Source organism: Chroicocephalus ridibundus, chromosome 6, assembly GCF_963924245.1.
Source record: "Chroicocephalus ridibundus chromosome 6, bChrRid1.1, whole genome shotgun sequence".
NCBI lineage: Eukaryota > Metazoa > Chordata > Aves > Charadriiformes > Laridae > Chroicocephalus > Chroicocephalus ridibundus.
Window position 1 is genome coordinate 21,099,753 of NC_086289.1, and position 532,505 is coordinate 21,632,257.

At 43.0% G+C, this 532,505-nt stretch overlaps 15 protein-coding genes across 32 annotated transcripts; 10 read left to right on the forward strand and 5 right to left on the reverse strand.

The window, feature by feature from the left end:
- The first annotated feature begins 32,510 nt into the window (after window positions 1–32,510).
- On the forward strand, window positions 32,511–45,733 carry GDF10 (growth differentiation factor 10). The gene is made up of 3 exons (XM_063339378.1): window positions 32,511–33,151; window positions 38,444–39,351; window positions 44,865–45,733. Exons 1-3 carry the CDS (start codon window positions 32,854–32,856, stop codon window positions 45,054–45,056), a joined length of 1,398 nt encoding a protein of 465 aa, XP_063195448.1. The 5' UTR covers window positions 32,511–32,853; the 3' UTR covers window positions 45,057–45,733.
- Window positions 45,734–45,908: 175 nt separating this feature from the next.
- Window positions 45,909–54,201, forward strand: GDF2 (growth differentiation factor 2). The gene is made up of 2 exons (XM_063339379.1): window positions 45,909–51,180; window positions 52,883–54,201. The coding sequence occupies exons 1-2, from the start codon at window positions 50,835–50,837 to the stop codon at window positions 53,821–53,823; spliced, it is 1,287 nt and encodes a 428-aa protein (XP_063195449.1). The 5' UTR covers window positions 45,909–50,834; the 3' UTR covers window positions 53,824–54,201.
- A 10,008-nt stretch (window positions 54,202–64,209) lies between these two features.
- On the forward strand, window positions 64,210–79,603 carry RBP3 (retinol binding protein 3). The gene is made up of 4 exons (XM_063339981.1): window positions 64,210–67,257; window positions 74,861–75,051; window positions 77,309–77,451; window positions 79,275–79,603. Exons 1-4 carry the CDS (start codon window positions 64,210–64,212, stop codon window positions 79,601–79,603), a joined length of 3,711 nt encoding a protein of 1,236 aa, XP_063196051.1.
- Window positions 79,604–86,712: 7,109 nt separating this feature from the next.
- Window positions 86,713–109,218, reverse strand: ZNF488 (zinc finger protein 488). Of its 2 annotated transcripts, none has more exons than XM_063338719.1 (4): window positions 108,870–109,218; window positions 94,279–94,501; window positions 90,434–90,662; window positions 86,713–88,499 (listed from the first exon to the last, which is right to left on the reverse strand). In XM_063338719.1, the coding sequence occupies exons 2-4, from the start codon at window positions 94,495–94,497 to the stop codon at window positions 87,334–87,336; spliced, it is 1,614 nt and encodes a 537-aa protein (XP_063194789.1). In that variant the 5' UTR covers window positions 94,498–94,501; window positions 108,870–109,218; the 3' UTR covers window positions 86,713–87,333. The 2 variants fall into 2 exon arrangements, with proteins under 2 accessions (XP_063194789.1, XP_063194790.1); XM_063338720.1 differs by lacking the exon at window positions 108,870–109,218 and adding an exon at window positions 107,324–107,419.
- Window positions 109,219–111,484: 2,266 nt separating this feature from the next.
- ANTXRL (ANTXR like) lies at window positions 111,485–174,348 on the forward strand. The gene is made up of 18 exons (XM_063339072.1): window positions 111,485–111,988; window positions 124,004–124,075; window positions 124,210–124,281; window positions 126,434–126,515; window positions 126,619–126,652; window positions 128,516–128,595; window positions 128,703–128,771; window positions 128,974–129,054; window positions 129,157–129,217; window positions 135,449–135,547; window positions 137,704–137,773; window positions 138,905–138,983; window positions 143,297–143,392; window positions 144,113–144,151; window positions 147,323–147,421; window positions 149,099–149,266; window positions 150,455–150,535; window positions 169,188–174,348. Exons 1-18 carry the CDS (start codon window positions 111,828–111,830, stop codon window positions 169,416–169,418), a joined length of 1,674 nt encoding a protein of 557 aa, XP_063195142.1. The 5' UTR covers window positions 111,485–111,827; the 3' UTR covers window positions 169,419–174,348.
- A 174-nt stretch (window positions 174,349–174,522) lies between these two features.
- On the forward strand, window positions 174,523–201,499 carry ANXA8L1 (annexin A8 like 1). Its single transcript, XM_063338482.1, has 14 exons — window positions 174,523–174,592; window positions 187,627–187,796; window positions 187,907–187,953; window positions 192,143–192,233; window positions 192,493–192,587; window positions 193,788–193,901; window positions 194,654–194,744; window positions 195,375–195,454; window positions 196,079–196,138; window positions 196,671–196,764; window positions 198,525–198,620; window positions 198,871–198,929; window positions 199,797–199,919; window positions 201,292–201,499. Exons 3-14 carry the CDS (start codon window positions 187,933–187,935, stop codon window positions 201,346–201,348), a joined length of 981 nt encoding a protein of 326 aa, XP_063194552.1. The 5' UTR covers window positions 174,523–174,592; window positions 187,627–187,796; window positions 187,907–187,932; the 3' UTR covers window positions 201,349–201,499.
- Window positions 201,500–219,815: 18,316 nt separating this feature from the next.
- On the forward strand, window positions 219,816–250,212 carry ELOB (elongin B). Its single transcript, XM_063339799.1, has 2 exons — window positions 219,816–219,834; window positions 249,814–250,212. Exon 2 carries the CDS (start codon window positions 249,847–249,849, stop codon window positions 250,210–250,212), a length of 366 nt encoding a protein of 121 aa, XP_063195869.1. The 5' UTR covers window positions 219,816–219,834; window positions 249,814–249,846.
- LOC134517939 (neuropeptide Y receptor type 4-2-like) lies at window positions 224,814–236,050 on the reverse strand. The gene is made up of 2 exons (XM_063339980.1): window positions 235,915–236,050; window positions 224,814–229,199 (listed from the first exon to the last, which is right to left on the reverse strand). Exon 2 carries the CDS (start codon window positions 229,081–229,083, stop codon window positions 227,950–227,952), a length of 1,134 nt encoding a protein of 377 aa, XP_063196050.1. The 5' UTR covers window positions 229,084–229,199; window positions 235,915–236,050; the 3' UTR covers window positions 224,814–227,949.
- On the reverse strand, window positions 241,066–244,310 carry LOC134517186 (beta-microseminoprotein-like). Its single transcript, XM_063338436.1, has 4 exons — window positions 244,215–244,310; window positions 243,160–243,247; window positions 242,336–242,438; window positions 241,066–241,195 (listed from the first exon to the last, which is right to left on the reverse strand). The coding sequence occupies exons 1-4, from the start codon at window positions 244,308–244,310 to the stop codon at window positions 241,066–241,068; spliced, it is 417 nt and encodes a 138-aa protein (XP_063194506.1).
- A 6,540-nt stretch (window positions 250,213–256,752) lies between the features above and the next one.
- LOC134517268 (beta-microseminoprotein-like) lies at window positions 256,753–261,545 on the reverse strand. The gene is made up of 4 exons (XM_063338604.1): window positions 261,416–261,545; window positions 259,984–260,092; window positions 257,947–258,052; window positions 256,753–257,250 (listed from the first exon to the last, which is right to left on the reverse strand). Exons 1-4 carry the CDS (start codon window positions 261,416–261,418, stop codon window positions 257,121–257,123), a joined length of 348 nt encoding a protein of 115 aa, XP_063194674.1. The 5' UTR covers window positions 261,419–261,545; the 3' UTR covers window positions 256,753–257,120.
- An 8,193-nt stretch (window positions 261,546–269,738) lies between these two features.
- Window positions 269,739–275,667, reverse strand: LOC134517393 (beta-microseminoprotein-like). Its single transcript, XM_063338825.1, has 4 exons — window positions 275,511–275,667; window positions 271,616–271,715; window positions 270,999–271,101; window positions 269,739–270,127 (listed from the first exon to the last, which is right to left on the reverse strand). The coding sequence occupies exons 1-4, from the start codon at window positions 275,511–275,513 to the stop codon at window positions 269,998–270,000; spliced, it is 336 nt and encodes a 111-aa protein (XP_063194895.1). The 5' UTR covers window positions 275,514–275,667; the 3' UTR covers window positions 269,739–269,997.
- Window positions 275,668–286,221: 10,554 nt separating this feature from the next.
- Window positions 286,222–323,208, forward strand: LOC134517681 (WASH complex subunit 2A-like). Of its 4 annotated transcripts, none has more exons than XM_063339445.1 (31): window positions 286,222–286,316; window positions 286,392–286,505; window positions 286,988–287,152; window positions 288,784–288,849; window positions 289,494–289,667; window positions 290,348–290,441; window positions 290,838–290,896; window positions 291,702–291,749; window positions 293,050–293,154; window positions 293,708–293,795; window positions 294,505–294,573; window positions 294,950–295,062; window positions 297,377–297,449; window positions 298,256–298,312; window positions 300,275–300,433; window positions 301,047–301,183; window positions 302,540–302,632; window positions 303,586–303,690; window positions 305,072–305,188; window positions 306,646–306,809; window positions 307,267–307,378; window positions 308,292–308,477; window positions 309,514–309,696; window positions 311,907–312,035; window positions 312,240–312,335; window positions 313,098–313,217; window positions 314,809–314,871; window positions 315,559–315,771; window positions 318,147–318,758; window positions 319,362–319,536; window positions 322,724–323,208. In XM_063339445.1, the coding sequence occupies exons 1-31, from the start codon at window positions 286,272–286,274 to the stop codon at window positions 322,858–322,860; spliced, it is 4,071 nt and encodes a 1,356-aa protein (XP_063195515.1). In that variant the 5' UTR covers window positions 286,222–286,271; the 3' UTR covers window positions 322,861–323,208. The 4 variants fall into 4 exon arrangements, with proteins under 4 accessions (XP_063195515.1, XP_063195516.1, XP_063195518.1 ...); XM_063339446.1 differs by having other exon boundaries at window positions 293,711–293,795; XM_063339448.1 differs by lacking the exon at window positions 314,809–314,871.
- Window positions 323,209–323,355: 147 nt separating this feature from the next.
- ZFAND4 (zinc finger AN1-type containing 4) lies at window positions 323,356–350,392 on the forward strand. 7 transcript variants are annotated; one of them, XM_063339451.1, is made up of 10 exons: window positions 323,356–325,890; window positions 327,224–327,526; window positions 334,964–335,039; window positions 335,134–335,201; window positions 335,978–336,164; window positions 340,230–340,377; window positions 341,201–342,382; window positions 342,995–343,049; window positions 345,304–345,421; window positions 347,494–350,392. In XM_063339451.1, exons 2-10 carry the CDS (start codon window positions 327,343–327,345, stop codon window positions 347,627–347,629), a joined length of 2,154 nt encoding a protein of 717 aa, XP_063195521.1. In that variant the 5' UTR covers window positions 323,356–325,890; window positions 327,224–327,342; the 3' UTR covers window positions 347,630–350,392. The 7 variants fall into 7 exon arrangements, with proteins under 7 accessions (XP_063195521.1, XP_063195523.1, XP_063195525.1 ...); XM_063339453.1 differs by lacking the exon at window positions 323,356–325,890 and adding an exon at window positions 326,162–326,286; XM_063339455.1 differs by lacking the exon at window positions 323,356–325,890 and adding an exon at window positions 326,260–326,477 and having other exon boundaries at window positions 345,307–345,421.
- Window positions 350,393–360,634: 10,242 nt separating this feature from the next.
- On the forward strand, window positions 360,635–463,149 carry MARCHF8 (membrane associated ring-CH-type finger 8). Of its 8 annotated transcripts, XM_063338376.1 has the most exons (10): window positions 383,013–383,131; window positions 402,208–402,602; window positions 405,604–405,673; window positions 406,950–407,082; window positions 437,142–437,192; window positions 448,348–448,427; window positions 448,735–449,580; window positions 451,522–451,702; window positions 455,577–455,724; window positions 458,174–463,149. In XM_063338376.1, the coding sequence occupies exons 4-10, from the start codon at window positions 407,053–407,055 to the stop codon at window positions 458,476–458,478; spliced, it is 1,641 nt and encodes a 546-aa protein (XP_063194446.1). In that variant the 5' UTR covers window positions 383,013–383,131; window positions 402,208–402,602; window positions 405,604–405,673; window positions 406,950–407,052; the 3' UTR covers window positions 458,479–463,149. The 8 variants fall into 8 exon arrangements, with proteins under 8 accessions (XP_063194440.1, XP_063194439.1, XP_063194447.1 ...); XM_063338370.1 differs by lacking the exons at window positions 402,208–402,602; window positions 405,604–405,673; window positions 406,950–407,082 and adding exons at window positions 360,635–360,899; window positions 376,142–376,261 and having other exon boundaries at window positions 382,953–383,131; XM_063338369.1 differs by lacking the exons at window positions 402,208–402,602; window positions 405,604–405,673; window positions 406,950–407,082 and adding an exon at window positions 360,639–360,899 and having other exon boundaries at window positions 382,953–383,131.
- Window positions 463,150–473,641: 10,492 nt separating this feature from the next.
- Window positions 473,642–505,652, forward strand: ALOX5 (arachidonate 5-lipoxygenase). Its single transcript, XM_063339443.1, has 14 exons — window positions 473,642–473,850; window positions 481,929–482,127; window positions 483,942–484,023; window positions 485,531–485,653; window positions 488,521–488,627; window positions 491,517–491,689; window positions 492,419–492,565; window positions 492,665–492,868; window positions 493,075–493,161; window positions 494,901–495,079; window positions 497,772–497,893; window positions 500,183–500,283; window positions 502,933–503,103; window positions 504,347–505,652. Exons 1-14 carry the CDS (start codon window positions 473,701–473,703, stop codon window positions 504,524–504,526), a joined length of 2,025 nt encoding a protein of 674 aa, XP_063195513.1. The 5' UTR covers window positions 473,642–473,700; the 3' UTR covers window positions 504,527–505,652.
- The last annotated feature ends 26,853 nt before the right edge of the window (window positions 505,653–532,505 follow it).

Genomic DNA, 532,505 nt, shown 5'->3' on the forward strand with positions numbered 1-532,505 from the left:
AAGTACCTAGGCTTGATCACCGCAGCAGAAGGCTGAGCAAAGGCAAGAAACTGCACTGGCATATGTGAATGCACACATAAACTTAAGAAAGAACAAGAAATAACATCTTCCAGAAATACAGATCTACAGAAAAACTAACTTGAAAAATGCTATTTCTAATGTTCACCAACCACTTAAGCTGAGGTGAAATGAGCAAATTAAGTTGATCTAAGTGTGGGCTGCCACTGAGAAGGATGCTTGTGTGGTTGCATGGTAATTTGGGTCAGGGAACTAATCCAACTGCAAAACCAACCCCCTCCTTCTGCAAAAGGAAGTTTTCATCCAGTTCCCTGATTCAGCTCCCTGTGCAGCCACATAAGCACAAGTGTGAGCACAAAGGCAAGTACAGCAATTTGGATGCCAACTGCTTGGTGTTTTAAAAATCTTTCCCTCTAATGAATTGTTCCTATTATTAAATGAGCTGTTTTACACAGGCTGCTTTGCCAGTTTCCTCACTGATACAGTTCCTGAGGAAAGGACGACAGGTATTGAACTACACAGATCAAACTCTATACAATGTGCTGGCTGGTACTGAGGGTGAAGTAGTTTATGTGCAAGAAGGTGAAAAAAACCCTAAAAGATTCAACTGGGAAAGGTATAAACTCGTGAACTAACAGTTGAGAGACACACCCAGAAAGGCACAAATGGGTACAAAGGGGCAGCCAGCTGTGTTACCTTTTGAGAGACCTATTAGCATTAACCATGTAGGAAGTCAGTATTGTTGATATTAAATCATTCGGAAGCTGATGATTCTATATTCAGATTATTCACACATTTCATAAAATATCATCTTTTTCAATCAAAATATTTGCAGCTGCATGGTTTGATGGAAAAATAAATAAACTTTTCATAAGAATACTTGTGAAAAAATGTTTCTTTTCAGCAGACCATATCACCATTTTCTCAGTAGTTACAACAATGAATACCAGCCAGAGACAAGCTGGCTGGAAGAGCAGCCCAGCACTGGGATGGTTTGTAACATATTATCGACACCCTAAGCCCCCACTCTCCTAATAGGAAGATGTATTCATTGTCACTCCCAGGAATTAACCAGTGTTAAGAATTTGTCAGAAAAACATGTGAGACTGTGAGTATGGCACTGAAAAGGGAGGCAGAGAGATAATTCTTACCACTTTATCATCAGATGGCAAAACTGTATTCAGTTCAGTGAGGTCCACACACTGCCCTGGATTATGATTTTCAGCTCTGCAACTGTCTCCCTTATGACAGTGGGTAAATTCCTTTTTTTTATCCCTCTCAGCCTCTTAGTTGTCTTGTCTAGTCTGTTGGTACTGTGAACTCAAGAGGTCTAAGGCCGTTTCTTGTGATGAATTTAACAGTTATTGTCATATGGGGTACTGATTTAGGACAAATTCTCTAAACACTGATGCAATATAAGTAGAGGTGACCATATATCACTCTTTGATAACAACCTTTTCTAAGTTTTTCCAGTTTCTTGTGTAACTGGAGCTTGTTTACGTGCCCTTCATGTTTTCACCACACACCATGCTCCTTCCACATTTCAGCATCTTGTTTTTCCTAGAAAAAAAGATGTTATTGCTGGCATGGACACAAGATGAATGTTTACATTGGCAGCAACGGACATCACTTCCTGAGAGGGTTTTCATTAGAGGCAAAAGAATTTTTCAAAAGTTTAATCCTCCTACTGTGCTGTCAATTTGTTGCTGCACACAGAATCTCCAGCATGGCACTAGGACAAGAACTTCCAGGATCTGAGCAAAAAGGAAACTTCCCAAAAGATTAATGATTCAAAATCAAATTCTTAATCATAGGTCTTGAAATCTGACATTTCAAAGGAACTTTCATGTTCCATGTTACATGCTGTGTTTATGCTCCTGGAAAGCACATTTTTCTAATTGAGGGCTCTTGCGAAAGTTGATGAACATCAGAGAATTTTTCATTTGAAATACAAGAGAAAAAGTATGGGCTAGTGTATACAAGAGAGGACAGAAGATTAGAACTAAGGTTGCACTATTATTTGGTTGTTGTTATTTCTAAAATATCAAGAACAAATTAGTCTTAGGTCAATCACAAACCAACATTTTCAGTCACTGTAAAGTTGAAAGGAAGCACCACTTCAAGCCAAACAGTGTCAGCTTTGATCCAAAACAAAATGTTGTAGTTAGATTTGACAAATAGTTTTCTCCATTTACAAATAAAATTGAGGGATATTCCAAAGTTTAAAGGAATTATATTCTGAAAAATGGAAACTCCATTTTAGGGAAATGAAAAAAAACATTTAATTTTTTTAAAGCAGGACTGCAGCTTCACAAATGAGTAGAGAGATGAATCTAAGGCAAGTTTTTTCAGAACACAAATCTGCTTGATATTCAGCTGAAAAAATCTGCCAAACTCTGAGGCAACTTAAGCACGAGTTGTCACTGAAAGAGCTGACAATACCGAGCTGTGAGGTTCCATCCTACTTCTACAACTGACATGCAAGATTTCACTAGGAAGAGTCAGTCTTTCACACTTTTGTGGGTGGCCTTCACACATTTGGTCCCTGTAGGAACAACCGCTTGATGGACACTCTGTGCTGTGCTAGAGGTAAAGGGGAGCAGGGACAGTTGTAGTGATTTTCTGTGCAATTAGCTTAAATCCTTTAAAGACTCTGAGTAGCTAGACATAAGCTTACCAATATGGTGAAAGGGGGAACTGCCTACTACCTCTTTCATAAGCTACATTGCATCACAGTTCAGAGATAAGTTATCTGATCTATGCCCTGATTTACACATCTAGTAACACTTTATTTACTTCATTTAGTTAGTTAGTTAGTTACATCACTTATTTTTGCCAACCGTCTCATTACACACCTGATATTACAACCTGGAGTAGGATAAGCTTAATATTTGCGAGAAGCTTTGAGATCCTTAGGTAAAAATACATTCAGAAATATTGGTAATATTGCCTGAAAACATAACAGTTTATGTCACATACCAACACCAAAAAGCCTCTAATCCATGTCTGCTCTGTATTGGGATGTTACTCTTTGCAGGAGCCTGAAAATGGCAACCAGTCTCATGCAGACATGGAAGTCAGGACATAACAAACTTATTTGTATCTCAAGTTACCCTTAGATTCAGAATGGAGTCTTCCCATGAAATAGCCTTAACTTGGATGGATTCAATTCTGGACCAATGAATCAGAGTAAATGCTTTGACACAGGAACAATCAAAAGTTCCTATGGCGTTCCTATGACTACTTTGTGTGAATGCCAAAAAATGTAGGCATTCCAGTTTTGAGCAATTAGAATTTGTCTAGAAAGTATCAAATGTAAACTATGGACACAGCTGACACTATCAGAAACCCCAGCTGTAATTGCAGTGTGTTCACTAGAAATGGTGGAAAAATTATCTGGAGTCTTGTTCACCAAGTTTCATCCATAAACTGGACTACTGGCAAACACACACATTTACTTCTCTAAGGGAATCTTGCAGTACAACCCCTTTCACAGTACATAAAGTCTATTGAACTGGACACCGCAAGCTGCAAAGAAACGTCCAAGCAAAATGGTGTCCTGGTTTCAGCTGGGATAGAGTTAATTTTCTTTCTAGTAGCTGCTGTGTATTCGATTTAGTGTGAGAAGAATGTTGATAACACATACTGGTTTCATCGTTGCTAGGTAATGTTTACATTAGTCAAGGACTTTTTCAGCTTACCATAGAAGCTGAGAGGGAGCATAGACAGAACAAGCTGTCCAAAGGAATATTCCACACCACAGACATCATGCTCAGTATATAAATGGGGGTTGGCCGGGGGGCTGGGATCAACAATCGCTGCTCGGGATGGGATGGGCAATTGATCATTGGGTAGTGAGAGTGACTTGTGTTGTATCACTTTATTTTGTATATTCTTTTACCATCATAATCATCATCATCATTATTATGATTATTATTATTATTGTTATTTTCCTCTTCCGTTATTGTTCAATTACACTGTCTTTATCTCAACCCATGAGGTTTTTTCCTTTCCGGTCCTTTTCTCCCTCTTCTCCCTACCTTGCGGGGGAAGGTGAGCAAGCAGCTGCGTGGTCCTAGTTGCTGGTTGGGGTTAAACCATGACAAATGGAAAGAGGACCCTCAAATTAAATCAAAGGTAAGTTAAAAGTCACACAGCTAAACATACTGTCACTGAGTGCCCAATTCAGTACTCCTCTGCCAGTAACATCTAATCATGATCCAATAGCAAGGGGCTACACAATGTGATACCATGTCACCTCCACTCCTCTTGAATCAAATATAATTCTTTCATGATTTTATCTACTGAGGCACGTTCTGTGTTTTTTGGTCACAGAAAATCTCTTTCTCATATATACCTTAGAACACGGAATAAGAAAACACACTGTTGGCCCAGTCTTTTTGGTGCTAACTTGGTTTGCCATTATGTGGTCTCTCTATACTCTCTTTAAAATTGTTCACAAAAAATCCATTGGTAATAAACTGTGATCATGGGAATGAAGCACATCCATACACAGTAGTCAGCCAGGCTAATTCAAAAATACTTGACACAGAATCATGTTTAAAATCACATGCTGACACACTTTAACTTTGCTTTGTTTCTGGCTTCGCTAATACTAGTAGCCCAGTTGCCAGCTAGCTTTGTTCTAAGCATGTTCCTTGTCCATACACAATGTGGCTAAAATCGATCTATCTGTCAACATGGACAAAAATAGATCTATCTTCATGCAACCTGTGTTTTCCTGGGCTTGTAAAAACTTGTCACATGATAGGTGGGTCACTACTGCTTTATTGTCAAGATAGGTTTCTTTAATTATTCCTGTGTTATCCAGCATCCCAGAATTATGTGTGACAGATAGATACCCTAAAACACGTTAGAGATGCTGTCTTTATTCATGCTTTCTTGTTATGCTATCCTCTGCTAAGGTCCAACACCTAGAGGATAAATACCATAGCTAAAGTTATTCCATCCAGTAGCTGCAGAATGGAGACAAGCATCCATGCTAACCCCCAGAATCCTCATACCAATGCACAAAGCATGGACAATATCACTTCCAAACTCGTTAACGAGAACATAGCTGTGTTGAGACACATAGTGAATATGTAGAAAGGGCTTTTGTTGTATTAAGATCTGGGGTCCAGCTGTCAGGGCAGAGACTTAAAATGGTACAATAGCTGTAGGGTTGGCAGCCTGTTTCCAAGATCTTCAGAACATCCCACATTCTGAATATTGGCATGTGACAAACAGTACAGTAAAATAAAGGGTACATGTCATGTTTCTAGTGAGGACTGCTGTATAGTTTCTTCTGTCCTTGGATCTTCTTTAAAAGAAAAGGCACAATGCAGAGAAGTTTCCTTTTCCTTTATGAAGCTGTTGGCCTTGATGCCTTTGTTAAATGCTTCTAGGACTGAGACCATTAAAAAAACAAACAAACAAAAAAAACCCCAACAACAAACCAACCCCAACCATGAATTTGATCAGTAACAAGACTGAAGTTATATGAGTTACATCATGGAGGTATTTTTCTTAGCTGAGACAAACTGGAGGGATAATGTAGCCTACTGCCTGGATACCTAATATTCTTTATGCTTTTGCTGGGGATGTGTGGTTTTGACAGCTGCAGAAGTTAAAATGGCTATTACCACTAATTATCAGGTATTAAACAAGATTATGCTTGTAAAATAATACCAGCAAAGTTGAGGGTGAACAAAGAACTTAGATGTTTTGTCTGTTTGTTTTAAAGGACCCAGGGTAAGTGGGTGGTCCAGCGTTGGAAAGACTATATAGCAAGATTCAATTCAATCATTCACCTTGAAAATTCAAATGGAGGTGGGTGGTCACTGATCAAGTGAAATGAGCATATAAGGAAAAATGAGCATAGGTGGAGAGGCAATTCTTTGCAACACTGCGTAGAATACAATGAGTACAACTGAATTTTCAGAATTCATAAGAACTACAGGAGGTATGAACAATGCCAAACTTCAGACTAATTAGTCAACTCATATTTTCAGGCTCCCTATAGCCAATGGAAGAATAAAGCTCCCTACAGAGGGAAAGTGATCACATAAATTACAGCACCAAATCAAACAATATCCTCCATCTACAAGCTGTTCAGAAGACAAGATTACAATTCTATTACTCTGGCACCCAGAAACTCATGGTGTATTTGGTGCTAAACAGAAACTGTTGCTACCCTGGAATCTCAGTGAACAAAGAAAAGATTTGATGCCCGGAGAACAGAAGGACGAAGAGATTAAATGACTTCCCTGAGGTTACACATTGAGTATATGGCAGAACTTGAAACAATACAGTCTTGTCTAACGTCCTTATCAGGGCTGGATGCAGCATACCATGAACAAGGAAGGGACTTGCAGCCTTCCCCCTGCAACTGCATTCACTCTTATCTTTTTTGTATGATGTATTTTCCCTAGGTGTGAGAAAGTGGCATCTGCTCTGAATTAAATGAGATCCTTTTCATTTTTCCAATTCTTTCAAGGAATAGAAATAATCACATCAGCTTTAGTTTGTCCACCAGCATGCCTAGACCCAGTGCCTCAGACTATATAAACAAATGCTGAAATTCACAGATGGAGACAATCACAATGCTTCACTTAATTGTTCTGTATCTCTCATTCACTTGCAGGAAAGGACATAGGAAAATGGAATTGTACACTTTGAATATTCACCTGCTTCCCAGAGCTTAGATTTTTTGGTAAAATTGACTGAAATATGAACCTTAGGGTAAGTTTTCTCCCTGGGCTTGTCAGACTTGCTCATGCCTTAGAGACACTATCTACAGCAATGTGAAGAAGTCATCTGCACTTTAACAACAGCATGGAATAAACATGCTCAGCTGAAATTTACCTTTTGCAGGGACCAATGATACCTCTCACAAAAAAGAAAGAACAGTAAGAAATACACTTATCTCAATCTTTTTTCAGCATGAACACTCTCGGAGTTAGAATTCAGTTCAGAGCGTATGAAACAGCTTTCGATACCAAAGAGGGAATGGCTCTTTATTTCATCCTAAACTGGCTCTCCACTATAGCCATCACCAAGTAGTGATGAACTGAAGATGGGAAGCCATAATTTTGGAAAATCCTAGAATTAATGATTCAGGCCGATTCCTTTCTAAACCTCCGGGAAGCTCCAAGCAGGATGCTCAGCCCTTTCTGCATTTCAAATTCACCACCATCATGGTTACAACAACCTGGAAGTGATATCTGGAATTGAATGGACTGGAACTGATTTGACTTTTGTTAGAGAACAAAGTCATTCAACCTTCTGTCACCATGTTGTACCAGATGAGTATTCTGTCTTCAGCACAGTCCTCACAAGGAGTGGGAAGGAGGTTCAAGATGAATTGTTGATAGCTTAAATTCCCCCATACATACTACTAAACCAACTATGATGGTACTAAGACAGCTATTATTTGTACTGTAGCAGTCTGTAAGGGCCCCAGTGACTTGCCTGTGCTAGGTACTGTATTTCTGTTTCCCACTCCTGTCTTCCCAACAAACTCCCCATGCTCTGGAAAGAAGATGGGAGGCACTGAACTAGCCTTTTAAAATATCATCTTATACTTTCAGGCCAAGATGATTGATGGGGGATGTCTCCAGCTGGGAAGCAGCCATGTCTGAAAGCCAAAAGCAGAACTGAGCCCAAGACGTTTACTTCCGAAGTGAAACTGGCAACTCTGCTGTCTGCCAGTTCCACTCAGATACAAGCATTTCTGGCATTTTCTGCAGGAAGCAGCTTTGATGACTGATTGGAACTGCCTTTACCACCTGTCAGGGAACCTTCAGGGACCTGGAGCCTTTGCAAAATATGCTGCAGGGCTTGATCTTTAGCTCCTCAGCAGCACACAGTTTTGTATGGTAATGTAATACAGCCCCCACTAGTAACCAGTGATACAGCATCATCGCTATATACTGTGTTTCTAGGACCATTTGCCTTTCACATGCACAAATACTAAGTTCTTTAACTTCAGAAATAGAAGATTATGTCCAATGGGAGTCTGAAATCTCCTGTAAAAAGTTCTTTGTGGCAGGTCTCTTTATCCAGGAGAAAATGTTTTGACTTCAGAGGGACAAACCATGATCCTGGGATCAGTACAAGAGAGTAAAAATCTTTGTGTTAAACGCGATAATAAGGATTCCAAATCAGTCTATCTGGATTGCTTGAAAAACTGATGAATGTACTGAGAAGTTTCTAACCTAAGAACAAAAGCAGTTCATTGATAAAGCATACCAAGACCATACTTTCTTCCAGGCTCAAATGCCCTTTAAAGTCATGCAGATGCTCTTGGACTTAAAGCAATTTACAATGTTTAACTTCAGTCCAGCTTACCACATTCTCCCAAAATGGACCCAAATATTATAAACTGATTAAGAGACAAAAATTTTAAGTTCATAGTAAACTGCAACTTCTCCAAGCATTTTCTGTCTAATATAGTTATTTTACTGGTCAGGTTTTGACCAGCGACAATTTAGAGGATTTTCTTTTTTCCTAAGGGCATTTTATTTACTTTGCTGAAAATCCAAATAGAAAAATATGCATGCATGTGTATATATATATAAAACTAAATCAGACGTCCAAGCTTTTCCAGAAAAAAGATATTTCTCCTGAACAGCTGTTCTGGGAGGTGTTACAGTTTTTTGTTTATGACTCTTCAGTTAAATTTTTTTCTAATTAAACCAGCATTTTTTCATTAATATTCTCAATTGGATGTAAAGCCAGTTTTTATTCTGAGAATTTAATGAAAGAATCTTGAGCAGCTGTGCAGTTTTTATTTACTTGCACAGTGGTTTAGGTACATTGATGACAGGCATGGGATGAACACGGTAGTGATGAAGATACTGTGTAAACGCAGATGTAACCTGCTAATACACAAGTCAGAAGTGAAACTGAAAAACGATGAAGCAAGTTTACTAAGCAGTGAATTACAACTTGTTTCTCTAACCAGATGTTGGGTACGTCCAGATGAATAGGTGCAGACAGTTGGGATTTTACTCTACCATACTTCATACAAGCCAGATGGCAGACAGCACTATCCAAAAGCCATGTAACCATATGAACATGGCATCGAGCCTGAGCTAATATATCTTGCTTTTCAGCGCACGGCTTCTGAATTGGACTTCTCCTATCTGGCAGGCTCAAAACATGGGCAAAGCAGATGCATGACTGCCTTCACTCACCCAGTGAAGCACCTCCCCAGAAAAATCATTCCCATGCAGTTTCAAGAAGGGTGTGATACACTACAATGAAATACCATATGATGACAAAAAATTCAAGACAAAATCATTTCAATACAAAAATCCAGTTACGCCAAACAACATTCCAGCCCACTGAAGTGCCTCAGCTTCTTTATTTTCTTAAACACATATTGTCAAAATCAACAACAACCTGCCCATGTTTAGTTTTCTGGAACAACACTCATTGATGAGAAAATGTCTCATGAAGAAATTCGGAGTAGTTCTGCATTTAGTCCATGAGGTGAATTCCCATGGTAAGAAATTGGTATATTGCTGGTCTGGAAGTCTTTGATGAAATGTTTTTCTTGTTAAGAATATGTGAATGTCTTGGAAACAAATCTTACTGTGCTTACTATTTCAACATAAATTTATCTGTGTTCTTAGATCTTGGATTGAATTTCTGGCCAAACCCACACTCATCCGGGTGGGTGTCTGGATGGATAAGTCACTTGACCGACTTAAAGCTAGGTCTCATGACAGAGGAGAAGCCCAGGCATGCAGCCTAGCATGGCTAAAAGTATTCCCACTACGGTGGTTTGTAACAGTTCCTTATGAGCTCAGAGTGAAGGCAACACAGCTTTAAATCAAGTTAACACAAAAACTCATACTACCTTAAATAAGAATAAATGATTAGATGAGCTCCCCATTTATAGCTTATTCCCTAGGGAGAAATACATAAGCAGTTAACTTATTGGATGATTTTTCTTCAGGATTTAGGCTTGTAAAGAAAAGTGTTCACAAGGCAATAGGTAAGAACAATAGAGCAAAAATGGCTATTAGCTATCTGAAAATACCGAAATTAAGAAGGTCAAATTTGCCTTTTTTCAATTACTTGGGTTTTTTTTCAAAGTAAAGTTTAGGTGTACATATGCCATACAGTAATAGTATGACACTGGGAAAAAATGTATTGTATCATAGTGAAAACCATCCTAACAAAATACAGGAGATACAGATGTGGAATCAGCATGAAAATAGAATTTGACTGCCATGAAATGCTGGTGTCACTCAAATCTACCCTGCAACACTGTGTCTGACTCAGAGACAGATTTCAGGAATTTAACTTGCAATTCAGCTTTCCTCTACTTGATATCTTTCATGAATCTTAAGGAGTTTTACATCCATTCTTTCGATCTTCCTGCACCCCTAAGAGGTAAAGAAGCATTATTATCCTTATTTTACGCATAGCAGATTTAGACACAAAGAGCATGAATGAGTCACCCAAGATCACACAGCACGTCAGAGAGAGAGCCTACAACACCAGCCAGGAGACCTTCTTCTTGTTGTAGGAGTTGAAAGGATGGATGCCAATTAGCCACCTGTTTCATTGTTTGGCATTTTCAAGACATCTGATGTGTGCTAAGTGGAGCAATGTGCTTCACACATATAGGACCTCCTGCTACTCAAGCAGGCTGAAGTTTCACACATGACCAGGACTTTTCACTGTGTAAAACATAAATTGTACACATTCCAGACTTCTGTTTCTATTAAACAAATGTTTTGACTGGGAGCACTGATTCCACTTCACCTCTGTTGTTTCTGATTTCCTATTGCTGTTTCCTTTCTTTCCACTCCTCTTCCTCTTCCAACACTGGTGCCAACACACTGGCCACACACACACACGGGTCATGGTTGCTAGTAGCCAGTTGGCAGCTGGTGGATATTTTTCTTGCAGCATATGTATGTGTGGATGACTGCTCTTGCTGTGTGACTGACTTAGTTGCTGGCAGTGCTTTTGGCCGGGGTATACTCTCTGGCATTATTTTAGTTCCAGACATTTGATGGGTTGACTCTCCTGTTTTGTTCTCCCAGACAGTATTTTTCAGTATTCCCTCTTTTTCAGCGTGAGACAGTCGTGGCTGTGTGGGTGTCTTTCAATTATGTTTGCACAGCTCCAGGCCTTTCTGTCACTTTATATATCTGTGAAAGGAACTGTGGCGTGTAGGTATCTATGTGTGTATTCATGCAATGCTGTTCATGGTTATGTGCCTCCCACTTCTTGTATGTGAATTGCTTCTGTATGTGCACATGTGCATGCATGGTCCTAAGCCCTCCTGATTTTGTGAGTATGTCTGTGCCTATGTGCATATACCTCCATTGGCATGTTCATTTATGTAGCCTGTGTATACCTGAATATGCGTATTTGTCAATGTGAATGGATATGTGTCCTTCTGTGTACCCTATCCTTTTAGTAGATACAGAAAAAATTATTTCAAAAGTATTATTAAAGTTGCAAAGTCAAACAGCAGATATGTGAAAATACTATAATTCAGTTTGCTTGCTCATCCTGAATTTTGACTCTGTGTATGTTTATCTGCTATGATAATCTAAAATCACATCTATAGATTTCTAATTAATTCAGTGCTCAAGGCAGACCTTGAGCCTAGGAAGGCTGCATGGCAAAGGAGTCTCCTGCTTCATTTATTGCAAAAGCTGGTTGCTTTTTAGAGAATGAGCAGATGATTACAAAATGAAGGTCCTCTGGACCCATGATCCAGCATGTCTCATCCCTCCAGACTTTCTTTGCAATCTCTCTATATTCTAGACTCAGTCACCTTGCCTAGTTCTTTATTCTGATCTCAGACTCGTTTTCCAGCCATTTCGAGCTTCCGCTAGCTCCCCATCTCTTCTCTTCCCAAACTAGTCACCGTGTCAGCACCAGAACTGTTAAGAGAAGTTCCTTCTGCCTTTGGCATCCTTCAGCTACATGCCCACATTATCTATTACCTTCTTTCTCCCAAATACATAAACAATTTTCAATTCATGTCACTTCTACCTTCATCGTTAATGTGCAAAACATGCTTACAATGTGCAATGTTTGACAACTATAACAACAGGCAATTGTCAAGAACATAAGTATAAAAGTATATTTCTACTATTCTTATTATAAGAAGTTCAAGATTCCTGTAACACTTGAAGGACAGACAGAACTTCTCTGATTTAGAAGCTCAGAAGTAGTAAAAATGACTCAAGAGAGTATGTGAAAAGCAATGGCCTAACTACCTAACTATGTGATGCTATGTTCAAACAGTAATGAATGTTTATGAAGTGGTATAGGACACATAACAGCAAGGCATATTCCTGAAACATTTTGTTACAAAATGAAGTATTATTTTCCAAGACCTAAACTCTCTAATTCTTGCTGGCAACATATTTTCATTGAATGATGAAAATTATATATATGTGGTGCTGGTAAAATGGTGACATCAGTCACCAAGCAATGCTTATGGATGCACACTGTGTAGTACCTAATGAGAGGAAGACAAAAGTGGGAGGGAATCCTCAGTTCTGTAACCACAGCCAGAATAGTCAGGAAAACATCCGGAAGAGACCACTAGAGCTTCACCTCACAAGCATAGTGAAAAGACAGGAAACCATGACAGATAAGAGCAAAGTAGCCCATGAATCTTATCTACAGAAGCACACACAAATGCCAAAGAAAGAAAACATAAATACAGTCCATAACTTATCATATACATGCAGCTGGGTGATGACCTCCGAGTGCTGCCAGGGACTGTAAGCACAAAGCCCAACCCAGTATTTGTTGAAAATAAATTAAAATATTCCTATAGAGTCTTAAAGGTATTGGATAAATACTGTAACATTTCTTTAATGAATACCCTTTCATGGGCTAGTCTGAGACTTCAGTACTATTTGAATAACTAGGAACTTTTCAAAATTAATGTCAGAGTATGCCAGAGCTCTGAGTTTAGAGCTCTGAGTACACACTTATGGTCACCTGATAACAAGTCTTTTCCAGAAGTCTTCCACTCGTCAGTCTCACTGAAGGAACGGGGATGTATGCAATGCATTGTAGCTCATAAGACAATTATAGCCAGCCAGTACAGTAACACTGGCAAGCAACTTTCAGTGCTAAGTATGTGGTTCAATGGAGAAAGTGTTACTGGCTAAGCTGCACCAATGACATTTAAAGAAACATTCAGGCTATTCTACTAGGGTTTTTCAAAAGGGAAATTACTTATGTTTACTCTGGAACATTTTTTAGAAACTTTTCCTGCTCATATACTGCTATTAAACCGTACAAGTTTTCCTACTTCTACATAGCCATTTTTCTTTACCCTTGAAAGTATACTGGAAATAGAATTGTTCAGAATGTAATATAATTTTGTTTTCAGCAATAGATTTCACTTTCTACTGAAGATCTGTCATTGCAATTCATGCTGCACTACTTACGTTTCACTTGCTTAAAAACACAGATTTCAGGCATCAGAGATAGGAACTGACCACCCCAAATTCAAAATTACAAGCTGGATGCATATAAAGTAACTATTTTCAACTAACTTCTTGATTTATGAATGTTCTTTCCAGTAGCAAAATTGCTAGAAATCCCAACAAAATGCAAACACAAAAATACACAGACTACGCCTTGATTAAAAAACTCTTTCTGGAATTTCCACCATTATCTGTTGGCTCTAATAGAGATGCATATGTGCATTAGAATGATTAGTTAATTCATATTGCTGAAGTAATTTATGATCCTAGTACTAAAATATTTCTATATAATTTTCTTTTTAAAGAGAAAGTCCTTCTCTTCAGTTTGGTACAGCAATAAAAATGTGGATTATCTCCAAATTAAAATGCATTGTGCAGGAAAAATTTAACATATATTCATATAACTGCCTTCAATTACTATACTTCAACCAGTTGTCAAAAATTGAATTCAAAACTAGCAAAGAACATCATTGTTCTATTTATTTTCATGCCTGTTTAAAATTTCAATGGAATTTCATAGAAAATCTATTTTTTAAAAATTTCTAGCCAATCTAGATTAGATGGATAAAGCTAGAATTTTCAATCCACAGAACACACTTACCCACATAACTTGCTCTCATTCAGATCTTCCCAGCATATCACCTTCATACCACCTATACCTTCAGTAAGTCAGTCAACACTTATTTTAGCAGCTTACCAAAAGATATACACCTCTATCCCTCCTGAGCTATTTCTTAGCTTACTTGGGGCTACAAACTCATCTCAGTTATAAAGTCTGACACAGCCTTCTCATGAATTTTTCATTCTGAATTACTTTCAAAACAAAAATCATTTTAATGTATAAAACATTTACAAGATTTTAAAAGCCCAATAGGAAAACACTGCAAATATTTCAAAGTAATAGTTTATAAATAAAATTAATTATGATACCTTGAAATTGAAAACCCAGCTCTGCATTGCTCTCTATTTGAGTAGCTCTATGAAAAGATTAACAGAATAAGCACAAAATTAAGTAATTTGCTGAACTGAAGCCTTGTGATGTAAAGCTAACTGAAGTCACAGAATCATAGAATGGCTTGGGTTGGAAGGGACCCTGAAGACCATCTAGTTCCAGCCCCCCTGCCATGGGCAGTGACACCTTCCACTAGTCCAGGTTGCTCTAAAGCCCCATCCAGCCTGGCCTTGAACACCTCCAGGGATGGGGCATCCGCAGCTTCTCTGGGCAACCTGTTCCAGTGCCTCACCACCTTCACAGTAAAGAATTTCTTCCTAATATCTAATCTAAATCTCCCCATTTTCAGTTTAGAACTGTTACCCCTTGTCCCATCACTACACTCCCTGATAAAGTGTCCCTCCCATCTTTCCTGTAGGCCCCCTTTTGGTACTGAAACGCTGCAGTGAGGTCTCCCCAGAGCCTTCTCTTCTCCAGGATGAACAACCCCAACTCTCCCAGCCTATCCTCACTGGAGAGATGCACCAGCCCTCTGATCACCTTTGTTGCCCTCCCCTGGAGTCACTCCAACAGGTCCATGTCCTTCTTAAGTTGGGGGCCCCAGAACTGGATGCAGTACTACAGGTGGGGTCTCACCAGAGCAGAGGGGCAGAATCACCTCCCTCGACCTGCTGGCCATGCTTCTTTTGAAGCAGCCCAGGATGCGGTTGGCTTTCTGGGCTGCAAGCACACATTGCCAGCTCATGCTGGGATTCTCATTAACCAACATCCCCATGTCCTTCTCCTCAGGGCTGCTCTCAATCCATTCTCTGCCCAGCCTGTATTTGTGCTTGGGATTGCCCCGACCCATGTGCAGGACCTTGCACTTGGCCTTGTTGAACTTCATGAGGTTTGCACAGGCCCACCTCTCAAGCCTGTCAAGGTGCCTCTGGATGGCATCCCTTCCCTCCAGTGTGTCAACTGCACCACAAAGCTTGGTGTCGTTGGCAAACTTAATAAGGGTGCACTCAATCCCACTGTCCATGTCAAAAATGAAGATGATACACAGCACCGGTCCCAGTACTGATCCCTGAGGAATGCCACTCATCACTGGTTGCCACCTGGACATCAAGCCATTGACCGCAACTTTTGGGTGTGGCCATCCAGCCAATTCCTTATCCACCGCATGGTCCATCCGTCAAATCCATGTCTGTCCAATTTAGAGACAAGGATGTGGTGTGGGACAGTGGCAAATGCTTTGCATAAGTCCAGGCAGATGATGTCACTTGCTTTTCTGTTATCCACCAATGCCATAACTCTATTGTAGAAGGCCACCAAATTTGTCAGACACAATCTGCCTTTAGTGAAGCCATGTTGGCTGTCACAGTCACCTCCCTATTTTCCACATGCCTTAGCATAGTTTCCAGGAGGATTGGCTCCATGATCTTCCTGGGCACAGAGGTGAGACTGACCAGCCTATAGTTCCCCAGGCCTTCCTTTTTTCCCTTTTTCAAAAAGGGGGGGGTTATGTTTCCCCTTTTCCAGTCAGCAGAAACTTCACCAGACTGCCATAACTATGATGGATAGTAGCTTAGCAACTTCATCTGCCAGTTCCCTCAGGACCTGCAGATGTATCTCATCAGGTCCCATGGACTTGTGCACCTCCAGGTTACTTAGATGGTCTCAAACCTCGTCTTCTCCTACGTTAGCCGGTTCCTCATTCTCCCAGTCCCTGCCTTCTGCAACTTGGTCAGTGTGGCTAGAGCACTTGCTGGTGAAGACCGAAGCAAAAATATCATTGAGTACCTCAGCCTTCTCCATATCCCAGGTGATCAGGTCTCCTGTTTCCTTCCAGAGAGGGCCCACATTTTCCCTAGTCTTCCTTTTATCACTGACGTACCTATAGAAGCTTTTCTTGTTGTCCTTGATGTCCCTGGACAGATTTAATTCTACCAGGGCTTTAGCTTTCCTAACCTGATCCCTGGCTGCTTGAACAATTTTCTCTGTGCTCCTCCCAGGCTACCTGTCCTTGCTTACACCCTCTGTAGGCTTCCTTTTTCTGTTTGAGTTTATCCAGGAGCTCCGTGTTCATCCATGCAGGCCTCCTGGCATTTTTGCCCGACTTCCTCTTTGTTGGGGAAGTTTGCAGGAGGTGGTCCTTGAATACTAACCAGCTTTCTTGGGCCCCTCTTCCCTCCAGGGCTTTATCCCATGGTACTCCTGAAGTCCAGGGTAGTAAGCTTACTGTGTGCCCTCCTCGCCACCCTAAGGATCTTGAATTCCACCATCTCATGTTCTCTGCAGCCAAGGCTGCCTTTGAGCTTCACATTCCACACCAGCCCCTCCTTGTTGGTGAGAACAAGCTCCAGCATGGCTTTTCTCCTTGTTGGCTACTCTGTTACTTGAAGATGGAAGTTATCATCGATGCATTCCAGGAACTTCCTGGATTGCTTATGTCCTGCTGTGTTGTCTCTCCGACAGATATCAGGGTGTTTGAAGTCCCCCATGAGGATGAGGGCATGTGAACATGAGGCTGTTCCTATCTGTCTATAGAGCGCCTCATCCTCTCAGTCTTCCTGGTCGGGTAGCCTGTAGCAGACCCACAGCTGTCTCTGCCCTCCGTTTTATTCTGACCCATAAGCTCTTGGACAGCTCCTCATCCTTCACCAGATGGTCATTGATGTCATACACAAGCTTCATGCAAATGATGCTGAAATACATTTTTTTGCACAACAAAGTGCAGGTAGAGAACAGATAGATGTATGTGGCACATATTACAGACTACATACATATGTTGAGATAGAAAAAATAGTAAAGAAAGAACTATAAAACTTATTGCACAGGCTACAATACTTCATATAGAATATTTTTTAAAAGAATGGTGAAAAGTTGAAACAACACACGGGATAAAAAGATACTTTGTCCCAAGGGCAAGTACTGTAGTGATCGATTACATCTTGAATTGCAGGAACAAAATTAACTAACTTGATGGAAAGCACCATATTGCAATAAAAGATATTATATACAGATGAACAGGAATTGAGAATGCTATTTATTTGAAACAGCAGGTATAATATACTGTACCTCTATACCTCCTGACAGAATATTTCTAAATGGGCTACCCATATTTTGCAGCATGACTGCACTTTGATTTATGGAGCCAAAGTAAATGATATGTTTCGCCAATAAAAATTCCTTGCAAAGGCAGCTTTTTCCATTCCATTTTAAAGTGAATATGAAAAGAAACACATACAGAGATTTTTTTTAACAAACATTGCTATGCAAAATGTATGATACAGGTATGAAAGTATGTGTATATATGTGTACAAGGGTATATTCTGTACTAAAACAGTTAAACAGTTTTTGATACAGGAAAGATGGGATATCACTTTGCATATATGCAGATAGCATGGAGTACTTCCTGTCAGAGGGGTGGAAATAGTGAATGAAAATAATTCACTGGTTTTGTTTTACAAGTGAATGAAATCTCCTCAGTAATTTTGTGTTATACAGCAATTCTGTGTTAATGTGTTAATAAAGGACACAACCAGTAAGAGGTATCAATGTGCTAGCTGCCTGGCAAGTGATAGTAGACTGCAGGCAGCTGATGGACATAATGCACGCTAAATCATGCATTACGTTTCATGGGAAAATTACAATACCTGATACATTGATGGTACCTGCATTGTTAGCATAGGCGCTTCATTATGTTTAGCTTTGATTTCACTTTCAGTGCTGCCATTTAGCCAGTGAAAATAGAAATGGAATGGTCACTAACACATTAAGTGTAGACAGCTGTAGTTCCCCATCCTTAGGGATATTCACAGGATCCAGTTTCAGTCACTTAACTTCGCTATCTGCGTGGTGGAATCTATCTCACATAATGCTGGATGTGTAAAAGCCAGATGCCTCATCTTTCCAGAGAACTGCAGCTTTAGTCTGTGGGGGTCTGTCCACGACAGGGTCACCACCAGCCACATCCAGATTCTGCAGAAATCAGTCTTACTAAAATAATTCCTTGGCATGCACAGGATAATGATAAGAGGAATTAATCCTTATTCACATTAGCCCTTTGTTATTAGGCACATGAAACAAACCCTACCAATATGACTGTGATAAAATAGTTTAGATTGCATGGATAATTCTACATTGGTTGTAGAAATGAAAGGAAAAGATGAAAACTTTTCATTCTAAAAATAAGAAGAAGCATTCGATAATTCAGCTCAACAAAAAACTTTACCCAAATCTAACATAAAACACCAAACCTTCTCCTCGCAGATTCTCAAATCTTCTTCTTACAGACACAGGTAGAAAAGTTGGAGAGAATATATGGTGGAAAAGTTAGAAAGAATATTTCAGGAACTAGATCTCAATGGAACTTCAAATCTCTTTTCACTTTGACAATTCAGATATTTCCAATAGGACTTTGAAACCTTTTGGAGAAGTGTTTGAGGCTGAGAGACCAAAAAAAAAATGCCACTGTTAGCAGATGACCCTTCCAAACTATTCACTCTCTACTCAGATGACCACTCAATAGGACTAGAACATCAACATCAGTACCATAACATTTCTTTTGCTTCACTTGTGACATCATAGTATATATACTTTCTTACCCCCTTATTGATAGTTAGATGTAATTATCATATTCACTGTAAGCATCTTCTCTCCCTGCATTGCACTAATCTCACATTGCAACATCCCTTTCATCAGACAGTCCCTCTGCCTCATTTCTTCCTACCTGTCTCTCACGTTCCTGTTCCTGACAAATCGACTTTTGGTAACATCAGAAAGGGCAACTTCACGTTTTTCCTATTCACACCTCACCCACTGCCACGTGTAGACTCCCCACATAAAGATACATAGTCAAGTTAGAATTGCATGATAATGTTTCTGTGAGATTCTTCTTTACCTTCTTGTGATGCCTGTTCAGTTTTGGCACTTGACTAACATGCATACTTAAGCAGATCATAACTCCTATTACGGATGACAAAGTAGTATTGTTACTCTGGTGTGAAATCTCAGAATCAATCTTTTATTTGCTGTCAATCAAAAGAATAGGGTACTTTCTCCTCCTTCCCATCAAGCAGGGACACTTTCCTCTGAAAAACCCTCTGCATAATTGGAAGCTTACAAAATCTCCCAGCTGGGATCCTTGTCACCTGTGCTTACTTGTCTTCCCATGGAAGGTCAGCTACCATTCTAGAACCTTAAAAAGACAACATGTCCTGTCACTAGGAGGATTTTCTTCCACATTCATCATTGTGCTGTTGAATCACTTTTCACTTTAATAAAGCAGAGATTATTTAACAGTGATCTGCAATGTGTTTTCAGTGACATTTATTATAACTCCCTTCTGCTGCAAAAGATCCTGTAACATGTGGGTCATGAAGCAGAATCCCTGAAATTAACCAGTTCGCTTTGGAATAGTTTGCTAGAATCCTTATTTCTTTTCTGGGAATAAGGAGAAAAGAAAAGAATGAGTGAAGTTTCTCTGGCAATGATAAGTAACCCCATGATGAACTTGTGTTCTCTGAGTCATGAGTGCAAGTGGTATTAAATGCAGACTGTTAGCAGGAAGATGAATCTAGCAACAAATCATCTTTGGGGACTGGGCACCACTGACAAGCACTGGAATGCCTTGTGGTAAATACATCTCTTCTGAATGTATCATCATCGGTGGGTTTATTCCAGGTCTGGATCGTGTTGCCATAATTCTGCAATGGCTTTCAACAGCTTATAAAACATATGAGCAAATTAAGTAAAGACAGTAAATAGCAATAAAATGCTTTACATTTCCAAAGTGCTTTGATCCTAAAACTCACAAGGAACCCAATTATAATCATATTTAGGCATGAAACAATGTTGATTGTTGATTAGCACGTAGTAAAATTTTCCAAAATTCCTAATAGAGATACCAGGTTCCTTCTGAAAATGCCATTAGGTACATATACTTCTGCATCTTAAAACACCTAAATACCTTTTTAAAAAACAATACAAGTACATAGGTGCTCCACTACATTTAAGTTGCTTTATAGGTTTCAGTTTAATAGAAAACTTAAAACGCTATTTTGCGAAGACCCTATTGAAATAACAAACCAAAATCAAATGTAAGCTTTAAGTATTCTGTTCATTTATTTCTTAAAGCTGCCTGTTAGAAATAAAAGACGTTTAAAATTCCCCCTACGAGATTTTACCTGAATCATCATACTGTCTAACATTTTCTCTATAAATGCAGAAACAGATGCAAAGAAACATCCCCACAGAGCACTCTTACATCCACAAGCACCAAAAAGTCAGTGCTGCCCCTCGCCTACCCTAAGGAACTGCTCTCCATATACTGCACCCTATTTTCCATTGTCCTTGATGCACTTGTTCCTCTGTCTAGCTCCAGTATTGGAGTCCCTCACAGCTTTGAATACCTCAGTGCCCCACCATGTCTCTGCAACACTGCCGTCCTTGGCAGTAGTGTCTGTCTCAATTTAACACTATTTCGTGATTTATAGATCTCATGGGCTGTAGCTAGAGTGAATTCTGAATTGCTGCTACACTAAACTTCCCTTGGACTGCAGCCTGGATCCACCTCCATGTTCTTATAACTGAAGATGTCAGCACTACCGTTTAAAACTAATACACCATTCTCCATTCAGTCAAACTTTCAGTGTTGTCAACTAGTCATAGTTGCTTTCTTTACCATATTCTTTTCTTTGCTGCTTCTTTACTGAAACTCCTCACCCTATTCTTTAATCCAGTGCTCCTTTAGTTTATATGACAGTGTATTTCAAAACGTATTTTCTAATGTTCTCTCTTTCCATCTTCAGTCTTTATATAAGCTACCATCTTTCTTCCTGGAGAAGTCAACCCATAGGTGTGAATTCCAGACCAGCCACTGTGCTGAGAGCTTTGAAGCTGAATAAAATACATATCACATCAAGACTGTTTTTAAATAGAAAGGGACCTAGACGATTAAAGTGGATACGGAAGATGTGAAAAGCACTGTATTAAGCTGGCCTTTGTTATTTAGTATTTCCTAGGGACCCACACTACACGTAGCAAGGACTTGCTACTGAGTGCGGAAATGAGCCATGGCAAGTTTTTAACGTGCTTTGTTATGCTTTAATAGTCAAACCCATTAAACTATAAAAACGTAACGATGCTCATAAAAACTTGACACTCCTCACTAAAGACAGGGCCGCTGGAAGCAGCCTCTGCTCCAGCACAACCCTGCTGAGCCACTTTACTAGCTCTCCGACTCCCAGCTCTGGGACATGGCGGCACCACGACTGCTTTCAGCTCCTATGGAAGGAGCCTGACCCACCAAAAACACAAAGTAGAGTCTTAGAGCTTTGTTTGACTACAAACTTTTACTGCCTGCTGCAGCCCTTTCCAATTTCAGAACACATTGCTTCATTGCTTCACAGCTGTCCCACTGAGCAGAACCATGGCGGTTAGACCTTGATGGAGCCAGAAGACTACTATGCAATCTTTGGCCACTTGGACTACTTTATTAGACTACTTTATTCTCTAGTGGGGCTCTGAGAGATACTAAGATGCTGGAAACAAAGGTCTAGAATATCTGTTCTAACCTATGCAGGTTGTGCTACATCATCTTAGTATCAGAATGCCATCCAATGGTATACTGAGCAACAGAGTTCAGATGTCTTCTGTTTCTTTTTATAATATTTCCTCAAGAGAAGAAACATGAATGAAGAAATTTAATTATTTCTCTAGGTATGGCAGTTTCTTATTTGTTTGGAGTTTATATATGAAAAAAAAAGCCAATACATACGGTCCTTTATTTATGTAAAAGAAAGTGCATTGTGCCTTGGAAATGCACCTTGCTTTACAGCAAAAGCTGGTGGGGGTTTCAGTAGCCCTTAGTTACTCAGAGTTTTTTTTCTACTGTTTCAAATAGCCCTGAAGAAACCCCCATCTCCTGAAATCCCCAGAAAGCGATGTGCTGCCAAAGAACGGCAGCTGAATGTTTTATTGAACTGATTTTGAACTAACCAGGCAAGTCAGATATCCATCTGATGGGAAGGTGTGAGGAAAGTGTCCATAAGACTATCACTAGCAATCAGCAATTACTTATCTAATATCTAAAGCAAGGTACTTAATTACTTAGGAACTGCTAATTAATTTAATAACCCCTTCTTCTCACGCAAGCTGTGGGCATGTTGTTCTGCACTTCAGAATCCTTGTAAAGAAGCTCATGATGACAGATCAAGCCAGATGAAGAACTGAAATCAGACTGAACTTTTTATTTGATCTGCACAGCTGCCGAGATCTTTCTTAAACTAAAATACTGATAACTCTGCAACAGGAGATACAGATCCTACTGAAGATCTAGAGATTACAAAGCATTTAACGTGGTTCTGTTAGGCACAATCACACCACATATTTAGTGTCTACACTTGCTACTGCTACCATCTTACTATATTAATAAATGCTGAAATAGGAATTTACTTTGCAGATTCACTTCTTTGCACACAGCTTTGTCAAGTTCACTGCCCAGACTGGTACGTATCACCCTATTGCTTTATAAATACAAGGATGGATAAGACTCATTTTTTCCATTTGCAAATGATACATAGGAAATAGGGCTGGGAATAACATCAGGTCATCCCTTCCATTCTCCTGTCCCACATCAGGTTCAATCCCACCTAATCGTTCATCACTAATGTTTGTCTTTCATATCCATGAAAAGGTCCATCCTCTAAGAGTACATGTCTCTTCTAGTGCTTCGGGGTCTTTCAGTAAAAAGGTTCTGCTAGCCTTCTCAATGACAGGAAATCTAGCAGATTTGACGCAGGTATTCTGCGCTGCTTCTGGAAACATTGTATTTATGAAATTGCACAGACATTCTTTTGAACATAATAAAACTTGGCATATGGGACCAAAAAAAAAAACCCCCAAAAAACCCCATCAATGCTGGACATTATTAATGCATACAAGTAGTTTCAACCTAGCCTTCCCTTCTAAAAGGTAGTAATTTCAAGTAAAATAAACTGCTCCCTGTATTCCTTATTTGCTGACATTAGGAATAAAAAATAAACATTTACTGGTTTTATGCCCTATATGCATTAGGAATGTAGAGTTCATACCTATCTGAGAGGCAATATGACAGTTTACTGTATTATAATCACAAGCTGATTACCCATTGTGGAATAATTACTAAATTGGCCAAGAATACAAAAATACAGCATTGTTCACACATTAAGGAAAGTCATAAAATCAAGAGGCTTCTGAGGTAGAATACAGCCGCAGCTAGCATGCGAAGAATGCCACATCTGTGATTCCCTGTACAAGGTTGTTTGCGAAACTACACAAGGGATGGAATGGAACGCGCTTGTTCCATGGCCTTCCCTTGTGACGAATAGCAGATATGGGGACGAGATGGTACTACGGAATAGATAAGCAGCCTACACGCTACCCGAGCCAACGTTTCGTCAAATGTTGATGAAATGCTGTCCTTTGTGCAAACTTTGCTCACCACAATGTACCAAAACACACCTCCATCCCGGAGGCTATCCACCCCCGAGGTGCGAACACTCCTCCTTGAGTACATTAATCATAATAAAAGTACGTATGACTAAAGTCACTCCAACTCCACTTTGAAGATAAAAAAATAGTATAAAAATAGCCCAAGAGAGAGGGGATGCCAGGGAAGACACCATCGTGAAGAATTCCATCGCTGATTTCCAGGATCAGTCGACGGGCTGAGCCTTTCTTCCCCCACATAGGGACGCCTTTGGGTAAGACTTCGATTACACCGAGCGCTTTCTCAGGGACTTAGAAATTTCTCTAGAGAATCTCTACCCTACATTTATAGCCAGGCTGTATCGTTCATAATTTTGTCGTGCGTTTGTATACTTAACAATATCTTTATTTGCACGTGCTTTGCAGACAGTGTATTTATCACCGGCAATCCTAAAGAACCTGTATATCTGTTGTTTAAATAAACTGCTCTGTTTAAGTAGCTAGTCATTTTGCTTTCTCACTGAACGCAACCAAAGACTCGAGAGAGGCCGTGCTAGTTCAGGAGCACGACTAGACTGAAGGTGCAGTCCACTATTAGTGTATCCAAATCGTAATAGTTTAATACATATTAAACGCGATTGGACTGATAGTGCTGAATTGGGCATCACTCAGAATTTAAACCTAGCCGCACCTAGCCTCCCACCTCAGTGAGGAGTGTTAGAACGCAAGGGGGTTTATCTTCTGCCAAAACCGTCTGGCCCCTTTTCACGCAACACCCATATTGCTGAATTTTCTTCTCTTACCCATCCCCACCAGGAATGCAGGACAGCTGGCCCAGGGAATTCATGTTAGCTTGCAGAAAATTACCAGTGCTGGTGCATAAAGTGGAAATAGGTATTTGATGTGGAAATCACTAGTATGTAAAAAACCATAGACATACAATGCCATTAGGGGTGCATAAAGGGGTTGCCATGCCATTAGAACAGTGGGCCTTTTAATCCAATAGTGACTAACCCATCAACTACTGATGGTGGAATTTTTATTATCTGTTTGTTTCTTTTGTTCCACTTATGTGTTGATAATGTAAAAAGTTGTATTAGGAGAACAGCTTTTCAGAGTAGAAATTTATTGAAGTCATATGCAATTATACCTCTAAGTACTGAAAAAATATCTAGTGTTAGATTCAATCATCATTCAGATGATTCTTCTGCTCCGATATTTATCTACAAGTTTTTTTCATTAATTTGCTATAAAGCAATTCCAAGTGAGCCTTATGGAATTTCTGTTATTTCTTCTTTCTGTGGAAAAAATCCCTCTGCATAGCGTTTGGGAGAAAGAGCTGTGAAAGAGTTCATATTGTGTCATTCATACAGATGATGGGTGGTTTTGAATTCAAAAATAAATATGCCAAGAATAGGCCTTAGTTTACTTACATCTATGTACAACTATAGTAAATGGGGGTGGAGGGCAACGAAATTTACAGCATCAGAGATAAGATGTCACAAGATGCCAAGAACTATTACAATACCTCATTTAGAACCATGATCCTATTTTTCTCCACTCAAATACTTCAATCCATTCTGCTTTAATTGACATCTTCCTAATAGCTTGAGAGTTATATAATGTTAATGAAAAGTTAGTGTGAGATTGAAGAACAAAGCATTTTATTTCAAAGCTTAATATTTCAATTTTCAGGGAATGAGAATTTTGGTGGAGTTTCAACTGATGATTTCTGTGGTTGCTAGTCTGGCATGATCCCTTTCTGAGCAAGCTGAGACCAATCACAGCAAGAATTTAACAACTAACAGGGCCAAATTCATCTTGGGTGCAACTCCAAAGTTAATGTAGTGACGTTACATTTTGGCCCACAACTTAGTATAACAGAAAAACAGAAAACATCCCCTTAGTATTCTTTTACAACAAGCAAAATACCCACATGGACCCAAACTACACAAGCAGCGATCTGTGGAGTCGGTTTATACACAATGTGTGAATTATGTTTACTACCAGGGATTCTGCCTATGGAAATCAGAATAAAAACTCCACTTTGAGTCCTGGTCACCTTCTGTGTTGGCTGTTGTTTTTTTTAAGCATACCGAACATAATATGGGACGACAACCTGAATGACTCTTTCAAATTATACAGCTGAGTGGTGAAATCCTCAGGAAAACTGCACTCACCCAATCATGCACATTTCTGCTGAGGGCTGAAGGACAGAATAGGATTTCCTCAGAAAGAGGTGAGAGATGTTGGTATCTCCCTTCAAAAATGTTGAATCTGAGAAAATGAGAGACATATGGATCAAGGAAATATGGGAAAGGGGATATATCTGGAGAAATAAATTCTGCTGAATTGCTGGAATGCCTGAAGAGGAAGATAACTGCTTGCACAAAATAAGAAACAAAAGAAGAGGCTTCATGGATTCAGAAGCAAGGTAATAGCTCTCATTAGACCAACAAGTATGGCTGGAAAATTCAGAAAAACTTCCAGCCTCCCTATGCTAATTATCTAAAAAAAATATTTACCTCTACCCTCAAATCTTATTACTCTCAAATCCTGTGCCCCTAAAAGCATTTTGATCTACTACCAAAAAAAAAATAATAAATAAACCAAGATGGGTAAGAAATCACAGTCAAAATAACATGTACATGCATTTACTCTTTTGCCCAGAACTACATGCTTCCTGTAGAAGTTTGATTAAAAAAAAAATGCTTAGAAATCTGTCAAAACCTCTCATTCTCTTTGCTTTCATCTATCCTGAAGAAGTCACCTTCATATTCAGAACACTTGCTCAGGGAAAGAATGCATCTAAAAGTATTTATTTTGCAGTATTTGAGGGTTGAAGGAAGGATGTCAGCATGGATCCAGACAATTACAATAGTAAGAACATGCACTCTCATGTCTCTCATGGTGGAAAAAAGAGCACATGCTCCAAAAAGATGACAAATAGACCTGGGCAAAAAAGTGCTTCTGCATCTCATACAGACTAAGAGAAGCTTAAGATGCAACCTAGTCTTAGTGTATCTGGGTCAAACACAGATGCTTGATAAGTTTTTACAGGGAAGAAATGCTCTAGCATATCTGACATATTTCGTATTAAATTTCTTTTTAGTTGTATAAATTATCATCCTTTTCATTAACAGAACCACAGGATTTTTAGGAACCAAAGCTCTCCAGATCACTTCATTCTTCACCCTACCTCAGAGCAGGATCAGCTCTCCTTAAATATCTGCAGCACCTTCCGTCCCACAGGACTTGATACACTCTGAAGCTAACCCAACGTCCAATTACATCTATGGAAGAGACACCACTGATCTGAGTCAAGCTTTAGTACATTCACAGTTGCCTTTATTCATTACTGCAATGCTGCCCCTTCTGGGAAGAGCAGGAGAACCACTTATTATTACACAGAAACCATACTGCAGTTCAAAGATACAAAGAGTGGTATCTGAATCTGAAGCGGAACCAAAACCCAACAAATTTGAAATAAAAATACCATGTAAATCTTAAATACTAATGAAAATATAATTCTTGTTGTGAGTTCCCTATCACTTGCAATTAAGAAAGCATGGATCCTTAATATAGCTGTTATAGCTCAGCAGAGAGCTGTGAGCACTAAGTGTACCTCACTGGGCCAGGTTCTCCCACAAGCACTATGCAGGAGGTCAGCCAAAGCTATCATAAGGCTAAGAAAGCTATGAATATGCAAGCTGGAAACACTGAGGCTACATGACAGAGCTGCTCGCTGGGAAAATGCTACAGGATCATAAGTGATCCCAACTGTCACCTTAAGGACACGACAGTGTCCCATATGCAAGAGAGCAATGGGTTAGCCTTGATTTAGGGGCACGCTTGCCACCTACTGGTCAGCAGATGCTCATCACGCTTTTAAAATACTTCCCCAATTATTTGTCTAATCTAGTCCACCATGTGCAGAAACTTTTCTGTACTATCAGCACAATACATCCTCCTCTCGTCTGCAGCATTACTCAGACCAAGAAAATCCTGGAGAGATCCCAACCTAACTCGCAAGAATATCTTTGCAAAACCAGCTGTGGTCATGGATGGTTCCCAGCTGCTGCTGCCTTTCCCCCACCCTCCCTCCATAGCCTTCAAATTCCACTTGTAAACAGATGAGTATTACAGCTGGCCATCTTAGCACTGATGCAGGGTGTATCATGGTACGCTGCAGTCTCACCAAGCCCATCTAACCCATCTCCCATTCCCACTTACTCTCATGAAAAGCACTAGTGTTTACACTGGCAACTGTTGCTCAGCAGGTATTGATCTTGCCGGCTAAGTGCATCAGGCCACTGAGCTGTGAACTTCTACTGAACACTGACCTCAGTAAGAGTCTTTGCTGCCTAGGAAACAAACTGAGTAAAAGAACAGGGAATTCAAAGCCCTATAGGTTGTTGGCAGGAACTTAAAGACCGGTGCCTAGGGCTGCTTGAAATATTTCCTTAAAATTACTTTTGAACAGGAAATTGGATTTACACACACAACACACGCACACCCTGCCTTTCTAAAGCTGTCTACTTTTGCTTCAGCCACAATCTGAGTGGTTTGATGGCCTTGTGCTCTCATTCTCCTGCATGGTCTGCAGCTTCCCTCTCCCACAGAAGAAAAGGGTATGTATCCCTGGAAGCACAATGGCCAGACACTTGTGACGCATCCTCTCACAGTAAGGAGACATCTCTCAAACAGTGACAGGAACTACTGCAGTTCAGGTGAGCTCCAAGGCAGCTTTATCAACCTGGATGAACCAGGTTCTCAACAAATATGAGTTACCACTGGAATTTCTACTGTAGAAGTTTGCTTCCCTTTCTTAATGGGAGAAAAAAACTAGCCTTTTTCTTCCTAAATGATCCTATGTGGTGGTTAATGGGTCACTGAAAAGTTGAAAGTGTCTGCTGTAAAAAAAAAATAAATAAAACATGGTCTTCATTTCAGACCAGTGCCTAGCAACATCATAGAATTACTACTTCTGCTAATATCAGCTGACATCTTTGCCCTGAGTAACCTATGCATGGAGAAAAACCTCCAATAGACACTGGCAGCTTCTGGGTAGCACCAGAATGGGAGATAAGCTTGTCTAATAGTTGTCTATGCCACTCTCACTACACGTATAAATGGTGGACCTCAAGGTAGAAACACACGTCTCTGGCTCCAAATAGACAGACCTGTCATAAACACATGTTCTGAAAGTCGTCAAATATGGAAGAATAAAATCTGAACTCTCAGTGAGGTAAAACTGGAAAAGTGATACTCATGACACTTTAATTATTGATGGGGATAAGGGATTAATACGCCAATACCTGTTACATGCAAATTGTGTAAAGAGAAACTAGTTAAATGCAGTCTTGCAAAACACTTATTCTGAGGCTGCACAGTGCACGTGCCATCATACACCAGTGAATCTAATGGAAGAGGAAGGTGCTCTCTACCTCACACAACCACCCCCTTAGAGCGAAATTCATCTGCTGTACACCTCAGCCAGCTGACACAGACTTCCTTCATAGCCCATGAAAAGCAACAGGCACCTCTAGAGCACAGACCATATAAACAGTTTTGGACATCTACAGTAGGGTGGAACAAATTATGATAAACTGAACTGAGTCAGTGCATATTAGTTCCTAGGTCCTTAGTTTCTGTAATTACGCACATTGATAGTGTCGTAGGATGTGGATAGAAGCAATTCTTGCTTCTTAGCAAGATAGACAAAATAAACTTTTGTCACTAAAGATGAAGGATGGGGAGCCTGGCAGAGGGAAAGGCTATTCTTGCCACAGACCAGAATGTGAGAGACTGTGAATCCAGAATAGAAATCCAAGATGAGAGTTTGTTCTTGAGCTGATGGGATGGAGTGGGACAGTGAATGCTGCTCTTCAAGAGGCAAAGCTTTCCCTAACAACAATAGGCACTGCCTGATGTGCCCAAACTCTTCTCTCAATAAGAGCCTTCCAGGGCTCTGGATAGCTCTGATCATTCTGCTTGCTGTAACAACTAAACATGATTATGTCTCTTTGTTCTTTTTTGAGTATTAAGATAATTTCACTATTGTTCAGAAAAACTGACCAAAACACAAAAGCCTTTTTTTACTGACCATATATCACTCTTGTCACACCACATGATTTTGGATGCAATGTGAAAAGGGTTTTTAGCGTTCTCCTGTCAGTTTCTATGAGAAGCTGCAGACCACTGCCTTTCATTCAGTTAATTTCTAATTAGTAAGTTATATATTTAAAGAATGGTCTTGTATGGTCCTAGCGAATTCTGTAGTATTACGCATAGCAAAATATTTTTGTGAATGAAAAATGAATGAGCTGTCCTACAAAATGTAGTTACCAGAAATTTGGACTGAAGCCCAAATTCAGTAATAATTTATGTTTCATTAACTTCCCTGGAGTTTTGACCTTCATTATCCCCACTACTGACTTTACTATTAAAATAAAGTCAGGCAAAATTATTTTAATATAGATAAATTTAAACCTAAAGGGAGTTAATAAGTTATTTTACCACAGAACAAAAAGAATAGATAACCCTCCTGGTGCCCTATATCCCCTCTTACATATTTCATATGTATTTCCTACATTATGTTCTACAACAAAACACAAGCACAGGTCACAGTAGTTTCTTTCTATAGATATCTCCAATTTCATATGAAAATATTATTTGGATTTTTTTTTCATATATAAGCTGTTATTAAGGGTGTGTAACACTATTTATATCACAATGATTTTAGCAGGAATTTTAGATCTGCACTTTAAAATCTTCAATGCGTTGCTCTAACTTTCTCCAAGTCCTGGCTTGCAACGCTTTGACTTGAGCTATTTAAGAAGAAGGGGAAAAAAAAAAAAAAGACAAAAAAAAAAAGACTACTTGGCAAGAGCTTTAATTAGCAGAAATTTCCACGCTAGGAATATTATTCTGCATGAGCAGAAATTGCATAGCTCTTGCCTCTAGATGCCTTAGAGATGCCATTGATTGGCCATATTCAGAACAGGGGAATTATGTGACCCAGTGCTAATTTGAATTCCTTTACCAAACACATTTTTATTTCATCATCTCAGCTGCATAAAAGAGTCAAAGTACCAGAGCTTTAAAGACTTTGAATTCCTGCTGTTCTGCAATAAAATAAGGCAAGAAATACTAGCCATCCCTGGTTGATTCTTTAATTCTTTCCCAACAATGTCAAAGTATCAGTGTCCTACAGGTTTTAGTGCAGGTTAAAGACTGATACAAAGTGTATGTCTGAATAGGAGTTTGGAGTGAGTTAAGGAGAGAGGGAACATTTTAATGGGACATTGGTCCAAAATAGCCCAGCTTGTTCCTACCTCCTGCTGCCTCTTCCTCCTTTTCACAGGACCTTGATTGTATAGAAACAGTACAGACAAAAACCACAAACAACAAAAGGTTCGCTCACACCCCCAGTGGAGGTCATGAGCACGCTACCATGGCGAAATAAAAAAAAAAGGCATCAAAGGATGGTTTGCCTTATTTATAAGCAAAGATTAATTAATAGGAGGTTTGATACTTTAGCAACGTACGTTTGGGCAAATTTGTATTTGCAAATTGTTCATTTCATACATTCAAGGGGCACAGAGCTATGTGGCCTGGTGCTAATTTTAAAAATGAATCAAACCTTTCTTTGCCCTGATCCAAAAACTACAAACTTGTGGTTCAGAGGCTTTCAATAGTATCTGCTCAGATTTGACACTTCAAGGTTAAAAAATCACAAAAGAGTTGTGTTATACACAGCAACAGTAGCTTTCTCCAACAATTTTTCAATTATTGCATTGTATACTCTCCAAGAAAAGTAACTGTCTTGGCTACTGGAGGACAAGCTTTAAAAAAGGAGTCAGAATGAACAAAGTCCCTTAAAATATACCACTCTCCTTATAGGTTGTCTTTAAAACTGCTATTCATTATAGCAGCATTTATACCCGCTGGGTGACTATAAACTATGATTCAGAACTACCTGTGTCACATGATGAATAAGCGCAACGTGCACCATTCACTTTTAAATCAACCCCCTCCGACCTAAGCCATGTAAATCCTTCAGAAATTCATGCCAGTATTCTCCTCCTTCAGATCACACATAGAAATAGTCCAATGACGAAAGTTGGACATGCACAGCCCCTTTAACCCCTACTATTTAAGTATCTGCTTGGAATTATCAGTGACCCTTGCTGCACTCTTGGCTAGTTCACACTGGGTCTTCCAGAGTGTGGACCCACCGGCGACTTCTCTTTTCTCCGGGATCCTTGAAACAAACACTATTTACAGCGTTGCCTTTCCAAGACAACACTGTCAGCTCCGCCGATCAAAACAGAAAAGACCCTTCCACTTCTTTCTATGCGGATGCGCGCACCCTTTCCTTCCCATGCTGTCCCTGCCATCCACCCACCCTCCCGTCCTTTCCCACCTCCTGCCTGCCCGCTTGTTATCTATTTACTACTATCTTTTAGAAATTATTTTCAAGCCCCTCCTCGCTGGCGCAGGCAGACAAGGTGCCGTCCTTCCGCAGCGCTCGCTGACACAGCGGCGGCGGTGACATATGTCTCCAATCAGCGGCTGTGCGCTAATTAATTTAGATCCTTTCCCCGCTACGTTTTAAAGAGCGGGGAAGCCCCACGTTGGAGGAATGCAGCGTCCCCTCCCGCGGGTTTCCCCCGCACCCGGACCCCTGGCGCTGCCCCCGCTCCCCGCTGCAGCCCCGCTCCGCCGCCCCCGGGCCGCAGCTCCTCAACCCGGGCCTGGGGATTGGCCCGGCGGAGGCGGCATCGGCGGGGCGTGGGGGGCCGCCCCCACCCTCCCTCCTCCCTCCCCGGCCCCGCCGCCCCCTCGCCCCGGTGCGGCAGGGCCAACCGGGAGACCCAGACGCAGGCAGCGACCGAGCCGCCGCCGCCCCGCGCCCGGCCGCCCCGCAGCATCCCCCCGATGGCCGGTCGCCTGACCTGCTGCCTCCTGCTGTGGGCCCTGGGCCATGGGGGCTGCCGCACGCCTGCGGGGGAGGGCGCCGGCAGCCAGCCCGCCTGCCCCGTCCAGCCGCCCGCCGCCCGGGACTCGTCCTCCCCTGGCCGCGACCCCCGCGGGGGCTCTTCGCCGCCCCCTGCTCTGGGCAGCATCGCTCAGGACATGGTAGCTGTCCACATGCTTAAGCTCTACGAGAAGTACAACCGCGAAGGGAGCCGGCCCGGCGACGGCAACACGGTCCGCAGCTTCAAAGCCAGGCCAGGTAAGACGGGCCAGGCGCGGCGGGCGCCGCCGGAGACCCCTCGCTCCTCTTTCGCGTTAAAGTGTGGGGTTTGCGCCCAGGTCGTCAGTGACTGCGGGAGGTGTCACGCTGGGCGTCACTGGGGGGCCCTTGCTAACTACAGGGCCAGGGTGTCTCCCCTCGGCTCTGCGGACGGCTTCCCACCTCCCCCGGCTCCCTCCCCTCCCTGAGAGCATCTCCGAGAAGATATCTCCCTCCAGAAAGACTCCGCTGATGCGGATGCAAACCACCGGCAAAAGAAGCGTTGTTCCCAGTGTAGATCGCACTGGGTCGAGAGATCTCTCCAGAGATACTTGGAGCATAAAACTAGTAGCGAGTGCTGCAGGCGCAGGTCCCCTCCGCCGGCTCTTCCCGCAGCTCACCAGCTCGCGTTAGGAAGAGTGCCGCCTGCGGGACCGCCGAAAACTGCGCCGCACCGGAAAGTCGTTCACCCCCTAAACCTGAGAAAACACTCCCGACCTCCCTCTCCACAGCTACGCTTGGCTTGAGGGTGGAAGAGCACACATACCGTGTGAAAACGACACTTTCAATAGCCCAGACTAATTTCAAAATGAGAAAAAGGAGGTTTGCATAGTTAATACTCTAAATTTGTTATAATTTGCCAAGGAAACCCAAAATAGCTTTCCTGGAAAATGCCTTCCTCTTTTGTTTAACTCTTACAGACTATAACTAAGACCTTAGCTCCTCAAATAAGAATTATGTCAGTTTTTTCTACATTGCCAGAAATTCCTATCTTATGTCAAATGTAATACTAAAGTAATCATTCAAGGAGGAGGAGATCCTATGGAAGGCTAAGTGGCTAATGAAAATGTCTAGAAATCTAGGAGTTAGGATCTAAAGCAATTGCAGACATTTGGGAGAGAAATCAATTGCCATGCTCTAGATCATGAGCTAGCAGCTGCTAACTAATAGGGGTTAGGAAGGAACTTCCACTGGGGATGGTTATTCATGACCTCCTACTAACACTCTTCCTTTTCTGTAAACCAAGCAGCTGATACTGGCTGCTACCCAAGTAAGGCCCTGGACCACAAGAGTGATTTGGGAAAAATGCAAGAATTACACTATATTCTTTTTCTTCATTTTTTCAATTAATATGCTGAATAAGTTACTTGCATCTAAGTGGTTTAAAACACTAAAATTGGAGCACTTTCTACCCACAGATAGACTGTACTGAACAATTACGAATTAATATTATTTTGCTCATCTGACAGATCATGAAACCAAGGCAGAGATGCTTGGAAGTAACTTGTCTTTCCATGTAATGGAAATAAAGCACACCTATGTCTAAAACTCCTATCTCCTGTGTCCCATTTGTGTGCCTTCTCTAATGGATCCCATCTCTCCCCAGTAACATGGCATGAAAGCAGAAGCTCCTCTGCAATGTTCCTTTGTTATGACAAGAAATAGTATTTCTTTGTAATACATCAACCCAGCGATGAACAGTCTGAAATGAACCATAGAATGACAGAAGATGAGGGAGGGGAGAAGAACCTTATCTGGAAATATGTTTCTCTTTATCTCCTCCAAGAAATTCTAGTGCTTTCTTCAGAAAGAAGAAAGTGTCATGTTCTTCTAACAAAACATGTAACATCCATTCTTTACAAAAATACAGATGATAATTCTGATCCTACTGAGATAAGCAAAACTGACTACACCTACAATAATTTCCTTTTCACCATCCCAAGCAATGGACAGACTGACTTTTTTTTTTTTTATCATGTACCTTTTTCAGAAAAATCTGTACCCTGTTCCTATGCTACAGCTTAAAGCTGTTTGTTAGGGGACACTTGAGTATCAGTGTTAATTATGGTTGCCAAGATGTGGGCTCCAGAGGAGCAAAACATCGGTCCAGCCTTAGTTTGCTCCTTTGTCACATGCATTATTGATGTCTCCTCAACTACACAATTTTATTGCCATCCTACATATTCCTTAGAGGGTATAGATGGTGTTGACTAGATTATTGAATATATAATATTTCTCCATATTCAGCGTGAGGCACTTGCTATACATATGCATGTACTATTCGCACATGTTCCAAATACAACTTCACGTTTCTCTAGCAGTACTTATCACTCCAGGAAGAGTGCTTCACAAACATCCTCTCAGCTCACCTCTATGTGTGTTCACAAAAATTCATTATTTCTCTGATAAGAGCTGAGAGAGAGTCTATGAACTAATTCCTCAAGTTCTTTATTTCTCCAGGTGCTTTCCAGTTTTCAGGGAACTCTGTAGCTTTAGAAAACAGCACCAATTGACTGAAGTTAGTTACACAGTGAAGTCGTAAGTGGTTTGTGACCAAATGTGAAATACTAAGTTATTGCCTAACTTCACCTAGGCTTCTGAGACTGGGGGGAATTAGTCTTCATGGCAGCAATCTGCTACCTAAGCCATGAAACTTCCCCATAAATTGATTCTTGCAGCTCAGGCTGACTCCCTGAACACCATCCATCCTCTGTGCTAAACAAAGGCCTTGGTGAATAGTAGAAAATATCAGCCATTTAATTAAGACTATATCATAACGCATACATGCAAGAAAACCAAATCAAGATTACCCAGGGGACTGTATATCTGGCCTCTAGATCCTTGCTTTAACATAATTTCATAGCTTAAATTTTTTTTAATTAGGTTCTTTGCATATTTCATTCTCATAAATGTGTTATCAGAAACACCATGTAAATCTGTTTTGCTAATCTTCACTTACTGCAATGCAACATTCTCCTATGCGGATTACCTACTAAGACTAATATTTTCGTTCCTTGGCCACTTGCCTTTTTTTTCTTTACCAATCTCTTGAGTATATCCTCCACACATCTTGCCTGTATTCCTAACTTGAAGCTGTCTACAGTGATCAGAAGTAGATACAAACAGTAAAATATTAACAGCTTTACTGTATATAGCTAGTACAGTTCAACTCAGAGTACACCTGGAAAATGTAACAATGCTGGCTTGACAGGTTGGTATAAGCCTGAGCAATCTGATGCAATATGATAAATACGACTATGCTCCATCCAAAACTCAAGTCTCCTCAATTCCTAGAAAGCCAGCTTCTGGGTTTTCAGTAGCCACAGGCTCACAGATTCTTATTCTTTTCTACAAATACTTTTGACTTTTGAAGGGTTTGTTTCACTCTAGAATGCGTAATTTAGGTGAATTAAAATTCCCTTTCTCTGAGCTATCATTACACATTACCTTCCCATCTGAAACCCTGGGACTCTGGTGTTTGAAATGCCTTTATCCCTATGTTCATAGTCCTATCTATAGAACCGATGGTGCTAGGAGCATTCTAGTACTAAAAAAAATACTAAAAATTTCAACTATACACAGCTCGGGGGGGAAAGGCAAGTAGACAGACTCCTTTTTAAAAAAATATGCCTTCTGAAATGAACAAACATTAACAACAGTCTAGTGTTCTTAAGGACATACTATGATTATTCTCTTCCTCGGTCTGAAAAATAGGCTGGCAGCCTTGTGAAACTTCTAGCTTCAAAGACTTGGGTAGAATCTAAACTCAAGTTTTTTCATAGTATGAGCACCTGTGCATGACTAGTGTTGATTTAAAAAGTTTACTGATAGGAATCCTGTCCTGGACTGACAGAAACAAATAGGTTCTCATAACAAAATACAATTTCTGTTAGCCTCTCTGCCACCTATGAAACCACTATGTGGGCTTCAGTACAGGCTGTTCACTGCATCAGGAAAAAAAACAGATGGTGTAGATGGAAACTGCATACTTGAACATTTGTACTTTCAGACTGTCTATGTGGGCCTGGAATTAATGAACATCTTAATCTGCTGTGGTTTAGTCCAAATGATGGTTCCATCCAGCATGAACTGGAAGACAGCAAGCACCAATTAAGTGAGATATAGCACTATTACTCTCCACCTTTCAAATGAAACTGCTTAAAAGGAAGAACATTCTGACAGGTGGGAGATAACAGTACTGCCTTTCTGTTGTTGCCAAAATTTCTGTGGCTCATCATCCCCAGTGCATTGAAAAAGAAACCAAAGTGTTTCTGGGAAGGCTGCCTGTTGGGTTTGGGTTTTTTGTTTTCTGGTTTGGTTTGGTTTTTTGTTTGGTTGGGTTTTTTTCTGCAGCCAGAGAATTTCCAGGTATGTCAAGAAGGGCTGACAGAGAGTTTGGCATCTGCGTTAACTAAAGGTGCAAACTTACCCGCTGTAGTCCTTTGATGTATTCTAAGTACCAGTCTGAGCTTGGGAGAACAGAAATCAGTTCTTGGTTCTGCCACCACTTTCCTTGCTCTTGAGCTACTAAAAAAAAAAACAAAACAAAACCAACCCTGATAGACTGGGAAGGCATGGCCTTTTGATTCTGGGATTACATTTAAGCACACTAAGAGGGGTTTCTCCTGTTTAAACAAACGTGGTATAAACAGTTATTAGTGTAAAATTGCTCATCTTCCTTGAGAGGAGAAATGTAACCTGAGCACAAATTATTCAACTAGCTAAAAAGAGGCTATATAAAATGGAGTTCAAATTTTAAGAGTCAGGTCCTATTCAACAGTAGTTGCCAATAACTTCAAGCAGATCAAAACACTAGTCTTAGAAACCAACTAGGTTTCATAGTGCTTTAAACAAAGTTCCTACATGATGTATACTGGAAAAGAGGATTGCTCCTAAGAATAACAGCCTCCAAAATATGTGTCGCACTGCTTAATTCCAACCCCTTTTTGAAATGTCTCTTGTGGACTATTTACAGATTATGAACTTCATGTGTTGCTGCCCACAGAGTTTGCACCCAGATCTTTCAGGAAAGTTTGCAGTCAGCTTTAGCTTAGACCATCTTGAATATTAACTGTAAACCTGGTTTTCAGCTAGTATACCGAGTAAAGGTACCATTCTGAGCTCTGCCGTGGGCAAATTTCATGGCTTCTCTGAGCTTGACTTTGTCATAAATGCAATAGAAGCAAGGACTGCTTTTCTTGCCTGTCTGGAATGAAAGGCAGTCTGAAACTGAAAATCTCTGTGAAGAGACTTATCCCTCATGTATACAAAAGGTGCCCAGAGTGTTGAACACTCCCAATGTTATTGTAATATTGCTATTAAATATTGTTAGGATTTTTTCCTCCTCTTATTCACCATAGTTTTAAGCTGAACTGATAAACTCACGATACTAACTGATTTGAAGTGGGTAAGTGAAAAGTAAAATTTGTTAACCCACTTATATAGGAATAAGGGTTTGACTACCGTTTTTCGTCTCAGATATTTATCCATGTTTTCCTTGCTCTCTTGCAGAGTTCTTGGCCCAGAAGCCCTTGTACTGCTTCAATCTGACATCCATGCAGGATTCAGAGATGATCCTTGCTGCCACTTTTCACTTCTATGCTGACAAACGCCCTCGGCACCGGGAAGTGTTTTGTAAGCGGTCCAAGAACTCATCCTGCCGCCTCCTTCACCTGCCTCCAATCTTGCGGCTCAACCTCATTTTTCAAAGCATCCACCAGAATTCTGCCTATGGGCAAGTGAAAGGGAACATCACCATATCTCTTCAAAGGCGAGGGGCTTGGCATGCGAAGGACATTTCACACATCATAGAAGAATCAAAACGGGCTGGAGAGCTCATTCTCTGTGCTGAGCTTGATTCTGGGGAGAAACACCAGGGCTTCCCTGAACAGGTCGCCAGTCATTTACCTTATATACTAGTTTATGCCAATGATCTTGCAATCTCTGAACCTAACAGCGTGGCAGTCACCCTACAGCGTTATGACCCATTCCCTTCCAATGAAGGGGACCCAAATCTATCCCCTAATGCTTCTACTGATACCCGAGTGCGGAGGGATACGTACATCTCTAGCTCTATTCAGAACAATGAGCTGCCAGAAGTAGATTATAACAACAATAAATACAACAAACATGGCATATGGGAGAATGCCTACAAGTCCTTGAAACCAAAAGCATCACGGAAGGACAGAAGGAGAAAAGGGCAAGAAAGTACAGAAACACTTACAAAGTCTCAGGTGCTAAATTTTGATGAGAAAACAATGAAGAAAGCAAGGCGAAAACAATGGAATGAGCCGAGGATTTGTTCAAGAAGATACATGAAAGTTGACTTTGCTGATATTGGCTGGAATGAATGGATCATATCTCCCAAATCATTTGATGCCTACTACTGTGCAGGGGCATGTGAATTTCCAATGCCCAAGGTAGTATGCCTTTTCATTTTTGTTAGCTTGCAAACAGTAGATCTACTGTTCTGCCTATCCAACTACTTTGTTAGTTAGATTTTCCTTTAGATTTTTACATTTTTCACTGTGTTCTGTTGCCTTGTTCAGCCTAATTAATTTTAACAATATCATTTCTATAAACTGTGATCGTTTCCATCAGAGTGCAAAAAGATTCCAAGTTATCTTTAAATGTAATCCGAAGAAAAATGTCTGCAGTTTATCTTACAATTTCTCATCTTACATCTTGAAACCATAACATAAAGACTTATATAGCTTATTAAAATATGGTTAGGTTACACACACTAAATCATTAAACTACTCTGCTGTGATAGCAGAAGTATAAAGTATTATATGCTAATAATAAAATAAGGTACTGTATCAGAGTATTTCTGAATTCCACTGGCAATACCTTAGGAGAAAAATGCAGAGTAGTGACACTGATGTATTTTTAACTTTAAGAAACTGCTTGTCACTTTGAAAATAAGAATGCTGATTAAGCTGATATTTGCATCTCAAAATCCTCTGGTGCATTTTAATTTACTGAATTCTTAAAATTAAGATAATCCTGCTGGAACAAAAAAAAAGTTGATTTACTTTACATGACTGGAAATGCCAAATAGCTGTCTATAACACTCTAAAGCTAGTGTACTGAATTCCTCCTATAGAAGCAGTGTGAAATTTGCTAATAGGGAGGCAAACATGAACTCCTGCTCCAACAGAATTTCGATTTGGCCCACTCCCACTCATTTGCTCTGTGGTAAAAAATAGAAATTTTGGCAATCCTACGCAGCACAAGAATTACTGGCATTTTATAGGACTTTCAAGTAACGGGGGGAGGATTTGAAGCACTGCATAACCTGCATGTTTAGACACTGTAATTATTTTGCAATTCTACCTACAAATGGCCTGATTATTTATTCTACTGCTATTTTTGCGTGTGGTCACTCAGCACATAAATAATGGATAGCGTTTTACAGCAGAGAATTTCAAAGCTCTGAGACAGGAATCTGCCCTACTTTACATACAGGGAGATTGCTGTATGTTTGTGTTGAAATAAGTATTATGATTTCAGGAAGAATAGATAACAGGCTAGTTTAGGTCCAGGAACAGTGGAAATCCAGACATGGGTGGTACACCAGGGTATGGTGTACAAATTTGACCACATGTTCTTGTGTAGCTGGCTGATAATGAACCATGTACACATAAATTGATACGTGGTCTGGTAAAAATTAAAGCTTGCACAGGCTCACATACAACTTCACTTTTTTGTTGTAGTATAAAGAAATCATGCAATACCACCACTGTTTAACTTATCCAAAACAAATCACAGCCTGGGATATGGGTCCTCGCCATAGACCCACAGTGTAATACACCATTCACACATACCAAAGCAGGGGAAAAAAAAAAAAAGAGAGAGAAGATACATTTAACACATCTGGCTTCTTGTGAGCAAAACAGCATGACACAAAAGCTGACAGAACCAAAAGAGAGTGGATCTGTTTCTAGCCAGGATAGTTAAATAAACTTACGTTGCTGACTTTTTTAATGTCTTACCTAGAAGTATTACTTCCTACATAATAAAGATTCCCTTGTAAATCAAAATCACTTACTTCAGTTCTCATTTTGATACTTGTTTTCTAGATAAATGAATGTGGCTGCACCACAATCTTGGTGCCAAAAACCCAAAACAACCCCCTAAAAACTAGAGAAAGTTAAAGCTAAATCACAGATACATAGATTTCAGGATTTTTGGTTGGCTTTGATTTGGAAGAGGTCTACTTTTTGTTAGCTTTGGATTTTTAAGAGGGGAAAAAAATGGAGGCTAATTCACAGCTGTAACTTTTTAAAATGACTGTTTCTAAGTGAATGGAGATAACTAAGACATAAGTATGAAAGAAGCTTCAGGTCAGAGCATAAGAATTTCTAAATACTGTGGAGGGAGAAATAGCTTTTGTTCTTGCACATATTGCCTAAGTCAGGAAAGCATGCATATGGTCTTGGCACTCCTAAATCAAAAGCCAGATTAAGGCTATTCATGAAGACTCGGTCTATACAGTCAACTGCGATGGATAACAGGTAACTTATTTCCAAGGTACTCTTTCAGAACTGTGGAGTCAGAATTATACTTACATGCCAGGTATCATCACTTTGTATGAGTTTTTTTTAAAAGTATTGGTACATCACTCTGCACATCTACTTTAATAACTGCAATTCTTGATCTAGATACAAAACAGCTCTGGTACAAATCTTGTCATAGCAAGTTCACCTACCTTACTGCTGAAGTTCTTATAGCCTGAATTGTGAGGAGGAAGACTAGCTTGTATGGTTAATAATAGCTTTCTGCACTGCTGCGTTTGCCAAATAAATGATAAATGCTAGTCCTATGTGTAGTAGAAGTAGGTGGTCCTGGTCTGGACCAGGCCCTTTCCCTGGTCTACAGTAATTAGAATTCTCTTGATTTCATCCTTGTAAGTGAATCAGTTCATGAGTTTCATTTTGAGAGTTAAATTCAAACATGAAAACAAAACTTTCCTGAAACTAATAAGTATTGCTTATTAAGATGGTGGGGGGTGCTTTTTGAGGGGCAAACTCATGATAAAACAAACTTTAAAAGGGCCGTAAGCCAGGCAGAAGGGGAGGGTCTAAAGTATGTCAAACCTGCTGTTAATTGCTTTTCAGCTACATCACCATACTTCTATTTTCTGAGGACCAAAATGTTCTTAAGATAGGATTCTCCTAGAGATTAAGTAAGAGCAGAACCTGGCCTGCTGTACAGAACTTAGTAGCCAGCATTTAAAACATTAGTACTTCCTCAGTGCCATCACCACTGGGTATTCAACTCATTATTTCAAGCTTTCCACTTTAGCACATCGGTACAAAGGCTGATGTGAAGCCTAGCCCATGATCGCTGAACACTGGCGCCAGGTTTCCAGAAAGGCTGGAAAATTCAGAGCCTGGCTGGATGTTGGATGGGTGTGCTGTCTGGCTCTGCTGCGGATGTAGGGCTCACGGTGGCCAGATTTTGTACAGAGTAATAGTCCATAATACGCATTTATCTCTATGAGCATTTTTGTGCATAGTGTATACACTTGCAGGCATTAGACACCTATCAGTGCTGTTGTCTTGGTAGACAGCTGCTCACACTAGACTTTGCTCATATCTATTTGTTTCTTGCAGGCATTAGAGACTGCACAGATGGAGAAGATCCTATAGGATCTTCTGCAGGTTCATACTGAGGAATCCTGTAAGTCAGCACTGAGGGCAATGACGGCTATCCACTGCATGAGATCAACAAATTCTGTTTCTGTAGCACATGAGGATCTGTGACTGTTTCAAATAACAATATGAAATAATAAAGGTGCTAGGAATATTTCAGGAGGTTTTCATAAAGGTTAAAGTCAGAACTTGATTCTAGAAGCTGTAGGTCTTTGAATTTCTAAACTCTGCAGTTGCTTAAACACACAAAAACTACTTCTGACTCTCTCTTGCTGTCCAGATTTGCTGACATGGCCAATATGGGTAGAAGCTTATTTCTATTTCACATAGCAGCTGTGAGACTAATTCACTGCTGCCTGTTTGTGGACAGCTTTGAAATCTAAAGATGAAGGATGACATGAGAGAGCAAGCTGTTGCTAATTATGCCAACATATGCTAATTACAGAAAGGCACTTTCCAGGATTGGTCACTTGTTGGGACTTGGCTGTAGCATGCTGTCTTGAAGCCCCATAGGATCAAGGACGGATTTCCCAGTTTCTCCTTGTAATGGCTCAAATGAGGTCACTTTAGTTAAGGAATATCTGAACGCCTTAATAATAATTAAGGTTTGTATCTGATTTGCTGATATGTTACACTTAAAGTAGATGTATCAAAACTGAATTATCCTAAAAAATACCTCTTTTGTTATACCAATGGCCTACATAACTTTTCACATTGAAATGAAAGATCAGGTTGAAATGAAAAATCACGTTTTGCAATTATTCAATTATTATTTGAAAAACAGAGAAGATATAGGAGACATTAGTTCTTCTCACTTGAAGTATGTGCTTCCTTGTGAAGGTGTGCAAAGTCCCTATTTGTTGTCCCACAGATGTCATTTTCCACCCGATAAGCAGCTATGTACCAATAGTGATGAAAGATTTCACATACCACATATACCAGATCTGTGCAGAAAACTCATGAAACTGTAGCAAAAAGCCTGATATGACTAACACAATTTTGCAACTGTTACTGTACTCATTTGCTGGGACAATATTCAAGTACAACAACTGAACAGGAGCCACTGAAGCTTCAGTCTCAGTGGTGGGCTGAATGCCATACTATCGTCTCATGTAACTGGAGCACATGCAGTCCATGCTATGCTGAGGCCATGACAAAGAAAGGCTTGTCATTCCGTCACCGGTAAACCCGTGCTTGACTGTATGTACCTCAAGCAACAGAAGTGGTGAAAACTGTTTAGCACTATTCAGTTGCTCAGACTGCAAGGGTGAAGTGTAGCTTGTGAATAAAGGCTAAAAAAAAAAAAAAAAAAGGTTACATTTAACTACTAAACAGTATACTATTTGGATATCTTAACCTGTTCCTTTCTTATTCTCACTGCTGTTATGCCTGATGGCTGCCTCCTCTTCTCAAATATTTTTCCTTGTGTTGTTTACTGTATCCAAAAATCAACAGTAGAAATAAGATTGTGGCTCGGTACCCTGAACAGTATATAGATGCAAAGCTGCTGTGAAACCTCACTTCATACTTCTCCTGCCCTACCAGCCTTTTGTTTTCTTCTCCCACTTCGAGGTTAGCTTGAGGGGGAAGGAGGGGGGGAAGCCTGGTGAAGAAGGCAGAGGGAAGCAGACAAAGACTACAGGTATGAAGTACTTGTTTGTCATGCAGTTATGATCAGAAAGGCTCTGTCAGGTTGTTTGACTATTCTAGACTAACTGCCCCCTGTGGACACTACTTCTGGAGCACTCTGCTCTTTTACAAGACAGTAATTGCTCCAGGAAAAAGTAACTAATTCCAGCTTAGCATACATGAGGAGAAATACTGCTGGAACATAGGGAAAGTTATTTTGGACATAATTACAGTAGCCAATTTTCCAAGTCAGACAAGACGTTAAGAAAATAAAAGATAAGATCTTATGACTGAGAAGTATGCCTCACCTCATCCCCTTTCTCCTGCATGCCTGCCTCCAGCATCTAGTAGGTGCAGTCATGGACGACATTCTTTCTTCAGGCTACTGACTGCTGGCTGTGCCACCAGTGCCCTCCTCTGGTATTTATGAAGGCAGCATAAGTAACACAAAATATCTGTTGGATACGCCCTGCACAGGAGAGCTGGACATGTGAGGGACTGACTATGCTGCACGGCCCTGTGACTCAATCACATACATTCACTTTTTTTCAGAAACAAAAAACCTGTAACTGTTGTCATTTTCCAAGTCCATCTGGGAAAGTGACTGCTTATAAATGAAGCAATAACTATTTCCCTCTCTGTTCCAGATTGTTCGGCCATCAAATCATGCTACAATCCAGAGCATCGTAAAAGCAGTAGGAATCATTCCTGGCATCCCAGAACCCTGCTGCGTTCCTGACAAAATGAGCTCACTCAGTGTCCTGTTCTTAGATGAGAACAAAAACGTTGTTTTAAAGGTATATCCCAATATGTCGGTTGAAACTTGCGCCTGCCGATAAATTCATACAAACACATCTTCAACGAGACGTATGCATCCTGCCTGACTACACTGGGAAAGTAGTGAATGGGAAATGAATCCACTTGTGTTGATGAATGAATGCAAGCCTACAATTCCTCTACAGAAATCATGCGGAGAGACTAAAACAATACACATTCTCACCTGGAAGGTCTTGTTGTCATCATTTGTCTTTCATATTCTTCTTCCAGGGATTCATTACTTTTACAAATATCTTCCTAACCCAGCTAGCCAAGACACCTGGTGTTTAGTGAGAAATTTAAGTTTAAAGTTTTCCATAATCAAAGGACTAAAATATGTTTTTATATGCTATTTTTCTGACTATATTTTTCTGGCTGTTTTATCTCTTCAGTTAACCAAGAAGATGGGAAGTGAACTTGCAAAGGCAGGCTTATTTTAGAATATCACTTTCGTACACAAATCAAAACTTTTTTGCCTAAAACACTTGTACTCTTAATCTGCATATTTATACTGAAAAATGCTGTAATAAAGGGCTTAAAATGTATATTTTCTTCAGGATGCAAGTATAGTGCACTGCATAAGCTTTCATATAAACACTATGTTAATATACCCTTCCCTAATATATAATTTGTACTACAAAAGACACATGTAATATCCCACACTTTTGGTTTGCTGGATAATTTCAGGATGTTAAACATATTCTCTGAGTAACACATACTATATAGTAATATGTTGAAATACTAAAAGTAAAATAACCAAGATTTATATTTTTGTAAATTATACTTTATATCCTCTAGATTGTTACATGCTTTTAACAAAAGCTAATAAATTAAAGGTACAGTAGTATCTAAAAATAGTTGAATTGTCTTTCTATAAATGCCCTCTGTTACATTCTATTAATTAGATGGAAACATGTAAATACATGTTAAGCTTGTCATAATGCACCTCAATAGATTAAAGACAGAAGGGAATACTGTGATCATCTAGACCGACCTCCTGCATAGCACAGATCAAAGAACTTCGCCCAGTAGTTTCTGGTTTGAGCTTGGGAATATCTTTGAAAAACATGCATAAATTTGGCTTTAAAGATTTCATGTGATGGAATCTCTCTACTGGACTACAAGTAGTTGTTCCAAAAGTTAGTGCTCTTTGTTCAAATGCAGTGGCTTAATCCTAGTCTGAATTTGTTGAGCTTTAGCTCCAATTCACGGGATCTTACTGTAACCTATTTTAGTAGATCCCTTTCATCTATTATCCAAAATACTTTCACTGTGTACTTTTAGTATATAGAGCAGGGTCAGAATATATTTTGGCTAAGATTTAAATAGGTACTTTGATTTCTTATTCTAAGCCTCAGAAAAATTTCTCACGGCTCTTTTCCAACAATGAACATCAAAACGGGACACAATATTTGGCAGTGGTTCTGTTAGAAGTCTTCACAGAAATGAAGTGTCTGCATCCCCCTAACTCCTGTACAATCCTCTGTTGATACATTCATTGTAGCCCTTGTAACTGCAGCACTTCTTTAAGAGCTAATGTTCCATCGTTGTGCCTGTCAATAAACAGGCTTGTGTCCCTGCGTGCCAGGACACACTTGCCACATATTCCATTTTCACCCACCTCCTGTACAATAGCATAGGCAGACCAGGCGCAGAACAAACTTCTGAAGTCTGTGAGCTAGCACAAACTGAAAGATATGAAGTGTTTCCTCCTCAAGAGACAGTCTAGCCTTCTGCACTATCTATCTTATCCATTAAGAGTTGTATTATTTAGGGGAAGGATGCCACACACACTACCTTCTGATGAATTACTAACTGGAAGGCTCCTATCCTGCTAAGGTGCTAGGTGACTTCTGCCACCAATATTCAATATGCATGTGGTGCAGATTCTCAGGACAACAGAGGTGTGTAAATGTGGTACTTCCTGCTAACCTACATAAAAGCAAGATTCAGTGTGTACAGGAGTGTCTGCAATGTTATTTTCATAGCAGTTCTCACTAGTTCCTCCTAAACACCTCTCAATAAGAAGTAGATAGTTCTAAGGGACTTTGTAGTGACTGCCAGTTATGACTGGATCATGGATCCTGCTAGGCATTTCTTCTTCTCCCAAAGTACTACAGTGATTTACACTGGAAATACTGGGACAAACCTTTGTATACTGTTTCTGTTAAATATCTCCCTTAAAAATGTAGGGTCTTAGGTTTTTATAAATCATGAGAAACTCAATTACAATCAACGAAGTAATGCTAATGCATAAAGAAAAATTAAAAAGTTCTCAGAAATTCATCATTTATTCCTACAGAACAGTGACAAGCATAAAACTTTTCAAAGTATCTAAGTCATTGTCATTTTTGTTCTCTGTGAAAATCTACCCTTTTCTGTAGGTGTAGCCTTGTTCACATGTAGCACCAGCTCTGAACAGAAAGACATATTAGCCTAGTGTGCTTATGTTCTATCTATTGCATTTTGTTTTCCTTAAGGAATCTTTTCTATATCTTGAATTAGTCCTTGGGTACAAACTTTCTTTCCAAGATCAGCAATTAGGAAAGAGATACCATCCTATTGTTATAAGGTCTATAGGACATAAGGGAAAATGCTACTCCTATACTCATTAGGATACCTATAAAACCCGAAAAGGTTTATTCTGCATTTAAAGGTTTGTTGGCATAACTACGTTATTTAGCACAAGCAAAACAAAATTATACCCATTAGTGGAATAGCTCTCGAGGGCAATGCCCTTACTACACAGGCAATACAATTCTCTTACTAGTAAAGTTTATTTCATTTGGAGTTTAGCTTTACCAGTCCAATTCTCTAACATGAACAAGGTCTTAAACCACTATTTGTTTAACAGTGGCTACTACTTTCTGGGTCTTTGGCATGCGTATGTCTAATCTTCTCTAGAAAAGGAAACTTTGCATTTCAAATGGCACAACTGCAGTCAGCTGCTGCTGGAAGACACTGAAACCCTTACTCTCTTGGTTCCAGCAGATCTTTTGATTTCCTTGAACCTCCAATAAACCATTCCACTCAATGTTTAAGTTTCTAAATAAAGTTACTATTGGCAAACACTTAAAAAAGCAGCTCAAAACAATTCCACTACCTAATCATAAAAGAACTGATTATACATTAATATAGGATGATTAAAAACAGATAAAACAGGAAAACAGATTATACTAGCCATCAAAGTGTTAAGGACATTTTTTTTCTAAAACAAATCCAATTTCATACTTTGAGGCCACGGTTTAATTGCCAGAGGTAATAGCAACAGCTAGAATGTACTTAGGTTTTTGAGGAATATTTCAATTCACTTGCACAAGGCTGCATAATTAAAAGAAAATACTAGACAATATTAATATATTTGTGTATCCCATGAATTAACAACTGTCTCATTGCCAAACCTCAAAGAGCAGCTTTCAAAAGGAATTGCCACTGAATGAAACTGTTCATTGTAAAGTTTCCACAAAGCTGACACTTGGCCTGATACTATTTGACATCTTTATATATGAACTGGAAGTCTGTATATAACAACCCCCACAGCATTTGCAGAAGACAGTGTTTAGGAGAGAGGTATTTATATAGATCACTTGATTTAGCTGCACTTTATGTAATCAAAATTAATTTTAAGGTAGACAGATGCAGAACTTAGTACCTAGGCACAAGGAATGGAGGCTGTTCCTATTAGAGTAAAAGACTGCACCCATAACTCTTACAGCCATAATTCTTAAAACAACTTTGGTGGATATCAGGGACTTATGGCACAGTATGAGGATCCAAGGTGATGCTATGTAAAGAGAGCTAATGAAAGCCTTCAAAAGATACACACTGGAGCAGTGAACCACATAAGGAAGGATTTTATTTCTGCATGTGGCACTGGCAGACTCCCACTAGAAAACTATGCATAGCCCCCGTGTTCACCTTTTCAAAAAGACATTCAAATTCTGGAAAAAAAACCCCAACCAAACAAACACTAAAAAGAAACAAAAACAGTTAGAGAAAATGCCTTCTAATGTGACTAAATAGCACAATCTGTCTATTTTATCAGAAAGTAAACTGAGAAGTAACTAACTTGACTATACTGTACAAGTACTTTGACAAGGAGAAAATGCCAGTGGTGTGAGGCTCCTCAAACCAGCCAGGAAGTCACAAGAAGATGACTTCTTGTCTCACCTTCTAGGCTCCTGTCTAGAAGGTGAAGCCAGGCACAAGGAAATAATAACTGAAGCACCATGGTTTTTTAAGTGTAAGTGACAATCTTACAAAAATCCGTGAAATCTTCAGTTCTTCGACATCTTCAGATAAATTCTGGAGACTCTTAAAAAGTTATGTTTTAGCCAAACACAAGTAATTGGTCTCTGCAGGCAGGTAGGAAACACAAAGTCCATGAGTAGAGCAGTCTTGCTATGCAGGAGACCAGGATCCTTTCTGACTTTACACCATAGGAACATAATTAACCAGGTTCTTGGATCCTAGTTGTCACTTGAACGGACACATAAGTGAGTATTTGAGAAGTCTGGGCTCACTTTAAACACTGTGTATGCACTGCTAGAGAACTGGAGAAGAATGGCCAGAAAGGACAAAATCATGTCCACATGTCTGCAGTGAGATTTTTTTAAATGTAAAAGCTGATAATACTATTCAGACATTATGGCACTTGTACAGAATGTATTGAGTTGTGCTTAGAAAATATGATACATTAATAGTATGGATAAAAGACTTATGTCTCATTAGATTAAATCATGATACGTTCATTAAGATAAATAGCAAGTGGTATTTTTGTCTATAAATAAACTAGGTTTTTTTCTTCTGTATCATGAGAAATTCTATCATCAGTCTTGTACTTTTGCCTTGGCTTATTCTTCTCACGGATAACAGCATCTTCATAGAAGATCTTCTGTATCTTCATGGAGACCTTTTATTTTCCTTGTGGCCTTAGAAAGCCTATTTCTGTCTTCATTTGAGGTCACTGAAATTATGACTGGTTGTTCTTGGACTGGACTGACCATCAAGAATCTAAGAAATATATTACATAAGATACTATAAAAACAAGACTAAATTCCCATACACCAAAGGAATCAAACTGAAAATGGACAAGCCTGCAAACAACATGAAGCAAACTTGACACAAAACAGATATTTCACTGTGTACAAACAATAGCTCTTGGCTGATAAATGGGAAGAAGTTTTAAGGTTGTTTGTATTGTCATGAGATCATGTCTTGCAGAATCACAGGCCTCCATCAAATGATCGGTGATTTTCTGATGGCATGCGAACGGGCTGTAATAAAGCTTTGTGAGATGTTATTTACTAATAGCTAATAGAGTAATTTTGGTCTAGATCTCTATTTTCTAGTCTTGATGAAAACAGTGTAATCTTCTACGTCCCTAAGAAAGCTCCTCTCTGTGTTGGCAAGGAAATGATAAAAGACTGTAATTAAGCAATGATGACCCTAAAGTGAAATGTGGATTCTTTACAATATACAATGTCCTTCCCACCAGCCACATGTGTTTGTCAGATGTTTATAGAATCTTCATTAACTAAGAGCTTTGCTAGATAACAGAAGCTGAAGCATGGCATCAATGACTGTGATAAGGGCAAGTGTACAACCAATCTGCTTGACAACTGACAAGAGGCTGGGGTTTGAGGCAGACTGCAAAAAGAACACAAGAAAGTGATTTGCAAAGGGCATTCCAGTTGTTTGCCTTCCATCTCCTTTCCTCTGTCTCTAATGAAACAAGGTTTTTAAGCAGTTAAAATACCCTTGTCCTCTTGTCTCTTCACCAGAAAGGAAATATAGAAGAAATGCATTATTTTGGAGTATTAGCTGCACTGTCTGTTTTCAACATCATTGCCTGTTTGACAAGAGGCAAGCCTTTGGAAGACTGGGGCAAGTTATCAGCTATGGGAAAGTCCGATGCACACTTTCATGATGCTGGGGAAGTGGAAGATGAGACTCATTTCAACTTTAAATCTTTCCTGGAGAATACGAAGACAGATTTACTAAGGAGTTTGAATTTATCAAGAGTCCCCTCACAAGCGAAGACCAAAGAAGAACCAACACAGTTCATGATTGATTTATACAACAGATATACTGCAGACAAGTCCTCCATCCCTGCATCCAATATTGTAAGGAGCTTCAGTACTGAAGGTAGGAGAAGTCCTAAATAGGTGGACTAGAATTTTTAATGAAGTACTTTAATGAAGTACAGATTCTTTTGAAATTCAGAGGGAACTGGGCACCCAACTTCCACAGATTCTTTAGAAAAGAAACAGATTAAAATTTTGGATTGTGATCTTGCTTTGTAGTTTCTTTCAATCTTTAAAATAATTCAGTTACCTTTAGTTTTCTTCTTTGACATTTTTACTGTACAATACTACCTTCTCAAACCCATCAACTGAGATAATGCACTGAATAACAGGGTCTAAATGAATCATGTTTCTCAAAGCTAGAGATTTGGGACTGAGTTTTAATGTTAGAATGCAAACTTTTGGTCATCTATAATTGAGACATCCATACTAGAGAGCTCTTCTTTCAGGTGGGCTCTTCTCATACTTAAAAACCACAGCAGCCAACTAAGAAATATGTCTCTGGATCCAAGCAAATAACAGTAGTGCTCAAATTCTGGTTTAGATGGGAAGACTGATATGGAAAGCGGTAGTCAAGCTTTTCTAAACTAAAAAAATACAAGATCCCTGTCTGTGTAACATTAAGTAGACTTTTAAAAGCTCCATCAAAAGAAAAAGTAAAAAAGTTCAAAGTAAATGCAATCCTTATGATAAAAATGAGGCAGAATTGAAGCTTCTGTTCACATGAAATTCAGACATACACAGATAATAGCACTATGGAGAACTTCAGATCCCCAAATTAGTGCCCCTAGTCCTGAAATGGAAAGAAACCTTAACAGTATGAGCTAGATAATAGTTTCCATATCTGACTCTCCTCTCTGACTGCTTCAGTGGGTAAACACTGTGAAGAAGTGTCAACATTAGCCAATTAAAACTGCCCCAAAACCCAATCATGAATGAGTACTTATCTTACATTGACTATCAGACATCAATCAGTCAGTGATGACTTTTAAACGTTACCAATCTGATCTTCCAGCCAAATATCTGCCCCTCTCAAGGCAGAGTTTCCGGTACTGCACATAACCTCGCAGAAAAAAAAAACAACCCAAAATAAAATCCACATAAGCTCAGTGAGTCCAACTTGGAACAGACTGGTACTTGGGCATGAAAGGCTGTTTATCACCAAGTCCCAGTTTAGACAGACCCTGAAGCTTCAATTCAGAATTTTCAAAAACGTTTCTATTTCTCCAAACTCCTAGTATTCCAAGCTACTTCCAAAATTACCTGAAGACAACAAAAGCCTCAGCACAGCTAGTTCTTAGAGACATTTAAATATGTAGTATACTTCTCTGTATTAGGAAGGTCGTTCATCCCGTTGCATGATGATAACAGTACGAAATTTATAGGGTTTTTTAAGAATTCTTTGTGCAAAAATATCTTTAGAAATTGCTAAATCTGAACACTTCCCAGATGCCTTATTTATGTACTTAGTACTGACCAGCATCATCCACAGCTTGTTCTAGGCAGACACTTTACACTTCCCTCCAAATACTCACCTGACCATGCAATCTTGGTGAAAATACTACCAACAACAGGGACCTCCATTTCCACTTTTCACTCCCTGCCCTTGAAACTTGGCCAGAAGACGGTATTATTTTTATTTTTTTTTTAATGCTGGGTAAACGTGCTTTTATTCTACACCCCTAAAATCCTGAGTCTTTTAAAAGCAACTTACTTTGACAGTCAGAAGCACTGTAACCACATGTTTTGATTTCCTATTGCAGATGTTGTTTCTTTAACTTCACCAGAAGAAAATGCATTTCAGAAACACATCTTGCTCTTCAACATCTCTATTCCACGATATGAGGAAATCACCAGAGCTGAACTGAGAATTTATATCTCCTGTCACAGGGAAGTTGGGTCTCTCTCTAGGCTGGAAGGCAACATGGTAATTTACGATGTTCTAGATGGTGACCACTGGGAAAACTCAGAAAGTACCAAATCTTTCCTTGTCTCCCACAATATCCACGAGTGTGGCTGGGAGATGTTTGAAGTGTCAAGTGCTGTGAAAAGATGGGTCAGGGCAGACAAACTGAAGACTAAAAACAAGCTAGAGGTTGTTATAGAGAGTAAGGCTCCGGGTGGTTTCACTTGTGGGAAGCTGGATATCAGTGTTACACCTGACACTAAAAATCTGCCCCTGTTAATAGTGTTTTCCAATGACCGCAGCAATGGGACAAAAGAGACCAAAGTGGAGCTCCGGGATATGATTGTTCATGAACAAGAAAGTGTGCTAAAGAAATTAGGAAAGAACAACACTTCGTCTGAAGAGGAAGAACAGCGAGAGGAAAAGGCCATCACTGGGCCCCACCAGCATTCTTCCAGAAGCAAGAGAAGCATTGGAGCCAACCACTGCCGGAGAACTTCCCTCCATGTGAACTTCGAAGAGATTGGCTGGGATTCCTGGATCATTGCACCAAAAGATTATGAGGCTTTTGAGTGTAAAGGAGGTTGCTTCTTCCCTCTGACAGATAACGTTACCCCAACAAAACATGCTATTGTCCAAACTCTGGTGCATCTCCAAAACCCAAAAAAAGCTTCCAAAGCCTGTTGTGTTCCAACCAAATTGGATTCAATCTCCATTCTTTATAAGGATGATGCTGGTGTGCCCACTTTGATATATAACTACGAAGGGATGAAAGTGGCAGAATGTGGCTGCAGGTAGTATTCAAGGCAAATCACTAAGAATAAGAATACCCCCTTTTTCTGCTCTGTGTAAATCTGTACATTAGGGATGCAAATCAAAATCCTTGTGAACAAGGGTTGGAGCAGGGTATGGGGCTGGTTGTTGTTGTTGCTGCTTGTTTAAAAGGAAAACTGGCATTTAAAGAATGGCAATCATTGTAAATAGCCTGCATTATATATCATGGCAAAGTGAATACTGGATTAAAATATTGTGAGGTTGAATGAACTATGCGTTATTGGGCAACAGGGATACAATTTGAATACCTTACTTCCACTTTTCTGTTTAATTGATTAATTAACTGAAGAATTTTCAACGGGGATTTGGGATGCTCTGTAACTGTTTAATAGGTATTGAAATCTAATTCTCTAAGTCCACTCTGACATTTTCAACTTCTGTAAACCTCAGTAAACGGAATTTAGCCTGCATAGTAAAGTCAGGAATCTAAGTCCTGTAAGCCTTTTCTCATATCAGTAATCTCAGAGGCTTTTACAGGGAAATTATTTACTCCTGTAAGTGAAGATCTGCAGTATTCAAAACAGAAGAGACTCTCACTCTTATTTCATTCCCAAGTTTCCTTCTGTGGGTAGCAGGTGCCTTGGTTTCAGCTTTCTTATCCTAAATGTCCCTATTTTTACCCCTTTATGGCACATACTTGAATGATAAGAAGTGCAGCCTTCCGCTTCTAAGACACTGTTTCCTAGGAGGAACAGCAGCCCTTATCTCCGCACAAAGATAAGGAGCCACTTTGACCTACTGCATATTCTTAGTATTTCTTTGCAAGAACATGCAGTCAAATGACGTTCAGCCTTAGAAGCTGTATCTTAAGAGCAGTGGGGGTTCGAAGAGCTCAGCACTTGTGAAAAGCCCAGGCTACTTATTTAGAGGCCTAAATATGTTCTTTGGAGTCTGGCATTAGGCTCCAATTTTTTTAAATTTCTTCTTAGGAGAAACTCTATTTTATATACAAAATTCTTTCACCCCTTAGAAGTCTGGGAAAAACTGAAAACTTCTATCTGTGTTCTATGAGACTTACACTGCTCTATGGGAAATATACTGTCATAAAATAGTTCTCCTGATTTCAGTTGTATTTTCACTAAACAAGGACCCCATCTTTCCTGCAATTAAACTTCCTTTGATTCTAATGAAGATTTTGCCTGTACAAGAACAGACAAAGTGTCTTCTGTTGGTTCCAGGTGATAGGGGTAAGTGCAGTACAATGCCACCATAGTCCACCTAGCTTTTACTCCTCCACCACCTTAGACATACACCAAAAAAAAAAAAAAAAAATCTATCAGAGAACACTTTTGATCCAAACCCACGGCAAACTGTACATCTGTTCAAAATGGTGAAGAATACTGATGAGGCAAAAATCTAAACAGTAGCTTAATGTATGGAAGCAACAGGATTTAAATGGATACATATGTTTTAAATTAGGGCAGCCTGAGGGCAAGACGAATTCATTTGGCATGAACAGGTCAGCTTGAAATCTAATACACAGTTTATTTACTATTGTTAACTTAATACAGAGCAAATAACAGGTGAGTGTGAGCAGGGTGGTTGTAATTCTATCAAGAACTACTGGTTACATCACAATCCATGAGCACAAAGCACAATTCACTAGAATCCTTGAACTGATTTATATCCTTTTCCTTTAGAACTGGGCTGCAACTGGATCAGATCTGAGATCTGGATCCATGAAAACTCCATCCATCCATTACTGCGTGTCATTAACCTCTTACGCTTCCTGTGGCAGTCCTCTCATTTTACCACTCCCCACTGTTTTCTGTCATCTTACAGTCATGGTTATGTCTTCCTCCTTTCAGAACACCCTCTACTGTCTCCCTGTTTTGTTCACATCTCCTAAGCTCATGACATTTTGCACAACTTCTCTTCATCAAGGAAAAGAAACCACCTAACAAGCACTTGGTGTGATCCTATTAGAAAAGTTATTCACACATGTTAAGGTAATTGTAGCTGTGTGCCCTTAAGTCATCAAAACACAAGGTCCTAGCTGTATTTTGACTTCACTGAATACAGGACTTTGTCCGTAATTAAATGAAAAAGCGGGGAAGGGAAAAGATCAGTCCCCACATGCTGGAAGACAAAAAGTCTCAAGAATAATTTTTTCTTTTTTTTCCTTTACATTCTCAAGTCAAACATTAATCTTTGTTCCCAAGCTTACTTGGAGGAAAAAAAAAACACAAACCAAACCCAAAGCCATTTTTTGCTCAAAACCTCAGATCCTAGCTACGCTATCAGAATTCCAGAGAAGCTTTACAGATCCTGTCCCAAAACTGGACTACAAGTCGCTTTTGTATTTCAACTAAAAAAATCAATTGCTCTTCCAGCCAGCTTTAATGACCACGTTCCCATAGGCTTAACATTTTGGTTGGTACGGTAGTCAAATGAAATATGAATCTTTCCATAGGGTGATGACCAGGGTCAAGAAGAAATGAGAACCCAGCAGTGACTACAGATGCTACCTACAGCACGGCTGAAGTGCGCGTCAAATTGATGTTTGGTTTTACACTGTAAATTTAGTAGCTTGATTTATGTAGTTTTGAACATTTTATTTAAAACACTTGCTCAAGTTCCCTCATGTTTCAGCTGCTTTGGGATGCAATGAATCAGCCAGGTAGCCAAGATGTGCTAGAGATTACACAGGTTGCAAAGAGCAGGCAAAGCACCTTGCCCCCTGCTTCAAGCCGGGCCCCATCAGACACTGAGAAAAGCCCCTCTCATCACTGGATTCTGAACGTTGACCAACAGCTTGTAGCTACTTAGGTGCAAGTTGGGGCCTGTGCACTGTCCAGCAGATGCACAGTTAAAATTAAAACTTATTTGTTTAGCACAAACTGCCTGGAGCATGCCATCCTTCTCAACCTCCCTGTAACATCAGAATCACCAGCTGACTCCGCAGACAATTTTAATGCTACCCTACAGCACTTCAGTCTTAATAGAGAAACATGGTAAGGTGGTGGAAGCTGGTCAGGAGATACAGCTGTGGCTATTTTTACATAGCTTCGCACCTTGTCTGTGTACACAGAAGTCACACTGTCCTCTGGTCTCATCCACTCCTCTGTGCCATGTCCCAACACACAAGAACAGCAGATGCAACTCACCACTTAACTACACAGCACCAGCAATCACTAAAAGTCAAAAACATCTCCATTTTCACTATTCTTTTCCACAGATGAAGAGGCAATGGCCTCATGGGAATCTGGAGGTGTTCAGCTGGTATCTGCTCAGACACCTTTATACTGGAAAGATTCTGACAATATAGAAATGTTAAGCTAGAATTGCCAATTCCTGATATTCAGAATAATACCTTTTAGACTGCCTCTCAAGCAGACTTAGCATTTCAGACATAATTGTGCTCTAACACAACTAATGCTGCTCCCAGATCACAGCTGATTCTTCTCTCCAGCCTCCTCAGAGCCTGGCCATTACCACGCAGGTAATGAAGGCAGGTGCACAGCCATGCACCGTGTAGGTCCACATAGGCATACACTGTAGCTCCTCATAGGCCGTACTGAATCGAAGTTTGTTACTGCAAAGAAGAGCTGAAGGGTACAGAGGGGAACACAGAACAAGGTGGCAAAACCAACAAGCAATAAATGAACAGCTCAGAACAGTGTAACGACAGCTCCACATCCCTCGTGGCTGCCCTGAACAGCTAACAAGACACTGCATCTGACTACTAACCACCTCCCTTCTCCCCATGTTAATTCCCCAACCTACCATTTCTTGTGTGTTTAGCAGAGACAAAAACAGGGCAGTCCCTCCACAGTCCGTAAAGCAAGGGGCTCAAAGAGCTGTCCGCTGGGCGGGAGGCTCCAACCGCAGGTGCCTGAGGTGAAAATCTCCTCAGTGCCGCCCCGGGGCTGACCGAGGCCTACAGACTGCCTCAGAGCCATCTTTGCCCTCTCTTCAGCCTTCATTGCTTTCTCCATGCTGCCTCGGTGCCATCGCCGGGCCGTGAGGGGCCTCCAGACCGTTCCCGCCGCGCCATCTCCGGGCTGTGAGGGGTCTCTGTGCTGCCTCGGCGCCACCTTCAGGCTGCGTGGTGCTTCTGCGGCAGCTCTCCTCGTTACTCCCTCAGCCGTCTTTCTTCACTCATTTTCTTACTTTCCCTCACTTGGTACCTTAAAATCCCTCAACTTAAAGATGCCTCCGGCCATCTCCCTCTGGGCTGCCCTTTTTTTGCCTTTTTTGCCTGCTCCACGCCTCTGAGCTGCCCCGCTGCCATCTCTGCACTGGCTGCTGCTTCCAGGCTGCCTCAGCAACACGTTGTCCCTCCAAGCTGTCTCAGTGCTGCTCCTGTTGCTTTTTTGTCCTCTCCCGTAAAGCTTCTGCTGGACCATCAGTCATCATTCAGCTAAAAGCCTCCCAGGAGAATGGCTTGAGTGTAGCCCTTGGAAATGGCACACCCTGAGGCACCTCCCACTGAGGCGTATGATTTGGCTGGAGCCCTGCAGACCCACCATTAGCCCTCACAAAAGCCTTGACAGTGGCCCAGCACACCAAAAGAGCCAAGTGAGCTACGTCCCTCAGCCTGGGCCTTGGTACCGGGCTGGCAACCGAAACTTCAGATCCAGCAACGAGGGAGAAACCTAGTTCTTCACAACAAAATGGGTAGTTGGAAGATGCCAATAGCTGGTCTGCCAGGACGCACAGGGCACTTCCATCCTATGCCAGCATGATGGACAGCAGTGGCCTCATCAGCACAGTCCCTAGGAATCAGTTTGGTGGCAGCCATTGGCGGTGCCTGGCCACTAAAGAGGACGGCTGGAGTTCTCACAGATTCAAGTAATAACCTCAGGATAGAAGGGCTCTCGATGCAGTATTGAATATTCACTATTTATTATCGGCTAACTCTGTTTGGTGCACCATGCTGAACAAACGTGTATCTATCAGAAATGTAGGATCTAAGGAATACAGGCAAGATAATGCAAGCACATAATAGAGCCATTCTCCAAGGACTGCACATCAATTTCCCCTTTTTGTTGAAAAACTACGTGACAAAATCCAAAACTCTGTTCCTGAATTATTAGTTCAGGCTGGATAGCTGCAATGCGTTTTCCTGAAATCCTCCTGAATCTTCTGCTTACCTGGAATATGGCAGTTCATCTGTTCAGTGGAGTTGGTCAGTGTGAGTTTATTACAGCCATGCTCTGTGAGCTGTGATGACTCTCCACCTGCTCCTGCCTGAAATTAGAGGTTTAAAATGGGAATATACATTTTCCACCCTTCCCCAATCTTTCAATAAAAGTATAAATTGTCTTCTCATTCTTTTTTTTTCCTTTTCTCTTTCTTCGTCACTGTAAAAAAAAAGAGAAGAGGGGGGAAGGGAAAAGGATTGTTAACAGAAGAAAATCAAAATCCAGTACAAGAACAGAACAGAAAAGAGTCTTAAACCATACCTATGCAATCCAGTCGTGCTCGACGCAGACAGCCATGAAGTAGCACTGACCCAGACTTGTACACCTATAAAAGGCAGCGGAGGTTTGTCCAGAAATACTTACCAAAGTCCTGGAAGCATTAGATATTTCATTAGCATAGTCCTATACAGTCCAGATTTAAATTATATGTAAGAATTAGAATTAATGTAAAGGTGATATTGTGCTTCTAAATACTGGGAGGAGTGTTTATTACCTAATATAATTTAAAAGATGGCTGTATTAGAAGGCTCTACTAAAACCAAAGTAGTTTATTTTCCAAGTTTCACTTTTATCCTGTTGGCATTTTTGCCAGTGAAAAAGTTGCTGCCACCTTCAGATGATCCTCCTGCTGCTGCGGTTTGTCAGTGACCAAATGGTCTATATGGGCCTGATAAGGGAATGGTGAGATCAGCCACAGATCAGAACCAAAGAATATTGGAGCAAAATATATAAAGCAAAAACATAGAAAGCAAAATATTTAATCTCACTCTATGGAAGCTTTTTAGCATGTGCTCTGAGTCATGCAGACTGTGCATGCAGACTAGTCTGGGACAGATAAAAGAAAATACCTCTTCTCAGAGTATGTGGGAAGTTCATACCCACAGGAAGTCAGAAAATTAAATACTTGTGGACAGATTTTAAAGGATCATAAAGTTTTATGAGTTATAAAAGCTAGAGTTAGTCCTGAGCTATTGAGTTCAGCTCAAAACTAAAATCAAAATAGGAATTTGGCTTCGGTTATATTAGAAATTAGAATTGATGGTAGAGTTACGTTTTGGATCAATGAACAAACTTGCATTAAACAACGTTTGATAATAATTTAAGCTATATGTATTAAGAAATTAGTAAGTAAATAGTCATTCTCCAAAGCTTGAACAATCCACACCACATAAGGAAGGATTTTTACCTTCTAACACCGTCTATAAAGAATTACCATGGTAGCAGTGAATGATACGTGTCACACTGAATTCAGGGCAAGAGAAATAGATCACTGAACAGATCCAGTGTGGAAAAATACTTTTTTCCACTGTCCTAACTTTTTAAGTCATGCATGTTAGGAAAAGCATTTATTTTAGATTTACATTATGAAGCTAGTTTTGTTTCTGTGTGCTAGTGATAAAGTGCATGCGGAAAAATATGCATCTGAACTGGAGGAATAAATTGAACTATGGAGTGTTGCCATATCTTGTTTTTTTACTGGGTAAAACTAATAGCAATCCTGTATATATTTCTCAAAACCCTAGCTTCATAAAAACATCAGATACGGTTTCCAGCCCTTCTGATATGAAAATCTTTAGAACATGATACAACACACAATAAATGTTAGAAAAACAGAGAAAAATTACTTTTTTAATCTTACAATTTTACAAGAGTCACAGGCAGGAAAGGGCTATTTCTTGTTTTTTAACCTCTAGATAAGGCCTCACTGGAGAAAAATATTGTGAATCTGTGGAAATACTTCCTTATGCTATGAAAAAAATGATATAATGAGTATAGCAGTGGATGTATAAAAGTCTTTTACTTATGAGAGGTAATTATCTGGTACATATCCTGATTAAAAATGCTCGGTTACTGTCTGTTGTTGACTCTTTTCTGAGTATGATCTTCATGGCAATTCATCTATGTCTATTAACATTCAGAGTAAGATGAGGTGACTGTTAACACCTCATATGTAACATCTGTAACACCCTATAACACCCTTTGCACAGCAAGTTGGAACGGAGGTAACTTGAGTAATTCTTTGTCATTTCAAGTTTATTAATTTCTATTCTAAAAGCAGAAAGTGGCAGAGAAGAATACAGAACTTCTAAAAAAATAAGATTGTTTTTAAGATTTGCTGTGATTTAAACAGCAGAATGAAATTACTTTCAAGAAATCCAGAAAATATGAATTTCACTAAATTTATGGTAAATAATTTAATATTATTTCCATCATTATCCCATACTTGTTAAGTAGTTTCATATAAATATAAGTGTCCATTATGTACTATGTACTGAAGGATTAAAAAAGAAAGTACTATGTATACTCCATAAACATGCAATGTCATTCTTTTTTTCTGGGATTTAAGTTGCATGCTTAAAGCTACTGTACAGACAGGCAGACATGGAGATCCATCCTGACATATTCTTAAGGACATGGATTATTGTACTTTTTTTCCCAATTCCTGTCACAATTAATCCATTTTGTAACCCTGCTCCGTGGCTCCTGGGCATGCCCTCCTCCAGCACCCAGCAGGAGTAAAAGGAAGAAGGAAGTAAGAAACAAGAAAAGGGGACCCATGGAACAGTCCAACCCCCTCACCCAGCAGGCGAAATATCTAACCCGTCCATATTTACACATTTTTACTTCATTGTTTTAGATCATACATATGTTTTCTTTATTGTTATGCTTTGTTACCATCATAACAAAATTAGTCTATATTTTCTCTTTCAAGTTAATTGGAAGATGTTGGAACACACAAAAATTGCAGATAGTGAAGTAACATTACAATGTTAAGCATGCCAAAGTGGGAAATGTCAGAATTAAGATTATCTATCCATCATCCCCCTCTTGGTTGTATGCATTAATTACACAATAATTTTTTTATTCCAGACATCTGATGCCTTAGTCGGTGCACAGACCACATGGTGCTTAAGAATTAAGTTGGGAATTTATTAAGTACAATATCTTGTCTTTTGACTTGCTTGTCTTAATGTACGCTACAGTGTGTGCAATTATTCCTGTGCTAACAGCATTTAGAGACATTATCAGAGGTTGGAAGTAAAGGTAGGGTATGTAATAGACATTAATGTAGCAAAAGATATCCCTTTCCCCAAAAACGTTCCAAGCTAGACAAACACAAGAGCTGTGGATTAGAAAAGCAAGAGAAATTGATGTGCCTGGGGTCCTGTCCACTGTATTGGCCACACAAGGAATTAACGCAGCTCTGGCAATAAATTCTGTAGCTCAAAAGTCAACTTTGGGACAAAGTGTGGTTGTGCTGGAGAGTTTTTGTTCTGGCTACCTTTGCCCTGGAGTGCTGGATTATTTTTTGCAGGAAGAAAGCAAGAAGAGCAATTCAAACTGGTGATAATGCCCAGGAGTTAAATCTGTGATGGATATCACACAGTGTTGCAATATAGAACAGCCCCGCAAAAGTAAGAAGACACAACAGATCCGAATCTCACTGCTTCTTTACCAGTGAGGCACACAGAATGTTGCTGTGGCATACTCAAAGCTTAATTACTTATTTATACATTAGCAACAACAATTTCAACTATATCCTAGGCCTCTCCTTTGATAAGGGAAGTGGCAACATTTTTTAAACTAGGTTTTTTTACAGATGATAGCACAGCCTGGTTGCCAGAGATACCTGTGTTTATAACATCAAGTATTATAGCTGTTGCCATAGAGCTGTCCTTTCTTTAATGGATTCTTAGAACAATTTAATTGTTCCCTTTGATGGATTTGCATTTGTACATTTACATACACACAGATACAAATCAACCATGGGATGAAATTGTACCTGCATGTATAGATGAGGCTATTCCTATATTCCTATATAGACATGTTAAAGGAATAAACTTCACAAAACTCCTTGTAGTATACTGGTAATATTCTTTGTAATATACTATAATAATCCTTGTAATATTCTAGTAATATACTAGAACTGAATGACCCAGAAAGAGGACTGCACTAAACTTTGCTCATGTGGGTGGCAGGCTTCACTCATGACACTCACACGTGACACAAACAGAGTGCACCCAGCCAGGGTAGACCATCTTTAGACTCTTCCCTCCACATGTATTCATATGTAGCAACAAGTGACATTTTGAGAGCAATACAAAAACATGCTTTTCCCAGATTCCCATGTCTATTCTTGCAACTACCTCCGGCAAGCAGAATGGCTGGGGTAGCAACTCATTTCAGACTGAAAGCCAAGAATCTGTTCTTGTATGTCTTTGGCATGTCATACTGGAGCTCTGAATGTTGACAACTCACACGGGTACAGCCTGCAGCAGCATCCCACATATTCTGATCCTCTTTGAAACTCTTTATACAATAGGGTTTCAAATACATTGTGAGCAGAAGAAAACAACCCCCCACGTTCTATTTTGGTATGTTGAGCCTAAAGTCTATTGGCTGGGAGCTGTCATCAGACATGACCATATGTTACCCAATGGTATTACAAGTAAATCCTAATTGAGTGCAAATTATGAAGATTAAAGTCACCTCAGATTTAGCTGCATTATGTTGAGGCAAATGTATTTCAAAGTCCTGTTTAAAATGCTGCAATTCTCAGCACAGAAATTAACAGGCTGTCATTGCCTTGGATTTTATGAGCTGTTCTAAATGTCTGGAGTTCCTTGTTTGGAGCCCTTAGTCATAGAATATAAGAATAGTCCTTTGCAGCTCAGGCTGAAAAACACCAAAGACAATGTATTGTCAACAACTTTGGAAAAAATATTAAATATTGATACAAGTAAGTCACTGCAGAATCTCCTGGTATAAGCTTTTCATAAATAATTGTAAAAGACTGGATGACTGCTTTTCTAATTGGGGTTTAAATCAAAGTTTTGCATTTAAGCAATCCACTGTCCGGATAAACCAGGAACAGTTTATAACAGACAATACCTTACCATTTGGAAACAATTAACTGCCAGAAAGATCTTCCTTGATGATTGAAGTTTATTGCTGTTTCATAAGAGGGCTGTAAAGTAGTAAGGAGCTGAACTTCATCTATTGGTGCACTTTGGATGATGCACTCCATTTTAATGAGATTAAAGGTTTAATGCAGATAAAAGATTTTTATCTGTTCAGTGCACCTGGATTCAACACAGGGATTTCAGTGTGGTTCACAGAGAGTCATCGGAGAGCTACATTCATCTTAATAGATAAGAGCTTCTGACTTCTTTTCTTCTTTTCTATTCCGTACAAAACCAAAATGATGAGGACACGTTTCTTCCTGTTTTCAGCGCTGATCATGTGCAGCATACCTGCTGAGGAAATCTTTCAGCCAACTCTGGTGCTGGACATGGCTAAAGTCCTTCTGGATAACTACTGCTATCCTGAAAACCTAGTGGGAATGCAAGAAGCCATTGAACAAGCAATCAAGAGTGGGGAGATCCTGGACATCTCAGATCCAAAAATGCTGGCCAGTGTCTTGACAGCTGGAGTGCAGGGTGCTCTGAATGACCCAAGACTGGTGATTTCCTATGAACCATCACTGCATGCAGCTCCCAAACAAGAAGCTGGGGCTTCCCCCACTCGTGAACAGCTCCTGAGTCTTATTGAGCATGTGGTCATGTATGACAAGCTGGAGGGCAATGTTGGCTACCTGAGGATTGATTATATCATAGGACAGGAAGCTGTGCAGAAAGTTGGAGCTTTTCTGGTGGACAAGGTTTGGAAGACACTGATAGAGACATCTGCCCTGGTGATAGATCTTCGTCACAGCACTGGGGGACAGATTTCTGGACTCCCCTTCATCATCTCATACTTGCATGAAGCAGACAAGATGCTGCATGTTGAGACCGTATACAATCGACCCTCCAATACCACCACAGAGATATGGACACTGCCAAAGGTGTTGGGAGAGAGGTACGGCAAAGACAAGGATGTCATTGTTTTGATCAGCCGCCACACCACAGGAGTGGCTGAAGATGTGGCTTACATCCTCAAGCACATGAACAGGGCTATCACTGTTGGGGAGAAGACAGCTGGGGGCTCACTGGACATCCAGAAGCTGCGTATTGGCCCCTCCAATTTCTATATGATGGTTCCCGTGTCACGATCTGTGAGCCCCTTGAGTGGGGGTGGACAGAGCTGGGAGGTGAGTGGGGTGATGCCATGTGTGGCTACTGAGGCAGAGCAAGCCTTGCAGAAATCCCTGGACATCCTGGCAATGCGCAGAGCAGTGCCTGGCACCCTAAGCCACCTCATAAACATATTAAAGGACTACTACAGCTTAGTGGAGCGAGTACCAGCACTGCTGCGGCACCTCATCGCCTCTGACTTCTCTTCTGTGCAGTCAGCAGAGGACCTAGCCTCTAAGCTCAACGCTGAAATGCAGACCTTATCTGAAGACCCCCGCCTGTTGGTCCGAGTCATGATGCCAGGCGAAGCTGCTGCCCCTGCTGCTGAGAAGCCAATTGCAGTGGCAGCTAACTTACCTGACAATGAGCAACTGCTGCATGCCCTGGTGGATACTGTCTTCAAGGTGTCAGTGTTGCCAGGCAATGTTGGCTACATGCGCTTTGATGAGTTTGCAGATGCCTCTGTGCTTGCTAAACTGGGACCTTACATTGTCCACAAAGTGTGGGAGCCCCTCCAAAATACAGAGAACTTGATCATGGACCTACGTTACAACCCTGGTGGCCCTTCCTCCTCCGCTGTGCCTCTGCTACTCTCCTATTTCCAAGATCCTGCTGCTGGCCCTGTCCATCTTTTCACAACATATGACAGGCGCACCAACCACACGCAGGAGCACAACAGCCAGGTAGAACTGCTGGGCCAGCCCTATGGGGCTCAGCGTGGTATCTACTTGCTCACCAGCCACCACACTGCTACAGCTGCTGAGGAGTTTGCTTACCTCATGCAGTCCCTGGGTCGTGCCACACTGATTGGTGAGATCACAGCAGGAAGCCTCTCACACACCCGTACTTTCCCTCTGCTGCAGCCTGAGCAGGGAATAACCCATGGCCTAACTATCACAGTTCCTGTTATCACCTTCATAGACAACCATGGGGAAAGCTGGATGGGTGGGGGAGTTGTGCCTGATGCCATAGTCTTGGCTGAGGATGCACTGGAGAAGGCTGCAGAGGTACTAGCTTTTCACAAGAACATGGGAGTACTTTTGGAAGGTACTGGGCAACTCCTAGAGGCTCACTATGCCATCCCAGAAGTGGCTGGTAAGGCCAGTGCTATGCTCAGCACCAAACGGGCCCAAGGAGGCTATCGATCAGCTGTAGACTTTGAGACATTGGCTTCCCAGCTTACCAGTGACTTGCAGGAGGCCTCGGGGGACCATCGGCTTCATGTCTTCCACAGCCATGTGGAACCAACACCAGAAGAACAGATTCCCAACATGATTCCCAGCCCTGAGGAGCTGAGCTACATCATTGAGGCACTCTTCAAAATTGAGGTATTGCCAGGCAATCTGGGCTACCTTCGCTTTGATATGATGGCTGAGGCAGAAACAGTGAAGGCCATTGGACCCCAGCTGATACAGATGGTATGGAACAAGCTGGTGGACACAGATGCCATGATTATTGACATGAGGTACAACACAGGTGGCTACTCCACTGCTATCCCAATACTTTGTTCCTACTTCTTTGAACCGGAGCCTCGGCAACACCTCTACACTGTCTTCGATCGTAGTACCTCCCGCAGCACAGAGGTGTGGACTCTCCCCCAAGTCACCGGCAAGAGATACGGCTCCCTTAAGGACATCTACATCCTAACAAGCCATATGAGTGGCTCAGCAGCTGAAGCTTTCACTCGTTCTATGAAGGATCTACACCGGGCTACAGTTATTGGTGAGCCAACAGTAGGTGGTTCCCTCTCAGTGGGTATTTATCGTGTTGGTAACAGTTCCTTATATGCCTCCATCCCTAGCCAAGTGGTGCTCAGCCCGGTCACTGGCAAAGTATGGAGTGTGTCTGGGGTGGAGCCACACATCACCATCCAGGCCAGTGAAGCCATGGCTGTAGCTCAGCACATTGCCAACCTGCGTGCTCAGGTGCCACAGACACTGCAAACTGTAGGCAAGCTTGTGGCAGATAATTATGCCTTTGTGGACATTGGGACTGTTATAGCATCCAACCTCACACAGAACATCAACAAAGGTGGTTATAAAAGGATTAATACAGAAGAGGAGCTGGCCAGGAAGGTGACAGCCAACTTGCAAGCTCTTTCTGATGATGAGCACCTGAAATTACTCTACATCCCTGAACATGCCAAGGACAACATCCCAGGGATCATGCCAAAACAGGTACAGTTGACTTGTACCCAGTTATAATGATGCCAGCTAGAATGGGAGCACTGAGTCAGGTATCTTATCTTGTTTCTAGCCCATATGACAAACCCACCAGGATTTACCTGTACCCAGAAGAGAAGCCAGTGCCTGAGTGGGTTTTGGAGGCTGAGGGCTCTCTGACACTAAGGCAAGTCAGGGTAGTAGCTTGTGGTACTAGATGGTAGTTCTGGATGCATGCAACTTGGGAAGAACCCTCAGGCTTTGAATCTCTTTCAGTTGCCATCTCACACAAGCAAATATGCACGGCTTCACAGTGAGAGGAAAGATACCTCATTGTCTCTATGATCCCCTCTCTTTTAGTGCTATGCCCTTTCAAGCATAATAAATTAATGCCGAAACCCACTGGTTACAAACCAAGTTTGTAATTTAAGAAAAATTTGGTTGGAGCAGAGTAAATGCATACACCCACAAAACATGCAGCCACATACTCTTTAATGGATTTTTCTATATAAAATTGCTGTACCTGACTTCTATTACACCAGAATAATGAGCAACTCCTTTGCTAGTGACAGTGGAAGGTTGTTCTGATTGTATCTCATGCTCAGCATCAGACAATTTCCCAGTGACCTAGAAATACTTTGGAAGAAGTATCTGGTGGAAGTTAGGTGACCCCAGGGAGAAACTGATTTTTAATAATCTACTTTTGCCCTTGCTGTGTGGTTTGCATAACAGTCTGTGCTTTGTTCTGAGCCTGGGTATTTATACACTGGTCTGCCTTGGCAATCTTTCTTGTTCATTGTTGTGTTGGACGTAGCTCCCAGGAGCACTTGTTAAAATTCCATCCTCAAATTAAAGGGAGGGTTAGGATAACCTGATCCCTGTCTTGGATGGAGTTAGCTCCCTTCTGGCTACTGCTCTAGCATGGCTATCAGAGACGTCTTTTCTCTAGGGACTCATAAAATTACTTTTTGAAGAGAATATATTTGTCTTTGCAATGAACCGGGGTATACCAAGTGTCAGGTAACTATTAAATGTTTCCTGGGGGAGGAAATCTGTGGGCTTCCACCCTCTGAAGTTTTTGGCATGCATGATTTAAAGTGGGCATGACCTTTGTGGTATTATCTCCAACACTAAGGTCAAGGACAAAGTCTAAGCATTGCCAGGGATGACATTTTTTTCAAGTTTGTTAACCAAGAAATGCTGGCCCCATTCTTGCCTCTGAGCTTAAATGGAAATGGAAATAATTAATTAAAGGATTTTTCTATTCTGTCACTCTCTTCCCCTCCTACATTTGTCGGCCGTAGAAAGCTTCACTCTAAAGGTCTTTTTGACAGAGCTCCCTGTGAAATTATTAGCAATATATCAGTAGTGATGCATGAAAATTTCTCCCCATTCTGCAAAGTGGACCCATCTTGCAAATTAGTCAGTGTTTTCACTGAAGGCTGTTAATGGATATTGTTGGCTATTTTTACTTGTTCAAACCTTATTTACTTTATTCAGACCTTTAATGTTGAGAACAGGATGTACAGGACAAATATCTTCTTTGTCACATGACATGAAATTCTGATCCTGATAGAGTGAGGAAATGCCGTTATACTAATTAATGCCTCTGTTTACCTCAGTTCTTTGTCAAGCAAATTGATTGGAAGAGGTCAGGGATATATCCATAAGAATCCATATGGATTTCCTTCCATAAGAAGGAAATCACATCAGTGTGGATGAAAATCAGGACAAATGTGAGCTTTCTTCAAGGGGAGATATTGTATAAATAGCAGAGGAAAAGCATGGATCTCTTATGAGGCTAAAATTATTTCCAAAGGTGTATGCATTCCCTCATAGTGCTTGAGGAAACTGGGAGGCAGAGAAACAAGAGAGCGGTGTTAAGACATTTTAAGGTGAAAGAGGGTGAGTGAATGAAGACACATAGAAGTAGAGGATTTTCCTTGTGATAGAGGTGAAAGAAAATTCACCTATTCGACAGAGCACTGGGCAGCAAGAGTACCTTCATTTCCAGCCTTGCTTTTGCAGGGCCAAGAGGGATGCTTTCTGTGGAAAATTTCAGGAATACCCCATACCAATACCCCAGAGGGCAAATGCCTTAAGATTACAGTGAAGCTTGCATGATGGCAGTAATTGCATTTGTAAATTATTTTTTTTTTTGACAGTCCTATACATGGACATAGTGGCTCTCTTAATCTGTATCACATTTATTCCTCAAAAATCTAAAAGCCAGTTTTTCTCTTGTGCTACCTACCTTCACAGCCATACTTTCCCTTGAAAGTGGGATTTTCTTGATAACGACCTTGACAGTGAAGCAGATCCAACACAATTAAGTGAAAGTGATGATGAATAACTGCAGGAAGGATGGGATGGGACATAGGAGACAGACAAGTGAAATGCATGTAGACCTTTGCATCTGCTACACTAGAATAGCTGCTGAAGCATAATACAGGGTAGTGAATACGTCTCCTCTGTGACAGCAGCAAGGTCAATGCTAGCCGGAGTTGTCTGCTGTATAAATACCGCTTTCCAAAGTCAGACTTCCCAGAGGCAAATATTATATATATTGTTTGTGATTCAGAAAATAGCATTTTCCTTATAAGGCAGAGCTCTGTAAACTTGCTGATGTGCAGTTCAATAATCCCTACTTCTTATTCTTCCGTTTACCTCTCTCTCTGTCCAGTCATACCTTCCCTTCCACACCGAAATATTTGTGTTCATGAATATCTGAGTATTGTAGGCTACCTATGGAAGAACTGCTGCCTGATTTTGGCAAATGTTTTACATCAATTTTAAGTGACAAGAGTGCCCCTGAGTCACTCTTTTCGCCCCTTGATAATGCCCAAATAATTTTAATGCAGTCTTCACACCTAGGAGTATTTTTGTGTTAATGTTTTAGATAAACAGCTGAAAATGATGATCAGAGTAAAAGACAAAAAGGAATCCTTTAAAAGAGAAATTGTTCCTGCATTTGAAGTCCTCCTTTTCACAGATAAATAATATGTATCTATAGCAGAATATTGTACTTGCTGAAGGAGGCAATAGTTACAGATGTTTCACCAGAAAGGAGTATAGTTTGCTGATGTCCCTTCATTAATGAGTGAAATCAAAACGCTCAACCTCAAAGTGTCAAGGTAGATAATCAAATTGCTACATCTATTGCCAATAGGTGGAAAAAAATGTTGTGGGCCCATACAATGCTGGTTTATATCAACATAAACACGGTAAAGTCTGTGGAATTATACAAATTTGCGCAAGCCAAAAAGATGTCTTGTGTTTAACACTCATTGACTCTTTACCTTTTGCAATTCATGCTTGCTTCTTGTATTTGGTGCAGAAAAGACTATGACACTTTGTTAATCACTTTTGTTCTTTTTCTACTACCTTTCATCTTCTGATCTTGATACTCAAGCTCAGTGCAGCTATATGTGCAGTTAAAATCCCACCAGAGATTCGTTTGTGCTCATTTTTTCCCATTGGCATTAATGTTACAGTAGATTTGGCCATTAGTTTTAGAGAATTTCAGTGGGTTTTGGATGAAAAACAAATTTTAGCCAGAAATTGTGTTTTCAAATTTTGCTTTCAAATGTAATATTCCAGAGTGTTGACTAGAAAATAACTGCTCACTGGCTTGCAACCAGTATGTTACAAGCTGTGTATTGTCAGAGTGAGCTTACACACCACTGCGCAGTGTTGCGCTTTGCGAGGCGAAAGTACAGCTTCTCACTCTGCCCTGCACTCCCTCAATGGGGACTGAGAGCCTTAAAATAACCTCTTTTAATCCTTTCACAGTCACAGAGGGTTTTCGGCGTTTGCTTCTGGTAACACCCCCCTCCTAGCTGTCTTGGTGCAAGGGGGGACAGGATTAGAATTCAAAGGTACAGTAGTTCTGGAAAAACTGGAGAAACGATCTGTGAAAATCAGGATGAGATTAAATAGGAACATATGCAGGGTTCTTACACAGTTTCTAAGGTGGTAGTCATTGACTGCACAACTCTGGGAGAAAAACAGCTTGTTTAGGCGGAGTCCTATAAAAAGGTATATGGGTTCTTCAGAGTTGAACACAAGTCAGTATAGTCAAGTTGTTGCAGTAAAAAATAATCATCAAACTGGAATGGGTAAGGAGGAATATAATCAATAAGATGTGCAGTCTTCTGCTACATTCAACTCTAAAAAAATTCAGGTGGAGCATACTATGTGCAGTCTTGGGTGATGCTTCTCTGGAAAGGTGTGGCTCAAGAGGGGAGACAGCAGAAAAAGAGGAACAGGGGTAAAGAGAAGACTGAATAAGAGTAATTTTGAAAAAGTTTCAAAGATTTGAGTTGTTTATTCCAGAGAGAAGAAAACTGAGAGGAGACATGAAAACAGTCTTCAGATACATAAGAGGCTGTTTCAAATATGAAGAGAATAAGCTGTTCCCTTGTCCATGGTAAATAGGCCAAGAAGTAATGCACTTAAACTGTAGAAAGTAGTGAACTAAGACTGTTTATACTAGATATTAAAAACATCTTTGAAATAGTAAGGCTAGTGACGTGCTAGACTGGATTGCCTGGAAATCACCCAGTTAAATGGGTGTTTTTAAGAGCACGGGAGTCGGCTGTCAGGGATATAGCTGATCCTGCGCAGTCCTTGAGCTGGGGGAACCTACTAGGATGGACAGTTCCATTCCAGCCTGTGAGGGTACACAAGGAACCCAAATGTTGTTCTAAGAAAGAAAGGTGCAAACCTGCCACACAGCCCCCAAGAATTCATGGTTCTTAAATCAATTTCAGGATTTTCAATGGCACAAAGGTGTTGGCTGATAATATTTTAACAGCTGGAAGCTGACAGCACTAGCAGCCTGAGTGGAAATCAGAGTTACGTTACAATGGTCAGCACAAAATTAGCTATGAAAATACTGTTTCCATCTAAATAGACAAAACAATTTGGGGGACAAGTGAAAGGGGATAAAAGAGGGAAGAGAGGCACAGTTGAAAAAGTAGTTTGTCCATGGTTGGGTATGTGTCAGTAGCAGAACCAGGGATGAAACTCCATGCATGTGTCCCAGGGCAGCATTCTAGGTCCTATTTTGTGTCACATCACTTGTTCCAGCTATCCCACTTACTTGTGGAAGGAGACTGCAAAATAGGGCTGGAGACCGTATATAGTTAATGAAAAACAATTCTTCCTTGGCTTAAGTGGTGTTAGCTTGGAGGTCCTTTAGTCTAGCCGCATTGCTTATAGTGTTCTTACTAAGGCACCTGAGGGTTTATATTTAACATCAAGTCCTTTGTATGTAAACATTGCCTGACTGAACTCCAGGATCTTACTTTCAGCTGCATCCTGTCCCAGCTTGTCCTTGGCCTGCAGACAGACCCCTGCCTTCCAAAGGAGAGTGCGCTGCTCTCTGAAGCTAGACTCACCTCCTTAGGTACCAGCACAAACCGCCTGCGTGCCAGTGTCATGAACCTGCAGTTTTCCAGGACAGTAACTTCACAGTCAGTGCCAGCCTCCTCCCCTCCTTTGCTTAAAACTAAGAGGCTTTCCACACCCCCAGAATTACATTCTGAGTGCTTTTCATCTGACTTCTGGTCTTAGAGCCTTTAGAATAGATATATTTTCATACCTTTTCCTGCAACCATGAAGTGAAAGAGTTCCTTTGAGATCCTTGCATATTCGTTTTACCCCATGAGACCTGAGGCTTTAAGAACAACCTGCCCACCTTGAAATCTGTAATGAATTTCCAAGAGTTAGCGACACCGCTAGCAAGTACTGAAGTCCTCAGTGAACTGAGATGTGATGCAGCACAGTAAAAGAACATGTAGAAAAAAAATTTACCAGACATAGACAGAGAGGTTATTCTTAATGAACATACTTATGGGTATGCATCTACCAACTATTGTTGGAGAGCTAAGAAATCTGTGTGTTCAATTAAAATATCATTAGTAAGTGGCTGAGAGCAACACATCAATTTTATTCGTAGATGTTAACAATGAGTGATGATTTTTTCCTCCTGGGGGGACCAGTAGTTCTGAACTAGATATAAGCTCTGTCAGAACAATGCAATGCATGCTGGATATATTCTTCAAAACTGTGATTTGTTAATCAAAGTACGGTGGGCAGATCAAGTAGCATTGCTGTCACTGGGAAGTGGATTGGAAATGACAAACTCAGTAGTGCTGGACTGATGTTTGCAGTCCAGATACAATGGATATTTTTGCAAGGTACAGTGAGAAAGAAGGGTACAGAAAAGGACTCAGTAGAGTTTGATTTTACAATCAGATCAACAACTACTGGCCAACAGGGCTTTTAAATTAATGTTTGAAATTTTGGCAATTTTGGCATACGGAAGGCACTGAACGCAGAAGAAGCCTAGGGCAGCCAGAAGTGTGATATGGTGGGTAGTTTTCCCCCAGGTAAAGGTAAAGAGCTTCAGCTGTGTCAAATATGGCTGCAGTGACACCCTCTTTCTGCTGTGGCAGACCTGGTTTTGGTGCAGCACAAGCGCAGGCCAGAACACTACATGTAGGGCAGGAGATTGCCTGACTCCTCTACCATTGCAGAACGCCCAAATTCCTCCCAAATTCTGCAGCATGTTGCAGGTTGGGAGAGCACCTTTTAGCACATGGCTCACTGCTGACTCCTTGTTCTTCTGGGTGTAAAAGTATGGATCGTCTGGGGCTGAGCTATGGCAGAGGGCAACTGATTAAAAAGCAAGTATAAAATCATTTTCACAGCAACACTGAGGAGAAGAGGCCAAATTGGTGAAGGTCACATAAGTCATACGTATCCCAAAGCTTTACCTCCTTAAGCTGAAGGAAAGTCTTCCATTTTCAGACACATGCGTGCAAAACATAAGTTTGGCAATAGGAACAGGCTGTGTCTCCAATGCATGTAGGGGTTATTAGAATAACTTTATTAGCTGGCTACACATTGCTATTTAAAAAAAAAGTCTGCTCTTTAATAACATAAGCTAAACAAAATGAAATTAATCACAGCCTAACACGTGAGACCGCAGGCACGTGGACACCATATAAGAGATTTAACACATCTACCTCACGAATATCCTAGCACATGCCCAACACATCAGGTCCTCACTGTCACAGGGACTAGCTCATTAAAAGAGGCTGGGGCCAACCTCACCTGTAGCCAGCAGCTGTTTGTCAGCTGAGGCCAATCAAGAGATTATAAAAGTCCCGAGTGCCTTATTTAGAAAGAGCTACTTAAAAAAAACCCAGGGGGGCTTGGGTGGCAGGCCCAGAATAGCAGCCTATGTTGCAGGCTGGGGGATGGTCCTTGTAGTCTGCTCAGCCTCTTTTGTCTGAGGAAATTCCTGTATTTTTGAAAAATAAACTGAGCCCTGACAAATAGGTGCCTGATCCAGAATCTGGGCATGCTATTGACGCACCCTCTACTGGGCAAGCAGTGCAGCAACCAGTGCTAACCTTTGCATTAATATGCAATAATTTGCATTAATATGCAAAAAGCTTAATATCATTCATTGTGTTCTTCAAACGTGGTTACATTCCTCACGTGTGTTCCACCTGGACTAAACTTGACCCACATAATTCTTTTTGAATCTTGTGCCAAGCTATCAGTGCCAGCAAATTATTTGCTTTGTTTTTCCAAACTCTTTCAGATCCCTTCCCCAGAAGTATTTGAAGATCTGATTAAATTTTCATTCCACACAAATGTATTTGAAAACAACGTCGGCTATCTGAGATTCGATATGTTTGGAGACTATGAACTTCTAACCCAGGTGTCCGACCTACTGGTAGAGCATGTTTGGAAGAAAATTGTTCACACGGATGCATTAATCATAGACATGAGGTAAACCTTTGAATGGCAAATAACCAAAGCTCTTTCAAAACGGCATTTTACTTGTAACAGTGAATTAGCTTTACATGGCTTACTGTCCTGTTTACATGCTAACATTGCTGGGATTAAATGAGAAAAGGAAAACAGCCAAGGAAAACAATAACAGTCTGGAAGTATATCTCAAGATAAATTTTACCGTCACTTAAGATGTTTAGAACTAAATAGGCAAATTTAGGGAGTATGTTGCAGAACGCAATCCTGCAGGAACGATATCACATCTGTTTTCTTTCTCTGATTTCTTTCTAATCTAACTCTGCGTGTGCCTTGTATTAATTATATAAATATATATGGCTTAATTAAATCTTTTAATGCAGGCAGTGGGCAAGTGATTGAACAGTCAAAAAAGACAGACCATGCATAAGGCTGTGTTACAACATCTAGTTTGCCTTATCTGCAGTGATAGATTTTCCTGGGCAATCAGCCCTGTATAGAATGACCCTTCTGCTCAGAGCACAAAGGTGCCTTAAAGGTACTGTTGCCTCAAAGGTACTGTAGCAGTCCTAGACCATGCTGCAGCAAGCTGTAGCATCATATGCCTGCTCTCGACTTAGGATTCTGTTGGACACTTCAGTGCGTCAACAATGCTCCAAATCTTAGGAGCCAGAAGATGGCATCCGTTTGTTGCTAGCTATCAAAGCAGATGAATATCACAAATATGCATTTCCCATACAATATTTAGGTAAGTCATTCCCTTGTTTTAGTTCAGTGCTAATGTTTGTGAGCCTAGAATATTACAAATATCAACTAAAGAAAAGAAGGTCTTTGTGAAAACTCATTTTTAATGCTAGAACCACTTATGTCCATTGCCATCACAGGGCTCTCAATATTTGGTAATCTTCTTAATACTCTTCTGGGATTTACAGCGTGTGCAGGAAAAGATGAGCATGGAGATGAGAGTAGAGAGAGAGATCTCACTATGCACAGAGCACGGAGAAGGGAGGGCAGCAACGAAAAAGCCACACCCATGACTGAATTTCAGTTCAGCAAAGGCACCACCATCTTCCAATAGACTTGAGATAGGACTGTGACTTTCCTCTTTCTTGCCCCACTTTTCTCCCAAGCTAAAACTCATATCAGGGCCAGCGGCAATGAAACAGCAAAGGTGAAATCATGTCTGAGCTACCAAATGGTCTTATTACAGTTCTTTTCTTGGGTTGCTTTGGTGTTTTTGTATTTAATGTATTTCCAGCCCTTTGAGTGCACACAAAAGACCTGGTCTCTGAAGGCGTGTGAAAGAGAACCCAAACATTTTCCCTTTTGAAATTGTCCCTAAACCAATCTTATGGTTTTAAGGCAAGGATGATAATTTCAACTTTGCATGGGATTAACCATAATGAATAATGTTTCTCATCTTACAAGTTTCCCTCCCTGGAACAGATGGGCTACTCACGAACTTCATATTTTGATAATTTCAATTTTGCATGGGCTTAACCATAATGCATAATGTCTCTCACCTTAATAGTTCCCCTTCCTGGAACAGCTGTGCCACTCATGAACTTCATATTTTTAACTTTCACAGCATTGAGAAGAGACACTGATAACTGAACAGCTTCCCTAATGTCACACAAGAAGTCTGTAATGAAGTACTTCACATATCAATACTGTTTGTTTTACAAACAGTCTTCATAGACTTGTATGAAATTAAACTACAACCAAAGTTTTCAAACATGACAGTCCTAAATGAAGCAGCTAATGCAATGTTTATGCACAAAAAGAAATGGCCTGATCTTACAAGGTGACAAACACCAAGTATTCTCATTGTGTGCAGCAGGAAATAAGAACATCATAGTTCTACAAACATATGTTGCTTAAATTGGGATCTACATTTATATATTAGGATTTAGGTATTTACTCATGCTGCCTATGTCAGTAACAGCATGGGTTATTCAGAGGAGAAGAATAACAAGAATCTGATGTTTCTCTGCAGATTGAGTCTTCGCTTACTTTCTGAATTTTTGCTGGGTTGAATCAAGAAAAAAATAGACCATTCAGTTTTATGTTTGCTTTTGAAGTCAGTTGTGAGCAGTAACAGTCCAAGACTCTTAGACGGGATTTTGTTTTTCTGACAAATGTACAAATGATGATAGGGGAGAATTAATGTAAATGTATCAAAATGTAGCCATAAGCCCCTTTCAGTACTGATGTTAAGGAACAACACTTGGAAGGGAGATTTTCAATTGTTCCCTAAATATTTTTAATTTTTGAAAAGGTACAATATTGGAGGCTCCACAACTTCCGTAGCAATCCTATGTTCATACTTCTTGGATGAAGGACACCAAATTCTCTTGGACAAAGTTTATGACAGACCCAGTGACTCAGTAAAGGAAATATGGACCCAGCCACAGCTCAAAGGTAAAAGGACTATTTCTTTTTAGAGTAGTTTTTCATTTCAGATGTCTCTCCTTGTGTATTTTAAAGTGAGCCATTAGAAACCATAACTCATTTGGTGAAAGCACCTGCCACGATTAGCTCAAGCTGTGCAGAGAATGTAAAAACAAAAACGTCCATTTCAGACATGTCCCTCAATGCCATCTGTGAATAACAATTTATTGCTCCTAGGAATGGCATGTATTTGGCACGAAGGTTTGTAAACTTGTCCCCAAAAGTGTAGCTGAATACTGTGGGCAGCGGTTGTGACTTGTTGCTTTTAAAAGTTGCCAAAATTAAAAATAAATCCTGTGCTGCCTAGACCTCTACTAATATCTCTTCCAATACTCACACATAGTTTTATATGTAGCTTCTCACTTCCTACCCGTGTAATCCACTATTTCAGTAGATTAAAACACCTACAATAGCCCAGTTTGTCCAGAGAATGCAAGACAGAAAGAAAAGCACTAAATTTTGCACATTTGAGTGAGTTTGGAGCATTTGGCAATGTATCACCCCACACACACACCCCCACGCACCCTGCCCTGCTGTTCAAGGAAGTTGAAAAGATGCAGTAACATGCAGAAACGGAGCTGTTCAGTGCTCATAAAGTGAAGTTAGGGTGCTAAGAAGCCTTAAACATTGGTTTAAATTGTTTTCCCCTTTAAAGCTAAGATAGTACCAAAAAAGGTATCACAATGGTGTCTGCAGTTATTGTCTTGGAGCATACTGAAATGGTTAAACTTTGTCACAGGCTACAGGGTCCATCTATCTTCCCAGGCAGTCAGAGGTGGGCTGTGCTAAGCGATATGATTACTATGGACACATTCCAGTTCCCATCAAAGAGAACAGGCAGACTCATATTAACTTCAAAGGAGCTGGATCTGGTCCTGTATTATATATATCTGCTGTGAAAAGGGTCTTCTAATGGACATTACGTCTATAGTAAAATGAGAAGAGCAAAGATGGTGTGAAAATTAATTACCATGCTATTGTCCCTTCTCTTGCAGTTTAGTATGAGAATTTTGTGTCATATTGTAACTTACTCAAAGAATTACATTTTTAAAGCAGTTTAGAGTAGTTTTCAAGTTATCAGGTCATAATTATGACACACTGGTCACCTTTTCAAAGGAACTAAGCTCTCAAAAATTATCTAGCATGTTCAGATATATTGAAAATAAGGTGCAAAAAATCTTCTACTGCTGTCAGCTGGTTTATGTAAGAAAATGAGATAACTTGGCTCATATCCTAGTAATAAAGGAGTATTTGTTGAAGGGCTTGCAACAAAGGCCATGCAACAGCTTCCATTTATAGACTATAAAAAGACTGTGGGAAACCGCTATAATTATAATTTCATAAAATGCTGCCTGCATAGTTTGCAGGCCAAGCTCTGTGACAGCCGTGTTCCTAAAGCAGGGATGAGAGTGAAACTGAACATGCTCCTGGCTGAGCTTTGAGTATTCCTGCTGGAGCAGTGAAAAATGTCGCTTTCCTCACCTGCCTATCCCACTCCTTTGATGGGAGCTAGAGCTCCTGTAAAAGTCAAAGCCACAGAAGAGCCAGAAGTAGTAACCAGAATCTGGCCTCCTGGCTGGAGGAGTTTCATAACCAGAAACTGATGGCACAAGAGCACCACATAGGGTGACAGTGTAAAGTGTGCTTTAACATCATAGGTACAAAGTAAATTTCCAAACTTCTTTGGTTGTTAACAGCAGGTAGGGAATGAAGTGTGTTGTATCTTGGCTTCTCTTTCTCCATTATGCAAATAAATCTCTGAAAGTGGATGCATTTTTTGTCCTTTCCGGCAGGGGAGAGGTATGGCTCTCAGAAGGGGCTTATAATCCTCACCAGTGCTGTGACGGCTGGGGCTGCCGAAGAGTTTGTATACATAATGAAGAGACTGGGCAGAGCCCTCATCATTGGGGAACAGACCAGTGGTGGCTGCCATTCCCCACAGACACATCAAGTAGATGATACCAACTTCTACATCATCATCCCCACCTCCAGATCAGTCATCTCTGCAGAGAGCACTTCCTGGGAAGGGAAAGGGGTGCCTCCCCACATGGAAACACCAGCTGACACAGCACTCATCAAAGCAAAGGAGATGCTCAGTGCTCACCTGCACAGCTCTAGATAGCCCAGTGGGGGAATGTGCCCCTGGAAAAAAGGTAGTCTGTAATTTTCAAAGGAGTCCAAGGGACTTAACACTCTCAGGAGCTGAACCAATAATGGGTTTGAGAACTCAGAGCAGGATTTAGCCATAATTTAGGTAACTAATGCAAAATTGAGACTCTAAAAATCTCACAGCATGCGTATGTGCATACGTGCATGTGAGGACATGAGCAGGCTACAAGTGCCCCTCCTCCTTTTGTTATCTGTCTAGCTCGGTAAACCATGGGTTGTTTACTGCACAAGAGCCCAGTTCCAATAGGAGGAGGTGCAGGCCCTTCTTCTACCCAGAATAATTCACAAGCATGAACAATGGTGCTGTTCTGGGCAGCAGCAGTAGATTTGAGTTCCTATCAGCTGTGGGAGGCTTCACAATGGAGTCCCATTTTTTGTGTAAGTTTTCTAGTAACCATGTTCTTAAGGAAAGCAAGCTACCTCCCCAGATGTAAACCCTAGAAAGGTGCGGAAACTTTATTTCAATCTCTATGGTCAGTAGTTGGTTCCCTGTACACAGCTTGAAGTTACCCCCTTTTCAACATGCTGAGTTTTTTAGCACATTCTGTGAAACCTAACTGGGCATGGCTGAGATACTTGGATAATTCACTGGGGTTTCTGGATTCCTCTCCTGTGGTCAAATGTAAATGATAGTTGTTACAGTGCCTGTTTTTAGCTCCAAATCACAGAGATTTCCTTTGGTCCCATAGAAAATCCCACCTGTCAATATTGAAGCCATGCGAACCACCTCAACGCATTTACGCAAAGATAGAAAAGGCACCTCTGCTCCTTTGGAAATTGTGTACATTCCTATTTATACATATTAAAGGAGAATTAACAGTAGCTGGGAGAGTCTGTTTTCCAAAATGCAAGAGCTAAATTAGTCTCTTCTTCATTTCATCATTTAGATGTACCAAAAGTAACCATTCCCAGTCTGTCAGGGTTGCCCAGACTCCTGGTATTTCTTAGGTGCATGCTGGCTTCCCTCCTAGTATCTGGTAGAGAGATGGGGAATGAGCAGGAGAAAGGCAGTACATTGACTCTTTCACCTAGTGCTCAGATCAACAGAGTCAGGGAAAAGAATCATATGTTTTTACTTAAGGCTAAAAACAGATTGCTGCCTGCCCTGCCCCAAAGACAAGAAGAAAGCAGAGAAGCATCCTTCACACCCTGTTAACAAGCTACTTATTAAGTAATAGTGTATTCCAGGGCAACTAATAGAGTTATTGACATGAGCTTAATCAATGCATGACATTCCTCCTCTTTCTTGCAAGTCTTATCTAGCCATCTGTCTTTGTAATGATTTAGAAATACATATAACTCAAATCTAGATCTCAACATTTCCCATCTCTACAAAATGCCAGCTGTGAGGCAATTAAGTTAGGAAAATGGTCCTCCCATATTTAGTCTGTTAGAGTCTATAGTAGTTACACATTGCTGTTTGTTTGCTCATTTGTAAGTTACTGCTGTGGTTTTTTTATAAATTGTGTTTAAACATCTGACTGCAGAGAATCTCTTCCAGTATTTACAGGAAAATAATTTTAACAACCAAATAGATTTTCCATCTTTTTTACTACTTGTTTGTCTTACCAACTACACTCAGTGCGATTGCTGACCCGGACTCTTTTGAGTCATTTTCATGTTCTGATTTTTATGCGCTAGCTAGTTGTTGAACTTCTCAGTGTTGTGGAAAATACTTAAATGAATTAAAACTCATACAGAATTTTGTGTAAAGTGATATATGTATGAAGAATATTAAAGATACTTAATATGGAAGAGACTGGAGTAGTCAATGAATGAGTAAACAACACTAATGTATTTCTTCTAATGTCTTTTAAGCCTCTTTAATGTCTAAATGATCCAGATAAATTGCTTTGTTTTCCTAAACACAATCAGTTGTGCTGTCATGTACAAACAATAGTAGTTGTTAAACCCAACATTTAAAAACTTTAGCCGTCCATTCAAGGACCAAAAGCTACACCCTATGGGCACAAATAGCAAATAATTTCTTCCTCTAGGAATATGGTAAGTACTTACAAATGATAAATATGTCTAGAAATTGGAATCCAGTTGGGGAAACAAAGAAGATGCATTTTCTGGTGAGTCCATTTGAACTCAATAGTGCTGTTAGTTCACTAAAGTGATTGATTTCACTGGAAAATTAATGTGCAACCTTGACAAACTTATTAATTGAAAAATATTTACTATTTCATAGGTCATCTGCTGGCTAATTGGCATAGAAACTATCAGGCTTAAAAAATTATTTTTTCCTGTCTTCACAAAGTGCTGTGTCATATCTATTCCCATCTCATTGAGCTTAGAACCTGGACATGGCGTAGCATAAATTGTGTTAGATTGTACTTTTGTGCTCAAGGTAGGATCACAGGAAACATCTTGTTTGGAGACACTGAAAAGACTGGCTTTCTTATCTCAGAGCAGAGAGATAACAAGCAGGACAGATGAACTATATCCTATTCTATCATCTCACTTTAATACAGTGAAGTGGAAAGGGTGCAAATTCAGAACTGACAAAAAGGAAATACCTGTAAAGGCAGAGCCTGCAGGACTCACTGAGGCAAGTGGCACTGAACCTAGTAAGACTGTAGTATTTAGAGGTACCAAACACTTCTACAACATCTAGAATTTTGACAGGTAACAGAACTTTCCCTGAAACCTAAATCTACACTTACAGAATTAAAACTGATCTCTTATCATCTCTGCGGTCGAGAAGACTTTCTTTTTTTCCCCCACAGCTGCTTTCTGCATGGATCTTCCACCATATTCTGCAGAGTCAAGGAAGACATAAATCCTGAGCTGCATGTCAACTTTGTATGTACAGCCCCCAGGTTTGTCTCCACCTGGCATTTTTGATGTTTCTAGCGGCCACCGAAACTGTCAGCTCAAACAACCAGAGCCTCTTACAAAAACCTAAACAAACCATGACCACAGCACAGTGTCATCAACAGATGTCAAAAAATGACAGACGGTAATTGTATAGAAAATTACACTGCATTGAAAGGTCTGAACATCACAAAATTATGAATGAAAATCAGTTGTGGAAAATCCATGTTTTTCTGTTTAAATGAGAATGTTAGACAGAATTTTTCTTAGGAAGGGACAAGTGATTTCAGAAGCGCCCTTCCACAACACAACATGCTGAAACTGCCACCCTTTTCTTTTCTGGTTCCAGAGCTGACATGGACATTCAGCAGTCTATAGCACCATTTCCTTACCTGGAATGACTTCCTAAAGTTTCATCCTAATCATGTCCCTTTTAAAAGCAGCAAGAAAGGAGTTGGTGTATCAGGCCCCTAGCAGTCTTTCTCATTTTAGCACTCACAGAACTCTGACCAAGAAATGGCAGCCAGCTTATTCATTTATTCTTTTTTCTACAAAATTATGCATTCTTGCTCTCTGGAGAGTGTTTCTAATGCAGTCTTTCCTGATCATACCACAAAAGCTGTCCTAGTGCAGTGATTTTCAAGCCTTGGTCTGTAGACCAACGGGAGCTCACAGGCTGCATCAATTAGTGAAAAATTACCCCCAAAAGCAAGTAAATATATACTCTTCAAAATCCCATCTGAGTGCAGTTTCGATGGAGGAACACGTCTTCATTAGAAAAAGTTCAGGGGTCAATGAGTGAACAACTATCCTAACCTGGCACTGCCTATCAGTGAACTCACAGCCCCCTGCAGAAGCACAGCCTGAACGGCTAAGCCTGGCAGCAGCGTGTTCTGTCACTTTTCAGTGATCCAGAAGCAGATATTATGAGAAACAGTGGTTTGATCAAAATGACACAGGCTGTTGCTAGCAAAGACAGGAAAAGAACCAGTCAGCTGACCTCAAGTTGTCTCCTCCTGTTTTAAAAAACAAAAAACTTTTTTTTTCTTCCAAGCATTTCTCCTTGTAGAAAAGACACAGATCCCTGCTGTAAAATCACAATATTGCACTGGGACTGAATGCAGTCCTTCATGAATTCCTCAAGTCCCTACATTTCTTCACAAACCTCCTGCTCTAGTGGAGTGCCTTTCCTTCAGCAGGATTTCCTTTCATCTGCACCAATTTAAATGTTCAGACTTCTAGACATGAGGGAAAAAAGCTTCCAGCATGACTCAATTATAGGAAGTTTGTTTTTCTTTGTCTCGTTAGGCTTCCTTCTGCCTGTGCAATATTTGGTTCACTCAGCTTTAATGCGAATATTTTTGTTTAAAGAAATAAAATCTGCAAAAATTTTGGATAACCCCCCTGGTTTATGTAACCCAGCTTAGATGAGACACTCGGTTAAACTTGAGACACATAAAAGGCATTCTCTCTGCCTGCACAAGGGGCTTTACACAAGAGCTCCTTTTACACGTAGGGAATCAAGTTCTGGTTCTGTTGGCATCTGCGCTGTTTTGCTCTGCTGTTAGCACAGGTGTAGCAGGCAACAAGATGTTGTATTGGTCAGTTGTGTGTGGAATCAAGTCTTAGTTCACAAAACGCTTTAGTCAAGTATAAGAAGCAATTTGTTCACCCAGTTTTTATGCCAGTGCCCATCTACAAAGGATCAAGGGCAGTATTGCACACATTTGCCTGCAGTGTGATTTCCATGCTGCAAGAGGAAAATCCCTGGTCTTTACACGCTGGGACCAAACTGCGCTGCCGCTGCAGCTGGAGGAGGTGAGGGCAGTACCAGAAATAAAGCTGATTAAAAACCTTTCCTCTTCATTTTTGCATTTTCAATCAGCTCTGCCACTTTTCATAACTGGTTCTCTTGCCTTTCTGTGCAGAGAAGGCATTTACGCATTGCTTGTCATCACAGTATGTAAATTGCTGTGGCTGAGATACGCCCACAAAGAAACGGGTAAGAGTTCATATCTTCCCCTCTCCTCCAAAGAAAACAATTTCATGACATAAAGGAAAGCTGTCTCTCGCTGTAGCCTTGCTGCTTGCTTAAGCCTCATTCCATAAACACAGTGAAGAAGTTTAATTACTGGTGAGACCTCTAAGGATGTAGATCTACCACACCATTGAAAGAGGTTTTGAGATTCAGACGCTGTTTATCAGTGGCTGATTTTCCATGCTTCCTCAAGATCACTGACACCAACACAAAATCAGTGAAAACATGTAACTGGTTAGATTTGGTGCTGCTTCATTCTGATCTAAAGGATACGCCAGGTGCGGCGCACTGGAAAAACAGGCCCTTGGAGCAGGGTAAAGTTGAAGCGATGCGCCAACATAGCACTGGGGAGTATTACACAGCTGGTTTTGTCTTTCTGAAGCTAGGTTTCTAGCCATAAAACTGTTAAGAAAACATGGCATCTTTCAGTGAGTGCAGAAGAGAACATTTTGCAGCAATGGTACCAAAAAATCTTTAGTCTTATTTATACTGGGCCAGGCTGATCTTACAGTAATTGATGTAAACCAGGAGTAGCAACATGGAATTATTCTGGATTTGCACTGGAATAAATGAGATCACAATCTGGCCTAAACTACTAATGGGAACTATAACCCTAACCACATATGAAGGCAGTTACACCATGGAGTCCTTCATTACACTTTATGGACACTGACTTCACAGTAAACTGGCTGGCACCCAGATAAAACCAGATGGAGTGAAATTTGGCCCATTAAACCTTGCCATAAATATATTCCTTGCACAGTAAATGTTATTGGACACAAAATAGAGATGGAAAGATTAGAAGGAAACCACATCATCTCCTACTCAATGCAAGGTTGTTCCCTGTGCTCCGTGTTTCAAAGCTTTTGTTCATTTTGGTTTTTAATGACTCCAGTGAAAGAGCTCCCACCACTGACCTTGGGAAGCCGTGTTACAATCCAGCCAGACCTCCAGTCTCAATTTATGTCTTCTGAACTCAAAGGCATAATGTAACAGTTTAATCGCTTTATGTTTGGAAAATAAAGCTGGGGTGCACAGCCAGTGGTTGGCCTCTAATAAGCCAAATGTTTATGTTAATAGGAAACAGCCATGTATTAATATTCAACAGCAATATATTGGGAAGAATACAGTCTTCTGACTTACAGAAATCTCCCAAGAGATGACAGTGAGTGTAATATGTTGATCCCAACTGACAGCCTAAGACTCTCAGGCTGTCTTTTATCACTCAGATGTGTTTACTTGCCGATACTTGCATTACCAGCCTAGGCATCATCATGGGGACTCAAAGAAAACTTCTGTCCAGTGTGCAGCAGACAAACACTGGACTATATCATCTGTATAGTGGAAAATAATACGGAGCATATTGCATGCAATGTCCTTTACTCTTAGCTGGGAAATGAGTGGTTTCTTATAATTCTTTATCTGAAAGGGAATAATTTAGCAGATGAGGTTCAGAGACAGCCCACAAAAACATCAGACAACCTGAAAAAATACTATACGAGAGAGATAAACGCTCAGTTGAAGAACATGTCATAAACTGTCAAGCGCAAGCCCCTGCATGGATTAAAAAAGTAATGAAAGGCTAATTAGATGAGCTGCAGTAACAATAGACAGGATTTTTGCTTCCCGCACGCACACCCAGAGCAGTATAAACTCATTTGCTTCTGAGATGAAGCAGAGCTCAAACCAAAGTAGGCAAGAGAAAAATGTCTCATACAGACAGGTTATAGAGAGAATTTGGCACTTGCATTTTAAAAAAGCTGGAATCGGCCCATGTAGAAACCAGAGGACAGACAAGCTGGTCTAATGCAATGCAGTTCCTGTATGCCCGTGTTGTGTTGTGAAGCACATTCCTCTTCTCGCTGTTAGCAGAAGAGAGCCTGTCATCCACATTAAAGGGTGCAGATTCTATCTATCGGTAGCTAATAGTAACTCAAATACCCTAGTTGTTTTCTGTAGTATACCCAAAACCTGAAAACGGCAGGTCAAACTCTACCCCCATCAGATCTGTACACCTACTAAAGTCACACAGATCTTCCAAGATCAGTGCAGAAATTGTGCTTCCCGTCTACACAATAATGTTGACAACAGGTCACATTTTGATACAGATCCAGGTTGATTTGACTTTCTGAAAGATGTTTCAAAAGTGGCAGAGCCTAGAACAGAACTCAGACACACTGATTTACAAGTCACATCCTCTTTGTCAGTCTATTGGTCAGTTGTTGACGATCACAAATTTCAGAGTGTATTAACTTCAAGTACCTTTCAAAGCCAAGGAGACAGTAAGATATAAGTTTTTACTCAGACTTACAAATCTGATAAGAGAGCAGATTCAGGTAACATAAAGGAGTAAGAGTGCACCAAAGCTGCCAGAAACAGTAACTTCTTTTTCTTTCAGCGTATAAGCTCTGATTATTTTAGTGCTTAAAGATTCCTCATTCAATGAGGTGGTTGTTACTTCTGTATTTACATTGCGCTGCACAGACACCAGCAAATCAAATACAAGCAAAGAAAACTCTGTTTGCAAAACAATAACTTTGTTCCCAACTCTTTGCAAATTAATACTGCTTGTGCATTCATTTCACTATTTTATTTCCTCGAAAATAGATTGACAAGGGCTAGGTTGAGTTTTCAAAACTTACAACCCACTCAGACTCTTGTAAACATTTTATATTTTTCTGCAAAGCATCTATTATAAATTATTGTAAACAGTGATTTCCTGTAAGAAATTTATGTAAACTCAAAGAGAAATGGATACAAATGAATCATGTTCCCCTTCTTTACCCAACCTGCCCAGTCCCGTGGTGAGATCTGTCTGCACAGCTCTAATTATGAGAAGTCATGTGCCGGGATAAATGATGGCGTTCTCGGAAGTACTCATGACAAATGGGACATGTTAGCTTCTCCTCTCGTCTCCTCTTGCACTGGGACTCAGCTGAGGAGTATTCTTTTTTGTGATGTGACCGCATGTGGAAGACCAAATCAGATGTCATGCGAAAGGACAGGTTGCATTTGGCACACCAGTTCTGGGCAGCCACTCCAAAGGACGTGAAGGTGGGGGGAAGAAGAGTCAAGGAAGAGGAGGAGGAGGAAGAAGTGGTCGTTGTGTTTTGTAACTGTCCTCCTGCTTGTTTGGGCCACAGTTCTGAGGTATATGGGAAAACATTGCTCCGAGTGTTGCTTGTCTGCAGCATCTGAGCATTACACAAATCACTGACAAAGAACTTGGAATTGAGCAGAGCGCTGCAGCACATGATGTCTGTGGTGGCAATGAAGCCGGACAGGTCCCCCAGGCTCTTTGCTGACTCACTCATGGGATGAGAAGAATTTATTGCAGCTCTTTCTGCTAGACGCTTATTGGGTTTGCTGAAAGCACTCTTCTGTTCTCCGCGGGCTCTGGTGGGCCACACAAAGGAGAATGCACTACCAGAGGAGTTCAGCGACACTTCCTTTGATACCTGCTCTTTACCAAGTGGGACCGTGCCATCCTCCTGTTCTGGCTCCTTTGGTCTCTCATTTCTCAGCTTCTCCTTCATCCTACTGACCTCAGTGAAAGCGCTCTGCTTCTGCTCTAAAGCATCCTTCCTAGCTGACTGCCTCCCTGAACTAAGCTTCCAGAAAGAACCAGCCAATGCATGCTCTCCCCCAGCCTCTTCCTTGCCCCCACAGTTACGTTCCTCACTCAGATTATTGGTTTTCTCCAACAACACTGTTTTCCTGCTTCTGTTGTTCTCAGCCTCTTCAGATTTTGCTCTCTTTTCTCCTGTGAGACCATGGGCATCATCTTTACAAGCAGCCATTTTGACCTCTAGATCCCTTGCCAGACTGTGGAAATTCGTGGTCTGCTCAGCTAAGTTGCTCTTTTCAGTCTTAGGGTCCTGGAAGTTTCTCCACAGCAAGGCGCTCTTCTCTGGGACACATAGGAAACGGACATGGGAGAGATAGGAATGCTCGCATTTAAAGACTCGGTTACATTCTTGGCACCTCAACTCTGCAGAAACAGACAACAGATGATGAGTTTTACAAAGTTACAATCCTGGGCATATCCTGACCCTGTCATTGATACAAACAAAAACCCCAGAAATATTTCTTGTGTCAAGATGGCACACAGTAAAGCTAATGCCAGTGCAGAATCAGGCTGTTACAGAAAATGGTTCACCCGTATTTGCCTCCATGTGCTACCCACAGAAATCACTTCATTTAGACTCTCCGGCCAAGTTTGTATTACATAAAATGGCCAGTACACAATGGTCTAGATTAAACCATATGGACTTCATGACAATTTGAAGGCTGAACTCAGATTTGGGTCTACATTTCCGAAGTAAGTCACTGGCTTTAATACAGGCTGAATGATAAATTCTATATACCCAAGAACTAATGTGTTTCAGACCTGGACTCAAAGATTTTGGCATGAGCCTCTACTTTCTGCATAGGATACTCTGGAAGTTTAATACTTTTCACAAACCATCTCATGATAATGCCTGAAGCCCTTACTCATGCTCATTTGGCAAACCACTATATGCCTCAAGGCACAGATGCCTGTGGCACAGAAAATAATGTTTGCAGTGAAACAATGCCAGTGATGAGGAGGAGGAACGGGGAACATGCATTGGCATGAAACTGTTTCTTACTGGCTTTCGGATGTACTGCATCTCTGGTTCATTGGGGTGATTGATTGCCCGTGAACAGACAGTACGGAATTCAGAGACCAACACACGTGTGGCACATCAGTTAAAATGTTTTTAAACAGCTTTTAAACAGTATCCATGCTATGTTATTTCACAACACACACCAGTTTTTAAATGCAAATGATGAATGGTGTCAGACAGCACCTGAGGCCTGGGATATGTAATAAACCTCATAGATTGGTTGGGTAAAACCACAACCCCCTAATTTGTAGGCTCAGCACAGCTCAGGTCACTTCCCAAACTACAGAAACTAAACTCTTTATAAGAAAATAAGGCTGCTGATTTGGGTGGAACATTATTCCTGCTAGTTTAAAGTCTTGAGTCTAGATACAGCGTTTCTTGTGTAGATAATAATTTGGCCTGGTAAATTCATAGGGATGACAGCATGTGTCTACACAGAAGCAAACAGAGTACGCTGGAATCAGTTAAAACAATTTAGTGGCTTCCTGATACGATTGTGTCTATATTAATTTAATATTAATTTACAGGAAAGTACATTATCATATAAATTTACCAACTCACACCTTTACCAACCTACACCTTTACTAACCAAGCTATATCAGCTGTGTTTAAATCAACAAAAGGGAACGTAGAAAGGGGTTTTTTTCCAGTCTAACTAGGTCAAAGTTTGGAGCAAATGACAGCTGGAGTCAACCTTGTCATGGACCTGACAGCCGTTTGCTTGGTCTCTCCATAATCTAGATTTTTTTTTCAACAATTGCCAGCTCAATTTCTTTTAGAGCAATTCATTTCTAGCAATATCTCAGTTGAAAATCTTGTCCTTTTCTTTGCTCCCACTGTGTCCCACACTAAAGAGGCAGCCTGTTCTGTATGCGGTACTGTTTGGGTTGTTACGTATTTTTTACAGCTCTGCTCATTTACAAGATTAAAGCCAAACACTAGCCTATACCTGATTCCTCAATGAGCTAAGAAAAGGCATATTTCCTATTGATATTTTAGGCTTTTAAGATTGCAAGGTAGTCAGGTGCATAGACGTCCATTACACAGCTCAAAAATTTCAGCAATAATCCTAGTGCACCATCCTCTGCTGGAAAGTAGCAATGAATGTAAATTTGCTCTTGCTCTATGCTCAAAGCAGAAGGGCTTTTCTTTTAACTGAACAGCTAAGGATGTAGACAGGTTTTATTTCCTGTATTTCAAGATCACCACGTACTAAAGAAGTTGCAGACTCACTTCAGTCCACAGTGACCCCTGCAGTCAAAAATTTAGTACTTACCATTCTGGGGACTCTGAGCTTTTATCTTATTGAAACCCAAGAGGCTGGAAAGCTCCTCATCATACCAAACAAGCAGCTCCTCGTTTTTGTTGATTTTCCTCGTAGACCGATAATATAACTGACTGTTTTCTAAGTAAGCTTCCAAGTTCTGCTCCTTGCTATTGGCAGCTGCTTGTACAAGTCTCATCCAAGGCAGTCCTGTGGGACTGTGCACAGAAGTAACATCTACCTGTGAGACACGACATAAAAAAGGGAAGTTTCACATCTTGGGACCCAAAATAGATTTCCATCAAATTCAAGAACAAAGCCTGTTTTCTGCCTCACACAGAGCCCGTATGCCAAAGCTGTGAGCCCAATTCATACACCAGTGTCACCAAATCCAAAGTCATCATAGGGAGAAGGCTTCCCTGGTGTGAGAGCTGAGAGCTCTGGGAACACAGCTGCACGGGAGGGAGAAGAAGACACTGCTGTTCACATGCAGCCTCTCATGGCAATGCCAGGGAGGGTACATTGGCCAATCTTCAGACCATGGATGGTGTCCTCTCTCTGATGCAGGTTGTCCCATGGGACTGAGACCCCTGCTTACAGAGGAGCACGCCTTCTGTATCTTTATGACCCACATGTGACCCACATAGTCCCATGGGAGAATGGGATATGAGTCAGGAGTGCTGTGGCCTGGGGGGTGTGAGATGTGCAGACCCCTGGATCAGTGCAGTGTGAGCCCAGAAATGAACACACACTCTGGGCAGTCGCATGTGGAGTTCTTCACTGACATAAGAGGAAATGAATCAGGAAGTGAAAGAATAATCTTGTTTTGTTGATTCAACACCCCAAGGAGACAACATCTGCATATATAACTGTTTGGCTAGATTACATAAAAATGGGATTTTAATAAATACACTAAGACACACTTATATGATCTCTTTGCTTTTTCATAAATAAAATGATATATTCCTATTCCTGCCCTTGATAAATCAATTAAATTCACTTCAAGGAATCTAAACAGATAAAACCTGATCAGACGAATATTTTTCATTAAATTATTTCTGAGACTAGTGAGGCGTTGGTTTACTTTCAGTATGTGTACATTCAGAAATACCAAACAGATTAAGTTAAAAAATGTTGCTTACGTTGCAAGGTCAGGCACTCAGAAGTTAAAAAAATAGTATTAAGTCTACTGCCCAAATTAAATTTCCCTTCTGTGTGTATATTACAGCATAGTCCTCAGTCACACCTACTCCTTTCTCCACAGGAATCCTTAAGTCATTTAGTCACAGGTTGACCACGCTCTGGAAATAATATAACTGTAAAACATTTGGCTTTGTCTTCCTCATTCAGTGTGTGGCTCCCATCTTAGTTACTTTATTGCATTTGCTCTGAATAGGGAATGATTTATTTCTTTATAGGGAACGATTTATTTCTTTATAGGTTTTTCTTTGGTGTTTACCACAGCAGATCTATGTCCTCTGCAGCATTTGAAAGACGGGGAAGAATTTCATAGCTTGGAGGCTGAAATACAGGGCGATCAAGGGCAACTTTTACACGCATAAAAAGCCTCAACTAATTTTTGAAGCACTAAGTCATTGTTTAGAAAGGAAGAAGTTTGGAAATGAAAAATGTCTAATGACAAGTGTGATCTAAATCTCACCCCGAGCAATGTATAGCTCTTTGTTTTCCACTAATTGCAGGGCAGCCATTCGTTGGTGTTTGGTATCAGAAACAATATTTTGGCTATTTCTCTGTTTTTAACTCTATTACCTACCATGAAAAGCATGATCACATTACCAGCTTGAATACAAGAATGAAACATTAAGGGGCCATAAGATAAGAGTTAATTAGTATAAGGGAGAGAATAAATTAGCATGGCCTGTAACTGGTTCTCTCTAAACGCCATGGTAATTAACAGTGATTGAGAAATACAAGAGTCTGACAGCAACACAAGCACACCCACCCACCCACCCACAGTGGTTGTAACTAATAGCTATGACAGAGGCTGTCATTTATTAGTTTCTGTGTCTCAGAAATACCGAGCATCCACCCGGCGCTCTAAGCAAAGTCAAAGGGAACACAGCTCCTCCAGGAACCAGGACTCCAGGGGAAGAGCTGAGGGAGCTAAAAGAAGGTGGGGAGGAGTAAAGGACAGAACTACGCTGCCAAACGATGATGAACATGAACCTCAGCTGCAGAGAATCCACCTTGCCAAGTTATTGCTGGGTATATTCTGTTCATATCATAGCCAACATATCAAAACACATTTCTTTTTTGCACCTTAGTGCTATGATAAAAACATAGTATCATGATTGAATTGTTAATTAATTGTCTACACACAGAGTTAGGAGCTTAACAATAGTTTCTGGAAGGTTTACTTTTAATTATGAGTAGCTAACAGGTTATGGGACCACCAATTGCATCTGAAACAGCTACTTGCTCAGAATTTGATGTATTTACTGCCAAAAGACAGAGATCTGGGCCAACTCAGGCATCCAGTTTCATGGCTGCGTAACAATTACTTAGCTCAAATGTAGCAAAACACTGAAGGCAACCCTCTGGAGGGCTCTTCCAATGTAGAAACCCTTTGAGACTCTTTCTTGTGTCTACAGTCATTTTAAACTCCCTGGAGAAATACAGAAATATTCCATAAATAAAGCCTCATTTCAGGAGACATTTTTCTCCAAAGAGCTTGCAGCTCTCCTGGAGTACTAGTAACATGGTCCAAGCAAATAAGCCGGTGCCAGAGACTCAAACAAATATTCAGAAAAACCCTGAAGCCTCTTCTTCTCTTTCTTAATTTGTTTAAAGCAAAAGTGTCAAACACATATCTCCCAACAGCTGCATCTTCCATATTACACATACGCCCTGGGATTTCTCTCCTCCAGAGCGCAGAAATCTTAGGATAACCTGTCTCTCTCCTAGATCCATCCATGTGGGAAATTTGCTTGCCTCACATTGTAAAACACTACCTCCTGTCTTTAGACCAATGGTGACTGAAATGCACTCCAAGACCCAGAAAGCCAAGATAAGAGGCCAGCATGAGAAATACAGATTGCCCAAATGAAAGTGTTATGATAAGCAGTGGCTAAGGAATTAGAAATCGGGGAACTAGAGCTGGGGAGTGAACATTCCACTGCAGTCCTGGGGTTTCTGACTTTCCTTACATGACAGTTCCTTTTATTTCACAGGTGTATCAGTGTGGCTTCTCTACAGTGATTGAAAAGTCCAACTGTGACACAGACAGACATATCTAAGCTAACTTTAGGAGGTCCATGTACTAACAGCAATAAGTTGTGGCTGCCAGAAGATTGTGTGGACTAGTTATCTGACTGATAGCTTCTACAGTTCATACAGCCTGTGCTGAGATCTCTGCCATTGTGATTTACTTTTATGGATAACTGAGCAAACTGGGTTAACATGGCTCAGGTCTGTCAATAAATGCTGCGAATGTACCACCTGCAGGAATCAGTGCAATGCCACGGTCTTCCCTCTCTGCTCTCGCAGGGCTGTCACACCTCCCGATAAGCCTCCTTTGTAAGGAAGAAACCTGAGCATGAAGAAGTTTCTAAACTACTTGTCCCTCTTCCCTCCTATTCCTGGTCAGCACTGAAGCAGGTCATCAGTCATCAGCATAGAAGCGAGACTTGGTGTTCTTCTTGCAAGGGAAGCAGTTCTCAGTGAGGTCCCTCCAGTCTGCAGCTCATAAATCAGAAATGCTCCGGCTACTTCTGCCCTTTGGAGGAGCTGTTAGTTGCGCTGAACAAAACAAAAATCTACCCCTCGGCAAAGTCACCTTCTCAGGGATGCTGTAACCCTTTTTGATATGACTAACATTAAATGCTGCTTTCTCCTACCTTAAACACATAGTGGATGTTCCGTCTATCAGAACACTTGAGAGCAATAAAAGCTACGGTGTCCAGCAGGGTGTTCTGGAGCAAGCATGGTCCAAAAACAGCTTCTTTGGGAATGTCTTGTGTGGTATGAACAGTAGCCAAAATGTCCGGAAAATGGTGATGCAAAAGTTTGTTGTCACTTGTCCAAAGGAATTTAGGCAAAGATGTAAGTTCCATCATAAACCTGTAAAATAAACAAGAAATCACATTTGGAATAGAGATGGAAATGGAAAGGGGCACCACTAATTACAATATAAAGACTTCCAGGAGCTGTAGGTGAATTGTAAGACCATGCCAGGACATTGCTGGTTACAGAGTTTACAGCTTTATTAACATACAGTTCAGAAAGAGAAAAATGACTTTGCACTAAACCAAAACCTTAGGTTTTTAAACAAGTGAGTAACTCTTTTCTGGAACAGGCAGACACTCCAAGAGTTCAACTCCTGCTACACTGCTACTCTCTACAGCCAGGAATGAGAAGCTCTGGGAACAGTAAGCAAAATTTTCAGTGGGTGGAACTCAGCATATTCTTGTTCAGCATATTCTCATATATCCTTCTTATTTAATATTAGTAGTCTGTAGAAGTGTGAAGAAAGGTAGAGAAGGAGAACAATAACAACACACAAAAAAAAGCAGGCACTTCTTGAAACACATTTTGAAAAAGCTGTGCTTTTTGATTTGGGAATGCAACATGAGTCTCATTTCTGGTTAAGCCAGTACAAAACCAGGAATAACCTGAGTCCTGAGTCTATCCAACCTGAACGCACAAAATCTGTGGAGACAGACAAAAATAGTATTTTCATCCCATCTCAAAAATATATGTGAGATCTTAGTTATCTGCTGCTGTTGGGAAAATTGAATCAGATCACGACTCTTTGCATGGTGACACTCTTAGCAGAGATTGCTGTCTTTAGAGGGTGAATTCTTCTGCCCTGAATGTAGAATATTACACTTTCAGAGCAGAGGCGATTTCTGCAATATGAGCCACAATCTGAGGACTCTGGATGCAATGAGGAGGCGAGTTTGAGTTATTTATCGTTCTAAGCTTCTCTAGATTTTTAATAAAGATATTGCCATCTCCAGCTCCCAGTTGGAGGTCATGGAAAAACCCTCATTTATGCCATCAGGAGCTGGATCGGGTCCATTAGGCAGAGAAAATCAAAGAGAACAGCAACAAGCCCTGAAGAGGCCTTAGCCTAATAAATAGTGAGATAGAAGGGCTGAAGATCCAGTCTAATCTTTCTCACTCTCTGCCAACAGAATTGATTTGTTACTCTCTGACTCATGACTTAAACTGAAGTGATATAAAGTGCTCAGGAGAGTTGCATTGATTTAACTAAATCAATTTATAAATCAGTGTAGTTAATTCAGTATAATTTCTTCCTGGGAGGCAAGGTCTAAGACCCTACCCTGAAAATATTAAAATACATGGTTACATAAGCAGTAAGTAGTAAACATCTGAGGGATGGAGGCCTAAACCTCCCAAACCCCCCAAACCCCCCAAACCCCCCAAAAGAGGGGGACATAAAAGGTAAAATAAAAAGTTGGGTGGCTTGCCAGAAATCAGTCACTAAGAGAAGGATAGACTGGATTTCTACTTGCTGCTGCTGATGAGTGTCATTGCCTGGTTTCCCAATAATCTCCTAAAGTTACTATTAGTATAAGAACAGAATGATGGGATCTATGTGTACATTTGTACAATATATAGAATCTACCTAAATAAATACAACATATTCATATGTATGTTTGCATTTCCATGTACACTATACCCATTTTTAATAAACGGAAACAGTCAAGGCATATTTATTTCAAATAATACCAAAAGCAAAAGTTCCAAAGAAGCTGTGGCTGCCCCATCCGTGGATGTGTTCAAGGCCAGGCTGGATGGGGCTTTGAGCAACCTGGTCTGGTGGGAGGTGTCCCTGCCCAGGGCAGCGGGGTTGGAACTAGATGGTCTTTCAGGTGCCTTCCAATACACAAACTATTCTATGACTCAGAAAATTAATTTGAGATCCGAAATGCTTAAAAGTCTCTCTAAATAAGAAAAAGTTTAGAAATAAATTATAACCTGAGCCAGTTCCTTTTCTAAAGAATTCACATTCAGGAAATTCCTGATCTCTTCTGACATTACTTATCCACTTGCCTAGAAGGCAATTCCTCTTACTGAGATTTCCCTTTCTGTGAAATTCATCTTGATTTCTCCATGTAAACTAAGAGAGTGCTGCACCTTGGCACACCGCTGTCATTACAGAGGAAACAGAACTCCAGGGCCCTCAAAGCTGAGTTTTCCATGGGGAAGGACACTGGATCTGAGCACACACACTTCTCCTAGGAAAAGCAGGAGTGCTATTTGTGTGCAGTCTCTTCCTCCAGAAATCTCAGCCGGAGCACAGATACAAGGGTCTGAAGAAGCTACACTCCCTTCCAGCTAGCTTCTGCTGCCTGCTACTTTTCTCTATTTCAGCAGCTTTTCAAAGAGGTACCATAAACCCAACCCTACCAAGAACCATTTCTCCAAAGACTTAAAATGTGTGGATACCAAGAAAAATTGTAAGAATTATGCGTAACAGCACCACCTAGTGATTTCTGCCATAATATACGTCCCAAAGAAAGACACAAAAGGGCAGGACATGCTTTACCACTCTTGCCCCACTCTGGCTTTGTTACCTGCTCTGGTTTTGTTACCTGCAAGACAGATCCGCAACCGTCAGCTCCCAGAGCACACCCGCAGCTCACACCTCCCACTGGGACATCTTTTCTGAGCTCCTTGGTGAAAGCATCAATGGTTCCCAGCAATGAGTGTGCTGCTTGCTGTGCTGCCTACTCCCCTGCCCCAAATCCTGAGCACAGAAGGGATTCCACACATCCAAAGGGAAAGGAAGGAAATAATAAGTGCTAAGTGACTTGTGAATTAGTCAAAGATGTGTGACGGGCAAAAAAATCCCCCAAACCTACAGGCATAAATGCCAAAGTCTCAAAGTGCAGCCTTGGCAACTGTGGTCACATTCAACTCTTGTACAGAAGGGTCAACTTTGTGAAAAGTTATGAAAAGGATGTACTGTGTGTACACAGCAAATGGGCTTCTTATGGTCAGCCTTGCGCCAAAAGCTTTCGGCATGGGCAGATCGATCCCTTCAAATAATTTGTCAAATGCACCATCTAGTGTAACATCTCAGTATAACACAGCGTCCCATGACAAAGCGACAGCAGGACATCCCCCGAGTCCATGGTGGTGTTAGCCTGTTCATCATCACAGCTTCCGGGTGCCCTGTCAGGCATGAATCACTTCTCTCGGGAGTGGGTCATTCTCTCTGCCACTCTTTGCTCAAACAGGACGCTAGGTGCCTCCAAAGGGGTTAGGTGCCTCCAAAGGTACTGGTTTTTATAGGGTTTTGTCATGTTTATGTCAGGGAGGGAGTGTAGTTTAAATTTAGTGTTCTCTTTTTGAAACAGAGAAAGTAGACTGAAGATGTGCTGCTGGTACTCGGAGTGGAGAGTGGCGATACTCTGCAACATCTTTAGAAGGAAAAGGATGGATCTGTCTTCTCTGTTCTCCAAACAGCATGAGAAAGCTCTTCCCTCTGCACGGACGAGCTTTCCACTTGTGTACAGAGGCAAGTTCATCAGCTGAGGGGTAACAGTGAGCAAGCTTGACTGCATTGCTTTCAAAAATGAGCTGCTACCTCTGCAAAGGGGCGTGCTGTGTCCTGTGGGCTTTCCCACCTCGGCCAGCACTAGCTCCAAGGTCTCCATTGCACAGTGCAGGTTCATCCACAGGACAGTACTGGAACCAGTCCCGCCTCCCACACAGGTGAGGGGTGGTAGTGGGTTCTCTGGTAGCCACAGCTCTTATCTTAGAGAACTGAAATACTGACCTCCTCGAAACTAAAGACCAAGTCTTGAAACATGACTTGAGGAGAGAGAGAAATTGATCTGATTTACTCTCTGAACACTCTGGTGAAGCAAAGGAAACACAACAGAGGAGCTGAAGGGAGATAAAAAGACCATGGACAACAGGAGTAGGAGATGAAGGGATAAAAGCTTTTCAGGCATCACTGAAATATTATGCTGGATTGTGCAACTCAGCAGCTGCAGCATAAAAAGGGTACACATGCACACCCACACAAACAACATAGGCAATGTATTTCTACACTGCCAACTTTTTAAAATCACTTTTTCATGGTTCTTGCTGTTAAAGAAACTTATCAGGCTGCATGGCACTTTTTAAGAAAGTTTACTAACACAAATTTTACCTTTGTCCCCTGAACTTGAGGATGGCAGTGTCTGGAAAATGGACATGGACCTGCCTTTTCAGCAAAGCTCAGGGAAGTTTAGGAGTATCCCAAGCCTAAATCTGCCCTGCGTTCTTCCCCCAGCAAGTCCAGTAAAATACTCATTGGCACTTCACAGGAGTAAATCTCAACAGGGCACGGGCATGAGACTGCCCAGGGCCCTCATCAGCTCTGCTCTTTTCAGTCCTGCCAGCTCTCTTTGCAAACCCAGAGACAGCCGAGGGGTGACTGTGTGCGAGGTCGGGTCTGACTGCTGTCAGAAGGGCATCGGCTGGATTCTCCGGGGGGGTCGGCAGGTGTGTGACTACACGATGGCAGCATGCAGTGCAGAAGGGTCGCTGCATAACAGTCAGTGCAACCTCATAGCTTGAGAGCACCGTCAGATAGCTCAGCGTTGCTGAAATATAGCAGCACCGCCTGCGGCACTTAAACAGATGACAGAAATGAGCTGGAACAAAGTGAGATGAAGTGTAAATGGACCAGAATATAAATCTGAAACACCTTGCAATTTTGATGGAAATTTCATTTGGATCTAGACTAACCTCTACATGTTTTTCATTTGGTTATAATCTAAAGCCAAAACCTCAGCCACAACCAAGAATGCTTCTTTTTTGCAAAACTTCCCGTAGTTTTCAGGAACGTCAGACTTGAACCTGAATGGGAATTCTACACCAACCCATGAATGCAGAACTTGAGCTCTCATTTAATTCTAAATCCAGTCTCAACACAAATCTCACATCTTTGCCAACAGTCTTCATAGTCTAAGGAAAGTCATACTTATTGAGAATCTACAAATGGAGTCATAATGAGAAATGGAGAAGGTATACCAGAATGCCTGGCATTCCTCTTCAACAGACTGAAGTAGGTGAATTGCTCACATTCTTCATAGTGAGTGAAGGACAGAAAATAGTCGTAACAGAGAATTCTCCAAGACTTCAACTAACCGATTACTCGCCTTACGTTATCGATTTCCACGCTTTGGCTACCTCCTTTAAGGAGCAATAATTCTGCTGTACTCTCATTTCTTACAGATTCACTGGCTGTCGTACATCGGACTAATTCACTCCTTTTCTACTACATAGCAAAGTTTACAGAACTCTGTCCTAAGCCTCTTTGTGAAGGTCATATCTTCAGCTCTCTATCATGCAGGCAATGATATGCTTGCCTCAAACTGCCAGTGCTGGGAGTGCCGTTGCCTCCTAGAGACATGATCCCCCTCGTGCAACATAATCCTGCTGTTCTCACTCGTGTTCTGCATAAGCAGTTCCTATCCCTCTGGGCTCACCCCCACGCATGTCTCTGAAAGAGTGAAATAAAATGAATATTTATAGTGCTTTAGTAGCACATTAGAGTCAGATCACCTGTTAGATGATGGGTACTCTCCATATTCTATCTGTCACAGATGTGAATTCTTCATATGGATGAGTTTAGGGACTTGCTGTTTAATGGGCTCTTCATCCCCCAGAGAGTATCTGATACACATATACCATGTCCCTGAGTGATGGATTTTGCATCTTGATTTCTGAGAAGTGTGACAGATCTGTCAAATAACAAGTACCTATGGGCAGGCAACTCCCTATGGATTATGCAATTGTGGATTTTCCATCAAAAAGCACATAAAATAGATGGTGCTCACAGCAACTGCTCCCAGCCTGCTTGCTTCCAGAAGCAGCTCACAAATTGCTAGTCATCTTTTGGTTTCCTGACTGCTCTTCCAAGCTAGAACCCTGCAGATTCTCTCTCCCCATTTCCAGCACTTGCATATCATCCCCTTAACTAACTGGGGTTACAGCTTCTGCCTTCCTGAAAAATTTTTACATAGCTCCCTCACCTCATGAGAAAAATGTGTTTTAGAGAGGGGAAGTGAGAGAAGGGCATAGGAACAGTTCTGAGCTAATTTTCAGATCCCTGATTTTCTACTGTATGGCCTTCAGATGTCACTGCAAGCTCTTCTAAGAAACGTCTGGAACTGCCCAAATGTAGAAAAAAAACTTGGAGCAAGGACTCCCCTGTCTCCTATTTTCATAGGACGTGGCCTGATTCTCCTTGCCACAGTGACGATGTTGAACTGTGGTATCACCTGGAGTTTCTTGGGGGTCATAAAAGCACTGGGAGCCTTGCATAATATTATGATCAAATTTGCAAATGTGAAGGAAACAAATGAATCACCTTTGCAAGAGGGGAAACTTTTCAGGCAGAACTTAATTAGCTAGTTCAGCTCTTCACAATCATAAACGGAAGGGCATAGTAAAAATTGTTTCCCTAAATTAATTTGATTTTTTTAAAAAAATCAATAGCTGCTTCTATTTTACCTTTACACTCCATTTTAACTGTGGATTAATTTGCATATAGTGATATCACTTTCAAAGCAATTACCATAGTTGGAAAAAAACACAGCACAGAAGTTACTCATAAAATATAATGAAAGTATTTGATCCTGGAAAGCATCATCCCATACTCTCCCCAGCCATTTTTACATCTACCCCAGACTTTCTCCAGAGCAGGGACTAACGTAAACAGGATAGCTCTGCATTTGCCATGTCAACAAAACTGAAAGGAAAAAAAAATGAATGAAATATTGAATACTGGAACCATCATTTCCTTCACCTTTTAACTTCTTTCTACTCAAAAGTGTGACAGTGTTTTCCCTGAAGCACATAACCTGTGACTTTGTGCCAATGCACTCCTGTGGCCACTGCCAAAACCGCCTTTGATTTCAATAGGAGGTCTGTCGGTCTGAGGAATCCATGATCAGGCATGCCATGTCATGCACAATAAACTACAGATATTAAAGGAATTGAGCTGATGTGGACAGAGTGCTTCTGTCTGCAACATTTATTATTCTCTGTTGCTATAAGGAACTGAGGATTCTTAACACATGAAGGGAATTCCAAGAGAAACAGAGATGGAAAAGTGAGAAAATCCACTTCTTGGGTTTTTTACATTTGCTTTCCTTCTGTGCAAGCTTTTCTTCTCTTTTTATTCAAGTTGTAAACTCCAAAGGAGAAGAACCAAAAGTAAAACTGAAGGACACTGGCAGGAAATCAAAGAAAAGAATGGAGAACTCGTGTTTTAAAAGATAAAATAAGTAATTCCAGAACCATAAAATACATCCTGAAAGAAACTGCAACCTGTTTCCTAAATCTATTAAATTACAAGCTAAGAAGGTTCTTTTAAAGCATGAAAAATCTACACAAGCCTTTTCTTTTAACTCGCTGCTGCTGCAAGATAGAGCTTCTGTGCTTCAGCTTGGGCACAGGTCTGGGAGATGTTCCCTTTTGGGCATGAAGTGGTTCCTTCATACCTTTACTGCTGAAAATCCCACATAAATGAAGAAAATTGTACCAGGGCACATGGAGAAGACAGGCAGCTATAGCTATGTGCCACCATTCCCAGCCTGTTTGGGATGAACAAGGTCAGCTGTGGGTTGGCTACCCCTCAGACAGCCATTATATCCCAAGCAGGCTATACAAAAGTCTTGGATTACCTTGGAAAGAAAGGAGTTGCTGTTGATTTTAAGAAAGAAAACTAGTCATGTGTGACTTATTTCTAAGTCTCGAGTTTAGCAAGCCATCCATCTTTGAGAAACAGACAATATTCTTTGAATTTCTGAGCTCTGAGTATGCTCTTTCATCCTCCCATTTTCACTGGTGGCAAATTTGGATCCCAGCAATGATTCTGCATAGAAGCAAGCGGGCAGCTGATCCAAAGATGTCCCTTTCCTGCCAGTGAGCCGCTTCCCATCTGTGCGTTAAGAACAGCCCAATTAGCACTGACAAAGTAACTGAGATCATGATAATAAAACCTGTGGAGACTGGAATTTTTTGTTGTCCAGGGCTACAACTGGGGCATACTGTGAGTACCTCTCTTCTCAATTCCTCATAGCCCTTGAGGTACTGCTGCTCTGAACATATCCCCTGTACTCCTGGGATGTCTCAATGCCTGCAGCTTGCCCGAGCTGGGCATCTGTGAAGAGGCAAAAGGAAACACAACTATGCACGAAGGAGGAATTTGCTGACTGCAGACCTGAACTGAATCTAAAGAGAGCAGAATAAAATTGTGACTGATGTAGCCTGATCAACGAAAATGAGTTTCCCTTGGCATTGCAGGCATCCCCAGCTTTCTTTCATCATGCCTTCCTGTACAGAAGCTGCACAACTGTGGCCTGGAAAGCCCCTAAAAACAGTCAGTAGGAACAGGGAAAGTCACTGTCTAGCATCCCCTAAAAGAACATGAGGCAGCTTGGGGTGAAGAGCCTGGTGTCTACTTCAAGCTTCCAGAAACCGGCCCCTTCTGGAGTCTGAATTCAATCTGGAGGTTTTGTTGTGAATCAGAGACCTCCAAGATTACGGGATGCTCACAACTTTGTTATTGTATCATCATATATTCAGGGAGCAGTCCTCCAATTCTTACTATTTCAAGGCTCTCTGGTCTTCAGACTGTCTTTCATCACCTGAAATCCACAGCACATGCAGTGTACGCTGACAGCTCTTGATGAACCATCATTATATCTTGGCTGGATACCCAACCTAGTGAATCATGAAGCTGCCAAATCTTTTTATTATGAACAATCTCTCAAACTTCAGTGGGAATAATGAAGAAGACAGAGCTAAAATCCCTGCTTGGGAATGAGTAAATACCTCAAGCTCCACATTTGCCTTAAGCAAGTCTTGTGAAATGCAGCAGCCATTTGGAAGTGCAGATTAAAAGAAAAGCTGTCAGATTTCTTCTTATTTTCTCTGAGATTAGGGAAAGCTGAAGTGGGCTCTCCCCTGATGCATGGTAGCTGCCCCACAGACATGCAGAGCTGCCTCTCCAAAGTAGATGTGGATTGAATCACTTCTCCAAGACCACAAGGATTCAATTTCCACCCTTTACCTGAAGTCCTGAAACAAAATCCCTGAGACTGAGTGTCAGATCTAGCATGATGAGAAAATAACTGAGATTTGAACAAGTCCCAGTAGAGCTATGTACCCTAGCCCCACTGACTTTCAAATGGCAGCCCAGCACCAAACTTCCCTATGTTCTTAGGAAATTTCCACATTGAGCCCATGCCACCAACTATTGCCACCAACTTCCATGGCAGGAAATGGGGTAGGCAGGAGAGGAATGGACATAGCAGAAAAGCCTGGTTAATACTGATTTGCTGGGATGTGTGATGCAACAGTAGCTCCAGGTGAAGCCTTCTTTGATTTAGCAGACGTTTTAGTAAACTGGAGGGGTTAAATCCAGTGGAACATGAGCAACAGAGTCACTGAGGTCTCTGTTCCACACCTCTTGATGCTTGAATACAAGAAATGCAGTGCAGGCTCTTGTGGGAGGGCTCTTGATGTTTCAAGCTCGACAATGAGCAATAGGAATACCATGCTGCGTGAATAAGAAAGGATAAAATATCTTTATTTTCTGCTATCCCAGTGGTTCAGACAGACTGGGTCTAGGAGTTTGGCTCCCTACTCCTTTCCAGTTGGGTTGGCCCCAGAGGCAGAATTAGTACTTCTGTCTGGCACTGCATCTGATCTAATGGACCCTGGTGGGTGGTACTGGCTTGAACGAGTCATTCATAAGTCAGACAATCCACCTGTGGATAAAGCGGAGCTGACTACAGCTCTGTAGTCTGCTGGCTTTCAAAGACTTAACTTTTGTGTGCAGGGCACTGCTGAAGGGCTGACTCTTCACTGGACAACTGTTCTGTCTAATGGAAGCATTACTTTCATCTACAACTTTACTCTTGCAGTTTGAAGGCCGAAGACCTACAAAATGGGGTTCCTGTAGGATACAGGGAGCATGTTTTAACTCTCCAGCCAGGTTTGAGGATTATCAGACCATAGATGTTACGGATTAACATCCTTGCAGCTGCATAGTACATGCCCTATACCATATGGATGTATTTCAGTTGAGAGCACACAGTATTTTATATTCCAGACCTGAATTGTGCTAGCGGTCACCTCAGAGCCTTGGTCTGGTTTCTGCTCCCACTGCTCTGGCATTGTTCACTGTTCAGCAATAGGCAAAATGCTCCAAAATGTCACAGAAGTTTTGAATTTTACAGGGGACAACCAGGAAGGGAAAGAAAGCAGATGTAAAAATGCCTTTACTCTTCTCACGCATGAAAAAGCATACAACAAAGGTGCATTTTAAAGTAACAAAATTATTCCATGGGAAGGAGAACAGAGAAAGCAACTCTTCATCTGTCAACATAGTATAAGAAAGTTACTTGTCACACAGATGTTTGTATCCACTTTCAGCAAAGTCCGCATTTGATTCATGTAAATAGGAGCCCTGACTATGGCCATTTGTGCTCACACATTTGTTCTCACAGATTTGTGCATTCGTTCCTTCACCCAGGGACCCACGCAGGCAAAACCACCGTTCCCTACGTGTAACCTCAGAAAACAGAGAACCAACCAACCAACCAACCAACCGACACAATCCAAACACAACCAGACTGAACCAAAACCTGTAACTTGTGAAAACAGTCACAAATCATTTTTCCTCTCTCTTCATACAGTTCACATTCATGTCTCCTTTTCACAAATGAAAAGAAATTATGCTATCTGATTGATGTTCAAGATATACAAGGTATGTTCTTGTTTAACAGTCCTGCTATTTATTTTTGGTAGCTCTCAGTTTAAAAAATGTTTTATCTGTCCAAATGTTTCTTTCTGACATAAAACTAATATATTGTTGTGTAAGCATATACATATATATATATATGTACACACATATATGTATACACATACATGTATTCACAACTATATGTATAGCTATACATATGGCTAAATAATTTTTTAAATTTTGCAGGTTCATTATCTGTATTTAAAGAGAAATATTTTAAACCTAAGAGCAGTCGCTTTCACATGGTTTATACTGGAGATTTCTTCAACAGTACTAAGTAACATTAATTTACATTAATCTTATTTACATTAATGCTAAACTTACTGCATAATGTCAACTCCAATAACAGCGAGTGACTGAGCTGAAGAGCACTACATAATATGAAATTGTGGGGAGCAACGTTAACAACTTCTTTTACACCACAATGAAGCAAAGAAACCTTTTAAGGGAAAGTCAATTATGTAAATTAAAATAATTAACCTAAAATACTTTGTTTCCCAACAAAATACTTTGTTCTGTGACCTGGTGTTTATTAACAGCATTTGCAAGTAACACATGACTGTGCTGTAGGAAAATTATACTAACTGATTCACAGCATTACAGACACAGAAATATCCACATATAACATACTAGGACTTAGCCAAGTAATTTCTTCTGCAAAATCTTCCATACAATCTATAATTCTTTACACAGAATTTATTTTTGTACTTTCTCATCTGGTTATATTATGTTCAGATAATAGAAGCTAAAGTAATATTTTGACTTTACATTAATATTTCTATGGCTATAAAGATATTTTTTTCTATAAGATGGTATCTCTATAGAGCTCTATAAGGCAGCTCGACCTTGCTTAGAAATATTGGAAAATGCCTAAATACTGAATAAATTTGCTTTCTCAAAGAGCAGCTTATGCTTTGGTGTAGCATTGAAAGAAATGACACATTGAAAGAAAAAAATCTTCATTTCCCAATCTTCCTATTGCCTAAATAAATCCCTCTCTTTAGTATCAATTATATTTAATAAATGGAAACAAGAGCTGTCAAGCACTAAATTTTACATTTTTAAAAGGCAAAAATAAGGGATAGCTCCTGAGCAATAATTTATTATTAAATTCCGAATTTCATGCACTAGTGCAATTGTTTTTTATTTAAGAACAACTATAGTAAAAGCATAAAACCATTTAAAAATCATGCCTTCCATCAAGTTTTTGTTGAGATTTCTTCTAACTAGTACCTGTCTGGTCGCGGAATAAAGACATAAAATGCTTCAAACATTTGTAGTAGACTGAATTTCTGCAGAAACCTTTTCATGGAAAGATTTGCAAATGTAAAGATGAATGTGACATTTTAAAGTGACAACAATAGCTGCTTCTAACTTACTTAACCAGTAGGAAATTTCTGCTAAGGAACACGGATATCCTTATATCAGCTACAAATAGAGAATAACAATGTGAGATATTTCAAAGGAAGTTCATCAATTTCTTAAAAGCAGTTAGACCCTAAGTAAGTACCTAAGACCGCCACGATGCTCTGTCACCTGTCGAAGTTGGAGGGATGAGGAGAGCTGCAACCAATGAAAGGGCAACTGATGCTCGAGAGGTCTCGGCGAGAGAAGAGGAGCCGGGAGGGAGGAACAGGGCTACTACCTTCGGGGTTGCCGAGGGGGGGCCGCCTTCCCCCACAAGCCCTGAGCCGCCTCCGCATCGCCCCCCGCAGCCCAGGGACGGTACCCGCCGCCGGGGGGACTCTCCCCGGGGCCCCTCTCTGCCGCACTGAAGCAGGCGGTGACAAGGTCGGGGTTGAGCACTAGTCACCGAGGGGCACCCCCATGCGCTCGCCTGCTCCCCGGCAACACCCCCCCCTGGGGCAGCCCGGCGCCGAGGCTGGTCGGGGACCCCCTCGGGCCGCCTCTCCGTCCCCGCGGCCCCCTCGGTGCGTCCCGAAAGGCCGCGGCCCCCCGCTGCCGCCCTTACCCGCTCCGGGCGGCCGGCGCAGCACTCCGCGGCCGCGCAGCCGGGGCGGGCGGGCGGGCGGGCGGGACGGCGCAGCGCTCTGCCGGGCCCGGGCTACCGCGGTCCCCTCTGTCCCGGCCCCGCTCACCTGCGGGTCCCGCTGCAGCCTCTCCGCGGACAGGGGCTCTCCGGCAGCGGGGTCCGCCCCCGCGCCCCCTTCCCGGCGCGCAGCCCTCTCCCAGGATCCCGCTACAGCCGCGTCCCCGCCGAGCCCTCACCCCACCGCTCCCCCCTCCACCGAGAGCCGCGTCGGCAGCCCCCCGCCGCCGCACCGCCCCAGCACGGCATCCTCCTCCCCCGCCACGGCTCCCCGCCCAGAGCAGACCCCGGGAAACGCCTGCCCCCCCGGCACCCCTCCCCCGGCGCCCAGCCGTGCCCCCCAGCAGTCCCCCTCCTCCGGGACCCGCTGCCACCCCCGCCCGCGGGGGCCGCGGAGCCCTGCCCCGGGCAGAAGTCGTCCCGGGAGAGGATGCGAACCGCGGCGAGGGGGTGCTCGGAAGGTGGACGGGATTCACCCTCGGGACGGTACTTTAAAAAGAGGAGTTTCTTTTAAAGTTGTGAGAAAAAACCCAAACCGAACAAAAACACCTTCTTGCCAGTTGTCCTTTAGAGAATCTGACAACACTTTTGAACATAAAGCTATTCTAGGAGATGCAGGTGTTGACAAGAATGGCTTAAAATGAAAATTGGCGCTTCATAGAAAGTACTCGCAGGACACAAAATTAGGAATTTGTTTGAGGTATGAAACGATTTGTGGCACAGCTGGTATGTAAAATAAAACCATCAAATGTCTTGTCATAATCAAATATTCCCTAAATCTGGACTAGCGACATTGCTTTTGAAAGATGTCGTTCCATATAAATGCCTTTAACGCCTGGTAGAAAATTCTTATGAACATGTTGACAAATGAAATAACCCGGGTTATTTGATTAGTGTCCATGTAATCTGAATATTGGCTTGTATTGGGAAAAGAAACGTCAACCCTTTAATGCTTTTGAAAGGATGGATTTTCGCTGTAATTAAAGCGTAATCTTATACCAATAAAGAGAGCGAATCACGCTCTACGTGTTCTGTGCTACAGGGATTAAAGAGGATAAAGTCAAGAGTTTTCTTTTAAAATTCCTCTGAGGCAGAAGGAGCACCGTTACGGAGCAGACCGGGGGGCCGGGGACCGCTGTGGGGAGGTCCCGCGTCCCACCGCTCCCCCAGCGACGGGCTTCTGTGCCGGGGGCACCTCTTAGTACTCCCGTGGAAACGCGTTCTGATTTGGGGTGCAGATGTCAGGAAACCGAGACGAACAATTCCCACTGCACTTCATATCGCAAGAGTTTATATTTTTGCAGCCTTTATGCACATAGGTACAGAAGGCGTAGCAAGGGGTAATTAGACGTTGTCACCCGCCTTACGGAGCTCGAATCACTGTGAGAGTGCGCGGAGGTAACCTGTGTCCCAGCGTAAGATCCGCACCTTACGGTCAGCTCAGCTGATGGTTGGTTTGAGTTTCCTTCGAGCAATACCCGAGCGAATGAGCCCGAGCGCCCGGGCCACCGCCAGCCCCGGGGCTGCGACCCCAGCCCGGCTACGGCGGCGCCCCCGGCTCGGCCCGGCCACCCCCACCTTCCCGCTCCCCTCACCTGCATAACAGCACTGACCCCGCACACAACTCGCTCCGGTTTCGGACCTGTCAGACTTGCCCGGTGTGTGTGACAGCCACTGGAGGGGTCTTAACGCAGATCGGAAAACCCGTTTTGTTGAAAAGAGGAGGCTGTGGCGGCGGGAGGCGGCTCCGCAGGGGCTGCCCGCAGCCCCCCGCCCGGCCCGGCCCGGCCCTCCTGGCGGGGGCTGGGCGAGCGGGGAAGGGGCGCCTGCAGAGGCCCCGCATGCCCCAGGATCTTTTTTGTCCGGCACTAGCCCTGGCGGTCGCTAGCCAGCCCTCATCGCGGGGGTGTCATTGCTTTTGCCCAACGAGCCTTAGAGTATGTCCCTCTCTCCGGGACCGCATACCGTTTGGGGAGGGAAGGTCAGGCAGCCTGCTCTCTCTGCAGTCACATGATTTATTAGTGATCAGAGAAGGGCAATGCACGTTACCAGAAAATAGTTACAGCCAATATTTTCTTTGCAGCGCCTTGTTCTGTTTTGGAGACTCCCTTGAACTCTGCCGCGTAATTTTAGGAAGCGCCCTGATATTCACGAAGCGCCCTGATACTCACGAAGCGCCGAGGGAAGCTGAAGCTATTAGCATTTTTAATTTCGTTTTGAAAGGCCGCGGAGTCTGCGGGGGAGGACGGCTGCCTGGGGCAGGGGGGAGCGAGGGCGCAGGGACGCGGCGCCGCCGGGGACGCTGCAGGCTGCGGGCGCTAGTGGGCACCGCCGAGGCCGAAGCGCGGCGGAGCGGGAGGAAGGGGGATTCCTGCTGCCCAGCAGCCTCTTGCTCATTTTTTGTGAATGTCACCAGGGAGGATGTGGGTTTCTTGTATTTCTCCATGATCTAAGTAATCGCTGGGTCTCAACTGGCCAGCGCACAAAAACCTTTAAAGTGGTTAGCTCAAGCAGCGCATTCAACTTCTAGCTGTGCATAGCTAAAACTGGGCGAGCGGCTGAAAACCGGTGGACCCTCTAATCTTTTCTTGATAAATCCCCGACCGCCGCCGCGGTTGCGTGTGTCTGAACTCGGTCCAGCACAGAAAGAGGGAACTGAACCCGAGATGCCTTCCCCGCAGCGCAAACTTCATTTCAGACCTGCGGGCGGCAAACCTACCCGCACAAAAGACGCGAGGGGCTGCTGGCGGCGGGGCACCGGCTCCGGCGGGGAAGGAGCTCAGCGCGGCGGGGGTCGGCGCGCCGCCTCCGCGCGTGTCCTTGTCGGGCGCAGAGCGACAGGGCCCGTCAGCTGCGTGGGGGCACCCCGCACATCTCCCGCGGAGCCGGCAGGGCCCGGGACAGAGCTGCCGGGTGCTGCAGGAGAACACCCCACACGCCGCAGCCCTTCCAGAGCCCGCCCGCAGGGCAGCGGGCTGAGCCCCACACGCGCGGGCCCGGCGCCCCCTCGGGTACCAGCTTCGTCGGGGGGAAGGAGGCGTCACTTTCAGCTGCTGGCACGTCGAAACGGCTCCTGGCCGGATGACGAGGACCCCAGCGAAGCGATGGGTGCTTGGGGGGGCTACTGCCCGATGGGGCAGCGTGCCAGCACCCCACGGGGGATGGATTCCCTCGACCTTGACACGCGTTCAAAAGCCTCCCCCCAAGAAAGGGAGAGAAACGTCTAGTCCCAACTCTGTCACGCGAAGTGACTCTACTCGCATCCCTCCCCGTGGCTCTTTTCATTAATTAGGGGCTGCAAAGGGTATGGGGGAGGGGGAAGCGGCTGGAAGCCACCAATTATTCAAACTTTGGAGACAGCATCCAGATGAGCTAGGTCAGCTCTTTAGGGCAGTGCTCTGTAACCTGCGTGTATCAGGCGGGGCATGGTTATGTTACTGTGCAAAGCCTCCATTTAGAGATTTCATTTCACCATTGCTCAAATTGCCTGCAGGATGTGTGCAGGCTCCAATGTGAGTCAACTAAGTTGTTTTTTTTTACCTCAGAAGAGAAAAAATTTGCTGTGGCATAAGAGGTCGTGAAAACCTGCCCGTACCCCCGCCCCCAGGGAATAAACTTCTTAATCGCACTCATCTCCTGCAATTAAATTTTTCACAAGTGCCCACTCGCGTCGTCCCCCCACCCCCGGTTTGTCACAGGTTTTTACAATGACGCCCACCTCCCACAGCAACTTCTCTCCGCCTCGGTGGCTATCACCCTTCAGCCCCGGTCGCCTCCGGAGCCCTGCTGCTCCCCGACTCTGCGGCCGAGAGGCAGAACAGGGTGCGCAGCGATGCCCCGGGGGCAGCCGGGCTTCCCCTGCCCGCGGCCGGGCCCCCCTGCCCCATTCCCCGCTGCTCTGCTCCCGGAGCAGCCCGCGGGGGCGGCTGCGCTCTCTTTCCCACCGCGGCTGCCAAGCGCCCCGCGGGCTGCCCGAGAGGGAAGAAAGGAGGGAGGGAAGGAGGGACACCCGCCCGCCCTGTGCCCGCGGGGGGCAGCGAGGCCGGGGGGCAGCGAGGCCGGGGCGCAGCGGTCCCTAACCTCGGTCCCCCGCTCGCAGCAGCCTTTCCCACCTCGGTATCCCGGAACAGGAAAGTCCCGGTTCAGCTTTCCCCCATAAGATCCTGTCTCCCTCCCCCCCGTTCCCCTCCCTCTGCCCCTTCCTGCCGCTGGCCCCGGCGAGAGGAGCCGCTTCTGGCTGTGCGGGACGGGGCTGAGCCGCTCGGGGCAGCCGCCGCGGCGGCGGAGCATGGGGACAGGGCTCTGGGGACCATCCGGCCGGGCTCAGCCCCCAGCCCTCAGCCAGCAGTTCGGTGCCCGGCGGGTAGGGCTGCCTTGAGCCTGCAGGGTTGAGCTGAGATCCTGAAGTTAGGGTGGTTTGTTTTTTTTTTCTTCTTTCTTTTTTTTTTTTTCCCCCTCCCCCCTTCTGCCCTCAGTGCTTCCGAAGAGCCCTTAAGGTCTGCAGCCAGAGAGAGAGAGACTGGGGGAGGAGAAAGAATTAAGTAAGGGAAAAGATGGCGAGTTGCAGGAGCAGCGTGGAGAAAGCAGCATTTTTGTGCTGCTTCTTGCTGGCGGTGGGGAGCCTAACCTCCTGCGCCCGGCTGGAGGAGGAGGAAGAGCAAGAAGAGCAGCGCTCCTGTCACGGTGCCTTTGATCTCTACTTCGTCCTGGATAAGTAAGTGACAGTCGCATTTAAAAACGTTTATTCACCCTTCAGTGCCTCCTTGCAGCAGCAGGGACGTGTTTTCCCTCATCTCAACGGGTGCCTTCCCCCACCTCCCCTGGTGCCAAACATGATGCGTGGGGCAGGGTCCTTAGTTTTGCTCCCCAAAACTTGCACGTTTCCCAAGCAGAGCATTTGGTGGGAGCACCGTGCATTATCCTGGGTTAGTTGCACATGCAAACCCGGGAAATCAGGTCTCCTTCAGGTGCGTGGGCTGTGGGCTTTGTATTTGAGGGGACGTTGGTCAATGTCCCCGGCACTCCTGGAGTTTGGTGTCAAGACTCGGGCTAAGCCTGAGGTGTCGCTTGTGGGATTTAGCAGCGCCAGGGCTGTGCAGACCTAAATAAAGTTAAGACTAGGCTGCTTGTGTGTAGTGGCTGGTTTTTTTTACAGACTTGCTGTAAGGTTTTATAAAACATGTTTCTGCTCAACTTCTTTGGAATTGTCTAAACCTGTGTTTGAGTTACATCTATTAAAAGAGGTTGGCAAATACTTTTCTTTCATACTATGTTAGCGTAATTTAGGCATGGCCAGAGGGTATGGTTAAGCTCACATTTATAAGCATGTTATAGCAAGCACTGGCAAAGTGAGCGGTGAACTGGTGCACCCACAGGTGTTTTTCAGAAGGCACAAATGTCTGTTGGTGCCCTGCTCCGGCTTGACAGTGAAGTAGGACAGCCAGGGGTTAAACTCAAGGAGTAAATTGTTCATCTCCCACATATACTCAGTGTGATGGTTCTGTTATCTAATACATCCTAGGTTACACATGTGACATGGTGTTATGAAAGACTGAAGCCGTTTCTTCGTCGTTCTTACCCAGGAACCAGGTGTGAAGCCTGTGTTGTATTGTTTCCCGGTTAGGAGAACTGTTCAGTCCATTCAGCTTCCTGCATAGCCTGCATGAAGCACAAAGCCGTTTTAGAACAAAAGAATCTGAAGACCAAAGGCATTCTGACTTTCTAAAAGATGCACTAACACACCATGTGGTCATTGTTTTTGTTTATTTTTTCACTAAGAACTTGTTCTTGAAATAACTTTAATGTCTAGGAAGAGCACTGTGGGGGGCTAGTGTTACTTAAACTCATTCTTGCCAGGCTTTCAAGAAGTGACTGGTGCTGTTGTTATGCTCACTTCTCGTACTGAATCCCCTGTAACAGTAAATGTTGGTGATTGCAATATGGGTTCTGTGACATGGTCTCTGTCTTCTGCAGTGCGACTTCCTTGTTTACAGTGTCAGTGTGTACCCATAGCAATCACTACGCTGCACTTCTATGCTACTTTTCATCTGTAGATCAGAATGCACTTTGCTGGGGTGATTGCTATTAGCGCTCATGTTGGATTTGGGGAAATTGAGGCAAAGAAGAGAGTGACGTGCTCAGAGTTACTGATATGTCAAGCAGTAGGAAGTTGGTTGTGTAAGCAAGTTCCTCTAGTATTGTGGACATGAAATCATACGTTTTCTTTTAGCAGGCTACAAGTCTTGTATCTTGACTCAGGTGCTAACCACTCAGTACGGCGGTCCACTGGAGACCAGACCTGATTATGGTTGAAGTAAAAGTCATGGACTTTGGTTTCAGTGGGAAAATTCTCTTTGGCTTTAGTCACAAACTGAGTCTTTCTAACTTTCAAGAGTTATAACAAAGAGTTCCTCTTTGGTAAAAAGCTGTCAGAAAAGTTACTTGGGCCCCTGAGTGGTTTTAGAATCCATCCCTGCTCCTACCAAGTCTGTGGCAATGTGGTGGCAAAGCTGCTTTTGGCCTCAATGAGATTGCATTACAATCCGTATGAGTAATATTAGAGTGCCAGATCTGAGGAGCCATAGGTCCCATGCTGGCTGAGGGTGTATTTAGTCCCAGCTGTATCCCATGACATCTGGCACAGCACAAGGAGCTTTATGGAGGCAGGGAGGATTGACTGCGTGAATAAACTCTGTATCTTGGGACAGTTCATCAGTAAGGAACTAGATAATCCATTAGTGTTGAGAAGGGTCAGGGTATTCCTGGTAGGGAGAAGGCAGGAAGCCAGTCAGAAGCAGGTGGTTAAAACTGAAAATGCAGTGGACACATTTTTCTTAGAATTGTATCCATGCTGATACATATCTGGGAAGAATTCTGGCTCTAATTTCTAATCAGAGAATCCCCAGAAAAACCCAGCCCTATACACCACAGAGTATCCCCACATGGCCTGGGAGTTTGCCTCCCTTCATTGGTGCCTCCCCTGTCTGGGGTTAGATGCATTCAGTCTTCATTAGCTGTCTAACAATGGGATTGAAGCATTGGCTCTGTGAAAACTCCAGGCTTTAATCCTGTGACCCTGTAGTTTGCTCTTCAGCTGAATGACAGGCTCTGTCGTTCTGACATAAAGTCAGCCTGGGTGAACCAAAATGACTCTAAATCTGCTTTGCTTTGCTTCCCCATAAAAGATGTAATCTTGCATCAGTAGGAGGCAAATTGGAAGAAGACAACAAACCTTTCCCCTTATGCATCTAAGCACTGTGTGTTACTGCAATGACTTTATTGGGGCATGATTTTTTTCTTTTCATTCTGCCAGGCAAAGTCTGTGGGGATTTAATCCTGCAGGCAACAACCATCAGATGGAAAAGATCATCTGCTGGTGAAGTTATCGTTATAATATATATGCTGCCAATTAGAAAAAGAAACTCACTGATTTCTTACAGTTTTTCTCTGCCTGAAGTTGATTGCGGCCCTTAATGTTAACTCCATGGGATAGGCAAGATCAGAGCAGTGGAACTAAGCCTTGGATGCCCAAGAAGCTGGCACAGTGAAAAGGAAAAGCAGCGTGTGTGGGAGGGAGACCCGCCACCATCCTCCTTAGGATTGTCTGACCGTTCCAGGGCCACGTTAGGACTGCCTTGTCCCTGGGGGTGCTTAAATGAGCAAATCTCTTGAAGCTAGGAGAACTGGACGTTTTCTGGCTGTAGAGACAGCTGCCCAGAGCCTGTAATCTTGTGCTGTCTGTATGTCAATACTTTGAGTTATGCAGGCTTGAGCTTATTTGGAGGTGTAGCGGAAGACTTTGAAGTATCATACTGAAGCAGCAGAATTTTTTCTGTTCGCAGCTAAGCCACTCCCTCTGCATGAGGTAAGGCAGTATGCGGTGCAGTTGGTGCACCCATCTCTCTGATGGCATGTGGTAAGATCAAGTCGCAGGTGATATCGAAGATCTCATGTTTGCCTTTGAACAAGCACAGCTCTTAAGCCCGGCATAATGGATAGCCGAGTAGTTCTCACTTGCTTTGGTTGCTTCATTTGCTTTGGTTGTCCAGGTGCATGAAGAACTTCTTTCAGTCCCATCCCAAGCTGCCAAGGACAGGTCCTCTTAGGGATTTGATTGCTTGACTGTCAGGTCTTGTAGTGACATCCTTGTACTCGAGTATGTAAATAACTCCCTTTCATCCCTGCCTTGCTGCTAACATCCAGCTGTTGTTTGTGATCATATTGAAATGCACTTGCACATCAGAAAGGATGACTGACCTCTAGTGTTTTCTAATTATAACAGTGCCCGATAGCATAGTTATGATTGTTTATTAGTGGAACAAATAGAAACCCTTTTAAAGTAAGGACTTATAACTGCCACAAATACCTGCTGTTGGTGATGTTTGACACGACAGATCTGAGCTGCAGAGCTGTCTGTATTTTATATTTACCAAATATGAAGAGATTTCTTTCATTATTTTTTGACTGTAAGACATGATGGGAAATGGGGGGTGGGAAGAATGTGAGATAGTCAAAAGTATTTTCTCATTTTTCCTGCTGGGATGTTTGCTAAGGAATTGTTTGGATTTTGAGGAAAAATGAGCTGCACAGCCTTGGGAAAATGTTTTCTTTTTCCATGGCAGCGCAAATGTCTTGAGCAAGGCCCTGCTTGATTTTTGGAGCAGTGATTATAACACTTTTTGGGGGAGAAGCTGGCCTAAATACCCTTTCGCTACTCCTCATCTTCCCCTCGAACTTCTGGGTAGTCCCTCTTTATGGTATTCCCATTTCTTGGGCCCACAACAGTATTTCCTTTCACATCAGTTTTGCTTTGACTCCTGTGCTCCCAAGGGCATCCCTCTCAACAGCAACTTTGGTAAAGACATCAGTACGATGTGGCCAGCCTCTCACTTATAATCCATTTTCCAGCTGCCTCTCTTCTTAAATTTGGTAAGCCTCACCCCAGAGGTGCATGTCACTGGTGGGGAAGACCACAACCTCTGATTAGATGGGAAATTAGCTACCCCATCTCATCTCCTTCCAGGTTTGGTTTTTGGGTCTGTGCCTACCTCCCAAACTTCCCATGGAAAGCCAGTTTTGTGGGAGAGTGAGGTGTCGGGAAGGAAACAGGTTGATACTTCCTAATTCACTTCAGGAAAGCCAAAAATCCATCAGAACAAAAGGCAGGCATTTCAGGAGCTGCTATTCTGATCTCTACATACTTTGTTTTTTCATGACATGCCATATTTAAAGCAAACAAAGAAGAGAGTTTGGTAAACATGTTTTGTCCCCGCCACACTCCCCCCAATGATTTCCTTGCCAATGACTTGAATGAATTTAGCGCTTGTGAATTACAAGTATTAGCAAGAGCAAATATTTTTGGCCTTAGGCTCTCACTGTATCCCTCTGCCTCTCTTCCGGCAACCACATAGTCCCAGCCCAAGAGTGTTAGGATGGAGCTGGACCCATGGGAACTCAGCACGGAGAGGGAAGCTGCTTATCTTGGTCCAGTGCTGTTTTGTGCACTGGTTTTATGCAGTGCGTGAGGAGGGGAGGAGTGTGGCTAACAACATTGTTGTGGTTGGAAATCACACTGCTGGCAAAGATAGGTGCCTGAACACATATTCTGTCACCTAACTTAATTGCTTTTGAAAATCTTGTATTGACTGACAAACCACTGCCAAACTCCGTTTTCTGTAAGCACGAGTATCTACCTACTGCAGCCAGACTTCAGTTCATCTTAAGATGTAGGACCTGGTGCAGGTCAGTTGCCTGTTGAGATTGAGAGGAGTTGCTGTCTGAACAAAAGTATCAGCTTTGTTCCTTAGATGGCATTGATTATTATGCATGTATATTAAAAATGGTTGTGTCTGTCTATCTTCCTCCTTTGCTGTCTGACTTTTTTTTTTCCCCCTTCATAATGTAACCACATCATCTACATGACACCTCTCAAGCTCTCCAGCTGCCTGTAAGCAATCTTCTTTATTGTTTTCAAAACATAATCTGTTGGTATTTTGCCTTTGCATGTTTCTTTGTTGTGGTTATATCACAGTCAGTGCTGTGATTTTCTTACAACCAGGTATAATTGCTTGGAATGTTCCAAAGCAAATTTTTACTCAGCTTCAGACATACCTATGTTATTGGAACCAGGTTTTATTTGTTTGTATTTTGTCTGATATTATTCTGCCAGATTTGCCTTTTGGCAGCAAAAAATGTTCAGGAAAACCAATTCTCCTTCCTTCTGCCCCAAGAAGAAAATTCTTTATAAAACACAAGGCAGAGCTAACGGGTAGTGGTTATCTGACATAGAACGTGTACAGTTAACGGGAAGAAAAAGCCATGGCAGCTTGTCATTTGCAGTCTATTTATGCATGTAACTAAATCTGATTTATTTGGGGCTTGAGCCAAGGAAGTAAACCGTAAGATTCCCCCTGACCTAGGATTTTTGTTTGTGTGTGCTCAGTGATTGAGAATTTCATTACTTTTGTCTGAGCTTGCAGGCCAAATGCTGGTGTGAAGTGTGAGTTTGTATGAGGCGTAGTATGACTGAACCTTTTCATCTCAAATGCGGAGAAGATGAGTTGACTCTTGTGAGTTATTCACAGCTCAAGAGTTGTATCTCCCTGCTCCTGGCTATTATTTGAGCTTTGTTAAGCGTGACTGGGACTGAGCGCCCTGCTTTGCTCCCCGAGTTTTGCTAAGAGACTGGGATGCTGAAAGGGCGTCTTCCAACTCTGACACTGCGCAAAGCAGCTCTGGAGCTTTACAGGGGGAGCTGAAGTGGTTGGATGCAGTCTGAGCATCGCTTCTGAATTTCACTTTGTGCTCTTTTATTGGCAAAAGCTATAGCAAGAGCTATAGCACTAGGTGGGCAGGACTTGTGGGTTAGACGGATTACTGTAGGAGCAAAGGGAAATGTTTTGAGACATGACTTACAGAAATCTGTAATGTTGCTGAAGACTTTGTCAGTAGTTTTATATGAGGAAAATGCTATCTATAAAATTAGTGATTTTTGTCATGAAACCTTACTGGATTCAAGTACTTTGTGTCCTGGGTTTGGGGTGCTGGCCTAGACCTAAAATCTGTTTTCCAGTCACTTCTCTGCATCTTCCCCTCCACGTTCCATCCCTCATCTTGTCCATTAATATCACAAGTACTCTGAAGGAAGGACTGTCTCAGAATCGCTGCCTCTGCCAGTGTTTCTAATTGCCTCTGGAGCAGATAATATAAACTAGTCCTTCCTTGCCTGGATGAATCACCCAGTCAAGGTCCCTTCCATGCTTGCAAGAAGCATTGTTTGGGAGAGGAGGATTCTTGTCACTTTGAATGCTCTGCTGTCTCAGAAGGGAGCAGAGGGCTGGATGAACATGCGCGTGCGTGTCTGAAACTACAATAAACTAGATGCCCCAGGGTTTGCTTTTATTGCAGAGCAGTTATTAACCATGTGCAAGAATTCTGGTGTCTACAATGTGGTTGTGGCCACAAAGAGCTCTCCAAATAACAACAACAAAGTGCCACATTTCTGAGCAATGGACCGTATACAGGGCCACCATTAGCTCAAGGGGATACAGACTTACAGGGACCTGCAGACTCGATGGGCGTTGTACTCCCCTCACACCATACTCAAACAGAACCCAGCATCAGTAATAATGGGTCTGGGTTTTGCTACAGGATCTCTAGAATTGTTGCCTTCAGCTAATCTGTAACAGAGGCAAATGTGCATGGCGGGGGAGTAGGGAGGGTGGGATACAACAAAGAGCAGCTCTGTATCTTCAAGGGGTTTCACTTTCTTACTTCCAGCAGGAAGGAAAGGCTTTGGGTCCTGCTGCCTCCTCTCTGTGTACGTGTGGTAATAAAAATATTTACTGTTTGGGTAGCGCTGGGGTTTTAGCTTTCACTGCTAAGCTGCAGGTCTGGTGTGTATCGCACTCGGTCAGTGCAGGCTCCTGACAGTGATTGTAGCTGTAACTGAATCACATATGCCCTAGGAATGGCACCTTACAGCTCACCCACCTGGTTTTTGCCTGCTGCAGTAACTGGGCTGAGTGTGGCACCCTATATGCCAGGGTTGTGCTGCTTGGTTTCCCTGGGCTCCAGCTTCCACCGCCTCTGGGAGCCTGTTAGGACAGAAGAGGAGGTTTCCAGCCCATCTTGCACTCTCTTGTCTTTACAAACAGCAGTGAAATACCTCAGATTGAGGCAGGCGTGACTCTAACATGCTTATCGCTTTTATACGCGTATAGAAGGAGTCGCTCCACAGTAAGTGATCGGGAGCAGAATCAGGCCTTGCACTCACATCACTTCCTTCCACCCCCAGAAATACTCGCTGACCTCCTCTTTTCCCCTCCCATCAAGCGGTAGCAATGTGAAATTCAGGAAAGCAGCAGCAGCAGCTGCTCCTCTGAGCCGAGTCCCGATGAGGCCGGGAGCACATTCTTTCCTATGTTGTGGTTTGCTGACTCTTCTCTTTGTCTCGTGTGTAATGGGAAGAGAGCTCGTGGAGCGGGGTGGGGGGGGGACGTGCTGGCAACAAATGGCTCCTCTGGGTTTTTTCACTTTGCTTGCGCCTACTTCTGATCCCAATTGCGTGGGTATAAACCTGGGGAAATTACACTATTTCTCTGGACCCGCTCCAGGTTCACCCCGGCGGAACCAGCAGCAGAAGCAGGCCCTGAAATACTTTGTGTAGCGCTCGGGCTGCCCACCCCAGCTGTTTACTGCTTTGCATTTTCCTTCACCATGAGACTTCTGTAGCCTCTGAGGGCTGAAACCTCGCAGTCCCGCTGGACTCCGACAGGCAGATGCACCCCTTGTGAGGGGTGGGCCGCTATCCACAGAGGCCTTTGGCCTGTGGGGCTTGGTATTTCACAGAGAACATCAGGCTCACTGGGCTTCTTCAGCGGGGAGAGGGCAGGGAGGCAGCCTGGGGCTCGGCTGGGCAGCGGCGGCCGTTTTGCTTGATGTGAGGAGTTGAACCAGGTAGCTGATGACCGAAAGCAGGAAATCTCTAAGGCGTGCGCCAACAAGATAGGTCTGTCTGTAACATAGTCTTTCTCTGCAGACAGCCATAGCGCTGGCTTGGTGTATCCAAACCTCCACAGCTAGATACATAGGATTCCCTGGCTGCGTGGCTTCCCTGTGGCATCCCCCAGTGAGGGGGTGAAGGTGGATGTGTGTGTCCCACACCCAGTGCTTTTTCTGCACAGCACTGATCTTTTCCATTCTTCATTATTCTTTCCTCATTGTTCAGAAATCCTCACAGTACCTCTGAAATCTTACAGGAGTGTATTATTTGGTGGCCAAACAGGCCACGCTAGGAATCTGCTTGTGCTTATTTACTGATGGCACTTTGAGACAACATGGCAGCTTTGTCTGAGGCTCCTGTTAGCACAGGTACGCTGATTAACAGGAGATTTAGTTACTGTAAAGTTCTAAGGGAAATAACAGAAGCACCGAAACTGCTGTAAAAATCATGCAGTGTGGATGTCCAAGAATAACCTATGATGGAGAGCATCACTGAAAGACCCTGTGCTTTCTCTAGGCTCAGTAACTGTGGAGTTAAAAATGAGTATGGCTTCCAAGCATTGGCCGTGGTGATAAAGGAGCTTATAATATGCTTGGAGCCTCCCACTTGCCGTGGGAAACCAAGGCAAAAACCTCCTAGTCTGAGCCAACCATGAAGCACAGCAATTTAGTTTATGCCGCCAGCAAAAGTGATTCTGCAGTGTGAAGGCTAAGATCCCAAAAGCAGTGAAATGCATCAGCATTTTCAATAGTCCTGGGCAGCTTCTGTTTGTCGGTGTTGGGAGGAATATTTTGACAGCATTTGGCAACTTAGTATATAGTTTAGCAAACATTTTATTGTTGTAAGTTTTGGTGTAATTAGCCATGAAAGCTGCTGTTGCTGGTTATGTAGGGTCAGGCCTCTGGGGCAACAGGTGAAACTATATCAGGACAAACCCCGGAAGCCTTCAAAAAATACGTATATATGAAACAGCAAATAAAAAGACTTTACAAACAGGGATATTTAGAGGTGAATTTGAGAGGGAGAGAGGGGAAATCCGGTTCTTCTGTAAGCCAGGACACCCCTACTGGTGTTCATGACATGACTGGTGGCACTTGGGCATCATTTGTGGAGGGAGGCAGTACACCTGGGCTTGGGGGAGTGTGGTGAGGGAAGCGATTAACTGCTGACCACTTCACTGGTACTCTTTATTTGAGATTTTGAAGCAGTGAAATTTTCTTGCTAGTATTTCTGTCTGGCTTTGACACTTCCCAGCTGATAAGCAACATATGGGTGCATAATTCCTCCTAGGGGAGAAGGAGACCCACTGCCATGCTGCAGAACCTCTGCTCAACAGGGTTGTAGCTCAGTGATGTAGAACCAGGCACTCCAAGACCTCAGTATGCTTCCTGTGAGGACTCGCCAATGAGGGAGACCTCCCTAGCTTTTTACAGTCAGTCCTAGTTACTCTTAGTTTCACTGGTTGTTCCATTTCCCAAAAGGAGTGTTTCATTGTAGTCACTGTGTGTGGAAATACATAGTATTAAAGTTATCTGTGCATTTTCACCATTAGTGGCTCATGGTTTTCTTAAATTTTTGATGTCTAGGCTGTTTTGCCAAGCTATTCTTTGCCTGAAGGATAGGCTTTTTTAAAAAAAGGGGGGGGAAGTAATTCCGACAGTCCTAAAAAGGTGCTGGAAATGATCGGGTTTGCTGTTTTAAAGAAAATTTCTCTTTTGGATTGCATCAGTGCCTCTGCAGCTGGCAGTAGAAATTTGATACTTCATCCAAAATAGGTCATTCTTTCCCAAGTAAGAAACTGTGGCAATTCTATGTAGGGAAGTGACTCCATTGGAAATTGCAAGAATTGGATTTAAGTGGGATGGCAAGCTCAGAATGAAACTGAAAGTGTCAACTCCAGGGGGGGAAGAATTAATAAATAAAGAAATAAAAATTTGGGAGCTGTAAATGCATCTTGCATAGCTTCAAGGAAAATCTCTTTGAGTTCGTCATGTTTAGAGATTTAGCCTGACACTTTCAGAAAAATCCTGGAGAATGATAGGTGTTGGATTGCCTCAGATCTCTTTTGGAAAAGCAGTCTTTAAAGTATGTAACTCGCATTGGTATGGATTATTTTTTAATGATGAGAAAAGGGCTCATTTAGTAGTAGTGCCAGCACGTTTCATTGGTGCTGCTCACAAATATATAAACATGTCATTGTGTAGCACACATAAATCGGAGACTGCAGAGGATCCAGACCCTTGGTTTGAGAAGTTCCTAGTGCTTTGTTGCTCTCCCTCAGTGCCTGGCAATTTCTTCATTCTTTGATAACCAGTTTATTCTGTAAATGAATTGTGAGCTCTCCAGAAGAGCAGCATGAAAGCACAGGGCTATACAAGCAAGCTTATTCTAGCTGATGTACTTCAGGGGTCTCCTTTCGGTCCTTGTCCGTTTATCTTTGCTCTTGTTGTCCACTCATCAGCACTGCTGTAGGACAGGCAGTGCCATAGTGTATGGCACAGGTTGGCTTCTGTATGCTGGTCTGTACCTGATGTACAGGGACAGGAGTCACTGGCATAGTGTCACTTGGAAAGCCCATAGCAGAACTGAGAATTGTAATAAAGGATCATTTTCCCACTTTTTTTATACATTTACACAGAAAAATGTCTAACAGCAGTTAGAGGAAACCTACTGCTTTACAGTAGTTAAATTTCAGAAATTTTTTAGCTACGCGTCTAGTCCCCTGTGATCCTTCTGTATGTGCTGTTGTTTTATTTATCTTTCTGTGTAAGACACCTGACATATGAGTTTGCCTGGCAAAGAAAGCAAACAAGCTGTTCTTTTCATAAACACCACAGTCCTACGGAGGGTGTTTAAAATCATTGACTTCTCATGCTTTGTAGCCTTTTTAATGGCTTGAAAGTGTATGGCATAGATCCACGCAGTAGAAATGACCTATCATTTATTGTAGAGTTGCTGCATGCAAGGCTCTGTTTGAAGTCTGAGTCCCACCAGACTGTGGGGGTCTCTGAGAATGTAAGGCTAAGCAGAAAAAAGCCAGGGAGTGTCAGTAATGCAGTTTTATATATTGGGAATGGCAGCATGAGTGTGTAAGTTTGTGCATGCAACTAAGTTGCCCAAGTTTTCAGAAGAAATCCATAATGGAGCCAGGGACTGGCTGTCCAGAATGCTAGTCCAGCGAATTAGCTACGAGTACTGCCTTTCCCTTCTGAATTACTTCAAAAGCTTTCTCTTTTGAAACAAACAGTAATTCATGCAAACGTTCTCCCACACATTCTGAAAGAATAGAAGATCAGTCAAGACTCTCTGTGTGGCTGCAAGGTTAGAGCTGTGCTCTAGGAAAAGTAAATAATCTGCTAGCAGATGATTTTGGGAAGTCACATAAAATTAATTAAACTAGAAGAAAATATTTATATTTTACGTTATAAGAGGAACAAAAACAGATGGAAGACTTACTGAACTTGTTTCAAAATTGTATGGTAAACCATTTCAGACTTATTTCTACTTCTCTTTGAGTCAGTGGTATTTGTCATGGTGGTTCCTGTTACAGCTTCCAACACAACTGCTGTAGAAGCCTCAACAGAGTTAGCTGCCTTGTCTCCATAGACCTCTATGTAATTTGTGTCCCTAACTACCTTTGGAGTAGCGCAGGCTTAAAATTCCGAGTGGAACAAGGAATTTTGCTGTGAAATAAGATGAATGTAATCAATTATGTTTTGTATGCAGGTCTGGAAGTGTGAGAAACCATTGGACTGAGATTTACTCTTTTGTGGAAAGCCTAGCTGAGAAGTTCATAAGGTAGTTTTCGTAAGCTTATATTTTAATTTGCTATATATATAATTTATTTTTTCATTCACTGCTTCTTAACAAAAGAAAATCTGACCAAATAATATGTGTATGTGACATGGATCTGGCTTGTTCTTCTGTTTCAGTCCAATGTTGCGGATGTCTTTCATCGTTTTTTCTTCACGAGGCACTACAGTCATGAAACTAACCGAAAACAGGCAAGTACTCCCCACAGCTTTCATCCAGAACTACCCTCCATCCCCGCTTTCAAGCAGCAACTGGTCCCAAACCCAGAATTTGGAGGTCTGTTTTGGTCCTTGGTATGGCACCAACTGAAATACTTTCCACTGTTCCCAACTGAAAGAGGGCTTAGAAGGCCTTTGGGTTTCCCATTACCATTTTGTTTTCAGCCATACAAGAGAAGGGCAGCTCTAGGCTGTTCTTTACCACAGTATTTCACGGACGAACTGTGTTTCCAGTCGGGGATTTGTATACATCCTCACTATCCCCAACTACCCAAATAAGGGCAGTTCTGTGTAAGAGATCTCAGACCCTGAGCTGATGAGCAAAAGACTGTATGAAGTCCCACAATGCACTTCGAAGTGACCCAAAGCCTTGAACTTTATGCCAGCAGCTGTACCCAGGTTGTACCCGGTGCTGGAGCACTACCTTGCCAGGCTGTTGCACAGCTCTCCTGGGCTACCTTCAGACAGCACCCATGCCAGAGGTGGTTTGCAAAGCTAAGCAATGGTTTCTTGAGAAAAAGAGAGCCTGAGGCTAGAGCAAAATTGTTGTTGCCACCTTCACAACTAAATCCTCTTTTTTAAAGAAAACAAACCAAAAAAACAAACAAAAACCCCAAAACAACCAGCAGCATCAAAAAAAACCTAAAACCACACCAAAAAAACAAAGCCACCCCCAAAAAAAACCCAAAACAACAAATCTGAATAATTGTGGATTTAACTTGTCTCACATAGAAATCCATGTCATGGATGTGTTTCTAAGCATTTTCTTTCATTTCAACTTAATGCCCCTGCTTTTGCTGCTGCTTCTGTCCGTGTGAGAGGGCCTCAGTATTATGGTGCACTCTACAAATAAAGGGGGCACTGGAGCAGTCTTGAAAGAAACGCACACACATTTTGTACTCCAGGGCCTCATCCAAAAGCCAGAAACCCTGCTGGAGTCTTATATTTCTGCTGGCTCCACTGAGTATTGGCTCAGGTGTTGTACCTTGGTGAGAGAGCTCAAACTTGCGTACTTCTCCCAAGTGGATTTGCCCTTTGCAAGGTAGAAAGTAGACAGGAACCCTGTGGCAATACGTTGAACATGGTATTAGAATGTTCTCTTTCTTCAACTCCTGTTCTCTGTGTGATTTACCATGTATGTCTTTTCAGCTCGTTTTATGTTTTGAAAGGGTAAAAATGTGCTTTTTACCCTAAGAACATGCCCAATCCCAGCTCCTGATTTTACCTTGATCCCACATAGACTCCTTTGGTAATTGGGGTTGTGCTGCCTGAAATGCCCAGCTGTGAAACTGAGTTTAGAGAGGCGTTCACTGTCTTTTTTAAAAAAAGAATGTCCCATAGCACCTGGAGCTGATGTTTGGAGTGCCTACATCTTGCCTGTTGAATATTTATGCCTTATTTGCCTTATTTGTGTTCCATTAATATAATGAAAACTTTGCTAAGGATCAAGGTCTTTCAGTGATCAATTAAGTTATTAATTTCCCTGAGCTATCCTCTTGCTTAACAGGTATTCGTGGGGTAAGAGGCTATGCAACAGGAGTCATGGTGTCAAAGTCACCTTGCTCTTACCAGGGAACAATCTGTGCCCCAGGAAGGTTGATCAGTCCCTGGTCTAGGATAGGAAATTCTCATCATTCCTATCCTGTTCTCTTATCTTTGGCCTCTGTCTTTATAATGGAAAAGTCCTAATCCCAACTGTCCTGATGATTGATTAAATGCAGAGTTTTTGAGTTTTTATTTGTCCCATTTTTGTGACAGGGTTATAAGCTTTTAAATTCTCATCCCATCTGCAGTTTGTCAGAGTTTAATATCTGGCATTTGCTTTAATTCAATCTCATCCTGTCTGACAGTATACCAGAATGGGGGAGCAGGGACAGAACTGCACCCTTAAAATGTGTTAACCCGAGCATTGTACGTCCAGTTTTGTGCTCCCATAGGTGTGTGGCTGAAAAATTGTGGATTTTGAGAAACCTTGGTTTTACCAGTGTTTTAGCTGCTATGTATGCACACTGTGCAAAGTATTGACAGGGTGCATAATCTAGCTGTGATACAGGAATATCTCAAAAAAAAAGAACTTTTATTAAAATTTTATCTGTTTGTTTATTTATTTATTTATTATCCAAAGGGAAGCCATAAGACGAGGGCTCGACATTCTTCAGTATGAAGTGCCTGGAGGAGACACATTCATGCATGAAGGATTTAAAAGGGTACATATCGCAGTGCCTCCTTTCTTTGATTTATACATATAAACTTTACTTTGTTTGCTGCCACTGTACTTATGAGCTAACAATGTTTTACACTTCATTGCAGGCAAATGAGCAGATTTACCACGAAACCTATGGAGGTATGTGTTGTATATTGCTCACGTTATATATCTGCATTAAAAAGACAGGGATGATAGTTCTTTATATGACCTGCAGTAAACCCGCTGAAAGAAGTGTTGGAGAAGGAATTGGTGTTACACAATCACTACATTCCATTTTGACTACAGCCCTACTTTTAAATGCGTGATTCATGGTTTATTAAGACCAGAGGAGACCAGTATGATCACAGATCTGACCCAGTCCAGAATAAAGACCAAAGCATTACAGCCAGAACTGCCTGTCCTGCACCCAGGGGACAGGAAAACCCAGATTTTCTTGCACCCTTCTGTCCTGATGCACTCTGCCTTGTGCGCCCAAGTCTTCATCCTCATTAGTGTATATATGAATGCAATCCGCTGAGATTTTTGTATCAGTATGAATTATTTGGGATCAGATTGTGAGTTCCTAACATGTAAATTTTCACTAAATTTTGAGAGGGAAATGTATTTGTGTTTTCTGTCTGTGCCAAAAGAAGGCCTAATTAGTTAAACTGAACACTTCTTGCCTGGTTTGTACCCTGGTGTGAGGTTGTTCTCATTAGCGGGCTGGTGGTCTCTTTGGAAGATGGAGAAATGGGTCAGTGCCTTTTCAATGAAATAGGCTGTGAATGTAGAGTCTTCGGCAGCGATTCTACATGGCTTCTCAGGCACTTCTGCCAGTGGAATCAAGAGTCCTGAGGAGTCCAACTGAAACCTATTTTTCCTCTTCATAACATATCACTAAGAACTAATGAACTATTCTGGAATTTAATTAGGAGTAGATGAAATCTGGATTTATAAGCTAAAATATCAGAGAAGAAACAAGTGTTCAAAAGAAAACAAAATCTCAACATTTTCAGCCTTTTTCCATCATGCTGCGCAGAAATTTTCCCCCCAAGTTGCAGGTCATTTTTTTAAGATTTATGTCCGTGTCTGACATGACATGGGAAGGACTGCATGGCATAAGAAACCTGTCAGAACTAATCAGCCTTTTATTTCAGACAGTATGGGGAAAAACACTTGAAATTGTAACAGATTATTTTGAAAAAATAACAAATACTTCCCTGAAAGTAACATGTATGTGTATTAGTTACTTTGCTTAAGAACGATTGAAGCACAATAGTTGATTGAGCCATGGTTTGCATATTAATTTGGTTTTATTTTGTTAATGTGTTGCCTTTTTCTAGGTAGTATTGTATTCTATATTGCATTACATACATAGCTATCCAAAATCTATGCAAGGTTTTCACTTAAGCTTAGGTGGGATATGAAATGTCTTATCACGAGACATGAATTTTCTTCAATGGACCTGATCTTAAGGTTTTCACACACTCAGAATTCCTGAGAACTTCACTGACAGCTCTTGTTGCTCAAGAAGTGTAGGGCTGAACCCCACTATAGAAGCACTCTTCATGCCGTGTTCAATGGGGTTGCACCTTGAAAGTCTAGTGGAGGGCAAGGTAGGATGGCAGGAAAGCTCCTCTTGCAGAGGTATCTCCTACTGCAGTCTCTGGACAAGGTTCGTGTAGAGACATGTTTGTCAAGAGAAGAGAGGAAACCTCTCCCTCTCTGCAGATCCATTTTGCCACTTCTCCACATGAAGGGGTGTAATCTGATGGGTGCTGTATTATACTCAGTACAGAGAAGTTTGTGTGCGGACCTTGCATAGGTTTTGGCTTACTGCATGCTATTATGCATCTGATCTTCAGATGCTATATCTCCAATAAAGTCTGTACAAATCAGGCTGAGTCTGGCTTTACGGTTTTGCATTTATTTGTCAGCCAAAAGCAATGCCTCACTTCAGACTTTTTTCATTGCTGAGTCCCGTGTTATACGTATGCAATCTGTTAACTGTCCTCCATGTAGGAGTTCGGACCGCTAGTGTGATTATTGCTCTGACGGATGGAGAACTGCAAGATGTTCAGTTTTATTATGCAGAACAAGAAGTAAGTCACCTTCACGTTTATCCAAACTAGCTTATGTCAAACCTATAGGCATTTATTGCTGGCTCCACTGATTATATGGCTTTGCACTTAATGGCAATTTTTTTTAGGCCAACAGAGCCAGAAGCTTTGGAGCTATTGTTTATTGTGTTGGAGTGAAAGATTTCAATGAAACTCAGGTAACTTTGCTTTCTTTCTTCTTGTTTTGTTTTTCTGTTATACTGTGCACAAGTAATAGCATCAGATGAAGGCATTTATTTAATTACTTGAGGCATAAATCATTTTGTGTCAGTATGATGTCTTTTAGCAAGTATGAAAGGGCCCAGTTTTGTTCACTGTAATTTTGTTTTCCTCATGATTTATGATTGTCTTTCTTTGCAGCTGTCAACAATTGCTGACAGCATCGATCATGTTTTTCCAGTTACGGGAGGCTTTTATGCCCTGAGAGGAACCATTGATTCAGTAAGTTGGGTATTCTGAAACCCAGAAAAGGACACCCTTTCCTGTATTAATAAAGCATAGATAAAAAGAATTGCCAAAAATGCTATTATCTAAATCTTTTAGATTCTCAAGAAATCTTGCATCGAGATCCTAGCGGCTGAACCATCGAGTGTTTGTGCAGGAGGTAAGTTTCCACAAGAACAATGTGATAAGGCAAATGAATGACAATGATGAAATGTCAGTAGCTACCTAATGTGGTATTGGAGCTGAAGCCCGTGGATGTGTTAGAGCATCCCCTCGGGCTGTGGCTAAAGCCCTGTGTGTTCCTTCTCACTTGAGGAAAAAAATTGTGCTGATAAACACGTAGCTTCTGTGGCTGAATGACAGCTTGGAGAGTTGACTGAGGTAGCACTAAGGGAATTGGGGATACTGCTTTTTAAATTATCTGAGAGAAGGAGGAGACATAAGTGATGTAAAGCCAGACTGCCAGAGGTGCTATAGAGTCTAGAGATGATGTCTCACAAATTTCTGGAAAGACTGCATTCCTGGGATCTGCTAGGACTCGTGAGCAGTTAGAAGAAGATTTTGCAAAACATTCACAGAAATCTCAGGTTTATTGAACCAGATATAATTAATTGCATAGGCCAAGGTGTACCTAGTGTGTTTTCCAAAGTACTAATGTTTTACTTATTCACAATGAAAGAGCCATGAGTGTATATGGTAAACGTGAAGAATCCCCAGAGGAGCTGTTGGTAATTTCATGCCTTTCATGTCTAGTATGTTTAACTTGGATTTGTTCTGGTTTACATTAGCAATTCACTTGCTGTGTTTCTGTCTACTTAAGAGGCTATTGCAGCAGAGTAAGAGTGACACCATAAGTTTGCTGGAAGGTACAGTTTACAGCATGGTTGTTTAGATCCAGTGTTTACTGTCTTGTGTTCATTTCCTTATACACCGTAAAAATGAGCATATAAAAATAAAATAGCGATGATGCATGAAAGCTGACCTCAAAAACAGATAAAAATAGGAAACTCAGGAAAAATCTAGTAAATATCACAGAGAAGAGAAATTGTTCACTCTTCATTTCCACATGTTGATCACAACATGATCTTGCCCTGAGTATTTCAATTTAAAATGAAATATCCTCGTATCTTTTGAACTATATCTAAATGTACAATTGTGGACTAGGCGTTTGTGATAAAATATTGTCTGTGGAAAAAATTAAAAACTGAATGATTTTGCTTTTAAAAATCTCCTTGTGGAGTTGATAAAAAAAATAATTTAAAGCTTTGACATTTCAAAGCTTTTTTTTTTATTTTATACTGATAAAGTCTTTCTTTTTTTGCTTGCTTTTTGTATATCAGGCAGTTTTTTGTACACCAGTTTATTGCAAGCTTTCCTGTTCACCAAAAATTGCAGTTAGCTACATGAAAATGTGAGTGTTCCAATAGGAGGGATTTCAGTAGTATTCTTGTAATTTTTTGGAACAATGTTAAGAATACTGGAAAGTTGAATTTGAAACCATTTTTTCGAATGGAAATTTGAAAACATTTTTCTAAAGTATTTGAGCAAATAAATTTTCAAGAGAAGATTTGCTTTTAAAAAATATTTGTTTCATAAAAAAGTAGAATTTTCTTTTTCGAAAGGAATCAGTTTGATTTCCGGTTCATGCATTCAAACCACTTCATTTTTTTGCCAAGCTTGCTAGGTAACTAGTTTATCACAACTGTGATTAAAAATAAAAAATAAAAAAAAAAATGTTGTATTACTTGCATCTGTAAAAATTTTTCGGTGTCTTTGTGGCTTTTGAATCAGACCAATATAAATCAGTCAGGACCATTTTCTGTGTGTATCGCTGCTGATTCAGCAAAATACCAGCACTTGTTTCACTTAAATTCTGAGGTTTGCTCTGTCCCTGTTTTCAAAGCCGTGCGGCAAAGGCTGGCGCGTGGTGAAGCGTGGTGCTGAATCACCAGGGCATGAAGACTTGGATCTTGCATGCTTGAAACTTTACTTATAGCAGCAGGGAGCTTGACAATAGGAGGAAGCCAAAACTGCAGCTCCGAATGGTGCATACTGTTCTGGTGGGTTAAATGGTCTTGACCACCAAGAATCAGGCCTGAAATAGTTCTTATTATGAGTCTAGTCCTGCAAGGCTTATCTGAAATGAACTCCTGGAAGAGATTTTATATTGTGAGGCTGCAAATATTTACACTTGTGCTTGGCTTTATTATCTATCCTTTGTTATCCCATTTACTTCAACATAGCCAAAGATTCATCTTTATAGCTTTGTGCACCACTGTCTCCTGGAGGGAATCTCCTGAGATTGAACAACTCTTTTCATGGTATGAATCCAGATCCTGAATCCAGTTCACTGGACAGTCCAATATAGTTCTACTGTATATGTAATGTAATTTATTTTTCAATGTCCTTTATTTGACTTTAACGCGAAAAGTACTGAAGCCTATGAAGTAATTTCAAAATTCTAATGCATTTCAAATTTAGGTAATTGCTAAGACAGTTTACTGATAATGTATAGGTAAGATATATAGCCATTGAATCCTATATAAAAATATTTATACACCTGCACTTAGAACTGGCTGAAAACTAGAGCATAAGATTTCCTAGAAATGCACCATTCCTCACCCTTTTTTTTTTCCAAGACAGTAATTTTATTAAAAAAAAAAAAACCCATATAATTGAAACTTGCATTTCAAAATTTTAGTTGAAAAATGGTAGACATTTTTAAAGAGTGCAATGTGTTATCACATTCTCCAGCAAAGAAGCTTGCTTGTTTACAGCCTTGAAATGTGGCTCTGTCCATGATTTTTGTATAAAACTTATCTGAGTGAGGAGGTGATAATCAGTTTGGCCTTTATCCAGCAGCATTACTAGTTTTTGGAATCTGGTATGAGATCATGAGGGCTTTTGTTGCTCTGTGGAAGCCAGTTGTGATCAGGGCTTAAAGCAGACTGACCCACTCCTTGTAACTGTTCTTGCAACTCATAATTACCACTGTGCTGGTGGTTATGGGTAATCTCGGCTTCATTTTTGACTTGCCAGAACTTTAGTAAAATGCTGATGAAACAATTTCCACATGGTGACGATTCCAGTTGGGGCTCTGGCTCTCTGTGACGAAGCTGTCTGGCAAGTCCATTTACAAATTGATCTCGTCATGTTGTGACAGCTATCTGATGCTTAATGCTTTTTGACCCTGCAAATTCATCGTCCCAAATGTGCAGCAATATAGTTGGGTCCTTCCTGTTCCCTCTAATTTAAAGTGACCAAGACATGCAGCCTGTAAACAGGCTATCAGTGTAGAATTGGAGGTGCCTCATATCCTGTTTGACAGCATCATTGCTTTGATTATGCTTACGGTACACGGATGTGATTGAAAGGTTTTGTTGGATGTGGCATCCTACTGGCCACATCAACTACCAGGTGTGGATGCAAGCCGTCAGCTTCTCATCAGAGTCACAGAAGCGAAGCCGACAGCGCAGCCAGCGCACACCAGCTTCAACCTACCATCTCGCTGCCAGCGCCGCCCGGTTATTTCAGTGCTGACCTTTTTCCCTTCGCTGTCTTGTCAAAAGCTACAATCTACGATCTGACAGTAACTAAGGAAGAAAAGGACGCAGTCAGAGCCAGAGCGCAAAATTAAATGGAATTAGCCATTTCAACAGACCATCATCCAGAACATGTTAATGCTCTGGAGCATCCAAAGGGGCAGGCTTCTTGACAGTAACAACCAAATCCAGTACCAGCTGTTCACATTTCCATGCAAGTCTGGTATTGAAACTATATTGTCAGCTTGTGTTGGTGGACAGGTTACTACCCAGTTAGTTATTAATGACTGACTGTGCAGAGTGGCAGTGATGGTGAAAAGAAGGGCAGGAGAGGTAAACTGTCTTGACAAGACTAAACTTCTAGATGTAGCTTTTACCTTTGATGTTTTGTGTTGAAAGTCGCTTACTTGCTGCATCTTTTTAAAGCCACTGAAATAGCTATCAATTATGCCTTTGTGGTTGCTGCCTTTTAAGACCATTAATTCGGGAGAGGAGAAAAAAAAAAGTAAGTGCAATTTTATTTCAGCAAGCTGCTTTTATAATATAAAATTAAGAGGAAAAAATAAATTATCTTAGCTGGGTGTTCAAGTCGCTGTGGAGTAGGCTGGCTACAAGCAAGTTTGTGGTAATGCATGGTCCCAGGCAGGTAGTTCTGGCGCGTGGGCAGAGGCCCCGTTGCCCTCAGGGCTGACCATGACTCCGAGCTCTGCTGGCAAAAAAAGGGATGCTCATCAAGAATAACTCTCAGCATATCAACTGGGTTAGTTGTGGAATGGCTCAAGGCATGAATCAAACTTAGAGTAACTCCAGATTCTTACTGGAGTAAGAAGCAGCTGAATCTGCCCTACAGTCCATTTTTCCTTGTTTTAAAGAAGCGCCCTCCACCCCCAGTGGGAACCAGGAGGTATAACCCTTCCCTTAAAAAAGAGCCCGAATTGTGATGCTGGCTTTGTGTGTTTGGCTTGTGATGGTGCTCAGTGAGGTCTCAAATTTGATGGTCTTTTTCAGCAAAGTGCCAAAGCATGTGTTTCACTTCAATATGCACTCCAGTAGATATTTTCTTTTTCCCCTCCCAAAATATCTTCTGATTCCCGTGTTCCTTGCAACCTGTGTCAGTTCAGAGCACTGCTCTAAGGGAAGTTACCACGAGGAAAGCCAGAGTGTGGGTTTCCAGTGCTTGATCATAACTTGTGCATGCCCTTGTCCAATTCACCCAGAGTTGCGTTAGACCTCAATGTAGTGAGAATGTGTTTTCGGCAAGAACAAACTGTTTGTACGGAAAAGTTGAAGCACTCCACATCCTCATGCTAGCTTGTCTTGCAGTAACTTGATAGTGAAGAGCAGGCAGACTAAGCTGAATATGTATTTCAGCCACCTTTTGGGCCTCATGTAGTGTTATCCAAAGAGAACTTCTTCCTCCAAAGCATACAAATAACATGGCAGTACATCATATGAAATGTTATCAGAAGCCAGATCTCGTATCACTAAAAGTTAGGTACAGCTCCCCTCAATCCTATCAACATTGTTTTCCTCTAATTTTTAGTATGTTGGTCAAAATGTAATTGATAATGCATGTGGACTTGTTCATGATGGTTTTGCTTGCTGCTAGTGGAGAACTTCTATGCAGTTTATTCTTATTTTTCTGTGTGTAGCTTGAAGATTAATTGATCCTGTGTTGTGCTGCTGTCCCCCTGGTATTGGGCTGATCTCAAATGCTGCTCAGTAGCTGGTGTAAGCGATCTCTGTGGAGGACTCAGCTGAAGCAGGAGATTTATGTATGAAAGTGCAGCTGCTTCTGTGCTTTCCCTTGCTGTGTGCCGTGGGTGTCTGCTGTCAGCTGGCTTCTTCTGTGTAGCATCAAAGGGAGTTTCAAAAATACATTTGGCACAGAACAAATTTGTAACGTCTCTTCACCTGTCTGCATTATCTCCTTGATCTGCTTGAGGTTAGGATGGCTCTACAGAGGGACCTGGAGAGACTGGCTCAATGGGCCAAGGCCAATGGTATGAGGTCCAACAAGGTCAAGTGTGAGGTCCTGCACCTTAGGTCACAACAACCCTGTGCTACAGGCTTGGGGCAGAGTGGCTGGAAGGCTGCCTGGCAGAAAAGAACCTGGGTGTGTTGGTCAACATCTGGCTGAATATGAGCCAGCAGTGTACCCAGGTGGCCAAGAAGGCCAACAGCGTCATGGTTTGTATCAGAAATAGTGTGGCCAGCAGGACTTAGGAAGTCATCGTCCCCCTGTACTCAGCACTGGTGAGGCTGCATCTTGAGTACTGTGTTCAGTTTTGGGCCCCTCATTACAGGAGGGACATTGGGGTGCTGGAACATGTTCATAGAAGAGCAACGAAGCTGGTGGAGGGTCTAGAGCACAAGCCCTATAAGGAGCAGCTGAGGGAACTGGAGTTGTTTAGCCTGGAGAAGAGGAGGCTTGGGGGAGACCTTATTTGAACAGAGCTGCTGCTGAAAGCCAAGTGCCATCTGGTGTGTGGAGGTAGGAGGAAGGACTTGTGGTTAGCAACGGTGTCTGGCCCAAAAGCCATGGAGGAACCATGAAATGACATCAGCCATGTCAGACTCACAGTATTACTGTGGCACCTTTAATTAAGGCATTGGGGGGTCAATGGGATGCTTGCGGGAGGAGCCTTGAGATGAGTGTTGCTCTGTGAAGCACCAGTGCCGCTATGGCACTCTCGGCCATTGCTGCTGAATATTGAGAGTGTCAGTGTGAACGTTTTGATTCAGGTATAGTGCAGAGAACTGCCATTGTCCTGTCGTACTTCAGATCATTCTGGAAAGAAATGCTGTATTTGAGCTATTTTTCACAACTTTCCTGTTTTTACTTACAGAATCCTTTCAAGTTGTGGTAAGAGGCAACGGCTTTTATCATGCAAGAAATATTGACCAGGTACTCTGCAGCTTCAAGCTCAATGACAGCCTTACTATCAGTAAGTTTGCAGGCTAATGGATTCCAGTGTCCCCTGTGGCTGTGTCACCTCATGAGCGATAGGTGGCACAGCCCACCTCTTGTCCGTGTTGGGGGACTGCTTGCAGTGGATGTGGGGGGATCTGGGAGGGGATCTACACCTAACAGAAGTTTGAAATTTATCCTTATTCAATCCTGTGGGCATTGTGTCGTGAGGGCTTTCGTGGGGTGTGCTGCTGCCCAATGAATTTCAGTGTCATTGCAATGATGCATATAGGTGATGCATACAGCCAGTGAGGACTGGGTATCAGGCTTTAAGAGGGAGAAGTAAAATTGCTCTCTAATCCCTTGTTCATCACCAGTAAAAAGAAATAATGCTATCTTGATCCCCTGCTGCTGTCTTCAGACTGTTCACTAATTCAGGAGACACTCACCATAAAGCTCCATTCCTCTCTGACACCAGTTGTTGGGCTCATCACAGAAAGCATGTAACGTGGAAACTCCCTGTCATCACTGTGCCAAACGGGGTCTTTTGTTTGCTGTCTCAGCAGCCAGGCGAAGGACTGAATGGCCAAAAAAGATTGAGTGTCCAGTTTCTCAGCAGTCTTCTCTTATTCCTGAGAAGCAGTGTATGGCTGGCAGGGTGAAGCACAGTGTGGGGAGGGGAGCTTTGCTCCTGTTCTGTATATGCTACCCTTGTTGGCTGAGCACAGTAGAGGCTTTCATATCCTGTCGCGGTCAGACTGGTGCCTTCCCTAGCAGTGAATTCGCTTACAAGAAGGGAGCACATGAATCGCTCCTTCATTTCCCATCCTAGTTGCCTACGTGGAGGCTGCATTAAATAAACTCTGGTGGTCTTGCTCTCATTCCACTTACAGATACCCTTTTCTAGGGATCTGTTTCTTGTGGTTTACCAGGTAGACAGACTTTTGGTTTTTCCTTCCATGTCCCTAATGCACTGGCACCTTGACTGGACTTCACACACTGAGCGGTGACCTGGGCCTGGAAGTACGCAGGAGGAGAAATATCCTAATTCCACATCTTCTCCATGCTGTGTTCTCCTTGGGTTAGGTCTGCAACACTGATCTATGCTGACTGGCTTTTTTCCCCTTAGGCTGGCCCTAAAACATGCAACTATAATTTTCACAGTCTCATCTTTGCCGAAGCAGGGAAATGAACTTTGTCTTCAGGTGTACTTGGGGTGGGTGAAGCCTGAAGGAACAACTCTCATATCTGTTGTTGCTCGAGTTAATTTTTTTCTTTTTGCCTAGGTAGAAAGAGTAATCAAGCCTCTAAGGTTTAAATGAGCTGACAGCTTTTACCAGCCCCTAATTCACTTGGCTTGGACTTTTGTGGACCAGTCTTTCCCTGGACTAGCACCTTAGCTGCTTTGCTGGGCCATTCGGAGTTAACGTCTGGTCACAGCAGTGACTTGTCTGCTCTTGTGCCTCAATTTATGCACTTTTAGTGGAGCGGCATTGCAGGATTACTGCTGTGGCTCCTCTTAGTGTTCATGGCGCTTGGAATTCTGGGTGTGGCTTTTGAAAGCAACAGGATTAGCACTGCTTATTCTTGGAGCAGCAGAGTGCAGGGAGGCAGGAAAACACCCATTGCCTTGCTTTTGATTGCCTGTATCAGTTATGGTCCCCTTCTGCCTGTCTCCCATATATGACCAAGCAAGTTGGTTATTTTTTTTTGTTTGTTTTTTCTTTTCCCCTCTGGTGTCTGTCCACTTCAGTCCCATCCCACCTCTGTTATTCCTTTTCCTTGGGCTCAAACAGTGAAGCTTTGGCTTCTCCTGTGCTTGTGTTTGGAAGTGGGTATGCAGAAGTTGAACCCTATACTAATATGAGTAGAGTTTGCATGCACTTGTCAGACAGACAAGATGAACGTTTCTCAAAGCTGGCTTCCAAATGGCTGATCACTGCTGTCAGGAACAGAGATGTACTCCCATTTCTTAGTGGTGGTGTCTCTAACCTGATAACATTATATGGGCATCAACAAGAATGGTCATCCCAGTACTTGGCTTTGTAATCAGTACCATTGGGGAATACTGGTACTTGCCTATATACTGAACTGATCTGTAGCTCTTGCTGGTGTTAACAGTTCTCCAGGGGGTGGTCTGCTTGGTGCAGTTTCTTTTTTTCATCCGTAACAGTTATATTCATTTCTTTTCAGATGAAAAGCCAACCCTTGTTCATGATACTTATTTACTTTGTCCTGCCCCAGTGATAGAAGATGCTGGACAGTAAGTATTGCTTTCCAGCACGTGTCAAGAGAGAGGGGACTTCTGGATGAGGATGTCATTACTGAGCTAAGAGCTCAGAATTTTGCCCAAAGTGCAAAGCTAATAAATTTGTGTGCGTGTGGCAGGATTACCTCCATCCCCTTTGTGCCAAATCCTCTCCTAGTATGAGCCAGCATAGCTCTATTCAATGTTTTGTCTTTAGCACAGCTTAATCAAAGGCCTTGTTGGACCATGGTCCCGAATTATAGAATGGTAATTTCTCCTCTGTTCCTACATCCTGTTTTTTCAGACCAAAGGTAATTGAATTCCAGGCAAACTTTTCATTTTGGTTGAAAAGAGATGCTTGATTTGAATTCCTTTGCTGCTGTTGTAGATGTTGCTTCTTGTCTTTTGCCCTGCTCAGGCTCACATTGGTATTTTTCAGTTGTTGTAATCTTGCAGACTGCTGGAAGAGATGGCACGAGGCCCTGCCTTCCCCCTGGGTGATCTTGTGGGTGCTTAAATACTGCACTAGGGGTGAGGGGCAATGCCTCCCTTCCCTATCCCATTTGTGGGTGAGGGAAAGTTGTTTGGTGGGATTTTTGTGGGCTTTGTTTGTTTGATCGTTGTTTGGTTGGTTTTTTTCTCAGACTTTCTCTGATACTGGAGAATGGCTATGGCCAGATTCTTTTTCCACTGTCATTTTGGTGTTTTTACCCCTTGACCTCATTGCAAGTGTTCTGGATTTGCTTGGATATAAAAGAAAACGCGTTCTGTCTCCTTAAGCTGCAGAAGGGGTTTAAAAAAAAAAAACAAACTTAAATTTTCTTGTGCTATCTAAGGTACTATTGCAAACGTCTGAGACTTTATGTTATGACTCACTGTCCTAGTGGCCTTTGCCCCAGGTGGGATGGTGGTTTTTTAATAAAGAGCGTATGCCCCAACTCAATTAAGCCAACATAAAAAGAATAGCTCCTGGGTAGGCAGAGGGACAAATGCAGGTAAGCACTTGAAGCCATGAAAATGCCTTGACTCAGCAGGGCATGTTATCCATGCGTGTTCATGAGCCAATGGCTAAAACACAGCCAGAATAAAGGGAACAATGGGTATAAAGATGACACTAAAAATAAGTGTATGTGTTTTGTGCTTTAGGGTGGTTTTCCTACAAGTCAGCATGAACAACGGGCTCACATTCATCTCCAGCTCTGTCAGCATCACCAGCACACAGTGTGTAAGTAATTGCAATGGGGCTTGACAGAGAAACCATGAGATCTTAGAAAGAGACGGTGGCTCTTCAGGCAAAGCCTCCTTGAGTGAGCATGAGCTCTCTATGGCTTCTGCATTATGGTTATTGATGGGATCCCAGCAGTTCTTTGAAAAATAACCAGGGCTAGTTAAGATTAAATCATTTTTGATGATGCATAGATCATGATAGATTTACTGAATAAAAAATCATAACAAAGGCACCCTGTCCATTCCTATCCCAGGAAATAGAGATCCTCAAAGCTAGGATCTGACTAGAAGGGAATCTGTGAAAATGAAGGAAAGATCATCATGAAGCAACACCCTGTTGAGCTTTGGAATCCCTTATGGGACCTGGGGTGAAAGGTGCAACTGCCAGGGCTTGGATCTGGAAGGGACACAGCATGGAAGGTCCTCTAAACTTACATGATTATTTTTTTGGTTGGAGCTTACAGCGTTTGTTCTTAGACCCTCACAATTTGCCTTTGCTAGTTCAGGATTCATTAAGGTGTTTTTACAGTTTTAGTGAGAGGAGCTGGTTCCTTTTCTCCTGATGTCACAAGAGATGACCAGGAAGAGAGGGAAGCTTTTTGGGATGAGCGTCTTGATAAAATGCTGCTGCTCAGCATAGCCAAGGGAGAATGTGCTGCTGTGGGACAGCAGTGGTTGCAATATGAGCATCTACTGGTCAAAAAGACCACCTATCTTTAGGTGGAGCATCAGGGACCAACAGCTAGAAGTGGTCCTTTAGCAAAATCTGATTTTAGAATCAAACAATCAAAATGAAGAAGCTGACTACTGGATAAGCAGTCATCGCCTTTGCCTTGGAGTAAAAATAGGCAACACCCATAGCTGGTGCAAGCAAGTACAGTAGCTAAAGATTTGGCCTTGTGCTTGTGGATGAAATAAAGTTTGGTCAAGGACCTGATAGCAAACAAATTGTATCAAAGTTGAGCTTTATTATTATTAGTGTCAAAAGGACTTTTATAACCTATGCCAAATGCTGTCATATTGGTTTGGAATCATTGTTGGCCTTTTTGACAGCTGCAGAACAGAAGGGAAGGAAGGAAGAAAGAGGCAGTGACTGGAACTTGCAAATCGCATTTTCTGATGTTTGGAGTAATGAAGCTGGGAAATCTCACACCAGATTGCTGAAACAGTCCGGGTGTGGGGACTCAGAATTTATCAGAGATGTTTGCTGCTTCACCTGATTATTTTTATTTTTTCAAAACTTTTCCTCCAAATTTTCTACACTGAAGACTGATGTTTTCACATGTTATTTCCCTCTTCTACCTCGGATACAATAAAACCTTTTGAGTCTGCAGTGAAACACAAGTGCTAACTGATGTGTTTAGTTACCCATATGTAATTCATTTCTAATGAAGACTGAAGTCTTAGCCCTAGCTGGGGTTCCTACAGGCCAGAGTGTGGACGGAGGAAGCTTTCCTCTCGATAGCCTTAGGATAGAGAGAGGAATCCAATCTCCAGTCCTGTCAATCTGACGATTTTTGACCAGCCTCTTGCAGATTGAATGTGAAGGAGGCAGGGAGCCTGATTCTCAGCTGGTACACGAAAAGACTGTCTCACTCCAGTTACATCCCATAAGCAAGGAGGTTGGCAGTTCAGTTTCCAACTTTGTCTTAATTTCATGCATTTCACTCTTCTTGTTTTAGACACTCCCTCCATTTCCTTTCCTCTCCCGTTTCCTTTTCTGTGGGTGGCAGTCAGCTGGCCTGCTCAGCTCTTCTCCCCAGCTGGCCCTTCTATCCTTTCTGTACAGTAAGTATCTTCACTTTACTCCTAAAGCCTCTGTGTGATCGCTGTGCTTGTTTCTGTTCAGCTGCATGAAGTCTGCTATTTCCTTTTTGAAGTCCAGCTTCACTACAATGCTTTGTATATTTAATCGTTAAAAGAGGACTCTTTAACTTCTTGCTGCCAGCAGCTCCTGGGCTGCTGCTGGCAAATGTCTCCACAGTTTATATGAGCACTTAGCATGGGAAAAGCAATGCCTGGGAACAAAGACTACAAAACAAGGAGGTAACGTGTTTCTGGAGTAACAGTAGCGGTGGTAAGTGCATCTGTGGCTCATGCACTGCATTGCTACTGTGCTTGGATTTGTTTTTAAGGCATGTAGCAATACCTCTTAAAGTTATGCTTGACTTTTATTCATCCTTTTCTCAGCAAACTGACTTCACTGGGAATTCATGCCTCTCAGGTGTCTGCTTTCCAGAAGCATTAGTGCTACATGGGGCCAGAGAAGGGAACTGCAGCTGCATAGTGTGTCTTCTAACAGGACTCCTTTGAGTACAGGGTCTGGCACACGTCGCAGCACTCCACCTTGTCTTTCTTCTGCTCCCTGACCAAATGAATGAGGAGAGCTAAATAGTGTATCCCAGAACAAGTCAGTTTGTCGCACCTATAACAATAAGGCACAGACTAGTGGAGGGATGGTGATGCTGTGACACAGAGATATGGAATACTGGGCTACCTGCCTAAAAGCGTGGAGTAGGAGCTGTGGTTTTGTTAGTCCCGTCTTGAACATGTCAGTCCTGACAGCTCTAGGATTTGGCCTGAGGAAGAACTAGGTACCACCCAAATCAGCCACTTGGGATCTCACCCAGACTTTGCTAAACTCTTATCAGCTGGTACTTTAGTTTCCACCCTCAACCTTTTCATTGTCCGAGGGGAAAACAAACCCACTTGGAACAGTGAAGGGAACTCCTGTTGTAAAAGGGGCTAAGCATCAGTTTCTGGTGTTATGGGAATTCGGCAAGTAGTTTCAGATTTACTAAGGTGAATCTCATGGACATTATCCTCAATAAATCTTTGGAACTTGCTTTCTTTCCGTTTATCCTCCCACCTATCCTTCTTTGAAAATCTCTTCTCTAGCCAGCTCCTATTCCCTCAGCCCGATTCACAGATCTTTCTTTAAGTGCTTTTCACATCTTCCTAGTCCCTGGATATCCTGTAGTTTGCTGAAAGGTTTTGCCTGTTCTGTGGTACCACAAGTTGCTGGTGAATCAGACCTCCTCGCAGGCTCTGAAAATCTACAACTGAGGAAGTTTCTTTTCCCAGTATAAAAGAAATGGCTGGAGAACCTTTTCCCAGTATAAAAGAAATGGCTGGAGCACCTAAGCTCTTCTTAACCTCATCCCAGAGCCCAGTGTAGTCTGAGAAAATGGCATGTCCCAGCATGCCACTGCCCATCCGTAACAAATGTTTAATTTCCAAAAAGCCATGTGCTGTGTATGTTCTGCAGGGGCCAAGCAGCATATGAAGACCCGCTTTCCTGTACGCATCAGGACAACACACAGAGTTAGTACTTCTTCTGAACACACAGACATGAAATGCTCTGAGTGCAAGGAGTCCATCAAGATTTACCCAGGAAAATCAGAGTTGTGATTCTCTTTTGTTGAGTGGCTGCTCTGAAAAGCTAATTTCACGTGTTAGCACTTGATATTTTTTTTATTTTTCTTTAAATCCTAGTCCTTTTGAAGAAAATTTAACTTCTATTTTGAACGTAGACCCTTAGCTGTCTGGCCCCAGAGTCCCACTGTTACTGTTCTCTGTAGAGAAATAGATGGAATATAAGAATCGGGAATGGTTAAGATCATGATTACAGCATGTCATTAACAACAGTCAAACCAGCCACAGGATGATTACCAAGAACCGGCAGTATTAAGGACTAGTTTGCATAAGCACACAGGCTGGGGTTGTGTGTGCGGTTTGAGTCAAGGCAATGTGGGCAGGCTTGGGAGCTGATGAGGCTGAGCGAGTAAGTTGTCCTCTGTTCTGTGATGTTGGTATGTGAACAGTTACCCATAAGCTCTTAGCTCCAATATTTCCATGCTTTGAATATCAGCATTTACATATTCTGCATCTCTAGTCATGAAAGGTTACTCCGCACACCTTGGAGTCTGTGGTCAGGTATTTTGAAATACCCCTCTGACAGTATTAAGGGACCTGTTAGCACAGTTTGGGAATAGTTTGCATATAAGTTTAGCACCCTTGAATCTAGTGGGCTATAAGAATACCATAAACTTATACATAAATTATACATATATATATGTATAAACACCACAAACAGGAGGTGCATCCCTGAATCATGACTTCAAATAAAGATTTGCCACACTGAATACTGACGTGACCCTAACGAAAATAGTGATTGACTGCACAATCTATCGGAGACCTTGTAACGAGGGAAACTTGGCTCATTTTCCCCAGTCTAATTGTGTAACGTAAGGGCTCCTGCCTTGTTTGTGACACATGCAGATAACTCAGAAGTAATCATCTTGTTTGCAGCTGACTGGGACCATCCTTTTCATTGCTCTCCTGATTCTCTTTCTGCTGCTGGCTATGGCTCTCCTTTGGTGGTTCTGGCCCCTTTGCTGTACAGTGGTAAGTACAGGTTTTTATTATTTTGATTGGTTTCATCTCTTCTCTGTGAAGGCATAGAGTTAGTGTGTTGAAGTGGGTGGCTAACTTCGTTTAAGAAAAATGCTGCCAGGTTTGTAAGGCCCTAATTCAACAAAATGCTTTAAGTGCTTGTCTAAGCACGGGTCTGTCTTTTTTGAATGTTGCAAGGCCTATGTGATTTTGACACTGAATGAGAAGTTTAAATGAGCTTGTGGACGTGGCTGAAGTTTCTATAGGGATCAAGACCTCCTTAGAACAAGATTTGAAACCTGCTGCAGAAAAGTGTAATGGAACCAATTTACTAATACAGGCATGAGCTGATACGGTCCTTTTTAGAGACAAGAGTTAGGCTTTCTTTTCCTTTTTTTTGGTTTGTAGGAGCTGCAGATTCTGAGTGAATATTACCAAGCACTAGCTTGGTAATCACATGACATTAAGGCAGAACTACCAGGATACAGAGCTGTATTACGAGTTACTTAATAAGGCACTTATTGGGTAGTTCGATGTGATAGATTTAGTTTCTCATCTGCATTTATTTTATGCCTGCTGAAAAGCAGTGGGGCTAATGATGGGATTGAATATGGGGAAAACTGACCAGGGCAACCTTTTTGAGATATGAGCAAGAAAGCAGAGAGGGCATAGCATTGAGATGGACGAACCCTACCATTAACTTGGTTTTCTCCCATTGTTTATATATTCCAGGTGATCAAGGAGCCGCCACCACCACCACCTCCAGAGCCTGTAAGTATACTATTTTTGAGCTGTTATACTGTCTGCAGCCACTGTAGTGTATTGTGCTGCCCAGGAACATCAGCCCTGTAGGTGTCTTAATGACACCTTGAAGGCTGTGGGAGGAAGTCTTCTGGGTCAGGACAGTTATTTTCTGCCTTCTGCCCTTTTTATATACATACTGCAAGATTATTTCTGTCCACAGAGAAAATAGTGGCATAAATCAGAAATCCACAGACCAACAGTTCCTATGGTATTTTATTCCTTCTGCTGAGCATCAAACAGGTGTGTAAGCAAACCTTTGCTTCTCAAGCTGTGCTGAAAGCTCTCCCTCCTCCACTAAAACTGGTGTTGCACTCAGCAGGAGTTTAGCCCAGATTGGCAGTAAGGAACAAAGGCTGGCAGCTGGAAGAAAGGACAGTGAAGGCCACGTTCTTGTGGCTTTGCTACAGGAGAGGGAGGCAAGAGCCTGCTCTGGCTGTGGTTCTGCTGCAGTGTGACCTTTGGAAGGACACTTAGCCTTTCTCCATTTAGGTTGGGAGCTGTTTGAGGCAGGGTTGTGTTTCACTGTTTTTGGGACAGTAGCACAATGATCCTGACCTCAGCTTAGTTTCACTGTACTAATTTCATGAAAATAATAGTAATAAATGAAAGTACCTCCAGAGAAAACTCATACTTGCCTTTCTTTCCTAGGCATAGACAGTTAAATGATGGAAAAATACTTGCCTAACCCACAAGAGAAACTTGAAGTTTGCTGCTAACTTGCTGTAACTTGGCATGAATATCAGGAGGCAACCACAGCTGCTGTCTTGAGGTTGCCAGAGGCCACGATCACTGTGTATGTGATCCTGTTGCTTGTCCTGGGCAGCAGCACTGTGACAATTTAACTTTAGAATATGCACCAAAAATCATGCTGGTTTTAGGGTGATTAGTGTTTTCATGAAGCATGCAATTGCAGCCATGCTGTGTTTGACGGAGGTTCCAGAGAGCATTGCACCCCTGCAGCAGAGTTCCCAGATGCTTTGTGATTATTATGATCAGCAGAGATTTTAAATGCAATCAAAAAGACTGTGAGCTGACGTAAGCCTCCAGGAATAACACAGAATACAGATGGTATCCATCCCTTTACTTGGCCTTGTCTTTATCCAGTATGGAGAGTTTTTTCGTTATACTCAGCACTAGCCTTGCTAGGCATGGTGACCTGCCCTTTAGCTCATATAGTCTGGTATTTCTGCTATCTAAAACTTGTTCTAAAGTGCAAGTATTAGATTTCCATTACTTTTCAAAATGTGTGTGGTAGCTGTTGATGTTGCTTAGCTATGTGTTCAGTGTAGGGGATATTTGGTAAAAATCCTTTATCAGTTGGAAAAATATCAGCCATCATGATTAACTGTGTCCTGCTACTGTCAGGCTTGCCAGCAATAGGGGTTGTTAAACATGAAGTCTTGAAATCTGTGTTACATTGCATGGAGGATGCAGGATATATTATGTAGTACTCAAGTTCACAGCGAAATCAAATATAAATGAATTAAAACTGCTGATGTAGTTCACTGGGTAATGCTTTAGATGTGGCAGGAAATTTGATAAAATTTGTGTATTTCTCTTAAAAAAAAAACAAACAAAAAAACCAACAAAAAACACCAAAACAACAACAAAACCCAACACCAAATGACAGTGCCTTTCTTGTATATTTATTTCCCCGATTTAGTATTAAAAAAACCACCACCAACAACAAAAAAAAAACCAACAACAACAAAAAAAAAACACATGAAAAAACCAAACCAAAAACCCCAACCCCCCCTTACTAGTTAATGAAAATGCCAACTCTAGTCTGGCCCAGCCATACTAAAAAATTTGTTGGAGGAACTGACCCATGAACCATAGCTGAGAGATCAGGTGTCACTGAATGGAAATACCTTTCTTCAAGGCATAATCTAAGAGTTTAACATGAAAGAAAAAAAAAAAAAATTAAGGCATGTTTTCTAAAAGCTGTTATTGGCTTTTGGACTCTCAATTTCTTTTATGTTCCAATTGAAACATGGAGGGCAATTTTGAGAAAATGTCGCTTAGTAATCTGACAATAATTTGTGTCCTTCTGTAGTATTTGGATTTCACTTGATTTTTGTTGTTCTGTTTTAGTTTTTTAAGTAAAAAATAAGTCCGGGCAATGTAACTAGAAACATACTTGTACTGATGAAAACTAGCAGAGAACACTGCGCGTGGCCTGTCCAAGAGCAGCATGCGTATCTGCCTGTCAACACGAGGTGTAGTTATTTGTCTTTATATTAAAGAGTGTGAGGGACGAAGGTGGTATTATAGAAGGCTTGTTGGGCACTTTCCTCTATCATGTATGTACTTGGAAAGTGTCATGGTGTGACTTTCAGCTGCCTCAACTCAGTGTAATGATAGGAACTCTGAGAAATCCCAGTGACTTCTATCAACTCAAGGTGATAGAGCTGGAGATAAGTTCCCAGGGCTGTCGAACCAGAAACACTTGCCAGCTTTTAGTTATGCAAGAACAGAACAATGACCCTGAAGTAAAACCCTGATTCAGACTCTCCCATGTTCCAGAAAAAAAACCCTACAGTCTTTATAATTGCAGATCAAAAACTCTGGATCTGAGGTTCCTGACAATTCGGAGATACTCAGTCTGAGTCCTGGTTCCAAACTGTACAACTCGAGCCAGACTCTACAAAGAAACAATCAGCTTAGGGTAACTGGTTACAGCTGCCATGAGAAAAGGATCTGATGCACATGTTGGAAAACTCACAGTGGTAGCTCTTATCCCTGTTAAGTAACATTAAGTTCTAAAAGCGCAATTAATAAATGATTTCTTTGGGCTGATTGCTGCATTTTCTGCGTAGCATAGTGGCAAGCCAGTATAATGTACGATTCATCTCCACTTTGCCTTCCTTTACAAGTCAGTTGTGATTTTGAAGCTCAATGCATATTTGACTAAATAAAAGCTGCCTGGAGAGAGGAACAGGCAATCCTCTTTGGCTTCCCTAGTTAAAATTGCAGCTGCAGAGACAAGTGACTTTTGTTTTTGTCAGCAAATAAGTATAACACGCAAAGCCAGATATCCAAGGATTGGACCATAGGATGTTAATTTGTTTTCCATGGTTTATGCTGGTTTTATACTGCTGATATTACAGCAGTAATAGCTCCCTGCCTTTCCCATAGGAATCAGATGATGAAGATGGATTGCCAAAGAAAAAGTGGCCAACTGTGGACGCATCTTATTATGGAGGTCGAGGTGTTGGTGGGATTAAGAGAATGGAGGTATTTGGCTTGTTCTTTTGTGTTGTAAAAATCAGCATGTTTAATTATAAATAGTAGCAATATGGTTTTTTTATGCGACTATTTTTTTTAAAAAAGCTACCTTGATGGTCTAGAGACTGCGACTTAATTAGGGCTTATCCACCTGATTGCACCTGCTGTCCAAGTAGCAGACATCAAGCTCCCATCATTCACATGAATAATTAAATTAATCTAGCATTATGAGCCAGAGAAAATTTGCAGGCTAAGAAATGGGATAAGCACCAAAAGACGTTTTAATTTACTGAATCAAACCCCTCAGTGCAGTTTGGTCTGGTTCTCTTGTCTCAGGCAGAGTTACATTGGTTCTGAGTATTTGAGGGTATCATCTACACTGTGCCTGGCAGGCTGGAAGCAGTTGGTTTGGGGAATTTAAAACAGTGATTTTTCTTTTTTTTTTTTTCTCTTTTTTATAAATATTTTTTTGGGTGGAGTTGTTTGGTTTTTTTTTTTTTTCAGTTAAGCATTAACTCCTAATGCACAAAACCACATCTGTGTTAAAATTGGCCAATGAATCAAGTCCTGCCCTGGGATTCATGCACAAGCCAGTCTTGATGTATAAAGTGAGGTGTTACTGTGAAAGAAATTTTCCTTGTGCTGTTGTGTGGCATATACATTCCAGGAGGTCAGTGGAAAATGCTGTGATCAGCTGCTAACTCCTGTAAATAACTACATTAGTGAAATCAATTCAATATTCCTAACCATGGTTAATATAAGGCAGGGAATTGTCACTCACCTGTATCAACTGAGGGCCTAATGATGACTTTTAGGGATGTCACACCAGAAACTCCCACTAGATCTAATTGGTAGCTGAGATAGGTGGGCTAATGTAAGCCAGCTGAGGATCTGCATCAAACTAGGGCTAACAGAATGAAAGCAATGGCTTCCCAGCAAGTCCTTGCAAGTCATAGAAGTCTGCAGTTTAATATCCTTAACCATTTTCCTTGGGATAATTTTATCCTTGATGCTGAGTAACCCTATGGATCATATATTGCCCTTGAATGCAGGATCACATTTCTGTTTGAGGTAAGTCAGACAACCAAATCAGAATTTCAGCTTGAAATAAGTAGCACGTAGTATGTGAAGATAAAGTTACTGACCTTTCTTGTGACTATGCAAGGTGTCTTTGAAGGAGCTGGTTTTAGTAGTAGCTGCACAAGTTTGAGGGCTGATGCTCTTAAACCATCCCCGTACTTGTCCACTGACCCTTTTTTCACTTTTGAACTAAACAACAGGAACTGCTTAGGGCTAGTTGTAAAGACTGCCTACCTTCAGTTAGTGCTGCTGCCTGCTTTTTGCCTGAGGCAATGGGAAGTGTATTACACCTGTGTCCTAGCAGATCTGGGTGGAACGCTTCAGATTTCATGTGGAAATGGGTTAATCTGCCCTGGATGCTGTGAAGTCCCACAACACTTCACATTACTGGAAGGGGAAAAGGCTAGTGGTTCAAGTAGAGTGAGACTATTTGACTCTTAAATGTGTATTTCTGGTTACAGTGGGAGTTTGGTGCCTTCATCAATGTGGCTTCATGCCTGGTGGCATTGGGTCATCTGATGGGAACTAGATTAATGTCTGTGAAAACAACCTGCTGGTGGGGACTGCAGTAGTGTCTCCTCTTACGGTGTATTCTCCTGACTTCAGGTGCGATGGGGAGACAAGGGGTCAACGGAGGAAGGAGCAAAATTGGAGAAGCCCAAAAATGCTATTATTAAGTTGCCAGAACAGGAGTATGAGCCATGGGAACCCAAGCCAAAAAAGCCTCATGTACGAAAACCACCTTCCCAGCGGAAATGGTACACTCCGATCAAGGTAATGCATCTCCCCCTCAGTTTTACCAAGACTTTTATGTCACTCATGTTACTACATCGTGCTTCCTTAGTGCAGTTTTTCTTATGCCAGAGCTGTGAGAGCCTATTTACAAAAATGGCCAGTAACCCTGAACTTTGTCTGTATCTTGGAACTTGCATTTCACCTGGCACTGTGTCACCACAGTTTTTTGAGGAAGAGTGGAGGGTGTTGGAAGGCATGAGCAGAGATCTTCCCTCCCTCGGCTCACGCCTTTTCAGGTACTTTTGCACAGCCTGGGTTGCAATATCAGATAACTCATAGGGGAGGGTGGAGAGAGGGGTGCTGTTTTGTGCCATGTGAAGGCAGCATATAAAAAGGATCAGATAAACTGCCCCATCCTTGCTTTGATTGCACTGTGGCTAAGGCCTTGGGTTGGGATTCAGCTCTGTTCCCCTCTAGTTCAGCCACAAGATGTAGTGTTTGATTTTGGGCAAGTCGCTCAGTCTCTCCACACTTTCATTCCCGTTTCTCCTGTGTCATTATAGTATCTGGTGTCTCCCTGTCTTTTAATGTATGTATCCTCACACAACCCTTGAGGCAGGGCTGAGCTGTTATCTCCACTTACAGGGAAGGAAGCTGGAGGGCTAGCTCAGGCCAAGGGAGCAGCATACCATGCTCATCCCAGAAACCTGTGGCTGTGTGCCAAACCAGTGCTTTGTAGGATGAGGCCCCCCTCCCCACCATGCTGACAAATCAGTTTACAGTGTTTGAATTTATTGTCTTGAAAGTACCTGTGAATTTTAAAGCCTGCCTGGGTAGGTAATCTTGAGGCTGTTTGTCCATACTCCAGCTCGCTTCCCATCAGTACAGTACTTTTATTGTTCAGCCTTTTGTTAATGTAACACCTGTCTAATATACCTCTTAGGGGAGTTGTTCACATGAAATTACAGTCATCCTCAGTGAGTTTCGAGCAGGCTGAATTTGGCCCATTGCATATCAGGTACATGTTACCCCATTGAGGTCTCTTTTTCTGTCTAGATAAGCAGTATACAGAGAGCGAGGGCACAGAAGCAATGTTTGTGCAGACAGTTTAATACGGAAAGGCTGGGTCAGCTCACCTGTACTTTAATCTCATGCTGTTTTCCCCAGATTTCTTAGTCAAGTCATGTATGTCATATATTTTTTTTAATTTTTTTTTTTTTATTCCAGGGAAAACTTGATGCACTGTGGGCTTTGGTTCGACGAGGCTATGATCAAGTCTCTCTCATGAGACCGCAGCCAGGGGACAAGGTAAGGTATCACAAACACACTGGCATGTCACTTCTCTATTAGCAGCAGCAATGCTTTCCCCCCACGCCGCAACAACCCCATCTCTTTTTTTCTCTTCCTTTTTTTTTTTTTTTTTTGTGAGCTTGTCGCTTTTCACATTACCCTAAGGCTAAAAATTTGTCACAAGAACCAGAGACTTCAAAATGAGCCAAAATGTTTGTGGTGGCATCTATTTAAAAGTATTGCCCCAAAAGGTCGACAGTAATGTCTCCACTGGGATGACTTGAGAAGACTGAGGAAGAAACTGGCCAGCCACAGTAGTGTATGAGGCCTTTTTCAGCCATATAAGTTCTTAGCATTTTTTCTGGGCGCGCATGTTGTAGTTAAAGGATAGGTTCTTTATTTGTGTGTTCTGGGGGACTGCTGCTTTTGAATTTAATATGCAGTAGTTGTTCTACAACAGTAATTATTCTTCCCATCCAAATTCATGAACATGCTTCTCAGATTTGATAATAGATTTAAATGATTAATGAGAGAAATTGTGAACTGTGCGTATGACAAAGAAACAAATTATGACAAAGTTAAAGAATAAATTTTCTGTAGAATTCTGCACAAAGACACAATTCTCAGTTATATCCTATATATAGCAGAAAGAATCTCCTGCCTTGATAAAGTCTGTTGGCCAAACGTATGTCAGGAGTAGATTCCTCCTGGGGGGATGCAGGGAGTTTGTGCCTTTCAGAGCTACAGAGATGTCTGTGTGCTGCCCCTGAGTCACTCACAATAGTTTAGTTCAGAGCTCTCTCACGATTTCCCTGTGAGAGCCTGGCACTGTTACAGTTGTCTCCATCTTGTTATTCTGGGGGCAACTTCATAAGAATTGAGTGCTGTTGTACCTTCAGATTTGGTTTTCTGCAGTGGAGCTTTGGAACAGGAGGACCAAGCAGAGACACCATCTTTCTCTCCCCTGTGGCCCTTCTCTGGCCACAGTCCATACATTTCATCGCCTTTGCTTTCAGGGGAAGGGGTTATAGAGTTACAGCAGTAGAGGCCATAAAGTGCTTTTTTTTGGGGTAGGAGTAGTGCAGAGGCCCTTGTGCTGTGCTTGTCTGCCTGGATGATTTTTACAGCTAATAACAGTCTTAAAAAGCAGCCCTAATTTGCTAATTTGCATCATCTACAGCAAATATGCTACATCCCTCCAACTTTTGGGGAAAATACTGGTAGGGCATTTGTCTAGTTATTAACCAAACATGCAGCTTCAGTATTTAAAGTTTAGTCTCTTCCCTTTTTCTTCTGGTGTGCAAGGAAACTAAGAGAACAGACTCAGCTTCCTATGCTACTCTGTAAAATGGTTTTAACTGTTACACTAAGCTGCATTTTCAAGGCAGCTGTGCTTGAGACACCTTATTTACTTTTTAAGCACGATCTAGAGCTTGTGAATAGGCTCTTTAGGCCCAGCTGTATTTTGATAGCGCTAACATTGTATAATATGAATCTGTCCTCTGCCTTTCACTCCCTCGGTTGGGACATTTCTATCAGTGCAGAGCACAACAGGGCCTCTGTTAGCCTGTGTGGTTGAGAAGCATGCAGGGGGCTGGCTCCAAACAGGGATCCTCAGTTCCTTGCCTTCCAGCTCTGCTGTGGGGAGGACAAGGGACTCAAAAGAGGCAATGTAAAACTGAGCAAGCTGAAGGATTATTGTATCAGGGAGAATATTAGAAAATCAAATGTACATCTGGGAAATAGGCTGGAAAGAATCCTATTGAGTCAGATTCAGTGGAAGAATAGGATCATCTCTGTTCCCTGGCCTGTGAAATTAACTAAAGCTGAAGAATATTGAAAGTGAAGCAAGAAAATGACTAGATATCCTCTGCTGTAAAAAAAAAAAAAAAAAAAAAAAAAAAAAGATATCACAGGCCTGCATTTCACGGAGAAAGCTAGCACAGAAAAGAGCAAGGTTATTATTTATTGTTTGCTTGACTTTTCTAGTAGTGATCCCTTGGTGAAGAATTGACGGCTTGTGAGTTAGGCTTTTGGTGGGGGGAAGTGTATAAGTATAAATGTACATACACATAAGTATATATGAGTATACATGCATGCAATTGCTTACTTTGTGGCTGAGGAATGGGAAATCAAGTCAGTGCTATGAGTGACTAGCAGCATGGAGAGCCTGGAGCTCTGGCTGTGCCGAGCACAGCCCCAGGAGCAAGCCCACAGCCCCATTCGACCCAGCCCTGACCAGAACAAGGCCACTTCTGTACAGGTGTGCTGACAGCAATGGACTGATTTTAGTTTACTGTTGGGTAGACATGAAAATACAGCCTGACGTCCCTCGGTGCACCGTGTTCTTCCAGACTGCACCATCCAGAGGCCAGTGACTGTGTGGTGAACTCGGAGAGGGGGATTGCTTTGCTTTGTGGGGTTTTGAGGTTTTTTTGTGATGAAGGGGGAAGAGTTCTTTGGGTCTTTTGGTTTGCCTTTTTAAAATTATTTTTTATTTTATTTTAAGGTAATTTCATAGTTGTCTTGATTTTTTTAGGAAAACTTAGAGCTCAGAAGGCAAAAGGAACGCACAATTTAATTGTGTTTTGGGAGTGGCATTTGGAACCCGGAAAATTCTTGTCTCTGAATTTCCTAAAATCAATCAAATTATTATTTTTACATTTTCAAGGATTAACAGAGATAAAGGTTGTTTCCCACTGCAACAAGATAACTCACTGAAGTGACATTTTTCCAAATTTCTGTTTCAATTTACCTCCGTTAAAAAAAAAAAGTTGTCAGTTTCCATTTTTATTGCTGCAGTTGGGCATATGTTCAGTTTTTGTAGCCATTGGGGGAAATTATAGCAAAACATTTTTTTTCTGTACACTGAACATACTAGTTGTAGTAGTGAAAGAAGATCCACAGTATTTTTCTCTCTGTATTTTTCACAAAGATTTTGGCACAGGAGAAAGATATCAAAAGATAATTTTTTTACATTAAAACGCTCTTTTAAAACTCTCTTGAAAAATGTATTTTCTTTCATCATCTGAAAATGAGTACTTTGGTTTGGGAGCTTTTCTGTGCCCCCAAAAATCTGAAAAATACTTGTGCAAAAACTTTCCTTGATAGTTTTGGTGAAAACCAAAATATGTTAATGTTTTTGGTTGATTTGCTGATGTATCTCATTTTGTTAGAAGCAAAAGAAAAAAAGTTAAATATTTCTCAGAGCTGTTCAGCATCTTCCCCCAAAACATGGCCCTCTTCTTTTTGGCTCTGCGGAACATACAGGATGGCAGTATTGATGCCCCAGGTTTTCAAAACATGACTTCTCCCTAACTCCCATCATGAAGTGAAATTAAAAGTGACACTGTTCATACTTTTTGAGCCTTCATGTGGTACAATCCATTCCAGAGTGTGTGCGAGAGTCTTACAGTGGAAATACAGGCTGAAGTGTGTGTGCAGGAATAGAGGGCCGACTGCTGCAAGGGACTCTGTTGCCCTTTGCTCTAGGTAGCCAGGGCTGCTGTCCACCCATCCTCATTTCTTCCTTCATCATGATCCTGTTGCCTTTCCCAAACCACCTGCTGTTTTCCCTGCCTGTGACCCCCTTGGACTCCTGCCCTAGACATTCCTTTCTGTTTCCTTCTGTATTTTCTTCCTCTGCTTGCTGTCTCTATCAGTCCTTATTTGCCTACACCTACCCTTGATGAGACAGACTGGTGCCCTGCAGTCCTGCCCTCTGAGATTGATGGGCTGGTGACCAGCTTCTTTCCCCTGTTCTTCTCATGCTGCAGGAACAGAACTGCTAGTAGGAGTGTGCCCTGGGTATGGCTTTGCTGCAGAGCTGGCTGAGGCTCCTGAGAGCTCCCCTGTCCTGGCTGGTGCTTTCCAGAGCATGGCAGGGATTTCTCAAGAAAAAGATGACCTGGCAGCATTGAACAGGATTGTATTAGTAGAACTGGTTGTTAAAGTCACAGGCGCTTTTCGGAACTGACTAAAGAAAACCAGCCAAGCACAAGCTCTGATGCCCCTTCTCCTGAAAGCTGGGCCTGCAGTGTTTGGCTTGGCTCTGCAGACAGCTCCTCCACGTGGTCTCCATTCAAGATAATGTCGTAGCTCCACCACTGAAATCGGCGGTTATTAGTTTGGCAAATACCTCAGTACAGGGTCACAGGACCCTGCTCACTTGACTTCTGCAGGTCACCCCTGGCAGGAGGCTCTATTGCACCAGGATGAGACAGCAAGGGATAAACACATACTTAGCTCTACCCCATCATTAGCAGACACGCTGCTATTTGTGGGATGGCTTTTTGCTGAGCTCTTCAACAGCATCATCATCAGAGAAGAGATGAAAAAGGGGCTAGCAGCTCTCCTGCAGATCAATGGGCTTTCTTCCTTGCAGTAATGTACAAAGGCTTCAGCCTTGATAAGCATTTGTGCTACTATTGCAGTGATGGTTCCCTTAGAGCTAGGCTGCTATTCTTCCCTTCCTCCCTGAGAAATTTGGGGCTTAAAGGACCAGCAGTTACTCTTCTGGCCCAACAAAGGGATTGATGGCTCTGAGGTGGGGACATTCTGCTCATCCATCAACAGAGAGCATGTCAGAGTGGTCACAAGGCCTGGCGAGCTATGTGATGCTCAGGCTGCCTTGAGGACTTCCCCATCGCCTCTGTGTTGGTGTTCTCCTGAGCTTGGTTATGAACTTGCAGGTGGCTGCTATAAAGATTGGAGTTTGGGAAATGTTAACATCTGGCTATCTAGAAGCATCTCATAGAAACCACAGTAGCTTGTGGGGCAGGTTGTCAGTAGTCTCTGCAAAAGGGAACTTTGAAGCTCTTCCCCTTGGCCTCATGGATCGAAAGTGGGTCTGTTACCAATGCTAGCAAGTAAATATTAAAAGCCCCGATATGTGCAGAGAGGAAGGTGAGATGCTTCTTTCAAATGGTCTGCTTAGTTGCTGCTTTCAGCAAATCCATTCTATTTTGCATTTCAGCACATACTGTCACAGGAAATTCTCAGAGGCTCGGTTTACCGAAAACCTCAACTGAAAAAACCCTACATTTTTCCCCCTGGGCAGAATTGCTCTTGTTTACTTTAAAGCTGTAGAAAGTGATCTCATTTTTGTCACTGAAAATTACCTGCAACAGAGTGAGAGTGTAGACTGGATTTTACTGTCATCTCCCTTATATACTCGTGGGACTTTACTTAGAAAAAAGCACTGCTTTAGCAGTACTACCCTTTGCACAGGCAAAGCTCTTTCTTGGGGAAAGGGACTGGAAGCAGGCTGTTGTACAAAAACCTGAAAGTTTGTTTTTTCCCTTTTTCATTCCATAAAACTGAAAGTAAAAAAAGCTGCTGTGCAGCTGAAAATTTCACAAACTATAAGCTGCTGGTCATATGTGAAGCCAGGACCTCCTGGATCCCTTCACGTTCTCACCATTGAGTCACTGTGTGACTTTGAACAAGGCATGGCAGCTGGAACTTTAAACACCAGCCTCTGAAATTAGAAGAACAGGAGTATTTGGGTTCCTTATTCTGTGCATCCCTTTCAAAGTAATCACTCATAATCTGATAGGTTTGTTAAAGCTCAGAAGGTCAGATTACCCTCAAATTTTGAGTGAATCCTTGTAATACTGACAGTGACATCTATGTACCTTACTTTTCCCAACTGCAAAATAATCATGAGAACACAGTATTTACTTTTTTTTTTACAGCTGTGAGGTTTAGTTAAGGCCTGCCAGGCACTTGGGACTCCCCAGAGGAATGGTGCGACATCAAGCCTATGGATTATTAATGACTAGTAATTATTTTCTGTCTGCTGCCCACAGGTGGTCAGCAGTTTGAATGCAGCCCATGGGGAGGGCAGTACCAGCCTGTCACTCCGTGCTGCCCAGGTATCAGTGCTATTTGGAGCTCATACTAATTAGTTCTTTTCAAGACTGAGTAATGGCCTTTAACAGGCTCACCTGCCACTTGCTTGGAGATGTGTTGTAATCGCCCAAGTAGTAATTGGCAGAGCTACAGGGGGTGCTGGAAAAGCAGCACTGAGCTCCTTCAGACTATATTCATCAGAGACTGCTGCCTGTTTCTGGGGCTTTTCTCCCTTTGCTTAGCCTTTCTGGATCCAATTACCTTCATAAGCTGATGAAAAATTAAAGAGATGGGAACATCGCCTGCCACGGTAGGTGATCTCACTTTGTCACTTTCATTGAAAATGTGATGCACGTAGCATCTGTTTTACTTTTTTTGCTTTTTGCAAAGGAGACCAGTATCTCTAAGGTTCATTCCTGCTGTAGGAGGCACGACATTGAGGGGAAAAAAGCTCCCTGGTGTGGGACTACTGTCGTAATGCATGGTTCCCAGGATGTGCTGAGCACTGCAGCTGGAAATATATAATTGGTGACAAATGAATTTCCTGTCCTGCAAGAAGCCCCCATACTGGCATTACCTCTCACTTGTGCCAGGATCACGTTATTTCTGACATGGAAGAAGAACTCACAGATGGGCCTTGGGGGTAGACACTGCCTCTCTTCCCCTAGGTGGAACTAGCAGTGTATCCTCATCTTTGGGAACTGGAGGCATGCTCAGTAACAACAGACACAAGATGCTCTTCTGAAGGATGGGTACAAATCCCAGGGCTGGTACTACTTAGCACAGGCTACACAACAGGATGTGAAGAAGGATTGGCCTTGTGGTTAAGGCACTGAGCTGTCACCTCAGAGACCCTGGCTGTAGGTGATGTAAGTTGTTCTTCCCTACTGTTGTACTGTACTTCTACAGTGATAAATTAGATGAACAGTAAGTTCTAGGAGGGTGAGACCATGTTCCTAACAGCACTTTGAGCACTTCATAGATGGACTCTGTTAGGTAGACAGGGGGTTTTTCTGCTACTCTTAAAGCATGTGTACCGCTTTGATATTTCTTTGATATTTATGGTAAAGAAAAATGTTCATCGGGTCTAATTCTCAGGGTTGTTTTTTTATAGGGAATGTGACTTTGGGGTAAAAACTGGTGACTTAGTCCCTTGTTAACTGCAACTCTGACATGTCTGCCTTGGGGGAACAAGCTCTCACGTGTTGTTATCACAGTTTTCCAGGCAGCACTTCGTTGATGCTCCACAGTCGTATTTAATCGTACTAAGCTGTGTAGGCCTGACTTCAAGTCAGGTAACTATCTTGGGGCTTAGGAGGAAGCCCACAACTGAAGGTACATCTCTTTTGAAAAGACAAGTACTCAAATGCGCATGCAGTTGCTTATTAGGACTGCATGTACAGATCCATGATGTGCCCATGCGAGTGAACAAATATGCTGCAGACAATGTGTTTATCTGTTTCTTGGCAGCACCCTGGATCAGTGCTGAACCTCACATTTCCTTGTTTCAGTTGGATTACTGGGAGCTGTACATCCCTCATTGCCTTCTGAGTTGTGTGACAGTCCAGAACCTAGCCAGCCTTCCTTAGCTCTCTGCTTTCACACTTCTGGTAACTACACAGGAATTTGTTCCCCTGTACGCAAACTGAGTAATGCTGTGACCTTCCTCTGAAAGTGTTCGAGCTTTAGAAATAAAAAACACTGTGTAAGTTAATGTATTAATACTATTCTTCATACTAAATTTATTGGCCAGAGTGATAACTAAAGATCAAAAGGTATTGCATCATTGCTCTATACAGAGGAGCTGTGGTTCTGGATGACTCTGTTCTTGTATAAACTATGGTGGTTCATGTTGTGGTACCAGAAGAAAACCCAAATGACTGTGTGTGCCATTGTACAAGTAACACAAATATACTACCCAGCCTGAAGAGTTTGAGCTATGTCTGACAGATCTTAATTTTAACGTAATCTTGGTTTGAACATAAACATCAGGTCAATAATAAATCCTACAGTTTTATATGCCAGTTTTAGCCTCAGATAGGAACAGTTCCTGGAACAACAAGACTGCAAGCACTTTGTGCTCTTTGCAGCAACACTGGTGGTTTCTGCAGTGTTTTAAGATCTTTCTGCCTTTTAGGGTTTTTTTGTTGTTTTTTTTGGGGGGGGGTTGTTGTTTGTTTTTTGTTTTGTTTTTTTTAAATTGTGGCATGTGACCATATCCCTACTTTTCCCCTCTTTTTTGGGTCACTTCTGGGGAACGTAATTACCCAAGTAGACACCTCATTCTTCACTGGCTGAGAACATTAAGGAGTGGGATATACAGAAACTTTAAAGCAAAGCCTACCAAGAGCCATGTTGCTTCTCGCAATGCTAAAGGCCAGGCACTCTTGAGTGGAGCAGAGCTTTGAAAAATGAAAGGAGGTGTGCCTGGGTTTTTTCTGCTACTGGGGGACAGGCCACTGTCTCAGGTAAGTGGAGACCAGGGTATATAACAGAGTTTGTATGAGAGAGGTGGCAATGGGGTGCGCATGGAAAAGAGTAACTTCAAAATGCAGAGCTGGTACTTGATAGACTAGTCGAGCTGCATGGGAGAAATGTGGCAAGGATATATTTGCATAGAGTGTTAGGTCTCTATAGCATACATGAAATGGGAAGGAGAGATCCGTGTCAGGACTTCAGTACTTGAGTTGCTTCCCTGGTGTGTTCGTTCCTAGAAATACTAAGGTGGTGGTGTCCCAAAGAACTCTTCTATCCAACTTAAGAGCTTTTTTGGAGGAGGAGAGGTTTTCTGTGCTTTGTTAATATATAAGCACTGATAATGAACTGTATGAGTCTCATCCCCAGAGAAGAAAATCCTTGTAAGATAAGCACAGAGGAACCTGGGAACTGTGGGTTTCCCATCTATGTGCTCTGGGTAGCTGCAGAGCCATTTAGGGGCCAGTTACCCAGAGATGGATTGGGGGTACTTGTATCTGTTTCCAGACTCTGAACAAAGAGGCAGCTTGTCTGTGATCTGGGCCAGGATCTTACATTTTTGTCTGAGGCAAGTTAAAATAATAACCATTTTCACCAGAAATCTCTCTGAGAATCTCCATCATTGTCCTATACCCTATGTGGATGAAGAGCATTGTGTTCTTCCTCTGTGCTTGCCATAATCCTAGCTTGCTTCCAAAGAGACAATCAAACAATTCACGCTGGAAAGCACGATGACACTTAATTATAGTTTGAGCAAGACCAGTTATGGTCCTTTGTGGCCTAATTTGCTCCTCCCAGCAAGTCGCCAGTACCTCTAGGCTGAGCCTGTTGCACCCAGCAAATGTTTGTTGCTCTTGTTGCTATGCTCCAAAGCCCTCCCTATTTGAGGTGATGGACTAATGCAGTCTCCTTTTCCCTGAAAATGCCAAAGGAAAGAGAAAAATCTTTTGCAAACCAACTACTGTTTGGTTTTTTTTCTTGAACCACATTCTAGTCTGGTCAGCATTCAAGTGTGGAAATGTGTGGTGCTGTGGTTAAAACAAGGGATGTGAGTCACGAGTCCTGAACTTGTAAATACCATTTTTTTTTTCCCCTGAAGTTACTGCATAACCTTGTGTAGATGACATGACCTGATAGTGGCTCTCCTCACTTCCTCCACTCTGGGAGCCTCATCCATAAAAACTGTCAGAAAAGGGGAAGACAGTAAGTTGTGTGTTTTGAGTGTAGGTTTAGGCTAAGATATTTTTCTCAGGTTTGGGTGGGATTTGGTCTGGCGTGACTGTACTTTGAGATAGGTACTGAGTATAAAGTATGCCTGATAGACCTTAACTTTTATTATGTCTAGTGTTATCCTTTTCTGTTCCCTTTACCACTTCAGCTCTTTTAGGGCTCAGAATCAACAATGTTACGGATCTGCACTGTGCATTACTTCAGCCACAATCTCAGCAAGGTCCAAGACATGTGATGTTTTGTGCATTCCTGCAAGATATCTTGTGACTCTGGCCATTCTTTCAGGAGGTGTCTGTAGCCGTTTGCTGCATTTTCCGGCTAAGGCAGGGCTGGAAACAACATGCAGCTCCCTGATGAATGGATTGTGATACAAATTATTTGAATAGCCCTGTCCTCAATACTGGGCTGGGCTCTTTGTGTCACTTCCCTTGTGTGCCTAAGCTGGAAAAGCGGTATTAGGCGTGTGAGAGCTGAATGGTGGGGATGTGCTCAGCACAAGGTTTATTTTGCTGAAGGGTCCTGATCCTAGCTTAAAAGGCTGATTTTCTTGGCTGAGGTGTTCCTGTCAGATTCCTCAGTATTGGTTGGTTTCTCCAGGGCAAAACTGGAAGTAACCCACTTCTCTTGAGCGTATTCCTGCACTGGTCTTCAAACTAACTGAATAGACTGCTCCCAGAGGACCCATCCCTGGTTTCAAGCAGTGCCATGCACTGTTGGGACTGTGAACTGAGGAGTAGTGTCTGCAGATGTGCATGTCTTGGGAACCTATCAATACTTGATTGTATTCAACTCTCAATATTCTGATTAAAGAAGCTACAGTAGCCTGGGACACTGCAGCTATTAACCTTACTGCAAAAGAGTTCGTATATGTATCATAATTCCCTAGTAGATCTGGACACTGTTTTCCAGATTACTCTCTTTGTTTTCGCTAAAAACTGCTTCTTTAGATGGTTTGTATGTATTTTTGTATGTTAGTGGAATTAGCTAAAGTGGAAAATATACCTTTGAAAAAGTGTGAATATTTTAAATTTTTTTTAAACACCTTTTCCCTCCGAAACTCAAAGAAAAGATGTTTTGGATTGAACAACATACATGTTTCAAGCCCAAATGAAACTTATTTTGACATATTTCTTCTACCTGAAAAATGAAGTCTCTTGGTTGTTGGCTTTTTCCTTGGCCAGCAAGTGAACCGAAAGATGACTTTTATTGCCACTGTTAGGTGCAGTGCATGCCATGGGCCTGTTTGTGCGTTTGCCCTGGCAACCCCCTTCCGTTGTCCCCTGGGGGATCCCCTGGATGGGGTTATCACACACTTGGTGTAAAAAGAAGAGCTCCTGTGCTCTCTCCTCCCTTTCCCACCCCATAAATCCTACTTTCTCAGCTATTTGCCTCCTGTAGCCAGGGCGCCTGAGGGCACACTGGGATTCTGAAGAATTTCTTCTCCCAGTCCCTTTACAAAGCAAAGCTGGTCTCTCTTTGCATCTGTGAGAGGGACTCGAGCATCTCAGCTCTCGCCTAGATGTTCTGGGCAGCAATGTGGGCCATGTCTTGGCTACACCAACAGGTTTTACTCCAACAATATCAGTAGTCCAAGGCATTGCTTAGCTGTGTCTCGTCACTGTGTGCTCTGCTAACAGCCTGTATGCAGCTATCTTCTCGTTTGTCACTTGGGTGTTAGGGCTTCTGAAGTAGGGACTAACTTTCTGTGATGTGTCTCCTTGGGGCTATGCCAGTGAACTAGTGACCAAAGGCTTGTGGGCAGTTTAGTTTGGTTGCTAAAAAGTCGGAGAAAAGGCACAAGAATTGCTTATAAGGTGTGGACTGTGTGAAGGATCGGCATGTGCCTCAGCTGCTTTTAAATATCACTGCCCCTTCCTGGGGCAGGAGGTGTGTCTTGTTTAAAATTGTGTTACCTCCCACATCTTAAATCTCAGTCTAATTCCACCTCGCTCATGCTGTGCTGCAAACAAAGTTTTCTGCTACTCCTTGAATCGTCCTTGTGCATTTGCATTCGTCATTTTGTAATTTTCAATTTGACTCTGTGATGTACCTAAGGCATAGGGTCCTCACTGGTCCATAATAGGGTCCTCACTGTTAGAATATGAGTGATTCACAATGCAGTGATTTCCTTCCCCTCCAGTAACTCCATCACAGAAGGAGGGAGCAGAAGTTATATGAGTTCACTTATAAAGAGGTCAAATAATACACTGGATAAAGAAAGGGCTGAACGGATTTTCCTTTTTGAAAGCAGCACTAAAGAAAATAATAATTATATTCTCATTGTTGGACACTGCCATTTTGCTGGACCTTACTTTTAAAATCTTTCTTTCTTCAAGTCAACCCCATTTTTCTCTTATCTCTTCATAGTTTTGGATTGACATCATTTTAGGCATCAATGCTGAGCTGCCAAATAGGTCACCAAAAAATTGTTATTGACAAGAGAGGACTTCTAGGACAACTGGAAGATATGTGAAGAATCAGATTCTCATGTAAACAAATATTTTATGTTGATATTTAATGTTTTGATTTGAGACCTAAAAACTGAAAATGGCTTCATATAAAAATTAATTACAAGATAATAAATTGATTGTTAATGATTAATGCAATAACCACAGCATAATTAATGGTGATGAGTAAAAATTAATGGTTAAATTGTTAAATGTAATTATAAATTAATTATAAATCACATTTATTGACTTGAAAGCATTATCAGCCACCAAACTGCTGATATGGGAGTTTCTGACATTTGTAATTCTTTATTTTTAAACACGAAAACACTATCTGAATCCCAAATGTAAGAGTAGGAGTTAGTAAAAGTTACTTGAATATGCCTGAAAACCAGGCAGGCTTAGGTTTTACGTGACAAACTGTTTCAGCAGCTCACTAATTTCTAGCCTGTATGCTGCAGGGTAATCAGTGCAATTCCCAGGAAATCCGTGAAGGTTTTAATGAGCCGTGACATGTTCAGCGCACAGTCAGCATGAAGCAGTGCAGTGTGAGGAAGCTTTTGGCAAAGCCTGATACACACAGATCCTGGCTCCTGAGAAGCCAGCTGCTAATCCTGACACTTGCCCAGGGAACTCGAATAGTGGGAACTCTGTACCACCTCTGTTCAGCTTTCTCTATAAAATTACTGTATCCATAATCTACCTCATTCATAAATACATTTGTTAAACAAGTTTCCCATACTGTTGCTGTTTTAGGATACTCGGTGTAGCTGTTTCTGCTAGAACACTTTTGTTCTTTATTAGAGGATGGGGTTTGTCCTGTCCTCTAATTTTTCCAAGATTCAACTTTTGCAAAAGTCACTAATCCTAAAGGTATATATCCCATTGGTTTCTGGGTGTGTGGATCAAAACCTTCACTTAGCTGAAGTGATTCTGACTGTTTGTAGATGCTCGCTTTTGTGGTTTTGTAGGCAGCCTAAAACCCTAAATCTGTTCTTTTGAGTTTTAGAGCTCCACTTTTACAGTGAACTTTAGGAAGCAAAGCTACATGCTGACAAACCATGTCCATACAAAACTGGCAGAGTCATCCCAGTGACATCCGTAAACAAAACTGGGGAGAAATGTGACTACTCTGAGCCCAAGGAAATTATGTTTATTTCAAATTTCAGCATCCTAAATGTAATACTGTTGACTGGCAGCTAGTTTACTTTTTTAATTTGGTGGTCCAGCGTCTTGGATTGCTATGCTCAAACTTTAAAGCAATGATTTTTATTTGAATCCATTCTAAAATGTAAAGGCAAGTATCATGTTCTTGCAAAGTCAAAGACCAAGAAATTTCAGTAAATGTTCAAGTGTATCCTCAGTCAGATACCCTCCTTTGCTAGTCAGAACTGCAGCACTGAGACTCCATAGGCAAAGCCAAGAGTGAATGAAAACTCAAGCGGAATTTGTAACAGGAAGGATATCTTTTTATTAGGTCAACTAATGCGGCTAAAAATAAGAAATGGGCATGCTTTTGTGTATGCAAACACTCTGGCATGCACAGAGATAAAACTGGATTTGATTTTTGTTAAATAAACACCAATGGACGTATTAAAATGAACAGAGGAAAGGGACAGCTACTGGCAGATGGGGTGGATTTTTTAAATTCTTTTTGCTGTAGTGCTCTCAGTATCATGGGTGAAGAGACTTGCCCATGGCACTCTTTGAATTGCCTGGATTCTTTTAGCAGTTGTTCCTTTCCGTTGAAAACTTGCTGAGTAGTAGCTAAAGATTTCGGGTGAACAAGCACCAGGGAATGATATACTGAGCACTGTGATGAAAGTAGCCCAGAAACAAGATGCGGTGGCTTTCAAGAGGTTCCTCTCTTCCTTCCCCCCTCTTAAACCACACACAAAACCACATCCTAGGTGGTCGAGGAGGCATTGCCTAGAAGTACAAAGTGCCTGAATTGCACATGTGATTGTTACACTGGGATAAAAGCTGGAGTCGGGACAAGGGCGGATCCCGCTGCTTCAGTATCTGTACTTTTTGAAAAGGCAATTTGGCAAGCAGCATAACAAGAGCCTAACAAGTGGATGGCCATATGGGGAGGCAAAATAATTGTGCATTAGGAAGACTGTGCAGATGTGAGCTGAAGTAAGGGCGTAACTCCATATGGCACATTGCTGACCTTCAGTTGGTGCCTGAATGACAGTACGCGGTGCGGGTCGCACCATCTGAGGGATGCTGTACTGGGAGCGGGGCTGAAACCAGACAGAACTGGATTTACGCAGATCATCTGCTTCCTAGAAAACAATAAAGGAGCTCCCGACAGCTGTTGTGCATGAGATCATCATGGTATTAATGCATCTTGCAACTCTGACTCCTTCCCTAAAACACTTTGTGTAGACCATGTTTCAGGGAAAAAAAAAAATACTATTACCACCACTAAAGTGGTGGTGGCTGGTGGCTCTTAATCCCTGTTAATCCCCTGTGCAGGGAGAGCATTGGTGAGCGTGCAGGATACCTGATTTCTGTCCATGTTCTCTATGGTTTAAAAGCCTTTATATGCCTTTGGAGAAGAAACTACTTAATCCTTTCAAACATAAAATATTAAAAAAACCCATGTCTAGCATGTTTATTTGGGAAACATCATGGATTTTTTTTCATAAACTAACCCCAAAGGGATGTGCATGTTAGGTAGAATAGCTGTGGCACTCTGTTATAAGGAAAGTATGATGAGTGGAGGGCTTAATTCTTCAACCTAGAAATCCTTTGATGACATATGCCTGATAAGTCCAAGCTAAGATTTGTGATTTATTATCATGTGTTCCTTCCTTTCCCTTTTGTCTGTTAATCCTAACACTGGCTAAGAGTTCGGCCTCGTTTTATCAATGGCTGCTTGAAGTGCTCAGGAGGATTTGCTCCAGTATTCACCAGAAGTCTTTGATATATGAGATTGTAGGCTAACACCAATATTCTTTTGTGAGGAAGTGTCACAATACATACATCGATCATCCGAGCCCCTATCTGTCAGACTCTCCCAACCCAACCGTATTTTTCATGACACAATGCGGCGCATGGCCTTTAAATTACCCATCTGTCTGACAAATCAGCGAGTGTGGCAGAAACTGGCAGCAGTTTGACGTCGCCTATCACTTTAACTGAAGTGAAAGTAATGCAAACAGATTTATGGGATCCCCTTTGATTATAGACTATGAATATATTTGGAATTGATGTTTGAGAGAGAGACACAACAGAGAGGCAGGAAAGGCTTGTAGGCAAAAGCACTAGTGTTGGGTTTGCAGCTTTGCATTTACTATGAGGGAGATTGTCCTGGTCTTAATTTTTTATTTTTTCCTTCCCCATATGGTACATCTCATCTGAATACCTCTGGCAGGTTTTTCTTCTTTTTTTTTTTGGTTTTTTTTGGTTTTTTTTTTGTTGTTGTTGTTTGTTTGTTTTTTGGTTTTGTTTTTGTTTTTTTGTCTTACGTGGTTATTTATCTGTTCTAAATTCCTAACTTTATCAATGTCAAGGCTGAGTTTTCTTACACGTATTTGCAGTACAGCTGTTAAATATATCTGTAACATTCATTGCATGGCAGTAAATATTGCTGAATTTCCAAGTGTGCTCTGAATACAATAGAGCGCAGCAGAAGACAAATAGCTGACAAGGATGGCTGCTCACTGCAATGTTATAGAATCGTAGGATCATAGAATAGTTGGGGCTGTAAGGGACCTTTAAAGGTCATCTAGTCCAACTCCCCCTGCAATGAGCAGGGACATGTGCAACTAGATCAGGTGGCTCAGAGCCCCGTCCAGCCTGACCTTGAATGTTTCTAGGGATGGGGCATCTGCCACCTCTCCAGGCAACCTCTTCCAGTGTTTCACTACCTTTATCGTAAAAAATTTTTTCCTTGTATCTAGTCTAAATCTTCCCTCTTTTGGTTAAAGCTATTACCCCTCATTCTATTGCAACAGGCCTGCTAAAAAATTTGTCACCACCTTTCTTATGAGGCCCTTTTAAGTACTGAAAGGCCGCAACAAGGTCTCCCCAGAGCCTTCTCTTCTTTAGGCTGAACAACGTGAACTCTCTCAGCCTGTCCTCACAGGATAGTGCTCCATCCTTCTGACCGTTTTGTTGGCCCACCTCTGGACCTGCTCCAACAGGTCCATATCTTTCCTGTGCTGAGGACTCCAGAGCTAGACGCAGTATGCCAGGTGGTGTACCAACTCATGTTGGTGAGGACTTGAGCTCTGTGGAGTAGAGCAAAGCATCGACCTGGGTTTCTTTGATCCAGTGGTTTATCTTTATTGCAGAAGTAACTAAGACCTTGGCTTTTACCCTTTGCCTCTGTGCAAAGGCTCTAGCCCCAGTATAGCATTGCCTTGAGCCTGGTTCGTAACCAAAGTCTGCTGTAACAAGCTTGGATTTTTAGAAAGGGGATTTTGTCCTTCTTGAGGCTGTTGTTCAAGTGCAGTGGTGAATTGTGATGGTAAAAGCTGGGACTGAGAACTACTAAGTATGTCTTACGTACAGGCAACAACATGCCCATTCAAACAGCTCTTGGATGCAGCTGAACTTGTGAAGCCATGAGCCATCCAATCTAAGTGGTAGGGTGGTACCCTTTGTTGAATCATTTTCTGAGCTCTTTGCAGCTTACATGATCTTCTCTTGATATGCTGCTTGTCTTTCTTCAGAGAAGCCATAGGCTGAAGTGATTCTCTTCTTTTCTTTTTAAAGAAATCGTTTTCATGAACGAAGGTGCAGGCATTGGAAGTCACTTAACAAAACAGATAGTTGTGGTTCAGCTGGGATGGCATTTGCCTGGATTCCACAGTAAACTGTCACTTGTGGAGTTGCCACAGAAACTCACCCCATTCCCTAAACACCTTCAGTTTCCTCATGCCAGGCAGCACTGAGCTAGCAGCAATCTGTCATTCGTGTGGGTTCTTATATTTTCCTGTTACCAGAGCCATTGGTAGCTGTGGGGATTGTGATTCACAGCTGCTTAGCTCTGAGAAAAGCTTTGCCAAATCTGGAGTCCTTTTTGAATTTTGCTTGGGGGATGTTGGCATAATCGTGAGTTGAATTTGGTTTGTTGATTCCAGCATGCAACCTAAACCTCTGGCTGTCATCAGCATCATGGCTCTGTGGGTCTTTAAAAGCAGTGGAGGGTAGATGCCTTCTGGGACAGATATTTTCCAAACAAACCAAATGGGGTTTTTATTTTTTCTCCCAGCTAGTGTTTGCCTTGAAAAGAGAGAAATAGGTAACATTCCCCTCCATCCTGAAGTGTAGAGGCCATTTTCATTAAGATGATTGCTACATAGAACAAAACAGGCCTGCTGCGCAAAAGACAAGGTGGTGGCAAATGGAGTTCATCACTGATGGGATGAGTACTTTCCAGCCCACAGTTACTTATTTGGAAACCACATCCCAGCTCCTGTAAATGGGGTGTTGGCGGTGTCACTCCTGCGTTTTCAGGCGGTCTTTGTTGCCAGCCTTTGTACATGATGATGAGAGGCCTTTTTGACTTCCAGGGGCAGGCTTCTGCTTGTGGCAGCTGGGTTCTTGCATAAGCATCTCCCACATCCCTAGGTGAGGAGGTGGAGACAGTGATGCCAAGTGTTGCATCTGCTCACACAAGGTTGTGTCTGCAGGTTTTCATGAGGCCTCCGCAGAAATAGTGGGTCAGTTTGTAACAAAACTTTTAGGGGTCGTGGGGAGGAACAAGCGCAGCAGACAGCAGAAACCTTGGTGTCTGACTGAGGTTGTCATACCAGTTTTGAAGTGCCCAGAAGCCTCTGGCTGCTCCCCACAGAAAAGCCTAGGTGGTCTTTGGGGTCTGTCTGTGTCTCTTACTGTCCAGCACTTGGTTAGTGTGAACCTATGCAAAGCTTTGTTTTGGCTAAAGAAAACCCTGATGTATTTGCATTTAGCCACTAATTGACTAGGACATCCCCAGTGCTTGGTGTTTTTTCAAACCCAAGCTACTCCTGTTTTAAAATCTCCATCCCTAGTTCTCCCATCAGGTCCATCCTGCCTGCCTGCATCCCACATCCATTCTGAAAATTCATTCCTTGGAGAGTCCTTTGTGCAAGTCCCACACCTTGTTGGTGTTTGTGGGGAAGTCACATCTACATTTGGAGCACAGAAGACAGATGTACTATCCCAGTATAGTGTTGAAAGTATGGACACCAGCTAGGCTAGCATCACAATGAAAAGGAAAGCCACAGATAGTATCTTTGCTAAGGTTGTTCCTCTGGTATAATCCTGTCTCTGACACCAGTTTTTTCAATCACAGCTTTGTCAGTCAGGGATCCCACCAAGGCAGGGATCACTTTGGTGGAGCTGTGGCTTCAGGCATGTTCTGCATAGCTCTTAGTAGCAGAGCAGAGGGCATGTGTGAGCAAAATCACACTGGGTTACCTTTTGGTTTAAACCAGTCCCAGGCTATTCTCTGTATGCAGGAGCTCTGAAACCCAAGGAAAGCATTGGTTTCCAGTGCTGACCTTCAGGACACCATGGTCTGAATGTTATGTCTAGGACCTGGTGAATCATACTGGATGAAGATCTCTAAATGCAGCCTGGCCCCTCTGCTTGTACTCCTTTTGGTTAGCTGCTGCTGAGTCAAAACACCTGCTTTTTATGAATAATGAATTTTTCTTTTCCTCTAGGGAAGATGCATAAACTTCACTCGAGTGAAATCGGATGGAACCTCTGCCCCTTACAGCCCACCACCAAAGCTGCCACGGCGTGATGATGTGCCACTTAACAATGCTCCAAGGAATCCTTCTCCTCCCGTGTCTCTGCAGCCCCCTTCCAGGCAGCCTCCTCCTGGACCCCCCCCATCCCGAGCACCTCCTGGACCTCCTCCTTCACGCCCACCCCCACAGCCCATGGCTTAGAGTGCAGCAAAACCCTCATCGACAAAACATGTCCCTTTGCTGAACACGGCATATTTATTGAGTATTGGTTTACAGTTAAAGATATCAGAATTTGTTGCTGGTCAGCAAAAAAAGAAAAAAAAAAAAAGAAAAATTGCCATGTGTCAATTTTAGTGTATGAATATATTTATACCACACGTGCTGAGTAAACATTCAGTGGATAGATTCAGAGCTATGGGGTATACAAACAAACCAAAATGATCATCTAGATACAGTAGCAGCTTTTGTATGTATACATTTGAAGATCTATTTACATATGACATTTGTCTGACTTGGTATGTCAGATCATTCATTAATAACTTTAGCTGGTACATGTGCATCAGTTGATTTTGATAGCTGCCACCTGCAAGTTGGTTAAACATAGTTTGTTGAGGAATTTGCTTTTTTTTCCCTGCAACAATACTGCATCCAGATGTTAATATGGAACAATAATTGCAAAGATAACTTTCTGCCTTTGGTTCTGCAGGTCGAATTTCCATGAAAGTTTATAGGACAACTAAAACAATAATGAGGTAAAATGAGACTATGTGCCAATAATCTAGCAACAGTAACCTAGCATAGAAGAGGGGTATCTTTTCTCCCGAGAAAATCAGTTTTGAGCCTGCCATCTCTGCCTATGTTTAGACTTGGTTGCATAGGGTAGCCACTGAAGGACAGATATTGGTTCTAGAAATCCAAATCTTGTTCCAGACCTGGGTTCAGATTTGTCCAAAGTTCAGAGGAATTTTGAGAAAAACATTTTGGCTAGGTGTTTAGTTTTCATTTGCAGAAAACATGGTCCAAAATGGAGCAAATATATGTGCAATTTGAGCACGAATGCTGTAGTAGGTGAACAGCATGTGTTATTTATATCAGCAGCATTGAGGGACTGATTTCGTTGCTATTTAATTAGATAAATTTCCTTTTGATCTTACTGCCAAGCAGAACTAGATCCTCCTGTGATTCAAACGTGAATTCCTCTATGAGGAGCTCTTTCTTTAGACAGCCCAGATCCCACTAGTATGTAACCTTACAGTCTACCTGTGGTTGAGAGGCATGGCGTGATGTGTCGGTTTGAGCTTTTATCTCTATTTTAGATAATGTTTGGCTAGAGCATTTCCCAAACATAGTGACTGCTCACCCATGACCTCAATTCTGTGCGTCATCAGAAAGTGATATGAGCACCCACACAGAGGTGGGAATTTTTGACGCGGGATTGTGGGACAGCCCATGAATAGTGTTCATTAAGCAACACCTGAGTGGGTTGTGCCCAGATCATTCCCTAGTGACTCAAAATAACACCTGAGCTTGCTTTTTCTCCACCACTACCTATCATATTGTATTTGAGAGGGTGGCTGCAAATCCCTGTGCTGGTTCGCTTTGGCACTAGCTGTGTTATTAGGATAGTTGTAGAAATAATGTTTATGTTGTATTATGACACAGCATATACCTATCCCTCCATCTGTGTGTAGGTGTGGGTGTGTAGCACATCACAGTAGTTACTGGCACATAAGTCTAAGATAAAACATTAACTGCATTGTGTAGTTACTCCAGATTTAAGGCCTCTTCGTGCAGTTGTTAGAGGCATATAAAGTTGCACTGGTACAAACAGAAATCAGGCTTACTATTTCCAGTGGAAATCCCACTTGCAGAACACCATACCAAGCTCTCATTAGTCTATGCTGATCACTGTGACATGCCGTGTGTATGCAGCTGAGGCTGTCAAAGATAAACTCAGAAGAACCACAGAGCCTCTTTCTCCTCTTGCACTGCTCTCCTCTCTTGAGTTATGCTCTTACCTCATGTCTATTGGTGCAGGTAGTGGAATCACACTCATGGGTGCCAGCTGGCCTTGGAGCTGTTGCTAATTTAGGCCTGAGCCAGCAAAGCACTTCTGCATGCATTAAAATGTCCTGCAGGTCAAGAGGAACATCCTTATGCCCAAGTACTTTGGTGACCTGTGACTTCGTTGTTATCAGAAAGGAGAATTGGGATGCACTCAACCCTATCCTCATTCTTTTTAGTCACTTGAATAGGGTCTGTATAATTTGGTCCATAAGAATGGATTTCTGTTTGGAGGAGAAAGAAGTGTGTGTGTACGTGTGTGTGTGTGTCTGCGTTTGCATGTGGGAACTGTGTAGGTTTTTGTTTGGTTTCTCTTCCTTTCCAAAATTGCTCAGAGAGTAGCCCTTCTGTGAATGGAAAGGCCTTTTGCAGCCAGTGCAACACACAATCACTTAATTATCTCTGTTTCTTTCAGTTGAAAGGTGAAACTAAAACATGTCAGTTTTTCCGCTGCAGTTCTGGTGAAGCTCCACATTTGACACCAGTGAAAGGAACGGGATGACTCCAGTGAGAGGGTAGGGACCTGGATGTGAGGAAAGATGCTTTACAAGCAGAGATTCTTGGCTGACGTTATTTTGGTTGTGTGGAAGCCTATGTGAAACAAACTTGCTGTCTCTAAGACCAGTTGTAATGCGTATGTACAGTTGAACCTAACAGCCTCTCATGTTGGCTGTCTAAAAATAATTAGCTAACAAATGCTAACTAGGAACTGAAATGGCAGAGGGTAATAAAACCGATTCCCCTGTCAGGACAAAACATGGCGTTTGAGGTTTAGCTGTTTGTGGGAGCGGGGCAGACAACTGCTCTGTAGGTGCCAGGTCTCTTATCAGCAGGCAGTGATGAGATTGAAACAACGGTGGAGCTCACAAATGAGGTAATAGTAAAAGGGAAAACTTGCTTACGGAGTTAGTATCTGCTAATAAAGTTGAATTGATGGGTCAGGAGTAAACTTTAGCTAATGAAAAAGCCTGGGAACCAGATTTTGTATTGTCTTGCACCTGTACAGATCTTGAGGGGGTCAGTAGAGTTGTTGCAAATTTGCATTGATGTTGATGTTGGTAGAATTTGACTCGCTTCCAGTGAGAATGGAGGTGTTGGTTTAGGGAGGGCTTCTCACAATCACACATCCAACATGCCTGTTGTTTGCAGTTGAGGAGACTATTCTTCTTTGCTGAAATAGCCAGTCTTGCGGAGAGTACCGGTACTAACATTTTTTGCATAACTTGGAAGTGCAGTGAGGATAGGAGCGGTTTGGGCTTCCAGGTAATCAGTTCCGTATATGATAAAGCAGGAAGCACCATGAATTTGAAAAACAGACTCAGCATAAATAGTGTTCCCAGTATTTTCACTATATAAAATTAAGCATTTGGTGTGTAACTGAAGTTTTGACTGCAGCCTCTCTAATGGGAGTACTGCAGGTTTAGTTTGCCAGTGAAGTGGGAAAAAGAAAAAGCAAACCTGTACTGAATTGCCTTTGCAAAGTGGGGGACAGTGAATATACTGCGCTGTCTACAGAAAGGCCTTTTGGTTGTGTAGAAACATATCTGTTTGCAGCGATCTCAGGCACTATAACAATGCAGTAGGAGAAACTGGTTGTTATCTTACCATCTGTTGAGCCTGATCCTTACCTAGTGTAAATCAACATAGGCCAACTGAAGTCAAGGCAGTAATACTGGTGTCTGTCAGCTGAGAGCTGGCTCAGAATAAATGAAGGGACAAAATCCTCTAACTGGCTTGGTACGTCAATATGTTAGTTTCGGTATGCTTGTATGTCAGTTGTGATTGCAGTAGTTACACTGCTAAGAAATGTTCTCATGTGGGATGATTCCCCTGTATTTCTCAGCGCATAGCATCGTTTGAAACTTGCCAAAATGCTTCCCCAAACCCAAGAGAAAAATGTGGATTCGGGGGAACTTTGGCTTACACTTAGCACAGATGTGAAAGGACACAAGGCGCAAAGCAGTGGGGAGGGAAACCCCATGTGTTTAAAGCTGATACAGAACCACATTGATCAAAGCATATTTATGGCCATCTTTCGACCTCAGTGCATGTATTGCCATCTGTGGGAGTAGCCTGCAGAGCAGACGGTCCTAAATGTAAAAAGGAAAAAGAAGAAAGGAAAAGAATCAGCTCCTCTTCTGAATGAGTGAGCATAACAATGAATGACATTATTTCATGAACTGTACCAGTTCAAATGCATGTGCACCTGGTGCTCCTAATGCTTTCTACTCCTGTTGGTCTTTAGATAACATGATCAGTAATATGCTTTCTCTCTTTAATTGTTTGCTGGTTTTATTGTTGTTGTTTTGTTTTTTAAAAAAACACATTTCACTGAAAAAGCAGCCCTACTTCTGTAAATATAGAGTTTAATTTGGAGGAGACGGCACACTTCTGGATGTTACTGCTGGACAGTTATTTATTAAAAAGGGCTTAAGGCGAATAAATACAGGTGGCTCAGGATACATGCATGCAAGTGGGATAATGCAGTATAGCATTTTCAGTTCTCTAGTTTTGGGGGAAGGGGGATTTTTTGGTCATCCTAGTTTGTTTAGAAGCTTGTTACTGATCTGATACTTTTGAATAATGCAATAGAGATTCCTAACATGTAACAGTGCTTGAACAGATGTGTAGATTATGATAGATTTTTCATTTGGGGGGGAGGGGGTAGTGAAGAAGAAATGGGTTTGTTTTTAAGGCAAAAAAATGTACTGTACTAGAGTTTTTTTAGAAAAAGATGTGTGTTTTCAGAAACAGTGGGGATGCGGGCTGATAGACAGCCGGGTCATGGAGATGAGGGATAGAGGAAGCAGTTGGATTTTTGAGGGACAAAGACATTTTACATGGGAGTGTGGGTTTGTTACTGGTACACGTGGTACAAATTTTTGTAACTGACATGCTGCTTCCATGTTATAATCATATAACCTTTATGCATTTTATGCGCCTGCTCCATTTTTCTGAGAAAACCTTGCAAATGTAATGCCTGCATGCAAATGTGGGAGATGTAGCCAAAGTTTTATACTCCAACATAATGTAGTCTTAATGGATTCAAAATCAACAATAAAAGTGCTTACTGGTTAAACACTACAAAGAATTTAATTGCAGGGTCATTTTAAGAGGGGATAAGCTCGTCTGTATCTGGTTTCCAATCAGCTCAGCCATCTAATGGTCAGGAGGAGAACATGGGCGTGGGCTGTCAGAATTCCCATCCCTGAGTTGCTACTGATTCATTACTTGCCTAGAGACAAGGATACGTTCTGCGCCTCGCTTTCCTGTTTCGCGCCTGAGAATTTTGATCTTTGCCCAATTCAAAGGTAGGGCATCATTTGTTGGAAACCCTTTTAGATCTCGGGTAGCAGGGTAGAAATGCTGAGTAAATTCCACTGGAGTCAGTGCTGAAACACTGATTGACACATGGGGCAGGATCTGAACTTATTGCTGCTATCTTGAAAAGTCATCTAACTGCATAGAAACAACAAAGTAAAAGCCATACAAGATAAGATGCTAGAGCTCAAGACTTTAGCGAAGAGAAATTCTCTGGCAAATCCTACATTGATGAAAGCACGGGAGTCACCAGGCTCTAACCAAGGTCTGTACTCAAACACAGCTACTGAATTTTAGGAGTCTTGCCTGAAGGGTGAAGGATCATAAGATCCCTTCTCCTTCACTGTGTCTGAAGCTAGTTTTTTCTTCCCTCCCTGCTGCTAATGCTTCCTCTGTACCTCTTCAAGTCCCATTGAGGATTTGGGACGGGGGGGAAGCTGGTGGAAACATAAGACAGGCAAGAAGGTCAAGAGGGGTAGGCCGCAAAAATCTCCAACCCCAGCAGGCTGCAATTATGGGTAATCAAGGCTGCTGCAAAGCTGCTGAGCTGTGCTGTGCTCTCAGTCTGCCCAGCATGGCAGCCACAGCCCTGTGCGCAATGGGAAAGGAAGCTGGTCCTTGCTCACATGCAGCCCCCTGCCCCTCATCTGCAAAAGTGATGGGCACTGATTTTTGGGGATCTAGTAGGCACATGAAGTCATTGTGGCAAAGCAGGTGGGAGCTGCGTGGTGGCTGAGCCGGGCACCCACCTCCCTCTGTCAGCTCCAACTGGCTCTGCTGCTAATGGGAGCCAAAATCCTTTGCCTGGAGCTGTGCTCCTCCCTGGTGGAGTCAGGGGCTCTGACAAAGAGCCTGGCTTGCCCTCGCTGTGCTCCCCAAGCTGGCAAGACAATACTCACCCGGAATGGTTTTGTGGCCTTCGCTCTTTTTTGTTCCTCCATCTGCTTCTTACACGAAAGGCAAGCTCGGGCTCTCGAAAGAGATCAGATAAACAAAAGCGGTCCTGGAACCAAGGCTCTGGACATTTTTGTTCTGCATTAACAAAAACCTGACACTGGCTGCAGCTGTGGCTGGTTAGGTTTATGCCTGCCTGAGACAACAAAATTCAGATTTGACCTGAACTTCCCCAGAGACTGGGAATGTGCAGATCCAGGGCTTTGGTTACGGACTTGTCTATAAATAGCCTCTAGTGCTGATTTAGCATCTTTCATCAAACATGCTTCACGGTCTCAGGAGTGGCATTTACATGTGAACGTACACCAGCATACCCTATTTGGCTGCATGGAAGTCCGCAGCACGACTTTTATTGGCTTCAGCAGTCTGAGCCAGGAACTGAAAAAAAATGCCCTTTCCCCCTATCCTCCCATTCCTTAAGAAACCACAGGCAGAGCATGTTGCCCGTGCTGGAAGTTGTCTGATCTTTACTCTGTGATCGTGCTTTGCTGTTTGGGTTAGCCTCATCTCAAGCTTCATCGGTTTCTGCAGCAAAGTACCCCCCTCCCTGTACCTTGAGCACCCCCCTTTTCAAGAGAGGGCACACTGGAAGTTTCCTAGCCAGGTATTACTCTGATTTCTGATTGCAGCTCAGGAGAACTGTGAGACAATGAGATAAGATGAAAGAGCTCCCTGAAAGAATGGGAACATCCTGCTGAAAGGTTTTGCCTGAGACATAGATTGAGAAATGTTTCCCTTTAAGCTTTCAGAGATGCATGATTCTTGTGCATGGACAGACACTTCACCGAAGGTCCTTAGATAACCCCATTTGTATCTCTGCCACAAAGTTCGTTGAAGTGAGCTCTTCTCATATCACCCTGTCACTGCCATGTAGCAGCTGAGTTGCCCTTTGTCCATGCTGGTGTCCTCCTGCACCCTGCTGAGTCTCTGGGCCATGATCCTTGGGTGCAGAATGTTTCTTCATGATAGAAACAGGGGCCCTGCAGAAACGTCCTAGGTCTTGTCACCCAGAACACCCTGCATTGGAGGTATGCACTTTTCCCTCTGATGGCAGAGGGATATGGATTTAGAGCATGAGTCTTCGCAGAGGGCAGTGGAACATAGCAGTTGGGTCTTATCCACATGTAATAAACACACGTGTTTGACACAGGTTACTAAATAGACTTTTTCCTTATTGATCCTGGCTCGCGCACTGTTAAGGTAAAATACTAAGTGCCCTCAAATGTTTTCTAGTCTCCATTTTTTCAGTACGTAGGAAGATGTTTTGTGCTGAAAACAGGAGTCCCAAGATTCTCCTTCATCATCAAAGGCATATTTAGCCAACCAAAACCAATGGGAAAATATGGCAAGCATATGTGGCAGCTCATCCTCTTCAAAAACACAAGTGTGGCTGCTTTGTGCCGCTCTTTCCTTTTGCATCAGGAATAGCTTAGCTAAAAGTGAACATGCCCGAATGTAGGGGTTAATTTTGGTCAGCTTTAGGAGTTTTTTCTATTACTTTCTGGATTTCTCATCCACCTGTGTAAGGTGTGTTGGGATCTCTGGTGCTAAGGGGATGCCAGAGCAGCGGTGGTGCTGTTGGGCCTGGTGCCAGTTGGGAAATGCTGCAACGTCCTCGGCAGACAGGTGCTTCAGAAGGTAGTTAACAACCCTTACAAGCCATCATCATCATGACAGTAGATTTGGGTCTGCCATGGGTCACCAGGAGCCACGTGCTCCAGGAATGCACACAGCCTGTGTCTGAGACACCACGAGTGACAGCTCACGCACCAGAACAGTCACAGAGGCCCTGGTGGGGTCTGTCTCTTCCCAAGCCAGCAGGTACGGCCAGGTGCTACCGATGCCTTGCAGCGCTCATCCTTCTCTACGGGAAAACTGGGCAGGGAGAAACTGCAGCTCTCTGCAGGCTCTGGAGTGTCCCAGCTTTCTGTCTATTTTTTGCCAATACTAATGGCTTGCGTTGCTGAAGTGACTCACAGGTCAAAATCGGAAATAGCTCATTTCCCTCGCGGCCACGTGCAGCAGAAGGTCTGACTCTAACCCAGGCCAGCCGGACCCAGCACCACCCCTGGAAGAGTAGGTGGGATGTTCCCCAGGTGGCCTCAGACAGCAGCTCTACCATGGTCTCCTGGAAGGTGTATCTGGAGGGTGAATTTTCTGCATCACACATCAATACAATTTTTCTCCTTTTCTGGACTTATGCACAGCCACTGTTTGTCTGCTCCCCGGGAGCCCGAGCAGCAGCCTGCTGGTACCAAGAGGGGCTGTGAGGAGTTGACAGGGCGCCCCTGGGTTCACCAACTCTGCAGAGTTGTTTTTGCAGGGTGGCACAGCCAGGGTTAAGCCTTTCCTTCCCCCCTGTGATGCTACTGCAGGCGAATCAGGCTACGGCTGTTTCTCTGCCCTCCATTTTGTGCCTCAGTTTCCCTTGCTGGAAAAAGAGAGCTGTTTGAACTGTATAGCTTAGCACTCCTGGCCAGGAAGTTTCTGCAGCTGTAGCTATGGTGGCTCCTCTCAGGCTCAGCAGCCACCTGATTTCCTCTCTGGGTACCTTTGCAGCTCCCCCTGGGGCAGAGGGAAGAGGCGGGAGAGGCTCCCAGTGCTGGCCATGTGCATGACTCACGTCTGGCGTTTTTGGTAGTTCAGGAGAAGCCCCAACTCAACAGCAGGAAATAAGTGTAAAAATAGACCGTCAGTGTGTTTGCAGCCAAGCAAAGTGCATGACGTGTTTCTGACAGGATCGGGCCCCAGCAGCCCTTTCCCTAACCGGCTTTTGGAGAGCTGCACGCAGAGGATGAACTGTGGGGAAGCACTTGCCCCCACAAGTCCGCTGTTGCTCAGACAGGGGGCTGAGGGCAAATGCCAGCCCCCAGAGCCTGTTGACTTGTTATTGTAGGGCTGCCTGAGAGCCCCAAGGCACTCTGTCACTGCCTGTCTTCCAGCACAAGGAATGGAGGTGATTGGAGCTGCTCTGGAGGCCGCGCTCTGAGCAGACCTATTCCGTGCCCCAGGGTGGAAAAGGGGCCACGAGAAATTGCAGTTTCACTGGACGCCTGTCACCCTGGCTGAGCGTCCCTTTGAGAAGTGTGGCTGGAGTCCCAGCGAGGGTCCTGGCTGCCCCACACCCCCTCTGCCGCTCCGCTGTGTGGTGAATCCCCCCCTGCCCCATGGAGGGGCCTGGCAGCACCCTCAGCATTTCCCCCTCCTCGCGGTGGCAATCCTGACCCTCCGGTGCGCACAGCAAGGAAAGAGTTAACGCGCGTTTGTCCTGTGAGGGCTGACACAGCCTTTCCCAGCATGGATGTTGTGACACCCAACTCGATGCCAGCCAGGAGATGCTCCTCGGCAGGGCTTTCACCTGCGGAAGGGAGGCCACCGCACGCGGGCGTGAGGCCATTATGGCACCGAGTGGCCATTTGGGCCGCAGCCCCCTGGCAGCGCTCAGTGCCCTGGCAGGGGCAGTGCGGGGCTCTGCGGGGCTGGGGAGGGGGACATCGGCGCGGAAGCAGGCCTGGCCAGGCTGCCGCTGGAGGGCAGGACTCGACAGCCTATTTCCCGCAGCGGAGCAGCCCGCTCGGACTTCTCCAGAGCACAGTGGGAAATCGGCATTGCTTTAAAACAGCACCAAAAAAAAAAAAAAAATCTGTTTCAAGCTGGTTTTGCTGTGGAAACCCTGCTTAAACCAGCAGTTCCAGCTCCAGCAACAGCCTCTTCTACCACCCACAAAGTGGACGTGTTTTCAAGGTGCTCTCCCTTCATCTGTCCTGCCAAGGAGCAATTCCCTGGCTGTGAAACCTGTGGACCACATCACTGCCATTCCCTCTCTGGTCCTCCTTGTCTCCACACCAACCAGCATCCGTCTGAGCTGCCATGAGCATGAGGTCCATGTGCTCAGCTGGGACCTGCACAGTTACTGAGCAAGGAACAACTTGCTGCTGGCAGTATGGGCTCACCCCGGTAGGTCAGGTTGCTTTTGTCCGTAGCATTGCTCACCTGCAATCTCAGAAGGGAGTTTATGCAGATGCTTATCTATGTGATTGTCCTGCTTCATGTGGACACACGCACGTACGCTTACATCAGGACAGAGAACTGCCTTTTGATACAATTGGAAATTGGAAACGGGAATTATAGAAGTCCCCTGGGCCAAGAGTTTTCATTTGTTTTGCAGTTGCCATCAGCTTGTGATGCAATGCAGTACTTTCCCTGCTCATATAGGAACTGCCCAAGTCTATGCTGAGATTCCCAGTAGCTCAAAGGAACAGAACCGGACATGGCTGACCTAGCAAAAGTAAGCCTCCAGACATCACACTGCTTCTGCAGCAATGTGATGCTTTCGCTAAAGCCCAGCGTTGGAGACGATGACTGTCTTCGAAGCCAACAGCATGTTTCGTTATGTATTTTGCACCAAACTAGATCTACGGAGTTAAAAATGGTCTGATGGCTTAGGGTTCCCACTGACGTTTAGTTCTTGGACCTGGAAGGGTTCAGCATTTCTAGACCATTCAATAGCAGAACTGCAGATAGGTTACTGCGGCCTGGTAGTCCCGCTGCTCCGTGCTCTCTGCTTCCACTGCAGGCTGACCCATGAAGGATGCTTGGGGCAGGCCTTGGTGCTGCCACCTTTCCTCCTTCCAGCACTCATAGACCTCTGCCACAACCAGTCCCTCCTCAGCTCCTGCCATGGAGCTCATTCCAGGCTCTTTGCTTCACCTTCCTGAGAGCCGCTCCTTCCTTGGCCGTGTGCCAGCCTCTCGCAGCCTCCGTGCAGAGCCAAGCTGGTAACGCCGCAGCACGCAGCAGCCTGCGCTGTGTTTTCTACACTGCGCTTCTCATACCGGCACGCTCACTAGTCAGGTGCGACCTGGTTGCTGTATCGCTATCAAAGAGACACAGATCAACCCTCAAACAGGTGCCACGCAAAATCCTCCAGGCGGGCAATTCCTGACTATCTGTCCTCTTCTGTTCTTGCACCTAACTGAGCCGATGACAACGATTCCATGTCTGAAATGTTCAGCCCTCGTTTAGCACCTTTGTGACAAAAATCGGTGCTGAAAATAACACACAGTTTGGGACACAAGGTAGTCTGTTAAGGCATGAACGGATACTTTGTGTCATTCTGCCATTGAGATACTGTGGTGCTGAGTCTGGCTCTGGGGAGAGCTTGTTTTGATTTCTTGGTCTCTCCGTGACCCTGAACACATCCTCTCTGGTTTGACCCAGTGGACTCTAATCACCTCAGTATCACAGAGAGACCGGTTTTAGATCACCCACCCATATCTGGCAGAGCTCTCCAAGAAAACACTTGAATACTTGGAAGGTTTTCAACTAACACAGCTAGACCACAGCCCTCAGCTTAAGGAGAGCTGGCTGTTTTAGCAGCACTGTTGCTAATTTTAGTGCCTTTGGTTCAAAATTCTCCTCTCTCATAAGATTATTTGCCCTGTTTTCTGTTCTTGTTACTACAAAAAACCATTTGTAAAATATGTTGGTTTCTCTTAGAAACAGCCATTGTGTAAGCACACAAGAGAATGCAAACCCAAACAATTCCTCCACACACATTCCCAGTAGCTGTGAATTCTCCAATGGCTGCTGGAAGCTGGCATCCAGGTGAGGGGCAGGATGTGTAAGTGCCCACATTGCTGTGAGGTCTGGCTCAGGGATCTGTCTATACCTCGAATGCCAAATTGTCACAGGCAGGCCCACTTACCAAAGCATCGCTCCTGCCCATGGGTGCAAGTGAGTGCTCATGGAAAGTGTCCCCCGGTGGTCTGCTTAGGTGAGGAAGTTCACAGGTACTTGAGCAGGGACTAAACGCCATGTCCCTGGGAGAGGAAAGCAATACTTCATGTCTCTCTGCCTCTCTTTTCCTCTGTCAAGATTTTGAGACACAGATGCCTTTGCGATGTCCACCGAGACATCTGAATGTATGCAAATAGAGGTCTGGGTATCAATCACAGTGTCATCAGTGTAATTAGCATGGCCATACTGACGTCAGTAGTGCCACTGCAATTCTGCATCAGTGGGAGGGGGACCAAAGTCAAGCAAAAGGCCACGGGTCTGGCTCAGCACTCGCTGCAATCACTGCAAGAGCTGCCACCAGTTTCACAGGTGACAGAGGTACACAGAGAAACATCTGCACCCTGTGGAGAAGTTCTTCCTGGTGCATTGGTATTTTGATGGTAATGTCATGATAATAAAGTACCCTAATAATCTGTAAGCTCTTTAAACCAGGGATTGCTCTTTGGCTCCCGACTTCTTCAGGCTCAGCAGGGCCACGGTCTGAAATGCAGTGTTATAGGCCCTTGTTACCAGAGCCCAGACACAGTACTACTGAGCAGTGCTCCAGACTGTGCCTCTGAGCAGTTACAAGCCACCATTCCTAGCCTAGCCAAACTGGTAGCATCTCATGGAGCCTACTCCAGGATGTTCTCTTCAGTGTAGCCAGCTCTAGGCTGAAATACGGCCACTTCAAAGCTCAAGGCAAATCTAGCTGTAGAGAAGGATGTGAAAAAGAACACTACATGCAGTCAAAATGAGATACATAAGCAGACAAAGCGTCAATGCCAAAGCTGGATATTCCCTGAAGCACTTGTATTACCTCTGATTTTACCAGGGAATCAGAAGTGACACCATGTTCTCTTGTTTTTTAACCTTAACCTCCCTCAGCACAGATCCTTCCACAATGCTTGAACTCTGTGTGGATCTCGAGGCATCCGGATGAAACTGCTTTTGGGGCAGTACTGCATGATCAGCATCAGGGTGAGCCTGTGACAGAGGCTGCTGGCTCAATTCCTGCTGCAAAGTGAAGCAAGTCAGCAGGGGCTACAAAGGATGGCATCAGGTGGTGGCTGCTGGTCCCAGCCTACCCCAGCCCTCAGCAGGATTTCTGAAGAGTTATTATTGTCTCCCGTCCCTAACCAAAGGATTCTCTCTCCTCTGTGAGATAGATACCATGCGATTTGTGGCTCTTGGACGTATAATGATATTGGTAGATACCTGGTCTGATCAAAAAGGCTGGACACCTACGTTGTACGCCATGCTAGCAGTGTAATAAACCTCCTATTTTTCTACCCCTTAGAAAAAGTAATTTATGTCTCCTCACTACTAATAAGTGTGTAAAAGCTGGAGAAAAGCATATCTTATCTAGAAAGGCTGTCTGACATGCCAATCAATGCAAACAGTAAAGGGTATGTTGCTGCCTTGCTACAAACAGTTGGACTTCAGACACATCCAGGGATTTTTTCTCTTCTCCCTTAGGCTCCTCTGTGTAAGTCTGTCTCCGTTGCAGGGTCGTTTGAAACAGCAGGGCTGTCTTCACTTGTGTACAACAGACACCTGTACCTATTTCATCAAGGGCTACACAAAAAATTATCCCTGTAGAGCTAGGTGAGGAGGCGCACAAAGTACTTCACACACAAGCATCCAGAGGCTTCCTGAATGCTGCATCCCGCCCGCTGCTGGCATTTGAAGTCCTGACATCTCTCATGTCCCCGTCAGACCCAAGTGAGCTGCCTTTGCCCACTTTGATTCAGGGGCTGCTTTCTCTGTTGGCCTTTGGGGTTAAACGAGAGCAGCAATTGCCTGCTTTGTGTGGGGAACGGTTGTTAGGGCGACAGGGAGGAATTCCTTGGCACCAGCACTCGGGAAAGAAAGGAATGAGCAGAAAAATGCTCAGGCAGAGTCGGCCAGAAGCAGAGCAGGGCCAGAGCAAGCCGAGGGGACGTGCTCTGCTGTGTTTGTGTTCCTGCCTCACCCTGGCCCTCCCACCAGCAGCAGAGGGGCCCTGGGCAGCAAAGGTGCTCTGCAAAGGCAAAGTCAACACACCCCTCACTAACCTGTGCAAACCTCTGGGCAAAGTCCCCTGCAGCACGGCCCCGCTGTCCCCACGGCTCAACCCCCTGAGCTACGAAGGGGCCGAGGGGAATCAAGCCCTGAGTTTTTACTCTATTGCTGCTTCTGTGATTGAACACCCCCCACAATATATAGCCGTAGATTTTTCCTTGCGATACTTGGCACAAAGGTGCTTGCGGTAATAAAAGAAACTTGGAAAATGAAGCTGTGATAGTGATTTTCAAATGGAAATAATACTATTTTGGGGTCATTTTCACTGTGAAAGATGGTTCAAAGGCACAAGAGGAAAGGGCAGGGTAAGCACTGGGCTGCCAGGTATGTGAGTACAACTTCTTTCGGCTTTAGTGACTTTATTTTTGCATTACAGATGCTCTCCTTGCTCAGAACTGCTGCCTTCCCCATCTGCTCGTTTTCCCCAGCTCACACCTCTTTCATAAACAGACAATAACTTTCTGTTTGGATTGGCTTGCTGGCAAATTTGCACAGCTCTCCCTTATAATGATCAGATTTCAGGTGACGGTGAGCTGATTAGTAGATGTAAGGGCATTTGGTCTTAAAAATTGTGAGGGGATTCAGCTGCTCCTATCCATTTAATTAGTAATAAATAGGAAGCAAAGAAAGAAAAAAAAAGTGTTGGGGAGCAGTAGAAGGTAGTATTTTGTCTCTGGGCTTGTTTTTGTAGCGGCTTAAAATCTGCAAGATGAAACTAGTGTAGTTTGTGCACTGAGAGGGTGTAAGCCTGTCTGCAAACACAGCTGGGACAAGAGACTGGTGTAAGTCACTGGAAGGTAGGGCAAAGTGTTGATAATAATGGGTATAGAGATAAAAGAAGTAAAGGGGTTATGTTTAGATCTGGAAAGCGTAGTACTGCGGGAGTCTGGTGACCAATGTATAAAAGAAAATTCTGCAGTTTGGTGAACTGTCTCCTCATAAGAGCTACGGTTGTACATGGTATGATCTCCAGACCGGATTGGAGAAATTTATTAATCTTTTAGCCTTGTAACAGAATGCCTCTGTCCTGTTCAGTCTGAGGGATGAGCTCTGATTTCCTCAAATACAAGTAGTTATACGATTCATCAGATTATTGTTTTGCATAAAAGTATCTCTGTGTGTTTGGTCTGTTGTTTCCACAACGATTGCATTTGATTTCCAAGTTTCTGGCTGAAAAAAACAAACAAATACAAACTTTGGGATGCAATTCCCAGCGGGCTGTACTGTTCTTGTTAGGCTTGAAAAAGTCCTAGTAGAGGAGGAAGCCATGGAGGAAGTGAAACTGCTGAGCAGTTGAGAACCTGGTTTCCATAAGCTTTCATATTCCAAAGCAGTCGGCTCCTGGCCTGACGCTTTCCAGGCACAGGGACAGACTTTAGAAACCTGCAGATGGAAAAGTGGGCTGCCTCTGCACCCTAGAGACTTTAGTCACCCTCAATCTAAATTAGAGTATCTTTTAGACTGCTCTTATTTGACCTAAAACAGAGCAGTCGGAGCTTAAAGGGTGGTGAAAGCTTCTTGAACCAGTGCCAGTAATGCACTGTTCTAAGGCTATCAGCACCTTTACCTCGTGCCTTAAATATTTTTGGGGTTTGAAAAAGGTTGAGCAAATTCCTGCTTGTGATTTCGTTTACAACTTACTTACTTACACTGGTTGAGTATGTAGCGACAGTGGAGCTGCCCCTGATGATTCAACCTTGGAAAGTCCCAAGGGCAGAGTCAAGAAAAGCGAAGTACCCTGGTAACTTCTTCATTTTCTCTAGCTGAAAATAGATTTGGACCAAAAGGCTTAAAAACCCACACACCAAACTTGGTCATGGTGCATGTCATCTTCTGCTGGAGGTTTCTGCCCACTCTTGCTGGCTGATGACTGTGCCGGGCATATTGGGGACTCTCTGAAAGCCTAGAGGAGGCCCCTGGATGAGGCTTGAGAAAGGCTCACTGTGGAGACACTTTACGAATGTCTGGACCCACTGCCCAGGTAACCATCTCACAGACAGCTGAGAGATGACTGTATTCTGTGGGGTACCACAGTACCCTACAGTACAAGCAAACAAGATCCACGTCTGAGTCAAATTTTGACCACCTTAATGTGATGTTTGGCAGAATTTCTATTGTTAGTGGATTGGAGTTCACTTTCTGAAGAGGAGTGTTATCTGAGGTGCAAAAATGGCCTTGGGGTGTGTGTGCACGTGTGAGACAGTGAGGCTTGGGAGAACCCGTGCATCATCTTCTGCCCCTCGTCTGAAGCTTTGCATGTTCCTGAGGGTAATCACTGAAGTGATTATATGTGATGTTGTGCCTTCCAATAGCTTGTGCTGTAAAAGGTGTGTGTGTCTCTGGCACAGTGTAGTAAAGTGCATGAACCACGGATAAGCTCACTCACATACACAGCACGTCTGTTAAGGGAGGGACAAGAAGTGGAGTGAAGATGAATCTGTTGATGTTTAAAGCTTCTCAGTTTAACAGCATCTACGCAAGCAAAAGGGATATTGGACTGTAGTCTCTGCCTCCTGCTCCACTGGCCTGCGAGTGCCAACTGCTCTGGTCCGTACTGAGACTGTGCAGCACTGCCCTGAGCTCTGCTGCAGGGTTCAGGTTCTACAGACCTTTCCTAGCTCATCCATATTGATTTCTCAAAGTCTGGCCAGTGTCCCTCTGCATTAAAATCCCCTGTTGTGTCCCTTCACAGCCTTTTTAGTTCGTGCTGGCAAGAATGACCACTTGGGCTTTTTCCCATTTTCTGCCTGGTTTGGTCTCTGCTCCCCTCCGTGACCTACAGCTGTTTGCTGTGACTCTGATTTTCTGCCTAGAATGGCTTCTTTGTCCTTGGGTTCCTCAAGAAAGCTGACCTCCGTGGCAAGCTGACCCAATTAAATCCCAACACAGGGAAAAGGCACATGTAACCAGCCAGGCACAGCCTTCGGATCCAGCTAAAGCAAATCCACCCTGCTTTTGAATCCACCTTATCCCCAGGAGGAGGGGGTATGGAGGGACCACCCATGAGGTCTCCTTGCTGTGTGCTGTTGATGAACCTGCCTCTCAAACATGGCTAGAAACCAAGCCAGCGCCAGACCCTGGTGACATGATTATTATGCCAAGGGCAATGCCTCCTCCTTCACAGCTTGCCCTTGCTGTATGATGGATGTGTTTGAGGCAGGAGCAGCTGGCACAGCTCATTCTCTCAGGAATAGCCAGGGCAGCTTCCCAGGCCATCGGGGACCCTGCTGGGTTAAGTGAAATAACAGTGTGTGGAAAGGAAATAAGAGAAGCCCATAGTTTGGTGTTTAACCAGTGTCCCATGTGGGTCTGTAAATGTGAGAGGCGACAGAGCTCCTATATAACAAGGGTTAAGATATAGCTGGTAGGAAAGTTTCCATCAGGGCAGCTTTCCATTTAAAATAAATAAATAAATGCTGGCACGAGTGGATTCTGACAAAAGTCTAGACAGGAAAATATTGCTACAACCATAAGATATTTTAGCTGATTTCACAGAAACATTTCTCCAAATGAAACCATTAAGAGCAGTTCGTCTCTTTTTAAAACAAACACAAAAAGGGGAAAAAAAACCCCAAACCTAAAAAACACTTTACACTCCACTCCTCAGCCTTAATACGCCACAGTAGCTAGTGCAAGCCCTGTGACAGCTTTGCTGGGGTTGGCATTACTGAAATTGTTAGCCTTAAATATGCTGGTCCTATGGTAGCCTGGAGATGCTTCTTGATGCATGCCATGCAAGTCTAGGTATGGGATGGGGCAGGGGCAACCTCCCAAGTCTCTCTAGTGTCTGCTGCTTTACTGAGTTTTACTGTAAGATATAGGACATTTATGATGTGGGGTGTGGCTGTGTTTGTTGGGGTTTTGTTTGTTGTTGTTTTGTGTTTTTTTTTAAATTAGTTTTTTTGAAGGAAGGGAAGTAGAGGAGTGTTTGTTAAGTTCCTAGAGTCCTGTTTTGCTGTTTTCCAGATTGGTAGAGATAGAGGGAGTCCGTAATAATGAGCGAGTGGCTGATTCTGTTGTAGCAGAACTCGCCGAGTCTTAGTGGAGAAATTACCTCGTTGTAATTTACATTTTGTGTTGGTGCCAGAGGCCAAAATGTTAGCAGGGAAGGGTGTGTGTGGGGAGAAGGAGTGGAAAAATTACAATGAGCTTTAGTCAATGGGGTTGAATGTAGGGCTCCTCACAAAGGAAGCCTGGTTTATTAAGCAATTTAATCTCTCCCTGTGAGATCTTGTGTGAAAAACAGGTTGAGCCATGTCTGAAGGCGTTTCCCCGCGGAATTTGTAGATAAGGGTGGTTTATACCTGCGTGTTCCCAGCACAGAGTGGCCAGTTACGTTCTGCAGCTTCCAGAGGGAATAAGCCTCCTGAGGAGTACAGTTATTCCAATTTTCTTGTGGTAAGTTTTTTGAGAATAATTTTTCTTTCTTTCTTTTCTCCCCCTACCCCCTTCATATCTCAGTTTCTTGAACTGTGAGGTGTGATATGTGTGGTTTTCTTCTCCAACAGACCCAGGTATCACTACTGAGACGGCAATGGCATGGTGGAGGGCCTGGGTAAGTAGACGAAATACTGAAGTAAAACACCTCGACTTAATAAGTTGCATCAGGCTCTGTGTGGGTATTAAATGTTTCCCTTTAAAAATCAGCCAGACCTATTTACTGATTTTTCTGACTGTAAAATTAGCTTCCAGCACTTCCAAAACCTTAGTTAAGGAAGGTGTTAAGATGACAGCTGGCTTTAAGAGGAAGAGCAGGCTCTCCCTGGCCCTTCAGTTGGGAGTGGGGCAGGGGGTGTTTGTGTGCCTTTGTGCGTGGGGAGACAGTACTGGGGAGCAGCAAAGTAACACAGCTGAGGTCTGCGTTAGGTCTGAAAGCTGCAGGCTTTTCATCTGCTCCCTTCTCTTCTTCTCTTCTGGGCACTGGCCTGTCCCCGGTTTGGTCCCCAGTTGCGCTGGCAGGCTGTTGTCACAGAGGCAGATGTGGTCAAGCCGCAGTGTCTCTTTCCTTGGTGGGTTTTTAATATTGCAACGATAATGTGGACTTGGATACTCTGTCTGTCTGCTAGGAGCCAGAAATGCTGTGTATGTTCTCTTTTAAACTCTTGTGGCTTTGGGGGGAATGCAGCAGGATGGGGGGATGCTCGTGGGGTGTGCTGAGGCAGCCTCCGGAGTACGGGTCGGGTCAGGCAGGAGGCAGCTCTAGTGATGTGCGTAGCTCTGTTGCCATCGGTGGCAGCTCTCCCAGTAGCCTATGTGGATGGCCACATTTATCCCCAGATTTTATCCCCAGATACCAATAAGCCTAGAAGAGACCTGCTGGAGACATGTGATGGAGGAATACTGTCAGAGAAGTCTTCTTTCCTGTCCCAGTCCCCTGCCCATCACCACTGCTGGTAGTGCACCCAGCTTTCTCTTGGCTGCTTTTGTGTTGCCTTTGGAAAGATTTCTGTCCCCCCCTTTGCCTTGTTGTGAAGAAGGCTTCATGTTTCAGCAGTCCATGCAAGGGGTGAGCTGAGCAGGGGGCCTCACAGGGGTCTCTGCTGCCTTGTGCCAGCAAAGGTGCCCTGGAAGTGTAGGAGAGCTGCCTCGCAGTGTATATTACCTCAGGTGCAATACATCATCAAGGAGTGAGAAACCACTTTGCATGGACATGACCATTTTTCAGGTTCTCATTTGCAGTTCTGCAACAGCAAGGTGGCAACTGGAGAAATAAAACACGTTGGTGGCTGGGGAAGATCAAGCTAATTCCTACTTTCCTTCGATAGGAAACTTTTCCTGATCTCAAAATGTATCATGATTTTTTTTTTTTCCCCAGAAAGATTAAAATTGTAATCTTCCTTTCTGCTGGTCTCCCTCTGCTTCCCTATTCCCTTTTGGAAGTTTAGCACAGTAAAACGGACTTTTTCTAAAGCTTGGAGTAAAGCTCTGACTTTAATTTTTCCCTTTCTGCTGATCTGTTCAACACAACCCTCCCAAGCTGGTAATCTTTGAAAAATTAGAGTGAGAAAAGGAGAAGGAGAAAAACCCTTGAAAGCTCAGCGATCTCTTGCCTGTTGGTGTTGTAGGGGGTGGGGGCATGAAGAGGAGAGGGCAAAGGAAGGATGGTAGAAAATTGTTTTGGTTTTCCAAGCCCTTCATTAAAAAATAGAGTTCAAAAGCAAACAGTATGAAAAAATGTGAAACTTTTTCAGAAACATTCTGCTGGGAAAAAAAATGAAACAAAAAACAAGTAACCCCACCTGTCCACAAATTCCAGCTTTTCAATAAGCTACTGTTTAGGTTTGGACATATTTTGGTAGGAAAACTTTTAATTCCCTTTCCCTGCATTTTACAGGTAAAACTTTTCAGAGCCTCAGCTGTAAGGTACACTGATTCCATTGCTTTCGTGCCAATTATTCATCTTCACATGAGTATTACACAGATGACTCAAGTAGTTTCAGTTGGGTAATTGTAGGATCAATTCACGTGGAGAAACAAGATCAAACTGAGCAGGGTTACTCTGGAAACTTGTTGTGATTGTACCTGTGCTGGAACAATTAAATATATGGATAATAACACGTATGCATGAGTCATGAGAGCGCTGCTTGAGCCAGGATAGTCTGTAAATGTTTATTGGAATTAGTATCCAAAAAAGACTATTGTTTAAGTTGTTTCCGCTGCCTCCAAATGAAAGCTCGGCTTTGCACTCCCTCTTTCTCTGAGTCACCAGGCACGGGTCCAAAGCATTTCTTTCACATGAGACCTTCTATGCAGCTAGAGAGGATTGTCCATCTTTTTCAGAGCAAAATCAGATGGTTGAGTGTAACCTGCTTTCCAGAGCAGTTGTGGCAGTGCTGGCTGACTTCACGGAGGAGCAGAAATGGAGCACTTGCAATGGTCCTCCTGGCTCAGCCAAACCTCCTGTTCCAGACTGATGACGAACCTTTGGGGGTGGCAATGCTTTAATCTGTCATTGCATTTTCTGCAGTGACAGCTTCACCATGGCCTAAAATTTGCTGCTCAGTAGTCATTGGGACTCAAAGCTGCATCTAGTGAGAAGTTTCCAGTTGACACTACTGTCCTCTCTGCAGCTGCTCTCTCTGCTGGGAGCAGGCTGTGGTAGCACAAGAATCTGTCTCTGTGCTGGCTGTAAAGCAAACTTCTGCAAACTGAAGACCTCTTCCAGATCTTCCTGACTGGTGAACACACTGCCTCTCTTGATACCCGTCATTGCCTCTTGCTTGCTTGTCACTGCTCTCAGAGCTTGGCTGGCAAAGGGGCCAGCATGCAAACACGTGCCAGCTGTATCTACCGGTAAAAGAGTCAAGAAAGACACCTGAGCTAGTTTGCCCAGAGCCAGCCTGAGCATCTGTGCAGCACAGTGTGGGTATGCTTCAGCTGTGGCACTAGGCTAGACCTGGCATTTGTTGACAGGCACTCCTGAGCACCAGCCATTCATCTTCCAGCCTCTCATTAAAAACAGGAATGAAGGTCCTGAAGGGAATTTCCACAAGCTTTTCTACTTGGCAAAGATCACTTGAAGGCTTTTTCTCTGGGGAGGACTTGGATGACACTCTAGAAGAGGGGTAGGGTCCTCTTTTGCACAGGAGGTAAGAGCAGAAGGGATTTCCACCATAACAGGAGGCTACTGGGTGGCACTTGGTGGTCCGTGTCATGCGAGTCAGATGGGACAACAATAGTGATTCCTTCTGATCCGTAAGCTCTGATTTGAAGGTGCTTTTTATCTGATTCTGAGGCTACCCCCGTTGAAAAATCCATCAAGTCATACTGATATCATTAGTTCAATATTAACCATATCCCTGCAAGTAAATTTATGAGAATATAGTAGTTTCCTGGGGCAACTTAAATCTCTCTGCTGCTAAGGAAATTCTATCCGTTATTGGAATAAAGTGGCGATAACTCTCTATGACTAACCACTCATGTACTCACCTGTTGATAGGACCTTATTGTTAGAGATGCGTCAATATATTCAAGCCAGTCCCTTGACTAACAGCTTTTGTTAGACTCAGGCTCTTAAGCCTGTGTTCTGATTGATGGCCCCACTACCTTGTGGTGACTGGAATAAGTCTCAGCATGTCTTTCTGCCCTGAGATTCGAGCACTGGCAGTGCCTTAGGCATCTGTCTGGAGGATTCCTGTGCAGTTGGCCCTTGGTTCAGGGGAGAATGTCAAACCTGCACTTCTCCAGGTGGATCTCTTCCTTTGAGGTAGTCTCTTGGCCCAAATCCTTCCAGCAGAAATATTTGAAATCAGCCGTGCACAAGTGAAGCAGCAGCAGGAGAATGAATCTGCTACCTAGAAAAAAGGTCTGTGAGAGCACGACTATTCCATGAAATCAAAAAACTGCAGGTAAAATCTACCCTGCACCAAACCACCAAGAAATGCAGTTCCTAATAGCAGTATAATATGATAGCATACATGTTATGAAGTATTGTATTTAACAGGTGAATAAGAAAGTCTTAGCCCACTCGGCTTTTTCTACCGGCCTGCCTGCAGCTAATGACTGTTGCAGCCATGCTTTGCACTTCATGTCTCTGCCAGGAGCCGAAGGCTGGTAGAGGCAGTTGGAGGCAGGAAACTTGTCTTCTCTTCAGAGCTCTGCTGAGACATTTTGAACCAACCCCTCCACTCTGTGCCTTCCCCATGTGTAGGCAATGAATAATACTAATTTACTTTCCAAAATACTTTTTCTTCAGCTGATGAAAAGCAGTGGTGAGAAGTCCCCTATTTTTCTTCTTGTTTCAGAGTGAAGCAGAGGGCAAGCCCATGACAGGTGCTTTAAACTTTGACCCCACACCTGATGCTCAGACTCTGTACAAGGCCATGAAAGGGCTTGGTGAGTTGACTCCAACCACATGTGTAAATTCTATGTTCTGCTTACAATTGGCAAGTTAAAAGCCATTCCTTAAGAGAATGGCAGCCAGAGATACCATTTTCTTACGTCGAAAATTAAAGTTTCCTCAATACATACTTGAACTTCTACATTATGAAGGCAATGAACTAGGGAAGGTTGTCTGAATACTTGAATTGGGATTTTGGACTAGTCTTAACTTACTCTGTGCACTGTGTTTATGGCTAATTGTTGCTCTCCACAGGGACTGATGAACAGGCTATAATTGATGTCCTAACCAAGAGGAGCAATATGCAGCGTCAACAGATTGCCAAATCCTTCAAAGGACAGTTTGGAAAGGTTCTTCCAAAACAAAGCCGTATTCAGTCACTGTTTCACTGCGTGCAGGATGTAGTAAATGGGCGTACAGTTCATCCTGCAAGCAGGGTGTAAACAATACGCAGGTCTTCTGCAAATAAGTAGATTAATATTAGTTTATAAGCCCTGGAGTGAATGTGTGAAATTTTTTTATTGGAAAAACTGGCTTTCCCCCAAAGACTGTAATTTCTTTTGTAAATTGCATTTTGACTAGAAATATTTTTTTTAAAATCTATTTTAACTTAAAGTGTAACGTATTGCTTTGAAAGCTATAACAAAACTTGATACCTTTCTAAGTGGCATTTTGAGTAAAATATTGGTTTGGTTTGGGGCCATTTCAAATGCCAAAGAAAGTTCAACTTAGACTTATTTAATTACAGTTGTTTGGAAAATCTGAAAATGAAAACAAACTGCGGCTTTGACAACCATGTTTTCCTGTGGCTATCTCTCTGTCTTTGATAAAATCTTACTCTTATTGGGAAAACTCTTCCACCAGCCGTACTCTGGAGCTAGTTGTCTGAGAGTCACAGTTAAAGAGGGGCAGAAGGAAGGAAATGTATTGGGAAAGAGCAATATAGGGTCTTGGGTCAGCGTAGAAACAGGAGTCTCCAATGACCCTTGCTGGAAGGGGGACTGCCATGCAAGGGGAAGCTAATGGGTGGGGGGCAAGTATGGGACAATGAATAGAGTGCTTGCATCCCACTAAAACAGGGTGAGTCGTACCCTAAAAAGCTGCATTATAGTAAAAGGAAAGTTTGAAGTCTATCTTCAGACTGTGTGCCTGATTCTGCAAAAGCCCTGGATGCATGTTCATATGCAAGCTTTGGGAACTGACTATGTGAAGCTCCATCCCTTGCTCAACTCAAGGCCTTTAGCTGCCTGGTTCTGCTCACTGAGTAAATGAGGGTGGAGGGAGATTTTCATCTTCCCTACTCTGCTGCAGAAATAATTACTACCAGGGAGAAGCTTGAGTAATGGGACAACAGAGAAAGTGGAAGAACCTACACAAATCCCATTTTGGAGTTAGGTGCCTCTTGCAGTCCCAGGACCTCTCCTAATAAACCATCAACACAATACTGTCATTCAGCTTCATTGCTGTAGGCCATGGGGGTGGAAAGACCACTAGGCAGTAAAGATGTCCTCTGAGGCTTTCTATGTAACTGTGTGATGCATGTTCAACAGGATCTGATTGAAAGCCTGAAGTCTGAACTGAGTGGCAACTTTGAGAGGCTCATTGTAGCTCTCATGTACTCCCCATTCAAGTATGATGCCAAGGAGCTCCACGATGCCATGAAGGTAAGCAAATTGCATGCTGATACTTAAGTAGCGGCACGGATCCAGTGTTTGTTTCATTCCTAATGAAATAGTTAATTGTGCTATTAATGCATATCTGGAGGGAAATGCTGCTTTTCTTAGGGGTGTATGAGAGTCTCTGTACAAACATGTCGTGTAGAGCCTTGGGAAGGCAACAGCAAAACTAAACTCAGCTTTGGCAAGGAATGAACATCCACAGATGACGGTTTTCAGTTAATCATCTCTTTGCTGGTTTCTGCGGTGTCCCTTATGAATGGAGCTCAATGACACAAAGCTATTGCCCTGGTTCCCAACCTGAGACAAGAAACCTTTAAGAAATCAAGGAGTGATGGTGCCAGGGTCAGCCTGGCATCGGCTGAGATTCTACCTATTGATATAGTATCTTTTCAAGTTTCGGATGCAGAGAGGTCTATCAAAATGAACTGACTAGGCAAGCGTTGGTCAACCCATATCATAGAATCGTATCCCTCTAACACTGTCTGTCGGCAAAGATTCAGATCCAGAAATGCATTGCAGAAGTGAATCAGGTACCTCAGTAAAACAAACCGTGTTGAAACCAAAGGTGCTTTATGCCTCCAGCTTTCATCCTGACAGTTTCTCACAGCTCAGCATACAGCCTAACGCTTTATTGCCATCTGACTCCTCCCTTAAACATACTGCTCTAGCAATAAATTACACTTCATGACTAGATACCTTTCCCCACCTTTATCCCTCCACTATGTTTTCTATTAAAGGGTATAGGAACAAGTGAAGATGTTATCATAGAGATCCTGGCATCCCGGACAAAAGCGCAGATTAAAGAGATAATCAAGGCGTACAAAGAAGGTGAAGTACCTGGGGCTCTAATTGTGTGGTCAGAGCAATGTGTGACTGCCTGATTGTGCAGCAGGAATGGTGTTACCAACTAGCACTGGCAGCAGGAAAATGGGATTTTTAAAAGCAAGAAGGTGCAACCTAACTCTCCTTTCAGCCTGGCAAACAGAACATGGCTATGCAGACAGAATTTGAAAATCCCTTTCTAACTCTCCATCCAGCTAGAGGAAAAAGTCAGCAAATCACAAATTTGGTTCAGCTTGGCCACACCAGCTATTGTCAGAATGCAAACAAAACTATAGCTGTGCACTTGGCTTTTTCTCCCCTTTAAATACGCTCTAGATGGGAATTTATCAAAAACGTATTTGTAACAATTTGGTGTCTCTTTGGTCCCCTAAACTTTATCTCTAACATTAGCTCCGTGTTTATGCCTTGGACATCAGTGGAGCTAGTGACTCCGTTGGATGCAAATGCCTGACCTGGGTATCACTGGGAGTGTGAGCTGACCTGTTTGGTTTCTTTCCCTAGCGACCTTTTTGACTAGTGTCAGGCTATTGTGTGTCCTCTAGGTGACTGGTAATATCCTGAATATATCACCCAAATAACAAATCCTTCCTTTATCCTTCTCTTTTCCTTGGGTAGAGTACGGTTCTGATCTGGAAGAAGACATAAAATCGGAAACAAGTGGCTACTTGGAACAGATTCTGGTTTGCCTTCTTCAGGTAATGCTAGAGAAGAGAAATGAGGGTATAATGATCTTCGCATTTTTCCCTTCTTTTTTGGTGAAGGCATGCAATACAAGAGGCAATACAGTCATGATCTCCAGATAAACTGCAGAGACAAACATGTCACTTGGACTGGATCTATGTTTCAGCTTCAATGTGGCTGAGGCAGGAAAACCCCCTCCCTTAGCAGCAGTAAGACAGCTGGGAACTTACACTCAGCTCCGCTGCAGGGAGACACCTCCCTTTTACATATGTGTAAAGCCATCGCACTCTACAACATTCTTAGAAAACAGTGCCCCTCCACTATGATTTCCCACTCTTCCAATGTCTGTGCCTTCAATGCTGAGTGTGTTTGAATACATTTATCCTATCAAATTTTCAAAATTTTCCTGCCCAGCAGCAGAATAACTTAGTGATTTTTTTGGCTGTGCTTCATGTGACTGATTTTGGTGCCTTTCAGTGAAGGAGTTAGCCCTCGTGCTGTCTGAAACATTACTGCTTGACTCCGCAGAAATAGATAGCTGAGGATAATCAGTCTTTGCCCAGAATGTACGCTGTGATCCTTAAATATGGAAGAATCTTCATGAGACAAAATGGCTACCTTTCTTTTTCTTCTCACAGGGTGAGAGGGACAATGCCACTCTCTACGTGGACACAGCGCTGGCTCACCAGGATGCAGAGGTACTCTCAAATGCCTGTGATCAGTCGTATGCCTGCATCCCACCTCTCTTGAACGTCAGTGGGCAGCAGAGCTCTGGTCAGCAGAGGACTGGATCCCCAATAGTCTGGGGAGGAGTGGTCTTCAAGCAGAAGCAACTTGGGGTTCTTCAATTTTGTCTCCACTGCTAAGCCTTGCAGTTCCAAAGAGGAGCAAAAGCTCCAAAAAAGCTGGGCTCAGCTGCTTTTGACACGTGAAAGATTATGAGTATGGTGGGGTGGGACACCAAAGAACAGAGAAGAAACCTCAAGAGTGTTGTTGGCTGCTCCAGCTGCTGCAGGAGGGCTGGAAAGGGTGGAGGTAGTGGCTGCTCCAATTTGACTGGAAGACATGGTCAAGGGTTTTCATAATCAACCATTCTGGGAGAGTCTAATTCACACAGTGTTTTAGGTTACTTCAAACCCCTTTACCCTAGCACTGCCTTAAGCCAAACTCTGTTCCTTTACCAGCTGCACACACAGAACGCCTCTCTAACAATTATGTGTTAAATTGCAGACTCTCTATGCTGCTGGGGAGAAGATACGTGGCACTGACGAGATGCAGTTCATCACCATCTTGTGCACAAGGAGTGCCATACACTTGCTGAAAGGTATGGAGCAGAGTCCATATTCCCAAGCCTCTGAAATGAGTCATCACTCTTGCCAAAAAGAAGAGGCAGCGCTACAGCTGGGAAAGATGGGCGGTTAGAAATAGGTACTTCAGTCTGTCTCCTAATCCTTTGTCATCCAGCAATCAAAAGCTGCCAGCAGCTTTCATGAAAATCTATGAAGGCTTAGTGCTGCCAAAAAATCAAGCGGCTTATCTAGGAGTCCTTATACATTGGTGATGGCTGGGTGTTATAGCTGTTCTTATGAACTGAAGGAGACAAAGTTGCCTTCTAACCAGGCAGGAGCGTGCAGTGGACAGACCTATGACTCCTTTGACATGGGTTCTTCTGGGAACCGAAAAATCAACAAAACGTAGCTGGTTATTCACTGCTGGAGAACCATGGGGTGCACCCTGCCTGTCTGCCCCAGGTTCTTCTGAGGGCATCAGAAGCTTCTGAGAGGAAGACCCTAACCCAGATCCAGCTAAGGGAAACCCTGGGCTTCCTGCTGCCCTGTGCAGCAGAGGCCTGGCTTGTCACCTCAAGACTTCCGAGGCAGTCCGATGCTTTGACTAACAGATCTTGTTATGTCAGCTGAATCTAAGCATATCAAGTACCGTGTAAATCAGCTGCGCCTAAACTGGTAAATTTAGCTGGTGATAAATTAGGTATGCCTGAGTTTTTTCAAGCCGGTGTCTTCCCAGGCTGTTTTCTAGGCCCTGGAGGCCAGCTCCCCCTTGTGGTTCAAATTTAATCTCCCAGTGTCACTTAGAAAACAAGTGGTCTCGTCTTTGGCTGTGTCTGCCCTTAAGAACTGAATTTCAACTAGTTGTTGTCAGGATGAAAGCAATCTTTGGGACCTACTGTATCACCGTGTAAGTAATTTCCTCTGTGCTACAGCTGCCTGTTATTGTTTATCTTTAAAACATGACTGCAATTGTTGCAGTTAATTTGTTTGTTTTTAATGTGGGGAGTAGGCCTGAGTTGAGAAGGCTGCATCCATCTGTCTATTCTGTGGCATTGCCTTTCCCCAAAGTATCTGAGTGTTAATGCTTAGGTATCTGATCTTCAGTGCCGAGCAAACTTCATTAAGACATCCAGTCCCTCACACAGGAGTTTTTCTTCTTTGTTAGTCTGAAAGCTAGGAATCAAATTGAGATCTGTAATTCTGAACCCCAGAGTACCCAGAGTGTATAAGGTGAACAACAACTCTGTTCCTGAGATTTTGTTAATGTGGGAGTTCAAATATCTTGGAATCTGCACCTGTGTTTTGCTCGTCTTTTCTGAGTTGTTTTTTTAAAAAAATGTGGTTGAAATAGTAAGTTTTCCCAAACTTTTGCCATCGTTTTAAAGTCCAAGTACCATGCACAGCCTAGTCCTATACTTAATTTTATTTTGTTTTGGCTCCTGAAGCTAGTGACATCAACAAACACAAGACCGAATGATGGACCTGTGCTTAACCTTCTGTTGTCTGCTTCTTTTCTGTGTTTAAAGACAGCAATGAAGGGTCAGATTTCCAAATGAATATGAGGTGACTGAACTTGCAGGGAGTTAAGACCTGTGGATGGGTTGGGTTTTTGCGAATGTTGCCGTCCATTTTCGTAGCTGATTTCTGGGCTTGACTAAAGCCTCCTGAAGTTGGTGCAAATGTGGCCATTGCTTTAGCAGGATCTGTGTTTTCGTCCGAGCCATACCTGTAAATATTGTGCACAAAATGACTGAGCAGTTGCTTGGCAAAAAATTGAAAGGTTTTTGTGTTTCAGTGTTTGAAGAATATGAGAAACTGGCTGGTAAGAGCATAGAAGACTCTATCAAGAGTGAAACTAATGGTTCACTTGAGGATGCCATGCTGGCTATTGGTAAGAGTGGCTATGTTTCCCTTTCTTTTGTCTGACTCTGATGCCTTTTCTCCTGCAGCAGCTGACTGTTATGGGATGGATCTACTTTATAAGGGTATCTAGTAGGTAGTAAGGGGTACTTCTTAGGTCAGATAAACTCGGAGAATCCCAGGGGCACACTGAATTAATGGAAAGCATGTTGAATCTCTGCTACGTGCTGCGCTGGACTGGAATTACCGTTGATTCTCACTGAGCCTTCTTGTATGCCTAGTGAAATGCACCAGGAACATTCGTTGCTACTTTGCAGAGAGGCTGTACGACGCTTTGAAGGTAAGACTCTTCATTGTAACATACTTGTTTTCAGACTGGACTTAGCTTGTAACCTGGCTTCCACCAATTCAAAATAGAAGAGACAAAGTTTTGGTGAAATCCAGTAAGTTTAGTGCCATTGCTGCAAGTAATATCAGAATCCCTTCAGACACCTTGGGTAGAGGAGTACCCTTTAAGCCTGAGATACCAAGGGAGTCAGGCTTTTCTGACTTAGGAGTCTGCAAGGAGCCTAGTCCCACCTTCTGGAACATGGACAAAACTTCTGGAAGATGCTTTTCTAGGAGGCTGATCATGGTAGAATTTTGCCCATAATGTTAACTTAACGGACTGAACCACAATATTTTCTTGTAAGGAAGTAGTTCTCCCCATGGCAGTGTAAATGAAAGAGTTCCAACCGGGGACATGTAAGGCATCTGCAGATTGTGCCCCTGTAACTCTCAACTGATACGTAAAAAATGTCAGCTCACCCAACTTTGTGGAAAGCTGAGTGATTATTTTTGTTACCCGTGTGATCTTAATTTTCCTATGAGTGATTAAACAATATTGGTTGAAGCCAAGTGTTGTATGGGTGGTGCTGCAGAAGGACAATATGTATTCAGTGCCCACTTCCAACTCTGGAGCATGTCTGCTTTTGCATTTGACATGTACAAAGACTTACAGCACACTTCCATGGTGGGCTTGTGGTATTGACAGTGACCCCTGGCAGGGCGGGGTGGGGATTGGGCTTCTAGAAGGAGAAGCAGATGTGCTGCAGAACATGTGCCAAGCGATGTTTGAAAGCTGACTCCTCCTGTCCTGGACCAGTTTGCAACGGCTTATCCCTTGAACACCAACTAACACCACAGACTGATATATCTGTTATTGCAGGGGGCTGGCACCCGTGATGGGACTCTTATTAGGGTGATCGTTTCTCGAAGTGAAGTTGACTTAAATCTTATAAAGGTTGAATTCAAGCGTATTGCAGGAAAGTCTCTCTCCAGTATGATTCTGGTAAGCAACATGTTCATATGATGGTTCTTAGCCATCACATCTGTACGTTCCTAACCTGTCCAGCACTGTGGGATGCTTCCATGGTTGTTTTCAGTAATGTAATTCTGCTAAGATCATAGCTCTTCTTCATTAGGCCTATTAACAATCAGCTCCTTGGGAGACACACATGCCTGAAAGGTGAGTCAGATCGTATGCTCTGTAAGTGACTTGGGCAGAGCCAAACCTGAGGAGAGACTGCTCCAGGTTTTTCATGGACCAGACTCTGGATCTGTGCACTTCATGATCTCCTAGATGAATCTAGATTCATTTAATCCTGCCTGTTACACCTTTCCCACACAGCTGTGCTGTTTTCTCCTCTCTCTCTCTCTCTCTCGTCATTAACTATGTCAAGCCAGTGCCGTATAAGTCAAAACAGTGCTGTTGGTGTTTTGGTGGTTTCGGTTTGTCTTTGGTTTTTTGTTGTGTGGTTTGTTTTTTGTTTTTTTTTTTTAAACTGACTCATCCCAGGCGAAGGCCTGGTCTATACTGTGGTAAGATATGCTTTGACAAGGTTCCCTTTCTAAACCTATTGTAGCTTCTGAGGTCTGAGTCTCAGCTCTGAGTGAATGACCCTCCCCTGTTAGGGCTGAAATGCTGGGTTTTACCATTTGTCCTAAGGACTCCAGGACATTCCTCTCCCCCGGTGCAAATGGCACAGAAGCCCTATCCTCAGCAGTCCCCATGGGAAGTCTGGTTCTGTAATGAAGGCCTTTTCTTCTAATTTGTACTGTCAGTGTCTGTCATGTTGATTAATGATCAGTCTTCAAGGGTCTGCACGGAATATTCATTCCTTCTGAGAACTGGAACTGGCTTTACACCTGTCGTCACCAAACATTCAAAGGGAGCAAATTTTTTAGCTAGTGATATTCTCTGTAGTGCTTCTCTAGATCAAAATGACCATATTTGTGGCTTTTAAAAAAATATCATATGTCAGGGCTAACTATATTGCCCTCTCTTTCCCTGTAGAAGAGAGAATGCTACACAAATACCAGGGACATAAAATCTGAACACAACAAGCTTGGTTGCTCTCGTTCATGCTGACTTTGTCTGTGCCGCTCTGTGGGATGGAGCCATGATCAATTGCTCACCTGCATTCCAAAGAAAAGAATTGGACTTGATACATGTTATTTCAGGTGGCAGCTACAAGCCTCATTTCTCCGTTTGCTTTTGATGGTGTGTCAGCTGGCAGTAACTCTGCTGAAGCCTCGCTTGCTCTTTCCAAAGTCCTTTTCCTGTGTGGACATACCTCACAGACTGACAAAGTCATCACTCAGAGCGTGCAGAGGAACTCACCTTTTTTTTTTCTTTGTTTTTTTTTTTTCCCTCCTGTCAGGATGACACCAGTGGCGATTACAAGACAGCCTTACTGAATCTCTGTGGCAGTGACTGACAAAATCTAGGAGGAAGATGCTGAAATGGATACAGAGGGAAAATTAACAGTGAACAAGAGTCTGAAATTGTATCCGTAGAAAATCTTTCTATTGATCCAAGGGGGGAGAAAAAGAAGATTAAATTAATGGTGAAGGTTTCCAAAGTTCTCTGAACGATACGCATTAAAAGCTATTCACTTCCCTAACAGTTTTTCAAAGACAAGTGGGAATGTTTCTTTTTTTGTTTCGTTTTGTTCTATGCGATTTCTCTTCTCTTTTAACACACTGTGAAGGGCAGCACTTAGACATAAAATTAAAGCCTATTTTGAGCCATTGAGCCCTCTGTAGGTGTTTCACAAGTGTGAACAACCCTACAAAGCTTGGGCTGTCCTGAAGCCTTGCTAACTTCACTAGGACAAGCGGGTACAGCACTGACCATTTGATGCTGGGGGTGGGGGGTGGTCTGGAAGGAGTCCCAGATATTAATGTGACTTTAGGGCATGGGTCAGAATGGAGAACTCAGTCCGGGGGGAGGCTGGTTTAGCAGCCTTATCTGCATAACTTCAGTGGGGGCTCCCCAAGGAGCAGGGAATGGCAGAGCCAAACTGGCTGTAAGCATGTGAAAGTTGAAAGCTGTGTGCTTGATTTCCTTCTTGCTTGTGTTGAGTGTCTGCAGGGGGAGACCCGCAGGTTCAGGGAGCGGCATCTATGTCAAGAGTGTGGGGAAATAACTGGGACAGATTATTTGGTTTTGGTGAATATAGGATATCCTGCTCCTTGGGGACAGGCCTGTTTCTGCTCGTGGTTTCACAGTAACTTCACAGAGGTCAGTGGACTCCCATGGAGATTCCCCCCCACCTCCATGACTGCACCTACCACCTGCTGAGTGAGGCACCAGATTTGGACACTGATACAGAGAGAACAGGATGAAATGCTTTGAGAAGCTCAGGTCTGCCTTGATGAATGAGTCTCCACACTTAAAACAACTCATTTAAATGTGTAATGACCAAAAAACATTGCTTTCAGAGTTGTAGCATTTCTGATGGAGTGGGAGAATTTTCTGGCAGAGGGGTGGTTCTTCCCTTGTGCTGCTGAAATGATCAGGAACTGGTGCAGTGAAAGTGGTGAATTCAAAAAGTCCTGGGGGGGGCCAGGACCTGGAGCTGGTGTCAGGGTGTCTGCAGGTGTCGCCAGGTGAATGTGAAGAGGAGGAGGTTTCAGTCTCTGATCCTTTAAGTGCTTGTGTTTTCAGTAATATCCCAATTTCTCACCTGGAGTAAAATGAGTTGGAGACACATCTCTAGACTGAGTGTCAAGGGGAAGTTCTTCACTCAGATTTTTGGGGAATGTGGGCCAGCTCCAGGCATCAAAGAAATCACACGTGCCTTTGTGCTGGCCAGAGGTCTCACTTGATTTTGATTTTTTGGAGAGGCACTTCTTCTCGTTAGTTTTGTGTAAGAGCATGTTCAGGCACTGATCTCTAGCGAGCGGCGTGCCAGGACCGGGATGGGATGGGATGAGATGGGATGGGATGGGATGCCTGCTGCAGAGAAAACCGTGCTTACACCACCATCTTGTGGGTGAGAGCCTGTGTGCAGCCCGGTGGCCGGACCGCGGCGGGGAGCCCACGGGCCCACACGGGACCCTGACACCCGGCGGCCGAAGGAGGCGAGTTGAGGGAGCATCCCGGTCGCCCCGTGCCCCTCGCCTCCCCGCACGCTGCCCGAATGCCTCGGGCATCGTCTGGGACTGCAGCCGGAGAGATGCTGAACAGGCACAGGGTGGTGAGATCTGCTCCCCTTTAAACAACGCACGCGTTCCCTCCCAGCTGTTTCAAAATCTGTAACGAAGGGGAGCATTTGCTGAAGCGTGTCCACTTTGTGAGTCCAGTTTTTAGGGACTCTCACCCTGCAGCCACTTAGCTCTGGTGTGGCCAAGAGGCTCTGTGGAAATGCTCTCCTCTGACCAGATCTGTCTGATGAGGCTTTAGTGAAAATATGAGCCATTCCCCTGGTGGTTGGGGTATTATTTTGGAAAGGCCAAATGGGAATTTGTAACTGCCTCAGCAGGGAGCGTGGATGCTTGTTACGGTGGTACCCACAACATTTGCATTTCTTGAGGTTGGACAGGCTGCGAGGGAGAAGTAATCCCAGCTTGGAGGGACTTAAAATCTGACCTAATGAAAGCTCAGGTCTTCAAAAATACTTTAGTTCGGAGTTGTCTGTTGATTTCACTCAAACTTTTGTGCTTATCATCTTGGATCTCCTGGTGGTGTTGTTATCAGGTTATTCAGGTCAGAGGTTTGCTTTCCTCCTTGGCCTGTGCTTAGCACAGTGGGCTAGGATTAGAGTTATTTCCACCAATTGTGGTTGTGGTCCCAATTTATTAATAACAGCTTAGGAGATGTAAGGTGAGTTGCCCATAGGCTCACAGGAGATCAGTAGTAAAGCTGGGAAGCAGGAACCACTGAGGGAAGCTGATTCTATCACCATAATTGCTGGGAAACAAAACAATTGTAAAACATCAATAAAGATTTAATTACATATTGATTGCTGCTAAAATGTTCCCTGGGTGAACAGGCACTTTAATAAAGTGGAATCAATTCCTAAGCTTGTTCTAACCAGTCTTTTCCAAATGCAGATATTGACTTACGGCCTTTCTATTCATTCACAGTTTAATTAACATGATTTTATTGCACAAAAATCAAGATAAACGCTCAGCAAGGAAAAGGTAACAGGGGCAATGTAAAAAATGCCCAGGACTGTTGCAGGCCTCCCGCTGCCTGTGTGCCAGCCTTTTCCCACCTCCTGTGCTGCAGGAAGACCTGTGTGCAGGCAGTCTCCAGGCACTGCACTGGTGCCACCTTGCTGTCCCTCCCTGGGTGGCTGCTCTGTGTCCTCAGATGCAGCGCACACAGGGCAGGAGCCGTGCTCACCGGCAGCGTGCTGGGGTGTGGGTACTTCAGCCCAACTCACACCCCAGTGTACAGAGGAATAGTTGACTCCAACTACCAGCTCCGTTCCGGATGATGCTTGGGAAAACTAACAAAAATCTATTCCAGATATGATGCTAATGCACATAAATTGTGGTTAACCCCTGAAGGCCCCCCTTCCAGAGAAAGCTGACTTTATATAGTGTTGCTTAATTCTCCCAGCACCCCAGGGCAGATGTGGCCTGAAACCCAGTAGGCTGAACCCAGGATCCTCAGGCAATGGCCAGCCACAGACAAGCAAAGGCTCTGCTTAAAAGGTATCTGTGACTTCTGGAGAGGAGAAAAGATCGGATGGGTCTGGCTTCATTTGTATTTCTATTTTGCAGCAGTTAGTAGCATTTTTGGATAAAATATATTTAAGCATTCAAACTGAGGTTAAAAAAAGACATTGCTTCTGTTGGGAAGTGGAAGAAGAGAACAGCAAATATCCTAGTTGGGAAAACAGGGAAATCTCTTTCCTATCTCCACTTGCATAGGAATGATTTTTAAGGGTGAGGAAATCATCTGAGAAGGATGTTCGATCTTCCTATGGTTTTTCCAGCAGTACACAGAGGCACCTCTGGGTGGTGTCGGCTGTTGAGCTGGTGTGGGGCAGGGAAAGAGCCTTGCCTGAGGCACCAGGGCTGGCACTGGGGCGTCTGTGAGACAGCCCAGACGGCACTACTTCTCTTCAGAGCAGAGGGTGGGTTTGCCAAAACAAGGACAGCACAGCGTGTGGCCGGAGAGGGAAGGGGAGGTGTGTCATCCTAGCATGGATGGTCCCATTAGTTGCTCTGGGGTGGGCTGGAGGGAGGCTTGAAGGGAGAGCATCCTCGCTGCTGGGCAGATGGGAGCCTTTCTGTGTGGAAGCTGCTGATAATTTTTTATTCTTAAGTTAATAAATTGATGGTAAATTAGTGTTGATTTATTAATGTAACATACTGCAGTGAGGAAATACTGCCTGCCACAGGCATGAAGATGGGATGATGAAGTCTCCAAGTGTTGTGGCTTATTGCCTGGCTTTCTTGAAGGAGCCTGTTTTGCTGGCAAGATGGTCATCTGATGACAAAATTGTAGACCTTCCTCAGGACTTATTGGGTGGTATCTCCCTTGCAGGGAAGATAGTACCAAACTGTAAGATGCTAAGATGGGACCGTGCCAAAGACACAACAGGCTTTCCTTCAACTTCTGCCCTGAAGACGAATGCCTGAGCTGACTCCAAATACTCTTCACTTCTTTAGTGGTTGGGGTCGATAAGTGCAGCACATCCCTGAGCCTGGGATCCCGCAGCAGAGCTGTTTTGTTTGACACAGTGCAGTAACCTCTTCTCCTCAGACCACATGTAAACAAGAAGGTCACTCCAATTCTCCATCACTCCCATCACTGCAAACAATACTGGCCTTGTATGTCATTCAGCCTTCTGGTGTCATCCGTTTGAACCCAAAGGACTCATCCCTGAAGTTCCAAGAAATTATCAGAGGAGAATTTGTTGTTTACTAAAAACTTCATGTTAGGCTGTAGGAAAAAGTTAGTACTTTAGATTTTACATCTGACTGTCCTCCCAGAAGACGACAGAAACAGTCAGCCCTGGGGACCTGGGCTCCTGTCTGTTTGGAGAAAAGTATGATTTGTTCAAGCTGTGCTTCTGTTTTCCCAATATCCCTTCCTGTTCCAAATCTCAATTAGCCACGGTGCGTCAGCATTGTGCCTTGGACTGCTGATGTCTGCTGGAGGCTTAGGACTGGCATTTCTGAGCGAAAGTTGTATGCCCGACACTTAAGGGTGTCATTGGTGCGGGAGTTCAAAGCTCGCAGGGACTTTATCTTAGTATTTCTTTGAAACTAGAAGAACGCACGTGGTGATATTTTTCTATGACGTGTAAATCACATGGATACATCCAAGGGGTTTTATAGTCCTGAGAGACCTTTTCTGCATTACTGGCTAGATAAAAGAACTTATTACAAAAAAAAATATGCAGATGTTCGTAGATTCTGTACATGCAGGGATCTAACATTTGGAGAAATAAATAGCTCTGGATCACACAGAGAAACCAGTACTGTTCTTTCTGTGGTAATGAAGAACAGGATATGTTGTAGGCACAATATTATTAATAAATAGTGAGCAATGCAGTACAAATCTGTAATTCAATTTAGGATTTCAGCTGAAATTGCTCTTTGGAGTTATAGATGACAGTGAGCTCTGAAATTGAGTTACAGTCCAAGCAGGAACTGAGTCATGTGTAGCAATGTTCTAGGGAAGCATAGAATCACAGTCAGCACTGGGCAAAATGTTATTGACAGTAGTACATTCGCTGAAAAATGGCACTTGGTGGACATAAATGAAGTTTAACTGAGCTTAAAAATGAATGTCAGGCAGAAAAACAGGGTGGAAAATGAAAGTCAACATTTCCATGTATTGATTTTAAAATGGCAACTTTATTTTAAAAACTGTTTCAAGATGAAAAACAATTATTAAAAGGTTTCATTAATCTGAAGCTGAAACATGACATTTTGTAGGGGAGAAAGTTGAATATTTCAGTTTGCCTCAGAGTATTTTTTTTTTACTTTCCAAAATGTCTCCTAAATTTCTATTTTAGTTTAAGCCGAAGAACCACAGTTTCCCCTTCAGTTCCTTGGTTTAGACACTGACCTGAAAGATCCTTTGTTATTTTAGCCATAATGAAGGCTGATGTTTTTCAAAAGGGGGGGAAGAGCCATTGCTTTAAATGTCACTAGCAATCTTCGCCAATAGAAAAGATCAGTGTTGTGGGGGCTAAATCCTGAGTTTAAAAAGGTCCCAAAAGGATCTTATGTTGACATACAGCTGATGTCAACCTCTAGCCTTGCCAGAACTTCCTATTCAAAGCTTGTGAAGGATATCAGAATCACCCAACAGCTTTGCTGCCTCCCTGTGTTAGTCACTTAGCCTTTCCTTTCCACAGTTTCCAGGGTTCGTTACTTTGCTAGGAAGCAACTGTGACACATGAACATGAAATGTTTTTGTAAGAAATGCTAAGTCATAGTCAAGTTTCTAGTTTGCAGCAGAAAAGTAACAAAAGGAAGGTGCAGAAGCTTATTTACACTCTCCGCTAAACAATTCCAAACATAGCTTATTGTTCAGAAGTTTATTAGCTATTTAGAATTCTTTTTCCCTAACCTAAAATATTAGAATATTTATTTGACGTTCTGGTATCCTAGACTCAAAAAAAGATGCTTTACTAAATAAACAGAGCTACGGCTTTCCATAAGATCATATAAATCATTTGTACTAATTCAAGAAATTACTGATAAATACAACAGGATCTCGTGGTTTTCCCCATGAAGTCACCGTCTCAGCCTTCGCTCTGTCCTTGCAGGCAAGGCAGAAAAAGGTTTCAGAGTCCGTGCCACACACATGGAGTATTAAAGGCTGAGTCTAGGGCTGAAATGAAAAATGTCCTGCAGTCTTTGAAAATCATTATATAAATGAGAAGGCTTTGGGGAGACCTTATTGCGGTCTTTCAATACTTAAAGGGGACTTATAAGAAAGATGGGGACAAACTTTTTAGTAGGGCCTGTTGCAATAGGGTGAGGCGTAATGGTTTTAAACTAAAAGAGGGTAGATTTACACTACATATAAGGAAGAAATTTTTTACAACGAGGGTGGTGAAACACTGGAACAGGTTGCCCAGAGAGGTGGCAGATGTCCCATCCCTGGAAACATTCAAGGTCAGGCTGGACGGGGCTCTGAGCCACCTGATCTGGTTGAAGATATCCCTGCTCGTTGCAGGGGGAGTTGGACTAGATGACCTTTAAAGGTCCCTTACAGCCCCAACTATTTTATGAATCTATGATAAACCCACTTATTCCTCACTGCTTGTCATGCTTTTGGGACTGAAAGACAATCCCTGCAGAAGGTAGTTTTCTGCTCTGCAGACGTGGTAGCTCTGGATTTCTAAGCCAGAGCTGTGTTACCATGAGTAATCTGCTCACTCTAAAAGCCAGGTGGAGATAGATCTTTACTTCTCGGGACTATCTGTAATGAAGCTAAATTGATTAATTTCAGGAAAGTGTTCAAATTCGACAATAAACCTTTTTAAATAAATAGGATTTTTAAGCAGTAAATCACAAGGTTGGTTTCTTCTGAAGCACCAGATATTGTCCACAGTTAAACTGGTGATCCAATATGATATACTTTGCAAGCACCACAATAAGCCTATAGTCCTTTTCTCTTCCTCTTTCATCTCGATCATCCTGTAAGAAATCCACAGGCACACTAATTATGTCTTTTCCTGCCAAGTATTCTGGAAAGTCTGGTCAGACAACTTGGGATACTGAAAACCAGGCTAAATTCAATGAAAAGCTTTACCAGGTCATGTGTCTTCATGTATGTAATCGTTTGTATAACAGCTGATTCACAAATAAAATGATACCAGGCAAAAAGTTGGAAGAATATTGGTTTGGTTTTTGGGGAAGGTAGGGGGAGAAGCCTCTAATTAAACTAGCCAAGTACCCAGTAGGCATTACTACATTTTTCTGGTTTCCTGGTGAACTTTTCTAATGATAGGTCATAATCACTTTGTTAAATGTTTCAGTGACAGTAAACACAGCAAAAATAATTGTGTAGAGTACATTGTGCCTTAAAGCTCTTTCACTAGTTTAGGAAAATTGTGCTTAAAAACTGCGGCATTTGGATGACCTTCTTTTTGCTGTTCTTCCAGCTAATACTAATACTCAATTCTAGTATAAATAAAGGCAAACATTAGTGATAATAAACTTTCAAACTCAGTCAATGACTTGTTTATATCTAGGTTGGTACTTGAGGGATACAGCGCAATTTGAAAGGCAATAAATTGAAACAAACTCTCTCCATTTTGGAGGCTGTTTATGAACTCTTTTAATTTGGTGTCATATTTATTTGGGGAGAATTAGATTATCCTATTCATTAGATGCAGTGGCCGGTGATGAATGGAACAACATTCCACATCAATGGCATTAATTGAATCCTTGCAAGCACAGATAATACCCCTGCAGGAAACAGGAGAAGATGGAAAAGTTCTCCAAAGTAGGTCTGCAAATACTGCAGTGAAGAGGGAGCGCTACTGGGTAGCCAGGCTTGTTGACAGCAGTTGAATGTTTTTCATTTTTTGTGAGACTACTTAAAGAGTAGTTATGGTCTCTAGGCATTCAATTAAGATCAGATCCCCATGGTTCTATGCATTGCACGAGTCCATGTCAAGGGGAAGCTCCTGATCCAAGACTGAGTTTAAACAGAAAAATCACACAATGTATGGGACAGGTGGTAGACCCAGCCAAGGGGAAAACAGGTGGTTTAGGATGTAGTTTAATGATAGAGGTTAGCTGTTGTACCAGACCTGATGTACTTCCTTTTCTCTGGAGCTGACTTGGTGATGAGCTGGTTCTGGGGACAAATCAGCAGAGAATTTATCTCAATATTTGTAGCCTGAAGCTGCAAATTTTTTTCAAGGGGTTGCCTGAACCAACTGAACCGCTCGCTGATGGTGAAAGTGAGCTGTTCCACCCCGCTTTCCCTGCTCCCAACCACGTACTCTTGTGTGTTGCTGCTCCCAGGCCTTGTCTGACCACATGCCAGCCCCAACAACAAAAAGCTTAACACTTCTTTACCTAGGAAGGGAATGTCACCAGCTCAGCCCAAGATCGTCACCAAGGCAAGGGAGAAATCCCCTCAGCGGGACTTACTTAGCTCAGTAATAGCAAACCTGCCTCCTTCCTTTCCTGCTGGCTCAGACCCCTGCCCTGATGGGATCATCAGACTGGTGGTACCACCTCAGGGGAGAGAGTGGGGTGGACATAGGGGAGGGGAGGGACATGCCAGTCAGCCTGCTGGATTGCCTTTCTTGGGTTCTGACACTAAGCCCGTATAGGTGCTTTTAAAAACAGGACTCCAGCTCAGCAGGCATAGGAAGCCTTTTCAACATGTCTTGTCCAGGATCAACCAAGGAGAGAGTACAGGTCTCCTGAGCTGCAGGCTAGTGCCATAACTAAATCCTGTGCCTCCGGGGAAATTCACTTTATTTCAGAGGGAAGCCATAATCAAAAACACTGGCAGACCTTCCAGCAAAACCGATTTAAACCTCAGGTTTATAACAAGGCCCAGATGATTTTCTCCTATCTCATCAATACTTGGGTCTGTTGAGGATTTCTCGGAAATGTGTCATTCTTCCAGGGAGCGTGTCCTATTGATAGAGCCACAAGCCACTGCCAATTAATCAGGGCATAATGCAGTGTTCAAAAATGAGCATGAGCTTTTCATGCCAGTCCTCTTTGATTCATGCCTCCGCTATGATTCATGACAGTCCTCTTTCGGATGAGAAGGTGTTTGTTATGAGCAAATTACTTTATTGTCAGTGAAAGATGAAAACCAGCCCGAGACATTGATGGACTTATGTGCAAAGAGAGTAGGAATACAAGCTTTGTTAAAGTCTGTGTTTCCTGGTTGCTTCCTATAGAAGAGACTCTGTTCTCTCACACATCCCAATGGCACGAAGCAGTGAACAGTGGCAAAGTGGGCTGAAGCAACTCTGCCCTGGATGTATGGGACCCCTTGGGATCCCTGATGTGACCTATGAAGTCCCTGTATTCCCGATGGCCCCTTTCCATCACTGATGTGCTTCCAGTCTGCAGGCAAAGGGTAAGTGTCCTCAGCAGTGTGTTCACCAGTACGGTTCTCCTGGGGGAATTCAGGGACAATAGTTGGAGGGATTTTTCCTCAATGTTTTGAACACGTGCCCCAAACCCTGCCGCTGGGTAAATGAGAGGGGCAGAGCAGCACATGTCAGGAATGATGATTAGACATGCAAAAAGGAGGTGCCAGAACTGGCCACTGGGAACGCCAATGACTCTGAGCTCTCCCATGGCGTGTCACTTGCCAGGGGCAGGAGGGCTGGAAGGCAGTAAGCAGCACTGTCCTCATTTTGCTGAGGCACAAAGGTGAGTGACCGGTTCAGGGTCAGCAGTGGAGCAGGGATTAGAACACAGTTCATCAGAGCCCCCGGCAAATCACCCACCTGGGGACTCCACCTCTCCTCTCTGCTTCTGCTGGGCTATGTTTCCTTCTGACCTGCACTCTCAATATTGCAGTCTTGAGAAAGTGCTCTCAGCCAAGGTCTCAAAGAGGTTAAAGCAGTAATAGCCTCAGAGGGAGTAACATGGGCATCTATAAAACTAACCATTTCAGAGCACTAATTTCATCAGCAGGCTAATTGCAAATATTGTATCTAAGAACATTTCCAGCCATCTGCAGGAAGGGAATGTCACAGTGCTTGAAAGGCATTATGTATTTATTATTGTGCCTTGCTGATAAATAAATCTGGCACAGTGAGTTTTGGATGTCATGATGATAATCATGCAGAACAAACATCTCTTGCTGTTACTTGGAGGTGTTTACACAACACCTTTATTGTGGTATCTGAATACTTCCTTGTGTGTGTAAAGTTCCACTACGTTTCACCTCTGTTTTAGAGTATAGAACTGAGTGAATATGGGGACTGATGCTGCTCCCTACAGCAGGGCTTGGCTGTGCCTGTTGTCCCACAGGAAACCTGTGATACTGCAAGGAACAAAATCGCATCTTCCCGGATTCAAGGCTGGTACTCTGCCAACTGTGTCTCCCCCTTCTGTTGTGGATCCAGGTAAATATTTGCACTCTCTAAACAACTTTCATCAGAATCAGTCCTAAGGGGATGTGAGCGTCAAAGGGACCAAGAAAAGGTGGATCTGTGACCCATTCCAGGGTAAGAACAGCAGCGATGTCAGGGAAATGGAAGTTTGTGCTGTCACTGTCCCTGTGCTCTCTGTATTCTGGGTAAACTGAAATCCTCGCTTCCTAGAACCAGAGGTTTTGACAGACACCAAGTCTGCAGGAAGGTAAGTAATTTTTATAAAACGTACAGGGCAGGATTTACCATGTGGGACAGCTTGCTTTGGTTTTTGATGGTCCCTGAATCAGGCAACGGAGTTTGAGCTCTAAAGGAACCTGCCACCCCGTCGGATAGAGCTGTGGCACAATGTGCCTTTCTGTCTACTTGGAACCAGCTCTCGAGGCTTTTTGCTCCCTGGGAACCGAGTTTTGATGTTTGGACTGTCTCACATAACTCTCAAATCATCTGTGTTTGTAACAAACCCTTTTCAAGGACTTGTGTATAACGTATAAATAAAGTTAGTTGTGCTTACCTTTTTCCTCCCGTGCAAAGGTGACCTGTAAGGACCTGACATGTGAAGCTACCTGATGAGGTGGCAATGTAACAAATAACCTGTAAAATTTCCATCCCACACGCCAATAAAAAGCTGTATATCTGCATATATCCTGCAGGTTTTGTGAGTTGCCAGACAAGGAACTGAGAGTTTCACACCACCACAGGTCCTACTTTGCAAGCCAGCAGCCTTTTAAAGAGAAGCCAAAATTATTTTAAAAAATATTTGTTTAAGAGTCAGTTTAATGAGGGAGGTTGTCCCACTAATCATTATGATAACACTTGTTACGGCACTTCCCTTACCTGATGACCAGTGGAGACATTATATTCTGGAGTCTCAAAATCTGTGCTGAGACAGACATCCTACCAAGTACAAGAACATTTCTGTCTCAAGGGCGGGGTGAAGTTATTACATCCAGGCTTAAGGCTAAATAATCCCAGGGGTCAAGATATTCAGATTGAACTTGCAACATAGCTCTTAAAATATTTCCCATTTTCCTCTAGAATTAGAGAGTTGAAAAAACACACTCATGTTTCTCAATAGTTTTAGCATGCGGCTATCAATGAGACCTTGATGTTGTGTGCAAAGGAAATTGAAACCTTACCCCAGAAATAGCTCACTTTGAAAAGATTTATTAACATCCCAACTTGTATGGGCTCCAGTCCTTGTAGCTGATTAGTGTGAACAGATTCAACCCTAGGACTGAATACCATGGATTTTGTTGAAGTTCTCTTGGATGCCTGGGGTCCAGGTAACATCTTCTCAAGATCATGACCTATGGTCAGAGCAGAGTGCTGCAGAAAACTTTACATTCCCATTGACTTTAATAAGAGGTGTGGAAGCTAAGCACCTCTAATCATAAATAAATATATGTATATAAAGTGCTTGTAATAGTAAATAGACAGAAGTAGGTGCTGAATCACAGTGCAAGCTCTGGCAGATCACTATGTGGGTCCTGCTTTTCCTATAGCATGTGTTATACGTCTGCCCTATAAACACATACAACACAAGATCTTTACTTCTAAATGCCTAAAGGATTTGCATGTGAATACCGGGACACAGTCCTAGGAGTGATTTCCCACTTTGCGGTCTTGACCATGCTCCGAGAGCTCAGCTTTTCTGCTTTATGGTTCCCGTGTGTTATTGTTTAGGGCAGAGACTGGAAGGTTGTGCAGTATGACTTCTGCTTCTACTTCTGGTCTGACACAGCGCAGGCTATGGGATTAGAAGATGTTGGTATTGTCTGGGTAACCAGACGATTTGTTTAAAACTGATATATTAAGGGCGTCTTAGAATCTCATTTGTGAGATTGGTAATACTGGTAACACACATAGTGTGACTAGTTCATAGACTCCATATGTCTGTCACTCCTCCTGGCAGAGGTGATCCACAGAGAGGACACGGGTTGAAGACAGTTAGACTAAAGCAGCACCCGGTCACTGTGTCTACATGAGCAGAAGAGCAGAACCATGAGCACAAACCTGGCTTTGCCACCTGTGGCGTACCTAGCAAAAGCCCTCCCAAAATCTGAACTCAGATCACTGGAAAACAAATAGAAAGCCCAGTTCATGCTGTCTGAGGTTTCAGTTCAGAAGTAAAGCTTCTTCTCATCTTTCATGCCCCTTCCCAAGAGAACCGCTATAATAGTATTTTTGTCCCAGCACGTGGAGGAATGGGGACCCATTTTCCGAAGGGGTGTAAGGCAGGCAGGAAAATTCACCTCAAATTTTGAAGATCTTACAATTTAACAGAAGGCCTATTGAAGAAAACAGGGCCTGCACAATGTCTTTTGTAATATGATAATGGAAACATTACCCTTTGTCCATCCTAAAAGAGTGGTACTGTTAGGAGCAAACAAACTTTGATCTTTAGTCTATGAGACAAAATATTGTTTGGAGAAAAAACCAGCAGGTTCACATGAATAGTGGACAGTACTATTAAGGTTACTTCAAAATCATGAGGTTCCTTTGAAAACAAAATCCTGATTTAAGGACAAAGTTCTCAGCAGCCATGGAATCACTTAGGAATGGGAATCTGAGCAGATCTCAACTTACGGTGGGTGGAAAAGGAGCGCTATTTTGACAGAACAAAAATAATTTGTAACACAGATGCACTTGATGTTGTCTATGTAGAAAAAATAACCTATTTGTTCATGCCTGAGCTCCCAATTCTGGATGCCTCAGTAAAATGAAGAATGAAACAACCTGCTAAGTGTACTCCAGGATGGTTCAAAATTGGCTGGGCCTGGATGGGGACTGAGCTTTGGCCCAGCTCGCCCCATGCTAATGACTTCGTAGAGTTGCAGAAGCCATTGCCATTCGCACAAGTGAAGCCTGTTTCCCTGACTCTGGTAGTGCTCTGCTGCTTTACAGCAGCTGAAAATCTGGTTTTAATTCAACCAGATATGAATCCCCAAAGGCTGGACAAGTCCTGAGTGCCTGGAAATAGGCTTTTTTAAATAAAACACTCTTCCAGCCTCCCCTACTGGGGTAGCTGCCACTTCATCTATCATAACCTTTGCCCAGCTTCCAAGATCATTGTGAGGCTTTATTAACACTTGCAAAGAATTGTCCCATGTTTTGCAGAAAGTTGCTTTTTAAGGATGATGGACTTTTACTACCTTTAATACTGAAAAAAAGGCTTAAAATCAGGAGGCACATTGATTGAAGTTTATTGGGAACATCTGGGTATAAAATTACCACCTGAGACATCAGGGCACGGAGAGGTGAGAAAATCAAACTTCATGTAATTCCAATCAAAGATAACGGATTGACAGTTAATTGTTAGGGAGGGGGTCAGAAGACTTGTCCCTCATTTATGCTATTTAAGGGGCTGGACAGGGTGGTCTCAGGTGAGTTGCTGGGGAAGGTGTTTGAGAAGAGGTAGGAGATTAGCATTGCCTTTACTACTGAAGCCAAGCACATTTCCCCACAGAGTAACTATTGTTGGAGCTCTAACTAAAAGTTCTTTATCTTTTGAGGGGCTTTTTTTGGGTGGTGTTTGTTTTGTTTTGTAGGTGTCCTATTCTGAGATGCTTGTTACTTGTAGAAGTATTTGTCTGGTGATCTAGAAGCTTCAAGGTATATCTATATATTCTATCCAAAAAGAAAAATTTCCTGCCCTTATCTGAAGGGAATGGGTAGTGATTGTTTTGCTGCTAGAAGACTTATGTTAGTTCCTTAAAAAGGAAGGTAGCCTAAGCTAATGCCATCTTGGGGAAGCTTGCCCACAAGTAGCTTCTGTAAAATTGTTAATTTTTATTCTGGGTGCCACAGAAGGATGTATCAAGGAATGGAGAAGTTACTGACCTGACAGGTTGGGGTAAGGGAAGGAAACTTCAAGCAAGGCTGGGGTTGGGATTGCGGTGGTCAGCTATCACAACTGCCTGGGAGGACTGTAAGAGCTGGTCCACAGCTACCATCTGCTACAGCACCAGGTAAGCTTCTTTATCGGCTAGCCGGGCTTTATTCTTAAAGGTAATGTGGTTAGGAGGTACCTCAATGAAAGCCTTCTGGTTTTGAGCCCTACATTAGCTTGTTTTCATGCTAACACTGCCATTTTACCTGAACTGCCTTTTCTTTCTCTCTGATTTAATTTGCCTAATGTGTGTACAAATGGCAATTGCGGTCTGAATAGTGAAGCTCTTTTAGTTATTTTTGGTATACAGATTGGCTGTTTCTCTGATCTTAGTAATCTTACTTTGCAGCTTGTCCTGGTTTCTGTAGCTCTTTCCTTGATGTGGGTCTCTCTGTATTCTGCACAACCACATTTTTGTCAGATATTCCAGCTGTGTTGCTCTACCCATCCTCAGATTGCATGTGCATTTCTCATAGCTGCCTTGTGTTATGAGCTGACTGTAATGCTGGAAAGGCAGCATTAAGTTGTCATCTAGCAGCATCAGTAATCATTACTGTCTTCCAAGGACACTGTAGTATCTTATAATGGTACCTCAGAAGATGGACCCAGGCATCTACCTTGGTGTTGGGGAGAGCAGCACGTCAATATTCCTGAGTGTGTGCAGGGATCAAACTCTGATCCTTAGGGTTGTGGTACATAGCTCAAAGACTACACATCTACTTAGAACTGAACTAATATTGAATAAACAGATATTGCAATATCTCTATAGCGCTCAAGTGCTCAGACATGACAATGGCGGGACAGCTAGGAGAGAAGTAGAGTTGTTATTGCGTGCTCCCTGGAATAATGATTTGTGGTGGACACGGCCAATTTTTCTGTTCAATGATAATTTACGGGCTCATAGCTGCTTATATACATATTCACTCAGTTCTTATGAGCTGACACTTCTGAGTATTTGAGCTTCGTGTTGCCTCCTTGTTTCTGCTCTTTTGTCACTAAAAGGACAAAAAAAGAGTAATTAATTTTCATAACTAAATATGTTTGTACAGATTGTTTATCCAACTATCATTCCTTACTTAGAGTTACTTAACATCTTCTCTATGCTGTTGTGTGGGACAAACTAAAAAAAATGAGGCTGTCATACTCCACTGTGATCCAGAGAGGAACTGAGCCAGCCAAATATAATTATGCAAGCTGGAACATGAACAGCATCCAAAACACACAGTCGGAATTCCCCCTGGCACAGTAGCACTCAAAAAACCATGCCATACATCTGCAAGGACTACAGAGAGTCAGGATCTCAGCTTTACAACCCATTGGAGAAAAGGGACGTGCTAGTTCATTCTCATTAGTACTTATACTAGACTACCTGGCTTCTTGTGCTACACTCACTATTGTAAGCTGAGAAAAATCCATGGTGTCAATATAGGAATGAGATTTTTTTTTTCAGAACTTGTAAGGCAAAAGTTCAACATGGGGTACTTTTCCTCTATTTGGTATGGAACTTAAGCCTTTATGTTAGAAGCTTCTATAAAATGCACTTTTGGGTGCACTTGTGATCATTTGCAGCAATTCTGTTAAAGAGCACTCAAAATATTTCACCCAAATTACGTGTGATGTACCTTCTGCCTTACCATAACATGGTCTGCACTGTCAATATAGCACAGAATTTCTCATTTCCTGCTCTGAAGGACTATTAAGCTCTACTGAACGTTGTTAAACAGATGTAGCATTTCACCCAAGAGCTGGTTGTGTTTCAATTCTGGATAAAGTGGTTCCTGTAAATAAGGCTTGCAAAATGCTTTCTGTCTGAACAAAACTATGGGCCAGTTTTTATTACATGCTATTATTATAATTATAGGATCTTCTGCTTAATCAGGATGTGCTTAATTAGGATAGCCATTTAATTGGGACGTCTCCCAAGGAACCAATTTAGCTTAATGCTATTAGTACTATCTAATCAGGACAGCTTAGGAAAAAATTTGCTTTTAAAAAATAAGACCCCAGTAGACAAAAAGATAAGCTGACGTTTTGCTGGTCTGATGCATCCAGTCCATTCCCTAAAGGTTTGGATTACAGCACTGCACAAGCAGCTGTAGGGATGATCTCCTTAAAGTAAGAGAAGAGAAGCACCATCCTTCTGCTGTGAAAGTACCAGACCTGGCCTTCACCCTGCTGTTGACTACCATGTCGTTACACCAGAATACCCTGGAAAATGAGCCCCGTGAAATTTATATTGTACCCAACAGTGAAAAAAGTCTCTGACAAATATAAATGGCAAAGCAGAGAATACCACCACATCTCAATAACAAAGGTATTTGCAAGAGTATAAAATAAAGCAGCAAGTAACAGGTCTTTAAAGGAGAGTTGTTCAGAGATTCCCAATGAAACTGTCACTGAGCTTTTGTTCATATTTTGGTGAAAAATATATATTTGTTCTATCTTAGCTTCTGAAGTTAATGTTTTTGTGGTTATGCATTTAGCATTTCCCAATGACATACCACCACCAAACAAAAGCTGCTGTTGTAAGGAAAGATAGAATTGTGCAAATTAGGCCTGAATTTCAATAAAAAGTTCAAAGGTACTATCTTCTGTGATCAAACTTAAGACTCCATCTTGGCCTGTGAGCTAACGTGATCCCGGATAGGAAATATGAGCCTGCAGCTGAACTAGGGCTGAACTTGTAATTTCAAATACTAGTGAGAATCTTGAAGTGGAAGAAAACAAAGTAGGGGACAGGCTTCCAGTTAATGTAGATCAATGACATCCCATTGTAATTGGTGCAGACATGCCAATCTTCATGTGATGAAGATTGTAGCTTAAGATAGTGAGATGAAGCAGGGATACATTTGCTTGTGCAAGGTGGAAGCACTGGAACAAGGTTGCCCAGAGAGGTTGTGGAGTCTCCAGTCATGGATATATTCAAAACCCATCTGGCCATGGTCCTGGGTAACTTGCTTATGGTGACCATCTTTGCGATCAGGGGTTAGACAAGATGACCTCAAGAGATCCCTTCCAAACTCAGCTGCTCTGTAGTTCTGTGAAGGTTCTGACTCCACTCCCCTCAGCATGGGTAAAGAACAAATCCGGAGGCTGAGGCTTTAGTTAGGCACAACATTGACTTTGGTGAAGCTGGATGAAGAAATCCCAGTCCCCAACATTCCCCCTCCTCTGCTTTTTTCCCATGCTGCAAGGTCATGGTCTCTTTGCTTGTGGTGATGTAACTATTTATGGGGCCACAGCACTAACTGGATCAATGGTAAGACAAGGTTAAAAATAACAATTTTCTTTTTTTTTGAATGTTTATTTTTTTTGGAGAGTTATTTTTAAATGCCTGTCAGTTCAGCTATCCAGTTCCCAGCTCTGCGGGGATGTACTGTCACAACATATGGGATGAAGAACAAGTGGATGGGGAGAAAGCTGAGAAGAGACCAGTATGATGTTTTGATCTAACATATTGTATAATTGCACACTGACTTACACCATCTCTTACTGAAAGCAGGAATAGCTGCCACTTGATGCTAATGAATTAAACAAAAAAAAAAAACCACAAAAAACAGATTTCTGTCTTCAGCTGACTGTACCTCTTGGGTACTCTTCATATGGGGATAGGCAGAACATACAAAACAAAGTGTGCTTTCTTTAGGTGCAGTTGAGGAGGTCTAACAGTTAACCAAACAAGAATTAAAATTGCATGAAAGTATATCCAGCAAGTTCTGCACAGGTACATGTTCCCCAGGGGCTGGATGGCTCATTAGTACTGCGGAGCCTGCAAGAGGTGAACTCATTCAAACTAAGTTAATTATAAAACCAAGTGACTCCCCAAGAAGGGGAATTGTTCTAATTGTGTGACTGCCCATCCTTATTCAGGTCACCTTGTGCAGCCCCATCTCCTTTTCAGCGCTCTTACTCCTTGGGTCTAGTCTGGATTGAAGACGCTGGGGCTGCGGTTTTCAGAGACTCAGGTACAGTTAAGATGGAAGCGGCTTGTTGATTACTGTGCTGGTGTAGGACTGGGTTCAATGTCTGCTCAGTTACTAACTCCCTGCCTGACTTCAGCGTGTCACCTGGGAGCTGAATTTGCTGTTAGATTTAGATGGAGCTTGGGCATCTGTATTCCAAAATGGGATTCTTTAGAATCCCTAACCTTAGCATTGTGCCACTTCCCTGGTCCACCTGCAATCCTACTGTGGCCACGTCCAGAACTCCCTTGATCTTGTTGCCACTGATGAGCCGTTCACCTTCCCCGTCCCTGCTGCTGTTTGCAGGGCAGGCGCTGCTCAGCCTGTGCTTCCCCAAAAGTCCTGCTCCATTAGATGGGCGTCAGCAGCTCGGGCAAAGGTGATGCCCTTCCCCTGCACTCTGTGAGTGCAGAGCAGCTGATGTATGGGCAGTGCATGTGAGACCCTGCTTCTCTGCACAGCTTCTGTGTCAGCAGAGACCTGTATTCGTAGCACAGGTATATAACCAAAATTAGCTACCTGTGCCTTCAGGGCTCTGAAAAGAGAAAGATAAGGTGCAAACCTATTTAATTTGTTAGTGTATTCTGCTTCCAGGACTTAATTACCTGCACATCGTTGCTGTTGCATGTGGCAAAGAGCAGGTGCTCTATGCTGTGTGTCTGCAGCCTGGAATACACGCGGATATCCATGCATGTGCTTGTGGCATGTAGGAAAATATCCAGTGGTGTCCAAGTCAGCATGCTCCTGCAGCTGGAAATGGAGTTCTCCGTAGCTTGCCTGCACTTTTCTGTACCATGATGGCACTGGGAGGCTTGGAACTCATTGCGGGAGATGCTGCTGGTAGTTATTCACAATAAATGCATGTTAACAGAGGATGCAACACAGATATTCTTTCCTAACAGGGTGGTGATTTGTAAACCTCTATTAAAACACTTGACAGTGTTTTCCTGAACAGATATTATGAATGCTGTTTTAAAAAGAAGTTTGATGAATAATGCATGTTCCTGGAAGCTGGTACTACTTACTGGCCCCATACCTCTCATTAATTTTTATTTAGTTATAAAAGGAAATATTAAACATAATTTGCTCTTAGTATAGAATGGGAAATTGCCACTGATAAGTACACTTAAAATAAGCATCACAGTGGTTGTTTTTGTTCCCTAAATATAGTAACAGACTATAGAGACAAAAATGGATGCAGCCAGTCCAGCTGATGGCTGAATCATAACAGCAGCATCAATTGATTTGTTTCCAGGTCTAAAAAAACTAATAAAGACTTTACGTAACCTCCTAGTTACAAGAGGATTAAGGTTAATGTCTTAAATCTGTTCCTTATGCTCTGTACACACAGATGCCTGCTACTACCTCTTTCATGTGAAATCTGTTTGTAAAAACTGATACTGAGTTAAGCTGCTTGAAATAAAGGCACGTTCCTTCTTATTCTGTTTAAGAGAAGCTATTAACTGTTCTGTACTGCACAAAATCATACCATTGACTTATAGTCCAGTCACAGTAGTGCGTTTGTGTGCTTTACAGTGTTTATCAGTACTATATTTTTCCTTTATGTTCTTTCTAGTGAAGCTAAAGCATTAACCTAGGAAGTCTAAAACCAAGCTACTTCTATTCCTGACATAGTTTCAAGTAAACACATTTTTTGCTGCATTCAACCTGTTTGCAGAATGAGAGATGGTTTTTCATCCTTGCAACCTGTTGCTTGGAAATTGTCAAAATAGAAAAGTGGATTCTCTTAATGAATGTTGTTGTTTTTTTTTAAATGCATAGGGTACACTTGTTCCATCACCCAGATCCTGAGAGATTGTATGGACATATGATTTGTCATATATATATTAATCCTGGAATGCTTTGCATATTGTTCTAAGAGACTGCGGTTTGTGGAAAACTGATCAGTGAAAATGTTTTGAAGCATGAAGTCTCATATTGTCCTCACTTAAAGCTTAACCTTTGCAAATCAGGAATGGAGTATATTCGTTTCGCAGTGCAAAGAATTGAGCATGTGCTGGATCAGGCTCTTGTTTGCCAAGGTCTCAATACAGGTAAACACTTCCTTTTGTTTCAGCCAAATTCCCTGCTTCCTCCCCACGAATAGTAAGATACTGCTTATTTAGGACTTCTCTGCCTGGCTGTCTGTAAGCGACTCACCCAGACACAGAACGCAACTGCACCGCCACGGAGCTTCCCCTTGCAATGCTTGGCCAATATACTCATTCTGTTAAGAGCCATGTTTCATAGATATTTCTGAGAGAGGAACTATATTAGCAGTTTGTAGGTTTAATAGCAGATCTTTTGGTCTGCTAGTGAAGATTAACTTGCTTGGTGTGAGGCTGCGGACAGCTGAGTGAGTTGTGTCATGTGCCGTGTGAGGCTCCTGGTCTGGTTTGTGGAAATGTGGGTTATTAGGAAAGGACACTTTACAATTTGTGACAGTGTAGCTGTATTTCTGATGAATGGGGTTAGGTACATGCTGAATTTTAAATGGCCCTGGTGCTGTCAGGTGACTTAATCAGCTTTAAAAAATCTTATCCGAGGTGCCAGCCAGCTTCCTGATGTCTCTGAATCCTGTGAGCCTTCCCAAAACACAGGCCCGGGGGGTATGTGCATATTGTGCTCCTGAAGCAGTGTGTGTATTTGCCCTTACTTTAAACAAAACTCTCTGCTTGACTGTATTAATTCCCGCAAGTTTAACACACATGCTGAGGAGTCCAGAGTTTTCCAGTATTTTTTGGCTGTCTCTCTGCTGTGAATGCACTGTGTTTCAGAAAGTGGTTACACTGGTCTTTAGGGCATCAGGAACTCTTCTACAATCTGTCTGGAAATGAAAGACCTACTTGACATGTGTAATTACTTTTAGTCATTAGGTAAGCCTATCAAGTAGACGAATCGATGCTCGTTACCTTACTACAGGTGCAGCATGGGATAAGTGCGTTCTACACGCAGTCATCCTGTAATAAAATGGAACCAAGACAAATATTTATGAACGATGAAGTGTACTTGCCCACTAGCTGCCAACAGGGAGGCTTTGTATTCCTATAGTCTGGATAAGGGACTCGGTAATTAATGATTTAAAATTATTATATTTGAAGGACAGAATTTTTTTTACCTGTGACCTTAAGAACAAAACTTTGCCTTATTTTTAAGAGTTAAAGTGCAAGTTTTGTGGTCTGGACATCAACATAGTTTTTGATTGACCAAACCTATCTTTCTACTACCAGAAGTTGCATCTTGATACTGTATTTGCATTTCTGATAATCTACAAATATTCTTATTCATACTATCATTATCTCACCAAGTCTAGCATAACACATTGTATTTTGCCAATAGGTAGGAAAAAAACATGCAGTGCTATATTTAGTGTATCATGACTATATTTTTTTAGTGTTATGGGTGGCAGTCTGTATTATAGTTGCTATTGAACAAAGTATTTTCTATCATATGGGGTGAATACTATAGCACTATTTAACTGAGAATTTTTAATAAATGGGTGGTAGGGTCTCATCACTTTAAGTTCTAAAAAAAAAAAAAAATTTCTGGAATTCAGTTTCATCCCAGGTTTCCTTTGTATAATCTCTGCACTGCTACGGGGCTTCATGTTTACTAAGAATTTATTGGAAGGACAACAAAACAATTCTGACTAAGGCCTAATGAGCATTGTCTGGCAGGAAAAAGCATTATACAAAAGTATAAATCTCAGGCTTATTCTACTTATGACTTCCTGAGTTCAAAGAAGTGCTTCTGTAAAGCAAACTGAGAAAGTGAGGGAAGGTCATAAAAGCTATGTGGATGTTGGTGCTCATAGAATATAAACCCCCATTAGCCATGGCGCTAAGCAACACCGATTTCAATTGAAATCAATACTGGCCTGCAGAATCAGGCATCAGTCCTGAAAATCAGGCCAGTATTTCATGAATTAGAAATTTGAAGAGAATGCCCTGTAATGAAACATTAGGTGATGTTGTGAGAAGGGTCAATGTAAAAGAATCCCTTAAGAGGTCCTTAACATATGATGTCTTAATTTACAGCGCTGTTGGACTGTCATGCTTCATATGTGTGCGTGCATGTACTGCATTTGCAAATAGCAAACTACAGAGCAGACCCTGACTGCTGTCACAACGTCACTACCAACCGCTGCTGATGATTACACCACACTTATGCCATACGACATCATGCCAGACAGGTAGCAGATACTGCCATTGCACTCCCTCCTTGTGTGTGTCAATGCAATGAACGTAGCCTGGTTATAGCGCAACCTGGTGTCCCCTCTAGTACCTTGGTTTACATCTGTTAAGGAGGGTAACCCAGGTCACAGAAATTTACCAATTCTTTTAACCCAGTCAAAGCATTTCTGAGGTTTGATTAAAATTTTGATATCTGTCCCACATTGGTTTTCATCTTCTCAGAAGTCTCAGTTGCTTTCTGCTTTGGATTCTGGTCCGGGTTCAGGACAGTATGTTGTGTAGGACCCAGTTCTCTGTGCAATCTGGGAAGTCTGTGAATGCGCGCTGAGTCCTGGCATCAGAATATTCAAATGTCCTCCACTGAATTTTGGATACTTAGCCTGTCCTCTCCTCCTCAGCTGGCTGTGCTGCACCATTGCCCTTAGGAATAATGCCTCAAGCTATTAATCCTTCTTACATCAATGGCTCTTATCACACAGGATAACTTGTTTTCTCTTGATAAGCACTAGTTGAGAACTAGATCTTATTACTTTATACTGTGAATAGTACTATGCATTTTACAGAAGCGGGCACAGAGTGAAGTAACACAGGCAATATTATTTTATTTGTTGTTATTAAACTCCCCATAGAATGCCACTTATACCACAGCAATAAGTTGTTTTCCTTCTCTGCAAACCTTACGATATTCTTCCAACATGTCACAAGAGGCAGGATTATAAAAAGCTTTTTTCTTTTTTAAAAAAAAAAAAAGGCAGGGTAAGTTCTTAGAATTGTATGAATCATTATTTACACGACTCCTGCATGTTTCCCCAACGTTGCCTTTGTAACTCAGTAGCAGAACTTTGTAGAGAGCATACTCAAAAGCATCACTGTATACAATGAACACCAAAATGCTTGATCCTTCTTAGATATGAACCTTACTTGTTATTTACAGATGTGTAAGATGTATGTAAGCTCTTCCTGTTCTGTTACCCTCTGCTGGGCCTAAAGAGCCATAGCCCCCCCTTGATTGCATCAAACCCTCAAAGTGACAAATAAAATGGCTCTTTCAACTATGGAGGCATAACTGCATCCAGCCTTGTGCCTTTGCCTTCAAAGGGAACCGTTGTTAGAGCAGTTCTTAAAAAATAACAGCATAATATCCTCTGGGCTTACATGTGGCATAGGTATTTAGCCCTTTGGAACTTGGATTTTTTTTTTTCTGGGTTTACTCTAAAGTTTATTTAGTTACATAGGGAACTTTAGAGTTTGAAAAACATGTACCTCAGGATGGTATGTAAGTAGATGGATAGGCAGCAGCTGGTTGGGAGTTTTGAGGATGTGCATTTTTGCAGTTTGATGGATGGGTGCGGTTTGGTGACTCTCAGTGTTTAAATCCTTTAGTTTATCCAAAGTCTGTTAGCAATAAACAGTGCTTGACTCCAAACTTGACACTTCCTTTACTCACTAGAGGAAGACACAGTAACCCAGACAGACACAAACGGTTGTAAAGTTGGATCTGCTTGCTTTACGTATTTACTTGTGATCGTGGATACACATGGCCACATGAATTACAGGTAAACCAAAGAGTCAGGCCCCACTGATACTTCTCCCTTCTGCAGGAAAAACTGGGACCTGATGCACAGCACAAATGCACAGCTGCAGCGGCAGGTCTCTGACATACTGCAAGCGCTCTATCAAAAAGTGACAATGCAAGTACAAATTCTAAAGGTAATTGTGATTCCATTTAAGATACCAGTGCTTGAAAAGTTGTATACTTAAGATCATAAATCAGATAACCTTCTATGTTCAAGTTTAGCGGAGTATTCTTACAATAGCTTGACATGCATCTTAGTTAATTAAATGTTGGAATTATAACAAATGCAGGAAACGGGCAAAATTACTCAAGGCTACTTGGATGACATTGAACCTAAATGCAAAAACACTACAAAGCTTAAGCAGTACTTAAGTCCTCTAATAATACAACACAGTTTTGCTATAAATCAAGTTGATGAGGAGGAATTACTGTATTTTGTACTACTCAGCATCGCATGGTTGTATCAGCTCTGTTTTCAGTTACAGTAGCAAATTTCAAATTTCTGCACCCAAGAATTCAAGTCCAAACTTGAAGTTTTACCACCGGTTTCTGTGCACCCATCTTATTTCTGCCAGCTGAGGATATGATCTCATACTTGTTGATAGCTCTTGCTACCTTACAGTGTAAGGTTTTGCTCTTGCTTTCAGATACTCTGTCCGATATCCCTATTGTCAGACCACAGCACGGGAAGAATTTTTTCCTCAATTATTTTCCCATCTATCTAATCAGAGAGCTTCCAGCTGTCTCCATAACTATAGGTTGGATAGCTTTAACTCAGTGCAAACCAGTTGACTACAATGAGTAGCGCCTGTTTATCATAGCATAATTCAGGTTGGAAATTACCTCAGGTGGTCACCTAGTCCAATCTTCTGCAAATGTTAATTTAACAACTCAGATCAGAATATTTCCATATTTCTTTAGCATCGACCTGCTTGGTCTCCTTTTTAGGCTTGCTGCCTTGTTTTTTTTTTTTAATCCGTTCCTCGGTATGGGCTGCTTGGACATATCTGCTTCTTGGTTCCTCAGTAGTCACTGAGCAATGTCTCTGGCTCCAGAGGTTAAAATGAGTTTATGGTTTGTATGTTTTGTGGACAAAGCTTAAAAATACTATAGATGTGAAAAAGCATGATCCTCACTTTAGTAGAGCAACAGACAATACTATGTATTTACATGTATCTTGGCTTCAAGGTATGTGTCTCCACCTGATCTGGATGCCACTTGTGTATTTTCACTGGCCTTCTCCTTATTAGTTGGAATTTCAGCTCCTTCTCTGTTGATGATGCCAATAAGTGGGACTGGTATCTGACATCTGGTTTTATTTTAATGGGAAACTGAAAGCATCCATGCATATCCTTATTTCTTTGGGAGCATACCCATTCTGACATGGTTTCTATAATCGTGTTTTCATGCCCATTCTGACCTTCTGAATGAGATGCCAAGAAGCTGCTGAAGCAGAAGTGACATCTTGCTACCAAGACCTTGAATAACTGCAGTAATCCAACCGCCTTGTACCATCATGGCATGCAGTTCTAGCATTGCAGAGCTTTGTGACTGACAGCAGCAGGAATTAAAAAGTCAACCAGGCTAGTTTCTGTGTAGATCTACAACTGTTTTTCATTTGCTTAAAAATAGTGCTCAGCTTGATCTCAATGCCTTTTAAGAGTTCCATCCACTGACAAACACTTTTCATTTGCCATCATCCCTCAATATGTAACTGTCTTCTTTACATACTAGGGTCATTGTCCTGTGTCCCCACTTGCAGAGGCAATGGCTATTCACAAGCCTATATGACTGAGAAGTTTCATACAAGCACCCAGTTGTTTGATGTGAACTAGACCTGCTGAAAGTTTGCTATTACCTAGTGGGCTGTGAGAGTTGGTAAAGCACAAAAATTTACGTATTTACATATCTGTTCCACCGGTGTGTCAGCTGTGCATAAAAGTTTTAGTAATACTGAAAAACTGAGAGAGTCTTCTCTAATGCAACTTTTGGCAGCCTGCAGTGCTGCAATTGGAAGTCTGGGTTTCTACCACAGCCGTGTGAGCTCAGCTGAGGAACCCCATGTCAGTCTACATGCAGCCACAGCTCAGTTACTGATCTGTTAGAGCAGTCGTGTACACATCAGCCCAGTCTCCCCAGTGGCGACAGCATCTCAACGGCACGAACAACTTGTGCACCAGAGGAGCTACTGTATGCATTTACGACCTTCCTTTGCCTGTTCTTCCAAAAATCAGGCAGTAATGGGTTCCTGTTCACGTCCCAGCTATGGCATCACCAGTTGCTTTTGATACCTACAGGTAATAACTGGTGTGTGGTGTCAGTGCACCCCTCTGAAATGTTTTCTGCTAGCTAGATAGAATTATGTCTGCAGTTCAACATCAGTGAGCCCTTGGAGATTTCAGTCTGCATGGTGGATAAAGGTAAATGATCATATTCTTCCGTTGATGCATTTACTGAACTATGCTGGCAGCTCAGAATCAGTGACTTCACTTCTTTTTTGAAGTTGCTGTTTAGGAAACCATAGATAACAGGGTTGACACAGGTGGAAGCCATAGCTACCAGGTGGCACAATGAGAAGATCAGATTGTGGTGGCAAGGTGAAATGATTTTGTAATTCCAGTCCACAATAGTGTTGAAAACATGCAGTGGTAGCCAGCAAACAGCAAAAGCAGCAACCATTGATGCTAACAAAATATTTATCCTTCTCAGCTGAACTGCTCGGTTGCTGTATTCGCTCTTCTCAAACATGTCCTTTCTTTTCTGTAGACGTAAGTAGATACGTAGGTAGCAAAGTATAATGAAGAACAGTGGGATGCAATATTGCAAGAGCAGTAAAGTGGTAGTGTAGATAAGTCTGTGTTGCTCAGAAGGCCACGAATCGATGCATATGGCCTTGTCAGTGGAAAAATTCATTATGTGTGAGAGCTGCTCATACAAATCATTAGACAAGACGGATGTGGTCAAAAAGGGCAGGGACATGAGACTTGCTAAAATCCAAATTACTCCAATTCCTAGGTAGGCTTGGGAGATACTTGGCCTCCATCCAGTTGGGTTTATGATGAGCTGGTGTCTTTCCAGAGCAATAAGGACAAGGGAAAGAATTGATACTGTCACAGAAGTGCACTGAGTGAAAGACGTCATTTTGCACATGACTTCCCCAAATATCCAGTAGTCCATCATGGTGTAAACAACGGTGAAAGGCAGACAGACAAGACACATAAACAAGTCTGAAATTATTAAGTTGGAAATTAAGATGTTGGTGACGTTGGCCTTTTCCTTCTGCCTGGCGATGACAGCAATTAGACAGATGTTTCCCACAATGCCTAGGACAGTTTCCAAGCTGTAAGAGGTGGCCAGAAAGACAGTAAGGTCAGTGATGTTCCTGCACTGATTAGAAATGTGCGCAGAGAAGCTTCGATTAGAGCTCCAGTTCTTACTGTTCAGGAAAGGAAAACCGTCATTAACAGCTCTTGTCTTATTCATCCTGAACCCCAAAATGTTTATCCAAATCGGTGATAGTCAAACAGAACCTGTGTCTCCTGGGGCAAACCTAAAAACTGTTTTAACTCTTCTCTTTGGCTGTGAAGATCTGGGTATATCTGCAAAGGAAGGGAAAAAAGATCACTTAGTAATGCCACAAGAAATAGTCAAAAGTGGACTGGAGGAGGCAGGGAAGAAAACACCAATGATTCTGTGTATCTTTTTTAGCTCCCTTTTATATAGTTTATTAGATCATAAAATGGAACCATTTGCTAAGCCAATTGCCAACTCTGTTTACTGGTTGTGAGGTTATCCCATGGATTTAAGAACATCTTAACTTCATAATTTAACTCAGTGCAGTGTTTTGATTTCACTCATACAACACAGTGGTGCTTCAAGAAAGCTGGATCTAAGCACGCTTGGGGGTAAAAATTGTGTGTAATTCTGGTTTTGCAAGGTTCTGATACAAAACTGAGCAGAAGACACATTGTGGGGCTGCATTTACCTTCAATCAAGCTAAATATTGATGTGAAAAACAAGACATATTAGATGCATAAAGCCAACACTAAAATATCTTGTGTAAATTAATCTCTGGCACACATTTGTGGCTGCAGCCAGAACCCACATTTTCTTGAGACAATTACTGTGCAAAAATTCAGGCTCATAACCTCAGGAGGGATAACATGGGATAATTTTGAAAAAGTCTAGAAGAATTCAAAAACCTTTTGACATTTTTCAGCTTCAACATAGCTGTGATAGGTCATGGGAATTGCAGTCCAAATTCCCTGCTTCCCCTTTCTGGGTGAACTCTGGCACCCATGAGACATTGATGTCTCCCCCTGGGTGCCCAGTGTGGCCATAACAGGTTTTATCGGAAATATAGTCCAGTCTCTGGATTTTGGCCTTAAGAGTGGGTGATTTTGGCAATCTCTCTTACTTCCTTATAAGCAGCTTATTACTGATTCTTCCTCAGCATAACTTTGCTTTTTTTAACCAAGAGAATTCAAGTGTTGTATTAGTATGTGCTATCTCGTGGATACTGCTTTTGCACAGGCAGATGGGTCTGCTTCTTAGCCACTGCTGCAAACCCTGAGCTGGGGTTTTCAGTGGGGTCTCAGGGAGCCCAACCCACAGTTAATTGAGGCTGCATGCTTTTGGAAATCTCAGCCATAGGATTGCTTGGACTACCTGGAGTGGCTCCTTGGAGGCTCTTGTGATCCTCCCATAGCAAAGCCTGCTTTATGATCCCGGGTCTGGAGTCCAAATCCTCTATGTTCAGGAATCAAAGAAAAAAAATCTGACTCTGCTGGGAGTTCTCCTCAGGCCAGAGGCAGTTACATGCTGTACAAAGGCTTGTAAAGTGAAAAGTAAATAAATGCTTGGGGAACGACACTATTTACCCATTGTGTGACCCTCTCCTCAGCAATAAAATGCCACTCAAACAAGTTTGTGGAGTTGTGAAAAACTTAGGAGCTTCAGAAAAATAAGTGATATGGATACATAAATAAAATGGTATAGTGAGCTTATCACTTTGAGTAGCATTTACTGCTGAACAACTGTATGCACAGAAGTAACCAGTACTGTACAAAAAAGCATCCACTGTGCTACAACTTTTTGTTTGCCTTGTCTTTCTCCTTATGAATTGTATTGTGTGCTTCTTGAGATGTTGCCTTTCAGGAACTAACAGAAGCAATAGTGTATAGTAAATGAAAAGGTGGTTTGGGATTGTTGTTCTGCTTGATTAGCAAAAATCAGTACAGTCTTATCTATATCTATCTGTATCTATTATCTGAGATAGTTAAACAGTCACAGGAGTAAAATATAGTAACATTTTCTTTCTCTTGTTCTCTCACTTCCTCTGTAGTTTAAATCTTCATTAAAGAGGGCAAAGGAAACTTTCCAAACTGTGGGCATAGATATGACTCTCTCTGCTCACTCACTTTTGTGGTGTTGCTCAACTCGTGTGAACTGATTGATATATTTTCTGGAACTAAAAGAAGAGGCAATGATGATGTGTGGATTGCACAGTCACATATGGGGAGGGCTGGTGCAGGGAAGAGTCTGTCAGCGTTAAAATGGATATAGAATAAAAAACCATCAACCACTCCGTTAGCTTTGAATGACTGCTGGCCAGTGGAGTTACTGCATGTGAAACAGAGCAAAGGGATCATCAGCCTGCAATATTATGTGATACCAGTAAAAAGAGTTCAGTTTTGGCATTTGGACAGGACAAACAGACTCCGCTGTAAATGAACAGATGAGCTTTTTACTAGAGTACCAGCCTAGTGTCCTTAGCTACAGTATCCTCGACAACAAACACATGGTTCTCTTTTGTTGCTTGAAAAATGTGTGCTGAGTTATTACAAACATCTGTGCCCCACAGAGTAAGCTCTCTCAAGGGTCCCAGACACTTTTGGACATGCTGAGGCATCAGTGAGGAGATCTAATAATGTTGAAGTACAAAGAGAAAGTAGTGGAGCCACCCGAAAAGCAGAAGTCAGATCCCACAGCTCTAAGAAGCACATTCCCAAGAGGAATGCCAGGGGCAGAGCATGGCTGTGAGTGTCACAGATGGAAACGTGGTGAGGATAAAGAGCGTCTCTGGAGGCTTCGCAGTACGTCTTGTTGGGTTAGGAGCTCCCTTTCTTTTAACACCTTGCATTCCATGGTGTCTCCCACAAGGTGACTGTCAAGCACCTCCTGGGTTTTCCTTCTCATGGTACGGCCCAGAGGTAAATGAGGAATTGTCACCCTCATCACAGATAAGGGGACTGAGAGAGGCAGGTGAGACATGAGTTGGCCAGTGTCTCAAGAGAACCTGCGGTGCACTATGCAGTACCTAAAACTGCCTGCTGACCTGATGTCTTAGGAAAAGTCAGAGCCTAGATCACCTAGGTCCATAGTTTTCTGTATCTCTTATTGCTGCAACTATAGTGTAAAAAGCAGTTCTAGAAAAATAGAAAAATAAATGTTGCAGTGACCTTATGTAGCCTTTTATGGTATCCTTGGATGGCAGATTCTCAAGGTCAGGCACTGCCAAATGCTGTGTTATCTGAAGGTGTTTGGCTGCCATTCAGTTTAGTCTAAATTAAGAGCCAGTTGTAAGTGTGATGTACACATTCTGCTTAGATATTTGAACCAAAAGTTAGCTAATATACTGAATCACCAATGCACTGGAGAAAAGGGTGTTAGTCCCCTCACTGTATTGAAGGTTTGTCAATTACCCAGTAAAATATAGAAAAAATTCATGGGTTAAAAACCCCAGCTTTTGTTTCCAGAAAGTGAAGCAATACATACTTAGCTTGTAGGAGTAAGAAGCATACCTCCTAAATCAGTTTGCTGATGGAGTGGGGGAAAAGTTGGATTGGGTTTTGTTTGCTTGTTTGTTTTTAAAGAGGAAAGAGTAATCCTGTTCAGAACCCTTAATGAACTTCAGGAAAGAGGTCAGTAACAAAAGCTAACATGCCCAAAAGGAAGGGTTTTCTTCTCTAACTGATGCAGCATGAGATAGTTTCTCTAAAAAGAGAGTCTCACGAAAGTCTGCAGCAAATTAACAGGATACAGAAGGAAAAAGAGAAGGAACTTTCAGATTTAATCTTAGTGTAAGTTACATTCACCACTTAAATCTTTTATAGACATTCATCACTCTGCCATCTGTGTTGGAAAGAAGGAAGGAGGGCCGGCAAGGTTTGAAGGGTTTGTCTTGCTGAACAACACAGCCTTCTAAACTAATAAATGTCACTCAGGTTGCCTCAAAAAAAGGAAACCATCACTAGCCAGCTTGAAAGCCTTGCCCCAGGCGGCTATCCTGTATTTCCTGGAAAAAATCCTCAAAGGAAAGGGAATTCTGCAGAACTCCCAGGGACAAGGAAGGAAATTAAACCCTTAGTGGGTTCCAGGGATACTGCTAGAAAATAAGTGGCCCCAAGCAGTTAATGCATTGCTGCTGTTTTGAGAGACTTCTGGGCTTGAAGACATCCCATGAAAACCCTAATAAAAACTTTTCCTAGAGGCATGAAAAAGCAATGGAATACAGCTGATGCTATGCTCTCTGGGAAAAGCTAGGTCATTCTTGCAAAGCTAATCTCGATCCCTGTAATCAAAAACCAGTCTCCATAGTTGTGATGGGCAGTGTGGATCAACATCCACATCAGACAAAAGTTGAAGAAAATAAATGTTTGCAGTGTTTGGCTTCATGATCTGGTACTCAGAGGAAATTGCTTATCTGGCTCAGAACTTAACCAGTTGCTCAAGCCGTGTTTGTTGCTTTCAGTCCATAAGACTTCCTGAGAGAAGTGATTCCTAAAGACATGAAGCGATTGTATTATTTATTTGAAGAGTTATGGCAATTATCTGGATTAAAGCAGCTATCGTCTGCCTCTTATAAACTAGAAACAAAGGAGCAGTGGAAAAGTTTAACAGAACTCTGAAATTCACATTGCAGGTATTGAGATGGTGGTGACTGACTAACAGTGATATCCCCTTTTTGCTCACAGTGATGTTATCTCAGTTAAATAGATCTGCCCTGTTTAGCCTTGTATCCTAGAGAAAGGTTAAAAATCACTTGGCTATCATTACAGGTTCCCAGGAAGGCAACACTTATCTGGAAGAGGAAACCTGCCACCGAGTATGTGCAGACATCCCACAGCAATGTTAAATCCATAGGGGATTTGGTACCATGAAATTTAATGGTGGGTTCATCTTTGTTTAACTCTGTGTTGCAAAAATATTGGGAGCAACTATCTTAGGTCATTGAAATAAAAACTTCTAAAACCTGCATAATCAGTGTATAGAATGAGTTGTGTGTATTAATGATACAAGTCTGTAACATTGGGAGATGGTATAAATACCAAGTGAATGTTTTCCCTCTTCTCACATTTACACCTTTTCAGAAGGAAACCTTTCAGAGGGTATGAACTTATACTATGAGTTAACCTTCTCTATCCTGCAGAAATCCAAGAAGGTTTGCAAAAGCGCCTACTCCAACTTTTTATTTTCTGTTTAAATTCATAACAGCCTTTCCAAAGACACACACCCAACTCACAAAGGCAAAATGTGACTAGGAGCTCAGCAGACTGGAGAAATGGTAGTTAGTCCCTGATTTTTTTAAGAGTAAAGGCCATTGTGACGTCATGTACCTAAGAGGAAAAAAAAAAAAATGATATTTTTACAAAGGTGATCTTTACCAAAGGAGGTGGGGAATCCATAAATCATTGTAATGGGCACCTTAGCAGACAGCCGGTTAGGATATCTGGAGACTGACGTGATGTCTACTGCCAGAAACTGCATGGGTTGGGTGAGGACTGAGTCTTGGGAACCAGGAGGTAAGTGTTTTCCAGTAGTAACCAGGAAGGCTTTCTGTCACACCACAAGGTGGCAAGGAGCACACCTGAACCCCAAAGAACTCTCAAGAAGCTTCCACCTCCCTCTTGCACCCTGAAAGGTTGCAAAGCTCTGCTCAGTAGATACAAGGGTTGCGCCTTTCATGACAAGTCGGACTGGATCTATTTGTCAAACATAGTCACCTACTTTGGTGGAAAACGCTGGTTCAGCATACCCATACTCCGTGAACGTTTCATGAAGCTGAAAGATGTCCATTCAAATGCTTTCTCTGAGCCAGATGGAGGAGGGAGAGCCCAGATAGATATTGGACTCCATTAGGTTAAATACCAGCTTTGGTATCATCATCTCCTGTACAGTGGTTCAAGCCCTTTGGTTTGCTAGTGAAAAGCTCAGAAATTGATTATGATTATTTTGCTTCTAATGAAAAAAAATGTTCCATTCATACCAAAATCATTGTTGTTGGTTTTTTTTATCTGAAAATGCCTTCTTTTCCTCAAGAACATCCAGTCTTTCAAAACTATACGTTTAATGTTTTGGTTCAGGCGCTGACTGATAAAAGTCATTGTTTGCACAACCTTAATCAAAGCTGAATGGTAAACAGCAAAGGCCTCCCTTCTTTTTATAACCCTTCTTGCTAAATTATTACCATTAATAATTACATTAATGTTTATTATGGTGGTATTGAAAAACTAATTGAGACCAGGTCCTCTTGTGCTTTGCGCTGTACAGGTCTAGAGAAGTAGACAAGTCTCTCTCTTGACAGAGATGGACAAAAGCTTAAAAAGCATACAAAGAGAACAAAGTATTTATTACTGTTTTCCTTGCCTTGTGACTGGATTCAGAGTGCATTGATTATAGTGGACTTTGGATCAAGTTAACTTAATATTTCTGCCCTTGTTTCTGTATTGTTCTAAAACCATAAAGAAATCTACATTATTTTCATGGAAATGAAGGATGGTGCAAGAACTCTTTACTTTTAGGAACTGAAAACGCACAAAGCCTTTCAGTCCACGGCTTCTCTTGAATTTAAATTTCATGTCCCTGTCAATATCAGTAGATCAATTTTAGACTTTGAGGGCTAATTGAATGCTTTCCATTATCTCCTGTTTACCCTAACCCTTAACTAAATGAATAATCAAAGCTGAACTGTTTGTAATCCGTATTCTTAAGCTCTTCTAAAACTTGTTTCTTTAAATTATATTAATTTAGCCACTACTCAGTAACTCTCCCTTAAAAGTTTCTCATACACAACTCTTGCCTCAGATCTTACACAAAGTTTCAGGTGAATCCTTACTTCACGTTTTCTGATCAGAAATCAGTCATTATCCAAAGCAGAGGAAGCTTTGAGCAGAAAGGGAATCAGCAATGATGGCATCAGCTGTTAGTCACACAAATGAAAGTTGAATACATTTTTACAATAAAAAGTGATCATTTCAATAAAGAGATCTGAGCTCTTATCAGTCTGAAATAGATAATTTAGAAAATTCTTACCTGTTACTGATTGAGAAAATCCCTGCTCTTGCTGCACATTTCTATCTTGGAAGAAAGAAGGAATGTTGTAGCAGCAAAGTAAGGTCCTCTGTGTCTTAGCAATCCAGAAGAGAAGCTCTCCTCACTGTTTCTGTAGGTAATTTGGATGGCATCTCTCTCCCTCTCCCCCTCCTTCCCTCCCTCCCTTCAGCTTGGCCAATGAATTCTGCCTTATGGTTATGGTCCGACTTCGAACTTCTGGCTCCCTCTGCTGTTACATAAATACAGAAATTCTACAGATGCTTGAGAGGAATAGCAACTTCAGGAAAGAGCTCTGAAGCTATCTGAAGCACGGCATGCACCCATGCTGCACGCAAGTGTCTACTGGAGTGGAAGCGCACTAAAGCAAAGGGACAAAACACAAGAACGGAGCCTAATCCTGTTCTCTTTGCCGAGGCAAGATTTCTTTAGGGTTCAAAGAGAATTTTGCCTCATACGTATGAAAGGGTTTCCAGTATCAGTTTTCTCGATTTTTCCATTCCATCACAGGTTGATAATGAAATCTTATTTTAGAGGAATACAGGCTACAAGTCCTTAAATTGTGAAAGGGGAAGAGGGACACTGTTACTCATGCAAAGAACTCAGAAAGGTAAGAGCACTGAGAAAGTTGGAAGTAGAGGAAAAGAAGGATTTGCCTAAGTTCCGTTTTCAATTATTTTTCCTAGGCCTTTCTTGGGAAAAAACAAGGCAAAAATCAGAGTTGCAATTTTTTTTCTTGCATTGGGAAAATACACAAACAGAGTATTTCCAAGACTCATGTCAGTCTTTACTTAAAGTGGGTTTTAAGCTATGGTCAACTACTTAAGTAGTCCCTTGGTTAATGCTATTCTGGGGCCCTTCTAAAAGTGTGGAAGTAGGAAAAGACATGTTTTCATCTGTACTCATGTAGTATGGCAACAGAAATCAAACATTTCAGCATCAAAATAAGTACAAGCTCTTATCAACTAAACTAAATGTGGAAATAGTTTTCTGTTTGTACTGTATTCTGTTCATTTTTTCTGGTACCAGCCATTACAGATGTGCCCATCTACTTCCAGCGCGTGGCTGACATCTTTCATCATTTAAGAAATAATCAAAGCAGAAGCAGGAATATTTAAAGTCTTTCTACAGTATTTTGGCATTTCTCATGTCTTAAGATGCTGAGAAGCATAAAACTGGGATCTGTGTAATGAATAGTGTAAGCTGGAGAGTTGTCTGTAGTTACTGGTTCTTTCTTCATGGCATCCCTGAGTTGCTTCTTATTTTGCATTACTGATTTTTCCCAGCCTACTTTTCAGGAGCTTTATTTACCAGCTAGTTTGAACCAGCTCCCCATATCCCAGCATTTTGCTTTTACCCAGATGCCTCAGGAGGAGATGACCTTTCTGATCTGGTTAGGGAAGGGGACGTGAAGTCTGTGCTTCCAGCTGAGAAGGCAGCAGCCCACACAGATCTTGAGCCTCTTGCCAGCTCCTTAGGAAGTAGAAGCTTCCTAACTCACTGGAGCCAGAAAAGCTGAAATGATTTATTTAGCTGGCCTGTTCAGTTCTGTTTCTTCCTTAATTTATTTATCATATGTTTGTTTGTTCTGCTGTTCAAAGCATTAAGGAAAGGGGAGGAAAGCTACTAGGAAACAGATAGTCCTTGTACTGAGGGGTATTTTGATTCATGAAGCTGTTCTCGTCCACCCTCAGCTTGCAGCTTTCCTCAGCCAGCCTTATCTCCACACCTTCCAAACATTTAAAGATGCGCTACGTCACTTTTCTTCTCTCAATTCAGGCATTCGGGAAGAGCCTGCGAAGTAGCACATTAGCACAATGTTCTCTTCTTAAAGTCAGCAGAGAAGAGCCGCAGCACCGTGCCTGTGCTCAGGGCTCTCTCCCAGGGATCGGGAAATGACCTAACCACCAATATTTTGCTGTGGCACCTTCTTGACAGATTTTTAGGATGAACTGCTGTATCAAGGTTCTGGCCAATTTTGATGAGGTGAATGGTGCTGCCCTAGGGTGCTGTTACACGCAAATTCTTTCCATATCCTCTCCAAACCGCAGGGTGAAAATGTTCACTATCAACAAAGAGGTGTGGGAGCAGCGCTCAGGTGGTTCCAGCCCTGCACCAGTTCACGTAGCTGGGACTTAGAGGCACACAGCAGCCACTGAGTGTAAGCCAGGAGACGTGGTGGGGCTGGAGGTGCCATGCAGTAGCTGTCTGGACTGCAGGATAGGGACAATACTGGAGCTAGCCTGGAGCGAGAACAGCTGCCGTAAGCCAAAGATGCAGATGCCTGTTCCCTCATCCAGGTGGGTCTTGTATGCTTGGTTCAGCAGCTTGCTGAAAGGAGTACCGGTGCCTGAACTGGATGGTTTGAATCTGGCCACGTTTCATTTCACAGTACAATGGGCACTACTGAACGTGTATCTGTGGAGAGTCTCTGTGAGGATCCTGAGCCGCTAAGGCATTTGCAAAATGCGCAAGCAGTCTTTGTGTAAGGGTGCATAAGGGTGGAAATTCCTCTATACATGGGGCACTTGCTGCTGGGAAGCAACGTGGAAGTACTGTAGTCCCGGTAATCGCTAGTCATGTGCCGGTCAGACTGGCTGTTTCTGTTCATATCAGTAAGTTTGCATTGACTCTAGCAACCAGTGGACCAGCCCCTGTTTGCTCTTTATAGGGAATGGAGTAAAGAAACAGTAGCTGATACGGCATGAAGCTGTCCTACTGCCCACGGAGCGATAAGAGGGCTTGCTCCCATTCTCTGTCCACAGCATGTGCTCCCCTTACGGGAAGGCACTGGGGGACTCTCCTGTTTTCTCTGCAGTTTATTACATAAGGCAGCTGGACTCCATGGAGACAACCTGTTTCAAGGGGGTACAGATGCGTGGGGAGATAGTCCTTTCTGCACTGGCCAAATAACTCCTTTCTGGAAGTGGTTATGGTGACAGTAAGGCCTCTACCGAGAAACATTCACTGGGTGCAATTAAGAATTTCCCTGGGAGTGACAGGATTATCATAGCAGTGGGATTACAACGGCACTATGAATGCTTTGAGGGTCTCCTCCAGTGCTCTCCTGTCAGATCTTCAGCCGTATCAGCCATCGTTGATGGAGCCCTGATGCTCTGTCTCGTTCTTTTCTCTGAGCATGGAATTTCAGAGACCAGTTCTCCTACAGTACGTTTAGTAAATCTAATTGTGGTCCAGCATCTGGATTCCTGCTCTCGCTGGCTGTTAAACAGTGAGCAGTGTCCACAAAGAATAGTACTACGTACTTGATGACAAAAGCATATGGAGAAAATGTACCACGGCACAGTACATAGTCCATGTGTATGCTAAGCTTAGCAGATCTATGTGGTATCCAAATTTTGCACAAATTTGGTTTGGCTTTGTTTTGTAAGAATCTCTGAAGCATAATTGATATTTAACTGATTTTAAATATCAATTGATATTGATATTTAATTGTCAGCCTTCTCCGCTTTGTTCATACCCCTCCTTCCATCGGGGGGAGCTGGTGAAACCAATGTATCTTTTCAGGGATTTTTCTGAACTGCACGAATGATGTTCAAGCCTTCAGGAGAGCCCTGTTACTCCTGGCCCCCTACGCAGGCCCTTGTAAATGCATCTAGCATACAGGAAGCTGATAGCGTGATTATATATATATAATTTTATATATATATACACACGCACACTTTTATCCACCCTCAGCAAGTAGAAAAGTGAGGGCCCCTCCAGAGTCTGCTACTCACAGGTTGGAAGGATCATAGCCAGCTCCAGTGATGTCCAGTCCATTACTCCCAAGAAGGCACAGGGGGCTATCGTCAAAGGGAGCTGCTACTAAGCCGTTCTAACTAAGCCTGAGGGCCAAAGATTCAAGAAGCTATGATTGTATTTCTCATTTTACCTATTTCCTGGAACCACCTTAATGACTTTCTGGTAGTATCTGGAGCCACGGATGGGTTTTCTTCTAACTATTGGTAAGATGTTTTCCTTAGTACGTACAGGTTTTCAACTTGTATACTCCCAGCATCGCCCTTGAAAATAGACAATGTGAATGTGGTTTTCCACAACAGATATTAAAAAGAAGTTGTTGTCTCCATCAGCTGAAATATTTCATTTTAATACACGTCAGCAAGGAAGAGGAAAGGCAGATGAAGAAAACACCTATGATGTCAGTGTTAAATAAACTGAACACACTCAAACAATTTATCTGGGCCTTTTAAGCTGTACAGCACTCTTATTGTAATTGCTCTTAATATTGTATAAATATGTTTTATAGGATATTACTCACATAAACTACTTTCATGGACTTCGTACCAGGCACCACGTAGTGCCTAAAGTCTACTGGCTAAACACGCTTTATAGTCTAGGGTTTCTGTACAAACAGCTTTCATGGGGTTGTTTGTCAGTGGACTTTGATTCAAACAAGATTATTGCAGGAAATTCTACCCTGGTATGGAAGGCTACAGAGCTATTTATATGGCATTTCTTTGCAGTAAGGTTGGACTCTCAGGCACGGGCTTGCCTTTTTTGTAATATACCACTCGTCTCCCGGAGAATATGTTCCCTTGTGCGTCTGCACTAATGGATTGACCTACACAAGGCACCAGGGTGGGGGGAGGCTTTCAAAGGGATGTTTTCTGCTTTGCTTCGTCCCATTCTTCTAGTATACGTATCGTTGGGGGAATGTCAATGGGTGTAATAGCATAATGAACCCGTTTGTCTGGCAACAATTTATATAATACCTGTTACTCTGAAAGCTAGATGATTTCCAAATAAATAATTTGATTTACAAACATTTACAGACACCATGTATTCTTCTGTTTTCAACAAGACCAATCAGTGACTACTTAGAAGAAAATGCAGTGATTTGATGTATGTGAAAATTTATTTAATTCAGGATCCCTACAGGAAAAAAGTCACAAAGTTATCTGTGGTACAGCTTGGTTACAATTGTGTATAAGACAAGCCACCTAGTGCCAGAAATGAGATAGATGTGGCACAATTAGAGCTGTGAAAGGCATGAGGTGAACCCATTCCTCCTGAACCCATGCTGCTTTGCTGCTTTCCCCTAAAGGAGAGATCCAGAGCACGTTCAACTTCAGGGTTAGGTGCGGAAGAAGAGAAATACATCGCGTGGTCTTAACCAATTCCATTGTAGACTTTGCAGCTTATGTCAGGATTAGTCTTCTTCACCACTCGGATGGAACAGCTTTTCTTGTGGAATAGGCCAACACAGTTCGCCCTGTCATAGTTCTTGGGGATTAGAACCCTGTCATTGAGAAAGGCAAAGAGAAAATCAGCAGCCAAGACCTGGACCGAGAAGGATGCTTACTGAGACACAGCCATCCTGGAGCAAGCTACATGATGGATCCATTTGGCTCATGGATTCCATTAATACAACCACTATGGATTATCAGAGGAGCAACAGAGAGCCCTGATCATGGCTGTAACAGATGAAGTGATTTTCCAGTGTTTGTCTGGTTCAAATGCAGTTCTCACTGGTCATTCAGTTAGGGATTGGTATAAATTCCCATGCAGAGACAAAATAGGGATTAATGCTGTCTTCCCCATTCAAATTAAGACTTTCTTGATAATAACAAACCATTTAAAGAGTGCTGAATCACCCCAGCTTGAATATCTCCCAGTCGAGCTTTTTCCCAGCACAGGCTGACCCCCTCCCTCCTATGGCTGAGGACAGCCAAGAATATGTCACACCAAGGGTTCCTTGGGTCGTATCCTTCCTCACAGAACCTTTATTGGGACTCCTTCTCCTTCACCTCAAGAAGAATTTTCCCAGCCCTCTGGAGAGATAATCAGTTCATACCGCTATTCAGGAAGACACAGCTCTCCTTGATGTGTCACCTGTCATTCATGAGGCAGGAACGTGCAAAAAGATTTAGAAAGCAAATTATCAGAGCAGGACGTGTGTGTCCCGTTTTGATAAGCAGGAAGTATGGGCTCTTGGCAGCATGGGAAGGTTGTGGAGCAGCTCTGGCCTGTTTAGATGCTTGCAGGCAGGCCACTGGTCTGCTGCAGAGCTGCAGAAGTCCGCGTGTATGTGTGTTGTGGGGTGTTTAGGTATCTGGAGACAAGCTGCTGAATAGAAGGAGGAAGAAAACAGAGGCTAAAGGGAACTATACACCCAACTAGTGCCAGCATCAAAAGAAGGACTAGGTCGTGATGAGGAAGAGCTGTGTGCTGGGAAGACCCTAACTGTGTTTCATTTTGTTTCTTCCCAAAGAAGTCTATGTGATTGCCAGATTATTCTACTTGGTCACGACTAGAGCTAACTGGGAAACAAAGAGGAATTTTGCTCATGCAAGTAGGAAATTCCAATGCATATTTTCAATGAGGTTCTTTAAGTCTGAACATTTCCTGAATTAGAAAACAATAATTTGGGTGAACTTACAAGCTGCAGCAAATCATTGCATTCATCTTACACCTGCATTGGTAACAATCTTCAGTCTTCCACACCGCACCAAAAACATAGAGGTTTCTGTTTGAAAGGCACCCTGAATGCACACAACAGAGAATGATAGTCAGGAGATCAATATGAACACGTATCAATAGACACACACTACTGCCTTATGTTTGCAGACTACAAATCAAAGCACCAATTTCCCTAGAGTCACACCAGGGAAGAATCTAACCCAGTGCTCAGTAGAAAGGATACCATTTCTTTGCTCCTGAAGTATGCATGAGTGTATGACATGGCATGATAATGTGGCAGCAACGACATACCAGAGAAGCACTATTCTGCTATTGCAATGAATCTGAGAAGTGCCTTTTTTTATGGCTGCAGTAGTATCTTTCTGCCCTTCCTCATATTCAACATACAGGTACAGACTTTAATTTCTCCCTCCTCCCCAATTCTTATTAGACTTCAACTTCCTCTGCTAAACTGAATTTAATCACCAGCTGTTTTGTCTTTGCTTTGATTTTAGTGTCAGGTACCCCCCTCAGGTTAGTCAATGCTGCTTAAAAGTACATGGTTTTTGCCACCTGGGCAAGGACTTCAGTTAGACATCAGCCCAGAGGGTAACTATTGAACAGGGTAGAGTCTTTCTCTGTGTGTCCGGAGATGCTTCCAGGTGGGTTGATTTCTGACTATGCAGCTGTTTCGATCATTCCTCAGCAAAGAACGTATTATACTATTCCAACATTTCTAAGAAAAAAGGCTTTCAATCTCTGAATTAATGCTTCAGGGATGTCTAATATATTTGCCATTCTTACCGTATTTGCTGGCTGGTCTAAAGTAACAGCGAGCATCACACAGAGTCCTTGAGAAGAGAAGGATCAAGTAAAGGAGCAGGAAGAATTTCTAGAAAAGAAACAAGAATTTTTATTTAAAATTAGGTGTTTTTTTTCAAAGGTCTAGCAAATTAGCTTACACAAAATTAATGATGAGTCCTACTGTTCCCAATACACTCAGATTAAAAAAATGTTTCCAGTGGACATACACACGCACAGACACATATTATAAGCTGCTAACTTACCATACTTGCATGGGCTGCTCACATTTCATAATGGGAAGCAGTGTGTATTTATATACATGAGGAAACAATGGCCAGTGCAAAGGGAGGTGATGTAAATGTGAGCACCCCAGGTGCCAATGGGCACTCTAACCTGTTCTGATCATCGATCAGAAGGTGGCACCTCAAAAAAGTCTTGCAAAATCTTGTTTTGTGCAGTGATGTTCGTTGGCATCCTGATCTCCATTGTGCTGGTGTAAATCCGAAGAGAAGCCAGCAGGTACACTAGTTACTCCACATCGGCTTTGGTGTCACTGGAAGAGTCCGACCCCCAGAAAGCTATGCCTCCAGAACTGGCAGGCCATCAAGGAACAGTGGGGAAAGGGCACACGCCCAGCGAGGCAGCGGTGCACCATTGTTCGTCTGACCTGCTCCCAGGAGATCGCCCCCGGGTATGGAACAGGCCATTCATGCAGTGCAGTGGTGTGGAGAGTCCACTGTTCTCAGATTGATTTATTATCATTTCAATTATTTTATATGAGACACATTATTTTGTCCATATGTAGGGACCAGCTGTAGTTTTGTGTATCTCTCAGTTGCCGAAGCAAAGCCAGGCCTAGGGGATAGAGGCAGATCACCATGATGGGATAGCACCTTTTTGGCAGCAGAAGCGAGACGAGCTGCGCACTGTCTCAGTCCAGAAGCGAACATAACAGTCAGGATGATTGTCACTCGTGGCTCTCTTCCTGACAGCAACAACAGTGATGCTAAGGACTGGTGGAAGCAAAGAAAGCAAAAGTTCCAATTTTCTTTCACCGTATGCATGCCTGCCTCAAACACAGCTGGAATCCGACACAAACAGCAGTGTTGGTTCTGCAACACTGAAATGAGGACATTTCTTTCAATACACATCTTGCCATAGGTGTCCAGGTCTTTGTGCAATTAGACCATTGCAACACACGGTATGTGAGGCTGCATCTCAAAACCAGCCAGGAAAACTACCGCAGATCCCTGTGGCTGTATTGGGGGCTGGAGGGATCCAGTGTTTTACGGAATTGGAGCACAGGCATAACAAGTTTTAAAAGTTACCAGAGGATTCCCAGCATAATGAGTTGCATTAATTCCATTAGCTTGGCTCTTTCAGCACACCTGGGTTTAATTAGACACCTTGATTGGTATGGCTGAACTCATTAGCTTCCACTGATTGACAAATAGCTAGAGGAAGGAAAGCTGCACTGAAAGTGGTTTCTGGATAAAAGGGGCAGTGGCAAAAGGAGTGTGGTCTCTTGAGGGATCTGGAGTAAAGGGGCAGTTGTGAAGGAGGTGGCCACTGGTTTTTGTGATAGAAGATTTGATTTGTGTAAGTCCCTTTTATTTTTTTTTTGTGTGTACTTAGTGAGAAGTTTTAAACCTTCTGTTGTAGTTTGCTTTAAACTTTGCAGTGCAGCCATTTGAGTTTTGTGTTAACCTTGTGATTTTGGTAGGTTATGCTCTTTGTGTGTGGTTCTGCTGCAGGATGCAGTTGTGGTATCTAATGAAGTGCCTTGAAAAAAAAATTTCTCTTCTGGTAATCCTTAAACAAATGAGCTTCTATCTGAAGGGAATAATTTGCTCAAAATGACTTTGTTAGCTATGAGAAACAATAACATGAAAATGTAATGTGTCCCTTATACTACTAAGCCTTTAACTATGTGATATGAATTTGGTTTTATTTTAATTGAAACTATTTGATTATGGTCTAGTATAACTAGAGGCCAGACCCACTTCTGGCCTGTCCCTGCTGTAACTCCTGACAAATCTTGTGCTGTTTGAGGAGGAGTAAGTGTTATGGTCGAAAGGAAATGTACAAAGCAACTTCTGATTTGAAGGTCATGATGGATTCTGCTGCACCCTCAGCAAGTTTGCCGATGACACCAAGCTGTGTGGGGCAGCTGACATGCTGGAGGGAAGGGATGCCATCCAGAGGGACCTTGACAGGCTGGAGAGGTGAGCCCATGCCAACCTCATGAAGTTCAACAAGACCAAGTGCAAGGCCCTCATCTGGGTTGGGGCAATCCCAAGCACCGATATAGGCTGGGCAGTGACTGGCTTGAGAGCAGCCCTGAAGAAAAGGACTTGGGGGTGCTGGTGGACAAGAGGCTCAACGTGAGCTGTCAGTGTGCACGTGCAGCCCAGAAAGCCAATCGTACCCTGGGCCGCATCAAGAGAAGTGTGGCTAGCAGGTTGAGGGAGGTGATTCTTCCCCTCTACTCCACTCTGGTGAGACCTCACCTGGAGTACTGTGTCCAGCTCTGGAGCCCCTACCACAAGAAAGATACGGATGTGCTGGAACGTGCCCAGAGAAGGGCCACGAGGATGATCAGAGGGCTGGAGCACCTCTCCTATGAAGATGGACTGAGAGAGTTGGGGTTGTTCAGTCTGGAGAAGACAAGGCTCTGAGGAGACCTTATTGTGGCCTGCCAGTATCTTAAGGGGGCCCACAAGAAAGCTGGTGAGGGAATTGGTAGGACTAGAGGGAATGGATTAAAACTAGAGATGGGTCAATTCAGACTGGACGTTAGGAAGAAGCTCCTCACCATGAGGGTGGTGAGACACTGGAACAGGTTGCTCAGAGAGGTTGTGGAAGCCCCATCCCTGGAAGTTTTTAAGGCCAGGCTGGATGGGGCTCTGAGCAACCTGATCTAGTGGGAGATGTCCCAGCCCATGGCAGGGGGGGTTGGAACTAGGTGACCTTCAAGGTCCCTTCCAACCCTGACAATTCTATGATTCTATTCTCTTACTTAAGATGATTAATTTACTTAATTAGTTAATTATCCTTTCTTCCTTGGAGAGAAATAACTATATTAATAACTTTCTTATAAATCTTGCTGTTTCTCAGGTAGACAAAGGTATAAAACATAGATATAAAATAGGAAGCTGAAGTATAATGTGATCAAGGCTATTGCTTTCAGAAAGGCCTGGTAGATCTACCTCCTTAACCTGAGATAGACATTAAAGCATGCTGTGTGTGTTTTTTCATTTAAAAAAAAAAAGAAGCAGATTAAAGCATCTTGGATTGCAGACTTGAGACTGAAGAAACTAAATGCTTATGAAAACCTGTGATATGGAGTGAGTTGTCTATGGGAATATGTAGCAGTACAGAGGCTGAGCCTGTCTCCTGCTGACCTGCTTGGACCTCTCCTCTTGAGACAAACAAGGTTTTCCATGTCAGATGGGTAACAAAGGAGCAGAGAGGGTTCTCTCTTGTGCAGGTGGAAATGAAGTTGCCTTCTGGGGCTGCAGCATTAAGCAAGTGTCCTCTGGGGGTTTCTCTGTTAAGGGAAGGTTAAGCTGTTCCAGCCTAGCTGGTGGTTGTGACAAGTAAGAAGGCTGATTACCTCTAAGACTTGGAGACTGTGGGAGCTTGCTGCTGTCCTTCTACATCTTCTCCCTTGGGGTCTGTTGTGCTGGAAGGGCTTGTAGCCCAGCTCTGGACATACAGACTTAAGTTAAACAACTTCATTCGCTGGCTGTGGGGGTATGGCAGCAGTTAATGTATGGGTCTCCTCAGCTTGAGGTCTGTGAAGCAATGAGGGGAACGTCCAGCACTGCCTCTCCCTGTTTATCTAGCCCTTCTGTCTGTCAGGGAAGTTGCCAAACTAAACTGGTCAAATAATGTAGCGGCTTGACTAAAACAGTGACTTGGTGCCAAGTCAAGGAGGCAATTCTGCCCTGGGAAGGTTTTGCCAATTAGAAGGATTTTGAGTTTTCTGAGGAGATGCATGGAGTTGGAGGGTCTGGGCTGTGGCTTTTCCTCAAACCAGAGGGGTGCCTGAACCGTGGCTCCACGTCACCAAGGCTCTGACTAGGGTACCAATTCCGTAATTTGATTAAAACTTTCTCACATTGAAAACGTCTCTTCAGTAGCTTTTAGTGGCTTTAGACATGGTTTGCTAATTGGCTGTTGCTTCACCGTGTGTTTTCTGATTCAAAACTACATCAATATGCTGCTTAATTACTAAACACTATGGTGGGCTTCAAAATCGGGTTAAAGCACATGAATAAATCTGACCTGACTTCAAAATGTTTCGTGTCAACCTGTTTTAAAGAGAAGCTAGCAAGGGGAACTTATGTTCCTTCTGGCTCTGACAACTGATTGCCTCCCTTTTTAGCTGAACTCATAGGAGTGAGCCTGTAGGTAGGAGCCTCAGCTGCATTCATGTGTGTGCAACTCTTGGGAAATCAAATGGACTTCATGAAATTTGATATTTTCCCCAAAAACACCACCTGTGTGACCTGGCTCTTGTCAGTAAGAGTAGAGTTTTATACTTATCAGAGGTGCAGCAACACCTGTGTGGCCAGTACTTGTGGTGGGTAGTACCCTGCACAAATCCTCTCCCTAATGTAAATTTTAAAGACATTTCTTTACTAAATCGTCCCTTCTTTCCCCACTGGTCTGGGGCAGATGGCATTTGGGTTCTTTGTATGTGTAGGGTTTTTGTTTATTTTAAACCAGAACTACTTCAAGTTGTTTAGCCTGTGTGCATGTTCCCCTTTGTCCAGCTTTGCTGTGTCTCTGAACGTGTTCCCTTTGAAGTTGAAATTGAGTTCCCTGACTGCTGCTTGACTTTTTCTTAAACTGTTCTGCAAAAAGACAAAACACAAATGCAGTGCAATACCTCCACTACCTTGAAGAGAAGTAAACGTGGATTTTCCCTTCCTTCTGTACTAAAATTGTGGATGGGGCTTTGGTCTCATTCCACAAACTTACTTAGATCCCAGGGTCCCACTTGCCTTCAGCAGGAATTAGCCCCTGCATAAACCCTGAGTCTGAGTCCAGAGCAGCTCCCTCTTGTTTTGTTGGCTATGCTGCACTCATGTCATCTCCCTGCTCATTTCTTCCCCTCTCCTGAAGAACACAGAGCAAGGCACAGGGAACTCCAGCTGGAGCAAGCACATGTGCGTTTCTGAGCTGGCATGACACGAAGAGACAGTTTATGGCCATACTTAGAGGACAGTGCCCATGGGGCATGAACAGGGCTCTGCCAGGCTGGAATAGCAGTGTCTGTCTTCCTGTTAGACAGGAAAAAAATACTGGAAGAACAGAGTTATTGCATCTGTTACTATATTTGGTGTAATCTAGCTTGTATGACCGTACAAGGGATTAGGTCTAGCCTAGGTTTGTCGCAGAAAGCTTGCATGTGCCAGTGATAGCAAAGTGCAGATGGCGGAGAAAAACAAAGTTAAATACTTTTTCCCCTCTCTCTGACCTAGTGAACAAGAGCTCTGCCTTCTCTCAGCAGTGCAGAGCTGCAGGTAGTTGACCATGGCCACTGCTTGCTTTTATCTAGAGGAGTGTCTTGCTACATTTCTTGAGGGAATTCCAACTGGGGGGTGGGGGGAGCAGTAGCTGCTCATGACCCTCTGGACCTTACCCCTCCCATCCCAAAGACAAGGGCAGCTATTCTGAAGTGCAGCTATTCTTCCAGGGGGCTGGGGGTAGGGCTTGGTGTCTGTGGGTGCAGATGGGGTCAGCCCTATACTGGCCCTGAACTTCTCTGTGGGAACCAGTAATGGCAGCCCTGGGAAGATGTTCTTGACTCTGGAGCTTTTCAGAGCTGAAGTGAGCCTTTAGCCTCTTGGGTGTTGACTTGCTCTGCATGTGGCAGGCAACTACACTAGCACTACCATAAAGCACTCCTATAATGGCTGGGTTTTGAAAAGCTCCCTTTAAGCTAATGCAACCAGCCCTAATTTCCCCTCCCACTGCTCTCCTGTGTGAGTCTCTTCCACCCTAGCAAAACCTATGGGAGAAGAGTTACTCTGAAGCTGAGTCTCTGCTATTGGCTTTGGTGCTAGGCAATGAGCTATTTTGATAGCTGATTTCCTGGAACAGGAAGTAGAAGGCTAAAATATCTTAACGCTATCTATTAGTTTGACAACTCTCAACATGTATGTATTCATCAACTTTCCTGTCTTTACTGAACAGGAGCCAGGGAAGTCCGTATCTCTTGCCTAACTAGAAACCACCAAAGCCCAGCCGTTTTGTGTGCTGCATTCTCCTGTGCTGAGTGCAGTCAGACCTGCATGCTTGGGTCCTCCTGGGATCTCAGGTAGAAGCACATGGCCCAGAGAAAACTGAGAATGAAACCCTTTCGGGCAAGAATCTGAAGTAATACAAATGCTCATTAACAGTGTAAAAAGCTCTATGCTAGATGATATCTAGCTAGGAACACAAAAGTCTTTAAGTACTTAATAGCTCTGCTTATGTAGAGCATGAGGATCTTGATCTGTCTAGCAGAGCAGCTCCCTGTAGGTTTTTTTTCCCCTGTCCTTGTCCCCTTTGGATCTGTTAATCTAATGATAGTTCTGTCTTGACTTCAGCTATTCCTGAAATATATGTTTCTCACTAAGAGGATGGAAATCTCTTTCCCAGTGACAGAGGACTGCAGGAAGCCCTACGGTAGTGATGGATGTCTACTTGATGATTCGCCGTCACAAGACAACAATCTTCACTGAGGCCAAAGAGACAACAACTGTGTATGAGTTGAAAAAGGTGGTGGAGGGAATACTGAAGAGGCCACCAGAGGAGCAGCGGCTCTACAAAGATGACCAGCTGCTGGATGATGACAATAGGACTTTGCTAGACTGTGGCTTAAGCAGCCAAAGCTGTCGTCCTCATGTTCCTGCCACAGTGGGCTTGGCTTTATTTAGACCTGGCAATGGCACCTTTGAACCATTGCGTATTGACCCCTTCTCAAGCACCCCAGAGCTACCTGATATTACGAAGTCACAGGAGTCTGGTAGCAGCTCTAGTGAGCAAGCCTTGCGTTAAAACCAGCGTCTCCTGGTTTGCCTCTTGCAGCCAGGGTACTGGTCTTGTCTGTGTATCCTGTGTCCATCCACAGCCTTCCAAAAGTGTCTCTCTGACCAATAAAGCATCGCAATTTAATTACATGACAACAGTGTTCTGTAGTGGCCAGGCAGCCAACACAACTAATTCCTGGGACCCTTCTCCCAAATTAATGCTGGAGGAGAAGGGTGGCAGCAGCTGGTTACATGTGCACCTCCTGAACTGTAAATGGCATGTTCTGCCATTTGTGTCTTCCAGCCAATGTCTGTGGCCTTATCAGCTCTGAACTGCTGAGGTATTTTGGGGGAGGGGGAAGAAGTGTCGCACAGACAGCGGTACACGAGCTTCTGTTTCTCTGTCTTCATCTTGACTCCTGACAGTAGTACCTCTGACAAGTTTGGCTGCAAATCTTGGGGGACAGGTATGCAGAAGGAACTTCTAGTCCTGCCTGTAGCAAAATCTTTAGGAAGACTATAACCTTAAGACCCAAGCAGAGGTAAGGTTAGCAAATGGAGCTTATTACCTTCAAAGTTAAGGGATGTTGCACTAATACGACACACATCCATGAATTTCTAAAGCTAACATTAAGTACAATTACTGGCATGGACCCTTGAAAACCTCTATCAACTGGGCAAAGGGTTTTGTGTTCGTTTTTTTTTTTTTTTTTTCTTCAAAGGATTTGGAATTTACTTTCTGGCATCTGCCTTCTGCATTCTTGAAAAGCAAGAAAAATATAGTGGAAAAAGGGCAATATAGCCAGAAACAGTATAATAAAACTGCAGTTTGAGAGGCCTGTAAGAAAGGAGTTGGTTACCATAAACTTTAAAGTATGAGATTGGTCCTATCAATGCTTCTACTGTTAAGAAAGTTTATGAAGTCATTTCTCTTCCCAAACAGAATTGACTGCAGCACTATCTTTCTTTCACTATGAACTAGCCTATTTCAGAATTAATATTAGGTTTTCCCTTTTATTCTGAGTGATGTCTTCAAGCCATCACATCTGACTCAACTCACTGCTGTGCTGTAAGAGGAAACTCCTGGTTTTTCCCCTGTTAGCAATCAGAGATGCTAACACATCTGTTCCCTGAATGAAACTCAGAAGTAATGTTATTGCTAAGTCTTCCTTCACCTGTACCAAGGCTAATTCAGGCAGCCAGACTATGTCCTACTTCAAAAAACACTCTTAAATCTACTCAGTCCCATCTATGATACCTACTTGGATATAGACTAAAGACACTTCTAAAATGCCACTTGCATTCTTAACCCTCACCAGAGCAAACAGAAATTGAGCTCCAGTCTGGCAGCTGAATCAGGACCTAGGTTTCTGTGTTCTCTGTAGCTCTGACACGTCCATCCACTCCTTCCAGCGCAGGAGCACTGTGGCAGAACTAGGATGCCATCTAGTGACTGTCGTGAATTTATAGGAGAGGAAAAAGGACAAACCAAACAAAAACTTCATCAACAACAGAAAAAGAAAGTTCCAGAGCAGTCATATCTGTAGGTAAGTAAGCTGCACTAATGTAGCTGGGCTGTAGTTACAGCAATCTGCTTAATCCAGCTCCTGATGCTTCCCACCAGGCTTGCTGAAAAAACTCAGGTCCTCTCTGAAACTCTTGGCTGGCAGTGAGCGCCACGCGAAGAATACGGGCATGTCACTCTCCATTTCTCAGAAGCTGAACTGGGTGCTACGCTCGCAAATGTCTCTGATAGAATTCCTAATAATGTTACAGAGTTGATCTCTTATCTAACCCCTTTGTATAATTTGCTGTTAATATTAGAGGACAATGCTCTCTGCTTTGAATGAACTTGCTCAAGAGTCTGCCTTGCACAGCTGAATACTACAAACAGGGACAAACAACTGAGCTGGAAAAAGAGACTTTCGTTAAATAATCCAGTCTGTGACTTCAGGAGTCTAAAGAATGTTGAATGAATGCCACACCAAGCCAGACCTCTGCTCACCTCTCCTTCATCGCTATCTTTGGTGTGCAGGACAGCATCCCTTTGTTCAAGAGCGGGAGAGCATTCTGATAACAAAAGATCTTGCAGCCCCTGGGAAGCTTCCTCCATGTGCAGGACATGAGGATACCAAGGGACAGCCCTGTTAGGAGAGATCAAGCAAGTCCCAAACTAGGAACTGAAGAGGGGAGGCAAAATGCCTCGGGGAGCTGTTGTAATCTAATGAGACAGTAGCTTGGCTCAGTATAGCACGTTAGGGAAGCTACACAGTCCCAAGCTGGTATTTCAGCCCAGTCCAGCTACCCTGTCTTTCATACTGCGGACCGGAGTGACTTCTGTGTTATACAGCTTAGGGAATGGATTATTTCACAGTCTCTGAACCATCGTAGTTAGCTGTTAAACAAAACTGCTTGGTTTTGCCTCTGTAGATTTGCCCTATCTTTATCAGGCCAGGGCAGCAATGGGAGAAGCCTCTGGAATTATGGTGGAGAAAATACTGGAATATTTTGACGGAGGTTATCTTGTGGTGGCAAAGGACTGTAGTTTATCAGTGCTCCGCATTAAAGTATTGACTATGCAGAAGCCCTGGAGAAGTGTAAAAAGCACGGGCCAGTGGTTGAGACTTACGCAATGAAAGAAATGAAATGTGAAAACAGAATTTTAGGGGGTGGGGAGGCGTGTTAAAGTAACCAGATCTCGCTGAGTGTTTTAGATTAGTCGTATGATTTGCTTGTTCTGGAGTTTCATATAAATATCTGTTATAAAGCCAATCACTTTGCCCTAAAATTAACCACAACTGGGCCCAGGGAAACGTGCACACAAGAATTGATTTGAAGAGAAGCTTTCAGGCTTTCAAAAGGTGCCAATGCAAACTTTCCTGCATACCAACAAAAGAGTTAACTAAGAGCGGAGTCAACAAGTAAAATTGTTGTGAATTGAATTTATCTAAGTTTTTTTAAATTGGCACAAAGCAGAATGTGAACTGCAAATCTCTAGCTGCTTTGGTGTGCATACTGTAAATGAGATACGCATTTTCCTTGTTTATGATTGTTTAATTTGTATTTTATTTTTAAGATTGTGCCAAAAATCTTCAAGGAAACAAAACACAAATGAGTAAAAAACCATTAAGTTTTAGGTGATAAACACTGTTTAATAGGAAAACGTCCATCAGATTTATATGTGTGTTCTGGTGTTTGGTTTATAAGACTTGGTAGTTGGTAGGCTAAGCACTAGGTTTTATTTTATAAAGCACTATATTTTTTTATTTTTGTTTTACTGGAAAGAACATCTTTCCAGTACTCAAAAGACTTGCCTTGAAAAGAATTACTGGGAGTAGAGGGCCAGCTATCCAAAGCTGCCTCACTTCCCAGCAGGGCCACCAGGGAAGCTACGGGGAGCTGGGAGCCAACAGGTGGAGAGTGGGAAACAGGGGGGAAAGAGAGCACTTCTGCTCTGCCTGGGCTGTGTTGCCTTCCAAGGTTCTGCAGAGTCTCTTAAACCTTTAACGTGTCTGGATAGTTGAGGAAACTCTTATGTGAATGTTTCCTTTCCACTATGTGGAGCTAGTGGTGTTATGATCTAAGGCTTTGAGGGTGGGGGGGTGTATTCTTTGTATGGGACTGTAGCTGTTTGTGTTGAAGTAGTGAAATGCCAAGACAAAACATCACTTGGCAAAAGTGGGAAAAGCAAAGCAGAGCTTTGTGTGCTCTGTCTCTGCTTTCTCAATTTTGAAGGTTTTGTCATCCTCCCACAGCTAGACTACTTGCTACAGAAGGGAGCCGAGTCCCCGCTGTGCTTCTGGTGTTCCAAAACTAGATGCGATATGTGACATCATCTGTTTCCGTGTTGAAAGTTGGAGCAAACAAGAGAAGAGCAGACTGCTCTCTGGAAGATTTTTTGATTAGACGTGAAATGAATCTTCCCTACTTCTGCATAGCAGACAGGGTAGATCCACATATCATAACAAGACTTGGCACATGGTGGATAAAGGTGCTTGGGTGGATTTCAAATGTGGTTAAATAGGTCTGGATCATCTAGGAGTGCCAGTAAGGCTGGCTTTTCAGGAATTTGGGTGCATAGGTCTACTCAGACTTAAAAAGGAAAGTAAATCTTTCATCACAGCTTACTTAAGACTTGGTGTTCTCTATAGTTGTACCTTACAGCTGAACATGGAAGTCTCTTGCAGGCAGAATGACATCCATGTAATGGTTTGGATTGGATGGGATCTTTAAAGATCATCTAGTTCTGCTCCCCCTGCCATGGAGAAGGAGACACATCTGCCTCTAGATCAGGTTGCTCAAAGCCGTGAGAACATGAATCCTGTCTGTACACTGATGGTGCTCCTTAGACCAGGACAGAATAATGACTTGTTTTCTTAAACTTCCTCTCATGGCCTTCATGCTTGGGTAGAGTCCATCTGAAATGACTCAGGAGCTGTAATGCTCCCAGCCTTGGGCAATTTTCAGACATTACATAATGGGAAGCCTCGTCTGTTTCTGCTCCATTTGCGAGTACTCAAACTGGCAAACTTAAGCACACAGAGAGAAGCTCAGGGGTAAATGGATTTCCATGGATTTCATTCTGTTTCAGAGATCAAATCGTGATCTGAAGCAGTCAAAACAACTGGAGAAAAATAAATTAGCAGACCTTAGTGACACAGAAGAGAAATTAACTGACTAGGGGAGGAAGGAAAAAAAAATGGACTCTTCTTTTGGAAGACTGCACAGAACTTGACCTCTTGTATACAGAGACCACAAACGCAAAGCTCAGCTTCACTAAAATGCAGGTCACAATTCCAGAGTCATCAACATTTTCAGTTTAGGCTATGGTACTGCAGAAAAGGAATAATTCAGGGGTTCAGAAGCAGGTGTCTCTGTACTGAACTCAGAATATCTCTGCAAATACTGAGAAAGTTTATAGCACTTCCTTCAGAAATGCCATCAGAGCATCTTCCTTTTTAGTTACTGTTACACTCTTAGTCTTTGTGTTCTCTAGCTTGTAGCCTTCCTGAATAGCATTATGATCTTATTTTTGACTATGAAATAGTTCCTTGTCACTAAAAGACATTTGATCAAGACAGAAACTAATCATGTGCCTAAATATTTGGTTACAAATCTTGTTCCACAATGCACTATAATTGACTGTCTGTGTAAATCCACCACAAGCAGGTCCCAGTAGCTTCCAGATATGGGTAGACCTTAGGAAAAAGAAACTATTTCAGGTGAGTTTGGAGGTAAACTACAAAATAACTGGTGTTGTAACAGAAAAATTGTCAACCTAGCTCTAGTAAGCACTTGATCAAAATCCCACTGCCTAAAGATAATGAGGGAAGAGGTATCCCTTGTTCTCGAACCAAGGTATTTTGGATATTCAAGTTCAGAAGCTCTGAACTTATATGTACAACATCTTCCTGGGCTTCACAAGAACATTAATTCAGCTACAATCCAATCTTGTGCGTGATCCTGGGCAGCCTGTTGAAACCTGTGTCTTATCTGATGTGGACCACAAGACCTCAACAAGTGCTGCATGTTTTCTGGTGGTCTAGAAAGGAGAAAGCGGGACAGATGCAGCTCAAATCATGCAGAACCCTCTTACCTTTTCCAAAGTAGGTGTAAGTGCCTTATGGGCTTAGTGACACCTTTAGTCTATTTGCACAGTGACATTAGTAGCTTTGGCTGTTAAACTGTTGTATAAAGTAAGATACTGTGGGTCCTCTTCCAAGAGGACATGTGTCAGGCAATTAAAAAAAAAAAAGCATAACCAACCTGGTTTTACCTCAAACCAGGATGCTGATGAAGGAGAAAGGGAAGCAGAGGTGCAATAAAACACTGGGGTGTAATTCCTAGGGTCCTGTGTTTCTTAACGGAGAACATGTGGTCAAGGCTGATGGAAGCTGAGGTTCACCTTGCCCCTGCAGACAGCAAGACCAGGCCCTGCTGACAAGTTGTGAGCTTATTCCATAATTTGAAATGAGGACCTATGGAAGCTCTGACACACTCTTCCTGTTAGGGGAAATAGTGCATGGAGACATAGAATGCTCATAGCCACTTGTGCAAAGAGGCAACTGAACAAATGTACCCAAAAAGATTATGAGGGAGCACCCCAAGAAAGAGCTTATACCAGCACGTGTGTCCCTCTCAGTTATTGTTTGTGGATTTGCTGAACTTATTCCCTGTTTGAGCCCAGTCTGTCTACTCACAGTCCTGCCTTTGGCCAGTGTAATAACCTGAATTTCTTAAGTGTTAATCTGAATAAAACACCCTTTCTCTTACCCAAACCCCAGGTTGAGGACTGGGTCTGCTGTGCTGTGGGTATAATGGAAGTACAGTGCTGGGTCTAACTGGGCAGCTCATAGGTTGGGCAGGCTCCAGGGAACTGCGTAGGATAAAAGATCATCATATAAGACACTGTCCTAGGAAAGAGAATGTTCATTCAAACTTCAAAGAGATTTTTAAGTTGCTTTTCATTTCTTTCCCATGTGTTTTCGGAACGTTAACTCTTTAGGTTTCCATTCTCAAAGAAGAAAATAAGTTACATGGATTTCTGATGCTTAATCTAATTTTATTTTAGCTTTAAGATACAGCTGTGCACAGATAAGAGAATATGCTCCCTGGCACTGAAGTGTGACCGGAGAAGAATTCAAGCCTCCTCAGTAGCTGCTACTTTTAAAATGCTGTCTTTAATTTCTGCTCTCAAGGAAAGAACAAGTCAGTTCTTTCTTCATGGGGAAGGAGAAGGCAGAGAAACCAAGGGAGTCTGTTGTGAGTAGCTATTCAGTTTTATTATGTGTTAGGTTTTATGAGTAGATTTCACTCAACAGCTGCATTTTTTTTGGTGTTTTTGGATTTGAGAGAGAGAGAGAACACCCTTAAAACAAAAAAAAAAAAAACAAAAAAAAAGGAAAGGAGGAAATATCTCCCAAATCCACAATCCTGTTAGCCCACCCACCCGTGGACTGGGCATTCTTTTGAGGAATCATGTTTCTCCACTACTTTATAAGTGCAGGTCTCCTTGTCAAAGATCTTTACACACTTCTTTTCATCATAGCCAACTGGTGTCGCAAAGCTGTCAGTGGAAAAAGAAAGACAAGAAGGTGATGAGATCAAGAGGTGAACAGCTTCCATTTGAGATGGTATCTACACTTTTAATAGGAAGAAGCTATACTGAAGAGGTGTTCAGGAGCAGAAAAGGGAACTCACACAAAGCCCCAGCTCAAAAGTTACTTAGCCTGCTGTTTAAGCAGGATTAGGGCAGAGTTGTTGTTTACTGATCTGATTTACACCTAACGGGCATTTGTTGTATTTATTTCCTATTCAAATACCATTTATTTTTCTCTTCAACCATAATATGTAACAAGAATTGCGTGAGAGGTTTGGTGTCGCTACAGTAGAAATTACAGACAGGCCAGAGTATCTTGAGCTGCTTCTCAGAGTGAAGAGGGACTATGCGTGGCTTTGGGGAGAAGTGGATTAGGAGCAGTAGAAAGTTCTTAATTAACTGTGTGTTCTCTCTTGAATCAGTATCTTGCCTGAAATTATAGCCCTAAGAAGAATTAAGTCCTTTTTATAAATCAGGAATATTTGTCAGAGGAACTTCTTGCACGTTCAGTGATGATGGTGTTGGGTTAATGCATAGCTTTGTGATATGAAGTGAGTGAGAGAAGGTTCATGGTCATTTCTCAGCAACCCCTGTGTGAACAGAAGTGCTTTGTGCTGTATTGCGGCAGCAGAGGATAAACCTCCACTGCTGCTCTGAACTCACCTGGAGCAGCATTGAATTCCGTCCCTGTAACAGGAACAATCATGGCAGTCTTCTGTCCTCCACTTGGAACTAAATTCATGCACCTTTCCATTTGAGTCAAGGCAGCCTGAAAACATATGCACAATGCTATCGCTGGTGCAAAACAGGTGGGATCGTTTTTGGCTTTTTACTTTAACATCCCTATCTGCAAACACAGAGGGTCCTCAGCAGAGCAGGACTGCTACTATTCTAACGAATGGAGAAGGGTATCCTGGGTCCCCCTTTTTCCTGTGGTTCTTGGCAGTGTCCGGTTTCCTGGAGTAGCTCATCTTTAAGTACAGGAATGGCAACACCCAGCAGAAATGAAACTAGGAACGGACCTGGTCAGAATTAAGAAAAGGCTTTGACTTCCTCCCTCATTAACACAGAATCACAGAATGGTAGGGGTTGGAAGGGACCTCTGGAGATCATCTAGTCCAACCCCCCTGCCAAAGCAGGTTCGCCTAGAGCAGGTTGCACAGGAACGCGTCCAGGTGCGTTTTGAATGTCTCCAGAGACGGAGACTCCCCCACCTCTCTGGGCAGCCTGTTCCAGTGCTCTGCCACCCTTGAAGTAAAGAATTTCCTCCTCAAGTTGAGATAGAACTTCCCATGTTCAAGTTTGTGCCCATCACCTCTTGTCCTGTCCCCGGGCACCACTGAAAAGAGCCTGGCCCCATCCTCTTGACACTGTCCTTGAAGTATTTCTAAGCATAGATAAGATTCCCCCTCAGACTTCTATTTTCCAGACTGAAAAGACCCAGGTCCCTCAGCCTTTCTTCATAAGACAGATGTTCCAGTCCCATAATCATCTTTCTAGCCCTCTGCTGGGCCCTCTCCAACAGTTCCCTGTCCTTGAACCGGGGAGCCCAGCACTGGACACAGTACTCCAGGTGTGGCCTCACCAGGGCAGAGTAGAGGGGGAGGATGACCTCCCTTGATCTGCTTGCCACACTCTTCTTGTTGCACCCCAGGATGCCATTGGCCTTCTTGGACACAAGGGCACATTGTTGGCTCATGGTCATCCTGTTGTCCACCAGGACTCCCAGGTCTCTTTCCACAGAGCTGTTCTCCAGCAGGTCATCCCCTAACCTGTACTGGTGCATGGAGTTATTCCTCCCCAACACCAACTACTATTGACTCCTCATTTAAAGCAAGACTAAATCTGCCCATAAAACTTTTCCCAATCCTAAAGCACGTATTGGATGTAAAGTTCCTGTCCAACAGTTACTGAATAGGCTTCTTAATATGAGTGACCTGGAAAGCAGGACTTTATTGAGACAGAACAAGACAGAGTGGAGAATTTGGGGGTTCCAGCTGTCTTTGCCTATAAATATGTTCTGTTTCTTTGGCAATGCTAACTAATTTTTCTAGTAGTAGCACTAGCTTTCCCAGAAAATGGTCTATTTTGGGGCACTCAGTTTATTTTGCCTGCTGGCACACATCAACTCTTCTTGTGTCCAAATAATTGCATGTTTCTTTTGAGTGCTTATTTTCATTCAGCTCCACTCATCTGTAGACTGATAGACTAGCTGTGTTCAGGAAGAGCAGTCCCAGACTCAAGGGAAGTAGCCGTTCTGTTCTTAAGAACTTTCCTTCGGATAGGAAAAGAACAAATGAGTAAATTGATCAGTGTGCTGAACACTTGCCAATCTGTTTCCTGCTTTATATTGACCATACACACCCTTCACCTCCCTTCTCTGTATTTCTAAATATGTTGCTATAATGAAAACATGAGTTGTTACTTCATGCAGCTGGATAAACTAAGCCTATGTTACTTCCCTGGACAAAAATTCATTTTTAATTTGTCCTGTGTGATGCTCCTCAGATAAACTCTTCTTTTTTATAATGTATTATAAATTCCCTGCTCTCCACACCCCTTTTCCCCTCAATTTCCTAGTGGTTTCTCTCCACTCTTTCCAGTTATTTCTAAATTATGACAAATTGCGCTGAATGGACAAATCAAAACAGGCAGTGATTGTGCTGATGTCTGTCAAGTGGAGGACAGTTGACGTCTTACCTACGATCACACCACCAGATATCCCCGGCCTCAGTGACTCACGGAAGCAATAACCATTGGACAGTGTCACGCTAATGGCAAGAACAAGAAGGCAGGCCAAGATGGTTTTCTGAACAAGAAAGCAGAATTAATATGAATACTTAAGTAACTATTAAGATGTCTTGACAATTAAATGCTACTATTAGAAATAGGAAAATAGATTGTGGTTTCAAATCAAAATCCAATTGTCTTTTGCAGTTCAGACACTTTAACACCCAGTCAGAAGTACTGAGACATTTAGAAGAAGCAGAGGCAGAGCATCATTTGGAGATGGGAGAAAAAAAAATATCTATCTTTCCAAGCTGTTAAAATCAAGCATTACCTAATACAGGACTGATAGACTCAAACACTGTTTGTGAAAGGAGTGTGTTCTATTCCTTCCCCCTCCCCATTCATTTTTCTTGTCATTATTTTCTCCATAGGATTGGTGACCAACTGTCTCTGCTACTAAGCTCGTTCATACTTGTAAAACTTCTTCACTGGAGTCTGAAGAACCCACTGGATATTTCACCCTAATACTGAAGGATTAGGAACAAGCTGAAGAACTTCAGCTGAAGTTGAACCCTCAAGATTTGGCCCTGCTTTGGGCAGGAGGTGGGACCAAATGACCTGCAGGTGTCCCTTCCAAACTAGATAATTCTACATTTTATGACCTTTGTCAACAACTTTAGCTTAAATTCCTAAGCGAGTCCCTTATCCTTCAATATTATTTTGAAATGTTTGAAGGGCTTTCACTGGGGATATGAAGGTAATAAGTGCAAGAACTCTAGGGTGGAATTAGCTGTGATGAATTTAAAATCTTGGTAAGAGAGGAAAGGTAGACCAGGAATAAACAATGACATATTGTATTTGTATGTGGGGGTTTTGGGCAGGGTAGAACCGGTGACTTATAAAAAGAAGTCATATCTAAGAGCTGGGAAAAAGAAAGACTAGCATTTAATTTTGCAGATGAGAGGTTAAACCCCACAGAACTGCAACAGAGCTGCAAACGAGTAAAAATCAAGGTAATGTTCTTGAGTTTAACTAAACGTTCGGATGTTATCCAGACTTTCCACAAAACTGAAGGCCAGTTGCAGGCTGAGACACAGCAGGGCTGCTTTCTGCCAGAAAAGATGTTGCCTCCAAACATTACATGTGAGTGGAAACGGGTTATAATAAAAAGCTTTAGCTGGAGTCCTATTAGACATCACCTGCCGCATATATGCTGAGATCTTTTACCAAGGTCCTTACCTGCCTGTGCCTATCTGTCTGACTTTGGCTTTCAAAATACAGAATTTCTACTTTCTCCAAGTTGCTTAGATCTCTGAGTACTGAGATAAATCCAACAGAACCTGCTTTAAAATCTGTAGCAAAAAGCCATGGTCTTTTTATAGTATAAGATGTAAGGACTCACCATTGTTGCAGAATTATGAGGCTTCCAGTAAGGAGATAACCTGCAAGAAGCTCATCATCTCAGAGAACTTATATAGAGAGGGTGTTTATGACAACAATCCTTGAGCAAACTGAACATGCCTGAATAACTCCAATGAGGTTTCTGCAAAATGACCTCATTGGGTGGATATTTTCAAAATAAGCCAATTATATACAGGGAGGTTTGGTTCTGAAAGGCACTGAGGAAACGGGTGTGGCTTTTCTGCCGCACCAGATCGGGAAGGCAGTTATGGGAGGGACTTCAAAAGGAATTTCAAGCCTGTCTAAGTTTTAAAAGGCACAAATTTTGAACAATCATTCAGCTTGCTTGTTCATCAGCTGAAGATAAAGAGGGCTCTTGTGGAAAAGGAGTGGTCGTTGGACGGGTTACATAAAAATTGGGGTTTCTGTGGAGGGAGGCTGGCATCTGTAGGCCCTGAGAAAAGGGTTCTAGGTAACTGTTTTCTTCCTTGTTTAGTTTTTCATCATGTGGAAGACCCATATGCACAGGTTCTCTGTGAGTGGGGGAAAAATAGGTATTGTATATTTTCTTCCTTCATCCTTGTAGCTGGGGAGAAATTCTCTCTTTTCTGGAGAGGCTGTATGCGTCAGGGACAGACGCGCTTTCCAAATGCTTGGGATGGTAATTTGGTAGCAAAGGAGTCAAGTACAGTCTCCTTTTCCTTGACTTTGATATAGTTGGTTCAAATATTGCAAACTGTGTAGCCCTGGCAGGGGAAGAAATCTTGCCCTTATTATCAGGAATACAGTTTGCAATGCTTGAACTACTCTGGCCGCTTAATAGCGTTGCCTTTTTGTATGGATTTGAGAGTTGAAGTTGAACTCCAAGCTGAGGTAGTTACTCCATGTCTTCTACACAAACTCCAGAGTTGAGAACTAGCTCAGGAAGTTCACGTGAGAAAGCCGGCAGTATTGCAATGCAGGTCACGGTGAGACCGCCACCCACGGGAGCAGCCGTAGCTGGCTTTCAACTCTGTAGGTTGGGTAAATCAGCTTTTCTTCAGTTACCAAATCTTTCTTCAGGGTGGCAGAAAAGAGCTGAAGTGCTTGCAGGTATTCGTAGGTTGGATAAAGCTGCCCGCAATCAGCCTATCGTTAATTAAGTTAGATTTGGCAATGCCGATGCCCTGAAGGCAGTGCCCTGAAACAGGACGTGACTGACACCGCAGCCACATGGCTCACTCCCTTGACTGGTAAACCACCAGAACATGTCAGCCCACGACCACAGGCACTGGAAACTTCTTTACTGACATCGACAGAGTTCCACTGTCCCCTTTAGATCTCTCACAAATGTATATGAAGCCAATTTAACAGCTTGTGGTTTGAGATACTGTCAGTGTTTCAGAGCATATGCACTTGTCTATTAAAGCGGGGGGGGGAAGGCTCAGTAGGATAACAAAATAATACACCCTGATCCTAGGCCGAAGCTGCCTTTTGTGTCAGTTGCAGTGAAGATGGAGAGAGTTCACGCTCTCCCTTCCGATGCTTTGCTCCTATACTGCCTGACCTACTTGACTTACATCTGTGGGTGGGCTAAGGATGGGTCCCAGCTTTGCATGCCTGCTCTTTGTAACCTCTAAGTGCTGAGAAGTAACTATTTCACCTTGGGTGAAAATACTGGAGGACGCACCACAGAGCCCTGTTCGAAATAATGGCTCCACCATGTCCTCAAAGGTAGTCTGGAGCAAGTATTCCGTGATAGTTTGGAAGAAAAGGACCATCAAATTACGTTCCCTTGATTCTGTAAATATTACTGAAACATCTAATTTTTTTTCTTCTTGCATGTTTTGGAGCTTGCATGCAATGTTTTTCTTGACAGACACCTGCAGCTGTTCTTGTATGTGAACAAAAGTCACCAGAGATGTAGCAATTTGTGATGCTGGTGTTCTGGAGTGAAACTTGTGGAATTTCTTACAGACAAAACCCAGTCAGCTTGCTGGTTTTGATGCTGAGTTCTTGCAAGCAGCTTTCTTTGGAACACAGCAGGGAGCGACTTGTCTAAGCCTGGGCAGTGTCGAGGGACAGTGGAGAAGCTTTTCATGAGAACTGTGAACTCAGGGGACCCTAACAACACGCTGTGGTGCTGAAACCACTCAGAACAGCAAACTCTATGTAGATGGTCCATTCATATATTGATTACTGAGGTCATTTGTGGCCCATATTATGTTGCGCTGCTTCTTCACTTTATTTGTGTACAGGATGATAGGTGCCTTGCTTGTGTGGGGAGCAGGTATCTCCAACAGACATTACTCTGTTTAAACCTCGCGTTGTCTTCCCAACCAGTTTATTTCTTATTAAAAAGGCTCGAAGTATATGAGTGCTCTGCCCAGTTCTGCGCCCTCTTTCCACTTCTGCTGCTGAACAGATAATCCTGTTTCTTCCTAAGGCAGGGAAAATCCTGGGGACTTTCTGGAAGTTTTACCTCACTATTTTACTTAGTCATTCTTCACCTGGGATTTCTGGTTACATCTCACTGATGACCACAGAGATAATGAGAGTAATGCAAGATTATCAGCCTTGTTTTTGCTGTATCTTTCAGTGCTAGAGAAATAAAGCATGATTTCAGAGCAGTAATGTTATTAAAAAACCCCAACATGCTAGCTAATACCTATGAAAAGCATTACTCTATGAAAAACTTAAAGCTGGAAGAGATGCATTAGAATGAAAGCAGTCCAGGAATGTTGTTTCTTAACCCCGCATTTCAGTACTACTCTCACATTCGTGAGAGGGATCAGCTTTCTGCAGGAGAGAGCAAGTGCAGGATTCCTTATGGAAGCTGAGTTCACGTATCCAGTCATTAAAACCAGTAGGTTGACTACCACTGCCATAGAGAGGGGGGACAGCAAGAGGAAGCATGAGGCATATCAGCTCACAGATCATAAGTAAACATAATTTTACAAATAAATTCATCTTGTCTTTAAACCAACAATGCTATGTATAATGTACCTTGGTTTTACAATTGTTGAACAAAGTCTGCCACATCTGCATGTGAGAAAGGACAAGTATTTAGAGGAAAAGCTAAAGCAAACAGCACTGAAACGTGCAGTGCACTGTTCACACAGAAACATATTGTAAATGTGGTAGAAGGAAGTTTCGTTTGGTGGGAACATTTTTGTTAACTCTGAGGTTCATATACCCACAAACCTCAAAGCCTGTGCCCTCAGATCTCTCCTGGTACAGGAATTAGCAAAGAATTGTATTAATTTTACAGGCAAGGGGCACAGATAGCATGAGTGATTTGTCCCAGGTAACATGTGGCATAGCAGAAATTTGAACTGAGGTCTCAATTCAAGCTGGAATGCCCAAGCTGGAGACAACAATGTCATTTCTCCCCTGATCTGAACACCCCTGTCGTCTTCCATATGTAGCAGAGTCCCCATCCCCAGGCCAAATATCAGTTTTAATTTAAGGCAATTTCAGTGGGAGGACAAACACTTCATTTTTTTCCCCCTGTTTAGTTCTGTGGGTAAGCAAAGATCCCTCTTGCTAGGGCACAAATGCGGTTTTTTTTAAAAAAAAAAAAAAACACGTGGTAATCTCTCAGCTAGTCTGGAAAATCCTGTCAGGTCATGATTCCCGGATGAAGAATCAGTGCTAAGCAAGGGACAGACAAGGAGATCTGAAGAACCAACCGCAAATGCCAGGCTGCATTTGCAAGGAGGAGACCTCCACCTCTGCAGTGTGGGTAGCACTGAGGAAGACAGCCACAGATACTACAGCAGCCAGGTCAGAAGTCCGGGGGCAGTAAAGCAGAATGGATAGGAGTGACAGAGCAGCTAGCCAAAAGACATCTCCAATTTATGGGAAATGCAGTATTTCCTATGCTTCTGACTTTCAACTCAAGCCACGTGGTAACCAAATAGATCTTAGAAATCTTCGGTGAACCAGAAAACGACAGAAAAGTTTATTCTAGAAATGAAAAAATGCAATGATTTCAAACGCAGCTTTTTATTCCAGCCCTGCAGCTGTTTAAGCAAATTAAGATCATAAGTCTATGAAAAAATAGAGACTTTTGGATGGAAGCCTGACTTAAGGAGTCAGCTATAGGAAGGGTGGTGGGTGGGAGCGTTGCTGTAGTTCTTGCCAGTGGTGCCTCTGGTTTTGTGGAACTTGCATGGTGCAACAGTGGAACCTGCTCTAACCGGACTGGCATTGGAAGCCCAACTTTGGGCCTCCGGGTGGTACCAAATTTGTGCAGTCTTCCATCTTTAATGCAACCTGCATGTGCATGCACAAAATGAAAGGAGGCTTAACTTCAGTTTTATACTGAAGTTTTAGTTCAGTGACCTCTGGGCTTTTTTTTTGGGGGGGAAAGCTCAGTTAGTTGTGTGTATATCCATATACACTGCATTTCAGCTCTATTTAGGGAGCATGAACTTGTTTCCATTTTCTAAACTTGTTAGTCACCGATTCCATGAAGATAAAACTCAGTGGTTGGCTATTATTGCTGCATGGACTCAGAGCAGACTGGGGTGGGGACAGCAGCCACAGAATGCTTCAGCCAAATCCATGGCATATCTTGGCTGTTGGAACCTTTTGTTTTTTTTTTTTTCTTTTCTTCTCTGCTACTTTCCACTGTAACGTATAAAATCCTGCTTCCTCCCCTTTCTCGTCCTACACCCTTCCTGTCTGTTCCTGATGGGCAGCAACTAGAACAGAGCAACATAAAGAGGGTTGTTGTGGCTCTTGTCTCTGGCAGGTTTCCCCAGAATTACACCCAGGCTGTTTATTTCGTAATAACAGTATGCATGGCACAGCGGTGTCAAGAAGGAAGCCCAGGAAACACTGCTGCAAAAACCCGTCTGTGGCTACTTCTTGAGGGTATTTTAACAGTTACCAAGAGCACACTTGTGCAAGAAGAATTGCTTTCCCCCTCTTTGAGAGAGCAAACAGGAATCATAGCACCTGAAAGGGCAGAATATTCAACAGACTTTATGTAATCTTATTATTTCCTTCACAAAATGACAGCTAGCATTTTATTTTTGTTATTCCTTCAAATGTGAAATAGGTTGCCATGGCTCTCTGATCACATACGTGTCAACAGATGACTCTGAGTGCTGTGAAATCTTAAGAATCTGAAAGATTCTTTGGACTTATGATAAGTACGTGTTGTTTCTAAGGAGCTCTTGCATGACCTGTCTGGTGTTTCCTGCAGGGGAGAATATAAAAATGGCAAAAACTTATTCCTCAGTGTCTTGCCAAGCAAATCAAACACAAAAATATTTCATGTCTGGAGGTGTTCTGTTGGTATTTCTGAGGAAGTTATTGAAATTCGACTAGTAATCAACAAGAAGTTTCATTGCTATGAAGGATGGAAAACTGAACTGCTACCTCTCCACGTTTCTGTCCTACACAAATAACCCTTGTCTTTGCAGTACCAAATAATGACAAGTATTCAAAACCGAGGGTGAGTGATGTATCATCCTGCTTTCCTGCAGCTGAATGAAAAAAAAAAAAAAAGAAAAAACGAACCTCCAAATTACCTGTGGCAATGCTGTTAAGCATGTCCCCTCTCAGTAAGGAGGCTTTCCACTTTATAGCAAGAGGGAGTCAAGATTCCTGAGCTTTGTTACTAAAATTGTTTCATTTAGGGGAAAAAAAAATTAGTTTTAATAGTGCCAGCAACTCTGGCGATAGAAAACCCAATACAATCTCATGTTGAAACTAAAAGATTTTTTTTTTTTAATTTAAACATTTGGAGAGGATTCCTTGATCTCAGTGAAGCCTGACTATTCTCCAGAGCCTCTAGGTCAGTTCTCTCTATGTTTCCTTGTCTGGTAAACTCACCAGAATCCATTTTCCGGCTTCTCCAGCGTCAGCTCTTGTTTGTGCTGGGCTGTTCAGATTCTGCTTCAAGTACATGTGGTGGAGGAGCTGCCCTTGCAGTGGAAGATGTGCTTCCCCACCCGCAAATAACTTCTGGAAGGTTGTGCTAATTGCATTGATCAAATGTGCTGTTTCTTCCCAATCCCATAGCCTTAATGAATATATTAAGCACGAGCTCCAAAGCCTGTGCTAGATTTCCTGTTTCAGTCACTCATGCTTTTACTGGTGCTGCCAGCAAATCAGAAATCTTCTTGCACTGCAAAAATCATCTTCATCTGTAAAAAAATTGGCACCTAGATTCTACAGAACACTTGTGACTCTAGGAAATAATGACTCCTAATTATAAATAAATAAATACATAAATAAAGGTACAAATAAGGTAATAAGTAGAACTGAATTCTATTTAAATTAAAAGTGAACTAAGTATCTGCAAATCACGTGAAATATGAAGTCTTACTGAGGAACTACCAATATTAAGAAATGAATGTAACCATCTAAGATAATAAGCTAACTTTCATAACTTTCAGAAGAAAAATGTAGCCTTAATTTGTAAGACTATGACGGGGCAAAACTTGGAATAACAAAATCATTCCAATACCACCTGGCACAGTCCCAGACTATACAACAAACTGCATGTTAATCCTGATGTGTGCAGTTCTCAGTGGTTTGAATTAAAAAATAATCCATGAGCAGTTTCCAAGTCACTTTTGTTAGCAATAAAAATGTTTATTTTTAAAACTGAGATTTCAAAAACAAATGTTAAAACTGATTTTTCTCAAGAATCAGTTCTGTGAGCTATTTAGGTGGGAACTCTTTGGATCTCCATGCTCAAAATATTGCTTCCCCTAAGAAGCTGCAGCTATTTGTTCTGTAAATGAGAACATTCCTTCAAGTACCAGTTGAGGCTGTGTTCTGTGTAATTTTGACAGGAGCTGGCAGAAAAGGGGGAAAGTCATTCAGGACAAATTTCAAAACTGTTCCTCTCCTGCAGGATATGAAAACTCTTTGGAGAAAAATTACCTTAAGACTTTAATCAACGTGCGAACACCCATTTCCACATGTTGCTGTTTAGGGCAAATTTGAGGACTGACATGGTTAAATCAGTGAATGAAAGTCAGATTTTTAAAAGACATATGCAAGCATTTGTACTGAAAAAAGCTGAACTTACTCTAATTCTGGCCCCTCACATTTTTTCAGGCTGGCAGGAAACAATGGTACAGAAACATGGAGTTATTGACTGATATCTGGTCTGTGGTGTGGAGAACTTTAAAAGGCTAAGAATGTAATACCAGTGCTTACAAAATACTTGGATTTTTTTCCCAAAAGGAGTCATCTTAAGTGAAGCCGTAAGAAAGTTTTAAACAATTGTTCATAGGCAAATTACCAAAAACAAAGCCAGAGAAAACATACCACTTTAAATCCCTCTGATTTTACTGATGGCTCACAGAGCCTGAGATGGGTCATCTTGAGAAGCAAGTACCTCTGCTGAATATAGGCTGACAATTGATTTTGGGCCAAGGGAGGACCCCTGCCCTAAGAAGGTGTAACCTTGTACTTTTACAAGACAACAGACTTGTTGTTGATTATGGAGCATCATTAAACAGCCCACTTGTCCTGGAAGGTGTGTTTCTTTTCAAACCATGCAACGGTTAAGTGCAGACTGTTGTGGGTCTTTAATACTCAACTCTGGAGCCAGGCGGCCACGTAGAAGCAACATTTCATAGGGTGTTGTTGCCTGGTCTCCTATACGTGGGCAGATTTAGGATATTACCAGTTGCCAAGTGGGAGATTTGGTTTTGAGCCCCGTCACTGGCTGGACTTCTCTCCCAAGCAAATGTGGGGAATTTTTATACTGAAGAGACAGAAGGCATCCGCCTTTTGTAAGTACCTCAAGTTCTGCTGCCACGAGGAAGCATGTTGCCAGGAGCTGATCTAGATCTCTTTTTCTGTGTGGGCAAGAACCACTAATGCAGTGCAACTGCACTAATGTGCAGACTTTCAGGAGCAGGGCTTGGAGGAGCACACCTGGCAGCAGGTCAGAGAGAGTAATGGAGAGAAACAGTCACTGCTATTGGGTGATGCTGTTGCTGAAAAGAAGGAGCTAAAAAAAAAGATGAGGGTGATGATCTTTCATCCTCACTGTTTTTCAGAGGTCACAGGTGTTAGCAACCTGGGTCTTGCGGAAATTCCTGCAGCAGTTCGGGTGTGCCCTGAGTGGGAGCCGCTGTACGGCATGTCCCAAACAGTGCATCTCGTCCAAACGATAATGGATTTTGACACCTGGTGAGCTAAAATGTCTGCTCTGACTCTTGGCTAGAACACAATCTGCAAAGCATGAGAGTGGCTTGGGCCAGGGTACTGGTGCGTGGCATGTTGGATTAGTGAGGCGAATGCATTCCTTTCTCAAATAAGGTGACATTGCCTCATGTTATTACATTAAATGAACCATCATTATGAAGTGTTTCTGGATGTTTCATCTGGATTTATTGCATTCAAAAAAGTTCAGTGATACCAATGCAAGTAATGACAGAAGTGAGACGTTGAATCTGATTATGCGTCTTGTATACTGAATTAGAACAATTGGGAGATTAGAAGTGAGCTGCTGAAGTACCCTCTCTTTCGAGATCTCCCAGGTCTTTGAGCTTCTCTGTGATGGCAAAGCATCTGTAGGCAGGGGAGGAGTTCCACAGTGCAGAGATATTCAGTGCAGGTGGGTTGCTAGCCCCTACGAGAATAGACAAAACACTCCTTTGAGGGGTCGCTCTTCTGCACCACGTCATAGTCACAGCTTTTCTGGTTGAAAACGACTTTACAGTTCTCTTTGTCATAACCAGTAGGAGTATGAAAGCTGTCATTGGCAAAAAGAAAGAAAATGTTAGATTGAGAGCAATAAAAGACTCAATACTTCAGTGATGCAGTGATTATAGCTTAAACTAATGCTGAGCGAGATAGCTCTGAAACTATGGCTAAGACCAGCCTAGCTAGCTTGAGTGCCAGACAGCTACGGCTTCCAGGGCCTCAAATGATGCCTTGCTGCGTTGTGCTGTGTAGATGTACCAGTCTGGTCAGCACTAGCATAGGGATTTCTAGCACAGCACTCTACAGTGTGACATAAGCATGGTCGTGGGATGTTTCATTTCTTTTCCATTAATTTTTCACTATTGCCGTTTTGCTTAGAATGTGGTAGCTGTTTCCTGATAGAGTGTCACCTGAGCAAAGGCAATGATCATAATTAAGCCATTTTGGCCTTTTTAGAAGGTAAGATAAGAGGAAGGGAGGGCACTTCAGAGCAGGGCCTTGTCACTCTAGGGTCAGCATATTCACTGGAGAAAAGCACCTCTGGAAAGGGATTCAGATCATCATAAGCCCTTTAGAGGAGCTTCACTGAGGTCCCTTGTGGAATGAATTCCCTCCTACCCCCCCTTTCCCTGCTAAGGAAAGACTTAACTGCAGCGTTAGAGGGGTTCACCAGTTCCTCAAAATTAAAGGCAAGCACCAACTGGATGTGTCTGGAAGGGCCTGTGTCTACTCCCAGTCAGCAGAAAGTGAGGTAAGGTGAACACAGCCAAGGATCCAAATGATCAAGAACTATATGTGACTTGCTCTAGGTCTGGGTGAGGAAAGGTTCTTTTGTGCCCTTAGAAACTCATTTATCCCCAGCAAATGGAAAGCTGTGGTCTTTCTATTAACGATGATGCTAGCAAGAAGTTCAAACTTACAGGGAGCAGCAGTGCATTGCATCTGGTCTGCAGCTGCATCTGAAGCAACTTTTTGTCCTCGCAATCTCTCCAAAGGGGTAAAGTTTTCCATCCATGATACAGCCTGCATAAGACGGCAAAATAAATCACGATCTTTAAGCCTCCACATAAAGGCTGAAAAGTTTAAAAATTGTTTCAAGTATTCTGAAAATGTTTTTCTTGTCAATAGTAAAGTAGAAGTTATTTTGTTCTCTGGGTTATTACCCAGATTATTTTGAGAGCCTGCGCTCGTTTCTTCTTCACTTGTTAGAGAAAGTTTCAGTACGAAAGAGAGTAACCCAACAGCCAGGTCTGCCACCTGGCACCAGACTTTATTCAGAAATACTCTCAACTCCTGCATCAGCTCCATGTGCTGGAATAGCAATAGCAACCTACCACTAATAGCAGTAATATTGCTGCAACTGTACCCAGTCCAGGGGAAGACTTTGTTTTCCCCTAGTTTTGTTAACTTGGTGCTGGCACCCCCTATTCATGTCTTTCTGACGTCTCCCCCCTCCCTTGTATTTTGAGCCCTTCCTGGAAGCTCCACACAGGGCTGAGCTGCCACAGAACAGTCATGTAATCTTCCCTGTTCTTACCTTTGATGGCCTCCCCTGGCTTGTTCTTTTCAGAAAAGCAGTATGCATCACCCAGTTTCACTATGATGCCCGTTGCAACCAGGAAAGCCAGAAACAACTTCTGTAAAAGAGACACAGAGACCACGGCATGAATTTAATTCCACTTTGATTATCTTTATTTCCAAAACTGAAGTCACTGAACCTGAAGCAAAAATTAGAAATAACCTTATGTGTACATGACAATATTGGAAAAGGGCACTCCAGATACTTCACTGCATTGATGACCTTTTCCTTTAGGGGGGAAGATATAAAATGATATGACATAAATGTGTCAGCAACACCCTGCCACAATCCAATCTCTAGAAATCACAAAAAAGCTTCAATAGTATTATACACTTGAAAGCCCTGTAAGACTCTTATTAGTGTTTTATTTATTGCCTTTGAGTCAGATTTAGCTGTCTTGCCAGCAAATCACTGTCTGCATAGCATCCCATTGCGTCACTTTTGGGTACAGCAATTTCTCCAAATTTGGCAGTGGAGTAGAGATCTTAGACCTAATTATATTCCAGTAAGTTTTTGAAATAGGTGGCTGTGTCATGGTTTAACCCCAGCCAGCAACTGAGCACCACACAGCCACTTGCTCACCCTCCCCAGTGGGATGGGGGAGACAAATGGAAGATTTAAAGTGTGAAAACTTGTGGGCTGAGATAAAGACAGTTTAACAGGTAAAGCAAAAGCCACGCACACAAGCAAGGCAAAACAAGGAATTCACTGTTTCCCATCAGCAGGCAGGTGTTCAGCCATCTCCAGGAGAGCAGGGCTCCATCACACGTAATGGTTACTTGGGAAGACAAATGACGTAACTCTGAACATCCCCCTCTTCTTCTTCCCCCAGCTTTATACGCTGAGCATGACATCATATGGTATGGAATATCCCTTTGGGTCAGTTGGCTCAGCTGGCCCAGCTCCCTGTGCACCCCCAGCCTCCTCATTGGCAGGACAGTACGAGAAACTGAAAAGTCCTTGGCTCTGTGTGAGAACTGCTCAGCAATAATGAAAACATCTCTATATTATCAACAGTGTTTTCAGCACAAATCCAAAATATAGCCCCATACTAGCTGCTATGAAGAAAATTTACTCTGTCCCAGCCAAAACCAGCACAGTGTCTGGGTAGAGAAGAGAGACACAAATAAGTGTCCTAGGGCAAAATTCCAGTGCTGTACATTCTGCTTAGCAGCGCACGAGCTGTCATTTGTCAAACCATGCACACACAGGTCTGGATGTGTGACAGTACACCCTTCCTTTTGTCTGGAGGTGGCAACAGCCAAACATCTGTAAGAGCTCTTCAGAGATGTCCACTGGGACCTTCTGAACAACCAGGACGTTTTTGAAAAAGCCTGGATAACTTTGTAATGGCAGTTATACTGGGGTAGAGGAACTGGAGAAGCATGAGAGAGCACAGGGTTATTTTGATGGGTTGTTCAAGCTGGATAACTTAAGGCAAAAGTTCAGGAATGGCCAGAGACTGAGAAGCAATGGAGAAAGTTGTTTACATTTTCTTGATAGCACTTGCAGATTAACATGAAAGGACTGTAAAATGAGTAGATCTTTCCAAGTTACTGTTCTGAACTTCAGAGGCTGTTGCTACCTGAAACAGCAGTGAGAGGCTTTGTTTTTAGGCAGCTCTGCTGTCTGCCTTGGGTTATTTGAATCATGAACATCAAAAGACACTGAAAGGTCCCTGAACTTTAGGCAGATGGTGAGCCAAGGGGAATGTCCTCTGTCTGCTGTGGAAAAAACCTTGTGATTTTAATCCCTGATGAGCTGCTTTCTTACAGGGGTGGGGGACATCTATGGTGTAGTGAAAAAGGGGAGGAGTGGTCTGGGAAGGGTGTAATGCTTAATTTCCATAGCAGTTCTGTGATTTGGAGTTCGTGAGGCTTTGGGTTAGAATAGAGCCAGTTGCACCATATCCAGAATGAGAGAAGTTAAGAAGAAGGACTGAAACTCTTAAACTGTGCTATTCTATGGTGCCTGGCTGTCCTGGTTTCAGCTGGGATAGAGTTAATTTTCTTTCTAGCAGCTGCTGTGTTTTGGATTTAGTATGAGAATAATGCTGATAATGCATATTGTTTTAGTTGTTGCTAAGTGATGTTTATATTAGTTAAGGACTTTTTCAGCTTCCCATAGAAGATGAGAGGGAGCACAGACAGGACAAACTGGTCAAAGGAATATTCCATACCACAGACATCATGCTCAGTATATAAATGGGAGTTGGCCACGGGGGCAGGAATCTGCGATCACTGCTTGGGATGGGCTGGGCAACTGATCATTGTGTGGTGAAAGTGACTTGTGTTATATCACTTAATTTTGTATATTCTTTTACCATTGTAATTATTATTATTATCCTTTTACATTATTGTTCTATTAAATTGTCTTTTTCTCAACCCACAAGTTTTTTGTTTGTTTGCTTTTTTCTCCCCTCCTTTTTGCCCTCTTATCCCTACCTTACTGGAGGAAAGAGGGGAAGCAGGAGTGACTGAGCAGCTGTGTGGTCCTAGTTGCTGGCTGGGGTTAAAACATGACACTGGCCAGAGGAAAATTGTCTAAGCAATTCCTCTTCCATAAAGTTGTAGGATGTAACATTGCAGCTGGTCTCTGCTGAGGCTCCGTGTGCATTTGGCATGGATCTGTGGGTTTATCTTATTGCTTGCTGTTCATTACTCATCTCTCTTGAGTTTGGTGGTGGCTTTCCCCCAAACTGGTTCAGGTGTTTGCAACAGCACAGGCCAGTTCTACCAGAGATCTTACTGCTGTTACTCACGTCTTTATAGAAAAGACTAAAACGCTTCTTTTGCTGTGCTGCCTGTCTTCTGTGAATGTTTTATCCTTTGTTTGCTCCAACATTTGTCCTTATCTTGCTATTTCTAGAAATGCTAGTCAGATGAACTTGGGCATGCTCCTCTTTCTATAGACCAAAGTTCTGGACCTGCCACTGAATCTGTACAGAAACAGAAGGGGAAGTCTCTGGTGTCTAATCACTGTCTGAACTGGATTTACGCTGAGACAACTAAAGGATATGTCAGATTAGCAACAGTTGGTTAGCAGTAAAGGGATGCCACCAGCCACCACTGGATTTAATGGCCTTTGAAAGTGGGTGAGTTAACGTGGAATGAGATACCAGACCTTTTTGTTCAAGTAAGTCTTGTCTGAGTATAGACAAGCCCTCAGGAAAGCTTAGGCACTGAAAGAAATAGATGATAATTTCTCCCTTTATTTATGAATATTACAGAAACAAATGTCTCTTCCGTAAAACTTATGCCATTCCTGAGATTCTCATCAAAAGTAGTAATTGATGTCTGTACCTTTGGAGATTATATGAGCATAAATTAGAGGAAAACTGGGCCATAGGGCTTTGTCTATCTATTTAACATTACCTAACTGTTGATTCAGATTCTGCAAACACATTTGGAGACTTGAAAAGCTGGAACAGGGCACAACTTGATAGATCAAAAGAGAAATGCAGACAAAACCCACTGTGTATTAAATTTTTCATTGTAAAGGGACTATATTTTAAACAGTTTCACATCTATAGGTTTTAAAAACATGGTCCTTAATGTTTACAAAATTATGAATATTTTCACAAACTTTTCTGAGAAAAGGATAACAGCAAGTGAAAGACAAGAGATATACGTGTACAGTTTCTTGCAAAGAATTACAAAACAAAGAACAAAATTCACAGTAATCTTCACAAAGGTGTCTGTCTTACTTCCTTTGCATCTTGCATTTTTTAATAGAATATATCCACGTTTAAAAATGTGTAACTACATGATTCTCTTAAATATCTTTCTTTTGCGGTTTTAAAGCAAATAGCTATCTGTAGCTTCAGTATCAAACCTCTAAACCTTTGACTTACCATTGTGGAATGTTTGGCTTCCAAAGAGCTCCAAGTCTGCAGAAGAACTCTGTAAGTGCTTTATGTGGAATCTGACAGCAAATATTTTATGGTGCCTTTATGTTGAGCAATTCAAGTCTAGGGAGAACTCTAGCTTACTCAACTCACATGCAGTTATGTTGAAATTTCTGAAGAAATCACTGAAATTTCGCCAGCTGGCAATAAGAAAATGTTTGATTCTGCAGAGCACTGACCTGAGTAAAAGGTTGAACCTGGAACTTTGTATTCCTCGGAAGCATTATGATTATGAATGCCTTTCTGATGAAATACAAGTATTCTTAGCTAAGCTGTAGGCGTTGTTGTATGGTTAGGTGATTTTTAGCTGTGGCAGGAATGCGTGCTGACCATTTCTGCTATCAGTGGGCTGGAAAATGATTAGAGTAAGAAACTAGGTATTAATAGCTTAGGGAGATTTTGCTAGATCTTTACATACTTATGTTTAATGCTGCGGTGTGCACTGTAAGACAACTGAAGGTACTTGGCTGTTACCAGTATTAAAACCCCTTAATAGTCAGATTAATATTCAGTCAAAGCTGGATCACATTACAACATTTCTTTCTCCTCAACTAAAATAAGGATTTTCCCTCAAATCAAAAGTCTGCTGTTGCTCCTGTGGGACTGTTCAGGCTTTGACCCAAATAACTGCAATAGAGTATATCAACATTTTTATAAGTGCAAAATACTTTCATAAGCAGCAATAAATTTCAGAGTGCTAATCAAATACCCTGCTTTCTCTTGCTCCTGCAACCTCTTTTTAGAATGAAATAAGAGACTTTGGCCCTACCTATGTTTCAAAGAGAAATACTTTGTTACAGACCATGGCAAACAATTTGAAACTTGTTCCTGCGGGAGATTTATCAACAGCTACAGGAAATTTGGCATATGATTTTAAGATTACATTTAGAAACTTTGGACAAATAAACACAGTAAAATTTGGCTGTACTACAAGATAAATAATTTGGGGCTTTTTTTTTTTTTAGAGTAAATTAAACACAGAGTTGTAAATATTTTGGAATGGTGGAATGGCAGTGAGAAAAGTTGTCATGCATTTCCTCCTATGCACTATGTATTTCTGAGTACTAATAATGACAACTCATTTGAGGTTTGGGTATATTCAATCCAAAGAATTCAGCAGGAGAAAAAAAACATAAAAATAAGTACATCACATGACATAATTCCATTACCTTCTTGGAGGAAATGCTGAAGTCGAGGTCTGTGCAGGTTTGATATTCCTTTAGTAAGAAATACATAATTCATGTAAAGTTACTAAATATTCAGTTTTACAGACTGTACACCTGACTTTTTGTTGTTGTTGTTCTTATATAATCACTCCATGTTTTAAAACTTCATTTCATGAAAATCATGTCTATATTATTGAGAAAATTCAATAAATTTCCTTTCTCATTCTTTGCTTCTGGCATACTAGATAATAGTACTTTATCATCAAAATCTTCCTCTTGTCTGTGCTTACACAGGGTCAAGTCAGCTTCTAACTTCTCTCATGTGAGTACAGTGGTTTTGGTCTTCAGTTGTGTAGCACAGATTTCCTTTCATTCTTGTAACCCATTTCTGAACAGTGTCCAGTCTGACAGTATCTCATTTCAAATCTGAGTATAGAACGTAGTAAGTGCTGCGGAAATGACCCCAGATACATGAAGGACACGATGCCTTTCCTGTATATACATTCGGGGGTCACATCTGCTGTATTAAGCAGCGTATTGTTCTAGATACAAAACATTTGCTTTCCATCTCTAAATTCTTGTCAGGGGCACTGTTCTTAATACAGATTTTTATATTTTACAGAGTTTTAAAAAAATTCCGTTCCTACAAAATTATTAAAAATCTCCAAAGCACGTATTAAGTAAGCACAGTTTATTGCACCACCAAGACGACCAGACTAGTAATAATTTGTCACATTAAGCATTGTTTACAAACTCTATCGGCAATGATTTTATATTTTCTCCCAGATCACTTGATACAAGGATTTCATACAAGTGTAGAGAAACTATAGAGGATGTGCACCAACTGGCTTGCACCGATTTCACCACATTCCGTTCCCTTCACCTACCATGTCCAGGCTTTGCTATCCCCAGGTCACCCTGGGCCTGACAGAAAATGTTATGCCAGTCCTTTTGTGGTTTTCCATAGAAAGCTCAAAGGAAGACTGCTTTTGCTTCCAAAGCACTTGTTAGCCAGAACACCTTATTCTTCTGCCAATGAGTTCTTGATAAAGATGCTGGAGCCCTGCCAGCTGCCCTGCTGATTGTCTGCTGGTAGGCTGACTCTCCTCTGAGTGCCTTTGAACCTCCTGCCTCAGGACATTCAGATCTTGCTTCAAAATAACTTAGTCTCTTCCTAAAGTCTTAGATCTGGATACATCTCCAGTGAGTTGCTCTTTTAATACAGTTTTTTCAAGAATGATTGCTTCCATAGCACAGCACTAATTCATTTTTCACCAGTTGCCATATAGCATGAAGAGAGACAAAAGCACCTGAAAAGCCCTCCCATGAAAAGTATAGCATCCTTATGATCAGCTCAGGCATTTCTGATAATTTTCAATATTCCTATGAATTTAATAGCTGGGTTATGAAAACACACAGCGTTGATGGTCTGCCTTTTTTGAATGCAAGACTGTTTTTAAGTCTTTGTTTTTTAACAAAGCCTTTTAAAAAAGGCTGTTTTTAAGGCTTTGTTGGTAGGACAGTTGTTAAGGATTTCATACTTAGACCTTTCCTAGTTTCTCAGTCAAATGCTGTTAAACGTGTCTACGTCTCTTTCAGCTTCTAAGGAAGAGTTTTCTCTGAAGTGTTGACATCTGGAGAAATCTCTGAAAAGGTTATCCTGTTCAGTTATTCTGGTAGTATTTTTGTAGTGGCTAGAAGTACTTTTTTAGGACCTTTTAAAAGGCAGGTTGATTTAGGGTGATGGAAAAGAAGGTGATGCCATTTACTCTTCTCCTGTCCCCACAATCCTGCTTCATGACCCACCAGCAATTTGCAGCTCAAGGTAATCTTTTGTTACCAGGCTGTTTGTCAAGTGCGTTTTTAGAGCTGGAGAGAGAAAGAAAAGACTCGTTCCCCTGGTTTCACTTCCAGGCTATTTGAAAATCATCTGGTTAAATTGATGTAAAACCTAGCAGGTGCTCTTCCTTTATTTTAAGCATAGTAAACTTATATCGATTTACACTTAGCAATAGGTTTAAGTAGTAGTTTGGTAGTAGTAGTTTAAGTAAGTTCCCTCTCAGCTAAAGAAAAACTGCTAGAGAGATTCATTTTAAGTGCAACTAAATGTTTTTGCTCTGGCTTAAATAAACTAATTTAAATTCATAATTGTTAAGCAACTCTAGGGTATAAAAAAGAGTTCAGAATAATGTCCTTGGAGAGAAACACCATATTATAATCTGCTAAACTAGATTTGTCACTGTTGTAGTAAGGAGAGGCCACTTCTGTGTATCAGGATTGATGTATAGTCTGCAGCAGGAGTCCTGCAGCAGCAATTAAAGTCACTATCTTTTAATAGCTTTAGAGGCAATGTTGTTCTTATGGAAATGAATCCTTCGAGCGGGAATAAATATACACAGGACCTAGCAAGAATTCTTTGCTATGACTCTAGAACTGCCCTGCAGCTTTATTCCCTTTGTAGCTGCCTTCAGCTATTCATCTATGTATAATTCTGATGTCTTCAGTTTCACATAAAAAGGAATATGCTTCTCCTTCCTTTTTAAATGTATGGGTCACGTTCAACCACACCAAGGCTCAAACACATCAAGCTGAGTGGTGTGGTTGCTACTCTAGAGGGAAGGGGTACCATCCAGAGAGACCTTCACAGGCTAGAGAGGTAGGCCTGTGCAAACCTCATGAAGTTAAACAAGGTGAAGTGTAAGGCCCTGCATCTGGTTTGGGACAGTCTCAAACATGGATACAGGCTGGGCAATGAGTGGATTGAGAGCAGCCCTGTGGAGAAGAACTTGGGGATATTTGTGGATGAAAAACTGAATATGAGCTGGCAATGTACACTAGCATCCCAGAAAGCCAACTGCATCCTGGGCTGCATCAAAAAAAGCAGGTTGAGGGAGGTGATTCTCTTCCTCTACTCTGCTCTGGTGAGACCCCACCTCAAGTACTGTGTCCAGCTCTGGGGCCCCCAACATAAGAAGGACATGTACCTGTTGGAATGAGTCCAGAGGATGGCCACAAAGGCAATAAGTGGGCTGGAGCACCTCCCCTACAAGGACAGGCTGAGAGAGTTGGGGTTGTTCAGCCTGGAGAAGAGAAGGCTCCATGGAGCCCTTATAGCAGCCTTCTCATACTTAAAGGGGTCCTAGAGGAAAGACGGGGAGGGACTCTTTTATCAGGGAGTGTAGTGATAGCACGAGGGGTAACAGTTCTAAACTGAAAGAGGGTAGATTTAGATTAGATATTAGGAAAAAAATCTTTACTCTGAGGGTGGTGAGACACTGGAACAGGTTGCCCAGAGGAATTGTGGATCCCTGGAGGTGTTCAAGGCCAGGTTGGACAAGGATTTGAGCAATCTTATCTAGTGGAAGGTATCCCTGCACGTAGCAGGGGGGTTGGAACCAGATGATCTTTAAGGTCCCTTACAACCCAAACTATTTTACATTCTTACTTTCCATCAAAAAAGCTTTCCCTTTCAGATCCTGCACAGCCACAGGACAGATATCCTCATGGTGGATTAATACTCGATGAGAGAACAAGTATTGTGCAAGGTTCACTGCTGATTCCATAGAACATACATATATCATGCAGGTAAATATTTGCACAGAAGTCACACAGATAACTAAAGCTCATATACATTGAAAATATAATTTTTAGCTTTAATAGGTTCAAAGTCTACTGAGGAAAGTTGGAAGACTCCCATTAACTTCTTCAGCCTTCAGATTAGATCTTGAGGCTTGAATCAAGCAAAACACTTAAATACATCCTTAGCTTTAGCCATGTGGGTAGTTCCATTGTTTCCAGTGGAGCCACTCCTTGTTCTCAGGCACCAGCTCGGTGAAAGGCTTTGCTGGATCTAACCTGGAACATAAGTTCACAATCATCCTGGCTCTGTGTTGCTTTATCAACTATGATATATCAATTGATATAAGAAGTTTAACTTCTTGAGCTGTTTACAAAAGTGGGACTGTAGCACTATTTCACTAGTCCTGCAAGTTTCTTATTTCAAAGTTTCGCTAAAGACTGAAGTGAAAACCGTGAGACTGTGATTCAGGAGCTTTTTTATTTTTTTATTCTGATACTGAGTTTATGCATAACTTTGGGTGGTTTGCTTAAGTATGCCAGAGATTTCAAGTTTCAGACCTTATTACCTGACTGCAGAGGACCACAGAAGCCAAAGACAGAACCCCAGTCAGCTTCCCCCGTTCCTCACACACTAGGCATTCCTACCCCACACCAAGGGGTAGGGGCTCTTCTCCAAGACCATGATTTTACCATGAGAGATGAACTTTTGGTATCAAAGAAGGATCAAACCCATATGGGGGAAACCATGAGCCAATGAAGTAATGTGTATCCAAGTCCAGCTTCCTTTAAAGCAACCAGAGCAGTCTTGCTCTGAATTTTTTTTTTCCTCCTTTAGGATTTCTAGTTACCTGAACTAAGTTTTTCAGCTTGGTTACTTTTTTACTTTTTGCATAACAATTTATTGCAGTAAGTCATTTGACTCAGTACATGGCAGCAAGGTCTTTTAGGTGATGTGGGTTATCAGAGTCTGCTTACTTCTGACACACAGGTTGCAATTAATTATTTTAAAGGAAAGCTGATTTTGAATTCACTCAAATGAATAAATACGCTGGTAGGCAAGTGGTGTGTTCTGTCATTGCATTAACGAGCAATGAATCCCATGCAGGAAGGGAAGTACCTCTGGGGGCTTCAGGCTCCTGTGCTTGTCCAGTGACAGCACGTGTGTACTTATTTCTAGCTATAACACTCCTTTCTACACTGTGCACCAGAAACTGAGGCATCTTCAAGCCCTGACTTCACTCATCACCCCCAGGTCCTTCTGCAGCCTGCAGATAACACAGGTGCTGGGTCTCTTTCTTGGAGGCTGGGGAGTTCTGGTAATTGCAGGGCTTGGGTAACCAGACCTCTCTGTATCTGTACCAAGCCATACAACACAACCCGTACGTGAGAATGAGGAGTGGCAAGGAAAATGAAGAACAATGTACAAACTGTGTTTGGGTTCTTTCTTGTGTGATATCGAAGCTTATCTTTTAATTGTAACTTGACTTTTTCTTTTGTTTGCATCCTGTTCTAAAGTTATAAAAACATATTTACTTTCTGTTAGCTATTGGGAAAGCTGGCTGTTGTATGCTCTTTCGTTTTTTACCTTGTAAATATTTGTGAGTTTAATCAAGTGCTGTGTCTGCTTAAGCTTTTGTTAGCGCTTCCAGGGCATGGCAACAGAAAGCAGTCCTTCCGACAAAGTTTTTACCCACAGGAAAAAAAATTACCCAGGCTAGCTGTATGGCATATCATTACACAGACTATCAAGAAGAGAGAGTTATATTTAAATTTAGATTGAATGTCATATCAAGACTTTAAGTCTTTGTCCACTGTAAACTGTAATTTTTTCACAGACAAATGCTAATGGGAATTTAGTAGCCACTTCACACAAACAGTTTTAAAAAAATAAGTAAAAGAGAAAAAAACATATCCCCTTAATAATCCCATGTGATAAAGAATATTTCTTGTTATTTAATAATCTGTGTACGTGTGTTAGAAATCATTCTGCTTTTAACAGAGTTGCATATGGATTATCAGTGAATGGGTATAGCACACACAATACCTTTCTTACAGCTGGCCATGTTGTTTACAGGGATATTTTCTGGACAAAACAATCTACTACTTGGTTTGAGAGTAGTCAAGATTCACTCCAAATGAAAATGTTTCCTGTCAGCTCTGCAGAAGTCTTGAAGAGACAGTAAGCTGTGATCATATATAACAAATGCGCAATAGTGGCCTCCAAATTACTTACAAGGTTGTATCATCTTGTCTTTAGCCTTCTACAGCCATTCTACAGCTGCTAAAAGTTCTGTGCAGTCCTATGGGCCTGTGGAAATTATTGTGGGTACCCACTGGGGACCAAGTCCATGGGAAGGAATAGATGTCAGCTTGTGCAAGAGCTTGTGCAAAGGACTTCCTCCTTTGCTTTGTAATTGCTTCTTGTGCTCATGTTCACAGATGTTTCTTTGTGGACGTAAAGAACAAGCTTTGAGGCTAACACAACCTATGCTTAAACTGGTGGATTAAGGAGTCCTAGTGTGCTGCTTGCCTGCATAAATCCAACTGCTTGTAGTACCCCTCCCACTGCTTTTTGTCCCCATTCCATGGCTTGGTTTCACAGAAAGGAAGTTTAGGGATCTCAGCCAGGAAAAAGCCATCCAGATTGCTATAGCACAGAACCCCTAAGTGTGCCAGGATCAGCCCCCACTGCTCAATCCAAACTCTGCTAATTTCATTACTATGCTGAGGAGGCAAACTACAGACATATATTTACGTCTGTATCCCTATCCTCAAGTCAGCTAGGAAATCCCAGAGCCATCTGCAATTTCAGGCATATCCCCAATGCTAACTCTGTCTGTAAACTAGAGCAACAAACTTCCATCACTATTGTCTCCAGTTTTAAGTGTTGGCTTATCAGAACTAACCAGAGGATTTATAGTCTGGCAGCAGTCTGTGGTAGTAAATTTTTAGACAGGGCTAACAAGCAGTTTCAGGATAGGCAGTCGTTTTTTCCACCATGGAGCAACACTAAAGAAAAAAGGCTGAAGTAGGACCAGGAAGAGATCCATAAAGATTTCCTCTTGCTCCATGTCTGCATAACTATAGTATCCCATTACGCTGTGCTAGTTCTCCTCCAGAAACTGAAGGGCAGAAGAGAACAGCAACTGCAGTATGTGCTATGTTGCTCAAATCTATCTTGAATCAATAGAGTAGAATCATAGAATGGTTTGGCTTGGAAGGGATCTTTAAAGGTCATCTAGTCCCAGCTCCCCGGCAATGAGCAGGAACATCTTCAGCTAGATCAGGTGGCTCAGAGCCCCATCCAACCTGACCTTGAAAGTTTCTAGGGATGGGGCATCTGCCACCTCTCTGGGCAACCTGTTCCAGTGTTTCACCACCCTCGTTGTCTTGTGTATATTTTCTTCAAACCCTTTGTGTCCTGTACTCTGGTCCACCTCTGCAATCTACAGGGGCTTTACAGTAACCTAACTAGTGCCTGACCCCACCCCACTTTCACTGCAGCCTTTAAGAGTCCCACCAAAAGACCTATGGCTTGTTTCACACTGCTCAAATGCACAAGGCTGAGAAGTTGCATGGGACTGGCAGAATTACAGGGAAGACCAGTCTGTTGTAACTTCTGTCCTTGTGACCACGCAGGAAAAAACTTGTCCTCCAAACTGATTCCAGAAGCACTCTGCCCCGCTGTGGAAGGTCCTAGGGAATCTGAACTGATCTCATGGCCACATACAAGTAGCAAGAGATGCCACAGAGCTCAGGCATGCCTGTAAGCATGGATATCAGAGAGCTCAGCTCTATGCAGTCCTGTATGTTCTGTTTCTTAACATGCAAATTGGTCCCTCATGACATATGTGATTTTTAATACCTTTACATCGCATATTCATTTGCAAAGTTCTGAGGGGAAGAGCAAGTGATTTTTCTTGTTGCTGTCTTTTCTCTAACCTTTAAAAGGAACCTGTCTAAATTCCTCTCTAAAAGGAATTTTAGGACTGAAATGGTTTTTGGGACCCCAACCATAATGTTTAGGTTAGGACTTCTAAAAAGCAGGATTTTATTGTGACATTCATAGCCCTCTGCTTAGACACTGGTGTATGTGTCACAAATGATTTCCCGTAAGGGAACATTCAGGTTCCATATTGCTGTCTTTTTTTTTTTTTTCTTTTAACGGAAACCAACCTGCAAGACTCCCAGACCTGAAGCTGCCTGGTGGTAAGACCCTACATTTTTTCAGCATCAGTACAGATAGAGCATACAGACCTCATGTTTTGTAATGCACAAATTTCTGTGCCAGTAGGACTTTGCATTATCAACAAAGGACTTGTTGGATTTTATTCCACATTTCAGTGAATATGGAAAGTAACTAAGGGCAAATTCTTCTGGTTTTTGGAATGTTACGGAGGAAGGAACTATGGCAAAACACTAAAAGCCTTCGAGAATAATTTTAGATTAATCCCATCTGTGTGTTTTTTAACAATCTTGCTCAAGACATTGTTGTGAAACTAGCCTAGGCTAATATACTTCTACTTGTAGTTTGTTAGTTTCTGCTTCATTTTCAGTATATTAAAACTCTTTCAATTCTACTAGGGTTGAAGGTCTGAGACAGTTCAGTAATGGTATCTTGTTATAGAATCACAGAAAAATAGAATCAAAAGGAATACAATGATACTTTTTTTTTTAGAAGTTCCTTTGGCCCTAATCTAGCAATATCCTCCAAGTAGCAGGATGTAGCCATTAAAATCAATATATGAGAACTTGGATACCTTGGGCATTTTTTCTTATTTAAATTGATAGCACAAGTAAGAAGTAAACCACCCAGTGCCCTGGTTCCTCATGAGGTTTTCTGTGTTATCAGTGTAGTCAAGTGCAATAAATAAACAAACTCCATGTGCTAGTATCAAGGGCTGATCTAAATTGACCATTTCTAATGAATTATTTTGTTACGAGCTGGAAGAACGGATGATTTATTGTCATTCCTTTCTGGTTAATTCACTTGTAATAAAGAACATACGAAATAGAGCAGATTGACAAGTTTTTTTAATCCATTGGAAAAAAAATGACTTAGTGAGAAAGTGGGAAGTTATTGTGGGAGTTTGATCTGTAAAGGCCCAGGGAAAATCCGCTGTGGATCCCAGTTTGGCGTTTTGCACTGTGTGTTTATTTATGTTAGTGTATATAGTGTTTTCTTCTAGCAAATCCTAGAATTCTGGCGTGGGTTTATTCAGACTAATCCACTTTAAATCAAAGGAGATTTTACCTGACTTGTAAGGTAAGTCTTGTACTTACTTTTGTAAGAAAAATAGGAGGAAGGGTTCCCTCTCTACTCACAAGATAGGACATTGGCATACCCCCTTGCAGTGCTCCATCGGAGAATGCTGCTGTGGTGCAGGCGTATTGCCGTGACCTGCTACTCCCCTCACCCTTGGCTTTGCTCCCGGTGCCCAGTAGGGCCCTTCTGTGCACATGTCCGTTACAAGTCACGAACAGTCTCTCAGTCACAGAGGTCACAAGCTTGAAGGACCCCGCGCCTGGGAGATACAGTCCCCACAAGCCACGGAAAGGAGGGCGCAGGCACCCCTTGCCCAGCTGGGAGCAAGCTCGGCCATCTTAGCTCAGCCCCCCTCCCGGGGCCGTGATGGCTGATTTAGGACCGGGCGGGTGCCCAGGTGACTCCTCTGCTCCTCCTGCTCTGCCGGGCTGGGCCGTTCCGGCTGCTACAACCGTTCAGAAGCCGCCGTGCCCGTGTCCCTGTCCCTGTCCCTGTCCCTGTCCCTGTCCCTTCACCCGGGCGGCAGCGGGGTCGGGATTCCCCTCAGGCGGCGCGGCAGCCTGCACGCGACCCACCCGGCCTGCGCGCGCGGCGGCGCCCCCTGTCGCCCCGCCCGTACGCACGCCGCGCACGGTGTAGTGTGGCGGCGGGTCACGTGACGGCGCTCAGCTGACTGCCGCGCGGGCGGCGCGGCGGATGGCGCCGGCGGGCGCGGGGGGAGCGGCGCGGCCTGCTGTCACGGTGAGCGCCGCGGCGGGCGGGGGGTCGGGCACGGCTCCGGCACCGGGTTCTCGGCTCACTGCCCTTCTCCCGCAGATGAACGGGGCCCCGCGGGATGCGGCGGAGCCGGCAGCGGTGTGGGAGCGGCCCTGGTCGCTGGAGGAGATCCGTAAGGGCAGCCAGAGCTGGTCCTTGGCCTCGGACGCCGGGGTGAGCGGTGCGGCCGGGACCGGGCCTGGGGCCGGGCCTGGGACTGGAGGGGGGCGGGGGTCTGCCCCGAGGCTTGGGGCCGTGTACAGGGAGGTGCTGCCACCCGCTGGCCCGAGCAGCGGCCGGGGGTCCGCCTGCCCGCCTCGGGCAGCGCGCGGCGGCAGCAGCCCGCCGGGGCACCGCTGGGCGGCGGGCGGGGAGAGCAGCCCTGGGCAGCGCCCGGCGGAGTCCCCCGTTGCTTTAACCGTCCGGTCCGGGCGAGAGAACTGAAACGAGGAGTTGGCACCAAAGGAGATGCAAAATGAAATGGAAACGGAGCAGGATGCGGCTTGGTCCTGGGTGTACCTGGGAGTGCTTTAGTCTAAATTGTGTGCGCTTTGATGCTAAGTTGAAGTCTGGGGTCAAATCTGCCTGTGTCGTGAACGGTGCCGAAATAAAAAAGGAGTTGGATGCTGACTAATGCTTTCCTCTGTTGTAAACAGCTTCTGCATTTTCTACAAGAGTTCTCACAACAAACCATATCCAGAACTCATGAAATCAAAAAGCAAGTAGATGGATTGATTAATGAAACAAAAGCCATAGACTGTCGCCTTCATAATGTCTTCAATGACTTCCTTATGTTGTCCAATACGCAGTTCATAGAGAACGTGAGTATGTTCTTGTATCCCATCGAGCTTCTACTCCAGACATTGGTGTTGCTCCTTACTGTAAGTAAGGGGCAACAAAACACTAGAGAAGTGAGTCGACTTTTTGGCAAGTCTGATGTTGATTTAGAGATGAAGTAGCTTTTAATAACTTTCTGTTAAAGAGCCTCCTAATTCCTTCATGAGCGATGCATTGTCCCATCTTGGCAGATTCTCATTTGCGTTTTCTGAGGTAACTTCCTTCCTTGTTTATATGTGACATAGAGATCGGAGTTTCGTTTTTAGGACTATGAACGAGTTGGGATCTCTGAGATGTCTTGGTATATCTTTACAAGTAGCATGAATGTAGCTGCACTTGGCTGTCTAAATATGAGGAACGTTATACTATGCTGTACATATGCCCAGTGGTGTTATGCAGTTGATATTAAAAGTGTTGGACTGCAGGCAGTTGTCTGTTATGTTTGGTCATAATGAGCATATTTCTTGGTTAATGTTCCCACTTTATGAATATTGCTATTTTAGAAAGGTAAAAGCTTGACGTGAAAGCCTGTTACAACATTGTATCACTAGAAGCATGTGTATAATTAAGATGTAGGGCTCTAATAGTCTTTCAGATTTGTGGAGGGTTTTTTAGCACTGAGTTTTATCGGGTGTTTTGTTTTGGTCAGCATTGTTCTTAGGCCACGCGTGTCTCATCTGACTGAAGCCATGATGCTATTATTGGAAAGATGCTGGCAGAGGACAAGACAATGGAAATCTGGATTTCTGTTGTGGGTCATTTTGGTGGTGGTGCTGGGTTTTTCTCAGAGCTGCAATGTCTTTTCCGGCCTACCTTTGCTCTTCAGCATAATGATTCTACTGAGAACAGTTTGTACCAAATGTCTTAAATCTTGGATGCTTGAAGCTGTTTGTTCCCAATTTTAAGTGCACAGAAATAGGTCCTCGTTTCTAGTTCTCAATTTAGTTAATGTGAGAGATTTGCCCCTTCCCAAGGGATAACTGCACCTGTGTTTGAGAGATTTAGATTTAGGTTTGCAGGTCCAAGGGGGTTTTTATTCCCCTGTCTCCTTGTAGCTGATCCTACAAAAGAGTGCTAAATGAGCTGGATGAGAGGGATCATCAGAACAAACTGAAGGCTGAGAGAGGATGTGAACCTTCTCTGTAAGTACAGGAGAAGGGTAAACGCTAAAGAAGAAAAGCTATTAAATGACAGAAAACAAAAGGAAAATAGATAGCCCATAAGTAAACTTAAGTTCGACTTTGATGGTTTCTAGAATAGCTTTATGTTAGGGGCATTAAAACAGTGCTGCTTTTTAACACATGCAAGTCAATCTGTGAACAGTGTTAAATGGTCAACTTGTCTTCCACTAGTGCAGTGACGTTTGCTGTCTTGAATTACCTTAGCTGGATTGAGGGGCTGCCTGATGGTAATTTCAGGATGATGACTTCAATGCGTGAAGGAGGCTATGAAGATGCTTGGTGTCATCCATGGCTTCTTTTTTTAAATATGTAATAAATTAATGTCTAATTAATTACACATTAACAATATATTTTATTTTGTTGGTGGTGCCTGTGGTTTAGCTCCTGCAGCAGCGTGTTGTTCTTACTTGAATTAATTCTGCTTGACTTTTTAGAGAGTCTATGATGAAGAAGTGGAAGAGCCTGTTCCCAAAGCTGATGTTGGAGACAAAACAGAGCAGGTAGTTAACTTAAGCTGCCTTGAGTGCTGGCAATATGTTTGCAGCTGTTGTCTACCTTATAATTTTCAAACTTATTTTGTGGATGTTTACAGCTTACGATCCAAACTGTTTCCTTTCTCCTTGAAGTCTCTCTGTTGTTAGTAAAATGTAACGTTGATGGTAACATTGGAGGCTGCTACAGTGTATGATGATTTGTGAAGGCCTTCCCAAGCTTAATACTGTGTCCAGTAGACAAGACTTCTGCGTTGATTTTCAAATGGCTATGCGTGGTTTTTTCAGCAAGAGAACTGAGGCCTTGGGCCTTCTTACTGGATTCAGAGGTAGTGAATTGGGGAAGCAGAATCTGACTGGAATTCACAGGGATAAAAACTCAGAGAGCTTTTTATCTATCTTACAGTCTAGGTATAATATACCATAAATGTTCCCTTGATGGGCTGGGAGCACAAATAAGATAGTACTGTGCTGGTGTGGATGTTTATAACATCTCTGTTTCTGGGAGTGATAAAGATCAAAGGTTCTGATCGTCTTTCTCTTACGTATAGCTTTCATTGTACTAATTTGAAGTTAAAATTTTGCATGTGTGTGGCAGTGAGATTGAGTCTTGAGTAAAATTCAATGACAATGTGTTGTTCCTGTTACTAAAGGAAAAGACACGGGAACAGAAAGAAGCTGATCTGATCCCCAAAATCCAAGAAGCAGTGAATTATGGGTTGCAAGTTCTGGACAGTGCATTTGAACAGCTAGACATCAAAGCAGGCAACTCTGACTCAGAAGAGGAAGAAAGTAATGAAAGGATGGAACTAATACTTGAGCCAAAGGTACAGAGACCTATTCTGTCTGGGAGCATGGGTTTGCATTTGGCTTTGTTGGACTTCCTCTTTGCTTCTGTCAGCAGTATCACTGTGTTGGTATAAAATTGGTATTTGTTACCTAAAAAGAAGATTTGACAACTGCATCTGAAGGAGAAGCGCTCCTTGCTGAGCTATTCCTTGTGTAGCCTGCTTGTCGCGCAGTTGGGTTAGTGTTAAGGTACGACACGTTAAAGGGAGTTAATTGTGTGTTAGGCAGTGAACTTGCAAAGGGAAGCTGCAAATCTGGGTGGAGTGGGGCCTTTAAATTTCATGCTTTTTAGGTACAAACAGTATCTTCATAGGTGGTTTTTACTCTCTCAGTAATTAAGAACCCTAGGTGCAGGATTTGGGATAAGACTGATGCCTGCAAGTCTTTGCAAGGATATTCTTCTGTTAGATGGCACCTAGAAAACAAGTTGGGACCACACAAATAGGAGTAGTCCCCTTCTTTGACAGTGTTTAAAGAGGAATAAACCTCAACTGGTCCACCCAGTTGCATGCTGACTGGAAGCATGCATCTGGTGGGACTCTCTTGAAACAAGCTTGTGTCTTCCTTGAGTTAAAACAAGGGGTTAAGAATTCTGTCTTCATCAGCAATGTAGAGCTGTTCCTAGATGTCAGAAAGACCTGCTGTTTTCTCTTTCCAGGATCTCTATATTGACAGGCCTTTACCTTACTTGATTGGCTCTCAGCAGTTTATGGAACAAGATGATGTTGGCCTTGGAGATCTCTCTAGTGAAGGTATGTGCTGGCATGAGTTTTTATTCCTACGTAATTTCCTAATCTGAGACTTTGGTCTGTTTTAACTCACAGCCTGGGTTATGCTGCATAGTGTTCTTGCATGTTTAGAAGCACGCTGTGATTAGCTGGGGAAAAAAATGTGCATTGTGCTGTGACAATCACTTTACTGATATGCAAAGCAGTAACTTCTCAGTAACTTGTGCTCCATGTATTAGAAACACCCAGTGCTAAAATTTCAGCAGCTTTCAAAGCGCTTCCAAACCACTTGCTTTTCCAACTGATTTTTAGTTCTTTTCACAAAGCCTTTAAAGTTGCTGTCAGTATGCGTGGTGACCACGTTGCTCTGTGTACAGATGTCGTGTCTGATCTTAACTTTTCTGTTGTCGTTTAAAATAGAAGGATCAGTAGACAGCGATCGTGGAAGTGTAATTGACAGTGAGGAGAAAGACGAAGAGGTAAGTGACAAGTGACAGAACCAGCTGCTTTGCACAAGCATTCATGAGTCCTTGTTTGTGTGTGAAACCATTAGCTACCTTGCTTTTTCATGTGGGGTCTTAAAATATATTGCAGAATGTCTGTTCCTAATGTTGGTTGTGGTAAATGTGCTTGTTATTACTATACTTATGCAGTAGTTTTCTCTGCAGCTTTTCAGAGGAACAATAAAGTGGTATTGGCTCTAACTGCTATTATAGTTGAATACTTCGAACTGAAATGTTTTATTCCAGTCTAATTTCACTTTGTGAAGCAAATAAGGTTCTTATAAATAATTGCGTTTATGGAGAACAAATCTGTTGTAAATTACAGTTATGAAAAATGGGATGGAGACTAAGAGGAGCAAGTTTAAAGGTTAAGTAATGTACGTCCAGGCTTTGCCTCATGAATCTACTGCATTGGACTATCAGTTTCTCATGTGTTTTGCCTGCCTTGGCTGGGATGTCTCTGCTTTGTAACTGTGCTATGAAAGCACTCCTTTTATCTTGAGGAGTTTGGTTTTGGTGTCTTTGCTCAGTTAAAGTTAAATTCCTTTTGAGCTACTCAAATGCGCTGTTGGATGGAATTTGCTGTCTTTGCTAAATTAGTAACTTTCTAGTGAGCTCTGTTCATAAAAATGGTCAATAATGGGGAAACAGTTCCTTGGTCGGGTCACGGTGAGGAGATTTGAATGTCCAAATATAAGCAAGTTCAGAGCTTCTGCGCCCTCTCTTGATTACTGGACAAAAATAACGTGTGATACTTGTCTTTGGGTCTCTTGTGTTCCAGGAATCAGATGATGAATTTGGAAACCCTAGTGAAGATGACCAAAAGACGGTATGTTTATACCTGAAAGTCTTTCCAGTTGTGACACAGTGAGGAAGCTAGAAAGAGGAGATAAGAGCGCTAGACGATTAATTGTTAAAAACTTTGGTTAAGCCTGATTTGTATAACTTTGTATGGGAAGGTTGTCCTGGCCAGGTGTCACTGTGTTGTGAAATTGAACCTGGGTTGGGTTTAAAGACATACTTGCAAGCCATCATTAAATGCAAAGCATATGTGTTATGGCATTGCCTGATGTGTGTTTTCTTCAGGAATAACTTTGGAGTCATAAGAGTTCAAAGAATCTACCCCAGGAAAATATAAGTGTCCTGTAGGATTATTGGGTCTATAATTAAAATTCTAAATTTGCTATGCAGGAAGTAAGGAACAGTGCAGTTTGAGTATGACATGAAATCAAAGATGTGAACAGTATTAAATGTTTGAAAAGTGAAAAGTATGTCCATTTGGATAACGAATGGAAAAGAAATGTTTAAACTGAAAAATTCAAGCCTGACTTTAATTGTGGGTAGTATGTGGTAATAGGAGAAGGAATCTCACCCATGTTTATATGTGCCACTGCAAGAGGTGTTTTTTCTGGGGATACTCCATCTGAAATGATTTAGTACCAAAAGAACAATGTTTCAAAAAGCAACCCTTTTTTTTTTATCTGTTTTGATAAAACAATGTTACAAAAGCACTCGGATGTTACATTAAGCTTCATAGGATAACTTTGTATGCCTGATGTATTTTAAGGTGAACAAGTGCCTTTGTGTAGTTCGTGGTGAGGTCACTTCTGGGCCCTTGTCCCTGCCAGCCCCCAGCTCACAATTCACTTCATCTTTTTCTTTCATCCCCTTTTTCTTATTGACGTGACTGAGGCCAAGATGTGGGCATGTATTGCCTGTCATTCTGCTATTTTTTACCAGCTAATCACAATGTTCCTGAGTTAAGGCTAAATACTAGGTTTTTAGTGGAGAGGAGTTTGTAAACTAAGGGAAGCAGCCAGACCAGTTCAGGCTTGTGTATAGAAGCAGTACACTCCTTGTGAGGAGAGACTTGGTGTCCTCAATTGTGTCTGTGGTCCAGAAGTGTTCAGTGACACAGCACAGGGGTGTACTAGAGGATGCAGCAACTTGCTTGGAGCTAGAGGTACTCCTTCCTTACTTCTCAAAAGCCGTGACACACCCCAAACTGGCTGAATGTTTCTCTCCTTTCAGTAAGTTTGCTTTGAATATTTTGTCTAAGCAGATGTAGTTCTGTGCTTGTTTTGTATGCCAACTTCAGGAGAACACAAAAGGGTATTACTGTTTTTTAGAGGACAGCACAGATAAGTGATGAAGATGATTATGATGGCTGTGATCTCTTTGACTCTGAAAAAGAGGAAGATGAGGATGGAGACTTAGATGAAAGCACAAGGCCTGTAAGTAATTGTTGCCTTCCTGGAGAGAGATTTGACTTCCCTCATGAAAAATCTGTCTTTACAAGGATTATAATGGTAGCTCTCAGTTACCTGGGATGGGATCCTGTTGAGAGGGCCTGTAAAAATCCTGAATTGTCTTTCAAAATGGTAGTTCAGGCTTCACCCCTTTAAACTAGGGGACTCCTGAACCCTAAGATGGCATCAAAGCTGTCTTTGAAGGTCATTAAGAAATTACTTGTGCATTTGCATGTGGTAAATGCATCTTGCTTGTCCTGCTCCCAAAATGAGATGACATTAAAAATTATGTGATTGTAAGGGACTAGAAATGTTTTGGGTTGTTTTTTTTTTTTTTTTTTTCTTCGATGCTTGCGTAATCTGTTAATTGCTTTCTTAATAGAAAGCTGCGTTGCTTCTTCTGAGGGCTTCAGTCAAAGTCTAGACGGGACATTGTACAAGTGAGGCTGTAGAATACACTATTTATAGTTGTAATTGCATCAAGTTGTTAACTGGATTGTATATAAGGAATATGCTGTTATTTGTCCCTAATACTTAGAAGAAGAAGAGGCCAACATCATTTGCAGATGAGCTGGCAGCCCGAATCAAAGGAGAAGTGCCGATCAAACAGGATGAAGAGCATTCATGTAAGTTAACTCTTCAGCTTTGATAAGCGCTTGTGAGATAGTGGGGGTCTCATGAGAGTTGTACAGGACCTCTCTCAAGTAGTTATTCTTGCAGCAAAGCAGCAGTTGAAAATAACTGCCTGAAATTGAGGTGGCAAGTGCTTGTGAGCCTGCTTTTGACCTGTAATTCTGAGAGCATGAACAGACAAGAACAGTGTGTGTGCATGTTCTTCTGTGATTCAGTCAATCAAGCTAGGTCTGTGGATACCAGAGTATAAAACCTACCAGCTTACCTTGTTCAGTTACAAGGAAATCTCTTGTTCATTGAAATAACCTTGAGATGGTAAGGCCAGAGGGAATAAAACTCTGGCTTTGCCTTACGTAACTGAATCAAGGATAATATGTCTAGAGCCATTTGAGATGCTTAAAGGTTCTGCGTGCTCTGTGTGGGATCTGTACCATCTGGAATGCTGCGTTGCTCTCTGGCATCTCAGGTGACACTGGTTTGTATGTGGGCAACTGTGTTGAACCCACGGTGTCTGACATAATGGTGCTATTACAATTTTAAGTGCCAATTTTAGAACTTGTACTTCATAGAATTGCTTTAGTGGGCTGATTCATATGAAAATGTATAGGTCAGCTTGGTTAGGTTCTCTTTATCATAGATTGATCACAAGCTACAAGTAAAGATGGACTATTTTATTTACGTTTTGGAATTTTCCTCTTAAAGCCCTGTCACCAGAGACTAAAACAAGGAAAACCTTGAAAGAGAAGAAAGAAGTGAGAGCTCCATCGGATGGTAGGATTTCTTCCTTTCTTGTTTTTGAATTGTGGGCTGGAATGTAAGACACTGCTCAGGAAACTGCAGCATCTACTCTAGAGACTGGGTGGGATTATCAGTGAGCAACCTTCAAGGTGAGCGTGTACAGAAATCTAGGTTCTGATGTGCATGTAACACAAGGCTAGAAACAGGCCTAGTGAGAGTTCCTCCCTAAATGTGCTCTTGTGGAGCAACCATATACAAGCCAGTGGGACTACAGCAGCTTCTCCATATGTGTCATGTTTATGAGAGACATGTGATGGAATCAAACCAGTTTTAATTTTTGTTGTCTTTTTAATTGCCTTCCTAAAACTTGGTCATTTGTGGTACAGCTCTTGGTTCTTGTGCTTTCTAGATGAAGATGATGACATCTTCAAGCCTCCTAAGTTGACTGATGAAGACTTCACACCATTTGGGTCTAGGGGTGGTCTCTTCAGTGGTGGAACAGGTCTCTTTGATGATGAAGAGGTGAGAATTCTGGAGAATATAGAAATGGGAGTGTGTGTGTTCCCGTTAAAATTAAAAAAACAAAAACAAAAACAAAAACAAAAAAACCCAACAAACCCACAAAAAACCAAAACAAAAAACAAACCCAAAAGATCCTGATAAATTCTCCCCTCTGGAAGGCAGGGAGAGGAAACAGTATTTTCTTGCTCAGTAACAGCATAGTGGAACAGTGTAGCTTTCTGGTGGAGAAAGAGAGCTACAGAGGTCAGGGACTTATGTTCTCCTTGGCACAAAGCCCTCTCTTCTGCAGTAGTGCTGCTAGAGATGCAAGTGTTTTCCTATTGTTACATTAGACAGGCTCTAATTCATCAGAGCTTACTCAGCACCTACCTCACTTTTATCTGTGGAGAAAAACCAAATGCCATACTGTTTGTTTATTTTAAAACAGATGATTTCTTTTAAAATCCCTGTAAGAATACTGAATTTTGTCATTCTCTCGTTCTCCCTGGGTATGGGAGAAGTTTGAGAGGAAAGAGAATGTGATGTCCTTTCCATTTTATCTTTAACTAAGCATATCCCAACAGAGATGCTGTTGGGTTTCTCTGTCTCTGTGCCGTTAAAAGTTCCCTATTGCAATTATGTTATGTTCTTTCATCTAGCTGTTGTACAATTCCTGGGTTATCTGCACTGGCAAGAAAAGTTCACCTTAAGCTTATTCTTGTGCTATGTATCTATAGCTGACTTGAGGAAAGAATGGCACAAAGTTCATTTCTGACCTTATTTTAGCATCGTTTGTGCATGTGAATGGGGAGAGAAACTCAATGTCAGGGATACTTAAGATTTGAGAATCTGACAGTGCAGGGTGTAAAACAACTGGTTGCCTCTGATTTTATCATGCAGCCAACATTGATAACATTCAAAAATAATCCAGAATAGTAGCCAAACTGTTGCCTTTGTGGGATGTTGTGTTCCTTGTTGCAACCAGAACAAAAGTCAGGTGCTCCTTGGAGTTGAGGAAGCTATTAGACTGAAATTTGGAAGGAGACCTCATGTACAGCTGACCTCAAGCTCGTCACGCCAATCTACTAGAATATAACCAACACGCACTAGAGATGGACATTGTGTGAAGGGAAGAGGATTGTTCTATGCAATGCTTTCCCCTCAAATGCAGCCTTTATTGAAAAAAAATATTAATGAGCTTTCTTTTTAAGTAGCAGCCAACAGCTTTCAAAAAAAAAAAAAAAAATCCAGTAGTGCAAGCCAGCTTTGTGTCTGTGCAAATTCAGATGAATCTATCACCAGACCCTCTTCATTACTTATTGCCAAGACTACTTTTCTCATCTTGTAGACACAGGACACCAAGCAGATTTGTCTGTGATTGTTGCCTTCCTGCATATGCTTGTTCTTGGTTTTCCGTTACCTGAAAGTTAATCATTTAGGAAGCGTAACTTATCTTCACTTACCTTGTGTAATGGAGGAGGCCTTACTGTACCAGAAAGCAGCCACAGTTGGTCAACAGGCAAACGGTAACTGACCAATGTGCAATAAGTCACTGACATTCCTGCTGCAGCCCTGCGCTCCCCAACTCTTTCCTAAGTATTGCTGCCTTCTTTCCACAAAGCTTTATACAAAGACCATGCATTTTGAGTCTCCAGGGAGAAAACCTCTAATACCCAACTTCCCACACAAGGGAGGCTTTCAAGTAATTAAGTGGTCAGTACTCACAAGATCTGGAGGTTTCCTAGAAACGTAGGCTGTGATTCTCCGGGAGGATCAGCACAGGAGAACTGCAAACTGGACACAAAGACTTTTGTGGGAGTGTCCTGCAATGCTTTTGATCTAGAACACATATCTGCACCATACTGGTGTCTTGGAGTCTCCTTAGCAATGATATAAATCATTAATCTTAACCATGTGAAGTTCAGGAGTATTTTATTTATTCAGAAGATCTGAATTCCTCTTTCAAACCATACTGTATAAATTTCAGTAAGAAATCTTAGAATCAGGACCTAAACAGCTGTACATTAATTAGTGTAAGCCCTTGAGGGCAAATAAAAGGTCATTCGTTCTCTGCAGTAAACAGACTGATAATCAGTGTAAATTAAATTTTAGAAGACAGAAAGCTACTCTTCTGAATGTATGCTCGCAAGTTAATGCTTGAGTACCTAGGTTTCAATCTATATGGGCAGACATCCTTTTGAGAAGGAAGCAGTGGTTAGCTCCTCTGTCTTGGCTTAGAAGTGGATATTCTACATGGGAAAAGCAGCAGCTGTCTTTTGCTACAAAACCAAAATTCACCACTTCCCCACCCCTTTGCATTTTCATCTACAATCAGAGCGATCTTTTTGCTGAAGCACCAAAAGGAGAAGAATCAAAAGAGAGGGAGGAGCGAGTCCCAATAAGTGAAGGTAAGAACAAATTGTTGTCTCCTGTAGTCCTGTCTATGCTGTGATTTATCACCGCTAGTGGCTAGACTGTTTTGTTTCCAAACTAGAAAGTCTGGAGTAGCAATTGTTGGCAAGTCTTTTCTCCTCCCCAGTCTTAATAGAGAACAGCTGTGTTTTCCTTGAATTTTAAATGTGTTTGTTCACTATGATCTCTTACACACACCTACTCTCCTGGAGCTGAAAGGATGTCCTTACTGATGTTGGCAGAACTTTCTGCGTGCATTGGGTTCCTGCTGATGAAGAGTACTTTGCAAGATCCAGTTGTGTGTTTCAGTGGAGTAAAGATTTCTTATTGCAGATTAATGCATATCTGAGTTTGCCATTATCTGCATATCTAGACCTTTAAGGAGTCTGAGCACACGTTCTGTACTGCAGCAGCTTTTTCTGAAGCACTGCATTTGACAAATTTTCAGATATGGGTTGGGAGACTAAGCCATTTTGTTTTGAGTGTATTGTATTGAAGTGGTTTTGAGTGTGTGAATGTGAACTTTTGTAAATCATGCTGTGTGTAAATGTATATCATGTTTATAAGCTTCAGTAGAGCTGTTTTGTGGAGTTTTAATGGCACAAAAATATCCAGGATGTTCTTATATATATCTGCAAAAAACCCAGAAGTTCAAGGATAATATCTAAAGAGTTCTGAGCTGTTGAGGAAAAACAATGGAGCTCAAAGACTTCTCAGATTCCTATTTCTATGGTAGGGTTCTGAAGGATTTGACAGTATAAAACAAGTGCATCCATTTGTATTGTACTTCCTATGATTTCAGCATCCTCTACAAAGTCCTTAAAGAAAGTTCCTGCAGGTGCAGTATCTCTGTTCCCAGGTATGATTCATTCAATAGCAAATTGCTTCATGCACAGAATGTGCTCTTCTTTAAAACCTGATGGAGGGGTTTTAAAGAAGAAAACTATCTAAATACAGCATCACTGCATTGCTTGATCATGTGCTTAATGACAAATACAGGTGCTTCTGCCATGCTAAGCCTAAACTGCAGCATGCTTTATGGATAATCAGGATTCTGTAGGACCTCTGAAGGTAGATATTGATGGCAGATCCTTTAAGGGTGTGTGTTACTTTAACTGATGGTACACAGTTTAAGTCTGCAGTGCATGCAGTCACACCTTCCCTCTGTACTCTGAGAAGGAAATGTATTTTGATCTTTCAGATTTGATCATATTCCTTTAGATTAGCAGAAGAACAGTTTAAACATCAAGTTCCTATATTCTTGTGGCACAAGTAAATAAGACCAGTCTTGTTTCTTGAGTTTTGGTTAGGAGAATCTGCATACGTAGGGAAGGACCAGATCTGTAACTTGGAGCTAAAAAAAAATAAATTATATTAAGATCCCTGTTCCATATCAGACTTCAAGCTGAGCAATGAAAAGAAACATATGTCACCAGTCTCTTTGAATCAACTGACGTTGATTTCTCTCTCTGTGTAGGGTCTTCACCTGATTGAGTTACCTTAATTTTAAGTTTTGCCCTTTTATTAAGAAAGGCATATTTTAAGACTATGGCTTCAGTTAACTGAGCCCTCAGTCAGCATGATTTTTAGAGTAGAATGTATACAAATACAGGCTTTTTACTCCAGGATGAAGGACAAACATCAGCAATGCTCATTCTACATAATTCTAAGATTTGGTAGCAAAGTTTAAAAGAGCAGATTGAGGTTTTCTTTATCCTTCGCTCTTTCTTGGAGTTACTGTTGCATAAACAGTGAATTTCCCATCATTCTAACAGTGTCCTGCTCTAGTTCATCAGGAATTAAGTTATATGTAGCATTTATTCAAAGTCTTCGGTTGCTCCCTCTCAGTAACTTGTAGACAGGCTAAAGCCACCTGAGAAAAAACAAGACTGAGGCTCCTTTGCTATTCAAAATCACCGGATGAACACATTCCCGGTGAACAGTTTGTTTAGGAACTTCAGAATGTTTAATAATTAATCAAACTTTGTGGCTGTATTCCTGTCAATCCTGTGGCACTTCCTAATTGCACGGTACACTTTTTTTATAATAAACTCCTGCTGTGCCAGTCAAAATTCATGCAGTCTGCTGACTTTTTAACCAAAAAGTGGTCATTCTATTTTCTGCCAACCTATCAATTAAAGCCGCTTTTTTTCTTTTTGTTTTTTAACCATTTCCAAGCACCTATACATATGGAGCAAAAGACAGGCTTGGAACCAGGCTGCCGGTTTTTACCAAAAACGCTAGAAGTGTTCACAGACAATCTATCAACATGCACATATCACTGAAGCAGGACCTTTCCACACCAGATGTAGAAGAAACAGTTGTTACCAGCTTACTCTAGTTGATCACTGCCATATCTGAAGCTCACAGGAATCTTGGGACCAAACTCAGCCTCATACTGCAGTACTGCTAGTGGTCTTGCATGACAAGTGCAGAACTCAGTCACCTGTCCTCCCTTCTCCTCAAGCACCTCACCACTCGTCCACAGTGGTGTGGCTTACTATTAGTGAAGTAGGATTCTGGTTTGGGAAGTCCATAGGGTGACAGTGTGGGACTGCTGGGTCTGGAACCCAGCTGCCGTTCCTAGGGAAGGTGACCAGGTTTGAGGAAGAAGTGATGGCAGTGAGAGTGATCCATCTGTGACTTGGCTTTATCAGGAAGTTTCCAGCTAACGCTTTTGATGCGGCATTGTTTCAGGAGTGGATTAAGAGTTGCTGTGATGAAAACTCTGCCTGGCTCCACTTAACTATAGCACAAGTTCAGCTTTATGGTAACTGACAATGATCTTAGTGTGGCGTTTTTTCCCCCGTCTGACCTGCAGGAGGAAGTGATGTGTTTAGTTCCACCGTAGTTGTGGAAAAAGACAAGAAACCTGCAGCACAGAGCACAGAGAAAACTCCTAAACAGCCTGGGAAAGTTGTTCTGTTTGACGATGATGACGACTTTTTTGTGGGAGCAACTAAAAAGCCTCCAGATTCAGGTACCTCTATACATGTGCAGTGGAAGGTTAAACATTAAAGGTCATCAGAATTAAAACTGATAGGAATCAATGAGTTACAAAATTCAGACCTGCATCACTGCTGCTTCTGCTTGGGTTCTTGGGGTTTGGTTGGTTGGGGTTTTTTTCTTTTTGGTTATTGGCATTTTTTTTCCTCAGAGTGGTGTGGGACTGGTTTACTTGTATGTGCTCTCTCTTAGGATGCTTCTTCTACTGATAGGGCAGTATCTAGTCTTGAATCAGGGAAAAGGTATAGACCTTGTTCACACAGCCTTGAATCCTTCTGCCCAGCACTGCCTTTTGGTAAGCTCTAGGCCTTTAGAGATGCTAAACCAATATGAAACACTGTGTTCAAGCATTTAGAGGTAACGGTTGACTCTAGCACAATGCTTGAGTGCATTGTCCGTTACCAGTGCTCTCAGGTAAGTGGTGTTTTACTTTGAGAGCTTGTCTAACTTTTTCTCTTAAAGACTTCTGGTGTTGGTCAGCTTTAAAAGAGGGAGCATTGTATCTTTCATGACTCTGGTATCTTCTCTTCTTCGGTAGCGGCTGTTCTGTTCTGGTAATTCCCTGTTTGCTTTGTCTCTTGATGCAGTCAAGTCCGCAGCTGACTTATTTGATGATGATGATGAGGAAGGTGACTTATTCAAGGAAAAACCTGCCATTCCTCCTGTGGTTGCTGGCACAACTAAAGAAATAGAAAGCCGTAAGGAGAAAGTCATGGAAAAGAAGGTAATGGCATATAAATAGATCTTGTGGTTAAGGTTTTAGGAAAAAGTTGAAGCTGAAGTAGTCTTTCCGTGTACAACACTATGGAAGTGCCATATTTGTGAGGCAGAACTAGGTTCATAGGGTCTTCCATGACCAGACTGCTTCAGGGACCCTTAAATGTTGTTTGTCTCTCAAAATTTGGGTATATTCGAGGTTTTGGGGGGGGGGGGGGGAGCAGATTGGAGGAATGTTATTAAGGCATGATTGAAATAAGAACAAAATGAGAAGTCTCTGATTGTAAAAAATGTTTTATGAAATTAATGGCTGAAGTGAAGCCAGTCTGACTTAAGAACCTTTGGTTCTGTGCTGCGAAGACTGTTTGCAGTTATACCAACCACTGATAGCAGCTTAACTGGTAACCCATTGCTTGTATATATTGTGGGAGAGGAGGGTGGGTATCACGGTTCTACCTAAGTATATACAATACTTGGAGTGTTCAAAAAGCTGTTTTTCAGCTGAAAACTCTTCATGTTGTAGAAAGCTCTACGTGCTGTCCTGAGGACACAAGTGCAGAGAGTTATTAGAGCCTCCTAGTTCTCACTCTGCTTTCATTTTCAGAGCAATATCTTGAGGAAAGTGGTAGTGCTCTTTGTTTCTCTCTGAGCAGCATACAGTGCTGGGGAAGTCTAATGGAAATTGCTGCAGAACTTTCTCCATATTACACCTGAGCACAAGGGCCAAAGTCAGCTTCTATTTCTGATGCAGTGCAAGAGTATCCATGGTCAATGGAGCTGGAGCAGTGGTGGGAGGTCATCCAATGCCATTGTTCTGATCTCATAGCACTTGGCCTTCCTGGAGAAGAGGATGGGAACTGATTCAGCAGTACCACTCCTGCTCTGTCAGGAAGCGAGGGCTGTTTTATACTCCACGCTTGCTGACAGTAGTGCTTGGGTCTGGAATCATTCTGAGTTTAATGGCAGTATAGCTGGTGGCAGGCTGGGGCTGTGCTGTGCTAATGCAGGAAATGATGGCTGGCACAAACTGCCCTCTTCCTTTACGAAATACAGCTTGTTAAAATAATCATTTTCCGTTAACTTATGAGGCAGCCTGGTATAAATCTCTGCATGTATTTTCTGCCAAGAAGGATGGAGGTGGGAGGGGAGATCTATGGCAAGACCTGCAAGTCACTCCTGCATAGCTCTGGCTGCACGAGAAGACCTCACTCAGCACGTGACTTTTGGACTTCAGCCCATGGGTGACAAGCTTGTGTTCTGTCCCTTCAACTGCTGGGACGCTGCCTCTTAGAAAGGGTCATATGATATATCTGCCCTTACTGAACGTAAATAGGTGCTGATGAAGTGTCTTTATTTGTCCTAGAGTCAGATATCTTCAGGTGATGACTTCAAGCCTTTATCTGAAACATCTCCAATAAAACAGAGGGGCCTCTTCTCTGATGAGGAGGATTCTGAAGTGAGTATCTCTTTGATAAATCTGTACAGAAATTCTTGGGATCTGAGTCACCCTGACTTCAGTCCACTTGTATCTGAGGACTCCTTGTTCATCTATAGGATTAGGAATTCTGACATCCATGCATCTGGTCCCAGCCATCCTGAAAGTTCCTTCTTGCTCCAAGACTGAAATCCCTTGGAATGTTTTCCCCAACTTTAGAAAACTAAAATAGTTTGGTATACACAGACATAAATTGAAAGCCTGAAGAGGGGAGGGATCAGCAAATCAAGAACAAGAATCATGAAAGACTGCACATATTTAATATTGTATCCTTGGCTTACAGTTAGGAATTAATCTGCAAAGCTGAGGGGAAGTCCATGTGGAGTTGCAGGTGTTGGTACATCTGAGTAAGACAATCTTTCCCTACTTCACAGACACACTAAACACCCTTTAAAAGGAAAAATGTGAATGTCATAGAGTCATAGAATTGTCTAGGTTGGAAGGGGCCTTTCAGATAGAGTCCAACCATCAGCCTAACACTGACAAAACCAGACTAAACCATGTCCCTCAGCACCATGTCTACCCATCTTTTAAATACCTCCAGGGATGGCAATTCCTGGACAGCCTATTCCAATGCTTGATAACCCTTCTGGTGAAGAAATTTTTCCTAATATCCAATCTAAACCTCCCCTGGTGCAACTTGAGGCCGTTTCCTCTTGTCCTATCGCCTGTTACTTGTGAGAAGAGACTGACCCCCACTTCTCTACTCCCTCCTTTCAGGTAGTTGTAGAGAGCGATAAGGTCTCCGCTCAGCCACCTTTTCTCCAGGCTGAACAACTCCAGCTCCCTCAGCCACTCCTTACAAGACTTGTACTCAGACCCCTCAACAGCTTCGTTGCCCTTCTCTGGACCCATTTAGAGTTCTTAAATGTATACCATTGCTTTGCAAAGTGACATTTCTTTGATTTGCACAGGACTTGTTTTCATCAAGTAAAACTGTGAAGTCCAAAGCTACATCTCTCCCCGCCAGCAAGTCCATGACAAAAGCTCCGCTCTCCTTGTTTGATGATGATGAAGAGGTGAGTACCACTTCCTGATGCTGCCTGTGTATGGGAACCCTCATGCACAGTCTGTTGCAAATGCAGGAGAAAATGTTCAGAAGTTTACAACGCAAAGCTTGTAAATGGAGCACTAAGTTAGAGCATTACATTGATCTTGCATTGTGTAGCAGTTCTGACCATGTGGATGGCATTATGGAGGAGAATGGTAGCAGGGACTCTTGTGGGTTCTTGGTGTCTTTTTAGTATTTTGCAGTCAGTGCGTATCATTTCTGGACCTAAACGTGAAGAATGTTATCCCTCTGATAGGACTAGGGAACACTGAGCAATAGAACTGATGTGAGCTTCAAGAAGCTCTTTTATTCTGGCCCGTGGTACCTACCCACATGGATGACTTCTTGCTTCCTTTATTTCACAGATGGTCAATTTCTTTTTCTCTCACTTTTCAGAGTGTAAGAATTGTGGCTGCTAGTGTAGAAACCGAGATCAGAGCCCAGTTTGTGCAAGAAACTTAACAAATTTGAATTAGTGTGTGCTTTTCTTATCTATCTTACCCTCTTCTCCCTCCCACATCCTCCAGAGGGCTTTCAACTCTGGGCCTGCAGCCTTCATGGTGAGCTAAATTAACCTGAGACAAATGGGGGGCCTGCTAGAGCCATAAGATAGGGGACTTCTGCAAACTCAAGATAGAGGTTTCCTGTTCGAGACGGGGCTGCTTCCAGCTCACTTTTCTGAACAGGGCCTGTTCAGAAACAACTGTCAAGATAGTGGAACATTTTATGATGTGGTGATGTCTCTGGTATCTGCCATGAAGTTTGTGTTATGGAACTGAAGTTCAAGTTGAGTGGAGAAAAGCATAAATAAACATCAGGTAGTGAAGTCAACGTATGCTTTTGTATATTCTGATGCCTATATAATAATCTGCATGAGTATCTTCAGGTGAAAAGTCTTGGTTCTTGCCCAGTGGTAGTGGTTCAGCTTGCCTGTTGCCTGTCCTCTCACAATAGGATTCATTCTCTATTTCATTATGTAGATGTAGAAACAGTGCCCCATTGTGTTAGGTGCTGTGCAACTGAATTGCTGCGTGGTGGTTTTGGCTCATGGTCCAGCCTTATGGTGGAGAATCTGTGTGCCAAAACCAGGCTGTGTGCCTACAAGCTTCTGGTCTATCAAATGCTGTGTGCATAGAATTCCCTGTACCAGAATACTGTAACACACTTGAAATTGTCTTCAAAAGGGTTCACAGAATACCATTTCTCTATCCTACTCATCTGAGAAGTAAGTGGCAACAGTGTCTCACATGCTGATGACTTCTCAGTGAGCTTTTCATTGTGGCTTTCTCTTTTGATTTATTATATATTTATTTATTTATTTATTTATTTATTTATTATTTTATTTTAAGGATCTCTTTGGTGGGGTACCTGCCAAGAAGCAACAGGAAAAAACCCCAGAAGAGAAAGCAAAACAGTCAGAGCCACTCAAGAAAGCCTCCAGCTTATTGTTCAGCAGTGATGAGGAGGTACTGAGGAGTAAGATTTAATTGAAAGGGTTTACTGGGGTTTATGCTGGGCAAAGCATAAAACTGTGGAGACGGGAACTACAACCAAACTCTGCTGTGTACATGTGCCCCGTCTGCCCCAATCCTGTAACTTGTTTACCGCTGAGGAAGCTGTCTGATTCTTGGCTCAAATTATCTCAGGATCTATGTAACAGAAGTCATGTGGAAGATAAAATTAATATTTTCAATGTAATTTATAGAAAGATCGATAGCAAATGGAGGCTGCTGCCAACAAATCTGATTTAAAAATGCTAAAAGGGTAAAACAAGTTTGCTCTTACTGCTTTAATTTCTGTAAGGGAAATTTGGCAGTTTTGGGTAGATACGTGGTGAGTTTTTCTTTGTTTTGGGTTTTTGGGGTGGGTTTTTTTTATGTGTGGTGGTGTTTGGTGGGGTTTTTTGTTTGTTTGGGTTTTGAGGTGGTTTTGTTTTGTTTTTTTTACATCTAGGGATGGGGAAAAACGAAACACAAATGATTAGGCTTCCCAGAGAGCAGCCCTCTTCTAGGGATGGATTAGGTGTTGTCTTGCATCTTAAATGAAAGCCAGAGACACTAAGTAAATTAAAAACTTGTCTGGAAAGTCTCTGAATTAACTCACATGAATAGGATCCAGACTCTTCTTAGCCCTCTTACCCCCAAAATTACTCTTTTGTGTAGACTTGATTTTTATTACCTGTCCTCTAATTACTTGTTTAGTGGATACTAGTAATATCTTTAGATGCATTTTTATCTTAATGTAGAATAAACCAAGGTCATACTTCAACATGCCTGTAGTCCCTTTCAGAAAGGGGAGGAACAGAGGTGAGGAATGGGGCAAACAACTTGAAATGCTGGGAATAAGAAAACACACAAGCCAGGAAACCCTCTCAGCCCTGGAAATGTTTCCTTCTAATGTACATTTTTGACTTGTTCAGTGGGTAGACTTGATTAAATGCGCTGGGGTTGAAAGGGGAAGTACTGTATTTGAAAGTTGTGGAAATAAGAAATGCAGCATCATGCACTCTAGTAATGAGGGGTCTTGGGTGTGGGTGTTGTGTTTTTTCTTGTTGCTTGGCATTGTTTTTTGTTTTTTTTTTTCCCCCTATACATCAAACGTGCTAATTATTTAAGTGTCACAAATCAGATTCTACTGGGTGACCTTACTCCTGTGACTGCAGTTGACACTGACCTCAGTTGTCAAGAGCAACTATAGTAGTAAAGTGTGTGTACTCTGTTTTGCTGGGCAAATAACATGTGCCAAAAGGTGGCCAGGCCCTCTGCAAAGCCTGAGCAATGTCTGGCTAACACAAAGGTAGGAAAATAAAGTAGTAGAGAGATGCAAGAACCACCAAGATGCTGAAATGTTTCTGCTTATAGGGAAGATGGGAAAGTGGCTTTAACCAAGACAAAAGAAAACTTAAGGGCTCCTTATTTTTAAGGAACATTGGAATGTCTCCAAGCCAGCTAAACTTCCTTCTGAAGATGACCGGAAAGAGGACCCTGCGAAACCAGCTAGCACTGTCAGTCAGGCTAAAGCTGTGAAGAAGACGAGCCTCTTTGAGGAAGAGGATGAGGAGGATTTATTTGCAATCACTAAAGAGAGGTGACAGTCCTGGGAGGGGAGGGGCATTTTTTTCAGAACAGCCCAGCAGTGCCCTCAAAACTGGACAGACCCAGGCACATTGCAAGTGTTCTTCCTTGCTATTGTTGCTGCGGAGGAAGTAGAGGTGTGTGAGTGGGAATGGGCAGGGCTGGGCTCTTTTACCTCTTTTGTATCTGTGGTGGGTCATTCTCCTCGCCACCACTGACTGCACTGGGCTCCATTTCCGTACTTGCAAGATAAAATCCTCTTGACCTCTTTTTATCTTTGCTCCTGCAGAAAGCTGTACAGACAAGGAGGGAGGGTGGTAGAATTGTTGAGACAGTGAGGAAGCTGGACACTGTAGCAGGGACCACTTATTGCAAATGGTGGCCCTCAGTTATACTTTTAAACAGATGCAGTGCATGGCCTCTGAAACTTTTGCACCGAATATTCCACTTTCTCCTCTCTTTCATCGCAGCCAAAGAAAGCCACAGAAGGTGTCATTGTTGTTTGAAGATGATGCTATTAATGGAGAATCACTCTTCAGCTCCCCATCAACGCTACTTCCTTCAGCTGCTAAGGCTGCAGTGGTACCTCCCTTTATTTTAAAACTAACGTGGAACACTCGGTCTTTTTATAGTCTATTGTCCTTGTTAACTACTGAATGTAAGACTCACTCGTTTTAGACAATGGTAGTTCTAGCAAATTGGGAATGGGAACAGGGCAGACTGAACTCTTACATGTAAAGCTTCTTAATGCCATCAGCCTAATAGAGATTTCAAAATTTTCCAGACCATTAACCCTAAACTTCTTTGGTTTATGCTAAAAGCCCATCCTGAGAGTATTTTGAGAGTTCTCAACCATAAAATACTGTTAAAAGGAACAGACTAGAGCTTTACCCTTTGTGTCACCTCAGTCCAAACTGATTCGGTTGTGTCTTCTTCAGATGTGTCTACAGGCACCCTGTGTTGAGGGTGCCTATGCTGTCTGCAGTCTTACAAGCTTAGCCCATAGTGTATTGCCTGTCTGGCTGTGCTTTGAAATTGAGAGTAGGAGTTGCAAAAGCTTAACACAGCTGTACCTGTAGTGGGAATTCCTATACGTGTGTGTGCTGCCCCCCCTCCTTTGCCTTTCTGCTTACAAGGAAAATAGTTGTCATGGCCCATAAAGATAATAGGCTTGGGAATAGAAGAAGAAACAGGCAAGCCATGGTCTAGCTGCTGGCAGTCACGGGAAACAGTGCACCAAACAGACAAGATTCTCAGGGCATCTGCTGTAAGCTTGCAGCTGCTTCCTGGCACTCTCAATTGGACTCAAGAGCCTATAATACTAGAAATCAAAAGCCACGAACCAGAATGTCCCATGGGAGGAAAGTAGAAGTCAAGCATGTTGACAGTTTCCTGGATCCCTGCAGAAGGCAAACTGAGACTCTGCTGTCCCACAGCAGTGTATGCTTCTTATACCCACCAATTTTGTGTCAACAACATCATCTTAATTTTGCAGGAGAAAGTAAAACCAGCACAAGCATCACCTTTCTTTAATGAAGAAGAGAAGGAGGAAAAGGAAGATCTGCCAGATACAGCAGCAGAGTCTAACCAGGTAGAAGATACATTGTGGTCTTCAGAAGAGCCTGGAGCAGTTCCTGTGCCTAGAGGAACAAACATTGCAGGGCAGCAAACAAAGGAAAAAGTGAGGGATTTTCTTACATTGATCTGAAGTTTGGTAAAAGTTCATATTTTTTTCTTAAAAAAAAAAGATAATTTAACAGCGTGGCTCTGGGACAGAATTCTTTTTCTAGATTGCCTCTTCTATTGCCAGGGAGAGAGTAACTCTGTCTCCGTTTAGCAAAATCACTTGTCAGTCAACCAGCAAATTGATTAAATGGCATTTAAAAGCTGTTTCCCAACTGACATACATGAGAGAATCGCTTGGGGGTTATTTTGGGGCAGGGGGAGGAATCTGTTTCATTTTTCCTCCAGAGTTAGGTAACCTTTATTCACATGAACAGAGATTTCTTTTAAAAGATAGCCTATACTGATGTGTAGGCTTTGCTTCAAGCTCAGTAACTTTGTTTCAACGTAGTCTGATGAATTATAAATGGTGTTGGAAGCAGTGGCTTTCAGGATTGTGAAGTTCTGGGCAGCAGTGTTACAGAACAGCACTGATGTGTATTATTGAAGAAGCTTCATCAGAACTTGGACATGGTCTGAGTGAGTGATTGTTGGGGATTACCAGGTGATGAATTTCCAGAGTAGTTATCATGCATTGCACTTTCCTGAATGTGTTCAAGGTTCAGGTAGTGCTGCCCACTCCAAAGAATCCCAAGTTGCATGAGCTAGGTCCCTCAGAGATAATGGCAAAGCTGCTTAGTGCAGCCTTGTGTGCACGTGCAACCTGACATACGGATGAGGAAGAAACCTTAGGCAGGATGCTGTTTATCAACAGCGCTACAGTGTAGGGTACAGGGGGAAACTTGTGTTCCCTTCAGAGCCATAAAGTACGTTCTCTTTTTTTATCTACTGTCTCTTGCTAATCTCCATGTTGCTATTCTGTCTACCTAGGAAAAATGAGTTGGGTATAGTTGTCTGCTTGGTAATGGATTGCAGAACTCTGACCAATGACGGCATTTAAGCCGGAAAGTTGGTGGTTTTTTGAACAAACCTGAACTAAATAACAGGCTGATGTGTTAAATTTTTTATTTTTTTATTTTTTTTCTTCTGTGGAGCCTTTTGCAGCAACATCCATGGAGCCAGCTAGCAGTTCAGATCTGTTTGCAACATCACCACCAGCTCTGGAGAAAGATATCAAGACCCAAGCTAAGAAAGTGTTAAGCTTGTTTGAGGAAGAGGAAGAAGAGAGACTGGAAGATGATGATGGCTTGAAAAATGCACAGAAAGAAATTGGTGTGGTGAGTCTAGGGAAGTTCTTGAACACTAGGAAGTAATATTTTTACCTCTACTATTCTAGGCGAGGTTTTGTTTTTATCCTTCCCTCTCTTCATGTCATGGAAGCTGATCTTTTTCTATTTCGAAACTTCTAGATTCTTGGGTGAGAAATTATTCCTGCTCTTCCCCATGATCCTTGAATCCCTTTGTAAATTTTTCCATCCCACTAACTCAAAAGCATTTTGCTGCATGCTAGTGTGAAAATAAATTCTGTACAGATGTTTTGGTGCAGCTAGTTGATGTCTGCTGTACAGAACTGATTCCCCAGTTGCCACTCAAGGTCAGAGTTACTAGGAAATAGAAGGATGTGGAACTTGAAGCCTTGTTGTTTATCTTTTTATTTTCTTTATATTGTTGTAGTTTGCTTGGTGGATATATACCTGCAGGCTTATCTTTGGCAAAAATAACTTTAATTCTATGTTTACTTCTGTTTTTCAAGTATGTGTGTTCACTTTTTTTAAAAAAGCATCCACTTGCCATATTCTTGCTGTATGGATTTCCTGATATATCATATACCATCAAGAAGTAGACTTTGAATCTTCGGCAGCAATATCCTTGAATTCATGGTGATGTTATTGTTTCTAGTTGATGCAGATGTACCAAATTTTTTTCTGTAAACTTGAAGTCATGTCAAAAAGTACGTACGGTGTATCACAAGGTTTCGTCATCTTAGTGTGACTATGTAAAGTAGGTTGTCAACTCTAAAGGCTGTACACACTTTACTCAGAAGTCCCTGGAGCTGAATGAAGTAGATGACTCTTGGAGAAAAACCCCTGTTTATAGCTGCTTCTGAGTTAAAATGGATTGTTACCTTAAGCGCTTAATTACCTGTTGTGAATGTATCCTGTGTTTGTTTTTTCGGGGGGGGATGTTGTGAGATGGTTGCAAGAAGCCACATCTGTCCTATGAATTTGAGAAGATACAAATCCTTTCAAATCTTTCCTTCAAAGCACTCATCTGTCAGCATATAACAATCACAAAGTGATTAAGGTGCTGAAATGCATATCCATGCAAAAATCAGAATTTAGGAACTTGATCTTTTTGATAGGCAAATCTGAAAGGTGCTACTATTTTTCTTGCTTATCTCAGCTTAACATGCATTTCATGTGTGAATACTGCTAGATGTGCATTAGGTTTTCATGTATCTGGGCATAAACAGCAGTTCCAGTGCTCTGAAAATGTGACCCGGCTTTTGATATAAAATTAAAGCTGGTGCACAGAGAGACTGAGAATGGAGCAGTAATAAAAATCATAGGACAGGGTGTATGAACCAAAAATAGGGTACTAGAAACTAGCTTTAGTAGGCAGCCCTTTGGGCTTCTGGAGACTTGAACTGGGAAGGAGAGAATCAGGCTTTATTCTTATGATTTCTGCTCCTGCTGCTTGGATTTTGAGTGTGATGTTATGCTACTGGACACTGTCATGCTCTTAAGAGGCATCCTTTTTTTTGTGTGGGTCCAGATTTGCAGCTGATATTGGTTGGTTTGTCAGATAGTGGAGGGGCAATATGTTTGACTGTCATCCTTCCCTCCCGCCCTCTGCCACCACCAGCAAATTTGAAAGTACAAGTTCTTGCCAAAGGCAGACAGTATGTTCCGTTCTGCATTGTGGGGGTGTGTTTGCTTTAACAGGAGAACAGGGAATCTAGAAACAATAATAGCTTTACAGGCATTCACCTTGGGGCAGGAGGGATGTTTTTATTTTATTCTTCTTTAAAAAGGTGGCTTAGGAAGATAATTAACCAGATTCTCTTCCTCTCACTTCTCTGTCCTGCACCCTCAGCTGAAAAATTGAAGGTGTAAAAGTCCTACTAAAATACATCCTTAGTGTACAGTCATGACAACATACTTAAAACCTTTTTTTTTTTCTTTTTTTTTTTTTTCCTTCCTTCTAAGGAAGCTTTACAGGTAAATAGTAGCAGCTGGATCTCAGGTCCGCAGACACAGATACATTTTGGTTAATGTCATCTCATCAAATTGACATGTGAATACAAATAATTACATTGTAAGTTTTGCAAATTTGGTCAAAGTAAAATATATAAATGGCAGTTAAAGTTGTATTTTTGTTACCAGGGTCATAGTGTAGCCTCAGGTGAATTGTAACATGCCTTATCACTAGGCAAAGAACCTCCTTAAGGAGGGAGTTTCTCACTGTGTGGTCTCTCTCCTTCCAGGCTTCTGAGAAGACTACTCGGCCCAAAAGCACCGGAGTCTTTCAAGATGAAGATTTCCTCTTCAGTCACAAACTTCAGAAGGACAATGATCCAGACGTCGACCTCTTTGCTAGCCCCAAAAAGTCGATGGTGAGTTCAAAGTCCTTCACTGAACCGGCTATTTAAAAACAGTCTTTGAAGCACGTGGCCTACTGGTGTTCCTTGTTTGAACACACTTAGAAGTCCCTGATTTCCAGGGAGAGCCAAATGCTAATATCACTTCAGGCATCACAGGCTGAAGGAGATCTGTTTTTGACCTGTGACACGTCTTTTCTTTATCCTTTGTCTCTTTAGTCTGCAAACCGTATCCTGAAGCCATCATCTGGAGGAGGGCTTTTTGGGGATGACGATGAGGATGATCTCTTCAGTACTGCTAAAATAAACCCTCCGGTACCTGTTCCTCTACTGTAAATTGCTTATATAAAAGCAGTAGAAAGAAGTGTATGGAACGGATTTTTTTTCCATATAGGTTTCAACAAGAAATTAAATGACTTCTCACATCTTTTTGAGAGAATAGAAATGGCCATTGTGACCCTGAAGACACAGGGAACAAACAGGTGCATTATGTCTCCCAGAGCTGGGATGAGAGGATTGGATTCTTTTTGTATACCACTGGGCTGGCTTAGGTGTAAGAGAACACAACTTTAGTCTATTTTCATGTCTATAGCTGAAAGTTAGGCTAGAAAACTGGCAATAGTTCCTGGAAACAGTTTCTTTGAGGACTGTGGAAGGGGTGGTCTTAAGTAATTAGTGCTTGACAGCTATATATGGAGCCTGTTTGCTTGAAAACATAAAAATAGCAGTGTTCCTTAGCTAGCTTTATGCTTTTATTTTCCCTGCTGTCCTGTGCATGAGGAAATATGTATGCATTTGGAAGTTTTTTGAAACTCTCATTATTTATTGTTAGCACAGACAGCAAAGGCTGAGATAGGCTAAAGGAATGGAGGACTGGAAGGCCTTTGTCATTGCAAAGCCAAAAGGCAATGCCTATTATGCATTTCGAAGTCAAAAGATGCAGCTAGTTTACTTTTCAAATAGAAGCCAGATTTTTAAAAGCTTGGCTCTTTGCTTTCCTTTTTTTTTTTTCTTTTTTGATCTGCAGACCATGCCTTTTACCCAATTCATGTTGACTTGCGCTCTTAATGCTTTCAGAAAATAGCTGAGAAGAAAACATTTCAGGCCAGTACTGGTCCTTCCTTGGAGAGTGGTAACCTTCTAGAAAATGCTTTAAGTGCCAAACAAGATGAAGCTCTGAAGGCAGTAACTACGGAGGCAAGTACTTAAATATTGTGCCTTGAACAGCATGCAAAGAAAAAGGAGATGTATCATTTTGTTTTAAATAAGTCTCTTGAAAAGATGAAAACTTATGCCTGGATTCACTGGCCAATGCATGGCCAAACTTGTCTCTGCTTATCAGCAGAAGCACTGTTAATAGCGAGAAGTTCAAATGCTATTGATAGTGTTTTATTCATTGCCCACACGCTTATAAGGGCAAAGTACAAGGCAGTGAAGAACTACACATCAAGTTCAGTTTGACTGAAAAATGTTGTTCATTCTTTGAAGTGCCAGTGTCTGTTGGAGCGAATGGGATCTTTAAAGTATAGGTAGGCTTTCTCAGAAAGGAGATCAGGACATGCAGCACAAATCCATGGCTCCTGAGAATCTTATTTTGGAGACTTTATGGTGAGCAAACAAGACTCCTACTACTGTCCTTAATCTTGCAGAACGAAGGGTCTCTGGGAGGGGCAGTCTAGATCTGAATTCTGGTTTGTTCCTCACCAGAGTTGCTTGGTAGATTTCCATCTGTAGGAGATTAGATTTTCATTGTGGGGGGTGAGTGGTGTTTTTTCTCTCCTGGGCTGAGAAACACAGAGTAAGTCTGTAGGGCTAGTAATTAGCCTGTCTTCCCTTATGGTGAAGTATTCCTTGAAGTGTAAAACCACACTCATCTTCTGGTTTTTGTAGCTACTAACAGCCTGCTATAGAAATGATCTCAGCCTGTCTGAGGTTCAGCTGAACACCATATGCATTTAAGTGGAGAACGACCTCCTCAGATGCTGGGATTCCTCTGTCATGCTATCAAACCAGTGTCCTAACCCTTGCAAACCCTCAGTTACTTCAGCCTGGCTGAAGGAGCTCTGACTGCTCAGTCACACCAACAGTAGTACAGCCTAGCTTACAGAACCATGGTAGACTACAAACCTGCGGAGAGCCAAACCTGGGAAGAGCAGCTTAGCTGATTTGGTTCATCCCTGAGTCCTAGAATTGACCCAAGTCTTCAGACCAAACAGCTACTCTTGCTCTTTTAATCTAGTCTTATTTCTGGCACCGATGGCCTGCTTTCTGTAGGGGAGCACTCACTTCTCTGAAGCTATTTTCCTTGCAGGCTGAGAGGTACAATTTTGTAGCCCGCTTGGCTTCTGTGTGGACTTCATTGAAGTCTGTGGCCCTATTATAGCCAGTCTCAGAAAGTTAATTATATCATGATCCATCAACATGACTTCAGAGGGTTTTAGGGGAGGGAGTAAGCAAGGAGGGAGGGTAGCTGTGATGGTTTAATTTGGCTAGTGTTACGTGTGATGTGGAGAAGATGGAAGTTGCTGGGTTACTATGGCGAAGTATAATATTGGGTAGAAGGAGGGTGGAATGAAATGTGCTAATGAAGATGGGGCTACGGCATGTGGGGAACTGAAGTTGAAAATTGAGAGACTGTAGCTCTGGTGGTAGAATGTGTTGTTAACAAGGTATCTTCAGAAGAAATTGGTAAGCAGTGAGTTGCTTTCTGTAGATGTATTAAAATGCAAACTATGGTCTGGTTGAAAACAACTTGTCCACTTGTTTAATCCAGTGTAATTTCGTGCAGAAATCTACAGGTCCTGTTCCCATTAAAACCAAAGAGCCCTCATCTCGGATTGGAAAGCTACAAGTAATTAACTTTACTGGCATTTTGACTTTAAAAAAGAAAATAATAATCTTCCTTGCCTCACTGATGGCTCTCCCTGAAACAAAATCTTTTTACTTCCTTACCTTACTCTTGCAAATTTATTTTTTCAGATGGTGTATTTTCTATTACTTTTCCTGTTTTGCATGTTTAATATTATTCCCCCCTCACATTTCAAACCTGACTCTGAGCAACACTATTTACTCCCTTTGGGGGCAGAGGGTGGGCTCCGCTTTGAACTGCTATTCTTCTCAGCACTCTTTTAAGCTTGTTCAGAGACACTTAGGGGTTTGGGGTTTTGGTTCTGTCCCTCTTCTGACATGTAATGACTAATAACTGTCTATATCACAGTATCACTCCTAACATCAGAACCATTGTTGTTCTCAGAGAGCATACTGAGCTACATAGGTGCTTGGTCCGACATAACGTGGCCATGCTGTTCCTGAAGCTCTTATACAGAATAATAGCGTTGAGCACTCCACAGACTTAGTGAGACAGGGGACGTGGGAGGCACAGAAGCACGTAGGTGTGAGAAAGGCCAGGGACTTGTAGGAGTAGAACTTGAATGCCTACATGCACTAGTTCTTGCTGCTTCTCTGGAGACGTGCTTGCTCTTGAGCAGTATTAACATGAGCTCTTTGTGTGTATGTTTTTGTTTGCTCTGTTTTCTAGGCTAACTTAGCTATTAACCCTGCAGCCTTACTACCTGGTGCAGTGCCTAAGGTCTCCAATGTAAAGTCGCCCTTACCGGTTCTTGACACTCCATTGCATGAGCCCAAGGATGTACAGAACAGCGAAGTCTTCTCTGCTGCAGGAAACAATGAAGAAATAGGTGTAAGCTTTGATCAGCCTATGCAAGCGGATACCTTGCACAGCGCCAATAAGGTAACCTTGGTATTTAGGAGGACAGAAAGGGGGATTAAAAACAGTCTGTCCTTTTGCAGGAATTTCTGTTTTAGTATTCAGGTTCTGCTACCAGTGTGGTCTACCTGAATCTAAATGGAGATGTGGAAATCTAATCTCCTCTCACTTCCGTGGACCACTGAAGAGAAAGTGAAGCCTACAACATTCTTAGCTCTGTAAGGGACTTATGTATATGCCTAATTCTGTGCCTTTTTAAGGTATATGTGTACATTCCCCAAATACAGTGGTTTTCCCTGTAGTTTAAAGGTTTTTTAGCATAACATCTTGTTCTATCCCAGGAGACGCCAACCTGAAAACCATCAAAAAGGCATCTCTCTAGGCTAACTATAAGATACTTTATGGACAGCTGCTGTGGCAAGATATCAAGAACACATCACTGCTGTAGGCTGACCTTTACCTCTTCTGTGGATGAAAATGTCATGTTTTCCTGAACTGTCACTCCCAATTCTTATTCAGACAAAAACTTCATTTTTAAAGAAAAAAAACCCACACAAAACTAAACCAAAAAGTGTTACAGCTTTTGACATGGCAGATCTCTGCCTCCTGACTCACTTGTTTTTTTTTTTTATTCATACCTGTTACTTTATGGCCTGCAAAAGGCGTATTCTAACTAAAGATTTAGTGGTTCTTTAAAAAAAAACAAAAAAAAAACCAAAAAAAAACCCCACAACAAACAAACAAACCAAAAGCCAACAAAAAAGCCCAGCTTGAACCATGTAGTTAAGATTTTGTCTAAGTGCTTATGATTTCATAAATCTCTTGGGTTTTCTGAGAGCAGCAATTTGAATAAGATAACTTAGGATCTAAACTTTGGTTCGTTCTTTCTTTAATGCTGTTGAAGCTGTTCATTACTAGATGAGCAGCAGAGGTGACTTGGGAAGATGCAGCAGCTGTGACTGCAGTGGCTGACATGACCCCTTTGTGTCAAATGGTCTTGAAGCTTGTACATCAGACTTATGCATTAGCATCTAGGCATAGTTGTTCCGAACAGCAGTATGTCCTGCACAACAGACAACATCCTTTATCATGGTACTTCTAAGTAGATAGGCTTGCAAAAGAATAGAGCTCCTGTAGCTACATATGGTCAAATTTGAATGTTCATTTTAGCACAGTGATGATGCATGTTAGTTTACAGAAGTAATCCGAGAAGCATCTCAGTAACTACACAGTGAATGTTTTTTGTGGCTCAGGTTACGGGTTTTAATTTTGGCTTTTCATTGCTGTTTGAACCTTTCAAGTTTGAGTTAAAGATGTAGATATATGCAGCCAAATGAACTTTTTTCCAAAGGCTGGAACAAAGCAACCTACCCAGCATTCTGGGTTTTTTTCAAGTGCATCTCCCTTCCATCATAATTTTCCCCTTTTTCATCCATGCTCTGATCAATAAAGCCCCACACTCTGAAGGCTGATGTGCCTCTACAATGATTCCTGTGATTCTACAATGAAAGCACATGGCTCCTTTAAGCTGCGTTACAGCATACCCATCCACATTGTCCTTCTACTTGAACACAGCAATTTACAAAAAAAAAAAAAAAAGGGAAAAGGCAGTTGTAATGATCTGTTTCCTACCTCTGTGAATACTCCTGTCCATGTAGGGTATGGTAAAGGCTATAATGGAAACTTGCAGTGGGGCTTCTTTAAAAGCAAGCAGAGGAATGAACTGCAGCAGCCTATGCATAAAACGAAATTAAATGGAAAACATAATTAGTCATGACTTGGACAGAATAACTGCACTGCAGAAGCCCCTGGATTAGCAAACTGTCAGGCTGACTAAGGTATTACCTAAAGCCCAGGGGCTAGAGTGCCTGGCTGACCTGTGTTGTGACTCTATACTTGTGAGTGCTGTTGCTTTTGTGCCCCAATTCCACCTGCTGGGGAATGACCAGACGGCAGCAAATTAAAAGTCCTGGATTATTTTTCTGAACCTTGCTGCAAACTACACCAAGCTTGAATGTCCCACTTGTCCATCTTTCCCCTTTCTGAAAAATGGGGAGAATGGATGATGCTGAGCTGAATGAATAGTTCCTGCTGCTTCCCCCTATAACTTAAATCAGTGTCGACTCAGCGTTTCTTGTTCAAGATTCCCAACAAAGCATTTGTTTAAATGTACATGTAGCTGTTTAAGTTACATAAATCAGAGCTGGGAGCAGAACTTGTAGTTAATTCAGTTTCAGGGTGCTAGTATGAAATGGGTAATGCATGTTAATTGTAGTGTTGTGAAGGCAGACAAAGTGCTACAGGGAAACATAACAGGAATCCTAACCTGTTCTCTGTGAAACATGGGTTGTTTTCTTCCTTCTATGTAACCCTGCTCTGCTTTTACTCCTTTCTTGCAGACCAGGATCAAGGTTACAGGAAAACGAAGACCTCCTAGCAGAATGGCCCGCCGTCTAGCTGCCCAAGAGTCTGAAGAGAGTGAGGAGGTGGACAGTGCTAAAGAATCACAATTCTCTCTACCAAAACCGACGCCAGCAATAGTGAACATAAAGGAGCCTCTTGCTACTGAAGCAGAGTCCAAGGAAAACGGCTTTCTCTCTGGCTTGTCGCTACCAGCTCATGGCAGTGTTTTGTCTGCTGGGACAAACAAACTCCTTCCTCCAGAATCCACAGACCAAGGGGATGATCTCTTTGAATCGGAAGACCTTTTTGCAAGTAGCTCAATGTCCAGACCAGCTGTACAATCAAAGTTAAAGGAGGGAATGCCAGACAGCGTGGCTAACAAACCCATCAAGGGCAGGGAGAAAAAGACTGATCTGTCTGTTCTGGGTGATCAGGACAGCAATGATCTCTTCCAGCCTGCACAGCAAAAATCTTCAACAAAAAGCAGCCCTATACCTTTTTTGGAGGAAGAGGAAGACTCTCTCTTCACCTGTCAGAAAACTGGAAAAAAGGAGTTGAAATCTGCTATCCGTCAAACTGTTGACCCTACTGCCCAAGATATCTTTGAGGTAATGGTTGAGCCTGCCACCTTGGCCTTTTGTATCCCCTGGGCTTTATGCAGACCCCTGTACCTAGACACGGGCTTGATGGAGGCTGCTGGGTAGGATGGGGTGTGCAGGACAGGTAGTGAAGTAAGCTGTCAACCATGCTCTGCTGCTGGGCAGTAGAAACACTTTCTTTGGATGTTCACTCCCGTAGTAGCAAGAGTGGATTAAAAGGTGGAGCCTTAACACAGAGCAGGCATGTTACTGAATGGGCTGTGACAACATACCTGTGATTATGACCTTTTTTAGAGTAATAAAGTATTTGGTTCTTACCTATTAGCTTTCTGTTCAATGCACAACAGCTCAAATAACTCTTGTAAAAAAGAAAAAAAAGTTGGCAGGTTGGGCAGCTGATACAAGCCTTTGTGTGCTGTACTTGACCTGTGCACAATCCCACACTAAGGCACTTCTGCCAAGTCCTCCATGGGGAGAAGGGACTCAAACTTCTTGGCTTTGAGAAGGCCAAGGCTGTCAGTCTTCTAAACATCTCAGCTGCTGTGTACGGATAATTTAACTGTTCTCTTGAAGTGTGCTGCGTATTGATGATCTCTCTATGCTTGCTCCAAGGATGATATATTCGCTACCGAGGCAATTAAACCAATGAACAAAGGAAAAGAGAAAATGCCAGAGACTAACCTGTTTGACGATAACATTGATATTTTTGCGGATCTCACCGTAAAACCAAAAGAAAAGAAGACCAAGAAAAAGGTGGAACAAAAATCCATATTTGATGATGATATGGGTAAGTGTCTAATGTCTTGCTGCTAATCTCATAACGTTGTCCTGAGTTGCGCTCATCGGAGATGTTTTAGAACCCTTTGCTTTCTTTTAAATTTTCAACTGCTCTGAAATCTCTGTTCGTCTTTGGATTTTAATGTTGGATGAGAACTTCCTAGATTTGTAGGATTAGCACAGCGTTTAAATGGTATGGAAGAGCGCATAAAATTCTTCTGAGAGGGGATTTTCTCACCTGTGGGAATTTGAAAATTTCTCTTGTCTGGAGTAAGAGACTAATCTCATGTTGTTTTGGCTCTAAGAGATACATTCTCTGTTTCAATTTGCACAGCTTTTTTTTTATCATACTTTCAGGTGAATCACTGATATGAAGAAGTTAGCATCTCTTCCCACCCCACCTTCACTGTTGTGTTGACTACCTTGGAGCCCATAAGATTTTGTTTACAGCCATGTATACCCAGAACAATTTACAAATACTACATCTGAGAGCAAAAGTTTGCCCTGTATCATTATTGAAAAAGCAGCATATAGTAATTTGAAATGATGCAAAGCATGCTCCCTTTTTGTTCTCCATCAGTGGAGGTATTGAAAGTCATTTAATCTTCGACTGTGTCGATTTGTTCTCAGACTCCTCATATTTATAGCTCCTCTTTAGGTTTGCATGTATTTCTTTTCTTCTAAGACAAAAAAATTTCCCTTCTCTAGCTTTGATTCTTGTCAGTCTAACATTCTTCTAACATATTCAAATTGAATCTGACTTACCACTTGGTTTTGCTTGGAGTGCTGTTAAGCATTCCAGCCTCATGGAATGACCTGGCTGAAGTCTGTAAATATGTTGGAAAACTTGCCAGAGAATGAACGTCTTGAGATTTCAAAACCTTCTCAATTGATATAAAAAAAACCTACTTCAATGTTTGCAGGCAAGGTATTTGAAATATGTATTGGATGATTAAAATATCTTATTTTAATCACTTACATTTTTTCAGGTAGCCTATAGGAAATGAAAGAATTTCCCTTCTAAATACTTCGGCATGAAAATCCAGACCTCATGTTGAAAAAAACAGTCATAGAGTCCCACTTGAAAGTACCTTGGAAAATTAGCCACAACAGAACCTGTTGTTTGCACTTCCACTTTTGATATCTACTGTGCTGCTACAGTTTGTTGTTTGATATCACATCTGATCTTATATCTTATGCTATACCTATAGCATCTGCAGCACCCTGTATCTGATAGACTTCATCTTCCTCTAGTGTTGACTGTTTTGTGGTGCAGCCATAGGTATGCAGCTACTTCGTGCCCAAAGCCATGGAGCTACAGAGCACCAACAGGAGCGTAGGGAAGATGCCTGAAGGCGAGGATGCCCTGCTGGCAGCAGAGTGGTGGAACTGGCACTTGCCTATGCCTCAGGTTAAGGGGTGGCTTAAGTCATCATGGTAGCATTTTATCAGGGCTGTATATTGTTGCCTTAGGGAATCCTTTCTGCCACAAATAAAACAGTAAGTGGGTACTGTTTTGGGGGGGGGGTGGAGGCGGCAAGCTGCTTTCCTTCTTTGTCCTACCACAGCCTCTAGTCACTATTTACTACATTTGTGTTAGGCCTGTGGTGGCAGTATTAGAAAAAACTCTTTCTCAGGTCTTTATCCTCCTAGCCTCCTCAGTCACCGTATGGCTGGTAACGCAAACACCTTGATTATCACCTCTACCTGTCTGGGAGAGCCTGCAAAATGGTGACTGACCTTTCTTGTGCATTGACAAATATTGTTTTCCACAGCCAAAACTTTCTTATTCCTTAAGCCTTGTCATAAAATGGGAGTGATACCTCTACTCCTGATGGCACTCACTGTACTTACCCTCTGCCGTGAACCTAATCCATGTGATAGCTTCTTGCTTTGGAGTGATGCCAGTAGGGGATTACTCTGTTTTACTGCCTTTCTAAACTGCTCTTGTGCTGAAATGCTGTCCTGGATTATTCCCGTGTAATCCCTGTGATCAGCACAGTAGCAGACACATGTAGCAAGAAGAGAAAGGCAAGCACATTGTGACAGGCTACTCCATGCTTGGCCTGTGCCCAAGGTCAGGATACAGGCTGCAGGCTGAGATACTAGTTTTTATACTCTGGGCCAGTAAATGGGTTTGTGTAAGACCTGTGTTTTCTTAATAGGGATTGAAAACCAGTTATGTGCCACTTACACTGGTGTTGTGAATCACTAGTGATCCCTCAGTCTTGAAATTTATTTTTTTTATCCCCTCATAGTCCAACTGCATAATCTGAGTATCCTAAATTTAAAACCTTAGTGTATAAGGAGAGATCTCTGTTGTATGTGCCCAGAAAACCTCAGGGCATCACTTCAGCATGTGTATGGTAGCAGCTCCATCTCTTTCCACGAGCACAGTCCTAAACACGAACAGCACTAGCCACAGCACGAACTGCAGGTCTGTGAGCTCTGCTGCTGGCACAGGGTATCCGGTTGTGTTTCTACATGTTGTTACCCTTCAGGAAAGAACTCTGTCTTAATAGCAACATGGTATTTTTCCACTTTGTGGGTCCTAGTTATTCATAACAGAAATGGTTGTATTGAGGAAGGTGGTAGGAGATCTTGATTCAGAACTGTAGATGGACATTTTCAATATTGATCAGGATGGCAGTTGTGGCTGTCTGCCTCCTTGCATTTTAGCTGTGCTCTGTTCTCAAGTGATTTATGCCATGTTCTTATTGTGCTGTAGATTAAAGACTCTCGTATGGCTAGTGGATGTCGCAACAGTAGTTGCTAGCAAGTACCATCTTTTCCTCTTCTGATTTTCATTGGCAATGATCTCTCAGGTTCCTCAGATGCTAATGTTCTAGAAAGAGGGATGTTATCTGGCACTTGCATGATGGAATTTATTGTGGAGGCGTAATTTATTAGTACTTCTCAATTACTTATGAGAGCTTGAACATGTTATAAAATACAAGTATTATACTGCTCTACAGAGAAGAAAAAATACTCTTAATTTGACTTACAGTGAACAGCTCCCACGTATGTCCTTAAAAATGCATCTAGAATCGCAAGCAGCAGGAAAGCATTTGTTTATCACAGAATGTCCTTGGCAGTCACTGCTGTGTGCTGGAGACTTATGTACAATGTTATTCTGTTTGGCAGGCACTTCACATTAAAATCTTTTCTCTTTCTTTTTTCTTTTTTTTTTCTTTTAGATGATATCTTCTCTAGCAGCCAAGTCAAGATACCCACTCCCAAAAGCAGATCTTCCCAAGCAACCTCAGAAGCAAAATCTGAAAGCAAGACACTGAGCACATTTGATGACCCGCTGAATGCCTTTGGAGGCCAGTAGCCAAGGCGAGCGTGTTGCAGAGATGAAGCCTTCCTTATGCCCTGTCCAGTACTAATACTCTGGATTCTCTAATCCAGTAAAGCTGAAATGAGATGGCTGTGGATATTTAAATGAGATTACCCATTTTAAATGGTTAGTATTCTCTTGCTGGGTCTAATTGTGCTAAATGATATATTTTTACAAAAAGACAGTAACCTCCTGCTATATTGTTTCCATGGTGCCCAAATGAATATAGCCTGTGCAATACCTGCAATGAAGTAATCTCTTATATGAAGTATAGTTTGTTTTATTGAACAGATCTATAGAGAAAATAATTGATAACTAGTAAATGGAGTCTGTTAAACCAGATCTGTTTGTATGTCTTACTTTGCTCTTTATCACTTGCTAAGGACATCTGCATCATGACTTGAAAAAAACCAAAACCACTACCATGCCTTGTCTGGGTCAGCTGCCAATCTACTGAGCTTATGTTAGGGTAAGGCTGGGTTCTGTTATCAGGTACAGCTTCTCCTTTTATGTAAAGCAGTTAACAAATCTAAGTGCAGGACTTGACACCAGATAGAGTTAAGGTATTTTGTATTGGCAGCTAATGTGGTCTATAAAAATACAATGGTTAAAAGCTCTCTGACAGAAAGTGTGTTACAGATGAGCACCTAGTGCCCCATGAAAACAACAGAAACATAACTTTGTCTTCTGTTCAAGTTGTAAGACGCTAAATGAGATTCTTCACCTGCCTGGATTTGCCAAAGTTTTGCAAATAATGCTTTCCAAAAAGTCCATCAGTACTGAACATGGTTGGTCACTTCCAGGTTAACAAGACAATGCGCACACCTTAGTGCAGAGACTCTGTTATGCACAAACGCTTTCTATCTCCTTTCCTCTCTCATCCGTAACACATCGTAGGCTGTTTATAGGAGGTTGCTATTTTGTGGAATCTCTTTTAACTGTCTGATGCATTTGGCTTAACCTTCTTGCTTCCTGTATTTTCTAGATTGCTCTGCTGAAACTGATGCCATTAACCATGCCTCATGCCCATTGTTAGACACCTGCTCTCCTGCATGCATACAAGCACAGCAAACGTATAAATGCAGAAGGATCAAATGTTTCTCTTATTTTACCAGTGACTGCTGCAATTCTGACTTTAAAACTAGATGTGCTGGGTTTTTTTTATGATAGTGATGTACTTTATCTTCAGATCTTAAGACTGTTGTGATCTCTGTGAATTTAAAGCATGCGCTGAGAGGACTTCTTTGAGAGCAATTCCCATGTTCACTGAAGCGCTTGTTCTGAGACATCTGCTTCAGCCTCTTGTTTCTCAAGTTGGATTTACTTTATCAGGCACAGTAAATACTATAGCCAAAGCATCTAGCACTAATGAGTCTAAAGCAGAAGGAAAGGTTGGAAGGGATAAAGGAGAAACATTGCCTATTCATTTGCGCCATAGGTGGGCCTGGCAATGATTCATTTTAAGTTGGGGGGTAAGTTATGAGTAGCAGCTTGGAGAAGAGTGTGGGAGCTATTTGCAAATGGGTGTCTACAGCGAGAGTGCTTGCACTTTATTTATAGGCATTGCATCTGCTGCATATGCCTCATACGTGGTTTGGACTGCCTCTTTACTCCTTTCTTCTGTGCTTAGAAGGGCTTCAAAGACATACTGTGGGAGAGAGGGAAAAGATGGTGAATTCTTCTATTTCTTTTCTTCATCTTCCTTTCTTCTTGGCCCTTCACATTAATAACTTCTATTAGCACTGCAAAGAGTGCTGTTCACAAGCCAAGAACGCTGGTGGCCAAAAGCTGCTGGAGTAGGAAAAAAAAAAAAAAACCTCATGCCTTGAAGTGAACTTTACTGAGCTTTCACATTAGAGAAAACCTCTTGACAGAAACTTGCACTATGATATAGATCAAAACCTTTCCCCCCCCTCCAGAATTTCTAAACTGGCACAGGGGAGAGTCTCTTGCCCCTATTAAAATGTGTGGTTCCTCAATTAACTCCCTGTGACAGAGTGCAAATCCTGGTCTAGATTAGGGGACAGGAACACCTCTCTTATGAAGAAAGACTGAGGGATTTGGGTTTCTTCAGTCTGGAAAAAAGACGGCTGGGGGGGGACCTTATCAATGCTTATAAATACTTAAAGGGTGGGTGTCAGGAGGATGGGGCCAGGCTCTCTTCAGTGGTGCCCGGGGACAGGAGAAGAGGTAACGGGCACAAACTTAAGCATAGGAAGTTCCACCTAAACGTGAGGAGGAACTTCTTTACTTTGAGGGTGGCAGAGCACTGAACAGGCTGCCCAGAGAGGTGGTGGAGTCTCCGTCTCTGGAGACATTCAAAACCCACCTGGACGCATTCCTGTGCCACCTGCTCTAAGGTGACCCTGCTCTGGCAGGGGGGTTGGACCAGATGATCTCCAGAGGTCCCTTCCAGCCCTATGGTTCTATGGTCTAGGCACTTCGCTCTTGGGAGGACTTGATCTGAGTGGTGGCTTTAAGTGAGTTTTGGGGCTTGGTGTGTCTGGGGTTTTTTTGTTTGGTTTTTTTATTTATTTTTCAAATTTGATAAACAATGGCGTAATTTTCTGGGAGACTTGGTGTTGGAGTGGCCAGGGCTTGCTCAGCGCTCTTTGTCAGAGGGCCCCCCTACCTGCTATGAGCATGTACAAAACCACAGGATTTTGTTCCTAGTGCTGTAACTGGGCCTGAAACCGGACAGCTGACAGAGTCAGGGTAAGTCTTGCATAATTTAAAAACTAAATGGAAAGTAAAGCGGTTAATGTAATTAGCACCTCCTAATAAGCTAAGCTTGTTTTCTCTAGTGCTTTACCAGAAGGCTGTGATCATCTGAGAGAAACGCTGCTCCTGGAGACCAGCCTGGCCGCCTTCCATTGAAGTGGGAGCGGAGCCAAGCGCTGCCCTTGGCTAAAGGTGCCCGATGGCAGCGCTCCTCTCCCCGCCGGGGCCGCACCAGGCCCCCGTCCCAGACTGGAGCTGCAGCCGGCGCTGCGCTAGCATGTGTTAGCAGGCCGCGAGTTTGAGGTATAAATGATGTTTTTATACGCTTTCCCTGAGGAAAGGCTAACTGCAGGGCCGGGACGAGCTGCTGGCGCCGCCGCCCCCTCAGCCTCCACCCCCACCTCGGGCGGGCACGGTGCCGCCATCAGCCCCGTTAAACTACAACCCCCAGGAGGCACCGCGGCCTCCCGGGGGCTGTCACGTGACAGCCGTTGTTACCGGGGGGGGTGGGTGGGCTGCTCCATCCGGGTCCTTCCCTGCGCACGCGCCGCCGCCCCGCGTCTTAACGACCACAACAAACCGGCGCCGCGCGCGGCGGACACCCGCCTCCCGAGGGAGCTGATTGGGCGGGCGGCACGGGAGCGGGCGTCGCATTGGCCCGCAGGAGGGCGCCCGGCGGGGGTGTCATAAAGGCTTTAGGTAGGCGCGGAGGCTGCCGGGGAGTGAGCGGCGGCGCGGGCGGCTCCCGGCTTCTACCCTTTTCCCGCGGCGGCTCCCCCTCCATGAGTCCCGCCGGGGCTGGCGAGCTCCTGTGAGGCGCGGCAGGCGGGGCTGCGCGGGGGGAGCGAAGCCCCGTCTGCCCCCGAGCGGGCCGGTGGCGGCGGCGGCAGGTGAGGTGAGACCCCGCCTTCCCGTCGCGGACCGGCTCGGCGGCCTCCGGGCCCTCGGGGGTGCTGCTCCCGCCGGGGCCCTGAGGCGGCAGCGCCGACCGGGACGGGGAGGGAGGGGCGGTGCTCTGCCCCCTTTCCTCAGGTGCGTCCCCAGAGGGAAGGGGGGTAGTTTCCCCCCTGAGTGTGGGCCGGGGGCACGGGCGGTGGGGCCCCGCGTCCGAGCCGGGGCGTGAGGCCGCACCGAGGCGTGGTGGCGACGGTGGGGGAAGAGGGGGGGTGGGCAGCTGCTCTGGCTCCTTTGTTTGCGGGCGCTCCGCTCTGCTGGCCTGGGTCCGGCCTGCAGCGCTGGGGCGGGGGGGGAACACAGAGCTGCCGCCGCCTTCCCCGAGCCCGGCCCAGTCCCCGTTTCTGTGTCTTTCTGGAGTTCTTCCCCAGCTCTGACCCCGCTGAGGGCTCAGCCCTCGTTAGGAGGCTTTGGGCGTTAATATCGCAGGTCGGGTTGTCCTGTCGCTGGTGAAAACAGAATAAAAACACAAAGGTAGTAGGTAGGACCTGGAATGCTGACTGAAGCTAGAGTCCTAAACCTGTGCTATTCCTAATATCGTTTGTGGTTATATCTGTTGCGTGACCTAGGTACTAATTTACTGCTTCTTAATAGCTATTTTGTTGTTTCTCAAAAATGAATTGAAATTCTCTTTAACAGCTACGTTCAGATGTTGTTAGAACTATGCTTGTTTGCTTTGTAGGTGAAAAATCCCAAACATGAACAGCAATGCACCACACCTGTCCTCAAAGCTGACTTGGCTAGAAGTGGAATGTAGTTTCCTGACAGATCTTCTTACAGAGAAGTTGTAAATCCTTTGTAATGGCCAACAAGAAAGAGCCTCCTTTTTTCAATGAAGATAATATGGGACCGTTTCACTACAAGCTTCCTTTTTATGAAACTATGGAGCTCTTCATTGAAACGCTTACAGGAACATGCTTTGAACTGCGAGTTTCCCCCTTTGAAACAGTTATTTCTGTGAAAGCTAAAATTCAAAGACTGGAAGGTACTATTCTCTCTTATTTCAGTGTAAACTTTATCACTTTAGGAGGTCTTGTTTTACAAATTATAATTGCTAAAATCAAACCCGATGATTAAATGACTTGTTCAGTAACACGCATAAGCTAAACACTTGGTTTATGGTTTAGGTTTAAATGGAATTGTTTTTCTGTTCTTTCCTTTTCCTATCAGTTCGTGTCTTAGGCTTCACTGGGATTGGTATTTTTGCTCTTCTGTTCTTGGTTTGTGGGGTTTTTTTTTGTATATCATTATTAAGATAAATCTTTAAAAGTCTGTAGTAAATCAGTAATTGTTTTGATATTATATGGGATACAGTATTTCTGGTGTTGAGAGGATTCTCTGACATAAGTTGTTTGTTAACTAGCAAGGTTATAAGCTTGAGTCTTGCAGTATGTCTATATTGCAGCTGTCTGAGTATACTTTAAACCAGGTGCTATGGCTGTTGCTTCTTAGGTTAGTCAGTTTATGGTTTGTTTACGATGCTGCAGTCACAAGAGCAACTGCAGTGCAGGCAAACCCCAAAGGCAGCTTGAAGTTACTGATTTAAATTTTGTTTGGGTGAGTGAGCTTTTGCTGCTAAAGGTCTGGCTGAGCAATCCTTTGTTTTAAGGTGACGAACTTGGCACATCTTGCGAAGTGAAAACCTCTTTTAAATTATAAGGCCAGTTCTGGTGCTAATACAAGGAGGAAAGATGTAGGTTAGTCCTCTCTCACCCCTTTCGCTCTGCCATGAGAATGATCCTGCATGAAATAATGTAATTTGAAATATGTAGGTATACATACTTTAACTACTTTGCAGCATTGCATTCTCTTTCTCGCTTTGGAGGCATTGAAGAACTGTGTAGCTGCACAAGCTGAGAGTACTGGAGTTCCTAATGTTAAGAAAAGGGATCCTCTCTTTCTCCAGTATACCTGTACGTGTTTTTCATGCTTCTGTCTATGTGGAACCCACCCTCTGGGAGATGTAATGTGATGCTTTAGACTTGAATCTAAGATATTCTCCTCCTCTTACTGGAAATCTGCACTAACGGATGGAAAAAAAGGTAGCTGGCCCAAGCCTTTAAACACAGAAGCATTGCAACAATAGAGATGACTTTTTGCTAGTAAGGGCACATAGTAGAAGCTCCACCATGCAGATAACTGGAGTTTACATCAGTGCAGCAATGTGGATATGCTTTTGTTTCCTGTGGAGAGGGCCATAATTAATCACAAGTCAGAGAACGTGTTGAGATGCTCCTGGAGGCTAGAGGTGAAACAAGAAAAGGAAAGGGTATTTCTTCTCTGTTATTGAATATAGGTGTAGGAGAGATGCAAGCAGATATGTGATAGAATGCTAACTAAGAGTGAATTAAAAGGGAGCATAGGCAATAGAGTACAGGAGAAGGCAGGTTATCTGGACAGAATAGATGAAGGAGTAAACTTCAAAGGATGCATGAATAGACCAGTGGGAGATGTGAGGGAGAGGAATTTGAATTTCTTACAGTCTAAAATGAGAGATTGTGAATAGACATACTGAATTATACCTACATCTTATTACTGTTGGCTGGGTATGCCTAGCTTATAAAAATTTCATAATATCTTATTAGAAGAACAGCTTGGTAATAAAGTTATAAAATTGCTTATTCATAATTTTGTTCACATGTTGTAGTTCATAGGATGATAAGATAATTAATGGCCTAGGTGCCTGCTGTATAGGCTTAGTAATTAACAAGTAAATTTCATTAAAACATGGAAGATAAGAGTTTACTGGTGCTTATCATTCAGTTGTTAGAAGTTAGTTGAAATACCTTGATACCCAGAGTTAAAAGATCTGATTAATATGATTTATGGGGGTGCAGAGTGAAAACAGATTGATCAGCTATGTGTGAAGCGGACAGGCACACAATGACAAATTGATCTTACATTACATTTAGGTTTGCTATTGCATGTAAAAATAATGAACAACTTTTCAGTGACAAAGTTCCTATTATTGTGCACAAGCTCAAGCAACGAATTGCCCAGGTAGAGCAAAAATCCTAAAGTAATTTTGCAGTTGTGATTTAGTATGGGAAGCGGAAAGCTTACACCTGTTCCTTTTTCTGATGCTGTTTTTCCCTTTTTGTCATTGTATTGTGTCATCTTTCATGGCATATGAACCTCTTTCATTTAAGCTGCACTTCCGTCTGGAGGATACCTCCTACACTGCTGGGCGACTAAATAGGGTCCCTAGTATACGTATTGTCTCCATGGGCTTGTCTGGGTGGTGAGGATGATGGTATGTAAGCATACACAAAGACAAGTTTGGGGAAAATGATCTGAGACCTGACATCTCCAAAAACAAAACCTAGAATCATATCAGAAGTTCACAAATTTTTTCAGATGTCACCAATGTAATTGTAGGCGGCTAATAATAAAACTAAATCAAGATGAACTCATCTTTGTCAACAATTGGAATATCAATAGCTGTAGACTCTCTGCACTGTAATAAGAAAGGATAATATGGGTGGCATGTTAGGAATTTTGTATGCTTCTGATACTGTTTGTCATTCGTGGTGCCTGATAATGATCTTAGGCAGCTGTAGTAGACATTGGTACCTTGCTAAGAGAAAGCTTCAGATCTCCAGCTTTCTGTTTCCAGTTGATTTTAGTCTGTAAAGAACATGGGTAAAAATTTGTTAATGGGTTCTAATGCATTTGAAATTTCAGTGCACATCTACTTGTAAATTGAAGTTAAAACAGATCTGATGCGTGTTTGGATCAGATCCAGGCATTTGTCCTCAAATATGTTCCATGCAAAGAACATGATATCAAAAAATTTAGATCTGTTATAATGTTGAATTTGGAGCCACCTAGGGTAGATCACATCTAGTCTAAGATTCACCCAATGAGCCTTTTGAAATGGTACACTGGAGAAGAAATAGCTCCCTTTGTCTCTACTGGTGGCATACAAGCTAGAATACACACAGCCAGCAGCATAGCTTAGTGTTGCCAGCAGTGCTGCCTACTCCATTGGTTTTACTTGTTGTTGATTATTTGTATTTGAAAGCAGGATCATGTGTTGATGGACATGGATAGGACAGTACCTGAGTTTCAAGGTGACATGAAAGACCAAGCTTAAAAATAGCAGGATTTCATTGAAAGAGGAAACAGCAAATTTTTTTTAACTGACAAGATCTCTTATTTCCTTTATTGTGCCAGTCTTTGTGGCCGCTGGGCTGGGCAAAATTTAGCATTCCTCATTTGGAAACAGCAATTATTTTATTGAATTTTATAGAAGGAGCATTCAGATAGTGTATTACTAGTAGTGGTTAATTCTTTGAGCTATTAGAGCCATACATAATACTTGTAAACATGTTTGTTTGGTAAGGTAGGATTGAGTCTCAAGGGAGGAGGTGAGGTTTGGGATTTGGTGCTGGTGGTATTATTGTTATCATCATTATTATTATTAACTTGCACGAATTAATTTGCATTCTACAGTATGGGGTGTTAAGGCCTTCACTTACGTAGCTATTCTTAAATACGAAAAACCCAGTCATGGTTTGTTCGGTGCCTGTTTGCAACTTAATGTTATCATCTGTGTATGTGGAAACATCTACCTTTTTAGATGAGAATTTAAGTGCTTGCTTGTTCTTGTATTATTGTAAAGGGGAAAAACAGAACTAGCTTTCAGAGTGCATCTTAATTTTGAATACTTGTGTTCAGTAGGGAATGACAGATGCAACAGTAATTTTGTCGTTGTACGTATGTGTACTCTCAATTCGTCATGAGTTGTTATTTTTCTTTGGTCTTTTTGCTGTCATTATTTTGCTGCCTGTGTACAGCAGCTTCACCTTAAGTGAAAGGAATGGGATGCATATCAAGCAGACTTCTTCTGGATGTTGTATTTCTTTCAATATTCTGTGAATTCAGAGTATGTCATAATGGTATTTATTACTACTTGCGTTAGAGAAAATAGCTATGCTTCTGTCAGGACTGGAGTAAGTGAAAGAGTTTTTAACAGAACCAATCTTTCTTCTGTCTGCTTTTTTTCCTCTTATGTTCTTTGTGTGTTTGCTTTGTCATTTCCCTGTTTACTGTGCTGATAGAGACTAGAAGTTCACGAAGCTTTTTTTAAGCTTATGCCTTGTCAGAGCTGGGAAAACATTCCTGCAAATGCAAGCCTGTGCCCAGATCAGAAGGTTAGAGCAGCATCTGGAAGGTCTAAATATGGTCACCTTTGTCAGGAAATTTTGTGGGCCTGTGTTCAGTTACTGGTGACTCACTGCTGTTACAGTCTCCTCTCTGTCAACCTCTAGGATAATGAAGAGTAGGTCAGTACTGACCACCATTTACACCACCGTAGCTTACTATCATGCGAATGAAGGCTGGGGGGTTTGACACTTATGAAAACGGTCCTGCTGCTCTAAGTTGCAGACCTTTGCACCTCTTCCCAAGCGTAGCTAGTTTGTGGGGGAAAATAAGACTGTCAGCCCAGCCTCTCTGTAAGCAGGAGCAAAAACTAAATGTTGAAGAAACTCTCCAGCAATTTCAGCCTTGTCTGAAAGGTAAGTACACTGTTTGAACTTTGACTTTAGAATGTTTGTGGTGGTTTTAAACATAGTAACCTTCTACCCACAACATAAAATCAAGTTTGTTCTGAAATCGACAGGGTTTTTTTTCTGGGTCAGACTTGACCATATCAGTTTCTCTGGTGTGCCTACTTAGCATGCTGGAAAGAGGAGTATGGAGGTGAAGCTTAAGGGAGTATCTGATACGCTGATTCGGAGACAGGATAGAGTGCCTACTTCTCTCCTCCTGCGGCCCATTTAGTAGGTCAGATTGTCAGCACATCTGCAGCCATTTCAATTGACTGTCTGAAGAATCTTCTGTCCTCCTATAGCGTTACCTGACTAGCCCACTTCCATTTCAACATTGAGATGTAGCTTATTGCCCTAGTTTCCTCTCTTCTTCATACCGATATGGAGCAGGCCAGTGATACAGACATGTGCTGCTTAGGGAGAGGGGATAGTGGATGGTTCTCTCGCAGTTCTCATTATTGTGGCCAATTTTACCTGCTGATCCCATGTACAAATCTCTCCTCAAGAAAGCCTTAGTGTAATCCAGAAAAGGGACAGCTGATGCATATATTCTTGCACCTGAACCTATAAAGCTCGTACTGTTTCCTCTGCGTATAAATACAGAATTCTTAGAAAGCAGCATAAAAGGGAATTAGTAACAAAGACTTGTCTGTTTCCCATTTACAGCAGAGTATAGTCTTTTCATCTGTTCATTGAATCAAAAATATATATTGTCATTGTTAGATGAGCAAAAAACATGTTTCATGGCAGCACTGAGGGTTGCAAGCCAGCCTTTTTAACAAATACTTTCTCAGTTTATCAAAGTAATTGGAAATTGCTCCTTGGAGACTGCTGAAACCATAACAAATACAGACGGTAATGACTGTTTGTAATCAGAAGACTGCAAAACAACAGAGAAAAGAATTTCGCTGCAGACTCACTGGCTCTTGCCAGCTTGTTCTTGTTTTGCTTATGCTGCAGACTTGAAACATAACCAATAACCAGTTATTAAATAGCTGGCAGTGTAGTAGCAATTATGTTAGTCTACTATATGAACATATTCCCCTCATAAATGTCTTGTGTTCTTCAGAGGATACAAGATTCACATTAAATGCCATCCAAGTGAAGTAAAGTTGTGTTGGTTGCTCATAAAAGAGAAGCTCTAGATGTGAGCTGTGGTAGGAAAAGGGAAATGTCATCTTCTCTAACACTTAAATAATAACAATGACAGTTCCTCCAAAGTGCACTCCCTCTTCAGCACAGGGATATCCACTTAGCAGGTATCCCACTCGCCTGTTGAATCTGCTTGAACTTGCATCAGAATCTGGTCCCCTTTTCTTCCTTGCTGGTGATGGGTGCTGGCAGCTTTGTACCTTTCCTTCGGCTAGGAGGGGGCTACTTAACCGACCTTTTGCCACAGCTTGCTATGCACTCTTGCAAGCCTTGGGAAGCCGAGATGTTTTTGGAAGCCACCTGGAAGACTCTGACCTTTGTGTTACCTTCTCGACGGATGTATTTTGGGAAATCTTCCTGTGTAGCCTTGCTACTTGCATCTCCTTTTAAGTATCTGAACATGCAATGAATAAAAGTATAAGATAAGGTTACTTTCAAGTAACTTTTTGGAAAATATATTTATAGCTTTTGCTTCTTAGTCTGAGGAGTAGTGTTTTGACCTTTTTGAAAAAGTAGTTGTTGGCCTCTATAGATTTTAATAATTTTACTACTAATTTTAATAACAATTTGTCAGGAATGCACAGTGAGATCTTAACTACCTTGATTTCAGTAGACAAATTGAACAACAGTACTTCTTTTTGATGCTGAAGGGAAGATTTTTTTTTTTCCAAAGGCAAAAAATACAACCGTTCATCTTCCTATTAGCCTTAATTTATTTATTTTTTATTCTTTTGGTGATCCAAGTTGTCTTATCCTTTCATAACTGTCCTGGTTTGTACTCTGTCCAAAATTTGGAAAGTGGCAGCATTCTACTAAAAATGTGTGAAGACCTCAGGTTTTACCAGTTTATGCTTATTATCTTTAATGTATATTACTTCTGTATCTAAATGAGTTGACTAGGCAGGCAAAAAGAAACAAAGTTAATCATTGTGAAGAATATGGATTTTTAGTAAGGAACAAATAGCCAGTGTGCTTACTTCCTTTTAACAAAAAATAGTTAGCCAAATCTATTCCAGAACTTGAGCTGAAAATGAGGGTTATTGGATATAAGTAATAAAATGTTCTGATGGCCTAAAAGAACACCCACAACAAAATAAAAAGCATTTGTAGTACAAAGTTTGACTAACTGCTGCGGTACTGTATTTTACGTGTGAACTTCCAGGTTCCAAACCAAGCAGTGATAAAAGCACATACACATTTGTCACCAGTGTAATAGAGCTGCCACCAGTTACCTTAATGCAACCTTGCCTTTACTGTGAGTAATACAGAATATCAGTCTGTGATTAAATTATTCAGCAGTTCTGTAGTTAGAAGTTTTATCCCGTTTTTCCTGTCAGTAGACATAAAGCACTGAGGTACAGGTAACAGGAAAAAAACATCCCTCATCCAATGACTGGAAAAGAGCAAGTATTCAACAAGCCTGAAACAACTGAATACTTCGACAGATCCCTTGTTGACCCAAAAGATTGAACTCCGAGTGTGACCACAAGCCTGCTGAAAACCTTAACTTTGTTCTTAATAACTGTTTGGGAGGTTGGGTATCATGACTGAAGGCTGTTCAAGTGCCTGTCCTTGTCCTGCTTCCTTTCTTTTCCCCGTGATCCTCTTTCTCACCTCTCCTCCATTATCCCCACATTCTTCAAAAAGCAAAACTCCCCAAAAGCCCTCCCACCAACATCAAATTTTAATACTCTTTGTTTGTTTGTTTTGTTTAGGTATTCCTGTCTCTCAGCAGCACTTAATTTGGAATAATATGGAGCTGAAGGATGACTATTGTTTGAATGATTATAAGTAAGTATAGAATGAAATTGCAATGAGTTTCTAAATTATTGTTAGCATAAGCAATAGCGAATGCTACAAAAATTTATTTATTCTTCATTTACAGCATTTCAGAAGGCTGCACTCTGAAGTTAGTTCTGGCTATGCGAGGTGGACCTATTAACACTAGAAGAGGTATGTGGGTTTTTCCATCTTTTCTTCCTTAGCATACCAAGTGCACCATCCTTTTCACTTTTTTTTTTTTTTTACCCTTAGTTTAACAAATATCTTGGTATGCAGAGGAGGTTAGGAAAAATTTCTTCACCAAACGGATTATCAAACATTGGAACAGGCTGCCTAGGGAAGCGGTGGAATCACCATCCCTGGAGGTATTTAAAAGATGGGTAGACATGGTGCTTAGGGACATGGTTTAGTGGTGGTTTTGGCAGTGTTAGGTTGATGAATTGGACTCAGTTGATCTTAAAGGTCCCTTCCAACCTAGATGATTCTATGTATACAATCATCAACTCTTAAAATCAGAAATTCTTCACCTGCAAAAAAAAAATGATACTGTAATGTCACTATACAAATAGTTTTTAAAATATGGTTAGTAAGAATCAGGTATTGGTTCAGTCTGATGATAAACTTGATTATGTGGATCATGCATAGAGGAATGAAAATCACAGAATAGTAGGGGTTGGAAGAGACCTTCAGAGATCATTTGTTTCAACCCCTCCGCCAAAACAGGTTTACCTACAGCAGGTTGGACAGGAACGCATCCAGGCGGGTTTTTAATATCGCCGGAAAAGGGGACTCTACAACTCTCTGGAGAAATTCCCTTGATAATTTTAACTTGGAAAACACTCTTCTAGGTAGGGAATTCCCATTTTAAAATGAGCTGAGCTCTCAAAGGGGATGAAAATGATAATAATGATAATAACTTGGTTGTATTCTGTTTTTTCTCTTTCTAGTTCCTGTGGAAGACCCTATCAGGGAAATGGCTGAATACATGGATCCCAGTAGAGATGAGATCTGGGAGAAAGGGCCATCCAACAAACAAGTTACCTTCTTAGTATATCGAGAAGGAGATCAGTTGAATTTCTTCCGTGTGGTAGATCGGGGAGATGGCACTTTAACGCCATTATCTGAATCTTTGAGGTAAAGTTGGTTTTAATCTTTATATTATTCTTAGAAAGGGGGATACTGTATAATTTTCAACTTTATTTGTTGACTTTGTCAAAAGAATATCTGGAATATTTCAGTATTATTGCAAGAATTGTGCCCTAAGGGCTACTAAGATGTTGCAGCTGGGTGGCCGAACAATACAATGGTACTTTGTGGTAAGTGGTCATGCTGACAGTCGTCTGTCACTGTGTGTGTCAATAGAGAGAGATAAAGCTGGCCTCCTGCTTGAGGCAATTCTCAACATCCCTTTCTAAAAGGGAACATTTTACAGAAGAGTCAATTTGTCGATTGTCAAGATATTAAAAAGTTTTGTTAAGTACTTTCTCTTCCATCTTAAGGTATTTGGTTTTATAAACATTTCTCTACTCATAGCATAAACTTTCTTTCTCCTGTGGCTATGATTTGACTAAATGATTAGTCAAGAAGATAGTAAATTGGCAGTGCAAAATCCTGAGAAACTGTGGTGTTTTGGGGTTGGGTTTGTGGGTTTTTTTGCTTCTGTTTTATTGTGTTTTGTTTTGAGGTAGGTTTTTTTGTCTTTTTTTTTAATACACTGAAGTAATTACCAATAGATCTAGCCTTTGGACATAATTAGGCCTCAGATTAGCTACTGTTGAGGTACCAAACTTGTCTCAATCACTGTCACAGAATCAAAGTACTGTTACCATCAGAAGAGCAAGTATGTCACTCAAGCTACAGATTACTACTCTTTTTCCTAAAGCTATCAAAATTGATAATATCTATTAAAATTATTTGATTCTGTCTTTGTACTGCAGCTTTTGGATATGTTTTTTTTTTTAATCCCCTGAAGAACTTTGTATTTCTACAACCGTAAGGAAAGGAGTCCCTATTCTTGGGACTAGCTGCATTTTCTCTGGGGCTTGCACTGTTTTCAGTAACTATCCTTGTTCCTGTTTACAAAGTGAAAGCAAGAGCTTTGTACTGCGTTTATATTCAGTGTGATTCAGTGAGTTCAGAGTGATGTTATTCCTAGAAACTTTTATAAGAGATCCCTACTTAAAACCTATAGGCTGAATGACGTATAAAGGTTGAATTCCCATATAGTTATACAGAGTAGAGAGAGCTAGTGTTTGGTACACAATTACTGGATGGAAAGAAGAGGAAAGGTACGAAATTTTAGATTTGTGATTTTTGTCTTTCAATCCCTGCGCTCTTTTTCAGTAAATGGTGATACATGCTATTGTGTGTAGATCTGAAATGGGCAAAACCCACCATCATCAGTAAGAACTGAGAACCTTGCTGCTGCATTGGCCTAGATAAGCTTCTGGAAAGATGAGTGCACAGATGTAATTCCTCTTCTCACTGATACCCTGCCTATTACCAAATTGTTCCCTTTTACCATTTAAATCCAAAGAACATCCAAGTCTATCCAAAGAGCTAGGACTGTGGATGCAAGAAGTTGTCAGAAGGAGCTTGAACTTCATTTTTTCGGTGTAATGGGATCCCTGGTATCTGCCTATATGTTCAAATTCTTGTGTATGTGTGATGATTTTTTTTCCCATTTAAAACTAACATGGATCATTGTCTGAAATTCTTAGTACTTGTCAATTAGGTAATTCTAGCATATAGATTAAATAGTTATTTACTTGAGATTGGCTAAATGTAGCAAACCAGAGAAATAAACCACACTCTTTTGACGCTGGCAAGGCATCTTGGTAAGCCTTTCAAAGCACAACAGCATGTGTAAAAGTCAAATACATTATGTTTAAGAAATGTGCTCTCACTAGTTAAATGACCAGTTAGGTTGGAAGCCACCTGAGTTGAAAACATTCAGCTCAAGCTGTTTCTCTTCCTCTGTGCTTTCTATGGGAGTTCATTTATTAGCTTTTCTACTAAGGCAGACAGTATTTTGGTGGGTAGAGAAAGAATCTTAATGTTTGAATTTATTATTATGGCTGGGTGAGACTTTATGGGAAATGGAAAATGTAGCAAAGGGAGGAGAGAATGGAATGGAAACAAATAGGACATTTTCATTTGATCTATATAGAGGAAGGCTATGAATGACTCTGAATACTAGGGCTTTCCACCCTGAGAGTTAAATGTGTTTATATGCGTGGGTATACTGGTGACTGAGCATTTTGAGGCACTTGTTTATCACCTTTTCTCACATTGCTTACGTGTGGAACAGAATTTAGTGACTGCAGTTTAGAAATGAGACATTGGTTTGGGTTTTTGTTTTATAGTTCTCCAGATCACTTTATTTTATCTGTGGATAAGTTAATGGTTAAAACTTGACAAGATGTAAATACTTACAATGACTATTGTCTCTGGATTAAAAGAAAGTTGTTGGAAGTTGTGGTAGAGGACTGTCAGGCACTGGTGTCAAAAGTGTTTCAACAAGTTACTGATGGGTTTTGAGGACCGCGTTTTATAATCAAGATCCCAGGAATGTTGACACCCCTTGGAAAATGGGCCAAAAGTATCATCAAGAACAAAGCTCCCTTCTATAATTTTACAATCACTTTAAAGCAGATAAATACTTTTGTTACTTTTCTGGGTTTTTTTAGTGTTTTTGGTCGTATTTGGCCAGAAGCGTCAAGAAAAATGATAACAATTATTTTTGCATTTAAAATAAAAAAACAAACCCAAACCAAAAAACAATCAAACATAAGGCACATCACTTTTCCTTTTATCTTTACCTTGAAGGAAGGGAAGTTCAAATAAATGTTTTGAATTGGTGACTTAAGTCTTTGCAGAGTTAAAATTCTGAAATGATTCTTCAGTGTTGAACCTTTACCAGGAGAGGTATGTAATATGCGTGCTGACTGTCCCCATATGAAGCTGTTCAGTTTTTGGTAAGAAATCACTGGACTACTTTGCTGACTCTTGCTTTGAATTTGCTGCCACCTTGCTCTTAAAGATCTGTCTCCCAGCTGTGCTGCCTTTGGAATTTTGTTACATTTTAGGAAATGGATTTGGAGAGTCAGTGCAAAAATACTGGCTCTTGACTAAGGGCAGCAGAATGTTTCCAAGAATCAGGTAAGATGCCAGCTCTAATTAGTGACAATTTTTTTTAATTTTTTTTTTATACTGACTTTTTCATGACCTTTAGTTCTTCCTTGATCTCTTTTGGAGAGTAGAAACTTTAGCTAAATCTACTAAGACATTTGCGTGAACACAGGGGAACTGCCTGATCGTTATGATTTCTAGATGCTGACAGCCTAATGGAAGAATTAAAACACTCTTTAAAATGTACTATATACAGTGTTGAAAATGCATCAATTTGTAATGAATTGGATGCTCCTAATGGTTTTTCAATTTCACTGTCAAATGTTGGATGTCTGTTGGTGATTAATGCTTCATGGGAAAAACAAGTCAGATACTAACTTTAAAACATTGAGTTTTTGCTTTCTCTTAGAATACGGAATGAAAAAAGGCAATGCGATGCTATAAACTTCCAGTGACTACTGAGTTAAAATATTTTGTCTTGGGCCTAGCAATTCTAATCTGTTTATTTTTTTCCAAATGTGAGACTCTTTGGAAACCTAAACTGACCCTTTTTTTTAATTTTTTTTTTTTTATTTTGAAAAGGAGAAATAGAATATCACATCCACATGGGTGACCCCTCCATTTCCATTTATGGTGAGAACACCCCTCAGGATGGATAGAAATTTGGACTTTCCTTCCATGCCAGTGTCTGGTTAATTGGAAAACTGATCAGCTTGTTGTCTGAGTCACACAGTTAACAGCTTTGGCCATACCTTCAGGAGACATTTGTGGAACTGGATATTCCCTCTGTGGGGAAAATATATAGTGAGTGTGAACCAACTGTATATAGTATAACAACTTCCCAGAAGCGTGGGTATGTTATGATTTCAGCATCATCACTTTGCGTGAGCATCTAATAAAAAATGTGCTAAAATAAATGGACTTGAAATGTCTTTGCGTACAGTTTTACATAATGTTTTGTCAACAGATCAGCTACGGATATGACTTTCTAGTTGTGAGAATACTCTACATTGAAAACAATTAAATTACTTGATTAGAGGGTGAACACAAACTTTCTTTTATTTTCAGTGGTGGTTCAGTTTATAACTTATATGCTGATGATGAAGATGAGACAGAGGCATCACCTTCTGGACAACAGATTATTGAGAATTCAATTACTATGAATAAAATGAAACTACTCAAGGCAAAAATGGAGAACATGAATCTAAGTAAAAAGGTGAAGTTGTGATTTCAATTTTCCTATTGTGGAATGGCTTGCACTTCCCTAGCGCTGGCTTTTCTAAAAAGCAGGTCAGACGTTTTGCTGTTTTGGGAAGTGAAGTGATCAAGGGTAGACGATGCCTTATCTGTTCTTAAAGTAAATGCTATTGTATAAATGTTCTGCTGTGGGGCATTTGCTTTACTTGGATCTACCTGTCCACATTCAAAGAATTCACTGCTGGTCCTGGATTTACTTTTGTGGCTTGATTTTTTTTTTTTGGATGTGCGGGGTTTGGGGGGTTTTTTTTGTTTTTTCTTCCGATGCTTAAGTAGTATTGGTTTGCAGTACTGCTCTGGTAAAAAAATCAATGTTTGTCTTAAATGAAACTTCATTAGAAATACTGTAACTGAAAAGTCTATAAAGTTAAATGCAAGAATGAGATTACCTAGAAGATAAAGTATTACATTGGTGTTCATGTCTGTGTAGATTACCTAGATGTGAAGTGAAGATGATACACTTTCTTTCATTGGTCATCTTGTCTGAGATCCTAATCTCTTCTGGATAACGGATGTCATTCTGGCTTCCCTTTTCTATTCCTCTGACATGTGGCCTATTTACTAAAAAGCCTTTTCTGATTATAATCTTTGGTTTTATTATTCAGATACTTAGGTAAAGTCTTGATGGCTAGTAACAGATGAGGGAGTAGAAAAAATTAATTGGGCCTTTCTGGCCTTACACTGTCTGAATTTCTGGGAATATGATCTCTGTCAGGTCTTTGAATGCAACCATAATTCAAATACTAATTGCGGTTCTATGTGGGTTTTGGTTTTTTTAATAGCCTAAGAAAACTGTGAAAGTGAAACCTCGTCCTCCAATGGCTCCTCGACCATCTAGTGGGTCAGTGGCTGCTGCTCGTCACCGCTTTTTAAGAGTGCTCCCCCATATCGGACAGTCCTGCCTACCTCCTCCTGGGAATTCATATCCCTCAGAGTCTTCCCAAAATGCACTTTCAGCATTGGCTACTTTGGCCACTGCTGGTAGAACAATGCCATCTACAACTAGTGACTTTCTTAAGGAAGATGACACTTGGCAGAGCAACTCTTGGTCTCAGTCAGTTAGTAGCATCAGATTACCACCGAAAATATCTCGTGTCGAACTAGAAAATGCAAAACTACCTACCAACAGTATTCTGACTCCTGTTTCATCCCTGCCTGCAAATTCAGAAAAAGCATCTGAAAATGTGAACCCAACAAGTGAGGAGGATGCTGTTTTGTTTCCGAATCTAACAAATGTAGAACTATATGGAACTGAAGAAAAACTTTTACCTGAAACAGATGCTTTTGCTTTGTTAACGGAAGGAAGTACCACTGAACAGTGTAGTGAGATATATGACATAGGAAAGGTGAACCCAGAACTTGAACTGTCTGATGGAGATGAAGAATCTAAGGTTGTAGAGCAGCACAGAAAACCGATTAGCAAAGTGCTGAGCACTGCAGCGATGGGGGCTGGTCTTCTCAGTACTCGTGAATTAAGTCCACAGAAAAATCTGCTTTTGTCACCTCTTCGGTATTCAGCGCAAGTGGCACGTCACAGTTCTCTGAAACCACAAACACAACCCAAATGCTTTGAGGCTGGTAACTTGAGATCTACAGCCTCCCCAAACGTGCTTCGGTCGTTGGAAGTCCGTAGTATAGCAGACTCCTCTCTTTCTAGGACTACTAGATTTCATGGCGTGAAAGTAGAGTCACTTGGCAAAAGACCTGATGTAATTTCTAAAGCAGAGGCTAGGGACATCACAGATGTGGCTAACAAGGCATCCAAAGAACCTGTGAGTTCTGTAAGTAACTTAGGATTTTTGGCTTCGCTGGCCCGAAGCACAAACAGGGAAAGTTTACAGAGTTCCTGTGGGACAGGCAGGTTTCGGACTTCTGGTATTGCACTACCTACAAACCTTCAGCATTTTCAGGAAGAAAGCTTTAGGAAAACTGCCTCTCCACATGAAGCTGCTGAATATATTCTAGTGAGTACTAATGCTTCCAAAGAAACTGAAGTTTTCCCATATTTTCTGGTACTGGCATTATGAAAACTGCACTTTCATGTGTGTGTCTCTGTCTTTTCAGGGAAGGCAGATGGGGAGGGGGGATGTGTACTTAAATCCCTGATAGCCTTAAACTGTTTTCTAAATTCCTGTTGGTATCTTACCTGCCTGTTTAACTAAACAGGTCCTAGAAATAATTTTTCATAAAAATTAAAGTGGCTGTTCAGTTCACAACTAAAATTATTAGTTATTGTAATGATAGAATGAGTGTCTGTTTTTGAAGTGTCATCTGACTTTTGATGCTCACTAATTGTCATTTATTCCAAAGTTTGCCCTGTGACTGGCACCATATGTGCCTAGCCTTAGATTTTTAATGTACTTTGTTGTTTTGGTGTGTTGTGAAGTATGGGGAGACTATTAAATAGTCATGTTTGAGTATTTGAGGATTGCAGAATTTTAATGTTTTGTGCAGAAGTCTTCTTGGACGTTGATTGATACAACATTGATTTCAAATAAGTTGATAAGAGACTGCCTGGCTTTTCACTTAATTTCCATCTGCTAGTAATTTCCTTGTGGAAATTTTTTTTTTTTTAGTCTGCGCATGGGCTTGGAATGAATGGAAGTATTGCAGCTGTAGGGAAAAGAGTAGGTAAGTAAAGTGACTTAAATAGTCATTGAAGATGACTCTTTAATCTTTCCTGATGTATCACATATACAGAGGACAAGAATCATATATCTTTGGAAGGCATATGTCTTTCAAAGTCTTGCTGTGTTACACTTCTATAGCATGGTATAACTTTCAATAGTTTAAGTAATTCTTTAACATACAGATGTCATCTAGATCTTAGGCAGACAAAACTGACTCTTTACTAGCTTTTTTTTAATACTTAATGAATCCTGCATGTCATCTGTAGACAGAAACACGACTTTCTGCTCTGAAGTTTCCAAAAGGTCAGTTCTGTGAATACTTCTGAGTGTACTAAAATCAGAGCAAAATTTATCAGTAGCATTGTCTTTAGGATTACAGCCTGAGCCAGAAGGATTTGGCAAAAGAAAAGTGAGGAGAAAGCAATAAGGGCATGGATGCTGAAGATTACTGATATCGTGCAGATTTTTGTCTATTTTTTGTAATGGGCATCTTTCTACCATAGTCTTGGTAACTGTGGAGCGCTTAATGCTTGGCATCTACTGAAAATGGATGTGTTTTGCCTAAATGTTAATTTCTTATGTGATTAGTTCTCTTGGGAGGAATGTAACTGTCTAGACTAATACTTCTAAAACTCTTAAGACAGTGAGCTAAAGATTCTCAGCACAATCAACTTTTCTTCTTCACATCTTTGACTTGCAGTTTGCAGGTTTTCTTTTCTTTCTGTGTGACCTTAGGAAAAGAGAGCAGGCATGTATTCCAGGATCTTAAGATCTAGGTATAGAGAATGAGCTAGAAGATAGATCTTCAGATAGCAGCTACAACAGGAAAAATGATGTAACTGTAATGATGTCAGAGCAAAAGCTGCTAAAATAGTGGATTGTGCCTTCATTTCACAAGTGGACGTGCAGCTTTGATTTGGCAGTCAATTAATAAACAGGTCTGTCTTTACCCACTCCATGATAAAAAGGTGATACCCTAATAGCCATGTCTGCATGATGGGGAAGCCTACTATCATCTGCATAATTTTGGATAGAATTAAGACGACGACACTCCATGGGTGTATCTTATGTCAGACAAAAGTGTATTTTCCAAAAGGTTCCAGGCACGAGAAAGACAAAGTTGGTGTTGTCATATCATACAGGCTCTTGAGAGAGAGGTGGCTGGTAATGATCTGATGTATAACTGGCCAAAGGACAGGTTCGGTTTGTTAGACAAGGCCTTCATTTAAATGTATTTGCTGTAGGGATCATAAATGTGAGGACAGGTGTATTGTTTTTTCTGTTTTAAGTATAGCCCATGGTGAGGGCTGTCTTCAGGCTCTGTCTTTTTCACAAACTGGGCTAACTGATGCTCCTGAAATAGTATGCTTTTAGATGATGAAACCGATAGCATGGACAAACATTGCCTGGAATTTTCCATGCTAGATAGCAATGGGATAACAGTGGTTGGTAGTGATGACTGCGTTGTGTAGTAACTGCCTGGTGTTACTGCTGAATGTAGCCTCCTGTATCTCAGCTATGAACTGTTGGGATTAAAGGTGTGCTGGACAAAAAATACCTCTAAACTCAGGAGGTCACTTCTTGGGAGCATCCTGATGATACAGCAGTAGAAGCACTGAAAGAATGTTTGAGAGGATGCATTGCTCACTTTCACTGTCCTAGTGTATGGTAGATACACATAAGCAAGTTGTGGATGAAGAACTTATTTCTTATGAAACCATATAGCTAAATAGAAGCCTGTAGTCTAACAATGTACTTTTTTGCAATTATGGAGTACCAGCAAGATTTTAAAATGTTGCAGTATTTCTTATCCAAACTTGAGTTATTAGTTGCTGAACGTACTAGATGCTAGGTACTTGAATGCCCCATTGATTCTTTGGAAAGCCATTGTGTGTAGTGCTTTCCCAATCCCATTATGTGTTTTCATTTTGCATTTGGGAAAACCATTAGGAGATGTGTTTCTTGATTTCTTCTGTAACTTCTTGCCTATGTGAACTTTTAACAGGTGTTTAAAATAGTGGGTCTAAGTTGTGCATTGTGCTGCCTCTTCCAAAGGTATTCATAGGCTTGAGATTTGCTTTCTGTTTTGGCTTTGGGGGTTTTTTTCCCCCCTCTGTTTAGGCTTTGGGGTTCCACCTGAAGTATCCTAAGGAATGCAAAATGAATCTGGGTTTCAAAAGATAACATTTAACATCAGTTTGTGATCAGGAAAAAGTAAAAATAAAATGTCTTTGCTGTCTTTCTGCCTCTGAAAGCAGGTGAAGCAACCCATCTTCCACCTGTGAATGGCTCAATTCAAGCAAAAAAGAAAATTACAAAGCATTGCTTTCTTTGTGGCAAGAAAACTGGATTGGCAACCAGCTATGAGTGCAGGTAGGCTGAGCATATAACCAGCTGTTATTTAAAATTGATGGCTGGGTTAACCAAAAGGTTTTCTATGCTGCATGGTATTCTTTAAGCATAGCAAATCAAAAGACATCCTTCAAAAAAATGTCAATTCTCAGTTCAGCAAAATTCCAGGAATTAAAATTCAGGAATGTTGTACCTGTTCTGCTGTTGAGGTGTATGTTCTTCCAGGAAAATCAAGAAATGCAAGGCATCAGAAAGCAAGATATCAGGAAATAAAGAACATGACTACAGAATAAGAACGATGACATTTTATACTGGTGTGGGGCAAACTTGCTACAGATTTATGTTCTGCAAAGTTTCTTAACGACAGTTGTATCATTAACAACTTTATGAAAAGCTGGCTTTTTTAAAATTTTTCAGAAAAATCTCTCACAGATTTGGCCCTGTTACAACACGTGCACAGTTTGAATTTATACAAATTTATATTTGACAACTTTTTGATTTTACATATGTACTGCTTCTTGTGAGACTTCAGCCACCTTTTGGCATCTAGAACATCTCAAAAGTAGAACACCAGAGTGCTGGTCCCCCAAATCATGACTTGGAGACAGCACAATGAGACCTGGCGCTTGGTGGTGATCACTGCAAACTTTAAAAAAAACACCACACCACCTCTTTCTCTGTTGATCTTTGTTCTCAAAGTATTGTTTCCCACAAGATACTCTTTTCTCAGTATCATTTCCCATGAGCAAGTCAAGGTTGGGAACTGCTGCACTGTGAGGGCTACATTTGAAGCTGATCTTGGTTCTTGGCAATCAACAGCAAAATGAACAAGACTTCTGCCACTGCGGAATTGTGTCCCAGGGTGGCTCCTTACTGACTCTTCAGTCTTTGATTTTGAAACAGTTTTGGACACAGCACACTTTTCCTGCTGAGCAAATAGCTGCAAGATCTTCTAGAAGTAACCAAGCGGCTTGCTTAAGGTTAAAAATGAAGCACAGAAAAAGGTGGGGAATCACATGTCTCCAAGAATAGCATTTGTTCTAGTTTCAAAAGGAGCAACCATATGACCTTTTACAGGAATGGAACACGAATCAAACAGAGAATAGGCCTTATGAGAGAACTGGTGATTACGGGACCAAGAACCAAAGACAAGCATGTTTATTACCAGGCACACAAAGCATCAGGAACAGCTGCAGAGTTTATTACGAACCCAGATGGATAGATAGATAAATAGAAGATTATAGTCTAATAGTGAGACCGTAAGTTGGATGAGTAATGCCTAATCCATTTCAAGAGAATTCTGATTTTGAATGATGTTAGTGTTTTAAAGTAGCAACTTTATCAAATAATCAAGCAACAGGACAATAATATCAGTCTCCACTTAAAGTACTTGTTCAGGTCAGATACAACATCCACTGTATGCTTTTCTCCTGTTAGGAGTCTTAGCTCTTGAGCTGTCAAGTTTAAAGGCAAAAATTGTCCACCATTGGAATGGCAACTGATATTGGAAAGATGCACCCTTATCCAGTCATACAGGAAGTCACATTCCCTATAGTTATTTTGTCTGACGTCTTTACAGCTGACTAAATCAGTATTTATTAATCTCAAGTAACTAATTTGAGTTTATGCCAGGCAGAAGTTATGGTGAACTAAACATCTGTTCTTGGTGGTCTGAATGATGTGGTGGTTTTGAATTGAAATGCATTATGTGCATTTCACCTGATGCTGCTCTTTTAGTTCTGTGGTTTCTTGTCTGAATTCTACCAACTGATGCTGTGTGAGGTCTTTAAAAAGAAATAAAATAAGAGTGGTGGGCTTTGATTTATAAGTGCTTGATCCTTGCTAGCTGGTTCCAGGAGTACTGATCTTGCTTAACTTCCCAGCTGAAGAGACTGTTGGGTCAAAATTGCAACATTCAGTTACAAAAATGTCATTTTGATTATCCCGCCAGTTAATGTTATCAGTCATGGATGATTAGAATTCAAGCAGTTATGTCAAATAAACAAGACATGATTAAGCCAAAGGGCTCCCTGCATGTCAGTCAGTTAAAAGCTTCTAAAAGCTTGTAACTTCTAATATTCTTGATTCTTCAGATGTGGAAACAACTTCTGTGCAACGCATCGCTATGCAGAGACTCACACCTGCACCTACGACTATAAGAGTGCAGGGCGAAGGTATTTGCAGGAGACCAATCCCGTCGTTAGTGCACCAAAGCTTCCCAAAATCTAATGTGGTTGTGCTGCATGTGGCTGTTCTGCCATTGAAGAGTTGTATTACATTGAGAGAAGCACTTGCTTAAACTGTATAATTTTGCCATGCTCCATATTTAAAGATTTGCCAAGTAATAAAAGCACATGAGGATGCATCCTATCGAAGAATAATGTGAACACTACTGCAGTTAAAACTTTTCTTCTTTAGTGAATGGAAAGTTAAAGATTAGTTTTCAAAAACTTACACTATGTTTTAACTGTTACTGCACGTCTTGTGTTGTGTTTTATATATGGAAAAGCTATTTCACTAGACAAGTCTTCAAAAGATGCACTTTACTAACTTTATTTACTGTATAACCAGACTTGAGGGGGGTGTTGTAATGAGGGTGTCATGTATTGTCTTCTGTACTCTTGCGTTTTTGTCCATTGCGTGGTATCAGAATTATAAGTTATTTCACTAGAAAGATCCTTCTCCCTCCCCTTTCTTCAAACAGCCTACTTTGAGATTTTTTTAAGGGGGTCGTGTGTTCCCCACCACTCTGTTCCGTTCAGATTGGTATTCATACACTGTGTATCCATTCTGGAAATTACATACCATATTAATCACATTTTCTTAAAATAATACTGTTTATATGACAAGTTTGTTTTTAAATAGGAAACTCCCCCTTTGCCATTAAATATAAGGAACAAGTTATTTTAATGGTTTTTGTAATCCTAGGTTTTTTTAAGCCTTCACAACCTGGTTTGTTAAGATGTTGAATGCTGTTACTGGAAGAAATTCTAATAAATATTAAATTTTATTCTGGTTTATGCTCTTATAAATGCACAAAATAACTTTTCCTATCTTACAGCATGCTCCTAAATTAAAAGTTGGACTTTGTTGTAGGGGGAAAGGGGATATTTTTTATTTCCCAGCAACTTCATTAGGAATAGTGTGACCGACACTGTGTGCTTTAAATAAACCTTCTGAAGTCTTACAGATGTACTAGCAAAGGAAAATAGGTGTGCAACAAATGGTGTATGTTAACCTGCAGCCTTTCTCCCCTCCAGCTGATACTGTACAAAGGCAGCTCAGTAATTGCATGAGACACCTTTAACGAGCATGCAGCTACTTGCAGAAAGTGATGTTGGAGGAATATACCTGCTGAAAGCCTTTCCTCTTTCGTTTTCTTATTGTGCCTGAAATCTTTTTATAAGCTTACGTTGCTTGAGGTGTTCTGGTATAAACAGATTAACCTACAACAAACCACCAAAACAACAGCAACCCTTCCACATTGCATCTAGACAATTGAATGTCATGGTCCCTTTCTTGCCAGAGTCCTCAGCTACTTAGTTGGTTGTGGCATTAAAATGATCTATGCTGCGTTCTAGTTGAACAGTAGCAGCTGATGAGCATGGCAATCAAAAGTTGGGCCAAAAAAAGAAGAGGATCACTGAAAGGGAGAAAAGTAACTTCAAAAATTCTCATCCTTGGAGGAAACCCAGTTCCTGTAGTCCACCTGGAACTTAAGCCTTCTGGAGTTTTCAAAGAGTGATGACCTCAGAAAAAAAAATTCAAAATCATTCTTCTGGGCAGCAATAAGGTAAAAAGGTAGTTCTGTGTGTGTGTGACCTCTAGGCTTATTCTTAGTGGACAAAGTTGCACCTAGTATGAAGAACATGCTACTGAGCAGTGCTAGATGCCTTGAATGTGCCTGTAGTTTTTAATTCGTCTCCAGCACGGGACAATATTTGATGCCTAAGGAACAGGACAAACATGCTAGTGTTTTCCCAGCAGTTACTTATTTGTGGCTCAGCAGCTTTCTTAAGACAGAGGTGTTGGTCTTTCTGTAGGTTCAGTAGAGATTTGCTAAGAAATGGAATTAAAATAATATCAGCTGTCATCACTTAATCTGATTTTCCATAAGTATAATTGTCAGGAAATGATCTTGTAGTGCATGAGAATGGCCATACGCAGATTTTAGTAAGACTGCGTAACTGAGATGTGTGGCAGGAAGTTTGAGTCAAATCTCAATTGTGACTCTCCCTTTCTGCAAATATGCATAATGAAGTGCACAACAATACTTTTCAGAAAATGCAATGCAGTAATAACCTAATTTCCATGTGTGTAGGTTGTCCTAATTTTTACTATACCTCATTTTGATTATACCTAATGCAGACATTTCTTGTGCAGAACTCTTCTGGTTTTGCTCTTGTCTCCAATACTGTTACAGGCACTCTTATTTTCAACCAGTAGTATAGCCCTAAGAGCACTTAAATTTGTAATTAACTGTTTTAGTTGCTAATTTATATGCTATTGGGTTTTACCAAATCCTGTGTTAGTCTGTGCTATGGATTAATTCCTGTTTACTGTGTAAACTTACCTAAATGGTTTGGTTTTCTGAGTATTAGTCTGTGGTGCTACACATCTGCTGTAGACAAATGTTTAGCTTTTGTGTATTTGTTCATGTAATTAGATTGTATCATAAAGCATTTACATAATGGAAGTTTAACAATGACTTTGGTGTGTGCTTCTCTACCTTTCTGTCTTTTTTACATGTTGCTTTTATGCTTGAGGACGTGTGAGGCATAACCAGGGTGGTGTCTTGTTGAATGACCTCCAGGATTCTTTTGTCAAATTGATAAGCACCACAGAGGTGTCCAAAGTGTTTCTGGATCTTGAACAAAATATTTCCTTTCCCTGAAATCTGTAGAAGGTCATGGTTATAAAAATCTGTCTGCTTGCAATTCCCATCTCTATTCAGTTTGCAGTCCCCAGGGTGTAATTGCACTCATGTCTTTTGCTGACAATCTTCAGTTGTAGACAAGGCTAGAATTGTTAATGCATTGTATTACAAAAAAAAAAAAAGAAAATGAAGTCTTTTTATCTTTTTTACATATCATAAATTAGACACTTCGGTTTCTTTTCAAGTACTTCCAACTTTCATAATGGGGCACCATCTCCTGGGTGTAAATTGTGGGTTTGTGTTGGGTCATGTTTTTCCAATTTTTATGTAAATCAGGTTCATCTTGAAATGCATTGGGCACTTTCTCTGGTATCTATGTTAGCACTGAGCCACAGTTGCTCACGTGAGGACATTAATGTAACTAAGAAAGCCATGTGAAGCTATGGAACAGTTGTGTGAGTCTGCGTTGCTTTTGATTACTGAAGTTCTTGCCCTGGTTTTAGTTTGGGGTGGTTTTACAATGCTTGCAATGGTTAGAATGTTGGGTGGAAAACAATGCAAAAAGGTGATTTCCTTTCTGTAGTTACTGTCCTGTTTAAAGATTATTGTCTAAAATCAGTAGATGTGCTTAATAGAAAGATGAACTTAGGCTGTTTCTTGTGAAGCAGGTGTGTTTAGAACCATTGGGATATTGTGGGCGATAACACTTGGGTTTTAATCTGTAAAACTGTAATTATTCACTTTATTAGTAGAAGTTTTCTGAAACAGTCTCCTGTTCTCTTTAGCTCGTTTCAATTCCTAGTTTATATTTGATGTTTCTAAGGTTACTTATGTGTACTATTTAATGTTACAAGCATCTCTGTGCACAGGTAAAGGGACATTCCTTTTCACGGTGTTAGTTTTTGTATTCCTTTTCCCTACACACACTGAGCAAATATACAAATCAAAGGTTTTGCAAGCAAAATGTTTTAACTCATCAGAAATGCTTCTGTAACCTTTTTTCCAGAAAAGAGCAATTGCTTGAAAAGATAAGGAGGGTTGCATTTCAGCCATGGCATATTACATAAAGGACGTGAGATGTCCGTGGAGACCCCAGTCTGAGAGCAGATTTGGGATAAACCAGTCAAACGTACAAAATGAAGACAGATCTATGTATTTCTAATGACGCTTAGGCTGATAACTGGTTTTGACCTCTTTTATATTCATAGACCTCTGGTGAAACACGGATTCCTTTATTTATCAGCTAACCTTCTTGGACAAAGTATTTCAGCAAACTGGTCTTTGTCCTCCCCCATTGCTTTGTTTACAGTTGGATGGATGCTTGCCTTATTCTTCCTCTTGAAGGGAAATCCACCCCTCCCTTTTCATTAGAATTTGCAGCCATGGCTTAAAGAAGGGATCCTTTACTTCAGCTCTTCGGGCCTTCTGAGATCTTACAGGATTTTTCCTGATGAATCTTTCCGTTTGATAAGAGTTTCACTAAAATGGTTGTGTGGTTAAAGAACACATTGTACTTCAAAGCATATCCAGTCTTTCAAGAGCGATGTGCCAGAATTTCTGTATATTTCTCTCTCAAAAGATGAAACCACGTCATCCAGCCACATGTGAATTGATTCCTTGAGCCAAGTTCTTTCCTGCAGCTATTCCATGAATAAAAAACCCCACTGTAAACAGCTTCTCTTAGGACCGCTAGCTACATCTTATTAGACACTCAAATGCAGTTGTTTCAAAGCCACCAAATATGTCAAAAGGAATGCACTGTTTAAGAAAACTGCAGAACCCAACATGCATTTTGCCTTACCAGTCTCTGTCTATAGCTTAGGTTCTGCTTATTCCAGCCATTCCTGCTGCCTACCACACATACACACTTTCAGCAGCTGGGAGACCACATTTTCACCTCTTTTGTGTATCAGTCTTGGTCTCCTTCATCTTTTTTTATCAGTGAGTCCATGAATAAGCTACTATGTTTGGGTTTCTTGTTAATGCAAACGTGTAATTTTTTGCTCTATGTTCTTTTGTGGCCATTTGTGTGCATATTTCTTTGAAAGTATTTTAGCTCGTGTCATTGTTTTGCCTTTCTCATTAACAGGTTTTTAGGAAAAAAAATCCTTGTATAAGCAGCAATTTAATAGCATATCTACAGAAGTTTGCATAAAAGAGGAAGTCAGCTATTTCCCAGTTACTTTAAGTCTTCCGTGCAGTTTTTTGGTACGCTGGCTCATTTGAAACAATTTCTGCCAGCAATGTTCAGTGTTAAGAGGTAGGTTTTGTTTGTTCTGCAGTATCTTACTGGAATGAGGCTTGACTAGTAATGAAATCTTTTTCATAAATTATTACAAGCATCAGTCTGCAAAAGAACTGCATCTAGAAGTGTGGTCCACTAGTTTGTGCGTAACTTTTCTCTTTGCATAGGGACTTTGTGACAGAGAACTTGTGGAGCTTAGTTCTCTGTGTGAAGCTGCAGAGAGGGGACACCAGGGGGCAGCGGAGGCATTTACGAATGGCAAAAGCTCTGGTTTGATCCAGTCGTTGGAGATTTACAAAGAAAACCACAGATAAGGAAAACTGTGATCATTTCTTTGTGACTCTTACTCAGCCCACTCTGAACAGATCTGAGGAGGTCAGCAATAGTGTAGATTCCTTCCCTTTTCCTAATTCCAAAGTTTTTTCCAAAAAACTTTGAAAAGAATGGAAGAGTGCCTCAAAAACAGGATTGTATGCTGGTTTTGTGATGTAAACTATTGGGTAATCTTAATGTATTGCACAATAGAGATTCTTCTCTACTCCTCCCCTGTAACCCTGCAAGTATGGATTTCAGAGGTGTCTGCTACCTAAGTTATGCTGGATGCTATATATGCAGTAAAATTGTACCTGTCCCCGTAATTTCATACTGTAGAATGACAAATACTGCTTCTTATGGATACAGGGTGAGGATATGAAAGAATAAATTTAGTGGTATGTGAGGAGAGTACACCAGTAACTGCTCAACCAAACTGACTTGTCCTTTCTGGCCTTGCAATTCAAAAAGCTTTACAGGTCTTCAGCAACAGAAATTTATTTCTAAACCACACTTTAAGGCTGTCTTCAATCCTTTTTAATCCAATCATCAGTAGGGCAGATTACTATATATCATGCATATAGTGTGTGTATTATAGCTACATAAGGATTATATATTCTAATCACATCTGGATGGTGAATTATTGCTGAAATTACGTGTTCTGCCCAGCACCAGAAATTCAAAACAATACCTAATCATGAAAATAGTATGATTTAAGAAGGTTAATGAGTTGGAAATAAAAGCAGTAAAGTTTTCTAAAAGGAAAAATCGGGGGGTTTGAAACACCCTCTCTTCTTTCTCTGTGGTGTTGTTTTGGGGTTTTTTTAACAAGTGAATATGATTAAAAAAATAATTGGACTATTATGTGTTTTCTCTCTCCCTTCTTACCATAAACTTACTGTGCAGACAGTCTTTATATTTTACTTGAACTGGTGTTGTTCGAACAGTAGACTTGGATTTATTTTGCATTAATCTAATTTGTACTTAATGTCAAGTGCTGGAACTGTCACCCATAATGGGCCATATTTGGGATATGGTTGTGGTTTGCTAAAAACCTGCGCTGGGTGGTCCAAAGTTACAACACAGAGATGTAGAAATACCTTTGGTTTTAAATGTGGTCTTGACACTGGGAGATGAGTGGCAGGATTTCTTCCTAGCATTGTCTGACTTGCCAGTGATCATAGGTGGTTTGCTTTAGTGGAAACATTGAACTCATCAAAATAGATGGGATTAGCTTGAGATCCATCCAGTCCAGCATCTGTCTCTGAAAATTGGCGGTAACAGACACTTCAGAAGAAGGTGCAAGAATTCTGTAGCCGAGTGTGCAGGAACCTGTTTTCAACACTGGATCTTACCTCCTATGCTAATGACTGATCTGGATTGTGAAGAACTTGCTGTCTCAGTGTACAGTATGATATTAATTTGGAGGCCCATAAAGCTCTAAAACTCTTCTTGAATCTTGATAAGATTCACAGTCTCATCTATTTCTATTTATGTGTAATGTGAAAAGCATTTTCTTTCACTGTATTTTTGAATTTCCTACTATTTTTAATTTAAATTAATTTGGTCTAGTGTTATGAGGAAAGGACAACAGTGTCTCCTGAATATTCAGTATGTTCTGTGTTTGTATCACATCTCCTCTTACTCATCTTTTTTATGGTAGCGATTCACTGTCTTTGCTATTCCAGAGCTTTAATCATGTTTGCTGTCCTCTGAATCTCCTCTAATTTTGCAATATACTTTCAGAGATCCTTCTGTCTTCTTCAGTTCCCTGGTTCCCATTTTCCTGTCTTGTATATTTAGCTTTAAGCTGCTTAAAGTACTGTTACAATGGAAGCTTCTAAAATTGTGATTAAAATAATATCTGGTAAAATAGAACCAGGGTTCTTCTGAGGGAGGTCATATAGAAATGCGTGGTATTATTAAACTAACTGTACTCTGGACAGGGTATAAATAGCATTAGTTAGAGTATGAGGAGAAAATGTAGGAAAGCTCTGTAAGGGGAACATCTAGCTGAGTTCAGCACAGTAGCTGTGCTTATGAGGAAGATGATGTCTGGGTTTTGTTACACAGAAACAGGCTGCCTATTTTTATGCCTTTACCACATCTGCATGTTGGGTGCATGCAATCTATCTGTTGCAGACTGCTAAGAGGTAGACTCAGAAAATGTCTTTCCTCCTCTGCATCTTCGGGTTTGGGGCAGGAAGTTAATATAACTTTCTATACGCTCCTCAATGGCCTGAGTAACAAACCTGGAAGTGCAGCACACCGGTCAGATCCTTTTTCTGAATTCTGATCAGTAGAGGAGGAAACTTTTGGGTGGTTTTTTTTCTTTCGCTTTTTGCAAAGCAGAGGAAGAAAATGGTAAGCTGTAGTCCCAGCTGCAGTACCACCTGACCCCTGGAGATGCATCACTTGTCACTGAGCTTCACTTTTTTCTAGTGGTGCATATCCTGCCTTGATAAGCGTTAAATTTACTGGGGTACAAAGAAGGAACTAAGGTAGAGACTTCTCCTTTCTTTTATCTGGATCCTAAATTACTTGCAGTGCTATAAGCCTTAACCAAGTGTGACACCTGAACATTGTTGATTGGATTTCCCTAGAGCAGTTCACTCATACCTAGACAACTAGTTTTATCTAGAGAAATTATCCTAAAAGGTCAGTTTGTTGCATTTTCCAACCTTTTCCTTAGTTTTGAGGCTCAGCAATGAGAAAATCACTATTAACGCTTCTACAGAGGGTAGCATTTATGAGGCCTGGGTTAGGCTTTATGACTGCAAAAGCTTATCGGCTCTGAGATGGATTCAAAGCTGTATCCAATCTTGTCAGTCTTCAAAGGCACCCTCAGATGACTCTGAAGATTTGCTGAAGTCTGCTGGGCTGTGCAGCCGTCTGCCTGTTGGTCACACGCCGTGCCAGCTTAAACTTGCTGCACACAGGGCTGGCTACAGTCATTGTCTGCCGAATGCACAATGTACAGGGGTCTTACGTCACTGTACTGGGAGAAAGGTTACAGTTTGGTTAGCGGGCAGGAATGCTTTATTATCCTGTTGCTTTCCAAGTGAGACTTTAATGGCTGATGCCACTCTGTTTCAGAGATGAGTTTTGAATGATCTCATCCTGGTGATTTTCCATGGCCAGGTTTTAGTACAATGTATTACTGCAATACTAATTTATATCCTGCATCTGAGACTGAAGAAAACTTGATAAATTTCACACACTTGGAAATACACTTCTTAAGATGTCTGCAAATCACCTACTTGGAGCTCTGGTGATAGAAGCTTTGAAATCTGGTGTGTTTCTGGCTAAAGCTGCACAACTTTAGTCATCCTTGAACAGACTTTGAACAGTGCGTTCTGCTGGGTCACTGCTTGCAAGTCACCAAAAGTGGGGCTCACAAAGACACATAATATGAGAAAGAAAAATGGTGTCTTTCACTGCCTGGATATGTCACCTGTATAAAATATTTGATGAGCTGTCTCATTTCTGGACTTCCTTCTCTCCAGTCTCACAAACAGAGGGTATGTGCTTTAACACTGTATGGTGCCTTTTCAGTGTGTAACATGTTTCAGGTGCTTGCCTTGCAATTCTCACGCATCATCTAATTTCCTTCATTCACTTCTAAGCTGTTGACATTTGCTGGAGCAGAATGCGGTTTTCAGACCGAGAACATCTTTCAGAACATTCATTCATTCAGCATCATGTCTGAACATTCCTGGTTATAACATTGAGGTTCTGGGCTGGCAAAGAAAGGGAGTCAGGAAAATGCTTAACTTGCTGTATTATTGAAATAATCTCAGCAAATCATTTTCCTCTTAAAATTGGCAGGAAAGATGCACCTAGTTTTCTTGATGTTGCAGGGGAGAGAATGGCAAAAAGGACTCATCCTATAGAGCAGACTTTAAAAACAATGCTGTGTGAAGCACGTTAATAACAGGTTTTAAGGAATTCCAGATCTTACAGAGGTAAATGAGGGAGGGTTTTGTTTGTTTTGTTTTTCCTTTTGGAACCTGAAATCATCTTTGTATGAATGAAAATCAGTCAGGAAGGACATAAGCTTTATTTGTATTTCCTTCCATCTTTCTTCTTGGATTCACGTCAGTTCCTTTCACCTTCCCCTAATGCTCCTCTTTTTCCTTCTCTTACCAGAATCTGTTTTATTCCCCTAGCACAGGCAGAAAACTGCAGAGCGGCAGCGCAGGAAGGAGTGAATCCTGGGCTCGCCCTCAGTAAGACTAGGCAACATCAGAGAGCTTCTGGTGAAATTCCCCTTGTCTCTGCCAGTAGCGTGCAGAGGAGAGAGTGAACAGACGGGGGAACGCGCAGCTCAGGATATGCAGGTGGAAGGAAGTAAAGAAACTGAGCTGACTTGGAGAAAAACTAGCAAGGAAAAAGCCTTAGGAGCACATCCTGTCCTGTCTCATGCATGTCATGTTTGCACGTGCAAGCACATATGCAGAGGAAGGCTTGTGTGTTCCCAGCGGCCTGATAGGGTACTGTCTGGATTTAAAGCTTCCTAGTCATCAGGCTCACCTTTTCTATTAGTTGTTGTTATCCAGTCTAATAGATCTGCTTCTCTACATTTTAAATTAATAGCCACAGATTCACATACGTGCCCGTGCAATGAATGAGCGAGCATGTATGTACTTGAGTGCATGAAGGTGTTTACGCCTGTCTATTCGTTGCAAGGGGTCTTTTGGGGATGTGGATTTTTGGGATTTACTTCAGCATGATCCCCTGCAAGACATTTGGGGCTGCTCCCAGCTCTGAGCCTGTAATGGCTCTTCTAATTACAGGGACATAATACTGCATGGTTTTGTACAAAAAGCTGCAAGGAAGTGTTTTGGTTTCTTAAGATGATAACATAGGAGACTGGTATGGCTCATTAAATATATAGTAGCAATAATTTTAATTTATATTTGGAAACAGATTTTCCCGAGAAAATCTAAATAACTTTGGATATCCAAACTACAGTGGAATTCTAAAGTAATCCCCTAAAGTATTGTGGAGTTGCTATGGAAACATGCAGGTGCTCAGACCGATATTATAGAATAAAACGATAATGTATAATTATCTGGGGAAAATTAATTGTGCTTTCACACATAGGAACTACTGTATGTATTGTCATAACTAAAGACAAAAAAGAGGGCATGGTTGTACAATGCATGTTTTTTACCATTTGGGATTTCTGCCCCACACACACTTTTCAGACCTTCCTGCTAAAAGGAGTAAAAGTATTTCTGAAAAGCGTAGTCTTAAAAACTATATGCTAGATCTGAGCTGCTTCTAGAGAGATTTGGAGTCTCCTGGGCAGAGAGGTACTTCTCGTATTGTGACTTTAAACAAATTGAATATATTGTTCATGGCAACTATTTACGATGGCCACAGGCGTGTGCTCCCAGTCCAGATCCCATGTGCAGGGCATCGGGCAGCTCTTTCTCTAGACCCATCAGTGTCTTCAGCTAAGCATGACATGCATTTCTAGGCGCATATTCCCCAACTATGGTTTTCCGTTAACTTTGAGCCAGAGGTATCCAATTAGCAAAGTGGAGATGTTCTGTTCCCGTGATTTTTTTAAAACCTTGTATCTCCTACTGGGACTGTGAACAGCAGCGCTAGCCAGCAGAATTTAAGATTTCCATTTGACTAATGGCCTTTAGCTTAAGTTTATTCTTTCTTCCCTATTTTTTAAATTAGTGGCAAATTTGGGAGGAGGGAGGGAACATTTGCAAAGGCTTAGGTTTGCATTTTTTAGTGAGGCCTTGAGGCATGGCAGGGAGGATGTTCCACGGTAGTGCTCTTCAGCGTTGAGGCTTTAGTCCTAGCTCTGCAGTCCTGTGTTCAGGAGGTTGTTGCTGAGCCTTTTAACTCAAGAGTAACACATGTTAAAATACTAGACAAGCTTTTCTGGGAAAATGTAAAGACTGTGGAGTAATAATTGCAAAACACAGGAAAGGCTTAGATCTGCAAAGGAATTTAGGCACTTTGCTCCCCGTGAGAATTAAGGGTGTTGTGCTGGTGGCTTATGGCGACTTCCTTCATTTCAGACCTAATCATTAGTTACTCTGCTTTGCCTGGAAAATCTGCCCTCTGTGCAACTGTATCTCTGTATAATTTCTACTCTATTCCAGTTGTGTCTCCAGGCCCCTTTTCTAGTCTGGCACGTGGTACTGGGTGGTGAGCCATGCTGTACCCACAGTGGGATACAATCCTAGCCTGAAAAATAATTTTAAAAAAAAAACACAAAAAAACAGACTGAGAGGATGAAGGAGGAAAACAGCCGGCTCTGAGATGTCCCCGTGGCCTCAAGGTAAGCCAGCAGTACAGTTTAGGATGGAAATTGATTCTCTTTACAAGCCAGCGTTACAATACGCTGCCGATCAAGAGGAGATGATTATCATCATATATGCACGTTACTATACCCTCTCTTGTAAGAGGATACAATCTAAGTATCTGTTTTTTAACTTCAGTCTACATAGGACTAAATAGGAGTTGTAGACACGCTCTCCTCTTCGCAGGAGGACGCAGTGTACTCTGTGGGTGCTGCTTCTCCCGCCCTCACTACGTGGGTGTTCTGGGTCCTAACGTGTAGTGATACAATTTCAGTGCAGCTTCTGGGCGCTGTGCAAATCTATTGCAAGATGTTGTTTTTCTGTAGGGGGTAGTTGTACTCTGCATCAAAAGGAGTTACCTTACCCATTTTATGCTTTTCTCACGGCTCTCTAAAGGTAGATGTAATCTCCCTGAAGTTCTGTAAATTATTGATATGAAAAGGTGCAGACTCAGGAGATTAAAACTTTGACTAGGTTAGGTGAATGAACTTGCATGTCAAGTCATGATCTTTCCGTCTTTTCTGCCTGGTTTCTCTTTAATAGTATCTGCTTTTTTGTCTGTGCTGCACTGACAGAAACAGTTCAGCGAGGCTGCCCCTCTTCCCCTTCTTTTTCACTTATTCCCAAGTGGGATGGACACAGTGTCTGGACAGAGAAAATCTCTCCCTTGGCATTTTCTCATAAAACTCTCACTGTTGTTTTTTTCCCCTGTGTAATTCACCTCAGTAGTATAGTTCACGTATTCCAGCATATTGCGGGAGATCTTTTTTATTACCAATTTTCCTCTTTGGGAAGAAATGACTGAAGTATGCTACTTACCAAAGGGAAGTGTAAAATAGCAACAGAGATTATGGCACCCAGATATAGCTATGGGGCAAATTGATCAGCATCCTTTTAGTCATTGAACCTTTTCATTTACATAATCTTCTGCTGAGAAATCAATACATGCAGGTGAATAACTAACACAAAACACTTTCTAAAGGTGGCTATAAGCCACCTTCAAGCTTCAGGCATACATATTTACAAAAAAAAAAAAAGTTGAACGGCACCTTGTGGAGTTAGTTTAGCTATTTTCTTCTAATTCTGCTAAAGAGCAAGGCGTTCTTCCCTCGGACATGACATAAGCATCGCTGTTGGTGGCAGGAGGAGGTCAGGCTGACAGCCGTGCCCGGGACCGCTGCGGGCTGCCCGCTTCGCTGGCCATTCTCACCTTCCCTTTCCCGGTAAGTCGCCGGCCCTGTCCGGTCCCCGGCCGCCCGCGCTCACCCAGGTGCCCGCAGCACCCCCGACCCCGCGGGGTGTCCCCGCTGGGAGGTGCGGGAGGACCGAGAATGAGGACGGCGGGGCCGCATCTCCGCGCCCGCCTGTCCTGACCGCGGCACCCCGGCCCGGGGAGGAAAGTTTAACCGTGAGGCGACGGGGGCGGGCCCTGCCCCGCCGGAGGGAGCCGCCTCCCCGGCCCGGCGCTGCCGCCTCGCTTCCCCGTCCTCCTTCGGGCCATGGCGGCGGGGGCGGGCCGGGGCGGGGCGGCGCTCTGACAGGCAGCCCGGCCGGCCGGGGAGCCGCGGTAAACAGGAGCTGGGCGAGAGAGCCGGGGGTGCCCCGGCCCCGCAGGAGTCTCCCAGCCCCCGGCGCCTCGGCCCGCCGTCCCCCCGGCCCCGGGCATGGGCGGCAGCAGCAGCCGCCGCAGTCGGAGGAGAAGCCGCCGGCCCGGGCCCTCTGCGGGGCACCAAGGTAGGGCTCGGCCGCCGCCCTGGCCGTGGGGAGCCGCCGCGGGGGCCGAACCGGGTCCGCGGCCCCTCCGGCGCGGGGAGGCCGGGTCCGGCGAGGCCGGGCCGCGGGGGGAGGGGGGGCTGCCCTGCGGTCCCCGCTCGTCCCGCCCCCACGGGCACCACCTCGCCCCTCCGGCACCGGCGGCGGGGCCGCCCGCAGGTGAGGCCGCTCCGGGAAGCCGGTCGGTGCCGGCGGCCAGCAACAGGCAGCTGTGCCGGGGCGGCGGGGCCCGGCCCACGGCTGCCCACCCCCTCACACACGCAACCCACCGTGGGACCGGCTGTCGTGGCGTGGGGAGCCGGCCGGGGCAGCGGGGGTCGGCCCCGTGGGGCCGGGGCTGCAGTGGAGCCTCCCGTCTTTGGCCGGTGCGGAGGCTCCGCTCGGGAGAGTTCAGGGCTGTCCCTCTGCGGGAGTGGAGGAAACGGCACCTAATTCGGTGGTAAGAGGCTTTCCCACCCCCGCCTGCTTTGTCTGCTCAGCCTCGGCTCCTCGCTCCGGCGGAATTAGCGTTCCGTAAGGGGGGAGCGGGGGCGGATCAGCCGGGTGGGAGAAGGGGGCACCGTGTGGGCGCTGGGTCCCCGGTTTGGAGGAGGACCCGAATTTGCATTCGGTTAGCCGGGTGGAACGAAGATACATCGGAGATAAAACTGTCGGCAAGATATGCTGGTCACAACGTGTTCGCAACGAAGTTTCACGGGAGACTGAGAAATAGTCAGAATTCTTTCATGCCTCCTGGAGCTAGTTGGCAGGTAGAGTAACGCTCAAGTTGTTCTGAAGTGTAACATTTTAACTTCTCCTCTTCTTAGTACACTGTACGTGCAAGCAAAGCTAGAATTGTAACGTGCCAATGCAAAATCAGTTTGTTTCGAAGAGGGCAGACGGCTTTGGCTCTGGACTTAGCAAAGGACTGGTATGCTCCGAGCAGAGAGGGTTTGTGGAATAACCCAGCAGTGTAAACACAGAAGGGACAATTTAGGTAGAGCTCAAGGGAGATGGAAAGAGATCTAGGAAGGAAGATGGGGGTGGAAGAGGAGAGCTGGTCTGACAATAACACTTCAGCTGAAGCAGCAGCACTCTCTATCAACTTCTGCTGCTGAAATTAGTTCTGGAATAGAGTCGGATGAGGCCGAGGTTGCTCCAGTAACAGCCCTAGTCAGAAATTTTCAGAGGGAAGTTTTCTTTGAAAAATGCTTGTTTATCAATCCAGAGATGTTTTCTTTGAAATCTATCAATGCTGATGAATTCCCACTGATGCAGAGTTCTGCTGGATCTGCCTCTGGACCAGGATCGCTGGAAACATCAAGGTTCTGGCCCCAGCACCAGGATAATACCTGCTGAGGGCTGCTGGAAGCTGCTTAGCTGTCGCCCAAACTGCTTGGTGCCAGACTCCCCCGAGCAGCCCTGTATCTGCTCAGTAAAAGTGACGTTCCCCAGGATTTGATTCTGCTACGGTTGCTGGAACCGATAGGTCTACCAAAGACTGAACAACTGCCCCTCTGCTGGGAACTTCATGTGACTTCAGTTACAGTCTGATGTGAACTTAAAATTCACAGTTCACTGAATATTTGTTATGATGGTGTTGGCTTTTTTTGTTGTAACTGGGCTTTCACCTAGCCCTAGTCAGTAGTCTTGCTTATAGAGGTAAACTAGTTGAAAAGAAGTGATTTTCTCTTTTGGAGTGTCATACCACAAGAAAGGCTGCAACCTTTTTCATGCCTCAGTGTATGGATATGTGGCCAGAACTGGTGGAGGTGTCCAGGTGAGGCAGTTATGATTCCAGTGCTAGAAAATCCACCTCTTCCCTGTCTGCTTTTGCCCGGTCTTAAGTTTTATGAGGATAGATTAATTTAGCAGGTTGGTTGAACTTTCTGTATTTCAGGATGAGATTTTTTTTTTAACGTATTTTTTTTTAAAAAACTTCTGTTATTTTAAGTCTAACTTTTTGGACAAGCAGCTCTCCCACGTTCAAGGGTGAAAGGACTCAATCTTCCCAGCTGCCGAGGCCGTCACACGTACTTTGGGCAACGTACTGAAGTCTCTTCTCTGCCAGCCTGATTTCCTTATTGCTCTTCCAAACAGCAGTATTAGTGGGGGAGGCAGATCAGTGCTGGCGTGCGGCAGCTCCCAGTAGTAACGCTGCTCAAGGAAGGAGCGGTAGATTCTTCTTACAAGTCCTGAGCTGATTCTGCTGTCTAAGAAAAAGGAGTCACCTGCTATGAGTCCTTCCTGCCGCACACCTCAGAAGCAGTCAGCCCTAATGTCACTGACCGATGGTGAAGAATAGAGCGAGCACGGCCATTTGCCAGGAAAAATGAAAACGGGAATGAAGTGTCCTCTTTTTATTTACTTATTTTATCTTATTTTTTGTTCTGTTTTGCTCTGGTCCTGCCCTTCTTCTCTTCCTCCAAAAAGGAACTCGTGATTCTGTAGAAGTGTCTAGCTAGTATTCTGTAAGGGGCTGTAGCTGGGCTACTTTAAAATATAAACAGGCTTTGAAGGAAGGAGCTTGCAGGAACCCTGGACATCATTGTGCTTGGACTGTGCATGTGGCAGACAGGTAGTGAACAGCAAAGCTATAGAAGGCTATAAAGAATGGAAAACTTCGAGTCTGGGAAAAACTTCACGTTTAGGGCAAAAGGTATTAGGTGGGAAATCTTCCTGGGGAACAGGCTGTCCAGTTACTGCCTGCTCCAGTTCTTTCTCTGGAGCATCTGCATCTAGCTGCTGCAGGAACCAAGTGAACCACATAAACCACGCATCTGATTCACCGTATGAATTCCCATAGCGAGGCGGAACTCGTGCAGGGTTTGCTGTGACTGCTGTGTTGCTGACTTGTGCATTGACTGCAGGGATCTGGTGGCAGCTTGCTTTGGCACAGCAGAGCTGGCATTAAACTTGCTGGCTGGGCTTTGTTGGTAGTGAAGTTTCACAGCTCTGTGTCCTTGAAACCCTCTTTGCCAAGTTAGGGCCACTTTTACTAGTTCTGTTGTCTGGCTTTTACTGAAAACACCGGTCGCGCAAAGAACTCATAATTTCCAAACCATTCTTTTTCACTGCTTACCACAATATTTTTTGTGGGTCTTTTATCAAAGAGTCTAACCACATTCATGTGAAGCATTAAAAAGCCAAATAACAGATTACATTGTGTTTATTGATTCTGGGGTAGGTAAATGGATAAGAGCTCTTGCAAGTTCAGTCTTTTAGCAATTAAAGATACCCTTTAAGAACAGTGTTATTCTTAAATGTAACTAATCACCAGAGAGTTCACAAACAGCAAGAGATAATCTCAACCATCCGCAGTTTCTAGTACTTGCAATTTCATCCCCCAGGGACCAGGGGGAAGGCTGGCCTTTATTACGTGCCCTGCTGGTTATCTGGTTTGGGCCATTTTAGATCAAAGGTGTATGTAAATTACTGTTCAACTTTTCTATCTTTTAAAATAGGTGCCTCTCTGGAGTTCACCTTCGATACTTGCAGGCAAGTGGGCCAGCTTGGTAGCGTATCTTGAATTTAACCAGAGACCTGGCAGAATATCATGGTTTATTGAACTCGACTAAAAACATTTTTGGAAATTTTGATGCCAGGTGTATGTCTGATAGGTGGAAAATACTAAAACATTCTAGAAATTGTGGGCTGAGATTTTCCATAGTTTGGTGAAATCAAGTCAACTAGTAGATGAGCACTTTTTCCCTGGAGATTCATTTCAGGATCCCAGTTGTAAACCTTGCAGAATATGTGGCCAGAATCAATATAGAATATAAATATTGTATATTTTGGGGTAGTTAAATCCTATGTATCAGTTAGGTATGCCTTGGTATCTGCCCCTTAAAGTTTCTGCGTGTCCTTCAGAGGGCATTAGGAGGACAGAATGCATGTCCCTAGTGCAGTCTGCAGGTGAGGCTGGTCATGAATAACTGCCCCAGAGTTTCTCCTTGGGAAAACAGGCATTGGATTTAGGAACATCATTTAACAGGTGACTGAAAACAACAAAAGGGTGAGTTTGTCCCCCAGTTTGTCCGTGTCTCCAGTAAAATCATGTGTTTCCACACCATCAAGGTTCATTACAAGGAATAAAAATATTCCCAGCTGTTCTTCCTGGAGCAGGCAGTTTGACTTCCATCATGTCCTGGACGCAGGACAAGAAACATTTCTCTTGGAATCAAAGGGTCAGTTGGATAAGACAGAGGGGAAGGAAGGAAAATAGAGAAGGATCTAGGGTGACGAGCTAAAAATGAAGGGAAAAAAATGGGTACAAGGTTACAGACCAAGCTGCTAATTTTTAAAAAGGCATACCAATCCTTGGTGCCTCCCTTCCTCTCAAATGTACTTTGCTTTTAAAAAGCCTTTCAGTTCCTCTTTATTGTGTGTACTGAGCCTGCAAGGAAGAGCATCTGTAGGAAAAAAACCAACTCTTCTCAATAAACACATAGGCTTCCCCTGGGTCTGATCTGCTGATTCTAATGACCAGCATAATTTGTCACTCAGCCTTACTTACTGCTCATAACTCTGTGCCTTTGGTGCAGCTTGAGGAGGGGGGCCGTGCGTCTGTTCTTGTCGCCGGAGTTGAGTTTTAAGTTCCGCTTTCTTGTTGCACAAGAATTTGTGTGGGGACAGCAGTGGGTGTCCATGTACTGCTGTGACTCCTAGCTCTGAAAGTTACTGACTTCTAGACATGGCTTTTGGGTGAATTTTGCCTGTGGAGGATCATTTGAGTGGTAGTAACTGAACAGGAAGCAACAGCCTCCCTGTGTACAACCTGCCCCATAGCACCAGTTAAATATTGAGGAAGCATTCTAGTGGGAGGTGTCCCTGCCCATGGCAGGGGGGTTGGAACTAGGTGATCTTTAAGGTCCCTTCTAAACCATTCTATGATTCAAATCTTGCTACTGTACGTGCTTCTCTTGGCAGCAGGGCTGAACCTGGCCTTTACCTTCCTGGGAGACGGGAGGTGATGTCACAGGGATTATTATCAGGAGCTCCTCCTCTCCCAATTACTGCAGGGCTTACAAAAGGGATGCCTTTGTTTAATTTCATTCATAATGACCTCTTGAAGCATCTCTTGGTGGAAGAGTCTCCTTCGAAACCAAAGGGGGCTGTAGCAAGACAAAGAGCCTTCTCTGCCTATTTATATTTGCTTTCACTGTCACTGGCTCCTCACGCCATCCAGGACAGAGGATTAATCTCTCTGATCCCTCTATTTCTAGTTGTAAAAGCGCAGTGTGCTATTGAGGGTGATTCACTACTAGGCCAATCCTTGTTATAATCTCTTGTAACTACGAATGCATCAGTCAGAAGAGGAAGGCTCATGGAAAAATGTGGCATATTTCTGTGTATATTTTTTTTTCTGTGTGTATATATATTTTTATGGGAAGACTGATGGATTGAAATACAGGGAGTGATGCAATACAGGGCTCTGCCGTACTTTCACAACATGGGCCACATTATAGCAAGAAATTCTTGCCCTCTCAGAGTGTGGTTTTGTCCCCTTCTCGCCTGTTTCCCATGGCCTCCTTCAGCAAACAGCTCTTAAGGGACTTGCACTTAACAGCATGATGAACTCTGCTACAATAGATAGAAAGTGAAAGTTGGCAGTGGCTTTTCTGTTCTTAATAAGTCTGGTGAAGTCTGACATACCAGAGCAATGTGAAGAGCACTAGGTAATAGTTTACCCTGGGTGATGACAGAGAGGAAAATACACATGGGAGGAGAGCAGGCTGGGTCTTTCTGGAGTTAACAGTAGGCTTTGTTTTTTCTTTTCTTTCTGGTAAATGAAGTGAGTTTTCCTTGTAGCTCTGCATCCAAAATGCTGTCCGTTTAAATGTGATTATTGTCATCATAGCTTCCAGGGTCGTTTTCATCTGGAGCCTGCCTGCTAAATCTGAACTGGAAGCACCAGGACTAGAAAGGACAGTTGTTGTCAGTGTTTTCTCTCTAGCGCAATCTGACCAATCATTTACATTGGAGCTGCTTCTGTAAAGTGCGTGTATGCAAGCATACGTACAGTATATAAAAAACAAGTAAACTGAAGACTTTCAGAGGAGGTGCTGCTCTTTAACGTTGAAAATGATCTCTGTATGAGAGGGTTTTCTTACACCAAACAGCATAAACGCATACTGAACTAAATCCTGTCTTGTTGCAAAGAGCAAAAAACAATCTGCTTAGCTCTAAAAAGAAGAGGAAGTTCACTTGCAGCTAAAGGTTTGTTGTGAGAGACAGGAAATCTGGGTCTTGTTGCTGCTTCTGGCCTCTCATTTCTGGTTTAAGCTACTTCACCTACATGTACCTTAGTTTCCTGCAACACAATTGTCCTCTATATCATGTTTTTTGTAAGGTTCTTGGGTTTTTTAAAAAAAAAAATATTTTTTAGCCTGCTTTCCAAGGGGAAGTGGGCTTATGCAATCACACTGCAAGTAACTTCTGAATCTGTTGGCTAAATGCCAAATATTTGCTGGAACTTCACACGTCACAGGAAGATGGGAGTGTAAATTGCAATGTCACGACCTAGAGCTGCAGCCTCACCCTGCCCCGGAGCCCGTGGAGATAGCGCTTTTTTAGACACAAGATAGTTTGTGTGGGTGAGCGGCCCTTACGAAGCCTGCAACCGCAGGATACCAAACTGTAGGATATCAGACTGCGCTAATCCTTCCGCCCATGGGATGGCCTTCTTCCCTTGCAAGGTGTTCTGAGAGCCCACGGGAAAAGGTTAAGTATTGTTAGTAATTTAGAGCTGGCGCCGTGCAGCAGACTCTTCACAAAACTAACGCGGCACAGTGCGGCAGACTCTTCACAGAATTAATGTTTGATAACATAAGGGGGTGGAGGGAGGAGAAATTCTCTTGTAAAATTACAGGAGTCTTGTCAGACTGGCTTGATCTTGGGCGTTAACAAAAAAAAGTAGCATGTTTGATTAAAAGATGGAAGAGGATTTTAACTTTGCTCTTGGCATAACAAAACAGAAGCTAATAAAAATGAGATCAAATTTCAGCCTTCTAAATGCATTGGTGTTCTTATGCAGTGTGTTAACACTGTAGCCTTGAAATATCTCGTTGCTTTTGGGCATGAAAACTCTATATATTGCCTTTTAGCAGTTCCTTTTCATGCGAAGCGTATTTTGTTTCTGTGATTCTCGTGACAGCAGCGTTAAGCTATTTTGTACTAGGGCCTAGGGCCTGACCTGACAGGGGAGGGTAACTTCTGACCGAGACTGCTGGAGTTAAGTCTTTCAAATCTTGCAAAAAATATTCACCAAGCTGCTTTCCTTGCAAAATTGCAAGGCTTGAAAGGTCTCCATGTTGTTCTATACAAGCTGCTACATGCTTTGGCAGGTGTGTGAGAGTCCTGCTCTGGTACACCTGTGGAGCTCTGCGGCTCCCAAGGCTTTTTAGATATGTGATTCTTTTTATGTGCCTTCCCAGGAGCATAGGAACATTGCACTGTGATGTTCTCCAGGCAAATTACTGGGCAGGTGGGATTCGCAGCTCTGTATTTTCAAAATGGCAAGAGGTTCAAAATTGTTACTCCTTGCCCTTTCCTGATCCATCTGCTTAGTCTCTTAAATGGGTGGCTTTGTTTCTAGCGGGGCAATGTACAAGTGATAGACTAGAACCGCAGCCTCAAAGCTGCGTGTCTAAAGCAGCGGGAGATGGCCCTGCCGGCGCTGTGCGCCTTGTACCAGGGTTGCCAAAGTGCTTCTTGCTTTTTACCCCTGCTCAGTAAGGCTGCATCAGAGAAGGACGTAGCAAAGTGTGGAAGCATCTCCTCTACATACCTACGTGCCAAATGCAGCAGGGCAGGTCTGATGTATGCTTTGTAGTCTTTTGGTAGTTTTCTTCTTCCCAGGATCGGAGTCTCCCATGGGTCAGCGTTTGGTGTTTTGGGGACTTGAGGCACTCATATCTGCACCAGGCTTTTATTCAAGTAGTGATGTTGGTATCAACTTCTCCAGCCACACGGCAAGGATCCCAGCTCAGTTGCTGTTGAACACGTTTGATTCAAGATAAGATTTCTCCCTCACTTTCCTTCGTTAGTGATACCCTGGCAAGAAGCAAACATAGCGTTGTGTGGTCCAGCTGCCTGAGAGCAAGGAGGCTGAGTCAGGATCAGTTCCTTGTATAGAAAGGGAATTAGATACATCATGTGTTTTATTCTTGGCTGTGATCTTCCATTGTGTCTGATAGACATTTGTTATGGTTGTTTGCTTTCTCTGTGTACTTGAGCTCTCCTTGTCAGCTGGGACACGTGTTCAGTCCATCTTACCCATCTTTGAGTGACTACTGGGGAGTTTTTCAGTCGGCGTGTTCTCACTCTGTGGTACTACAGATGCTTTGCACAGACTTGGTGATGTCTGCCCGTGATGCCCTGCAGGCATGCTGCTGGTTGCTGGCTTGTCAGCTGCCTTTTCAAGTCCTCAGAGCTGCTGTATTTAGGCTCTCCGGTTTGTAAGACATGCGTGGGTTTGGCTTAGCCTGTCTGTCCTGGCTGTGCCTGGTGCAGGGCTTGCAGAAGGAGGCTGCAGGGATGGTTCTGCCCCAGGGTGGACGCTCTACTCAGGGAAGGTATGTTTGCCAGTTGCATCTTAGTGCTTTGGTATTACTTCCCTTTCCACAACGCCCCACAAACCATATACACATCCCTTGTCACACAGTTTGCATTGCTGCTTCTGTGAATGAGGGAGGAGAAACTCGGAGAGCTGATGATCTGGACTCTGAGTGGCCTCCTTAGAGCTGTATCCTGTGTGGCTCATGGACAGGTCTTTGTGGTTGATGTAATCTAACTAATGCATATGAGAGACATCTGAGCCAGGAACAGGGAATTTAATAAGATGACGAAACTGTTGGGTTTCAAGTCTGAAAGTGATTCTTGTCAGCAGGGAATGGGAGTGGAAAGCAGCTTGACTGTATGCAGCACATCCCGCCGAGGCCAGTAATGTGGACATACTGCAGCACAGACCTGCTTTTCTGAGATGCTGTTTATCCTTCGTCTCCAGCAACCCCTGTGAGTCAAGGAAAGTTGGCAAGTTTCTGAGCCGAGCCTTTCTTCCATGTGCCTTTTCCTCTTCCTTTGTTGGAATGTGCCAAAAAAAAAAAGAAGAAAATCACTGGCAGGCTAAGACATACTTTAGCACGGTGAGCAATAAACCAGGGCAGTATGCCGTCGCTGGGCCTTCTACGACGTCTTTTGTAAAAGATGCCACTCCAAAGTGACACCTGTCAGAGGGATGGGTTACTCGAGCTTGTAAGTGTCTTCACCACTGGTGTGTGAAGGCGGCTGTGCCTTTCCAGACCTCTTAATCTCCCCTTGCCATTCTTTCTAGGCTTTGAGTGAGAAACCTGAAGATCTTAAGAAGTCTTTTCTTGGCTGAATGATAGCTGCTCCCTCTTTCCTGTCTTCCCGGCGAAGATGACTGATAGATTACGGCTTTTGAAGAGATACTGAATGTTGTAACGTGTAGTCCTAGGAAAGGCAGTGACTAATTTACAACTGACTGCGGCTCCAGCTCAATCAGACGATTGCTAAAAATAATCCACCTTCTAATTCCACAGTTGATCTCCACTTAGAGAAGTATTCAAATTTATAACCTGCAGACAGGACAAGATCAGGGACTGAAGTGATATCTCTGTTTTGCCAGTTGGGAAACTGTGGGCAGAGTCAGTGTTTGAGAAGGGAATTAAGGGGAGAGAGCAGGTGCTGTAAGGGTGATGGCACTGACTTTGCCCTGGATTCATGCTCAGCCTTTCCCCCAGCTAAATGCCGCAGGGTGCAGTTTTGCCAGCAATGTCTTTTTTTCAGGCAGAAAGGAAGTCCTCCTTGGTGGGAATCTTCTTTTTTCTTTTTTTTTTTTTTTTCCTTTAAAAAAAAACAACCACCCCCACCCCAAAAAACCCACCCCGTGAGCACACAAACAAACATTGATATGTATGTTATTCCTGCTTGAAGCTGTTACGTGGCATTGGTTGAGCATTGTAAGACGGCTGCCCGGCTTTGCTGCAGAAGCAGCACAGCAAGGATGAGGGAGCCTTTTCAGCCGAGAGATTTACCATTTCCTGAGACTGGGGTCTGATTACTTTTTAGCCTCTTACTGGTTTCGTTTCTAAGTTAGATTACTGGTTAGGTTACTGTCCTCTGTAATGGTGCGGTGAGAGATCAGCTGGCCTTGCTGAGCTGTGAAACTTCTGTTAATAACTCTGCAGGGATGTGAGACTGTACCCTGTAAAACAAGAAGAGTAACTTCTTCCGGGACGAAGGCCTTTGTGCCGCATTGAGAGAGAGCACAGCTAATGGAGAAGGACTGTGTCAGCCATGAGGTCACTTGTGACGCAGGGGGACCTTGCCTGTTCCTAAGCACAGGGCTGCTTCCTCTAGCACCCAGAGACTTGGAAATGCCCCTTCCATGGAAATGTTCAAGGCCAGGCTGGATGGGGCTTTGAGCAGCCTGGTCTAGTGGGAGGTGTCCCTGCCTGGGGCAGGGGGTTGGAACTAGATGATCTGTAAGGTCCCTTCCAACCCGAACCATTCTGTGATTCTGTGACTGAAGGGAACAATCGGATCCTCCAAGGAGAAAGCAGCAGTGTTTTGGTCACTTGTGGATTCCTCTCTCTTCAAAAATAGCAGAATTCATATCCTTCATCTTTAAATACTTCACGACCATCTTGATGCTGCCGTACAGCCCACGTGTGGGAGCCTGTGCCAAAGATGGGACTGTCTCTGGGGTGGAACATGCCAACAGTTTTAAGTGAGCAGAAAACTGAGGAGATTTTGTCTTGATTTTTCTAACATCTGTTGCATTTTGAATAGGGAGTAGGGTTTTTTTTTTTCAGTTAAAAAAAAATCTTTCACTTACCATTTAAAAATAGTTAATAAAGAAATATGTCTTTATCTCTCCATTGGCCCAATTCAACAGACATTCAAGTTATTTGATTTAGTAATTTTTTTATCTACACTTTGGAAGGACAAATGTCTCTGAATATTATTGTAACTACTTAGAGAAGGAAACCATATGGTCAGCAGGTATAGATCCTGGAAAATATGAAGGAGAACAAGGTGGGATGGTGGTGGGGGGGGTTGTCTCACTGCAGCTCTGGATACAGTTGGTGCAAAATTCTTATGTGGCTTCAACAGGTTCAATGCTCCCCTTTTCCAACAGTATATTTTCCTCCAGGACTGGTGAGATTTTAGCTTAAAAAAAAAAAAGAAAAATTAATTCAGTTTTTCTTCTTGCCTTCTATTTGGATAGACACCTGATAGAAACCACTGTTCCTTCCAGGTTTTGTCTTCCTGAATGTTTCAGATTTTACAATAGGGTTTCTGGGCACCAGAGTTGCATGGGTCTTATTTAGGACACTTGGTTCATCTTTCCGTCTCCTGTCTAAACTAATTTAAAACAAAGAGCATCTCTTAGGGGAGAAGACAGAAACGCCACTTCTAAATGTGATTGGGTTGAAAAATGTGACGTGTCAATCGGCATCAGTGATGTGGCCATGATCCTGAGTTTTATTTTAAGCCCTTCCTTGTTTGGACAACTTTCCATATCAACTTATTTTACTTGCCCTGTGGATATGCAACAGCATCCCAGAATCCATTCTGCTGTATTGCCCCAGCTATCACCCGGATCCTTCTAAACCATCTTTTTCTGGCCACATGTTGCTCTCCAGTGGCCTGGGCTTCTCACCCTTACCAGACACTTGAAGGTCCCTTGAAGCATCTCCTGGACAAAAATCATTTAAGCAGTAGGGTAACAGAGCGCTACAAGTCAGCCATTTCCACAGCAGCAAGAAATAGACCTGTGTAATTGTCGGGGTTTCTCGTGAATAGGCACAATTTCTCTGTACCTGGGTACTTCTCTCTGTCTTAGCAGCCTTCTGCAGCCAGCCATGGTTGACTGGCAATGAGCAGCTGGTGGGTGACAGACAGACTTCAGCAATGCTGCTTTAGTTCCGGTGGTAGAAAGCTGCGATGGATGTGTTTTAATAGGATTGCTTACAGATTTTTGTAAGTGCATAGGAATGGATTGGTGGAGTTTTGTGCTGTTTCTCTAGACTTTTGTTAAACTCTGTAAACTTCTAAATATTTGTAGAAATGAAGGGACTAATATCGGATGGGACAGAAAGGGTCAACAGTTGATGACTGAACTGAGAGCGAGATCAATGGGTGAGGAAGCAACCACTGGACACTGGTTTCTTGTCCATGTAAGAAGGCAGCAATTTAAAGGAATCCACAGTCGTGTATTCATCTCATGATTGCACCCAATGGCTAATTTTAGGTACGGTAGGGATGAATGGCCCTTTATAGCCTGTGGTAAGGAATGCCTTGTCTGTGGGGTTCGGTAATGCCAGTCCCTTCTCTTCGGGTGGCACAGAGCACCCTTGCGGGGGGGGGGGGCGGGATGGGCAGAGCCAACATAGGCGTGCCTGCACGCTCCCGTGAAATAACACCCTAACGAAGGGAAGCTGTTTGTGCTGATGCTTCTCCGCTGCCTGCGCGTGTTGGTGTCAGCGCTGGCGTGGGGAGCCAGAATGAAGGAAGCCAGGCTGTTTGTCAGCCATCTGAAATCAGTTGCCTGGCCTTTAAACTACGCCAGGGACACTTATGATAAGAAGAGCACATGCAGCCTTTTTAACTGCGCAGTGTATCCCATGATAGGGTTGCAGCTGGAAGAGGCTGTCTTGCCCTGGCACCGGAGGGGAATTAGTTTTGTTCACAGACCTGGACTCTGACTTTATATAGCTTTACTTTTTTAATGATAATGCTGTGATGCAGAGGTTCTTAAACTCTTCATAGCGCAATTTTCCTGTTGAAATAGATGAGAAATACCGTGTTTGTCTGGCTAACAGCTGTCTCAAGTCAAGATCTGGCAATTTTTGGTGAGGATGCAGGTGTGAAACTGAAGGAGTGACTCAGATGTGTACTGTTCTTATTGCTTGTCTTACTGTAGCGCTTCAGTCTGTGCTCACGCTTGTACCAGGTATCCTACATTGCCATGGTAAGGAGCAAACAGAGGCTATCTGCGTGGCTGAAACATCCTGGAGGGGGGGAAGTGGAAATATTGTTATCCTTCCATCCCACAGAAGTGGCTAAAGTGAAGAACTTAAATCATTTACCTTCCTGAACCACAGCCAGCGAGCACACCTCTGTATTGGTGATATTTGAAATAAAGATGGGCATTTATGTCTGTGGGACTGAGGACCCCCCCAGCTGGTTATTCTGCCTGGAGCACAAGTTCTTGTGCAGCTCACAGTACTCGTCCCTCCTGTGTTGCCCTCTGGAGAGAGGGTTTCTTGTTGGACATTGGCAAAGGTATAGCGAAGGTATCAGCATGGAAAATGATGGAAACAGAAAAACGCAAAGGAGACATGCTATGCCTGAATATACTTCCCATAAAAAGCTCTCAGCGAAAGCTGTTATACTTTAATGAGTCGTAGTATTCCCCCATATTTAAAATGTATTTAAAATTTATAACTCAGCTTCAGGGGATAGCAAATGACGTCTGGTAGCTAGTTTTGCTTCAGAAGTTCAGGTTCCTTTAAAATGTGGGAAATGATGGGTGAAAACATAACTTACTGATGTCATGAGAGTTTGTGGAAGAATCAGGTACAGGATGCTCGGTACATCGCCCTTTTTACTTTACGCTTGAACTTTTGAAGACACTGGGTTTGGGCTTTCCAATTACATCATGCAAGCCCTAAAGAATGTGATTTATAACTATTTCCTCAGAAAGAGTTTAAAGGTTTGTCATAATGATCCAGAAATCTAGATTTTTTTTATTTTTTTTTTATTAAGACTTCCAGAGAAAGATATGTTGTAACTCAAACCTGTAAATAAGAGTTACCTGGCATTTAACTCTTAAATCATTTAAAAGAAACACATCTTATGTGCACCACTTTGGAGATTTCATATTCAGCCAGAGATAAAGAAGGAATTATTTCATATTTCTTCAAAACACAGAATTGTTTAGTCAATAGTATATTCTTCTTACTCTGGCTTAAGAGAAATGTTTTGCCTGGTAGCAGTTAAACAATAGTGAAGAATGTTGCTTAGGCACCTGTTGTTCATAAATAGCTTTTACAACTGTTAGCCTCTGATGTAATGGAAAATAAGTGATGTAGCACAGGATTTTCCTAAAAATGCGTCATTGTTATCTCTGTACAATACAGAATGTGAGAAATGTCCTCATTGAACAATGACGAGATTGTTTTATTTCACCACTATATTGCGTTGTAAATATTTACACTGTTTGAGAAACACAGGCTTTCATTGTCTTTGATGTAAATTTATGCATTTGTTTTTAATAGTCTTTATTAATTTTGAAGATAAAAATACAGAGCAAATTTTTTGTTGGATTTCAGAACTAGTTCAGGGGTTTGTGAACCCTGAAAGGATTATAGTAGAGAATGGGAAGTGATCATAAATTATCCGTAGATGTTACATTATATCGTGTGGACTTGTGTACTAGACTAGAAATTTGCCTGCAAATATATGTTTGTGCAGATTTCTCTCTCTGGTCTCTACATGCGTTAGTATGTCCCTCTTTCCATTTGATTATAACCTTCATTAACGTTTTCTTTTAAAAACCACTAATTATCATATGGAGTGCTTTGCCAAATCATAATGATCATGCGGGTGTCATTCCCAATAGATTTGCTATTATTCTGGAGGTCTGGGGTGCTGCCTGGTCCTTGACATCACTTGCTGTCTTTCCCTGGCGTTTCATAGCTTTGTGGGTTTTGGCTTTTGTCCATGAATAGAAGGGAGACGAGTGGTTTTTGCATCCCGTGGATGTACTGTGGACCCTTTTGCGCTGATTGCATGGGATCTACAATTGCAGGGGACCAACTGTGACAATCTTAGTGGGCCATTCCCAAGCCTGTGTTCACAGCGATCTGACCTTTTTTATTTTCCTTTAATTTAAGAATTTCAAATTGTATGCAATCTCACCGCTGCACTCTCTAACCATTTCTATGGTTTTGAAAGGAAAAGATGCATTGATCACACTGTGATGGAATCCATATAGGTTACTGCTGTGCAATACTTTTGGACAGGTAACAAAGGAAAAACAGCTTTTCTCAAAAACTGTAGCAACAGGTGTGGTGCTGTGGTGTGTTGTTATCTGATAATGAATATTATGAAGAAGCAAGTCATCATCCATATCTTTAAGAAAAATTTAATTTGACGCATGTGATTAAGACAGACTAATTTTTGCTCTGCAGGGTGGCTTCAGCGCCAAATTGGAGGGGAGGATGCCTCTTCTGGAGGGGGGCACTAGTTTCTCAGAAAGCCAGTCTCTCCTTGTAGGAGTTGATGGGATCACGGCTGAGATTGATAACAAGGCAAGTCCCGTACATGCTGTGATATTACATCCTGCTTTGCAGCAAAGCTGTAAAGGCTCACAGCTTGCTGTGTGATTCATGTGCTAGACCTGCTCTGTTCGGAAGCACCTCGGGGCAGGAAGATGTGTTTCATGTGAAGGGGTGAGGTCAAATGGTGATTATCTAAGCAAAAGAATGAGTGGCACCCCCTTATGCAAATGGATTTGGAAATTCAGTGGAGCAGGTAGAGCAATTTGCTGACTGAGAAAGCAGCAGACCTGGCTGTTGACCTCTCCCAGGCTCCCACCGTTAGGGCTTCCCAGCGTAGAGAATAAAACTTCTGCTTTACCCCGGTTTCTTTTTGATTGTTGTAGTTAGAAACTGTCCCAGGGATTATTGCTGATGTTGTTGTGGACTGTTTCACCAACAAATATAAAAGGGCAGTACTGTAATGACTGTATTATTTTATTATCGGAACAGAGGGAAGTGACATTTGTTTTCTTCTGAATGCTATGAAGCTAATTCATAATTGTACTTAGCAGCTGATTTGATTTGAAGGGGACACAATTTAAGGAATCTGTTTTTCAGAGGTGTGGATCTTGCTCAGCTTCCACTGAAATCAAGGGGGAGAGGGTTGCTAAGAGCTCTGGGACCATTATTTATTGATGCTGTAGTTGAACAGCTTGCTTGTCTAGTTGTACTGTGTTTGTAAAAACAATCATATTCTTATTTTGAGAGGAGTCAGCCAGAGCTGGCAGATTCCTGTGTTTCTCTAATTGTTGTGTGTAGTCTACAGCTTTATATTCCTGTATATTGAGAAACTTTCAAAGGGAACATAGGGAACATGTAGAAGGATCCGTTGTCCCCTTTCTAAGTCTTTCTTTTGGTTTCAACTACACAATAACATGTTTTGTTTTTTTTAATTATTAGAAGAAAGATATTTTTCATTCTTGAAGCTGATTATTTTTAGGACACTAGCAGGTGGAGGAAAGGAGGAACTGAGATGACAAAGTGAGAAGTTGCAGCTGAGCTAGTAAACAATGCAAGATATATGGGTAGAGGCATAGTTCTAAATAGCAGCAATCCAGAATTATATCTGCCTGGTCTGAGTACAAGGGCCCTTTTCAATTCTAACGTGGTACTAGCCCTGAAATGTGAAAGGTACTGCAGGAAAAGAAGTGTTAGTTTCTCTCCCTTAAGCTCCCTTGATTAGATTTGTTTGTCAAGTTAACAAATGCATGGGAAGTGCATGAGGCTTGATAACATCTCCTAAATAATGCTGTTAACAAAGTACTGATTAAGCTACAGTAAAACAAAATGAAGCACAGATGCAGGATCCTCTTTTTGAAAATGCACATCTGTCATCTCTAGAAAAGGATTATGTAAGCTATATTAGTAGGGGAGGAGTCCCGACAAGCTCAAAATAAAATAAGTAAAGGCTTCGAACTGGAGCCAACACAAGCTAATAGGATTGGAAATATTTGCAAATATGGAAAATGTAGTGTACAGAAAGTAAGCATAAGCTATATCCCAGCTGAAATACCAGGGTAGATAAGCAAAGTTAAGATGCACACAGGAATTTGCTGAGGTCACTGGTGAGGGCTTCTCTTACCTTCAGAACAACAACAACCAAAAAACAAAATAATTTTTTTATGGGGCTCTGAGATTTCACATCAAGCCCTCCAGCAGAAAAACAATTCCAGAGCTGTGCTAATAGATTATTTCAAGTCTCACCAAGAGAAAGTAAGCCATCTGATGAAGATGTTGCACTGTCTAGCAGCAGTCAGAAGTTTCTTCAGAGGGTTTCCATTCCTGTTTGGGTTGGTCAGGTTTGGTCAGGTTTCACGCTGCGTAGAGGGGAAGTTTCAGAAGATCAGAGGTCATGGCAGCGATCCGGAAAGCCTTGGGCCAGCACTTTCCAGCCTGCAGCTGGTGGATCCCCTGAAGTCCACAGACTGCATCCATTCCACGGCAGGATTTTCATGGCAATGCGCAGCGCTGCAGTGTCTGGATTATCTGGACAGCAGCGATCTGTTGCTGTATTTTTAACTCCCCCAACCCCCCAGCAGATTATCAGACCATTGACCTGTGTGATACAGCTCGCTGTCATTACTGGGGGCTAGGATAGTTGAAGAAAAGTGTAAGAAGCCTCGGGGCAGACAGGAATAACTCACAGGTGAAATTCCTTCCAGTTCCCTTCTATTAGTGACTGTCATCTTCCTAATACCACAGGTTCCAAGGTTTATCTTTCATGCACATAAAGACAGATTCTTTTATAACCCAGAGTGCCTATTGTACTTTAAATAGGAAAACAACTGTGATATTTGGCTGCTGCTTCCCCCCATCCCTCTGTGAGTAATGCAAAGCATGTGTACACACCTACATACATCCTCAGGATGCTTTTCTTTTGAAAAGGTCTGCGTACATCTGCAGCCAGTGCCCCTACAGCTCCAGAGCTTCTACTGAAGTTCTCCAGCATGTGCCGTGTAGCAAGGGAATACGATGGACTTTCTGAAGTGTAGATGAACTAATAAAATCTGCAGTTCACACTGCATGTTTTTAGATTCCGGCAGATGCCAAACCACAGGCAGGAAACCATAATTCGGGGCTTACTTGCCCCAGCCTAGCTGGGAACCTTTGGCAAAGAGCAGTTTAGCCTTTATTTTGGAATGTGTAATGGGCAGAGAAGCTGCAGTGGGTGGCGGGGGGGGACTGGCGTCCTCCACCTGTGTTCTTCCAATAGCACTTTGCACTGTGACAGTCTGGCAATTCACAAACTGTTAGGCTCATCTAATGGCTGAGTTTTGTTCTTGTTTTGTCAGCTGAGAAACTGAGGCCCTGATGAGGTGGATGATAGAAGCAGGGTTTCAAGTGGTCTTCCAGCTGCTTCTGCTGTAGTGAGGTTACCTGTTGTTGTTAGGTACTTAATGCTCATAACCCAGGGGAACCTAACGTTCTGCTTCTGTTGCTGTCAGGACACATTCTGCTCAGGGGAACGCCCCAGCCACCAGGTCCAAATCACGTGCATGGTTTTCCTTCCATTTTTCTTCTTAACTACCTTCAGAGACAGTTTGTCCCATTTCCTCTGAATCTGACTGTTCTTGCTGCAGCTTTGTGGTTCTAGCAATGTAATCAGAACCCAGCTGATGTTGTTCCAGGTGTCAGCTGGCATTTTTAGTTAGTGCTTTGCATGCCCAGCAGGCAGCACAGCTGGACTACCCGGGTGGGTGAAACTCCATTGGGGACTTTACTGTAGGCTCTAAGGCCAGGATTTTGACCTCTCGTCTTTTGAAATGGCCTTGGTGTCTGAAGACTCTCCGCAACAGCAGTATTGCCAGCATCTGTTTTGCAGGAACCAGTGTGGCTATAGATAGGGGGGACGGTAGAGCTTCAGGCTGTCCTCTGTCCTGGCATTCCCATGTGCCCCAGCCAAGTCTGCAGAAAACCTCCCTGGGAGAGGGCAGTAGTCTGTATTTGTGATTTGGCGGCTGTTGGCAGCATCAGTAAAGAAATCTCTAAAGGGCCCTGCTATGAAAACAGGCTTAACTTCATTATTGTTTGCTGAATGCCCAAAGTCCCAAGAGGTTTTCTTAAGTATTTTCCTCTAGTGAATAATAATAGGAGAACAGCCATGGGGGCAGGAGGAGAAGAGGCGTCCCTCCTCCTTCACAGGCAGATGACTGCCCTGCCTATGGGGCCTGGCTCATGCATGTGCTCTCGCGCTCCCTGTCCTGCCATCCCATGATTACTTTAGCTTTCCAGGCAGAAAGGATCTGGGAAGTCCTTTCTCCGTGAACAGAACAGCGTCTACACTGTTGGTCATGGGACTTCCCTTGCATGTGCAGTTTGTGAACCCAGTACCACGCAGGGGAGGAGGAAGCTGAGCCCTTATCTGCCACCTCCTGGGCGAGTGTACTCAGCTGTTGAGTGGAGGTGCGGCCCGAACATCTAACTGGAATCCTGAAGAGAAGAGAATATCTAGGAGCAGTCCCCCTGCCTTAGCGTTTCTTCCCTGGGGGCCTTTTTGGCAGGCCCCCAGTTTGATGTGCTTGAACCTTGGATCCGACTTCGCAGGTGCCCAACTCCTCACCCTGGATCAGGGAGCACATGGTGTCTACTTTAGCTGTAGAAAACATCCTACGGAGCTTGTCATAACTTGCTTTGTGTTGAGTGGCATTGCTTTTCTGGCATCCTTGTCTGTTTGTACTTGGTACTGCAGATGGTCTGTTGACTCATGTAACTTTATCCTTTAATTAGCGCCGAGGAGTTAACGTGCTTCAGGTTGATACAGACAGGCTTTGGGTGCGCGTGTTGTTAGGGACCTTCCAGATTGGGAATGCTACAGTGTGGCATCTGGGTTAAGTTTAGAGCTTTTTCTAAGCCAGCCTTGAACAAAAGCAGGCTTTATTAGAGCGTCTGCCAGGCTTCTTTTCCAGGGAAGGGCTGTTTCACATCATCTTTGAGCATCTAATTGGATTATATCTGCTGGTTGAGCTCTTTCAAAGAATTCTAACACACGCTATCCTTGAAGCACCTGTAGAAAAACTGGTTTGACTTGTCTGTCATTATCAGAGCGGTTCAACTGTGTTTTCTAGTAATTTTCCTTGTTTTCTTTATGGTAATAACATGTCCTTGCCTGCAAGCCCAGAACCCTTTTTGAGGGGGACACAGAATGGGGTTCATCTCCTTCCCCTTGTCTCAGTTCTCGCTGGCAGTAGCACAGACTGTATTACCTGGCGTATTTTTATTGGACCTTAACGTTCTCTGGATTTCATTTCCTTATGTTTTTTTGGGAAAATACCTTCCCTTCCTGCTTTGTTTATTGCAATTTGATATTCCTGTCTCAGCCCACGTTTATCTCTCCTCTGGCACTTATGGCTTGGCTCTTTTAGAGGATTCAGCTAAACAGGTGTGTGGAGGAACCTGGGGAGGTTCTCGGTTTTCTGTTTATGCTTTTTGCTTACCAGTGGTGCTGGTAAGTCCCATGTTTCCCTCTGTCCTCCAGTAAGGAAGTGTCCTTGTTGTTGCTTGTTTATGTGTATAGATGTGTTTTATTTTTAAAAGCAGCGATGCCTAGAAGTTGTGGAGGCATTGCCTTCAAAGCTTTCATGCGTGCACCGTCTTGGCATCTGTGGAAGTACTCTAAATCCTGACCACGTGTCAGTGATGCTTCTGAGTTTGGCTGAGCACTCTAATGGGCAGAATGCATCATCCAGCAAATTGAGTGTGTGATTGGGAAGCAGCAGGCATTGCCTGCATTTTTGTTTTTGCTCGTGACTTCCTCTGTGACCCTTAATAACTCTTTTCCCCTCAGTGCAAAGAGGATACTGAACTGTCATTCCCTGTATAAAGCACCTTGGGATATGTAATTAGTTTTTTCTGCCGTTTAATGAAAAGCAGTCAAAAGATTTGATCCTGTTTTTGTTTTACACAACTGCAGTTGTGTAAACTGCACTGCTGTGTAAACTCCTGTGGAGTCTAATGGAAGTAGAACCAGACTGGCACCTTTCGCAGAATCAAAAACCTAGGAAGCTTGGCCTATCTTTAAAACTTCCAATTAATTAAATATTCAATAAAAAAAAATGTGTGCAATATGTATGCACAGTTAGGCTATACTACTTCCAAATTGTTAAGCAACATGACACATAAGGCATCTATCTATCTATCTATCTATCTATCTATCCATCCATCCATCCATCCATCCATCCTCTTTAGTGCTTTCACAGGTTCAAAAACAAACAAATAAAAAGTTGATATGTTATGGAAACAGAAGAACAGGGCATCATCCAGTTGCCCTATTTAGTGTAGTCCCTGCTGTGTTAATTCCCCTCTAATCCTTTCTTTAAACTCAATTGATTGTGTCTCATTTGTGGCAGGTTATGTTCCAAATAAACACTCCATGGTCCTGCATGTTTCAAAAAGCTTTTTATTTAATGTAACTTCGCTAATCTAATAAAAGGTATGGCTAATTACGCCTGCCTTTCAGATTAGTGTTGCAAATTTTGGCTAATTTATGCTTATCGCTGTCTTTCCTATGTGTAATGCTTCCCTGTTGTATTAGTAAAAGAAGGATAAAGTACATGTAGTCCAGTGGATTCCCGATTCCTAGCAAGGGATTTTGATTATATTGTTCTCTAATAGCCTTAGGAAAGGAACAGCTCACGTGATGCATCTTTCTGTTGCCAGCTGGTACATGTTTATATGAATGACAGGAGCCAAATGCAGGCCACTGAGTGTTTTTAACCAAAGCCGCGGCATTCAGCCTGATTCAGGACGATGCCTGAGGCGGTTTGATGCAGTGTGGTGGGGTTGGCAGTTTAGGAAACTACCTGCACAAGCTTTGCTCTCCACACCTCCAGGAAGCACATTCCTGCTGCTCAGCTTGGAGAGCTGCTGCTCTTCCTCCTCCTCCCAATCCACGCAGACTCGGGCATGATCCCTGCCCTCTGGCTTTGCTCTTGGACCGCTTTCAGAACTGGTTGATAATTTATTTATTGAGTCATTTGCATAAATTGTGCTCTGACCTGTCAAGTTCTAGCTCTTTAAAACTCCTGTGTCTTTTCTCACCCAGCCAGCGCACCGAGCTCTCTCCTGTTCAGAATCCAGAGAGAAAATAAGAGGTGCACCTTGGTCCAATTGATGGCTTAGCTTTGGTTTAGAAATAATTGCATTTCAAGCTACTTTAACGTCATCTAATACTTTCATTTTTTAGGTGCGAGGCCTGACAATGGCACTGAATGAGCGCTGCCTTCCAGCCTCCTTCCTGTAAATGATAGGACCAAACAAGACGGTGTGATGAACATGCCACTGCATCAGATCTCTGTCATTCCAGCTCAGGATGTTACCTCTTCCAGAGTCTCCAGGAGCAAGACCAAAGAAAAAGAGGAACAGGTACTGTTAGACATGCTTGATTTTCACAGGAAGTTTTCTAAGTATAAAACAATAGGGGTTATCAAATCAGACCCAATTCTGATCTAAAGCCCCAGCTCCTTGCACGATTGCTGCTTTTGGTAAAGATGGGTGTTACCATATTATCTCTTTATTCTCATATTTGCCATTTTAAAGCAGCTGGCTGCAAAATACTAGAGATTGTTGATTAACTTCTGCAAAATACAAGCTGTGACTCTCTATTTTGCATAAGAATTCAAGGCAGATAGGGATTTCGGATGATGGCTCTAGTACCATTGTCACGGAAACTGTTACAGGTATATTTTACCTTTCTACAAGAAAAGTAGTATGGGGTGTGAACCCCTTTATGTAGCCGTGCATTGTTTTCTTGGCAGTATCTAGTAACTGTTAGAATTGTAGAATCGTAGAATGATTGGAGAGATTAGAAGGGACCTTGAAGGTCATTAAGTTCTCAACTCCCCGCCATGGGCAGGGACACCTCCCACTAGACCAGGTTGCTCAAAGCCTCATCCAGCCTGGTCTCGGACACCTCCAGGTATGGGGCATCCACAGCTTCCCTGGGCAACCTGTTCAGTGTTTCACCACCCTCACAGTAATTAGGAAGAAAACAGTAGTTTTCTTCCTAATATCTAATCTAAATCTCCCCATTTTCAGTTTAGAACTGTTACCCCTCATTCTATCGCTACACTCCCTGATAAAAGCCACTATAAAGTCTCCCTGGAGCCTTCTCTTCTCCAGGCTGAACAACCCCAACTCTCTCAGCCTGTCTTCACAGGAGAGGTGCTCCAGCCCTCGGATCCTCTTTGTGGCCCTCCTCTGGACCCACTCCAACAGGTCCATGTCCTTCTTATGTTGGGGGCCCCAGAGCTGGACACAGTACTCGAGATGAGGTCTCACCAGAGCGGAGTAGAGGAGCAGAATCATCTCCCTCAACCTGCTGGCCATGCTTCTTTTGAAGCAGCCCAGGATGCAGTTGGCTTTCTGGGCTGCAAGCACACATTGCCAGCTCATGCTGAGCTTCTCATCAACCGACACCCCCAAGTCCTCCTCCTCAGGGCTGCTCTCAATCCATTCTCTGCCCAGCCTGTATTTGTGCTTGGGATTGCCCAGACCCATGTGCAGGACCTTGCACTTGGCCTTGTTAAACTTCACGAGGTTTGCACAGGCCCACCTCTCAAGCCTGTCAAGGTGCCTCTGGATGGCATCCCTTCCCTCCAGCGTGTCAACTGCACCACAAAGCTTGGTGTTGTCAGTAAATTTGTTGAGGGTGCAGTAACCACTGTGTTGTGGTTAGTATTGACTGGAATGTCACAAGGAAGGAAATATACAATTGTAGGTATACTTACTGTGCTGTTTCCTGGAGATATGATTTGTATTCTTAACTTGGCAGTATATGTGTGAAAGGAATAATTTTGAGGTCTTGTTGTGGTGCTAATGAGAAATAGAATGCAAAAATACCTGAAGTATCTAATGATCGTCAGTCTAATAGAATCTAATTAATAGGCTACTTAACAGTTTTTTAATAGCATACTTTGTCTCGTCTTCACATGTCAACCTTATTTAGCCTCTGGACTGTGTCTCTGATCAAGCCCAAAGACCTTAGTGTGCATCATGTGTTAGTGTACACTGCTGCACTGTGTTGAATTGTATGTTATCTGTCAGTTCCACAGAAACACCTCTGTGGGTTTTTTTTTTTTTTTTAGCTTTACCCTAGCATAAAATCGGGTCAAGAGGACATTCACATTCTGGTACAACTGCAGGGACTGGGGTTGTTTTGTGAACTGGGAGTGAGTATTCAGCAGTGGTTAGTTCTGAGGAACTCTAGGGTGATGCTGATTACAGATAGGGTGTATCTTTAGTATAAGGGACTAGAAAGGCACTGTCATCTTACAGAAAGGGATTTACTAAGATTAGCTTTGGGTAGGATAAAAAAGTTGCTTCTGATGTGTTTGGATCATGTGACCTGAGTAGCCAGTCACCTGTCAGCTGTCCAAATCACACCTACTGAAGTCACTGGTGAGTCAGTAAAAATAAATTGTCCCACTGTCATTTTTTGGAGTCTTCTCCTTAGTAACAACTTAAAATGGATTCTAGCCCTTCAGATTCTTAAACCAGTAGTTAATTAGGCTGGCATGCTGCTGCTTTTGCTTGCCAGGAGAAAGCAAGTTGTCCTCATAGATGGGGTGCTCCAAATCCATGAAGCACCTTGTCATAGAATCATAGAATCTTCATGGTTGGAAGGGACCTTTGAGATCATCGAGTCCAACCATACACACACACAAAAAAAACCCTACAATCTCTGTCACTAGAGCATGCCCTGAAGTGCCAAATCTAGACGTTTCTTAAATACCTCTAGGGATGGTGACTCAACCACCTCCCTGGGCAGGCTGTTAGAGTGCCTGACCACTCTTTCAATAAAGTAGTTCTTCCTAATACCTAATCTAAACCTCCCCTGCCCCAACTTCAGACCATTTCCTCTGGTCCTGTCGTTATTCACCTGGGAGAAGAGGCCAACACCCACCTCTCTTCAGCCTCCTTTCAGGGAGTTGTAGAGGGCAATGAGGTCTCCCCTCAGCCTCCTCTTCTCCAAGCTAAACAAGCCCAGCTCCCTCAGCCTCTCCTCATATGACTTGGTCTCCAGACCCCTCACCAGCCTGGTAGCTCTCCTCTGGACACGCTCCAGCACCTCAATGTCCCTCTTGTACAGAGGGGCCCAGAACTGAACACAGTACTCGAGGTGAGGCCTCACCAGTGCCAAGTACAGAGGCACCTTCACTTCCCTACTCCTGCTGGCCACGCTATTCCTGATACAAGCCAGAATGCTGTTGGTCACCTTGTCCACCTGGGCACACTGCTGGCTCATGTTAAGCTGGCCATCCACCAGCACCCCCAGGTCCTTTTCTGCCGGGCAGCTTTGCAGCCACTCTTCCCCAAGCCTGTAGCGTTGCTTGGGGTTGTTGTGACTGAAATGCAGGACCCGGCACTTGGCCTTATTAAACCTCATACAGTTGGTCTTGGCCCATTGATCCAGCCTGTCCAGGTCCCTCTGTAGAGCCTTCCTACCCTCAAGCAGATCAACACTCCCACCTAGTTTGGTGTCGTCTGCAAACTTACTGAGGGTGCACTCAATCCCTTCATCCAGACCATTGATAAAGATATTAAACAAAACTGGCCCCAAAACTGAGCCCTGAGGGACACCACTGGTGACCGGCCGCCAAGAGGATTTCACCCCATTAATCACAACTCTCTGGGCACGGCCATCCAGCCAGTTTTTTACGCAGGGAAGAGTACACTTGTCTATGCCATGATTCGCCAGCTTCTCCAGGAGAATGCTGTGGGGGACGGTGTCAAAGGCCTTACCAAAGTCCAGATAGACAACGTCCACAGCCTTCCCCGCATCCAGAAGGCGGGTCACATGGTCATAGAAAGAGATCAGGTTGGTTAAGCAGGACCTCCCTTTCTTAAACCCATGCTGGCTGGCCCTCATCCCTTGGCTGCCCTGCACTTGCTTGAGAGCTCACTCAAGATGATCCTCACCATGATCTTTCCTGGTATCGAGGTCAGGCTGACAGGCCTGTAGTTCCCCAGATCCTCCTTCTGACCCTTCTTGAAGACGGGCATCACATTAGCCACCCTCCAGTCATCTGGTGCCACCCTCCAGTCATCTGGTGCCACCCTCCAGTCATCTGGTACCTCCCCTGTTGACCAAGACTGTTGATAAATGATGGAGAGAGGCTTGGTGAGCTCTCCCGCCAGCTCCCTGAGTACTCTTGGGTGAATCCCATCCGGCCCCATAGACTTCTATGTGTCTAGGTGCAGAAGCAGATCATTGACTACTTCCTCCTGGATTATGGGTGGGTTGTTCTGCTCTCCATCCTTATCTTCCAGCTCCGGAGGCTGAACACCCTGGGGATAGCTGGTCTGACTACTGAAGACGCAGAGGCAAAATAGGCATTAGGAAGCATTGTCTCAGGAGTCTGCTGGAATCTCTCCCTTCCCACCTGTCGCACGTAGTCATCGTCAGGGGTTGTGCTGGGCAGCTCTCTGGGTAAGAGGGCTCTGCTGTTTCTTTGGTCCCCTCCCATACAGAAACTGCACGTGCTGAGTGAAACAGCCCCTCTGCCAAATTCAGGGCACTGCTGTGAATTGACCACCCTCCTGGGAGGTGATGGGGGTTAGGGGGCCGATCAGATCAGAACAACTTGTGGTAAGTCTGAGCATGCAATGAGCCCAGAAGTGGGAGTCGTGCGTGAATCTCCTTCTAAACCTGTTCTTCATTTCTGACACAGTGACTTCAGTGTTAACAAATCTCCCCTGTGTTTCCTTCATGATAACTAGCTGAAGTGTTGATTATTGTTTCCCTTGCCAGGCTGCTGTTGCACTTTCATGCCTTGGGACATTTGAAACAGAACAGAATGCTTATTTAAATATGTGCAATATTGCAGAGGAAATAATGGGGACTGGGACTACGCGAGCAATAAATTAGGCTAACCTGGAAACACTTTGTGTTTCCCAAGTCTTGTCCTTCCTGTCTCCGTAAGCATGTTCATTCACCCCGCAAGTGTCCTGTGTTCTGCCAAAACCACAGCTGGAACATCTGGACCTGCCATCCTTGATGGACAGCTGTACGGACACGGAGCCTGGCCCCTGCATGCTCTTCCCCCCTCCTGCAAACGGCGTTGCTTCTGGTGTTAACCTTTAATGCTGGATCTAACAAATAAGCTGGAGGGCAGTGAAGTTGTTAATGTGCTGACTTTGACCAATCCAGTTAAATTTTCATATTGCATCAGTTAGGACTTTCAAGGCTACTTGCTAGTCAGAGTCCCTGTCAACCCTTGGGTGCAATCAAGGACATGACTGTGAGTTTTGCTTATATTTAAAGTATACAGTAAAGGTGCAAGATAAGGTGCGAGAGAAAGAAATTGTAGATTATTGCTGCCTTATTTTTAATCATTTCAAAAGGCCTGTTTTCTGTTTGAGGTAGAAACCACTGCAAGATAAAGAGCAGCATGTGGAGCAAGCATGATCCTGTGTTGAGGAAATCTGCTGAGCAGTTGTAGATGATTTTTGTGCCCTAGATAACATCTGCTGTAGAAGATGAGGACGCTAGGTAAAACTGAGAAAAAAGACATTTGCATTTCAGCTTTGTAACTTCAGTAGAAAGTCAGTGAAACTTCAATACTTTCACATTTCAGTTGCATAACTTCCATTACACAACACAGCTCGCAGTTATTTCTTGGTGTTGTGGATGCCTGTGCATAGTTCTCATGGATTTCTGCAAACGCATACAGTAGTTTTTCCGCAGCAAGTGCAACATTTCACAGTTTAAGTGCTGCGCTTATCTTACCTTACCTTTGCTATGTAATAGAAACAGTTCTTACCTTTTCTGTGTAGGAACAAGAGTAAGCACCTCAAACAAATATGTATGCTGCGGTCTCAAAATGTTTTGAGTTGTACAAAGGCGCTTGCTAATCTGAATAAAATCACACAAACCCCAAACCACAATCAAAACCAATGGTACTACTACAAAGATAAATATGTAGGTTTGCTTTGTAATACCAGGCTATGTTCTTAGACAAGTGCATTGCCAGGTGTGTGCTTTGTGGATCGAGCAGCCTCATGTGCGGATCTCCCCTGTTGATTATCAAGCTCTGGCAAAAGCCAAGGTGAATACATACAGAGTGTCAGCTAGCAGGTGAAATTTTGGCTTGCTTTTGTCCTTGCTCTTTCGAACTAGACCTTTGGCTTGTCTGTACCTGCATCATAAGAAGTCCTACAGAGGAAAGGCTCAAGAAGCTCAGCAGCTGAAAATGAAGTACCAGTGTGCCTACAGAGGGAACTCTGGCAGCCTGTGAAAAATCAGTGTTTGTCCTCTTCCCCAGAAGGAAGATGCTTTAGATCCTTTATAACCTTACCACCTTTATCATTGCAATCCATTTTCTCAGATTGGGTAATCTGTAGTCCCTAGGTATGCCTCGTGGCAGATCAACATGTAGGTTCAATACCTGTCGAAGTCTGGGGCAAAAGTCCTGCTGAATTTGAAGGCATCGTAAAAGGAAAGCTCCTGCCTGTCATTTGTGTTTTAAGTCCTCAGTGATATGTTTAAATGGCAGAGCCTGGTAGATTCTGGTTCAGGTTAGTGTAATTTTCAAGACTTGAAACAGTTGAAAACTGTGGTTAACAGCAGTCTTTCATGAAACTTTGTTCATTTCACCAGTAAAAATGGGGAAGGTCACAAAGGGATTAATACTCTTGCATTTAACTCAGATGAACTGTTAGCTTTGAGTGCTATTAATAACCATCATTAGCTTCTTATCCTTCACTAGGAATAGCTTCATACTTACCTGGTTTAAGAGACAGTCACTCTATTGTTTGTGAGATGCTACACCCCCCACCTCCCCCCGCCCCTGTTTGGTGGTAACACGCTGGCAGCGACGTTTCTCAACGTATCCAGAAGCCAACAGCTCTCAGGATTTGAACTGGAAACGAGGAGCCAACGCTGGCGTATGGCTGAGGTGTTGCTCTGGTTTTGTTTTGTTACAGCACTGCCTGTTTGAGGGCTTTGTGCCTCGCTTGCTGAAGCAGACTGATGCGTACCACAAGTTCTTAGTAAACGTTATTGCAGTGAGTGAAGCTCCCTGGGCAAAAGCTTCTCTACTGCTCTTCTAAAAACGTGTGAGTAACTTCACAACCGTGGCTTCCTCTGCCGCGATCTCTGCAGATCTCATAAGCGGATCAGGAATGGACGGGATCAGTGTCTGAAGGGGAGAGATCATGAGATGTTGGTGCAAGTCATTTTGGGTGCGCAGTACTCTTTCTTCTCAATGGCCTGGGCTGGGGAGGGAATACTGAGTTGTCATCAAAGATCACGTATACTTTATCACAGAAGCAGATGAATGTTCTAATCAAATTTAAACTTGCTAAGTCCACTTGACTGACCAAAACTCTCTTCTGTCCTCTGCTCTAGAGGAACTATATTCTTGTCTTCCAAGTGCTGTGTAGTATTACTGACTGCTGTGTGCTCAGCGGGGGTGCTGTGATCATCTTAAACATCTCTAGGTGCTTCTCAAAACTGTCATCTTGGAGCTACTATGACGACTTAATTTGTCTGGATGAAATTATAGTGAGAGAAGTACATTGTGCTGCATCTTGCTAAATTTCTTCTGCTGCCTTAATGATCTCTTGCATCCTGTAACAGGAAAGGCACTATGGGCTATTGATTCAAATAAGCCACGTCTTACTGGAAAAGCAGGACTTCCTTGAAGAACAAGAAAGAAAAAAAAAATGCATTTGCAAGAATTTTTAGTCACAGATCTGTAAAAATCATCAATGTGAAGGTGCATGCTTTACGCTGTTGAATCCAGCATGACACTTGGAGAGCTATTATATTGTTTTTAAGGTACAGAAGCACTCTGTGACCTTTTTCATTCACTTTTTGGACTTTGAGCTGTGAATGTGGGCTCAGACTGGCCGAGCTTGATGCAAACACTCAGGCATTTGTAAGGCTCTGTGGGGTGTGTGTATGTGTTTGGTTTTGCTTGTCCATTGAACCAAATCATTCATTGAGCAGCCAGGCTGCAAATCCTTTTGAGAATTTCACCCCTTATTATTTTTATACTGAGATTTTTGTGTTTATGTGTAGCTATGTACTATATTAACGCTGTGCCTGGCATTATTCCTTTATTAAATTGGCTTTGTATGGAAACTGGTTAACTATTTAAGAATTTTTGTCTGAGTATCCTTTAACTCTTCTGTGGCAAGCAGACTGTGTCTCTTGCTGTGCTGCTTATAGGCTTAGCCTCCAAAGTGGGAATTGCAAAGTCCTTTCCTGACAATTCAAACCTTGGCTTTTACTTAGTGTGTTTTTCAATGGATCATAAAGCATTTCTGGGAAAACATTGATGTCACACTTCCTACTTTTTAAAAAGTAGCAAAGAGACAATTTTTTGGCAGAACAGACAAACCTGTGGCAGAAGAACCCCTGAAGAGCTGCAGTGAAAATGCTTTCGTTTCTGCAGTCTGGAAGCAGGTAGGAATATCTCCCAGATATACTGGAGAATGCACCAGGTGATTGAGACGGTTGTAACATCCTTCTGAATTGTATCCCTGCAATGATGCTGTTGTGCGGAGAGCGTGGTATTTCCATGGCTGATTTCTATGCTAAAACAGACATTTGAGTACATGTCTGTGTAGGAGCAGGTGCCTGAATGTACTCTCACTCTAATTAGCTTTAGCAGGTAAACGGTATACCGAGAAGCACTAAGTAAATAGAAAAATCACTTGAAAAACTGCTTCACACCAATTGCCTCTCTTTTCTCCACGGGCGCACGCTTGAATACCACCCTGCTCCTGGTCTCTCCTTTTGGTTATTAGGAGAGTCATTCTTGTGCTTGTCAAGACAACTTATCTGTTACTTGCATCACACCCTTCCCGGGCACAGCGCTTTGCAGTTGCTGTCGGTGCCCATGTGAACACGCTCGTGCAGGGCATTGCCTATTTCTTTACTCCTGTAAACGCCTTGGCATCTGGCAGTGGTGTGAATGCCTGAGGTGCTCCTTCTGCCCTTGCCCGCCTGCCTTCTCCTCATGGGCGATTGCCACCACTCCGGCCCCTCGCCAGCTTCAGGGCTTTCTTGTCTCCTGTGTGTTCCTGGCAGGAGCATCACTAACCTCCCTTTCTGTGTGGTACCTGGAGAGCTGTCAAGAAGCACACAGAAAGCAGCCAGGCCTGGATTACCCCAGTGGAATTCGGGATTTAATTTGTTCGTCTCTTGCTGTCCTGCTAGACGGTGTTGGCCAAGTCCCTTGGGTGCCTGCGCTACCCTTCCTCCCATCTGTCAAAGAGGGCAAGCGCTGCTGAGTAATCTTGTAAAGGGCTGCAGGTCTGTGGATAAAAGCAGAGAGGCTGGAAACGTTTGCCGCTAGATCCTTTGCGATGACCGCTTTGCCAGCGTCCTGCTCTGCAGCCGGTTCTGCTGAGCTGGCCCAAAGCTCTGCCGCAGAACCTGGTGGGCACGGGGTGCGTGGAGAGCGGAGGGGTCTTCCTCCCGCAGGTAGGCATCGCTTGATCTCTGTAGCAGTGAACATGCAAAATGCTATGACCTTCCCAAATTCTGCTCTCTTTGTGTTTGTGTGCAGGGTGGGAAGCTGGTCCTCTCAAGCCCCGCTGTTGGAAGCCAGAGCATGCTGCTTCCCAGCAAACCCCAGTGAAGAGGCAGAGAGGAGGCAGGAAGGGGGCGGGAGGGGACGAGATGGGAGGGAGCTGCTCTCGTTCCCGCAGTCCTAACAAAAAAAAAAGTTGGGTCATGTTGTTTCATTCTGCATTGTGTTTGTCTTGGAGTGTGTACAGTGTGTGTGTGTGAGGAACGGAGCAGATGGCTTCTGAGTGGAGCTGAATTACGAAAGGAAGACTGCGGGAAGTGGCTTCTGAAAGGAATTTGAAGGAGAGGAGGAGAAAACCCTTTATTTTAAAAATTCAGTAAACGTAATAAAAACTAACAGCAGTTGATAGAGCAGCAGAGTTTTATGTAGCAATGCTTCAGAGAATAAACTTTGGAAGTTTCAGGTTTTGCTGTTTGCTTGTAATCAGACTCACTTATATACAGTCTCTGTTTCGATTTTTGCCTGGTTATTGCTTTGGTGTCTCAAGACCGGAAACTTAGGAGTTAATTATTATGATCTGTAGCTGTTACATTAACCTGAATTCTTAAACCACCTGTCTAATATTAACACAATCTCTGTCTAGCTTTCACTAGCAGTGCACTTGAGCTAGCTGAGAGTCATTCTTTGAAAAATACGATCTTCTAAAAGAAGTGCCAGTGCTGTTCAATTACGTGATACCCAAGTATGTTTTGGTGGTGGTGTTTAGCAGGTCTGTTGATATTTCTGGTGTATGTTAACGTGCAACAGCTTTCTATTAAGGGATCTGAACTCACTATCTTAGAGTTTATATTTTTTTTTTCTTCCCTGTCAAAAGCATGCTTGCTTATTTGCAGGAGAAGTGTGTGTCAGCCATGATCCCACAGTGAGTTGTACGCGCGTATAAATACCTGTGTTGGTACAGAGCGCTTCTGAAATCATCACAGCTCCACAAAGACGTGGGTCAAGGTCCTACTCATACTTTGCAGTGATTTTCATCATCCAGTAGCTATACTCTTTCTTTAAAGTGATGCTGTCAGGTTCCTGCAAGCTGATTTTTGAAGTTGTTTGTTTTTTAAAGGTAATGTCTCTAAATGAGAGACACCAGAAATACAGGGGTTTTTCTCCTGTAGAATGTTTTGCCTCACACATTGATGCATAATGAGTGACTTTGTTGGTTTGCTTTTTCAGACAGGTATGTTTCTTTACCTGGTGAAATACTTAAAGTAGGTTGGGTTTGGGCTTGTTTTGGGCTGCTTTTTTTTGTGAGAGAAGAACAAAGATTAACAATTCTGCCAGGGAGGCATGCCTTGGTGTGGAACCCTTGGAAAGTACTTGAACTTCAGAGTTTTTAAAACTGTGTCGAGCTTTCAAGTTGCTGATTTCCCTTTAAAACCTGCATCCTGGCAGTTTAAAGGTTTAACTTCTGATCCAGAAGTTATGTATAGGCTTAGAGTCGCACCCCTGAATTTAGGTAATTCTGCTTGGCCTTTATGCTGTTTATGAAGAATTTTTGATGGGGATAGGGGGAAGTTATTCTTTAGCAATCGCTCCTCCATGCTTTGCTGAAATCTAAGCTCTTAGGATTACAGCCTTCTGAGCCAATTGTCCTCGCACCTAGAAACAAAATCCACCTTCGGGATCCATTCAGCTTCTCACGGTCCCAGAAGTGATGGTCTCTCATCTGCTACTAAACATGTAGCAGATATTGCTCCTGTTCTAGGAAGTTGCTTATGGAGATTTTCCATGACAGCCACAAGCCAAAGCACGCTTTTATTACTGAGCAAGCCCGAATGTGTGTGCTGTGAGGTCAGTGGCTGAAATTCAGAATTTCATTTTCTAGGAGTCAAGAACTGACTTTTGGCATTCTCAAAGACAAAGGGAAGAATGGGATCACCTGTTTGTGGAGTTTTAAGTTTATTTACAACCCAATCCTCTCTTCTTGGAAATAAGTACTACTTTGATGTTGACGCAAATGACTAAAAGTGGCCTGTTTATAATTTTTTTTTTTTTTATATATATGCTTGAATGTAGATTGCATCTCATTCCTTGTGGACCTGACAATAGGTGGCTGTGTGAATCAGGGAGAGGATTGTTGTCAAGTCTGCAGCATTTGGCTTCACCCCTGCGCTAAGTGCACACTAGGTGCTCCCACCACGTTCTTTAAGGTGCAGCATCTGTGGTGATCCTGGAGGCAAGAGTCTGGGACCATGTCACCAAATGTGTTGCATGCACACGACACATCTGCCATTGTAACTGTAAGTGTGCATGTTTAGCACAGATACATACTTGGATTCTATGAGCATGGACACAGTTTTGGGTATAGTTTTAGCATTAGAACATTTTCAGTAATAAGTTTGTATCTTATGCTTAGGTTTTTCAGGGACCTTATAGTACAGAAATGGTATATATGTCTAAAGTTTTTGTGTAACCTACTTGAGTCTATATCAAAGCTAGATTTGCAGACACAGATTTCCAATGTGCCTTACTGCCTTGAAGGATAATTGCATTGCCTACACTGAAGTACTTCGAACTTGGAAAAACACTACTCTGGATCTCACAGACATAGAAGTATTTACGTCTATTTATCTCTAAAAAGTCAATCAGATTTTTTTTCTAACTCTCAAGTCAAATTAATTCTCTGTGTTAACTGGATCTAATGTGTGGTTGGGTTCATTTAGTTAAGTATATCCTACTTTATATCTCAATGAACCTGTGGGGGGTTTGCCACATTTCTATTTTTAAACTACACCCTAAATTGCTTTAGGTGTGAAAAATTACTTGCTGCTTGATGTTCTTGAATTAGCTTATAAGCAGACATTTGTAGTTGTTACCTGCTTGACTCACACGCTTCCAATATGAGATGAAACCTTTGAGATCTACAATATCTTCATATAAAAGCCCAAAGACTTTTGCCTTTGCTTTCACCTTCAAGTCCATTCTTCAAGGAAAAAAGAAAATGAGGTGAAAAAAAAGAAGTGTATATGTTCTGTTCCTTATTTAATGTCTCTTTAGCACATTGTTTGTACCAAATGCTTTTCCTCTAGATAATATGCTGTAACATTGGAGAGCGTATCGTCCAGTCTACAGACCATAGGAATCGAGAGTTGTGTTTTGATTGTGATTCTGTTGTGGTTTTGTAACCACATTCTTGTTGGAAACAAGCACAGAGATCTTGTCAATGGGGAGGAAATATCAGAACCCTGTGTTTCTTACTAGTCTTTCAATTAATTGATTCTTCTGATTGCAGGTTTAATTTTTCCTGCAGAGGTTATAGTCTAGGTTTATACATTACTAGCAGCTGTCTTCATGCAGGATTGTCTGCGCAAGATATCCGCAGCATTAATAGACATTTTGATCTCTTCACTAAGGAAATGGGTTTATGTGGCACGTCGGCTAATTTCAGTCATCGTTACTATATTTATGTAGGGTTGTATGTAACAGTACTGTGTTTAGCTTTCATCCCAAACTTTTTGGACAAGCTTTGGTATGCTCAGGAAGTGAGGCAACAGTACATAATGACATAATTAAATACCATCACCCACTCATACACACTTAATTAATCCAAGAGATTGTCTGCCACTCCAGGATGCACTGAATTCCTTTCCTAACCTAGAGGTTAAGATTGCCAGTAGGAACTTGGAGTGAAGAAGCACGTGATGCCTCCCTGCGAGCCGGGATTATTCCGTCACTGCGTAAGGCAATACTTCCAGCACCCTTGATGTGGATGTTGAGTGGGAGCCCCTCCTGGGAGTCCCTGCCTTCCCCCGACACCGGCGCCCAGCCCTCTGTGTGTCGCTCAGCATCTTCCAGCTCTGCCTCCTGCTCAGGTGCTTCACCTACTTCATGCCTCAGTTCCTTTGTCGACACGGTGGTATCAGGAGGATTGTTCACATTAGCTAATATGTGTAACGGGCTTGAGATTCGCAGAGGAAGATGCAAATGGCGGTGGGTGACATTAGTAGATAGGAAACTTGCAGAACAGATGAGGTGGAAGAAATTCTTGAGATGCTCTTCTTAGTTCAGGTGCACTTTTTAATGTATAGTCTCCCAGTTACAGTGGTGAACTAGTAGATGTTGAGGGCTGAGTTGTGAATGCTGCACAGCAGTGACGGTAGATCAAAAGAGAGGTGACCTCGACCAGCAAGGCCAGGCTGGGAGCCACTACTACACCAGGTGTAGCCGGCTTGAGTGTACAGGAAACTGAGAACCCGGAATAAATATCAGAAACAGCCCAGCACACCTGAAATCATGGCTCCTGAGGATGCAAATTAGTTGGCTGTAATTCCTATAAGCATGGTTAAAGTGGAACCTGATTCATGAGGCTGGCGAAGAAATGAGGGCGGAAAGGAGAGGGTGGGTGCGGTAGAAGCATGTACGTTGATCGTCAGGCGTGGACTTTTTTCCTTAGTCATGGAAATCTTTTGCAACAAAGTAGTTGATCTTTCTTCTGATAGCAGACCTTTATATTAGCCATTTAATTAATTGATTCGTTTCTGTTGAGCTGTCAAAAATGGACATTAAAAGCTTGCCTATGTAATACTGCAAATTTCTGCAGAGGCAGGTTATTCTTTGAATGAGGATTTTCTGATCCTTTCTTCTGTACTTTTGTCACTAGAAAAACAATAAATGACTCGTTTCAGAGGTGGCTACCAAGTTTGATCTTTTGTGAAGCATCTCCCATGCTAGATTTGTGCTTCCCTGTGTGGAGCATACTAACCTTTATTTAAGGGAGAAAAAGATGCCTGGTAGAAACAAGAGGGAGATCTTTGCCTATCTTCTAGCATTTGGGGAGTGGTTGTATAGAACAGAAAGTTGTAGTTCCCGTAGTTGAGTACTGCCTTCCCAGGGCGGATTCAAGCAGGCCTGCCTGTAAGTCCTCCGAGGCTCTACGGGAATAGATGTCACACAAAAGAGAAGTCGTGTCATGTCACCTCTGCAGTGTATGTTCATGCCAGGGTTTTACCACACAGCCCATGGAACTTTTTTTTTTTAGCTTTTCTTTCCTCTTCCTAGACTATATTTTAAATCCCACAACCACTTGTTGATTAGAATTATGGATTGGCATCAAATTCCTAAGAGAAGTATGAGATTGTCCTTTTCCTAGGAATTAGAGAGAGGAGCTTAAAAAAACAAAACAAAACAAAAAACCACCAGTGTAAAAGTCGTAGGGGCCGCTTTCGTGTTTTTTGAATACACACTAATTAATTGATTTTTACTTTTCCTTTAAAGTGGTCATGGAACAGCCTTTTAACACGCATTGGTAGCTTTTCCTGAATGGAAAGTTTCAGAACAGGAAATGTTTTAGTCATCTCTGACTGGATGCACAAACCCCACATCAGTTGTAAAGTTTTTTTCTGGCGATCATCTGCCTGCCTATTTCTAGTAACTGTGCCCAAGCAGTGGCTGCCAGAGGAGGTGGTTTCTGGGCTGTTCAGTTTGAAACATCACCATACGTTTCCCTCAGTAAGTGGTTTACGTGATATTTTTTGGCTTCAGTTTTTATGCATAACAACAGTGAAAACATTTGACTGATCCCAGAGAATAGGAAAGAGTTGTTTTTTGGGGGTTGTTTTTTCCCCCCCCCACAGTCCTCTTTAGTAATGTTTACTGTAATGCAGATGGCTGAAAGCACATTATTTGGGTAAAGATTGCGAGGCAGGCTCATATGCAACCAAGTGAAACATTCACTAATTTTTGTGTCTTAATTTCTCTGAGCTGGTTAATGTAACAGCAGTTAAACAGCTTCATTCCGCATGAAATGCTGCAGTGTGACTTTCCCCCCTGGCTGCTGACAAGCATCAGGTACTCCAGAGACACTGGAGTTACTGAAACATCCACAGGCAGAAATATGGAAGTGACCCCTAAATCGGATGTTTCTGTTTTCAGGCACCAAGGGTGGGACGTTAGGGAAAAGGGAAGCACAGCTACTGCGTATCTGTAAACTTTAAGCTATTTTTAAGTTAAGCACTTAAAAGGGAAGCACTAGGGTACGTAACAGAAATTAGGGCCACTGGGTACTGCCAGTGTTAATTTGTGCTTTAAACTAATGTAAGATACCCTCTCCCCTTACAGCTGGGAATAGAACCAAACTGGTTCTCTTCTGTGATTAATAAGAAAACCTTGACTATTGGGCTTCTATTGCTTCAAAGCAACAATCTGTATCATCCCACAATGATGAAGGTCATGTGGAAGAGGGAAAGGCATGTTGGAGTACAGATTAAATTTAAAAAAAAAAAAATCCAAGCAGCTGTTTCGTATGTACTTTTTTAATATGCAGAGCAGAACATAGCTATCTAAAATATATATTCATGTATTTCTAGGCCCTGGGTAACAAAAGGGCTGACTGTCCTGGTTTCTAACCGAAGTCAGCAGCATAAAAGCAGCACCTCCAAGCCCCAGACCCTTTCCCATCAGTCTGGTTGAGAACAGATTGTTTTATTTTAATGACTCCTTTGAAGTCTGTGACACTAAAGGCCAGCAGGGATGGCCGCATCTGACTTGTAATGACCTGTGTTACAGGGATAACTCGATGCAACGTACATTGAACCCGTAACTCATGGTATGTGGAAGAGGCACTTTAACCTCCAGCCTTGACTTGAAGACGAAGGGTGAATCTTCTATCTTACTCAGTAGTTTGTTTCCATGCCAACCACCATCACAGTCTACAGGCACCACACCTGACTGACTTATTTATTTTTTAATTCTGAGTTTTTCTGGCTTCAGATCCCAGCTGCTGGTTGTTGGTGACTTTTTCTCCATTAATTGCAACAGGCTCTTAATTGTGTTTTTGGACCTACGAGTGTGTTACAAATGAGTTAGGTCATCCTCTTTTTACATAAACTTACAGATAAAATTCTTGAATCTCTCCCAGCAGGGTGTTTACTACAGCCTTGAAAATGTCTGGGGAGGAGCGAGGGGTGGAAAGAGATCCTTTTCAGCCCCTTCTCCTATTTGAAAGGAAAGATTGGGACACTGGAGGTGCAAGCGTCTTAATTACGAGGCAAGCTGTGCTGCTTTTAGGGTTTTGTTGTTGTAGGAGTTGTTGTCCTCTCTCAGCTGTCCAGCACCGACCTTGGCAGTACTGGACTTCAGAGGGAAAACTGATCTCTACTTGCTATAATGCAGGGGTGAAGGGCATCAGTCTTGTGCTTAAACTCCATTCAGGTTCTCATCTCCAGTGGTCACTTCACTGCAACTTCCTAAATCCTTTGCTGTACTCCTGCTTTATAGACTGAAGCCCGTGTAACTTGCAGTAACAGCCTGTGTCGCTTTAATTTGGTGAAAATACAACACAGTTTGAGTATAGGGTTTCTTTCGCCCAAATCAATTTCAGATGCTCAGTGTCTGTGAAGTGGCTGTAAGCCTCATCATTTTTATCACCCTGCTAAGCTTTGCGTCACCTGTAAATGTAACTGGCAGCGACTTTCCTATGGTGTTTTTCTGGGTTTTTTTGTGTTTTTTTTTTAAATACATTTCCAGATGAATATTGAAAATATTGACTAATGCCTGGCTTAGCACTGATCTTGTGGAACAGCAGGAACATTTTATTTGATTCTCTGTGGACAAGGCCAACTTCAGATCTGTCAGGAGTTGCATCTTTACCATTTAACATGTTTTCTATCAGTATCGCTGCTCCCATTTTTAGGTGGAAAAATCTGGGAAAAGAAATAAAAGCGAATGCTCCACCATATCAGACATAGCAAAGGTGGGAGTTTTGATGAGCTAAAACAGACTACTAAGAAAATGTTAATAGACGATAAGCTGGCAAAAAAAAACCCAGATGGGGCGAGCATGTCTGCAGCAAGACAGCGCTTTTTCTGAGGGACATTTCTTCTGTCTGAAGGACATTTCTTCTGCAAGAGTCAGTGGGGAGAATTTCGGGAGTGGGTAACGCACCCAGGTATTAGGGCCTTCTTTTTACACCGTTTGTTCTGTGTGTTTTGAAGCCTGAATAAATAATGCCGTTTTGAAAGATGTTTTCTAATGGTTACTAGAATGAACTGAATGAAGTCTGGGAGCTTGCAGTTTCCATGGGAAACTGGGCCTTTCCCATGAACGCAGCAAGGGAGACAGAGACACAACCTGTGTGGCTGGGCTGCGTTGTCCCCCTCAGAGCTTTGGTTCCCGCTGTATCGTGTCCATGCCACGCTGTTTTGTTCTATTTTTTTCCCCCTTATCATCTATAAACCTCTGTTTCCTTTTGAATGTAGATACAGCAGAGAGCACTGCTGTTGCTCCTTAGGTTTATGAGCGTTTTGAACTCCCCCCAGCCCACCCAGGCTCACGCTGTGTAGAACTGGTGGCAGCTGCTTATCTCCTGAAAGCGTTCCCAGTTTTAGCCTCTGCCCGGCCCTGCTGCTCTGCCTCCGAACTGCCAGGAATCCTCCCGCTGGCCCCAGGGGAGATCGGGAATATGTACTGAATGTGCTAGGCATCATCTCTAGATCCAAATGTTTGCTTTCAGGAGTTCTGATATCTAAGTGTTTTGGCAACTTACTTGGTTTCAGTTTAACCTTTGCGCCACAAGCCCACCTGTACCATGGCTCGCAGGAGGTAATCATTGCCAGACCCCTGCTGTTCCTTAAACACTTCTCTTTAGCTTCTCCCTACCTTTGGTGCTACAGCTGCTTATTTAAAAGAACTATTTTTAAAGTGCCGTTCCCTAGTACCTCACCCAGCAAAAAACCCAGATGTGTTTCCTCCAGCCTCCTCTGAAATGCACTCTCGCTGTTTATCCTCTTCCAGCAAATCTCCACCGCGGTCTCTCTGCTCACACGTCCCCCACCGGCAATTCAGCCCCAGGCTCTGGTACCCCCGCGCTGTCTGTCGTTAAAGATGATGTGGGGGTAACCAACTGGAACACAAGTAGAAAATCGTTGAAGTCCTTTAAGATTGACTTCTCTCTGTCCACCTGTAGCAGACCTTGCTGAGACGCACACACAAGTCACAGTGGATTTACAGAGTGAAGGAAGGCAGACAAGGTCAACCCATTGTTATGGCCCCTGCCATTTTTCAGTTCAGTCATTAAGACAAATAACTGCGAAGTCTGAGCTTCTGGTTTATAACCAGAATTTTTTTGGGGTGTTTAATGCAGAGCCCTGACCCCCATGTCTGTGGCATCCTTTCTGATGAATTCTTCTTGTGCAGTATTTAGGTAGGTTGCAGCTGTTGTGAGCTTTGAATCCAATTTTTTTTCTTTTTGAGGAACTTCTGAGGAAGCTCTTACAGTTCCTCTTTATAACAAAGTTCTGTTTTTCACGTTTTTTTCTTAGGTTTCTCAAATGTTTGTGAAAGTGTCTTAACTAGTTCCTGAATGCGTAGTTTTGTTGGGGAGAACTTGTGTGCAATCCACTCGTCTGAACTCGGCTATATTTTCTGAGGCCAAAAAAGCAGAACAAAAAGCTAAAACTGTAGATGTAAGGGGAAATAAAACCCTTTAGGAAGCTCAACATGCCCCTTAGTTGCTTGGCCTTTTCACTCATGTTCAATCACCCAATTTTCTCTATTCTGAAGTGCTTTTTGTGGATTTGATTTGTTGTTTGTTTTTTTTTTTTTTCTTTTCCTTCAATCAATCTTTTAATGCTTTTTGGAAAAAAAATTCAGGCCATAGTGTTATAGCCCACTCTTGCTTTGTAGGTGCATTAGTGACACCCCCAGTTCTTGGGTAAGCAGTGTTACATTGCTTTGCAGCATTGTGAATTTACCATTGCGGTGACAAGCATTTGAATTAGGCACAGGCAGCAGCCACAAGCCAGCTCCTACCCGCAGGTACTGCTCTCTTTGTGCCTGCTGCTTGGAAGTGCGGGATGTTACGTGGCGTTGGTTAACACTTAGTAGACAGTTTGGATACTGGTGCTAATTTCGTTAAAAATAGATATAAAATCCTCACTTCTTTTTTCCACCGTGGAATTTGCATAGGCTCGGAGAAACATCTGCTGGATCAAAGTCTCTTAGCTCCTTCAATGTGTTCCGGATTGCTGAAACTCCCTCCAGCCTTGTTTGGAAAAAGTCCGGTGTAACATTGGATCTGCGCAGCCTGCAGGGCTTCACAAGCCAGAGAGGAGCAGTGCAGCGCTTGCACAGGCGTGATTACGCGAATTCACAGACAGGAAACACGGCTTGGCATTTAACATCTCCTTACCCTGCCTGTTCCCCATGACGCTGGTGCCATCCACATTGGTTCTTCCTCTCTTCCACCCTCCTTCGGGGCTAGGCCTGGGAAATGTCCACCAACTCTCTCTAGCCACTACCAACCGAGATGGTCGCAAGTGAGACGCTGGGGCGCACAGAAACTTGGGAGAGAATATAACAAGGTAAAAACGTGAGATAAATTGTCACCGGATCGTGACCACCCTTTCCTAAGCTGTGGCCAGGGAGGACCACAAGTGCTCATCCCACTGGGGGTGTATCTGCCGCTTGAGACATGCTGCAGAGAAATGACTCACTTTGCAATCGTTATTTTGCTGATCGGGGGATAACTAATCTTTTTGTACTGCAGGTTTCCGTTCAGAATAGTTGGGGTGGTTTTTTTTCACCCAGACATCAAAGAAGTTCTGATTGGCAGCTCGGAAATTTGCGTAAGGTCTGAAAGGAGGATTTATAGGCAACGAGCAGATGGTGTACTAGAGAATTTCCCCAGGAGGCTGCAGTTATTTAAAAATGGGAGAAACTAAATAGACTGTACAAAATTTGACTGTAAAATTAACTGGCCAGCCAGTAGCTAAATACTTAACCAAAATGATTCAGCTTGGCTCCCAGCACAAGCATGTAATGAAGTGATGTGTCTGCGAGCTGACGCTGCACGCATTATTTCAAGTTTCACCTAGTAAGTGCGCCTGAATGAAAGATGATTTTGCTAAGCACAGCTCTTGCTGCCGTGAGGCCTCTCCTGCATCTTTTCCTTGCACAGCGGCAACGCGATTGTTCAGGCGTGCAGGAGAATGCTACGAAATGCGGTTCATTTTAAATGGAATATAAAGCTGTTCAGCCAAACTCTAATTTTTGAGCTGCTCTTTTTAGCCTCGTAAATATCAGAATTAACATATTGGTTAAATTCCAATATTTGGTTAAATAATCAAATACTTAATATTTTACAATAAAACACAAGTTTTTTGGGGGGGATGCAGTACTCAAGAATATATTAACCAGAAGCAGTCAAATATCACATCACTTAAAAAAAAAAATCTGTGAACTCATGTCACTTTGGAGTTGTATACCACATGGCTTTAGACTTTCAATATCCATGTTTCCCATGGTTTTTTTTCTGAACCTGTGATACATAGGAATTGGGGGATTTGTTTATGGGTAGGGGGTTTTTAAATGGACAATCAGATTTTTAGTGCAAATGTCAGATGCCAAGGTTTTAAGGAACACAAACTTCGTGTGCTACGTTAAATGAAGGGATGGACTCAGAAACCAATTGAGTTCATTATTCTTTAAAAAAGTTAGGAAAACACTTTTTTTTTTTAAATCCCTTTGAAGGACCCTTTTTAGAAGGCAGAGATAGTCTTTAATTCTCTTATGTTTTAAACCGAATACCCAACGGAGAGAACTGCCTGAAATAATAAACAGCATTTAATTACTCTCATGCTCATCTGTTTGTGTTCTGGTTTGCTTCTCCCAGAAACTTACTCCTAACACCTGGTGTCGTGGGAGCAGTCCTGTGGGCCACGTGCAGGCATAGTTCTGCCGAGAGTCAGCTGCCGTAATGCTGCTGCACAATGTAATTGAACCAGATTTCTCTTCCAGCTTGCTGGGTTTGCATCATTCTTCGTAATAGCAGTAATACACCTATTGAATTTAGAAACCAACCTTCCTAACCTCTGACCTAACCTCCTGAAGTACTAAGAGGAGAGGGTAAATATCCAAAGGGCTATGTGAAATTCTTAACTCAGCCTAGATAGATGCTTCCTTGTAAACAGAGCCTTACAAATGCGTGTTTACGGCAGATTTCCCCCTCCCCTCCAGCAACTCATTTCTATTAGCCTCAGAGCCTCTGGGGGCAGGGAATCTCAGAATTCAATTCTAGCTTCCAGATATTAAAGAAAACATCTGGAGAGTGAATTCATGACAGTGTGGTTGCCCAGGTTAAGCTAAGGCAGAAATTTCGTTTGCGAAGTGCTTGTTCCCGTATGAACCAAAACCAGGCACTGCTCTGAGGCTGTGCAAGGGTCTGCAGGGCTGATGCCAAGCGGGAAGAGTGTTCTGTTGTTTAACCAAAGCTCATCTGGTATGAAAATACTGAGAGATGAGTTTTGAACCCTGCCATCAATAGAGCTGATCTTGCAGCTTATTATTTACTATTTGCTGGGGTTTCTGAAGTCAGTTGGATAGAAATGAACGTAACATACCCTGTTTCAAAACTATTAAGTGCGTTGCACTCTAAACGACTAATTTCAAATGTTTAACCTGCTACTGTTTGTTTATAGTGTAGAAGAGTAGAGTTTGTAGTGCAGAGCGTGCCATATGATGATGTCTCCTCTAACAAGGTGTAGTCCGTTTGGCTTCCTTTGCAGAAACAGAAGATATCTATAAAATAGTCCTCCTGCATCTGTCCCGTTCAGCCTGATTACTTACCTTGTAGTTCAGAGCATACAAAGCTGGGTTTATGCAGAGCCCCTCCCTCCCACTTTGAGCAGCCCTGCTAATTCTCTGGAAGCTTCTCGATTCCCATTTTTAAATCCGTGATGGAGGAGCTGGAGGAAGACATCAAGGCCTTAAATGTTAAGAACCTTTGCCTCCTTGGGGCTTATCCATAGGATACAGATAAGTGAAGTATTTCCACAGCCTTTTTTATGGACCTGATAATGTTTGTGTGGATTTGATTTTTGTATTGGACTTTTCCTTTTTAAAAAGGAGTATTTGATCTGTGGGGAGGGAGAAAGACTGAGTTATGCAGAGTGCTCAGGGTACGGGACCAGCTGTGGTGGATGAGACAAAAGGTCCATCTAGCTCAGGGTGTTGTCCTTGACCATGAGAGAGAGAGAATATGAGAAACAAAGAATGTACAGAGTGGTCCTAGCTGCAAGATTCGTACCGTGTAATTTTGTAGTAAAACTTGAATTTTCAATGGGGTGCAGTCATATGAAAACCTCGGTTTAAAAGTGGATGTGGCAGGGAACTGATGGAGGTAAGAAGATGATAATTAGTCTGAAAAATGTGCAGTTGAAGGGGAAGGGAAATCCCCTCCCTCTGCCTTGTGGTGTGTACAGCATTCCCAGCGTCAGAGGGTGTCCCAGGGAAAGCATGAAAATAACTGCAACTGTCTGGATAATGTCATCTGGAGACTCCTAAGGTTAGCTTTGATCCTTGCAGGAGGATCACCCGTAGCAGAGGTGAAAGAGGAGTCCTGCGAAAGTAATAACCAGTCACGACTGAGCACTAAGTGAGTCTAATGTGTTGAATGTCCATCCTCTTCTCTTTGGTGTCCCTCTCAGCTGTCAACACCTCTCATCTCTCATTTTATGTGCGAGTCACCTGAGGTGGGAATAGAAAGCAGGGACTGAGTTTTGATGTGACCTGAGAAATCTGACCTCCGCGAAGCCTAGAGAGTTATGTTATGCTCAAAGTGAAGAGCCACGGTTCAGGATTTAGGAAGCTGCACGCGCTCTCTCACTGTGAATTATGCATTAAAGCCATGTTTCCTTTACAGGAAACTAAGGGCTTGTGAGAGCCTCGTCAATTGTGTTTGGAGGGTTTGTCATTTGGATTGCAGCAGGTAACTGATAAAGAGATGCCAAATAATTTGTTGTGTATCTAACAACGAAATCAAAGCAAACAATTCTGAGAAATGGAACAGACTCCACAAGTGGCGTGTGTTGACATTTGCCTATTGCAGTTATTGCACTTGCAAATAAAGTACTTGCAAATTAGCCCTGTCTTCCTCTTTGGAAGAGTATGTTAAAGTAAGTGATTTTTGTTGTTAGCTTGCAAAGTTGTACTGACATAGCGGAATTTATTGCTCAAGAGAAGAAGCAAGAATCACATGAATTTATCCCCCATATTCTTCCACCCACTAAGTTCTCCCTCCTAAGCAATCTCTTTTCTCTGTAAACAGTCAACTGAAATTGCCAGCTACAGCAAGCGCCTTTTTTCCACCTTCTTTGTGCTGTATTATTTTCTGGTCTGTCACATTCGTTCTCTGTCTTCAGTGTTCATCTTTATACAGTTTCTCTTGCATCACAGCCCTTAGGAATAAGAAAAATTAATTACTAAGCAACTGAATTTACTAGTATTGTGTAGTCCAGAGACATGGCTCTGTGCTTATCATGCTTTTTTTTTGACTTCTGGTTGCATAGATTTTTATATTAAAAAATAAAAAAAATCACCAGATGTATTGGTTTGACTAATGAGTAGATGAAAGAAAATGGATCTGGGAGGGACATCCTCCTTGCTCTTTGGACATCGGGAGAATTTTTATGTTTCATAGCACAAAAATTGCCAGGGATTGTTTTTGGGAAGGGGGGGAGAGGTGGACATCAGCTGCTGCAAGGAATGGAGCGTGTTTGTAGGAGCTCTCATGCATTATTCATCACAAGCTCTTTTCACTGGGATCAGCTGGAGGAAGTAGTTAGTCTAGTTTGAGCTACCCTAGTATTATATTTAGGGGGCTTAAACAAGCCCAGGCAAGTACAGCACCAACTCTTTCTCTTCATCTGCAGGCAAATGTAGGGCAGTCAGCAGCTCTGCTTGCACAGCTACTGTCTCTTTATTCTGGATAACAGGAGTCATGCAACCAGGGGAAACTACACTGAGGATACACACATGCATTCGTGCTGGAAAATGAAGCTTCAGGTAGGAGAATGCCTTGTCAGCAGAGTATCTTGGCTTACAGTTCATTGCAGGGATGCTGTTAAGCCCTGCAAAATAAATATGTATGTCCGGGCAGCCTGTCAGGAGAGGCTGCTGTAGGGGCTCCTCGTTAGAGTGCTGCCTGAACCATCCCTTTTCGTGGGATACTTTATTCAGTTCTAATTGTGAAGCTGCTGCCTTTTTTTTATTATTATTTTTTTTTCTTAAGCACCTTTCCTTCATTCACATTGACATCCTTCTGAAGGTGCTGGGGATTAAAAGCAGAGAGAGAACTTGCTGGGTTTTGGAAATTTTTTTGGTTGTTTTTATTTAAACTGGCTTTTAAATTGTATTGGTATTAGCACTTTTATTTGGGGGGAGGTAACCATAAGAGATCTGTTAAAACACAGCTGGGTGTGATAAGCCTTAAGCTCCAATTGTGTCCTTTCAGAGTGCGTGCATTTGAATGGCTGCAGTATTTACTACTTTTGTTTTAATTTTCTGAATAAGGATGCCTGTAAATTGGGGCTTCTGTTCTCAAAAGCTCGTCTGTATTTTCGAATGTTATCACTCGTTCTAAAAGAAATCTGTATTCCTTCTCTGTACAAGCTTTGTATGTTTAGATCATCAGGGCTCGAGCAACACTATTAGTTCAGTTTTAGACAAAGAAGGGGATTTTGCAAAACCTTATGGAACAATAACAAAGGGTCTTTGTTCCGTTCTGCAAGCATTATTTGCTCTGTAATGTGTGGGGTTGTGCATGTGTGAGAAAGGGGGGAATACAAACCCCTAATCTCATTTGGCAAAAATGTTCAAATGTTATTTGCTTTGTCTGTCTTTTAAGTCTGTCGCTGCTTCTGGCTCTGAACTGCCCTGGGGGGGGGGAGTGGGGGTGGGTGGTGGGGGGGTGATGTCCCGCCTGCCCTCCCTGGCTGGGGGGTCTGTGTCGGTTTTGGGGGGGATTTTATTTATTTGCTTATTTAGGTGGGCTGCTAAAACCCCCAAACTTGAAAGCGCAAAAATCAAGAGTCCTCGCTAGACAACTAGGACGAAGCGGTGCTTTGCTGTACAGACAAATTGTTTTCTTTTAAAAATGGTAGCTTTAAGTCCAATCCAGGGTTTAGTAAATAAGCATTACTGGTGGAAGCAGAAATTGTCAGCTTTACGTGAAATCCGCCAGGAGGAGATTAATGATCACGTGCTTTTGGTGAAGCTTAAATGTACGCTGCCTGCCCCACTATGTTGCCTTCCAAGATGACTTGATCACCTAAATCGAACTTGCATGTACCCAAGAATATGATACTTAGTGACATTTCTTTTTTCCTTTTGTTAACAATTGGGAGTGACGATATTTTGTCACACACACTATCAGCCCGTGGCTTTGGGGATGGGGGTAGTGGGGGACACATCAGTACTCTTGGGAGTCCTGCATAAGTTGAAATATTGCCTTTTTAAAAATGCAAAAAGCTCCTTTTGACTTCATGTGTTAAAGTTCTTGAAATTTATATGCTGTGCATACAGCGAGAATTATAATCTACTACTTGAATTTTGCAGATGCTTCAATATTTGTTTTGAGATAGAGAGATGACAGTCTAATACTCTTTTACAGCAGATTGTATGACCTTTCCACGCATAAGATCCTTGTTTCATGGAAGCTTGATAGCAGGATTCTTTATGTGATTTTATTAGACTTGTGAGGTCCCATGTGTTCAGTTACTTGATTGAAGTCAGTGGAATTAAGAGACGGATTTGGGATTTAGTGACTTAAACTGTAAGATTTTAATTTATTTATTTTTAACATCAAGTGTATTTTACTGCTTCACTACTTAGTTACACCTGGAGTCCAGAGTTGTGTTTGCTAGTCATCAGGGTATAGGGAAGGAAGGGTTATTTCTGCACTTGCATGTTTAATGTGTTAAGCTGATGTGTTGATAGTTTAAGTTTTCTAAAAGCATCTCTGTGTTCCTCTTTTTCAACTGTCCACATTCACATTTTGTCTGTACTCAGTCCCCCTGCCACCCACTCAGCTGATAATTATTTTTTTCTTATAATCAAGTAAGATTTAATACTATAGCACAAACCAGCAATTACAGCCTTATTGGCACAGAGAGGACTCAAGCATGTTCACCTCCGGCTTAAACCAGTTTGGGCCCAGATAAGGACCTCATCTTTGATGTGCCATCTGAAAGTGCTCAGACTTATGCCTGTGCTTCAGAAATTCCTCAAAATCCTTGTCCAGCTGAAGCATGAGGGACCTGGATGGACTATGCCACTGTAGAACATAAAAACTCATTCCTGGGGTGAGGAGTTTTATTCCGGTGTTTACGATTTTTTAAAATTCAGGCATTATTAATAATAATAAAAAAATAAGGAACGTTCACGTGTCTGCAAAATGTTTGGGATCAAAATATCTATGAAAGTTCCTAAAGATTTGCTCTATCAGCTAAGAGCGAGGAAAATACTTGGACTGAACAGAGCACTTCAGGCACTACTTACAGATCCAGAAAGGTAAGAGTCTGCACTGAACAAAAAAGCCCCAGCTAACGAATAAGGGGGAAAAAGGGCAGAAATCCAATTTTTGGTTATTTTTCTGTAGATCACTGTGAAGAGCTGGAATCAGACCAGAACAGGAAACGTGATACTCTGTGTTCAGACTGAGGCAGGGAACAGGACTGAGACTTATTTGATGAAACTCCTTACCAGTTTTATCTCCTGTCTCAGTGCCTCTTTTTAATAGAATATGAAGGTTCCTAACAGTAGAGTCAGAAATACAAATATTTGTATTTACTGAAATATTCAGTATTTGGCAGCAGCGAGAAACGACACAAACTGAAATGAAAGAGTATGCTGATGTTGATATTAAAGTGAATGGAAGAGGAGTTATTATCTAGTTCTGTGATAAAAAGGCAGCATCCCATTGTAACAACATTTAAATGAAATGGTTGCAGCTGTGACATCCTTGGGAAAAGTAGTAAAAAACCAGGGAAGGCTAAGCATGGTGGCCTCTTTGTAGGACCAGTTGAGCAGTGGAGAAAGTTTAGGGTTTTTTTTTATTTCTCAGCTGACAAGGAATTTTAAAAGCAAGTCTGTGGTGAGAACAGATGTGAGTTTGGGTTTGTTTTGTTTGATTTCTTTTTTCAATTTAAAAAATACCTGAAGAATAAATGTGGATTGAAAGTCAAGTTTTTCAGTACTGCAAAATGAACATATTTTCGGCTCAGGGCCTTCTGCCCCTAGGCTGTCTCCCAGTACGCTTGATGGTGGGCAGGTTCTGGTGCTGTGGTGGCGCTGCAAGCAAACTGCTTGTGATGACAAATGATGTAACACTGATTTGGAGCAGATATTGCCATGCGTTCATGATGTCAGTGTCGTAGCCTGCCCTGTGCCATCCACCCTTCTCTCAGTGTCAGCCAGCTTCCTTATGGTTTTGCCACTGTCCTGTCCCCCAGAGTGGGGTGTCCCTCTGCCCCCCTCCTTTGCCAGTAGCGGGGAGGGACAGTGGCTGGGGCTGTGGGGGAAACAACAGTGGCACAGCAGGAAGGAGGCTCCTCTGCACCTCCTTGAGGAAGTGTGGCATGTCAGGCTGGAGATCTCTGCTCCTCGGTCTGGTGGAGGAGGGCAAAGGGGTGCCCTCATCTCCTCCTTCTTCACCCTCAACATCGGGATGGACTTGGCCAGTTTCATCATGGGCATGTCTTGGCCACTGGTGACGAGCGAGGGTTGGTAAGAGGAGTGATGGAGTCTGTTTTCCCCCAACCATACCTCCCTAAACCTCTGCATCTCATTGTCCAAAAGGCAGAGGATGCGCTGATACCTGAGCAGGAAGGACTGAAACCGTGTTGTCCATCCTTTCTTTCCTCCTGGGAATGACTGCAGGGCCAGCAGAAATGCAAAGCTTCCAGTAGGGAAGTGACCCTGTCTAAGATGTGGTGGAGACAGAGGGATATCAGGCAACCATGTGCACCTCTGTGGAGTGACTGCAAGTCAAGTCAGGCCTTGACTGCTGGTACAGGCAAACCGGATGCAAAAACTGTGCGGAAATGTGCCAACCCACACACCACCTCTCTCTGAGCAAGTCTCAGGCGCCGAGGCTCAACGAGGTGCTGTCTTGGCCATTCAGCTCTGGTTTGACCTTGTTTATTTGTGCACTTATATTAAAGTAACGGCAAATGAACAGCTTGGAGGTAGTGTTCTGGTGGTTTGGAAGGTTTTGTGTACAATAAATGGTAGTGTGTCACTGCAGTTATGCTTTGGAGTTCCCCAGTTGTATATTTGCCTTTCAGTGATGTTTTGAGAACAATCTGAAGTGAGATGACTGTAGACATGTACAACATCCGAGCTTAAAGCTAACAGAAAGATATTTCAACACAGTTTGTAAACGTTGGCATACAGAGGCTTATATGACCTTGGGCTCAGGTACAAAATCATGACTACGGATAGGCCAGTTAGACCTCTCCCAGTCAGACCACCTGTGTGTTGAACTCTGCAGAGAGCTGTAGAGAGCGCTCTGCCGTTGTGCCTCTCCCGTGCTTCTGGAGGAGCTTGTGTGAAGCTAGTGAAGGCTGGCAGCTTGAAAGCACTCCACTGAGAAAATGGAGGTCAGGAAGGAACTGACAGCAACTATTGCAGTCTGGGATTTGGAGAATCCATTTGTTTTGTCGTTTGGTTTTTTTTTGTCATCTTGCAGAGGGGAGCACAGTCTGCTTTATAGGGTCATCCTAGGGTACCTTCATCTGACTGGTTTGCTGCACTATAGGTATTCGAGGTGCTGGTGGTGTTTTTCTTTCACCTGCCCCCTTCCTGTCATGCATTGTTGTTTTTCTGATTTGTCTATTTTTACTAAGGTCTAAATTCAGTCTCTGCAGAGAATCATCTCCTAAATGGGAGCATGAAATAATGTTTTCTTGAACCCTTCAGCACCAAATGCGTATCTCATGAACGATGATTGTTCCAGAGAATTGACTCAAAGACTTAAACAGCGCTTTACACTCACGATAACAGGAATGCTAAAGTTGCCAACATCATCATCATAGCTAGAATTGAGAACCTGAGAATCGGTTGGACCAGAGCACTTTGTGGCAGCATGCAACAGGAGACGCTTGGGGACTAGTATCAAAACAGGCATGTAATTATGTCATATGTCTAAAAGTAGCATATCATTAAGCATAAAATGATGCCTCCTCAGAAAGCTCTCCCAGCCTTCACTGATTTATAGCTCAAGGACTCTTCTGTATTTGTATGTAATTGTTCTCAATAGATTCCTGTTCCGCTAATTTCTCCAGTAGCTTTTTCTGAACCCAAATATAACTTTGAGCATCCAAAACCACCTGAGGCAAAGAGTCCCACCATTAACTATGGATTGTGCAAAAAAAATACTCTGGTTTTTGTTCTGAACTGCACATTTCATTCGATGCTCCCTGTTTCTTTCACTGGAGAGACAGGAGATTGTTTCCTAGTTATTTTCTCTGTGACCATCATGATCCTGTTATCTCTTCTCCATGTTGAAGAGCCTCAGTCTATTTAGTCATTTTTTGTATGGAAACCATTCATACATTTATTCAGTCACCCTCACCCCCTTACCCTTTTTTGTATACTTTTCAGTCTTAGTAACTCTTGTTTGATTTCTGTGGGATGAGAACTGCACGCAGTATTTAAAATAGCATTTCTGGGTTTGTAGAAGACAATGGTGGTTTCCTGGTTTGTTTTCTGTCCTTTCCTTAATAATTACAGACACTTGGCAGGTTTTTGGTCCACTACCAAGCGCTGAGCTGATGTTTCTGTAAAATTACTTTTATAATCTGAAGATTGCATTCCTAAGTACCTGGACCCCAGGTTGAATATGTAAAATTCAAATTGTCACTTGACATTTATCCAGCCTGTGTGCCATTAAAACTTCCTTTGGAAAAAAAACCTTAATTTTTCACTTGGATATTTTTTTTTTGCCTTTATATCCCAGACTAATAGCTTTTCTCGGACCTGGTTCAAAGATGAGTTTAAGTAATAACAGTGTTGAAGTTTTCTTGTTTATTCTCACATGCTGAAGACGGAAGAATTCAAAGGAAAATGAGCATAGCCAGAATGGCAGTTCTTAAAAAAAACTTCTTTATATGTAGTAAATATTTTTTTTTAAAACTCCATTTGAAATTTATTTCCTCTTTGAAATGTCTTTAGTAAAAGTTCTGATCCTCAGTTACAAAATGTTTGGTGTCTGATTTGGAATATGAATTCAATCAATTACTAATACTGCTTGACTTTTTTGTTTGGTTGGTTTTTTCATATGGGGTTGCAAATAGAAGTACAGGCTTGGTCTGTCAAGTGGCTGTGAAATTAATATAGCAAGGCTTCAGTTAAAGTCGCTTTTGAGAACAGGTGCTTTCACTCTTCAAGCATGATTTTTTGGTGGCAGCATGTGACAGTGGCACTGGAGACCCCTCGTTTTAAGTCCTGTTTTACTAGGTATTAGGTATTGTAGATATGTAAGAAAAGTCCACCTTTCATCTCTCAAAACTTTCAGTCTAAAAATGTCAGCATGCATGGCAAGAAAAAATTTATTCCTAAGGAACTGAAGTATAAATTGAAGTGCCTTGCCCAAGGGGCACACAAAAACAACACTGAAACCATAAACACATATTTGCCTGACTCAAAAATGGGTGATGTATCCTTGACCACCTCCTTCACTAGAACTGGCGTTGGGCCATTCCCTTCTGAGGCCTAAATTCCCTTTCAGCAGAGGTTCTCAGAGTGCCTGGAAATGCAGGGAAAGGCCTTGTCTCCAGGTTTGCCCATTTTGCTCTTGTTTAAGCTTCCTGTTAAATGTGTGATTACTGTGATTACTGTAATTCTCAAAGCTTTGATGTGTTGATTTCTGAATGCTGTCAGTGGATTTTAACTGCACCTGTTAAAGGCAGCTTGGCCCTAACTAGCATTGGTGATTCTGATTACCATAATTTGTAGTCTCTTCATGAAAATTACTCAACTTTACTGCTGTCTGGCCCCACTTTTCTTCTTTCAAGAGATAAATTTCTCCCCATGACTTTCAGTAAGGGTGTCTGGTAGTAACTTTTTAGAAGATGCTAAAGGTTTTGCAATAAGAGTGGTTTGATAGAGAAAGAATTGCGTCTCTGTCATATGCATCATGATAGCTACCAAGCCATACCTTCTGTATTTCTTAATAACGTTTCACATGCCACTTGGACTCCTTCACTCTGAGCCACGTCAAAGGACTACAGATGTTTCAGAAGAGCAGGAGTCCTGTCAGCTACAACAGAAATGAGTCCTCCTCAATGGGGAAACCCTGCCACCTCATGACAACGTTAGAAGAGCTTTTGGAGAAGGGCACAAACAGGCAATTATCAATAGACAGTTCAGTCAGAGCGACAGAGCAGAGCTAAACTTTGTTAAGGTACTATTAGATTGAGTTGCTGAGAAAAACGAGACGCACACACACAAAAAAAGGAAAAAGAGAAACCTTTTCTGTCTAGATCTTTAACAATCATAAATCTGTAAAGAACAGAGAGAATTTCAGATTATGCTGTTCTTCCCACCTCCTCTCCTTTTTGATGTCTTTTTGTGGCTTGCTCTCCTTCCCTTTCATGTCTCTTCTTGATGTGTTTTTGACATCGGGTTTAATTTTTGTTAAACATCAATTCTGAGTATGTTGTTTTCACCCAAAGATTCTTTCCACTTGTTGCTAAAGCTATGCCTTTCTTTCTTATGGTTGCATTTGCTAAAAATACTCTTTTGTAATGTGCCTTGGAATCCATACATTTCTTTGTTAGTAATATCCCTTTCTCATCTGACTGATACACGTGGATGAAACAGAGAAAGACCATGATTAGGGACTTTCCTGGCACAATTTTATTACCTTGACTTCAAGGTAATAAAATAACTAGTGTTGCTACATGTGTTTGCTTAGTGGTTGTTACAGGTGTGTGGGAACCTTACATGGCTTAGATCGAGATGATCAAGAACAACCAAGCAATCAATGCTTTTGCCAGTCTTCTTAGAAACTAGGATTTAATGAGTCATATAGGCCTTCAGAGAGCTACTTTTCTTCAGCCAATGTTGTAAAGTTCCTCTACCTCCCTCAGGAGCATAATCTGTGAGGCTCATGTCACCTTTTACTCTCACCGAAGTGATTTAGCTTCTGACAAGAGCAGTTAGTTCCACGATGGGTTTGAAGGAGGTAGCAGTTTTCTCTCCCAGTGTGGCTTCACAGGCTCTGCAAAGTCTGCTTGGGAGTTGCCCTTCTTGAAATGAGTTAAATACCGTTCCCTGAACTTTGTCTCCTGCTTGGTAGTGAATAATTTTTCATTCATTTGAATTAATTAAATTAATGTGCTTTCTTTATGAGGCTAGCCATGAGGAAATCAGAAGAGCCCAACTCAAGCCTTTCATCATACAGCTGGACGGAGCATGTCCACAGATGCTGTTTCTTCCAAGTGCTCTGATTTTGTTGATGTCTGCAGACACCAGAAGGATACTGTAAAGCTGTCCTAAAGTGCCCAAAGATATAGGATGTGCTCCAAAGAGCTTAATGTCTCAGGGAAGGTGAGGTAATGTAGAAGAGAGGGTGGTTTTTTCCATTTCTTCAGTTAAGCAGTTCAGGGCTGAAAGACTAGACAGAATATTCCCCCCACCACCACGCTTTGTCTCATCCCTTGTTTCTCCCTTTTGCCTTGTGGCAAAGGACAGAATGACTTCAACCTATCGGCTAGGTGATAAGCTCAGACAGCCCTGCCTCTGTGAACCTGAATTTCAGTGCCAGTAAAGAAAAAAGAACCAACTAAACAAAAAACCCAGATCCCTACTACCCAGCCAAAAAAAAAAAAGAAAAAAAGTATGCTGTTGCTTCTTCCTGAGATGTAACACTTTCAAAAGCAAAATTTAAACAGTGGTACTGAAATAATGAGATGATTATGTTAAAAGAAAGGGTAGTTTTGTGATCTATGGATTCAGCACGGAAGCACCATACCCATGCATCTTTCATGCATATAACTGAAAGAAAGTTATGAAGATAAAAGTTCCTTTTGTTTTTTTTTAACTTATTCAATTTTTATTTTTTTGTAACTAATCCTTGAAACATGTGTTTTTAAGATTTTCTTCCTGTCTCTTGCAGTTACTAGGCAGAGTTGCTGACTTATTTTTATCATGTGTATTTTGGTGCACTCAGCCTCTCTCACTGGGGATGCGCGCACTCGTTTTATGAATTTTAAGCTAATTTCATGATTTTGAAACTTGAGTCACGTTTTTTTGTGTATCAGAGGTTGAGGAAACTGAATTATAGTTGTTTAAAAAGTGGAGAATGCTTTTGGCTTCTGAGTACTAGAGCCAGTAGTGCTTCAGGGGCGGTTTGGTGACTTGAATTGGCGTATTCCTAGACAAACTTTATACTAGGTCCTAGTGCAGGCTGTGGAGACATGTGAATCTTCCACTTTTTTCCTTTTTTTTTTTTTTTTTAATAGAAGTGAATCTGAAGCTCTTCAGAGATAGAAATTGGCAGTTCAAAAGAGAAGGTGGCACTGAGGTAGTAGGAGAGTGTTGGAAAGAGGAAGAAATGTCCTTAAAATATTCTTCCAGGGCCTGGTTTCTGCACCTTCTGTTGGGCAGCTGGGCTGCTGTCAATATGGGGTTTTGTGCTTCTCTTGTTTGGGGATCTTTTTTTTCCTTCCTTTCTAATTTAATGTCAAGTTCCCAGCTTAGCCTAGCGTAACAGGAAGCAATCTCAAAACCAACCAATTTAAGTTCCCTTATGTTGACCTTGATGGTTGGTTGGTCTCCATATTGAGGTATTTTGTGGTTACTACACACTGTTATTTCTTTCTCTTGATATTAAGTTAATAGTTTTCTTTGAATCGTTTTTGCCATTCCATCTGGTTTCTGTTAATGGCTAATTTTGTTGTTGTTTCTTGTCATCAGTTTCTCTCTTGCTGTCTAATGGAAAATTAGTGTTTTATGACTCATTGGGGTGCTTGTTTTATCTCCATTAACAGTCAGTGGTTAACGTTAGGACTTTGAAATGTAACAACGCTCTTCCCAAGGAAGTATGTGTCTGTCTCAGAGGGGTCAGATTAGTTTGAAGAACCAGATGGAATACCTTAGGCTATTTGAGGCATCAGCTCTGCTTTCAAATCCAGGCTGGGCCATCATGGTTAGTGTAATAATCCCTGTGTTTTCTCTGTCTGCTTTATTCAGGATCTATGCTTCTGATAATGTATTTTTTTATTTTAATACTTCCCTCTCCCATAATTGCATCCCTGCACCCACTCTGGTCTTCAAGAGAGCATTGACTGCGCGTTGTTCTCCCTAAAAAATATCCCTTGTTTCAAGTCAAATTAGTTTCCTGAACTACTTCTGGCTTCCCATTTCCCAGGTTACAGTCAGGGGTCAGAGTAGGAGTTGACTTGGCAATCGTCTGTCTTGTAGTCCGTTGTACTTACTACAGTTGGACAGAAGCTCTTAAATTAAGAAATGATGAGCCTAGCTGCCGTCAACATCCCTGAAAAGGCTTTGTGCATGGGAAAGCTTGGGAGCTGCTGGTTTCAAAAGGGCAATGGTTTAGAACTGTCCCTGTTGTTTTTCATCAGCCTTAAAGTAATGAACTTTGGGGACAAGTTATTGTTACTACACTCCGTCACTGCCACATCAGCATTTTAGCTGAATGGCTTACCCCCGCTTGACCAGCTGTTTCAGGCTGCCTGTGTATTTCAACTGGAAGCATTTTCATAATGAAAAGACTTCTTATCGTTTTATTTTTCTTATGGCTGTAATGGTACGACAGCTAAAAACCTGAATTGTACTTTGAAGGCCCATCATTTACCACAATACTTGTACTCAAATGGCAAACACACTATAGACAAGCAAAAGAAAATTTAAAAAGATCTGTCTGTTCATAAAGGTTATTTTGACTGGAAAACTAATACCGGCTGCGCTAGGCAGGGAGGATTTTTGTGGATATAAGTTGCTTTTGCACCATGCTTTTCATGGTATACCTGTGACATTTAAAAAAATTACAACCCTATCCAAGTTTTAATTATGGATTGGGCATTTTCTCTTCTGTCAAAAAATGCTATGTTAAGTGGGAAGGGGACTTGGAAGAGTGGTGCCGGGACCAAGCCAGTTCCTAAGTAAGGCAGCCTTAACCTACACAGTGTGGTTTAAAAATAAGAGGACATCAGTCCTCCTAATAAACGGTAAGCACCAGTGTTGCATATGTTACGGATAATGAGATTTCTAGCTCATTAAAAGCTGAATTGTTTTCTATATGCCATTCTTTTTCTTCTCTGTCTCCCTCAGTTATACTGGGGCAAAGCTCTTTTAAAAGCAAGATTAAGACTTGTCTCCAGGTTATCCAGCATACAATGTCACTAGCTGTCCTGGGTGGAGAGGAACAGGCATAAAGCACTGTTTATGTGATAATTCAAGAAATAAAACAAAGGTAGTCTTTAAAAAAAAAAAAAAAAAAAAAAAAAAAAAAAAACCAACAAAACCAAATAGAACAAAGGCCAAATTCATATAATGCCATAGAAAAATCAAGCCAGGTAAATGCAGTGATAATCTGACCCAAAGGCAGATTTTAGTCTCTTATTTTTTAAAAAGACATGTTAATTTCCTTTAATCAAAGAAACTCTCTGTATTCTACAAACTCACCATAATATCATGGCAGATGGCAACTGGAAGAGACTTAGCAGTGGGAGCTGAGGTTCTTTTGTCAAAGGATTTCTGAGGTGCAGCAGGTGCAGGATGGATGTTAACAGTCTCATTTCTGCAGCCCATTACCTTGAAAGTGGGCAAGGTAAAACAGGGACCAAGGACATTCCTTGGGTGGATATGGATGGAGAGGGAATTCCTCATTCTCCTTTGTCATCAGATATTCTCCCCTAGCCCACGAAAAAGCATGTGAAGCAGGACCTTCAGTCTGCTTTTTCTTGATACTTCAAGCCGCTAATGGTTTCTGCAAATTGTCTGTCATCAGAAGACCTACGTTTCTCATCCCAGATTCAACAAAGAAACGCAAGAGTCATCTTGCCATTAAAACCAAACAAGAAAACTAGGGGGAGAGGAGGATTGTTTCCTTTGTGTTTCTCCTCCTCAGCTGTATTGCAGGTTATATTGCTTATTACTTTCTCTATCCTCGTTTCCGCTTTTTGCTCTTCTGCTCTTTAGTTAAAAGAGTTTTCACTTCTGCCATGCCATGCCATGCCATGCCATGTAGCAGCTGCTCTTGATTTGTGGAAGCGCAAGTAGAAGCCTTCTCACATGTCTGACTCCAGGGAAGATGTTAACATGCTTTTCACTGAAAGGAAAAAAAAGGTGAACACAGATATATTTGAAATGAAAACAGAGCATCTGCAATATCAAGACATGTGAATTTAACAAGGAGGAAACATGAGCTCCTGAGCAGCAGTAGAAGAGAATTTAAGTATGCCCAATGTAATGTGAGTATTTTCGCAAGTTGTCTTCTTCTCTATCATTTATAGACGTGAACCAGTTTTACGTGTCAGCGCTTTTCAGAGGTGATCTCTGACTTTCTGTCCCTTTCTTTTCAGCCGAGCTTTGGGAAGGTTTCGTATCCAAGGCCACAAAGGTTTGACTATAGGTAGTGAGTGAACCTCAGCCCAAGTTCCCAAGCCCTGGCTCAGTGGTCATCCTAATGTTTGCTGCTCTTCTTTGGTGCTGTCTGTCATCAACTACTTGTCATTAAAATTCAGATGATACTTGCAGGACTGCATTTTTGAGAGGGTTTCTTTGGCTTAGTTTACTGTAGCCCTTGGGATTCAGCCCTGTCTAGTGCAGATTCTTTCCATTAAATGAAACCAAAAGGTAGTTTGTATGTGGGTTGGTTTTTTTTAATATATATGTATATACATGTGTGTATATGTATTTTAATGCATTTGACATAAATACACCTGGCAGCTTTTACTCAATACACCAGTATCGATCCCTCTTAACGTCTGTTGTCAGGTTGCTGTAGTCGTCTTTAAATTTTCTTGTGAGCTTTCTGAAGCAATTCCAGCCTTTTGCCACATGTTACGCTTAGCACCACAGAGCCCTGCTCCTGAATTCTCTTATTTCTTGAAAGCATCAGTTGAATTTGGCGCAGTTTTCTGATTTCTAAATTACATCCAGATAAGATGTTCCAGTCGTGCTAGGCCCTCTGGCATTTGTAACTCTTGGTAGTGAGTTTAACTCCGTATCTTTCAGGGAATAAAACAACTGCTTCTGTAAGTACTTGTTAGAAGGGCGTATTGAACTGAAAGCCAAATCTAATGCTTCACCTTTAAGGAGCGTTAGCTAGCAGAAAAATAAAATTCTCCTGGATTTAAAAATGATTGCGGTCCTTTTTTTTTTTTTTTTCTGAAGCTTACAGGAGTTCCCCTTTGTACACAGGATTAGATCTTATGAAGATGACTATGTTTCTGTCCATTCTAGTTTCTTGATATGGAAGTCATCCTCCTTTATATAGCATCCCAATGTCCTTTTCTTGCATTGAATTTAAAAGTATTTCCAAATTGTTTTCCAGTGGTGACAGGGGATGACACCGAGAAAGACAATATAGATAATAATAGAAAGACAGGAGAAAGGGCTGGTTCATGTGGGACGAGCAGCAGCTAAGAAGAACCAAGGGTGATAGAAGGCCCAAGGAGACAGAACATGTATGACGTGAGTTAAGACGGTGCCGGGGACAGTGGAGGTGGCTGAAGATGCAGCTGATGTGGTCACTGGTTCATTTGCTGTTCTGCTCGCTTTATCTCTCTGCTGCTGAAGGATACAAAGCCATTCTTACTTATAGGCAATGTTTACACGTGGGCTTCGCTGGTTTTCACCCTGTAACTCTCTGAAGCAGCTCCTACGTTTTAATCCCTTAAACCTCTAGTCTCGCACCAAAACGTGTCCCTCCTGAAATGTAATCCTCTTACTTCGGTTCCACTGCTGTGCTCCAGTCACGCTCGTGCGCTTGGGAGCATGGGCAGCAGGTTTCTGCCCGTGCCAAAGGTTGGGAAAATTCAAATACCAAAGTACCTAGATGAGGAGTCCCCACACAACTTTTGTCCAAAGTAATGTTTCTTAATCTTGAATCTCAACATCCCAAATCCCAACTTTTTTGGAAAATCCTTATGCTGTGGTGCCTCACTTGTAATCTTTAAAAAAAAAAAAAAAAAAAAGGCACCTTTCAGCGTTAATTTATAGTTTGTGTTACCCTCAGTTTGCGTGCCTCCGTGCACGGGAGTGAGGGCATTGTGGAGCACCTTCTGCATTCTCATGGAGCACCATGCTTAGGGATCTAAAGGACATCGTACAGCCAGGGAAGTGCAAGGAGAATTTGGGATCACATTTATGATTGGTCACATTTTATTATGATCACATTATGATAGAGAAGTTTTGGGGGGAAGATTGGTGGGGTGAATTTCCATTCCTCTGACTTGGAGGAAGCCCTTACTAAGGTGTAGTTAGTTCTTTGCCACCACCAGGTGGTGAGCTCCAGGAGGCAGATCCCAAAGTCTGATACTCCACGTGAAGATCAGTGCCCTGACAAGGTCCATCTTGGAGATTTTCTACAACTGATAAGAACAGAAGGGAGAGATCTCGGTCACGGTCTCCTTGCTTTGGCACGGCTTCACTGTATGTGAAACTCACCCTGCGCAAGCCACATGCACTATTGAGCCATGTGCCTGTAACACGATGCAGCTGCTGGCTGTGACACTGAGCAACACCGCGTAGGACAAGGGGTGAATTTCACTCCGGGCAACCTAATTTCCCTGTGCCGCAGGCTTCTCCTCTGCCACGTGACCGCCACATTTGCCTGCTTCAGGGTACTGCTATAAAACTCCTGGAGTGTATTTTGCAAGAGGCTGTAAATTGCAAACTGGTCTTATCATGTCCCTTGTACAGTTTATCTTAGATATTATCTGGTTTGGCTCTTGTTTTGAGCTGCTCCCTACTGCTGTTCAGCCCTGAACAACTGCAGTATTTCCCTTTGGAGAGGGAATACTGTTTCGGAGGAAAGGTGCTATCGAAGAAGCACATTCACTGTGTGCTAAAGTTTCAACTCTGTGGTACGGCCTTATTTTCAGTGACGATTTGGCTTTCAGCTAAATACATATGTTTGTATTAAGAGATTTTTTTTCCAATTTTACATCCTCTTTTTGATGTCATCCGTTCTGTCCTCCAGGGTACTGGCAGCAGATGATATTAAGGAACCTCACAAGAAAAGGGCTAGTTTTTCTGAATGTGTTCATAGAGAATTGGCCACTTGTTCCTTTGAACTCTTTTCTGATTTACTTCTCTGCTGTACTGTGTTCTTAGCTGCAGAATAAGACTACCTGTTTCACTATTTTGAATTTTTAGAGCTGTGAGTTTTAAGTGACTGGAATAGTTTAGTCCAGCTGCTTTTCACTAGGCAGGAGATGTTTTCTTCCCTTCCATGTGGAGAACAAGAGTTTGCAAGGGAAGCTTATTTAGAGCCTACAGGGAGCGCATCCAAGGAGCCACGGGCTTTTTACAGACCTGATATTTAAATGTCCCCATCTCCCTATTTTGAGGATTAGTGAAAATTCATCTGTAAGATTAATAGGTAGCTGTCATAACTACAGGGCGAACTGTACTTTTTGGTCGGTTTAGAAGTGGTTGTCCTTCCTGTGTTTTCCTCTGAGTTGGTTCCCATTGTTCATGATGCTTGTCTTGTTCCAGGCATCCCTGCCCACCAGCCTCAGGTCTTGCCTGACCTAACACATTATTTAATCCCATCAATAAATTTTCTTCTGGATGCCTGTGAAAAACACAGTGACATTTGTAACTTCCTCAAAGCAAAGCACTTCTGTATGAAATGGTGACATGGAGACAAAGAGTTAAAATGTAAAAGACGATGTAAACCATCTAGGGAATGAAGGGCAGGAAATTTACTGTGAATATGAGACCTATTTATAACTTTCCTTGCAAATTTACATTAGTCTTACTCGCCTTTTGTAAATGTCTGTATTGAATCTCCAGTATGGGGGAGTCTGAATGTGGACCAGGATGTTCTGCTATGAGTCTTCAGGCCTTCAAGCCTCTGTATTTCAGAGCACAATCCAGTTGTTCTTGCAGGTTGCATCCTTATCCCACGCTGCTGTTTCCTCAGTCCCGCTGCCAGCACTGCAAGATGCAGCTTGGCAGCATCCGATCCTTCCCCCTGCACTCCCGCCTTTCCCCAGAGCGCTCTTCTGGCCAAATCATCCATTCCATCTTTTAGAGAATGCCTGCACGTTATCTGATATTTCTTTTTTTTCACAGGATGCCTTCTGAAATGCCCCTTTAAAACTAAAATCTCAGTGAGAATTTTGACATTTTGTAATGTCCAGATAGGCAATATCACTTGTCTGGGGTTTGGCCTTTAAGAAAAATGGATTTCCAAAGCAGCAGTTACTTATTCTTTAACCTCCTAGAAAATACTTCAGTAGGCATTTCAAACTGGAAAGATGGTACTTACATTTAGGGATAATTTTATCTCTTGTATTTTCAAAGCTAAGAGGAATCAGAAATAGATTGGGGGGTGGAGGGTTGAAGGTATGGATGGGGAAGTTCCACTTCTGGGTCAGAACCTTGTTGTAATGGGAACAGCAAATATTTTGTCAATGTTATGCCCCAGCTGACAATCTGAGGATCCTACCTCATAAGTGAGTCCTCTCTGCTGGATGCTAGAGCCTGTGGGGAAGCCCCTATTTATTGCTTCAGCTTCTCATGCAATTCCAGGTGAAAACAGCCTCCATAGAGATCTGATTACATGCATTTTCAGAAGGTATACAGAAAGGCCTTTAATCATTTAGCGGTTCTTCGCGGGTTTTTAAAAGTTACTTTTAAAAAATACAAAATGTATTTTAAGAAAATCTATTATCTTCTAAAACAGCTGCAGGTTTCATAGACATCCAGATTTCTGCAGATAATGAATGTGTAGAGCAGTGAACATAGAGAAGATTGAAAGTGAATCTTTAAAAACTAGCTTTGGTGGGGGTCAAGTTAAGGCAGTCTGACAAAAGCAAATCGTATCAGCTAATACACTTTTTCTGAAAACTTTGATGCAATTTCCCGCGACAAAAAACCGCCCACGCTCAAAGCTCTAGGGAATGAAGGGCAGGAGATTTACTGTGAATATGAGACTTATTTATAACTCTTTCCCCTTGGGAAATAAACTCTAGAAAATGCGATGTCAGCGCCTGTGCAGGAATGCAGTACAGTCCCCAGTAGGTCAGCCAGCACCGACAGCTGCAGTTCATTTTCTGTTTCATAGGAATAGATGCGAGAGGCAGAGGAACCCAGTGAAGTGAATTGTTTAATACTACTCACATAATATCAGTACTTTTGAACTGATGCGTGTGTGTTTCCATAAAAAACTCTGAAACCAAGCAGGATTTTACTGGAACTGGAGCATGAGAGATGCGGAAAGAGAATGGGTAAATGTCTTCAGTTAAGTGGAAAAGCTTCTATTCCAATAGGCTAATGGCCCAGAGATTTTATTTTAGCAGAAAATGCAGGCGTTCCTGGGACTGCGGTGGTAAATTTAGTTCTTACGCAGCTGCTGGCATTCAGCTCATTCAGACACACAAAATCCTCAACCCTCCTTATTAGACAGTGACTGCGCTGAAGTTTCCCAACTGGGTGAAGAGCAGGGCTGTTCTGGAAGGCTGCTTCTCTTCAGCCAGCAGGTTTTGTTAGTCACCCATCTGATTGCCTCACACAGTCTTCCGCTGTAATCTGATGATTTTAGGATTACAGTGATGGGAAAAGAGGGTGCCTACACAGAGCGTCCCTTTCTCACCTGCAGCTGCCTTGACTGGCAGTGGGACTTAGGGGTGCTCTGAGCACCGTCCTCTGCATTCACACCACCCGCTCAAAAAATCCTCTTTTTTTTTTTTTTTTTTTTTTTTTTTTACTGTTTGTTGGTCTTCTGGTTGACTGCCCTCCTGTGCTGGGTCACTGGGCTCATCCCTGCTTTATTCAGAGAATGCAGCTCCATTGGCTTCGGTGTTGCTCAGTGTTAGCACTGCCCAGCGGTCCCTTCCTGCGCAGGGGTTCTTCTAGAAGTGCTCTTGCTTCTCCCTGCTGAACGTGAAGCAAATGTAGATGTCCATGTGCAAAGGCAAACACATGTTTTTCTAGCTGACTCTTGCAGTTCCTTCTTCTCTGCTTCTCATGCTCTAAAGCAAGTCAGTATTTTTAAAACTACTTTAGGTTCCGATCTGCTGAAGTGTGCCTGCTACCAGTTGCAGTCACTGAAATATGTTTTTTCAGATCAGGATGTTGATAGTGGCTCAGTCTGAGTCTTCCTGAGACCGCAGGCGTTTCTCGTTGGTTTTGGTGGGACCACTGTGTCCACATGGAGGGCTGGTTTATTGCTTCCTCCAGGAAATAATTAATCCAAGTGTATGCGTATTATCCTGCAATAGCTGGCTTGAATCATCAGCTTCCTGGTGTTCTTCTGAAGGTGTGGGACACAACTGTGAAGTCTTGTTACTTAGTTACGTGTCTTTTCTTCACTTCACCTTCTTTATTTACTTTCTCTTTTAATAATTTGTTGCTTCAGTAGTCTTCTATGACGACTTGTCTTATTGTTTGTTGCTGAACTCTTTGCATTTCTGCAGCATCTCTTAATACCAGAGGCTGAACTCCCGACTTGATCAACCTTAGTGGTGGAATTCCCCCTGACTTCCATAAAGCCAGGATTTAACCCCTAGTGACCATACTTAAAAGCTGTTGACCTGCCATTGTTTTTTATACTGTTTCAGTATTCATTTCCACCCATTCCTTCTCCTTGTTGGCATTTTGTTTGCTTTGTTGACTGCTGCTACATTTTGAAGAGAGAAAAGATCTGATTCGGTCTCCTTTTCTAGAAGCACTGCTGCTGAATACAGAACTAAAAAAGATGTCTCTGACAGAATGGGGCACGCCATTTTGCTTTTGGTGGTGCCATTGTGGAAGACTTTCCCCTTATTCTATATGGCCCATACCATCTTTTTTTCTTCAATACTTCTTTAAATAAAAAAAGTTGAAATGACCTTCCTAAGCGAACATAAATCTGCTGTAGGATTTTTTTTTGTCATCCTGTTGGCCTCATCTGTTGTGCGTATCTTTTCTGAGAGTAGGAAAAGTATCAAAAATGTAGAGAATCTAAATCATCTGAGCACTCATCTTCCACCAAAAAGATTTCTTTGATCGATTTTCATGTGTGGGCATAAGGTGTTGTGACAGACATAGCGAAGAAGGTGGGAACATGATGTACACAGATACCAATGATCAATATCAGTAAACTGGATGGCATCAGCTGATAGACATGGATTTAGGTGGTGTTAACCTAAATAGTGTTAACCTAAATGCTGTTAACCGTTCGCAGATAGATGCTGAATTCCTATCCGGCTCCTGTATCAGGGACCCACTTAATGAGTGATATACAGGAAAGACTAATGGAGCACATTAGAATTCTGCTTCTGTCCTTTACTTTCCCTATATTTTCATTTTTCTTCCCTTGGTATCTGTGATGTATGGTGCTGTACTTTCCCTGTTCCCACCTGTATGGTTGGAAAGTAACCAGAACGAGCAGGATTTTCTCCTATGAGTAGCAGGTCCTAAACATGCTCTGAATGAGAGTGCCAGAGTGTCTGCTTGTGACTGAGTTATGCAGTAGTTCTCAGCACACCCCTTGTTTGCTGGTCTCTGAAACTTGTTTATCTGTGACTCTTGGGAACCTACACTCTCGGTTCCTTTAATGTTACTAAAATTGTTGACATTTCAAGTGCAGCAACCCAAATGTGGAAATGAAGTTAATGACTAGAGATTTTTAGGCTAAAAAATAAGTACGTTTAGAGTGTGTTAAATCCTCTGTGTTTAAGAGAAGAGGCTTTTGCAGCTTTTAGCACTGTGCAAGTCATAGAATTGCTTTGTCGGTGAGAAATGGCTGTCTTGAGTCACTGTTGTTCACAAAGGACTGTGAGCAAAGAGGATGGTCCTGAAAGCCAGACCTGTGAAAGCCAGAGGCATATGTTGTCTTCTTCAGGTCTGAATTTTGCAGAAAGACCTGAAATGCGCGATTGCAAAAAATGTCCTGCAAGAGCTGTGCTGTGGGAGGGGGTGGTTAGCGATGGCATAGGAGGCTGTGGGTGTAGCCAGGTGTTTCAAACCACTGCCTTACGAGGTTCTTGCCACACGTTGGTACTCTAATAGTATAATGACTTTAAATGTTGACAGCACCAAACACTGCAGAACGCTGGTGGCACCAGTAGGTGCTCATGAATGATGTTGTCCCCAGTACCTGTCTTCTGCCTGGTCCCATGTAGCCTTCTCTGGACATGGACTTGTTGGCTGCGTCCCAAAGCATCAGGTGGGGCCCCGTGTGAGACCAGCTGTGATTCCCTGACAAAATGATATAAAATGCTCTTGGGTTACCGGTTAGAGTAGCCCGCTACACCTAGAGAATATTTGCCTTTGTTTCTCCTACCAGGGGTTGTTCTGGGGAAAGAGAGGGTAGTTGTCTCTGTGTGTGTGCTTTCTGTAGGTTTTGTACTAAAAACCGTGATGTGTGTAAGTGTTCACACGTGCATGTTCTTTAAGTGACTTGGGGCAAATAGTCAGTTGACGCCTGAATTTCCTGGATAATTATCCATGAACTCTGAATGGTCACTTAATATAATTTTTTATCAGCAGATTTATGCTTTAAATGATTCTTGTTCTGCAGTTTAAAGTGCTAGCCTTGAAACGAAGAGCATCTTTTCTCCTAGCTGTGAATCATCTTTCCTCCCAAAGCAGTGTTTTTCTTAAGTAGTTTTGATTTATTTCTGTAAGAATGGTTGAATGTGTTGTTTTTCTTAGGTATTATTCTTTGTGTGTTCTCTGACCTTACAAACAATTGTTGTAAGAAATGTAATGTGCTTGAAGCTCTCCAGAACATCACAGGTTAGATTTTTACAAGGATCTCACTCTAACTGGTGTTTAGCTAAGTAACTTTAATGGGATCCATAGGGCCCAGTTCCTCATCTACCTAAATTTGTGCGATCGTTTAACACTAAGTGAGTTTGAAATACTGCAGGTCAGAATATTTTGCAGACTGCACTGATAAAAATGGGAAGATGAAATTTCAGGCAAAACCAAGCTAGTCTCTACTGAGTAGATATTACTAAACAAGTCTCTACCGAGTAGATATTACTAAACAAGTCTGGTGTCTACAAGTGTTTTTTCAAAAGTTCTTTTGTCATGTGCTTTTGGTCATATCATGTTAAATGTTACCAAAAATTTCCTGAATGCTTTCCCAGCATCATTTGGGAAGTGATTTCTCTAGTTGCTGTAGGGAAGACTGTTCGCCCTTATGGTCCATGCAGTCAGAAATAGATTAATAAGCAATCTTAATATCTTAACATGGAAAGGGGTGAAAAGAAGATAAAATCCTTGAGTGAAATACAAGCAACTTCAAATATCAAGTCTGCTTTGGGAAGCATCCAGTTTTCTGGTATTGTTCTGAATCTGTTTTTAGATTCAGGAGGCCTTTGTAACCTTGGCTAAGAGATGATTCTGTGATTGACTGTTTTAACAGTGTACTTCGATGGTATAATACAAGTTGGAAATCGGAGAGGCTTTGTGGACCTCCTTAGCTGAGCAGAGGCAGAGGTCCAGGCATGTTGCGTCGTGTCCAGGACCGCACGGCCGCCTGCCACCCTGCCCAAGGAGCAGCTGCCGGGTCCTGCAGCAAGCGGCTCCACCTGCAAAGCCATGTGGACACCGAGAAAGGCCAGCTGTTCAGGGAGTGCATCTAGGCTGCAGCCTTCCTATGTCTCTTGGCAGCTTGAGAAATTCCAAATTACCAGTTGCCTAGAGGGTTGGCTTTGTTTTTTTTTTTAATCTGTGAATGTTTAAAATAGTCAGTTGCTTTGGCATATTGACATGTGTGGTGTACCATGAGAATTCCAGCAGTTGCATTAAATGCAATTATTTCACAGAAGATAGAATGTTATTCCTTTTAATCTGTTTATAATTGCTGGCTTCATCAGTGTTTGCATCCCTCTTTCTGCTGTTAAATACATGAATTTGTTCGAAACGGCATTTTTGCTGTCACACAGGTAAGGCTAATGCATGCTGCTTCCATTAGCAAGAAAGGTGTATATTTTTGGATCGTGTCTTTTGTAGTTCATATAATTTGTTCCCTGAGGGAAGGATTCATTATTCTGTGTTGCATCACATAAAGGCGTGCATCCATTTTAGGCAGGTTGTCTGGCAACAGCAGGATAAGAACATCCGTAAAACATGTTGGATGCCAAACTTTGTAGTTTACTTTTCTTTATTAGAAATTGGGCACGTGGCATGTGAATATAGTAAGTGTGCAAATGAATGTCATTTTAGTGAAGGGTACCAGACCGATGATCTAGTGCAGAAATTAAAATTTGCTCTTCTAGGTGAGGCAGCTTCAGCTCAGCAAGAGGAAGGCTTCTATCTCATCCTCTAGCTCAAACGATTGTAGAGGTGAGATGGAGATCAGACCTCCAGTGTGAAATGGCAGCGGGAAATGTAGGTTATCCGTAAGGAGACGCGCTTTGTGTAAAGCCTTTGGAAGTAAAACAGAGCAATGCAAAAACCAGGGAAATGGTATGTTGAAAAAAAAGTCTGGACAACAAAGCCATGGAGAAAAGGGCCTTGTTGAAGAGAATGATCTCCTAACCTTGTCCAGTGTAGGGTTGGACTCAAGAATGGGTCAAAGCATTGGATCCCACATACTCCAAAGACTAAGCTGGCAAGACTGAGCCCACAGCAATACACAATCAGTAAGGACTTATGCACAAGTGGACCATATCTGGGACATGTAGGGAGCTGTGTGCCTGTCAGGTTTGCATAGTATCAGGCACATCCACGCACGCTCTCAGAGGTATTCACAAGGCCGACTGGCGATGGAGCATGTTGTGCTTCTGACCAGACTGTGATACAGACATGGGAAAGAGATTCTTATTTAATTTCAGCATTCTGCTATGTTTGCCATGTTCTTTGAATTTCCTCTCATTTATATGTCTTGTTTGTGACCTGTTGGCCTCCTTGACTCCCCTCCCCAAACCCCCAAGGGGCCTGTTCTTTGAATTCCTTGAACTCTGCCATTAAAGCTATTTGGTCTGTTGTCTTCTGCTTTCATTGGTCTTTTTTTCGTTAAAGCTGTATGATCTTGTGATTTCGTTTCTGTTGCTGATGGTCTCAGGCACAGCTGTAAGTTCAGCACCTGGAATAAAGCTTGTTAATTCTCCTGTGTTTTACTTTCTGCCTTGTTTTTTGCCTTCAGGTTGTTTTTCCGAGTTTGTCTCCCACTATGTGAAGTGGCTCGATGTGAACATGAATAAGCAAGTTAGTGAGCTGTCTGTGTAATCCACAGTGAGCTTGCTGTAGATTTTTCCACTGATATGGAAGATCTGAAATCTTATATTGGGTTTTGGTATTCATTCGTGAATTGCTGGTCCCAGAGAATCAAGTGGGATCATCCAAGAACAGGAGATACAGGGCTAGATGGATGGGGCAGATTGTTTGGATTCCTTTTTCAGTATTTGTACTGGGTCTCCAGGAAGACAAAAAAGGAAATAGGTGGTGTGATTTCCACCCACCCCCGCCTCGGTTTCCAGTGTCTGGGGGTAAATACTGCGCAAGAGCAGGGATACAAGGCATAGATGCCATTACTGTTCTTTGGTTGGATGCCATTATTCTTCCTTTCATTACTCTTCTAGCTGTGTGCAAAAATCATCAATGAACCTTGATGATATTTCATCGTATTTTATGGACAAAAATTTGAAATGAGCAAGGCTTAAGAAGTTTGCCAAGCACTGGCTTTATAAACTGTTAGTAAGTTTATTGCTCTTCCATGATGACATGGTGACTGTCATCAAAGAAATAAAGACCATATTCAGTTGATATGATGCAAAATACCATTTCCTACTGAAGTAATTAAATGTTGGATTCTGACAGTCACAAGATCTAGCGCTGACAAAGCTTTTGTAATTTAACAATACATTGGTTTTGACAGATGGAGAAAATAATTCACATAGCCTTCTCCCATTTCTTTCGCCTCATTCTATATGCTTCAGACAATTAAGTGCAAATGCCAATCTTGTCAACAACAAGAACAACCCCTCGCCCCAAACCAAAAGCGTACGTTCTTTTTAATTTCCACTGTTCAGGTATAGGGTTGCAGTGCAAGATCTGCATACGTTCTGGGAAGGGGTTGCTAGGAAATCTGACACAGTTATGAAACCTGAAACGGTACCTGGGTGTGTACGACTGCGTGGTTGTAGAACAGCCGTGCATTCATGCCCTGGTCATGGGACTTGATGGATGAACTGAGTTTCACTCCTGACTTGCTGCTTTGCCCTGCGAGGGCCATGCAGGTACTCAGCACCTCAGCACCTCGCCATTTCAAGCAACACCATTCTGTGTCCCATTCTGTAATTCTCATAAGATCTAAGAATGAGAATTGCTGTATGAATGGGAGTAATTATTACTTATTCGTTATCTTCTGCAAAGTTTTTTTATTAAGGAAAGCAACCGTTTACCCGGAAGACTTTGTTGAAATGGTGCCCGTGCCACTCAGTGTTGATAACAGTAAGTGATTTGACTACATATCGATCTTGTGCTTAAACTATCATTGTAAAATGCAATTGTAACGCACAAAATGAGATTAAAATGGCTTTCAGATTCCAGGTTGAAAACTACAAGTAGGCAGTGCCCTAGCCAGTCTGCCCTGGTTTGCTTAACTGTGTCTCTTTGGATTGAGGCATTAGTACCTACCTTGTAGGGATCTGTGGCTGGGGCATTGCAGTGAGAACCTCATCAAAACAAAGGGCTCTGCTCTTCATTACGGAGATTTTAGTTGGAGAACTCGTATTATTAGATGAGGATCTTAACCCATTTCATCGTGTAAGATAACGTACCATGAAAGTTGCATTGCAAAATGGGGAATATAGTGCCCTATCAGGTCACTGGGTGCATTAGCAAATTAAGACTTGAGAAAGCAGGCATGTGCTAGGTTCATGCTTAGCCATTGGTGGCTTGAGGAGGAAAGAGGACCTTCCTCTGGTGCCATCTGGCCTCCTTTCATAGAGCAAAAGAGAATAACAATCACCTTGTCAAACTATTGGGATTTGGCTTGCAGTTTCTTCTCCAGGTCTATGAGCAGAGATAAAGATGAGTTTAGTATTAGCCATACTTAGACCTGAAGATAGGTGTGTGTAGTCAGGGATGTAGCCAGAAGAAGGCTACACTTAGCTACGAGACTACTTCCTCTGTTGTCTTCTATTTATCTGCCGTAATAACTGAAAACCAAAATGAACATAAAATACAAACCACTTTACCAAGATACTTTTCTCCTTCCACCCTGGCAAGGACATCCAAGTTGTATTTCTGTAGGGAGTCTACAGCCGAGTTTGGAGAAAGGTCAGCATGATGCATTGGTATTGCAAGTGCAGGAGAGCTGCTGTGGCTGCCTGAATTGTTATCAGTGGGGTGGGGACCTTCCTGCTGGCTCAGGTGATAGGAACTGGTGTTTTGGGTCTCACAAGGCTTCTGGGTTTGGCTGTGTAAGTCACACAGCTGGTGTGCTTAGTGGAAAAAAGATATGTTATGGTAGGGAAGCAAGGGTAAAATAACTTGAAGTGCTGAATATGGAAGACTGAGGTAGAAGGGAGGATGGAAGGGAGGTGTCAGCTTCCAGATCTCTGAACTGCAAAGGGAGAGGTGTCATGCAAGAGTAATCAAGGAATGGTGGCAGAAGGGAAAATGTGCCAGCAAGGTGGAGAAGGCAAGATGAAGAGCCCTGCAGGAAAGCAGATGTGAGCAGTTGCTTCAAACTGCTGAAGGCGGAGGCAGCTCTGTCTCTCACAGTAGGGACCAAATTTAAGGGAAAGATAGAAAAAGAAAGGAAAGTTGGGAGGGGGATTCAGGCAATTGCAAGGAAGTGCATCCAAAGGTTAGAAAAACATGCCACTGTAGGAACGGCTAGCAGTTTTTCTGTTTTTCAGTCATTTCCCTGCTTCTGCCTTCCTTTCTGTTTCCCTAGAGCCAGGCTCTGATGGAGAACCTCAGAGCAGCAGCTGGCAGTGAGTGGCTCAGGAGAAGTTTAGATTTTTATTTTTTTTTAAAGTGCCTGCCAGGTGGTTCTAGTTGAGTAGGATGATTTTGAAAGGCAGGATTTCCATTATCCCCTGCAGAAAGACTGATCTGCTGAAGTAGAGTGACAAAGGCTTTAACTGGTGATAATTGTATGGTCCGTGCTGGCAGATGTTGCATTTGTCTTGACCTTTCATTCAAGTGCAAAGACTAACGCTTTTGCAAAAAGGAAGGAGAGCTTGTTTGGAGCTGTAATTACCAGACTAGAATATGTATTACTGTGGAATGAGAGCATGCTAGAAAAAAAATCTCTGAAGACCTTTATTTGTTGGGTAGTGATAGTACCATAATAGAGGTTTAGCCTTGCCACTCCCATGTCAGTGTTAATTTGTGAATAATTGGTAGAAGACCCCAGGATGAAGGTACCAGTGGTGGATATAGTGTGAAAAGTGAGCTTTTGTTTGTTTGCCTTCAAAATAATTTTTACCTATTTAATGTTTCTCTTCCTCACTTAGTAATTGTGCCTGCCATTAAAATCTACCTATTCCAGGAGTTCCTTCCATGGCTTTACAGCTCTTTTCTATCTTAATGACAGGAAAACATATGGCATCCTTAATGTATTGCAGCATGGGAAACGCCAGCAAGCACTGGCTGTATTTAATGGCTTCCACAGTGCTTTTTCCTGAAGGATAGATGGTTATTATTTTATTTGTAGAAGAGAATTAAAAAGCACAGCTAGACTTCATGAACTATGTTACTTAGAGGTGTTTCTATTGCTGTTTAATGATTTAAAAAATTAATAATAATTTTTCTGGTCCTGCGCAGAAGCTAGTAAGAAAGCACTGTACATTCCTTCAGCAGGGGTGCTACTTGAGTGGTCATCGTGAACGGGAAATTGCTGTTGCACAGCGAAACTCGGTTGTTTATCTGTTTTCAGCCCAATACATTTTAAAGTCTGCCTGTATGTAAGCTGTGGAACTTGGAGCTGCTGTTTCAAAAAATGTTCCTGATTAGAAGACAGGCTAAGACAGGGCCATCAGTTGGTGTCCAAGGGCTGAAGCAGTTTTATCTGGGTGATGGGGCTGCTTGGTAGTTGACAGGCCAACCAGACTGGAAAATGTGTGTATACTTGCAAGTCTGTGATGGATCTGGTAGTGGCTATTGGGTCGCTTGTCACTCCTTGAAAGTATTGGTGAGTTGGTGCTCCTCCTGCTTGTCAGTAAGCAGCCCATTAGAGTACAAAATTGGGCCAGCCTGGGCTAACACTGTAGTGAATTTCCTGTTGACTTTATGGACATACCAGCTTTGTGTGGTAAAGGTGCTGAAATGTGAAAGAATGCTTAGGTGGCTAGGAGTCCTTGAGAAATACCACCGATACTTCAATATAGGCGTTCATGCACTTCGTTACCCTTAAGGGAATAGTTTTCAAGACTGCTTTTTTGTTTAAAAATTATCATTCTTTCAAGAACAAACCCAACTGTTCACAGTCATCTACTGACTGAAACCTCTGATGTAGGTCTGGTTCCAACCACAGATCAATAAAAATAATATGAGCATCTGTCTCTTAAAGCCTCCTGGCATCCATCAGATGAAATCAGTTCTGGGAGCAGAGCAGAAAGACTAGTTTCTGTGGTGCAGCTAAGAGAATGTTTGCTCTGCATCATTTACTGTGTTGTACAAATATAGGTCTTGTCCTCCAGCTTGTTTGCGCTTCCTGAATTTTAGCACATCCTTTTCAACACAGGTGCCTGTCTGTGTTCAGTGATGCTCCCTTGCAGGCATATTCTTCAACTAGACGGTGGTATTTAGGGAGTGTTGAGTTAATTGAAGAACCTCTGCTCTGTCTAATTTTATCTCCAGGAATTTCACCTGGAAGTCTTTGACACCTAGGGCAGGATTTGAGACTGTCACCTGTGCGGACCTGTATGTGTTGCTTCAGGCAGACTTCTTGGCCAGGGGTCCCGCTCTTCACTACCATTTTTCCTTGTCCCACATAGCCTTGCTTTGTTTACCTCCCACGCGTCCCTAGAAGGCCAAGCACAGCCTGCTTCGCCCCACACCTCACACATACGCAATGACAAGTCTTCGTGCTTGCCAGCTCGTGTTGGTCTCTCTTCATCATAGCTTGAAAACATGTCCCTGCCCCCTTTTTTCTTCCTCCCATCTTGTGTAGCTTCAGTGAACTCTTTTTTTCCCTGTTGCTATAGCTACACTGCCTTTGATGAAATCAGCTAGGTCCTTCCCTTACGGTTGGAGTGAATTCTTAGCCATACTGGCTCTGGCAGTAGTCCCGTCCGATGTTAGTCTTCACATAAGCATCGTGTCCATATTTCTGGGGGGATCTCTATGTGTTTGTTTCTGTGCCAGGAATACTGTTATCTATGTAACAAAAGCTCATAGTCATCTCGAAAATCAAATTCGGCCTTGCAGTGTGCAAATCTGGCATTCAAGTCAATGGTAATTTAGACCATAACTATTCCAGACCTTAAACTAATCCTTGCTGATTTTTAGTTTGGCCATCAGTCAAAACTGGCAGGGCGCTCCCTGGTCGCTTCTCCTCTGTTCTTCTTCTGAAACACTATTTTACTCTCTTCTGGATACTCAAATTCCTACATCCAGAGGATTTCAGAACACTGTTTGCTTCCTCATGTTTTTAAGGGAGGAAGTGCAATTTATACCCATGAAGTGAGGCGGTGCCCGGGACTGCGTTGAGAGGCAACTGGTGTTGTAAGGAAGGGACTGCCTGCTTTTGTAAGCACATGCTGAAGTTTTCTGCCTTGCCTTCTCTTTTTCTCAGCACAAAGCTTTGAAGTTGCTCTGGGGATGTGCTGTAGGAAGAAGTGTCTGGGAGCGCGGGGATCTCCAAGTGTGGGTGTAGCATCTGGGTGCTCAGCCAGCTGGGCTGACTTGGTGTGGGCTTTAAGCATTGAAGGTCACTTGATTGTAACACACCATAGGACAGGAGGTCTGAAACCAGTTGCTACGTCCAAGCTGATCTAGGAGTAACTGCAGTTGACTGTTTTGAGGTGTTTTGGTTGGTTTTTTTTTTTGTTCCCATTTGTTATCTACAGAGGACCCAAGCTCTGTCTGATCAGTCAGACTTCACAGACTTAGAGGAACATAGATACTGATCTGTAACCAAACTTTATGACTGGCCGTGTTTGTAATATTTGTATAGAAAAAAGTATTTTTTCTTAGATTTTATTCAGAAAAGTTTTTGCAGAGCAATTTCTAGGCTTTTCCCAGTGGAGCAATTGTGTCCAGTTACACTCATGGTAAACTTGTGTTAAGAAACCAGAAAACCTTAAAGGATGAAATATCTTGGTGAAAACTACAGTTTATTTTGGTAGGAGATAATGTTGTCGTCCTTATCATTCAGGGTATGCACATGGAAAGGTGAATAGCAGTTACAGTCGTCACTGATTTCAGTTTTGAGAATTGCAACTTCTGCATTTCCATCTTATATGATATTTCCAGTTTAATTCTGAGTTCTGTGGTAAATAGGAAGTTCCTCAGTAATTCTGCCATGTCTCCTGAAATGACATGCATGTGGGTATTCACAGTTGTCTCCGGACATCACTCTGATACTTTTGGGTTTTTTTAAGAAAGAGCTTTCAGATTTAGTGGTTAGATGTTTGCCTTTAGATGTAGGTGAAGCAGGGCTGAGAAATATCCTTTCCAAAATAGATGCCATCTGAGAAAAGGGCTTTGCAGTATTCATAGAGAGAAGAAATCGTTGTTCTAGTATTTCTCAGTTTGTAGTTGTCCTGCCTATGTGATTTTCTGCAAGGTAATATCTTGTTAAGCGAACAAAGCAATTCAGTGATTATCATAAATCAGGCTGATGTCAATAGAAGCAACATCCTTAGGAGCCACAGCTGGAAGACTTTCAATTGGTTTCAAATACCAGCTTTAAAATATCCCCGTAACTGTGATTTGTTGCTGCAGTGATCCTGTTCTTCCTCTTTCAGAATGAGAAGGCTTTGGGGCATTCCGTGAGCCGCTCTAGTAACATCTCAAAGGTATGTACCCTGATATAATTCAGTCTTTAATAAATTGGGGATACTGGGATTTCTTTTATTTTGAAACTGGGGTGATAAACATGGCAATGTGACTAGTAGAAAACGCTTCCCGTGCCTGTCTGTCATTGAGAGTCGCTCTTGAAACGGTAGAACTCTCTGGTGTTTTGCAGATTCTCTTTACAGGTCAAATGAAATGGAAGCTACAGTAGGTTTTCTCTTTCACACTGTCAGCCTCCTTGGCTTCGTAGGAGCAAGGTAGGTGCCCGAGAACTTATCTTGGGGGGGAAATCGCTCCAAAAACATTACTCAAGTATGTTCTTTCATACTGTAAGCTATCTGATGTAATGTTCTCTCTAAGATATGTATAGCCATGCATCCCGTAACGTGTATTGGATATGTGGCTAAACATTATTTTATTGTCACTTCAACACTGAATTATTGTTAGCATCATGAAATGCATTGTTATCAGGGCATGGCTATGTAAGTATTTTTAAATGTTTGCTGCTACAAGCCCTGATCTTGTAAGGGAAGTATGATGCTGTACCCAGTGTAGTCACACTTCAGTATGCCGATGGGCACATCAAAAGCACAATTGCTTTGTTATGCCGTTAGGAAAAAAGTATCTTCTGTCCAAGATGACTCATTACAATACATACCCTACTTCTACTTCTGCATTACAAATGAGAAGGGCTTTTTCTTTAATTAGCTGGAAGCCTGACACTTTTTTGCTTACACATGTACAATTAAAGCCTTCGTGCAAGCAAGGCTGTGGTGGTTGACCAGTATTTTTCATGGGGTGCGTAAGCCTTAACCTTCATTGCCACAGTTGATGTTGTTGGTAATAGTGACTTTTAATGAGAGACTGAATCGTCATGGCTGTGACAAGCTGAAATCCCTTTTTTCTGGGTGCTTCAAGATATAGGAAGCTATTCATGCCTATCTCCAGCAGAAGAAACAGTGGCTGCATTTAATTTATGGTTTATATGGGCACAGACAACTTTCACTTTGGAGCAGAAAGACAAGATTACTGGGTGTCTTAAATAATGAGCTGGGCAACTGCCCAGTGCACGAGGTATTGACCAAGCTGAAGGTGTTGGTATCATGGAGCGATGTGGGATTGTGTTTTGCATTCAGCATCAGAAAATGTGCATTCACAGAAAGGGTTTTGAAATAAATATCATGTGAGTGCAACTTCTCATCTGTGCTTTTCTAAAATGGGACTGTGCCTGTTCCTTCTTACCCTGGTTCTTCTCTTCTTAGGCATCCTCAATTGGATTTTTCAGGCATTGTTCAGCAGACATGGTAGATTTATCATCAAGTGTCATTGTACTTTTCTCAGAGTGTCTGAAATTCAGCACAACAAGCCTTTTGGCAGCAGTGGTTTGGTACCCATATGAAGCTGCACAGTTCGTTCCTAATTCATCGAGAGCTGGTAGTGTGGCAGTGCAGTGGGAAGGACCTTGCACTCTGGCAAAGCTCTCCCTGGGAGCGCTGGCAAGCGAGACATCAATATTTGCATTCATCTTGAAACACTGAAACGTTCAACGTGATTGCTGTGTGTTGCAAAAGCTGAAGTTCTCAAGGGGAGCAAAAGTCAGCTTTGCCAGTTCGATGGGTGAGACTTTTCGGTTGCAAACATTGAGCTTCCGAGCAGTACTGATGTTTTTGCTGCTCCTCTGTCATCTCCATGTCTGATCCGTTCCGTGCACCTACTCCACTCTGGAGATGGCTTCTAACAAGCGCAAGAGAAGTCCCACCGGTGAAATCATTCCCCTGATTTGCCTCATACATCCGAACGCTGCCTGGCACATCCAGGCAGTTCAGTGCTAAGCTGCAACAATTTATTTTGCAGTCTACAGGTGGGTTGGCTGTTGCAAGCAATTTGTAGGACAAAACAAGAAGATTATAGTAGCGGGATGCTGCGTGGAAGCTTAAGCACATGGAAAATTTTTCATTAGTTCTGAGGTTTAATAGGAAAGTAAGTGCCTTTTATTTTTGTTTAGAATAGTGTTACAACCTGACAAAAAGGCAGATTGAATACATGTACAGGAAGAAGTATGGAAATGCTTGGCTGCCTGTATAGGGCTTTTAGAAATCCTCAGAGCTTGTTGATACCACACCGTTTTAAGAGGAGCTATTTAACCAAAGTTGAGTTGATAATCAATTATATGCTGCATTTCCAGATATGTTGATGTGTGTGTACGGAAATAATGATCACAATTCCCGCAAATGACTGTTTCAGCTATTATTTTTCCACCCAAATCTAGCTTACAGTGTAGCAATGTAGCAAATCTGCTGCAAATGCTTGGCACTGATGCTTGATTCAAAGCCTTTCTGGTGCTGCTATGTCATTATGAACCCGCTGTGATTAATACTGTGTGTCTTTCCACTGCTCTCAGTTGCAGTGTGCACTGTGAGTGGAAAGGATTGAGTCAGAACTCAGCCTCTAGCCAAGAGAGGATGCTGTGTTACTCCGTGTGACCAAGGAAAGCAACGCCCTAGGGCTAAAAGTGATCAAGGAGGGAGGCGGACAGATGGTGCCACTGAAAATGAGATCAGCTGGTAGAGGTAGCAGGACCTCTCTGAAAGTGGACCCCAAGTGTTGGGGCCAGGTGGAGCCGTCCCTTGGGAGGAAGGGGCAAAAAGGCAGCTCTCCAAGAGGTAGATGCTAACAGAGGCTGAAGAGATGCTAGTACATGTGGCCAGGCCAAGAAAAAACAATCACCTGAATACTTGACCAGGGAGGGAGGCCAGAAGCAGCAGAAAAATGAGTAGGGAATAAGATGTAGGAGGATGTTCATACAGTGCCATTAGGTTTTGTGCAGTCTGTTGCACGCTGGGGGATGTGGCATTCCTCCAGGCCTTTCTTTGCTTTTTTGGTGTGTGTATTTCAAACACTCCTTTTAAATCTGCTCCACATGAAACGCTTGAATTCCTGGAATCTTTTCTATGTTTGTTTTGAAATTTAAAAAAAAAAAAAAATACGGTTGAAGGCAGGTTGAATTGATTTAGTCATGGGAGTTGGACATGGCCTGGTTCCCAGCTTGCCCTGTTGAAGTACAGTGATGCTGATTGAAACACCCCCGACTGGCACAGAGGTGGGTGTGCAGCCCACATCCACATCTCAGCTCTTTACCCTAAGCCAGCATTTTTCCCAAGAAGCCACCCTTTACTGGTAAATGCCTTCATCATACAAGCCACACAGAAATAATTAAGCTTTACAGAGGCTTCATGCTCTAAATATAGATGAAATTGACCCCAAAACACAGCCAGTCACTGAGAGCAACTAAAAAAGGGATTTTCACAGTGGTGGTAATTCATGCCCTCTGTTCTTAGATTCTTAGATAAAAGGAATTGTGCTTACAAGCAGATTAAATGAGGTCACCAACAAAGCTGGTCTATAAACAGTTATCCTCAAATTAGTGATATTGTTTAGCTTTAAAGTGTCTGATATATCCTGAAACTGATGGTGTGATGTATGGAAATATCTGCAGGTCATCTGTGTGCTGTTCCTGTCATCTGATTGCTCTGGAGGGCTGATTTTAGTGTAGTGGGGAAGCACTTTGTAGTCTTATTTTCGTGGCACTCAGAGGAGTAAACTTTGAAAATGCTAATACTGAGATGACAGCAAAGGAATCAAAAGTGCACTCCTTCAAAAATGTAAATGCTTTGTCTTTTCTGAAGACCTGTACAGTTTATCTTTTGAGCAGAAGCACATGGTAAAGTATTAAATTATTCTTGGGCTGAATGGCAGACAGTGCAGACGCAAAGTGGTAGCCAAAGCTTGCTATGAAATTTAAAATCCATTTAGGCTGTTCATCAGCTTGGAACAGATTTAGAAAAGCATATGAATACACACATCCACTGTTGCCTGAAGCTTTGATGGATTCAGTGAGCGTTCGTCCATAGAAAAGCAGTCTCAGGTTTTTCAGTCGCAGAGCTTAGCCATCCTGTAGTCTATCAGATGACCAAGGCTTACTGAAAAGAACTGCTGCTCAGAAGTGTTCTGCTCAGGTTTGTGAGCCTAGGGGTAGGGAAAGAGAAGTTGCTTAAAAAAATCACAAAAAAAAAATCCTTCTACTGAGCTACTGGATAAGGGAAAAGACAGGAAAAATTGTATAGCGTGAAGATTAAGGTAAGCTCATTCCCCCACCCACAGGAGCAAATAATCTCATGCTGGAGCACGGTGCAGTCGTGTTTGTAAGGAGTGCGACCGTCTCCCTGTGTGCTGTGATAAATCCCCACTCCTGGGGCTGGATTCTTACTTCATAGAGGTATGAGGGCACCCTGTGAGGGAGGAACCTGCAGGAGTTCCCTTTCCTCTTTTGTTCCCTCAGTCCATTCAAGGTATTTTGAGGAAGATTTTTAAGTCAAAGGGCTATTTTTTTTATTATTTTTTTTATTATTTTTTTTATTATTTTTTTTTTCTTCTTCTCCCTGCAGAACCTGTTGTTGTCCCTGCAGAACCCAGTTGTTACTGGGTTTAGTCAACATTCATCCTGTGCTGTAGGCAGGTTGAATTACACCTGGGGAGATTTTGAAAGAATAGCTAGCCTCCTTTCGCTAGTGCCTCCGGCTCCGGTATCTCTAGAGAAAGTTCCTGCCAGAATCCTCCTTTAGATTTCTTTAGGAAGAATGAGGGGAAGCTGACTTCAGCTTTGCTCCTAGTTTCTAGACATAATTTTCATTGCAGTCATATACATTATATAAAGTATGGAACAAAGCTCTTCCAGCAGCTGACTACTGGTTGCTATCAAATTGTTGTCAAAATTATAGGGTGGAGTTGATGATCCTGAAAATTTCAGATGCCTCTTTCACACGTCTGTCTTTTTTTTTTTTTTTCTTTTTCTCCCCCAATATTTTTAACCACTCTCCATTCTAATAATGCATGTTATCCCAGATAAAGACACTTGATTTTAATATGCGCTGGTAGTCAAAATGGCACAAGCCTGGTAGGGAGAGTATAATGGAGAAGACGAGAAGTTACTGATGTTTGATCCTGCCATGCTGGTATTTAGGAAAACCTTTCAAAACCAGCCTGTCAGTGGGGCTTTCTACCCTTCACAACACCCAGTCTGTCAGTAGTGGCCTGTTTGGGCTATCTCAAGTGTCAGGTTAGTACACTTGGCACAACTTGGTCTCGTTGCACTGCTGCCTGGGTGTGCTAGTTCAGCTGGAGGCCTCCTTTGGCACATGTGCAGTGAAACGACCGTGTCTCCTTCACAGATGAGTGTTGGAGACTTTACAGCTGCAGTGCGCTTTAGCGAGAGCCCTCAGCCAGCGTGTACATGGAGTACAGCACTTGCTGAAAGCATAAAAACACAAACATGTTGCATCCTGGTGGCTGGCTGGAGCCAAGCAATTATATTTGTTCTGCAGTGGCTCCAGAGAAATGATGGATGTGTCCCTTGGGTTTAATCAAGACCTCCCCGCCTGCCTTCGGCCCAGGCTTGGGACTTCTCCACAGAGCAGGCAGAACTGAATTTTGCCACGGTGGATGAGACAGGCCTGGGGCTGCCCCTGCCAAAGGGAGGGGAGGTAAATGGGGCAGGAGTGGCACAACAGAGCCATATTCCCTAGGTCTCTTTGTAGGTGTCCTTTCCCTATCTGAGGACTAGCCAGGTTAGCTATGGAGCGCCTTGCAGTGACACTTGGTTCCTTTTTTCACAAGGCCTCCATCACTGGTGTTTTCTTTCCTAGATCACTGCCTGCGTCTAGATCCTGCCAGAGGAACAGGTGTGGGGTGGTTGGTCTCGGTTTCTGTGGTCTAAACTAAGGAGGGAGCAGAGCCTGGGGCTTTCGCTGCCTCTGGAGATGCACCATGCCAGATAAGTACCTGCCATGTCCGTGTCTAGCTGCAGCCTTGCCTTTTTAATACACGTTTAAATGGGGTCTGTGCAAGAGAGATAAAATAGCTCTTTGGCAACGAGTTCTTCTAAAACACAGGGTGTGATAACCGTCCCTCTGATTCTGTCTTTCCCATGTGCTTCTGCCACATTTGTCATTGTGATGCGTTAACACCAGGAGAGACAAATCTGCTCAAAACAAAACTCCCAGTGGCCCATTGCAGATCGCAGCACTGTCATCTCAGTGCTGAAAAAGCATCACAGTGCAGGGGGGTTGCTTGGGGTGGTGGTGATTAAAGGTCGTGGGCCTCAGTCACTGGTTGTGCTTGGGACAGGACAACTCCGGGGCAGTGGTGAGAGACGTCTCCGCTTAGCCAGCACCTGGTATGGTTAGCTATGTCTTTTCAATCCCCAGAGGGACTGATGGTAGTTGGAGCTGACTGAGTGGAGAAGACCATCACTGTGCTCCCATTGTTCTTGTGTGGAAGGGAGGCAGACAGAAGCTGCTACAATGGTCTAATGGTGCTTGAGACACCTTTTAGCGTCAGTCTTTTTGGCAGCAGGTGCAGCTACCTTTTAGGATTTTTATTGCTATTTTATTTTATTTTAGCTCAGCAGAAGAGCATAGTTTTGAAATGGGTTCATCACAGCGTAAAATAAAGGCAAACCCATAATCAAAACGCCAGGTTGAAATTTGGGTTGTGGAGCGTTTGGCTCCTTGCTCTACTGCTAAATTTGTGTTTGTCTGAAGCTCCTTGTGCTGCAGTTCCTCCTGAGTAAAAGACTTAAAATTTTGCTTCTTTTCTCTAACCCTTTGTCTGCCCAAAGGAGAGGTGTGCTCCATTATTACATGTGTATAGTGCTTAGTATGTTAGTTCCAGGTCCTTATCTGAGACTTCTGGGTGTTTTTGTAGCAGAAATAGTAGGTCCACAGTATTGGTCCTATTCATGTGGCACCTAGAAATGACGAATTTTGCAGGTGTGGGGGAAAACCTTTCTTTGCTTCCTTCAGACTTATAATCAGCAGAGGAATTCTTCTGGAATTAAATTGTTTCTAACTTTTAACCTTCAATGAATAATTTAATAAGGTTTTTAGAATGTGACAGGCCCTGCTCTTTAAAATGAGGTATAATTGCTAGTACTAAAGTGCAGCCCAGAGTGAGAAGACAGCAACTATATCCAGAAGTGCCATCTCAGATAAGCAGGTTATCTTGGAATGTACCCAAGCCATTGGCATGTTCACTATGGCTCACTTCAAAGATGTTTTAATTTTCTGAGGCAGGGTGAGGTTTTTTGCTCTTCAGTGTGCAGCGTGTAGTCAAAGTAGGCAATCAAAAAAGGCTGAGTTCCTTCGCCCAGACATCACACTGTTCATGGAGTGGGGGCAGAATGAGAACAAGCAGCTATGGCAGCACATGTATGTGTGTATATATGTACAAATATATATATGCACACACATAACATATATATAAAGATATATATATCTTCTTGATCGCAACCCTACAGGGAGCTGTAGGCGTCCCGGGATTGCTGCCTTCAGAGTCACTGCGATTATCTACACACCAGTGCGGAAGGCCACACCGTGACCTCACTGAATTGCAGTAGATGGGAATGTCGATATACATAATTAACTAACTATTGACCTTTAGTCCTGAGCTATTTTAGGCAACCTGTCTGGCTGTACAGGGTAAGTCGCTAGCACATAGCTCCTAGGGCTTGTCATTGGAGGTGATGATATTCTTCCATGCGAAGGGCATGAAAGTCCACAGAGGTTCAGCGAGTGATTCCGGAGTTAGAAGGGTTGAGGCTTAGGCCACTCACCACATAATGACCGTGGCAGAAACCCTGTGACAAGGAGTGCTTTAAAGCCTATAACTGTTGTCACCACTGTAAGTAGTAAGTCCAACCACAAGTGCCGCTGGTGGGGCATTAAGGATGGTGTGTGTACAAGAAGCTACAGAGTGGTGAAGGCTTTGATTGCTTATTTTCCCAGCCTCTTCAGAGCTGAGCCATGCGTGGGAGCAACATCAGAGCTCCAGACTAGCTGAGTCCACCTCTCTGTTGCATTCACCGATCATGTTGCCTCTTTGCCGTGTTCTGGCCCAAGGCTGCCAGATTTCTTCTTTTCTGAGGCACCTCTCTGCCTGATAGCTGCTGTATCTGAGTCAGTAAACCCAGGTGAGCTGTGTGGATTGGTGAGCGTCAGCTGCGTGCACCTCTGCTTCTAGGACTGGCAGAATTTACTTCTTGGGCTCTTGGCAGCAGCCTGCATTCTACGATGCTCTTCTCTTGTCAGTGGGTTGTGCCTCACTGTTAGAGGCTCGTTGCCCTAACCGACCGATGTTCTTCCGGTAGCTGAAGCTAGGGAAGTGACTGGCATTAAACAAGCTCAGTAAAAGAAGTGGTTAGTTTTACCTCACCTCACTATCCTAATCTGATTTGGAATGCAGCTGTGTAAATAGTTTCACGATCAAAAAGCATGGGAGGAAAGGAGGACAGACTGAGAGACGAGAGGCTCATTGAGCCATGGCTTTTGGTGGTAGCCGCAGCTTACGTTAGCTTAAACCGAGGGTGGGCCGTAACTTCCTCCACTGTTTTGTTGTTCCGCTTTGTGGTGCCTTTCCAAGTGTGTTAACTTCTGTTCATGTTCTGGTTGCATTTGCATTATGTATGAAGACGGAGCAAAGGACCTCCCGTATTGAAGCAGGAAGAGAGGAGGAAATGTGCCTGAGATGTGGGGGTTTTGCAAGCTGTCCTGAACAGTGCTGGCATCCAGAAATGGAATAGCAGGCTTGAAATGCAAATGAAATTCCACAATTTCTTGTTTGTCCCAGACTCTTGATTTCCCAAGTGGTGAGACTTTGTCACTGTCTTGATGCCAGGCAATTGGATCAGGAAACCAGTAACATGGTTTCGGAAGGGAAATTTTGGATCATTAAATCTACTCCTCTGCTATTAGACAGTCATATCATATATGCTGTTTTTTTTTTTTTTTTTTCAAAAAAGCTTCATTGGTAAAGTGAAGGGGTAGAGAGATTGGATTCATTCTAAGCAGGTTACCCTTCTGTGATTTGCTCATAACACAAAACCTGAGACAGATTTATTAATTGATTTGTGTCTTCGGTTCCAACTAAGTATGGCTGTTTCCATGGCAGAATGCAACATGCTGTTTTACTGGTTCAATAGTTTGTTTTTAGAAGATTGCTAAATATGTCTTTTTAAATAGTTCATTATTTAAATCTTATTAATTTTCTTTTGCATAATTATAGCAGCAGATTATAGTGTGTCAGGTCTTTCACTAACTTGTCAGTATTTCTTTAAAAAAAAAAGTAATTACTGCACAAACTCATTTTAAAAGATAGGATTTGAAGTCAGAGATGTACCTGCTTTTAGGAGATGTTAAGCATCAAATACAGAGCAAATTTCCAAGTAATACCTGAATTCACCTCACTGTATAATCAGCAACATACATCATTAGCATGTGCAAGTGGTGTAAAATGGGAAGAACCATAGTTTCCAGGATAAAGCCAATAATTGGTCTTCAATTTGTAACAGTCATAAAATGACTCACCTAAGGTTATTCTCTTGGTTTTTGTTCTATGCATGTATCTAGCTGGGTAGGATGGGAAATAAGTTACAGTGCCTTCCTACAGATCAGGAGGTGTGTGTTTGCCCTCGGCCCTTGCAGACCCAGCTGTAAACGGATACCTGTTTTTTCAGGCTCGGTGCACCTGAGACATCCCAGCGTGAGGCCAGATAGAGTGCTCACTGGAGTGCTGTTGGCTGGGGAAACAAAACCTTAACAGATGAGTCCTGTAAATTGGAAGATGACGGTTGTATCTGTATTTATAAAGGAGCGTGTGCATCTTCTCTCGCAAAGAAAGGAGAGTATGTTGTGTGACAAGGGACCTTGCTTTTTGCTGTGAGAGTGTAAAAGCCTGTAGCAGCCTTGTTTATATATACCATAGGGGCTTTTAATAAATGAAGTATATAGAATTGGAGAGACCTGAGACAGATACAGTGTGCGTGTGTGTTGCACCATGACCAGAGATCACCAAAACAGTGATGACTGAGGTAGCCCCAGCGTCTCAAGCTGGAGCGCAGGCCTGGGCACCACGTGCTTCTGCGGCAGCACGCCTTCACAACCAGAGGTGTCTCCTGGTCCGGCTTGGTGCACTTGCCAGGCCCAGCTCTGTGGTGTTGACACTCCTGTTGTTCTGCTGGTTGCATTGTTCCTTCCTGGGGTTCAGGCTTTGCTTTGCAGATCAAAAGAGCTGTAAACCTTTATTTGAATTCTGAAATGCAAGCGGCGTTTCGCAGGGGTGGGTGAGCGGCACAGCCTGTCCGACAGCTGTGGAACATGGGAGAACCAGGTTTAAAGATTCTCTGTTACGAGGTTATCAACGCTGGTCTCCTCCTCCACCAAAACCTCTGGGAAGAGTCGAGAAGTTTCTGTTAGTGACCTACAGAATATAGCAGCAGAAAAGGCCTATAATAATAGCCCATCGAGTCCCAACTCTGAGGCAATGATCGTTCTTACCATATTGATTTTAGAGGCTTGTCTGTTAAGTGTTAAGTATGCCAAGAGCTTAGCTTTATCTTTTTGAGTTAGTGCAGCTGAATTCTTCAGTTGTTCTATTTCTCAGTGCGCTCCCGTTGGGTCTCACGAATGTGACGGCTGCCGCACCTCTGCTCCGAGCAGGTGGGAGACCCTGTCAGGATGAAAGGCCTCGCAAAGTACAAAGAGTACTTCAGGGAATGGTCTGGTTTGGCAGATGGTGCTCATGTGCATATGCTAGTACAGAAAATAAGCCCCAAATAGTGTCTGAGTTACTTGAATTACTGACGGTTCTGTCGTGTGGAAAAAAAAGAACACCACCCAAGCCTTTAATCTCTTGACATCATTAGAAGTGGAAGGATTAGCTATTATGAGGAAGCTAAATTCCGACTAGTCTATACACACACCTCCATCTAATTATTCTAATTACTGTAGCATTGCTCATTTCCTGAGCTATTGTTTCGTGCAATGTTTGACAGCTGGCAGGTTCTGCGCCAGAGATGGCCGCATTTGACCTTGGGGGAAAACGTTTCTGTTCTGATTATTACTTTTCCAAGGAAGAGGCTGTGTGACCTCCCATTTCAGCATTTTACAGTAAAGCCACTTCCTCCTTGCAGCTAGCCCTGGAATATCTGATACAGGGTGATACCTGGCTCCACATGCTGTTTAACCCTGAGGGCGATGGCTGTGCATACCAAACTCTTCCGACTAGTGACTTGATTTCTGTTTGTTTGTTTTAATTTCACTGCAGGCTGGAAGTCCAACCTCTGTCTCTGCCCCTCATAGCTTCTCTCGGACTTCTGTTACACCATCCAACCAGGACATCTGCAGGTAAAGTGTGGTGTTTGCATGGCTACAGTGAGGCCCGTATGAGGTTGAAATTAAGCAAAACCAAAACTGAAAAAGCACGCGTATGGGAAAGTAAGCGATGTGGGGTTCCCATTTTGAAGCGTCCCATTCATTTGACTCGACTGCTGTCTAACACTGCTTCGTTGAATCCCACTGACTGTTTGGCCCCTGCTATGTTTGCCATTCCCTCACTAGCCGTAATTCTCATTTCTTCACTTTTAATTATATGTGTTCTCTTATGTAATTGTTTTTTACTTTCTGTGCTTTTATTCCACTGTTCTGCATGCAGTTCCAGTGCAGTGTTTTCTGAGTGTTGTCATCACAGTCCAGTGCAGTCCGCTGTTGTCTTGAAAAATCCTCACTGCCAGAGCCCTCTGACACAAGGGGTCACTGTGACAGTAATCTGTCAGGACACGTTACATGCAGCAAAGAGAAACTCCCGTGGGCAGGATCGGGGCCAGGCACTCGGGTCTGCTAAGAACGTAAAGCCCACCCGCGCCCTGAAATTCTCCAAGTCCCTCAATGACGTGGACCAGAAGGCGCAGAGCACCAGCGAGTGCTTTGACTATGTGGAGCGAACACGCTCGGAAGGCAAATTGATCCCGACTCAAGAGCAGTGTTTAAGGATTAACAAATTTCATCTTAAAGAGAGGAAGTCGCTAAATCTCAGGCCTCTTTCTTTTAGCAATTCTAAGCACTCCTACATCCCTTCCCTTTCCAACTACTCGAGTGCATCGAGAGGAGCAGAGAACCACAGCGCTGTGCATATCCCCTTGCTGGAGGACAAAGTGGACTATGACACCGCAAGGAGCAAAAAACTGTTGCGTTACCTTTTTTCCTTCTCCCACACCTCCAGCACTAGCAGCCTGCATAAGTTCCACGAACTGGAGAGCTACTCCAGTCACTTCCAAGCTGAGAAATCCTCCAGCGTGCTGGTGGAAAGCACGGACTTCTGCTCGGATGATATGGGAGACGATGACGTCTTTGAGGACAGCATCTCAGTGAAACTGAAAACAAAAGAGCAGCGGGCGCCGCTCTGTTCCTTTGAGAGGGACAGTGACCTTGACTGCCCTTCCCCCCTCTCAGAAAAATTCCCCCCTCTCTCCCCTGTGTCCACATCGGGGGATACCTGCAGGTTGGTTTACCAGAGAACCGCCTACCTTCAAGCCCTCCCATGTGCGGTGGTGACCGTTCTGCTTTCCCCCTGCCTTTGTGCTGTTTCTGTCTGTTCTGTCACCCTGTCACCTTGCTTTAATATGTGCGATTTGCAGCATGCAGCCTTCCCTCCGCTGTCCTGCGCCCCTCTGATGCACTTAACAAGGCTACTAAGCAAAAGCATTTCCTTTGGAGTCAAATAAATTCTCTTGCGATGTGTTTCGGGTTTGGGCTTCTGAGATGGTATTTTTCTCTTATCAGTGCCCAAACTGGGGAATATCATGAGAGAATCAGCTCTGCGTATTAAAGATCAAGCTGAACATGTCTTTGCTTTTAATGAGCAACATGTTGTCCTGACAGTCACTGCTGGTTTGGTCAGAGGGTGGGGAGTCAGGAGGAAAACAGGCTGTTTGAGAATTGCTTCTCAGGTCAGGTCAATATAGCTTCAGGTGGGGGTTTTATTCATCTTTTCCTCACAGTTTGTATCTCACCACACTCTTTTATTTGTAAAGGGCTTTCTGGATGCCTTAGTTGAAAGGGGGATCTGAGCACCAGGTGTTAGTGGTGGGCCTGTGTGATGTCCATAGTGTGAGGTCCATCTAAAGAGGATTAACCATCTGCACAGGTGGTGGGAGCAGCCAGCTCTGGACTGTCTTCATGGTGACTTGTCTGCAGGTGTGTCCCATCCCAGCACCAAAATGCGGCTGAGGAGCAGGAGTCACCAAGTACAGGAGCACATGTTCCATCCCTCCACCTAGCGTTTTACTACCCTAATCTTCCTCCTCCCTGACAGCACTTTCTGAAGCTGGCTTTGTTACTACTTGCCAATATTATTTGATTTCTCCCCCTCATTACCAGCAAAATCTAGTTCCGTACTGGCTTGTCATCAACAAGACGCTGTTGTAATCCACCCACTCCTTCATTTCCACTTGCCAGCTATCAGCAAGGTCGCAAGAGGCAAGATGGTACACATCAGTAAGAGATTTCAGTAATAGACAGGGATGGCAGCGTGCCAGGATGTACTTCACATATGCTTAGTAACAGATTCATTCCCTGAGCTCCTTACTATCCCCCTTTCAATTCGCGACCTCTTCTACATGGTTAGAAGGACTTGGTGATGTTTGATGCAACCCAAGGGCTGTGTATAAATTGAAGCTGGAAATCAAATGCCAGCACCTGTTAGTAACACCGTATTGGGTGTCCTTGCTGTCTGCACAGTTAGGCCGTGAGGGAAATGGAGCATTTTGCAGAGCTGATGCTTCCTTAGCAGCTCTTGCGAAGTAAGAATTGGAGAGCAAAACCATCAGTCCATTTAGAGTAGGTGTATTTTGGGGAAGTTTGGTGCTGTAGCTTTGCAGTGTGGATCTGTCTCTCAGCAATTGGCAACAGAAATAATCACTTCTCTTGTGCAAAATCCGGGCTGTCTAAATTAACTCTTCATAATACTGGGGTGGGCTGTTTTGCCATTGGTTTGGGAATTTTGTTTTATCTTCTGTTTCAGATTGTAATCCATGAGTAGCTGTACCTCTCTGTGCATATTTTGTCTTGGGAAGTGCTGTCTGATCTGTTTAAATGCTGTTTTCAGTTAAGTGCTATTGTTCTAGATGAAGCGTTGTCATTTCTTACCCTTTTTTTTTCTTTTGGATGCTGCATTTCTGTCAGGCTCTGTGTGTCCGCCTCATCTGTTAGAAAGCAGCTGTCTAGTTAGCAGTGTCTGTGCTCAATTATTTTGTGCCTGTGTATGTGCTTGCGCAGCGATGGAGTTCTTTAGTTTTAGCTCCTTTATGGAACACAGTCCTTTGATATGTATGTCTCAGGATCCTCAGTGGACAGCCGTGTGTGATCACAGATATTACATGCCTCTTCCACATCCTTTCTGCTTCCTCTCCTCTCCTAATGAGCAGCTTTGCTTCTCATTCAGGATATGTCACTGTGAAGGAGATGATGAGAGCCCTTTGATTACGCCCTGTCACTGCACGGGAAGTCTTCATTTCGTGCACCAAGCCTGCCTGCAGCAGTGGATCAAGAGCTCAGATACGCGATGCTGTGAACTGTGCAAGTACGAGTTCATCATGGAGACAAAACTGAAGCCTTTGCGAAAGGTAGGCACAAGACCTGCTTCCCTGAGGAAATGCTTTTTTTTTCTTTTTTTAAGCACAGATCCACTCGGAAAACAGGCAGTCCCTCCCCGTGAGCCCGCAGCACCCCACGTCTATTTATCATGTTTCTGTGGCTCCTCAGAAAGCCTGGTCAGTTTTGTATAGGGGCCAAAGGACTTCCGTGAACACCCAGCCTGGCAAATTCAACATCAGTGGAATCCAGCTCTGAGAGTTTGCTGTGTAGCCCAGCAGCTCTCTGCTTGTCGATGGATGTACATACACACACAGGTATACCTATGTGTGTGCAGCAACCTGATTTTTTTCTTTACAATTACATTTTTAGAGCTGATGCACAACAGTATTTGCTCTGCAGTTATCCACTTTTTTAAAAAAAAATACAGAGTTTTCTATTACTGTTACCTGCTTTAGTTTGCTGCCCTGAGATCCACGCGGCTTTTAAGTTCACTTGAAAATAAGAGGATTTCAGGTTAAACTTACTTTAAATCACACTTTCTGAGTGTAATTTGTAAATTAATGTGTAAATTAAAAGTTAGAGCTTTTTTTCTTTTTAAAGGAGCAAAACTCTTAGCGAAATTATTACAGTGTAAGTAGAAGAAGGTTCACCAATAAATATGTTTTCATTTTTTCCTTTTCTTAGACTGTGATTGACTAGGTTTTAGTATTTCAGGTTGCTAGAACCTGCATTTCTGTTTTATAGCAAGTACCTTTCATAAGTCTGGTGGCATAAAGTATAGGTGCTTAAACGCTACTTGTATTGTAAGGCCAGTTTTGCACTTGTATTCTTTTTGTTTTCCCACATCCTCCGGGCTTTCAATTTCAATTGATGCTTACCATCAGGATTTTAAGATGGAAGTCACTGATACTCTTAGCACAGACAAATCTTGCCACGTCTACCAAAGTGGAAAAGGTTAATAACAATAACCTCAGTCTGGAACTAGAATAAATGAGAAACATTAAATTCAATTATGATGAGCCTAAATCATGTAGAGTGGGATGTCCGTGCTGCAGCCATCCAAAATCTGTTACGAGAACTTGTCCAATTCCTAAAAGTGACTTCTAGCAGAAAATAGAGCAGATTTCAAACATTTCTTATTTTTTTATGGAGATGTACAATCTGCAAAGTATATAGCTTAGCATATCTGGTTGATAGGACGACTTCTGCTTATGACTGCGGTGAATTGTTGCCTTCTAGAGAACTGCAGATTTTCCCTTGGTAGCGCCTTGGTGCAGAGCGTCGTACCTCTGAGCTGCAATATTGACCATCATAGGCTCTGTTATCTGCACAGACTTATACTTTGCACAGCCCAGCCATAGGACATGAAAGGAGTTACTCTAGAGAATCCCAAGTGAAAGGAGTTGCTATAGTTGGCAATTGGCTGCTGTTTTTTCTGTGCTTTCTCTGCCTGGAGTGGGTGGGAAACATTTTCTGAATGTTTGTGCCCTGTGAGAAAACGCTGTTGGGCACCTTCAGAAATGAGTCGCTCAGCATCACTAGTTATATCTGAACAGGTCATCTGTGGGAAAGAGGCCAGATGCCAGGAGGTAGGGACAGAGCCATAAACAGAAGGAATTTACCTCTCAAATGTATCTAAAGAGTCTTGTAGAGGTTCAGCCGCAGCCAGAAGATGAGCTGCCTCTGTATCTTCAACCCAGGCTTTATAGCATCCTGTCAGTCAGGAGGAAACAGTCTGGAACTGGTGATTATGAACAGGATGGGACAAATAATAGGGCTTGTGCTCGGCTGTGGGGTGGAAATGGAATTAAACATCCTCAGCATTTTAAGGTTGTATCACAGCATAGTGCGTTGGTCTGTTCAAACACCAAGTTACCAAGGGAAGAGGATGAGAAAGAAAACGGGTCACAGTTTTAGTGAAGACGAGGGGAGACAGGAGAGGGATGCTTTGTTTTAAAATTTCCGTGGGAAAAAAGAAGGCATGAAATCTAAGTTTTCTGCTGAATTTTTTGTTTTAACAACACTTCAGAAACCCAGAAATGCTGACTGTTGTAATTGGGAAATGCCACGTGCTGTGTCATCGGAATAATGCAGCAGGGACCTATAGATTCTAGTTTCCTCTCTGGGCCTGTGCATAGTTTGGAGAATATCTTCTCTTTTGCTGTGCAGTCATGTCTCTTGACGAGATGTGATGGTCTGGGTTGGTTTGGTGGCTGTGGAGCCAGCAGTTCACATGAGAGACTGTCCAGTGGAGGAGCTCGAGCTGTGGAACAGAAAGGAGAAATATAAATTAATCAGAACACAAGTCCTCATGGCTGTGGAAGAGCATTCACAAATAGATTTCACATCCTTACATTTTGACAAAATAAATAAATTAATTTATACTTTCTATATCAAAAGTAAACACCTTTGTTTAGATGCAAAAGCAATTTTCTGCTTAAAACACAACGTCCAAAGGGAATATTTTGTCCAGTCTTTTTCTAAGAAGATTGAAAGAGTACAGCTTTCTAGTATGACATGAGTCTTAGCATGTCATTGCTGGAAGTCTTCAGTTCTTGTGCCATGACGAGATTTGGATGCCCACAGAACTGGAGGTGTGGCTTGGAATGGCCAAAGAGATTGTTCGTTGGCAGGACAGAGAGGATCACAAAGTCTCTGTTTGAGGGTTCAGCCATTCTGTATTTGTAGCACTGTAAACAATAATTCAACATAATCGGGGATCTCAATCGTACCAGTCAGGTCCTCCTCACTTTCTTCCACATTATTCCTCCATTTCAAAGGCCTCTTTTTCTACAAATTATTCTAGGAGACATCAAACACATCTCTCTAGAAGCACGTAGGTATGTATGAGAAGCTTATGTGCCCCAGCATATATTTTGTGAAAGTGTGAGAAAAGCCTATCTTAACTCTCTGTTCCAAGCAGATACAATGAGGGGGGTGTAACCTACATGCAAAAGCTTTCATCATATACATAGGGGAAATTGCCAAAAAAAATTATTAAAAAAACTTCTGGCTGTCTCAGGTAAAAAAAATAAAAGCTGTTTTTGAACAATTCCTTGCATATTAGAAGCATTTATAATAATTGTCTATTTTCTTTGTATCTTTCCTAAATGACAGCAACCTGGCTTTGTGGTTTCTATTTGAGCTGTATAAACATTATTGATAGACGCAGGTCTGGGGATTTAATTTGCTGCATCCTCACACTTGCAAAAGCTGTCATCCCAGTTCTACTGTATATTCTCTGGGCACATGTATTTAAGTGCACTTGAAAATAAAATACGCGTGTCGCTGTTGTAAGTAGTGTTAAATATACCTGAAGATTGAATGAAACCCCAAGGTTGGAGGTGAGAACAGAGCAGCCTTGAGCTGAGCGCTGAGCAGCCTTGACTCTGACAGAGCTCAGCGTGAGATGTCTTGCACGCACTGGTCAATTGGACCACGTACCAGTCTTACTGCGGTGTTTTATGGAATGCCTGCCTGAGCCACGGTACCCTTTGCCACTCGCGATGCTCGGCAGTGGCTGTGGGTACCCGCTGCTCGGTGGGGAACGCAGGAAGGAGCAGCCTTGCTTGTGCTGCGCAAGGCGTTGGGATGTCTCTGTGGCGGAGCTGTGCCTGCCTGGGTGAGCAGGGTGCGATGACATTGTGCCGAGGCTGCGGAGCGGAGCTGAGCACTGGAGGTCCCCTCCAGCGCCAGGACCGCTCCCATCACAGCAGGGTGAGCTGCCCGCTGACACGCACATGCTGTGCTCGGAGCAATAGTGCCGTCTGCCTTTTAAAATCCATGTTAGGAGGAAACTGATTGCCTGCCTGGTTTTTGGTCTTTTCAATGTTCTCTTTTTATACTCTCCAGTAACTGCAGTAAACACCTAATCTCTTGCTCTGCTTTTGGGTTTCTTGCCAGTGGGAGAAGCTGCAGATGACAGCCAGCGAGAGGAGGAAGATCGTGTGCTCTGTAACATTCCATATCATTGCCATCACCTGCGTCGTGTGGTCTCTCTATGTCCTGATAGACAGGACCGCTGAAGAGATTAAACAGGGACAGACTACTGGTATGTTACTTGCTTCTCTTCCCACTTATTCTCTTGGAATAATTATTTATCCTGAATGCAGAGAGGATGCGGAGCATGAGTCTGCAGGTAATGCTTATACTTAGACTAGTCAGCTTTAGCCTGAGGTTGGGCTGCTTTAAAAGCACAGTTCTAAAATGATTTAGTTAAATCAGTGTAAATTCATCTGTGGGTGCTTTTAAAGTCTATTTCAAGTCAATTTACTTTGCACTTGTGAAATGCACAGATATGAGAGCTAATCCACTGTAGCCAGAAACAAAATTGCACTGCCTTAGCTAATTTAGTTTTGAATTGGAACACTTACTGAGCAGATAAGGATGTAAGCATTTGTTTGCTGCTATGGCTACCTTTTAACTGAGCAAAACCAGAACAGCTCTTAAAAAGAGAAGTAGTAAGAGGAACCTAAATCCAAATCTTAGAGATAAATCAGGGTAAGCAGGGTTTTCTTTCTATCTGGTCATCTGTGAGGTGGGTTAGCATAAGGTTCCAGTGAGGGCCATGTTAGGCTGGAGAAATGTTGATGAGTGGTTGTGCCTGAAGCAGAAGAAATTCAGGTCGATTCTTAGGACTCCAGTTGATGCAACTGAGGTGAGATTCACGTAGCAGCTGCCACCCCACTGCAGGGAAGTCTTCCCTTCTTGAATAGTAGGTTTTCTTTAGTATGCCAGTTGTAAACTTAACAAATTGAGATCCGTTTACCTGTGTGTGCTGGGCTGCAAACTTGGCAGCTGTCACCGAACTGTTTCTTGGGCAGCTGAGCTGTCCCTGAGGGTGGGGGTAGAAGGGCCGGGCTGTCTGCGCCTTTGGTGAGGAGCCATTAGAAGGCAAGCAGTCCTGGCTCACAGAGTATTGGGCACCAGCTAGACATGCAGATGGAAGATGTTTTGCTGGTGATTGAAGAGCGTCATCTGGGGAGGTAGCTGCGCATCAATAAACCTGCAAATCCACAGGGCTGTTACAGTCTCTTCAGAGCAGCATCGCGCTTCAAACTGAACGTTTCTCATTTGGGTTGTAGTTTGAGTGTTTGTGACTTCAGTCAGGAAGCTGCTTTGAAGGAAATCTTTCCATTTCTGTTCCATCCAACCCCATCTCTTCCGTTCAGTGTAAGGTTACTGTATGATAATGAAAAGCGTATGCTTTCAAAGATTTATTCTCTACAGGTTATTTTAGCCGAGAAATATATCAGATCAATGTGAATGGGAGGTTTAGTGTGAATATTTAATACTTGTTACAATGCTGCCTTTGGTCCCTTCACTTGGATATTGAATCTGGGGAGTGCTGTAATGAGCTGGGGGTGTGTGGGGAGCGTGTGTGGGTATACATTCATGTCTCCACAGGGGCAACTATACGCTGTCACTGCCTACAGGTGGCATCAGATAGCTCACCTGTGAATCAGAGGTTCAGGTATTAATCACGAGTGGGATTTCATCAGTAGTCACATTGCATTGCCCTCTGTATTTTGGGACTGAAATATTTTCGTTCCTCCCACGCTGCCATGTATTTCCAAAAGAACACTGTCCTGTATCTTGGTAAACACTTTGAACACTTGGGAGGCTGTGATTTTATTCTCTGAGAAACCTGATAGTGGGTGATTCAGCATTGTTTCATAGCTATCTTGTGATGCTGCTTACCTTTAAAGAGGAGAGAAACTGGGTGGGTACAGGACCTATGGAAGCAGAAGATGTGTAAAGTGAATAGTCTCTCATTTAAAAGTAGTTGATAGAGATGTAACAAGATCCAATATCTAAAAGTTCAAGCTAGAGAAGTTCAGGAAAAGTAATGGTGGTAATTTTTAATAGGGAGGGTAAACTTGCCAGAATGCTTCAGCATCTCCAACAGTTGCAGTTTTGTGTCAGAAGAGATGCTCTAGTTCAACTATAAGTTACTGGGTCTGATGCAGATAAAATTGTCTGGTCTGCATAAAGAACACGTCAAGCTAGATGGTAACAGTCGTTCCCTTTTGAGTTTAAAGACTATGACACCATGTACTGTGTGATCACAGAGTGGAACAGACTTCTTGGGTCACTGACTTTCAGTCTCCTCCTATGAAGTGGAAACCATGCCACAGAATCCCTTTCATAATCTGATCCAATTTTCATTTAAAAACAAGTGTAAAAGGACCTAAACTTATTACTGGCTATTGCCTTGACTCTGTGGTTGTGGCTGAGCCCTTGTGCAGCACAGAGGATCCATTGTTTTGTTTTCCCTTGTGGGTGAGAATAGATGTGATATGTGAAGTAGAAGTCCGCATGTGTTTGACTTGAAGGGGGCTGGGGCCGGCGGGGGGCGGGGAAGGCAAACCAGGAAAAATGGCAGAATAGTTTGCATGGACCAAACTCTGTGACAGTTTCCTTAAAGCATGTTTTTGAGAGATCTAGCCAATACTGACACAGTTCTTTTTCTTTTTCCTTTTTAATTTTCTTTCTTCCAGGGATTCTAGAGTGGCCATTTTGGACTAAGCTGGTAGTTGTGGCTATTGGGTTCACTGGAGGACTTCTGTTCATGTATGTACAATGCAAAGTGTACGTACAGCTGTGGAAGAGACTTAAAGCTTATAACCGAGTAATATATGTACAAAACTGTCCGGAAACTAGCAAAAAGAATATTTTTGAAAAACCTGCACTAATGGAGCCAAACTTCGAAAGCAAAGAAATGCTTGGGGTTCACCATTCAGAGACAAACTCTTCACATTACACAGAGCCAGAAGACTGTGCTGCAGAAATCCTTCACGTCTGATTGCTTGGTGGGAGGGGGGTTTCTGTATGTCCTTGAAGATTTAAAATATCTTTGTTTACGGCAAACTGCTCTACCTTTTTAAAATCGGCTAACAGCTGAGGGCTGGCGGATGAATTTTTTTACATTTGTTTTTTGTTTTTTTTTGTTTTTTGTTGGATTTTTTTTAAATCACTTTGGCATATCTGTCAACGTCATCATGGTTGCATACCTCTCAACGTGTTGTCTCTCGTACTGGCTGATCAAAGAGCCACAGGATACTGGGTAGAACGAGCCTTGGGTTTTGGTACCGAGCAAGCCGCTAGTGAACTGTCATCAGCTTCATGGAGTCTGTTACTTTAGGAGATGACTCTAAATGATTCTGGAATATGTGTAGAGTGGGGTTTTGTTGTTTGTTTGTCTGTTCTTTAAGCGTGATGAAGGAGGTTGTCCCAGACACTGAGGGAAATGAGAGCGCTAGAATCTAATCTACCGCTAACACTGCCACTAACATTTTGTCTTAGGCAGCAGGTGTAAAATCTCGCTTTACATATTGTGATGAGACTTACAAAGCATATAGCACTTTTAAAAATCTTTATTTTGTAATATGTATGTCAAATGAGAATGAAACTTGAAAGAATGTGTCATTTTCGAAACATTTCTTCATTCGTTACCCCATATATTCTTCTGGAACGTAAACCTCTTGCCTTATAAGAAGAAAAAAAATTAAAAAAAAATCCAACCTGTGGTTTCCAACACATGCCCACATGATCTTACTAAACATAACACTAAAAAAACTCTGCCTCTTTGGGTTTCCTTTGAGAAACAATTTTTTTTCAAAGGACATTGCACTTGTGACTTGTGTGTGGGGAGTGGTGGACGTGTACAGTGTTTGTTTTCAGTGCGTAATGGTTTCGATGCTCTGTTTTGGGGATTGGGTTTGCTTCTTTTTTTTTTTTTTTTTTTTTTTGACAGGTCAGACCATCAACACACCTGCGCATATATACCTGATGTAACTTTCATTACAAACCATTGGCAAAGGGTTTGTTGCTATATTGGTAAAAATGTGAGCTGTTATGGAAAAAAAGATACGTAGTCAATACAGCTGAAATTGGTTTTCCTTCTTTAGTGCTGTGTCATGTGTGAATTAACCAAGAATTTGATGTTGTCAGAGGAGACGCTGACCTCATGGTCTAGGAAGTAAATATTGCAGTAAGTGGATGAGTTTTAAAATACCTGCCTGGTTTTAGTCCCGATGTGATGCATTACGTGGTAGAGAATTGTTCTGTCTGTGCTTTTGGGGTTGGGACTGGCTTTTTATTCAGTCAGCCTCAATGAAAAGAGAGGGACAGCTTTAAAATCTGTTTGCAGGGCTTCAGACAGAGCTGCCCAAAGCCTGGGGTGTCTGCAGTTAATTCGTTTGACCAGTCTGCATCACTGAACCCCTGTCCGGCTTCAGGCCCTCGTTTAACCAAAGTCTGAGTGCGACTGGAGTGGAAACGAAGCCCCACAAAAAGTCAGCACATGAGGCCTCTGCATCTGAAAGCTGACTTTCTCTGCTTGATGAGCCCCATCTAACTCGCTGTAAAGTCAGTGATAATCTTCTGGTTGGTCTCTGTGCACAGTAGGAGTTGCCTGGACTTTTGAGTTAGGTAAAAGCGTCTATTTACTTGTGGAGATACTGAACTAAATCCCCAGCTCTGGTTCAGGTTTTATGTGGTCTTTTTCCAGTACAACTTTCATTGAGGAAGGTTTTTTTTTTTTTTGTAATAAAAGTAGTTGCTTTAAGGCTTCCCAAAGAATAACAATAAGAGATCTGTGATTTTTTTTTTTATTATTAAAATGTAATATTAATTTATCTTTAAATTAATCTTTTAAAAGAAGGCAGAGAAGGGCCTATGGTAAGGCAACGCACACCAGTGGTTTCTAAGAGCTGGTAGAGGAAAAGCGTGCGCGTGCACACATGCCTCTGCGTGATCTCATGCTTGAAACTCACTGGCTGTGACCTTCATGAACAACACAGTACCTTGTTCTTGAGATGTTTGAAAATACCCAGACCTCTAGGCAGTCCTAGCAAAGCTGCGCTGGCATGGGTTTGTGTCCCATGCTAGGTGTCAGGACGTCCCGTGCTTAGGTGATACAGGCAGACAAACCCTGCATACCCTGCTAGTATCGGGGCAGCAGACTTCATGACCATCCGCATGTAGAGTTTGTTGCCTATACCTGCCATAATTTAAAGTGCAATTACTGGGGCCCTTTCCTGAACTCTGCTGTGGGTGATCCTCTTCTGAGAACCCAGATAATACACTGTCTTGTTTTCTATTTTGTTCTGTGAAAAGATGTACTAGATAAACTCAGGTGGGTTAAATATCAGGTCTTGCACACTGTCATCGTGTTCTTCTGAAATGCCCAAGTGCACAAGACTTGCGTGGCTGCGAGATGCTCATGTTACAGCTGCAAGATGCACAGAATCAGCTGCTGACTGATGCTGTGCACATTCTCATCCGATCGGTGGCCAGTAGGTGAAATTAAAATGGACAAGTTGTGCTATGAAGCCTGCTTGTTCTCCTGCTCACATCTGAGAGGCACTGCTATCTGACCAATGTTCTGACAAGTGCCGATACAACATTGTGTAACGTGCTGGTACTGTCTCAATCACTGTCATAAATGATTCTTGGTGAAACATTGTGAAATCTCATTTGGTGTTTTGGAAGCTCCATGTGGCACAGGCCAGGTAGTGTTCAGTGTATTATTCAGGATACTGACGTTTTTTGCTGTGCCCTGTGTATCTTAACTTGGGAAGAAAAATCATCTCCAGCGAAATCATCTGGGAAAAAATATTTGCAGATGAAACTGTTTTAGCCAGTGTTGCTGCTAACCGTTCCCTCTCCCAGCAGGTCTTTTCTGAATGAAAGTTAAGGCCTAATATTTAAACTCTTTACACTGCTTAGGAGTGCTCGTACCAGGAGGGCTGCAGAAGAGATCCATCTGTCAGGGGTTTTTGTTTATACTGGTCACGCTTCTCATGCTGATTCTTGCTTGGTGTTAACAGTGGACTTCTGGAGCTGCAGTTCTCTGCATCTGCATGGTGCCATCAAAGGACACGAGAAGGCTGAATGGTGCTTTTCCCTTCTTTCTCCTCAAGGAGATTCTCTTGACTTGTTTTCAGCTGCCAGCTGTGAGGTGCTGATGCAGGCTCAGGTGAGCTCCATCCTTCCTGTCAGTAAGGGGAGTCACCACCCCCTGTCAGGTCAGGCTTTCCAACACTTCCTTCTGGCAGCTTTTGAAATGACTGAAATCAAAGTCAGAAATTATTTTTTTTTTTGTCCTTGTTCCTTGGCCAAAGTTATTTTGGGTTACCTGGGACTTTTTTGAGACGAGAATTTAAGTAGGAAGGAATACAGGCTTAAATACCATCTACCACCATGACCCCTTCCCCAGATTGCCAGAGCCTTTGCTGATATGCCCCATGCTATAGACATCTGACCAGACTCCCATTCTATTGACTTAAATCCTGTCCAAAAAAGCACCGGCTGTGCCAAGGAAATTTCCCTGCCATGTCATATTTGGTCTGTCTGCCAGGTTATGAACATATTAGAAATACAGGCGTGTGCTGCAGAAGGTTGATCCCCTTTAAGAGATCATGAGATGTTAAATTCCTATGAATTCTCAGGACTTTCTTCAACTGTAACCCCTGTATTTTGGGAGCAGGGGTGGTGTTTAAAATGTTGCCCTGTTTTCTGAAGAGATGGCCAGACCTGGGAACAGCTTCTTCTGGTTGAATGTCATTGAGATGGGCTTTGCTTCAGACGGAGGGATTCAACGAAGGTTGCGCTGAGTCTGCAAGGGGTTAGAGAAGTGCTGGGCCTGGGAGGTCCTGGGAAGCAATAGTAACTCCCTGCCCAAGCCCACTTCTGCCTCTCCCCTGTGCCGATCAGGGCATCAAGCCCACTTGTGGCGGTGCTGTAAGGAAGGGGGGTGCAACTTGTGGTGCCTGGATATGGCCACGCGTGGGAGCCGGTTGCTTCCGCCCTGTGCTTGGCTGGGTAAGTGTCTATGACAAAGTGGGACCTGGGTCCAAATGTCTGCTAAAGCTGAGGTATGTTAACGTACAGATTTCTGGTGTAGTCTGCGGTGGAGATTGTGGCCAGCAATGAGAAGGAAGATGGTGATTCTGGGTTGGATTCATCTCAAACATGGGTGAAACAGGGCAAACACAAAAGCAAGGATATTGCTGGCTGGATTTTTGCAGCGTTACATTAGTTATGCAAAGAAAACTTCTAAGCGGAACCTTTTATTTTGTGATTTTTAGTTTTGAGATATTGCAGTGTCTGTATATTCCAATGAAGTACTGAAAGCACTTGTCTTTGTATAGAAGATAACTGTTTAAAAAATTGCAGCTGATCTTGTATTTAGGTAAAACATTTGTAGGTAGGTAATTGTATAACGTTAAACAACTTTACACTGGCATGTGTTGTATAGTTTATACAAGACACTTCACACTTCTACAGAATTTTTTAGTTAGTGAATTTCTAGTAACTTAAATGTATAGTTTTGTATCCTTTCCTGTATGTTCATTTTTCTCAGTATTACCACTTGGAAGAATTATTTTTAGTTTCATAAACTGTAATTGGTTATTTGTGTGTGATACACAGGGTTATTGACTGCAGCAATAAAGTGTTTCTATAAAAAAAAACCAACAACAGAACAAACCAAAACCATTATAGTATCCATTTTGTTTGAAAAAGCATTGGAGGCCCATGTGAGAGAAAAAGTGAGCTCTCCAGTAGTAAGATGATCAAAGTGAGTTACTTTCACTGGACTAAACATGGAACTTGATGGGTCTTCAGCGTAGCAGACCAACGCAGAGTAGCGTCCCGTGACAATCTGATGTTGAAATGATTCATAATGATAAAGGGATTGTTAACCATCAGAATTGAGTGGGCAACTCCTTTGATGCAGTGAGAAGTTATGACTCTGCAGGTGCTTTGGGCTCAGACGCAGGAATCGTGGGGAGAATTTTCTGGCTTGTGCCATGCAGGAGGTGGGGAGAGAGGATTCCTCTGTGTGGGCCTTAAAATCTGGAGCTTCTGGAATCAACACTGAGCGTCGCTACGAACGCTTCACGTTCAGAGTCAGAGAGTCAGCGCTCTCACACGTGTGGGTTTCTGTGCAGGGCAGAAGATGCTCGTTACTATGATTCTCCTCTAAGAAGACAAATAATTTTGTGTGAGCATGGTGTGGTGGATGGCTGCATTTATCCTTCTTTGCTGATGGCATGAGCACGATGGCAGTGCTGCGTGTGTTTTCGTGCCAGGACCGAGCCTCAGAACAGGAATTCTTCTGTTTCTCCTGAATAGGTTTCCAGCACCAGTAGCTCAAGGACGACAGCTGTCTGTGCTGCGCGGAGAAGGCTTGTAACAAAAGCATAAATGCCAAAGACTATATAAGATCTGGAAAGTTGTGTCTGTAACAGACGCAAGGGGGCTCAAAGGAACTCTTTTAATTGATATTTCTTTTTAAGGAGTGATTAGTTTTAAATTTTCTTTTAGGTAAGGAAGGGGAAGAAATCGTAGTGCAACCCTAGAGAGGTGTCTCCCATGCAAAACAAAATGTTCTGTCCTATGTTCCTTAGTGAAGCAAGTCTCGTTGTAATAAATGATGCTACTTGCATAAAGTTTGCAAACCCACCAGCAAGACCTCTGAACAAAAATACCCTGCTGGAGAGATGGTCAGATAATTTCCAGGGCCTGCTGTTTGACTGACAGCCTCTGGGATGAAAAGCTGATGGATGGTTTAAAGATCAGAGCCTGTAGAGCCATCTGGCTGCTGGTTAAAAAGTGCTCCTCATCTTGGGTTCAGGGACCTTGACTTAATTACAAAATAACTTCTTCCCTCTTGTAAACCTCATTTTCCTCTGAAAGACTTTTACTGCCACCACGTGAAGTGTGTCCATCTCCCAGGTGGAGCAGAGCGGTGGCTCAGCGGCACATGGCACAGCTGTGACTCCAGGAACAGGATTTTTCAGCTGGTCCCCAGGAACTGGAGCTGTGTGGTGAGTAGTTACTGGTACCTGGCTGGCAGGACCAGCGTGACTTGCCTGCCAGAGCAGGACAGAGGGAGGCCGTGGGGAGGCAGGAGGGCAGCAGCAGGGTTGGTAAGATCCACCTGAGTGCCCTCGGGAGGCTACGGAGGTGTCAAATGGTGTAACTCCAGCTGCTGACTCTGAAAACCAAGCCCCAAGAGTCTCAAGAGCCAGGCTTGTGCCTGCCCTGCTGCTCAGCCCGTCCTGCCGGGACTGCACGTCCTCCTCCAGGCCCCCCCGCCCTTCCCACCGTGGACTGCTCTCCTGTCATCCACCCCCTCCATTTCACATTCCGCTGTCCCCAGCCTGTTCACCCATGTCACGGTGCGTCTGCCCCTTTCCATTCATTCTACTTGTGCAACCCAAATTTCCTTCCTCTTCCCCCCTTCCTCTTTCACCACTGCCATTATTTCTCAGTCTCTCGGCCTGCCTCTGGGCGAGGCTGGGCAGAGAGGGCTGTGCTAGGAGGAACCAAATTACCATCAGCATGTGAGTCACGGGAGTGACCATGGAAGTACCCAAAAGTGATGCGATGCAAATAAAGCTCAATGTCCACCTGCCATCCTACTTTTTCCTGTAAATCCTCTGGGTTCCAGTCTCTGATGTGTAGGATGCTCTCTGACATTTTGGGATTGCATTGTGTTACCACAATACAGACAGTCAGAAGAGGATGCTTTTTCACAGTCTTGGGAGGGATGGATGGATGGATGGATGGATGACACCAGAAAATCAGGCAAGAATATCTCATTACAGAACAAGAACTGAGCAGAGGAGAAAAATTCATTCATCTAAATGGAGAGGCAGGGAAATATAATTCAGAAGGGAGGCAGGGGAGGTTTTTTAAAAAAATGGAAAGTCGTTAGAGCCCTGGGTAAAGGAAATGGGGAGCAAATTCAGTGCGTTACGTGGCGTAGAATAATTGGAACTGTAATATTGCTCAGACGGGGTCAAGTGATGGCAAACTTTAAGAATACTCTTTTAAAGTGTATTCTAGGGAAAAGACAAGATTGGTGGCAAAGGAACTGAAAGCTGAAACAGAGAGGAGACCTTGCTTGAGAGTGTTAAGGAGCTGAATGAAGTTGTCTCAAAAGCTTTAACATCAGAGGAGGATTTGAAATAACTGAATAAAACAACCAGAGGGCTGCACAGAGCAGAGGGGGGGAGATCACCACTCAGGGTGAGCTCATTAAATACCCAAGCTTCAAGGAAACAGGCTTGCAATTCCTAACGTTTTAAGACTTCACTAAAATTAACCTCCTGGTCATTTTTACTGGGAGTCCCTTGCTGTGCTGGTTTGCTCTGATACTCTTTGTCTCAAAGGCCACCTGCAAACAAGGCCACGCAGGCGCAGGAGAATTCATCAGTGTTAGAACCATAGGGTCTGGTGGTGAGGACAGCAGGTTCCTTTGTCACAGGAAACAGTTATCCTTGTGGTTGGGAGAGAATAGGAAACGTCTCTGGCTGATGACTTGATCCCAACTGAGAAAGCGCAGCTGTCTTAGAGATGCAGTATTTCACATGTGCTTTACCCTTGGGCATCCCAAATTAACTCACGAAGTACCCTTGTTCCCTTCCTGTGGATAAACTGAGGTCTCTCTGGAGTCTGACTTGCCACTTGTCTTGCTCTCATGCTTAACTTCTTGCTCTTGAAAGTACTGCATTGAAAGAGGACTGATTCTGGTCATGGCATTAGCTAAATCAGTGTTTCTCATGCCAGTAAGACGGTGGTTCATTTTATCCCAGAGCTGTGCTTTCAGGACCATGCTACATTCACCTAAGCAATTGATGCACTCCAGAGAAATCAGATGGAAATTAAACCAAACCACTGAGCAGCTTTCTTGCAGCCCTGGACCAAATTAAGCTGTGGTAGAAGTTAAAGGTATTATTTCAGGGATGAATTTGGACCTGTCTGACTTCAGATTAGAGCTGATATTGCACAAGTCTCTTTCAGGACTCTACCTTTGCTGCTGGGGCTTAGAAGTTTTGCACCAGTCTTCAGTCTCACACTGCTATTCTAGTTTTGCAGTTCTCAAACGTGTGCAGCACCCAATGATGCCAAAAGAGTAGCCACTAATGTGGCTGTATTCCTTGTGCTTGCCTGGTCCACGGCTTACCCGTCCCACGCCTCTGTTCTCCCCTCCTCTTTAGCAGTGTTACCTGCGCAGCCTCCCAGCACTGATTTGGGGTGGGGAAGCCTGAAAGCAGGCTGCCTTCTCTCTCTCTCCCTCCTCCCCTCTTCTTGCCAAGTGCCAGAGCAGCACAGCTACATCCACAGAGGCAGTGAGAAGATCTGCAGATTTAGGGGGAAGCGCTGAGGTCAGGTGGTCCCAGATCCCCTGGTCCTCAGGGTGAGGGAGATGTCCTAGAATTACGCGAAATGGGATGGAGGATCCAAGGAACACCACCTCAAGAAGGGAGTTAGGAAGTTCGTGAGGAGAGAGAGACTCACAGCCTCTTGCAAGCTGGATGATCCCTTCCACAAAACATATAAAGATATTATAAGTGTAGTATCGTAATTCCATTTGGGGTTTGTGAGAGATTCAGCTAGTGTCAGAATGGCCACCGCCTGGATGGCAGAGAAAGGACACACAGTCCTGAGCTTTGCAATCCTAGAGTTAATTTCTGGACCCTCTGAGCTGGGACAGAGGCAGGTCTATGAACAAGGAGCTTTTTCTTCCCGTTCTGGTGGAGCAATACACGATTAGCACCCATATGTTCTCAGCTATTAAGCCCATGCCCCTTAGATTATTTATGTGGCTTGGAAATGTCTGTAGGCTCTGCTGATCCCCTCCATCATTTTTTAATTGCCATGTTGTATCATTGCTCCCCACTCCTAGTCTTTATTGCATATTTCAAGAGAGCCATCTGCCCACCCAAATTGCCTGTAGCCTCCGGAGGCCTATAAGATATGTGACATCTTCACAGAACAACCTTGTTTTTCACTGGCGTTGCAAGGAGATGAAGAGGGACAGCAGCTGAGTTCCGCTGTGCGTTTCCGTGTAGTAAATCTGAGCGACGCTTGGGCGAACGGGAGCTGTGAATAACAAGCAGCAGAATCCATGGCCGAGTAGATGCGCCCCTTTGCAGGGGGCTGTCCTGGCCCCCCGCTAACACACAGCCAGCTCAGGGATAGCAGCTGCTCCGCTTTCCCAGCTCCAGGCTTGGGAGCGCGCAGATCGCACCACGGCCTTGTGAGACCATCTTTAAGCGAGGAGTGAGATGCACGGGGCCTCGAGTGCGGAGGTGATGCGCAGAGAGGGAGCCGTTCCCGCCTCCCCAGGAAAGAAATCGGGGAAAAATAAGCCCGGGCCGCGCCGCCTGCGTCGGGTCTGGGATGGGACGGGGCTGCCCGGTTTTGCAAGAGGGTGCCAGAAACCAGCACTGGGGCCTCGGCAGCAGTGTGCTTCATAGTACGGTGTGCCATGAAGGCAGGTATTGATAGCCACCGGCGATCCATTACTCTGACGCCTTTTGCATTTTTCACGCTGGCGAAGGAGGTGATACGGCCCACCGCCGAACGGCAGCGCGGGCTGAGCACGCAACGCCAAACAGGCAAGCAAGTATGGGTTGTTGGTTTTGGGTTTTTTTTCTACTTTTATTCTATTTTTCACGCTGGAAAGGGGGTAGCCTCGCACCCCGCTTACAGCGGCTGCCCCGCGGCCGCCCCGCTGCCCCCCGGGGCTGCTTCTGGCGGGGCCGCCAGGGGGCGCTGCTGCCCGGCGCGCGGCCCGCCCGCCTCGCGCACTGCCCCGTCTCCGGGCCTTTCCCGCGAGCTCGGGGCGCCGCGCGGCGGGGAGGGGCGTCCCGGGCGCCAAAACCACCCCCCGCCGGCCCCCCCGGGTCGGGCGTAGCGGCGAGTTCGGTGTCTCCGAGGTCCAGAACTGGGAACTGGGGGTTCTGGGATCAGCCCCTGCATGGCCGAAAGTCCTGGGGATGAGAGGTGGCAGCGGCCGCGCGGTGCCTTGGCTGGCGCCTTGGCTAGGAGGCCCCTGGTCTCACAGGCTGCGTCTCCCTTGGTCTCCATCTCCTCCTCCATCTTACCAAAGGGCTCGATAGGCTTCTTTAAAACGCAGCAGCTGGAAGAGCAGGCAGAAGTGGTGAGGAGAACCACGTGGCTTCAGCTGGCAGTTTCAGAAAGGAAGCTGGAGACGCGGGGTCTTCCTCGGCCGCAGCGGTTCGAGCTTCCCTCTCCATCCCCGGGAGACGCGCCGTGTGCAGGGCGCAGCAGGATCTTCCCCTTGCAGCTTCCCCACTGTACCAAGGGGGATCCAGGGGGGTGTTGGGGGAGCAGGGGAGACACTGCGGTGCAAGTCTATGTCTGATTCCATGGCTTAATCTTTAGGACACGCACCTCGGATGCAGCTATGGGATCCAGCTGCTCTTTCCAAGAGTGGTTTCCTTGTTTGACATCAAGCAGCCATCTGATACAACACGGAAGAGAATCGTGCTGGGGCCTCATATGGTCTGGGTGTCCTCAAGGGTGAAATAATGTAGTGTTTTGATAAAATGGCTGGTTTTGTTTTTCACGTACCCTGACGGGGTTTTTTTGGCGGGATTTGTATGAAACATTTGAAACTCCACCATCAGTAAATATTATCAATAAATCAATGAAGGTGGAAATCATGATAAAAGTGAGAGGTTCCAAAGGAACAGACTAAAAAGAGAGCAAGCTGTGAAGGGGCTGGAGAGAGGTAACAAATGCATTCCTACAAATTTCATGTACAGGACTGAGCTTATCTAGTGTTTTCTTTAATGAGTTGGTAAGAGTAGTTGCAATGCTGTAGAGGGATTCCCCAGTCACATCCCTGTGCAGAAGAGACCTGAACGGTCTGAAAACAGAACTGATGACCCAGGGGAACGGGACGGGGTTCAAATGCTGCATTGGAGCTGAAACATAAAGCAACATGGCAACCCACCGATCAAGGTTTGAACACCACTTTGCTTCGTATTTGCAGCAAAAATGAAGGTGCCCAGAAAGTGGCCTTGTGTCTGACAAAAGCTGGTTCTGAAGCACTTGGCACATTAAAAGGGTTTCAGATATATCTTTTAGTGAAGACTGCGAACATAAATTTAGAAACTTTAGGGCTGAGAGCACTCATGCAAAAATGAAATTGAGGTATGATTTCTTTGAAATCCTGTGTAAAGGAGAGAGGAAACCAAGGAAGAACTTTGAAGTTTATGGTGCACTTTTATGGGGTACCATTGTCCATGGAAGGGATCGCAGCGCAGCAGGAAGGATCCCTTGCTGGTGAAATCTCAGGAGGAGCGACCAGATCTCTGGGCTGGGATTCTGCAGCTGCCCCGGGTGTGCCATGCGACAGTTGGCAATCTTAAAATTCTGGGTGTTATTCAAAAAATAGCAGCAGACTAGAAATTCACGCTGAGCCATTCAGCAGAGCCAAGGCAGGCACAGTGAATTTTGTTATGCCAATACGTAAATACGTACCTTGGATGTGGGAGAGCCTTGAAATCTGAGTCACAATATAGCGAATGATTGCGTATTTCTACAGAAGAGATGTAGGAGACCTTCCCTGACTTGTCTGGGTGAGTGTAGCCCGGTATCATCACACTTCTGTGATAAGATAAGAATCTTTCCAGGGCATCCTAGGCTTTCCCTGTTGCTGTGTGGCCACCACTGGCCACGGTGTGTAAGGCAAGCCACAACGCATCTTGGGTAGCTGCGGTTTTAGAAGCTGAAGCGGAGAATCCATAAGCTTACCTCGTGGTGTTGCCCAGCAGCCCAAGATGCAGCAGCCATGCTGGGGTGAGGCATGAGGCACTTTGCAACTGGGCTTGCCAGAACAGTTGCAGTAACTCCCAGCTGTTGACTTCAGTTGCTCTCTTCCTCCGTATTTGGAGGCTGGTGGCTGGTAATGCCCACCCAGCCTCACTGCTGGGCAGAGGGTGCCTCAGATGAAAGTCCTGCCATGGTATGATTAGATTAGTTAGTCTCATACACTAATCATCCAGCACAGCACCTGAGGTGCAAGTGTACCATGGGTGAAGCACTTCTGAGATGGTTTTAATTTAGCTTGCGCTGCATGTCTGTCACTAGAAATTCTCAAGAGCACAGAGACCAGCTCAGTCTGATCACAGGGCAGTGGTGGAAGGACACTGGGACCTACAAAAGCCCCAGCCTGGCTCCTTTCAGCACAGGATCATGCAGCTTGAAAGAAGATTATCGGTGAGGCAACAGGGGTGACGGCATTTGGTTACCTGATGAAAATGCAGAATAGCATTAGTGGTCTTGGTGCCTGCGTGGCCAGCGTGCCCTGTCACTGACATGGGGTTATTTTCTCTAGGGTAGGTTGGACTCAGGAAGAAGCACAGATGGTTCTTCTGTTGTCGTAATGATAGCATCTTAATGGTAGCAGGTACTTGGTGCTTGGTTATACTCAGGGTGAGGACTGTGAACTTGTGGGATTTTTAGAGTGCTTTGTGGAAATAGGAGGGTGGTTGTGTATGCACAGCTCTGATGTGCAGATGTGCTGGCAGTCAGTGTGATACACCCTTGGGCAGAGACAACAGTGTTTGAGAGGCTTCAAGGAATGCAGGGAGTAAAGCATGCCAGCAGTAGTGCAGGTGGGGGTCTAGACCTGAGAAAAGGGTGAGTTGTACGTGGGTTTGCAGATTTGGTGTGTAAAATGAGGGTGCAGTATGGTATAAGTATAGAGTGAGTAACTCAGGACAATAAAGAGAACAGGTTATGTGCAGTGTACTTGTGGGGGTACATTGTGGTAGTGTCTTGAGTCGGTGTGGTGTATTGGTAAGGGCTGGGTACAGAAGAGTGTCGGCCTGCAGACTGGGCTGCTTAGGAGGAGAGGTTACAGAGCACAGCACAGTTTGAGGGTGCCCGGCTGAAAGCCTGTAGGCGCAGAGGTGGCGAGGCACGCGGAGCTGTGCAGGGCTGTGCCTGGCAGGAGCAGGGCTGCTCTGCAGAGCAGCGTGCTGAGAGCTGCGAGCGCTGCCTGGGGTTGTGCAACAGCGGTGTAAGGACAGCAAGAGGAAAGAGCTGTGCGCAGAGCTGCGTGGAGTGTGCTGGTGTGGGGCTGGGGCAGAGTGGGAGGGCAGGTGTGGGGTCAGGGTGCGGGACAGGGGTGCAGTGCAGGGCGGCTGTGCTGGGACGGGAGTGCAGTGCAGAGCTGCAGGGTAGCTCTGCCTGGGCCGGCGTACAGTATGTGGTAGCTGTGCTTGGACAGGGGTGCAGTGCAGTGTGGGGTGGCTGTGCCGGCACAGGGGTGCAGCGCAGTGTGGGGTGGCTGTGCTGGCACAGGGGTGCAGTGCAGGGTAGCTGTGCCGGGACACGGCTACAGTGTGGTGTGGCGTGGCTGTGCCGGGACAGGGGTGCAGCATAGCGCAGGGTGGCTGTGCCCAGGGCAGGGGTGCAGTCCAGGGTGGCTGTGCCAGGATAGGAGCGCAGTGCAGGGTGGCTGTGCCGGGACAGGGGTGCAGTGCAGGGTGGCTGTGCCGGGACAGGGGTGCAGTGTGGTGTGGCTGTGCCGTGACAGGGGTGCAGTGCGGTCTGGCTGTGCCGGGACAGGGGTGCAGTGCGGTGTGGCTGTGCTGGCACAGGGGTGCAGTACGGTGTGGCTGTGCCGTGACAGGGGTGCAGTGCAGGGTGGCTGTGCCGGGACAGGGGTACAGTGCAGGGTGGCTGTATTGGGACAGGGGTGCAGTGCAGTGTGGCTGTGCCGGGACAGGGGTACAGTGCAGGGTGGCTGTATTGGGACAGGGGTGCAGTGCAGTGTGGCTGTGCTGGGACAGGGGTGCAGTGCAGTGTGGCTGTGCTGGCACAGGGGTGCAGTGCGGTGTGGCTGTGCCGTGACAGGGGTGCAGTGCAGGGTGGCTGTGCCGTGACAGGGGTGCAGTGCAGTGTGGCTGTGCCGTGACAGGGGTGCAGTGCGGTGTGGCTGTGCCGGGACAGGGGTGCAGTGCGGTGTGGCTGTGCTGGCACAGGGGTGCAGTACGGTGTGGCTGTGCCGTGACAGGGGTGCAGTGCAGGGTGGCTGTATTGGGACAGGGGTGCAGTGCAGTGTGGCTGTGCCGGGACAGGGGTACAGTGCAGGGTGGCTGTATTGGGACAGGGGTGCAGTGCAGTGTGGCTGTGCTGGCACAGGGGTGCAGTGCGGTGTGGCTGTGCCGTGACAGGGGTGCAGTGCAGGGTGGCTGTGCCGTGACAGGGGTACAGTGCAGGGTGGCTGTGCCGGGACAGGGGTGCAGTGTGGTGTGGCTGTGCCGTGACGGGGGTACAGTGCAGTGTGGCTGTGCCGGGACAGGGGTGCAGTGCGGTGTGGCTGTGCTGGCACAGGGGTGCAGTGCGGTGTGGCTGTGCCGGGACAGGGGTGCAGTGCAGGGTGGCTGTGCCGGGACAGGGGTGCAGTGCGGTGTGGCCGTGCCGGGACAGGGGTGCAGTGCAGGGTGGCTGTGCCGTGACAGGGGTACAGTGCAGTGTGGCTGTGCCGGGACAGGGGTGCAGTGCAGGGTGGCTGTGCCGGGACAGGGGTGCAGTGCGGTGTGGCTGTGCTGGCACAGGGGTGCAGTGCGGTGTGGCTGTGCCGGGACAGGGGTGCAGTGCAGTGTTGCTGTGCCGGGACAGGGGTGCAGTGCAGGGTGGCTGTGCCGAGACAGGGGTGTAGTGCGGTGTGGCTGTGCTGGCACAGGGGTGCAGTGCGGTGTGGCTGTGCTGGCACAGGGGTGCAGTGCGGTGTGGCTGTATTGGGACAGGGGTACAGTGCAGTGTTGCTGTGCCGGGACAGGGGTGCAGTGCAGGGTGGCTGTGCCGAGACAGGGGTGTAGTGCGGTGTGGCTGTGCTGGCACAGGGGTGCAGTGCGGTGTGGCTGTGCCGGGAGAGGGGTGCAGTGCGGTGTGGCTGTGCTGGCACAGGGGTGCAGTGCGGTGTGGCCGTGCCGGGACAGGGGTGTAGTGCAGGGTGGCTGTGCCGGGACAGGGGTGTAGTGCAGGGTGGCTGCGCAACACGGGCTGCCCGGGGCTGTCGGGGAGCGCTGTGCAGGGTACCGGTGTCGGTGTGCCGGGCGCTGGGGAAGGGGCGGGCGGGGTTGGTGGCGGAGGCGGAGGAGGAGGCGGTGCTGGGCAGGGTCCGGGCTGGGGCAGGAGCGGGGCTCAGCAGCGGCCGGTCGGGTCGGGTCGGGTCGGTGGGACCATGCCGTCCTACACGGTCACGGTGGCCACGGGCAGCCAGTGGTTCGCGGGCACCGACGACTATGTGTACCTGAGCCTGGAGGGGACGTCGGGCTGCAGCGAGAGGCACCTCCTGGACAAACCCTTCTACAACGACTTCGAGCGCGGCGCGGTGAGTCCGGCCGGGCGGGGGCAGCCCGGACCCCGCTCCGGGGGGGAGTCGGGGGGGGCTCCGCCGCTCCTTCTCCATCGGCTGCACCGCGGGCCGGACCCGCGAGGCCGGGGACGCTGGAGGCTTCTGCGGCAGCTGGCCGGGCGGCCGGCCCCGCACCCCCAGGGGCTGCGGCAGGGATGGGCTTTTTTTTCATTCTCGCCCCCAAGTGCCGGCGCTCCGGAGCGGGACACCGGGAGCGAAGTGACCGCTGCCATCCCCGGCCGTCGCATCCCCCATCGGTCACATCCCTGTCCCAGGGGTTAGTCCTGGCTGCGGTCGGTCGGTCCTGGGGAAAGATGGGGGCCCTTTGGTTCTGGCATGTCATGGGCTTGCAGATTTCCTTGTCTTTTCGTTACAAATACTAAAAAAAAAAGCGTGCTTCCTATTGATAGGTGATGTTTAGGGTCAGTGTTTACTAGTAGCCTTGATATCTTCAAGGAATTAAACAAAAAGGTAAGAGCTTCCAGTGGGAATTGCACCACCTGCCAAGGGAAATGTGTAGGGCAACTTCAATGAAAGTTGGAAAACAGTGTGAACATGCCTGTGAGAATGAAGTTGGGACCAGGCTATCGGCTATACTGTTCTTTCTAACCTTGATTTCTGCCGTGTGCTGCGCCCTGTCTTATCACGGTATCCAGGCTATACATCTGTAATTGCTTATACTGTGAGCACTGTTTTAGAATGACATTTATTCGTTAACTTGTTGTCCACCATGGAAATAACAGACTTGGTAATTATTTTTTCCCCTCCCAAAACATGTATTTTATTTGGAAATCTAACTCACAGTTTCCAAAAGGTCTATGGAGTTTTAAGCAACTTTGAAAATTTTAACAAATTCTTCATAAGTCTCTTTGGAAATGAGACCTACCACTGCAGATACAAGTGAGATTTCACTGTCACGATGCTGCATTGCTTTTAGGGTTCACAGCCTAAGTTAGGTATCCGGTCTCTTCTGCGTTAGACATCTCAGATATGGCTAACGGAAGTCAGCATTTTGAATAAGTGTTAATGGAATATGTAGGTATGGTCCCCAGGTATTTATAGCTGATGTTCTGAGGAGGTGTTCTAGCAAGTTCAGGTGTGGGGACTTACCAGTCACTGCTGTTGAAGTTACTTTCCTTCATGATTAAACATTCGTTAGCTTAGAAGCTTGTTATTCAAATCTCCCAAGTGGATATCCAGTCATTCTTTCTCTCTTATCCAGTGAATAGTCATATATTTTAAGCAAAGCTTAACAACAGTAGCAAGAGGCGTTGAAGAAGACCTCAGACTTAGGGTTCTTTCCCAGGAGGGGTGAGCCCTTCCTGGCTGGGGAGATAGGCACCAGGCTCTCCAGTGACCAGGCGGTCTGCTCTTGTCCCTGGGCTACAAAAGAGGATTTCACTGTCTTTGAGAGGTGGCTGTGATGGAGAGGCTGGCAGCACTCTGAACATCCCATTGGATTGGATCCTGCCACAGGGAGAAGGTGCCGTGACGTGAGCATTAAGTGTATGCTCAGTAGCACCTCTTGAGCTGCCGCAGGACCAGGTCCAGCAGGAGCAGAGGTACCTGTGGGCACTGGGCCCTGCTGGGTGAAGAAGCAGCGAACGGAGCTTTGTGGATGTTAGCAGCAGCACAGCAGAGGATGTGTGCACCTAAAAGGATACTTGCATCTCCTTGGGAATGTAGCTTTTAGACACATTTGAAAGTCTTCATCTGGGTCCTAGCATTTTATACAAAATACGTGGTTAGCTAAGTAAGCTTTCTGAGGCAGGGACTGTCTCTTTTTTTTTGTGAAACTTCTTTCCAAGTGCAAAGGTTCTTGACTAAATCCAGATGACAGCTTTTTCTCCTATCCAAATTAATTATTTCTGTTCATTGCTATGTGTTTGATACTTCAAACATGCAGTCATTGTTTTCACCGTGTATATATTGTGGGGAATGAGAAAAACTCTGTTCCATAAAGCGTCTGGCTCATTGGGTGCTCGGAGTACAATGTGCTAGGTTTTGTTGTTGAGGATGTTTTCTTGGGGAGCGCAGTGTGTTTCCGCAGGCACCTGTTCAGGTAACATTGTGCCCAAGACACTGTGAGTCTTACTAATACATTGTGCAAAGAAAGAAGGAAAGAAAAGAAAATTTCCAATACGGAACCAAAAAAATAAAACTGAAGCAGGGCAAAAGACTTTCAGGTTGGTTGATTTGTAAGATGTAGCAACTGGTTTCACAGTTCTGCCTTTAATGTTTCCTTCAATAGCATCTCTGTAGTTTTCATTTCCTTCAAAGCAATTCAATTGTGAACACATTTGCAAAGTTGCACTTTTTCAGTGGATGGCCAGAATTTTACAGTATTATCTTGTACGGCTTTGTCTACTTTCCAGTTTCTTTCCTAAATGTTGAGCCAGGGCCAGTAGTTCCGTTGTCCTGGTCATGTCTTCATTTGAATGAATGCAAATTGTGCCTATTACTAGATAGGTTGAGTGAGGGCTTGGCCCAGTTCTGAGCAGGAGATTTGCATGGCAGATGTTGCCTGAGGGAAAGGGACGTAAGGGAAAACCCGGAGAGATTTGCACAATGGTAGCTCAGTTGTAGTTTTTGTCTGACTTACTCCAAGTACTGGACACTGGCGATGTAGAAAGCTGGAGCTGCTTTTCTTTACTCGGTCTCTTTTGAGTAAGTTCCTGTGGGTGCCAAGTGGTTTCAAAGCAAGTTTTATGGTGTCACTCAGTTTTCTTCCTGTTACCCCGTCATCTGCTTTTTGCTTTTGTTGAAAGAAATGCACTCACAAGTGTTTCCAGAAGGAAAATACAGTTCTTCCCACTTTGAGTTTTGTGCTTATAGAAAGAAGGGTTGTCTGTGTCAACATTTTTGCAATATTAGGCTAGTCAGGAAGAGTCTCTCCTCAAAAAGAAAGAGCTTAGGTTTTGCCTGAGATTAAATTGCTTGAACGGGATGCTACGGGAGTTTGGACAGTCCAATAGTCTTCATTAATTCTGTTCTCTCTCTCTGAACTCAAACTGCATAAAAACGCCAAGCATCTCTGGCTCACTGTGCAACCACCAGAGATGCCATGTGTTCACCAGGAGACCTCGTACAACAAATGCCGTAGAAACCTTGAGCAACCAACTGTGTCAGTTCATACCTGGACCTCATACCATCTTTGTAACCTGATGCACCTTTATTATTGTATTATCAAAATTGTCATTTCCGGTCAGCCCATGGCATCGCTGGCTTGGAGGCAAAAGCTGTGTGAGATATCAGGACAGAACCCTCACTTTCATAAGTGCCGTTAAAATGGGAACTGTCACAATCATAAAAAGATTAAAAACCTTCAGGAACATTTAGGCTAATTGAATGTCCTTTTTGCATTACATCAACAGCGACTTGTGCAACTATTTTAGGCCTCTTGTAATATTAGCGAAGAGATTGTTACAAGAGGAATGAGTTTCTTCCAAAGATTGGCTGTCAACGTAATGTTTCTATCAAATCTTTGGATGTGATTCACATTGCTCTTTAATTTAAATTCTAGATGTAAGTGTATATATAGGTGTGACATTATAAGAACTATAGAAATATATATGTGTAAAGGAGGATTTTTTAAAAATGAAATTTGTTAGCTGAACCTTTAAAGGAGATGAATTAAAAAAAGGATAATCAGGTGTCTTGGGCAACAAGGATTTGATGAGAAAATGAGACTAATTTCAGACTTTCTGTGCCTTACTAATCACTTGACAGCAACGGGCTTTCGTGAGGACTTGAGCTAAAAATAACGCAGTACGTTTCCCCTAGACAGACAGTGTCTTTGGTCACCTTATTCTTCCTCTGTACACGACTAGCCCTGGGACTGGAAATGAGTGAGAAAATGGAGCATAAAAATCCCAACCACCTCAATATGAAGCGAATCTGCTCCAGATGCAGTTTATCTTTTGCTTCCATAGATTACTGCATTAGTCTTTACATGTTTAAATACCCTTTATAGTGATGAACACAAATGGGTAATAGTTCACGTAGGTTTGTGGATTCATTTGGACTGTGTCTCTGCAAGGTGGCTCCTTCCAGCTCCTGATGGCCAGATGGAGGAAGATCATGGTAAAACTGAAAGAGAGAGTTCATTTTGTGTTGTAATTGCGCAGGAAGTGGCTGAGTTTGAGATACATGGTATGACAGCCTGTGATGAGGGACTTCTCTGCTAAGTGCCGTCTGGTCCTGGAAAGACGTACGAAATTGCAGAAGTACTGACTCAGTGCGAAACCTGAGCCTCTTAAAGGGTTTATTGACACTGGTTTTTATTGAAATAAAAAACAGGAGTTGCAGGGAAATTAATACAAAATAGAAATTATTGAAGTGCTGCCTATTTCTGGAGAGAAGATTTGAAGAACGAGGAAACAATCTGAGCATGTTAGCTACATTTTCTAGCCATCATCCAGAATTCTGTGTGCCAATTGACAAGAGTGAAGCCGAGAATGTTGGACGTGGGGTGACAGTCAAAGATCAGGGTAGTGTTTGAAACCAGCATTGTGGGAGGGAGGAATCTCCATTCACTTGGCCATGAGCACGGGGTATGTCCTGCAGTTGCTGACTGTCATAGTTGTGGCTCAAAGCGCTATTAATGTTATTTCTGAGAAAAGCCACTCAGCATTTTTCTGTTTCCATAGCTGGTTCAAAATCATGAATCATCAAGGGAATTAATTTACTTTTACACATTATCCTTTTAGCTGTTTGGGATAGTGGGGGCGCAGGCAGAGGGGTTGAAGAGTCAGAAACATAAACTTTCAAAAAATGTTTAAAATTAGTATATTTATTGGCTCTACAGAAAGAACTATTTCTTTTCTGCTATGGAGATGTAAGGAAAAGTGATAAGCATAATTTGAATATGCTGGTTGAAATCTCAGCTCTGTGATTTTCATCTCTCAGCTCACATCCTAGCAGACGGATGCTGCCATCCCAAGCTTGCCAAGGACCGCCATGCTATTTGTGAAGCGGTTTGTTACCACCTGGTGTGCTTGGGTGTGCTATTGACATAAACGTTGCAAATTTTTATTTAAGACATGATGGGCATCATTTTTAAAAGAAGCAGTTCAATGTCTTTTGCTTGAATAGGCATGGGGAGAACATAGCTCAGACTAAGATTAGTCTGTTAAGTCTCAGCAAATGAAAATAAGTACCGTCCATGCCCTTTTAAAATGTTTGAGGCTACAATTAATTAGGCTGCATATTAGAAGACATTCCAATGTCCCTGTTAGCATGAAACAGCTTTATATGAATTGCAGTGTAGCAGTCGTGACCTGACAGTTTCAGAGTTGATTGAAGAACAACTTTGGGGAACGACAGGCGAGGACAATGACTCATCATCTGCAGGATGGACTTCAAAGCCTAAAGGTGTTTTTATTTTTCTCTGGCTTCTGTGAGGCAATTAGGTGTGACAAACTTTATGAAAGCTGGTATTTTTATATAATGGGTTATGAGAGAACCGAGGCCTGTCATCCCAAACGTTGGTGGACAGATAGATGTCTTCATCCCAAAACGATCATCACTGCCGGTAATTAGTGGATAGATCATAGAAAAGGGTACTTTGTATCAATAATGTGGGAAACTTGGGTTAAAATGGGAGAGGAAGGGGTGCCAAGGGGTCCTTCTTATGTGTGTTCATCCAATCACGTGGATGCAAGTTGCTATGAATCTTTCTTTTGTAACAACTGAAATAAGAATTGCCTTCTGGAGGCATTTTAAAATTATTATTTTTTTTCTCCTGTCTGGAATTTAATCTTTCTTCACTTTTCAGTTTTGGTCCTTATGTGAATTAGCATTTCCCTAGCAAGTAAGACAGTAACAGTGGGCATATGTCAGGTGCCTGGGGAAGACTAAAAAAGTGCTCCTGAAAAGAAGCAGGAGAGTGTGGTGTGTAGGTCAGGAGCCACAGGACAAAGCTCACGCAGGCAGGTGAGTCTCAGCAGGGCCCTGCAGCGCGTCGATGCAGTACCTCATCTGTTTGATATCGGCAGCTGCTTGGTTTCTGACATTGTTGACTCTGTTGTGAAAAACCACAAGAGAATGAAGTCTCTACTTGTAACCACATGAAGCTTAGCAGGATCATCTGAGCAGAATAGGCTTTGGCTGCCGCTCCTGTGGTTGCCGTAGCCAAATTCAGCTTTGTTACGATGAGCCCTTGGCTACTCCTCTTTGTCCTGAGCTGTTTACACTCTTGGAAAGTGAGAGTCAATTCCTGTCCTCCTTAATTGCCTTGCACCGCATGGTATCTTACTGGTTGTATTTGAAATGATTACTCATTTCTTCCTGTGCCGGTACTGCTTAATAGTGCAGGTGCCACCAGCACTGTCATTTGCTGGGTGATGTCCCCACACGCCGTAAGAGGCTGTGTGCATCCCTGAGACGTTAGCCCCATGAGGAGACCGAAGTACCCATCTCTGGGATAAGCGTTCCCTGTCCTCAATCTGTTAGGCAGTGGAGCAAGGCACTTAACTCAGCGTTCATAACAGCCCTTGTGCCGAGTGGAGGGTGCTTAGCGTGGGCAGGAGGTGCTAAGGGGAGCACCGTGTCCACAGCTGTCCTTCTCCCAAGCCTGGCCATGTCCCTGTGGCACTGAGAGCAGTGCTGTGGGAGAGGCGATTTACACAGTGAACCAGTGCCTGACTTTGGTGGCCAAAGCCATCTTGTTTCTAGTCTAGTGTCGGCTAGGTTCGACTAGTTCTCTGTGGCCTTCAGTGTGGCCACTTGTCAAATCTCAGTAGCTAGAGCACTTAGCAGCTAAGGTTTGCTATTACACATGCTCACAGATACACTCATCCTGGTGGGCCAAGCAGCTCCACATCCATTTCAAGCCACCTGATGGTGAAGCCCTTAGAGGCCAAATCATATATGTGGGCTGAGAACAGGCCTACCACAGAAAAGAAATGCTGAGCTTGGTAGTCAAAGCAATTGTAATTCCAATGGGAGGAGACGAAAATGTTCACTGCTTCTTCTTCAGTAGCCCTGCTGCTTCTTCAGTAGCCCTGCTGCAGCAGTCATCAATAAAGGGAGAGCATGGTATTCTGTCGCTTCCTCAGCCGGAGTTCAGAGCTGCAGCCCTTGCACCGCAGCAAAGCTTGGTGTAGGGGCAACACCATGACTGGTCTGCTCCTCACCTGGATCATTGCATAGCCAATAACTCAAGGTTTCAGGGACCTGTCACTATGGGCCGCTGCTGAGGGCGCTCCTGAAGGAGCAGGTATGGGTGGTCCTAGCTTTCAGTACCAGCTCAGTGCAAAGACCTTGTGACCAGACCCTTAGCATGGGAAAGGACTAAGCAGACTAGCTACTGGGCTGAGGTCTCTCTGTGTTGCAGGAGTCAGGCCTTTGAGTTAACTCCAAACTGAGGAAGGAGCAAAACCGCATTTCCATATGCTGGTTTGTTTTCTGTGAAAGAATGAAGTGCCTCCAGAGCTAGATGGGGTTCTTGTGAACCTGGTTTTCAGTTAGCTACTTAAATTTCTTTGTACATCTGAGCCGTACAAACAAAAAGGTACTATTGAGCTCATGTTAAAAATGGAGAACTGAAGAAGACCAGCCACAGGAGGAAGAGGACAAAGGGGATAAAGGTGATCTGGGTACTGTCCTTAGTCTGAAGCACATATGACTAATACACACAGGTCTTCAGATTCCTCGTCCAATGTGTTAATCTCATGATCATCTTTCCACTCCAGCTGCATGAATAGGTGTGCCCTAGCCATACCTCTTTCATCTGTTGCTAGGAGAACAGTAAATGGTTTCATGGTGTGCACGTTTTTCTCAGACTTGCAAACATTTCAAGGAGTAATATCATTTTAGATTGCATACAAAAAGGTTCCTCTGTTTCTGGGGTGTTTTGCATGTTCTTGTTTGTTCTTTTATTCATCTTTTCTGTTGCATTGCAGTCCAATAATAGGTCTTCCTTTTCTTACCCACTAGAAGCTGGAAACTTCTGTTGTACCCATGCCATATCAGGAAAGGCCAGGTCCGCTTGTATAGTGCTGGTTGTGCTTCCCGAACGTGCAGTGAATCATTGATTGTATTCTGCTCTGTAGGTTGACTCCTATGATGTGACTGTGGAAGAAGACCTTGGAGAAATTCAGCTAATAAAAATTGAGAAACGAAAATACTGGTACCAGGATGACTGGTACCTTAAGTATATCACTGTAAAAACGCCAGTGGGTGACTATTTGGAGTTCCCATGTTACCGTTGGATTACAGATGAAAAAGAGATTGTCCTTCGAGATGGAAGAGGTGAGTGCCATAAGAAACCTGATTTCCCGCAGAACATCCAGAATTCTTTCACCTCTCCTTCCCCTTTCCCCATTTACCTCCCAGTCTTCTCTCTCACATGGAGACCCACTGCCAGTCCCCTTCTGCACCCTAGGGAATGGGCTTTCCCTGCTGACTAGGACTGCTTTCTGGGCAGTTTGTTGGGCTGGGCACTGGCAGTTGAGTTGTGTACTTTGAGAAGCACATGCAAGGAAGAGTCCTTACACTGGCTTGTTACACTGGTCTTGAATTTGAAGGCAGACCCTAACGCCAAATTTTTGTCTGCTCAGCATCTCCATTGCTGGAAGCCCTTTTGGTCTAATTTGAATTAGTGTCCCATCTTTGTTTCATACTAAGCCCCTAAGTGGCCCATGATTAATTGCCTGTAAATAGTCTTGTTTTCTTGAGAGTGAAATCAAGTCCCGAAGTAGGCTGCTCAGCAGGTGCAAGGACTGACTTGAAACAGCAGCTTCACTTTTCACCCCTTCTCTTTGCATGCTGCCGAGTCCAGTAGAAGGCAGGGTGAGATGGATATGATTGCGGCGAGTAGTGGTGACCAACTGAGAGAAGTCTTACGGCACTTCTGTGCTTTGTTCAGGGTGGCCTGTTGGACCTGAAACTTGTGTTTTAACTGTCTCTGACTACCTGCTTGCTGTGGTCAGGGTTGGGGCAGACATTTGTCACTGATGTTTGCTTGTTCCCCTCTGTGCTTCCTAGGATGGGTTGGCTGCTGTAGTGGTCTGCAGCACAAATGCCTTAAGACAGCTGAAACAATATATGAGGTGGTAGGAAATAAATGTTTGTCTTCCCATTAAGTTTTTGGCTACTCCTGGCTGAGGAATTTTGCACTGGAAGCCTTTTGTCCTATAATCACAACTATGTGTTAGTTCATTTTTCCTCTCCAGAAGGACTTTCCCTTTTTCCTAATTTGATTTATAACAACTGTGACACTTCCACGGAAAGCAGCTTTGCATGGCTTTCACAGTCTGGTGAAGTAAAGGACGAAAGCAGGTGAAACCCTATGGGTAACTTGAACACAACCAGCTGGAAACTGTTAGCCCTATGTTATCAGTTGTGTTACCTCTGGTATTTCCAACTCCAAACCCCAAACAGCTATTTCGATGAAAATCCTGCTGGATTTATCTGCCTTCCCATTTGCGTATGTAAATTGAGTCACGTACCTTGCCCTTTCTCTGATCACTAAGGAAGTCTCTGTGTTATTTAACGGTGTAGTGAATACATGGTCAGAAGAGCAAGTTGTCTGGTAATGAAGCTTCTGTTTTTTCTTTCTGTTCTCATGATAAGAGGATATAATTATCACCCCAAGCTGACAGGGGAGAGCACAGATCAAGGAGAGATGATAGGAGATGTTTCCTGGAGGTGTCTTTTAGAAGAGAAGATTAGCTGGAACAATGTTGTGATTTCTCTTATTGATGAAAATTCCCTTAGGTACTGAAATGTAAAATTAATCCCCATGACTCTATTCAGACCATTTAATACTAGAGATGTACAGCAAGTGTCTACACTAGGAAGCCAGGTTTTATATACAGTTGAGACAGATGTTCCTAGCTTGAGATAATTGCCCCTCGGAGGCACCAAGTTAGGAGCTTATCTTCTTCCACGGGAACCTGTGTTTCTACTTGAGGTACTACATTGGATCGTGTAAGCATTTTCCACAGAAACTTTGTAAAGGTGTAGGCCAGAAGTTTGAAGGTTTGGAAACTTTGCTCTCCTTCTCAAGACCTGGGCAGTGATAGGTAGAGGAACCTCATAACCCTGTTTTGCTTCTTTCACAGCTAAGCTGCCCCGGGATGACAAGACCCAGATTCTCAAGCAGCACAGACGCAAAGAGCTCGAGACCCGTCAAAAAACGTACCGGTGAGTTTCCCATAGCTCCCAAGAAGGCCCAGGGCACGTTCTCATCAGGTCAGAGTTTGGCAGAGTATGTTCAGATTATCATATTGCTCTAATTACTGGACTGATGAATAAGAGGAAGCATAAGTTACCATGTTGGCCATATATGTTTTTTACTTAGATGGAATTCACTCTAAGTGATGATCATCCTGGTGCAAGTGGCATTATGAGATACTTGAGTCCCAGATAAGCCTATCTGGAAGGCTTAAGTGGGAATTCAGTGGTACAGTCTCTGTGTGGGTCCTCTGGCACACAGTTATGCTTTCAAGGAAAATTTGAAGGCAGATTTTATTTGTCTTTTACAAGTCGTACTCCAGTTTTGGAACGTGATCTGAACGTGTCAGCTCTTACCAGAGCTCCTTGGCTGCTGCAGCAAGCTAGTTTTACTTGTTTCCTGCGCCGGGGTGTAGCGGAAGATCTGGCACTGTTTTAGTAGACTGCAATGTGCTATCAGAACACAGTGTGATATCCATCTTTATACTGTCATAGATGTTTTTTCCTAATCAAGGTCACAATGAGAAAATGCCGTCTTTTATCAATGGGTAACTCCAGAAGTCATTAGGCATTTCCTTCTCCTAGAGCCATACTCTCTGTTGAAATAACAAAAGTTTATTGCACTTGCATCTCCTTATTGTGAGAGTAAGGATCAGAAGGACAGAGGGTCCGTTTAGAACTGATGGATGGAGGCTTGGTGTATCTGTTGTTGATATCATTTGACTAAGAAAGATGGGAAATAGAGCAGAGGAAATACAATTCGAAATGAGGTGTGGCAGTGGCACAAAATTTTATTTACGTATGCAAAAAGGAAGGCAAAACCATTTGTAATTCCAGGGAAATAGCTATTTACAATTCCAATGCATAACTGATAACACACAATGCTGTCTGTGTGTGGCAGGCAATTTGGAAATACCATTGAAACGGTATTCTTTACAAATTGCCTTCTTTTGTTTTGAAGTAAAAATGGGGCACAGTGCAAGAACATACGTGGCAGAGAATGTGTGCCATGACCAGTAGGAATCAAGACTGCCTCTGTGTCTTGAAGAGCTGCCTTTTGGAGGAACCTAAATATATGTCCGAGTACGTTTAGCTGCTGTATCTCATTTCTGCAAAAATGTAGCTCCAAGAATGAGTGTGCATTGGACAGCTGTCTGTCTCTCTGTCCTCTCCCCTCCCAGTAAATTTGAAGCTACTGCCAATTTCAACCAAGTGTGACAAGTGTTTGGACATATTACAGATATTAAGTTACTTCAAGTTTTGTGAAGGTAGGTGGCCAAGTAGATGCCTTCCATTGCATTTCAGGATTCTGTAGGGTACTGGTGGGTATTGGTGTGGTATAAGTCGCTATTTTTGGCCCAAATGAGTCTGCTGCAAACTTACTTTACAGAGTTGAGTCACAGAAGCAGTTGTAGGTAGACACAGCTCTCCTGCTGGTAAGGTTATGTGGTTAATCCAGCCTTTCTCGTTTTCTCAGCTGGAAGGAGTGGCATCCAGGCTTTCCGCTGAGCATCGACGCCCATTCTCACAGTGATCTGCCCCGTGACATCCAATTCGATAATGAGAAAGGAATTGACTTCATCCTGAACTACTCTAAAGCGTAAGTGTGTGTGGAACTTTAGGAGTTTTGCAAAATCTCTTTTGGGACAGGGTAAGGATCTGATCACCTTTTAGGTTTCATTGAAATCTCAAAATTGGATTCTTTTCTCCCAGATGGATCCACGGTAAATTAAAGTAGGAAATAATTGAAGGGGGTTTGTGTTTTTGTTTTTTTAAATATCATTATTTTGTTGTGGGAACTGATTGAGCCTCTGCGTTCTCATTAGAGGCCATTTTGACTGTAGGCAGATGGAGGAGGCACTGGGAAAACCACAGGAAAAAGGACTATTGGCACCTGTTAACAGGCTTTTGATTTAGTTCTTGGAGTCGCCCCCTGGAGATACCTCTCTCCCCTGACTGTTTGCTGTAATTAAGCCTTTCAGTCACATACCGAAAGAAAATGGTATCAATGCACCCTTGAGACCCTGCTGAAGAAAAGTTGTTCTGAGCAGCCCACCAGTTAACATCTGAATGTAATCTGCCTGGGGCAACAAAGTCACTGTGCACCCACTTGCACCTGTCATGCCATTGAAAAAAAATGGAGTCCTGGCCACTGGATGAGCCTGAATAATGAATTCTGCAGAGCTCTTTGAAATAGTACAGGGTAATGAGGCAAACAGGACCTCTGGCCTGTGAGTCCCCTTCTGAGCTGTCTCACGTGCCCAGGTCACATCATATTATCTCAGATATCCCACCACACTATCAGATGGTTGGATAGTCTGAGATGAGAAAAGACTGGTCCACCCACAATTTCTACATCTGTGATTCTGTTAATATGCTGGTCTCTTCATGTTTTGGAAAGGTGTTCCTCCTGTTATTTGGGTGCTCAGACAGAGATTATGTCATCAAGCATACGCTGGTAAGAACTAGGGACTTTAACAGCCATACTGAGAAACTTGCAGCTTCTAATAGCAGTGAATACTTGCTTATCTGAGTCCATCTGGGGAACTGACAGTGACTGAAACCTTACACGTTAGAGCATTGTGGTGTTACGTTTATACAGCTGAATTTCACTGCCAACACAGAGTCAAATCCCATGGCTTGTTCTAAGAATCTACCTGCTTGTTTTCTAATTTGGAAAATTTCTAATTTGGAAGCTTCGAAGAACATGTATTTTTTTTCTGGATGTATTAGCCCTGCTGTAGATTTCTCCCTCCCTCCTCTCTCCTCCATACTAGGGTCTGGTTTTGATGCTTTGTAACATCAGCAAATCTTTTTTCTTTTTTTTTTTTTTTTTTTTTTTTTAGCATAATAAATCTCCAGCAGGTGTGAAGAGGGTGATGGGTGTGTTTTTGCAGCACATATGGCCTGGTGGACCTAGGTTTTTCAGAGCTAATTAGAATAAGGCAGCTGAATAGCTTTGAAGACCAGGGGTCTCTAGCTTTCTATCTCATGCAAACTAGGATGTTAGGAGAATGATGGAACAGGCTGTAGAGTGTGTGCTTTTGTAGCTTTTTAATGCGCTACTAGCTGTTATACCAGAGAAATGGCACTGGGGTCACACAAGGAGTTAGAATAATGGTATAAAAGACAGACAGATGCTTCCTGACCCCCAGGCTTACCCAATGGCACATGTATTGCCTCAACTTTGTATCTGTGTTTAGACTTCCAAAGAACCAAATCTCTCATCTTTAATAAGAGCCAGAAGTTGAGGTCCCCTCTCACCTCATGAAATATCTTATTCCTCAAGCAGCCCTTTAGTATTCAGTGGATTCTTAAAGCTTTAAGAAGTTTTAAAGAATCTGGGGCCTTGACCATAGGTCCTTGGACCCCTCGTCCAGATCGTTGATAAAGAGTTGGCAGTGGATAATTCTGTAAATTCACAGGATTAATTATGTGTAATTATGTGTGATAATCCCAAAGGTTTCTGGTGTTGATGTGACCTACGCTACCTAGCAAACGGCAACCCTTACCCTAGTCTCTGTGTCAGAAACGCAGGCTTGCATAGATATTTTGCACCAGTGTTGCATTTGGGCAGATTAAGTTCTACAAGCAATGCTACCCTTTTTTCCTCGCTCTGGTCTCTGGTATGTGCCAGAGACATCTGAGAAGTACTCGATTTCTTGGGGAAAATAGGTTTTGTTTTTTTTTTTTATTAAGTCCTTTGGAAGCTTGTTCCAAGATAGGAAATGTGAAAGATTGCTTCCTTTAGGAAATAATCTTTGAAACATCTCAGAATGAATGTATGCCTGGCATTCAGTGGGTCAAACCACATCAGGTTTGTGACTAGATCCCTGGCACTGTGCCTACTGCTTGGTTTGATCAGGCTAATAGCCCCAGGTAGGAAGAGGACCCTGGCCAGGAGAAGAGCAGTACATACTGGTTCATGTGTCTAGTGTTTCCTAATCTCAGAGCAGTTCTGAGGGAGGGCAGAGGCTCTACAGGTCCTTTAGTGGAGCTGCTGTCTGTTTAGGAATACTGGCTGGGCTGATCCTGGCTTGTGTTTGTTCTGACTTTGTGCAAATCACTCAATCTCTTTGTGTCACCATACCCCGTTCTGAACCAGCGCTAATAATGATCTTAGCACTCTCAGCTGATGCTAACTACTGGCGATGTGTGAAGCTTTTCTGATTATGGTTTTTATATGTCATAGCTCTTAAAGCACTGCTATTGTAGGCTGCTGCTAACAACTCTAGAATGGAGGTCAGTAAAAGCAATAGCAGGGACTGGTCCTTGAGATGCCTTTCAGGCTTCTGTGTAAAGGTACAGCCTGCAAATTTAATTCTGTAGGGTGACCAATCTCACATTCCACCACTGAAAAATTTATTGTATGTAGGTATATAAAAGGGTGGAAAAGAATGGGGAAGGGTACTGAGGAAGCTGGAGATTATTTTTTTTCAGAGAAGATTTGTTTTGTTTTATTTTTAGGATGGAGAATCTTTATGTCAACCGTTTCATGCACATGTTCCAGTCCTCCTGGAGTGACTTTGCAGACTTTGAGAGGATTTTTGTCAGAATCAGCAACACAATTTCCGGTGGGTTTATCAGCATTTGCTCATGTTTGCATCGTAGAATGACTAGTTGTCTCGTACATATCTGATTAGGATGGAAGTGGCTGACCTGCCCTTCTGCTCTCCCATGGTTTTTCATAAATAAACTGTTATCTTGGACTGCTGATCACACCAGTAGCCCGCAAGACCAAAAGGCAAAGCTAAACTTAAAATTACTGGGAACGGCTCAATGACCTTGTCTATCCTGAGCTATACTGGAGGTCAGGCCATTTTGGGCATCATAGTCCCTTTTGGCTTTTAGAAACATATTTTCAGACATGTCACATAGGACAAATTTTCATAAGTATTTCCCATCTAAACGTAGAGATAGCTTAGTGGGAGTGCTTTTCAGAGCACATGAGCTCGTAAGGCATTTTTGAATCTTTGATCGTGTATCTCCCACTTCAGCCATCTAAATACATGGAAAATCTCCAAAGAGGCACGTTTGGAAATGTTCGCCGCTAAAGGCAAGTGACTCCTCTGGCCTCTTACACAGATCAGATCAAAGGCTGTTGCCTGACATCCCAGCCACATGCTCAGTCCTGGTTGCCCTGCTGCTAAGAGTCCTGGCTTCTTGACCCTGTCCTGACACAAGGAGGGTACCACGGCCTCGGTTCTGCTGTCAGAACCTCACCTGTAGCTCCCCTCAGTCAGTTCTCCTGGACCATTTGTGTTGATGCCATGGGGCAGCTCAAACGCTTTTCAATGGTAAATTGTTCCCAACAGGGGTCATTATGACAGAACTTGTTTCAGGCATGAAAGTGCATGCTGGTGGGCCAGCAGACGTGGGGATGGGTTGCAAAGAGCTGGGAATGGCCTGGGAGCTGCAAATTCTTTACCTGGTCCTGCTGCAGCCAGGATGGGCTGTCAGACTACAATGCAAGGAACTGCGGTTCTTAATTGGAAATAAGTGAGAGTTATGGCATTTATCCAAAACATCATCTCTTTTTGAAAATGTGTCAGAATTAGCTGTGCATACTGCATTAAATGTCCTGCTGTGCTTGTCATTTCGTACTCGCATCTTCTTACTAGAAGACAGAAATCCCTCCCTAAGAGCGAGAGTTTCACTTTTGTATTCACTGCCATTCAGTTTCTGCAGTATCGTTCATACTGTTAAAAACTCCATTGATGTAGTATTAAGATTAAGATGTCACAGACAAAATACTATTTTTGTTAACCCTTTTCAATATGGAAATCTTAGCAGTTACATAAAAGAATTGCAGACAGACATGGGTTTTGAAGTTCATGGTGTCCTTTCTGTAAAGCAGGGCTGGGAAGCCTTTGTTTTGTGAGCCAGACCCAACCTTCTACTATTGCCCGTGGTTACATTATTTTACTTTATTTTGCTGTATTATTGGATATGATAGATACACAGATACCATGAATTGGGTAGCATGTGGTTCTTCCAATGTGCGTGAACGGCCTGTTCAGACTCTGCAAAGGAAAATACTTTTCCCTCCTGCTCTGAAGTTTTGTTCCTCTTCAGGCTGCCTAAGGACCAGTTAACAGAAATGAGAGTAATTTCTGCAGTCTTGGATATAAAATAAAGCACATGAGCTGGCCAGAGCTAATAAAAACTAATTACAGCAATTTGTTACATTTAATAAGATTGCTTCCTAAAGTATTTTGAACAGAGGCATTAGATATAATCTACAATTAATTTCATTGATAACATTTCTACACTCATGAGGAACGCTGCAATTCTGTCAGTTTTAAACGGTAAGCATCAGTCTCCATTATATTAATGCAATTCTGAATCTGCTCATTTGCAAGCCTTGGCAGAAACAGGGCTAATGGAGAAGGTGGTTCAAGGCATATTTCAGTCATCCCGTTCTGCCCAAGGTGATGAGTCATTTTTTGCTTGGTCTAGATTTCAGATACAGCTCCAGACTCAGTATGCAATTGACAGAGATGATGTAGATGTCGACTTTAAGTACACTTAACTTTTTTTCCACTCTGTTAGTAAGCTTTATGAGTTTTGAGACTTTTTTTTTTTTTAATTATCACTTCATTCCTTCAGGCCGATCTTTTTCATCCTTTCACTCTTTCTAGAAAAATAAACTGCTTTCAGAAAAAGTTCTGACTTGAGTGAAAATAGGTGACTGTGGAAAACTTTACTTGCTTAATTTTTCCCCTGAAGACACCAATGTGATTTTTAATGTTAATCATGTTTTTTCTGACTCTGAAATTATAGGCTGAAGTGGCAACATGACGTTATAAAGCAGAATGCTGCAATTGTGGAAAACATCCAGTAGTACTACATCTGTAATAGTAAAGAGATGGAGTACTCAAAACTAGCGTTTTATTAAGACGAGATAATAATCCGAGCTTGTATTAGCAACTGAAAAATAAACGGAGGGGAAAAAAAAAGTTAAACAAGCAAAACAACGAATGAGCAGTTTACTGAGCCAAAGTCAAAACCCTTCCCAGGTGTCCCTCACCCAGCTCCAGCTAAGAGAACTGCTCCAGCCATTGCTGCTCTTTCCCTACCCACGTTGCTCTGTATTTCCCTTCCCCTGCCTGTGCCATATTTTTTTGACTCATCCCTCTGTACTGCGCACTCTGAGAATTTGAAGAGTGAGATTTAAAAATTTTGTGGAAGACCTGAGAAGGTGGTCTGCAGACAGAGAGAGCATTTTTCATAGGAGTGGAATATTTTACTCCTCATTGCTTCTGTACATGGAGAAACAAATTATTATCAATTTAATTCTTCTTAAAATTCTGTGGCACCTTTTGAATCCTTTTCTTGCTACTTTCTTTAGTTAAGTTGCAGTGCAGTATAACAAAGTGTGGGGAGGAAAGGAGGAATCCTACAATGCAGTAAGATATTGATGCAGTCCAGATATTGATGCTGCAGGTTTGTTTTTCCTTTAGAATACGTGATGCAGCACTGGAAGGAAGATTTTATGTTTGGCTACCAGTTCCTGAATGGATGCAATCCTGTGCTGATCCGGAGATGCACAGAGATACCCAAGAAGTTTCCCGTGACTATGGATATGGTAGAATGCAGTCTGGAGAGGAACCTGACCCTGGAGGAGGAAGTGAAGGTACGGCTCTGAGTGAGGTTGGACTTCATCTGTTCCTTCTCATATCCTTTAACCTCCAAACCCTCTTCTAAATGTCTTCAGTCACATATCCTGTCTTCAGGCTGTATTGTTGGTTATGGCAAAGCTCATTGTCTCTGCAGACTGGCAACATTTCTGTTGACTGTGTTCTCCTGCTGTCCTGGAGCTGCAGGTCATGCCTTTCTCCAGGTCCAGTGAAAGAAGTGTCATCAGGAGTTGAAGGGTCCTTTTTCAGTGGTTTCCTCTGAAAGGTTAGGGATTGACAGGACTGCCTCAGAGGGGAAAAGTGCCTCTCCCTTTCCTGGTAGGGTCTTACCCTGTTGTTAAGTGCAGAGTTAAACAGGCTGAAAAAGGGTTGTCAAGGGTGGTGCTTTTGTTTGTATGATGAGCGCGGGGGCTCTTCAGCTGGCAGTGTGAAACTTGTTTGCATCTTAGTGCCACTGCATGAATGCCAAATACGTAGTCGTAGTCGCTCTTTGCTGAAAGGCTCGCTATCAGACTCAGCAGAGTTTGTATAGAGGTGCTTGCTGTCTCAGTGGCATCGTCCCTAAGCCATTATGACCAAGGGTGGGCCAGTGGCCGCTCGTAACAACAGGGAACAAGCCAGCCTCTGGCCAAAACTTACCGACCTTTGTTACAGGCCTTGATGCTTGCAACTTCGTTAAAACACATCAACACGTCATGCTTTTTTTTTTTTTTTTTTCACTCTAGCAAGGAAACATTTTCATTGTGGACTATGAGCTGCTGGATGGTGTGGATGCCAACAAAACAGACCCGTGCACAATACAGTACTTGGCTGCACCCATCTGTCTGCTGTATAAGAATCTGGAGAATAAAATTGTACCCATTGCAATCCAGGTGGGCTTACTGTCGGGGTCTTTAAAAGGACACATTGCTTGTTGTCTCATCTTAAACATGAACGATTTGGGGTTTTGTGTTCTTTTTTATGTCTTTCAGCTTGGCCAAAAGCCTGGGCCAGACAATCCCATATTCCTTCCTTCAGATGCCACATATGACTGGCTGCTAGCTAAAATTTGGGTTCGCTCATCTGATTTTCACATCCACCAGACAGTCACCCATCTCTTACGGACACACTTAGTCTCAGAGGTGTTCAGCATAGCTATGTTCCGGCAGCTGCCTGCTGTACATCCCCTCTTCAAGGTTGGTTCTTGCATGAAGGGAGGTTGTCACATTAGTTTGACAAACCGAAAGAAGTCCTGGCGATAGCTCAGCTGAGATAGTTTGGCTGGCTGCCCTGCAAGGCGACATACAGCTCAGCCACCAGGACTTCCAGGACTCCAGACTTTACACCTGGTTGCTGGTGTAAAGAGAAAATGCTTTTTTTCATTGTTTGTCCTGTTTCACAGCTCTTGGTGCCACATATGCGGTTCACAATAGCCATCAATACCAAAGCCCGAGAACAGCTTATCTGTGAATGTGGCCTTTTTGACAAGGTAAGTAATCCCCTTCGCAAATCTTCATTATTCTTCATGGTTCCATATGTGTTTTCATCCTTTAACCATCACAGATTGCCTTGTCTCTTGGCCTTTCTACTAAAGGGCAAACATAACTAATAGCACGTGAGAAGCTGGCACACAGAACTGATGCCTTGTTGTGCTAAAGGTTTTATCTTTTACCTCTAAGTAGCCAATTCAAAACTGAATTCTCGTCATTAGAGAGTCAGGATCTCATTTACTCATAGCTGATGTGGCTTTAGGGTATGAATATAGGAGTGCGAGGTAACATGATATGCACGTACATCCCTGCACATCTATACATGCAGTTAACTCCCCAGTTTCTTCTAAGCACTCGGTTATTCATTTTGGGATGGGCTAGTGAGCAAAAGAATTTGTGATTGCAAAAGAGAAATTTGCATCAGAGAAAGATGTGTAGATAAGATAGATTTCTAAGCCCACAAATAGTGGGTGTAGATTCCAGCCTGTCTTCTTGAATTACCATAAACAGCAGATCTGCTAGGATCAAAACTCAGCTTCATCTGAGTCAGTGAAACATAGCTGTATATCATGGGCTGTGGTGCAGCTTTTAGGTCAAATCCGAACATCTAAATCTGACTGCATTGGTATTTGACCCAGCTCTTCCCGCCTTGGCTCCCTCAGGAGTGGCATGCTACATCTAGGAACCACAACAGGTGGTCATGCAGCGGTCTTTATGACAACATGCTAGCAGCAAATGGGGAGTCTGGGGAGGTTTCAGAAGTTCTGCCAAAGAGGGAACCTGTGTTTCAGGACGACTCGGTCCCCCTTACACCTCTGGCACCAGACCAAAACCAGCTTCCATGCTCCAGAGTTTTTCACCCAAGGAGAAAAGAGAGGTTCCTTGTCTTCCATACTCCACTGCTGACTGTGGAGACCTGGCAGGCAGTCCCATCCCTTTGAACAGAACCAGAATGTCCATACCCCGTGCATGGGGGATGAGTGTGTGGCTGAGACCTGCCAGTGGGGATCCTGGAGTTCCAGAATTTGTTGGTTCTAATGTAGATGAACAGTCAGCCAGAGGACAATCAGTGTAAGCTGACCACTGCTACACCACCAGCATCATGTGCTAGAAAAGCAACATTTGGGAGGTTTTGTGCAGTGATTACCTAAAGAGTTTTGCAGGGCTGTTTGTCGTGGACACGCTGTGTTTTCCAAACGTAACCTATACTGACATCCTGGCCAGCCCTCATCAGTAACCGCACAGCAGGGATAGATCTCCTGGCTTAAATTCCAGGGTGGCTAATGGTAACCTGCATCCCTAAACACTTTTTCCTAAACAACTCTGTAGCCGCACTGGGTGGTTTGGCAGAAGCCCTGTTCCAACACATTGCTGGCTGCCTTCCTTCTCACGCGCACGCTGGGTCTGGAGCATAGGGCTAGCAGAAAGTGCTTTGGGTTCGATACTTCGGTGTTGCTGTACTTTATTACTGTATTCCATTATAAACAGTTGCTGTACCTATGGAGAAAATGCCAATATTAACAGTGATTCATGGGAGAGGTGTGAAATCTATGAAGCTGAGGTGCACAGTTGCAGTAGAACTCTGGTTTTGTACTTGTTTGTGTGGAGATGTGGTTTTCTCATTGAAAAACAGATTCACCAACATTTTGAATACCATCTCTTGCGAATTTGGAAAGCCAGTCTCAGCACAAAGTGAACATAATCTCCTACTGTTCTTGTCTCGCCGTTCTTCCTGCAGGCAAATGCTACAGGTGGAGGAGGACATGTGCAAATGGTGCAGAAAGCAATGAAGGATCTGACTTACAAGTCCCTCTGCTTCCCGGAGGAGATCAAAGCTAAAGGGATGGACAGCAAAGAGGATATCCCTTATTACTATTACCGGGATGACGGCATTAAAGTCTGGGAGGCTGTAAAGAGGTAAGACACCATAGTTCTAGACATGGCTAATAAAGTCATGGTCAGAGAGGCACGACTTCATTTTCCTGCTGCTCACTGCTTTTCATCACAGCCTTGTGAAAAGCACCTGGGATGTTGGGTCATGCGGTGCCTTTTCCATCCAGTGCATCTCAACTGGGGAAAAATATATAGTCAAGCACATCCCCTTGAAAGACTGTTAATTCCTGCTTTTTTTCAGCCCTGTTTTCTTGCGTTCTGTATTTCAGAGCCTCCTTTATAAGCATCTGCTCTTCTATAGGATTTCACAGAGTTTAGTGAGTTGGAATTTAGCCCTGCAAAGGGAATTTAATTAGCCTTTTTTTTTTAGCTATGCACAAACCAAGAGAGAGAATCCAGCTTTCTGAGCCAGCCACGTGAGCTCATCAAGGTTCTTGTGGAGTGGAAATGTAAGCTTGGCTTGCATGAGTGTTGTGTTTTGAAACTCAATAAATTAGGCATTAACTGCTTTGAGCAAAGCCTTTCTTAAAATACCTTGAAGTTGCAAGGCCCAAGTTTTGTCAGGAAGGGCAGCAATTCTGAGTCAGGAGAGGTGCAGCAAGGCTGTTCGACCATACAAATGCGGCTCCTTTTCAGAGAGGAGACACTGCCTCAGAATGGAATGATTCATATGGTTTTTCTTCTACAGTGGCATTCCATTTAACAAACAACATATTTTTGCATGGCATAAATTGCTTACTAAATATGCAGCTGTTTCTGGTCACATGGCTTTTGAAAAGCACGTTCATTAAAAATCAGATCTTTTGTGTACACAAAGTAGGGGGTTTATAATGCAAGTGTAATGGTTAAAATGTTGGGTACATTTTTGTCTCCTGTGTTTTCTCGATGTTTTAGCAAGGGGTTATCTTGCAATATTTCCTGCAATTGTTAGCACCCATTTGAGAGAAAAGGAAGTTATAACTTTTCTGTGGTTGTTTTCTTGATGCAGTCCAGTTTTCTGTCCCTCTTCTCTTTCCTATGTTTTCTTTGCTGATTGAGATATGCCTTTTCAAATACCAGATAGTACTGACTCAACTCCATTTAGTTTGACTGTTTGTGGGTGTTAACCTAGCTAGAGGAAGATGTTACACTGCCTCAGACTTGGCTGAGAGATGCTTCCTGTGTAATTTGGGTTAGAAATGCTGTGGGCAGTACCTTTTTGAGTGTGTGGTATCCTCACCCATGAACCCACAGTCATGCACATGTCTAGTCACCGCGAATCTCCTACACTCTGCAGGGGTGTTGGTCTCCACTCTTTTGATGAAATAACTTCAATCCCCAGCATTGCTTCCCATGTGGTAGGTGGCCTAGGCTTAAGAAAGCTGGTAAGGTTGTCCCTGTAGAAACAATGAGGCTCCCGCGGCAAATTCTTAAACCCTCCTCTAATACTCAGCTTCTTATTTCTCGTCTAACTGCAGATATTCCAACCCAAAGATATTCCAACACAAAAGGCCTCATCCACGCTTTATATACTAATTTATATTTGCACAGAAGGGGGTCTGAAATACTGCTGTTGTGTAAGAGGAAGATTACCTTCTGTATGCATTTGGTACAGGTGCCAGGTGGTGGAGGCTGAGCTCGTGCAGGGCAGCTTTATCTCTGCATGTCGCAGGATTTTTCTTTTCCTTTGGCTTCCTCTGGAAGCCAAAATTACTTAAACTCGTGGTGTTTTTGCAGTCGTTTGCCTCAATAACAACTCTTGGCTCGGTTGGTTAATAGAAACCACATTAACTCATTTGTAAAGGTCTCCAAATTGCAAAAAATTTATAGCTTGTTAGGGGAGAAATTTGTATTGGGTAACAATTCTTAATCCCATCAGTCAGCTTCCGCAGTCAAATGTTTCACCCTATGGGTTGTTGTCAAAATATTTAGCAAGAGATTACAGGTACCTGCAGAGCTAACAGAATATCTCAGCATAGCTCAGTTAACCAGTCATTCAGTCATGAAATGCAAATCTTCAGGAAACCAGGCTCACCTATTTTTACTGCTTTCAGAACAATTTTTGTTATCTTAGTGTTTTAAGAGCCTTTCTTTCCGAGATGAGTTAGCCCGGGAAGCTTTTACAGAAAGAGGGATTTTGAGAAGAGGAACTGAACAGGGAGGAGATGTCTGCTGTAGGCAGTGCATGCAGGAGAAAGCTCTAGACGTCTTCTCCCCAGGAGAAGTTTCCTGGGCCACCCCCATTGGGGAGTGTGCCGCTTGGGTTTTGTGAAAAGGATGTGCAGTAGGAAGGGATCAACTATTTGAATGGTATTCAGGAGCATCCCACGTGCAGGGGATGGTGCCGGTATCACAGTTTAGGAACCTTTGTTCCTAGTGTGAGAGTCATGTGGATATGCCAGAGGGAGTCCATATTGAGTGAAGCTGTGATGACAAAGGTATGGGCAGGAGCAAAGCCCCAAATAAGAGAACAAAGCACACAGGACTATTCAGGGGATGCAGTGTGGTCCAGCATTTTTTTTGGTGGGGGAGGAAGTGATTCAGCAATGAATCAAAGTTGCCTCTGTGCATTCCTGCTGCTTGTAGGAAGAAGGTAGGAGGGTGCTGAGACCTTGCCCTTCTTTTGTCCCCCCTGCAGCATCTGCCTCCTCTGCAAGGTCAGAAGGTCTTCAGGGAATGGCAGGCTTGCTTTTTTCTTTTTTTTTTTTGTCTTGTTCATTTGTTTCCATGTCTGCAGTTTTGCAGAGGATGTGATTCACATCTACTATGAGAGCGACGAGGTGGTGTGTGAGGATGTGGAGCTCCAAGCCTTCGTCAAAGACATTTACGTTTATGGGATGAGGGGTGTGAAGACCTCAGGTAAGGTCTCATGGCCCAGCCAGGCCTGAAGCTTGTCGAGTCCCTGCTGACAGCAATGCTGCATGCGCAGCGTGCCTTGAACTGTTGGAGACCCTCTCTCTTCTTGGCCCAAAGATGCTCAGTTTTATGGGTTGGACCCTGGATTAGGCCCTCCCTCCCTCAGGAGATGACTTCCTCCTTTGCCACAGATTCTCACCATGAGCTTGGACAACTCATGTAATCTCTCTGTACACTGGGGATTGGTCCTTTGATCATCTCTGCTCATGCCTTAAGCATTAGGGGAGGGGCTGTCTGTGTGTGCTGTTAGAACCACCACGCAGACTGATAGGAATCACAAGGAGCAACGAGACCCCCTTGAATCCTCTCCTCCAAACCTTGCAACAAGTAAGAACCTCTCCAGGAGTATCTTGCTGCAGTTCAGCTTTTGTTCAGCTTCTGTGTCGTTGTTGAGCTGTTCTGCTCTCTTCAGCAGAAGATACTCATAATTCTTTCTAAGAAATACTTTCCTTTGCTCTGTCTCCTCTTGCTCTCTCTTGTTTCTTGTGAACCATTACTTGGCTGTGAGCGCTCTCTCCCATAACATGGTTCTGTTCTCCCACCTGAGTTAACACTCTCCTGCCTTTCCCTAAATGTGGTTTTTTTTCTTCCACTCACGTTTTGTCCAAGCAGGTTTTCAGGAATTTATACAGGTGGATGGGGATTCTTCATACTGTCCTGAATGATTTACATCTGGAAGCACTTGTTGGCCAGTGATCTGAGGCAGATGGCTTCAGCACTGCATGCTCACATGTTAGTGTGTGAGACCTCCAGGCAAAACTGTGATGTTTCCACTCATTACCAGTATGTGCTAGTGTGTAACAGCCTTCTGGGCTCCAGCTGCATGGACAAGCGAAGGATTGGGGGACACCTACTTGCTGTAATTTTTTCTTGTCTAGTTGTCTCTTTGGAAAAGCTTAGACACGGCCTGCTAGTAGGGACTTCATGCTTGACCTAAACATCTTGATATGGGACAAGTACTGAGCCTTTCCAGGGCTACAGCTAGGGTGGGATGCTACAAGCACCACTGGTGACAGGACTGCCGCTACAGGTGGGAAACCTACCAGGCCTGCAGCATCCCTGTCTGCACTGCTGCCACTCCAAGGGCTGGGGCAGAGGGCAGGGGGACTTTGCTGGGTCTGTAAAGAATGGAAGGAGGATAAATGGGGGAGGCTTTTGCAACCAAGGCTCCCCCTCCAGTCTCCGTTCCTGCCCTGGGAGGGCTGCTCTGCCTGGGAGCATGCCAAGCCCCTTTAAAGATGTGTACAGTGTGCTTAGGGTAGCAAGACACAGGAGGGGATGGTGTACCCTCTCTTTTATGGGCTTAGTGGATGGCCAGAGCTACCATGTGCCTCTTCCCTCTCCCAGGTTGAGTTCACAACTGCATCAGGTTGGTGGTGGAGATGTGAAGCAGCTGGCACAGGCAGCCTGAGCATGGGCAGCTCGCCCCAGGGTACTGACACGTCTCTAGGTGTCCTGGAACCTGTGGTCACATTGGGCTGGGACAGGAACTAGAGCACAGGACTGTGATGTAGTGGGGACAGGAGAGATACAGGCTTGGGGATGCTTTGGTAGCAAAAGATTTCCCTAGTCCCTGACTATTCCCTCCTTTCTTTATGTAGCTCTGTTTGATTATTCCACTTCAAAGACAGCTTGATGCAACTTTTTCTGTTCCTCATTCTCTTGTTTCTCTTCCAGAACTTCTTGTTTCCTCACTTCCCGTTTCAGCAAATAAGTTCTCCCTGCACTTTTTCTCGCAGTACACTTGATTGCTGAGCCTCGGACCTTTATAAATACAAGCACATGGTCATTTGCTCCTTGGCATGAACCTTCCCTGCTTGCACTGCAGACTGAAGAAAAAGGGAGCATCTGAGGCCCCTGCCGTGTGGACTCTCTGGGTTCCTTACTGCAGGGTATGTAGGGTGAGAGGACAGGGATATAGTATTTTTTAAAGGTGTAATTATAATTTGCCTTTCCCTTAAGGAACACCACATACAGTGCAAACAGTGGTGATGGCTGACAAACCTGCATGAAGTAAGGCAGGGTCAATCTGGATTGGTGGCTGGACAGCCAAGACACAAAGAGGATGAGTAACTCCTGTTAGACCACACAGCAAGATTCAGAAAGAGAACGCCCTGCTCTTCAGTGACTGCTGCATGGTCCTCTAACTCATGCCTTTTGAATAGCTGATTACTGCTGGATCTGGGTTACTTCATAGCTGGGTTACTTAAGCTTTTCTTCTCCCTTGTTTAGGATTTCCTAAGGCGATCAGGACACGAGAGAAGCTAGCAGAATATCTCACGGTGATAATATTCACCACATCGGCCCAGCATGCGGCTGTGAATTTTGGTCAGGTAGGAATTTCTGGGAAGACTGTTCTTCTTTCTGGGCTGGGAGATGTATCTACCAGAGCAAGGTCTGAGAAATGTTTTTTAGTAGATGTATAGACATTACATTACTCCTTCTGGTCAAAATAACTGCAGACCCATCTTCAAATCCCCATGAAGGCCGTGGAAACAGAATTCTTTTGGAAGCCGAGAAAGGTATTTTGAGTCCTAAATAGGTACCAAAGCTCAAATTTGGGGGTTCTAGCTTGTATATTTCAGTTTTAATGATTTTATTATGGGGAATAATGTTTTTAAGCGTTTAAATGGCTTGCTAAGACCCCTTTTAGAAATGGAGAAGGGTTCAGGTGCACAGTCTAGCTACCATGCCTTCCAGACACCACGTGAACTGCCTGGGTATGTGCTGGCAGTCTGTGGCACATTCTGCAATGAAACACAGTGAGTTATGCTGGGTGGCTTTGCTTTGCGTTTGCTGTGAGTGCAGTCCCGGGTAGCTACTGTGGGTTGCTGTTGTAGGCTGTGCTAATTTGGCAGCGTGCCTGCGCGGAAGCAGCATACATCCCATTTTCAGATGTGGCTTAGGGAACTTGCTGCCTGCAGACGCCATCTGTCTTTGAGTTGGTGCAGCTGGCTGTTTGCAGCAGCTCAGTCCCAGCAGTAGAGCAGTCTAGCTGGCCTGATGGAGCATTTCCCAAGGGTCCTGAGTTAACTGGTTGAAAGCTGCCATGCACGTCTGCAGGACCTCCACTTCTACTTGCTGCAGCAGCACAGACAAGCGTCTACAAGGTAAAGTCTCATTGAAGTCAGTGGGACATGAGTCCAGATCCTCAGTGATACCTAGGTACTTAACTCCCACTGACATACAGAGAAATTTGAAGGGGAACGTATGTGAGGATCAAGGCTTTGGTCATGTGTGGTCAAGTTTTCAAAAGCACCAATGTGCTTAATATTCCCAATGCATGGGAAGGGCATTGCTGCTTGTTTTTTGAGTTTGTGAGACAACTGGCAACTTGAGCTTCCTCTGTGAAGTTTAACGAGTCATGTGCTGATAGCCTGTGTTATCCCTGCCTGCCTTTACTCTGACATATATCCACCCTGAAACTATAGTAACAGCCTGCCTTTCAAATGCTGTTTCTTCCAACATCAAGGCATTTTGGAAAGCAGACTTCACAGCCAGAAGCAAATCTCTTTGTCAGCCTATATTGCACAGAGCTCCTTCACTGAGTGGGTGGTCGGTCACTGGAACAGGCTCCCCAGGGAAGTCGTCACAGTGCCAAGCCTGTCAGAGTTCAAGGAGCATCTAGAGATGCTCTTAGTCATATAGTTTAGTTTTAGGTAGTCCTATGAGGAGCACGGAGTTGAATTTGATGATCATTATGGGTCCCTTCCAACTTGAGATATTCTATGGTTCTATGAGATTTTTTTTGGCACGTGTTCTGGCTTCAGGCCTGAATGATCTCACAGATAAGCAGGGAGACCATCTTTCCTATGGTAATTATTTCCAAACACATCCCATATCGCTCTCCATATTGATCATTCTGTCCACCCCTGCAGCTCAGGAGCCCTGGAGCAGGTCTAGAGCTAGATGTCAAATGAACCCATACTATTCCTGTGCCACGTCCATGACCAGGGAACTCCGTGACTGTTCACTTCTAACCTGTCATTACAAGTGATTGAGACATCTCCCAGCCTTCCCCTCAGGAAATCCTGTCTGTTAAAGTACCACTAAGAAACCATATCTTAATGTTGCCCAGGCTACCAGTGTTCAGCAGAGGGCCTTCAGAGAATGAGAAGGGGAATCTGGCATGCAGAGGATATTCAGCCCATCAGCAAAAGGGTCTTCAGACATGGGAAAAAATGGCAGAGAGGGAGGGCTGAGGGTAGGAGGACATGGCTATGCCCTGGAGAGAACAGATTGAGCACGGCGTAAGCGTAGCACACAGCTGAAAGGGGACTTTCCCTCAGGCAAGGCAGAGGTAATGAGTGAGGGTAATGAAAAAGTTCTCGGAAAGGAAAAGGCTATGATAAGTGCAACATCTCAGATGGTGGCGAAACTCAAGGTCATATTTGAGGCAAAGTGAGACATCACCATCCCACAACGCTGAAGTAGGCCAGAAGTGATTCTGATTTCCCAGTCTGGTGTTCACCATGGCCACATCCACATGCCATAGTCCATGATGCACCAGCATCTTTGCATCTCTTACAGCCTGACCAAAGTACTGTGGGCATGTTCTTTGAGGAAATTTTGCAGAAAAGAGCAACTGGAAAAAAGGAGATGTTATGAATTATATGGTTTTTATCAAAGGTCTCCTCAGATTGTCAGAAGAGATCTTTGTTTAATAAAATAGCGAAGTCCTTAGCCTGGCTGGTGAATGTGGGCTGTATGGCACATGCCTGTGGTTAGCAGAATAACTGCTCCCATTAAGGCAGCTCAACTCTCTCCCTTGTGAGATCCTGAGAAAGATGTTGGAGTCTTCCTTATCTCCTTCATTCCTTCTCTAGAGCATCTCTCTGTCCTTTAGTTAGTATCTTCCCTTTCTGAGAGGCTCATATTACAGAAGCAAACTCCCTGGTGTCAAGACTCCTGATTTTCTTGGTGGTGTTCCTAAATACTGGCCACTGTAATTTTTCACTGTGCTGTCTTGCTTTGTTGAGCAGTATGACTGGTGTTCCTGGATTCCCAATGCCCCACCAACAATGCGCCGCCCTCCTCCAACAGAAAAGGGGACAGTCACCATCGAGCAAATTGTCGAGAGTCTGCCAGACAGGGGCCGTTCTTGTTGGCATCTTGGAGCTGTCTGGGCCTTGAGCCAATTCCAGGACAATGAAGTAAGTCAACCTCCCTTCTCTAGGTGGTGGAGATGTAGGTGAGACCACAACGGCCACGGCAAGACTGCACAGACTCATGAGATTATAGTGCTGCTCTGTGCTTGACTGGACGGTGTTTGCCTTTCTGTGGAGATGTATCCATGGTGTGAGTTTGCCCAGATACAAACCAGCTCTGAGAAAGAGGTCATATTTTTACTCTGAGGCTGTGTTTCAGCCAAAATGAAAGTTTCTAACCTCAAGTATGTCATTGCTGAGTAAGCATACTGGTGTGGGAGGGAGAGGGCTGCACAGGCACAAGGATTTTCTCCACTTCTTGCCCCAGCAGTGCTAGTGGATAAACTACAACACCACCGTGTCCCCACGTCCTGTCCCTTTGCAAAATCTGCCCCAGTGCCACGTGCACTATGATTGTGGCTTGTGCCTGGCTGGCGTGCAAAGCAAACAAAACAAGCCTACAGGATGCTTTGCGAGCATGGTCCATAGCCATTTCCCTCATGTAAAATGAAGTCGTAGGTACTTGGTTGTCTCACCCAAGGGCTTAGTCTAGAGGATGTGTTTTGAAATCCTTAAATGGAAGACGATGGACAGAGAGTACTTCTGAAGTTTCTTCTCTGAAGAAGGAAGCAGATTTCAGCTGAGAAGCTAGTAGTATGGGTGGTATCATGGGAAATAGTTACCTAAAGTAGGTAATATGCCAGTATGCATATTGGTATTCAGGGCACTCTTAAAGTCCAAGCTGACTAAAGCAACTGTCAGGTTGAACTTTGAAGAAGAGTTTTAAGTCAACAGAAACTTCAGCTGTCACTGAAAGAAGGAGTCATCTTCATTTTTCATCCCTGGCTGTTCATTCACGTCCCATGCTGTCCTTTTCTTTAGCAGCACAAATCTTTGTGTGGCTACGCAGATAGCTGGCTTGAGAAGCTGATCTGGCTGACCGCTAGCCTGAAAAAAGGTGCTTATTTTTCAGTGGATTGGCTCCCAGCAGGTGGAGGAGGTGCCACATAGACACTTGAACCAGCACTGCAGAAAGATGCAGGGATGAAATGAAGCAGCTTACAGTGGAGGGAGGATGGGACAGCATCTTTCATTGGCAGTGCCAATGTAGGCTAGCTTAAATATTGATAGTACTATTTTAATAGTAGCATTTGTGAGGCTCTGGGTGTTGTTCTGCTGAATGACATAATGTTGAAACAGAATAGCCTTTGCTTTCTCAAAGCGCAATTTCTTGATGTTTTTCAATTAGCTGTTTCTGGGCACGTACCCAGATGAACACTTCGTGGAGAAGCCAGTGAAAGAGGCTATGGCAAAATTCCGCAAGAATCTGGATGAAATCGTCAACGCCATCACCGAGCGCAACAAGAACAAAAAGCTTCCTTACTACTACCTTTCCCCAGATCGCATTCCCAACAGTGTTGCTGTTTGAGCAGAAACCCAGGAGAGTTTGGAGGCGTGTAAAGCTAATGATGCTTTCCTGTTACATATGCTTCTTGTCAATGAACTTTCAGAAATGGATAAAATAAGAAACCACCCTCTCCATCAGAGCGACCCATAGTCTGTTTGGACTTTCAAGACAAATTTGATTATGACTGATCTTGCAAAGACTAGCAGACAACCCTCTAGGTCAACTTTGTTACAAGTTTGTTTTTCCAAGATTGCTTAATTAATCTTAGAATCAATATCCATGTTTCTGTTAGCTTTCTTTCTCCTGGTCAAAACAGTATAATCACAGATTCACTTATCTTATTCAATGAAAATAGCGTCACGAGCAATAAGCGAATCATATCTTTAATATCCTTCCTATTTTTAATAGGTGATACTGATAACATATAAAAATATAAACTTTAAAGCCTATGTATTGTTTTTAATCTGATTAGAACAAATGTTAAATATTTTCACTGCAACTGTGAATGTCCTAATCAGGATGAAGGTAGAAGCAGGACGTTTTCTTAACATAGTTGATGGGTTTTTGTCACTTTCTTACCAACTTCATGTGAAATGATGTAGCCTGATTCACAGGAGATGAAAATTTTGTACCTACAAAAACCTATATATTTTCTACATAAAACTAGCAAGGTTTGTTTTAGCCTTTGCCAGTAGAGTTTGATGTCTTTCATATGTACGGACAAATGTTTTGCTTAGCACAATGGCAATGAGTACAGACCTAGCAGTGCTTATGCTCGATTTCTGTTTCGTTGCTGAGTCTGATGGTTTTTGTGTATAGTTTCCTTTGTTTTGTGGGGGATGAAGAAGCTACTTTGTATAATGATAAAAGTTGTGGAGAATGGTTCATTGACAGCTTATAAGAGAAGTCTTCAGATTTGGCCAATTAAGCATAATTGGCATGTTCCGCCTTAGCTAGAAACAACTGAATTTTGTGTGTTTTGTTTAGAGGTGATTAAGTGCAAGTACTTGGGCTTTGGTTAAGGGGGAGAGAGTTTTGGTTTATTTCCCCTAGAATTTGTTCCTTGTACTAGCTTCACCAGCCTACAGTGTGTTTTCTCAACAGCTAAGAAAGCGTCTTATGCTAATAAAACAAAACTGAACAAGGATATGTATCTAGCTTTTATTTCTTAACTCGATATCTAATGCTATATGTCATGAAAACCTTGTAGGAAGAAGCACAATGTGCTCCGTAGAGAAATGAAGCTCCTGCACTTTGAGAAATATAGTTATTTCTGTCATTCATGTGTGATTTGGAAAAGGGTCCTACTAAAATATACACCCTTTCTGGTTCATATGAAACACAGGCATGGAAGCACAACTAATTTTAGACCCTTTACAGCAGCCTGATTCCCTTTTTCTTCCCCCGGCTAAAGAGTTTCGTCAAAAATGTGGAAGGTAAGACCACTTCCTGTTATTGAGGAAGTACCTTTAAGACGCATGCATCTTCCTTTTACTGCAGCCCGTGAGAAGTGATGACTGTAGGAGCCGAGGCATACAATTATGTAGTGACACTGGAATAGGACAAGGGAATTGGAGACTATAACGTGAGCCACAAAAAAAAAAAAAAAGAAAGAAAGAAAATAGGTGCAAAAAATGCAATAAGCTGATGCAGTATATCCCGTGTGCCAGCCCTAACTCTTGTTCTTCGCCTGGATTACAGCGAATGTCGTCTTGCTTCAGCTTTCATATGGTAATGATCTGCATAGTCATGCATCAGTCCAGAAAATGAAATATGGGAAGAGAGGCTGATGCCTGTTTTCTTGCGTCTGCTCCCTCTGCTCTAGCCTGTGGACCTGAGATACAAGTAGGATTGGTGGAGGTTTGGGAAATTGACTGTGCAGCTTTCAAGGCCGATATTAACAGGCTGATTCAACTGCAGGAGAGGCTGTGGAAAGAGGTAGGGAGGTTAAAAGTAACACTGGCACCAGAAAGGAAGCAAATACATGCAAATAGTAAAGTCCTTACTCTTCCTGGGGGTCTGGATACACATGCTGCTGTCCCGCTCCCTGCTCCCTCTTCAGAGAGTGACTTTCCACCAGAAAGTCACCTTCCCGTGCATGGGCCATGGGTTCCTCCCATACATCCTTAGCCATGACTTGCACAGAGGCATCTCCTAAGTCATGCTACTAAGGTACAGTGTCCACTCGTAGAATCACTCCTAGATGGAAACGGAAGGATCAGCTCTCTCTGAAGTGGGTCATGCACTCATCTTTGTGGTAGATATTGCCGTTCAATGTGCATTGTCCAATGTCTAATGGGGTTTGACAGTCAATGGCATGTGTCTTGGCTGGATCGCTCTTGCTGATGGCCAGTGGAAGGGAATTTAGCATCTCTTCCAACTCAGGCTTCCTTGCTGTCTTTTCCAGTTGCAGTGATTCTCAATCAGCTGGAAGATGGAACCAGGAGATGTCCCCTCCAGAAAGTTCTGGCGGTAACTCAGGAGACTGATATCTCAGCCCTTCCTCCTGGCATTTGATTATAGGAGAGGGCTCTCCAGCTGTAAAACACCATTAATGCTAATGAGAAAGGAATGGGGAAGGGTTGTCCTAAAGGACTGTCACAAGTAGAGGAGAGACCCTAATATTTTCTCCCCAAGCAGATTCCTTAAGGAGAAAAGGAAGCCTTGAGATGGAGAGAGACCATCAACGAGGGGACAAGGCAGGTATTTCCCTGCTGAAGTCTCTGACTCTTTGGGTTCATTGGTGACAGTGAGGATTTAGACCTCTGCAGCCAGCCCAGCTCTCATCACTGACCTTCCATGCTTTCTTCTTTTTGCAGGGTGAGTTTAACCCTGTAAACTCTTTGTGGGACACTTCCTTCCCCAACCCCCAAACATCCCTTGCAATAATATCATGATTCTCACTGCCCCTGGAAATAAATTGCAGGTACTTCATAGCATCCCACATGAAGTAAGCTACCCGTTTTGTTGAAGTCAGTCCCCGTTTTACGGGTGGGAAATGGATTGAGCAATGAAATCCGGCACATCAGCTCTGATTTGAGGTGCCTCCTTTGTAGAAAGATTGTGAGAAAGTTGTTTACCTGCAGCATGCTAATGTTAGCCTTCTGGAGTGTAGACACCATGTTCAGGTTTGGCCATTCAGAATTATTTGCTTTGCTGCATGTAGGTCAGAACATGGAATAGACCCCAGAAGACCTGTTTCTAACTAGGAAGTTTTAATCGGCAGCTGGCCTTTCCTGCCACAGTGGTAGCTAATTGCACACACTGAGGTAGTAGCATAAAGTGCTTAGTTTGCTTTATTTGTACTATAAACAGGACTAAACATTGCACAATCAGACATGGCTGGTTAAGTTTAGAGGTTGACTGCGTCATGGGTTTTTATGGCCAGAAGATGTGACTACGATTGCTTAGGCTGATCTCAGCCTAACACAGGTCTTCGGACTTCCCTGAAGCATTTACCTCTTCAAGTTCAATACAAGGGTGCTTGATCTAGGAAGACCATCCATTCATTATTTACCGAAACACATGGTTCACCCTGGTGCTTGAGTCACTTGTCTCACTGGTGAATCCCTCTTGCCGTGAAAGATACGTGCTGTGTTTCTAGTTCTGCATGCATTCAGTTTTGCTTCTTGCAGCAGACAGCTTCTGGCAGTAGCTTTGTGTGACTGAAGATTCTTCTCTGACCAGTTCCCTACTACATCCTTCCCCTTTCTTTTGGTTAACTGGATTAATTTCCTGGAGCTTTATGCTCTAAGACTTTCTTTAAACCTCTTACCCATTCCCACTGTATCTTTATTTACACTGAGTGGACAGCATGTGGGCAGTTGACAATGACCATGATTCAATGGCTATTTCAGTCATTATTTCATAGGCTGCATTTCCTCCTGCCTGCAACTACTTGTCTGTAGTTTGTAGATTTGGGTCACTGACATGTAAAAACAAAACAACAGGTTGTTTGCTTGCAACGAGCGGCTCAAGAGATCCAGACTGAATCTCAGTGGCCCAGCTTTATCAGTTCCAGTTACTGGAGGACACTGATATGCTCATGTGGTTTATCAGCAACCTCTTCCTTGCACCAGCTCTGACATTCAAATTCAGCTGTGTTGCCTGCCCAAGTCCGTCATCTCTGCTAAACAGATAGCTGGAAGAAACCAAGTTTGAACATTGCAGCTGACGCAAGCAGCTCTTGCCTCTGCAGAGGGCATGGGGAAGAGGATGGGCACGTCAAGGAAGCCTTGTCTCCAGGATCCTGCCAGGGACAGAGACACATGGACTCGCACGGGTGCTGCTGTCACTGGTGCAGCCGGCGCACAGGGGAAGGGAGGGAGTGGGGGCATACCAGCCTGTCTCAATTCACATACACCCAGGTATGTGCATACAGGGATATAAATATAAGGACACAGGCAGGTGACATGACTGGAAGTGCAGGATAATGTGGTAAACCATCACAGATGGGAGGAACTTCAGGTGGGCAGAAAGTTCTTACCTGCATTTGGATTTTGGCTGGAGAGCCGAGTCTAAAAGGCTTAATAAAAGTTTAGCCAGGCCTTTTCATGACTATGAGAAATTACTGGCATCTTGAAAGGAGATGTCTACTGTGGTAGTAGACACCGCAGAATATGTTAACTATACAGACAGAGGTTCTGTAGAGAGTCTATGGAGATTTTTCCATAATCACGTATAAAATTAGAGGCAAAACTCAGAAAAGCAAGGGTGTCAGTTCTGTGATCTGACCACAGGACCTGAATTTCCTTCCCTTACTACTAGAGTTCCCTTGCAAAGCAAAAGCTGATGTTGCAGTTGTCCAGATAAATGGACAAAATAATGGGTAAGATGCTGATTGTCTTCAGCAGTGTCAGGAGAGAAGAGCTTTACGAGTTGAAGAATTAAATTCCACCCTGGATATGTCTTTATTTGGCAAACACTGGTAAGGTTAATTGCCCTATATAGTGAGGTGGGGATGCTGAAGAAGGTGTTGCTCCTTCTGATGGATCTCCCCAGAGACTGGAGATGTACAGTTTTCAGTTTAGTGAGGTGAGTTCTAACACAACGCATTTTTTTAATTGAATGGATATACCATAAATTGCTTTGGAAGAGCGGGGGGAAAGGTAGCTGAAGTAGTAATTTTGAGCTGCTTCTCACAGACCTCTGCTATCACTTTTAAAATCAAAAGCAACAGAGTGGTTTAAGTGTTTGTTCATTTGGTGGGTTGGGTTTTTTTTTAAGCAGATGTGAGTAGAGATTATTTTGCACATTGTTTATACATTGTTTATTTTAATGAGCTTTCTTTAGCCACAGAACAGGCCCAGCAAAGGTAGAGATATGTGGAGTGCGTTTTGGAGACCATGAGGGATGTTCTGACTGCTGACCTGAAGTTCTCATTGAGGTTGGAAGATAATTTAATAGCTATAATATATTAGAGCGTACCATCTGTCAGTTTTAGTGTCAAGAGTAGTTTCAGGTGTTGTAAATTATCTGCCATTGCCACCTTATGTTCAGCAACTACCAGTCTCTTGATGAAAGCCTTTGCCTCAGGATATAGTAAAGGGAAGGCAGAAGATCTATTTGTTGATAGTCTGCTGATACTGCAAACAAAATTGGGCAAGATTCCAGGGTTGCTCTAAATTGATGTAACTAATTTGAAGTAATAGACGGCTACATGGATATATACCCACTCAGAGCTGTCTCTAATCTTTTCCTTTATAGATGTTGCCGACTATTTTGATCCTTTCCTGTTCGTTCCTGGAAATGGCATGCTTCCCATACCTAACATCTGTTATGGCTGGTAATTGTGGGCGGATTCTGTTCCAAAGCACTAGAGGGCGGCAATAGTATATTACAAATAAATCTCTTTCCAGCCCTGGACGATACCGGTACCACCAGGATGAGCCCTGGTTTCTCTTCCTAGTCCTCTTCTCCAACAGAGCTGGTAATGTTCAATCACAATTCTGATTGCTAGGGCAAGCACCATAACACTGATATTTTTTTTATTTTTTTTTTTAATGAGTCCCTATTCATCCTTTGCTGTACTAAAGCAGACTTCGAGCGTGAGAAGCCTGCCACTTGGGTATGGTGCACTGGCTTGTACTCAGTGCCTCTGCATTTGCATTAGACCACTTGTTGTTGGTTTAGGTACACGCTTAAGAGGAAGGGCATGAAGAAGCTCCCTCTGTGCACAAGTTGCTGTATGTGAGATCTGCTTGTCTGAGGCTTTCTCACCATTCCTGTTGGCCACCTCCTGACTCATGGGCTCTCCTAGCAGCACTGTTAAAGGAGAGCCCTTACTGATACTGAGCAGGAATGTCATAACCGGGCTGTTGCCATCTATTTGGTAATATCAGACATGGCTGTTGCCCTGATATATTCAGTACTTCTGGTTTTGTGTGCCAGGTTCACTTGAGGCAGGATGGTGACAAATCTATGGGTGATTCTGAACAGGGTGTTCATGTGCCAGCTCTTGGTTTGGAGGGAATATCCTCTTATCCAACACTTTTGCTGCTATTGAGATTTTGCAGGAGACTAGATGCTTTTCGGGTTATTTGACATTACTATCTGGAAAGCAGACCCTTGAGAGCTTCAGTTTTTTCTATTTCATACAAAACAAAGACAGCCTCTTTGACGCAGGCAAGGCCAAAGCAGTAAGAGTTCAGCATTTTAGATGACAGAGAAAAATGTATGTGATTAGAGTTCCTAAGCACTGCATGGGTCTGCGAGTAATTGCAGTAGGTTTCATAAAGCCTGCACTTACACCACAGTCAGTGAGAGCAGGAGAAATCAAGCTGGATTAAGTCCTTTCAGCTTCAACCGACGACTCCACATCTCTACCATCGTAACTAACAACAGCCTTTGGTTCAGTGGGTCAGGGGCCAAACCCTCGCTTTTTTCATGTGAGAAGTATGTTTCCTTTCCTTGGCTTGCCGAGAGTAGTGCAGCTAGGTAATGTCAAGACAAAAGGCTGGATAAGACAAACTGAATTTAAATGACTAATAAACAACGCAGAAACTTGAGTGAAGACCCCAGATCAGAACTGTCATGGGGTTTGGGTAATTCTGCCTCTAAATCCAGGGAGGGTCTGATTTTCTAGCTCAGGTCCATCTCTTCCTCTCTACTTATCTCCAAGACACAGGGCACAAGATAGTCACTACCTGGGTAAGAGGAAATCATCAGATTAGTAGGATAGCAATGTATCAGCTCATGGTTTTTAGTGCCTCCTTTGGAGCTGTCCTCTTACCGTTCACCTCAGGGATTGCATCCTGCGCGAGAAAGAGTTGGTTTTGCTTCACAATCCGCACAGCAATTACCTGTGTTACTGAACACATTTCCCGTTTGTATGTATGCAAGTGGTGGACAATGCTTGAATGCCTTCAGTGCAGTGAGAGAAATTTTAAATGAGCTGTTTTTCAAATGTTTCTTTGTAAGCGTTGAGTTGGAACCTAATATCCTAGTTTTAACATCTGGCCTTTGGTAGGGCTCTTTCCAGCTTCAGCTTCTCTGGTGAGCATAACTAAAACTGTACATCCAGCAGCCTTTTAACCTTAGTTTTGTGGTGTTTAAACTTCAGTACTTGGTGGTTAGGCCCAATCTGTAAATACATAGCTGAGTTATCACCTCATTAAAAAAAAATAAAAAAAATTATGTGGGAAGCTAATAAACTCAGTTGTTCATAGACTTCCTTCTTGGAAGACCTCTGCCAAAACCAAGGGAGTGACACGAGATGGCAAGCCGGCCTGCCGCGATTTGTTTACCTCTTGCATGAAGAAGCACACCACTGAGCTTCTTGATGTGTGAGTGCAAAGTTCGTATCTCCACCTATTCCAATAATTTAGCTGGACTGATGCCAAGACTGGGTGAAAAGCTTGAAGTAAGAGCAAAGCCATACCTCAAAAGAGAGGAATGCCCTGAATACTTTACCACACAACCTTGGGTCTAAGCCTCCTGTAGATTTGCTAGCAGACACCAGCGTTTTCCACTGCTTTCCCAGGAAGCTGCTGACATAAGAGGGATTCGTCTCTGTGCAGGAAAGAGGGAAAGAAAAGGAACTGGCAATGGGAGAAATGAGGAAGGATGTTTCATTCTGTCTATAAAATCCACGTTCAAGACATAAGAAAGGGAAGGAGCAGACATCGTGGTGGGACTCGCAAGCACCATATGGTAAGTCATGTCACTTTTTTTTCTTGTGGAGGCAGTAAAACATGTATTTGTATCCTAACCTCCCCAGTGATTTTATAGAAAAGATCAATATGTCTCTGGCTTTGCTGACTTTCTTTCTCCTTTCCTTCCTGACATGCTCCCGGTGGGATGAACTGCACTGTTTGGCTTAGCTCCGCAAATACAGGCTGCTTTTACTGTTGTGTTCATTTGGTAACTGCAAGACAAAAGACAAGTCCATGGGAAGAATGTCACCAGGCAAGACTCCTTGTCCGGTTCAGCCAGAGATCCCATTTTAATTTCATAGGCATTTGGTGGTTCAGGCTATGCTTTTCTTTCTTTTTAAACCTTCTACCTGCAGATGAATTATTAGTTACTACTAATAGTATATTCACCTACTCAGCCTTATCTACTGCTAGATCTGTTTTGCAGGTGTTGCTCCTGGAGTTTCTTTTCCATTCCGTAAATAGCAGACCTTCTGTGGATTTCTTCTGTCCTTTTTGCTTACATGACTAGAAACAGCATTTAGGAACAGAAAACCATGAGAAAAAGCAATTAATGTTCCCTCATGCTATCTGTGTTTCCAGCCCAATAATGAAATTAAGTTGTCTAGGAGAAAGTGAAAAGTGGGACTTGATGAGGTAAGAGATGCTCTGGAACTCCTAGTGTCGTCTTTGACACTCTCAAGGTCTTCACCCTTGCTAGTATTTTCTCATCCCAGAGTGGGCTTAGTGAGACAACACACAGGAAACCATGATGGTTTGGGTTTCGGGTCTTAATTCTCAGAAGTGATGAGGATGTCTGCTCTCACATATCTTATCTTTCACATATACCTAAACGAACACACACATTTGTAGAAACTAATGTGTCCCCTATAATGTTCTTGATTCGCCTATGGCAGATTAAGATCTCTGTCTGACCTTGTTGTGTTGCCAAGCCAGAGCAGTTACATGAGGACCAGTACCAAATATTGACTGCTTAGGCCAGCGGTATGTGTGGTGGTTATGATCAGAGCCTGTGTCTGACAGGATATTTTCCAAAGCTCAGTGGTATCTGGATGCATATTGTTGCTCAGTGAGAGGTGATTTGTGTGGAGTACAAGGATGCAATACATCATTACTCACATTCAAAACCGCACTACAAAATGTGTCCTTCTTGGAAGCTCCCCATCTTTTACGTCCCTTGGTTTTTCACAAGTTCTGTGGTGGGGACTCAGAATTGCTAATAGAAATGATTCATGTAGTGTTGGCTCCTGGGCAGAACTTTTTATTCATCTGCTGGCAGAACAGGATTGGTTTTTATGACAAAGGGCATTAAGTATTCGGTACCTACTAAGAACTAGTGGGAGCTGAAATTTGGTAAATTCTGCATATAAGGACTTATGGAAAATTTCTGTAGGCCCAAAGAGGGCCCACGCTAACATAATCCTTCTGAAACTCTAACAACATCCAATCACGTACAAAGCAAGAATTAGGTTCTACAGTGATTGGTCTGGTTTTTTGAGTTGCTAAACACGCTAGACAAATATTGGCCTTTTAAGTGAGTCTTCAGTTCAGTTACTCCTGTAATTAGTCCTTTTCTCTATCCAGAAGCTTTGTGGTGCAGAGAGAAATGTAGAAACTGAAGAGGTGAGGTGTGGTACGACAAAACAAGGCAAGTGAATTTTTTTTTGTGGTGACCTTGGCCACAGTTAGAGGGAGCTGTCTGGAGAGGTTAGAGAGAACTGCCTGATGGGGAGGGGATAGAAGGTGACTGTGAGCAAGTCCTGTGCACCAGCAACTGGGACAGGAAGGAAGAAGTTGGATAGATTCACTATTTAATTTTGAGCTTCATCTTAATAAACCGTGATCCTAGTAAGAGAAGAGTTACTGGGAAAAAAAAACTTTTCAGGCTGCAGCATGGCTAGCAGTTGGAAACGGAAACAGGTGAAGTAGCAAGCATACCTGCCAATGGAGAAGTGTTGCATCCTACTATGATGATAAGGAAAAGGCCCACCTTGCTATGTCCTGTTCTGTAGCTTTTCAGTTGCTGTAAGAAATTTAGATTGTTAGATGTGAATGAAAACAACAGAACATTGTTTCCTGGGTGTTTTGGACAGAAGGATGCTGATATCCTCAAAGACATGAAAGTTACCACCCAGATATCTGTAAAGGAATACTTGCAAAGCAAGGCAGGAGAACAACTGAGACCACCCTACCAATGCTTCTAGGGAAGGCAAACTGACCCTACTACAGCAGTGGAAGCTGCCATAAATGGTTGTAGAACCTGATCTTATGTTCCCTTCACAAAGACCCCAGGGATACCACAGTACAGGAGCTAGAACACATAGAAAAGGTGATAGCCTGGAGCTGAAATGACTCTTCCTCGATCACCGCTGCCTATTAGGGTGCAAAATCCTGCAAACTCTTCTTCAAGAATGTTTTAGCTCCTAACGTTTACTGTCTGAACTTCTCTTTTAACCTGTCTGACCTCCAGGCGTGATCCTGATCCCTGGCTCTGGTCTCACCACGGAATATGAAAAGTCAGTCCACAGTGATCTACTTCAGCTTAACAACTGTGCCTGATCGAAAACAGCACAAGAAGCAGTACCGGGGAGAGATCAAGCACACACATGTGAATGCCCTGCCCATTTGTTCTGTGACTCTACAAACACCCCGGCAAGGATGAATACCAACCGTGAGACAGAAACCTTCCAGCAGCGTGGAGAAATGAAATGTGGAAAGGTTCTCCAAAACCAGTCTATCTACGCTGCAACCTGCATCTGGTCTGCAGGCTCACAGCATTGCTCTCTGAACTGGGAACATCCCTCAAGCCCTCTATTAAAAGGTCAATATTGTCCTAGGTCTGTGGAAGTAGATCAGAGGAGATGGGGGAAAAAAAAAACTCTTGGAAGCAATCGTTCCATCTAAACAAATCATTAGCAGGGAACTTTAGAGCAAACATTGATTACTCAAGTCTCAAAGCCTTGATAGCAAAATTTACAAACGCACCAAGTCTAACTTTCAACAAGAACCAAATGCAAGAGTGACTTCAGTAAGTAAAACCCTACCCTGAAATATATATCTGTTTATAATATATAACCATATCCCACTCTACTCAGCGCTAGCCAGGCCATACCAGGAGTACTGTGTCCAGTTCTGGTCCCCACAGTTCAAAAAAGATACAGACAGACTGAAGATGATCCAAAGGAGAGCCACAAAGACGATCAAAGGGCTGGAGAGCCAGCCCTGTAAAGAAAGACTGAAGTTAGGTCTTTTCTCCCTGGAGAAGAGATGGCTGAGGGGGGACCTCATCACAGTATTCCAGTAGTTAAAAAGCAGCTACAAAGAGAATGGAGGCTCTCTACACAAGAAGCAACATGGAGAAGACAAGGGGCAAGCAACAGGTACAAATTGCACCAGGAGAGGTTTCATCTTGATATAAGAAAGAAATTTTTTACAGTGAGAACATCAATCACTGGAACAACCTCCCCAGGGACATGGTAGAGTCCCCATCACTGGAGGTTTTCAAGATGCAATTGAACAAGGTGCTAGGTAATCTCACCTAAGCTCCTTTTACCACGTAAAGTTGGACCAGATGATCTTTCGAGTTCCTTCCAGTCTGGCCTGTTCTGTGATTCTATGATCTTTTTCTTTCATTCAAAATATAGAATTTCACTCAGACGCTAATACCTCTTTGTGCATTGGTCAAATGCATCTGCAGTAGGCAAAACTGATGTGTTCTTCCTGGTGAAGGAGCAGTCATTGTGCTGTGGATTTCCTAGAGGAATGTTCCCACGTGGAACCAATATTCCTGACTGAGTGGAGCAAGCTGTACTACTACTTATCTTGTATCGTTTCAGGTGACCTCGTTTTTCATAAGCTGTATTGCTATGACCTCTACATCCCATCTGTACCTGTACCGCGGAACAAGGAGTGGGTAGCTGTTGATAGCATTATTAATGAGAAGATTGTGGAAGTCCTGGAGAACGATGATTAGTGCTGTTACCATGGTTACAGAAATTTTGTTGGTGGAGATATCATCATACATGCCATGCAGAAACCCATGAAAATTATTCCTGTTACACTTATACCAGTCTACAAAGACTAATACTTCCGAACTCTTTTAGACATGCTTGTAACTGCAGATAAGCTGAGGAGAATTGTACTGCTTTTGTTTGATGCTACTTATACTTTGCCCAGTCTATGGCAATGTTGCTTTTCAGTAGAAGTCAACAACCCACAACTTTTGCACAAAATAAAGAAAACCATAGATTGTAATAGAAAACTGATTCCATTGAGCAGAAGGAAAGAGATAGTATGGAGGGAAACAGACACAGGTAAGATCATAGGTCTTATCATGTTTAACTGTTGGATTAATTTAATCTGAAGTTTATTTTGCTCTTGAGAGGGAGAAGAGAGTGACAGCTTTGGAATGAGGCAGTTTCTAGTATGGGACGTTAAGGGTTGCTCAGCGCTACTGAGGCAAGTTTCTGCCAGTTTATCTCCATCAGTCCAGGCTTCCCACATCAGTCTATCCAGGATGCAAGTTGGGCCAACAGTTTGTTAGGTGCCTCACTTCAGTGAGGATTTTGACAGATCCACCTTACTTTAAAATGTCTAAGGCTATATGTATGCAGTCAGACTCCATGATGAGACCAAACTGTTTAATTTGGGCACAGTTCTGTGTTCATAAATGATTTCTGAGACGGACACAGCTCATGTTGCATCAACTAGAAACACAGGCAGAGCAACGTCACACTGTCCGCAGTTGGTGATGGTAATATATCCTGAGAGTTTTACCAAAACAGTCCTGTGGCAGTTCTTTCAAAACTCTTCTGTCTGTGAAATCTAGATCTTTGGTCCCGGAAGGAGAGAAAAAAATGTATTGTGCTCAAAGGTAAAAACCTTCTAATGCTAGCCGAAATAACATCTTTAGTCGGACTAACATATATTGCCTAAAGAACTCCAAAAAATCTTAGTGCTCCAGTGAGATATGCATACCTTGAGGAGAAGCTAAAATAGTTTATTTAAAATAGTGTGAAACTCTCCAGATAGCCAAGGGGATGTAGGACATTCAGGCCACTCCTGTGCTGAACTGGAAATCACTGAGCGCATCACTGCTTCTACTGGAAATCACTGAGCGCATCACTGAACATATCCAAGCCAGCCACACACAAGGTAAGGGAATGCAGGACTGGCCCGAGGGACAGGCAAAGCCAGTACGTGCCTTGGGCATCAGATTTCAGGCAATGGCAACACAGTCACTTCTCTGATGGTCACTATTCCAAAAGGTCTCAGCTACTTGATTTATTAGACTGTACGTCCAGTTATTATTCCTTTTTGTCTAGCATTCCCAAGGGACTGACTTGATTGTGGAAGGTGATGGTGAAAATGACAAATTATAACCTTTCAAAAAGAGGCAGGACTGGGCTTCCAGTTTCTAAAATAAAGAAGCTGAGAGCTTCACTATTTAGTTATCCAGTTTTTCTGAGCTGATTGCTTCTCTATCCATTGAACTGAGCTCTGTGCTGCTGAGACAAAACTCACTAGAGACGTAAAGCAGCACTCCAGGTGCCTACAGATGTCCAACCTGGCATGGCCTTTTCAATGAGATTGTGTTGACTTGGCTCTGCTTAGTCAGTGCTACAGCAGATAAACAGTATTTTTCTTCTCTTCCTGTCTCAAATCATGGTACCATGGTGCCATGTTCTTTTTTAAAAGTCTGCAATGTATGATATGGTGCCTCCTCTGCAGTGGCACTAACAGAGCACTTGTCTGTCACAGGGGCAGTAAAAGACTGCCTGCATCTTCTCCAAAGCCTGTGGGAATGGTACTTGAGAGCTGCCACTGAAAAGAAGATGACTTTGGCAATGATCGTCTTCAATCACTTCTTCCAAGAGTTACTTTACCACCCGCTGAGAGGTGTGAGGCACTGCATTGCACCATTACTCTTTAGCAAGGATGGCACATACACACGCGCTACTGAGCTGGGAAACAAAGTGATCCCAGCTGATCCCAGCCATGTGGGGGCAGCTCTCCGAGAACATCTGAAGGTCACTTTCCCTGATTTTACCCTCAAGGGACAGATGAAGACGAATGCCAGTAGCATTGTTGTGCAAGGTATCACACCTGTAGGCAATGCGAAGATCTGCATAGCCAAACAACAGACCCTGAATGACATCTTGCAGACAAATGCCACCCACAGTGACTGTGAAAGATTTCAAGAGGTGATCAAAATAATGGCTCTGTGTCAAGACAGGGAGTCCATTGCCAAGCTGCAAATGTCCAGTGCCTGTGGAGTGCCTCCGCTGTACATGATGGAAGATGGGAACCGGCTCTTGGCTTTCCTGCAGGAAAAAAGAAATAAGCTCACCCAATCCATTATATTAGGCATTTTAAAAGATATTGCCACAGCTGTCGGGTGGTGTCATCAGAAAAGAGTCTTACTTTGCAACGTCACTCCACCCAGGTTCATCGTGGTCACAGGTGGACGACAAGGAACAGGAGAACTTCGGGTGCAGGTCAAGCTGTCTGATTTCTTCCAGGCCAGGCTGGCTCCCCCAGAGGATGAGACATACTACTCAGCTACTGGTTGTCCCTTTGAAACCATCAAATCCGGGCAGCTCAGAGGTACAGACGTGCAGAACTGGTGGGGTGAAGACAGGCTTGGGAAATGTCGGTAATTTCCACTGGGCTGCTATTTGCTGAACAGCTCTTTTGTGAGTCATTTCTCTGCTCCAGAGGTTTAGTATCCTCAGGGAAAAATTATTATCAGTGAAGACCTTAGAGAGCCCTGATAAATGCAAGCTAACACTAGTAATGATATGAATATGCAAAAAGACCAAGAGCGAAATGTAAGAAGCTCCAGAGAAAACCTGTTCTTACCCTGACTGCTATCGAAGAAAATGAATTCAATTGCTCGGACACCAGCTAGTTCTCCTCCTACTCAGTTTTTTGCTGCAGTCTGGCAGTCATTCTGAGTACCTGGCTAGGGCTGGTGGGTTCTTACAAATGATTTCTATGTGCACAGCAGCAGTAAGCACTCAAATAGGGCTCTGAGCCACCTGATGTAGTTGAATATGTCGCAGCTCATTGCAGGAGGGGTTGGACTAGGTGACCTTTAAAGGTCCCTTCCAACCCAAACTATTCTATGATTCTATGAAACCTGCTGTAGATAGGGTTAATCATGTGTTTCTTATAAGGAAATGGCTTTGACAAAAACAATCAGTTCTAGAAGTACATAAAAATTCAGCCAGTCTCTGCATACGGCACCTATTGCAGCTTTGCCCGAGAAGCTGTCATAACAGGCTAAGATTAGATCACTGAGTCATCAGAAATGATGGAAAACTCATGCAGTAAGCAATGCCCGTCAAAGGTTAAAGAATGAAACTGGCCCAGAAATGCCCAGGAGTATGTAAACTTCAGAGCCTTGCAGCTTATTCTTTGAAATCCTAGGCAAAGCCCTTACTCATTCTCTCAGTTTCCCACCCTGTTACTGGAGCCACACAAGCCTGAGGGCCCAGGAATATATTATAAAGTTGGGTGTCTAAGTGCGTTCTTGCATGTGTAGTAAAGGCTGAGTCGCACCACAGCTGTCCTTCAGTGAAGATGCTATAAAAAAATCCTCCTTTTTTCATACCTGACAGAACTCCTCTGAGACCTCCATCCCTCAGTCAAATGCAGTTACAAGTGGTCAACGTTTTTCTGGATTATTAAGGTGTGATAGAAAGTCTCATACAGACAGTATGAATTATTTTCCGTATTTTGCTCTCTTTACCCTCCTTATGACTAACTTGTTGGCTGTCTAGTAGCTGTTGCTAAGAACTGTTTTCCCACTTTTATTTTTTTGTTGGCCGCATGCAGGTGCTGTGAGGACGGTTACTGGTGGTTACAAAGATAGATCTATATCCAGGGCAAGGGTAAGAGAATTCTGGTCACGACCTTTGTCTTGATTCATCTCTGTCTTAACACAGGAGACAGTGAGGAGCCACTGTCCATATACTTCAGTGCTTCTGAGTCCCTGCAGTATCACATCTTCTCTGCTTTGTCCGATGCATGGGCTGTTGCTGCGACGTTTTACTCCATTCTCCTGTACGGTGGGCAAAAATACTTTGAGCTCAATTAGTTGCCTGTGTCCAGATTCATAGGGGAGGTAAGTGGCTTTCACAGGGGATCAGAAAAGCATCTCTGCTACCAACTGGAGGGTGTGTCCTTAATGCCAGAGAGTGTTAAGGGTATGAAGGGACACTAATATTGAGAAATGAACAGGGGCCATGAAAAATACAACCAATTTCAGCCTGAGACGCTGAAGTTAACATTCAATTTGGTCTTTCAAGCCTGTGGACCTTGATAAAACATCTGTGTCTGGGAGACTGCACAAAGAACAATCCTTGGCCACACAAATAGGCTCTCCTTATCTGACTGGTTACACGTCCATGTGTGTAGTTCAGATAAGCTCCATTTTCCCCAAGGTAAATGGGGAACTGAAGACTCCAGAGAGGTGATCAAGTCATCCAGAAAAGGAGAGGAAATTGCAGACATCCATGGGAACCAGAGGAAAAATCTGCATATTGTTAAAAGAAATCTGGTTAAATTAGCATAAGGACTTGCAATAGCAGCTTGTGTAGGATAGACTAAAGCTGAAGTTTCTGCTCTGGATACTGTAGTGAGTTATTGTGTCAGAGTTCAATGAAAACCACTTGTATCTGAATATCGTCTCCACCCTGGGACAGGAGTAGGGTCTGACACCCCTGTCTTTGAAAGATCTATGACTGCTGCATTGGAAACTGCTAAAAAGTAAAACAGAGTAGGACCAGCTACGGTATAAAGGGACTTAATTACAAGGAGTAGGACATTGTTGGATCTTTCGGGGGTGAAGGGAGAGCCAGATTAGCTGCAGTTCAAAAAACTAAACAGTGCTCCACAGCGGTGTTGGGGAACTGGAGGAGCGAAAGAGGTATTTAAATAAATCAAATTCTGCTTCATTATGTTGGTGTAATCCTGGAAATCAATAGTTGACTCATTTACATTTCTGTAACCTATGATGTCACCTTGAGATAGTAGGATAACCATTGCCCAGGGATGTTCTGTTTTGCAACAGTCACCATGGTTGGTCTTTTTCTTTGTCTTAGGTCTGTAGTGGGCACAGGGCACAAAGACCAGACTCAATTCCTCTGAAACTGTGGGACGTAATAGCCCCCAACTTGGAGTATGATGAGACAAAGTGTACATCCATGGAGGCACTGACAGAGCGCCTGGAAAACTACAAGAAGACCCTGCATATGGAAATCACTATAACTGGCTAGGGTCTTAGTCAACGTCACTGTGGCAATGACTACTTAATGCAGTACTGGTCATTTGTGGCATTGCAGTAGCCATTCAAGGGGCTGTGCTAGGGCTGTACAGATAGAGTTTTAAGATAAATGTAGCCATGAAAAGTACATGTCCATTTCCTCCTGCAGAGGAGCAGAACCCTGCAGTTGGAGGATCTCCACCAACTAGAGAGCTAATCTCAGGGAGACCCTTTCCTTTTTTCCCAGGATCCAGCTTGTGATCGTTCCTTTTACCAGCAAAACACCAGGCCAGCAGTGTAGAATTCCTTGTGCTAGGAAAAGCTAGGTCTGAAGAATTCAGACAGCAGTATGCCCATACCTGTCACCTTCCCAGCTCAGTTACAGCTTCTAGAGTGACAGTAACAGTGACCAAGAAAACTGTTTAGTGCATTAAAAATTGTATATGGTATAATACACCTGACTGACAAATTCTCTATTCATTGATGTTGTGGTCTGGGTAAACTTCAACAATTCTGCCCCATTGTTGTACCGCATATTGTTTTGGGTATTGCTCCTTCAAGTGAAGGCTCAGGTCTACCTCTGTGTTTATAATGTCTTCCACTGTGTGACCTTGGCCTTTACGTAGTGGAATCTGATTTCATTCATCCCATTTACCTAGTGCATTGCTTAGTCAGAGGGATAGAAATCTGTCTCAGCAACATTACTCACCTAGGTACTGATGATTTCCAGTTGAACTAACAACAGCTTTGGCTCCCTGGTTGAATTCTCTTTCATTACAGAAGCTATTAAATAAGACAATCCTCAGATGATGACAATGAATTTTGATAGTATGATGACACCACCCTGACACATTAGCTTGGAACAGCCCTACAGAGATAGAGGCAGGAGGTCCTTTCCCAGCCTCTGGTCCAATTCCCTGGTTACAGAGCATACTGATGGATCCATCTGTTTCCACATCTGGGAGTGTTTTTGAGTCTCCTCTTCATAGAGGAACTTTTCAGTCTTAGAGGGGCCCAGACATTTCCTGTAATTATTCACAGAGCTCACTCAGAGCATGGGAACATGCCCGTGGTGGTTTCTGCTGCCTGGTGGTCACTGCTGCAGCCCCTTGATTAAGAAGTTGTGAGACGTTTTAATCAGTAGAGGTTAGCCTCCGACGCTAGAAAGATTTAACCTGTATTTAACTTAATCAGGGTTCACTCTAAAGTTAGTTCAGGCTTTTGGCTGACTGCATATACCAGTATACAGCAGAGGTTCCTGGGAAGTCTGGCCAGCCGGTTCAGCAGAACTGCGCAGATGCAGCAGAGGAACACTCAGTGGGAGTACCGCAGTTTGTGTCAGCGGTGGGAAGTAACCTGAGATCATCCTTTTGTATGGGTCACTGAAAAGTCATTTCTTTCCCAACTTGGTGCTTGCCTGTAGACCTCTTTATTCACTTTTCAGTACCTTGTCTGAGCACCTTCCTCACGTACATGAGGCGATTAACACCACGTGCAGACTGACGGCTGTCACACGTAGTTCCTCCCTCCCTACTCGCTGCCTCTTCAGCATCCATTTCAGGAGAAATCCCCATAGGCGAGTGGTGCGTTGGTCTTCCTGAAGACTGGGCAGCAGAGTCTTGGGGTCCTTCTGTCTGTGCTGGAAGCACAGCAATATAAGAGCCACTGTCTCTGGGGGGCTGAAGCGTATGGGTGACTCTCATCCCACTTAAATGACTCTTAGATACTTTACTTATGACACAATGTTCTCTGGTTGCAGCCAGCAGCTCTTAGCCAGATCTTCTGTTTCAGTTCAGCAAAAGCTGAGCGATACCATTTGCCTCAAAGATACTGCAGCCATGACAGCAAAGGCGGCTCTATCGCTGCCCTCAGCGTTTGGGTAGTATGAAATACAAACTCTAGCCTTTATTTTCTTTTCTTTCTCTAGGGTCAGATCTGGGCAAGCCACATGAGATAATGAGCCAGTTCTCTCCCATCTGCGAGGAAGGTAATTGCCAAAGCTGAGAAGTAACTTTTCCAGATCTGCCAACTTTGAAAATATCTTTTTTTGCATGTTCTAGAGCATGGTGTCTATGGCAGGGGCTGCTGCCACTCGCATTAAATCCACTAATGTTTAGTAGCAATCAGTGTTAATCAGTAATCAATAAACAGCACTAATCATTACCTTAATAATTGCAGGGTAACGTATCTGGGGGGCCATGTTTGTTGAAAAGCAGGCCTGCGTGCTGAGAAAGCCAGCCTGGTACTCTGATGATCAGGTCTCGCAAAGTTTTTGTGTAAAGCTTTGAACAGCCTGGCTTTGTCCAGCGCTTGCCTGGTCACCGCTGGACCTCACATGGTAGGTAGGAAAGCTGTGTTTGGTCAGGCCTAAAACAAGGAGACCTGGTGTTGCTGGCCCAGGGCAAACAAAAGGCCGGAAGCGGACTTGCTGGGCCCGTGTGTTTATGGGAAATACGTACCTGCTGCCTTATTTTCACTTGGCCACTGCACTTCGCCCAAAGCAAAAGTGCCCATTTAACAGACTTGATAGCGGACTCCAGAAAATCAGGTTGGTTTCAGACATGAAGAAAAAAATTATTATTTTTTTTAATTTTAACCTAAAAGTGATGAATTTACACCATTGTGATCCTGCTTAAGCCTGGGTTGTTTCAGTGCATTCAAGCTGTTCTAGCAGCAGCGTTTCACAGCAGGCTTTTCTTGTTTGGGGAATGAGAAGCCATCTGGAAGCCTTCTCCTTCCCAGGATCTGCACTGCTGAAACCTGATTTTTCTGATTTTTCTGGTGTCGTTAGATCTTAAAGACTAATGAATGCTACATGATTTAAAAGTGGGAGTACTGGTATTTCTGTCAGAATAGATGGAAGTAAGCAGAAATAATAACTAAGAATGGTCAAGATTTAGTTACATTTCTTCTGCTTTTTGTTTTACAGAGCTACCTGGACAGCAAAGGTATGAACTAGTGTTTTTCCAAGCATGCATGACAAACGTTTCTGGCAAGAAAACCTTCTTAAGAGTACTTGTATCTCAAGAGGAAATCAACAGATGTAATAATAAGAGGATGCAGGAGGCTTTGCAAAATGCATGTTCTGGAAGCAGGAGGGTCTGAAGAGAACAGCGGCAGAGCAGGTTGGGCTGCATTTGGGTAGCCCACAGAAGGGTCAGTGGCTTTGCTGAAGCAACAGACCAGATTGGGATCGTATTCAGATGTATGAATTGATCCAAGCATCTTATGAAAAACGGTCTTTCCGTAAAGTTTTTCAGAGTTATAGAGATGGGGATCCAGAAATGCAAGTTTGGGAATAAGTTAGCAGCTCACCCACAGTCTGGATGAGTTCTGGATGAAGGTTCTGCTTGGGTCTAACAGCTTATGTGAAAAGTCTCCCAGAACAGGTGTTATCAATCACGAAAAGGGAATCCGTGCTTCAGCAGTTAACCCAGCCAGTGGGGAAACTGCCAAAGGAGACTCAATGGCGCACGGGTGATGGGACAACGCTAGGAATTCAAGGCTTTATATACACTGGAACCTTGTGAGATCAATTCCTGAAAGACCTCAGAAATGATGAGAATAAAGACTGTTGCAAGCAGGTCGTTGTCTGAAGGCTTCGGCTGCTTCACACAGAAACACACAGTGCAACCTCGCTGCATGGGCTGAGTTTCCCCGTTCCCATTTCCTTCACCTTCGGCTGGCAGAACGTGCTGTCCTGGAAATAGGAGCACCCTGGAGGGCGGGAGGGAGCTTGTCCTTTTGGTGGGAGATTGCTCTGAACAAGTTACTTTTCTGGGGAACTATTCTTTTGCAAGAGCATGTTCTGGTGAAGTGACTGTATGACTCAGCCACAGCGGGGAGTTAGACACACTTTATTTAAAAATCTGAGGACTGATACAGGTCTTCCTTTGGTAGGGATAAATTAGGAGCAACTTTTCAGACATCTATGCCAGTTATGTCAACATACAGTTGGTACACATATGAGGAGAAATAGGCTTCCTTGTATTTTTGCCTTGCTGTTTCTTCAGGCAACTTCAAGAAAAGTGATCCACTCAACCTGTTTCCAGAGAAGTGTGAAGACACCGTTGAGCAAAAGGTAGCGCTTTGGTTTCATCATTACCACTTTATCTCTTCTAAAATTGCATGTTCTTTATCAATAGAAATACTTTAACCTTGCAGTCAAAATCATGTCAAGAGTCAGTAGCTAGAGATAGAAAAATTCAGATGCGAAATAGGACTGATGGTACATTTATCATCACTGGCAATTTTTGAACTCAGCCTGGCTGAATCTTTAAAGGTGATGCTGGCAGTCTAACAAGCAAAAATTCTTTGTCTGTGTTGCAGAGATGGTCAAGTCAAACTGCATTAGTTGTTTATGGCTTCACCATTTGTAAATGAATATTTTAACGGGAGAAGCCAGGTTAAGAGGAGTCAGGGGAATAAGGCAACATCCTTGGACAGCTGGAAAAGAAATATGATGGAAAAAGTAGTAACATATCTGCGGGTTTTCTGTGATACTTCTTTGTGGTTTCATTTGTTCCTTTTGGTATAGTTTGACCTGCCGAAGTTCATCTGTCTCTGGGACTTTCAAGATAAGCACTTTCACTATGAGTAAATCCACGAACAAAAAAGTGCACGTAAAACCGTGTTTCCTATAAGTAACATGTTTTGTGTAAGTAACAAATAGTATTTTCAGACCAAATCGTGTTAGGCCAATAAAATTTTGGAATATATTTTGGATGTTTATTTTTGGTTTTCCAAATTTTGGGGCCCTTCAAGTTGTAAAATTTCCCTTGTTTTTTCCTACATCAAAGCTAAATCATCAAACTGTCCTTTTACTCTTCAGTCATTCACAAAGCTAATTAAATTGATAGCGCCAGTAAATGCAACTTTTTTCCATTACAAAGGCTGTAATTCTCCAGTCATTCTTTTAAAGTCAGTTGGGTTTCACCAAGGTTGTTGAAGGGAGAGCTTGGCTCTTCATTGCCATGACAGGTAAGATCAAAATTCTGTCCTTTTCTCCATAAAGATGGTGGCATCTTGCTGCTATTGGCAATTGATTTTCAGGCTGTCTTACAGGATGACGGTTTGTGTGAGCTGGTGTCATTCAGAACAAACCCATATGACCAAGGCAGCCAGTCACGCACTACAGGATGAGAACATACTGCTGGTAAAAAAAGTCACGCACTACTTCCCCATGACCACCACACTGGTGAGTGCAGCAGGAACGATTTGTGAGAGCTTTGCCAGGGCTCTGTGTCACCAAGCAAGCAATGTCGCTGGCCTGACTTCCCACACATAGAGTGTCAATAGCAGACGGCCGTGCATTCAGACCTGGAGAGAGGGCAAATGGGGTGCAGCTATAGGAGGGGTTTGGCTTTTGAGGGTCTGGATGTGAGTCAGTGAAAAAAAACAGAGGTAAATATCTGACACGAGTATGATATGAATTCTGATATGAATCTTATGCCTTTAATACTGTGGGTCTTCCATGGGTTGTCACCTCTATTCTCTTGCATTCCTGAAACCCAGCTTGTTTCAGGTGGAAAGACCTTCTGCAGAGAAGGCCGTGGGAGTTCTAGTGGACAACAAGTTGACCATGAGGCAGCAATGTGCCCTGTTGGCCAAGAAGGCTAATGGTATCCTGGGGTGCATTAAAAAGGGCATGGACAGCAGGTCAAGGGAGGTGATTCTGCCCCCTACTCTTATGAGACCCCACCTGGAGTACTGTGTCCAGCTTTGGAATCCCCAACATAAGAATGACATGGACCAGTCAGAACAGGCCCAGAGGAGGACCACAAAGACGATCAGAGGGCTGGAGCGCCTCTCCTATGAAGACAGGCTGAGAGAGTTGGGGTTGTTCAGCCCGGAGAAGAGAAGGCTTCAGGGAGACCTTATAGCAGCTTTCCAGTACCTGAAGGGGGCCTACAGGGAAGATGGGGAGGGGCTGTTTATGAAGAAGTGTAGGGATAGGATGAGGGGTAAAGATTTTAAACCAAAAGAGGGGAAATTTAGACTAAATATTAGGAAGAAATTCTTTACTGTGAGGGTGGTGAGACACTGGAACAGGCTGCCCAGAGAAGCTGTGGATCTTTCCCCATCCCTGGGGGTGTTCAAGGCCAGGTTGGATGGGACTTTGAGCAACTGGGTGTAGCCTGTGGCACGGGGTTGGGAACTAGATGATCTTTAAGGTCCCTTCCAGCCCAAACCATTCTATAATTCTATGATCTCTTGTGAAAATACCTGGTGGGAGCAAAGCAGGCAGAGAAAGGTCATTTATCTTCTCTCTGAAAGCAAAGATGGAGACCTCAGAAAAGGAATATTCACTGTGGTAATGGGTTTATTTCTCTATAATTATCTGACTTTCATAATCACATCAGAACTGTATCATAGATTTTCCTTTCCTAGAGGCCTGCCAGGCCAAGGTTGAAAATTGGTTATCATACCATGGGAGAGGTCTTTTTGTGGATGGTGAAGGCATTACTGGGTAATTCTGCTCTTATTCATTCACATATTATTCAAGAGTGATCATTCTGAACTGAAGAGAAGTTCTGCTTATTTATATCAGTGTCGTGAAGGAGAGAGTCCCTTCTCATGCAAAGATTTTCTTTGATATATTACCTGGTGTCTGGGTTTGTCACATCTTGAGCTGGGATCCCAGACAACGTGCAAGAGGATCTTTCTAGGTAGACAGGAGATTGCTATCTTTGCGTTATTCCTGCTGCTGAGTCCTTCCTCGAGTAGGGAAACTGCTGTGTAGCTGTAACTGCATGAAGTGTTTCGTGGTAATGGCTGTTGGCTGCTCTGCCGTTGGTGCATTTCAAGGAGCTGAACAGCAGTGGAGAGAGCTGCCGGCCTCCACTGAGAGACTGTAAAGTGTTTTACAAAGCATTTAGTCACAGCAGGGATGGAAGGAGCTGCACAGTAGTGAGTGAAGAATTGAAGAAAGGGGCTGTTTGTCAGGCAATGGACTGTGAGCTCTGTGAGTCAGAGACCTTGTCCCAGTTTGTGTCTTCCCAGTCTTTTGCAAGGTGGTGCCCTTGTCAAGCACCGCTACAGTACACGGCTGTGATTGCTGTCCTACGGTTTGTACTGTCTAGGGAGAGTGTTTTGAAATCCCATCAGAAAAGGCTGACGTATCATCCCCATTATGCCACACTAAACACATTCTCCTGAATGTGGACAGGTTAATTCTGTGCTGACTTGGGGTGTGCTCCCCCGGCTTGCAGAAATTTGGGCTCTGCCCGTTGCTCCCTCAGAGCCAGCACTGGAATCTCCGCACATCGCAGCTGTGCACAAAGTAGGCAAACCACATAGATCCAGGGCAAACTATGGCATCTTGCTATTCACTCCTGGAAGATGGGAAACTGCTGTGAGGGGTGTGTATGGAGGCAGAGCTCTGCTTTGTTTGTGATAACTTGCTAGCAAGCATCTGCCCTTTGAGTCCTCTCCCTAATTTTCTCATGTATGTCTTTTGCAGATCTCCGAGCCTCTTGGTGGCAACGCAAAGTCCCTAATAGAATTTGCTGCAAGCCCTAGAATGGATGATGTCAAACTTCTCACTTGCCTTGAGCAGGTTGCTTCTGCCATGGCATATCTTCATTCCAGGAGGATCATACGCTGTGACCTACAGTGCAGTTACATTTACATTAACTCTGATCATGGTTGCCCAGAGGTATTTGTTCTTTCTATTCATTCTGTCTTATTTCAGATTATTCTCTAACTCCACTTGGACCTCTGCTGCCTGCAATCACAATCCACTTCCACCCAGGTGGAGGAACAAAGAGAGCCCTTGGCAAATGAACAGGAAAGTGCACATAGATGGACTTTAAGGAGCACAGAACCAAAGTGATAGATGGTTTGTCACACGTTGAGGAATGCATTTTTAGTTAAATTAGAAGAGGGAGATTTGCAAAAACTTAGTCATTTTTTCTTAATCAGGTGATAATGCAATCACCCTAGACAGAGATTCATCGTATGCCAAGGTAGGTTTCCGGGGAAGAGGTGTCTAATTGTTTTCTGGAGGTGCTCAGCTCTGTCCTGTGAGGAAGGCTGTATAAAAAGTTTATATTGACTATCTTAATTTCTGAAAGGTTAGCTTAGATGAGCGTCAAGACAGGTCAACCCATCATTACTCATCCCTGAATTGGGAAGCAGTGATGCTGGTCACTGTTGGCAGAACACAGATAAACTGTCCAGCAAGCCCTGCACTGTTATAACTACTGAATTCTTGCTGCTTTTGCTGAAGATAAATGTAGATTTTAATCCCCCCTCTCTTTCCCTTATCTTCTGAAAGGTGATGGCAAAAGATGGTCGCTGGGGAAAAGCGGTCTGTCTGCCACATCCAGGGACAGATGACAACCTCTTTGATCCTTACATGCGCAAAGTTATGCCAGCTGATGCAACCAAGTGGTAAGTGCATTGTTATGTTTTACTTCCCCTCTCTTTTTTTGGCCATTTTCCTGCCGTAAACTCTACCTTATCCATCCACAGCTTTAGCCATCATCTTGTTTCACGATATCCACGTTTCTTACAGCTCCTCTGAAAATTCTGAGGATATTCTTTTAAAGTTGTGTTTTCCATATTCTACCTTGTAACTGTCCAAACAGCAGAACATGGTTGTTTCTTTGCTTCAGATAAACTGTCTTGTGGCTTTTTGCCCAGCAGAAAACTTGGACAGTCTGGCAAAAAGTGAATTCTCTGGTAACTCTGAACATGGAAAAAAAATCTGCCATGCCTTGTGCCCCCTTTCTCTTCAGTAGCTTAGGTATATGTCCAGTGATGCACCACTGCCACGCCACTTCTCTTACGTAGACACTTAGCCATAGCCACTAATGCAACGCGTGAACTCAAGTCTCTGGATGCAGCATGAAAAGCATGGTCTGCTCTGCTTTGCCTTGTCCCCAGCTCTGTAGCATACAGAAACATGTTACACTAATAACCTTTTTATTTCTTCAACAGGGCTGCCCCAGAAGTGAGAAATGATGGACTCTATTCCCAAGCATCAGATGTCTTTAGTTTTGGGATCACGATATGGGAAGTTTTAACAGCACAGTTGACCATCCTGCACCATGTGCAAACCACTGAAACCCTTCTAGTCGCTGAACAGCAGGGAGGTAAGGATGGTAAGGGTGTTTTGGGGGAAAACTCGGTATCTCTATAACTCTGACATTGCTAGGGATGGGAAGACCCATTTTCCAGTTTTTCCCTTTCATGTGTGGAAAGAAACCCCCACCCCAAGAGTGGATGTTGCCATTTGTCAGGGAGTCATTATTTTTCCCTTAATTCAGTCAATATTTGGACTGAGAAATATTCCAACGCGTTCTGAGTGTAGCACCTGCAATGCTGGTCATAGGACTCCCTTCTCAGACAGGAAAGTGCGTTTTACCCATAATCTGTCCTTCTCTTCATCTACATTTTCCCATATGAAAGCCGTGTTGAGGCTCCATGGAAATCCCTTTTTCTTCCCTTTTTATGCATTTACTCTGGTCCTGAGGGCAGGAGACCTGTTGGGTTGTGCTGTGCTGTCTGTCTGACCATCAGTTTGTCAGCATCCAGGTCCCTTCTTCCACCATAGTGACTTTTGAATCTCTGAACTGGGTGTGATGGCTGAGTACCGATCTCAGTGCTATCAGGCTCCTGCAGCTTCTTCAGAGATAGATTCCCTCTGCAGAGGGAAGAAACACAGTTGATCGCCTTCAGCAATAAAAGGCTGCAGTGTAAACTTAAACACATTGCTAAAGAATTTACACAATAGCCATACAAAACGTCTTTTCAAGGAACTATTTATTTCTGCTAACTTCAATTGACATGTAAAAATTACTGCTTGTTATGCAATTATTGTGCAATTCAGTGTAAGCTTGACCATTTTTATTGCTAGCAAGTTTGTTGTGGTGCAAAGCTGCACATCCAGAGAGGTAATGTGACATTGTTTTTGTTGTCTTGATGTCTGAATAAATAAAAACAGGTTCTAAAATTCACGGAGTTAGGAAGTATCCCCGGTGATTTCGGCTTTCCAAACCTCGCCAGACTGATTTGGTGCATGAAAGCCTGTTGGAATCACAACCCCACCAGGAGACCTGTGTTTTCTGCCATATTAGAGATCATCAAACAGGACACACAAGCAGTCAGGTAACAATATTCACTTGCACTCCTTTTCTTTGCACAGCTTTGTAACTGGATATTCAGTCCCACTGGTGAGTGATTAGTAATATCCATAGGGGACCCAGGGAAGTCTCCCAGCCTTTAGCTCCCAACCTCCATCAATGTCAACACTGATGTTTTTGCTGGAAGGGAGGAGGAAGAACAGAAAGAGAGTTGTTCAGGTACCAACAATATAATAATGGAGTTAATACTCTGCTGTCAAATAAGCTATCCTGGAATGGCTCTGTTTGCTTCATTTGCCTTCACCAAATTCCCCAAGGCACAGAGATTTGCTGTCTGCTTCCTAGGAAGTTTATATTATTTCTTGCTAGCCTATGTAAAAATAATGTAAAGCAGCAGAAAAAAGGGTGCCAGCCTCCTCCACTTGCTAGCTCAGGGAGTCACTGCAGAACACAGAGCTCCAAAGGGGGGAAATCACCTCCCTCCATGGGAC

Bases quoted from the DNA above. Each gene is read 5' to 3' on its own strand.
- ELOB (XM_063339799.1), top strand. From the start codon at position 249,847: ATGGATGTCTACTTGATGATTCGCCGTCACAAGACAACAATCTTCACT.
- ZNF488 (XM_063338719.1), bottom strand. From the start codon at position 94,497: ATGATGGAACTTACATCTTTGCCTAAATTCCTTTGGACAAGTGACAAC. The intron at 90,663-94,278 runs GTAGGAGAAAGC...CGTGTCTCACAG, and splicing joins ACATCCACTATGTGTTTAAG to GTAGATGTTACTTCTGTGCA. The intron at 88,500-90,433 runs GTAAGTACTAAA...CTGTTTCTGCAG, and splicing joins AGCTCAGAGTCCCCAGAATG to AGTTGAGGTGCCAAGAATGT.
- LOC134517939 (XM_063339980.1), bottom strand. From the start codon at position 229,083: ATGAATAAGACAAGAGCTGTTAATGACGGTTTTCCTTTCCTGAACAGT.
- ALOX5 (XM_063339443.1), top strand. From the start codon at position 473,701: ATGCCGTCCTACACGGTCACGGTGGCCACGGGCAGCCAGTGGTTCGCG. The intron at 482,128-483,941 runs GTGAGTGCCATA...CTTCTTTCACAG, and splicing joins TGTCCTTCGAGATGGAAGAG to CTAAGCTGCCCCGGGATGAC. The intron at 484,024-485,530 runs GTGAGTTTCCCA...TCGTTTTCTCAG, and splicing joins ACCCGTCAAAAAACGTACCG to CTGGAAGGAGTGGCATCCAG.
- RBP3 (XM_063339981.1), top strand. From the start codon at position 64,210: ATGATGAGGACACGTTTCTTCCTGTTTTCAGCGCTGATCATGTGCAGC. The intron at 67,258-74,860 runs GTACAGTTGACT...AAACTCTTTCAG, and splicing joins CAGGGATCATGCCAAAACAG to ATCCCTTCCCCAGAAGTATT. The intron at 77,452-79,274 runs GTAAAAGGACTA...CCTTTCCGGCAG, and splicing joins GACCCAGCCACAGCTCAAAG to GGGAGAGGTATGGCTCTCAG.
- MARCHF8 (XM_063338370.1), top strand. From the start codon at position 383,036: ATGAACATGCCACTGCATCAGATCTCTGTCATTCCAGCTCAGGATGTT. The intron at 448,428-448,734 runs GTAAAGTGTGGT...TTCTGCATGCAG, and splicing joins TCCAACCAGGACATCTGCAG to TTCCAGTGCAGTGTTTTCTG. The intron at 451,703-455,576 runs GTAGGCACAAGA...GTTTCTTGCCAG, and splicing joins AACTGAAGCCTTTGCGAAAG to TGGGAGAAGCTGCAGATGAC.
- LOC134517268 (XM_063338604.1), bottom strand. The intron at 258,053-259,983 runs GTAAGACGTCAA...ATATGTTTTCAG, and splicing joins ATCTGGTGGTGTGATCGTAG to GCTGCCTTGACTCAAATGGA. The intron at 257,251-257,946 runs GTGAGTTCAGAG...TTCCACTGACAG, and splicing joins GGAATTCAATGCTGCTCCAG to CTTTGCGACACCAGTTGGCT.
- ZFAND4 (XM_063339451.1), top strand. From the start codon at position 327,343: ATGGCCAACAAGAAAGAGCCTCCTTTTTTCAATGAAGATAATATGGGA. The intron at 327,527-334,963 runs GTACTATTCTCT...TGTTTTGTTTAG, and splicing joins TAAAATTCAAAGACTGGAAG to GTATTCCTGTCTCTCAGCAG. The intron at 342,383-342,994 runs GTGAGTACTAAT...TTTTTTTTTTAG, and splicing joins AAGCTGCTGAATATATTCTA to TCTGCGCATGGGCTTGGAAT.
- ANTXRL (XM_063339072.1), top strand. From the start codon at position 111,828: ATGGCGAGTTGCAGGAGCAGCGTGGAGAAAGCAGCATTTTTGTGCTGC. The intron at 128,596-128,702 runs GTAAGTCACCTT...AATTTTTTTTAG, and splicing joins TTTATTATGCAGAACAAGAA to GCCAACAGAGCCAGAAGCTT. The intron at 129,218-135,448 runs GTAAGTTTCCAC...TTTTACTTACAG, and splicing joins ATCGAGTGTTTGTGCAGGAG to AATCCTTTCAAGTTGTGGTA.
- GDF2 (XM_063339379.1), top strand. From the start codon at position 50,835: ATGCATTATTTTGGAGTATTAGCTGCACTGTCTGTTTTCAACATCATT. The intron at 51,181-52,882 runs GTAGGAGAAGTC...TTCCTATTGCAG, and splicing joins AAGGAGCTTCAGTACTGAAG to ATGTTGTTTCTTTAACTTCA.
- ANXA8L1 (XM_063338482.1), top strand. From the start codon at position 187,933: ATGGCATGGTGGAGGGCCTGG. The intron at 196,139-196,670 runs GTACTCTCAAAT...GTTAAATTGCAG, and splicing joins TGGCTCACCAGGATGCAGAG to ACTCTCTATGCTGCTGGGGA. The intron at 196,765-198,524 runs GTATGGAGCAGA...TTTGTGTTTCAG, and splicing joins TGCCATACACTTGCTGAAAG to TGTTTGAAGAATATGAGAAA.
- LOC134517681 (XM_063339445.1), top strand. From the start codon at position 286,272: ATGGCGCCGGCGGGCGCGGGGGGAGCGGCGCGGCCTGCTGTCACG. The intron at 301,184-302,539 runs GTAATGGCATAT...TATTTGTCCTAG, and splicing joins AGAAAGTCATGGAAAAGAAG to AGTCAGATATCTTCAGGTGA. The intron at 308,478-309,513 runs GTGAGGGATTTT...TCTTCTGTGGAG, and splicing joins GGCAGCAAACAAAGGAAAAA to CCTTTTGCAGCAACATCCAT.
- LOC134517186 (XM_063338436.1), bottom strand. From the start codon at position 244,310: ATGTGTATTGAAAGAAATGTCCTCATTTCAGTGTTGCAGAACCAACAC. The intron at 242,439-243,159 runs GTAAGAATGGCA...GTGTGCATTCAG, and splicing joins TAGACCAGCCAGCAAATACG to GGTGCCTTTCAAACAGAAAC. The intron at 241,196-242,335 runs GTAAGTTCACCC...TCTCAATGACAG, and splicing joins GCAATGATTTGCTGCAGCTT to GGTTCTAATCCCCAAGAACT.
- GDF10 (XM_063339378.1), top strand. From the start codon at position 32,854: ATGGCCGGTCGCCTGACCTGCTGCCTCCTGCTGTGGGCCCTGGGCCAT. The intron at 33,152-38,443 runs GTAAGACGGGCC...GCTCTCTTGCAG, and splicing joins CAGCTTCAAAGCCAGGCCAG to AGTTCTTGGCCCAGAAGCCC. The intron at 39,352-44,864 runs GTAGTATGCCTT...TCTCTGTTCCAG, and splicing joins GTGAATTTCCAATGCCCAAG to ATTGTTCGGCCATCAAATCA.
- LOC134517393 (XM_063338825.1), bottom strand. The intron at 271,102-271,615 runs GTAAGAACAGGG...CGTCTTATGCAG, and splicing joins GCCAGGGGAGGCCATCAAAG to GCTGTATCATGGATGGAAAA. The intron at 270,128-270,998 runs GTAAGTTTGAAC...TGCCAATGACAG, and splicing joins GCAATGCACTGCTGCTCCCT to CTTTCATACTCCTACTGGTT.